Here is a 457,613-nt window from a genome sequence, read left to right as displayed (position 1 = left end):
TAGATTTGGGGAAAACAGAGTTTCTAATTATGCTTGTGCAATACTGTCACTAGCCAGCCACTATCAGAGCAGGACATTCCCATCTCTCCATCTGCATAACTCTCTGTCTCATTTGTTTGTTTATGTTGAGCAAATGGTCATAATTGCTGCTATGACCCATGAACATGTTTGTTTACATCTTCGCTGTCGGAGTTTGTTGTTTAGATTTGAACATTGGAGTAAACAGGGAGTCCTAATCTAGTGTTTGAAACGGTCCAATCTGAAGTTTTGTCTCTCGGTGTAATCATACAACGTCAAAAAGAGGTTACTAGCAGAGGTGTGGTATGCACAGTTTGTGTGACAAAGCCCTGCAGTGAGGGCGGAGATGCACTGTAAAAACATTATCTCTGCACACGCCATTAAAAACTCTATTAAAGACATCTGATTTCTCAGTATTTTCTCCTGAACCAGATTAGTCTCAGACAGACTGTCGCTCTTCTTTTTCTGTCAAAGAAAACACAAACTAGCATGTAGTCGCTACAATAGGATGCATAAAAAAATCCTGCAAATACATACTGTATGCCTAGCAAGCGCACGCAACTCACATTCACTCATTCACACATAAACACAAGAACTCTTCATTTCCAGTATCACATAATCACATTATTAACCCTCTCATGTCATCACATACCATACCACTCACTCTTTCTTCTGGTTTTACTGTACATGACACAACAGTATGCTGGTCTCTAGATGGTTTATGTTGTTTTTTCATCTTATCAAGCGTGTAATTAGACTTTGCATGATGCTCCTTATATGATATACAGATGTACAGTAGGTTAAGTTATACCCACCAAAGTCTAGTTCACATCTCTGGTCCTCAGGCAACAGAGACATGTCAAAGTATTTTTTGGGGCGGCTGTGGCTCAGGAGGTAGAGCGGGTCATCCACTAATCGAAAGATCGGTGGTTCGATTCCCGGCTCCTCCAGTCCACATGCCGATGTGTCCTTGGGCAAGACACTTAACCCCAAATTCCTCCTGATGGCTGTGCCATCAGTGTATGAATGTGTGTGAATGGTAGGTTAGCTTCCTCTGATGGGCAGGTTGGGACCTTGCATGGTTGGGACCTTGCATGGTAGCCGTGTGAATGGGTGTGAATGGGTGAATGTGATTCGTAGTGTAAAAAAAGCACTTTGAGTGGTCGGAAGATTAGAAAGGCACTATACAAGTACAGTCCATTTACCATATTTTATATAACTGCACAGGAACTGGGGGGAGGTGTTGTGACTATTTACTGTCAAGTCAAGGCCTGAGAATGATCTCATTATTTTACCATAATGTGCACAAAGTTTGCAGTAGTTAACCACAGAAATAAGTGAGGAGCAAATCGCGAACTAAATGCAAATGAATGAATCTAGCAGACAAGTCACACAGTTACTGGATAACTCTGAATCAATACACAGTAATAGATGATGATACAGTAACAGCAGATGTCTAAACACTGTTTAAATGTCTAATGATTACTTCAGAGATATGTGTGAATCTTCTTACTGAACGCTTGAACCTTCAACTAGCAACTGATCATTACTTCTTTATTATGTACACATTACTCACAATTTTGTGTCCCCCTTAAGTAAAGTGTGGTGTCATCCTGCCAAACTGACCAGTAGCTGCTACTGGGACTGCATCATTTATTCAAGAACTATTTTTCAGATTTTCATTAAAGTGGTACTCTAGCAATTTAATATTGCACCGCCATTAAGTTGGGGACTCACAAAAGACAGATAAAGATAAAAGACTTTAAAGGCAATGTGTAAGTATCCTGACTTTTAGTCCACATGAAATACTGGATGCAATATTTCCCATAATGTTACAAATGACCAATAATATCTTTTTTTTTGCCTAATTTCCTAATTTGTTTCTTTAATTGGTAAATACACAGTGCATTCTGTAAAGTACTGTATAGTGTCAGGACTATATCAGTGACAATTAATGGCTTTTTTTTACATTCAACTGCAATATCTGATTTGGGTTGTGCTTGAACCTATACTTGAATATTTCTCCCTATATTTCATTTGGCACTCCAGCAAACACTTTTTCCCCACAGATCTAACGTCTTGTAATATCGCAGTGAGTCAACAGGAAACAAGTTGACTGCAGCAGCCTGCGGTCATCAATTGAACACTTTACAGCTCCCTGATTCCCTCCGATGCAAATGTGTGGCGAGATTAGCTTGTCTGTCGGTGTTAGACTGTGTTTTCTGGCTCCAGATAGGCAGGCTGGAAGCCACTGTCTTCATCTGGATGTGATATGATGAGTCACAGTCAAATCTGAGATTGGCATCGGTCTGGGAACAGACAGGAAAGTTTGTAGGCCAATTAGCTTGTTACATAAAACTCAACACAGTAAATATCACTGATGCTCTCCAGAGGCATGTATTAATTAGACAAGACTCAGCTGGCTACTAGTCATTCATAAAGAGACCAGCAGTGAGCCATGGGACCACTAGATGCCTCCCTTTGTAACCCGAGGAACGCTGCTTCTCCAACATCTCTTCAACATACACTGAGAATTTTATTGGGTTGTTTTTATATTTTGACAAATGACCGTGTTGATAGTGTTGATAATGTTATATTCAGTATCTTCTTTATAGCTTCTGCCTTCTCACTCTCATTTTCCAGGAAGTAACTATTCTTACTGCTATTCATTTGCCTTTCAATTCAAACACGATATTAAAAATGGCTTTGGAAAAATGTGGCGTCAATGTGTATCACCGTGAGAGAAAATGAGGAAGTCATGTAACAGCTTGATGTTTCTGTGTAGAGCCAGACAGCTCAAGGCCACGGGATATCAACCTCTTTTCCTGTATCATTAATTAGGTTAGACGATGCTTCCACGCTCACCGTTTACTTTGTGTGACAGTGACCTTGTAGGTGAAGGGGGTAAAAAGTGTGTGTGCGTGCAGTGAGTGTGTGTGTGTGTGTACAGGTGAGGTCATTTTAAAAAGGGACGAGGAGGAGAAGATAAGGAAGGACAGAGGAGTTCATTTAGTTGATTGCACCGGGGGGAAGGCGACGATGTGTGGGACAGATATATGGACGGAGAGGAGAGGACTCTGAAGTGGGTCATAAATATTGAGGAAAGAGGAGAGGGAAACAAAGAGAGAGCGAGTGTGTTTCATAAGACCAGATGTAGTTTAGCGATTGGCTGTAATGGTATGAATAAGAAAAACAAAAAATAGACTTTTAAAGAGCTTATGACAGTTATGGCTGTTTTGCTGTCTCCATTGCAATATCATTTTTTTCAATAGGATAGAATAGTTGTTTGCACATTCACAAAAACTTAGGTGCTGGATAACAATAAATCACTGAAAGTAGAAAATACTCACACACTGGAATCAGAGCTCCTTTAAGCTTTAATTAGCATCATTTTGACCCAACAACCCAGTTTTTGTGAGTAAAAAAATGGAGGAATAGTTCAACATTTTGGGAAATGTGTTTATTCCCTTCCTTACCAGTAGTTAGATGAGAATATTGATACCACACTAATGCCTGTCCGGTGAATATAAAGCTGCCACCAGCAGCCTGGAAACAACTAACCTGGCTCTGTCCAGTGCCGGCACTGATTCCAGTGTGTGAGTACTTTTTCAGTGTCTCCCCTAGTAAATACTGAATCTGCTTTAGGTCTCAGAGTGTGTCAAGTCTTTGGCATTTGATTTTTTACTTTAGTGAAGAACTTACACAGGCTGCAGAGTAGCAGGAAGTGTTGCTCTGTCTCCACCGCGTGTCGTTTGGCAGAACTGACGCATTCTGTTTTCTCTGGGTTGCCAAGTTCGTCTGTGTGTCAACCGCTCTCAATGGCCAGGTTGGGGTCACGGCACGCAGATAAACTGACACTGGGCTTTGTCTGTTCAGTGCTAAATATTATTGATGACATTTAAGTTTTTGTAGTCCACTGGTTGATGTAGTTTTTTTTTGGCTGTAATTTAGTAGGTCCAGATTGTGTGTGTGTGTTGTGCTGAGGCCGTGTCCATTTTCTCCTCTTAGCAACACAGAGCTTTGTAATGGAGCCAGGGGCTTTGAGTTTTTTTTACTGATCTTATCATGTACATACATATATAATTTGAAATATATATGATATGTATACTGTTTTGGTTCACTCGCACCATTCTCATAGTGCCATTTTCAGGTGCAGAAGACTGAAAACCCTCCGTTCACCTCCTGGCCAGCCCCAAATGGCAGACAGACAAAATTAGTGACTAGCTGGTGAACATAGCGGAGCATTTAGTTGCTAAATAGCCAGATATTTCCCTCAGGAGATGATGGAGAGCAAAACAATGCTAAAAGGAGAGTGAATAGTGGACTTACATTTACCAGGTGGACAGAAACACGACTCTACGTGAATGCTAATGTTGCTCCATATGGGCTAGATGTGTAAATAGGCAAATGTTTGCAAACCTGTTCGTTTGTTTCCACCTCCCCAAGATGGCCCACATTTAAGGTTGTTATCATATGTACAGTATGTGTGTTAGTGCTCCCGGTGTTTGTGTAGATGAGACAGTGGCTGTTTTCTGCAGGTCAGTTCAGAGAGCTACCATATGGCAGGACAGGAAGGAGGGAGCGAGAGCACAACACACAAAAGGGGGGAGAGACAAGAAATGACAGGAGGTTGTAAGGAATGAGAGAGAGAGCAACAGTGGGGGGAGGGTGTAGGAAGCGAGAGGGAGAGTGTGAGAGGATAAGCAAGAGAAGCATGGGGATGACAAAAAAATGATGGTGACCAGAATAAGAGCGCAGACCTGGGCGATGATGAGTAGGGGGGGGGGGGGTGATGGCGATGAGTGAAGTGGGTGGCAGAGCCTACAGCTTGGAAGCAGAGGAGGTGACAGTGGGGGGTGTTCACTGCTCAGTGATGTGTTATGATCCGACCCCCCCCTCCCCACCACCACCACCACCACCCCCACCTCCACCCCCTACACACACACACAAACATATTTTTGTCACTTAGGAGGACATTGCAATGACTTATATCAATTCATGGAGACTTACCTTAAAGGATAACTCTGATAATATTCTTTATTTTCCTTATTGCCAACAAATTTCATAAAAAGGCAAAAACAAAAACAACAGTTTGTTTGCCTCTAAATACTTCATTACCCTGTCAGTGCCTCTCATTGGTTCTTTCTGAAAAGGAAAATCAAAAAGAAGTCACAAATATATCATTTCAGTGAGTATTTACAGCAGCAGGATGGTGTATTTGGGGTCAAATCACAATAAACTACAGCGCCTGTGTTCATTGTGATGAAATGTTTTTTTTAACAATAATGGTGCTCTATATGGCACAGCATAGTGAGCTACGTATATCAGGTTTTACTTGTTATTAGGATAAATGTCTTGTTGGTTTTGGTTTTCATGGGTTTGTTGACAATTAGAAAAAAAACAGCATTATCTTCTAACCCTAGAGTTGAATGATTTACATTATAGGAATCAATTTTTGGAGGTGAGTCCCCCTTATGTGACTGTGTGAAAGATTCATGTCCCCACAATGTGATTAATACATACACACACACACACACACACACACACATACACACACACACACACACACACACACACAGGCTCTCTCTCTCCTGCTCTCCAGCTCCCTCGCTTGCTCTCCCTCATTCTGGCTCTGTTGCCAAGGCTACCGTACAGCCTCTTGCTGCATATACCTAGACGAATCTGCCGCCTGTGGATCTCTCTCTCCTCCAGGATACAAACAAAAGAAAACCCATCAGACTTTTATGCCCCTCTTTCTCTCTCTCTCTCTCTCTCTCTCTCTCTCTCTCTCTCTCTCTGTCTGTCTCTTTCTCTCTGTCTCTCTCTCTCTCTCCCTCTCTCTTTCACACACAGACACAAAAACCCACATTCGTAGATTCTGCCTCTCCTAACCTCACACGCTTCCTCTTGCCTCTCTTCGTCTCTTGCTGTCTCCTTCCTTACATGCAAACACAATCCTTCTTCTCCCAGACAGAGGAGCAGTAAAGGGATTGACGTGGTTCTTGGTGTTTGGCTCCTGGTCTTTGGCTCAGAGGGAGCGGAGCGGCAGATGGCAATGTGAAGACGGGCTCAGTCAGGTAAGAGGACTTATCCTAACCAGACTTAAGGCTGTGGATGAGTGACTGCTCCAGCCCTCCTCTCCTCCCTCTGTCTCTCCCTCTCTCCCCCTCCGTGGCTGTGCGACATGAGGTGAATACCAATTTCTCAGCAAAGCCCCTACGGTTCATATGGCTGCTGCGCTTTCCTGGCTGTAAAAAAGGTAGGGATCTGTGATGTAGCCTCTGTATGTGTATGTTTATTTTCTGATTATTCTTCACAAACTGATCATAAGACAACAGGTTGGTTCCTCGATGCTGTTGTAACTGTGTGTTTTTCTCTCTCATCTATTATTATGCAAAGCTTGATTTCCTCCGTGTTGTATCATGTCTATGTGACAATGTGGGAGTTACCAGAGAGAGATGCAACAGTCCACCTCCCTGGGTGATTCATTACTAATCCATCCAGCTCTGCACTGTGTGGTCGCTCTAGCTCACCGTAGCCATGTACAGTACGTGATATGAATGGTGTTTTGTCTTAGTATGAATGACTGCCAGAGAATGCCATTCCTGCACTGATGTTGCGATGCAGTGCAATCATGTAACACAATCCTTTGTCACCGGGAATCCAGATTTATCTCCAGCAACCTGTAAATCAATTCGCTATGCAGCACATTTCAATTATTCATACAGTATAGCGTAGACTGAATTGTAAGTTTATATGTGTGTTAATGAGATTTCTCTTTGAAATGCCCCTGGAGCTGCTGCGAGCAATTGTAGAAGTGTATGTAAACAATAGAGCTGATTGATAATCTGTCTCTGTGATATACAGGAGGAAGCTGCAGGCTTGCTGGGTATTTTATTTTAAGGTCATTGTGAGCTTATGTTTGTATTAATGTCAATATTGTGTGTGTGTGAGTGTGTGTGTGTGTGAGAGAGAGAGAGAGAGAAAGGTTGATGAGGCAGGTCTTGGCCCTCGTGACTTTATCTCACGTTACCATCCCATCATCACTTTCAGTAACAGCTTCCTCTTACCCCCGTCTCCCTGCCACATGAGCACTTCAACAAGACGTTCGATACCTCACTCTTCACGCACTTTGATTCACCTGGAAAACAGGAAATGCTGCCGCACTGTAAAGATGGAGAAGGGAAGGTGACAACTATACTTCAGAGCTTGCAAACAACTGTTCCAACATTTTTAAAAATAAAGCAGATTTGCACATGCTGTTGCGCCTCCATTATTTTCCAGATGGGGAAGCTGGGATCATCAGGAATATCCATTAAAACGTGAGCCAGCTGTCGCCAAAAGAAAAAAAATAAATTAGATCATGTTAATTCCCCTTGTTCCTGATTGCAGGAAAGAGCTTTACACAACTGTCAGCAAACAGTCATCCCTGGTCCTGTGATTCTCCTGGGACAGAGGCCACAGGCTTATTGTATGGCTCCGTTTAGACTCAGCTCGATGTTGGGTGCTTTGAATGGACGCAGATCAATGGAAACACTATGCACATACTCTGTTTGAAGACTGAGGGGGTGGTGTTTGTAAGGACCCAAAGACAGTAGACCTCCAGTGAGGAATGAGGCTGAATCAGCTGTCAGGTTTGACTTTGCCATGAATCCACTTGGCCTGTTTATGAATTCCTCCCAGAATACTGAGTTTTAATTATAATGTGATTTCTAATTGGGGGGGGGGGTTGATTATAAGACTGTTACCTCCCTCTACTACAATATTTAGTCTGTTACTGCAGATTGTTATTATAGATTACTGTCTGATATTTGAATAACTTTAATATGTGCTGTAAGCTCCTCAATAGTCTCCATGAACAATGTGTGTAAACTAAAAACAGTCATCTGATGGTACAGTCCAGTCATTACAGAACCCACAGAACTTTATTTTAAGAAGATACCAGAGCAAGGCAGAATTTTTGGGAAATGGTGTGTAAAATGATGCAGTAGACATCTATAATATTTCTTTTTGATGCGATGGTGCATCTATATAAAAACATTGAATCTTGGATTTGACTATTTCACACATTTACATCATATAGCTTCAATGAAGATCAGACAGTGTGAAATAAGGTGATTAAAAAAAAAAAACCCTCAAAGTTACTGAAGGGGAAAGAAAAGAGAAAAACTGTTTGTTAAGGGGTTGAATGCAGGGCTGTAGATACCACTGAGGAAACATATTATGTCCTTGTTTTTTCTGGCGATTTGGGGATTTTAGGAAACTAACATGATGTTACTGTCTATATTTTGATGCCAGTATTTTTAATACTCTAATAGTATTTAGTATTTCCCGGAATCCCTGGCAGTGGATGGGTGGGTGGGTGGGTGGGTGTGGGGGACTCGGACTCAGACTTATGACTTCAGCATTTCTAAAATCCTGGCTACGGCCCTGGTTAAATGTACCAAACAATTCACCAAGCAAGCAAGCAAGCCCTCAGCAGCCAAAGCAAGAGACTGAAAAACAAAGATATTTACCTCAAAGAATAAAAGCAAAAAGAGGCAGAACTGTTAGACAAACATGAATATTGTCACTGCTCTCCCACTACAGATGTATGTTTGTATTTTTCATTTTCTCATGCAGTGTGCTTGCCAATGTGTGTGTGTGTGTGTGTGTACATGCTACAGTATGTTGGTTGCCACAGTTACCAAAACGCCAACCTCACTGCGTCATTGCTTCAGACAACCTTCACACAAAAAAAGAGATGCTTTCCTCCCATTCATCCCTCCATCCACTCACCTGTCCATTTATTGTTTAAAAGCGGAAGCTCAGTGAACTTTCTCCGTTTCTCTTATACAACACAATATAGGTGTGTTTGTGTGTGTGTGTGTGTGTGTGCATACTTCATATGTGTGTGTACATTGTATGTATGCACGTTGCCATGGCTACGGGCCGGGCTTACTGGCGTCATCACTTCAAAACCACCTTCGCAGCAAGCCGAGAGATAGAAAAGGACTCAAAGCAGCTCCCCCCTGTTCAACACCTGCACTCTCTCTCTCTCTCTCTCTCTCTCTCTCTCTCTCTCTCTCTCTCTCTCTTTCTCTCTCTCACACACACACACACACACACGCACACACACACACACACAGCTCTTGCTACTGGTGTGGTCTCATATTCCGCTGAACTCACCCCATCCGTTCAACAGGGTCCAGTGGCACAGAAGGAGAGGAGGGGGAGATGAGAGAGCAGAGCAGAGGAGAGCAGAACAGAGAAGGCTTGACTTCATGCATACTGATTCGACTGGAGCAATCTGAATGTTTTTTCTGAGGTTGTCTGGTTAGTCTGGCTCGAATCATCCCTGCCTCTTAGAGAAGGAGAGAGTAGGAGAGAGGCATGGAAAGAAAGAGAGGGGAAGAAATATTGACAGTTTACTGTGTCACCTTACATCACCATCCTCCGCTCATGAGCTGGGAGATGACAAGAGTGCTACTCTGATCCATCTTTTAGATGAAACTGGATTACTAACCCTGTCTCAGCGTGACCAGTTGAATTTGAATCATAAAGTGTCTCTACTGTATATTGTGGGGCATGATTTATGTTGTGTTTAAATTACCTGTAATGTTTGGCTGTTATCTCCTGTCCTTCAGATATGACTCTGCCGCACAATGGCTGACAACGGCTGGTTGCCACAGGATACAGGATTTTACTTGATCATGTGATCTGACTCCCTCCCCAGTTCCCTGCCATCTATCATAGGTGAGTCATGTGACTGGCTGGGTGTTTACAGTAAAGTTGGGGGGGGTTTTTGGGTTTTTTTGATATTCCAGGAAGCCAACTGTAAAATCATTTCATGGTAGTCATTGATGAAAACTTGCTCCAAACTCACACGTGACAAATTTAGACATCAGCAACTACATTCAGACAAAAGTGGTATGTGCACAAACAGTACACCACCACTTCCACAGGCCCCCACATTCACACATCTGCACAAAGCACGTGGCAGTAATCAGCCAAATGTACAAAACACCTTTATTAATGGTTGAAGGACAAAAGAGCAGGGCGGAAAAGGGCTTTGAATACACTTGTGACTGATACAGAGAGGCTGTGTGTGTGTGCGTGTGTGTGTGTGTGTGTGTGTGTGTGTGTGTGTGTGTGTGTGTGTGTGTGTGTGTGTGTGTTGTCAGTAGATGATAATGCTCAGGACGGATGAGAGGGATGAGAGCCACTCTGTTGCCAAGGCGACGGACAGGGCTGTAAACACGTTACCCCTGACTCATCTCTCCACAATAGAGCCTCTCTCTCTCACACTCTCTCTCTCTCTCTCGCTCAAACACACACTCTCACACACACAAACACACACACACAGACACACACATTCACACAATAGAGTCCAATCTGGGGGAGACAAGAGGATCCGCAGATGAGAGCCACTCCAAGCCGCTTAGCTATACATCTGAATAGGCCTGTGGAATAAATACAACCCTTTCTGTCATTTAAAAACACACAATCAGACACACACTCTTGCAACCTGACAAACACGCGTCATTGAACTGAAAATCAATATGTAGTTTTGTTGAGGTCTTTGCTGTGCACGTATATTAGAAAAGCAACAAAGACATTAAAAGCATGAAAATGTGATTGCCAAACCATTTTAATGGCCACGTAAACAGAAATGTCTGAAAAAGTCTGAAGGACGTCTGTGTATTAATTGTCGTTCATATGTCTCTTAAAAACTGAGGCAGAACAAACATGGTCACATCCATGGAGAACGAATGTTCATAAGGGGTTGAAGATACAACACTAACTGCATTCATCTCATTTAAACAGTGACAATGACAACAATTGTTGAGCAGTCCTGGAGTTCAAACATACTCCCTCATTTTGTTACATTTTCAGACAGTGTACAAAGAAAACACACAATATCTAAGAATCCAGCTGTGGAAGCCTTGTGGTCACAGAGGATTAATGTGTCAAATACCTTTAACACACAGGAGCCTCATTTAACAGGGGGATAATGACCCGCCGGCTGAGCAGCTCCACCCGCTCCCACACTGAGGACTCCATCTTCCTGAGGCCCGACGAGGACCCCGTCTGGCTGGATGAGCCCACAAAGACCGACAAAATAGGTGATGGAGCCCCTAAAAAAGATGGGCTGCCAGAATGCAAAGATGGACCCACAGGGGGCCAAAGCCCACAAGGGGAGGAAGTGTTTATGCACAAGGTGTATGCGCTGGTGATTGAGTTCCACTGCTGGGCTGCACTCTTCATCGTCTCTCAAGTCACGGTATGTGAATGGATGTCAGTGGATGCTGACTATGATGATATAAAATGTGGACAAAATCTTCACATGTTTGTAGATTTTTTTTTCTCAGATCATAAGACTTTCATGTGTGCTCTAAATCAGAGTTAGTTTGAGATGATCATCCTGCAAAAGATTTGCTTTTCAGCTCAGCATATAATGTAGAACAGAATGAAAAATCCACAGTAGTGTAATTGCAACATTAGCAATGCAAATGACACCTAAACATGAGAGCACAGTATTCTGTCAAACCAACCCTTATTTTTCCACAAAGATTTTCTTTTCATATGCATCATTACATTGTCATATTCACTAAAGTGCTTTAGTCCAAAGTGTACTTTACTCTGCCTTGAAAAATACATTTTTATGGCTAAAATTGGACACCTCTTTGGTATTCATCTCCTCATCCCATCAGTCTCTCTGTTGACTTAATGTTTGATTCATTCAAGAAAAAAAAGAACAGGTGCAACATTACCATATGTATATAAAAAAAAAAAATTAAAAAGAGTCTTGTAAATGCATGTGGTCAATTTACATATTTTTTATGCCTGTATAATAGGCCATCTTCTTTTCTTCTCCCTTCATTTTTCACCTGAGAGCAGCCACAGCGCTGCCTGATTATCAGTGCATGAATGACTGGGGCGCAGCACAGTGACAGTCTGCCTTCCCTCTCTCCTCCCAGGGGTACTGGGTGTTTTTTGTGATGGAGGGAAATGGACCACTCTCTTCCATCTATAAAGCCCTGCAGGTCCTCGACTTCTACCTGGGCTTTGTCTTACCCTGCCATCCGATTTTTGGAATGGATGTAAGTGTCAGTCCTCGATCCCACCAAGAGGTGTTTCAGTTGGAAGATGTGATGTATCCAGTGTTGGCTGTGTCTAACTGCCTCTTCCTCTCTCTGTCTCTCCTTGTACTGGACAGTCCATCGTGTTGATGAGAGAGGTGCTAAACAAACAACACAATTGGATCGTTCATGGCACTGCAGGCATTGGTGTGGCCATCTGTGTTGTCATGGTAAAACACTGGACACCCCTTAATTTCTCATCCAAAACTCCTTTTTATGCAAAAATTCAAAAGTTCTGTCATTACTTACTAAAAGTGCCATTATGGTAGTCCTATGTGCTATCTGCTTATTGCAATTTACCATAAAGGAAAGTGATGGTCCAACTTAAGTTCAAATTATTGCACTTGTGTTTCTGTACCTCCAACTGTCTTTGAAAGTAACTAGATTGATTGGATCATTAATTTGCAGATTGGCTAGTTGCTTGGTTGATTGATTTGTTCATTGACTGATAAATAGACACATGGTTGAAGAGATAAAAGGCTGTTCACTGCCTCCTTTCTTCAATTCATCTTTCCTCAGGTCGTCCACATGGTGTGTAAGTGGCGTTACGGCACTGGCTTGTGGTCGTCAGGCAGAGTATCGAGGGACATTGGTGATCGGCGTCAGTCTGTGAGCCGCCAGCCCTCTTTCACCCTGTCAGAGTGGACTGATGCCCAAGAGGATCTGCTGGACCTGGACCCCGTGCCCCAGACTCCAGTCTTTGAGATGAGCACTGATACCAGGACAGAGGGAGACGCTGCCACCCTCACTGTCACACCAGTGGGGCTTCAGGAGAGGTTAGAGTGAGAGTGTGATGCAGAGAGCAGCAGGGCTGGGTGTGTTTTAGGAAGTAACGGAAACAGACAGAAAATGTGCAATGTGACTTTGCATTCGTTTGCATTTATATTTGAGTCTGTATCTGCAAATAGGCACATACTGTTTTCATGCTATTTGAATCCATGTTTGCACATAGCAGAGGGGTATACACATATATATATATATGTATGTATGTGTTTGTTTGATTCCATCCTGTGCATCACACAGGAGGGGCTCCAACGTTTCCCTGACCTTGGACATGTGTACACCAGGCTGCACGGAGCCCTACGGCTACGGAGCCCAGCTCTCCCCCAGAGACCAGTCGGCCCAGGAGTATCTCCGACAGGGAACACACATGCTGACCCCTGCCATGCTACACACACGGGCCATGGATGACCAGAGCCTGCAGGCTGAGTTTTTTGTGAGCAACAGCAGCTCACCCACCTACACTCTTTAGATTAACAGATACGCACAGAAATGAACAGAGACTCACCGGAAAAGACGTGCACTGACACACACACAGACATACACATAAACACAGACAGAAATGCACACACCCACACACACACACAAACACCCAGTGGAGCTCTGCACACACCCGTAAGCTGTTCTACTGTCTGTTAGTGGGCGAAGGAAGGCGAGATACTGGCGTATTTGCGTTCAAAAACCCGCAGAGGATTCCAATGTCTGCTAGGCAAAAAGATGTGCGTTCAAGATCATACGCAAGTAATCCACAGCCTGTCAATCACGTGCAATTAGCACGTACCAGAAGAACAGTTCAGTCTGAAGGGTAGTGGATGACTTATTGTCTTGGATGTTATTTTCTTACCGTGTTGTTGCCTTGTAGAGGGCACGGCTTGTACTCTCTCCCTCCACTTCTGCATTGGCTGATTGTTGTTGCATCCACAACACCTATTGTTCTGTGTCCATTGGCAGGAAACTCCCATGAACTTTGTGGACCCTAAGGAGTACAACTATCCAGGGCTGGTGAGAAAGAATCGCTACAAAACCATCTTACCCAGTGAGTACAGCTGCAACATGAGTTAGAACAGTCACAAAAATGAGATTATGAAGTTGTAAATTTAGTAAAAACTATTTAGCTCAGATGTGTTTGGAAAAGTTGTCCCTGTTCACCACAATATTGATACTCACACTGAGACACAGCACACAAAAAGACACCATCCAACCCTGTAAGAAAATAGAACTCTAAGATTTAATACAGTATATATTCATAATGTATAAATATATTATTTTCTACCTTCTTCAGCTTTTATCTCCTAGAGTTACAACTTTTCTCTCTCTCTCCTTCTCTCCTGTTAATCTCACACCTCCAGACACACACAGCAGAGTGATCTTGAAGTCACAGGATGATGATGATTTCCTCAGTACCTACATCAATGCTAATTATCTGAAAGTAAGTAAAAATATGTGTATTTGTGAGCAAAAACTTGCTTTGAGTTACTCACCGTAACTTTATTCATTCTTCGTGGATGTGACCTCATGTTCTCAGTGTCTGCTGCTCACAATTACTGAAAACAGATATTTGTATATGACAAGGCAATGCTTGTGTGTGTGTGTGCAGGGCTATGGGGGTGAGGAGCGTGCATACATCGCCACCCAGGGTCCCACTGTGAACACAGTGGGCGACTTCTGGAGGATGGTGTGGCAGGAGAGAAGTCCAATCATAGTAATGATCACCAACCTAGAGGAGAAAAACGAGGTCAGTGTGGATAGATGTTTGATGATGATGATGATGATGATGATGGATGATTAATGGATAAATGGACAGATATTTGGTTGGGTAACTTTATGTGTTTGTGTCCACTGTGTCTTACAGAAATGTGCAGAGTACTGGCCTGAGGACACTGTGACCCACGAGGGCATCGAGATCACAGTTGTCACAGTAACCCAGGAGGATGACTACAGTCTGAGGGTGTTCACTTTGAAGGTAAGACACGGAGAGACTGTTCATATGTCACACAATAAGGGTGAATACACAGAACACAACTTAAATAAACAACAAATCAAACTTTTTAAAGACATTTTCTTTTCTTTTTTTACAGAAACAATGTCCCTGTTACTCTGGATAATTCACAAACCTCACGGTGGACACTTTTCAGTGTGTTTTGTTCATTATCCAAAGCAACAAGGACACTGATTTTGGAAAGACAAGTAACTGATGAATTTTTTTTAAATGTAATTTTTCCGCCATGTGAAAAACGAAAATCAATTCACCTCAACTGTGATGGAGCGTCAGTAGAAATCTCAGATGTGGATATCTAAAAAAAAAATGAACCAAAATTATCTGCATGGCTAGACACTACTAGAGGTAATTGAGAAATGTGTTTTATTTGCATTTGGGTGAACCAAACCTTTAACACACATTGAATCCAACCGGCTGAGTTTGAGTTGAAATATTTTTTTAGATCTCAAGATTAAAATTAAACCATGTAATAAAAACATGAAGTCCTGTGTACACTGGTCTGCCACCACACCAAATTGTGATCTTACGTTCTCAACATCCCAAGCAAAGACTACCCAAGTTTGCTTTTTGACAAAGTGAATGTTTTCATCAGACTGTTTCATCATGGTGCAGACTCACAACAGATATGTGTGTCGGGTTATGGTTTACTTAATGTTCTGATGTGGCCATATTTTTCTGTTTCATTCATGCTTTCATGATGGGTGCTTTATATTTAATTTGGGGTCATGGTGGCATTGGCACTTAGCAAGCCAAACATGATAATTCAGTAAATGCAGCCTGCATCTGATTACTAAGTACCAAGGGATCATTATACAACTGTGCTCTGAGTTAAAAGCTTGTTGTTTATTCAAGTTCTCCGGTTTATGTTGTCTATCAGTAGGATTAATAACCATTGTCAGACTGACAGAAACACTCAGGGAATAGAAGCAGCTGATGGATTTCATTATGCAGGCTACAGTGCAGGCAAGGGAGAACAGACTATGTAAGCTCTTTTTTATAGCCCTCTCTCTTTTTTGCCGTCTTGCACTGCGTTCATTGTTGTCGTAGCAACAAACACCAAGGTAACACAATTTGGATACACATGCAGAGCAACAGGCTGATCAAAAATCCTTCCCGTGTGCGCACCCATGAGCATGTAAATATGATCACATCCGTATGTCATGCCCGTATACCTGTTTGTGTGTTGATGTGTCCGTGTGCACCAGTGCGGGGATGAGGAGCGAAGTCTGCAGCAGTACTGGTACACCTCGTGGCCTGATCAGAAGACTCCAGACAAAGCTCCACCTCTTCTGGAACTGGTACAGGAAGTGGAAAGAGCAAGAGAGGAAGCTCCGCCCTCCAGTGGCCCTATAATCGTTCACTGCAGGTACAACCTTCTTGAGAATATAATAAGGCCTATAATACCCCCATGGTGATAGAATACATCCATAAACACACATAGAAAATTGTGACTTTTCATAGTGGAAGAATCCCCTTAACTGCTGTTTGTACTAGTGTACCAACAGAATCAACAGAGCTACTATGCACTCTTTCCATGAGCAGAGCTTTTGCCTTCTTCCTATCCTCCACTGTCTGATTTCCCCAGGGAGGATTTGGCATTAATCAAATTAGTGAGATCACTGCTAATCAATACACTGATCCATTAATTTTCTCCTCCTCCACCCTTTAACTTTTTGTCTGCAGTGCTGGAATTGGTCGAACTGGCTGCTTCATTGCCACCTCCATCCTGTGCAAGCAGCTGAGGACTGAGGGTGTGGTTGACATCCTGAGAACCACCTGCCAGCTCCGTCTGGACAGGTGAGATATTCTTAGCCCTTATCCATGCTCATGTCTATCTTTAGTACTTGGCATAATAGCCCACTTGACATAGTTTTAATTGATGTGGGTCCAAATCACGAACTACTGTAAGTAGCTGTGGGAGTTACCCCAAAATGAAAATTTAGTGAAAATGAATGACTGTATGATCACCAACCAAACAGTGTGTTATGCTACTTAAAGTCATCACACTGTCTTCCAAATGACTAAATCCATTGTTTCACACTTTCATACCAAGAATCATAACTTTATTTAAACAATTTGTGCAAAATAATTTAAGTTTATGTTTTTTCAGTATTAATGAGGACAACTTTGGCCAAAAATTTTTTGGGCTACAAACTCTTTGCTCACAGAGGACATTTTGACTTGTCTTAGCAGGAAAAACACAGGTGTAACTAATAACACTAATTATGGCTCATTTCCATTCAAGTGTGCCATCCTAGTTGGCTAGCATGCACAATTGCTTGGCTATGAAAGTGGCACATCTGAATGGAATGCACCCATAATCAATTTTACTAATTGCACTTGTGTTTCACAAGTCAAAATGTTGAAGAAAATGTGATTGTCGATTTTTTCACTAAAAATTAGGTAATGCAGAAACAACTGAATTTTTAGCCATGATACCAGCTCAGCTCAAGGGACAGCGATGTCAGTCTGATGGTCAGTAGGCTGGTCCATCATTTTGATTCAGACTGAAACAACAACAACAATCAGCTGGATTGGCACAAAATTTGTACAGACATTCATGGTCACCAGGTGACATATCCTAATGACTTGATGATCCTCTGACTTTTCCTGTAGTGCAACCAGCAGGTTTACATTTGTGGTTTCCCTGCTGTAAAATCCAGCTAGAACCAGCTTCAAACTTTAGCTGGTCATTAGCTGGTCTTGCTGGATTTACCTGGTATGCCAGCTTGTTCAAGCTGGTTTAACTGGTGATCAGCTGGTAGACCAGTTTTGTGTAGCTGGTTGAGAGGTGAGCAGCCAGGTTCGTAGTGCTGGTGTAACTGATCAGATGGTTGCAGACCAGCATGGCCATACTGGTGTAACTGGTCAGGTGGTTTCAGACCAGCACGGCCATGGCATTTTTTTGGTTATTGCTATAGACACAAACATGGTTGGACTTTAATCAAATTTCATAGAACATGCTGAGCAGGCTGAGCCAATAAGTGAGCTTTGTGGTGGCATAGGGCCCCGTGGCCAACAGATTACCCCAACATATGTAACAAAAAAGAATAAAAAAAAAAAAAATACAACTCTCTATACTAAGCATAATAAGCATAGTGGTTATTCATTGACTTGTTTATTATGGCAAATCAGCTGCCCTGACGGCTCAGGATCAGGCTCTCTCCAGGCTTGCCTGATCCTGAACCGCTGTGCATGTGTGTCAGTGTCAGTGTTTGCATCGTTGCTTGTCACAGGCTCAGAGATTCTTACAATGTCTGCCAAAACAAGACTAGGTCAAAACCTGGATGGCTGGACCTTGTATGAAACGCTAAAGGCCTTTTAATTTGAAGCGATTTGAAACGAGGCCTTTTAAATTGTAATGGATAAAGGAAAAGGTGGCAAGACTTGGTTAATCAGTCAGTCACGGACATCCAAGTTCACAGATTTTCAGGTTTATAGGGCTGGCAAAAAGAAAATATTTGTCTGGACATGAAGAAAGAAAAAAAGAAGAGGTTCGAAGAAGAGAAAAGGCAAGAAGATAAAGGTATGTAAGCCTAAACCACAGGAGAGCATTAGCCTCTTACCTTAGCCGTGCGTGTATGCTAAAGTTGCTAACATGCTAACGCGCCAAACACGATTAGCATCACAACTTTTACAAACTGTATTAAGTTGGTATAGTATTAAAAATACACACGCATGCATGTACTTAGATTCTGTATCTAGATTGCAATAAGTCCCCATTCAGGTGGTAAAACACACACTATAAACTGCATCAAATTGGTACAGCGTTAAAAATACAGAAGACTTCTTTACAGAAGAGTCTTTCAGTGGTGACAGTAGTCTTTATAGCAGAGTCTTTACAGTAAAGCCATAGTTTTAATAAATAATTTACAAAGGTATATAAATGTTTTGTTTATGATTAGTTCATCATTAACTTATGTCTATAAATGACTTACTACTGATTGCTATTATAAAGTGTTACCCATGGAAATGATAAAAGTCAATGATTAAAGTTAATAAATTTAATGGTACAAGTGTCTTCTTCAGTTTAAGCCATCATCTAACATTATCATTTAAGCCATTATCTATCCATTACCTATTTAACATTATCTATGGATCTGTGATGTTCACCTCTGGTGTTATAAGGCATTTAACAGAACAATACAAATTTTGGCAGAAATAGGTTGAATTTGGCCTCTGCACTAAAGGGCTAACATTAATAACTCACTCTTCACATCCCCTTTCCAGGAGCACTATTAAAGTACATAATTGGAAAAGGATCACAGGTGCCAGTAAACACAGCTCCTACTGTTGGTGGGTATAAAGAGGGTGTAAAATGATAGCCTTCTGCATTTAAAAAAATTAAGTCAGTGTTTAATTAAATTCTTTATTTCATTGCAGGTCCACCAGCCACCTCTACTCCTGGTGCAGAAGTGGTCATGTCACCCAAGAAGCTGATAATGCTGGTACGTTATGTCTTTTAGTTAAACCTATAGCAATAGCTACATTTCCCACTTGTTATAGTGCCCTGTTCATCGCTCATGTATAAAATCTGTCATGTGGGGGGTGTGTAATACCTGTTTTCAAGGGCTACAGCAGCATTATGAAGCCATTTCCAAAGCTGCCAGTGTTGAACAGGCATCTTATCTAAAGTCACTTTTTAAAAGCAGATGGCATCAACCTCTTGCAGATTGTCTTGCATCATAAGATCCTCCAGATTAAATGTCATTTCAATTCAGTCAATTTATTTTATTATTTATTTATTATTTCATAGCAGGTCCATCAACCTCCACCTCTACCTCCATCTCTAGTGTCATCCAAGAAAGTCCTAACAATGCTGGTAAGTTTAGGCCTAGATCAACAATAAATTTGCAATAAATTAACAATTATTCACCACTAGGAACATCCAATGTATGAACATGTCAACTTACTAAACTTAATTGTTTTCTATATTAATCTTCTCCATAGGTCTTTATGTGCCTATTGAAGTGGAGAGCAGTGCCAACATGCCTACCACCACACCTGGCTCTCCAGTTTCTACTCCTCCAATGGATCCAGCTGACTTGCCATCAGTCAATCAAATTTCAGTCAGTCAGTTTGTCCAGTTTGAATCATTCTAAGATGACCCTCTGTGAGTAACAACTAACATGTACATACTGTAAGTTACTGAATATGTCCTTAAAAGTCCTGGAAAAATGATTTCTGTACATGATTAATTTTGCTTGTTCTACTTCAGCTGCTGGATGGTGAAGTAATTGAAACACAAAATAAAGATTTTCAAAGAATTTTCAAGGTTTTTTTTCTAAATAGCATTTGATGGTATATTATAGACAAAACATGTATCTTGCTGCAAATAAGTATTTTAGAGGATGAGTGTGTTTTTTTTAAAGTACATTTTTAAAGACATTTGAGAAGCTAGGCATAGCACATCCTTTTAAAGAACTGTAAACCAAAAACTAGTTCCTACAAGCTGGTGAATTTTAGTAGGTGCTTTTCTCACCAATAGGAACTGGCAGCTGGTAACAATAAGAGCTGGTAACTGGTAAGAATCTTAGCTGGGCCTGGTAAAGTAATAAGAGCTGATGGTGAGAATCTGAAATGGTAAGAATAGGAGCTGGTATCTGGTGTCACCAGCAGTAGCTGGTAGCTGGTCAACCAGCTGTCAAAAACCTAGCTCAAACCAGCTACCAGCTCAGAGCTCGTAGCTGGTTTGAGCTAGGTTTTTGTTAGCTGGTTTGAGCTAGGTTTTTGACAGCTGGTTGACCAGCTACCAGCTGTCAAAAACCTAGCTCAAACCAGCGGTCAAAAACCTAGCTCAAACCAGCTACCAGCTGTCAAAAACCTAGCTCAAACAAGCTGTCAAAAACCTAGCTCAAACCAGCTACCAGCTGTCAAAAACCTAGCTCAAACCAGCTGTCAAAAGCCTAGCTCAAACTGGTCAAGCTGGTTGCCAGCTACCAGCTCAAGCTGGATTTTTCAGTAGGAACATTCAGTAGGTAATTTGACTCAATTGAGTCAAATTAAACTATTGGATGGACTGGCATGAAATTTGGTGCACACATTCTCATAAACAGGTGCACTGTAAAAACTTAGGTAATCTCCTGACTTTTCATCTATCACCACAATCAATTAAATAATCTAATACTTTGGTTTATGACCAAATATCTGCAAAACTGATGACATTCCCATCAGCCTCAGCTTTGTGTTTAGTGCTAACTAGCAAATATTAGCATGCTAACACACTAAACTATGATGGTGAACATGGTAAAGTTATACCTGCTATCAGCATGTTAGCATTGTCATTGTGAGCATGTTAGCATGCTGACGTTAGCGTTTAGCTCTAAGTATTGCTGTGGTGTACAGTACTGTACTGTCTCACAGGCTGTAGCATGGCTGTGGATACACCTTGTTTTAGAAACAAAAACCTGCCTCCATAACAACCGAAATGCAAAAATTTGAGTACCAAAGTAAATATGACCAAGGCGCTCAGTCTCAGGTTAACAAAAACAAAACAAAAATACTGGCACATTTTCTAAAGGATATCTTGACAGTACACATGGCTAGATAAACACCATAGAAAATGCAAATAATTTCCTTCTCTAATTTAATTGTGTTTGTCTTTCTGTGTGTGTTTGTCAGGGGTGGGATGATCCAGACGTGCGAGCAGTACCAGTTTGTGCATCACGTCCTCAGCCTGTATGAGAAGCAGCTGTCTCACACTGCTGAGGAGTAGAGTGAGCACTACAGCCACACCCAGACCGAGACACACCACTGTACACTGTACCGCCTCTGGTGGTATGCACCACTGTACCTAGCATCACTTCAATTTCACCCTTTAACAAGTTCAACCCATGTTAATCTCTTCACCCAAGACAGGCTCGCTCAGACAGGACTGAATGGTTGACATGAAACCTGTGCTTATTCTATGTCTCTGAGCAGAACAAGCCTATAGGAGGTGGGATTTGAGATAGCCCCTAAAAAATCTTTGATCCACACAGTCCTGGAGAGTCACAAAGGTCATGCCTGAAATAATCCAAACTCGCACTCCTGACATCATTTCATTTGCACTGCTGAGGTTTTTATCGCATCACTGTACAAGAGTCTAAGTCATCAGGGACTCACTGAGTGCTAAAATAGCCGCCTCAGTCACACACTGTATGTACAGTTATCAAAAGGTTAAGGAGGAACTGCAAGTCCAGTCTCCCAAAGTTAGTGTAAATGATAAGGGCCCTTTACAGCATAAGTGCCAGCATAATTTAAATCAACAGAAATGATCAAATGCCAGCCTAATATTTTACACTATATAGATATAAAAGTCCACATAAAATATAAGTTAACTAACAACTAGCTTTTTTTCTCACTGACTCTCACTTTTAATGTAAAAAAAAAAAATCATTACAGAAGGCCTGTTTCAACTTTCGATGCATTCAGGAGCCACCTCATCTTCAGGTTGCATGGTGCTAAGTGTTCATTAAAGGCATGTGCAATGTTATGGAACATAGGAATGTATAACAATTAGGTTATTAATTAACTAATTAGGATTTCTGTGCAGTCTACAGTATTACAGTTTTACCATGCTGCCTGTGCAGTTCTCATGGCCCATGATGTTTACAGTAAACAACTCCCGCATTCAGGCCACATAGATGTACACTCAGAGGCGTCACAGAGCCAGCGAGACGGAGGCGACTGAGGCCAGAAATAGAATCAGACCGTCAGAAAAATCAATGAAGAGCTCTGGAGAATCCGACATGTACGCGCTCAACATTTCTCAACTGACACACACAGGGAGGTATAATGCACAGAAAATAAATAACTGTACCATAAATTGTTGAAGGATGACCACACACAGCTAATACTCCTGTAAATGTCCCATTCCTATCCTGAAGCTTGTTGCCCTCAGAGACACTTGCTCTGTGATGCCTCTGCTTTCAATAGTAGCTTGAACACATCTGTGAAGTAAGAAGCCCATGATTGTTGTATAGACAGGCCAGGCCTAATCTGTATGAAGCACAATAGACCAACTAAGGTTGTCTCTCTGATGTTCAGCTGTAAAAGTTCTTTTTTTCTGTATTGTGTTTTGATTGTGTTGAGTTTAATGGATTGCATGTGCTGTATGGGACTCCATAGGTCCACAATCAAAGCGACGTGATTGGTTGTCCTGCTTTTTGTTGTGTAAAAGGGTTTAAGCCTATTATATTGCTTGCTCTCGGCCAATGCTTTTGATACAGTTTGCTTTTGTGAAACCAACCAGAGATATTTTTAGAACATTTTGATACAATCCTTTCGAGTAGATGCCTTGTGTATATTTCCGTTTACACCATGATGGAATGTAGCTCATACTGTGGATCAAACCATCGGTTTACTGTATATTGCAAGATTTGACAGAACAAAATGTGACAACTACCTAAGTTACCTTACAGTACAGAAAAAAAATAGATTATGTTCAGTCTTCAGTATTATTACTTTATGCCTTTAGGCTTTGCTTTAATATGCTTTGCTTTCTGTGTATGTTTTTATCGTTTTCTTGGAGAATTTTACCTCAGACTGAGTTTTTACGCAGTCCCCTCTCTATTCCATCTGTGACTCTATAGGCCATTCTCAGCTGACAACAAGAAAAATAATCGCTATATGTAAGGCAGCTAAAACAGTTAAGACAGTTTTCTATGTAACACAAATCAAACTCAAACAACTTTTATCTTGACTACTTCATCAGATCAGCAGCCGTGAACATTATCAGAGGATGGACTTAACTGTGTGGGCTTGGACCAATTTATGAACATCAAGTAAACTAGCAAATTAAACTGCCAAAATGATCTTTTACAGGAACATGGGGCTGGGATTGATAAGAAAAGCTACAATCTGTCAGATTATTGACACAATCCTCTGATAATGTCCCATGAACTTGACTGAAAAGCTTTTACTTTGCTTGTTTTCAATGCTTACTGGTCCTATTCTGATGATCAAAAGGGGATGACGAAATAGCCAAACAGTCAGGCATACAACCAACCAGCAATCAGTATTCCTCTCCTCTGCTACAGTATCGCTTTAAGTTGTGAGTTTTTGCATCCAAATAAAGGTAGATTTTCATGAACCTGTGTTGTTGCCTCTTTGACTCTACAGTATCTCCCTCTCACACAGCATCAAAATGACTAATTTGTGTGAAAAGTGCTTTAAACGAACCACAGAAATGTGAAGATTGTTAAGACAACACACATTAAAGATTTAAAACTCTGCAGTCATTTATATTACAGACTGTTGGCTTCATGTTGTTCTGGACATGTGATCTTTACTGACTATAAAAACTCCTTTTTCCACCACAGAAAGCAGGTAAATATCTATGCCACTAGGTGTCAGTATATACAATGTAATTGTACTTATTGCCAGAAGCTCTATCACTCTCCATTCATCTGCTCACTCACTCAGACATTTAGATGGCACAGCAACAGAACAAAGGCTTTCAATCAAACAATAGAGAATTCATGAAACTGAATTGAAACACCCACTTATTACAACTGTTCCCCCCAGTTGATAGAAACAATGTAATATCAGACTGTGTTTATTTCTGCTAACTTAGAATATATTTAATGCTTGTTCTATTTCTTTCTGGAATAAATATCAATAAATGTTATCAATTATTAACCACAAACTAGTAAATTCATAGTCTTGTTAAGGCAGGCAATCATTCACTAATACTTTATCAGAATACTGGCATCACTTTTTCTTCATCACATTTTTCTTTATATACTAACTGTGTTTTGTGAGAACAGTTTGTATGATATTATGTTTAATTCTGGAGATATCTTGGCTGTGACCATCTGGTAATGTAGAAGCACTGTGCCAAAGAGCTAACAAAACCACTTGTGCCCCAAGTGCTGGAAGTACTTGTCATCAAATCTTATTCATAATTCAGTGTTTTATGTCCGTGGTAATTAACTTTCAGATTTAGTCCTTTTAAGAATCCTGTGGCTCGGTTGAAGTACCTGTAGAGAGATGAAGTATGAATGTAACTAACTGCACTCTGGCACGTTGCTTATGGTTTGAAAATGATAATAAACCCCCCGAAAAGGAAAAAAAAAAAAAAACACAAAATGAGAGCTCACAAAAAGACATTATGCAGTAAAATAAAGTAGTAAATGTAACAAAATGTCATACATGATGTTGAATGAATAAGACACACACTATTATTATTTTGTTGAACAAATAGGAACCTGACTATTAAAAAACACACGCTTAAAAAATAATTTGTCAAACATAAAAATCTGAATTTTCTGTCTGTTGACTACAGAGGACAGCGTAGTATAGATCACAATCCAGAGTTGAGCCATGAAAGAAACTAGAACATGCTGTAAGAGCAAATACAAATAGCATGTTATGTGAGGTTGATTGATAAAGAGCACATGAGGTAAAAAATAATAATAATAATAATTTTTAAAAAAACCAATATCAGTCCTTGCATGTAATTATTATAAAGTAAATACTTAAAGGATAATTAAATAGAAATTTAAAAAACAAACAAAACAATCAGAAAAAAATTGAAAAAAGAGATATTTGATATATATGTATTTTATGGCTGAGGTCTTTGAAAAGTGTCTTTTATCAGGTTATGTAGTGTATGTAGTTATCAGGGTTTTATTGCAATAGATAGAAATAATTCTAAGCAACATTTTACTCACTAATGACAGTAAAATGTTTTCTCATTTTGTTAGTGTTTATTTTCTCCTTGTGATGATCTCTGCGTCACTGGCACTGGTTCCTGTATTATGGCAGCCCAGTGTCTGCACTCTACACTCCTCATGAGCAGCTTCAGCTTTAAAAAAAAAAAAAAAAAAAAAAGCCGAACTGTCCCTTTAATCCGCGGACCAGACCCTGACGTCACCCAGCCCCTGAGCCGCCTGCGCTGATTGGCTGGAGGTGACGTCAACCTCATATTTTTCTTTTTTTCCCTTCTCCTCTCCCAACTGAACCATGACCTCATCGCTTTAGTTCATGAAAGTGCTAAAGTGCACCTTCTGTAACTAACTGCCCCCCCTCCCCTACACACACACATACACACTTTAAGCTACCTAACAGAGAAAAAGCTAATCTATCCCTTCACAAGCCGACCACCTTTCCCGGTCAGTTAAACGGCTGAAGGAGCCGCTTCACCGCGCTTTCATGTCTCGCTTGTTCCCGGCGCTGTCACCCTCTGTCAGCTGCACCGTCCCCCGCGACACCGCCAGGTAAACACCGGCCAGCCCCATGACGACCCCGCCGCTGTCCCCTTCACACATGGAGGCCAGTTGACCAACTACACAGGACACAGGAGCCGCGTGGAGCCCGAGGTGAGTGTGTGTGTGTATGTTTATCGAAAGGCTTGCTGTTATTAAGTGCGTTGCTACCCACAGAGCTAGCTCACGATAGCAACCCCCGCCCCCCCTCCGCTGCTGCAGCAGCAGAGTCTGTCGGCGCGCGCCCCCCCTCCCCAACCCCCCCATGTGCGCGCCTGTCTTATGATGGGAATTTAACCCGTCCACGCTGAAGTTATTAGTGATTCTTTCATTTCTGAAAAAAACATCTGATGGTTTAACGCCAGCTCATTTCAAGGTAGGAAGAACGTGTGTGTTTTTCTTTATGTGCGCCCTGCTGCTTTTTAATCATCACAGAGTCTGTGCGAGCGGTTCAGTTTCGCATGCGGACATATCCACGCGTCATAACAACACAGGCAGGCAGGTTTCCCATTCAGACAACAGCGCAGTGGACCTTTTAATAAATGTGTCGCTACTTTACTAGATGCTAATTATGTACAATTTCTAAATGCAAGCCAGGCTGTCCGCATTGTGATCTATTCTTATTTCTAATCTAGGTCGGTTTATTATAGTGCGCTTCGAGCGCTCACCCTCCATCATTGTTATTAACGTTATCAAACAGGCCACAGTGTCCCATATATTTCTTTGTGCGCCGCATCTCTGTATTGGTCGAAATATCACATGCAGTGTTTTGAGAGACTTTTTGGCACATTCATAAACGTACGCTATATGCTTATTAATGCACAATGACAATCCAGTGTGAAATCCTACTGGATTTTATTGGCACCAGTATCCATGCCGTGGTTATTGTTATGATAGAGCCCGGGGTAGTCCCGGTTTGTTATATGACCCCGCAATTTGCAGCAACAGCAGTGGGAGAGTATTGATTAGAGGACAACAGAAGACTTTATACCAGGTTATGTTGTTTACAGTATGATGACGCTTCTGCTCAGCCGGGGCCAACCAGGAATTGATTTTTTAAAATGACATGATCACTGTAAACAGCACCACTCCTGTTGCACTGGTTTGTAAGCCATTTCTGTCTTCTGGCTTACATGTGATGAAGACATTTATTATTTATACACAGCTGTGCAAAAATACCACTATAAACCAAATGTAGTAGGCATTCATAAATATGTGATAAATTTAAAATGAGTTTCAATGACAAACAACGGAATGGGATGTTATTAGAAGCAGTGACCTTAACTTTAGAGATAAGAGTAGCAGATAACGGTAGTAGACATTGGAATCATGGTATAAGTTTAGTCAGGGAGTCAAAACACGAGAGCTGAAACTATCGAAAGATCAGTCAGTTGACAGAAAATCTACAACGATTTTGACAATCAATCAATTGCTCAAATCATTTTTTCAAGTGAAAATGCCAAAGATTCTCGTGCTCCACCTTCTCACTTCTTAGGATTTATTTGTTTTATGTGACAGTAAAATAATGTAATTTGTCTTAAAATCAGCTAATGTACTGTAATAAAACTCACCAGGAAACAGGTTAGAAACTGTCTTATCAGACTAGTTATCTAATATCCAGCAGTATCTTGAAGGCTTGGCAGCATACTCAAACATGATCTCTAACTTTTGTTTTTAACTTCCCCAGTATTTATTTGCCATCCTGTAATCCTCCTACAGCCCCCATCTGGGTGTAATTGACTGCAGAGTGCCTCGCTTTGGTCGATTTTTGAAGTGTAATCGACACAAACATCGTCAAGAGACGGTGTGTATACACACAGAAGCAAATGTTTGGTTCCTGAGAAAGCCCAGGAAGCACAGAGTAGAGGGCATGAGACGCTCTGATGATGTAATTGTTTGCGGTCCAAACAAACAACTCATGTCTCTTATTGTATGAAACTAAGAGCCAGCTTTATGTCAGCCTCACTCAAGGCTCTGGCCACAGGTGACGTTATGCAGGGAGTTAATGAATAACCTGGATGGTATTACATCAGCGCTGGTTGCCCTCCAGTTGCTCTCTTTGTGTTTGCCTCGCTGCCTGATGTCTGATATGGCGATATTGAGCTGGCCCATAGCTTGTGGTTTTGTATTAGGGACCTATGAATATTTCCGCATGGATTATCTGTTTTATGAGGATAAAGTTACTTCCCCAACTTTGTTTTATTGGTATACTACAAAGAAGCTTTTTTATCAGTTGTAAAGAGAGTGACAGTAAAGGTTATTGGGTCTGTAGATGATTTCTGTGACTGTTTTCTACTTGACAATCCAAGAGAAAATGTATTTATCTCTGGGATTTCCTCACTCCTCTCTAGTAAGAAAACAAGGTGTTGTAGTCATTTTTACACATCCAGACCTGTAACTAACAGTTATTCTAATTTTGAATTCACATACTGAATAATTTATGATTCATATTCTAATCAAATATTGTTTAAAAAAGAACAATTACCATGCCTGTTCTGTAGATTGTGAAAGGCAGGGTTATGTTTGCTTCATGCTTTCTGTGGTTTAATATAAGCTCTGAATAAAATGTAGGATTGTCCTGCATGTGCTCTGACGGGGCGTTAATGGTTCTCATGCTTTTAATAATGACCTACACTGCCAAAGTGCTGAAAGTCCCAGCTTTTTTCCAGTTTGGCAGCACTGTTGGAAAATTCAGATATTCAAATTCCCCAATGAGCTAAAACAAAACAAACATAAAAATCGACCAGTTGATCTGGTTCTCCTGCCTTCAGCCAGTAGTCAAGGTGTTACTGTATTTTTTTCAACTTTAAGGAGCCACTGATCTTCTGACCACGTGCACTTGTTTGCACATCGATTTACAAAAGATTCAGACAGGAGCCAGTTCTGGGTGAGTGCCGAAAAACTTAAGTGATGGTAAAGATGTTGTCTAGAGTAGAATGCGTGAACAAATCTCAGAAATATTGCACATGCTGAAGTCACAACAGTCTATTTTACACATGTATGTAGCGCTGTCAGTTGTAGCTGCATCTCCTCTTCTATCCTGATCCAGCATCAGCACCAGTAGCATCCCATCACCATCACCCTCCCCGTGCCCCCCGATCACCCCGACCGGGCTGTTTCTATGGCAACAACAGAATCTGCTCCGGGCCTGTACACGCTCTCTCCCTCTCTCTCCTTCTCTGTCTCTCTGCTTTCTCTCCTCGCGGCTTGTTTTCCTCTGTTCAGCCAGAGCCTCACAGCAAGCTCCTGGCTGCTGCCTATTTTAGTTTGAGAAGCTTGTTTGTTTTTGCTCCTTATTGTTCCTGCCTGGATTCAAGATGGAGGAAGAAAGACGGTTTTGCATAAGGGGCCGGGTTGTGGTTGTTATGCTGAGTAAGCATGCTGAGGTTTGAGCTCTTTCTCTACATCATCCATCATCTTATCTCACTCCTATTCAGTATTCTGCTATGTTCCTGTCTGGGTCTCTCTCCTTGTTCCCTTGACTTTCTCCTATTATCTCCTTTCATCATCCCCTTTCTTACCCAAACAAACAGGGTCCACTATGAGCGAGGACGCCGCAGGATGATAGTCTAGCAGCGTAGAAAGATGCAGAGCACCAGTCTCTCCTTCTCACTACCACGCATGTAAACCTGTACACTCCTCCCCGCCCCTCCCCATTCACTGCACAAGAGCAAAAAAGAGAGTGATAGAGGAGGAAGGAGGGAATCAGAGAAAAAAAGTGAGAGAGGCTGGGCGGGTGGGAGAGCAGTCGCCATTAGACATATGCAGCGTCAGATGTCGTGCTCAGCAGCAGGGAAACAGTAAAACGAGGGAAAGATTCACACCCCTGGAAGCTGTGTTGTTAGCGGCTCGGCTAAAGGGCTCTACGCCATGTAAGGTATGGTATAACAGGTGACGGGGCAGGCCGTAATGTGGCAGGGGGCTGTTTGTGTTAGGGGGGCACTGGCATTGCAGCAGGGCTTCTGCAGATTGGTTGCTGGGGTGTACATCATGGGAAAAAGTGGGGAAATGTCACTATGTCAGTGTGCTTATGTGCTCTGTCGCTGCAGGTCACAAAATTACACTCACTATAACATAGACGGGCATCTTAGATTAGATTAATAGGATTAGATTTATTTGTCTGTGTTGCTTTTTTAAGATATAGACTGCGTTATGTGTGTACTGTGTGCATGTGCACTACCTTCAACTTTCATTGACTGACTGTCTATGTTTCAATATATTTTATGCAACCAAGATTTGAAAATGTTCTCGGTTGGTTGAGTCTTGTGCACAGCCATACTCACACTGTAGCTACTTTCCAACACAGCAGCAGTTTGGCTGTGTTTACAGTGCCGGCAGTTGCTACTGTCTATCTAGATTTTCTTCCATGTTCCTGTGCGCATCAGGCAGGTTGCCAGGCAGCAACAGCATGTGTATGTCTATGTTCAGGTCAGCCAGCAGCCTATAGCAGAGACATGCCTGGTGGAAAATGACTTTTTTGTGGATCCTTAAAGGAACATGGTGCATGGCGACCTCTCTTGCTATGGTATTATCAATGTCTTAAGTTTGAAAGTCATTGTTGTACAAGTGAGTTTATGGGAATGTTAGAGAACTCTTTCTTGCTCCGTCTTTCTATCGCTGTCCTCTGAGCTCCATCTTCACAGTTGTCCCCTCCCTTACCTTTGAGCTGGCTGAGTTGCTAGGCTGGAGAAATCCTCGCTGAATAACATCCTTTTCTCCCTCTCTCTCCCTGCATGGAGGTGGTGTCATAACAGAGGTGAAAAGTTGCAGAGCAGGGCTACCTGGACGTCTTCCCAAGACACTACTGATCAGAACCACAGTTTCTACACGTCTCTCCTCTCTCGCAGTCTCTGTTTTCTCGCCCACCTTCTCACCGCTGTTCTGCTTTGCAAAGTATTTTTGTTTTTGTGCTTCATGTAGACAGTTCTCTTCAGTTTTTTCATTTTCCATATAAAGCCTCATTATCATAACATAATATCCCCTCTCTTAAGTTCTTTTTTTTAATGAAGTGGACATATGTGATGCTAGAGAAAGTGTGATATAATTAATTTTATAGTCTGTATCTGCTGTTAAATTATGCCTAAACTATAAAGATTTGAGTTTTTTCTCCTTTATCTCTCCACTATCTGTTTGTACACCTCTACCTCCCGTACTCTCCCTTTTCAGCCGAGGTTTAAACTTCCATTTAGGCTTTGGGGTAAATGAGAGGAGGCCCATTAATTTTTCATGACACCTCGTGCCTGTAGATGAATAAAACAACACGACGGCATTCACATTCTGACCTTCTCACTTGTCGCATGACACCTGGTTGACCAAGGAAGTGGCCGCCAGCCTACCTAGGTTTTTTTTATACATGTTCTCTGTAATAGTCATGTGTAGCCTAGCGAACACACACACTCGCTTGCTCACACACATGCAGTCATTGATCTTTCAACCCTGATAAATGATTGCGTGTGTGTGTCATGTTAGATGTACAAGTGCTGTGGTGAACGTGAGCAGGGAGAAGATCAGAGTGATTAGTAGTGATAGATAGGAGGAGGCAGTTCATCAAGTTTATGAACGATTCTCTGAAACACACACACACACACACACACACACACATACACAGGATGTCACGCAGGCCGTTCACTTGTGTCCAGACCTGCTCTCTGAATTCCCCCGGCTTAATTTATCTCACGCCCTCAGTTTCCTGTTTCATGAGCTACCTCACAAGAGACCCTTGATCAACAACAACCAACCTTCACACACAAACACACACACACACACACACGTACAGACACGCACACACACGCACACACACGCACTAATTTTATTGTTATGCATGTCTAACTTAAGTCTTTTGGCTTTGTGTTTGGATGTGTGATATTCCTTCAGAAGTCAGGACTGATAAATCCCCGCGGATGATCCAGGCGGCAAGTCTTTAAATAACTTTAATACCGTGTTTAGCATTGTGGCTATTTTTATATGAAAGGTGCTCAAAGTCTACCAATAAAAGATAACACAAACGCACAAAAATACAATGTGCACTTCACTGTGGTTTGGATGTCTAAGCGAAATGAATTAATTATTGTCGCTTTGTAGCAGTCAGGTTTGAATGATTTTGATTTGTTGTGTGATTGGACTGAAGCTCTGGACACGAACTGATCATGCTCTTGATGTCTGATCATCAGCTGTCTGGTCATCAGCATCTCAAAACTGACAGTGCGAGATCTGAATGTCACTGCTGGCCAATAATAGCGTACAAATAAACCACTGAATGCCATGCTTTCTAACCAATGCCTGTACTTTCTGCAATGTGATTGTATTTTAAGTATTAAATTCCTTCCTCTTCTTTTTTTTTTCTTTCTTTATCTCCTCTTTCTTCAGGCACCATGGATCTCGCAGCGCCCGCTCCAGTAGTAGCCCTCCTCCACTGACATCCTCTTCCCCATCTCTTCCTCCTCCTTTCCCTCTCTCATTTACCCCTCTTCCTCTACACCCCCGTCCCTTACTGGCCGTCGTCAGTGACCCAGAGTGACCACTCCGCCCCTCCTACATCATGGCGGGAGAGAAAGGGCCGACTAAACGGAGCGCCATGGACATCAAGCGCCTGGCGAGCCTCATCCAGAGAGGAACAGGCCGCTTGCTGGTGATTGACAGCAGGACGTTTTCTGAGTATAATGCGTCACACGTGCAAGGTGCGGTCAACGTTTGCTGCTCCAAGCTGGTGAAGAGGCGACTGCAGCAGGATAAGGTGTCTGTCACTGAGCTGCTGCAGCCCAACGGCAAGGTGAAGGTGAGTTAAAAGCTCAGCAGGCATGGCAGTTGAGGCTTTTTGTTCAAAGCTGTGATGCCATTGATTAGAGAGCCTTTCTTCTAATTGGACGAATGGATTCAAAGTGTCTGCGTGGCAAGCGTCCATTTTGCTGATAAGGGAAAGACACTGGACCCTACTAGGTTCAGAGCTGGCTTTGAACTTTGACCTTGCTGTGCGTAGGTTGTAATGTAAAGGTGATCTATTAATTAATTTCACCATAACCACACATGATTTCACTGAAGGAATAGTTTCACATTTTGTTGCGTTTGTATGGTTAATATGACACTACTTCTAGGAAATAGTCACCTAATCTGCACATAACCCACTGAAAGCAACATGTGGTTTTTACACAGTTTTTTTTCTTACTGTAGCTTTGGACAGTGCAAGGCTTACTGTTTCCCCCTGTGACCAGTCTTAATGCTAAGCTAAGCTAATTGGCTGCTAGCAGTAGCTTCATATTTACAGTATAGACATGAGAGTGGTATCAATCTTCTCATCTAACTCAACCCCATTTCCCAAAATGTCAAACTATTCATTTGAGCTGCTTTAAGATTCAGTGGGACTCTGAGACTGGATTTCACATCTAAACACTTAAGTCAAGATTTTAATGTCATTATTTAACGTAGTGTTTTGTGTGTTTAGTAAATTCCCTCACCCACAGACAAACAAAACCCAGTTAAAACATCATTGTTTAAATCATATGACTTCAAAAATGTATGAGTACAGAGTAGATTTTTGGGATATGCAAGATTTTCTTCTGACACACAAATGAAACCCCAGTGATTCTTCTTGCAAATGAGAATGGGGAATCAAAATTAGTCATTTATAGTACAGTGTGTTGGGACAAGTCGGCATAATCTTGCTTGTTTCAGCAGAAGCGGCAGAATCAGCACGGGAGTCCAAAACATGAACACAGCAGGGACTGTTGTCACAAATATCCTGGTGAAGATTTTTTGTGCAAATGGGCATAGGTCCACAGGAAATAAGTAGGTCTACAGCTCGGGGTTTACCCTTCAGTATAATGTTATAGCACCGTTCTTTGTGTCATGCTTGTAATAGGGAGGAAGTACAGTATGTGTTCTTTGTTATTCAAGCATACAGTAGATGCAGCAAGTTGGGACTTTCCTTGAACCAGAAGATTCAGACTGAAGTTCCCATTTCTGCAAGCACTCACCTGCTGAAGTGCCCCTGAGAAAGACACTGACTTCATGACAACTCCATGGGTTTCTCAGACGATTGCCAGCAGCCTGAACCGAGAACCAATGTGGTTCTGGATTGGGCTTCTCTCTGCTAGCCCAAGCCTGCACCACATCAGGGGGTTCTATATTTGGCGGACAGGCGTGCGTACTGTAGGTTTGTTGCTTATCAGTGGCCCTGAAATTGGAGCCTCCCGTTTTCCATGACTTCTCCTCCGAATATGACAGCCTTTTTTCCATGGCCTGTCCACCCGCGGCACGCCGACTCCTGTATTTTTAGTCGCTGTGTGAAACTGAAGGAACTCTGAGAGGGGAAACCTAAGCAGAGAGGGGGTGAAGTTTTTATGTTTTATGTGTTGGATGCGTTTTGTGCGCATGTATTTGCGTGTGCGTATATCGCCTAACAGTATTACATGACTGGACAACATCACATCACCCAGATGTGAGGAATCCACTTTAAAACAACAACAACAAAGCTGTGAAAATGGCAAATGAAAGTCCTCTTCCTGGCTGCACTGATTCTCCAAAAATTATTTTTAGCTTTTGATTTAACTTTTAACATGTTACGCCCAACTCAATACAACATTGATTCACAGAGGCTGATGACAACTCAGGTGACATTTTTTTCATAGGTGTGACACAATGAGTTTGAATGACAGTCCATAAACTGCCATTGCCTTTGTTTTTGTTGGTTTACTTCCTGATTGCCAGCAACAGGTCAGAGTGTCTTTGTCCCGCATCTCATTCTGTCAAACTTACTTATGAAAGTGATGTATGACCTGCTAATAATAATACTGTACTAGTCCTGGAGTTGTAGATGACAAACTGACTCTGTATTTCCATCTGGTACATGAAAACTTTAATCACCAAAAACATGCCCTGCCCACCAAATGGCAAATAATTACACATTATTGCTTTAGATTATTGCTTTGCTGCTCCTGTTGGTTTGCAGTTAACGCTTGTAGGTGACTGACTTTCCACATAGTCAGATGGTAAAATGGAGGACAACTGTGGATTATTGTTACTTTCTCAAGTCAAATGACCTTCAGTTCAGCTAATAGCGTCTGTATAATTGGTACATTGGCTGAGAGTCCCCATGTGCCTGCTGTTTTTCACTAACTCTCTGTTATACCAATTAGTTTTAATTCACTTTTATTACAAGGGCTTCTGGCAGTCAAACCTGCATGCCTTTCTTCTCACCCAAAATGTACCACTATTAACTGGACAGGGATCTTGTATAACACCTCTTGTGTTAGATGAGTTACATGGATCTGGGTAGAAAAGACAGTACTACACCTGAAGTCCACACGGGACATCCTCCATCTTCAAATGTGTGACTCAGCCTTACCAAAAGATCCAGTTTTGCTCGGATTACAGTTTTATTTTAGGCGGTGATATTGCATGACCTACTCTTGCAGTCTACGGATTTAGACAGAAAAAAAATAACAACAGAAAAGCTGTAGGGGTTGAAAAAGCTGCAGAGCTGTGAAGTTTAAGAGATTTTGGATCTCGTCTGAATTTCAGTTTCATTACTTTAGTGCTACATCTCAGTGAAGCAAGCTTCATAGTGTTTCTGTGTTGGGTCTATTAGGTCCATCTCTGTGTGGGGCCCTGTGGTTGGCTGGTCTCATACTGTGGCACCCCATAGAGCCTTGCTTCCTCCTGATTTCTCTCACTTTCAATCTCATGACAGCTCTGTCTGCCTCCTACAACCGTAGCCTGCATCTTCCACCACTGACCTGTTCTCTTGCAATTTATTCCTTTTTCCTCTCCTCTTCCTGTCCCTATCTGGTCTTGCCCCATGGCTGGTTTGTTATTATCCATTCCCCACCCCCAGTAAAGAGGATAAGGCTTGCGATTAATGCTAGGCTGGATAAAGCTGGAACTAGCCGGGTGAGAGAGGAGGGCCTGACGGACCCAGACTCTTTTGTTATTGGCTAAGCATGACATCATCCCTTTTGTGCGGCCACTGGCAGGCCGCGGGCTGGGCACGTGCAGACTGGCTGTGTGGTGTTAAAGCCGGCTCCCAGCTAACCCCTCACACACACATACAGACACACACCATCCTCTCTACCCCCCACATGGCTCTGAGCATCGCCAGGAGCCGCCTCAGTCAGCCAAGACAGCAAAGGACACCATTGTGGCTCTTTGTTGGGGAAGTGAATGCAGGAAGCGGGAGAGCAGCACTGAGGGTATTCATGGATGGGCTGCTGCCTCCGCCTCCTCCCCGGCTGCCTCCCGCCTCACATCCCATTGAGCACTAATAGCCTGCATCCCCCAAGGCGCTGCACTCACCCTCTTTCATAGAAGCTCCCAATGCTTCAGTTAACCGAGCTGAATGAACATCCATGGTCAGTGCAGCAGTAATCAAAATGGTGTCCTCTTTCTTCTCCCCTTTACATCCCATCCCTTCATAACCTCTTCATTAATGCTCTCTGTCAATGTAGGTCAGAAAGAGTTGGATACAGTAGGTTAGGTGGTGGTGGACCTCTGCTGGGAGAGCGATGGCACAGGCTTAGTCACGAATGGGGCTTCCTCATGCATTTTCTGACAGGCTGGAGGGCAGGCGACTGGTTTCTTGGCTTAAGCCTGGCTAATCCCTGCTGCTGTGATTGGGACAGCCGGGCAGGCAGGCCTGACAGATGGACCAGAGGTTTTCGCCACCAGCAGCCAGCTTGGGGAAGCACCCTTCCTCCTGTATGAAGGCACGGAGTCCAGACCTGTGATGAATGGGACCCAGAGTAGTAGGAAGAATACAGCAGCCTACTCATACAGACAGATGTTACTCTTACAGGCTTTCATATGCTGGATTGTGGTAGACCTGAAATATTTATAACGCCAAGCATGTTTCAAGTTTTGTATTTTTTTGCTGGCAGAGGACACAACAAGAGCTGTGTGGCATTTAAGGAGTAACCAGTTTTGATGTAAACTCTTTTTTTTCCCTAGTAGAAATGCAAGAATCACTATCAGAGCTGATACTGACCTTATTGGTGGATCAAGTATCAGCAAATATCAGTGGACACACGCACATCCATACAATTTTGCAGGTTCTGGATAACAAAAAAATACATTAAAGAACAAAAGAGTACCTGCACACTGCTAAATGTTCCTAAATCAGGTGAAGAAGACCCATAGTGGTTGAAATGTTGTCATGTCCGTGTACAATTGAAGAAGATTTGGGAACAATTCAGCCAGATGTCCTTACAAAAGTCAGTGGTTCCACTAACAGTTACATTTATGCAGTCATGGCAGGCGGAGGACTCAGTGTAGAACGCCACTGCTCTCCCTGGTCTCATGTTACCTTACAAAAAAAAATCTGGTTACAATGAGTTTCACACAGTGAAACAGATTTTAAATTGGGAAAGAGTATGTGTATTGGATCAGTAATCAGCCCAATACCAGAATCAGTATCGGAAAAGGAGTTGGATCAGTGCATCCCTGTTTCCTAGTTCAAGACTGATCTATTTGGCCAATGAACAGAAAATAAACAAAAACTTTTGAAAAGCAGAAAATCATTTAAGTAATTTCTCAAGAAAAGAATGGCAAACAATCTGTTATCAGGTCTTCAATGATTTACTTGTTGTGTCTGCTTTATGAAATTGTAAGTTGAATATGTTTTAGTTCTGTACTGTTGGTCAGACAAAGCAAACAATTTGAAGACAGTGACATGGGTTCAGGAGAATTGTAATGGGTATCGTTAACTGTTTCCTGTTGTAAATGATAAATTGGAAAAATAATGAAAAGATTAATAGATAATAACATAATCATTCATTGCAGCCCTACACTAAAGCTTTGCCAGTGGTATCACACCGTTGTGACAGTTGAATAGCACTTACTTAATTCTTTGTGAGGTCTTGCACTTAAGACTTTAATTGCACTTAAATGTCTTCAAGTGTTGTGATACTAAAATATTAGTTTTGATTATGAACAGCAGCCCAATGACTGTTGTTTGGCATAATGGCCAAGTTGCAATAAAGAGAGTTAGGCGATGGGTTTGTGATCTGGTCTGTGATCTTAATTGGTAGGATTGGCTGAGTGCCCCGCTGCCGAGCACAGGGGGAGACTGCACGTGACCAACTAATGCATTTATTCAGTGAAGAAGATCTCCATCAATTCAGCCGATGACGCACCATATGTTGTGTTTATCCTCCCTGCAAAGACTACTGGTTCTGAAGATAGATCATTGGAAATTCATGGGTAATTCTTAAGAGTCAAGTATTCCTGAAATTGTGTCAAGATAAACAAAGGTGTTATTGACGTGTCAGAGACCAGGCAAAGACGCTGGTCTTTGGAAACTACCATACAGTTTTTGCAATAGTATTGTTCTTGAAGTTTCCCGTAAATACAGTACAGTGTTTCAAAATGAAGGACAACACATGAGTGTTTCATGTGTCATCTGCCTTGACAGTAGCAGCAGAACTTAGTTGATGACTCACTTTGTGGATTGTTTCCCAGATTAACCAGAGAGCAAGTTTAGGGAAGTTTTTTTAATGTTTTTTTTTCTCCCCTTTTTCCTTTTGCCAAGTTCAAACAAAGACACTGTAGCCAGCGGTGGTTTCTCTACAGAGATGTCATGTGTCATGTATGATATGTCATGGGTTTGCTTTGATGAGGTCATGGTGTGAATCATTGTTTGTTTAAAAGATCCTACTGTTTGACATAGACACATGCTCATACACGGTACATAGTTTCAGACATAACCCCAAAGTAGGAGTAACATTTATGTAAAAAATTATATTTTTCATTCATGGATCTACAAGAAAGATGGAGAGAATGATTCAGAGATAATTTGTTGATATGAAATATGGCTTTCATTATATACAAAGCCAGGAAGATGACATGGTGGAACCGGATCTACAGCATGCATGTGCTCTTCATAGACAACAGTTTAGTCTGTGTGTGTGACAGAGACAGACAGAGATAGATAGAGAAATTGTATACTTATACTGTATGTATACAGACATTACTTGCATCTGAATGTGGGCCTGGTGTGTGTGTGTGTGTGTGTGTGTGTGTGTGTGTGTGTGTGTGCGCGCGCACGCACACAGAGGAGGGCATGTACATGTGTGGAAAAGGTCCTCTGACATTCAGTGGTGTGAGGGTGTGACCAGATCAGGTGACCACATCTCTGAAATGATCAGTGATGACCTCACACTGCACATGCACAGAGGCATCAGGGACTTTCACCACCCTGCCACATCTTCACATCCTGGTCTGAAACACACACACAGACACTCACGGGTGTACTACTGTACTTTTGAGGACTTTCCACACACTTACTCACTAACCCATTAAGTTTAAATCCTCAACATAATCATAATAACGCTAAACCCAAGTTTAACTTTCTGTTCTTTCTGCTCATAAGGATAGAAGTACAGGCACACTGTGACACACACATCACACCTACACAAGCACACATGGAAGTGCCAGCTGCCTGTGCCAGTCAATGACATCATCTGGCCCCAGGGTGGTATCTTTACAGCGGAGCCTTAAACTGAAAGATCAACTGCCAGAAGAGATCACTGCCTGTTGCAGCAGGTCCTCTATCAGGACTGTAGGTAGTATTAGGTGTTGTATGTTTTGGGATTGCCCAATCATAAAGCCAGTTTGTTGACAGATTGACATAATAAGCATGATAAAATGTGCCTATAAATCAAGCTAAATAATAAGTGCATGATATACAGTACATGTATAGTATTTTGTGTATTGTTATTTTGATGAGGTCTGACTCACAGTGCCATCTTGTGCCCTTAAAAGAAGATTTCACATTGATATGCATTTTATTTTCCACTCTCAGGCTCCACACAGCTCTGTATTTGCACTCTGAGCTTAAAAAACACAAGTTGAAGAGAGTTCTTACTATTTTCTGTGAGACATCCCAGAGAGGACACGCTAAGAGGGACCCGGACTGCGCTTCAGGAATGTTGGTCCATTTTTAGACTGTTTGTGCTGATGTTGTGTCACAGGCCAGTTCACACACAAACACACATACTGTCCCGCTCAGCACTGACCTTGTCAGTGGTCAGTAGCATTGCTGAGGTCAGGGGAAACCATGTTTCACTTTCTTACACAAGCACTTACGGTAGGCCGGGGGCCGTGTTTCCACAAATATGCCACAAATATGTTGCAAAGCTACCCGCCATCTACTGTATGTTTCATGGTGTGACTGTGTGTGTGCAGACTGTCCCTTCACAGGAGCATTGACACTCAGGCTAAGCCTTGACTGGCAGCCTTGTTTTTCTCCCACTCCTTTCATATTTTATAACACGGGGTCAGTTTGAAACATGCAGAGACTTTTTCTTTCCCAATACTTATATTCTTTCTCTTTCAGTCATATTTTTTCTTTTTTTTTAAAAAAAAAATCACACAATTAACAAAAAAGTACACACTGTCCCACCAGCTTTCTTCCTCTCTGTCTCTTGCTTTGCTTACTATCTCTGTCTTGCTGTATTCCTCTGCAAGTGACAGGAGAAAACAAACATCTCCCTCTGTGACCACTCCTTGTTTATGTCCTGCAGTGATGCCAGCCTTCAGATCCTTTAAAGAAAGCTTGGGTGCAGCAAGACTGTAGCATTTGGTCTGCCAGTGCCACCTTCTGTCCCTCTCTGCACCCTCCTCCTCCTTCTTATCCTTCTCTCTGTATCAAATCCTACTCCTGCCTCAACTTTCTCCCTCATCCCTTTCTCGGGATTCATTTCCTTTCTTCCTTTCCCCTTTCCCTCCCTCTTTTCGCCACTTCTTCATCTCTGTCTCCTTGGCCCCTCCTTTTTTCCCCTCTTTCTGCCAGGGGCATTCCTTGTTTACCTGCAGTGTGCATGCGTCAGAGAGCCTCGGCCAGTACAGTAGTAGTAGTGGTGCTGTAGCACTGCAGAGGGATGAAGGATATGTACTACTGCTGCAGTCTGACAGCCAGCCTCACGCTCCCCAGGGTCGTTGACCTCTAGCACTGCAGCAAACTCTATGCATATCATACATTGAGCAGGAGATGTAGCTTTATCACATAATTCAAGTATAGCTCCTGTCATACTATCTGTACTACCATTCATATAATTTATTAACTGTAGAGGCTGCTTTATTTCTGTCACATGGAACACTTTCAAACAGGAAGAGGAGAAGAGTAATTTCATCCTCTTAGCTGCAACATTGATTGAATCTTCCATGTTTACTATGGATTTTGTGTAAAATACTGTTTTTTGTAACACATCATCATAATATTACAAACCCCAAGAACCTCAAGAAAATGCTAATTTTTAAGTCCAGGGAGCAGCATACACAGAAGACACTGTATATCATACAGGAAGTAAGTTAAGCATTACTAAATAACCTTTTGGTTTTGTTTTGCAAAACCTAAACATGTCATCCACTGCTTATCCAAAGGTGAGAGACAGATTGATTATTAATTCTATTTTTACTGCAGCACTTATTTTATGTTTTCACGCCGGTAGTGAAATGTTTTTTCACTGTGCAGCTGACTGACAGCACTGAAGTTTGTGCTGCACAGTATGTGTGTGTGTGTGTGTGTGTGTGTGTGTGTGTGTATTTGTGCTCTGCATGTATGTACAGTTAAAGGCTTGTAATCCTCAGGAGCTGAGATCAGGTTCCCAAATTAGATCTGATCCCATTAGGAGCATCAGCCAAAATTATCCAGGGTTATTAAAGATGGAGCGAGTATAGGGGATTTAAAGCAAAGAAAGAGAGACATGGAGATGAAAATCTAAGTAGAAATTGTGTGGACAGGTACAGACTAAAGTAAGAAAACACGGTGAAAGGTAGTATTTTTATTTCTCATGCTCTCGCTCACACACAGATGCTATAGACAGCTATCAGGCTCTCTCTACTAACTAGTGCTTTCTCAGTGGATTGTATCACTTGATATTTTGATATATGATACATATGTTAGCGTATACTGGGCCAGATGGTATTACATCATCTGTGTTTCTGACAAGCAATAATCTAGTGAACAGTTAAAACATCATCAATATATCTGGAGGATGAGAAAGTTTGTTGAAGTTACAATTGATGCTATAGATCAGGGTTTTTGCCTCAGCTTTTCATGCTTTAATCCCAGTTGGCGGAGCTAAGCCAGGCTTTACTAAACTGGAGTTTCCTTTATCCAGGCTTCAGAGACTGACCTTGTCCTGTCTAAATCACCTGCATGGCTGTCTGCCAAGGCACTCTGCTACAGCTGCTATGTAAGCAGAAACATAATCAGGCACACTTTATGCACACTGTGTCCCCCTCTCCAACAAATAGACACATGCACTCGCATTGTGAAAGGTACAGCGTAGCTGAGTATACCATAGGCTATCATCACCAGTGTGCCTGTCAGTGTACATAGTGATGAAGGGGTTGGAGATAGTGCAATTTTGCCTGGAAGCTAACAGCTATTCAAAGGCACATTTCCAATGAGAATGGTGTACTGTATGTTGAGGTAAACAACAAAATGAAATGCCCGCCTCCATCTTCTGTTTTTCCTCTACCACCTTCCGCCTCAGTTTTCTCTTCCTTCTTTTCTTTTTCATTTTCCTCTTGCATCCTTCTCCATCTCCATCTTTTCCTGCCCCACTACTCCACTACCCCCACCCTCTCCCTCGATCCCTCCCTCCCGCTCACACTCCTTCCTCCTCCCTCTCCTCTCTTCTGTCCAGTGGCGGTTCAATGATGCAGTGATTCATAGCTGCAGTAGGCGCTGCCTGATGGTCATGTGACCAAAGCCTGCCTGACAACATGGGGAACAACACAGCCTGGCTGGTGTGTGCAGGCACATGCTCACACTCTCTAAATGCAAACACACACATACACAAACGGGCGCACTTTGTCACAAGAGCGCATGCTCGTATCCTCTCATCTTTCTCCCATTCTGATAAACAGCATCTCACTGATGCATTGATGAATGCCCACACCCTTCGCAATGTACCGAGCTTTTACGATTTTACTGACATTACTTCCCATTTCAACAAACAATCCTCTCAGCAGTATCTACACTGTAAATATTATAATCACAGTTGCACAGTGCAAAGCTCAGCCCTCATGTATTATTCATAATGCTGTGCTTTATCCTTATAACTTACTCTAGAATCACTTGTAGTTCCTCCTGTTTGCTGTTGCAGTGACTGGCATCGATAAAGTCAGTGTTTATTGTCATAACTCCTGCTGCTGTGTTTGTGAGTTCATTTTCTTTTCCTGGTTGCTGCTTCCTGGTGTATATTAGATCAGCCACGGGTTCGAACCCTGCAGTAGCTCGTGTGCACTTATTGTCTGAAAGTTTTATGGCAATGCACAACTTTGCTCAGTGCCCCTTTAAGGATCCGCTTTTCTGATGAAATACATATGTTTCATGTACTGTATGTGTGTGTGCCCCAAATGTGTGTTCAGAAATGCAAAGCTCAACATGTCAAATTGGATGTTTGTAATTCTAGTCATATTATCTAACTCTCTCTTCATTGTCGGTGGTGAATGCTTTAAATACTTTCCACACTAGGATCATTGACTTGTCTGTCTTCCTTGTTTGTCTGTGCAGGTAGAGCTGGGCAGGAAGCAGGAAGTGGTGGTATATGACCAGAGTTCCAAAGAGGTGGGTCATCTGTCCAAAGACGGCTTCGTGCACATTCTCATGGGAAAACTGGAGGGCACCTTTCACAAAGTCTCCCTGCTCACTGGTATGCAACAGTGTGTGTGTGTGTGTGTGTGTGTGTGTGTGTGTGTGTGTGTGTGTGTGTGTGTGTTATTTATTACCCGCTATCTATTGTACAGCGAGCAGGTGTACCTCACCTCATACCTCTGCTGCCGATCTGAGTTTAGTTTTTTGTCATGTCACAGTTCGGTCAGCAGGTGTCACTGATGAACACAACAAGTGCTTATCTCCACAGTCACATAATACTAGTTCCTCATTTTTAACTGTCAGTGATCAGACCGTCTGACTTTGTGGTGTCAGGTTCTCAGGTATAGGAGATATGAGTGAGAAAATCAAGTATAAAAACATGCCTCTCTGATGATTCTTTGATGTTTAAGTTTTCCTGGACTCTCTCTCTTACTCCACATCGCGAAATAAAGCTGAAGCTTAACTTCCAATCCTCTGGCCTTATTTACCACAGTTATTATCCTGTCATAGTGTCCACTAAGCACACTAAGACTTATAATTGAGCCCCAGCAAGACTGTTAATAGCCTCATTGAGTTAATGACATCTCGATTGCTGTGGCTGAAGCTTTTGAAGGAACGACATTACACACATATACAGCAGCAGAGGCTTATGAATCTGTCCCAAATGTGTCAGCGCAGAAAGGAAAGTGTAATCTGCCTCAGTCAGGATTGGAAATGAGAAGGCAGTGGCATGCTACTCGGAGCAAATCTCTGCTCCGCTCTCCTCCCTGCATCCAAGCACCCCATTCTTCTCTTCCTCTCGCTTCTCTCCCTCCGCTGGGAGATTAGCGCTTTTTCATGAGTCATTCATTGATGCCGAGGATTGCCTCAAAGCACCCGGGCTCCACAATTAGTCACAGTCACAGAAATGTACTGAGCACATGCTTAGGCAGGGCACACCCGCACATTCTGTGTGCACACACACACAACCATGTTCGATATGGCACATGCACATATAGTCTGACTGCTTCTGAAATCCAGGATTTTCCTTCTCAGCTTTTTTGATCAGACATCATCTTAATGAAAGAGACCTTGTCAGCGATTCCCTCCTCTTCCTCTTTATCAGGCTCCTAAGCTCACTCTCGCTACGTTTCTTCAGGAAAAAAAGAGGAATCACACTTCCTCCATTTCTGTCCCCTCTTTTCTGCTGTTTCCACGACAACAGTGGCAGAGAATATTCCCCAGAAGGACTCAGCCAATGGCATTGGCTGTTGTTTGGGTGGTTGTATTATTGGGGTCAGTGGTGCTAGCAGCCAGCGTCTGTGCATACTTGATGTATGCGTGTATGTGGGTGGGCAGATGGAGGGTGCTGCGTGTACAAGTCTGCATGCATGCATTCATGCCCGCATGCATTCGCACGTGATGACATCATGTGGATGAGTGCTGCATTATCTGTTTGTGTATCAAATGAAGGTGCAGAGTTTGATGAGAGTTTGAGAGATGAGAGGATGAGAGGAACTTTTGCACAGTGCTTGTTAAAATAAACACTTTACAATCAACAACAGCAAAGAGTCTGTGGTCTAAAAGGGATATTTCTTTCTATTTGGGATCCATGATATTTGCTGTGTGTGTGTGTGTGTGTGTGTGTGCGTGTGTGTGTGTGTGTGTGTGTGTGTGTGTGTGTGAAGAAGCTGGGGCCAACCCCAGTCAGCTGACAGCAGTGAGTCAAGCACCGAGCAGGCTCAGAGGTCAGGGGTCATGTTGTGCCAGCTTCATTCACCAGCCACCTGAAGTGTGCAAGGACAGTATTTTTGAAATATGCGAAATAAGTTTCACTGCTGAAACTATTCTCATGAAGTCAAATAAAGCTTCTCAAATGTGAGGATTTGCTGCTTTTCTCTCTTTTTTTTTTAAATCTTTGGATACACTTGTTCGCAAAACACAAGTCATTTGAAGATGTCTCCTTGCATGTTTCACTTTTCTCTGAAGTTTTATAAGCTAAAACATAATCAACAACAAAAATGATAAGTAGCAGCAGCCATAGTCTTCCTTCCTTCTTTGTCTTTCCTCTCGTTCCTGACTCTGTTTGGCTTTACTGCCTTCTCTCACATTCTCAAAGATTCAAAGTACTTTAAAACAAAAAAAAGTAAATCTCTCTTTTCTCTTCCCTTCATCCTCTGCCTTTTTCTTCCCCCGCCTCCTTCTCTTTCACGTCTCCCCCTGCCCCTCCGGCGAACCCCTGATTTATGATGCTAATAATTCCCGCAATGACTTCATACCTGACTGACGACTTATTTTCAACCTCACGTATTCAGGCCACACACGCATACGCAAACAGTGCTCACCGTGCAAATCAAGGGAGGGTTAATGTGGGTGGGAGGGGAAAGGGAGGAGGGTCAGATAGAGAGATGAAAAGAAGAGAATCCTTAAATGGGATGGACAGGGTTGAATAAAAGAATAATTACTAAGCTTGCTGTCTGGGAGGAAGAGGATTTTCTGCCAGAGGTTTGCCAAAGGGAGATTAGAGCAGGCACATTTTTGCAGAGACATATGTATGTGTATATTTTTCATATTTTAATGCTAATTTTTGATGACTTAAACATTCCATAACCAAAGGAATTAATAGAATCTAAAAAGGGATATTGCCAAATAATCTGCATGAATGACATGTTACACAACCTAATTGCATGTACTGGGAACGTATTGATCTAAAAACAATCGGTGACTCCGCTTAGGTTTCTCTCCAGTCACTAAATAATCAATAACTCTGGCTCAGAGAGCACACCACTTCCTACATGTGGATGATGTTATGGAAGCAGGTCATGTCCCAAAAGAGCCATTGTTTTTGTGAATGAGATAAGTAATCCAGGTAGCGAATGACTCTCATCCTTTGTTAGTTAGAAATATGTATTCACACAGGATGTGGCTGTAGTGGCAGTTGGAAAATGTTCATGTGTGTGCATGGGTTTCCCGTACGCTTGTGTACATGCGTACGTGTGCGTTATTACTTCATCGACTGTGTGAAAGTGTTTGTGAGAAACATGTCTCTCTGAGGACAGCCATATTTTTACCACAATGATGATCTCATCGAGATGGAGCTCAGGCTGATGTGTTTTGCCTTTTTGAGAGTTGTGACTGTGTATGTGTGTGTGCGTGTGTGTATCTGTGTGTGTGTGTGTGTGTGTGTGCGTGTGTGTGTGTGTGTGTGTGTGTGTTGTAGAGGAGGAGAACATGACTTGGTTGGAGCCAGCTGCCTCCCCAGTGGGTCTAAAGTTTGCGTGTTTCCCACCAATCTGCAGCACACAGCCAAACCAAAGGCAAGACTGCCTGCCAGTGTGTAGCTAGGTGGTAAGTCAGCTGATGCCAAATGCGTAGCTGCATCATGCGTCACATCGGTGCTGATGTAGGCCCGCCAGGTTGAAGCGTTTTGATGTTGGCATCTGAAGCTCATGTTCTAGTTTTAGCAGAAGCTGCGGTGACAGAATAGAAAGAGAAGAATTTAAAAGGGAAAAGAAAGACAGCAACAAAAGTGAGAAGATGAAACAAGATTGATAATGGTTTCAAGAGGAAGAGGGTGATAAAAATATCAGTTTTCTATTCATAGCACAAAGGTTTTGTTAAAGCACTGTGAAAACTGACAACTAAAAATTCGAACAACAGAAAAATAGAACAAATGCAAAAAAAAAAAAAAAAACAGTTTAAAAGGTCTGGCAGGAAACAGAGAGTTAGGTCATGAAAGAGGAAATGAGGGTGGAGAAGCTGGGACGCAGGTTTGCAGGTGTGTATTTCATCCATATAACGTGTGTGTATGTGTGTGTGTGTGTGTGTGTGTGTATGCGTGTGGAGTTTGCAGATGTGCAAGACTGCACCTAATCTTTCCCAGCACCATCTGCCAGTGTTTTTTGCAGGATTACTAAAGCGTCACACCACTGGGTCAAAGAGACAGAACGAAAGGAGAGAAAAGGGTCACACAAGGAAATGTGACAGAGATGAGGGATGAAGGCACGTGCCGGATGAGTCTAGATTCTCTACACTGGGTCAATTGACAGAAAAGTAATGAACAAGTCATCCACCAGTCAAGGTGATACGTCCACATTGGATAGTTAGGTAGGAATGTATTTTTGACCTCTGACCTTTGAAGCAGCTAAACAGGCTCAGTGAGACTTGAGCTGTCACATTCTTTACTACATACTTAGTCTAACCAAGTTTTGAATATGTTGTGCATTCACACTGAAAAAGTGACTAATTAAGTATACTCAATGAATCATACTTGGTAAATTCTCTTGATTTTTTAGTGTCACAGTCGGAAGGAATCATTTTATTATTTTATAGACAGAAACAAAAAGTGAGGTATATCTTTTGCTTTCTCTTTTACAAGTTTGATTGGCAGTATCTTTCCAAAGTTTCAGTTTGATGGATCAGTCATTTCCTGTATATTAACTGAACTGTAGACTAGAAACATTAATATGTAGCACAGACTGTAGTATTAGTATGTAATATGGAACTGGGACACAGTTCTTCTACAGGTTAGCATGCTGACTCCCACGCTGTCAACCAGCCAGCTCAGTGCAAAAAGCATACATGACAAGACACGGCGATGACATACTGATGAGAGGTATTAGGAGATGAAAGGTGCCTCTTTCTCATTTTCTTTTGCTCTCTCTCTTTCTCTCACACACACTCAAAAAACACACATACACACACACAGGAGCTGCTGTGTGCCCTGGGGCTTTGATGAGATCAGGTTAGGGTGTGACAGCACATACAGAGGTACAAAGGTCAATTCAGTTTTGTGTCATTCTTCTGTGCTGTTATACAACAGGGCGGCAGCTTCTGTGTGTGTGTATGTGTGTGTGCATGTGTGTGCATGCGAGCATCAGAGTGAAGCTGAAGAGGTGAGGTAATCGTGGGAGGCCAAAACCTCACAATGCAGCCGTTCACAGAGACATTCCAATGAGCTACATAAGGAGGTCTGTTTGTGTCCATGTGTGTTTACGTGTGTGTCTGCATGAATATGTGCATATGAAGTAGTGCGTGCGTGTGCGTCTATGAGGCAGCGTTTGAGAGTGCATGTGTGAGAAAAAGAAAAAGACAAAACAGGAGGAGAGCTATTGAGGAGATGAGGTAATAGTCCTTATTGCATCCTGAATGTGTGTGCAAGTGCTCACTTTGGCTGCATTTATGTGCGTTCGTGTGTGTGCATGCGTGTGTGGTCGGAGAACTCATTAAGCAAGACAGGCCGTCATGATGACCTGTGCTGTGTTCTTTCGCCTCCTCAGTGCTGGAAGGTTTTCTTTATGGTTTCTTCTCCTTCTGGATACCAGCAGGAAGTCTCCACTTCCTCTGAATCAGCCTGAGGGGAGAAACCCCACTAAAATCTCTGCCCTAACGAATACACGCACATGCATGCACACTTGCAGAGTGGTAAATTCTGTTTGGGATGCTCCGACACACGCATCACTGATTTTAACGTGATTAGAAATGTGCTGATTGCATAACAATCATCGTGTTGTTGCTATTATCAAACATTTTCACGGAAAGCTTTTACATTTGCGTGGTAGCCCAAAGGTGCTGCCTGCATTTTTGCATCTTGTGACGCTGCCAACAGCTCCATCTCAAGTCCTTTTAGGGCTGCACCATTTGACATAAATACCTCCGTGATGGAGCTCAGATGGACTGAATCGATAAGTGACATTTATTTACCACTATGTGCCTCTAGGTGTGTTTTGATTGGCCACAGTGCAGGTCAGAGAGGTTGCACATTTCTTTTGTTGTGTGTCCCTTGCGCCATCCTTCATCTTTCCTCTTTCCTCCCACTCACTGCTCACCTCTCTCTCTTAACCTCCTAACCTGCCCTTTCTGCACCTCCTTGCCCCTTTCTCCCCCCTCTGCCCCCCCCCCCCCTCCAATTTGACCCCTCTCCATTACGCCGTGGGGAGCTCCAGCAGATCAATGATTTCATTGAGAAGGAGCCAGTGGTGCCATTAGGAGGTGAGCTCACCTTCCCCGGGGAGATCTGACACATTATTCTCAATGACCTCGCCTCCCTCTTCATCCCTCCTTCCATCACTCCTTCAAGCCCCTTTACCTTCCCCCTATTTCTTCCTCTCCTTCCCCTCCTCCCTCCTCTCTTCTGTTTCACGGTGCTGAGAACAGAGCTCTATTTTTAGGCCCAGACTCCTGCGGTTGTCACATCTGGCGCCAGTGGCCTCGGTGCTCTCACCCTGACCCGTAGATACACAAAAACACACAAGGGCTCGCACATATACACCGGCCCCACCCCAGTCAGCACCAAGGGAGCTCAAAGGTCAAAGAAAATGGCCTACAAAAATATCTATGACATCACCTACCTACTCTGAAAAGTGTTACAGATCCTGAGAAGCCTCGGAGCTGCATGTTGACATAATGCTCTGTTTTCTGCAACAGTCACTCTGCAGGTATGTAATGAGCTCCTTTTTTAGGCTCACACCTTGATGAGGTATTGTGATCAAATGCTTAAGTTGCACACACACTCAAAGCAAGCAAGCCAGAAAATGCATGCACATATGGACAGACTCACACACACACACACACACGGTATGGTAACAGGGCCCAGAGGAGGCCTGTACCGAGTTGAGTTTTATGTAACAATGTCCTGTTTCTGCCAGCGTTCTCACCCCCTCCCTCATCTGTCTCATTGGCCTCACATGATGAGCTTGATGTCATTTTCCCCTTCTTTCCCTCAAAACCCGGAGAACAAAAACAGGCCAGCATGTGTGTGTGTCTGCGTGCACGGTGTGCTCTGTGTGTGTGTGTGTGTGTGTGTGTGTGTGTGTGTGTGTGTGTGTGTGTGTGTGTTTATGCGTCTGTGTGTGTGTTTATGTGAGCCTTTGCCAAATGTTTCCACCATGACGTGATCTCACTGCTCTGCTTGCCTCCTGCTCCTCTTCCCCTTCTCCTCCATCACTCACAGTCCCTCGCTGGCTCGAAGGGGCCACACACACGCACACACAAGCACGCACTCGAACGCACACACCGACAAAGTGAAACACAGTTGTACGTATATACTCTAGCATGCAACGGAAGAGAATGACATTTTCTATAAGATGCACACATAGGAGATATGCGTGAATTCCAAGTATTGCGGATAAAGATCAGAGCTGAGAGACACGCATACAACACTTGAATGTGCTTTAAGGCATTAATGACTACCATTTCTGCTCATTTCTTATTGCATACATACAGAATAAACATGTACTATTATGTCCTCGAACTCATGAAATCCATGTAAAATCTTGAAATGGTCTTAATCGCCATTTAGCGGAACACAGTACACACAACGTGTTGCATATTTGTTAAAAAATGCTGGTATGTGACCACGTTTCTTTAGTAGTTTTTAAGCTTTGAATGTTTCACATAGTGTTTAGACATAATGTTTTTATTTTTATATTGTCATAATTAAGCAAATAAACCAACTTAATATGAAAAATGTAATGATTCAGAAATGTGGCGAAGTTCATAAACGTGTTTGATATTTCAGTTTGTTTCAGAATACAAAGTGAAACAAAAGTCGTGTCTTTTTGTATGGAATGAGCATCTGTAAAGCATGCCCATAAAATATCAAAAAGAACCATTAAATTAAATTAGACATAGAGACATGCACAATAACCTTTGCTCTCTTTTCTTCTGAGACACATGTTTTATAATAAGTAAAACTTGTGGAGAAATCCTGTGGGGCAATGCTTGTACCACAGTGCCCTAAATACTTCAACCATAGTTGTTTAAGCTGCTTTGTGTATACAGTCCATTCATAGTGCATACCTTCTGGCTCCTGCTGCATTTGAAATCTATCTGGAGGCCTTTTGAACATCCCAACCCACCCTTGTCACGCATTCATCCAGCATGGAATAAAAATAGTTTGTTTAAACTGTTACCTAGGCAGTGTCAACACATCAGGTCAACAGGAGCTGAAGTTGAACAGCATGCTAACCCGGGCCGGTTTCTCCACACTACGCCCCCGTCAGCACCTCATAACTCGAACTTCACCGTGAATTTGGGCCAAGTGCTCGGTAGTTTAGTAGCTGCGCCATCAGTTTACCACTGCAGCGTTCAGCCTGATGACTCTGACACACATGTGGAGTGGAAATTTCCAAAGGCCCAAGAAAAGGGAAAGGAGTAGCTTACAATTAGGCTAATTTATCCTACCCGGAGCTGGCCTGCATCCACCAGATTCCATTCATGCTCGGACTGCCCACTGCCGCTCCTGTCATGCCGTCATACCTTGGAAACAATGGTGGATTCCTGTTTATCACCGTGCCGTCTTTGATGCACTTTATCTCTGGTATGCCACAGCGCTGCTTCCTTATTTACTGATTTTGGTTACCTGTTGTTTTTTTTTTTCAGTTTTTTTAATCAGACTACACCATCCGCCATGAAGATGAGGTTGTATTTCTTGGCAGCATTTTGCAGTGTGTTACTGTATGAGAAAATCTATTTTAATGTCCTGTTTGCTAATTATTTTCCAAAAAAAGACAGGGGATTTTCTTTTCCAGGCTCATTGGCAGAGGAGTAGACTGGTTGCCTGTAGCAGAGCAGAGAGTTTGATTCCTCAGTGGTTTAACACTTTTCCTGGTATGTACACAGACTTGTAACAGAGCTCTTATTACCGTAAATACATGCTGACCACACACAAACTTTTGGGCTGAACCTCTGGGGCCGCCACTGTTTCCTGATAAAAGCGGGAGATTTTCCATCGCCACAGCAACAGGCTAATTTTGGAGTTCCAGGCAGGCCCGAGGTTCCAGAGTAAGGAATGCGGCAGTTTGTGATCATTCCCTATCCTCCTGATATCTTCCCCCTCTGCAACACACATAAACACGCTGGCAGTCGCTCATGCACAAGCACACACATGCATAGATGAAGAAGGCAGCCCACAGAGAGGCCACTTCCCCTTCTGTTGTGTAACTATTTCCTGTTTCTGATAAAGTGACATCAGGGCTCCTCAGGGTGAAAGAGGGAGACGCCTAGAGAACTCGGCATGTATGTATACATATGCATGTCGTGAACGTGTGTTTGTGAGTTTATATTTTAACAGCTTTTATTCATTTACAAAACCAAAAAAAAATGCTCAGAAGTGGCACCATCAGCACTGAAAGTCATTTAAAAGCATCATGAAGGCGTTGGCAGGGTGCACACAGAAACAGCTTGCCCAGTTCCTCTCACGGCATCGCGTCATTTCTTCTCTATTGTTCTTCTGTAGCTGGCGGAATGATGTCACTGCTGAGTTGTGGATGTGACACATTCACACACACACACACACACACACACACACACACACACACACACACACACACACACACAGTCTCCAGGGCCTGTAATGGCAGGAAAGCCAACCCTGACCGCGGTCGTTGAGATAGCCGCTGTCACCATGTCCTGTACACCCAGATACAGTCTCCAGGGTCTAACGCCTTACTTCTGCTGCACGGCAGTGTGTGTGAGAGGACACTGCAGAATGACCACAGCTGAGCTGAGCAATCGTGTTCATTATTTTAGGAATTAATGTGCAGAGTGTATCTTGTTTTGTTTTGGTTTTTAATGTACATAAGATTTTTCTCCAAAATGTGTTCCATAAACTTAGATTTTTAGTTTTCTTTAGTTTATTTAAATAGCAGTTTTTGTAACTACACCAGGAAAATTTTATCTCACTGGAACACAAGTAGAAATAGTACGTTTCCATTTCTGTTTCGAAAAAAAAATAGAACATAATTCTTTCCTCAAGCAGTGATATGCACTTGAGGTCACGCTGGTACAGTCTGAGACTGTCTGAGCTAACCGTGAGACAGGTAGATAAGATATTGGTAGACACTGAGGAGTGTGTGTGTGTATGTGTGTGTGTGTGTGTGTAACCAGCAGAGCACCAGATGGTATGGCTTCCAGCACTGTTGTGAGGACAGTGTGTCTGTCAACCTGCCCGCTGTGCTGATAGGAGCTAATTAACACTGAACTGATCTGAGACCTGCCTGTCAGTCTGTATGTTGCAGCGGCACAAGCTCATTAAAACCGAACTGATCTGCTGTCAGCTCCTCTCTGTCGGAGCGATGCAGTTATTACACTGCCACCACGTGTGTGCCAGACTGTTCTACATGCGCGATGTACAGTGAGGGAGGTGAGGTGTATTTCCAGTGTGTTATTGCCTTTAAGTGCTGCAAGGAAACCCTGTGCATCCCAGCTCAGGCCATTAGCATTTAGAATGAAACAACCATCCGTTATGCTCAAGTGAACCTACGTAGACAAACTCACCACTGGGGAAATCAGGCCAGGGTGGAATGTGCACTCTATTTGTTATACACACACACACACACATCTTTTCATTCCTGCAGACTGATATGAATGGGTCCTGCACATACGGTGTTTAGCCTTTCTTCTCACTCTCATGCACACATACATGCATTAGTCATCTATATACAACCCTAGAAAACAGCTGTGAGCCATCTCACTCTTGGCTAAAATTAACACTTCACTTCACTTTATATGCTCACACTTTTACACAAAGTGAATGCAAAGGCTTTCTATGCATGCAAACATACTGTAAGCACATGCCTGCGGTGGCATTTCATGTTGAGGCTTAACAGCCCCCCTTTTTTCTCCACGCAAGCACACACACACACACACACTCACAAGCACACACCGCTGAACATCTCCAACTGGGATTTTTAAGTAGTTCATCTGGTTTATGAGGGCCCGTCTGGTCCTGAAAGCCCCCCTTGGTGTGTTTGATAGCTTACCATCTTCTGTCTTTGTGTGTTTGTGTGTGTGTGTGCGTGTGTGTGTGTGTGTGTGTGTCTTTGTATATGTGCTTGCACAAGTGTATATATATCTGTGTGTGTGTAAACTCATTTCTTTCCAGTGAGACAGATTTACTGGTGCAGTAGCCCCGGGTGTTGAGCTCCTCCAGGGGGTTAAGTTGTTTGGAGGGCAGGGGGTCTGCTGCATGACTGATGCGAGAAGGCCTCCCTCCAGGCTGCACAGATAGAGATGAAACTACCTCATGCATGAGCACGCACACATGACCAAGTAGTTCATCAGGGCCTCTTCTGGTAATCTCATACACCCTACGACTGCCTGCTCTCCTCGTCTAAAGAAGCACTTTCCTCCATCCTCCTCTGGTTTCCTCTTTACCTCAACCTTTTTTTGATGTTATCATTCCCTCTCAAAGCTCCCATTATCTGTCTGAAAACAAGTGTTCAGGGGAGGAAGGGAGTTCTGTTAGAGGTAGGTGAAAAGGCACATAGATTAAGAGAAGATATTGACACAGACACACATACACACTAGAGATGAGATTAGTAATTTTCAATATCAATATATCAATAAGATAACTGGAACTTGGTACTGAAAGAAAATTACTTCTTTTTTCAAATCTTAGTTTGGAGAAATAAAAATGTTTAAACCATTTATTTAATTGCTTTGACAAAATATGCTCAATTCTGCTCAATGCATCAGTGTTCGATAAAGATATACAATGCAGGATTTGTCGGTTGGTGTTTGTAAACACACAGCATTCAAAGTTGGCTCCTCATCCTCGGTTCAACGAGTGAGCCAGAGAGCTAGAAAGTAAATGTGGAAAGGGAGCGGGGTGGCGAGAACAAACAAACCATGAATCAGAGAAATAAAACATTATTTTCTGATCCATGACACAGAGACAGCGAGCAGCAGAGCGGAGCAGAGGAGAGACACAGAGACAGCGATGTGACCTGGTCGCAATGCTACGAGTCCCAACCTCACACTGGCGCGCTGTTATTGGCTGGGGGCTACACACCCGCTGCCCAAAGGTTGACATCCAGAAGCGTCCCAAACACAGCAAAATAATAAAATATAGGCAGAGGGCAAAGTCTCTGCAAATAAATACACCACCACACACTGTGACTAGACTTTTGTATGAGTCTATACATTTAGGAAAATCCTGCATATTGTGCCTTTTAATAATCTAAAGTTTAAAATGTTTCCTGATTTAGATCAGAAAATAGATTATAAAAGAATAAATTAACAAGAATCTGACCATACATTTAAACTTTTCAATACTTTTTAGGTTTAATATCCAGCCCAAACACACACACACGTGCGCACACAAACACAGGCATACTCAATTACCTACTGCACCACTACCCCCTGCGAGATGACCATATCATTTCAGCTGCCATCTCCTTACAGATTCAAACACCCCCCCCATCCCTTCCAATACCCCCACCCACCTAATCTAGCACCTCCCCCACCCTCAATTGCTCCATCCCTCCATCTATCCTCCCCTCTCTCTCCCCTGGTGACTACCTCACCCCCCAGGCATGGCAGCTGTGTTCTCCTGTAGGCATTACATCACTGCAAGAGCAGCCTTGTTACTGATCCCCTGACAACCGGCACTATCAACACACACACACACACACACACACACACACACACACACACACACCCCAATATACATGCACATCCGGAGATAAATACACACACATATGCATGCACATATAGAGACACACACTCATGCATATGCCCATATGCACAAGTGTGTGCATATGGGCCTCACACCTTGCTCCGTTCATCCTATTCACACATGGTTGCAACACACACTCGCTCACACACATGGCTTCGCACACACATACACATACAAAGATGAACTCACAAACACATTAACTCACAGTCTTTATCACCCTAACGTACCCTATCCGGAGAATGACGTTTCTCCTTCCCATGATATCCTGACAGATGATCCGCGGTGTAGGATGACACTCCTGTCGCTGCCTGTCTCACTGGGGAGGGAAGGGGGAGACAAACGCTGAAGACATATATTAAACACATTAAAAAAAATTATGATGTTAGTACAAACTCGCATGGAAGATTTTCACACAGAATATGAAACCAAATGGGTGTTTGTTGTTTGTTGTTATGGTTTGCATTGGTCATTTTAGACTAAGTGATTTTAGAAGTTTTATACATTTTTACGTGTAGCAGTTTACTCAAAGTATTTTTCAAATCATGCCTATATTGTGGCCATTAAAACTGAAACATATAGTGTTTTATAACAGAAGTTGCTCTTACTCAGAAAGTGTTTGTGTTGATCAGGTTTGTCGAGCCGCACCTGTCAAGACATGTCAGTTTTATTCACTAAGCTCAAAATCACAAACGGTTTTGCCTCAAAGGATTTTACAATCTAAACATACTACTATCTGTAGAAACTAATAAAACCCTCAATCATGTAATCACTTTATTAACTGTCACAACAAACATATGACAAAGTACCAAAGTTAAAATGATGTAAAAAATAAGTTAAAATATGAATTAGAATATATTCAACAGAAAATAAAGAGGGGGGACCATCAGGAAGGGACAGACAAGCATGCTATAGGGACAAACAAAATTAGAATATTATGTTAATAATATATACAACATATATTATATAAAATGTAAGAAGCTAAAGAGTTTTCAGCAAAGTGTTTAGAGTGAAGAGTATGGATCAGTCAGAAGATAGGAAGCAACTTCCAGGTCACACCTGTCAGCTGCCAGTGTCGTTACTTCAACCTAGAATATATTTGGATTCATAATTCCTGTGTGACAACTTCACAAACATGAAACTAGATGTCTGGCTATAAGGTGAATGTACAAACTTATCCTTACTTATCCTTCTCTTGTTTTCTCTACAGCTCTCATGTGCAGATAAAGTCTTTCTTACATAACTGAACCAACATCTAACAGCCTTAACTCTCATTGTTTATTCTATTCTCTGTTTGCACCGTTCACAACACACCTTGTGGTTTCCAGTCCGGAAAGACTGTGCCATGTTGTTCTGCTTTCCAAGGCCCCTTTGGCCTTTACACACCTTCTCTCTTTCTGTCGTGCACCACTATCTCATACTCATCTCTACATCTCTCCTTGTCTGTTTAGGCTGGTCTCTATGTGTGTGTGTGTGTGTGTGTGTAAACTGTGCGTTGTCCCAGTAACAAACCCTCTACCATAAAAGCACGCTCTAAATCTAAGAGATGTCAGAGGAGGGGGTGCCCAGAGTGACTGTCCCACCTATTTCTGTCGCAGCAGAGCACACATGTGCAGTCAATAAAAAGGCCTGGCTGTCATTTATAGCGTCTTGGCTGTAATCCTCTAATTAACACACCTACTATTCTGGGTCTTGTCACCCTGCTGAGGACTAGGGGAGGAGTAGAGGGGGTATAAAGAGAACGAGGGTGGTTTGGGGGGGGCATGGTTTTGCTTTAGGAACTTAAATCAGTTTGACCATTAAAAACATCAGCGGCTACTTTGTTTTGTTTCTGTTGGCTTCCACCTCTGTGGTTTTTTCGCAGGTGTTAGGAAGTCCTATGTTTCAAAGCTGGTTTATGACTTCGAGCCACACAGACAGAACAACCGAAACGAGGTGTGGATTCAAACGTTGGTGACGATTGGTGTGTTTGAAGTGTAGTGACCCCAGTTGACCACTGTGGAGTGCCACACCTGCTCCAACCAGCTGCAGATGAGGAACAAAGTGTGAGTTTGTGAGTGTGTGTGTGTGTGTGCTAGTGATCATGATTCATGTGTGTGTCTGTAAACGTGTATTACGATGGGCGTGTGTGCAGCTTTGTGCAGTTTGTGTGTGTTTGTTTCACGGTCCCTCACAAAACCAATGTCTGCATTTTTTACAAAGCTCATCATCAGCAAGTGACCTATTTCCTCTCACTCCCTCTCTCAGTGACCCACAGTTGAACAGAGGGTGACGTAAGGCTGTTCTCACCCGTATGTGATCATTCAGGGGTCTACAGTGATGAGATGAGGTCAGTCTGTCAGCATGCAGCTGGCCCCCTAACTAGACATCTTGTATAAGCTTATTTGCCTTTCTTTTTTTTTTTTTTTGGAGCCAGGCTCACTGTGCAATGACTTCATTTACTGAAGCCCATCTGACCTGGTTTGAATGTATTCAGTGTACCGCGATGTCTCAACCTGAGACTGAACAGACAGCCAGGAAGGACAGTTGACTGGCCTACTCGTGGCAGGTACTATATTAACTTGCAAGAGGTTGATTTTGGTGTTTTTTTTCTTTTAGGACTTTTTTGAATGTGCTTACTGTGATCAAATATGAAACATAATAAATTATCTTGCTTTTTCAAGGATAATTTTATGTTTTGGGGTTTTAAATGTATTTAAAACAGCTGTACTGACATAATAATTAGTTAACGTTCAGTTAACATTCCATCTCCTCCAGCGGTTATGTGAAGTCCTGTGCTGCTTTGTTTCCATAGCTGGACTTGTGGCCTACATGTTTGTCATTCCATAGTAAAGTACCAGGAGTCTGTGGCCTGTCAAATGGATGATGGCTGCCGACCACAAGCTTGTTTGGTCTTCTCATCACCTCTAGTGTTCCCTCTCTTCTTTTGTCTGCTTTTGTTTCTTTTTTTTCCTACTCCTCTCCGCTCTTCTCTTCCTCTCCTACTCTTCTTCTCAGCTTCACTTTTATTTTCTCTCCTTTCCTCTCCTCTCCTCTCCTCTCCTCTCCTCTCCTCTCCTCTCCTCTCCTCTCCTCTTCTACATTTTCATAAGCAAAGACAAGAACACAGTGTCCAAACACAGGCGCGTTAGACATGAACCAGTGCAGGAAACGCGGTGAAGTCACACACATTCCCGCACCTTCAGAGACAAATCAGCTTTCAACACACTGACACAGTCTTAATCCCCCGCTGCAGTAAGTATAATGTGCTTAGAAGCTACAGTACATTTAAGGCAATCAACCTAATGTAGCTATTTAATTTCTGCTGATATATACAATATGTTTATGAAAGATTCAGAATACATAGTTTGAAAACTGATACCTCATATCACAATCATCTCTGATGTTTTATATGGATTATTTGAACATGATAGAGTAACCTTTTTTATTTGTTTTTTTATTCTTTTAAACATGCAAGTTCACAACATGCAAACATCATATTTTATATTAAGAAGCATATCTTAACATATTGTGTCATGCACATCAACACAAGCCCCTTTTCATAAGCCAAGCATTTTCCTTTCCTCTCTAATTAACAACACAGAGACCATTCAGTCTCATAACAGTGTGTATATAACTGTTAAACAGCCTGATAGCTGTGTCTTAGCCTCTATCCTTCCCTGATAGAGGCCTGCTCCGCAGCTAGGCCCCTGAGGTGGCCGCATATTTGTTGGGTGAGTAAGGAATGTGGTTACATGCCTTAGACATTAGCTATGACGGAGCGCTGGCTCCACAAGAGAGGGAGGGTGCAAGGGAGGTAGCAGAAGAGGAGGAGGGAGGGAGGGAGGGAGGGTAGAGTCTGAGCTCACGGCAAGTGAGCTCATTCACCCCCAGAGCTCGAGGAGAGAGTGCAGCTCCGTCATCCTCTTTGCAGAGCGAACGAAAGAGGAGGAGGGAGGGAAAGGGAGGAGTGTAAGCCAGCGACTGAGCGAATGAGAGACAGGGAGAGTGGAGCAGCACAACAATAGTGGGCTGCTCTTCTGGCTGTGGACTCACAGAGACAGAGAGAGCGCTCAGTGAGACACACAGACGCTCTGTAAACCAGCTGCAGGCAGAATACAGCTGGCTTATTCGTACAGGCATTACAGACTACTCACTTTTGTTTTTTCTTCTTGCGCTCTCTGTGGTGGCCATTCTTCACAAGACCACAGAATTACTGACTATTGACGCAGGAGCATTTTAGGAATTTTTGTGGTCATTGCATTCGTATGGGATTTTGGCCATAGGTGGACTTGCTTATGGGCTTTTTGAGGAGCATGTCCACAGACATTCTGGACTAGTGTGCCTTTATTTTTGTTGCACTGGGTCATCGCCTGGGCACTGGAACAGCTGACTTGAGCCGAGCATACTTGAGCACCAGCAGGAGTTTTGTCGACTTGGGATTTTTACTCTCAGACTGTGGTCTTACCTCGATCAGCTCTCTAAGGAGAACTTCTGTTTGTTTGTTCTGACATTTTTTTGTGTGGCAAGGGGGTCGCTCCATCCCTGAAAGAAGGAGCACCAGAACATTTCCATCTGTTTGTGTGTGTGTGTGTGTGTGTGTGTGTACGTGAGACAGAGTGTGTTCTGGGGGATGCCTCTGGATGTGGTGATTGCCCCAGCGGAGGACTGTTTTTGGCCGGACCTGCAGGACACAGACATGAGGCTGAAGATCAGGGTCCGCCGAATGAAGGAGGGGAGAGAGCTACGAGGTGTGTACCCACCTGGACACAGAGAAGGAGTGTGTGTGTGTGTGTTTGCAAAAAGAGGGGTACAAGTTCATAAGTGTATGAGAATATCCCTCTTTGGCATGTAACATGTTGAGGATGTAGGCCTTTGTGTACAGTGGTTACAGAGCTACACATAGTGAAAATGCAAAGACCGTTGAGTATAGTTCGGGGAGTTAAGCTGTAAAACACACCACCTGAAAACTGGTTAAGATGATTTGAATGAGGGGAAAGCCCCTGATAACGGTTTGTGCACTGCAGATGAGTACAAAGGCACAGTGGGCTCCCAGGTATTGAGGTATTCCAGTGCAGGCGTGCTGCAAATGAAAGATAGATGTGAAGTGAATTTTAAGGACATCTAGCAGATCAATAGTGGGATTTACTGCTACAACAGGCTGAAAGAATACATTGCGGGGACCCAGCCAGACACGCTAATTATTTTCCCACCTATTTGTTTGCGCAGTTAATGTGTTTAGAAACAGAATAGGAAGAAGGAGGATTAGGAGGATGACATCATGAAGATGAGAAGCGATGAAGAGGAAAGAGAGGAGAGAAAAAGAGCTCAGGGGGGAAGAATGAGAGCCGTGACCCGCAGTATGACATAGTGCTCATGCTCTCTCAGCCTGTGGTCATTGAGATGTAAAACTATCACAAAGGCTCTTTCTCTTTCTTCTCCTCTGCTCTTGGCTTTTCTCTCTTTCTTGCTCACTCTCTCTCAGCAGAATGGCGTCTTGTGGAGATTATGTTATCAATATGTGTGCAGTGTGCACTGCAGGTGTTTAACATAACACCTTTTCACACAGAGAGATGAGGCAATGCAGAGCAACAGTGCTGTGGAAAAAAAATCTTTTTTATACAGCATTACACTTACATGCACATTGTTCAAAATAGCCATTCCATCACTTCATATTATGGATATAAAGATGTAAAGTTTGTATTTAAATGTAGAGATATATGCATATCAGGGCATATCACAGAGGCGGTTAGAAGCAGTTAGCACAGCAGCTCTCCACACCTGCCACTCTTCACACTGTGTGTTTCTGTGTGTTTGTATGTGTGTGTGTGTGTGTGTGTGTGTGTATGTGTGTGTGTGTGTGTGTGTACGGTTCATCTCTTTACAGTGAGATTTTGCTGCTGGAACTCGTCAGCTCAGAGAAAGCTAGCAAATAAAAATCACACGTTTTCCATCAGGTGGTGAAAATAGAATTGTTTCTGTCACAGGTTATTTTGAGTTACTTCAACATGTCTCTGTGGAAATAGACTTGTGAATACAGCCTAGCATACAGCAGGGTTTACAGTCCTATATTGCAATAACATGGTACTGCTGAAACAGCAATTGATCAAAGTGACATGCTGCCGCTATCTGTCCATGGAGATAGAAGAACAATAAACAGTTTAACCATCAGCCATGGCATGTTAATCATACAGTCATTCCCAGCCGTCATCAACATGACGCCCCGCATGAAAAGCGATGACCTCATCCTACTATCTCAACTATGGACTGTCAATCTAGGCCTTTCTGACAGACGTGGCTATCAACCGCCCACTCTGCCCCCTAAAACACACGCACACCCATCGCTCCTCCAGGCTGCAGCACAGCCTTTGTGGAGCTGAGTGGGACATGTGTGCAATGATGTCATGTTGGGAGGGTGAGGGATGTGGAGGGGAGGGGGGTCACATTGAGATGCTAATGTCCCCTCATAGTGGAGGGGACAGCTGGAGGGGCACAGAGGATGGCGTCATGTCTCCCCCGATATGAACCACAGAGGAGAGCAATGGAGGGGTGCGGGGTAGTCATTCAGGCAGATCAATGCCCCCAGGCTGTGGAGGGTGTGTGTGTATGTGTGTATGTACACGCCTGCCTTGTGTGTGTCCCCCCCCTTCCCCATTAACAGACGAGTTAAAGAGGGACAGGGGCAGGAGGGTGAGGGGGGTGAGCTTGTATTGACGAGGCAGTCAATTGTAACAACAGCAGTGATGTAACAGCAGAGCTCCCATTAACCACAACAGCCAGGCAGCCAGGTGTTGTGTGTCTCTGTCCGACCGCTCAATGTCTCTGGGATTCCACTTCCATTCATCTTTCAGCTTTTTCTCTATTGATTCGCCAAGCAGCACAGCTCCAAGTAGCCTGAATTTAATCCAAATGTCTTCTGCTAAATACACACTTTCATGTCTGTGGCAGAATAACCTGTTCCTTTGACTTGAAATGTGGATATGAGGTTAGCTGTAGGAAATGACATGATGAGGAAGGGGACTGCCGCTCACTGCCAGCGAACAAAAGGAGGCCTGAGTGCTTGGCTCTGACAGGGCAAGAGGGGAAAATTAGCAGTTGCATAAGTGATGAAGTGGGCAGAGGAAAACGGAAAAAGGAAGTCACCGCTGGCGAGCGCAGCCGATGGCGACACAGTGCCCTCTTTCCCGGTTGTGTGTTTGCCTACCCCAACATTTTCTCCCTTTTTTTTTTTTTTTCTTCAGAGCTTGTGTGTTCGGAATTGGGTTAGTCACATCCTGCCCAAGTATATTTTCCAGAAGTAAAAGATACATGACGTATCACCATTCAAAAAGTGATGTAGAGGCCCAAAAATAAATGTTTGAATAATATTTCTGTGTGGCGAAAGATCACAACTTCAGCATGTGATAGAAAATGTTTTTCTGTTTTCAAGTTAAACTGTCGGGCAACCAGACACAAAGATGAAATCTCTTATCGAGAATTGGAGAAAAAATTGGAGTTTTTGCAGCCAGTGAAGTTCATCTGTTGAGTTTAAAGTAGCAATGCGTGTTAGTCTCTGCTGATTAGCATGCTGCACTGAAGGTGAACTCATCTCTCCCTTTTGACTTTCTGATGTCATCTTCACGGACAGCTGGGCTTGTGTGTGTCACCGGGTATTTTCGGTGACCTCAGCGTGAGTGTACAGTGTGTTTATGTGCATGCTTTGTGTTCTCAGATTGGAATGGACGTGTGTGTCATCGTTTTCTTTTGGAGAATGTGAGGCCATGTCTCTTTGGGTTATTTGGTCCTCGCTGTTCTATGTGTGTGTGTGTGTGTGTGTGTGTGTGTGTGTCAGTGTGTTCATCTGCCCTTTGGACACTTGCTCTGTGTGTTTTATTCCATCTTGACAACACTCAGGGGGACAGGATGAGCCAACTGTCATCAACATCACTGTCCTTCCTTTTCGTCATGGCAACCTCAAGTAGAGTGGGGTCAGGTGACAAGGTGACAATAACACGCTATCTCCTGCGCGACTGACGTCCATTAGCGCCAGCCATGTAAAGCTTTGACTACAAGGAAGGTGTTTGTAATTGTGTTGACGTAATGTCACTGTAATGTAATGGCCCTTAAAAAAGCACACAGGCACACTCAGTCCTGGTCTCTTATCTCTAACTTCAGTCTCCCTTCATTCCAGTAACCCCTTACTCACTCTCCCAGCCGTCACACTCTGGCTCACCAGTTTTCCTTCTGTTTTTAATGTTTATTTAACACCAAATGAGGTCATCTACAGCAATCATGGCTGTAATTATTAATCCAGAACAACATGAGATCAAAGGGCAAGAACATGTTTAGAAGAGCGTTTTCATTCATGTGTTCACTTCCCTTCATACAAACTTTCTCCTCACACGCACACACACACACACACATACACTGTGTCCACTGTGGAACGTCCTGTCTTCTGTCCTTCTAACAACTCTCCAACAATGTCCTCACATAGAAAGGGAAATGGTTGCTGTGTGACGCGATGGCTTTTCCTGTTGATTTAACTGTCTCCAGGAACATGCTGCTTCCTCACACAGATACTGTATATGCCTGTGGCGGTAGCTATATGTAGCACTATTTATTTTCTTAACATGTGTGCGTGAGTGTGTGTGTGCACTCCACACCAGCAGCAGCTTGGGAACAGAGAAACCAGGAAGAAACCCTTCAAAGAACTACCCTTCCTCCCTCTGTTTTATCAATTACCGATGCAGTAGCACCACCCATAGGATCACTAGAAAGAGGCTCAAGGGGAAACTGTGCAGTGCCAGCACAGTTTAAGGCCAAATTGTGAACTACAAATGTCTGTTTAGTCTACACTATAGAGGCCAAAAAGGTTAGATCATGGAGTCATGCTAGCAGCCTTTCCTCCTTTGCATTAAGCCCTCTCTCCTGTTTCCTGAGAGTTATCTGATCGCTCTTTCTGCATCTATCCATCTACCCTTCCCCTCCACTCCAGCCCCCATGAGGAGCGCTGATGTCATTGCTCCGCCGGTTGCCATTAATAGCTGGAAACAGACAGGCCTTCTTTACTTTGCTCTTAAAGGGACAGTGCACCCAGAATAGCACTGGGTCATGAGGATGCATCCAGCCTGCTCACTCCTCAGAGGCTGTGGTGTTGTGAAATAGTATTGAAATACCAAATTTGCATTTCTCCAAGATATTTCTTTTCTTTTTTTTATTCTCAGCTTATTATTCTTTCTTTATCCTCAATCTTGTATTTGTTGAGTACACAGTGCGTGCTGCTGACACTGTGTGCTCTGTGTGTGTGTGTGTGTGTGTGTGTGTGTGTGTGTATGTGTGTGTGTGTGTGTGTGTGTGTTTGCCAGCCGTTGCTACATGAGTAGTGCAGCTGGGTGTGTGTTACAACGGAAGGCAAAGTCCTCCCTGCACTGTGCTGTGTGTGCTACTTTAGAAGAGTGATGTCATGTCTCACTCACTCTCACTCTGTGACCGTGTGTTTGTGTGTGTGTGTGTGTGTGTGTGTGTGTGTGTGTGTGTGTGTTTGTGTGTGTGCTACGTCCCAGATTGGGTCAGGCAGGGCTGAACCTAGATTAGGTTCTAATCTCCTTTCTGGGGCTCAGGGTTTCCTTGAAGCACTCCCCTCCTTTCTCCACACTCCTCAGCGAGGTCATTACCCACACACACAGACACATACACACACACTTCACACCTCACACCTCACCCCCACCTCCTTTCTTTGGCCCCTACCCTGTAGTTATACAACCACGGTACTGCAGAGTAATGATGAGTGTGGGTGTTTGTGTATGTGTGTGTGTGTGCAGGAATGGGGGCGAGCAGTGCTTATGTGGTGCATGTATGTGTTTGTGTGTGTGTGTGTGTATGTGTGTGCGTGTGCAGGAATGGGGGCGAGCAGTGCTTGTGTGTGTGTGTGTGTGTGTGTGTGTGTTGCAAAGAGAATTATAGGCAGTGAGAGTGAATATTGAGAACATGTTGCCTGCAAGATTATGTGATCATGCCTTCAGATTGTATCTTCTCAGAGTGTATCATCTTGTTAATATGTGAGTGTGTGTGTGAGCATATGCATGGCCGTGCGTGTGTGTGTGTGTGTGTGTGTGTGTGTGTGTGTGCAGGCGTGTGTGCTGTGCGGTTGTCAGGGGGATGTTACTGGGCCTCTGTCCTGGCCCTGCACCTGTGGCCTCTCTCATTCCCCCGGCCTGACGCAATGCACTGCTACAGGACATGAGCTCATGCAGGAAACAGAGCCACACACACACATATGCACATATGCCAAAAGTGGAGCCGCCTGCCTCTTAAAGGGCCAGACACATACATTCCTGGACGCCCAGCAGTTAACCTAACTCACACACAGAAGCACAGAGAGCCTCTTCTTTGCTCCTGTTACACTAAGCGGACACTGTAGCCCATATTCACCTCTGAAAGTCTATAGAGCGTCTGTTTGCTCTGCTAATGGTGGTGCAATGTTTTTTTTTCTTCAGGGTCTTTGTAGAGTTCCCAGTGTGTTGTGTGACTGCTCTGCGGAAAACCATTAGTGTAACTAACCAGTTCTCTCCTTCTCTTCTTTCTCTGCAGGAGGCTTTGCTGCTTTCTCCTCCTGTTTCCCCGGCCTGTGTGAAGGGAAGCCGGCCACTGCTCTACCTATGAGCTTGTCCCAGCCCTGCTTGCCTGTGGCTAATGTAGGGCCCACTCGCATCCTGCCACACCTTTACCTAGGCTCACAGAAAGATGTCCTCAACAAGGTTAGTATAGTTTATAATGTATAGTTATCGTATAGCATGTTGTTTCACTCAGTTGATTATTCTCTTAAAGATAACTGACTTGTTATTGTTACCTGGCAACAAAAATGACCTTGAACTCCTTTTATCTGTATCTCTGCAGGATCTGATGGCACAGAATGGTATCACCTATGTGCTGAATGCCAGCAACACCTGCCCCAAGCCAGACTTTATCAGCGAGAGCCACTTCATGCGCATCCCAGTTAACGACAACTACTGCGAGAAATTGCTTCCCTGGCTGGACAAAACTAATGAATTCATTGGTAAGCAGGGAAAAATAATAGTACAAGACATAATGTGTTTGGACTGAAGTTGAAGATTAGCAGTACAAAGCACAATAGCCCCTGAAGGAAGTGAATTCATCTCCAGTTATGTGTTAAAGAATGCCATGAAACTCAATCCCACACATCCGCATATTGTTGCAGTTAACGAACGTTCACGTGCAGTGCAGGTAACAATAGCATCAGGTACAACACATCCATTCAGATGATCCCCTGTACTCTTCCAGGAAATGTCAGTTTGCTTTCAGTAGGCGTTGATTGTCTCCAGAGACTCTGTGCTAAAGACAAACCCTGTCAGGGATCTGTGGTGTTGTGTACATTTGTGTATAGTTGTGTGTATTCATACTTGTGCATTTCTTCCTCCCCAACAGACAAAGCTAAGGTGTCAAACTGCAGAGTCATTGTGCACTGCCTGGCTGGAATCTCACGTTCAGCAACCATTGCCATTGCATACATCATGAAGACAATGGGCTTGTCATCAGATGATGCCTACAGGTACGCTTGCTCCTCCCACCCACCACCAGCTGAGCTAAGGTGTCAGCCCCAGTCAAAAAGCAACTCACTGTTGAAAGAAATGATAGACGATTTTCTCATCCCCGCCCCCCCAGTCGTGAGAAATGAAATTGTTAAATGGCTGCCAGGGATGAGGACGTGTACAAAAGGCTGTGCTTTCGACAATGCTGGCACAGGATTATGTATTGTGCTTCAGTAAAACAGTTCACACCGTACACCTAGTTCATCTAGGGTAATTCTGACTTGAGAAAAGTTCCTTAGTAAGTTTAGGATTTCAGACACGGTTAAAATTACTATACTTGGCCACAGATGGTACTCAACCCATTTACAAGAGTGATCCTCAAACTGATTTCCTGTAACTAATATTTTCTTACCTTTGTCCTCCTCACAGGTTTGTAAAGGACCGAAGACCGTCCATATCCCCCAACTTCAACTTCCTGGGTCAGCTGCTGGAGTTTGAGAAGGGCCTGCAATTACTCCAAGCTCTAAATTCAAGCTCTGACGATAAGATCTCTGAAGGCAATACTAAGCAAAACTCAGAGGTTAATGGTGTCAGCACAGGTTTCGAGATGAATGGTCACCACAGCAACTATGACTCATCTGTGGCAGAGCCACAGATCCCACCAGAACCCAAGCTACCATCACCCACCTCCCTCCAGCAAGGCTTCAACGGCCTGCACCTCTCCGCAGAGAGGATCATGGACACTAACCGGCTCAAACGCTCCTTCTCTCTGGACATTAAGTCTGTCTACTCCCCTAACAGTCCCCACTGCCTCAGCATGGCACCCACACACTCTGAAGACGTCCCTAAGCTGTGCAAACTTGACAGCCCAGGAACAGGCACCTCTAATGGTGTCTGCTCCCAGTCTCCCGTCCTAGACAGTCCCAGCTCCTCTGATTCGCCGTTCCCCTCACCAGGCAGCGGGGGCAGCATCGGAGGTTTGGGGTTCGGAGGAAGTGAAGGAGTCCATCGGTCTGGTTCTTCCTCTTCCAGACCCAGGAGAAAACCCAAGCACAGTTGTGGCAGTTCCCCGGTCCACTCCCAACCACACCACCCCCCCCAATCCCTCAGCTTGTCGCTGGACCACAAGAGCCCCAGTCTGGACGAGAACATAAAGGGCTCCCTGCTCTTGTCACTTCCCTCTCTGCCTACTGTGGGGTCTGGGGCCATGTGGACCAAACACAGAGACACTGTCCAGGCCACCACTCCTGTCACTCCCGTCACCCCCACCACAGATGCCCCCTGGCACTTCGGGGCAGAGGAGGGCGGTGAGGGTGAGATGGAGCTAGGGGGAGGAGGGGGTGGAGGGGGAGAGCAGTCGTCGGTGAGGTTTGGGAGCAGCTCGGCGTATGTGGCGTTTGGGTGCAGCGAAGGTGTGCGGTTACGAGACAAATCTCAGAAGGAGAAGCCCTCGGCGCCACAAACACAGAGAGACCACCGGGACTCAACGTCGTCGTCCACAGTGACCTTGTCCAACAGCGCAAACAACAGCGGGCCTTCGTCAGAGAAGCAGTTCAAGCGGCGCAGCTGTCAGATGGAATTCGAGGAGGGCATTTCAGAGACACGGTCCCGGGAGGAACTGGGGAAGATTGGGAAGCAGTCGAGCTTCTCCGGGAGCATGGAGATAATCGAGGTATCCTGACAGATAATGGACATGATCAGGGCTGTCCCTTGGGGGCAAAAATGGACCTGTTTAGAAGGAGTGCAAGAAGAGGACATATGAGGGGGAGCAGAAGAGGTTTTTTTGTGTTCCCCTCACAGACAGTGTTAAAGACTCCAACTGAGAAAATACAAAGCAGAGAGTTAATGTGAAAAGGTTAGCAGGCGAACTAGCATTCGCACCTGGACAGACAGAGCCTGAGATGTGGTGCTTAGCAGACCATAATCATCCTGAACTCTCATACAAATCTGAAGAAAAGTCTGGGGGAGGGTGAGGTAAATGGGGTGACTGTAGGTACTGAAACTCTTCATTTTTCTGAGCTCTGTCACAGATAAAAAGAAATGACCCAGGGCAAATGTCAAGTTGCATCCTTTATTATATAGAATACCCCTATTTTGACAGAGTTCGGACACGAACTGCTTGCCTGTGGTCAAATGTTAGTGTGCTTCAGTGGGTGTATAGCTCGTGATTTGAACCAAGACCCCTGTTTCCTCCCGAAGCTTCACCCCAGTGTCTGAAAAGCCTCAGAACCTCGCACGGCTACGTCCGCCCCCTTTCCCAGTGGCTCTGCCTGCTTCAGACTCTGTGTCAACTGCATCATCAACAATAACAGACTCCTTTAACGACACCATCACCTCACATCACCACAGCACAAGGCGGAGAGATCCCACGGACTCCCTCTCTCTATACTAAGGACTTCATAAGCGGTACTGCATCCAAAAACAATGAAGGATCGTCAGCATTTTCACCGCGTTGATAAAAAGACTTTGAGTTGAAGACGGGCAGTGCCCCCCCACCCCCGACCCCTCTCCACACCTCTGCCCCCACCCCCAAAGCACAGTGTGTCTTTTCTGACTTTGGCTCCCTTGTTTCCAGTGTTAACAACCCGATGGGACTGAGGTTTCAGGATGGTGAAGAGGGTTCGCTTTATTGGCCCTTGAGCTCCTTTATTGACTCCCCCAAGCCCCCTCCCACTGCTCCACCTATGGTCGCCACTGAGCATGCACCCGAAAGGCTGACAACAGAAAGACAAATACTATATATACAATATGAATATATATAGCAATTTTAATGGACTTCTAATGGACTCTTTTGTTCAGTTATAGTTTTAATTTATTGTATTGGTTCATTCTGGTAATGAGAAATAATATAATGTTTTGTGGATTTATTTCTTTTTTCTTTTGTTGAATTATTATTATTATTATTATTATTATTATTTGCTGTATGGTATTTATGAACACACACTCATACAAATACACACATTCAACAAATTCAAGCAAGCAATGTGTGCTGTTCCTTCTTTGGGGAGAGTGATGTATGACTTTGAAATGCACTTTTCTGCTTTCTGGTAACCAAGTTCAATTACCATCCACACTCTGGCTGCATGATATTTCCAAAAGCCAAGTCTTGAGTTTTAACAGTACAAATACAGAGCCTCTGTTTGGTGTTAGGATGGTACAGACATCCCGCTAGTGAGATCTTTAAGAACAGATCTCTGTTTTGGCTCATCTGCAGTGTGTATTCATGGATTTATCACAATTGAGGGCTTAAGCATGAACTAAAGAGACTGTTTTGTTCGATCCTGTCCAGGAGAAGACAGAGTAGCCGAACACTCTAATCATTCTTTTACAGTAAAACATTTTCTGCCAGTTTCATGAGAGCTTGCATAACAACAACTATATGCAAACAGACGCACGCTCTTTCACAAGTTTGAGATTCAAAAGAATCGCACCGAGTGTCCTCTCCGAGCCAGCACCAGTTCGTCATTATCATAGCGCGTCCCACCAAAGCTGAAACCAACACGCACACACATACACACCCTACACTGTATGCACTTACACCTATATTCACACATGTAAAGCATAGGCCCTACACACACCCTTTTGTTCATTCTCAGGGGATCTTTCAGTGAGCCAAGCCCGGCACAGGGTACACAGCTGCTGGTACATCAGCACAATGCATGTCCGTAAAGCACCCTCGCTTTCTCTCTCTCTCAGTCTTTTTATTGCTCTTATTTCTTATTTCCCAAAGCTTTGATAAAAACGGCATAGTAAAATTGAAAGAAAAAAAAAGTGGATCTTCATATCCAGACATGAAAAATGTTGCTCTCCTGGTGCGAGATGATTATTTATTTATAATGTAAAATGTTGTTTTCCTTTGACCCTTGATTAGCTTTTCTCTCTGGCGAACTCTGACCTTTGACCTTGTGCTGCTGCAGCTACAGTAAGTTCAGATAGATTCCTATGTCCCCCCCAACCCCCTCCCCGAGGCTCAAGCAACCTCTCCTCTCCCTCCTCAATATATTTTTAAGAAATGTTGTTAGAATTATTTATGACATGTAACAAAGATGATGCAGGCTGTCCCATTTGCTAAATCTGTTGTTATTGAATTATTATTATTATTATTATTATTATTATTATTATTATTATTATTATGTTGTGTAAATAGCAACACATCTAAGAACATTGATGAATTTAGATGAGTTTTTAAAAGAAAATCCTGATACCTTAGGCTGCTTGACGCAAAAATACCTCAGGTTCTATTGAAAGGCTTTTCCTTCCCCTGTAAATGTTTTGTGAAAATGAGACAAAAATACAGACATGACAAAATACAAACTCTTCTCTGCTTCTTCTTCTTCTTCTTGTGTGCTTGCATGAGGGATAAACGGGGGCTGGGAAGGGAATTCCAGTGAAACAGATGTACAACACCATTACGACATCCCGAGTCATGGAGTCTTCATATTGATTTTGTGTTTAACAAACTCCACTTCACTTCTGACCACAAAACACAGCTTCATTGATTTTTTTTCTTTTCCTCAGATACTGCCAATGCCACATGCTTCCATATGGTGATGGGATGATGAATTATTTAATAGAAGAGATTAATTCTGAATGACTTTCCAGAGAGAGAAGGCCTAGATTATTATGAACCAAACTATTGCATATAATGTCACTGGATTGGAATTTGATTGATTAGAAAAAACAGTAGTAGAAGAAATACTCAGGTCCCGAACATAAGTAAAAGTAGTAATATCACAATGTACAAATACTCTATTACTGCTTTCAAAATTATACTGTAGTTAAGGTACAAAAGTATTACTGTATCAGCAAAATATGCTTCAATAGGAAGCTATAGCATGACTCTGTCTAAAGCTAAAAGGCAAAACTAAATCCTCCTACCAGCACCTATAAACATGATGATCATAACATGATGTGCCTTGTAAAAAAATGACATGTTATAAAGTTTTACGGGGGTTAACCCACAGAGCTCGGCTAGCCGTTTCCCCCTGCTTCCACTTTTTACGCTAAGCTAACGTTAAGCTGTTGGCTTCATTTAACAGACAAGCATTGATCTTATCTAATGGTTCCTTACAAACTGTTCATATATATCATATGTATAGTTATATATAGTTATATATAATATCCTTATTATTAATGATTTGACATGTTAGCAGCATTTCAATGTTGCTCATTTCACTACTTTATGTGTTTATGTGCGATAGTGTTCGTGATATTTTATGAGCTCATCAGATGTTTTGTATGTAAAATCTCTGCAAAGTAACCAACTTTCAAATAAATGCAGTGAGGTAAAAGGTATATAATATTTCCCACTGAAATGTGAAAAAAACTGAAAAAACTCAAGTAAAAGTACAAAAACCTCAAACATTGTATTTATGTAAAGTAATAGAGTAAATGTGCTTAGTTACTCTATTCTATTCTACCATATTAAGCCAACATTCTTAGTTGCTTTAATGCCTTTTTTGTCTCAGTTATAAGGGTCAGTGAACAGGTCCTACAAACAGGAGACAGTGCTGGCTGTTAATTACCATCCAGAAGATTTAAAACAAATCATCAAAATCATAAATATAAGTGTTTCTGTCAGTGTTAGCTCACTACTAGCTGACAAAGGGAATATGTGACTTATCTGACACAGACAGTCATCCAGAAGATAGACAGACCGTAAAGACATAACTTCATAAGAGAGAGCGACGTGCAAGACAAGAACATGGATGTGTGTGTCTAAGAATAGGGAAACCACACCTCTGAGGCACATCACTCCGTTGTTCCCTGTCTTCTCTCAGATTGACTCATTGTCTGCCGTTATCCCTTCTGCTTCCTCTTCTCACTCCCAACACACACACACACACACACACACACACACACACATACACCTACAGGTTTGCCTTCGAACGCCCCCCCCCCCTTCCCCTCGCTCCACCTCTTCCTTATCCGACTGTCTGTGGGCACAGGAGTGGGAGGGTGGCTGGTGAGGGTGCGGTGTTTGCCAATGATGTGATGTGTTTGAACAGCGCTTACCTCCAGGGGAAGAGAGAATGAGATGAGGTAGTGGTGTGTGTGCGTGGGTGTGTGTGTATGTGTGTGTGAGAAAGAGAAAGACAAAGAGAGGTATTTGCCCCCAGAGTACACAGTGTTACAAAAAAACAGTGTTCAAATCCAGCGGGAGGCCAATTCATCGCATCCCCTCAATGGGGGCTTGACTACAAAAGGCAGTTTTGGTTTCATGATGTCATAGTGGAATTTCACCTTGTGCAATCAAACGATGTCTCCCCCAAACAAAGCATCACTCCCAAAGCTCCACCGTTTAGTACCATCTTTCCAGAACAACTAGTGTGTTGTTGTGAGACTGGCGAGTGGAGAAGGAAAGGAGGAGCAGCAAAGGAGATGGAGCAAATCCTTTCAACACACACATAACACATGCAAAACCAGATGGCCCTTGGACTTTTTTCGGTGAGCACAATGCCGTGTTAATGAGCGTTTCACTGAGTCCAATAGGAGACAGGCAGAGGTAATGGCATTACCAGCATCTCCAGCTGAGTCCCACTGCTTTTCCGTGTATGTGTGTGTGTGTGTGTGTGTGTGTGACTTTATTTCATGGGCATCATGGGAATTCCCCCTGACAAGACCACCACGGTAATGGAATACATAAAAAAATCCCACTTTCTCACTTTCACTCTCTAACATGAACGGCCCTCCTGGCATGTTGGCGTGTGTATTTATCACCCAGATCATAACAGATAATCCTTTCACAATATGCTTCCTCTGAGCGTGTGCGTGTGTGTGTGTGTGTGTGTGTTTGTTTTTCAAGGTGCCCTCAGCTCGTATTATATGGATCTGCATCTCGGGTAACCTGCTGTCTCTCCTCTGCTGTGCTGAAGTCTGCACTTCTATGCAGGTTTCCTGTTGCCAGTGTACTGTACCCCCTCCTGAAATAGCTTTCTGAAGTTATTTATCAGTCACTTTTTGCTCTTTTTAGCTTTTATCTTACATCTCAACTGGCTTGAGTGCTTCTTAACCCCCCTTAACATACAGATGACCCCTTTTATTTCCTCTTCAGCAGCTTTAAGATTGTTGAACTCATCTAATACAGTTGTCATATACTCTGTATAAGCTTGTTCCAGCTCTTCACTGAAGATATATGATGTTCACACTTTTTCCACAAATATCCTAAATATTTAAACCCAAGACTGTTTTATGTGGCTGCACCATTTCATCAAATGGACACATTCTAGATGTCTCGTGCATCATTTTATGCAAATTTCCCTTGATTTCAGTCTGAGAAATTCACACAACTTTTCACTAGAATTGAAAATAAAGACTTGATTTGAATAATATTTGGCTGCCCAGCATGGGTGCCAAAAGATCCCACTGATGGCGACCCATTCACAATTCTCACTGAATTCTGTCCACCATGTTTCCTATCATGGTCTGGCAGTCAGTGTATTGAGAGAGAATAAAAAGTCAAAGCTGGACAGTCAGCTCAAAAAGAATAAATGTTTGTGTATAGATACAGGATACATGTGTGTATTCATTGGCTGCATGCATATGAGTCATTTACATGAGGGAATATGACAAAGAAGAGAAGAGAGGATGACCGCACACTAAGCTCCGAGGAATCTATTATATTACATTTTATTTATTTAATACATATTGATACATTAAAATCATTGGAGCGTAATATGGTCGTCCTCTCTTCAAAGTAGAACTCTACTTGAACTCTACAGGAGAGATGAACACCGTTCCTCAAAAAGATATCCCCTCATTTGGTGTTTTTATGATGAGGGGATGTTGACGATGAGGGGACTTCTGTACTGGACTGCGCAATCTGGGGGAGATCTGGTGACTGTGAAGGTCAAAGTAAACGATTCACATTATTTTCATACACATTAAATGGTTCAGTGAGTTGTGTGAATGTTCTCATTTATGGGGTTTTCCTTCAATTTGTCACCGGTTTGTATGTGAATGAATACTGTTTGCTGCTTGTCCGTGTGTGTGTGTGTATATATAAATGTGGCATGTATGAATTATGAATGCCTTCCTAAGTGCGCTTGCATGTTTGTGTTTCTACGTGGATACGAGCTGTTTACATGTATGTGTACTGTATACGAGGTTGCGTGAACATGGATCGTCATGTTTTTTTATTGGCAACAACTGTGTGTGTTTCGTGAAAAGCTCATTTAAATTAAACTGAAAGTCTGGTGCATTTGTACTGCATGTGTGTGAGTGTGTATCCTCCCTCTCACACCGGCTGATGGGTACCAGACGTATCCATGCTGAGGGGCTGCCTGGCGCCTGGTCCCAGGCCTTCTATATGGAAACAGTTAGGAACCGTTACGTCAGCAGGCTACGCCACTCTCTGCTTTTCCACTCGCACACATGCGCCTTCACACACACACACACTCACACATCCAAAGTGCACTTAATATTTTCACCGAACATGCCTACTCTCTCTTCCTCTTTTGCTCTCTTCTGTGTTGCTCCCTTTTGCACACTTTAATCTCATACACACACTCATTACAATCTGCTCGAAAGTTGCGTCAGCGCAGCATTCCACACTTTTCCATGCGTCACCAAGGATGACTGACTCCAAACAGCATTTCTTGCCCTTTTTTTCCATGGAAAACTCTTGTCCTTATATAACCCTGACTCTGGAAGCCCGCTCATCCTACTATTTCTCCCTGCCTGTCTATATCCTCTCTTTAACCTTTCTCTCATCCCTATCCATCTCTCACGCAAGTGGGCAAAAAAAAAAAAGTTGAGTGCTGTGGGCTGAGAGGCAGCCTGTGGTAGTTCCCTCTGCAGAGTGCCAGGCCTGCAAGAGCCTTGGTACAAACATACAGTATGTGTCCAATATTCTCTTCCTGCTGCTGCCCTCGTGCAGTCATAAGCACATTCATGAGCCCGTCTTCATTTCAGAATGAATTACAACTCGCCACAGTGAAATGAGCTAAATAGATGAACGCAGGGAGATCATTAGTGCATTTTCTGCAGCGGGCAGGAGTGTGTGTGTGTGTGTGTGTGTGTGTGTGTGTGTGTGTGTGTGTACAGCCTGTGGGGAGGAAGAATCCCTGGTTGGCTCTGAGCCTCACCAGGCCTCAGGTAATCCAGTTTAATGCAGTTAGCGTTGTCATGGCCACCTGTGTATTACACATTGCAGCATTACAGAAAGACTAGAGGGGGTGTCTAGACTGGCAAATCACTGGAAAACAAAGAAAGGCTGTGTGGGGGCTCACTGTGATGTCTGGAGCCTTTGATATAAACAACAACATAAGTGCTCACAGAAATGGGTCAGCCAGACCGACACAGTATAGACAATATAATTTTCATCTAGAACGGTGATGGAGTGTGTTAGGATGATGAGAGTGGTTTAATTTGTGTTCAGGGCACTGACAGACAGCAGACAGAGAGTCATTATGATTCTTCAGGCAGGTGTTGTGTAACTGACTGCTGCCACCTACTGCTGGCTCCCAGTCAAGCTCGGCAGCTCCGGTTCGTCCCCTGACAGGAAGGTGAGAGGCGATCGATACTTTTGTTCCACGAGTCAAGCCAGCAGCAGATTGAATGTGCATCAGCCCGTCAGTCCTCAGGTTTCACTCAGCATCTGTTTTCAGGACTGAATCGAAATGAATGAACTAAGAGAAAGAGAGAGACAAAGTGTATCTGTGATTTCTCTGTCAGTTCGTGTGCCTCTGTGTGCATGTGTGTGTTAATATGTGCCCCCTCTTCTCTGACACTGTGTGTGTGTATGTGTGTGTGTGTGTGTGCGCATGTGTGTGTATGTATGTTCAAAGTGCTGACTAAAGCAGCTGGTGGTGCTGACATCTGTCTCTGTCTTTCTGATGGTGGAACAAACTCCGTCTCTCCCAGCATCAGCTCCATCAGCACTCTCTGCCCAGGTCAAAACCCCATCAATGCATCAACACACACACACACACACACACACACACACACACACACACACACACACACACACACTGTTCCTGCTACTGTAGTCAGCAACACACAAAACACACAGCAGTGCATATCCCATATCTCAGCGTCTGCACCTCCAAAACCACATCCCAGCAGACCACCACCAAAGAAGACAGTGCTTCAGGTGGATGTGGCACCACTAACACAAGGTCAGACACTGCCTCATCTCTCTGAATGATGAAGGCCAGTATGAATAGCCGACTACCACAGTTGACACTTAAAAGTTTCCCCTCAGGTTGCAACAGTACAGAGTTTTTGAACCAACTGTTTTGAGAACAATTAAGCACAATTATCCTTTGTAGCCTAAGTGCTTAAGGTCGTCTGGAAAGTTTACAACTCTCACATGAATCTGAATAGATTTTACTTCAAGATGGTCATGGTTAAACAACTGGAGAGGAGATGTTTCCTTAGAAATTAAGGTAATGAATGAATCAAGAATAGTTGAACAATAGTAGAACAATGTATATTTTACTGGTGAGACTGGCGTTGACCATGACCTGCCTGAATCAGTAATGTAGAGCTCTAATTAATGGACACCTTGAATAGAGAATCAAATTTACAGTAGTTTTGTCTGTAGATTTTTACACACAGTTTTAGGGGATCAGTGGTAAAACTAATTTTCCTCGAAAGCTTCTCTGGTCAATTTGGGCGTCTGACAATGTGCAGTGCCTAAAGTGAAAGGGACTTTTCATACTAAATGGAAACCAAATGAAACTTGACATAAAAGTGAACTTCAACAACATTTTGTGTTAACAATTTAACAATGATTGTTGCATTGTCAAATTTGATTACCATTTAAATGCATTGCTTGTGTATTGATTAAAACATGTAGCCTACCTTTGTAAATGTCCCTATTTCAAACTTGATATAAATAATATATAATGTTAAAACTTAACTTTTTTGTAAGTGATTTGTTTATGTTTGGTTAAATATACAGCTAATAATTATTTTAAGTTGCTATAATCAAAATTTTAAAATCAGCAATGAATCAAATGACTACGTGTTAGTTAAAGGTGTTCCTCAAAGTGATGAATCTGCAAAGACTTGCAGAGAATATTAATGTTAATAAAAAAACATCATTCAGGACACCTTTATACTACATTGTCAGGTACTATTTAAAACAAGCAACACAGAGGCTCATAATACAAGACATGGAAAACAATAAAATGAGGGATATTAACGTTAATAGAAATATGGAATAAAAAGACCCCATTGTGCTGCATTGTTAGACACTAACTGAAACATCCAAAGCAGACACACAGACATAAAAAAGCATGCACAGTATGATACATAAATCAGTCTAACACAATAAAGGCAAAGCCACAGTAAGACATGCATGCAGGTACATGAGGGCAGACTGGCGATAGAAAGATAGCGACAGGTGATAGCAGACAGCGAGGGAAGTTCAGCACAGAATAAACTGAGGACAGTAAGATGCAATTGAGTTTTAGTGCTGCTGACAGAGCTGAATACTAATTAACCATTTCTTTAAATGAGCTCAAATAAACCGCATGTGTTCAGTTCTCTAATAGTTGCTGGGATGGGGTTTAACAGTGGATGCAGACTGACTGAAAGCACTTCCTCTGAGTGAAAAAAGTCAAGAAGTCAGATCATATATAATCTTGTACGTAAGACAAATGAATTAGCTAGCTTAGTTTGCTAACAAGTTCATCATATCAATTTAAAAATTGATGATGCAAGTGTTGTGTTTGCATCTTGTTTCTATAATACACATTTAAAGTTCTTACACAGAAGAGAAAAGATCAAATCCTACAAAAATTCTGTAAATTACCAGGCATATGCGTTAAGACATGCAAATTTGGTGGCTATCTACCAAAAAAAAATTAAATGGTGTTTTATATACAAAAAAACATATTTGAATCTTTAGGAGTTATGCACACAAAATATGATTATATTTCAACTGTAAACACTTATCCATAATTGAGCCTGGTGTTTGTGGAGGCTTGGTTTAACAAGCACATAGACATGATGACTTACTGTAGGTTGCTAAAACAAAGGCTGAATCTTTCAAACACAGCAGACGGCTTGCTGCTGACACACAGTGTCTGTGGCTGCTGCTCTGTTATCATTTCTCCTCTCTCTGCCCATGACCTCAGAGCCACATGCAAGCTATTTATGTTGAGTTGCTTCTGGCTGAAAATGACTTCATGTCTGATTTGCTTGAAACACAGAGGGGGGAAGGGGCTGTATCACAGTGTTCATGGAGCATTTACTGCATTAAAACAGCATGCTTTGACCTCCCTAGTTAGATGGGGTTTGATGCACCGGAGGCGAGACTGTGCATCAAGTGTTCCACCTCTCCTCTTACTTCACTTTTTGAAAATCCCAAACGTTTCCCGGTGTCTTTGGTTTACCAATCCTTCTGGATTTCATTTCTTCTCATTTCCTAAAATGTATGTCATCTCCTCCTTGCTTCCCCTCTTCTCTCTTCTTTATCCCCACAGCTTCCCATCTTTCTTCTTTCCAACATTCATCTGGAGTTTCCAATCCATCCCCTTCCTTCCTGCACCTCTCTTCTTCTTCTTCTTCTCTCTAGGATGAGAGTGCTAGAGTCAGGTAGGTCTGCAGACATGAGTAATGTGGCTAAGACTGACTCATACACCGAGACATCAGCCGTCAGTGTGGAGCCAGCAATGACACAAGCGCAAGAACAAACACGCGTACGCACACACACACACATGCACGCACACACACACACTATATAGTGAATCGAAACAGAGGCAGACAGACTTGGCGGTGCCGACATTCTGAAACCCAGTCATGCAAGCAGCCATTATCATCACCTTATATTATGTGATCATAATTGAGAAACTGAAAATGAATCCATCAGAGATGAGATCAGACTGCTTACAGTAAACATGTCTAACACACATACACACACACACATCTGCCTGTGTGGAGCTCGTTGGAGATTTTTACATTCAAATGTCATTACATAAAACATAATGTGTAAAAAACTTGCTTGTGAATAACTCCTAAAATAATACTTAAGTGTGTGTTTATTATTATCATAATATCACACTTAAATATCAGTGAAGTAATTTGATGATCTTGAACTTTATTTGAAGTCATTTGCCTGAACTTTCATGCATTTTATATTTTAAAAAGGCCCATAAAGTGATTTTTGGAATCAAACATCTCCAATATAAACATGGTTGTAGTTTTATGAGTGCATAAAAAAAAATCGTCCTTTTGGCGCCACAAAACAAATGTCACATCTAGTTGTTGTGTAATTTATGAAAACACACACACACACACACTCTTGCTCATACACTCTTCATTGCATCTATTAAACATTCATTATTCATGCAAGAGTAATGTGTGGTGTCTCCATTTTAATGCCTCCTAATGGCTTTTTGAGTTACTGCTGCCAGCTATGAATAAATCATATCAGTCATGCCGCAGCCGATACCAGCAGCACTGAGCTGATCTATAGGTATGTGGTGTGTGTGTGTGTGTGTGTGTGTGCGTGCGCGCGCACGCATGTGTATGGTTTTCACAAGCCTGCTCTCCTTCTGATCCAAAACAATCAGATAGGTTTAGACAAATAAAAAGGCTGTGGTCAGGTTTTTTTTCTTATCTTGATAATACAACAACTAAAATAATGTGTGTGTGTGTGTCATACTGACTAGTATGCCGCAACTTCTCGGCAGGGTATAAGTCACCCTCCACACAAAAGCTCATGTGTAGAGATAGTGGCTTAGACATAATTATCTTTGCAAAGACTGAGAGTCTGGTGGGAACATACTGCATTTATATGCAAATATTGTATCTACAGTACAAAGAAGAAGGGTTACAAAGTTCTCTACTGTTCTAAGGTGGATGCTTTCACTTTCTACATAGTGCCCTCAATGCAAAAATTGACTGTAATAGTGATATTTTAAAACTACATCATCATAACAACAAAACAAACTAGAACTTTGATATGAATCTCTGCTGTGATCAGAACTCCTTCTTCAAGAAGCTACAGCAGGTGGACACAATACAGGAAAAGCAACAACCAAACAGTGTAATGCAACCCACTATAATATGCAACAATACCATATTCTGTTATTCAAAATGTTACATTTTTATTGAGACTGCGTCACAGAACTTTTGGTAAAACTGTATTTTACAGGTCCATAATTTCCTCATCATTTCCCAGGACGTCCAATAGAAATAACTATGTCATTTAATTCTAATTATAGGGAGATTTTTCTTATTTAAACCAAAATAAATATTAATTCATATTATTCACTTATTACTCTTTGTATATGTTGAATTGTATGGTTACTTTTGCATATTCAGCTGATCTGCTGTGGACTCACTAAAAGACTCTCTACACTAGTAATTAATTGCAATTAATTAATTAGAAGAGTACAAACTGAACACTATCTCTTTTTTAGTAGTACCAGTTTATATAGTTCCTTCAAGGAAATCCTTTTTCATTGCAGACATGTTGATTTACCATAGAAACATGAATGATGGTTGTGTTCCATTTAGGTGTTTCAGCTTCACAGCTGCAATATGATGCATGTGTGCAAATTGTCACCATTCATGTTATTAGTTACATCTGTGCTTTGACAAGACAAAATCTGCTGTGAAAACGATTTATTGTGATATATTATTGCGATTAAACTGTAAGGTTGAATATTTTCTCATTCCCCTATATTCCGTACGGAGTCCACAGTTTATAATATAGTTTATAATACACAATCTACAACAACACCACGAACTACAATGTCAAGTTCAATCAACAATACATACATGGGGAACTGACGCAGATTTCTCTGCACCAGCTGGGATGTGGTGGAATGGGAACATATCGACCCCTGGATGGCTCATTATTGACGAGTGGATGGATTTCAGGAAGTGACCTTGGCTAACTCAGACGAGCACCTGACCAGAGCCCGGCTCGTTTTCCCACAAAGAACATCTCTGGCACCAGCCGCCCCTCTGACAACAGACTGCAGGTTATATCCTTGTGAGAGGTAAACATACTGTTATTCACTGGACTCATCTCAGTTCATCGCAGACTGATCAGGAAGTCATGCTGAAGTGATGTCATGGATTTGGTCATAGGAGTGTGTCATAAAATGTGGGAGCGTCAAAAAGTTGATTAGAGTTGATGAGGGGCTTAGAGAGACTGTAACTGCTAAAAGTAATAGGTCCCATATATAGTAAGTCCTGCCAGCTGCTTATGAGCAAAGAACCAAGACTTGACATACTACTATTATATAATGAATCAGAGCTTCCAAAAGGCCCTTTTCAAAGCAAAACACTGTGACTTGTCTTAGATAGATAGTAGATAAAGCACAGGTGTTACTAACATTAACCATGACACAGTTTCATTCAAGTATCCCAGTGGGTCATGACAGTTTGCCAGCACGTACAATACCAGGAACCTGCTACTGAAGCAGCTAAATGGAATTCAGCCGTCAGTAATTTTATTATTTACACCTGTGCTTTTCCTACTGTGACATGTCCAAATGTCTTGACACGGCAAAAACCTATTCATGAAAAATGTTGGTTGACCCAAATTACAAAAACATATCTTTTTCCTGAAACAGTGTCCCAGTTGCTCTGGATAATCCACAAAACACGCTGTCAATTGTTTTCAGAGGGACTGTTTATTCGATAGGAAAGACAGTGAGGTCTGTGGATTAGCCGCAATAACTGGGACATCGACTCTGTTCAGAAATGTTGCTGCTGGCGTTTTAAAAGTTTAATATAATGTGAGCCCCACAAACAAAATTCCATCATCTCTATTGGATTGAGATGGAGGAAAAAGATATCTCAAACCTGGACATATAAAACCAAAACAGTCTGCATGGTTAGATTTTACTTGAGGTAAATAAAAGAAATAATGTTGTCAAAAGCAACATCAGAGTTGTAAAGCTATAAAACGTGCAGATAAATGCTGTGATAGTTAATAACTGGTTAACTGTGATCATTAAAAAAAATGCAGATATTCAATAAGAAAATATTTTTTTTATAATTTGAAAGAGCCAACCCATTAAATATTGTTTTGTACTCACTGTCGCTGTCAAATATTTACAATACATAACAGTATTATACTATAATGTTACCTTACACATGTAACAATCATCCTAATCACTGAATTTTAACTGAAATAGAAAAAAGACTTGTGTCAAATAAAAGTTTAGGCACTGTAATCATTATCAGGGCAAACAAATTGTGATTGCTGCATCTCTAACAGAGACTCTGTCTGTGTTTTACTTTCACTTTTGTCCTTGAATAGTGGGAATAAATGAATATGCAGCGTCCAGTGTCTGCACAACAATCATCCCACACTGCCACCGTGTGGCTCTTTATGGCATTACATCAAATCTGAGCGTTACACCAGCCTCTTGTCAATCATCTCTGTAACTCCGCCCCTCCCTGAGCTGATTGGTGGCCACCAGAGCGCTGGAGTGTCGAGGAGCCAATCATGTGGCTCTGCCTCCTGTTAACAGGGCTCCTATTCTCAATGCCCTCTCTGTCGCCTGTGTGCTACTGTTATTTATAGAAGCCTGAGGATGCAGAGTGCAGCATGGGAGAGAGGAAGGGAAGGAGGAGAGAGTGAAGAGAGGAGTGTTAGGACTTGATGACGACTATACATCTTGCTCTAGTGGTCTCTTAGAGAGGGCCAGACAGCAGAGGAGACCAGTCATTTTTGCAGGGCAAAGTATATATTGATCCCATCATTGCAAACCGCATATGTCTGATTGATGGTTTTCTTAAAGATGAAAATGGGTGAAAAGAGAGCAGGGAATGGGAGAAGGGAAAGGGCTATTAAATAGTATAGACTGAATAGACAAGGGTTGAGGTTAAGGCAGTAGTACAATAAAATATGTGATTACATATATTCCTGTACCAAAATAGAACTGGAAAACTGAAAAAAGATACATGATAAAGGGTCTCTGAGTGTCCTGCATGGTGGCTAAAGCAGTTTTAGTATTTTATTTAAGTTGAACATATCTTCTTCTTCTATGTATCCTGTGTAAAGATTTCTTTGTAGGGCTGCAATTAACAATTATTTTCATTATCAGTTCATCTGTCTTTTTTTTTTTTTTTAGATAAATCGTTTGTCAGAAAATACTGAAAAATTCTAACAGTCAAAAACATTTCCAGTTTACAATGTGACTGCACAGAGATATCTGTACTAGCTGAGTGTCTGAATGAAGTGTAGAATGGCGGGCAGGTCATCAGTGGGTGAAGTGCATGTTATATAACTAATCACTAGACATAAAACACAGTTTCTTCTGTCTGAGGACCGCCGGTTTCTGAGAACAAGCAGAACAGTGGCTGATAGTAGGCCTATATAATGATCTAGCCAGTGACACGTTATTCATTACTGTAACCGCCCTTCTGCCTGCACAGGGTCACAGTGAGAGGTCAGTGCACATGGACAGCCTCCAACTGAGAAATACGGCCTCCGAAGGTATTTCTCTGGGCCTTGTTTGAAAGGTTATTTCTTCTTTATACTTTATAATGGTGAAAACTACAGGAGGCTCACTAAAGGAAAAGACACAGACAGATTAACTGGTGGGCTCGCGGCCAAAAAAGCTCCTTTTGACCTCCACCAATCACCCTCTGTCATCTCCAAGTTCCCATCAAGTAGAGTGACACATACCAGACTACATATGACAGCTTCATTATATACCAGCAGAGCCCACAGAGAACCATAGCTGGAATCTGCCTCAAAAGGTTTCTGCATGCTAGTTAGTTTATCTCAATGAGTGAACTAAATACAACTTAATTTAAGAACATGCATCACGTGAGCATATTATAAACTGAATTTTTTTTTTTAAAAAAAAGCTCATTAAGTAGATTTTGATGAGCTTATCTGGGTGTGGCCCTGAGGTGTAAGAGGTTATTTTTCCCACTCAGATCTATCTCACTATTAGGATTTTTAGAGGTCTGAAGAGGTGAAAGTATCCAGATTGAAGGAATAAAGAAAAATAGGTGCCAAAGTTTTGGTTTTCATCCTTATGAAATCCTTGGATTCTACAGCATTGCCGCCATGCTCAGGATTTCACAAGAATAAAGACCAAAACTTTTGGGAGATTGAACAAAAAGTATATATTTTTCTCCAGCATATGTTTCTTTATCCCTTCAATCGTTTGGTGACCCCTCAGATTTATCTTTGGATTCCTTCAGGGCCCTAGAATAAGATGACAAGTGTTGTAACTAATGTGCTGTAATCAAACTCGATTGAACAGTGGATGTCTTTCAAAATGAACTGATGTCATCCTTTTTTAACGCTTGCTAACTACATATCCCATTGCATCCATGTTCATGCAGCCCTGCGTGCAGCGCATTTTACGCACAGGAGAGACAGAGTGGGTCGGGTCTGTTTACTTCCGGACTCCGATTTTAGACTCGCTCAGAAAGCAGCAGCAGCAGCTCCAGTGGGGGTTCAGGCTGTCAGCTAGCACGGCAGCCATACAAGGCTTCATGACAGAGGTTACCGGGTTGACCAGCGGCATCCCAAACACTCACAAGCCTCACCGGACGGCGCGACTCCAGGCGGACCCGCGCCGCTTGCCCAGCTCTCCTCTGCTCTGCTCGCCTCCGTGCTCAAAGTCACTCAGTGCTGCCCGCTACACACACACTGATCCATCCGCCTGTGTTTGCTGCCACACTTCATGATCCGAGCAGACTGAGGATCAAAACAAGGACAATCGCTCAAAGTTGAAGCGGCGTCTGCGTGGAGAGACGCGGGCCCCGGCCGGGGAGAGCGACGGGGGACCAGGCAGCCAGGGCAGAGAGGGTGGTAGCTGGATAAACTAGGGGGGGGTGGGGGTCGTCTCCGGCTCCTGGTGGATTTATCCCCTGCCAGCTAACGTTAGCACAGCTAGCTCCAAACAAGCACCATGGACTGGTTGATGGGGTGAGTACAGACAGCTAACTCTCCTGTGACGGCTCGACTGCGCAGTCTTTAAACCACCGCACAGTGTCTGACAGCAGCACAGCCGGCCTTACACAGGTGCACTGTGGCGGTGAATACTGTTTCATTTCCACTTCAACACATTAATGTAGCTGTACAAGCGGGTAGCATGTTGCCTAGCTTAGCCTAGCTCTGCGGGGCTAGCTTGGTAGCAGAAGCTGGCAGCGGTAAACCGACCTAATGTTGCCCCGGGCCAGGCGGTGTTTCTGGGCATCTGTGTGGCCTGCAGCTAACTAGCCAGCAATGCCAGCGCCCAGATTAGATCTCTGTAGAGGCCAGTTTGCCTCTCCAGAGATATTATTTATAGGAATGATTAACACAGCTAACGTTAGCAGCCTGTCAGTCGTGCTAACGCGGCTATGCCCGGTTTTAGTTTATTTCCTGCGCAAGGTGCGCCTTCGCTGGTTGCTTTTTACATGAACTAACGTTAGCAGCCGTGCTAACTCCCCAAATGTGTGCTAACTTACCTCTGGAAAAAAACAGAGGTTCCGGTGTCAACGAGCTCATTGATGGAGAAAATAGCTCTCATGCTTGTTAGTCAGACACCTTGGAGGAGGATGAATAAATAAAACATCACGCAGACGATGGTCCATTGCAATGAGTTGCTGACCTAAAGCACACAATAAAACATTTGTTATCAAAGCGAGATCACAGTGTTTTCAGGTGTTTAAACAAGCTGCGTGTACTTTGTACCTTGATGGAGCAGGTGACACCTGCCAGGAGCTGATGATGCTGTTTAGTCATGAGTTTGGGTGAGATACATCTGTCTCTGCATGACTTCAGCCAAGGTTCAAGGCCATGATCATCATATTCAGGACAGAAGTGATAGAGCTACTTGTCAAAGCCTCTGCGATAGAAGTCAGATGTGTTATCTTGCATTTACTTATGTAATTGCTATGCAAACTTAAGCACACTAATGATAAAGTCATATTTGCTTGTAAGTAAAGGAAGGACTCAGTCAGTGAAGTCATTCTAAGGTGTGTTTGTAATATCTTTGTTATAGTAAGGTGTCGTGCTGCGAGGCCGGTCTTTTTGCTGACAGGTTATCAGGTCGGCTGCAGCACGTTGCGGGGCAGAGGAAGGGTGGAGGCCTGCTGTCAGGGGTGTTTCTTCACTTTGTATCATTTTGGCTGAAAAAGATAAGGATTCAGTCCCTCCATAACTATTACCTCTGCCTAGGAGGTTTTGTCTGCGTTAGTTCACAAGGATATGTGAGAAAATGCTCAACAGACTTAATGAAACTTGACATTTAGTTAAGAAAAATCAGCTCAGTTTTTACTGCATTCTCACTCATAACTCCTGAACTTGAGACATAAACAAAATTAAGTTTCCCTGCTTGCTTGGTTCAACACAATTTTTTTCCATCAGTCATTCAGTCGTGGTATATTTGAATGACCCTGAGAAATTTGTTTTTGGTATTTCAAACAGCTTTTCTGTGACTACCTATTTCACACAAACTGGCATAATTTTCTGAGTACATTATGCAGTTGCAACCAAAGAGAACTGTGTTGTTTTGGTAGAAGTGTTCACTCACTTGGTGCTTTTCTCAGGTTTTTAGCCACTTCTGACATTTGTTTTCCTGGTTTTTGGTAACTGATTCTTGCATTGATTTTGTCTCGAGTTGCATCAGTCCTCTCAGTTGTTAATGTGATTTACAGGTCTTGTCCTCCTCTTCCTTTTCCCCTCAGTCACTCACATGAAGTAATATATTACGTTTTGCCCCAACAGTTGGTGCTGTCAGACCTAAACTGGTTTACTCAGTGATCTCTTAGGAATTCAAGAGAAACACCCAGTTACGTCTCCATGTTGGAGAAGATGAGGAAAGTGAAGAACTACATAAGAGGAAATGAGAAGGCCGCTGCCTGTCTGTGTCAGGATTATAATGGATGATACTAAATGTAGTTGATATTGACACATTCTCCATTTTAGTAGAGTTGTTGAATCTCTTTTTATAGAGTGACATCCTTTAAATAAGTCATTTTATCAACCTGCAAGTGCTCTCAGAGAAAAATGAGTCATACTTATTTATGAACTTAAATTATTTTATTCGTAGCAAGTGAAGTCATGTACAAACACTGCATCATTCCTGTCATGACTTCTTCTCCCCGCTGACCAAGACTGGTGTGTTTGTGTGTGCGTTTTGCGAGATTGTGTTTACCTGCATGTTAAGGAAGTGTGTTGTGTATTGTGTATAAGCGGGGAAGGTGTCTATGTGAGCTGAATGCATTGGAGGGGAGCAGGCATGCGTCCAGTGTACGTCACCGACAGAGCGGAGTCCATGAATGAGTTAACCAAGCGTGTAATCACGCTGAATACAGACCCAGGGTGAAGGACGCCACTGCCAGGACCGATGGAGGGAGGAAGTGGGAGGAGAAGAGAGAGAGAGAGAGAGAGAGAGCTATGGATGATGGAAGAAAAAAGAAAAGAAAGATGGAGTGGTTAAAGCAGCAGATCTGGGGAGAGATGTGCAGATGAGGAGACAAAGGGAGGAAGGAGCGTGATGAATGAAAGAAGAGAAGACTGATGAGGGAAAGGCAGGGTGATCCAAAGGGATGGAGAAATGGGAGACGGCATGTCTCTGACCGATGGATGGGAGAGGAAGGATGGAGGAAGGGGATATGAAAGCTTTTGATGGAATGGTTGATGGGGGGGAGGAGAAAAAAAAGAAGAAATTAGCAGGTGCGGGGAAGGGAAGGGGAGGAGTATTGATAGGAAGGATGAAGCTCCACAGGGAGTCAAATGGAGGTCTGTAGCAGATGACAACACCATGACGGCCTACTAATGGTGCATAGATTGAGGGAAGGAGGTATAGAGATGGTGATATGGGAGCTCACGGTGGGCGACAAACGCGCAAGAATTGGTGTTTTTTCTTCTGTGTTTTCAGTAGGAGGCTCAGCATATCTTGAAGGTGTAGCGCATCACCTGTCTGCTCGCCTAAAAGCATAAAATAAGCCAAAATATGTTTGCGAACTAGATGCAGTCTGTCCGTGCGCTGAGTATTTATTTTGCACAGAGAGCGACTGCATTATTTCAGAGCTGAGTGACCTCATCTGTCCGGATCCAGAGTCAGACAGGATGTTAAATCACAGGGGGAGATGTGCGTCGCCTAAATGTGTCTTTTCCCGCTGGGTAGAAATGGGCAGGCTTTGACAGATGTTTAATCCCCTCGCTTTTGAGTGATGGATCGGTAATGCTGAACGAAGAGAGCGAGAGAATGGAAACTACAGCAAGCGACTAAGTGGAGCACGCTTTAGGCTGCCTGATCTGAGAGAGAGAGTCAGACTTAATGTACGCTCAGCTCGCACTGCATCACCTGTGACTTAATGGTATGCAGACGGTGTATCATTATCCTGCATCATTCGTGGAATGCAAGTAATCGTATGAGGGATATCAGATAATGAAGGCCTTGCTTGTTATCTCCTTTGACTTTGTGGATAACAAATGTTAGACATGATGTTAATTCTGTTTGTTAAGCAAACAGATGACAAAATAATCAATAGATTAACAGATAATGAAAATATGTGCTAATTTAAGTTAATATTTTGTTAATACAGACCAAAATGTGTCTGTCGTATCAAGCATTAAAAAACTCAGAAAAGGTCAGATTAGTTGTCTTTTTTTACTTATTCTTTGATTAGATGTTCTGATTTATATCAGAAATTTCTGGCAAAGATCTTGTTTTAAGATGAAGAAGAATGCTTGTAAAGACAGCGAGATATCAAAAAGAACATTGTTTTGGCATCAGTGCTGAACGTTCGGTATCATATTGGCACTGGTAATGAACATTTTTCAAAAAAATACCAGACCTAAGTACAACTTAGATAAAATAGCATTTTATTTGGAGATTTTTGGCATGTCGCTACCATCAAAGTGCCATTTTCTCCTCAGTCTAATTGTCTGCTACTTAATTAAATTGAGAGTGACACTGACACTGTCAGGTGATGGCAGATAGAAAAGGGGAATTCACAAGAGATGCGTACACACTGAACTTCCCCCACGAATGTGTCTATTTACAATGTTCTGTCTCACCGCTGTGGCTCACGTCCAGTAAAGAAGCATGTTCTCATGTCTCACAGTAACTGTTTGATTGTTCTCACGCGTGTTTGTAAGTCTGAAAGTTGTCATGACCGCAGCAGTCAGTCATGCAAATGTCAGTATAGCATCACTCTGTATTTCAAGTTCAATAGCGTGAAGGGTGAACCACACATGCATTGCACAGACTATTTCTCAGTTTCAAATCAAACAAACTAAGAAGGTCAAAGTTAATTTTCTGTAGCAGAGTTCGCTCATATTAATAGAGTGGTGAAGTGGGTGAGTTTACATCCGGCACCCAGGGTTACTGCAATAACAGTCTGTGTTGGGTGACTGGCTGTTGGACCATTTCTAACACAGATGAGTATGAAACTTTCCAGTTGAATCATTTCAAATCATTAAAAGTTAGGTTTTTCCTGAAAAAGCATTAAAGACGCAAAAATATGCACATAATTTTTTGCAGATAAGTAAACTACAAGACACAGAGGAGAGCTGTGGAAGGAAACTTCTGACCAAGTTTCAGTTCTGCAGCTGTGCCACTAATGGCGGTGTGAAGTTGCAGTGGGTACAAAGATGAAACATTTAAAATAACTGATGGTCATCACATGAATCTCATAGTATAATTCAATTATGTGGCAGAGTCCTGCTGTTTCTGTGCAGCAGTTATCATAACCTTTCAAATGTGAAGGCAAATACATCAACTGTCTGAACCCTAGCAATCAATGAAATGCTCAAATAGATTTGAAAAAAAAGAAGTCAAAATATCGGAAATCTTTCTATTTGCATATCTAACAATCTCTACACGTGGCTCTGAGCATCTCTGTGGTAGCATTTTGGGGGTTGGTGGTTGTAGTTTTCATTCTGAGTATTGTAGATGTTCCCAATGGGGATTTTTTTTTTTTTTACACGCTTGCATCATGTCCTCATGTAACCCCAGCGCCTTGTCTTCATCTCCACCACACACATAGACACGCACACTATTGCACAGCCCAGGTGGCTGTTTTCCGCTGCTCGCACCGCAGATGCAGCGCTGATAATAGGCTGTGACAGACGAGCAGACATCACCTCAAAGCAGTCTCCTGCTCGAGAATAGAAACTAATCGACGTTGTCACTGCTTGATCTCGACTAGGATGGAGTTTGGCTTTGCTGTCTTTTTATTTCTAGCTTCACAATCGTCCGCAGTGTTTCTCTGGTAGACAGTGCGGTTATTAGGTCTGACCCGAGGGCTCTGTAGCAGTCAGCTTATCGGAGTGCCTCGGTTTTCCGCATGGGAGAGAGCCGTTAACTAGCTTGTTACTGCTACAGTAAAGACAGCTTCTGTTGGCTTTCCGCAGTAAGAATCCCACTCTATTAAGCATCAATTTATTGTGTCTGGCACTAAATTTGTTTTACAGCTACATACCCAAGGCAGCTCAGGCCAAGAGTTTTAAGACCACGTAAAGCCAGCCAAACCTTTTAACGACAGTAACGTGGTGTAGTTTTACAAATTCACCTCGTGTTGCAAGTGGCAATTAGCCCAATATCTCAGCACACGTCGGCTCCCCGCAGCACCCAAAACTGAGAAAACTAACACCATGATTCACATCAGTTGTTTGGCAAAAGTGTCAATGTCGAGCTGTTTATCAAACTGTTTAATTGCATACTTTGAAATAATGATGTGTCAGTCTCCATTTAAATACAATATTGCCCCCTTGAAACCTCTAGAAAAGTATCATTGGGCCTGTTTGACGCCATCCATCAAACACTGATCGCCATACAACAACCTCTTGGACACAAAATCAACAAATAAAGACATTTCAGTAATTATTAAAGGGTTTTCTATTGGATTGCAATACATTGTACAGGGATTAAAATGTTTCTGATCATTGGTTTATTGGCCTCAGCTTCTGGTTCAAGCTTAGATCAAGTCTATGCTGCTCTGGTGGCACAAGGTCTTGGCCTGGGCCTCAGAGGCGGGCTTCAGGCTGTCCTACCATGATGACAGATTGGCCGTATGACGAGAAGAGTGGTCAGTTTGATTACCTGCTAGAAAGGGCATTCACTTTCAACCATCCAAATCCCACTGCCTTTCACTCCCTGGCTCAGCTTGTTTCTCCCTCTCTATCTGTCTTTTATCTCTCCCTTTAATTCTCCCCCCCCCCCACCCCCCACCCCCCCTCTTCTCTCAGGACACTGATGTGCAGAGACGTTTGCGTGCTTGGCTGCTGCCTGAGCTGGACTGTTCAGTCGTAGAGAGGCAAGGCAGCGTTGTAAAGGCCAAGGGCAGCCTCAGCACTCTTTGAGAAATGTTTAACAACAGAAAGCTAGCGGGGTGTTAGCTCTATTCAGAGCCGAGCATGTAGGAAGATAGCATATATGCCGGGTAATATTGCGCAAGCGTCTTATCATGCTGCTTTTGTGTGCTGGCCTCATGTGTCTTTGGGTGAGGGACAGAGGAAGGAAAACGGTGGAAAGCAAAGCAGAGCTAGAGGGGCAGAGTCTAAGCAAACAAGTCCTCAGCTCCCCTCTCTGACATCAGTCCCCTCCTTTGACTTTTGGCGGTGTTCATTGCTCATCAAGGCTGCTGCGTTATTTTGGGATCAGAGTAGCGTTCTCCTTTTTCTCCCGGTAGCTCGAAAGAGCAAAAAGCAAGCAGCGGGGGCCATCGCCGCACCGTAAAAGCTCAGCTGTCATAGTTCAGAGGTGTCGATGACTTCAGGTTTCACAGGAAGGTGACACCTAGAGCGAGTAGCTGATCTAGTAACAACTACGACTAGCAGCTCCAGCTGACTGAACTATTACCTGCTTGTCTTCGCATTTGTGATGTACACAAGGTGGGAAATAACCTTCTTCAAATGTGAATACCAGCCACGGACAGATGAATGTTCAAATTCACCAGCCACTTAATAAGTAAATCATTATTTTGTGTGTGAAATCTACCAGCAGCAGCATTTGTCTGGTGATAATTTCTCACCCTGGATGTAAAACTGCAAATCTAAGAATCTGTGGTTAGTTGGTTGAGATATTGCACCATCATGTTGCCGTGCAGGCTTGAACTAGCTGGTGTGTGAATAGCAGGTCTGAGCGAGCCTTCCCCTGACTTGAAGTAACAATACTATATCATGGAGTGCTGTTTTTAGGACATCAGTGAGCATCATTGAGGGAGATATAAAGCTTCCATTGAATGCCTTTTTTGAGGAGGCAAATAGCCTGGATACAAGAACACACATAGTCACTCTCCGGTTTGTCTCCCGAGACGCCTTTGCCTCCTTGTCTTCTCTTCCTTTTTCTCCGAGGCAGGGAACGGGGAGATGCTCAGAAATAAACATGATACCAGAATGACTCGGCAGTTTGCCTTTCACTGAATATGCATTAAGTGGATAATTGCAGGATCCAAATGCACGGCAGTATAAAGCTCTTCCGCGAGTACTTGAGATGGAAACTCTTGGTGTGGTGTTTTTGCTCTCTTTTTTTTTTTTTTTTTTTTTGAAGTGAAGATATAGGGACAGTAGATACAGTGTGAGTATGGTGCAACCTAAAACTGAGATGGATCAAGAGGCTGCAAAAGCAACCCAACACAATACCTGGAGCTGGCTGTGCTTGTGAAGCCTCTCCGCCCACTCAAATAGGTCCTGACCTGTTCAAAAGCTTGAACAGAGCTGCATTTCACAACGCCAACGGCACAAATTGCTGACATTTAACCAGCAGTCTCTGATACCTATGATGTAAACTACTTAGGTGCACAGCAGAGACTTCTACTTCATATAATGTGACCACATGTTTTTAGATCTATTGATTATGTTACCGGTTTCACTTTAGGAAATGTTCAGCCATTTGGGCCATATTGTTGCTCCTGGCATGGCCCGAGGTGTGTGTGTGTTTGTGTGTGTGTGTGTGTGTGTGCGCGTTGCCTTTATTTTACTTGGCAGGAGAGCTGCACCGTGCTGCGACTGTGTTTACTCTTTCGTAACACTCTGTGCAGCCCAGCCCAGGACACACAACTGGCACTGCCAACGGATGGAGAGAGACGAGGGGTGAAAAGAAAGGACTGACAGAGGGCAGGAACGATCATGATTAATCAGCTGTTCTCTCTGTCTCCCTTTCCTTCCCTTTCTATCTCTTGTATATCTTGTTATTGGTCAAAACAGGACGCTTTTCTCTCAAAACATGTTATTTAATATCAGGCCAACTATGCCACACAGACACTGGTTCCACAGGCCTCGGAGCAGCTACTGTTCCATCAGAGAGTATCATAGTCATGGACCGCTGCCGGCTAGGACTGTCTTAAGATCAGCTAAAATAAGTTGAACCCCCTGCAGCAGGATTTAGGGTTGTTGTTGCCATCCACCCACATGGGACACTCTGCAGAACTGTTGGCTGTATTTTATTCAAGATAGTGTTTCAGATTCAGTTCTGGCTGTAATGAACATTTAATACGTTACTTCTTTGTGCTTTCATATTTAATCTGTCTGTTTAATGCTTATTTTCTGTGACAACTTATCAGACAAGTACGAGACTTCTGTGTCATTAATAAGCAATAATGCACATCTTTTTTTATCATAAATATTTCATACAATTTAGGGTTAATGAGCAAAACTTTGACGTACTGACACACAAGTCCAGCTGTTCAATATGTAACTTAAACTAACTTCAACTTGATTCTTTTGGGTGAAATGTATGTGTCTGAGCAGCAGTACAGCTATGACCTTATCCTCTTACATCCCCATGTTACTGTGACTGACTAGACCTTAACTTTTCCTTTACTTTGTAAAGATTTTCTTTTTTTCCCTGACACTGGGACATGCAGCTCTGATTAATTACCAATAAAGCCAATTGTGATCAATCAATAAATGTCACCTGAATCTGAATCAGACAGAGCATCTTGTCTTGTGATCAGTTTAGGCTCTAGATGATGCTCTCAACAGTCAGCTCACTCGTTAAATACTTAAATATCATCTCTACTTGTTTTTCCCTAAAGCGTAATTTCTTTTATAAATGAAAAATAATTTTTTAAACTAACTAACAACACCAACAACATAACCTTCCTGACCCAGGTGATAAGATGGAAAGTTGGGATGTGAAATTTAGAAAAGAAAAAAAAAAGGAGAATAAGGAGATGGGGCATTGGAGCAGTGCATATAGAAAACACCAGAGGAAAAAGAAAAAGAGGGGACAGAGAGAAAGAGGGCAGCTGATAAGGAGGAGAGCAGAAAGCGGGAGAATATAGAAAGCGCAGGTGAACGGTGAAGGAAGGAGGGAACTGATAGTGGCGCAGAGGTGAGATATGGAGATAAATGAGAAGCGGCGACTCAGGTCAGAGAGCTAGATTAGAAACAGCAGAAATCTGCAGTAGAGGACAGAGAGAGGGAGAGGGAGATTTAACAGCGGGGGCCCGAGCCGCCGGTGACAAAGAGAGAAGTGGAGTTTGGAGCTGTGTGCAGGTCAGAAAGGGAGAGGAAGCCAACAGAAGGAAAGAGAAGAGAGAGTAAAAAATGAATCATAAAAATATGTGCCTTCCTTACCACCCTTTGGATTCTTCGTTTATTGGTTTGATTCCCAAAACCTTTAAAACCAAGATTTTGAGCCTTGCTTGAACAGTGAGATAAGAGACCTAATTTTTATTTCTTGGAGGAGGAGGAGGAGGCAGTTAATTCTGGGTTGTTTTATTTATTTTTCACTCAGATGTGGTCGTTGCCCTTGGGCGAGGCTTCAGCTCAGCGGTGAGCTGCTAAATCTGTGCAGAGCCGGTGGGCTGCTAGCTTTGGTGCGAGCTAGGTTTGTCCTTGGTGGCTGAGGCTAGGCCGCTAGGCTGGTCTGAACTGTAATTGGATTAGAGATCTCTTCGTTGCATCAGGCAAGGCGAGCTGAGGATACACACACACACACACACACACACATACAAATACACACTTTAAAAGCACACACGCCTCAGGGAGCCCAGTTCATTTCTCGAGGCTGTACACCACCTCTTTTGCCTCTTTTTTTTTTTTCCCCCTCTCATACTTTCTTCTCTCCTCAACATCCCGCTATTTTCTTTATCCTCCTGTAATCAACAACCCACCCCTTCCCCCCTGGCTGTCATATACATGCATGTAGGTGCGATGGTCCATTTCTGTGTACGTGTGTGTACGTGTTTGTGTGCATGTATATGGATCAGCCCCGTGCCATGGATACCCTCTCTAAATAGGATTATAGGAGTTGCAGCGGAGTCCATGCAGAAAACACGGGAGGATAAAGAAAAGGAAAAAGAGATGGAAAAAATAGTCAAGTGGAGATAAATATGCGAGGCCTCATACCAAACATGACAGATGATGTGCTGCTTGGAGAAGGGAGTGAAAGAGCTGCTCTTGACCTTTTTTTTCAATTGTGAACTTCCTGTTTAGTAGCTTTGTACAGGAAGTAGAAACTGATGTCATAGGTGTTGTGCATCCTGATCGCCTCATTTACGCCTCTTAACCTTTCGGTGTGCAAAGACTTGATCTATGAAGCGCTTCCTTCACTTCACCGACTGTGGAACAACTGGAATAGAGCTCATGATGAGTTGTAGTGATGTATTTTAAACTCAGTTAGATCTTAACTGGGTACAGTGTGTTGCTTATTCCATCCATTTGTCGTCGAGCTCACTTTCTGGTTCATTCACATGCTTTATGTGTTGTGGTGGTGTCACATTTTCTTGTACGGATTTGAGTCATTTAGCTGATGCTTCTATCTTGTTTGGGAAAGGTCAATTCCAAGGTCACCAACATTACAAGTCCCACAGAATAAGCAGTGCATAGTGATGTAATTGCTGTAACTCTTCAATAGGTGGTAAAATATATCATCTCTGTGAGGAGCGCTGTTGGGGCAAGCTGTGTAGAGTATGTTGAGAGGAGACTGCGTAACCTTTTTAGTAATAGTTATAACTAAACACAACAATTAATAACCCACAACTGACTCTCACAACTGCCACAATTTATGACACAGAAACAATTTGTAACACTAATAATTGTATAATCACAAAATTACACCACTGAACGGCATGCTGGGTACAGCTCGCTAGCTAGCCAGGTAGCTGCGTTTTTGAGATTCCAGAGATTCAGATTGAGATTGGGGCGAATGAGGCCTCGTGCATAATGATGGTTATCGGGGCAACTTCCTTCAGCTTCCAACTGCTTTAGAAATAAACATGATTTTTACATGAATCGCTTCAAAAGTTTGTGAGTCTGAATGAAACTAAACACAGGAGCTAGCTACCTGTAGCAGCATTATGCTAACTGTATAGTGAACTCCGTCAAGGGCAGTGTGCACGTCAGTCTGTTTACGTCTGAGGCTGCGGATAGCTCAGCGTCTGTTCCTGCAAGAGAAATAGTAGTAGTTGAAATCAAATGGTTAATGTCTGCAAGTTTCCAAATTGCAAGGATAAAATGACATGACAATGTTTTCATGGACTATCACTGGATGATAGACTTAAATACTGTAGTTCCTCCTCACACAGTTACATGTTGTAATCACATTTCTCTCACTGTGTGGAGCTGAATGTTTGATCCAGGCGGCCTTGCTCTTTTCTTCCAATCGATTTTGTGGAGGTGAAACAGTCTCCAGGACGACAATGTTTATAAATGCTGTAAATCCATGTGTAGTAGTTACACAGCTGGGATTACTCTCATCCGTCTGGCAGCGACAGGTCCGACTGCAGAAAAAAGTTTACCTCTTCCCTCTTCAGGAGGGCAGTGACCGCAGGATAACAGCAGTTTCTCTGAGGTAACCGTTACTGTATGTCGACTTTCCTGACTGTCCTGTTGACTCCTGCCTCCATTCTTCATTTTTCTCCTTTCAATTGTTTTAACACCTGTCTGTGTACTCCTGCTCACATAAATACGCTCGGTCATTTAAAGTGAAATGACTCACGATCGTCCTCATAATAGTCGGGATAATCCGTCATTGCACTTAGCTTTTTTTAGTTTCCTTACAGTCTAACCGTGGTGAAAGTCGGCCTCATACATGTAAACAAACCAGCATGCACAGATGAATATGTGGATAGTTCGGTTAGCCCGCAAACTGCCCCAGATATTGATCTCTATGTAGTTAACCATAATGCTGCTACGAGTTTGTGTGTTTGCTTTCATTCAGACTCAGACACAAACTCTTGAAGCGATTCATGTAAACTCTGTGTACTCCTGATAGTAGAATAAGCCATTATAAACCTATTTAAAGGCACAGTCATGCAAAAAACAAAAGCAATATACCGTAAATCCAAACCTTTAAAAATATTGTCATACAAATATGCGGTCACACCGCCCAGCACTAGGTGACAGGTGTTGCTGATCACTGTGATACAACAGCAGGGTGTGGTGAGGTATGTTTTTCTCTGACGTTTGCTGGACAGGTTTAAACAAGAGGCTGACATTGCTGAAGAGAAGGCATGAAAGGACGGGAAGAGAACAAAGTTCAGCAACTCATAGGAAGACATACAAAAGAAAAAGAATTTCCCTCTGCTCAGTTCCACTTTTTTTTTATCTTTGTGTGTTCGTACGTGTGCATAAACACTCGTACAGCACATGCGGATGCGGTCGAAGCGAGAAATTAGACGGTCGGTAAGATTAAAGGGAGACGGCGATAGAACAGGCTTAATAGCTGACAGGCCAGCACCAGCAGCCATATGTTTCATGTGTGTTCACTGACAACCCCACCGTATGGCTCTGATCCGCCCATATGGCCTGTACATCTCCGCAACTTCCTGCCACCATGACGGCCAAGTGAGGGAGGGAGCGGACAGCATGTGGACAGAGATAGAGGGGAGGGGAGGGGGTCGGGGCTGTGATGTCGGATGATCTTAAAACAAAGACATTCAATGTAACTGATGTAAAGCATCCAAATCCACACCCAGACGATATCATGCAGTTGCAGAGCTGCAGTGTTTGCGTTTCCACTCCAACCCAAACCACCTATTGGCAAGGAAAGCCCACGTTGACATTTCCAGATTGATTGTTTTGTCTAACAGACGATCCAAATCCCCAAAACATTCAAAACATGTTACAATTATATAAAACAGAAAAAAGTAGGTAATCCTCACATTTCAGAAGCTGAGTTTTGGCATTTTTTGCTTCATAAATTCCCAAAATCCAAAGTATTTTTTGCAGTCATATCCATCAACTAGATTTTAGAGTGAGGTAATAAGATAACATTTTTATTTTAGGTGGTGCAAATGTTCAATGTCTCAAAAATGTTCACACTAAACAACAGCAGCTATAGAATAAACGTAGCTGTAAAACTCATCACCTGAAGGAGGCACAAATGTTAAAATAGCAGCAACTATTTCTTTTCTGCTGCTAGGACACACAACATCAGCACGTCAGCTTCTGCAGATTTAACATGAGTTATCTTGAGGACAGCCTGGTCCATGAGGCGCTTCACATCTAAAAATGGATGGATGTGGAGGAGGAGCGAGATGTTTTTGAGGGAAGAGTTGACTTGGAATGAAGGTAAAGGGAGAGCAGAGAGGGGAGCTGGTGTTCAGGGTCATCTGATTTCCGCTGCTGGGTTGGGGTCACTGTATGGGAGCTGATGACTGGGCCTCTCAGGAACGAGTAGGAAAAGCTCAAAGCTGGACACAAAACACAAAAACACAAGACACACAACAGAGTATTTGACCCCTATAAAGCCTCTGATATCCCCACGAGGAAGTGTGTGTGTGTAAACACAGATAAGTCTGACTGACTGAAGGCTTCCAGACGCTCGGGGACATGCTCTGTCCGCGTGCTGTCCTCTTCATGCACACACAGTGCTTCATTATAATACAGTCAAGGTCTCGCATACATACACAGCCGTGCGGCATGATGTCAAACACTGGCCTTTTCTTCTCTCCTATGTCCTCCCAGCAGTAGATCTGCTAAACGTGACCCTTTTTAAAAGCCTTTTTAATCACTGGTGGTCTCTGAGCTGGGTGGCTCGTGATAAGTGCTCACGCTGAGCCAACAGCCTGGTAGCATTGGGAGCTAGGCTAAAAGCTAGCTGCGCTTAAAGGCTGGCTGTGAACATTGGGTATTACGAGCAGTCCAGGCGTGGGAGGGAGGCCAGCAGCTCACTTTGGCACAGTTTAATCCAGGAAGCCAGGGGAAGGAAGGAAGGACCGTCACATCCAGCTCTTTCTGTCAACATATGTTTTACTAATGTAAAGCATATTAAAAGTTATAATGTGAGAGCCACACTGTGATTATCAGGTAACTGGTAGGAAGCGAACCCTGTAAGTTTTGGACTTATTTTGTTTTTTCATCCAGTTAGCATGTTGGTGGTAAGTCTGGATATCGAACCTCAACTTTCTAAGTAGCAGCTGAATTTTGTTTGTCAAATATTGAAAGATGGCATTGAAGTAAAATCTTAAAGGAGAGTAATCACACACACTTCACATAGGTGCAAGGCTATCAGAAAACAGCATCAATGAAAAAAGGGGGTAACGCCTGCCTGCACATTTACTCCAAGCCACAAAAGTTAAATGATAACTTAGATCTTCAACATTTTGACCTGATGAAGGTCCAAGTAGGATTGAATCGTTGTCATCATTAAACTTTTGTGGCTTGGAGTAACTGTGCAGGCGGTACCCCTTTTTTTCATTGAAGAAAAATCTTCCCAAACTAAGGAATTTAATAAAGTCTTGCTTTGGTATCTGCACCAAAACTCAGGTGTTGCATCAGCAGCAATACCAAACATTTTCAAACGATACCCAGGCCCTTGCTTTTGTTTTTCTAAAACTAGTCTGATACGTCATAACAGAAAATGGGGAATCCTACGTATATCTGCCTTCCCCTTCTTTCCAGTTTCATCCTTTACCAACAATTTTGTCTGCCCGGTTTTGTTTTGTTGTTTGTTGTTGGACCTGCACTCTCAGCAGAGCATTTCTACCTACAGTAACTGCCTCGCACTGGAGGCCTCAGTGGACTGAGTCATATATGAGGAGGAGTGTGCGGAGCAGAACAAGCTACTACGGATAAGGAGCGTGCTGCTGATTTATTACCGGCTGTTAGCTGGTTAAATGAGGCTAAGTGAGCTGGAAGGCACAGGGAGGTGAGATGGAAGAGATTAGCCTACATAAAGAGCGATGGAGGGAGAAGATCTGTGAAGCGAGCGCTGACTCCTGACCTCCCGTCTTTCGCGTAGTTTCTCTTTATCCTCTCCCTCGTCCCTCCTCTGCACTGCCCTTCTCTTCATCGTCGAGTTCTCCCTGCGAGTATCTCATGTCGCCTCAGCATCAGACAGACAGCGCTGCTTCTGTTGAGCTTTTTGAGAAGTGGCCAACAATGTTCTCTGTGTTGTCTAATTATTATGCAACAAGTTAGTGCTTGTCATTGTCACTGGCAGCGTTGCTTGTTCAGTGCACAGCATCGCAGCCCTGAGCTTGACTTAGTCACATTCACATAACTAAAATACCATATGTCATAATGTATCTATTTTTAAAAAGCTGTTGGTGAAATAGCTTTGTTTTCTTCCTCTGTGGTGTGATGTGTCACTTGAAGAGGGATTAAATGTGTGAAGGATTTTAATATTTGAGCATTAACAGAAGTTCAGAAGTAAATTTGAGCCCATGACAGGAGATAACAATGTTGGGGAAACACACAAAGACTCTGACTGATATTTCTTTAGCATTAGTTATGGATGAAAATATTGATGTTGTGTGTTGGCTGATGAAATGATCCTGAAGTCCAGAAGCTAAATGTGTAAGTGGAAAAGTTCAACAAAGTAGACAAAAAGGATGCCAAAATATAGGAAAATGTGTTCTGTTGGCATCCCATAGTGACAATAAATAACACCCAGGTACACCAGGTAATAACATACAAAGGACAGCAGTAGCATTTTTTCCCTTAATGTCTGAAAATCAGGAGTTTCACTGACAAACCGGTCCTTAAAGGGGTACTCCAATGATTTAGGGTTAGTTCGTTTTTTGTTCTCCAACCCCAAGCAAAGATAACCCTGATGACATCATCAGGGTCCACCAAAGTCCTTGTAACACATTCAATACTAAGTCTTTGTGACCTTCCTGACTCGACTTCAAAAGCCAGGATTTGACAAGAGCGACAGATAGAAATAGTAAAGGTCTATCTCCGGCTCTGGATGAGGCTGTATGTACAAACTCACATGTTCTGGATATCCGCTCTGTAAGCTGTTTCTGTCCTCAACCTTTGACTGGTATGTTAGTTTGCAAGTTTTTTTTTTTTTTTTTTTTTTTTTACATGTGTCTGAGTGAGATTGAAAGAGTGACAGTCCTCACATCCGTTTCCTCTCATAGAAGAACAGTAGGTCAGGGGTTTGGTCCGCTCTGGTGAGTTCATGTGTCGCTCAGGGCCAGAGAGGGGAGGAGGAGGAGGCGGAGGCGGAGGAGGAGGAGGAGGAGGAGGAGGAGGATGGGGGGGTGATAGCAGATGGGACATTTCTCATAATCACTCAGGATTTCATGTAACCTCTGTGAGGTGGTAGCTGCCCCGTTGTGAATTAGTCACCTAATTTTAAAGAAATTTTAGCCTTGTCGCATCCTGCTGCTTGATATTTTTTACAGCGAGGTTTGTTGGACTCTGACACTGACTGAAAGAAGGAAGCAAAGTTTTTGTAGGTCATAAGTCTCGGTATGATAAGCTGATTGCTGTGGGCTGTTGGAAAATTTCAGTTCTCAGTTCACATTTTGTTTTCCTGCCTATCTTGTCTTTTTTTAAGGTCTCTTTCCTTTCCTTTTTTTTCATGTTATCTGTGCTCTGACTGCATGTATGCCTCCGCTTGTTCGACCTGGGTGTGTGTGTGTCTTCATGTACACCTGTATCCGTGCCTCTGTTTGCATATGACCTCATGTTTTGCTTTGTGTGTGTGCGTGCGTGTGTGTGTGTGTGTGTGTGTGTGTGTGTGTGTGTGTGTGTGTGTGTGTGTGTTGCTCCTTAATCTCCCTCCCTGCCCCACCCTGTGCTGTAACGCGCTCTCCTTTCCTCTTCATTGTTCTGCCTCTCCGCCAGGCCGGGGGGAGTCTGGTGCAGGAGCTCGCAGGAAGTCGTCGTCACTCGTTACACTGAAGGGAAAGCAAACAGCGAGATGCACAAACACAGGAAGTGCTGCTTTCCTCATGCGGCGCTCCCGCTGGGCGTCCGTCGCTCTGGTCGCTTTATCAGAAAGAAGCAATGTGAGCTCCGTCTCTAAGTGCACGTGTCTTTCTCCGTCTTGCGGTCTCCTCTGTCTCGCTCAGTTGATGTGTCCCCTCTCTGTCAGCGTTGTGATATCTGTGAGGCTTAATTAGCCTTTGAGTCATCTGCCATATTTCATATTTGTTAATTCGACAATGCAGTGAAGTGGCCCCTGAGAAATCGACGTGATGTCGTGCCATGCAGTGTTTTTATTTGGCCAGTCATCAGGAATAATAAATAACACTCAAGTAACAAAAAGGGTCAAAAAATGCACAAAACATCTCCAAAAGCTGTAAACAGTCAGCGTGATTTAAGGCGGATTTCTCCTTCTAATGCTTTTTTTCGAGACAGTTTTCTTATCCAGTCTTTCTATCTGAGCCTATAAACTTTAATAACACACATAAATTCTTCATTGTGCCTCCTCTCTGCGTGGCTCGGAGCAGCTGACCTTGCCATATTACTTACCCCTAGCCTTATATTACAGCGAGACCTTTACTGAAGCTGCTATATTAGAGGATCTATCTGGATAGCATCTCTAACGGCTGAAAGGTGAGACGCTGTAGTCAAAGGTGGTTAGAGGTCACTGGACTGTTCAGAGCTCTGGACTGCACAGAGGCTGCATAATGTACACATCACTGCACATACCAGCTGTTACATAACCACTGGCAGCTGTGGGAGTCCACACTTCAGCAGTGTGTGTGTGTGAGTGAGTGAGTGTGTACGTGCAAGTATTCGTGGAAGTAAGGAACCGTGTGGGGATTAGCTACCTGGGCAAGGCCTTTTTTTAGCACCAGCTGCTCAGGGCAAAACTACAGCCAGGACATGCTCCATTTGCTGGATGCACGTTTTTCTGTGATGTTTTCACACATCCCTGAGTCTGAAGATTTGAATACATTAAAAGGAATTTTAATAACACAAGGCGCATTTATCTATCTTTTGCTGCTATCAAGCTGCAGGTCCAGTCTTGAATGATGGGTCATGTTAACACTGCTGCAAATAGTTGAGAAATCAGTATAAATCATGTTTGTCATGCTTTTTTTTCTACATGTCATTTGAGGGTATGACTCTGCAGAAATTTTTTTTAGGATGTTTTGGTCACAGTGATTTTTTTTTGTCAAGGCTGCCCTAAAATGGCTTAAATGATCTCTCTGATGTTAATAACATGTTATATTTAGTTGTAAGTAATTAAAAATCTCCACTGAATCTATTGCTGACTTTCATGCAATCTGTCATGTGCATCCCTGAGGATATTTGTTGATTGGCAGTTTTTTTTTTTAAGTGTTAGAAATGGAAGTAAAAAAAAAAACATCAGTCCACTGATACCAGAGTTTCTGCATGCCTTGAAAATTGAATCTTTGCTGGTGTCAAAAAATAAAATATACTGTCTGTATTGACTTTTAGCCACATTTTTAATGATGAGTAAAACAGTCAGGCCTCTGTGATATTGTACCACTTGTGTGTCTCAGAAATCAACAAATAAGACCTTGAATGTCATTGAAATGTCCTTGAACCTAATATCCTGATGTGTTTTTAAAAGCTTGTGATAGACATTGAAAGAGAAAAGCATCACAACAATGAACTGTGTTTCTACTGCTACTATTTAATATCTTCAACACTCAAAACTCAACCAACAATACTAGATTTACTGCAGGAGAAACCAGTAGGTTACTGATGACATAATTTAGATGTAATGTCTCTTTATACCACAAGAGGGCGGCACATCTCCAGTCCACATGAATTTCCAGTGAGCAGGAAACTGAGAAAAATGCTAACCTGTCAGCAGTTGAGTAACTTTGGTCAATCATATTGATTTTTAGCAGGTCACACGAGTTCCCTTTTTTCCAGGGGAGGGTGCTGAGTATTCAGCTGTGTGTGTGTGTGTCATATGAATGACAAGATAGAGGAAGCAGTTCAAAAGGAAAAGCGATGTAGAAGAAACTCCGAGGTGGCTTGAGGAGAAAGTAGAAAGAGTGTGGAAGAATAGAAAGAGGAAGAACAAGAGAGGAGATGGGAGAGAGAAATAGAGAGAGATCCAATGAGCATGAAATCAGATCTCGTTGCATAATCATGGCTCGCAGGCCTTCCCAGTGTGCACAGGGCTCTGTCGGCTCTTTCCAGTCCAGTATCACATGACTGAATCAAGCGGCTGCAGCATTAAACCAGCAACACCAGTCCACCACCAGCCAGAGGCAGACACAGAGATCAATAGTTCTTTCTGTTATTCTCTGCACTGAGGCACGCTCTTTTATTCTTCTTGGGGGAATTTTTTTTACATTTTCGTTTTCCACCAATTTGAAACTTCTCACTAGTATTTATTTTTCCTCACTGAAGGTACGCTTTGAGCAAAAAAACCCAGACACTTCTAAATGTGTTCTTATAACCTTACATTTTCAGAGCTAACAACTCACTCCAGTGGTTTTGTTACCACCAACAGCAAGAGCAGCCTTGTGTCTCCGTGTCTCCCTCCATTCATTACATGCTCTCAGTGTTTTTCACATACCAGCAATACCAGATGTCACTGAAGCATCAGCGCTGCTCTCCTTCTGCCTCTTCGCCTTGTCTCTTTTGATCCTTTTTTTTTTTAAAATAAATCTTCTATCCTCGCCTCCTCCCTTCCATCACTTATTTGTTCACATTCCAGCAATACCAGACCGCATACCAGTCAGCAGGACATCAGTGACGGCCCACACCTCTGCCTGCTGCCTCTCTCTCATCACTGCTCCTCACCCCCTAAGCACGACTTACTTGACACAGCAGCCCAAGAGAAAGAATGTTTATTCCACATGGGTTGTGCATTATTCCTGGTCAGCAGTAGGTGGCATCATAGTCTCACTATTCTCAACAGTTCTCCGTATCAGTGGTCTACTCACCTCCACTTTGGTATGTGAGCCCTTAACATGAAGCAGTGTCACTGCCACAAGATTGAAGTGGAGAGTGGTGAACAGTTCAAACAATGGATAGATTTCTCTTTTCAGCTTGTAACATTTGATTCTTTATTAAGTGAGGCAGATAGTCTAAAAGCCATTCAGAATAACATGAGAAAAAAGTCAAATTTTGAAGAAAAGTGATTAAAAATAAGCATAATTTCTTTTTATAATATATCTGTTTTTTATGTCCCAGAAGTCTTACTACTCTCCACTTGAGGCACACAGGGTTTTTCAAATAATAAAGATATTGTTGGCCATTTTGCCTTCTTTTGATAGTGACAGCGGAGATATAGAAAATATAGGGGATGACAATTCAGTTTATATGTTATGAGTCTTAACCACTCAGCTACCAGACGTCCCCTGATCCGATATTGAAAGAAATACTTAAAAACATCCAACAGTCTCCTCGTAAAATGCTGCAAGCTGCAAAATAACCATAGTTAATAAAATCACATGGTACCTTTTTTCTTTTGTACTTCAGATGGTTTTCCAGAGCTACCTCAGAGCTTCACACACTGGACTTGGGATGGAAGGATTTTATCGATACTAATACTGCTTATTGATACCAATACGTATTCATACTCTTATTGATACTACTCTACATAATTTGATACAAAAAATAAAGACATAAAAAGGTGTGAACAGATTCAAGTTATTTTATTATTACTTTTTGCAGAAATTAAAAGTTAAATTGTAAAAAAAAAATTATGTCTGGTTGTCCGGATGGCTAAGTTCAAACTTAGGCTACCTAGCAGTTAGTGATTTATGCTATGCTAGCTATTTGCTAATGAGCATACCTAAACCATCTGGACTCCACTGTAGTGAGAGGCTATAAATCTTTCACAATAAATTATGTGACAGCCATGTGACATTCTGCTGTTTTTTCCTGTGTCATTTCCCTCGTCTAGCGGTGGAGAACGTGTTTGACTTGAGTGTCTGACTTCTATCCACTGATGAAGCTGTGGCTGCTGCTTGACTGACGTTTTCTATGAGATTATTTACGAACATAAATTAGAGGTGTTTAAACCCGATGCTAACTGTGTCCTGAGTTAATAACTTCAAACTTATTTTTATAACGATAAGAAGTGTTACCTAGACTTGACGAGGTTGAGACAGTCGAATTTTTAGTTTTGCTAATCCCATCAGCATCGGAGCTGGGAGGCTGCACTTAGGACGTTACCCCCTTTACACGCAACTACCTTTTTACATATATTGCATTTAGCTGCATTTTCATTAAATTTAATGAAGTGAGCCCACACTTTTAAACATTTTGCCCTGCCAGCCATGACTCTAGAGCACAGAATGTAAAACCGCAGTTATGTTCGTCAAACATAATTGCCTGACACCGGCAGCTTCATCATCATTAGGGGATGGTTAGGAATTTGAAAATGCCAACTATGTTGGAATGAATTAACATTACATAATACCGACAGCAGCACCGTTTCTCCAGGAGCTTATCAATATTTTGGTACTGACCAGTCAGGAACTGGTACCAATTTAGTACCGGGTCTCGATACCCATCCATTTTTGGAAATGCCTGAGCAGTGATCAGTCTGTGGGTAAGGTTGCATTTCATTTCCTCAGGTGTAATTAGAATCGAAACCAAAGCTGTCTAGATATAGAAAGATAACACGGACTGGGTGCAGAGCCCAGAAATACTCAGACATAACATGTGCCTTTTGGGGGCATCCGGGAGACATTTGAGAGAATGTCAACATCAGTGTACCTTCGGCCCATTATTTCACACTTAACTTTCGTTAATACCCACATCCTGAGATGCTAGTATTGCTATTTCAGTTTTGTGGTGAGCAACAGTAGCCTGTAGAACGACTAATTGGACAAACAGAGAGACAGAAACACTCAGACAGTTGTAAAAGGTGAGTTATAGTGTTTAGTCCAAGCTGTATGTGAAAGACGGACACAGACAGACTGACCGACTCCTGGCGTCGCCCAGCCTGGCCTTATATATAGGCCCTTTCATACTGCACCCCTTGGCCTGGCCCCAGCTCACATATACCTCTAACTGTGCTCAGTGTGTGTTTGTTTGTCTGTGCTGAAGCATATTTATGGTGTACCCACTGCGTGTGTGTGAGAGAGAGAGAAACAGTATGTTCTTGATGCTTGGCAGCAGGACTCTATGTACATTAAATTGCGTAATAAACACATGTCTGTGGTTTCATAAGACTCATCTCATTTTGGCATAACAGCAGCGAGTGTAGTGTGTGTGTGTGAGAGTGTATGTGTTTACTGTCGGTATCACCTCTGTACTGGGGAAGTTGGCACACAGAAAATCTGGCGTCTCTTCTCATACATACACTTGAGTTGCTGTAGCCACAAAAATGTGTGTGTGTGTGTGTGTGTGCAAAAGCACTGAGGACCAGCCAGCATTTGCCTCTGTGCAATGTATTCCTGGAAAGCCTGTGTAGGAGTGGAGGGGCCATGGGCTATACCACAGCAGTCAGTGAGCGATGACTGTTTTCTGGAAGCTTCCCTATCACCGGGGGAACGAGGCAGAGAAAAGAGGCTGTTTCTAGGTATTTTATGTTATCCTTGGTATCAACACCTTCAGACAAAATCTGCTGCTCCTTCCTTGTGGCTGTAGAAAAAGAGACGGCACTGACTGGCATTTTTAATGCCATTAGTATGCATGGACACACACACACACACACACAAAAGTTCACATCATTCTTGCACAACATGCACCAGGAAGGGAAGGGATTGAGCTAGATGGACAGAAGGGGAGAAGAAAGGGGGGGGGGAAAGAGGGCTCATGATGCGAGGGAGGTATGCATAGAAATAAGGGTTGCGAAAGAGGGAAGAAAGCACAAATTAGCTTAATGAAGGGGCTGCAAAGAGAGCAATAAAATCAGGGGCAGTTAAGGTGGAGGCAATGAATAAGAGCAGGAAAGAGGAATGGATTGAGACTGAATAGGAGGAGGAAAAGGAAGGGAGGGGGGTTGTTTTGAACTGCATCAATAAAGCTCAGGCTAATTGTGCTTCTGTGGTCTGCAGTCCTCACCCTCTTTTCCTCCCATTAATCCGAGCCACCTATATCTTTGTCCTGCACCCTACAGAGTGCTCTCATCTTCTGTTAACCCTCTTCCTCTCCCCTCCATCATCTTCCTCCTCCAGTGGCTGTTGTGCAACTCTGCAGTGACTGACTGAGCAGCAGCGGTCCGATTGATCAGCAGTTCTGGTGCCAGGCTGCTCTTACTGTAATAAACGAGCTCGGAGCCATTGAAACCAACCCTGAGTGCTTTGCGGGAGTGGAGGAATCACACACACACACACACATAACAGATGCTGCACCGCACTCCCATGATGTAATGCTGAATAACCCTGAATGCTCTTAAAGGAGCCATATTATACTCCTTTTCCACAAGTTAACACAGTTCCCTGGGGTCTTAATAAAACGTTTCGGACATGCTTTGGTCAGAATACCATAAGGATCAAGCACTTCAGCAGCCTTTTCATCCTGTCTAAACAGCCCTTTTCAGAACAGCAGGTTTGAGTGTGAATAAACTTAGATTTTGCTGTGATTTATTTGCAATAAATGGATTAAAAGGAACCACGATGTCAATTTGTAAAAAGCCTCAATTCATGCTTTGTCAGGTCTGTCTGCAAGACTACAAGCAAACAACTTTTAAAATGCTGGTTTTCTGAATGGAGTTCAGATTGATCAGAGCTATGCTAATATTGTAGCTGCTCCATCCACACTCAAAATAACGTCATCTAAAGGCATAAATATGACAGCGACGGTATTGTTTATACATATGGATATCTACATACTGTGTCCAACCATGTGATGCGTGCAAATTTTTCGCTAGCTAGCGTTAGCTTAGCTTAGCCTAGCTTCGCCCCATGTGAAGTAAGAAGGAGCATCAAATCTGAATGGCTTGTTGAATCATATCACATCACATGACTACAGAACAAGTTAGCCCACACCAAACTAGGTAGTTTTATTTTGCAGTTTGTGTGTTAGAGACCCAAATACATGAACACAAGCACTGAAAAAGTGATTTTTTCATAATATGGCCCCTTTAAACTTAACGCTCGCCTGGATTCATCACTTTGTATTTCTCCCTGTTTTAATCCACAAAAATAAATTATTAAGAAATTAATGAGATGTTTTATTTTATGAGTGATTTTTTTTTTTATTTATTTATTTTTTATTTGACATGGTGTTCAGGATTCTTTGAACTCGATATTCGCACGTAGATAATGCAGAAAAGCATTATTTGTCCTTTAATTAATCTATAATATATAATTTTGAAGCTTTAAATGCTAATTTGCAATGGAAAATTGCCCAATTTTGAACTTATCTTCAAGTGACTTGAGTGACTTAAGTAACTACAACACATTACATGTAACCATAAACATCATCCTGGATTTTAATCCAGTTTAGGACCCTCGTTTGCATGTCGTCTTCCTTTCCCCAAAGCTTCTTCATTTGACTGTAAGAAAAGCACATCTGTTCTTTCCATTTTTCAGTCTTTGTGGTCTTGGCCCTCTGCTCAACATATTCCCACTCTCCCTTTCTCTCCATCCATCCATCTTCTCTCCTCTCCAACTCCACTGAACCAACTTTTTATTTTAATCCATTATCATACAAATCCAAACTTGACTAAACAAGAGCACCCACTTAGCTGTTTGTAGTGTACACACATGCAGTGGTGTGAAGATGATCCAGCAGGGGCAACCAGCTTTCTTCCCTGAGGGCATGCATATTCACCACTGAGGCTAGCTAGAGGGAAGACGGCTGGCTGGGTGTGGTGATAAAAATCACACTTTATCATTGTAAAGTCATTCCAATGTCACCTCTTTGTCTGGTCAAAGTCACTTTGAGTTATTCTGCCTGTTGTTTTCTCACACAGTTTAACATTCCTGCAACTGACTCAGTTGTCACTCTGTGTTTGTCAGAGAGGATGCTGAAAATGCTGCATAGCACGGATATTAGTGACTAGCCAGTCAGTGTTCACCATGGATGTGTTAAAGGACCAGTGTGTAAGATTTAGGGGGATATACTGGTAGAAATGGAATATAATATTCATAAGTATATTTTAATTACTGAAACTAAGAATTGTTGTCTTTTCATTACCTTAGAATGAGCCCTTTATATCTACATAGAGAGTGGGTCCTCTTCCATGGAGCCCACCATGTTTCTACAGTAGCTCAGAATGGACAAACCAAACGCTGGCCCTAGAGAGGACATTTTGCGTCTCTTGTGACTTTTGGGGCCACCGTAGGTTCTCCTACACGTTTGAAGGGGAGGGGTTATCAGTTTGTTGCAATCTGCAGCCTCACCACTAGATGTCAAATCCTGCACACTGGTCCTTTAAGAGATCAGACCAGTTTGTGTTCATCCTGATCATCGGTCATTGTTATAAATCACATGGTCTTAACGCTCACAGCAGCACCTGGTGTGAGGTGAAGACTTCATTGGTGATATAGCGGCAGATTAAGCAGGCGGACATCCAGTTTGTCATCATTACTAGGCAAACACTTGTATAATCAGTTGAAATTATCTAAAAAGTGTAATTTCAGAAAAGCATTCCCTTTTCTTCTTTAAATTGTGTCCTTTTATAATCTACACCAGTTTGATAAAGTTATATGTGCTGATGATTAGTCAAATTAAAGTGTGTGTCAGCCCTAATCTTGCTCTGGGAGTTAAAGCATGAAATGTGAAAGTTGTGTGTGTGTGTGTGTGTGTGTGTGTGTGTCCATTACAAAGACACACACATAGACGCGGAAGGGCTACTTTGGATTTAAATGGCATTAATGGATCCTCAGCCCTATTCTTAGCCTCAAATCTGTCTCACCCTTCAGGCGTTGACAAGAGCTGTGTTGGGGTTGTGCAGTCTGGTTTGTGTTCAGCCTATGGAGGAGTATAAATGTGTGTGTGTATGTATATATATCTATATATATATATAGCAGCTCGGATAGGAAACGCTGAAACATGAGAGCCTCCACACAGGACCGTGAATGGGGAGAGAGGGAGACTGACTCGCATCGATAACCATTTTTCATAAAAGACCGCCGGCTTGTCCATTTCTTTTGAATGATTTTTTTATATTTAAACATTGCTTTAGTGAGGTTTTTGTGTCTCCGAGTGGAGACATAAGGAGGACGGGATGCAGAATTGAACATACTGAAAGGAAAGGTTCAAGTTTCATCTGGGAGTTTTTTTTTTCGGGGCGAGTAAAAAACGTGGTTGTTTACGTCAGCGAGGCTGTGGACACAAAGCAGCCACATCCTCATCCAGACTGCGTTAATATCACCAACTTGCACTGCTCCGGACTGCACTCATATCACCGAGACGAGCTCTCTTTTTGTTTTAATCGAAACGCCTGAAGACTCGTTAACCCTGCCCCACGGAAACTGAATCAAGAGGGGGGGGCACCGGAGGAGGAGGAGGAGGTGGAGGAGGAGGAGGAGGAGGAGGTTTGGGAAGAAACGATAAACCGGGAGAAAGGTGTTGAATAGTGAGAAGAGGACAGCAAACTCGCTTATTGTTCCGCGTTTGTTTCTTCTGCAGCCGTCCACAGAGACACACGGTGGGGTTTGTTTCTTTTCGAGGTGCGACAAAAAGCTTGAAACGTCGTCAATTCTGGATTTCTTTATCCGCTTCCTGTCGTCCAGGATGAGGTTTAAAAGGAACGGGTCCTATACGTTAAATAGGTAAGAGGCTGCTGCATGTGAAGAGCGGTAACTTGTTAATGTGTTATCCATATGGAGAGGAGGAGGAGGAGAAGAAGGAGGAAGAGGAGGGAGGGGCACAGCACGTTTTCTTATATGCTTCTCCCATAAATCAGTTCACTTTCTCTGTGATATTTCCCTAGAGGCTCACTGTGTCAGCGACTTTATAGTCTCATTATTGCACTTTATGGTATTTCTTTAATATCCTACAATAACGCTTTAATATTACTAGAGGAGACTTACTTTTTTATTGCAGCACTAGCAATATTCTGCACACATGAGCTGCAGTGGGACCACTGAGAGCTGTATTGTAAAGGATGTCGAAGTCGTTTGAGGCTACATTTAATGTAAAGTCACTGTCTTTTTTTAGTTTTAATGACAGGCTGCATGTAAAACGCTCTTTTCGCTGTTGATTATGGCCGATCAGAGGTTGATAATATGTCTCTTCCTTTCCAGGGTGCCCAGGGTCCACCAATGTGGCATCCACGTGTAGTTCAGTCTGTGTGAAACCTGTCTGTCTTGGTTTAAGAGAGGCAAGGGGGGGGGCTCTCTCTTTTGTTATCTCCCTACCGTTCAGGAAAAGAGTGACACAGTCACTTCCCACTTTGTTTTTCTCTCTCTTATCCTTAACTAGAGCCCCTCCTTATCCTGCACAGAAATACCCCTTCTCGTGCTCCCATCACCTAGCAACTTATGTATGTGTGTTTGTGTAATGTGTGTGTTGCAGTGCGAATGATGTGCACAATGCGCGTTTGGCCCTCTCCCCCCCTAACCCACTTTCCCGTTGACATGATTGCAACGGCCCCTATTCATATCCCGGCATTTCTAAACCCAGTCACGAGTTGGGTCTTTCCCCGCCTTTCTGTCTCTATCTCTCTCCTCATTGTTTTATCTCTCCAAGTCATAAGTTTATAAGAGAAATACTTTCTTTGTCTCGCTGAACAGTTGATTTCAGTCCATGTTACTGTTACGCCGGATGCCTTGCTTTTATTGTTTGTCTGGATTATACGATAAGGCCCGAAAGTTTGAGGAAGTACACTCACACAGACCCATAAGAACTTGCTCACATTGTTGAAAGTGACAGTTGATTTAATGGCAGTTTCACTCCTTAGGCTTTTCCTCTCTGGCACTCCTTTTCCTCTTTTGCCTCGTTGCAGGGTACCATGGCCTTCCGCTGTATTTCTCTCTCACACACACACACACACACACACACAAAACCCACATCCTGACTTTAAGGTACCGAAACAAAAAGGGAGCTAATGAGCTCAAACACCCACCTCATCACACAGCCAAAAATGCGAGAACAATGTTATCGCCGTTTGTACCCCTCCTCCCCTTCTGTTTTCACTTAGTGTGCAAGAAAAGTGTGTGTGTGTGTGTGTGTGTGTGCGTGCAGGTGAGAGGGATGAGGTAATTAAACAATGAAAGAGGAGGCATGTTAGCTGCAGCTCCTGGTGACAGGACTCCAGGGAGCAGGAGGAGGAGGAGGAGGAGGTGGAGGGATGACGTCATTGGATGTAAAAGTGCTTCGCTGGGCTGCTGCGGTTTTTCTTTGTTATCTTTTTTATCTCAAAAGAACAGGAGCAGAAAGAAGTAGCAGCAGCAGGAGGAGCAGGAGGAGGAGCGAGGGGGAGTCGCAGTGTTGTATGAAGTTTTGTGGAGCTGGGTTAGCTGCTGGTGAAAATCTCTACTATCTCTGGTTACTGTTAAATCCACCTCACTATTCAGCGAAAAAGCTGAACCGTCCCCCTGTGGTTGTTACATAACTGCCGTCTTCTGAAGGTGACTGTCGCTTCTGCCTCTGTTGTCTCAGTCTTTTTCTTGGCAGGCTGCAGTGATTTGTTTTCTGAGCAGAGCGGCGTTGTCCTGTTTGACATCGGGCATCAGCATTCAGCGGTAGCGTCTGCCTTCGTCACACTCGGTCAATCCTGTGTCGGTGTCTGTCGATGATTGCAGCCTTCACTTACAGCAACACACACACACACACACAGAGATCTCTCCACCTGACCACTGCAGTACTTCAAACCGTGCATTTCTGTCTGTGTGTTTTGATGTGTAAAGCGAATAGCAGAGGGCAACGGAAAGTGATTGCTCTTATCGAATGCTGCGGGGATGAGAGAGAGAGGGAGAGATGTAACGAGGCCCATAATTCACTCCCGTGTCCTTCACCTTATTTGCCCACATCACAGACTGAGCACTCTGCAGTGATTGGCTCACTTCCTGGGGGCTTGTCACAGCGCTAGCCCCTCCCATCCAGTACCTCTGCATCATTTGTGTGAATGAAGAGTCACGGTTATTGTAAACGTGCACGAAACTGCGTACGTGCCGTCCTGTGCTGCGTGTTCATGCACGTGTCGGGTCCCCTCCTCAGATTTGGCAGTTGTCCATCCTCTGTTATAACTCGATTGCATATCATTTAATGTGTAAAAGCGTGAGGAGGCCGTCAACTTGCTGCACTGATTAACTTTCCAGACAGTTGTGACAGGATTTGACTGAGATTAACCAAACAGCATGTGTGTTTGGTCTGTGAGCGATGGGTGGAGATAGGATGTTTAGCCCTTGTTTAGGATGTATACAGATAGCTGAGATTGCTGCCTCTCAGGGATTGTTTCCTCCCTCTCGATTGCTGTGTCTCTGTCCATCTCTCACTCTCTCTCCCTGCAGTCCACCCTGTGCTGCCCAGCAGTCAGCAGTTTGTTTATGGGACTCTGTTTGCCAAGCTAATCTTCCCGCCTTTCAAGTGGGAGCCAGTAAGCGAAAGAGAGAGAGAGAGGGAGAGGGAGAGAGGGAGGTAGGGAGGGAGAGAGAGGAAGAGAGAGAGAGAGAGAGAGCAAGAGTGTGAAAGAGAGGCAGGCAGTTGCAGTAGTTGGAAGGGAGAGAGAAACATGCTCAAAGAAGTGAGGCTGGTTTTGTGAATGATTTTGTTTTGAAAGTGTATTTCTCTGCGGCTGACTCGCTTGGATGGCCTCGCATGCATGCATCCATCCATCCATCCATCCGCCCGTCCCGCGTGACCTGCGTTAAAGTCGAAGGCCGTCTCGGCAGCTGTATGATTACACAAGGTGTTATGCTGGAGCTGGGAGCCTCTGCCCTGCTGCACCTGTAGCCGAGTTTTGCTGGAGACGAGCGCAGACGGGGAGAGGTGAAAGGGAGGAAGGGTGCTGTGGGTCGGAGCCTCGTCACCCCGAGCCTCTGCTTCACTGCCGACTGGATGGGGGTTCTGGTGTGCTGCGACTGCTTCTTCTATAGGTAGTTAACTAAGTCACTGCTCTTCGTTAACCTTTCCCTCCTCTTTACTGTTGTTGTTGTTGTTGGGATCATAGCAGGCTTTTCAGGATTCTTCAACCTAAATTTTCAGGCTGTCAATAACTTCCCCGTCTAATCCCCCACCCCCCTAACCCCCCCTTCCCCCACTCCCTCTCCCCTTCCTCTCTTTCTCTCTCTGTTATTGTGCTGCGGTTTGGAGGAGACATTTGAGGACAGTGCTGCTGTAGCAGGCAGAGATTCTGCTGAAGTCAGACGCAGGTTATCTTGACTTGTGGGAGGGGGGAGGAGGAGAAGGAGGATGGAGGGAGGGAGTTGAGGACATAGGGGACAGTGATGGCACATGGCCAGTCCCCTATATCGAAGAGGAGGATTGTTAGACATTGCTGGTTTGTTACAGTAGGTTAAGACTAGTTTAGAAAAATGGCATGCAGCCCAGATGGCTCCTGGTCAGTCCTCTCCTCCTCCTGCGTGCCCCTCAGCTGTGCAGCAGTGTTTGTTTGGACACAGTGTTCCCTTAACAAGGGGGCAGGGATGACTTTTCTGTTTTTTGTTGTTTGCACAGCATTGAACTTCTTATCAGACTTTTCTTCTTTTTTTTTTTTTCTCTGTTTACTGAATTTACTTTGAAATCAGTTCCCTCCAGATAGTCCTGGCACCGCTCATCATGTGTTGGAGAGTCCGTCCTGTTTGTTTTAAAATCGGACTGACTTACTGGCACTCATACAGCGGGCTATTGTGCTAAGTAGAAAGGGTAAGATGATTTAGGTTAGGCTCTCTGGCAGCCGGAGCAGAAAGGATCTGGTTCCCCTCTCTTGTGGTTGTGGGGTTAGCTAGCCTGAGTCTGCCTTAACTGCTGTATAAAGTCTAAATATAACTTTCTGGTTCTCTAAGGAGCTTTTTGATGGTGAGGGTAAAATTGTAGCTTTAACTAACGCGCACACACACATACACACACATACGCTCACCACAGCTGCATTCGATTAGGCCTTGCTGTGATTCAGAACTTTGTTTACACTTCACTGCTACTCTTAGTATGAATAACAGCCTTCCCTCTATACGTGTGCGTGTGCGTGTGTGTGTGTGTCAAATGTATTTTCTGCGGCTCCACATGTGTTATATACTGTAGGCTTTGGTAAAACACACACAGGAGCCTTATATTCTGTTTTCCCCCAGTCATGATCAAGGCAGGGGAGGGACCTGGAGCTCATTAAGACAAAATGGGCCGTCACGTCTATTTTTAGCATTTCCTCTCCCTCGGCGTCTTTGTCAGCCAATCAGACGGCTCGGTGGTGATGTTATTCGGCTTGATTGATGTGTTTTTTTTGAAGGCACACCCATCTGAACAGGTCCTCGTTGACCTCGGCCCAGGCCAGCCCCCCGTCCCCTGGGCTCCGGTGTTTCAGCTTTCAACAGTAGCATTGTGTGCAGAAGAAACTGGCTGCCAGGACTCCGTCAAACAGTGTCAGCTCTAATGTTGATCATCCTGTTTAAAGTGGGGCGATTGAACAATCTGTCATCGTATGACGTAGAGTCAAATAAAATGGACTTGACCTTCATTTCTCAGCCTGGCTATTATGTTCTTGAGCAGTCTGAAGCAAAGACTTGATGTTTTATACTCGATTGAACTTCAAAAGAAGCAGGATACACCTCACTAAGTGCTTCTGAGAGTCAACAAATTCAACAGTTGGGTGTATATTTAGCCTAAAAATGCATTAATAATCAGTAAAGAAGATTATTAGAAGAATTTTGTCTGATCACATGCTTGTAAACACACCATATAAAATTATTTGGCATCTTTTTTAAGAAGTCTACTTAAAATAAAAATCAAAGATATAGCTTTTGACCTTCCAGGTACTCTTTGGCAATGGAAAGGGGATAATATTGTTTAATATATGTTGTGAGTTGTGACACTGTGTTTTAATCTCATGTGTTTGCTGCTTGTTAACAGATTAAGCAGTCAGGTCAGGATTTAAGAGTGTAGTTCTGTGGTGCAACGTAGAGACTGGTGAAAATAATGTGAATTCTTTATCTGACAATAAATAAATAAAAATGTAAATGTGGCCCTACAAGGCAGAAAATAGTTTTTCCTCTTTCCTATTCTGATCAGCTTTGCATGAATTAAAGTGCAGCTGAAACAAAGTAATCAAGCTTTGTAGTTTGACCTTCTTGGTTTACATTGTTGTCCTTGTGACACCACTGAAAGTTATCTAAAGATCCCCTTTACTGTTATGCATGTACATTGTCACGTGAACGCATTCGCACAAACACACACACACATACTTTCACAGGGTCGATTTTCCAGCTTCTCTTCCAACAAAACAGCCCTGAGGCAGAAACAGTACCACAGTTGAATCCCGGGTCAAGTTCTTATTCAGCTCTAGTCAATTTTTCTGCCTTTGCTTTTTCTCTTTCTCCCCCCTTACAATAACGTCAAAAGTTTAAGTTGTGGTAGTCATTTCACCATACAGAATTGCAGCGTGAAACAGAAAATCAAATTTTCTTCTTAGTTATGAGGTTGAATGTTTCTGTACCCGTATGATGTATTGTTGATGTGTTGCTGGAAAGCAGGCACATTCAGACCTGGAGGCTCAGTCACATTGCTCACAGTGGATCAGTTGGTACATTTAATTTGTGCTGTGGAACAATAGTTCTGACTGTATCATCATACTGTGTGTGTGTGTGTGTGTGTGTGTGTGTGTTGTTATTAGCGGAGCAGGCCATACTGTTTGCCATTAGGCTATCTTTGGCAGGCCTGGCTGCTTCCACAGAGCAGAGACATGCAGCTCAACAAGGACACACTTTTCTCCACCAACAAACCCCCTCAGCCCAGCAGACTTCCTCTCGCGTGGCTGCCCGTCACTCAGACGGGCCTGAATTGAATTGAGCTAATATGCTACGGCATTTGAACAAAGTTTAGTCAATGTGTTGGGCTGTAGCTACAATTAGCGCATAGAAATCTCATGTAATCATTATCTATTAAAAGCCTTCGCCTGAAGGAGTTGGATAGCATTATTTCCTGTGGCGCTTGCAATGTACAATAGAGCTTCTCTGTCATTCTGGCTGGAGGAAAAAGCCTAGACATTTAACTAAACAAGTTCAGCCATTAATTTTAAAATGAAGATTTGATGGTCTGTTGAAATTCTACTTCTAAGAAAGGACTCTAGGAAAAATATTGATCTGCTAAATTTTAAATCTGTATAAACCAGTTCTTGTTACTGTTGAACCCCCCTAAACTAAACTTGTGTTTATCATACTTCACTCCACCCAAACCAATGGGGCGTGCAGTCCAAAATCAACCAGCAGGATTCAGCGGAGCTTGCTGCACTCAAACTGTAGACACTGATAGACAAAGACCAACTTCCACAAGTAAGCTTTGAAGTTATTTTGTCACCGAATTTCCGTCACCAGTTCTAAATAATCTCTCATGATATCAGTCTTTGGTGGATACCCAGAAACAAAATCTGCCTTTTCCCTCTGATTTGAGCTCGAATGAGTTCCTCTGTCTGTTTTTATTGCAGACAATCTTAAACAGATAAACCTTGTTCGAGGTGTCTGAGTTTATGTGTAAAACGGAACTAGATCCAGTGAGGACATAAGTGTTACATTAGACTCAGATGGAGGGACACTGGCTGGTCAGTCTTGACTTGACTGACTGTCCTTCTCTGCTTTCACCTGCCCTCCAGTCACTGCGGAGAGCAGACCTCACACACAGGGCCAGTTGCATAACACAGACACTGTGTTTGTGTGTGTGTATGTGTGTGTGTGTTTTCAGGAGCAGCCTCGTCCTGCTGGCTCAGGAGAAGGAGAAAAGAGATGGCCTTGCACTAACCTCACCTCCGCATTTAGATCCACACAGTCAGCACACATGCACACGCAGACGCGCACACGCCTAAACAAACACACACTAGACCTCTGTGCAGCTTCTTTGTTACTGAAACAACTTAATTTTGTTTTTCATCAGCTGAAAAACAAACAAAAAAAAAAAAAGATGTTAAACAGATTCAGAGAGGTGACTCTGAATACACCCTGTATCGCAATGCATGTTGAAAACGTCCTATCTGTACTAATCAGACAAATATTACATGCAGTGTAGCAGAGTAAGAGTTGTCTGTGTGTGGCAACAGGTGCCCTGTAGGCATGGAAAAACTCATTACAGCTGCTTGGTGGCCCCATTGGCAAGTGGATAATGGCTTCATTGTGTTTGGCTCAGTTTGTTGGTCGGTCAGGTGGCAGGAAAAGAGTTAGACAGAATTCAGTATGAAAACAACAGGCCTGCCTGGAGCTGTCTCTGTGCTGTGAAGGTGGCAGAGAAAGTGGTTGTAACAGTTGTTGCAGCAGCCCACGGCTTCTCTGCACCGCCTCTGGGAACAAGAGGCCCATTTCAAGTGAGACAGGAAGTGCCTGGGCGCCTCACTTCCTGTTTATGGAGTTTGTCCCAGGCGAGAGTGAGAGGGAGGGGTGGTCTGGTGCAGTCTAATTGAATAGAGAAGGTGGTGGTGAGTCGGTAAGTCTTCCGTATGCACTCCCTGTCTTGAACTAAAACACACACACACACACACACACACACACACACACACACACACACTTGCCTGCATAGCTGTGTAATTGCCTCTGTGCTGCAGTGCCTTTGGCAGCTGTGCCCCCTCATTTGTTTCAGTTATCTACCATCTGACATGGCGCTGTTACCAAGGATAGACTGACGAGGAAGATGAGAAAAAATGGACAAGAAAAGTTTTAAGTGGCCTCCAGAGATGCAACTGTATTATGTGCAGATTGTCAGATTTCACACCTGAGCAGCACAGCTGGATCCACGTCATGTTCAGATTCATGCGTCACACGCACACATCGAACTCTGTCCTTGTGAGACTATATTTAATCAGGGAGTAGCTGTGGTGAGGAGGCTGCTCGGGAGCGAGCAGAGATGCTGCAGAGTGCTGACTCCAGCATATTCTGAGCTGACGTCTGTTACATTTATTATGTTCACTTACAGCGCCCGGAGGCTGTGGGCCAAACATTGACTAACCTTAAATACCCTTTTCTGTATCATTGGCTCCTCTGCCATCCTGTTATGTGTTTTAGTCGAAGCATTTTTTTTTAAAGTCTTTTGTGCTGTAGACAGATGTGCACACAGCACCAGCAGCCTCTCATCCTCCTCGTAAAGGGATGATGTCACCGCATAAGCTCATCATCCCAGGTGGGAGCCAGTTACTTCTCTACTCCCAGCCTATCAGAGGCATGTTTACACCTGAATCCCCTCGCCCAGGAGACACACACTCAAGCACACACATACTGAACTTTATGGTGTTCAGAGCTGCTGATCTCATCTGCTCATAAAAGGATCGGATTAGATTGTTCTCACCCCAGCTCATCCTTTACCACAGGATGTGATGCATCTGCGGAGGGTGGAGGAAAAATGTGAACGCCAGCGCTCGTCAGTAAACCGGCGACGCGCTGCAGCAGTGGAGGGGCTTGCGTCCCTCCTCTCTCTCTTTCTCTCTCACTGCTCCAAGGACACCTATTGATTTGACCTTTCTAGTGTCTCCTTTCTATCTGTCTCTCTTTTATTTTCCCATTCTGACACCGACAGCAGCTGCCTCCGCCCACTTCCTTCCCTCCCTCATTGACACACCATCTGTAGACGACAGGCACGCTTTTTGTTCGGTGCCATATGTGTCAGTGAAGATGTATAAAAAAAAAAAGGGAGAAAGAGTCAGTCTGTATGTACACATAACGGTATTGTTTTCCCTGTGTGAGGAATCGTGGTATGCATTTCCTCTCTGCCAGTCCGTGACAAAGGGCAGGGCTTCGTTGTGGTTTCACTGTCATCTCAGCAATGCCCTTAAGGAGCAAAACATGCGTGGCTTTGTCCAGGAATTTCCATAATGTTTGCTGCAATTTCTCTTTGTCTTCAAGTCCCTCCCACCCCCCACCCCCCCCCCCACCCACCCCTAAGTCCAGCCCTTTCCTCTGTAGTGGCCGCTAAACAGGACGCCGTCGCCGTGTTTTACCACAACAACACATCCGGCACCTGTGCCGAACATGTACACACCGTGTTTTTCCTCCTGATTAGCCTCAAGAGACTAATATTTAGCGACACCCCTACATCATCTCCTGTCATAGCTAATTGCCAGAAAACAAGTCTTTGGGTGGGACACATCTTCTACTAAAAATAAAAAATAAAAATAAAAGCCCTCGGCACACATTTGTTGTCACCAGTCTGTGTTATGGGACTATGTGGTGGGCTAACCATCACTACCTCTTGTTTTTTGAGTTGTTGCTGTTGGCGGCAGTGTTGTTGTTGTTGTTGTTGTTATGGGTAGATGAGAGGCGGTGCCGGTGGTTAAATCATGTTCCATGCCTGCCTTTCTTCCAAGAATCTTCCTTGGAGAGATCAGACTTCCTCTCTGGGCAGAAGAGGTGTTGCTTCTTGCCACACACTCGCATTAACGTAGGTGCTCCGTACACCTCTAAGCCGATTAGAGGTTGAATTGCACACTGAGGCACGCGCGCGCACTTTACCAGAACTTCCTACAGGCAGCCTTGACTTGCTCATATTTTCCACCAGCTTGGTTTTTGGTTTCTTAATCTGTTGGCTTCCTTCACTTTTTTTTTGGGTGTGACCACTTCCTACACCTTGATCCACTCCCTGGGTTAATCAGACTCACACAATGGACCAGAGTTTCCTCTGCTGTCAGATGGTGGCGAGATCTCGTCTAGTCATCAGCGGGTGGGGTTGAATTTCATTTTGTTTCTCTTGTTTTTTTTGCTTTTCCTTTTAGTTTTCTGGGTAAACTAACACCCTCCAACACTAAAGCAGTTTTTATTTTCTTGTCTTTTTAATCTGTTTTTCTCGCCGAGTCATCACTCTTTGAATAGAAATGAATAGACAATGAAGGCACATGTTTTAAAATGGGTAAAAGATAATAAGTGAGCGTACTTGATCATAATTTTGTGAATGTGTAAGCAGCACTAATGAATTTTTCAAACGCACCACTCAGGGGTGGTGTGTGTTTGTGTGTGTTTGTGTGTGTGGGCAGGGAGGTACTGGCTGTACTCTTCTCTGAAAATGTCCTTGTTCTCTGTGTTTGACCGTGCGGTTGTTGTGATAAGCAGAGCAGCAGATGTGTACTGGCTGTTTAGACACTCAGAGACCTTCTGCTGCTGCGATGACTCCAGTGATGCTGCCCGAGATAGATAAGCTACTGTACAAAACACACTGACTGATACATAATGTTCGCACGCTCACATCTGTGGAGAACAGCGTTAGAAACAAGAGTGTAACTGTGCAGGGACGTGAGCGTTTTCTCAGAAGCTCACGTCATTCGGAGAGCTGAAGATTCAAAGGAAGTCTGACGTTGGAAGGAGGCCAACATAGGAGATGAGCAACTTATCTGATGTTTCATCTTTGAGGATTTATCAGTTCATTAGCTGAAGAGGCAAATGAAAGTTAATCAAACGTCTTTTCTGTATGCAGATAGACAAAAGATTGTTTTTTATGTTATCATCCAGTCTGACCTTACAAGAAATTACTTTTAAGACAATGAATATTAATTATTGTACAGTATACTGTAAGCTAAACCTTGTCAAAACCCTAAATACCAACATTTGAGCTGCTTGAGCTGAACTGATTGATTAGTCGATCATTCGATTGACTGTTTCGACAATCAAATAATCATTTTAGTAATTCTTTAAGCAAGAACTTTGCTGGTTGCAGCTTCTTGAATGTGAGAATTTAAAGCTTTTCTGTGTCATACATGATAGTAAACTGAATATCTTAAACAGATAAATCAAGACATTTGAAAATGTCACCATGAGCTCTAAGAATCTTTAATGGACATTTTTCACTACTTTCTCACATTTTATAGACAAACCTATGTCTGTTTATGTACCCTTAAAACTTAATATATTACAATTTAAACTGAATTACAACATTCATATATATAAATTTAGCAATGAAAACATTTGAATTTAATTGTTTCAGAAACAAAACGTTATAAATGATTTAGTAGAAAATCATTTAAATTGGAATTAGGCTTCTGTACTCTGAGAGGAAGCAAAAAGGAAGCATAAATCTCTACAACTTTCTGTTCCTCAGTAGCTCCAGCTCAGAGACTTTAGACCTGGTCAGTTCGTTCCATGATCTCAGGGTTAAAGAGCAAACAGGGTATCGGTCAGGGCAAAACAACAAATCAAACGCCAGCATTGCCGTTAGTTCACACGCCACACAGTCTGGTTGAGTTGTGCTCCGTGTCTGCCGAAGCAGGAAATGGAGACCTTTCCCTCGGGAACAGGGGTCCCCCCAAACCTCTCCTTTTTATCTTTCATCCCTGTTTGTTATTGTTTGTATCTCTTCAGAGAATGTGGACTGGCTGCACAAGTTATGTAATATACCTAGAAACAGATTGGCGTGTGTTGAGAAGCGGACTAATGCGATTTGTGCCCTTGAGGCAACATGTTGATCCTATCAGGGGGTTTTGAAATCATTATCATATCTGCTGACGTGATGCCCTCTTTGGTGTAGATTCAGGGTGACGATTTTAAACATTTTTCACATATTTGCCTCGTTTGATTGGCCACGCTCTGTTTAAGCCGGAGAATGATATGTAGAATATGCCGACACAGTCACTCAAGCGGAGACGTCTTCTCAACATCGATCTGTCACTCATTCCCCGCTGCGGTGATTGGTTTGGTTCTTCTAGCTTAAGTTTCTTCGTTAAAGGAACATTCTGTACATTTTAGACAGCTCGGCCATACTCTTTATGTTCAAATCTCTGTCAGTTCTGGGAACAGTAATAGGTTACATGCATTCACATTCCCCTTGGTAGGGAGTCTGTGACTAAATGCCCTCACTTAGGAGTTAATGAGCTGGATCGGGGCAGGCATGCACAGCCTTGGAGCAGAAAACAGAAAGCCACCCGAATTCTGTGCATGAACCCCACACCCTCCTCTTTATCTCTGCATCATTTGCTTTTAAGACTCACTAACAGTCCCTTCAGAGCTGTTTTTGTGTGCTTTGGTCCTCCCCGAGAGCCTGCTCATGGCTTAACTGTGCTGTCACCTATTTTGTAGTAGAGTGTTAGATGGGTTTGGGCGGCCCGCCGGAGCTGCTGTACAGTGTGAGTGTTTTACATTCTGTCAATCTGGTTTTGTTGTTTTTTGTTTTTTTTTTTTTATTTTCAGGACCATGAAAAGAGAGCTCTGTTCACCCTGAAGCCCCATCATGCTCCACCCCACATGCACACACATCCTGTGCAAACATGGGCGCTACCCCAATCCTTTTTCCCGCCACCTCCTCTTCTCTTACTCCATCTATCCTGTATTCCATGACGATCTTTCTCCTCCTTTCAGCCCCCCTCCACCTCATTCTCTACCACTCCTACACACACACACACTGCCTCTTGTGCTCCTGAGCAAACAGTAGCATATGTTTGACCACAGCTCTCCCCCTTTTCTCCTTTACGCCTCTCCTTTACGTCACAAACTCCCCTCTTCTTGCCCCCAAACACCTCTCCTTGTTCAGTATTTTATTTTTTACTCTTTACCTTCTTTTACGTTCCACAAGCAGTAGAAAGTAAGTTTCACAGTCTTCAAAGGATGCAGACGTCCATAGCGTCAGCATAATCCTGGTTCGGTTTCAAGTGTCACAAAAAGTGCACACACACACACATCTTAGCATCCACACCCTTATCATAAAAACTGGAATGGAAAAGCGAAATGGAAAACTGTGTAGCTGTGAGGTTGTGTAAGTTTCAGACAGTGTCTGTACTCAGAGGCCTTATCCAAGGGTGGATACTGTACGTGGTGATATAGACTAGTCTCCGCTTTTTTATTTTACTCAATGGTACAAAAGACAACAGAGCTCTAATTGTGTCTACGCTGGCTGCTTTTCATCTATCAAAAGGTTTCATATTTGACTTCACTTAACTTATGTGAAAATTGAGCACACCTACATTTTTTGCCAGCAGGTGGCAGTGTTGCTGTTTTTGTGTGTGTGTGCGCGTGTGTGTGTGTGTGTGTGTGTGTGTAAAAGGAGGAATGTTCCTTTCTCACATGTCCAGCGCTACAGCCAAACCACCCCTACGCACTGCTGTGTTACACTGGAGGTGTATCTGTAGGTAATGTTATGGTTTGGTTGAGAAATGTTCTGAATTTTATCTGCAGTTGGGAATGTAGGCAGATCAGCAAATTTAGAGTGTGTGTGTGTGTGTGTGTGTGTGTGTGTGTGTGTGTGTGTGTGTGTGTGTGTGTGTGTGTGTGTGTGTGTGTGTGTGTGTGTGTATGCGCCTCAGTGCCAAGGTTATCATATTCTTCCCAGGAAAAGCTGCATTCTTTTCCTTTCTGAGCTTTATTAGAGTTCTGGGAAGATGTGTAGTTTTTGGGAACCTTTTCTGTTTCCTCCAACAAAGCACAGAGTGTAACACATGCACAAACTTCTTTTTTATGTGCAAGTCTAATAACTCATATATCATTAGAGCTATCAGTTGAAACGCTATATGCACAGAATATAAGCTGTACTCAAATTCTGTTCATCTCTTTCTACCTTTCTATCTCGGAGGGGTGAGTTCCTTTGCCTCTCTCTTGTAGGACAGTTCAGTCGTTATCGGAGCGCAGCGCACCCACTTCCTCACACTGCCTTTGTGCCTCAGCCCCTTTTGTCATGTGATTAATCTCATGACACTGATGGAGTGACCCTGCCACAGACCTGCAGCCATTAGCAGGACAGAAAGCCTCATTACCATTCCCCCTTTTACCTGCAGGCCTGAGGATAGAGTCACATTCTGGCCGTGCTATGAACACCTGTGATGCGGCGGCGTGTCACAGGTCATTCCACAGGTCAGCTAACTCACCTGCCCGTCTCCCACCTTGACCGCTAATCCGTGACCTCGCCGCTTCTGACAGTTCAATGACAATTATATCATAGCTGACCTTGTAACTGAGCCTCGGGGCATACAGGTACGTGATTAAGTATCTGTGTGTGCGAGTGTGTGTGTGCGTGCTCTTACGCTTGACAGACAGGTGTTGACTGCCCAGGTGGCGAATTATGGGATAGATAGAGACTCTCCCCTGTTAAGGAATGTAGGGAGGAGGAGTGCAGCGGGCAGCCAGGGCATGCTGTGACAACCTCCCACTCTGAGCCAAACTCTTTCACTCCTCTCCGAGTTCTGCTATTAAACTCATTCACTCTCCTTTTTCTCTTCTGTTTTTCGCTTCCCTTCTCCTCCGTTGCCCTCTCTTCACCCCTTCTAACTTAATTATCTAACTCCTTCCTTCTCACTTCCGCCTCTTCTTCCATCGCCTTCTCCCATTTCATCCTTCTCTCCTCTTCATATTCCATTCTGGCCCATTCCCGCTGATATGATAGCGCTTAATCTAAGCAGTATCCATGGAGATGGTGATTTATAAACGTCTGGAACATGAGTCTGGTATTTCTCATCTCCTGTCTTCCATCTTGCTAAAGCCCTCTCTTCCTTCAGTCATAAACCAGTCAGAACATGGCCTCCCATCTTTCAAACATACTTGCTAACGTTCTTTCTGGAACCGCTCCAGTGCCAGAAAGTATGCAGAAACATTTTTAACATTTCGAAATCCAAACCATCTTGACTCCTAATTGGATTATGAACGCAGTGGCAATTAGGCAGCAAGTATTTTTTCGCTTTGTGCCATTTCTGCTGTGAAATGAAGCATAACGTTGAACCCTAATATGTTTGCTGTTGAAGTGCACGTCTACCTCCCAAACAAGATAAGCCAGCTCAAACCAAACTGAGAGCTACACCTCTTGCATCTCCTGCTCTTGACCTCCTTTAGTTCACATTTCATGTTGCTCTTTCTCCTCAGCTCTCCTCATCTCTTCTTTGTTTAGCCATGATGTGTGTGCAGAGAGCGATGGCATGTGTTTGCATGCAGCCCTTCCCCTACAGGAATGCAGAGCAAAGAGATCAAGCCAGGGAGAAAGAGAGCCCACAGGCAAAGAGAGAAAGAGACGGAGGCCTCAAGGCCTTAAAGGGAAAATTCACCACTGTGAATGTGATGATTTCTTAGAACTAGGTCACCTATGTAGTAGAAAGGTGCAATTATTTTTGTGCCCTATGACTAGAAAAAACTGAAAAAAAGGTTGTTTCCCCATACCGCTCTTAAGGAGGAATCCTACAACAACCAGAATGCATTGCGAGAGTCCGGTCCAATCAGACTGACTGATTCTACTGGCATGTTTTGCTTTGTTTAGCAAAGACTCTTTACTGAGGCTTATTTTGATTTACAGAATGTTTTTCTTCATGGAGTCTGGATATATCGCACCAGTGTGCACCGGAGTCACTTATGTCGATCACTGCAAACTTACCGAGAGCTGCACGGCTACACTCAAGTCAGAGCTGCCGATCGTTGTGTCTAATTCCACAGCGCAATATTCAGCCTCGTATCATGTAATTAGTTTCTTCCAAATATGCTGGTATTTTTAGAATATTTAGTAGTATGATATTTTAGTGTCTGCTCTTCCTTATTGCTGGCATAACATGGTAGGCGGGGTGTTTTAGGAGATCCACATTTGACAGTCCTTTAAGGCACCACTACAGAAAACAAGGAAACATACTTTGTAGTCTAAGGCAGATCTCCAAAGTCCACTGAGTGACTCAAAACGTGTCATCTGGAAATGGCATTGGTGTTTATTGCACTGTGTTTATACCTAAAGTGTCCTGCAGAGAGGAGGTGTGAATACTTTCTAGACAGATGATTTTTCAAAAAAGATTCACTTTAGAGCTGCAACGATTAGTCAATTAATTGATTAGTCAATCAACAGAAAAATAATTATGAATTAACTATGTTTATTATCGATTCATTATTCATTATTTTTTAAGAAAAAAATCTAAATGTTCTGATCCCAGTTTGCGTTATGGACTGTTATGGATGTCATCTTGGGCTTTGGGAGACAATGCTCAACATTTTCCACCATTTTTGGACATTTCATAGACCAAACATCTAATCAATTGAGAAAATAAACGACCGATCATTGAAATAATCGTTAGTTGCAGCCCTCGTTGACCCCTGCTCACACGCTACTTTGTCAAGTTTAAAAGCGTCTCCTCTGATGCAGGTTTTGTTCGTACATGCACAGACTGACCACACGTACTGCAGTCCAGTTATTTGAGTTTTATAAATGTGGAGGGTAAAGGGGCGATGTTGCCTCTGGGACACTGATTTGTCTGTTACAGTTTCTGTGGTTAAATCACTGAATATAGACATTTGTTGGTACTTGCTTTAATTCCTTTTCTTTTTATAGGAGAAGATGTTGCAAGCAGATGATATATTTTAGTTATATGTACATTTTTCTCGCTGTTGCAGCAAACACAGAACTCTTTTTATCTGATGAGGATGTCGGTATTGCAGTCAGGTCGCTGGGTTCAGTGTGCGGAGTGTCTCCTGGCCCTGCTGACCTTTATCCGGGCCTATAGAAAACCCCCGGGCACTAAAGGCCTTCAGTCTGCACTGTTTTCTCTGGCTAAGACCTTACCTAAACACACTACACACTCCCACACACCCAGAACGCGACACCGACCGAAGGTCTTACAGAGCAACTTGGAACTGCTCGGATTTTTATTTATTCATTTTTGTTTTTTAACGTGGTTGGGCGCCTGACCCGTCTGTCACTTTGATCCAAGCCATGATTGGCTGGAGATTCGCTTTGGCTGCGTCGGGACTGAGCTGTTGCCAGGCCCCAAGGCGCATCTGCTGTGGTTGTGACTCATCAACTGCTGGCCTGGAATCAGTGTTTTCTTTGTCTCAAAAAGGTGGAATGTCCGCTGACTTTCAGACCCAACCTGTTGGGCCAGCCATGAAGGCCAATACGCTTCGCCTAAAATGTCCCACTCCATTTAAATAACTCTTTATGTTTTTGTGTTGTTGTTTTTTTTAAAATAATTTTACATATCCAACATTGCTTTCTTATATCAGTAGATGACTAAAACATCCGGCAGTTTTATTTTTAACATTCCAATATGACACATTTCTTTCAATATAGGACCGCCTCCCAACACGTCAACACTATAATGATTTGAATTACTTACATTTTTTCCCCAGCGCTGTCTTTGTTTTCCTTGTGTTATCAGTCGGTCTGATCAGCTATTGTTGTAGTTACTGTTATTTCTTCACTATCAGATTAAGGCTTAACGCATCCATCCGTCATGAGTCCGGTGACGTCACAGTGTTTCCATAAACTGCCTTTTATTTTTCTCCTCCCCTCTTTTTAACGAGTGATGTCTTTTCTAATTTGATCTGGGCCTTTGGGTGTCTGTGTCTCCGGGGTGGCTGTCTTTTGATGAGGTTTGCGTACTTAAAGCAGCTTGTTAGTTCTGATAAAAGGCAGACTACAAGTGGTGCAGTCTCTAGACATGAATGTCGTGCTGTAATCTAATCTGTCTTTTTCACATACGTCACAACTTCAGATTCTGCTTTCCTCTTCTTTCTTTTATGATTAAAAAGATCCATAATTCTCTCCAAAAGTTCTTATGTAACACTTTTATTGTAATTCCAAGTATGTCTCACCCGCAAACAAATTACTATGTAATCAAATGTAGTCTGTTTTATCTTGTATCTGTCTGCCAGTCATCCATTACAGCACACATCCTTTTTCTATTTAGAGCTGCCTGTGAAAGGTTGGGTATACGTTCGTGCCAATAATCCGTGCTCTGCAGCAACATCTGGTTTGGTTAGAGGCAGGTGGCAGATGAGTGACGCCATGTCTTGTCTGCGCAGAGGAAAGGAAGGTGACTGTGACGTTAGCGGAGAAGAAAGAGTAAACCTCTGTCCGCCAGACGATGGAATGCGGCCATTGGTTTCCATCCACGTCAGACATTGCATAAGACCTCACTGAGGGGTCCAGTTTGTGCAGCTTAGTGGCACCATTTTCTGTCTCCACCTGCTCTGACAAAGTACAGGTGTGACTGCATATTGCCTTTTTTAACTGAAGAAAATGCTGCTTTAAGTTAAAAGCCACCTGCTCTTTATGCCTGATTCATTAAAGTACTTTGTCCAGATTAACTCAGCAGTGAATGCTGAGGCCCAGGCCAAGCACCAGTGATCCTGAATGGATGTCTTCTATTTTCGGTGACCGCACGGATCCAATAGTTAGAAGTAAATTAATGGAAAGTTCCCTGAGCACGGGATTTCCATTACAGCAGCAAACTGCTTTCTCTTGGGTGGTCACAAGAAGTGCTCGAGTACTGGATGTGTCTGCTAAAACAATATTACATTGTAGTCATTACCTAATTATTTATATACAGCATTATGATATAGTATAGTGTATATATAGGGAAGAGTATCATTTCAATACCTGAGTTCCACCACAGACACTACAATGATCTGAAAGTGAAATTTTGTCTGAACACAAGCAGCTGTACAAAAACTGATGTCTGTCTAAAAATGGCAGACTTTTGAATTAAATCAGGAATGATCTGATAAAAGAATAAGTAAACAAGACCACAGATCTGATCTGACTTTTCAGTACAGTTTTTAATGCTCTGTTCTTTCTATAAATTTGGTTTAAAAAGTATTGACTTTTGATACTCAACCACCCGAGCCCCCACTACAAACCACCCACACACCTGGTTACAGGTCTCTGTATCCCCTCCCCGGTTGGATCTCATGCCTGCTTACACAGTCGCTGATGAAGTCGCTCACTCATTTGTACGTACACTCACTCACCACCACAGGCAGCACGTCCCCCCCCTCCCCTCCCTCTCTTTGCACTGTTCCCTGTATTCTTTATGGGCCCAGCCAGTCAGGCTGAAGCTATATTTAGCGCCTGGGGAAAAGTCATCGCCCTGTTCTGGTCTTTCTCCCCTCTCCCCTGCTCCTCACCACTGCTACCACAGCAGGAGCCACTCACAGGGGCCCCTGGATCACCCAGCCCCACCCACCAAACCCCAGCCCAGTGTTCTCTGCGCTGAGAGAAGCATGCACCCCCCAGTGTGGTAAGCAGGAAGCCAGTCAGTCATGCAGGATGAGGGTGCAGAGAGGCGCCTGTCAGACCCTCTGTCCCTTTGATTTTTTCAGATAGTTTCATTGGATCACATAGGGGCTTTTAAACATAAACAAGTGGCGCCTCAGAGGAGGGTCCAACAGTCCACAGTAAGCATGCTCCACTGGCATGTCTGCAGACACTACACACACACCTTTGCACACACCAATTACACACCACCATACATACACACACATAAGCATACACCCTCACTATCTCTTTAATCTCCCTCTCTTGACTACTTGTACCCACCCACAGGAGCGCACATAGCTCCAGCAATCCCCATAGATTAGTATGTCTTTGTGTGTGTGTGTGTCCATGCTACAGCAGCCAGCTGGTCCAGTTTTACCTTACTTCTGCAGCTGCGTCACGACCCACAAGTTTTGTCAGAGGAGACGGAGAGTAAAAACAGACTTGTTGAAGAGAAGGGGAGACAATGAGAGGGAGAGTCGAGTAAAAACAAACCAAGAAAGGGAGGAGAAACGTGTGAAGAGAGGAATAGAGGAGAGAATAAGAGGGGACGTTTGTTGAGAGGCAATAATTACAGGGAAGAAGAGCGAGGGAATAATAGTTCCGTAACATGAGTTGTAATGTTCTCACGACTCTCAATACTCAGTATTCATTTCCTCCTGCTCAGTTTGTACTTAAGTGTTGTTGGCTCCGCTCTCTGTTGACAATTTAATTAGAATTTACACCGTACTCATGCTTCAAATCACGTCCATAATATGAAACTTCTAAAATTGTTGCGCCAAACAATTCTTGAGGTTAAAGCCTTGCCCCGTACACATGTAAAGAAACCTCTAAATGTTATGAATCTGCCTTTGGCTCTCAAACAGGCTTTGTTTGATTCCCTCACTGGTTCCTCAGCCTTGACATGTTTGAACACGCCTGTCTGCTGCCAGCCTGTCATAGTTGGACTTCAGGTGAAGTTCAGAATCAACAGGAGGAATGTCACTCCACAGTCCCAGCACGTACTGTACGCTGTGTCTTAACCTGGCACCAGTTCTCGCACCACCTGGAGTGACGCACTGTGACACCACACACGCTTTAAACCATAGGTCGTGTATAAAGAGCAATATAGTGATAAACCTGCTGAGACTGAATTTAGCCTGCCTTTGAGCCTGACATTAAAGTCAGCTTAGCTTTTTAATCCTCTGTTCAGTTGTTGCCATGTACATGTTGTTGTTTTTTTATTGTTGTTTTTATGGCTTATTTGAAAATTAGCCTTGTGACTAACATTGGCACATTAAGAGTGATAAAATAAATTAAATGTGGTTTGACAATCTTAATTCAAGGTCCACATAGTAGCTTTTTCAAAAGCTTTCTACTGCATTTCACATTCTTTACTAGCAGATGGATTTATAATACAAATAATACTTAAGAGTATGTAGTGGTTGAAGAAAGAAAAACTGATAAAGTCCTGTTTTTTTCTAAAAATATAACTTTTGATTAGTATCTGCCTCCTCCTTGAAGACAACCCTCTTGAGGTCAGATCTACATTGCAGAGGCACTGATGTAAGGTGATAAACGGATACATCACCATGAGTAACGTATTACTAGTTATTACTCAAAGTAAAGTCTGTGTCTTTGTTCTGTTTTGTTATTGAAAGGGTCGTGTTGACTTGTTCTATAACAGTAGGCGCACAAACTGTTGCAACACCTTTTTTTATTTCATTGTAATCCTCGTTTACTAGCTGACCACCTGTTGGTACATTGTAACTACACTTCAAGGAAATGCACGAACCACGTCCACATGGGCAGACTTTGACGTCACTAAGGCCCGCCTAACGAGGGCTCTCCCCTCTTCTGATTGGGCGAGAGTCATGAGAGGAGGCGGGGCTCCTGCAAAGTCTCCACAAACTTTTTTTCTTTTTTTTTTTACCGTACAGTGAGACTTGAGCTTCAGATAGAGCCAACCCTTGGAGTGAAGTGGACAGATTACATCTGAATTAAAGACGGGGAAGTATTTCTGGCAGCATATCTTCATGTTTTAAACTATGGTCGGAGATTATTGCTCTTTCTCTGGAGATAAGACGGACATGCACTCGCAGAGAAACTCCAAAAACGGACTAAGTTGCAAAATGGTGCTTCAAGCAGTCGGGAAAGTACTAAGGTAAACCTCCGTGCTTATTCAAAGTGTTATCTGCTAGTCGAGTCTGTGCTGTAAATGTGACATTTTTGTTACATTTATGAGATAGTATAGGACGGAAAGAGCTTATAGTCTGAATAAATAATCTTTGCTTTTGCTCATTTGTCGCCTACTGTTGCTTTCTCCTCAATTACCAGAAAACGTGTCGACGTTACGTTTGTATTATTCGTTGGAAGTTATCACGCGACGTCGTATTTCATCTTTTAGCAGTTTTATTACAATATTACACACGCCCAGTACCATTAACAGAGATTACAGCTCGTTTTTACGGCCCGACTGTTGTATAAAACTAAATGAAGAAGTCAATATGTTCTGATCTGGTTTACTATGTATTCATACCTCGACATGAAAGAGGGTCGTCTCTTCTTAGCAGTAATTACAGTAAGTATTGTGACCCTCTGGTTCCGGGGTCACAGCTATTTAGCAGCCGGTGATGTGGGACTTTGTAGCCCTGAAAGCCTTGTTCCTCCTCTTGCAGCTCTCACCAGCAAGACTCAACAGGAGCGAGAGAAATGTGACACTGTCTCCTCATCTAGGCTCATAAAGTATTGAAGACGCCTGTTAACGATTTAATGTAGACAACTTAAAGGGGTATTTTTAAATCAGAGAGATAATATGTTTGAAACGTTTGTTTTTTAACAGAAATGGATAAATGAGCAGACAATGTTGAGGATTGACTATTAGCAGTCCCTTTGATCCTAATTGAATTGTTTCTCACAGCATCTCATCTGCAATGTAAACTACTTTGTATAAACTGAAAATTGGAGGAAATAGAGATAATTTGCTCTTCTAAAGGTTTTTTCCCCCTTTATATATAAAACATTTGACCCTTATTTTGTTTTTATGTGTTTTTACCTTTTTTATGTGTAAAAGGTGCTGTATAAATTCATTATTTTAGAGGCCATAATATGACCCAACAGACATTAAGACTTAAGGAATGCATGACCCAAATAGAAGTGTGTTAACAGTGTGTTTGTGTGTCATACAGAGTGACACAAACAACAGCCCCAGTCTTGATCACTGTGTGGAGAATCAATGCAATTCAAGAAAAAGAAAAAAAAAAGAAAAAAACATGTCACAGTGGATGTGGATTAGGCAAACATTAACCCAGTTTACATATGTGTATTTACCCTATGTGTGTCATGTGAAGAAGACATTCATTATGAGTGTGTTCCTCCAGGGGACAGACTGTCCTGTTAATGCTTTGGTGGAGTTTCCTCTTACCTTTCAAATCTGGGGACAGGTGTCTTTTCAAGAAGCAGCCTGGGGGGCACATGCCTCCACAACCCATCGCCGTCTGTGAAGATGTGAAGAGTGATAGTGTGGAGAACATCCACCATCTTAGGATCTCTTCAACAGATTGCAGTGCACGCGGCGGAGAGTGCTATTGTACAGTATGTTGTTATGTCTGTTGCAAGACCTGTGACAGGTAGAGACACGTTCTGCTGCACCTACTTTAATGGGAACTCAAAAGTACCTTACAAGAAGTCAGCTGCTTATCAAGGAAGGAAGCATACCTTTAATTTATTCGCGTTGGGGAGGGACAAAAGGGGATTTTTGCAAATTTGATGTCTTGAGGAAAAACTGAAGAAAAAAACACTTAACAAGGATGCATAGTTGTGGGTTTTATGGGGGGGGGGGGGGGGTGCTCTAGACCTGTTTATAGCTTCACTTTAAACCCGTTTCCTCCTCCAGTGAATGGTTGACTGCCCTTGGCTTAGAAGCAGGTATGAATGCTAGACTGGCACAGAAGATAGCTGTCAGTAGACACCCTGTGATGTAGCTTTGTGTAATCTTGGCTGCTTTTTCACAATAATCTGCTTCGTGCTTATATTGGCCACTTGAACATACAGCGCACCTTTTTTTTTACTGTTTGATTCAGTAACAGATGGACTGATTGGATTGATCTGAGCGTAGAGAAATCTCATTCAGCCTTTCAGTCATATCATCCACATCGGTCGCTTCCCATTGTGCCAACTCGATGTCAGAGCTAACTTTGCAACAAGCTCACATTTGCCAAGTGCTTAACTAGCGGCCCAGACTTACCTCACAGTGAACCCCCCCTTCCTGTCACACATGTGCGTTGTGATGTTGATGAGGCTCCATTATCGTGAAGGCAGGGGGTCCTTACATACTCTGCAGGCCTGAGAGCCACTGAATGGGATTTAGCACAGGATGACAAGGGGAAGAGGAGGTAGCCAGAGCTGTGCTGGGAGAGGGTCAGTAGTTGAATTAGAGTTGTGTGTGTGTGAGTGTGTGTTCACATGTTTAGGCCTGCACCCCGGCTACAATTCTCATTTACTGATTTACAGTGCTGCTGACGCCCCCGGTGATGCTGCTGATTAAGTGGTGGCAGCTGTGCCGTCTTTGTTTGCGTTTCTTTCTTATCTCTTCACTCCAGAAGTAAAACTGACGAGTTCTTTTAAAAAACTACACAAAAACTTCAGTTGCAACTTTGACAGAGTACTACTCTGTAGATTTAAGCACTGAGAGGCTGAACCTCTGGTTTAGTCCGTCCTTAACTTTGTCTTCTTTTAGCCCCGTAATGGCTGCTGTGGTTTAGCTTTGGTGTGCTCAGACTGCCTGCTCTCCTCTGTCTGTGGTTTTTCGGGGAAAAGAGCCATTTAGTCTATTCAGTTTGAATCCTGAAATAGATCAGGAGGCCTGGCTTGGAGAAATCTGATCCTCCTGACTGAAGCTGCTCTTTTTACAAAATGGCAGAGTTCATTGACTTCTAGTCCTTATCAGCAAAGATTAGAATGATATCCTGTTGCTATTGATGTTTTATTACAGGTCTTTTAACCTTGAATGCTGTGAAGCCCACAATAAGTTCACAAAGGAAGAAGGAACTTCCTGACAGTCAATCGATTCCTCCTCTAAACCTATCAGGTGTTTGTCTTAAGGTCAGGTCAGTTGGAAGTGTTTGATTTCTCTCACAGACTGATGTTCCGGGTAGAAAACCTCCTGATTGCCGTCTGTTGTGCGTCTTATCTCTCATATCCTTATCATAGACAGTAAACAGTACTGTATTGGGGTCAGGTGGTGACAGTAGAAGCATATCTCTGCACCTTGGAGCACCTCTTCAAAACAAAGCCCAGCTCAGATCACTTTAAGAAAACGTCCAAGAGAAGATAATAGACTTCTTTGTCGTCAGTGTTGGATGGTTGCACGTGCTGTTCACCCCTCGCATGTTGCATTAACTGCATCCATATGCCAATAGTTGGATTCCTCTGCGATCCAGTAAACCAATTCAAGTAACAGTTGTGCAATATCGGGCTTGGCAGGAGCCACGGGCTTAAGGGGAAAGTCATTACATGGGTTTTGTTAAACGGGTTTCAGAGTTTAGCTGTTTTCAAATCCCAGAAAGCACCAATAAAAATACAAAATCCTGGGCTTCTGGTTTCTAAGTTGTAGCGTGAACGTTAGATGATGAAATCCATGAACATTTTGATGAAAAAGAAGTCAGCGTGGTCTGAACTTTGCCACTTTTGAAGCATCGGTGTGTGTTTGAGAAAGAGAGGGAGAAAAGGGGGGAGCTCTTTAGCAGCAAATTGTAGTATTTTAGAGTAGGCACTTAAGCTAATTCTCCAGCAGAGCTCTGTAATGTGGCCTCAAGTGATTCCAGGATTAATTGGAACCAGGTTCTGGTAATGAAAAAGGCTCATGGTGTACCTGCCAGAGGGCTGCTCCTCTTTACACAGAGTTTATTTTAGAACAGAGTGTATTCAGTATTCAGCAGGCACACAGTTCGCTAACATACAGCAGCTGATACATACACCAGTGTAAAGCCAAAGAGATGTATGTGTGACACACTTAAATCAAGACTGAACTGTGCGTGTGTGCACAGGGACTTGCTGGACACACACGTGCTCGCTCAAACACACTCTCTCAGACCAGACAGGACTCGCTTCTTCTGGATTTTCTCGAGGTCTCTGGTGGGATCAGGCTCGTGACGCAGCTGTTGTGACCAGCTGGGTCTGCCGTGAAAAGGGAGAGGGGGCTACAGCCAGAGTTGTGTGTATGTGTGTAGATGCCTGTGTGCACGCAGACATAGGTGTATATGTGTGTGTGTGTGTGTGACAGTGTGTGTGTAAGCTGGGTACAGGAGGAAAGGTAGCGAGTGAAGACGGCTGGGGGGAGGTGGTGTTGCTGGGAAAAGTGAAAGGGGTAGGAGAGTGTCTAACAGACAGAGTTGAACAGCTGTCAGGTCAGTCACTCCACGGCTCTGCAACACTGACCTCCATGTCACCCGACTATACAGCCCTATTTCCTTATTGTTTTTATTGCAGATAAACATCATGTCTGTCTTCCTGCTTCTCGCCCTCTGCCTCTGCTTGAAAAGTTCAAAAGACATCAATTTTACATACGTGATTTGCTCATGGCTCTTATTTAGACTCATGTTGTTCCGCTGAGCCTGACCAGGTTTTCTGGATTGTGAGCCTGCATCATAGATTGGTTCCTGTTGGTGCCAGACAGGCTGTGGCAGTCCCCCCTCGCCGGAGACATGTGCCTGGCCTCAGTTCCCCTCCACTCCTGCCTTCTGGCCTGCCCTGATCTGGTGAGGCGAAAGAGGCATCTGCTGCCTTTTATGGCAAAGACTTGCCTGGGAGAACTTCACCAAGAACAGACAAAGCTGTGTGTGTGCGTGTGTAGTGAAGACCAGACTATGTACGTATGAGGGGAGGAGTGCTGGCATAGAGGAAGTTTTCTTTATCCTAAAATAAACTAATGGCTCCAGAATTTCACCTCCCCTTACCACACAAATGTTCGCAAGAAGAGGAGGAGGCGTTTGTATGGAAAATGATGAAATTACAGAGGGAGAGAGGCAGGAAATAGCTCAGTGAAACAGAATGTTTTCAAAAGGAAAAAGAAAGGAGGAGGGGGGGGGGACGAAAGAACCGACTTGAACCTTTCACAGGAGCCGAACACTTTTCTGAGGGGCTTAGCAAAGCCTTTGAAAAGTTGTGAGAGCTGACGGTATCTGTGGATGAAGCTCTTTCCTCGGGTAAAGCTCTTTCACATGATGGAACATGTAGCTCAAAGCACAAAACCACACAGACCACATGAATCTGTCTGCGCCCTCATGAGCAGGAAGAAGTTTTTTTTTTTGTCTGTTTTTGTGCGGGAGAAGGAAGCAGAAAAAGATAAGAGAGAAATGATAGAAGAGGCACTGGAAAGAAAGAAGAGCAATTTAAAAATGTGAGTCAGAGTAGAGGTCATGAAGTGAGCTGAATGGGGAAACCAGGGGCAGAAAGATGAAGAGAAAGGGCAGAAAAAGATGAAAAGACAGGGTGAGGATGGGACTGTGAGGCCTGAGGCTTTTGACCCCGAACAATAGGCTGTTTGGACAGGTGAGCCTAGAGCCATGAGGAGGAAAGAAGGGAAAGAAATGCCTCTTAAAAAAAAAAAAAAAAAGAAAGAAAAGAAAAACGCAGAGGGAAGAGCAGAGCAACATGAGAGAAAAGGTGAAACAGAAAGTGGCCAGTCATTAATAATTAGCCAGCGGTGTAATCTGCGGTGTCCTTGGTTTTTAAATCAGGCTGAAACAAGCTCAGGTGCCGCCTGACAGGAAGTGCCCAATACCCTTATGAATCATTACCCAACCAATGAGAACCTGAGCAGTGTGGTGTGTGTCAGTGGACGTGACAGACATGTAAAGGGGGGGGGGGGGGTCTTAAAGATTTACCAACTAAAAGGCTGCAGGCTCTGTATGCGTCGACACGTTGACATGTTGTCCCGTGTCTGCTGAGGTGGAAAGCAGGCCGATGCTTCCTGTAGATGGGGATTGAAACTGCAAAGTGCTTTTGAACACTGTGCTCTGGCCAAAGGGCCTCGTGCTCCGCAGTCCTGTCATGTTTTGTAAGTGTTTATTAGTTCCCATGGATATCAGCTGGGCCTGCGTCAATCTACCTCCTCTCCTCATTCCTTTCTCTCCCCTCACTCACTCCCCCTCCCTTGTTATATATCCTTCCTCTCTTAATATATTTCTATTGTGAATGTTATGCCTTTTTCCTGCAGAAAACCGACCAGCTCTCGCCTCTTTCCTGTAAACTCCACTACCCGTGGTGGCACAGCCTGAGTGAAAGTGAGAAGGGTTTTGGCCGCTGTTGGAAAATAGTGTTTATGATCCTTCGTCATTAGTGCTGTTACAACAGCTCCCGCTTGTCCAGGAGCCGGAGTCAGCCGTCTTTCGGGAATGGGGTGATCTGTCCGTGTGACTGGGAAGGAAAAGTGGTGGCGGAAAGCGAGAGCCAAGAACACATGGCTGGACTGCTGTGTTTAGACAGAGGGCGTGGGGAGAGGAGGGATGAGAGCTGGAGATAGAGGCGGTGAGAGCAAGACGGCGGAAATGAGGGTCAACAAAAGCACAATAAATTCACAGAGCGAACCGAAACTCCCTTGTCCTTAAACAAACCCAAATAACAGCAGCAGAGCCAAGAAGAGAAATTAAGATGGGATGGGGGGGGGCTGGTGGAAAAGTTGGGGAAAAGGAACAGAGTCATTACAGGATGAGGTTATAGTTAGGGTCATAATTGCCCAAAATGTAGACGTTGGTGTGAAGGTCTAACTTTCACAGTCATGAAGAAGGAAGAATGTTGTGATTGCATTAGTCTGTATTTTATGGCGACTGTCCCAGACAACTCAGCTTCTGTTTATTTGTTTCACTCATGTATCAGGCCTTTCAACCTTTGACCCCAGATTGCACAGCCTCCACTGATACAGACTGGGAGCAGGGGCTGGGGGGGGGGGGAGAGGTTACGGCCCTGGAAGTGCAGGAAGAGTGTGATATGACATCCCCGTGCTAAAACTAGCAGTGGAAGCACAAGGCGCTGGGGATGGCTGTCTGTGTGGAAGCTATAGACCCAACATTATGTCAGAGGTCAGAGTTAAAGGTCAGGTACAGCAACAGAGGACCCTTTGTTTAGTCTGTTGAGGTTCCTGTGAATCCAGTGGTTGTAGAAGTTGTGGAAAGTTTTGAGTTTTGTGACGAATTTTCTGCGATTTTGTGATTTCAAAGAGTTCATATGTTTCATACATCTGTGGATCTGAGCTCAGGCTATTGTATCTATATAAGTTTCTGTCTGCAAAGGCTCGGTAGCTTTTTCCATTTATAGTGCATTTAATACCAAATAACCTGCACTAACTTCCCTTTTCATCAAGTGGAACTTACCTGCAGAACCAACTTGAACAGAACGGATTTGTATACAGTTTTGGCTCAGCATTGTCCGCCACTATTTAGAAATCTGGTCGGTTCCTATGTTTTTTCTGATTTAGGCCTCTCTGCAAAATTCTTATGCTTGAAGTCCAGCAAAAAGATTGCATTGCTTCCCATATTTTACAGTGTCCGATTAAACTATCAACTTACAAATTTCTTCAACTCTTGTGCATTTCCTTAACCTGTTCTCCTCTTGTCTGTGTTGCAGGAAGTCGAAGACGAAGCCAAATGGAAAGAAGCCTCCGGCAGAAGAGAAGAAGCAGTACTTGGAGCCGGAGTTCACAAAAATCCGCGTGGTGGACTTCGACCTCAAGGAGCTGGTGGTGCTGCCCAGAGAGATAGACCTCAACGAATGGCTAGCCAGCAACAGTGAGTGACTGTGATTGTGGTTGTTGTTAATGATAGAATATGCGAAGCTCAAAGAGACCAAAAGAAAAACCAAACCAGGAGTTTTCTTTATTTGCAGCCAACAGAAACCACTACTGTAATAGAAATCAACAATATGGCAGACTTACATAGTCCTTGTTAAAATGTGAAAAAGGGGCCCATTATCTTATTTGTGACATAAAAATTCCTTTGTCAAGCTCCGGAACTTATTTCAAATTTTCCTCAGGGGTTTGGAATTGTTTTTCCAAGTCGGTATGCACTTGTCATCTGGAGATGACGAGATGTTCCAGTGGTGCCGGAGCTACAGCTCTGAGGGAGCCAAAACCCTTAACATGTTCCAGGCCTGGCACAGCACCGAGCCTCTTCCCAGTAACACCACACACCGCTTCCTTAAACACCGATCGTTTACCGCCAGCCCAGCGCAGCGTTTTAACTCTTATTGATATTTATAGTTGTCATTATAAGAGTAATTTCTGGAGTTTTGGAAACTCACCGCGGCCCAGCTGCTTGATCGATCTCATGGCGGCTCTTTATTTTGTCTGTCTCCCAGACTTTGTTATGGTAACGTATCCGAACCAGCCAGGTGCTCGCAGGGGAAAAGGAGAAAACAAGCATTCTTTTTTTCCTTTTTATTTTAGGCTGATAAAACTCTGTTATATAAAACAGATGGGACATGTTTTCACGTGTTCGTGTATTTTTCCCCGTGAGATTGGAAGCTACATAAGCTGGCTTGTATTAACTTGTATCAAACACTAATTGGGTTTTAGTTTGAGCTCAAACAATCGGGCTGAGTGATGTTTTGATTAAATTGTTTTTTTTTAACCAGATCAATAATGATTGGTGCCATTAAATTTTACCCATAAGTATAAACCAACAGTATTTTCACTAAATACTTCCCCACTTGGTGGCTGCTTGTCAAGCAGGAAAAGAGGGGTTGGGTCAATCCATACAGAAAAACCATGACTATAGGAGATCACAATGAAAGTCATTTCACACACTGTAGCATGATATATGAATATCTGCTCAACATGACAGAAAATCCCAGGCCTGTTCTCACAAATCAGAGCCAGATCTGTAGACCTACTGCTCAGAGAGGTTCAGTGCAGAAGCTGAAACATAATTATATAAAACAATTTTAAAGGGCTGCCTATGTTGTTCAGACCTCCCAAGAGCCTTCAAGTAGAAACTGTGTTGTAGCTACTCAACATGAGAAAAACAAATTTTGGGACAAAATTAGCAACAACAAAAGTCACTGGACCAACTAGAAATGGGAAGAAATAATAAAACGAAGTCAGCCATGACTTTTACGTCACTATATAGTAGATTTTTCCACTTCATTCAAACCTCGTGAGCTGCAGGCAGAAGGTGTGGCTGTCACAACACTGCTGCAAGTCAAGAACTGAAGCTCTGCATGAGGCTCCATATGATTATAATTCATGGAACTGCGATATGTGTAAATATTGAAAAGTCAAGTAAATATCCAAACTTGGCCCATTTATTCAATGATTTTAGCCAATCAGGAGCATATATTGTATTTGAAAATATATGTTTAATGAAACACTGTGTATAAATAGCTCAGCCCAACAAAAAAAGCTCATTAACAACCAATGTTATCTTAAAGTGCTCCAAAATGATCGAGAATCCATTTTCAGCTTCCCTGATATATTGTGGCAGGCTATAGGTAAATTACTTTGTTGCAATAGAAGGACAAGAGATTTCCTCATACTGAGTCAACTCTGGATTTGCCTAATGCTTTTGTTTTGCGGCACAACAGGGTGTGAAGAGGCAGAAATACCTGTTTTTGCTTTAAATGACTGGAGCAACAAGTTAAATGCTTGCCTACCACCGCCTCCCATTTCTCTCTGTCTCTTTTCTTTGTTGTTGTTTTTTTCTGTATGTTTTTGAAGCACACTCACCGTTGAAGGATGTAGTGACTTGATGGATTAGTGTGTGCATGTGACTGTGCTACTGATAACGATGACAGATACAAGACAGAAAACATGAGTATAGGTGTGTCTTCAAAACGTGACACAAATATGTTGCTTTATTTCCTGGCACTATTTTAGCCATTTATTGATTTATTCCTGTGTAGCAACCTGAATAACACAAATTCTCCTCTTGTGTTTGTTACAGCGACAACATTCTTCAATCTTATCAACCTGCAGTACAGCACCATCTCAGAGTTCTGCACTGGGGACACCTGTCAAGCCATGACGGCATGCAACACGTAAGTTATCTGCACCGCTTTTGGTTTATTCATCGCTCACCTGCCGAGGCCCATTGGTTTATTTATCAGAAATCTAGTGTCTCTTCCCTGGGTCGAAACCCAGAGGGATGTAATCAGGTTAATTTTGCTCTTTTAACTGCCCGCACAGTCCGTCGTGGAATGCGCAGTATGCAGCTTTAATGTACTGCAGTGAGCACGGGCGGCAACGCTGTCAACGACCTGCAGCTTGCAACTGTGGGAAGACTGCGCTTTTGTGTTTCTTTTAATGTCCCAGTGTGTTAAACATATGTTTATCTAGTCACAATAGTCAAGCTGTATATTTACAGAGCTGCAGTACAGCAAGTATGGCACCTTTGTGTCCTCAAGCTGCCTGCGTCTGTGTAGCAGCATATTTAAAGAATGAATTGGCAACACAGACCGCCGTGAGCCTAAATAAAGTCAAGATAACAACTTTTTACTCACTTTTGGGGGGGGGGAGGTGGGGGGGGGGGTTCTGTTTACTGGTCAGGAAACTGCTAATTGCCACTTCCTTACTCTGTGATAATGTGATTATTTTAGAAGATGCACAGATGGTTGGTGGGTGCTTGCCTCAAAAAACAGCAATGTCTACACAAACAGAGTCAGGAAACAACACTCCAGAGGTCAAAAACAGCAAAAGAAAATCACCTCATGTTTTAATCCATAATCTGTGTTACATAGATTATGTTCATGCTTGTGGTGGAGGTGTAGACTTTTTTAACTAGTGGATGAATTTAATTGAAGTATTCAAATGTCTGAAGAAGGTAAAGGAGCCACACTATGAATATATAGTATGTTAAAAGTAGGAAAGTAGGCCATGCATTCATAACTGTAAATTCCATTTGAGATCCATCATGTTACAAACACATCCGGTGCAGCTGCTGCTTTAGGTTTAGTTTATATCACATCCGACCATCAAACAATAACAAAATGAAGACATGTTAGTGACGGACCTGACGTAGCTTCACCTTTAATCCCCTGTGGTCCTGCCTGTGCCTCATGCTGGTATGCGAAGTCTGCTAACATCATCATCACATATTCACGTCACGCACACATTATAGATGAAGTGTTTAAAAAAGGATAATCATAACACGGAGGCATATTCATTCCATGTGAACAGAGGGGAGGTGACTAACTGTAAGTATTTATCTAACTAGTTTGCCCTGTCAGGGCAGGGTGCCGTCTTTATGTATGAGCCCTTCATTCCCCGTGTGTATACCGAAGGCTGGAAAAACCAGATTACCCACACTTTTCGAAACAGCAGCACTCACTACAGAGCTCTTAACACATTACATACAAGTGCACTCACACACCCACGCTCGTACACAAGACAAAATTGTGACAATGACAAACGAAACAACTCTTGAGAAATGACACACATATGACAGATCTGCTGCGATAGAGCAACCTGTCACGAGTTGACCTCTGTCAACAGTGGATTTTTCCACTGCTGTCACCTTAAAGCTACTGCTGCTAACCCACACCCTGAGAAATGAAAGACGCAAACGTGTTTCGCCTGCGGTATGTGAAGAGAGGACAGAGCAGAGGCGATTAACATGTTTACGTTTGCACTGTCTCTTGAGCTGTGGGGAGTTGTAGAAGCCGCACGTTAATCAGGAGGAAAAACACATTAACGCACTTTTTAATTTGTCTCACAGCTTCATTCCAGAATTAAATAGAATGTTTAATGTATTTTAGTTTCTTTCACCTTCCTCCGCTGCCCAACACTCCGCACCCCGCCCTTTCCTGCCCATGCAGGACCTGGCACCCGTGCCCCCCTCTGTGGTGAAAACTGACTGAGCCACAGTCACAGCAGCGTCAGTGCCCCTGCCCGAAGGCAGAGCTCAGCACTATTTTTGGAAGAAAATGTTTCCATGAGCTATGAGGGAACGGAACCATTTGGTAGCTATTTAGACCCATTTTGTATGGGTGGGTGGATAGATGGGTGTGTGTATGGGTGTCTGTGTGTGTGCGTGTGTGTGTGTGTGAGAGAGAGAGACGGAGAGAGATGTGTAGTAATATGCTTTTACTGTTGATTAGTGTATTTTCTGATAGTCTTTTTTATTTTGGGTTTGTTAAAACACACAGATTAATTAACAAATCTCTTATTTCTCATCAGCAAAGAGCAGCGTTATGATGTCATTTAGCTTCATAGCAAACATGTAATCTATCTGGAAACACCTGAACTTTTAGTTGGATTTGCTTTTACATCCTCTAAACATACACATTGTGCAGATGCAGCCAAATATCATATAGCAATAAAGCAGCAGCTCACCACCCAGATCAGCAGCTACACACACAGTTGACAGAGAAGAAAGAAAAAAACGATGTTAATCACAAAGATAAAAACAATGAAATGACTATAAGCTTAAAAAACTATGTGGAATTGTTAATAAAGGCATGAATAAATTATTATAAACACCTAAACAAAGGAGTCATACATCAAAAACTCCAACCCTTGCATCAACAGTCTGTATAGCGACGTGGCCATAGTTTCATCATATCAGGGTGTCTCGGTGGGGATGAAGGAATGGGGTAGTCATATTTGTAGTTAAGTCAGCGTCTCTCTCCCACATACAAACACACAGTCTAATCCTGTGTGAGTAAGTGTATTGTAAGCGTCTGATTCTGCTGCTGTGGTCAGTAGGTCCCCTCCTGCAGGGTCAGTAATGTGGATGCTTTACATTCTTCAGGATTTGTAATGTCTGCCCCACTGCCTCCCAGACCAACACTACTCACAGCATCACTCCTCACACCCTACTTCTTAATTGACCTTTTGTTCGGCTCGTCGTTCCGTCTCCGTCTCACCGGTTTTGTTTTGTCTCCTCCTCCGTTAGCTCGCTATTAACCGCCCGCTGCTCGTTCATCTATCTCTTAGGTGATCTGCTAGCGTGACCAGATCCGTGCTGCTGACCTGCTGTTTGACTTTTGCTCACCGCTCGCTTACAATTCAGCTATCTGGGTCAGCCCCTCCGGAAATGTTTGACCCGCAGCGGGACTGGCCCGGGGACTGAGGGGCGGGGGTGGGGGCGTGGGGGATCAGTGTCCCGTTAACTCCCGTGACAACAGGGAATTTGGCCCAATCAGGAAATTAAAGCTCCAGGGCACGGGGTTCACCAAGTCCACTGGAATGAAAACATGCAAACTTGATATCTGGATAAGAGTGTCGGTATGAGTCACAAGATGGTTTATAGACCAGTGCGCAGGTTTCTCTGGTCCGTATCTTCATTCAAAATGAGACGTCATTGGGATTATGGGTTTTCCCTAATGAGGAAATAGATCAGGTTAATGCCTCATAGGCCAATTATGTCTCATAGGTCACCTGTATGTTGGTTCTCTTCCTGCTTGAATGAATACTTTCACTGTTTAAGTTCCAGGAAATACTGTTTGTGTCTGAGCTGCTCCTGCTCTCACCACAAACATTCTTTAGTAAACATTCATGATGATTAATTAAAACCTCAGTCACAGTTGTGTAATAGTATCCTGTATGTCACTTTTGTAATTATTGCACAATGTCATTATGAAAGGTGTACGTGACAGGTTTTTCTTTCCTTATGTTTCTCTCTAGAATATACTACTGGTATGACGAGAGGGGGAAGAAGACGAAGTGCACTGCTCCGCAATATGTCGACTTTGTTATGAGTCTTTGTCAGAAACTGGTCACAGACGAGGAAATCTTTCCTACAAAATACGGTGAGTGTCCCTCCTCTGCCTCTTAGGTGCCAAAGACCCCAAGAGATTGCTGATGTTGTTCCGCTGCCCCCTGCTGCTTCAGATGTTGGAGTTCAGGGACAGAGTGAAGGAGCGGTGGTCCTACAGGACACATTTAAATGTTAGACTTTTAGCAATTAAAGCGTACGTCTAGTAATATTCTATATTTTTGTTACTGTCAACAAATCCCATGAAAAGAAACAATCCGACAATTAATTGATCCTGCTATTCCTGCCGTAATACTGAACTAAACACATGCACTATAGTTCATTTTCAGTTACATCGTTATCCTGCTGCTGTAAAGTGTGTATTCATCCATAACTGAAGGTAGTCCCCAATAAATGCACTATTTTCTCCTGTTTTAGTAACATTTGATTAAAAACTACAGTGCTGTTTAAGAAAATTACTGAGCCTTAAAAGAAATGAAACTATGTATTTATAACCAGCTTTTAAATATTTATGTCATCAGTAGGAATGGCTGGGCTTGGTGCTGAGAGCCACAGACAGGGTAGAGAAGTATTGAGAGGCAGACTAACAGATTGTTGGTTTTGGTCTTTCCATGAAGTCTGTTGACAGTAAGAAAAACTATAAAAGAACGCCGTCTTCAAGATCCCCTTCAGATATGTTTTAGAACGTGTAGAAATAGCTTTTCTACAAAAAAGTTCAGTGAACTAGTTCTTAAAATCATATATCCTCCCTCCCCTCATAGGAAAATCCAAAATCCATTGTTCATTTCAATGTCTCGTAATTCACTGTAAAGTCCAGACTTCAAGTTTCTACATCACACTTGTGTATGTAGTATACTGGACCATAATTGGCCCCAAACTAGTTGTGATGTCACAAATCATGCTCATAGGTAGACGCCTTAAACTCAGATTTTCTGTGCAGAGAACCTTTCCACTTTGAGCAGATGAATACATCATTCTGCACAGTGAAGCACAAACATACAACTGTAGGAACGAGAAGAAAAACACATTTTTAAGTGGAGGCAGACTTAAAATATTTTCTCCCCTGTGGTGATTCCAGTTCCTAATCCCGTCTCTCCTGTCTGCTTTTGTTTCCTCCTTTCTCCCCTCAGGCAAAGAATTCCCCAACTCCTTTGAGTCCTTGGTAAAGAAGATCTGCCGGTACCTGTTCCACGTGCTGGCTCACCTCTACTGGGCGCACTTTAAAGAGACGGTGGCTCTGGACCTGCAGGGCCACTTGAACACTCTGTATGCACATTTCATCGTTTTCGTAAGGGAATTCAACCTGGTCGACCCCAAGGAGACCTGTATCATGGACGACCTGTCCGAAATCCTCTGCACCCCCGCCCCGCCACCCGCACCGGCCTCCTCTGCCCCAGCCTCAGCGCCCTCCCCCTCTTCACAAAACCACGTGACGGAGAGATGAGCAGGGGCGGCAGCGAGACACCAGCCCCGGGGGTGATAGAAGATAAGATAGAGGAGAGAAGGAAAGACAGCCTGGCCCCCTTCCTTGGTGCCAGCAGGACTTAAGAGACCTTCCACTACCCTTGTATTTCGCTACGACACCAACCAACCAGCCGGAAGGAAGGGGGGGGAGGGTTTTCAGGGGGTTTGGGGTGGCGGGGAGGGGTTTGTCACGCCAGCAGGAATTGGCGTGAGCGTTCCTCCCAGGGGCAAATCCCTCCCATCTTCTCTGCAATTTAAACTAGGAACAAAAAAGTATGTGTATGTTTTTATTTTTTGGTTTTATTTCACTTTTATTTTTGTTGAAGTTTTATTCAGTTTTATTTTTTGTTTGTTGGGGGGGAGGGGGGTGCAGCGTGTCCGTCGGCCCTTCGCCTCCCTCTATCCTCTGCCTAACATACAGTACAGGAAGGGGGCTCTGCTTTGCTTCGACCTACTATTGTACAGTGTTGTTAATGTGTGGAGAAGAGGCATCTCTGCTGACCTGCGGGCTCGTCCTTCCCCTCTCTCCGGTGGCGGGAGGCAGCCTGCGGGCGCACGGCCACCACGCCGGCCAGTAGAGAGCCACGTTACTGCCTGACGGGGTGATACTTAGCCAATCACTGTTTGGGTTGTTTATGTGGGGGATGATTAAAGCGCTTCCTACTCAGGACCTGAGAGAATACGTCACTGCTGCCAGGAGAGAAGTCACTCTCTTTTCATTCTCTGTCCCTTGTTCACCAGACTGCTCAGTCCTCCGTTTTACAGATCGTGTATAACTACAGTATAGCCACATAATCACCTGGTGTACCCCTAACAAACATGTCCCAGAGCCAACCTGTAGAGGGCAGCAGAGATGTAGAGAACGCCACAGAAACAGGGAGACAGAGAAGAAAATATAAAGATTGTATATTAGATATTTAATCTGACCAGAGAATCGACACTTTGAGACAGACTGGTGCGGCTGAATCGGAGGCCGTTTTTTTGCTGGTGTTCAGCACAGCAGCTTCCCCTTAAACCACCAACACCACCCCCACACCCACTCCAGCAGCTCAGAAGGACAAAGACATGAGGTAATGTCTGCAGGCCCAGAGAGGGAGACGGAAAGAGGGGTGAGAGCGATGGTGTGGAGCTGCTCTGCTGTTTCACAGTCACTAAAAATCTCCTCTTCTGTTTTTTTTTTTTTTTTGGTTTTGTTTTTACATGTCCCTTTAAATTTGCTTTTTAAAAAGATTATCAGAGGAAAATTAGTTTGGAAATAATAACAATAATGGTATCATTACACATGTATAGAAAATGCACAGTCTGCTTGGACTTTACTGTACAAAGAATCGCAAGCGGGTTCTGTCAGACAGCCTCTGTATGGAGGAGGATTGGGTTTATAATTCTCCTTTTTTATTTATTTTAATTTTTTTTTTTTTTGCAGGGTTCTTCAGTTCTGGCTCTCGTTTTTATGTATTTTAATTATTAACTAAGTTAAAAGCAATTTAATATTTTAAGCTCTGCGGATTATAATCTAATAAAAGAGAGAAATGCCATCCTGTGTATGTGTCTTTTGTTTATGTAAACGATGAAAAAGGAAGAAAACATGAGTGACTTGTGTGTCGGGTCATGAAAATGTGGCTATTTTTAAAGGGGGTTTCCACAAATTTTTCACACGAAGCTCAGTTTACTTATCATGAGTGGTGCTATTCATCTTGAGAACAGTTGTATAACATCGTCTGCGGCTGAGGAGGAGCCTTGTCAAGAAGAAAATAATCAATGATGTCATAGTGATGTCTTACAAACTGGAAGTGTGGGGAGTGCCAGGCGTTAACCAACAGTGATGGAAAAGTTGCATCATGGGAAATGTAGGATCCAGTATTTTTGGAGCTTAAACCATAAAATAGGGACTAAAAATCAGGATATAGCTGCCTCTGGGCCTCTATTTCGTCCGTTTGGTCTCATGTGTAGAGCACAACTGAGAAATCAGCCAGGAGTGTTATGTTGTATTACTATTAATTCATCACTGATACAGAATATCTGTACTGACATATTTGTCAGCTGATGAATAAGAAATTGCAGTTCAGAAATGTCAATAACATGTTTGAAGTAATTTAGGCAACTTGTCCACCAGAATGATATTAATTAATGTCAATTAATTAATTAATGACAAGTTTATTTCTTGTCTGTAAAACATTTGACACGTTATTGATTTCAGTCTCTTTTTTTTTTTTTTTTTTTACAAAAACACACCACTAAATTTTATACATATATATTTTTCAAATTTGGTTATAAAAGAACTATCAGGCAATAATATTACCAGACTTTTTTGAATGAAATATTGATATTGGACTTTAATGAAGTGCAATACTAAATTGTGCACCTTTAAATCTCGTTTGTCCATCCACAACACACTTTACGTGAAGCTTTCTCCTTTATTTCTTTGGATTGTTTTGCATGCTGTCACAATTAAACATAAATAGAATTGTGTGTAGAAAAAAAAGATTAAACATCCAAACTTCTTTGTCTTCATTCTAGATATCAGGACTCATCAGTCTGATTAACAGTCACATCTCATAAACCTCAGTGCATTCTTATCTGTGCATTTCCACACTGACCCTGAGTAAACAGCACGTTGATGTGTTTATGCGTTTGACTGCATGGTGAAATATAACAAGACATCCCATAATGTAGCCTATTATTAATAAATATGATTTTTGTCATTTAATAATCATCATAACTTAATAATTATTCTTCATTCATTCTCATACAAAATGCTGGCAGACATGTTTACACAGATCATCCGTTCTCTAGGTGTCCAGCCTGGAGCGCCGGGCCGCCTTGGACCCCCGCCGCCTTGCCACAGACGCCCGCAAGGTGACGCCCTCGGTCAGTTTAAAGCGAGCGATGCCTCCCGCCTCATCCAGTCTCTTTGCGCTGCAGCAAGGCGTCGGTACCTTCATGGTGTTGCCGAACTTGGAGTAGTCTACCGCGTACATGCCATCCTCTTCGGACACGGTGGGTACGAAGCGCTGCCCCCACAGGATCTCCTCCGACACGTAGGAGGTCCTGGCCTGAGTGGTGATGCCGGTGGTCTCCACCACCCCCTCCAGCACCACGACCACCTCTATGTCCTCGTGCTGCAGGTTGGTGGAGGACAGCTCATACAGAGGGCTGCCCTTGTCGATCACGTGGCAGATGATGAGGGGGGAAACCAGGAAGATGCCGTTGGTGCCCACCGGGTTATCCATGTGGATGTCGATCTGGTCCAGAGGTATCACCTCTCCCTCCTCGGTGGTGGATCTCCTGACCACCTGCATCCGCACGGAGGCGCTGATGATCATACTTTTCCTCAGGTCCCCGATGCGGATCATGAAGCAGAGCTTGTTGTTTCGGACGGAGATGACGGCATGCTTGCTGAAAATGAGCGTCTCTGCGCGCCGGTTCGCTTGCGCAGTTTTCATGAAGATGCAGCCGAGCATGATGGCGTTGATGACCAGCCCAACGATGTTCTGCACAATCAGGATGATGATGGCGGAGATGCACTCCTCCGTGATCATCCTTCCCCCGAAGCCGATGGTCACCTGGACCTCTATGGAGAAGAGGAAAGCGGAAGCGAATGAGTCAATGTCCGTTACGCACGGGACAAAGTCTTCTCCGTTCTGGTCCAAGTCGCCGTGCGCAAAGGCGACGAGCCACCAGACCATCCCGAAAAGAAGCCAGCTGCACAGGAAAGACATGGTGAAAATGATGATGGTGTGTAACCATTTTAAATCCACCAGAGTGGTGAAGACGTCCTGCAAGAATCGGCCCTGTTCTCGGATGTTGGTGTGAGCCACATTGCAGGTGCCGTTCTTGGAGACGAACCGGGCTTTTCTCGGTTTCGCCTTAAACTTGGGTGTCCTCAGCTCATCCTCAGCCAAACGTGTCAGGAAATAATCCTCAGGAATGAGTCCTTTCCTGGACAACATAGCGCTCCCATACTATGCCCCCAGAGCCTTTTGGCTTTGAAGGCACTGATGCGTGAATGAATTATTTTCTTCTCTCCCGGTGCCTTTTCTTACCAATCGGCGCTCATTCGTATCAGCTCGGCGGCAGCTGTCGTGCAAAGGAGGGGGAGTCTTGTTGTCCGTTTTCTGGAGGTATGTGCGCTCCTCACGTTGCCTCCAGATCAGGCGCTTCTCAACCGCCAAGTCCCATGAGAAGATTCTTCTTCCAGCACCGCAGCTGCCGCCGTCACTCACTCACAACACCGACCGACCGGGCATAGCTGCGCCTCGCCGCCCCGTCCCATTGTCAGTCAGCCCACTGGTTTTGCGCACTCGGACTCAAAGGAAATTTAGTGTGATGCCAAATGTTGCAGGAGTTTAGCGGGCCTCTGAGCTAAGTTTTATCACCTTTGGATGAGAAGGGTGGCTTTAGTGGCGCAGTCGCCTCCGTGCTGACTCCGCCACTTCACTGCAGCTCGGTAACGTGAGATGGGGACGCTGTGAGGTGAAGAGGCAGTCCCTCCCTCCACCATCTCTGGTGCCCTTCCTGTGATTTTCAGTGAGAATGCAGGAATGGGTTCATTACGCATTAAAAACAGTTATTTTGTGCAGCAGTGCCACAGGCAGCTCACATTCTGGATATATGGGTTAAATATAGGGCACTCTACAGTAAATCATCCTCAGGCTGTTTGCTATAAACTTCAACAGCTATATAATTGAAGAAAGAGGGCTGTTCAACCACACGGGTCAGATTTAATCTTTTAACTACTATGTTTTATTATGGTGACCGCTGGCCACTGTGTACTGCTGGCATCCAGATGACTTTCTAATGTCAGATGTCAGTCTTGGCTGCAGCAGGCGCAGCCACTCATCCCACTGTGACAGCCACCAGTATATGAGGATGATCATGTGTTTCTGGCTTCTGTTCCTGTGCTTCAATCCAGGATATTTTAAACCTGCAATTGACCCATGACTCATTTGTTTTAACAGTGTCACACACACATGCACACAAAAAACACACTTCCCTCACTTTAAGTCACTTTCCCCAAACCACTCCAAATAAAAACCACCAGTTTAAATGATAATTTATGTTTTATTAACAAAGAATTAACATTTTTATATACAAATATAATACAACATGATTAAAAAATAAAGGAAATATATTCCAGGGAGCAATTGCACTTTGAATGTCTTCCTTTAATGCTTCCTCTCCCTCTTCTTGTGCTACTTGTCTGCTCGCACGAAGGAGGCGAAGACGCTGTCCTCCTTCTCCAGCAGGGCCTGGGGCCTGTCATACTCCAGGATGATTCCCCGCTTCATCACAATCACCAGGTCGGCATTCAGGATGGTGTGGACGCGATGCTGTGCAGCGGTGGGGGAGAGAAAAGTGGTCATGCATGGTCTCAGTGATCAGATCACAACTGTGAGAGCACGGCAAGACATTTGTTTCTAATTCAGGCTCAAACATCCTGAATCTTAAAAAGTCGATACTTTATTGTACATCTGCAAGATATATATGAGCCAGAAACTGCTTTGTGATGCTGTCATTAAACTGGTGGTTAAGGCAGGACGTGAATTAAGACATTCTGGTCACACAGAGAGACACCATCACCCTGCATTCAGGAAAATGTTTCTCTCAACTACGTCATCTTATTAATGAAATAATCTACAGGGCCTAGGAGCACATGTTCCCCCTGAAAACCTGACATCATCAGCTCTGTTCCCCGCTGCATTTCCTCATCTGTTCTCAGTGCAGTCCTGCAACTGTTTTATGTCTGAGCTGCATTTGTCTGCAGCTCTGTATCAGTTTACAAGAACTGCATCAGCAGTGCAGATAAAAGTTAGCGCTCTCAGGGGGGGAAAGGGAGAGCTGCATGCGTTACTGGAAAAAGCGGAGGGCACGATACTCACTGCAATTATAACTACTGTTCGGTCAGCAAAAGCAGTCATCACCACTTTCTGCAGGATGCTCTCCTGTGGGGACAGAGGCAGAGAGAGAGAGAGAGGAGGTTGACTATGACAAAGAAACACTCATAGAGTCAATATAACCTTCCACTGTATAAATAAACACACACACACATCTTTACATGAACTAAGACAAGTTTCACCGGCTGCTCTGGTTTAAAATACTTCAATTTGTTCTCATGACTAGATGTTCAAAATGATCGCTGCTTATCTTAAATATCTGTAAATGTTTGTGCCTGAAACACAGTAAACACCCCTCCTGCATTGTTTGTAATGGAAAGACACACTGTTGTATGTTTCGCTCACTTCAGAGGTTCTTGAGGCTTATTTTTCAAAATGTCACCTCTCTTGTTCCTCATCATCTGAGCTCGCTGACTCTGTTGGGTCCATGAATAAAAGCTCAGCTCTGTTTGCTGGAGGGCAGCGGTGCTGTGTTATTGTGAGCTGAAACTGTTGCTCTTTGTAGCCCATCATTGAAGAGAGGGTCTTAAGTAAGAAGCAGCCATTTGTTTAAACTGACTCCCCTCAGGCTCTTACTGCTCTGAGTATTTTCCTTCTATATCATCCTTTCTCTTTCTGCTTCACACACACTTCCTCCTCCACTCCAGCTTCATTTTTATCCTCCTCTTATCATCAGTTAAAGGTACAATCTGTGATCCAAGCCTGCTATCTCTCCCAAAATGATTGATAGGTCTTTTAATCTATGGACTAACTCTAGACACCTACTTAATATAAGTTATCACTGTTTTCTGATGCTGTTAACTGGCTTGTATTTTCAATTTAAGATCACACAAACATGCAATTTTTACATCTATAATAATATGTGAATATAATCTAAAATATAAAGTTTAGATGGTGAAAAGTCACAGACTGGGCCTATAAATCTCCCCATCTGTCTGCTTTCATCAGTGTTCATTGTTGCCATGCCCACAGATGAAAATGACCTGGTGAGTTTCCGGCTTCACCCCTCACATCACTGCACCTGTTGTCTCTTTCAACTCCATTTCACTGTCTCTCATTTCCTTCACTTTCCTTCACCTTTCCATTTACTGCCTTAAAAAGGCTCTTATGTTAAACACACACTGACCGTTGCCATATCGATGGACGCAGTAGCTTCATCCATGATGAGGATGCTGCTCTTCCTGACGAAGGCTCTGGCCAGACAGAACAGCTGTCTCTGACCCTGGCTGAAGTTTTCTCCTCCTTCCGTCACCATGGCATCTAGAAGAAAACAACATTTACTTACATATGTTTACTTTAATAAATATATAGCAATGCAGCACCAGTGTTCATCTTTTCATGATTACATCACTGAAACACTATTATGTTAACTACATGAGAGAGCAAAATGATCAAATGAATTGGCCATCAACTCTTGGCTTAAAGATTGATTTCCTGTATACGTCTCTATGATCATAAAAAGATGCTTGAAAAACTTATCTGTTCTACAGTGAGCTATCAATAAGTACACATGTTTTTTCCAAATCTGGTTTTGTTTTAAGTTACATAGGAACAGCTTTTCAGTGTGAAAACAGAGAACTGATGGTAGTTTTCAAATGAAACTTTTAAAAGTGGATTATCTTGAGTTGGAAACACAGGATTCATTAAAACAAATATACTCTAGCCATCAGGATCACATGCATGGTAAATTGATTCCTTTACTGAGGACAGAATCAACTCCTGCACCACCACATATGACACTTTGTACAATTTTTGAGGTGTGAGAGGGTGATTAAACATCAGTCTGTAAAAGTATGATGAAATTTAACTTTCACTCCCTGTTACATGACTTCATCATGTAACAGGGGGTGAAAAATGAACAGTTTACTAGATAGTGAAACCCAATAAATAAAAAATAAATATGTATATGTGCATGTTATATTAAGCATTTAAGTCCCCTTCCACTCAAAAATATGTTTTTCTTCTTGTTCGAACAGTTGGATGTTTGAGCTTCACTGTGCAGAGTTTGACACTAGAAGGCTGTTTTCACATTCATCTGCTGAAAGTGGAAAGTTTTTCTGTGTTCAGTGAAAATCTGAGTTTAAAGTGTAAGTTTAAGAGGTGAGTCTACGAGCATGATTTGTGACATCGCTAGTTAAGAGCCAATCCTGGTCCAGTATTAAGCTTACACAAGTGTGATGTGGAAACTTGAAACCTCCAGCGCACAAACACTGAGAGTGAACTTTACTGTGAAGTAGGAGACATCTTTTGTGAAATAAAAACTATTCACATATTCAAAGTTTCTTTAATTTTTAACAAGGGAGAAGAAGTAGCTGTCATTTTAAGGATTTTAAATAATTTAACATTTTTGTGGAAAAAACACATCAGACAAATTACTACTCAAAGTAGAGTGTTTTATACACTTCTTAAAACATGTATGGAGGGGAACTTTAAATATGTGATTGATTCAAGGACTAACTTTAACTGTATCTAACTTTATAAAAACTCACCACCACTACAGTAACAAAGAGTCTTCTGCTACAGTACAGACTGATTTAAATGCAAACACTGTTGGCACTGTACTGTTACATTTATTAAATTAGTGTAACAGGGCGAAATTAAGTGGCCATTAACTCCTGGGTTACAGATCAATATGTTATTGAACCTTTGGCTCCGGTGAACATAAACTACAGCAGAGAGTAGCTCAGTTTCAACATGTCACTCATTGACACACAAAAGTGAGATGAGTGCCAGCAGTCTATTAATCCAACAGAGTAGTAAAAGGATTCAGTTTTCTCATGAGAAAGCATTGAGGATGACAGAAACATAAGAACTGAGTGATGAATTGCAAAGCAACGGGAGCTAAAGTAAGCCACCATGCAGAGAGGAAGCCCCATACATCAGCATGCCAAGCATTCATCATGCCTGTAGTTTAACTCCGCTAAAGAGGCTCTGAGCTGACATGTGATCTGATCTGTGAGACCGCTGCAGTCTGCTACGTCAGAGCAGCACCTGAGATAAGCAGGTACAACTGTGCAAGATGGAGCAGCAACACATAACGCAGCTCTGACAGGGATTTAAAAAATTAATGACTGTGTATTCTGATACAGCAGCTTGATCTTAGTGTCGAGACACTCGAGCAGCTGACAGTGAAGGAACTGTTGTATTCATTAAACACATGCTGTTTGCTTATATACTGCATCATTTGACTGTGTTGAAACAAATATAAACAGCTGCACATGGAACACATTTGTTAATATAGTGTTTTCTAGTCTCTGGCACTAACAGTAATAACAGTTTTTTGTAAATGTCAAATGTGCGAGTTATCTCTTTCTCACACAAACACACAAACACTTAAACAGACACACATATTCTCACCAAGCCCTCCTGGAAGCAATTTAACAACCGGCTTCAGCTGAGCAATATCCAGAGCTTCCCACAGCATCTCATCCGTAGCCTTCATCTCTGGATCCAGGTTGAACCTAGACACACACACACACACACACACACACACACACACACACACACACACACACACACACACACACACACACACACACACACACACACACTTCATTAGCTACATAACGGGAGCTCAGGCACCCACGGGCAATTGTGACCAACCATCATAATGTGAGGTGACCATATGAGGAGAGTAGAGCATAGCAGAGCATCGGCAAAGCAGAGATGATATAAAAATGTGTCATGTTTCATCACTTTGTAAACTGCTGCCATCAAAACATACATTTTTCCCTTTTGGTGTCTGATTTTTTCTCAAATGAGAACACAGGACAAGTGATTTACAGAGCAGTTATGTCTGCTGTAGACAAAAAATGATATTTAATTTCAGATGTATTTTAATATTAAACTGGTAAAGAAGTGGTTATCAAATCTCATTGTGATCTCTATCTATTTTTAGTAATGTCTCTAATGACTATGTAATGAACATTTTAATATATCCCGAACTACAGTTTGGCAGCTTCCTTACATTTCTACTTTTCCAACATGACAAAGCCTTTATCATCACTGTTGCTGAGGTCTAAAAATAAAACTCTCCAGTGGAGTTTTCAGAGAAATGTCCTCTTATCTGCAAACCCTCAGCTCTACTTATGCTCCGGATGAATCACTTTGAACTGTGTCTGGCAGTTTGCCAGTTGGTCCAGTTACTGGAAATGTTCTGTGTTTTTCCCCCCTTCTGCCGACACTTTTAGTATCACATTATCAGCCAATCTAAATTGCTGTGACAACTGACAAAACTGATAATAGAGTGAAGTTCATCGTACCGAATGGTGCCACTAAACAGGAAGGGGTCTTGGAGGATGATGGACAAGCGAGACCTGAGTGTCTGCAGAGGCAGCTTGGCGATGTCGATGTCGTCAATTACAATCCTCCCTATGAGAGAAAAATAAATGCTTCACTCATAAATGACATTACAAAGTGCAACATTTAAGATATTCATCAATAAACAAAGGTTTTTCTTAGTAGTGTTATATTTCATTCATTTCAATAATATCTGCATACTGATGTGAAATTTAACTTATATTTTACCCTCAAACATGTCCACCATGCGGAAGAAGGCCAGGGAGAAAGATGATTTGCCGCTGCCCGTCCTGCCACAGATCCCCACCTGAAAACAAACAAATCTGAATCATCATTATCACAAAAACTCCATCATTCATTCACAACTTTTCCTGACCTTTGGATTTTATTTCCTCTTCTTTCTCTCTCTCTCTCTCTCACACACACACACACACAGATTGAGGCATTTGCTTACCTTCTGTCCAGGGCTGATGTGTGTGTTCACGTTTTTGAGCACAGGCTTCAGTGTGGTGTCGTAACGGACACTCAGATTCTGGATCTTGATCTCTCCCTGTTGGGGCCAGCCATCAGGGACCTGAGACACAGCTGAGCACAGACATAGAAACACCGGTGAGATTTAGCTTTCACTTTTTTTTACCTCTCAAGAAGTCAGAAACGAGAGGAAACTGACTGTAGCTGTTTCTTCTGCCCTATTAGCAGATTTATAATTGTTATCTCTCCATTTGTGATGATTAGACCCAAACTGATATAGTTCTGCCCGCCACTTTGTAAAAGCTCATTTGGCTGAAAGGAAACATGCATGTAAGATAGATTATTAGGGAATATAAAGGCTTTAACTTACTGAAAAACAGCTGAACGGGGATAAAGATACAGTTTTTCATGAGCGTTATGATACCCCTACTTGAGCTGACAATGATGAATGTAGAGAAAACGTGGGACCACTTCAAACATCATCATGAATGAGGAAGAAATTACAACCTGACGTGATTTCTTTGTGCACATGAGGAATTAGTGAAAGAAGGTTTATTTTAACTGCGTTGCTTCACTCACTGAGCAGACCCTCATAATTCTCTGGTTCGGTTTTGAGGAGGCCGTTAATCCTCTTGACTGAGCCGAGCTGTACTTCCATGTCCGCCAGATTACGCACCATCCAGTTCATGTAGTTGGATACCTGATACACGAGGTGAGGAGGATGAGGAGGAGGAAGAGGAGGGGGAGGAAGAGGGGGGAGTAGAGACGAGTTGTCACCACAATGTCACCACAGGCAAACACACGGTGTGTTAGAAGGAGGGTAATGAGTCAATGCGGCAATGTCTCTGCTCAACTTTAAAACTGCATCCAGTAAAAAAGAAACATTTTTTGCAAACAGCATGAACTTTGGAACAAGAGGTGCTGGAAAATGCGTCCAGATAGTTTAAGTTCATCGCTTTAATTTTTTAAAATAAGTTTCATTAGTAAATACCCAGATGATGTACGAGAACCACATCGGTTTAAACTGGTTTCCACTTTTATTTTACTTAATGTCTCTACACATAGAAATTAACATCAAAAGTTACTGTGTTTACAATAGCTTACAGTAAACAAGGTCCTCTTGTGACAAGCACAGCTCAGAAAATCTTCCAGTTATGGAAAATGAAGAGCAAAAAAGGGGGAAAATGCCAGTGAGCTGCTGATTATTCACCAAATTCTTTCTAAGTAAGCAAGCAAAGAGTACTTGAAAAAATCCATGAGAGCCCAGAGACACTCCAGAAAGTTATTTAAACTTGACTCTTTAGTCCTGTTTATTTTTTATAATTAATTTATCCAATTAGTGTATCATAGATGTGTTTGAGTGGTTAATGAACTATTTTGCATTGCGTTCATGTCAGATGTTGTGTTAAGTAAACTCTGTAGATGTACCGAATGCCAAGAATATTCCATACTTAGTCATTTAACACCAAGTGTTCTTTTTATACATTTTGTTGATATTTTACTTTTCATGTGTAAAAAAAAAAAGGATTTGATCACTGATAAAAAAGTTTTGGAGTGGCTTTTAGATCCATGTTTAAATGTTCACACACACCAGATGTTCCATGAGCCATCACCACCTTTATCACTTAAACATCTGTATGGTCCTTTAAATGACAGGTAAAAAAGCAATGAAAACCCCCCACAAACACACACATACACAGATCCTCACCATGAGCGCGTACGTCAGACCCAACCCCACAAGACCGGTCGACAGCTGGTAATAGAGGGAGTTTGTGATGGAAGCTACAGCGGCTACCAACACCACACAGGCTCCGATATACTCCTGCAGAGAGTCAACATGACAGCAAGAAGATATTGAGATGGTTAATAAAATAAAAAGAGATCTGTTATTACAGATATGTTTATTGACAACACACAATGACAAGTCAGCAACAAGCCCTGTGTGTGTTTTCATTTACATCTGTGAACATTCACCTATAAATGTCTCAAGGTTATCTTCACTGTGACACAGCAGAAACCAAATGATCTGTGAGCATCATGCATCCCGGTACATAAAACATTACAGGAAGGCACGCTGTGTTACTAACAGGACAGGAAATTCAGCTTTTCATCATCCCAACAGAGGGAGCAGTTACACGATGACTGCTGTCTAAAAAAAAAAAAAAAAAAAAAAAAAAAAAGCGGGATTGATCAGAAGCTAAAAGAGCTGAACAGTAAACGGATCATTACCATGCGGACTTCCAGCCAACGATTGGCTGCTGTGAGGAAGAGAGAGGCGATGTTGTTGGCATCAGTGAACTGCAGTAACCTCTGTCTGAATCTGGGCTCATATCTGCCAGAGGAAAGAAAATCTACTATTATTACACTTTCTATTCCCTGAGAACCGACTGCATTTTATACCAACAGTACGTGTCCAACATGAGCCAATTATGAGGAAAGCTTATTGGGAGATTAGGATGTATTTAGAAGGATTAAACTTAAGGATTTATTTGTTGAATATTACAGTAAGTGAAATAGATTTTATTTCCCTCTTATATAATAATCATGATGTTTCAACCACTGAGAGACTCTGAGGATGTGAAGGGCCAGAGAAAATGTTACCTTAGGGCCCTTATAGTCGTGAGACCTTCCACTGTCTCAGAGAAGTGGGAGAGGAGGGGGAGTTGGGTGCTGTCCTCCAGCTGCTGCAGGTCCCTGACCAGAAGACAGAGGAAGCAGCAGAGAAGGAAATATCAGAAAAATGTGAACAATTTTGGCTCTAATTTAGTTTGTGTCACACAAAAGACTTGTATAACCTTTTTTTCTATTATGTAAAGCTGCATTGAATCACTGATGCATGAGCTGTCTTGCTTTTATTTGAAAAAATCTATTGTATTTATTTACTGAAAGTTTCCCCCATCTACCTGTGTTTTTCAGAGCGGCTAAAACTGGGAAAAGAGCTACATTATAAAATAATGACAGATGATAAATTGTTTATAATTTGCACGTCACAACATAAATTAATAAGCATAGATCTGATGAAGCTTTGCTGTGAAATGTGTCCTATAGTAAGTTGTGTACTGATGAACAAAATTGTGGGTTTATGCATTTTGGGCAGCAAGCACTGGAGAAGTGATGAAAACAGAGGATGATCTCACATCCCACTGAGGAAAATAACATTTAATTCATAAACAAGTTCAAACCTCAAGAGATTAGGAAGAAACAATTATTGCAGGCAGGGATGTAACCAGCATTTTATAAAAACTGAAGTCATGAGTCCAAATTAGTCCAGCACAACCAAACCCCCCAAAGACTTTTTCACCAAGCCAAAACCTAAAAATTATTTATTTGGATTATTACTATTTCATGTTTCACATTTTTCAAAATTTAACCGTTCAATTATAGCTTAATTAAATTAAATTTAGTTACATAATAATCTAAATGCTCCCAGGAAGATCATTTCAGTGGAAAAACATCCAAAATGTCACATTTAAATGAATTTAAATAATATATGTATCATCCTTTAAAAACCTTTCCTGTATAATGTTGTGTAACTGTAGAATATAAACTCCTCCTTTGGTTGGTAAAACATTCAGTAACAACACCAAGTATATGAAATGACTGCAACACGCGATGATGAAAACCTTCACATCTGTGACATCCACCGTCAGACTCACCTGGAGGCCACCCGAAAGTATTTCTGGATGAAATAGCAGGCGACGGCCAGCGGGAGCAGGGCGATGAGAAACACGGGGGTCACGTAGGAAATGACACCCAGGGCAGATACGCACAGCAGGGTGGAGCGGGAGAGGCACTCCAGCGTGGTCGGGATGTGCTGGTCGATTGTGTTTGTGTCAGTGGAGAACCTGTTGAGGATGGTGCCAAGCGGTGTCGTCTCAAACAGCCTGGAAAGATGAAGAAAAAAAAAAAAAGATGACTTGTGTTTACTTAGCAAGTAAACTCCATGATGATTCTGACAAAATGTGCAAAATCTGGACAGACATGGTAATATGCATAGTAATATTTCAACTGCTTTATTTCACTACAATATTCCTAAAACATAATATAAAACAAGTGAACCTTGTCATTATTTTTTAGAGATTTCCATAACGTGATAATAATATTCAACAGCTGGTTCACTTTAAAGTCTTTCATGTGAAAAACAGTTTATTCAGCTGTGTATGTGAGTGTATATTCACTACATGCAGGTGTGTTATGCGTCTTTCTCTATGTGAGTGTGTCTCCTGGGTTTTGTGTGAGGAAAGCAGATGGTGCTAAGAGTAATGGGGCGAGAAAAGGTGCTTTTAAGCGTATATCCGCTTTTAAATGATGCGTTTTAGTGCCCATACACACACACACAGTATCTCTCTCTGTCTGTCCCTTTCACACATCATGAGGCAGAGCTGCAGCACACACAACGAGCGTCGTACCGCATGGGGGCCAGTATGATCTTGTTGAGCAGGTTGTGGTGGAGCTCCTTGGCCACACTGAGGCCGGTCCACTCCACAGCCACAGAGGTGACCAGACAGAGGACGATGCCCAGGCAGCACAGCACGCTGAACACCGTCAGATACCACGAGTGACTGAAGCCGCAGTCCTACAGCGAGAGATAGACAGAGTTATTAAAGACTGCAACTCTGTGTGTGGGTGCGTTTGTGTTTTAAAGAGACTGGGGCGTTCCTGCCAGTCAGTTTGCTTGTACAGCAATTATAAGCATAATTAAACTCTGAGCCAGTGAAGCTTTCAAAGCTGAGCTGACAACAAGAAAAAGAAGCTCGGAGTTGCTGCAGTGTCCTGTCCTGACCTTCTCTATTTTCTACTTAATTTAATATCCTCTTCACTCTGCACTATGATTGACTGTTTCAAACTTGTCATTTTTCTTTTAATTAATCATATTTTGTCTCCATTTCCTATGTGCCATTTGTGCCTTTTCTATGATGCCATTTGAAATGTGACTCATACTGTATGACAAGATATGTTAATGTTTTCGCTTATTCACATTTGATCAGACTTTAGAGTTATAATTCAGTTTGGATTAAAAATTATGGATTATTATGGAAAATAAATCAATTCAAAATGTTTTTCGAAGTGAATTACATAATCAGTGATACAATTTTATGAATTCTAGCAGTACAGTTTAAACTTGTGATATCATACTGTGGGATGATACAAACATTTTTATAATATAATATAATAATAATATTGTTCATATTTATAAAAATGTTAGACAACAACTTCAGCAACTTAGCTAGTTTAAATTATTCTTCCATGAAATGAGGAGAAGTTGTATTTCTCATTAAATTGAGATCCACACACAAAAGCCACAATCAATGATCTAAATGTGAATAAAAGAGTCACCTCACAACAATATTCACAATGCAATACTGAAACCTGCTATCATTCCTTTAAATGGCTGACTGGTCTTTTAATACATGGACTGTTTAATTTCAGACAGACACATAAAAGAATTAACCATTTATAACTTAACTGGCAAAATAATAATAGAAACAAACAGAATTTCAATTAAAAGAAAAGAAAAAAGACTCCACTAATCCTAGATAGTAGAAACATCAAGAATTTCCACCAGTGTAATCCTTTTCATTCTTTCATAGCCATCATTTGAAGATGGACAGAAAAGACAGAAAGATTATCTGTCACTTGTAAGAGCCTTGACAGTAACATTTAGTTTCTAAACTGCTGTCCGGGCTGTTGGACAGCATCCTGGCAGCTATGTGAAGTGGCAGTAAGGTGCCAGAGTTTGTGTTTGATAGCCGAACAGGACTTCAGAGTGTCCCCACGTGGATAAGTCCACGGCAGAGCATAGATTAGATACACTTGGCAAAGACACACTGAAGCTCAGCCAAACAACATGTGCTCGGCATTTAAGTGACAATTTATCTGCACTTGACTGCACATTCATGTGTGTGACAGAAGTGAGGATGAGACGACAGCAATGCCTTTTAAACTGCTGTCCTCAAACCCCAGCTGACTCTGTCTTTAGCCGCATGACCGTGTGAAATGTCACCTGGCATTTCAGTCCACAGGACACACACACACACACACACACACACACACCTATTGATAACAGAGCTGCTTCAATGGACCTGGAACATGATAATCTGCCAACAGATGGTTGGTCCCAATATGTGAACAACGCAGCCTACAATGCAGTTTGTGTGGGTGTGTGTGCCAGCAGAAGCTATATTTGGGAGGAGGCCGCCAAAAAAAAACATGCTGAAAGCCAAACAAAGGTTAAAGAAGTATAAAGTAGATGACAAATGGCCTCTCTTTCACACTCACATGTTTTACACGTTTTTCACTCATGGACTTAAACGCCTCAGAGTTCATTCATTTATAAGATCTGTTAGACCAGACTGAATGAATCATCATTGCAGGCCTCATACGTACTCTTACTCAAACATTATTTCATAAATTTATTTTTCCATTCTGACACCGAAGCTCCACTAGCACATTTCTGTGGCTCTAATATGCAGATGAGGCTGAGATGCAGTTGCTTCAGGGTGTGTTACAGAGAGCTTCATCTGGAGCTGGCAGTGTCTGTGTTTGTGTTTTAGGTCAGCTCTGCTTAACTGAGATTCACAGGGGAATTAGTGAGAAAATTGTTATGTAATTTCACTTTGGCCTGCTCTCCAAAAAAAAAACAGTTTTCTACTCAGACCAGCAGTTGCCAATTATTTCGGTGTTGATCAACAAACAGATTGATCAACTAATCATTTCAACTTTATTCTAAATACATATTCAGCTCAGCATCTGTTTGTGATTTACTCTCCCTTAAAGGCAGTGACATTAAAGCAGAAAAACTTTATGACTCTAAAAACTGATGGTCAATGCAGAAAAAGATATTTTTGGCCATCTCATCCTTTCAGCCTCTCACCTGAACAAGCGTACAGTTGCTAGCTGTGGCCTCTATCTTGGCAGTGATGACGTGTGACGTCCAGTGAGCCAGCCAGTAGTCGATGGCGACCATGAGGGAGTGTTTGAGGAGCTGTGATATAAGGAGCATGGTGAGGAGGAGGAGCCCGGCAGAGGACAGGTAGGTGCCACAGGAACGCCAGGGGATGGTGGCTCGCTGGCGCATCACCTGTGATAGATTGTCGTCATCGTCGCTCTCCACGGATTCCTCTGAAGCCAAAACGGAGACAAGTTAAAACGTTTAAGAGGCTTGGTTTATTTTTTGGCCAAATCTGAAATTTGACCAGGATGATTTTTTGATTATTTAGGAGGTAATAAATAAACCTAAAATACAGCCACAAGCGCCAATGAACGGGGTCCAAGCACAAAGGACAGCTTTCAATTTAATATAACCTTTAGAAGAATTTGAAAACATGCCACATGCATAAATTACCACATGGTTGGCAAGTGTGAATTGGCCACCTGGGGATTCAAACCCTTTACCTTTGCAGAAGGTGACTTAGTGATCGCACCACTGGTGGATGGCTTTCTACAGCCCTTCTCACAACTTGAGGCAATGACATCATATGTGCAAAACTTTTGTCTACTTAAAACGCTTACAACAGTCAAAACGTTCAAACATCATTCTGCTGGTTTCGGGTGTATTGTCAAATATTTCAGTGAAATTTGTTTAAAAATTTGATGAAATAGAAAATGTTGTGCATACAGTACAAATTACAGCAAGATATTGAATATCATTGTGGACTCACCATTCGACCGATCTGAACACCATTTAAAAACTTGATATCTACCATCTAGAGAATGTCTGTTTCGATTTTGATAGCATATGAATGAAGATTTGTGGAGATATAGATGTTAATTGATTTTGCATATTTTGAAAAATATAGAGTGACATATAAATATAGACTTCTGGTTGCAGCAAGGCAAACTTTTGTCACAATTCAGTGGATGTACTGAAAAAATTTCAGTTCTGTAGGACGTACGGGTGATTTATTTTGATTTTTTGAAGTTTGGAATGTGGAATGTCTAGAAATTTAGATTTGTTGTAATAAGCCACACCCACTTTAATTGATCATTACCAAATTTTATGCATCGACTGAGTCATCACCCTAGATCATGCAAACCAAATTTTGTACAAATCCATGCAGACAATTACCAGATATAAACTTTTCAAATTTGTGGCGCCCCCCTATTGACAGAATATCACAGGACTGTGTAGCGAAGCTCTGACCTAGCATCCGAATACATAGACCAAGTGTGGTTACAATAGCTTAAGAAGCCAATTTTGATTTATGAACATTTATATAAAATTGAACTTAAAGACACAGGTTTAAAAATATATGATTTCAAAATGATATAGAATATCAAAAATACAAAAATGTACTTTTTACGGCAGGGTCCAGATATGCTTTATGCCAACGTTGACACCAATTGTTCAAAATTTGAAGGAGGAGTAGAAAAAAAAAGATTTGGACAGAATTCAAAATGGCAGAAAATCTATCTAGGCGCAAATGGGCATGGCTTATGTGGATAGACTCATCTGTGAGACTTATGATTCAAAAGTTATAGGTAAAAACATAAAGTTCGTTTTTATAGTGCCACCATCTCGCCAATTTTTTTCTTTTTTTGTCTGAGTGGTGTTTGAGATTTCCAACCTATCTGCCAATTTTGGGAAATGTTGCTGTTACGGTTTCTGACACCCAGGTACTTTTAGGGAACAAGAACGAGAAGAAAAAATAAAATAAAAATAATAATAATAATCCTAGCAGATACAATAGGGTTCCAGCAGCTTTGCTGCTTGGACCCCTGATAATCAATTTAAGTGCTCTCTCCTCTGCTGCGACTCTGACATTCTGCTCTCTGACATTTCTGATGTTCCTCCTCTTTTCTAGATATTTAATCATTTTCTCTCTCTGTCCTTCTCTGACATTTGTCAGACTGTTCCTTCCTGTGTCTGTATGGAGACACAGGACAAAACAAGGACAAGTGCAAGCAAAGGGCAAGAGAGAAGAGAATAAAAGGGCCAACAAAGAGGAGAAACCAGAGAGAGACAGAGTATGCTACAGGCTTCAGTATCCATATTCATTCATGCTCTATGACACCAGGCAGATGCTCATTCCCATGAATGCAGTGTTTTTCAGGGGCAGTCATGACACACTGACTGGGGGTGAGGAGCTAATTTTAACGACCTCCCCACCCCTGATGTAAATATATCACAGCACATCATGCAGAAAGCTTTGGAGCATGAGGCTGCATGTGTGAGGCTCAGACAAGCTGGAGGCAGAGAGGGAGCAGGAGAGTCGAGGAAGAAAAGACAGGGACAGAATGACTGGCAGGGCTGAACAGACTACAGCTACCATCATCTTCCATCATGCTGGCACGTTTTAAAAAGCAAGAGTGAGAAATGTTTGGGGGGGAAAAGCGAGAGAAAGAAAATACTACATGGATGATGAGACTCTAAGATGGTGGGAGAAGCTGACACAGCTGCGATTTGCTTGCAGCGTCACAATGCCACAGATGTTATTTGCTTTTTTTGTTTTGCTTTCATGCTTTCTGGCCACACCTGCTCGATCGAACATGAGGGTAAAACCTGGTGCTGGAGCCATCGCACAAGTCCACTCAGGGGTGCCACCAGCACACGGGAGACAACACAGAACACAGATAAAGAGTACAGCCACTGCACCTTAACACCTTCCACTACAGTCGCACGTTTCACAGCAAAGACACACACAGAGAAAGGGTCAGATTGAGTATCTCACAACAGGAGGCTGGAAGAGAGAAGTGCTGTGTCATATCTGGTTGCTGAGAGAAGCCAAGACACAGAACACCAAACCCAGGGAGAAGAGCAAGGTCTGGAGTTTTTACCACCGATGCAATGTTTGAATTATATAAAAGCACAAGGGATAAGAATGAAATGCAGGGAATTTGTAGTCATTCAAATCATTTATATGATCACATCAATCCGACACAATTTCAGTCACGTTGCAAATGCTCATGTCATATCATAATTGATGTGACAGCAGCGATTGCACAGTAACACATTTCAAAAATAAAACATGAAACTCCACTCATCCTTATAAAAACCAAACCAGGCTGCGCTGGTCGTTTCATCACCATGAAAATAGGGCCCTTATTATAACAGGGGCTGTTCCTCAGCAAATAAACACAACAGGAAAGGGGAAATGATACTCCACCTTTATCATTACCAGTATACACACACAAACACATTTTAATCAGGCTGAAATCAGTGAAGCGCTGATTGCATTATTCCCAATCATCTCCAAATGTAATCAAGCTGCTGTTTTCCAGTTGTCATGGCGACGGTCGTGTGACATCTCACCTTCTTCATCCTCTTCGGTCCTGACGGCTTCTCTGGAGTACATGGCCCTCCGCAGGTTTTTCCTCTCCAGGTCTGTCATACTGGCCACCGCCTCCTGGAAGAGAGATGATGAAAAAAACATTTTATTCTCACCAGGACACTAAAGACTACAATCTGTTGCGATATTACGCAAAAACCCAGGCAATCAAACTTTAATTCCAGGCAGCACTAGATAGTTTGCACAGGTACTGAATAAAAAGGTCTTAAATTACCAAAAGCAAAGGCTATTAAAAGCTGATTTGAAGTCATTAAGGATTAATCAGCAATTTGAGTGTTCAGTCATGAATCACCTTCTCAAACTCCTGGTCCTCTCTGTGCATCAGAGTTTTCCACTGTTCAAACAGCTCAGGCTCAGAGTTCGAGATGTCCTTCAGAGTCCCTTCAGTCTGGATGGTGCCGTCCTTCATAGCAATAATCTGATAACAAACATAAACACAGACACAAAGAAAAGGAACAAATGCAATCTTTTGTATTAGGAGAGAATGGAAATCAATCTTTATGTGCTCTGGGATCCTCCTGAGATAAACTGCATCCCAGATGAGACAAGAAAGTGTTTATATCATAAAGAATATAACAGCTTTACAAATGGACAATTACTTTGACTGTTAAAGAGTTAAAAGGTGTGTAACTCTACAGTTTATTCAGCTGGTCGTACCCAGTCTGCGTGTGGTAGGTACTGAAGTTTGTGTGTGACCAACACCACCGTCCTCTTCTCCTCTCTCAGGAGCTTGAGGATGCCGTCCTGCATCAGGTGGTCACTCAGGTGGATGTCTAAGGCAGAGAATGGGTCATCCTAAAAAAAAAGATATGAACAGACTTTAATGGTTTTTTTAAAAGTGTAAGGGGAGGAGACAAGAATACAAAAAAAACAAGTATGAGTAAAAGATTATTAAACATATTTATATCTATTTTTCATTGAGGCTTTGATTCAAGTCTGTCCATTCAGACAAAAATACATACAGAATCACAGTTTTCACCCTAATGATCTAATGATCTCTTAATCTTCATGAATTACTTGATATCGTCATGCACATCGTGTGTCAATTTCTCCAAATGTAATATTTTTGAAGACCTCCTCATACTGATCTTCCACTCTTTAGAAATCCAACATTTAAGGATAGTCTTACTCAGTATATATAGCAATAATCCTGTCAGTTTTGCATTATGTTTTGTATTTTTGTATTTCAGCTGCTAAATGGCATCTAAAGGGTGATCACTCTAAATCAAAACCATTCAAATTGACCACTTCATCTTTCACTTCCCTCCAACATTTCAAAAACATGTATAACATTATTATAAAGTATAAAGTTGCATTTAGCTCCTCGACCCTGCAGTTGAGCTTAAGAAAGCATGTTGCTATTTTTGACACGTATGAAGGCATCAGAAATAGAATCACATTTGCGTCTTCAGGCGAAGCGTCAGTAGCAAAGCTTCACTGTGAATACTGATACAGATAACAAAATGTGCAATCCACTCACTAAAGTCATTCTTTTGATCAAAGATGTCTGTGCACAGACTCACCAGAAAGACCACGCTGGTCTGCTGGTACAAGGCTCTGGCCACACTGATACGCTGTTTCTGTCCACCTGAGAGGATGATGCCCTGCACCAGACGGGGTGTAAAGAAAACATTACTACAAGCTCCCACTACAAAGATGAATGACTAACATCAGTATATCCATAATTGTGTGTGGCACCCGCCCTCAGAGTAACAAAGGAGACCACGGTTTATTTCCTGCATTACTGGTGCATGAAGAAATCCAACATGACAGTGCTCTGGCTGAACACACACACGCACACACACACATCAAATCCTCACTGCACAGTAACAATGACAAATGATCCTGCAATACGGTGAGCCACAGCGCTAGCTATGGTCAAATTGGAAAAAATAAAAGGGCCACAGAGGAATTCAAGGAAAATCCTAAACTGTACTGTGATACTGACCCGCTCACCGATCTCTGTCTGGTCCCCCTGTGGAAGGATGTCGATGTCAGGCTGAAGCGAGCAGGCCTCGATGACAGCTTTGTATCTGGCGGGCACAAAACAAGAGACAGAAAAATAAATTAATTTGACTGATCCATCATCTTAAATTTTCTGTAATCGTACGCTCAAGGTTCTGAGCATCGATTGGCTGATATGTTTGCAGTAGACCCATAAAAGTCTCTGAGCACAACCATGAGGACTGAAAATGAAAAGAGGTTTTTTTATGAATATTATTACACAGGAAAATGCAACATCTTAACATGGCTGCTGGTATAATTTGTACCACAGTGCATCAGATCAGAGTAAATATTCATCATCTGCTTTAAAGCAGCTAAAACACCAGTGTGCCATGAACTGACATCTTTCCCATTCTGTCTCACTTTTAGCTTTGCAAATGTGCTCACACAAGCTAATAACTGACACAGCGACCAACACGGACAGGTACAACAGACACACAACATTTTTTTTGACACTTTGGTCCATGAAATCTCAACAGTTATGGGATGGATTGATATGAATTTTTCTGCAGAGATTTATGGTTCCCAGAAGATGAAGCCCACTGACTTGTGATCCCCTGACTTTTCTTCTGGTGAAATAACTCATCAAGTATCAGCTGGATTGGTATGACAGTTTGGTTTTATTCATAATGAGCATTACAGCCTGACAGAGCCAGCAGCATGGCTGTGGGCTCTTAGTGTTTGAAAACACCTAAGGCTGCAGCCCTGTGAACCCATTTGCATTATAAACCTGAGAAAGGACAGCCGCACAGTGTGGGCAAATCTTTATTTTATAGAACATCTCCACAGCAACAAAGCACAACAGTCCATTAGACTCAGAGAGTGCTTGATCGTTACCATAAATGTAAGCAACTGACCTTTCAGAGAGACCATTTGTTGCGAGGAGAATAATGACTGTGTGTAATTGTGTTTGAGTGTATGTCAGTAAAAGACAATATGTGTGTGTGTTTTGATTGTGCCCTAGGAGACGAAACCAGTATGTTGTTGTGTCACGAGTGAGTGAAGCTGTAAACGCATTGCACAGAGACACTACACGGAGGAAACTGCACACATTCAGAGAAGAGACAAATCCTGGCTCAAGATGTCTCAGTGTCAAAACCGATTATTTGAAAAGTCACAAACTGGCTCCTTTTACTGGACTCAAACTGCTGACTTAATTAGACATCAACACGTCCAATTTAACCCAGTGGCCTCAGGGAGAAAGAAGGTAATTGTCTCTGTTCTGGCTTCGCAGCTGACAACACGTTGATTACTCTGTTATATTACTAAAAGAGAACATTCAACTAATTTTACTGTGGTACTGAGTTCAATACACTTCAATAATTAATGTACACACTGCAGCTCATACATACTGGTTACTAATACAAGTGAGCAGTCTGATTTTTTTCTGTCTGTGTTGTAAACATCTACATACCTAGAAACCCAGAGACATCTAAAAAGTTTATTGAAAACAACTTGGTCAGAATACATCTTTGACCAATCAATCACCTGCTACACACAGTTGACAGTTTACAGAAAGACCACTGAGAGAGAAAACAATTAAAGGGGACGTATCGTGCACACTTCCAGGTCCATATTTACATTCTGGAGCTCTACTGGAATATCTTTGTATGATTCACAGTTTGAAAGACTCTTTATTTATCTTATACTGGCTCTTTACGCAGCTCCTCAGTTCAGCCTCTGTCTGAAACAGCCCGTTTTAGCTCCTGTCTTTTTAAGCCCCAACTCCTAATGAGCCCACTCTGTTCTGATTGATTAGCTGCTGGAAGCTGCCTGGCTGCTCGGCAGACTTTCAGCAGTGGGTCACAGTATGACTCTGTCCCTTGGTTGCTATTTTCCTCCGATCCAGCAGAGAACTCAGACTCTCTCCCTGTTATATTAAGACTGGACTATGTTGGAGAAGGTTGGAGAAGATTTGAGTTTTTACTCTAAAAGACTATCTGGCATGATATTAAGTTGCCTTTATTAGTTAGTCTGTCTTTGTTTTTATTTCAGTCTGCTTCATCTGTGTACCTGCACTCCTCCCCAGCTTGTTTTTCCTCCACACCTGCCTTGCATCAAGCCTGTTAGCCCTGCCCTGCTCTCAGTGTTTTTCTCCAGCCTGCTCTTCCCTTCACACCTTCCCTGTATCAGTTTCATCAGCCCTGCCCTGCTCCCTGTGTTTCGTCACCTCACACTGGGCTCCCTCCTGAGCTTCTCCACCCATCTCCCCACGTGCACCTCATCTCCTCATTAGTTCAATTAGTTTTTAAGACCTAGTCTTCTGTTCAGTCTTTGTTGGATCCTTTGTTCTGGTCTGTTCAGTTTGATCTGCTCATGCTGTATTCTGTTTTGGCATACATGAACAATCTGACATCATCACAAGGAGGAAGTACAGGTAACTTTGTAAACAGAGTGACCGAGCAGGCTGAGGCCTGGCCTTTTGACTTCAGGGAGCATTTTTATGTTCACCTCAAGTTTTGGACCTTTGACCATGTTTAACGTAGACATCTGGCACCATAACAGTATATAAATGACAGAAAATCACAAAAAGCATGATATGTACCCTTTAAGAAAAGGTGTCTGTAAGCAGCTCTTAATTCAGCATTGAGAAAACAACTTAGCTACAATGTTTATGTGCTCTAAGCACTTTGCTATTTTTTGTGTGTGCATGATGAATTAAAAGTATTTCTGGTTGGGAGACCCTGGTGGCCACGACTATGAATCTCAGCGTCACCAGACCGAGTAGGTCAAGGACCTGTGTTACACGTTAAGCCCCTTGTCTCTCATCTAATTTCCATTTTCATCATTCATGCTCATCTCTCTACTGTCAACCCGCTAATAAAGACATACGATTCCAAAGAAACCCATTAAAGAACTATCTCTGGTTACGTCACATCGGTTTCCACTACTTGCAGCACACTCTCATTGACCTACCCAACACTGGCACCCATGGAGAAGTGCAGCAGGGTTTCAACCTAAACAGATGTGAACGTAACCACTCAGAGCAGGTACATGAGCTTACCTTGGTTTGATCATGGGCATCTCAAATGTGATGTTCTCCACCACGGTGGCGTTCAACAGCCAGGGCTTCTGGGAAGCGTAGGCCACAGCGCCTCTCTTCCTACCAGAGGTGGAAAATGCAAGCAGAAGTGTCAAACAAACACAGTAATGTTCTTTATATGTTGCAAGTTGTTGTTGTTTCACACATGTGGGTTAAGGTTCAACCTCTGGACCACAGTGACTCTTCAGCCTCTGAAGCTGATGATGCATAAAAATAACTCCAGTCCATAAAGAACTGGTCCAGGTGTAGTAAGTAAGTAAGCCAATATGCAGCTGAGGGTCGGGGGCTAATATGTGAGCTGAGGAAATGTCTTGCTCTCTGTCGTTCTGCTCTGCCGATCTGCCGATAATGGTGATTCGTTTCCATGGAGACCACCAGGTGAATGGCATGCTGTTTTGAGAGCTCACCTGATATCTCCATCACTCGCTGCATCTCTGTCCGTGGGACTGCAGAGAAAATATCAAACACACCAAAACATTAGATAAGCAATACTGTCTATCTGACAATCACAAACTCCACCTTGTTCCTGTAATAATTAACAGAAAACAAACATACACACACTAACCCTAATACTCTCTCCTCACTATGGCAACCACGTCACTGCTCAGAAACCCAAACACAAACAGGCCAACCACTGCCCTACATGAACCAGTCTATCATTAGCTGTGATCTTATCCTGCCTAAAAATATCGCCCCCACCCCACCCCAGTTTTTCTTCCTGTAATTTGCTGATATGGAAATAAGCATCAACTGTTCTGGACACTGACGCATTCAGTTCTCAGAGGATCTGATTCCTCAGGCTGAGATTAGTACGTCAACACAGGGTCTGAGGCTGTTGAGATGTTTGTTGCTGTTCGCTGGTATCTTGTTCATTTAGTGTATGTCTCTCACTGTGAACTGTACAGGCAGGCAGGCTGTTTGGAATGAGAAAAGAAGGGATGTTGCCACATACCTGCACACACACTAAACTTTCTAAAAATGTGTTAATATACTGTATCTCTAGCATCAAAATGTTGGAGAAACTTGCAGACTTATCAAATGTAGAGAAAAACAGATCTGAATTTCTGTTTTATAGTGAGGTGCTGGTGCTTAAACCATGTAGTAAATAATTAAATGGACTGCTGAGGCCATCTGGAAGTGCAATGGAAAAAAAAAAAAAAAAAAAAAAAAAAAAATATATATATATATATATATATATATATATATATATATATATATATATAAGGTTCGTGATGTTGAGTTGATTCTTTCCATCTCCATCTTTATTGGCTGATAAAGTTTAGAGCCTGAGGGGAGACTAAGGTTACTCAGGTGACACTTGCACCATGTGGCATCCTTCCTTCCTGTCTATCCCTGATCTTGACTGAAGGTGTTTCCCACCAATGACAGATGCAGGGCAAAGAGACATGGTGAGCTAAAAAAAAAATTAACATTAAGACACCTCGATGCAGAATTACTAGATCTGTAAATACTCAAGTCACCAGAAAAAATCCTCATGAGCTAAGGATTTGTTTCTAGATTACAGTAATGTAGATGTAGTTGAATAATTAAATAATTTATTGTGAGTGATGATCAACATCAGTTTGGAGAGTGGGCTTCAATGTTATGTGGCCAAGACTGTTAGAGAAATACTGTACATTATATTTGCTTTTATTGTTTTTATCCTCTGTCATACTTCAGTTTTATAAATAACATGGTTGTGTTTTATGTCATTTATTGTTTGGTTTTGGGATTTTTGTCTTCCCATTTCCTGTAGAAATAACTCTTACTGTGTTGTTCTTTACATTGTGAATCAGGTTGTTTTTGCATGTTATTTATTTATTGTTCTATGAAATAAAACCAACCCTGATGAGATTAATATGTGAACAGTGCTATTTTACATAAAAATCTGAGCCCTGAAATGGCTCTGATAAGTAACATGACATTATTAGTGGGGTGATGTACTTTGGAAAACATTTTAAATAAATGCTTCTTAAATGGACATTACGTAGTAGAGCAGTGAGTTTTAGTATTTTGTTCATAATGCACATTGTTCATTTTCTCAACTAGACTGTAAAAACAAACATATAATAATAATAACTTTATTTCTATAGCACCTAATACAAGTAAATAAGATCCAAACATAAGATATAAACAAGATAAATATTTACAACAAATACCATCAGTTAAGAAAAAAGCCATAAGATAAAAATGAGTTTTAAGAAGAGATGTAAAAGATGACACTGAGTCTGCCTGCCTGAGATCTCCCAGCAGGGAGTTCCACAGCTGAGAGACCCGAACAGTGAAGACCCAGTCCCCTTTAGTGACAAGTCCAGATTTTACCATTACCAGGACCCTGCTGGCATAGGCAGGAGCCTGACCATTCAAGACTTTAAAAACCAGCAGCAAAATCTTAAAATCAATTCTAAAACTCACAGGTAACCAATGACGGACAGCAAGGGTTGGTGTAATGTGGTTGCTTCTCTTAGTATGTGTTAAAAACCTGGTGTTTTGTATCGACTGCAGTGTGTCATACATGTGTTATTGAGCAGACATTTCTTGTATCTGCAAAAACACTCAAACCCGTTAACGTTATGATATTTATAGACACACAGAGCCAAGAAAAGTTCTGTCAATGACTGGCTAGACAGGAACAGGGACATCAGCCAGTGGCAAGAGACCAGCTGTCAAATAGTCGGATGTACTGTTGCCAACAACAGGGCCACGTGGATTATTGTGTATGTGTGTGTGTGTGTGTGTGTGTATATATATATATATATATATGTATGTATGTGTGTGTGTATTTCCAGAGTGATAGATAGTGAATGACAAAGCCAGCTGAGTTACAAATAGAAACCATGATCCACAGTGTGCTGGAATAACACCACTATTTGTGTACGCTAAACCAGTGACAATTATGACCTGTCAGCGTGGCTTTATTTATAATGGGGGTTTATGATATCCACTATTGTTTCAACAGCACTGAGAAGAAAGAGTCAAATATCTTTCCTCAGCAGAAATAGTGCACAGTACACAGTATTTGTGGTTTGAAACTGTTCCTGTGATCCAATCTGGAAATATTTATAGATTTTTCTCCTCTGGAGGTTGCAATTGTTTTCTTGCAATACTTACCTTTCATCTCCCTCAGACTCCAGGGTAGGCAGGCTGTAAAAAATAGAGGGCAAATATTAGTGGAGGTGTTCCTACTGTAAGAAACCTGTGATTGATTTTTTCATTTGCAGGATTAATGCAATTCATTAAAAGTTATTAAAAAAAAATACAGCAAAAGCTCCCAGAGGACGAGAGACATTTTTGAAATCTGGTTATTTAAATTGTAAAGACCTGAAAACTCATAAACTATAATATAAACATAAATCAAGTTTTTTGAGACTTAATGCCTCAAAGTGTACACACACACACACATAGATACATGCATACATACACACATATACACATACACATAACGATTTACATAAAGAGTCCTAAACCCAAAAATCATTAAGATCTGATTGGCTGTTTGTGACTTTGCACATGCTCAGTAGAGGCAGCGGTATATTTTTAGGTTTGACAAGTTGACACCTCTCACATTCGTCCTGCGAAGGTGACTCCTATCACGTCTGAGCACAACCAGAGAGCGAGGGCTGATTTACACCAGTTTTGCTGCAGTAGCTTTCAGATGGCAGCCGTTACAGCAGAGAGCACAGCTGTTAGGAACTGACTGACTGACATTTAAGAAGTTCTGACATGCCACACACACATACATGTAAACACCGCTGTTACTGGCTGTGTAAAATAAGCACAAGAAGTAGAAATTAACAGTGACAGCAACTCTATTCAGGAGGTGTAAAGCTGAATTTAAGATGCATAGATACCAGCAACAGAGAGTTTGAGAATAAACAAACAAAATGTATTTTGAGCTGGCTGCTAAACACTTTACATGTTTGTATTTACAGCAGAAATGCCACATATTTATGATAAATATTCATTTTTTGTTAAATCGAAAAAATTTACTTTTTGGGTGGCAAATTACAAAACAGGCTAATAATACTAACAATATAAATTTGTTAGTTAATGGTAAAATAACAATCTATTAAAATAACAATAAAAAAGGAAAACAAGAGCACCGATCAGCAATGATCTTATAAAAAAAGAAAGAGAAAATTAAACAATATTAAATAATTAGATTTCATTGATTAAATGTGTCCATATCTGTGCATCACTATATTTCAGTGAAGACTGGACATGTCTGGTTTTGCTCAAAGGAAGGTGAAGATGATCAACCTTTCTGATTATTATTAGAATGAATTCAAGCATTAAGTTTGAAAAAGTTTATAAAAAGGTGACAGGAGGAAAAAATGGCAAGAGCATATTACATATGCTTCTAATATAGTACATAAAGTTCTTATGTCACAGCTTACATCTGTGTTAAAGGCATTTCACACAACATGTAAAACAAACATTATCACATGTCAATTATGAGGGTTAAACTGAACAATTTCTAACAACAAACAGTGAAAACACCCCATCAAAAGATTATCTCATCAGAGCTGATCTCCTAATGACACTTGAAAGACATTGAAGCCTGAACGGACAGCTGATTGTCTTCATCCTGCTGCCAGGAGGTGATGACTCACAGCTTTCATCTCCGACTGGACCACTGAGGGCTATTTCCTCTTCACGTCAATCAACAACTTTAAGGACTCAGTGTTATTTTAGATGGAATTCATGAGAAAGTCTAATCATCAAAGCCTTCTCACAGTTTGTAACTGTCTTTAATAAACTTAAACGCCCATCATTAAACTTAAAGTCTCACTAATGATGACGGAGAGTAATGATGCGTGTACATTGTGATGACCACGCCTGATAATGACACACTGTCTGCCCTCAGACTGAAAATGCCTTCTTATGAACATTTTTTTCTCTTTTATTGTTCTTCAGATCAATAATACCAGTCTACAGACAATGTACATTATTGATCCCCAACAGTAAAGAGCTCTTTCATACTCTAGTTGTCGGCCAGTTGATGTTTTGCAGTTAATTACTTTAGCAGGTAAGGTTGAGGTCACGACCTCGCCCTCCAACTGGCTGTGCTGCCCAGTTTTGAGACTCTGGACTTCACTGTACATAAGATATCCAGCCTGCACTGTTTCAACTGGATATTGAGGTCAAGATACAAATAGTCATCTGCTTAATGACTGAGAATCTCAGACGCTCCCTGCTCTGTGCCATATTTGGATTGGGAGAGCAGCGAGGGAGGAGGACAACAGGAGCCAGAGGGAGCAGGTGGGTGAGGAAGAGTGTAGGGGGCTGGGGGTCCCACCGATGGAAATGACAGGTTGTGTATGTGAAGTACGGTGTCACTGGGTCACCCACCCAGGAAAGATGCCATCCTTCATGACCTGTAATTCTTCCCACTAATAGGTTTTAATTAATCGAAATCTCATCAGACTTTATTAAAAGACAGCGACTGACACAGTGAAGAGAAAGCATAAAGCATGACTCGTTCCTGATGGTGCTGCTGTATTAATATGGTATTGATTACTTCCTGTAATAACTTACTGCTGTACAGCTCAATGAAAAGCAAATCCAATCCAAATGCTGCCAGAAGTGGACGTGACAGTATGCTGATGAGAAAACAGTCACCAAAAATGAGATTAAAAATGTATTCTTAATCTGCGAACCAGTAGTTGACAGAACATTGGACCTTGTGGTGAGATTATCTTGTCAACTACTGGTTCAAATGACAAAAACTAACTTTCAGTCTTGACTTTTAAGCTGACATAGACAAGAAGTCCTGAAAGTGAGAAAAATGGAAATTCCATAAAAACTGGGCCAAGGATGATTATTAAATATGATCAAAAGCTCCAGAACAACTGCTAAATGACCTTTCTGGTCAGTAACCGTTGCCTCAGAATCACCATCAAACAAGTCGGTGAGGCTGTGTTCATAAATCTGACAAGCTTGCACGCTTGCTCTTCTGATTAGTCATGCTGTTTACTCCTGCCAGGAACACGCTGTTCTGGTTTTCTCACTTGTCACTTTTCTTATCTCAGTGTCTGCTGCTTTTTCTGAGGAGGTTTTACTGAGATCCCAGCTGAATCCGACACACGCTGTTCAGAATTAATTTGGGGGGAAACTCTCAAAAAGCAGACCGTTCCCCTCCCAGATACAACAGTCTGACCATGTGTGGCTATAAATGTTCCTGACTGAAACACAGCACAAAAATAACACCAACAAACATGGTGGAAACATACGGACAAACTGCTCTGAATGTGTGTCTAAATACTTCAGGAGAGCTCCTTAGTGTCTGCCTGGGACACATGATAAGGGAGAGGGGTCAACACCCGGAAGGGGGTAAAATCCAACCCAATATCAGAGGGAGCACCGCCCTGGCAACGAGACAGAAGGAGGAACTGTGTGTGTGCGTGTGTGCGTGTGTGTGTGTGTGTGTGGGGCACTGTGACAATCAAGTAGGGGGACTGATAGCATTGCTATCCTGGGTATCCTGGATATTCAGATGCATCAGATACAGGCTAATGATGCCCAGAATTAATTTGGCAAGATTCGAGGATTCAGTTTCAGCTGTGCTATTTGAAAATGTGCTCTGCTTTTCTAGATCCACTGGGTTTACTTTATATATATTATAATTGGTCACCCACATTTTCCAGCAAGATTAATACTTTCTCAGAAGGAGGTTACAAAAAGCAGTAAAAAAGATTTGTGCTGGTCTGACTGCGTACCAGACTGGACAGTTTTAAAACTAAACACAAACCAATCAGAGCAGAGAAATTACATCGTACAAAAATCCAAGCACATGATCACTAAAATGTACTGAACCACCGACATGTCTGTCTGTGACTCTACATCTCAGAAATTATATATTTTTAACGCAAAGTGATATGAAATTACAGTGAGATTTTTACAATGTTAACTACTGCAAGGACATTACCTTACCAAAACGTCATACAATAAGTGCATTCAACCTGCGTACGAACAAGAACTTGATGTTTTCAAAAACTTAAAACTGCTGTTTAGAGCAATATGTGACATGCTTATGAACCATAGTCAAAGTTTGCATATGTCTATAGGTTGTGACTCAATCAACCAAATAGAGATTTTATTTTTCATCAAATTATTTGAATCATATTTAGAGGGTTTAGAGGTACAACATGTCCAGTAATTCACAAGAAAAAAACTAAGTGTAGAGGAACAAATAGAGCAAATTTTATGGAGCAAAAAAATTGTTTTTCCTGCTTTTTTATCCTGTTAATCATCCCATGAGAGTTATCTTTTGGCCCCTTGGTGGTCTCGACCCTCTGGATGTTTCCATCTGGCTTTAAAGCAAGTGAGATGTTAGTAATTGCTTGTCTACTGTATGTGCAGTCTGTTGGGATGTGACACATTTTTTCTCAGTGGTGCAATGAACTAATCTTCATGTTCATCCAACTATGAAAAATAAAATCTGCAATATCAGCTCTATTTCACTGACCTACAAATCCATTTATGTTATATTGCTGTGTCATGGTAAGTGAGAATGTGCAGGGCAGATTTTGATGATAATTACATCGCCCTGTCAGGGGTGTAGAATTTATCACTGCACGAAAACACATAAATAAAAGCATCCAACAGTCCCTGGCAGACCAATTACCTGAAATGTTTAAAAAGCTCGAGTCAGACCGCTGCACAGCTGAGGATGAGGGAGGGAAACATGCCGTGATATCGACCAGAGTGGTCCGCATCTCCACAGGGAGCAATTCACTTCCAATTAACCTTTCACCTTTGGATTCAATTTCATTACAAGAATGAACTGTGTAACATACAGTACACGGGTTTCCCTGAGGGCACATGTATCACATTGTTTTCTAATTGAATGGATGTGGTTATAATCAGCACAAACAATGAATAGCTGCATAATTATTTTGTGCAGCTGTGTAACAATCGGAAAAAAAAGGACAATAACTTCTGTTCATCAGCCTTTGTTTCCTTAGTTTCTGTCATCATACCATCAAATAGGAAGGAGAAGAAGAAGAAGAAATACTTAATTAATCTCGAGGGATATTTAATTGTCGCAACAGCACCGTCCAGCACATGCATCACGTGCAACAATGGAATAAAATTAAATACATAGTTAAATAGTAAAATAGAAAAGGTTATTATTATACATTGTGCAGTAATTATGTATGCAGTATATAATAAAATGAGAGTAGCGAGATAGATCAAAAATAATTATCCATTGTGCAGTGATTAAATACATAGTATATAATGAAATATGATAAGAGAAGAATTATTATTATTATTATTATTATATATGATGTGCAATGTGCATTAGAAACATTCTCATTATACATTGTGCAGAGCAATAATAGTAGTTAGTGTAATTCTTAACCAGTTAAATCTGATAAAAACATTCAGTAACAATACTTCACTGTAGTATTTGATGAAATTTAAAAACTAGAACCGCCAAGGGTCATTTTTACTCCCCTGGTGTTTTCAAATACATGTAACCCTGTTAGATTAAAACCCCTACATCTCTCAGTTCATTACTTTTCCTAAAATGGGTTTATAAATCATCTAGTGAATTATGGGGAGTGTGGGATAAAAAGAAAAAAATATCATCATTTATGCACAAAGCACTGAGGGGTCACTTTTACCCCTCATAGAAACTGCTATATAATGCTGTGCTCAACATTTGTGTCACATCTGGTTGCACACTGTGAAAGTCTAAAGCGAGTGTGCCGATTGTGAGTATGTGTGTGTGTGTGTGTGTGTGTGTGTGTGAAAGAGAGAGAGAGAGAGAGAGAGTGAGAAACTGCTCCGTTTCTTTATTCCCAGTATAAAACAACACATTATACGAAATTCATATTCTCACTCTACAATAATAAAATTATTTAAAAGTGTCAATTATTTAGTTGTAGCCTACAGTTAACTGATGAATTTTAAAACGTATTTGACTTTTCCAATCTGTAACGAAATAGCCTAAAGCAACTGTAAAATTAACAAACCCCATGAACTGAATTTTAAATAGTTATTTTGCCAAGTTTTACTTATTATTTTGAAAAAATAGATGAAAATGAACAACTTAACTGCTTCAAGAAAGGACATCTATGTGTTTGCTAACGCTGTTGTGGCAGTGGGTAAAAACAACCCCTGCAGCGGTTCTGGTGTTAAACCAGAGTTAATTGGCACAGACAGATTTTTGTAAACAGCAAATAATCAGTGAACCTATAACTGACCTGTTCCAGGTGACTGTTCCTGATATTCTCTGCATCTCTCCCAGTGCTGCCAGCAACAGAGAGGATTTTCCACAACCCACCTGGCCCACAATCATAGTCAGCTTACCTGACAGATGTGATATTGAAGAGAGTCAGTCAGTAAACAAGTCAACAACAGACAGAAATTTGATAAGGAAACATGTTAGGAGAGGAAATGAGGACGCAGATTGTACATTCACACAGCCTAATGCTCACCAAACGGTATCTTGATGTCCACATTAGCGAGTGTTGGTGGTCCGTCGGTCCAGGTGAAATAACCGCAAGTTATCTGAGGAGCAGATATAGCACAAGTCACTCTTTAATAATCAATTAGTTAATATGTTGTCTCCCAAAAACTATGCAGATTTATGGTTGGACAATGAAAGGGAAATTCCTCATTTTATGCAAGAGAGAAAGAAGAACTGATGCTATCAATTGGCCTCCATGATATGACTGATGTACAGAGAATTAATCAAGCTGACAAATCACTGGAATTCCCAAAATCCATGAAGGAACCGATTATGTAATCTTTGAAGATGCTGCTAAACAGAGACAAGATATATCATGCTGCGGTAGTGTTCAAGATACTTTGATTGATATATTCTCCATTTGTCAACTTCCGCTGTTGCATTATTGGAGTCAAAAACATGACTTACAGAACACTACTTCTGCATCTCTGTAGTAAAAGCAACACAACAAAAGAATAAACAGTTTTTTGTCCATTATGTAAAGAAATCTTTAAAGGTCATAACTGCTACACGGCTTGTCTGATTGTGACAAAACCGGGAGGGAAAATGTATTTTCCCCCATTTTGACCAGTCAGTGTAATTTGCGCTAACTGACCTTTAAGAAAAGGTAAAATGTTCAAAATTCATTTTGAAGGCCACACTGACTGCCCACCGTTACTTCAACTTTGATCAAACTTTGAGTGTTAATTTATCTTCTTACTGGCTGTGCAAAAGTTACGTTTGAATCACTTGCAGTCTGGAGGCAAATTTACTGTTGCCTTTAGCTTTTAGTTTTCTGATATGTACACTTCTCTCCTTTTATCTGTCTCACCTTGATACAGATGTCTTGATCCACATCCTGGGAGGGTCCATCACCCTCGTGGTCCCCCTGTGAGTCGTAGTTGTTCCAGTCGTCCCTCGGGGGGCGCTTCCGGTTCACCACCTTCAGGGGCTGGAAGAGACGGGACCAAAAGGAGGAGGAAGACGTAGGGAAAGGTTTAGAGGATGACTAGAGGAGGGTTGTGTAACATCCAGCACAAAGGACAAAATGGTAATGATGAATACAGGAGGACGACAAGGTGGAGGAGAAAAAAACAACAACATTCAAAGCAAAGTGAGAGAGCCTGGATGCACCAGCAAGCGAGTTGCCGAGAACCCTTGTTGCCTAAAACAAGCCAAAACAGAAAAATGTTTGCGTGGGTTTATATTTGTACATGTACTTACCACAGCCTGGTATCTATTTTGGTTGTGATTGCTGGAGCCAGAGGTTAACATTGCTCTCGGCTCCTGTTCTTCTCCAATCTCATCACTCGAGAAAAACTCGCTGAGCTTCTGAACACTGCAAATAATACAGAGAACAAAGAAACAAGAGTCAGGTCACTAATGATGAGAAATTTAATTAAATCTGAACAATAAATCAAGAGATTGCTCGAAACCATGCTGATGCAATCAACTATTACAGCAGGTACACCTGCACTGATTATAGACCTTAAAGTAGCTCACTTTAACTCTTGTAAAGACAACAGCATCCTTACTGTTTACTGCCGCATCGTTCATCCAGTGAGGCAGACTGGAAAATCAATTGAACATGGTTCACTAGGAATGAGCTTTATTTTCACTTCCCCTCTTTCACACATACTCACATATCTCTACATCTCCAAATTACAATGGCTTATCTTCTATTTCCCAAATGAGAACACATGTTTCCCTCTGCTCATGCAGGCAATCCGAATCTAATTACTAAAATCTCTCAGCTGGGACAAATTTCCTTGATTTGTTTCATTTATGTTATATGAGTCTCATGAATTAAGACATATATGTCAGAGATTTGCAGGTAGGATGCCACAGTGAACATGGTCTGTAAGATCAACTACACTGTAATAGTGACAACAGTATGATAAGTGTCCCTATTTTCACAAGATCGCCATAAACTGGATTATGAGAAGAGAGTAGCTCATGAAAAATGTAAAGTTTCAGTCTGATGCCTATGCAGCAACATATGAAGACTCTCAAAAAGAAATAAAATAAAAATAGGTTTGTTGCTGCATTGATTTTGCTCTATACATAACAATATAATGTAGTTGTTACCTTTTTTACCAATTCTATTCTCCACAATTTCTCACATTAAAGTGTGAAGATAAAGTGAGGTGCTGAATCCACGTTAGGTTTTTTTTATGGTGTCTGAAAAAGTGTGTCACTTCACACAGTCCCAAAGCAGGCATCTCAAATGATCACAGGCAGCTTCTAAAATAGAAAGTCCACTCTACTTTAAATAAGGTGCTTACACCAGCACCAAACTGAATAGAAAATGTGTAATTTATGATGTGCAATCCAAGGCAATTCTGCAGCAGTTAGTTTCATCACTCCACCCACTTCCGACAGAGATGATGGGATATTAAATGACATGCTCTCATTGCCAGGACAGGCTTAAGGAAAAGACTTCTGCCTCATTGGTTTTATAAGACATCCATTCAAGACTGCTTTAATCTTTTAAGCAGTAGTTCATGATGCTAATGACCCTGCGTGTAGAGATTATCCATCTAGATGAAGTACCTAACCACTTCAGGCAAAGCAGTGAGTTTGTTTATCACAGAACAGCCAAATGGTTAAAACCTGTGTCTTAATCACCCTGTATATATTCTATAAAAAATAGAAGAGTACCTCTATAAATATTAAAACTCCATATAATATGAAAAGCAGGACATATGTGACTAGAAGGGTGACAGGATGGAGGATTTTTGTGCAAGATTAATAACTGAGGGGGAAGATCTGTAGCTCTGCAGCAGGCTAATCACAACAGATGTCCCAGCTGCCAAACTAATTGTTAAACTAATTGCTGAGATAAATAAATACAATTACTGTCACAGACCAGTGTACTAAAAAGACAGAGAAGTGAAGCCCTTTGTCATGTGAACACAGGCTAATCCAATAATGCAACTGATCCATCTAACTGTAGGTTAGTTGTTTCAGTCCAAACTCATCTTCCCCATTACTATTTTTTTTCTTCACCAATAAACACTCAGTCACAAGACAAACAAACCAGTGCTACCTAGTCTATCTATAGATTAAGAAATGAAGCGTAGCGTTAGTTCAGGCAGAGCACTGAAGACACACTTGTATTGGCTGATTATTATTGGCTGTTTCTAATGTGCTTCACAAGCATTGGCTCATTCACAGCTGTGTCACTGGTAACATCCAATCATATTCATGCAGGGAGAACGGTGCGGACAGTACATTTATGACAACGCTTCTCCTCTAAATCTAACTGTATAACAACATGCTATAAATCCTTGATGTGTCAATCAAACTGTGCTCTTTGTAATTTATGAAAAAATCTACATGCATATGATGATCTGAATTTACACTCAAATGTCTGAATATTTTTTAGTTCCTCACCTAACAAGAGCCTTGACAGTGGAGCGCACCACGCTGGAGAGCAGGAAGAGGGGGGTGACCAGGATGTGAAAGAGGGACAGAGAGGCAAAGGCCACAGCTGGGGACAGGTCAGCGTCCTCAGAGATGTGGACGTGAACCACGAACGTCTGCAGGATAAGAGGAGGAAGAGAATGATGGAAGTTAGTCTAAACAGCATGGATTTAGGGATGGTACAAACTCATGACCTGTTCAAAACAAAAAAAAAATCCATCAAAGATAAACAGATTCATTCTTTGGCTGTCAGCATCAACGTGTTATCGAACTTGAGCTGTTGGATCAAGGCTGAGGAGCAAGATCAAATTATATCAAAGATGAATCATTTGTCTACATTTGTCCTGTATAGTTGTCCCTCTCCTTGATATCTGTCTGACTTTTGTAATTTGTCACCACTCAACTCTACAACCATGAAGGACTTCTATAAATACAGACAGGATTTAATGTGGTGCTGTCAGTGAGCCATCCACTGTGTCTCTGTGCAATGTCACAAACATCTTCAGAGTCAGACTGTACTGTCTCTCTGTCCTTCACACTGAGGGAAGTGAACAGGATTCACTCAGCTGAGTAGTTGTTGGCTATGCTTATAACTAGACAACAATAAACACACACGTATTGAATCTTTAACTTTTAGGTGAATTAATGGAAGAGGGGGCTGCAGCTAATTCAGTGGTCTGTCCACTGACCATGGTCGCTAACACGGATCACTGGTTATCATTGGTCACTGGTGCGGTTATACCTAGATAGTAATCAGTACAGTACGGTGCAACAATAAGATTATAGGCATAATCAATAAATCGATAATTGAGTATATTTAATAGACAAAGGATTACAATCTCTGACATTTATTTGGCTAACAGCATTGCCAACAGAAGGTGGAGAGGGAGGAGAAGGTGGATCAGGACCACAGAGACCATTCCACTGACCACTCATTAACTGGTCTGGCCCACTAGATTCAGTGCCCCCCACTGGTAGCAACCAGTGATCCATGTCAGCGACAATAGTCAGTGGACAGACCACTGAATTGGCTACAACATTGGCTGCAGATTAATGGGAGAACTGGATTTACACTCACCGTCAGTACAGCTGCGATGGGAATAGCTGCATTCATGAAAACTGAAAAAGACAACATAAAAATACAGGATTGTGTGAGACACTGGAAGATTTTTTAAACAAACAATGCTATGTGGAGAATAACTATTTCCGGCTGGTGTGTGGATTTTTGTGAAGATCCTCACAAAAATAAGTAGTTTACTCATCTCAACTAAAGTTGTTTCACAACAACTCTTCCAAACCAATTCGACCAAAGTCAAAAATACATGGCTGGTGTGACTGCAAGTAAATAAAAAGTAATCACAACATCCTGGTTGGCTGAATGTTGTTAGAACATTTGTCGCAAACAACGCCTCTTTCTATTTCCTGTCACTCTCGGTTGTTTATACAGTAATACAGCAAATTCAAACTGTCATAGTAAAAACAAGGTTGTTATTGCATGTTACTTGATGTTAAGTTACACTTTGTTTCTAATACTGTCAAGGAGAAAATTGTTATTGTTATCTCTTCCTTAATCTGCAATTATTGATTTTAGATTGGACACCATGGATTGGAGCCATGCAGACTGAAGCCGCTGTCGTTGTGAGGACGTGGAAGGCGTTAAGGAGGACAATCTGCAGAGAGCAGATAAGTATTGAGTGACCATAAAGAGCAATGGAAGTACAATAACATCTCTAATGTCTAAAACATTAGTTATCTTTACACCCAGTTATTTTTATACTTATGTATTGACTCACATATGTTGACTGGAAATGGAAAGTTTCAATAAGATTGAAATTGCAATAGAAACACGTGTAAAGTACATAATGATCTCTGGGATTTTTTTCCCTTACCATTTCAAAAGTTCAAATGTCAAGAGTACAAAGAGTGACTTACTGGATATGGATGTGTAAATAGCGAAAGCCTGCAGGCTGGTGAGCTCTTTGCCCCTGGTCTCCTCCACGCTGTCACAGAAGATGCCTTCCCAGGCATACAGCTTCAGCAGCTTGATGCCCCGCAGCAGCTCATTGGTCTTCTTTAGACGCTCACTGGAGTATTCCTGAGAGCAGAGGGGGAGACTTTGATTATACAACTGTAACAGATGAGTAAAGAAGACCTGACAGATCAAGGAGAGATGTATTAAAAGAGGCGCAGCCAGGGGGCGACACAAGCGTAATCACTGGATAGTCTATCTGGGTTCAATTGCCAATACAAACATCAAAGCCATCAAAGCAAAGTGTTTTTCTTGGTATAAAATCGTGCTTCACAGTATTGCAGACTCAAGGAAACAGTATTATTACATTTGACTGGTCTTATTGAATTATTTAATGAACAATAGCCTTGTAGCAGTGGGCGGCAGTGGACAGCCCTGAGGCAGAATGAGCACATCTTGTGTGATTGAAAACATTTTGCTGTTTTACCTGGATAAATCACAGCTGTTATTCTCCAAGGAGATATCTAAGAGTGTGTGTGTGTGTGTATCTGAGATAGAGAGGAGCATGCGACATCATTACATCCACTTCATTACCAATATTGACCCTCACTGTTTGTCAAGTTCTGCATGGTCTGACAGGTCAGAGCCCACACAATGAAGAACATATTTACATTTCATTTTACCACCTGAAAACACTGGTGGGAACCAAGCACTCTGGTATAAACTAGTCTTTATTGATCAGTCTCTAAAATTTGAGGTTCATACTCGGTTACAATAGGTGGAACAAGACTATGGGCCCGTTTTGTGAATTTTTTGTGCTTGCATCTGTTCAAACAAACCCACTTGTGCCATGGTGGATGGAGGGACGCAGCTGAAGTTGTGCTTATTCTGAAAAGGTGGCACAGTGCAATTTTGGTTCTCATTTCAACATGAAATTGTGCTTGACTCCTCCTGCTTGGATACTAGATGAAAAGTCAGGGGATTATTAGAGCTATCAAAATTCGTGCCTTGGGACAAATGAATGTCTGAACCAAATTTCACGGTACTCCATTCCATAGCTGTCAAAATCTTTCACTCTGAAACAGAAAAATCGCCCTGCTAGCACTAGATAAACAGTCAAATATCACCAAAACATTAGGATATATTTATCAAATTGTGGTATCAGCATACCAAATGTTGTGCTGGTTCATTAAGTAGATGTCAAAATATATCACTGCTTGAGATACATTTTTGACCTACTCTTGCACTAAATGAAACGTCAGGGGATCAGCAAAGTCATTAGGATTAAAAAACAGGAGCACTCAGCAGGACTACTTATAAATGTAAAAGCACCCATGACGATACTCACCAAAGTGCTCTTTTGTGTTTGGGACAGCTTTGTGGCCACAAAATATTGGACAGGAGCTAACACAGCAATGACAGTTGCTCCAATCAAGGCACTCATTCCCAAGAGGTAGTAGAGTAGGATCACTCCCACAATGATCTGAGAGAGGGACACACAGAGAGAGAAAGGACCGGATATCAACCTTGTGGAGAGAAAACACAGGAATATGAGACTTCCAAAGAAGCAGGCTTCAGTCACAACACTCAATGCTACCAGCTGACCTTATAACAAGACTAAAGGTCTACAACCAGGCTAGTGGCTCCCTGAGGCTTTACTAAGACACAGTAGTGTTTTGAGATACATGCTAATATCTGCATGCTAACATATAGTCACAATGAAGATGCTAACATGGTGACACTAAGAACATTGCCATGTTCATCTTAGTTTAGCGTTTTAGCATGGTAATATTCTCTAGTTAGCACTAAACAAAAGTACAGCTGTGGCTTAGTTTTGCATGTACTTAGTTATAAACCAAAGTATTGGACAAATTAAAATGACGACCTAATGATGGGGACATGGATGTCTGCACTGAGGGTCATGGTAATCCATCCAATAGTTATTGAGACATTTCACTCAAAACCACATACAAACTCTTGGTACCAATAGACAAAAAGTCAGGGGATCAGCAAAGTAATTAGGATTCGTCATCTGAGGACCATGAATGTCTGCACACAATTTGATTGCAATCCACCAAATAGTTGAGATATTTCCATCTGGACTGACCAACAGGCCAATATTGCAAAATGCTAGCGTGGCTAAAAACTGTGTTAAGAAGAGCATCACTTTCTGAGAAGCTGTGCATGCAAGGAGAAGTCACATAAAGCTTAAAACTGCCTATAACTGACTCCATTTAGAAAGCTGTCGTATCTGAATCCTGCTTTGAACAAGCCAATGCAGCGAATGGCAGGCATTACTTTTTCAGTGGATGTACACTCTGACATTTATACACAAATGCTTACAGGGGAATGCAAATGTAAAGATGCATATTTCTTGAAGGTTATGGTTTCAAGTACACAACTAACATTGGTCAGTAAGTTGAATGAATTAAGAATGGTGACACTTAAATACTTATGAGAAGTTTTCTTCATCCTCCACAGGCATCAACTCTTTATCTACCAGTTAACAACAGAGATGAGTCATGTTCCCACCTGTCCGTTCAGCCCCTGCCATCTTTGGCATCAAACTGAACCCATGCAGATTCAGAAATCCCCAGGACACACAGAACCAGATGGAGATGGATGTGACATTTCTCTCACATCCTCTCCTTCATCCATCACCTGATAATGTGTGCCACCGGAGACATGAGGTGGTGATGTGTGAAAGAACAGTAGGATATGATTTTCTTTCCTTTTGTAATGACTCCATTAGAAGTGTGAGTCATATGTAACTATGACATTTGCTATAGCAACAGAAATGTACAGATGTGGAGCCCACAACCCCGTCACAGTTAATGTTTGCCGCTAACATAAATCATACCTGATTTAACAGTGTCATTGTTAAGAAGCTTCACACTACATGACATACATAGCATCACTCTCTGTAATTCACTGCACCTGCTTCCTGGCTGCAACTTGCAGCAGCTTTTGAATTTAGAGTTGAAACAATTTGACAATTAATTGATTAGTCAAACACTAGAAAATTAATTGACAACTATTTTGCCACTTTTTAAACAAATCTGCCAAACATTTGTGTGTACTAGCTTCTTAATGTTAGTATTTCCTGCTTTTCCCTGGTTTGCATCATTTGGATGTTGGACTGTTTGTTGGACAAAATGAGAAATTTGAGTGTGTCATCTTGGGCTCTTGGAAATTGTGATGGGCATTTTTCTCTATTTTCTGACATGTTACTGACAAAACAATTCATTCATTCATCCAGAAAATGTTGCAGCTCTATTTACCATAAGGAGCATCTACACTTTACAGACATGGGGATATTTTTAAAAAGAGGCGAATGTATTTCTAATTTCTCAAGCAGTTATCTACCTGCTATCTACAAATACTTAATTAATTTGAGCTTTTGACAAATAATTGACTCCAGTATGATTAGATTGGATTTCATAGTCTACGGTCAACTGGCCACATGATAAATAATTAATCAAATTTGGATTATGAAAGGATTAATCTCTAATCTAAGTATCTAACTGTGATTATTGAACCCATTGTATGCTGAGAGGTGAGCAGCACACACACAGCAAAAAGCTGTCTCTGGAGATACAGAGATGATTTTGCAGCCATTCTTCTAAGTGATACAGTGACATACTGGACTTATTTCTCAAAATGTCAGTGTGGGCCATTAATAATAAACACCAAGAGATCCATATATTAAAATGTCAAAATATATCTAACAAAGTTAAACAGCTATAGAAAACCACTGACACATCTGAGATCACTGGTGAAACCCAGCGACAGTCCTATCAGGGCAGGAGGCAGTAAAAAGGAAGCACAATGGATTCATACACAAAGCAGACAGCTGGGTAGAGACACAGAATACTAATGCAGCTCAGACCTGAGAGAAACCAGCAGGTTTAAGGATCTCACGCAGCCAGCATCTGACCTGCTGTGGCTGTGTTTTTACTCGTAAGCATAACATTTACATTTTTATATCAATACCTCCTCTGTTTATTGGTGATTCTTGGCGTGTAGCAGCATCAAAACTTGGAAGCACTGCTAGCTGTGTTTTTGCCTTTAAACTGTCTGCAGAAATTATAACACTGAAAATACAATAAGGCAAAGTTTACCATGTAGATGATATCAGGCAAACTAAAATGCAAATAGGCAGTGCTATCAGTTCACATATAAGCACATTTTCTTCATGTGTAACTTTATGGCAACAAACATTATGCAAGTTGTGTTTTTGGACCCCAGGATTTATCGTTGGTCCTTGGAACAGCACTTCTTGCTATAAAGAGATAAGAGAATACATTTCTCCGAACACAAGATGAGGTGCCAGCACAGCCCACAATAAGCCAGAAGAAATATCAGCCAAAAAATACATGAAAGCAGTGTAATAGTACCTCAGTAAAGCATTAGCACACACACTGTGCTTGCTGCAGAAACTCATTTCCGAAAAAAATGAGCAACATTGTATCGTGAACCTGCATTGTTCACAAGTTTTATTATACTAGTAGTTCATCACCAAACTCCACTGACTGCAATTAGTCTACAATATAATGTAAATGATAATGTTTTTTCGCAGGAAACTCCATGTCTGTTTCACAGAAATCAAACTGTATCCAGCAGATTTCCAGTGATAGTGAATTTCCATGTCAAACAAATCAACCTCATTAGTTTGCTGAGACTGTGTTTTTATGATTTATCAGGATGTCGGTTTTCAACTCTTTCTCTTGAGGACTTAACAGTATAGTATAACAACATTGATTATGCAGTACTGTATGACAGGAATTATACAATCCACTTATAGGACAACATTTCAAAGCATGAAGGTCACAGGTTTGCAATCAACTGCACACATTTGCAGTGAATCTATTCTACTGTAACTCCCACAGGGGCTATAACACCTGATGCTCCGTTCTCAGCCTTCACATCTCTGTATACAATCCTTTATTTTCAACATGATTGTAAAGCGAGCTTTGCCCCATACTGATGAGTCAGATGGAAAAAGACAAACACAATGCACAACGGGATATGGAACAATAAAGATAGCATGCAGCACGATTCAGAGCAGTAAAATCCAGTGTAGCATAATAACTCAGGGTGACAAACACAATTTAAACAGAGCTGAGTGAAGTTTAAGACAACAGGATGCAAAGAAAACACATTGTGCAACAATATACAATGCAATGAAAGCGCATTAGAAAAACAGAAAGGTAGCAAAATGTTAAAAAAAGGCAACACATCCATAACACCAAGCAGACAAACATGTTTCTTACCTGTACTGGCATGGCCCACAGGTTAGGACACAGAAAGAAGAACCACATGAGCTGGTTGGTATCTATGGCAACCAGGTTGCAGATTTGAGCAACAGTTAGCTCGCCCATGGACATGTTGGAGGTGCACAGACGCATGATCTTGTTGTAGATTTTTGTCTGAGGAGAAAACAGCCACATTGGGATCTATGTGGACTCACAGTAGAACCTCAATATGGAAACATGTCACATGGAGAATTTCTGAAGCACCGTACCTGTATGGCCCCGCGCAGGTTGATGCCTGTTTCGATGGCCACATAATAGGAAGCCTGGAGGAACGTCCTCTGCAGGAGCAGAGCGAAGAAGAGCAGCACAGCCAGCACATATGCATTCTCCAGAAACTCCTTGGAGGAAATGAAATAGATCCCCAGTAACCTCATCTGGAAACACAGACAGGTAGGAAGAGGGGGGATGGGGTGGAGATATCGATCAGTTTATCAGTGTCAGTCAGGCAGGAATCTCGGCAAGGTCAATAACACAGGCTGAACTCTGCAGGAATGGATTTGACTTGGTGATTTAGAGAGTTTTTTGTCAGTATTGAATTTCAACTAAAATTGTTCCTGTTCATCACTTCAAAAGTCGAGGCTAACAGTATAATGTACATTTCACACCAGGCGACAACACTGCATGTGAAATGCAATTAGACTGAACTCAAGTGGAGCCCTTGCACTGTATAATGCAGCTCATATGTATGTGGAGTGTGAGCTGGAAACCAAAGAAGAATGTAGTTCAGCTATGAGACGGTCACAAAGATGTATTAATTCTGCATCAGGAAAGAGATCATTCTCCCAGAAAGAATTATAAATCATTGATTAGAAATGAGCCTCAACATCACATCAACTCATCCCTGAAATCTCTCCTGGCTATCCCTTTCTCATCCTATCACCCAAAATGTGCATATTTCTCACTTCCTGCACACAAACACGCTATTATTCTTCAAACTCATTAGTGCGAATTGCAACTATTTTACAAACAGACCTATTTTCAGTCCTCTCTTCAAACTGCAACACTGTCAAAAGCATTTTTTGTTGGAGTGCCTGATGAGTCTTTAGACTATTTTAAACTAACTTTTGATATTCAACTGTACCGCCCTGTGACTTTCACACAAATAACTGAGGAGTTATTCTTACAGATGGATGTCTGCTTGACTGTCTCATATGGCAGTCTGCCCTGTGTGAAATCTAAGAAACTGAGACGGCTCCTGCGGCAATAGGTCTCATAAATATTTGACGAGGCTTAAATTAGTGCATCATCAGGGCAGGTGTACTGGGGAAGAGAGGGCATCATAAATGTCTCATCAAACTATAACTGTGACCTTTAAGGGGCAGACCATGTGACCTGTGTTAGGTCTACTCAGGCTGTGTTTTTCTGTTTCTGAATCCTTGTCTGAGTTCTTTGTTTATTTCTCATAACATCACTGTCTCTATGCTACATACTGTAATTATGTTATGTGACAAGAGTTCAATTTCCCTGTGATCCAACTGTGGATCTTAAATGTTTCATGTCATAAGAAAAGTGAAAATAAAGCTAGAGAGAAGATTACAATTTTCAGCGTTAAACCATTAGGGCTGTCAAGATAAATCAAAATCTAGCTGTAAAATCACTTCAGTGTCATTGTTAAGATGAGAAAATAAAAACAGAAGAAAAAAACAAGAATATTTAGTGAGAAATGACGAGAAGGTGATTTGTGTTTGCAAAGAAAACAAAATAAATTTCAACTTTATGATTGAACCCGGATTAACCCGGGTTGATTCATTCTCCTATAAACTAAAACTGATGCCATCATAACAACAAATTCTACACAAAGTAATGTTAAAATCATGGTGTGATATGGACACACACACACACGCGCACGCACGCACGCACACACACACACACACACACACACACACACAGATGTTGAAGCAATATCTCATCCTTTCCAAATAGCTTCATTTCCACTTGTCCTCTCCTGCCTTTTGTATATTCAACTAATTCTGTCTCTACTGCAAGTGTGATCAAATCTTCTAACCTTCAGTGGATGGCGTATTACAAGTATCATCACAAATCATTAGAAATAAATAATGTGACATGCTTGGAGTTGCATTCTCTTCAGTCCTTTGAGTACATTTGCAGAAAAAATGTTTTGATGAGTGAAAATTCTCCACATACAGTACAAAGTATAATGCACTAATGAACCATGAGTATCATTCCTTCTGTTCTTTTATGCTTTTCTACTGTGTGCATGGCGGTATCGTTGCCTCCTTACCGGTTGCTGAATGGTGCGGTTGTCCTTGCTGATGTGGTGGACGATGCCAGAGATGCAGAGAGGACCGGCGAAACCCAGCAGGTCGGCCAGGAAGCGGAATGTGATGCTGAGGATTAGAGGTCTGCCAAATGCTTTCCTCAAGGCCTGCCAGATCCACTTTGGACCCTGGGTGCCTGTCCCCTGTGGCCTCTGAAGAAAGATTTAAAAACACGGACAGAGTAGAAAAATATCAGTGTTAAGCAGGAGTGAATATTTTGGAGAAATTAGATAAATTTGAATGTCCCAACATGGCTAATCTGCAGTGACTGAATAGCATTTCTGACAAGTTATTTCAAACTATATTACAAATATGAATCGCCATCAAGGGCAAATTCGCATCGTTCCATTTGCATGATGGAGCTGCTGTTGAAGATAGGAGTAAATTGGATGGTTACTTCTTTGTAGAGACCAAACCAAACAGCCATTTCTCTGTGGAGTTTTAACTTGCAGCACAACAAAAAGTGAAACTAGGTTAGAAAATAACAAACAGCCTGCGAACGGTGAGAGAGAGGAAGCAATTATTTGAACATAAACGCTGAATCGACACTATTAACTCGGTCGACCACTGCAACAGAAAACTGCAAAATGAGGTCAAGTTTAGGGATCCCATCCTCCCCACTGCTACTGCTGCTGCATCATGGGATGTGGTGATTACTGGTGAGTGAGATGAGCTCTTCAGTCATGTATAACTGCTCTGTAACTAATGATGCTGAAACACCATGACAGTGAGGCGAAGGATGAGGATTTAACAGGAAGTGAATGCATGTTAAGGGTTTTCATTACTTCAAATGATACTTTTAGTGTTTAATAGATTTCAAAAACACACTGAATGAGCTAATTATCTTAATTTATATTAATTTATACTGTCCGAAATATATTAACGCCACAAACAACACAACAGCTCGGTTCAGTGAGTCAGTTAGCAGTGATCAGAAAACATCTGGACTGTCACAGTGCAGTAAACACTCCCAGAACGTTTTCTGTGTGTGTGTGCGTGTCTGTGCCTGCGTGTGTATGTGTGTGAACATGACATGAGTCACTCTCATCAGAGCTATGAGAACAGACGTGACCGTTATCACGTGTCTCCCTCTTTCCATTTGAGTTCACACTGAACCTTCAAACAAAACATGTGTCACAATGCACGTCTCTCTCTCTCTCTCAAACACACACAAACACACACACAGACACACACATCCTTCCAGCTCCCTACCTAGGGTTCAAACAAGGAGGGAGGATGTTTCATTCTCACACACTCAGAGTGAAGCTAGCTTCCCATGAAGTGCAGTGCTTTCACCCCCGCAGGGGTCGGGATGTCGCCTCGTTCACAGTAGAATGGGAATGACCCGGCGCCTCAAGGCTCTCCTCTAAATGCCCCACCTCCCCCCACCCCCCACCACCTCTCCACTGGGATCTCTCGAGCTCTCTCATCCTTCTCTGCTGCCGGAAGGAAGTGGGGTTGCGTTCACACCGGACGCACACGCAGCAGTGACGAATCTCTGTGACCTTCCAAATACTGGAAAACAATGACCCTGCAGAAGAGGCCCTTCACCTCTGACCCCTGACACGTGCTCCAAAAAGTGAGACAGCGGAGAAAGAGAGAGGCAGAAGAGAAGGAAGAAAAAGAGGGAAACCTCTCTGTGTTGGCCTGCATTGAAAAGACTGGAAGAAAATCATCTCAGGGCGAGAGCAGTGATTTATCAGCAGAGTGGAAAAGGAAAGAGGCAAATTCTCTACCAAACAGATTACATTATCATATAAAAATGGAAAATGTATTAAATTTCATGCATTCCATCTTTCTAGGGATATTGAAGAACTGTACTGAAAAATGTATCAGTACAGAGGAGGAAGATCTAAAAAAAAGGGTTCATACATCATTTTAAAGGAAGAAGTGTTTGTTACTTAATAATATTTTAAGTTAGCGCACTTAAAATATTTATAGATGGTTTGAGAGCATATGAGGATACATTGTGTGAAATTAAAGCTTTTTGGAAGACACTTTTGTCCAAAGCTGTTTTTTTCCACTCTCATATACTGTACATACACATTTGAAACAATGTGGTTAAGTGTCTTGCTCATGGACACTTCAACATGTAGAGAGAAAGAGCTAGGGATTAAATCATCAACTCTACAAGTAATGGCCAACCCGTTCTACCACCAGTGCTATAGCTGCCCTTATTGTTGTTGTATTTAACAGAATCCATCCATCCATCTGCTTTCTATACCCACTTAGAGTCACAGGGGCCTGTCAGGATCCCAGCAAACATTGTGCAAGAGTGAAGGATACATCCTGAAAAAAGCTGCAAGTCTATCACAGGGACAACACATCGTCACATTCACACCTTAAGACAATCTAGAGTTTCCACCACACCTTAAGACTGTAAGAAAAATGTAGGAAACAGAGCATGTGGAAGAAACCCACAAAGACACAGATTCTGGTAGACAAGATGGTTACTCTGCTAAGGCCCCAGCTGACAGGCAGATTAATACAGAACTGTATCTGTACCGTGCCACCCTTGTCTGAAAAGGTGTCTAATATTATGTCAATCAAAGATATTAGAAACACCTTGTAGTGCACAATACAATCTAATACAGCACAGCAAAAACAACAGTCTGGGTTGGGTTTAATCCAAACCTGTGACACTGCATCCACAGAAATGTTTCACAAAAAGACTGCTAGAGAAGACGGGGGATTCTGTATTTATGTTTTATGTCCAAATAAAAGAGGAAATTAAAGGACAGGGAGATAGATAGAAAACTATCATGGACATGTTTACAGGCAGTGTGACATTTCAGTGTTTACACTATCAATTAATTATTTCTCTGACGTCTGAATACAGATAAATGGTCCCAACTCTGCCAGGACTGAGTCATCACAGGACAGAGAGCAGCTTAAGAGAACAGCTGTATGAAAAGAAAACAAAAACTAAAATTCCCAGATCATTTCGTGCATGTCAGATTCACAACTGTCACCAATTAAACATTACTAAAAATAAGTTTTTAAGACAGCTGAAATCAACAAATGAGATAAAAATCCCCTCCTGAATACATTTATCTGTTTGGAATAATAATCTGTGCCTGATATGTTTTTTCCACAAGAAAGTTCAATGAGTCACAAATTCTCAAAATTACATTTGCTACTTCTCCCTCATTGAAAAAACCATAATCTATGTATATATCTATATGATATGCAAGTGCTGTGTTTAAGTGGGATTTAACAAGGAAACGTTCCACTTTCAGCAGATGAATATGAAAACAGCCATCTAGTGTCAAACTCTGCAAACAAGTAAATTAACAATAAGCAAAACACTTTCTTGACTGGAAGGCGACTTTAAAATAAAATGAAGCAGGAGCCAAATAAGCTGCACACTAAGCTCTTACATAAATACTTAAAACCTTATTTATGCCTCTGAGTGGAAGATTCAAGTTGATGATAATCACCACATTTAGAACAAGACAGCAGTTTTCTCCCATTAAGTAATCTAGTTTATGTCTACTTAAAGTAATATAAGGACCCTTAATATGCAGTCATCCACTTTGTTATTTGTGTACAAAATCATTAAACTTTCCCATCTCTACTTCTCACAAAAACTAGAATTCAGGGGAGAAACAGCTCAGTTAACTGTTTCTGCCCGCTGCACCAGAGACATCCGTGATGATTTATTCAGCCCTTATTATACAAGATGAAGGAGAGTAAAGCGTCGATCTCAAGAGCTGAAGTGAAATCAGATACTCAACTTGGGGCTCATCTCCCACATATTAAGAGATCTTTTTACATTTTATTTTTTTTATTGCTTGTTATAACAGAATAAACAGGAGCCAACTAGTTTCTTTGCAAATGCACTTCATGAAAACTGGCACAGCATTCTCATGTAATATTTACTTAGTCTTTACCTTGTGTTGGTTCAATTAATGTTTCATGTGAGCTGTGTCTTTTGATGCCCTTTTCAAAGCATTAGACCGTACTCCTGTGCTGTTTACAAAGAAGAAAAAATTAACAGTGCACCAGTCTAGCAGTACACTCACCTTCTGGTCTTCGAAGGCCTTTCGCAGCTTAATGTAGTTGGTGAGGGCTCTCATTGCAATGGGTAGTTTTCCGATGACTTTGAGGTCAATGGGTCGTCTGTGCGCGGAGGTGATGAAGGTGTTCATCCACCAGTAGGTGGCTTTGGACAACAGGTTGACAAAGGGCTGCAGAAAACGAACGCCCAGGTCCTGAAGATCCTCAGGAGGCTTCACCTCTGTTGGGTTTGCAAAACACATGTAGCGCTGTGAGAGAAGGAAGAACAGAAACAAAAGTTTAATTAATTGACTGTCTGTGTTGTCTGCAGTAACCTGAAAACCAACAGTGGTCCCACAGAGAATATTGCAACAACCAACCACTGATCAGACACTCAATGACACAGAAACATCAACTCATCTGTGATCTACGGAGATAATGATAATTTTCTCTGTGCTGCAGATGAGAGCTACAACATAATGGATATGACAGTTGAACACACTCTCATTACTGGGTTTAATTATAGCAGCTGAACAATAAACTGTCTGTGTATTAACCACAGGTTGTCTGATATTACTGTGGCAAATGATTCATCTCGGCACAGCTTTACCTTAAATTTGATGTTCTACTTTCATTGCTATTACATTCAACAGGACTAGGTCAAAACCTAATATATGGCTGGACAGTGTATGAAATGTTTGAAGATATATGCTTAGATCTGTTTGTTTAAATTTAACATGAGATGGTAACTTCTTCAAGAATTTCATTTTATGAATGTAAAATTTGGCTAAAATGAGCAAATTAATAACATAGTGTTCATTGCTGGAGAAATTAGGATTGTTGAATATTGATAACAAATCATGTTATTTAAGTAAAAATTATTTCCGTAAATATATTTTATGATCCAACTGAAAATCAGCCTAAAACATTGTCACATGTACACACTGAATAAACACATGTTCTAGTGTTTCCACCAAACAATTACAGAAAGAGCATTTGTCTTCTATATTAGGAATATACATGATAAGCACATAATGCCAGTTGACAGTGTGTTCATTACAGTACTATGCTCACTTTGGGAAACAGGAACACTACATTTCTCTATAAAATCTTCATATGAATACAGAAGCCCTTTACAGTTAAATAGCTGCTAAGCAAGCAAGATGTTGTTAAACCAATTTTCAAAAATAAAGATTTGTTTTTATGGAACATTATTCCATAAAAAACATTTGTGAGGAGAATAGTTGTGCTTATATAGAAGAGACCAACACACAAGAAAATGCCTATGAAAGTTGCAGAGTTTGATAGGAAGTTTAAGGGCACATTCATAAAATATTAAGAACACCTACTTTTTTAAACAGAAAGTTTGGGATGATATTCCACATGCTATCTGGATCTTTTAGAAATCTTTTGATCAAGTTAATTTTGATAATATGGTTGAATGAGGAAAAGTCCAAAACATTAAGACCTCTGTTAGAGACATAACCTCCTTTTTTACCTTGTGTGGCTTATTTTTCCAAGTGAAGTTAAAAGGCCTTTAAAAAGTTAAAAAGGTTTTATGTTTGGTGACATTAAGGGAGGAAAAGACATAAGAGACTCTTGTTTTTGTATAATGGGCTGCTCAAGCGGCCCACATAGTGACCAGCCCACCGGGATTTCTCCTGTGCTCCCGATGGCCAGTTCGACTCTGTCTTGGGATGACAACGGACATTGACCGGCTGGTCATCTCAGGGTCGGACTGCTGGCTGCTAGCAGCTGAAATGACTGGCCCGCACCCGGCCAGCAGCTCCTCAGTACATATATTGGTCTCAGACATTCATTCCCTACCAGTTCATTGAATTTGCTTCAGTGGACACTTGCACTGTAGCCATCCTGATCCTGTCTGTTCCTGATCCTGTACTTTACCTGTTCCTGTGGTTTCAACCTTTTTGCCTGTTTATCACCTGCCTGTGTGCCTTGCCCCTTTGAACTGGTTAACCTGTTTTGGACTGCCTCCTGTTGCTTCCTGTAAGCCTGTGTTTTTGATTTTCTCATTTCACCTGCCTGTCTCAACAGTCTGCACTTGGGTTCACCTGCTCCATGCCACATTTAACACTAGGATACTTGGCTGTCCCAAGCTTTGGCCGACTTCGGCCGACCAGAAGTGTAACTTCATCACAGTGAGTGACTCAGTCACCGACAGACATTTGGGTTTGTAGGGCTGGCCTTGCTGTTGCGGTCCAGCCAAAAAAGAAGACTGGCTGGAGATTACACATTTGAAAAAATGTCAACAGAATAAAATGAACAGAGATAAATAGCTATGGTTTTCTTTGCGGTGAAATTTCAGCTTCACAATGTAATGTTCAAGGACATTTCTACTCCTGCTGTGAAACAGCGAAACACAGTCAGTAGATGAGCAGTGTGTGATCTTAGGCTTGATGGAAACTAGGTTAGTGACTGGCAGAGGAATTACTGCAGAAAACGTCACACTAGACTATTTATAAACACAGAACATGTTCTCAGTTAAATTCATTACATGGTAGATATTATCATAATAATTGGGTCTCACGGTTTTGTTACAAAATGGGTCAATATAAGAATAATATGTTTTTAATTGTTTTGCTAATCATTGTTTAGTGTGTTAATTACTGGAATATGATTATGATTGAACAGTTGAAGGGATTTGGAAGAACAGTTTTCTTAGATGACAGCCAATAATAACCAAGTCAAAAATGGATTACTGAAAATGCAATGAAACATTTAATTAATTTCATTTTAACAATTTATTTACAAAACTATTTTGATCATATGAATAAATGAATGTTCTCTTAAACAAGAGTAACTATATGTCTATAGCCCTACTAACAGCTCTCCGAGGCTAATGCTAGCATGGCAACTTGAAGGACTGCTCAGCAGATATAATGTTTAACAAGTTCACCATCTTAGTTTAGTGTGCTAGCATACTAACATTTGCTAACTAGGAATAAACTCAAAGTACAGCTGAGGCTGATGGGAATGTTAGTTTTGCAGACGTTTGACCACAAACCAAAGTATTGAAGAAATTATTGTTTTGACCAGATGATTGTGCTACATGAATATTAAGGGATCATCAAAGTTGTTATTATTCATTCTGGGAGCAACAGGATTCCAATAAATGTTCAGACATTTCATTTGAAACCACAAAACCTGATGATAGTGCTCGAGGAAATATCAGGGGGATTCCCAAAGTCAGTAGGATTCATCCTCTGGGGACCATGAATGAATCTGTATAAAATTTCATGACAGTCCATGTAATAGTTGTTGAGATATTTCAGTCTGGGCCAAAGTGCTGGACTGACAGAGACAGCCCTACAGCCATGCCACTAACTAACTACGCAGCTGTGATCCAATGAAAATACTCAAAAATTGATTGAAAATTGAAAATGCAACAAATCATCAAAGCATGCACTGCATCGGAATCACTTTCTTCGCAAACCCAGTTCAATCTGATTAAATTTATAATAAAATAAATGTGCTCAGTGAGGAGGTTAACAGAGTCAAACACACTCCAAATTATCAAGAGGAAAAAGGGAAGAAAAGTCTACATAAGACTGACATCTGACATTTTCTTGGCCGTGTTCAAAAAGGGTAAAATGGCTGAAAATGTCAAACACTGAATAATACAAAAGCATGACAATATTTGTTTTGTTGTTTTGTTTGGCTCAAAGCACCACTGTGTCTGACCTCACAGAGCCACTAGTCTGACTGACTTTTTTATTAGAGGATTTTAGGTTTTTGGTTTTGTTTTTTGGGTTTTTTCAGCTACAAAAATAATTTTATTACAATAAAAAGTGATTGATATATTGTACTGTCATCTCCTTTAACTTATTAAAACCCCATCACCGCCACATGCACAAGCATAAATATATTCTTAATAGCCCACAGTGGGTGACAGGAAAAAACAAAAAAGTAGCATCAATGGAAGATATTTTTAACTGTCCTTGAGCAGCTTTACTGATAACTGACCGCTGGAGGCATTTGGATTTCAGACTAAAACGAGAGGTGAGTGAAGCTCAAAACAGGCAACAATCAGACGGCTACACACACACGAGGACACACAAACAGAGATACACAAACACACGCTCACCCTGCCCAGGATGACATTGATCTCCACAGCTAGTAGGAGTCCATACAGCAGCACCAGCAGTCCGGTGATGCAGTAGCGTAGCTGCCTGGGGCCGATGCCATGCTCAGTGTACTTGGCAAACTTGATGGTCTTCATGATGAAGGCCAGCACCCAGTAGATCAGCAGGGCTGAGGAGATTTAACAGGGATCAGAGAGACAAATCACCGGACAAGCCAAAAAGATGAATAACCCAACTGTGCTCCTCAGCAGACAGATTATATCAGAGCTGGAGCTTAAATGTAACATATGTCACTAGTTTGTCTGGATTTCTGTAATATACAGGTGTATTTTGTCCCAGTCTGAGTCACATTTCATGTAAGTATATCCAAGGTTTCAATTAGTTTATTTAAGTTTTGTTTTATGTTTTCTTTTTAGATACCATTTAATTTGTTGTCTTAGTCCTTCAAGAACTTTCCAGATATAAGGTTGACTCTCTTTATCTTTTGATAGTTACATCATATATTTGAACAGGTTTATTGCAGTAAATATTGAGAGAATGATTGCTGAGTATTGTCATGATTAAATGACATTGCAGGGTAACAGAGAAACAAGTTCATCCACTCAGACTCTGCAGCAGACTACAGTGTTTACTTCTTTGTTATAACATCTATACCGTGACAACAGAGGCAGCGTGCAGGTCTACGTCAGAGCCTCGATTTAGAAGATTAATTTCTGTTCATGCAGTGATGAACCCAGCACCGCTCCGCCACTTCTCTCAAGAGACTGACTGTAATATGGAAACCTAGAAGCCAAAGGCGGCTCAGAAACGTGATGGGAGTAGCGAGTATCGAGAGCTGAACACAGATGAGTTAATGATGCGTGAGGAAGAAAGGAAAACTGTGTGAACAGAGGAAGAACAGCAACAGGGTGATCATTACAGGATCAAACAGTTATATGGACAAAGGTAAAGGTTGATACTGATGTGAAATAAAGTTCACAGATGCATTTCACAGTTAATGGGTGAGATATGGATTTATGAATACATACTGTTGACTGATATGTTTTTATTTCACAAGAAAAACTTATCTAACATCTTTGCCATGAATATATTAGTCTATTAAATCTCTCAAGCCATAAATAATTGTGATGAATAGAAGCAGATCTTTCAGCTAAAACTAATTTTTTAATAAAAAAAGATAATTAATACTACTCGAGGCAAGATGATATTGCTCTCAATCATTTTACAGTCTTATCTGAAGGTAATGAACCAGTCATCTGTGAATGCTTGCACTAACTCCATTGTTCTATAATCATAGTATCCTGAGGAGCTCACACAATTTGAAACTGTGGTTGTTCATTACAAGGTCAAAGAGGTGACAAGGGCCCGTTTTCTGTGACATGATTTGGTTAATCCAGTCTTTACAAGCCCTGATCACTATATATAAATGTTATAACAAGTCTACAGAGGACTTTGGGGTCTTGTTTGAAACCCTGACTGGCTGAGGTGATCCAGTAGAGCTTCCCACAAAGACCAAAAGTAAAAGACATGTTAATAAACAAAGGATAGTTGAATTTGAGATTACTGTACCTAATAGTAGTTTGGGGAAGTTGGAGGTCTCTATGTTATGATAGTAGACAATAGAGGTGATTCCAGCCATGAAGGCCAGACCTGCAGGCATGTACAGGTGAAGATGGAGGGACTGACTGAACCTGCAAATAAACGTCAGATAGAGGAGGAAAGTCCTTACTAACAATTATTTGTAACATTATTTGGCAACACAACAGGAACATTAGAGTTTAAAATTGATGCGGCAACCCCTTCCGTCCTCATAAAAGATACATTTTTCTGTATACAGTATGCATAACCACATGCATCACATTTTCTTTGCTTGTAGTGACTGAATAAATGTATTATTTGTAATATCTGCATTGCAAAACATAAATAAAGAACTGATAAATTGCCCATCCATGTGTATCATTAAGCATACGCAACATACACACACATATTCACACAAACACTCATACAGACATAAACAACCAGCTCTGGCTGATTTCTGTGTAAAAAGCCCGGTGAAGAGGTGAGTAGATGGAGAGCTCTTCTATTCACTTCAGTCACAATCACTTAAACACTTACCTGCCTGCAGTCTGCAAAAACAACTAACAAACAGTAATCCTGTGTGTTTACTGGACCCTGTGGCACATGGACTTACTAAGAGGGCCCAGAGAGAGCAAAAACACATATCAAGGAGCAGGAGAGAGAAAGTCATGGGCCGAGATGTATTCTCTCAGATCCAGCTGTGGCTCCAGAGTTTCTTCATGTGGATGCCAACTCTGGTATTTATGTCAGTGCCAAAGTGGGTTTGAAGGTAGAGAAGGATCAGTACTTAGAGATACAGCTTTTTTATATTTTTTGTGTGTGTGTCAGAGTTTAATTGCAGCACACATTTAATGACAATATCTTATGGGTTTTCTTATGGGTTGGGAAGACTCAGTCAGAACACCTAAATTTGGCTGTGCTAGGTATCGTAGCTAAAATTAGCATCTGAGCTAGCAAATGTTTTAAGTAACCATAGAAACAGCAAATGATGTATTTCTACATTTCTATTGGCCATTTGCAAACAATATGTTGGATTACATTAACACTTATTCAGTAGTGAACTGCTCTTTCACTCCTGTTGGTATATTTTTATTTTGGTTCATCTTTGAAGACAAGAGTAAAGCCCCCTGTTGTCTTTCACCAGTAATCTGTGCTTTGATGTGCAGTGCAGGACTAAACTAACAGCAGCACAATGACTTGTTTTCATCTGGTGGTGGCAAGAAATTGAGCACAAATACACAAACATTTGGCTCCTGGTGGCTCTGTCTTCAGTGTCCTGGCTGGCGGTGTAGCTTGGCAGACTGGCTCTGCATGGGCCAGCTTCTTTGGATTGATTTTTTTCCTCAACAGCTCCCTGAATTGTATAAATCCACTTAACTGTAAAACCATTATAGAATATAGCAGCCCTTTATTTTATCCTCATAATTAAATTCCAACTAAAGCTAGAAAACTGTAACTGTTGTTTGCAAAACAAATCATAGACTAAATCGCCCATCTCACTTCTGGTTAACTTTAGCTTATAGTTTTCAGTTTCAATGAGTTTCTCCTTTTCTCATTGCTCTCTCTTAAAGGCTGACGGATGATACTGGGGTTTTCAGTTCATACCCTGAACTAGAACAGTATTTACTACCGTGCTGGACAGTAAAATTTAAATAGTTTGTCATTTTAATCAGATAAACAATTGTTTTGTGAGCAATAGCTAGCTATAGCTCCAAGTCTTAGCCATGTCTTGGCCAGCTTTGTATCAGACCTGAATAGTAACAAAATAATTAGGTTTTTGTCCTCATTAAAATAACAAAGTGCTCAAGTTTTACAAGCTAGTGTAGATACCCATTTAGCTTAAAATGTGGTCTGAAAACCACAGTATTATAACAGTTAGTAGAGGGTTGCAAAGTATCATGTTAGCATGCTAATGTTTGTGTTTATAGTAATGCTTTTATAATATGTACACCTTTAAAAGTTAAGCTTTTACTGTAAAATATAGCGATACAGGCTAGTATTTTATTTTACTTTTTGCTCTTCTAGAGAAGCTTTGAGGATCGTTACATTGAAATAAAGTTAAGTGTTTCTTAATTACAGTTAATTGCATTCACCTGCTATCCGAGGTGTAGAACAGCTGTTGATTAAATGACTACGGTGAAAATCAGCAGCACTCTAAGGAAACACTGAGAGCAATCTAATAGACTCCCAGCAAAATTAAATCAGGGGGATCATTTGAAAAAAAAGCAGTGTGTTTTGAAAATGTTATATGCAGAACTTTTAAAGGTTGAGTACATTTATGTCATACTTCTTGCTAGAAGCTATAAGTCACATCATCAGTGTCAGGAGTTCATTCATTAAAAACATTACATGCCCCTGACATGATATGTTGTGTATCCAGGTGTGAAACATACCCATCGGAGACAATGCCCTCCGCAATCTCACAGACGAGGATAAAGAGCAGGACAAATGTGAGGAGCCAGCGCAGGTTGTGACCAGGAAAGTGAAGCCAGGTGCTGTGGTGGATGTGGACCTTCGAACTCTGGCTGCCCCACCCTCAAACAGGAAACACAAAATATATGTTTTTTTTTAAAAGGTCAGGGCTGTGTCAGTTTAAATATACTGTCAGAAACAGTCAAATGAAAGAGGGTTGTGTCCAATCTACGGTAGACAGGCAGATAATGTAAGTATAGATTGAGAGTAGAGAAGTAGATTTTTTTCTTGACTCACTTGTATGTTAATAGGTGTACTTTCATTGTGCTTGAAAATAACTTTGTTAACAGTGTTGACTTTGAGTGCCTTGTACTCCCAGTGCAACCTTGAACATTATGGGCTGCATGACAAAGTGCTCTCATGCTCGCATGACTTCCAGTTGATAGACTAAAAAGATGGGCTTCTTGGTGGTAATGGCAGCCAGCCATTACCAGCCCTGTTAACTTTTCAGAGTTCAGGAAACTTGTGTAATTATCACTTATATTGCCCACTTCTTGGCAGGCAAGCAGTGAGACTGGCTAGATGTCTGCTGGCCTGAGACACTTCAGTCAATTTTTTTAGCTCTTGTTCTGGCTAAAACTTATTTGTCTAAAGGCTAAACTTATTTAGCCTTTGTCCCCACTCTTTGCCAGGTGTTGGTCTCAACTCAATAATATAACAATGATACTGTCATCAACAGGCAGTTTATTTATTGAATGTAAGTCACTGATGCCATAAAACACATCTCTACTGATCATATTATGCTAATGATGATAAAAATGTTGGCACCTACACTGTTGGACAGTTTATCTCGCTGAGAAGTGTTGGCACAGGCTGACAGTCACAGACCTCGCACAAACACACACACACACACAGACCAGCACATGGCATCTCTTACTTTATCTGCCTCTTTCTCTCTCTCATTTTTCCACACACACACACACAAAGTCATACCATCTGCTCAAGTGCTGAGCAATATAATTAAAATCAATATGACAATATTCAATATTTCTTCAATATAAATAATGAATGCAGACAAATCACAAATAAAATCAACAAATGAATGAATATGCAATGAACTGTGTTATGCATTACATGAGACAAAATGCTTCATATGTGTAAAACAAAAACTTAATTCTCTAATTTTGTTAGTTTTTAAATTTGCATTGAATTGTTAATTTGGACAACAACAAGCCATCAGAAATGACTGACACTGACTCTGTTGGTTTGACAGTTCAGAGGACTGAGGTACAATAATGATTGTCTCTCTCTGGTTGTGAAGCAAACTGTCTGCTAAAAGTGTTGTTGTGCATGTATCCACACATCATGCTCTTACCTCGGTGGCCTTGATGTGACTAGCTGACGCCATGAGGCAACACATTAAAGAGCAGCACATTAAATAGCTGCAGGGCAGGATGCAGAGCAGAATATAGTATATACAGTATATATATAACTATATGAGGACTCTGGCTTAAGCGACTCAAGGTGAACAGAAACACTTTCACACCCCTGAGGTTTGTCTTAGTTGTTAGTAAAAGCACCACAGCTCAGTGTGACAAGAGAGAGAGGAATCACTCAGCTTTCAGCTAGCTTATCTTCTAGCAAAGGATTCACACTGTCTATTTAGTGGATGTTTTTGACTTTTTACTTACAGCCTTCATTAGCATAATTCATTTGAATTTTTGTTGCATGAGTAAAACAAAAAAGATGAAAATGACACCTTATAGAGTGAGAATAGGGATGAAATGTGGAGAATTGCCTATTAGAGAAACATCCAAACACACAAATCACAAACTGAATGATTTAAGTCTGATGTGTTACTGTGTAAGATGTGTGTATGTATGAAAGTTTACATGTTGTTACACAAACATAGTGAATAACAAGAACACAGAGTCAAACCGACTGAGACAAATTGTTGTCCTCCTTGGAAAAAAATAGACACTGTCTGCTTTGAAATGGACACGCACACATGTGCACACTGACATGAGAGGGCAGATGACGAGGCCAGAGCATGTGTGACTGTAGCTTCGGAGTGTGTGCAATGGAACAGAGCTGGTCTGTTACACACCGGTGATGACACTAATAGAGTGGCCAGCAGCCAAGAAGGAGGGCAAAGGAGGTGTAGGCTAATGCCAGCACGATGGCATCTGTTTGCCTCCGTACTTTACATTTCATTAGAAGAGTCATTTGCAAAACTGCTTGCAGTTCAAGGAATATGTAGTAATGTACTCAACAACCTCACATTTCTACTGTTGTCTATGGGACAGCCAACACCTGAAGGGATTTTAACTCAGGGAATAAAATCCACAGTCAAATAAGCTCATAAATAAAATGCAAGTTAAGTGTATTCATATGCATAGAACTTATAATGGAAATAAAACATTTACAAGATATTCTTTCAGTAGTCCTTATAAAAAATAAACCTTTGCTTAATAGAATATATCATGCAATATTTCATTTATCAGTTGTAAAAGTCAACAGGGTGATAAACTGAAAACTGAGAAGGGCAGATAGAGAACATGTTAGTGAGCCCATCCATCTTATTTCAGATCCTCATAGACTTGAGCTGGCACATCATCTGGTATGTGTTTGTGCTAGGTGTGCTGTCTGTGCAGGGAGGTGTGTTGAGGATCTCACCTCCCAGCGACACTCACCGATGAAGAGGATGGGGAATGTGATGAAGAGGAGGAAGACGTGTGGCACCACATTGAGCGCGTCCAGGAAGCAGCCGTTGTTCAGAACCCCCCCATCCACATTGTAGGCCACCGAGTTATTCTCGCTCCCACAGAACGCCAAGGACATGGTGGAACTGGGACTCTGCAGGGAACCAGCCAGAGGAAGAGGAGAAGGAGGAGGAGGAGGAGGGGAGGAGGACCGGAGACAGAGCAGAGGCAGACAGATTTAAAAGAGAGGCTCTCAGAGCATGTTCTCTTTTCAAAGGGAACACTGAAGGCGTCCTCAGCAGATCGTGGTAATTCCCAAAGTGACCTCCTTCCTGCTCCCTCTCAAATCCAGCTCCCAAATATCAGATCCAGTGAGAAAGAGGAGACAGAAGAAGGGAGGGAGGGAGGGAGGGAGAAGGGGGTCAGAGGCAGTCACAGTCCGGTACAGCAGCAGCTCCCTCTCCTCTCCGAAAGTCTAAGCAGCTTTCCCGGCCATTCTGGTGAGAAACATCTGCATCCCATCTGCCTGCAGTCTGCAGACATCCTCTAAAACTGAGGCTTCACTTGCGCACGGTGGTGCGCAGCTCCACTGGAATGCATTCAGACACGATCACATCGCTCACACACAAACATGCACATACAGCTAGAGCAGCATTCTGCAGTGCACCTGCTATTCCTGTCTCTTTGCAAACAAGAGCTCGCAGTCGACCTTGGAAGACAAGAGCAGGGGGGCAGAATGTGCAGGCGAGCTGGAGGACTGATAGCCGCTGAAGGTAGGAGGGTGAGGGTGGGAGGGAACAGTGAACGATGAGGAGAGAGGAGAGAGAGAGGAGAGATAAAGGAGAGAAGCGGGGTATAGCTGCTGAATGAGCAGTGCAAACGTCATTGAAAGGTACGTGTGAAGCATGAGCAAGTGCTCTGCTCTAAATCCCAGTACCACGTTTTCATGAATTACATAACTCATTCCCCTCATTCATTTACTACTTTATCTTTCATTTCTCGTTATATCAAAAAGACCGCGGAGAGAGAAAGATCTCAGTAATGAATAACTAGGCTGCACACATAAAAAATAGTGACATAAAATATTTATGAATTCATGGGACGGATACAGTGATACGGCTGCAGCCAATGGCAGCTGACTTGTTCAGAGGGATAAAAAAAAAACCACATGGGAGCAGATTTTGATAATCCATGTATCAACAGGGGCGGGCTCATGGTCTTTTCTTAGTGGTTGAAATTATTTGTTTAAATATAATCCATGACACTGTGACCTTCACATGACAACAGTGTAGAGATAAGCTTAAATGTAATGAGCAGTTTACATGAGTGTTTACAGGAACGGTCATCTGCTGCATGCATGGCTGTGGTATATTCAAGTATTTCAAAAATAACATAAATATCATGTAAAAGGAGAAGATAAAGAAGATTCTTAAGTTGTCAAAATATGTTCCTGTGCTTGATATACCATGTACTAAATCAAGATCTAGACTCATAAGAGCAATAAAAGACACATGGGGACACACTAGAAACACATTTTTCCCATTTAAATGCACAATATGTCATTTCTGCCACTAGAGGTCTCTCAATCAAAAAAATAACAAAAGATGGAATTTTATTGATATTGTGAGGTAGCGTGGGATCATGAGAGTTGTTGTCTTCATTGTTAAACAACCAGCTTCTCTGGGATAGGACTACAGTGTTCATCGTTCAGCAGGTTTTTAACGGGAGCCGAATTATCCACAGAGGTCTCCTCCTCTCCAGAACAAATTTATACGCGGATTAAAACCAGCAAAAAACGTTGAATAAAGCAGTTTCACCTAAAAAAAAAGCTGTGTTTCTCCAATGCTGTTCGGAGAGCACAGGAGGTCAGGGAGGGGGTGCTAGCCAAGCTGTCATTAACGTTTGCTCAGCTTGTTTGTCTGATAACTTAATATCCAGATGTCCGATGACTAAAATCCTTCATTCGGTTAAAAGATACAGTTTAGAAACGTTTATCATAAAAATGTGGCTTAAAACTGAATAAAAGTCAATTTATGGCAGTTTCTGGCAGACAACCACGACACCGACGCATGCATCTTGTGCACATTTATTCTTTGGTAGAGGGGGTATGGCGCCATTTACAGGCGACCAAATGAAACGGACCGTTACTTTGATTAAAATTAAACAGTTCTCTGGGTTTGAAAATTGTTGGAAACATTTGGGATAATGTTAGTACACAACTGACTATATAACATAGGTATGGTCATTTTTAGACATTTTAATGCGGAATAGTTACATATCATAGCTTTAAAAATAGAAAACTCATACAACACAATAGGAGACATGCTACACAATGTTGAGTAGTATGTCTACTGTGTTTTTTCCCTAACAATGACTGGAGATTCTTTTTACTTTTCCACACAGTACACTATTAATCTGATCACTGCAAAGACATCATAGAGTTGAGCTGGTCATAAATATGCACAATCTCACAATATTCAACTCAGCCAGTATGGGGGGGGGAAGTATGATTGCAGTGATGGTGGCAACATTTGTGGAATTCCCTTCGTGTTGAGAGTGTCACTTTAGGAAAAATGACGATGCATGTTAATTAAAATGTTGGGTCTGTGAATGCCACCGGATGCTTTTGCAAGCTGTTCTTAGTGCAGTTTGAAACAAGGGGAGACTCATAACTCATGGAGAGCAGTAGATCAGACAGTAGTGGCCTCTTAGTGTGTCCAGATTTCTCATCAGTATGCATACTGAGCAATATAATGGTAATAATACGAATGTATTGTCCAGTAAGAGGCTGCTGCAGAGAAAATACAGAGGTCTGATATTTACAGGTCGATAATTATTTTGGAAGCAATGACATGTATATATGATTTTGTAAAGACACACCAGGCATTGCTGAAAGTGAAGAAATTCCTGTGGGTCTTTCATTGCAACACCAGATGAAAAGTTCACAGCAACTGCAGCTCTGTCCTCTTATCAATTATCTCCTCACATGGGAGACCAACTGTTAGGAACTCTTGGTTTTGAACAAAGTTAAACCTGGCCAAATGATCATTTATATACAAAGTAGTTCTGTGTTGGCCTATATCAGAGAATAGCTCCATCCATCACTGGATTGCCTGGGGAGAGTTGAAGCTTCAATGTGTGCAGAAAAAAAAGAGGATGAGAGGAAGAGTAGCAGCCACTCATAAAGAGCCTCAGAAAGGGGAAAAAAACATTCAAGCAACACACACTTAGACTTTTTAGGTCAATATAGCGAGTGAGCACATAGCACAGAACAGGAACAATTCATTCCTAAAATCATTAAATATCAGAAAAGCCCCAAATAGAGAATGTGCCATTGTTATGTGATAAGAGTACATCTTTGTCTTATAATCACACAGATGCAGACAGATGCCAACTAAATATAACTGGCTTTACAGGGCTGTGTGTATGTATGTGTGTGTGTGTGTGTGTGTGTATTGCTGAAATACAGGCTGCTGATTCTGTGGGAGTCAAGTGAGGCTAAGAGGTGAAGGATGAATCATACATTATTTTGTGGTATCTATGTGAATCTTTCCTTTAGGTCTCTCTACCACCTATTCACACACACACACACACAGAGAGAGAGAGACAGAGAGAGAGAGAGAGAGAGAGAGAGAGAGAGAGAGAGAGAGAGAGAGAGAGAGAGAGAGAGAGAGCAGAGGCGGTTACTTCTGCTCCATCTCATCTTTTATAAAAATGTTCTCCATCTGGCTGTGAGAATTTGTTACCACTAACATGACACATCCACTATTTCACTCTCCCCGATAATTTGCCACTAGAAATGAACCTCAGTGATGTATGACCCCATTACACTAATCACAGGGATTTCTTGACTAAGTGTGACCTAAAATGACTTGCAGCGTCTTAGATAGGCCGGTGCATCCAACCGAGGTCTGTAAAATTATGCAAATGAAAACACTGGTGTCCCCAGTGGATAATTATATTTATATTTATTATTTATTATTTATATTACATGCGTAACTGAGATATACTTCATGACGTCAAAAATACAAACAGTGCAAAATGCTGTGCATGTCAATGAAATACTACTACTACTATTCAAAGCGAGAGTATCGATCAAAGTGAGTGACCTGGTGACTTGTGCTCCAGCACTTACCGGTTTATATCGTGAGATCATTGTGTTTCAGCCTCGTTTTCCGGACTCCCAAAACACTCTTCAGTATTGTCACATCCGCCGCTTGGATGTGAGATAAAGAAAAGGGGAAAATTTTCCCAAATTGTAGTCTCTCATGTGCTCAGAGTGCAGCCGACTTCTTCTTGCTCTTCCTACTTGTGTTTGACCATCCGACCGAAAGCGGTGGTTCACGGGTGGAGGCAGGGAGCTGTCCACGGTGCTGAACCCGGGTACCGAGGAGGAAGAAATAGAGGAAGAAGGGGGCAGGTCCTCCACCCAAGGCCAAGCTTTGGTCTCTCTCATGAACCGTGGACCGGTTTCAGTAGCAGGGGCCGATCAGACAAACACACTGCAGCGGTCGATGCGACGCTGAAACTTGCAGCGGACAGTAGTCACGTATGCCAACATGAACCGAGAGCATGACTGCACAGAGCTGTTATGTAACTAAGAAGTGGGATGTTGCCAACACACATGAAACACTACATGACGGATTGCTCGACTTGTTCGACTATGTTTTTGATTGTTTTTGATTATCTAGAATTTGCATTTTAGCACAAATAAGTCATGTACTCGGACTGTAGATACTATCTGGGCCTACAGTATGAAATGAAATTAAGCTTTATTAAAGGCAGAATTTGAACCGCGGGGACTCAATGATAAGGGTCGTCTATAACTTGGTATTCATGAAGGAACACTATTGCCCCCTGTGGACATTTAATTACAAAACTGTGTGCTCCCGTGTTTGAAGTAAATCGATGAAGAACTGCTATAAATAGCACACAAGGAACGTGTTCAAAAACCATATGGTGCACTTTAATGTGTATTTTATTGCTTACCCACCTTTAAAAGTAGCAATAATGGGAAATTCACTCAGCCACATGGTCATAAAGTCATTAGTTCACAAAAATGTCATAAAAAATCTATATCCTTAGTGACATTAGCAGGGGCACAGCCAGGGATTTTGGGCCCCATGAAAAGATATCATATTGGGCCCCACCACCCCACCAGCACAGGCCACACCAACCCTGTGCAGTTGGTGTAACAACACCTCCAGAACTCAATCAACCCATTCAAAGCTTTAAATAACTCTACCTTTGCAGGCTTGCTACTGTCTTGTAGTCCAATACTTGCTGTATGATATTTACTGACAGTGAGCTGTGAAAATATAACACGGCACAGACATGAATGCTACATTCTGCACACAGTGGATTCATTATTTGATGTAAGGCTGATACCCTCTATAAGAAACGTGCTAAATGACATCTTTTACAGTCTAAATGTAATACCAATGGTAAAATTATTGAATGAAAAATAATCTTAACATTAATGAATTCAAAATAAATATAACTTAAAATATAACTTAAATATACATTAACTTATTCAATTAAATAAATTATCATCTTTAGAATGATATAACAAACAAAAGAATAAAACTAGCAGCAGATTTTTTGACGAAGTATACATACCAACTAATTATACTATCAGTGCTTATCATTTAAAATATTTTTTTTCTTTTTTTTCTTTTATTCGTAATAATAAAAAGAAATTTCCACAGATCCCCTGCAGTTATACCAGCTGACATGTCATTCAACACAATGCTGCTCACCTCCTTCAGTTGGGAGTAGGGCTGGTTCAGTGGTGGGGGGATGGGGAGATAGAGCTGCTGAGCCTGAGGCTGCATCTGTCGGGCCCGGCAACAGGCAGGGACAAATGATTTAGTATGAGTAGCTTGCTAAAAGTTTGCCTACATTGATTAAATGTTGGCTAAAAGAGGAACAACATGTAAACACTCAGAATTTTCTGTGAAGATATTAAAGCTGGGGTGTGGGACTTTTGTCTCCCCCTTCTGGCAGTGAGAGTAAAGGGGGGTACTCGGCTGTGATAGTCTGACACAGGCATGCAGCACGTTCTCTTGTGCACCCCGAATGACAGGCACACAGAGAGGTAAAAACAGATATGTTTTGACAGTTCACCCAACGGGATTTGTCCCAGACATTATGCCTGATTGCCAGTACACCACTGCTGCTACAAAACAGTGGATAAATTGTTTTGAGCATCACACAACCCCAGAATCTTTCAGAATTTGATCCATTCAGTCCTACAACATAAAGTCTAGAAGAGCTGCATGATCAACGGTGAATTGGCGAGCACGGGAATGTCGTGCCCGACATGAGATTTTAAAACTCTGTTTTTTTGTGAAAAATTGGGTGACATACTGTCACCCTTTCTTTTCTCTCTCGTCTTTCTTTTTGTTTTTGGAAGCCAGATTTCTTTTAGGAAGTTGAGACATGACATGATATGGTTCACTGCTAGCAATTACTGTTTGCGCCTGGTTTGGAGGCAGGACCAAACCATTTCATCTAATAGAGGCTCTCTGGATGTTTACTTCTGCCAAAAACAAGAAAATAAAAAAAACCTGTCAATTTTATTAGCATGTTGGAAATAAAAGGCTACAATAAAACTGGACATAAATTCTTGTGCATTAAAAAAACAGTTTCTAAAGGGTTTAAATCAGACACTAATCTGGATTATATAAAACTACTGTCTCCATGTCCATCATCAGACATTGACTTCTAAATACACATAAAGTACATCTACTTATAAATTTGTACCTTTTTTATGAAAATGCTGCTTTCTGCTGACACTGGTGTGTGTTTGCCTTATGACAATCACTAACCAGATCTCTTAATTACCACTGCATCACTAACCTGGGAATGTAATGTCAGGGGAAAAAAAGCAACATATAAGGAGCAAAGAATCAGTATGCACAACAGAAACTGAGTCCTGTGAGCATTCCTTTATTAGGCTTTGAAAAGGCAGATTAGAGAGGTGTTACTGATTACACTTTGTCTCCCGTTACTCGCCCTTTTCAGTTATACTGACAGATGAGACACATGTTTAAAGGTGCGTATCTAATTGAGGTCTACAGCTTAATGTCCAGGCTCGAAAGAGGTGAAGAGGATTATTGGAGACAAGTACATATTGACAGGAGCATCCTTCACAAATCAAGACAGTGAGAATGCATATTGACACCGTGTTGCCAAGATGCTCATTTAAGCCCGATGTAATGCAAACTAAAAGCAAAAAGACCATTGTGAGTTTGTGTATTTACAGGGAAAAGATGAAGGAGACATTGTATTATTAGTCTATTGTGATTAAAGAGATGATGAATCCTCAAGTATTAAAGGCTCCTTCTTCTTAATCAGTCTGGTTTTCATGGCAGGTTGTTAATGAAACTAGAAGAATGTTCTGCAAAAGAGAGAATAATTAATCAACAACATGTTGCTTTGTCAGATCCACTTTTATCAATCATATAAATATGAAAGCAGTAAAAACCTACTGTTTTTGTTTCCCCAGAAAAACATTTTTTGCATTGTTCACTGCACATTAAAGGAGAGGTTCACAAATGTTCAAGTGTGTATTAAAACAATAGTCAGGTGCCCAAATGAACACTGAAATAGTTTTTTCTTGCCATAATCAGTCCTCCTGTTCATACTGACCATTAGAAGATCCCTTCATTATGCAAGTGATGGGGGCCAAAATCCACAGTCCTCTTTCTGTGCAAAAATGTATTTAAAAGTTTATCTGAAGCTAATATGAAGCGTCAGCATCCAAATTAGTCAAATCAAGTAGATATCTTTCAACGTTACAGTCTTTTTAGTGGCAAAGTCCTTCTTTTTGTTACTATACTTCCACCACAGCTCAACAGGGAAACACTGTCCGAGGAAACATAAAGAACCTTATGCTGAAAAGACTGTAAATGTGTCAGATATCCACTTGATAAGACTAACTGAGACAGCTGAAGCCTCATATAAGCTTCAGATGAACTTTTAAATGCATTTTTGCACAAAATGACTGAGGATTTTGGTGCCCATCACTTACATTGAAAGTGCTTTTGAAGGAGATCTTTTAATATCCAGTATGAACAGGAGGAATGATTACAGCGAGGAAAACCTCTTTCAGTGTTCATATGGACACCTTACTGATATTTTAAAACAGACTTGAAAAATTGTGAACCTGTCCTTTAAACACGACAGAGCAAAACACATGCAGGTGAGTTTTAGAAAATAATCAGGGCTTAAACATGGAGCCAAGATGTTCTTTTTTCTTTTCAGGCTGGGGCACTCAAAATGCACAAACCACAGCTTTGGTATCTTTCAAAAATCCAAATTTTACAACAAATCTATCTTATATTAAAACAGTTGATAATCATCATGCATTAAAGCAAATATAAAAACCCTGCGAACATGAAAGTTTTTACTGTAGCAGAGCAGAACTCCCTGCTACAGTACCACCCAGTGTCACTCGGTGTTAGCTATGTATGTCCGAACATGTAACAGTCCCATGGAACAACATCAATCAGAACAACTGCTGAAGGCTGGCAGGACTCCTGTGCTGCTTTTATGAGCATCCATGACCTGACGACGCTGGACAATACCACAGAGGCCACACATTTACACGTGTTTATATACGGCTCACTGGGTCAAGATTTGGCAGATATATGGTGGGATGGGTCACTGATCACATTAGCTGGAAATGTCTTCACTTAAATAGCACAGCTTGTAGAGCACATGCTACAGCAATAAAGAAACATCGCTGTGAGCCATTTCTTAAATAGAAAGAAGGGGAAAGTGGATACTGTATGAGCTGTATTTATTAACTGTCATGTGGAAACAGCTGAGCTGAACACACAACAGTTTCAGTTTGACAGTTTGACAAAGGTGAGGGGAAACAATACCAAAAATACACTGCTTGTTTGCTTTCTTCTGATTGACAGGGAGACTGTCACATGTGCTAAAAAAAAAAAAAAAGAGGGCCAACCAAAAACAAATGTCACACCAAACATCCCCTCTGACGTGCAGTGAAGAAGAGGAGGTCTGAAAACTAAGTGAATTACCAGGACGAGGGTGAGGAAGGAGGAGAGGGAGGACTAGTGCTGAAGCAGGTAGCCGTGTCTGTACAGTGACGCACTGCCTTCAAACACCTTTCTGTTCACAGTGGGACTGACTGATGCTGACTTAGGGCTGCACACACACGCACACACACAGACACACTGTCATATCCTGTAAACTACTGAACCAGACTCATTAGATTATTGCCTTGCTGTCAACACACAAATGCTCCAGATGTGTATTCAGATAAATAGCAAATGTGATACTGTGAACAACCGCTTATACACATATTCTGAATGAAAAATAAAGTATTAATATGAATGCTTACACTTCATCTTCATAATCTTTCGGAGGGGACACTGCAATCACAACATCAATCCAGTCCTAAAAAGTAGAAACAACACTTATTTTCATTTCGTGTTTGACTGAATTGATGAATATGAGGTCAAACAGCATGACTGGATCAGCAAGTCAGAGTGTGTGAGCACAATCAATCAATCAGGGTTGATGGGGTTTAACTATGATAAATAGAACAATGCTGTAGCTATTAAGATAAAAAAAATATCCTTTTGAAAAGAAAAGCATATGGTATTTCTCCGTCTCATACCCCTCCACCATTCCAGGCTCGAGCCAGAGAGTTTTGTCCTTCAGTCAATGTGGCATCGATCAGGATCTTCCCATTCACAGCCATAAGCTCATCTCCGGGTACAATGCCACCTATGAACAGACACATTGGAGCCATTTAGATGCCAAACATATCTATTTAAAACACTGACACACAAACAAATACAGAGTGAGTGCCAGCTGCAGCTGCAGAGAAATGCAGTCTGTGTAAAGAGGCACTCAGACACTTCGAATCTCAACTGTAAATATGTCTCCTACAGTGATACAGTGTTGCAGTGGGGCAGTTTGTCTTAACTGTGTACACAGGAAAGTTGCTCCCTATATTTCACCATGGAAACAGTAATGATGGTGTAATAATCAAAAACAGAGGAGGAGGCCAGGTTCTGCAGTAAAGCCAAACATGTGCTAATAAATCTCAAAATAAAACTGTCTTGAACTTACAGTTAACTTGTCATAAAATTAATTTAATACAATGAAACATGAACTGACCGTGCTTATCTGCAGCACCGCCTTCATACACAGACGATATCACCAGCTTTCCCAAGGGAGAGTCTGCGCCCCCCTCCAGAGCCAGGTCAAGCTGTCCCATCTCGAGAACGACAAACATCAACACCATCAGTCATGTTTTAGAACATCTTACCTTGAAAGTGATAAGCGAGATTCCTCTCATTAATACAGTGTTATCTGAAGTTAAGGAATCTAGTTACCTTTTTGATTTTCAGCTGTCTCACATCTCGCCCAGCAATCTGGTCCGAGGAGAACTATTGTCAAAGGCAGAATGGAAGAAAAAAAGAACGAAAAAAGCACAACATCACACATCAGTTGCATAGTAAGCAGTGAAGAGTCACAAGTACCAAACATAAAGAATGGCTCCTTAACGTGGACCCTACCATACTGCTAAAAGTGAAAATTTGGTCTCAAGAGAAAAATCCTTCACTGTAACTCCTATTGAAAAAATTCAGAATATAATTAATTTACTTATAACCAATTCAATATAACCAAGAGACTTTTGGAGCTCATTTAAATTGGTAAAGAGTAGCCTCTGATGTCCCTGGATGACTGCAATAGCCTACATAGACAGAGGCAACCTCACACTTTCTGAGACACATTTTGCTACACTGTCATTGGTCTTAATAATTAATATGTCATCCGAAGCAATGAGTATAATTTGAAATAGAGTTGTTTAGCCTATTATTTGCAGCTGCTGCTTTCTTGTAAGCTGTTATCTAGATATACACATTTAGATGTTGCGCCACAGTTGAATTCACACAAATAAACTTTTAAAACATCTATTCATGAGAGCTGTTTGTTACTCAAACACTTCACTGTGAGTGGTCGTCTGATAAGAACATCTTATCCACTTTTAGCAAAGAGCTTTTTACTGATAAGTTGGCTTATTGGAGTATTGTTAAGTGTAATTCTTAGAGGTTTGATAGGTTATTGTAGTCACTGTGAGCTAATTTTATAACTGTTAGATCTGCTTTAAATGCTGAAGTAATGCTGCACACAATATTTGCAGTTGGCAGGAGTCATAACTTCATAGTTGTTTACCAGTTTGGTTTTAAATTACAACATATTTAGTGCAATTGTTGCAGTGCTGACAAGATCACGCATACAATACCATTGAGTGGGGATCAAAATCTTCCACGAATTTCTGAAAGCCCTGAAAAAGAATCAATATGCAGTTCATTAAACGGATCAACATGTCAATAGGTAGTTAACAAACAAGATACAATACACAAATGAATCTCTAAGAAATCTCTGTGAACATTAACTGTGACAGGTCAGATTTCCTTTGACAACCATTTCTCTGTGAAAGTTTTAATATCATGCTGGATAAATGGAAACCATGGAGACGGTCATTAATTCAAAAAGCACAGTGGCTTTTAAGGCATCACACCTTAATTCAATATGACCAAGAATAATTCACAGGGACACATGCACACACACAGACACACACAGAGAAAATCATCCCTAATCATTCCTACCAAAGACGACAGCAATTTAATTTCACAGGAAGGGGAAGAAGGAAACAGAACAAAGCTCTCAGAGAGAGGACATCACATTCATCCAGCTACAATGAGCCAGAGAGCCATTTTTCTTCCTGCAGAATAAACACACATTAATCTAACAGTTCATTTCCTATGCTTGTGCATACATTTAACATCGGACATAAAAAATGAGCTCATTTGTAATATCTGTTTTTATTTGTTGTGGGCTGGAGACAGTCAGACAAGCAATATAACTGACGAGGTATTTGGAATAATAGCAAAGTGAAGGTACATTAAAAGGTAAAACAAACACTCTTCTATCTTTTTGTGATTCACGCTGCATCAGCCCATGTAGAGAGGAAAGATCACAACCACCTGGAGTCTTCAATAAAACTTTATAGACCTTTTTTTCTTTGACCTACAAACCATCTTGTTACCGGTAAAGATCAAAACCAATAACAGTAGTAAGGCCAAAACATGCATACCCACAGTACATGTTCACCACATGTTTAGTGGTATTGCCCTCTCCAAATCAATAAAAGTGCAGTCATGCATATGTTGCACAACTAGATCAAAAGGCACTGATGCAACCGACAGCAAGAGGTCATAATGAAAAAATAAAGGAGGACCCATCATGGAGGCTTCAGTCAACCATGAGGAAACCTGATGTGTGAGCATGGAGAGAAAAGGTCCGGGGAGAAAAACAGGAAAAAAAGCACTCAAGAATGGCGAGAGAGGAAGAGAGGTGGTGATAAGTATGGATTACTTGTTGTTTGTTGTTTGTTTTAAAAGAAGAGTTGTAAGGTACCATCCGTTTCAACATTTCTGGGGGCTGAAACACAAGAAATGAAAAAATACACAAACCTCACTTCAATGCTTGAACAACTTTCTATATATCTTACATTTAAAAAAACAAAACAAATTAATAGCAGACTGAAAAGCAGTGTCGTGCTGCCCTCTCTGGTTGAAAGTTTCAACAGTTTCAGCTCTGACCCCACCCCACATCATTATTTAAATGATTAAATGTTTATATACTGATTGTAAATGCTAAATAAGGGGACTTAAGGTTAAGTGTTACCCTCTATTCTGTATCAAACACAGTGGCAGACAAGAATCCTTGGCAAATGCTACATCAGTGGTAGGCAAACAGCGGCCCATGGGCCAAATCCAGCCCCCCAGGAGAAAACATTTGGCCCGTTGATGAAAGCTGAAGTTTTGACTTTCATAGTTAACTTTTACATATTTTTTTCTACTGTAGATAACAAAATAAATACAAGGCTTGTGTAAATCCCAGTGAATATCAACTCAATACATCTAATACTGCCCTCACACCAGGAGATGCTTTGAAACCATGATATCATCATGCTATTTGAACAGTGCATGGTGCTGAAATTAAGTCTAATTAACCTACCAGAAAAAACATTTTCACGTGTGAATTCTAACACTGTTTTAATACCACAACTAGCCTGTTGGACCAGAACACAACTGTTCTTCACAAACACAAATGGGGGGCAGTCTAACAGAAACTGGGTGCAGATGCCATTTTTATCTATGGCTACAGCAACAGTACTTTCAATCAAATGCAAGTGCAACACAAAACATATACTGTATTTGCATGTGAGTCATTTCTAGCTTAAAGAATATTAAAATAAGCTGTAACTCTGTTACTCCTCACTTCCTGTACTGCTAGGAAACATACAATTCTAAAATCCTAAACAGTGTTAAAAATAAATTAAGAATTACTTTAAGAATACAGGCCCGTATTCATATAGGCCCGTGTTCCCACTGCGCTGGTTAACAGCCTCCCATTGAAAAATCCTGAAAAACTGGTTGCTGAGCCCTGTGCTACAGTATATGGTAACTGCATAAGACAAAAGATATGACTCCATCCTGCAGTGATTTTCTTTGATGCCAATTCAACTTATGGAATAAAATCTCCAAAACTGTATCCAAAAACATTAAATTACTGCTGTACACAGCTATACTACTAAAGTTAGCTTGTTTGCCAGCTCACATACTCGGAAAACTGGTGTAAAACATATCAGGGGAATGTGAATGATTAATGGCATCCCTTCCTTCAACTCCTATAGTAAAGGTGCCCTTCAGCAAGGCATTTCACCTCCAGCTGCTGTGGTGCTCAGCGGCTCAGTGTGTGACTGTACTGGGCGTTCAGGTGTGATCGTGTGACTCTGTTAATGGGAGGCAGAGAGAGCTGCTGGAAAAGAGGGTTGCTTAGTTAACTTGTCTGAGGTAAATGCATTTTGGAAAATAAATAATCTGCCCACTTTCATTAGAGGTATTTGACAGGAAGGAGATATGGCTCACCTGCGTCATTTAACAACCACAGATTGCTTCTCTGTCAAACAGCTGGAGAGTCTGGAAGACTCACCGGGATTCGAAAAAGAGGTGAAGAGGGATGAATCCCTCAGCCAGTTTAGGATATACTGCGTCAGATGTCTGTCTGAATGTTTTATGACCCTGTTAAGCTGAGGTGAAATTCTATGCAAGAAGCAGCTGAATGAAGTGTGGTGTGTTTCATACCAAGCCATCAGATCGGAGTGCAGATCTGTGTGGATCTGGTCGGTGCGTCTGCGACTGGGGCAGCATGACGGGCTTAGACATGACAGGGACCATCTGACGCCTCTGGTTGGAGGGGCTAGGAGCTAGTTGCTGTTTGGGAAAGATTCTGTTGTATTTAAACAGTATGTTCATTTATTGCAGAACAAGCCTTGAAGAGAAGAGTATGAGCAGAGAGGGGTGTGTTTTGTTTTGTTTTTTTACAGAGAGAGACTCACCAAGGGGTTGCTTGAATTGGAAACACGACTGGCATGAGATGTATTTCTCATTACCTGAACCACAGTGAAATACAGTTAATCTTTCAGCCCCCCTAGCACATACGGAGCACAGCAGGAATATCAGTGCAACACACACCCAGACTCACACTTTGTCAGGTATCACAGCACGCCTGAGGTTTCGAAATTATTCCACGTATAACCCACTGGATGCATGCAAACGTTTTTTAAAAATCAGATCATCTCACATTACTGCAACATCCTGCTTTCATCAGCATGCAACACTATCAAACGAAACTCCCAGTACACACCACACACCACGCAAACACCACGCTCGGTATAACAAACCGCACAGCTACCAATAAACATCAATTTCGACTAACTGCATCTTTGAATGCATCTCCCTCAGCTGGAAGAAAATTGTAAATCAATGACTACCCAATTCAGCCATGCTAATACAATGTATCACTCTCTCCTCATGCAAAAAACAGAATAGGCAAATAAATTGTATGCATTAATGAAAATTGAGTCCTGCTGTCTTGAAATGCATTAACTCTGTGAGCCTTGATTATGTTTCTTGGAAACTGCGAATGCAATTTTTCTTCCCAGATGGAAGAAAATTATCCTTGCAATCTACCAGTTTAACACTTCTACAGGAAAAGCAAGCAGTAAGAATTCATGCCAGTCCAACACATCATCTCTCTGACATGAGTAACTCTAACCTTGGGACTAGAGGGGTAGGACATTTCACTGGGGGTGGATGAGTAAATCCCTCCTCTCGGGAGATAGCCCCCTGCCTCCCACTCACTCCTGTGCTCTGGAGGACTGGGAGGATGCTGGAGGTGATGATAGTGGTGATGCTGGCGGTACCCACTGAGGGTGCCTACTCTTTCTTCAGTGTGTTGCGGGGGCGGGGGTGGAGGGGGAGGAGGAGGTGGTGGTGGAGGCGGGGGTGGTGGCGGAGGAGGTCTCGGGGCGGGTTGGGGGGAAGAGGGGGGCCGTGAAGACTGAGACGGAGGAGGATAGTGGGAGGAAGGTGGACGAGGGGGTTGGGGTTGGGGTTGGGGATGGTGAGCGTGAGGGTGGTGTGGGTGAGGCCTGCGCCCCTTGTTGGTCATGGTAGATGAAGCAGAGGGGGGTTTCCTCGCATTGGGTGGAGACGGGGGTCGGCGCTGTGGGGATGCTCTGGTGGAAGGGGGAGAATAGTTGGGGATGGTAGGGTTCAGCTTGGGTGAAGGTGGAGGGAGAGGCAAGGGTGGGGGAGGCTGGCTAGTGCCGGGCTGGGTGGGGGCAAGTCTCTTCAGAGGGCCCCTCAGGCTCTGATCCACCTCGTCCAGGTTAATGTCGTCCAGATCGGTGGTGGCCAGGTGGAGACCGCCAGGGAAACGTTTCACCCTGGGCTCAGAAGCAGGGGAGCGCGGCGGCGAGAGCTTAAAGTCACAATGAAACAGAAAATGACTTGTTTCACCTCACGTGTTAATTCTCCTGTTGACCTATTTAACAAGTGAGGCAATCATCAGGAGGCAGACGCACATCAATTAATTCTTGGCAGGTACTTAAAGGTACAGTATGTAAATTTTTTGGTTAATCTGCTTAAAAAAACAAACAAAAATATCCGCGTACGACTGTGTTTTATTCCCAATTCTTCTTTTATTCTACATGACCATGATGATGTTTGAACAATAAATGGTACGGTTACCAGATTTGTGGTTGAAACGTTTACAGTGCACAATAAAATAAGAATTGGGAATTAGACCACAGGGTACATTTTTTGTCATCTTTTTGTGCTATTTAAAAATTCTGTCCCTCCTCTAATTTCCTACTGATCTTCACCTGGTGGAAAATAAGACATTATTGTCTCTCTTACGATATCAATCATGTAACTTAACAAGGGAAATGTGTGACAACATGGTACACACACTGTAGTTGTGCAACCCCCCCTTTTCTTCTACAACACACTCTCTCTTTTGCTGCATCCCAATGGCTGTAAGGACAACATTTCTCCACATCTTTTCACTCAGAAACATCTGGTTTTTACCATAAATATGTTGAACTACAGAGACAAGTCACCAACTAAACATGGTGGGGAGTTAACATCAATAATTAAAATCAAAATCAATGATTTAGTATGTTATTGCAGCTATAACCATGTCCTTGCAACATGGTTGGTTTATGACATGGTTATACAGAAAGACATAACATCACTATGGTGTTGTTAACACAGAGAGGTTTTGACAGAGGAGGTCTCACTCTGTACCTCTGGAGATTCGTTCTCCACACAGGAGATCTGCTCCAACCGAGTCTGACAAAGACGCTCAACCCAGTGTTGCACTTTCTCCGACTCCTCAAGGTCTTCTCTCTCTGTCTCTGAAACCTGGCACAGAGGCAGAGCCATGCAGCATCAGACCACGGGAATCATTTCCTACTTCACACAAACACACACTCACTCACATGCTCAGCTCTCAAATAACGAAGACATACATCAGGGTTGCCAAAACTAGAAACTCTATGATCCATAATATTAAAGTTGCTCTTTCAGTACCGCATGCTGTACATATCATAAGGATTAATCCACATTGACACCATCCAGTATAAAAATTCAGTGCCCCTCTTTTCATACCTCTTGAACCAGCCTATTGATCTTCAGTTGCTTCTCTCGTTCATACATCTCTTCTTTCTCCTTGGCGAGTTTCAGCTCAAACTCCATCTCCTTTTTGTTTTTTCTCTGCTCCTGCAATGTGTCTGTGTTGGACACTTTCTTCTTTTTCTTCTTCTTGTCACCTTTCTGAGGTGTCATCAGTTAGTCAATATAAAAAGCAGACAATCTGTGACTCCAAACTTCACACCATGACATGCAAAGAAAGCTTGTAACACCACACTGTGCATGACCGATAAAGCGAAAAACTATGTTTTATAAATAATTCTAAAAAAGAAAAAGCTCTGATATGAATATTTAACCACCAACATGTCATGATGACTTCACACCTGGTTAAAAAAACAAGACTTTCACTCGAACACCACACTGAACGCAGGCAGTACCTTTCGGATTGACGGCAGTTTCCCCTCGTATCGATAAAACCAGCCAAATGCTAAGAATGGAGATGAACACAGGTCACTCTCACAAATATGTTAAATTAAAGTTTTAAACAAAGTCTCAAACAAAGTATCAATATGGAAAAGCAAGATATCACACAAAAGAGCCACAACACACCACTCAAAGAAGAAAATGAAAGAAACAGATTTGTCTTATTTCATTCAGACACTCGTAATGACATTCAAATGAAAACATTTAAAAACTAAAGACGCAAATTGAATTCTAAGTGATGCAAAAAAGCATCTTTCAACGGTTGGATTTTGGTTGTTGGTTATTCATTTTCAGCAGCAAGAAATGATAATGAAACATTTTGGTTGTCAAAGGAAATCCAACACTAGTCTGTGTGTACGCTGGTTTGCGTGATTATCCTCCCACAACAGCTGCGACAATGCACAGCTGAGGCTCCGGACTCACTTGTGTGTCCTGCTCTTCCTCTTCGTCTTCCTCTGTGAAGGAACTGGCTTCATCAACTTAGAGTGTCGAGAGGGCATAAAAAGCAGCACAGCACACAGAAGTGACAAAAAGAGAGACAGAGAGCATGCAGAGAGAGTGGGGGGAAATAAGGTGAAGCAAGGGTTACTTAGACAACTCTATGGTTTCAGAAGAATCAGTACAGAAATAGAGGATCCGTGCATTTTAGGGAAAAGATTCTGTTAGGTGTACTTACGAGAACTCTTGGCCTTTGGAGTCGGGGTGGTTTTTATCTCAGGTGGGGCAGGAGATGGGCTCTTTGGAGTGCCGGGGCTCTTTGGGCTCTTGGGCCTGTCTTTGGTTCCCCAGTCCTCCTCCCACTCTCTGTGGTGTTTCTTCTCCATAGAGTCAATCCTACAGAGGATGACAAAAGAAGTAAAAGAAGTAAGATATTTTATACATGAGATACTACTTTATGAAAATCATAGGCACAAAATTTAAATGAATACTTCTCCATCTCCTTCTTAAAGCGCTCCTCTTCCTCTGCAGTTTTCTGAGAGATCTCCATCTTTCTCCTGTTTAACACATGATAAATACAAAGGTTTCAACATACAACTCTGCCCAATCAACATGCCACAATACAGGGCTATCAATACAATATATGCAACTTTAACCCAGTTTATGGCGGCCACTGAGAGTGTCAACCATGCAACACATGATATGCAGTCCTATTATACACACCTCAGATATTTGTGACATCAAAGCACTAAAAAAAAATTAATTTGAATCTGAATTTACAAACGTCTGAGAAAAATGTGCAAATGATTTAGTAAGCTGAACACAGATCTATATTGTGATGTAACTACAGAGCAATACAAGCTAATATCCTTCATTAGAAATAGAAAATCTCTGCAGGTCTTGTTCACTTTCTTTGTGTTGCAGGGCAGGTGTAAGGTGTATGCAAAGCACGCAATGTCCTTAATATATTTGAGGAATTTTGAATTCAGGATGACAGGAGAGATTTGATCCACCTAGAAAATAAAAGCAGAGAAGCAAGCTATTTGGTTGGCACTGACTGACAGATGTGCTTTGACGCTGGGTGCCGTGGAGGCTGCCCTTGAATGCACAGAGGGGTATTTGGGACCTCATCCAAATGACAACAGTCAGTCAGTCTTAGATTAACTGCATCTTTGTATTATCCACGCTGATAGATAGTTGGACTATGAGCATGTTCTCCAGGTCAAATTAAATTGAGCTGTGTCCGACAGATCTACTGGCACACACCACACAGCATTTCAGTACAGCTGTATCACAATGTCAATCATTTTCCTTGGGCAAATGCTTGCTTCTAGGCAGCAAAGCCTATTAACAAGGGCTTTTTTATTTTTTCTCAGTCAGTAATCTCATTTTTGGGGTGAAAATGCAGTAACTGAGCAGCCAGGGATGATGCTACGTGACTTGCAGGGCAGTTTTGGGATATTTACTGTATTTCTCTAAGTGAGAAGCTGAGATATTCACTGCACTCATCATTAGGTTTAAACAGAAATGATGTCACTGATGACATCTGAAAGGGGTGAACGTCAACAAATCAATGTTATTTCAAGCTAGGTTAAATCCTGTGCAGGTGCATTAAAATAACTGTTAATGATCAATGACATAAATATGTCTTTCCACTGTATCTATCTGTCCACTAAATGTCATAAGCTATGATTAGAAGCTTGTAGGGTTACATGTTTCTGAACTGTATCACATCATCAGAATATTATTGAATCTGAACTGACCACAAGCTTGACAATTCCATAAGTTCACTCACTGCCTCTCCTTCTCCTGCTGCTCCTTAATGATTTTGTTGGTCTCCAGTGCCACCTTCTTCTGATGCATCAGCTCCTGCCTTTCCAGCTCTCTGCGGGCCTCCGCTGCCAGACGCTCCTCGTCTGTCATAAACAGCTCGCTGCCCTGTGAGAGCGACAACAGCCAGAGACGGTAATCACACAGAGACATCCTGCATAAACAGGGGTCCTCAAACTTATTTGGGTCTAGTGACTGGCAGGTTAATCCAAACCAATCCCCAGGAACCGGGAGAGAAGGAGAGGGGAGATGACTGTTTTTGTCACATAACATCTTGTATATTATTTGCAACATACAGGCAGGTACAAAAACCTATATAAGTACATAATAGAAACACTGCACTGTATGTATTCATTATTATTTATTAATACAGAGTTTTGTGTTTATGTAGACAAATAACTTTCTATCTACATCGGAGGCAAAAGAAGAACAAGGTTCCAGATAAGTGATTATGACACTATACCGGTTTTTCATTTTGTAACACAGTCTTCAATTTCAATAAATCATAATAGTGGATGTACTGTAAGTGTCAAAAGGAAGACACGTACACACACACACACACACACACACACACACACAGAAATACATGCATCGAACAAGCACCAAGGAAAACAGTAAACAAGACGGGACTGCTTGTCCCAGTTATCGTTGCTGAGTCCTGAAGCAAACAACCTGGCAAGTGACTTGACTGATGATAAATGTTACTCCTGCAGACAGTCAGGCTGAGGGAAACGCTAAGTAATGAAATGTCTACAAAACAAGGCACATTAATCTGTGCTGTGCAGGAATGCAAAGGAGAGAAGGCAAATGTTTGCGCTCTCACATCCAGAACAGATTATCCCTGACCTGTTTTACTTTCTGAGACAAATTCATTTCCTCATAAATGGGTTTAAAGATGAATTAAGCAAATATCATCTGTCTCCCTGTTTTTTCCTTATCGACATAACTCAGGGATCCTTATAACAATATGTTCAATGATTTCAGCCATTTTTATATAGGGATTCCTACATTTGAACACCTTTTTCACTTTATCCAGGATTATAAACTTTTAAAGTGTTGAGAAAGTTTCGTGTCCAGATATAATCATCTGTATCTTAATGGCATTTTATGTATTAATGTGAAATCTTGTGTCTTCAGGTGAAAACAACAACACTCTGCTCAAAACATGCTCAACAAGATTTATATACTACTACAATATATGATATTGTAGTGGGCAGATCAATACACATACACAGTTGGGGAGTACTTACAGCTCCTGTCAGGACAGTGATAGTCAGACTCCTGCTGCTCTTCAGGACTTTCACAGCCTGGGAATATGATAACAGAAGACTTTTACACAATATCTAATAAATAAAGGATGTGAAGGGTGTGAAATCACTACCAGCTCCATGAAAATACTGCAAACTTTGTTTTCTCCATCAGCACATTTGGCAAACAACCAACCACACTTTATGTGTTTTTTTTCACAAAACTATTTTGGCAGGTCAAACGCTAATTTATCTGTTAAGTGAGTTAAGCATCGAACAAACACTGGCAGTGATGAGGGGTTTAACTTCTGCTGGCATCACAAGCGCAGTTAAAACAGATGCACTCATGGTTTGGAAAAACAAACATAATAGACAAAACTTTGGAATCTAAGCAGCCATTATTGCAAAATAATTATCTTCTTTCCTAATGGTAACCACGTAAACAAACTTCACCTCTTTGTGGTCCAGATTAGTGAAATCCACCCCATTCACCTCCACAATCTGGTCTCCAACCTGCATTTTGGGATGAGACATACAGTAGATGCAGTGAACGATGGGTGATAGAAGTTCATAGAGATGTTCTGGTCATTTGGAAGCCTCACCTGAAGTCCAACTTCTGCAGAAAGGGAGCCTGGTTTGACGTTACTGATGTAAATGCCGGGTTTCTGTGTTGGACCACTGGAGATGCTGATACCCATACCCTTGGTACCTACAAGGCTGAGGAAAACCTTCTTCTCCTTGATCTCCTTCCCTCCGAGGGATGCCAAGCCTGCAATGCTGCTTTTTTTCTCCTGAGCAGTACAGAAAGAAAGAAGAAAAGAAAGAAAATTGCATAAGCTGTCTGCTGATGTAATACATCTTTTGAAAATGGCAGATGCCATAAAAAACTGCGTCTCTTACCCCAGATTCAGACACAAACTGGTCGACAAACTGCCACTTGAGGGGTTCATCGGATGAGCTGGAGAAATAAGAAAAAGCAATGAGGACATTGTGATTTCTGCACAGCGATATCATCTCAGTGCACCACTCCCAAACACAGTAGAGCAATATTTCACACAACAACAATAACTAAACAAATGAAAACTATATTAACAGACTAATCATCTTACCTTTTCACTGGGATCATCCCCACATCTACACAGACAAAAAAAACAAACAAAATCATATAAATGATGCCACTGATGTTAAACAATACATAATTTCACACTTCAATCGTGTTGCAGTTTGTGTTTTACGTACGCCTGACTTTGAGTGACACGATCTTCTTCGTCTTGATGAGACTGATGACCTCCTCGTGGATACAAGAGGAGATGGAGTATCCATTGATGCGAACAATCTCATCACCAACCTATAAATCAACACAGGATGGGATATTATGGATTTCAATATATCAAGCCAGATCACAGATGAAAGTATTGCTGCTTCAACTATTTACATCCCTGTCTGATGAATATACCAGCCATGATATGATTTATTGATCTGTGTGATCTATTTACATTTTAATGCCTCAAGCTCCTCCATCTTTGCTTGTTTATAAAATATATAATACATATTTGAAATTGATAAAGTAAATATTCTTGTGAAATATTAGATTACTGCTTGAATACTTTTTAGTGAAAGCAAAAATGCTACTTGTATACAGTACAGGCACATAATGCTGCAAAGACATTACTGTTATTTTTCTAGCAATAGCAAAGCTGCCTTGTTGTAGAGTGACTGAGTTTCTGAGATATTAGACAGGACACCATCCTCACCTAAGATGTCGTTATGAAGCCTGCTGTAAATCTGTCACAATAAACAACGTCTCTTGAGACACAAGGAGCATTCGGTCTGATCTCTGTTAAAGCATCAATCTAAAGGGGTCTGAAGAGAATATTAACTTCTTCTTTCATGACAGGAGCAATTTCATTTGTTTATTGTCCATCTGTGTGAAACTGGACCAGAAGTGACAGACAGTCAAGCTCTGTGAGAGTTTAACCAACACGGTGCTCAACACCCTCTACTGGACTCTGATATTATGACAGAAATCTAAGACACCAATACTAAGACACATGGGCACAAAAATGATTTCAATTTTACTGACTGTCTGGAAACAATAATTGGCAACCTGCATCTTCATAATAATAAATACAATGATTAAGTGAATTATACACAAAATACCTTAATGAATACACTAAGATAATGTATGTATACACATGTAGTCAATGCAACTGAATGCAAATAGTAAAACTAGTGTAGAGCTGCAATGATGACTTGATTAATCGTTTAGTCAATTAATCGATTTTCCGATGAACAGAAGATTATCCAGAAACTGTATAGATATCTATATACATACAGTATATAAATGGGTCATTTTAAGCGAAAATGCCCAACGTTTGCTGGTTACAGTTTCTCCGATGTGATGATTTGAAACTTTTTTGTGTCATACATACATCATGTGCCATATTTTGGACTGTTAATCAGACACAACAAGACATTTGAAGACATCACCATGGGCTCTAAGACATTATAACAGGCAATTTTTCTGACATTTTATATACAAAGAGATTGATTGAGAAAAGTTAGTAGTAAAATTAATATCACTACAATAATGACTACAAAGTAATGATTTTATATAGCTCTTTATATTTTAAGCAGCAATTACAAACAGTTTAAAGAACAAAAGGTGGAAAACATCACATCACGGATACGTACCTGAAGGCCGACATTCCCAGCCTGACCGTCTTTGACTATTTGTGATATGTAGAGACCACAACCAAACTCCAGCCCTCCACGGACACTCAGACCCAGTCCATCACGATTTGTCCGATCCAAACGCACCTCTTTGAGCTTCCTGAACAGCAAGGAAGACATAAGACAGGATAACAGCAGGATATATGAGCCGTATAACATTTAGAAAGAGAAAAGGAAGACGATGTCAACATGAAAACAAGGAGAATACATACGGATGCTCAGGGATATTATGGTATGATTACATTTTTGCAGGCTGTTTTTGTAATGTAAGCACATATTTAATGTGACACAGACCAGGTACACATCAGAGCCAGGACATGAGCGTATGCTGTACTCACCGTGACCTCTTAGGGGTGAGCAGGTCGTACTCCACTTGGTGTTTGAGTGGGATCAGAGGTCGGATAGCGTCAAACAGGGGCAAGCGCTTTGGTTCATTGATTACCAGCTTCAGGTCCCCTACAAGCACCCGCAAATCCATCGACCTGCAAGAGGAGAGGACGATAATGAAGTTTTTAAGTTTAGTTTCTGGGAAGATACAAAATACAAAAAACTCTCCTGTTAAAGACCAAGTGACTCTCTACAGCATGAGTAACTGTGAGTTTATGTTATCTTTTTGGTGCAAGACACAGGATTTGTAGTGCAAATACAGTATGTATTTAGTGTGTACATCATGTCATCAGCTTCAATAAAACAGAATTGAGAATGAAATGTACACAGGGTGTGCAAAAAATCTGAAACACCTGAAATTAATAAGTATAAGTGCTAACGGTGGCTTTCAGAATATCTTTTCAGCCGCAGGATCGTTACCCCTAATAGTCCATTTTTGTATAAACAACAGCATATAACTGTAATATCTAAACACTTATGGAAAAGACAATCCGATCACCTTTCTTTAATAATTCATAAGAAGACAAAAGGCAACTAGAACATCAATTAAAGCAGCAAAGTAAAAGCTGCTGCATAAAATCTGTCCACCTGGCCTCCTCCTTAAATTATTAATGGGTGCCATTTCAGCCCTGTTTGCAGGATGAACATAAAAAGATCTTTTGTGAATAACTGGCCAGGCTTGTCGGAGCGGAGTGGAAACTGATCAGCGGCTTAATCGAGGGGACCGCGGGGCTCTGGCTCTGTACAAGGATGAAATTGAAACCTAAACCTGTAGCCCCCCCCCCCAATCATCTCCTCTCAGCCGTCTAAAACCAGGCTGTTATCAGAAACCCTGATGGATCACAAAGTTTAAACTGAAATGAAAATGTTAGAGAGAAGTTAGCAGAAGTTGAAAGAGCATTTCGGTACATGCAAAAGTAAAGTAAAGTAATTCAAGCAACACTTGAGGCAAATGAGAACAAATGCAGCCTAAATCTTAGGTTTTACTGTCTTTTTTGTACTTACATATGCAAAAACACTCCTAAAGGCCATATAGGCTTCACTAATAATATGTTTTTATCAGTAATGGTTTAGTAAGTAACAAATATTTCTTAACACTATCCATCAAATAACCGTCAGGATATAAGGATGTGAATATAAAAATGGCATGAGACAAAACAAGCTCTTGAAGTGCATGCAGGCGCACACACACACATACACACACACACACAGACACACAGATGCTATAACCACATCGACCAGTGACAGATGGTACTCACTGGTGATACATGCGGAGGACATCATACAGGTAATCCTTCTCTGCTTCATTCTCAATCAGCAGCTCCACCTGCAAGAAGAGACAAACATCTGCTGCCATCCTTATTCTCACTGCTGAATCAGAGGAAACGTCAGCCCTCTGACACACACACACTGTACTGTACCTCTCTCCCGTGGTCCTGTCAACGCCACAGGGGGTGAGCTGTCTGTGCCTGTATATGTATGTGTAGGTGTCATACAAACCTGATGGCAGCTCAGTTGCCGCAGGATGGTTTTGAGGAAACGCTTCGGCCACTCACTGATGTAACACATTTCCCTCTTTCCAACTAAATCTGTCACAAACTAGGCTGCAGGGTTCACACTCGACCTGAGTCAATTTTTCTTTTTTTTTTTTATAAATCTGAGTGAATAGTTAAAACTATGCTTGCTCAAGGATAACGAGGCTCCTCAGACTAAAGCAGGTGTAATGGGCTGCCCTTCCCTAACCATCAAACCACTGGGAGGGAATAATGGCAGCACAGCTGAGGAGGCTGCAGTAGGAAGGTCAGCAGTGTCATCTTACATCTCAGACACAAACGGAGGTGAACATTCACACCCAACATTCACACACACACACACACACACACACTCACTTCATCTTAAGCAGTGTGTAGTCAAAACTTTGTATCATTTTATGTATGGACTAAAACGTAGATAGATCACCTAAGACTCACTGCAGTAATAATACATTTTATGCTACACTGTGTGGACCCTGCTATGAGGACTCTGTAAGGGTGCATATGACATGGTGTTTATGACTGTCATAAACTTCTCTCTTGCTCAGAGCGGCCACTCCTGCAGCCCAAACAACATGCAGACTTTGGCACCATAAACCAACAAGGTAAGATATCACCGGTGAGTCAGATGCCAATTTTGAAAAGTGCAATATCTTCTTTATGGTTTCAGATTGTTTTCACATAATAAGATCTTATGTTACAATGTAGCTGACTAGACCCTGAGCCTCCAGAAAACAAATCAGCCTTTAATTGACACTTTTAAAAAGACGAAACAGACAATAATGCAGTTCTTCAGTGACACAACTGAAACACACACACACACACACACACACACACACACACACAGTGACCATGACAATGTCCCCAAAAGAAACAGAGCCTGATTGTGCCGTGTTGTGCCCACAGCCACTAATTAAACCCGTAAATTTGCCCATCTATTCCGCTCAGCTGCTCATATCTGACACGGTCTACATTATCTAATGCTAGGTTGCCCTTTGTGAAGAGCCAGCAATATGGGACCCTGCCTGCCTGTGTGCAGCACAGATGGCTGTGTGGTGATCCCTACATGCTCTGGGGCTGAAAACGCCCTCAACATATCATGTTCCCTTCTTCTGTTATCTTTAACTCATAGTTACCTTTTCAGGACTTTAACTATTGCTGTAATTTGCCAACACCAGCCACAAAACAGAGTATAATTTGTGTTTAATTCATGGAATTGCATACATCTAAATAATATTTATTTGATCATTGTTGTTACTGATCTAAACTATGTTTACCACAGCAAGAACAGGTGAGTAACAGAGATGACGTCCTCCAATACGATAGCTTAGAATAACCTGTAGCTCTAATATTTTTTTTAAGATTTACATTAAATTATGGATACACTATCAGCCCAATTATGATAACAACTCATATGAGTGCCTATAAGTGCCCATTTCTGGAGAGGTAGTGGGAACTGTAATACTAAACCATAAGAAATTATTTTCAGCCTAGATAATCCAAGAAAAGCAAACGAGAAAACAGGATAACTTTGATGAAAAGCCATTAATTTAATAGCAAGTGTAATAGTTCTGTCTATATTTCTCCTATGGGCTTCATAGTGATACACATGTGATAAATAATAATTTTACACCTAAATCTATTACAATACAATCACTAAAATATGTTTGACTTATATATTAATTTTGTGTTACCATTAAAGCAGCATCCCATTAAGACTAATTATTGTTTGATTATAGCTTCTGTCTCTTTTTCCTGAGGCCTTTCTGCGCAACATATCACTGACAGGGAGACACCTGCGAACGTTACCTGTTAGTTTCAGACAAGTGGGCAAGAAAAAAACAACTAATTAATCCGAAGAAGACAATGTTCAGATCTTACCTTGTGCCTAAATTCCCGAGCAACTTTCCGCTCCATCTCCGAGAGACAGCAGCCAACGATAGCCTGACTTGAGATGTCTGTGTCGGTGAAGTTTGACTAGACTGGACCGGGGTCAGTGAGTCAAGCTGGTCGTTGTACAACAACAGTTTCCGGTTGAGCTTCCGTTTAACTGCTGTCATTGCTCTGCAAACTTGACCAAACTGTTAGCAATTGATATCTGTTCAACAATTTGCTAGTTTTTATGCTTCGTTAGTTCGATTTAAAAACAGTTTTATCACAGATACACATTTTAAACGCATAAATAATCGCTGGACATCTTAAAGCAACTTTTTGTCCTTTAAAAAGTTTCAAACGGGTCCTCTAATCGTTCATCTTGGTTCACTCTTACTTTCATTGCAAACACGACTTTTGGGCGCCATTATTATCTCTAATTTTGTGGTTATTTTATTGGTAATAATTTAATGATACTTGCAAGTTAAAGGATATTTTTAATCAGTTGCACTGCCGCTAGTTGGCAGAGTAATCAACGTCGCTCCAGTTTCCCACGAAGAAGAAGAAGAGGCGTAAACTTCCGGGTTTTAAACGTTTCAAAACGACGAACAACATAACGGAAAAAGCGTGAGTTTTAAGAAAGTGTGACGGGTAAGTAAAATGTACAAGTAAGTAACCTAAAACAAGGAATGATAATTTCTTATATGTGCTGACTTTAGCTGCCGTTACATCTGAAGTTTCACCATCAGTAAGGTGAGTTCAGGCAGACTAACGTTAGTTTTCGTTTACAACGTGAATAGCTCTGCTCTTTTTCTTACCTCATGAAGTACGCTGTCAAAGTTCTCAGTTAACTCAAGATATCTGTTAACTGAATGTTTGTTCAAAACTTTAAAGTCATGAATATTTCTAAGAATATTTCAAAATCCCCGCTCCCAGTGGCGCCCAATCCATGGCAACAGAAATACACGGAGGACGAGTCAACCTTCACTACTGTCTGCAGCCAACTTATGATTACAGTCATATTTATAATATGAAGCTCTTTATGTGGCTCCGTCTCAAGTCCCAGAATCTATTTCGCATCTAAAATATATGTATATACAAAATTATAATATAATAATAATTTACTGAATCCCTGACTTATTAACATATCGCTAACGTTAATATGATTGTAAGTAGAGATAAAACAAAATGGCTCATAATCAATTTATTTATTAGTTAATCAACAGAAAATTAACATGCAACAATTTTGATTTTTTAAAAGATTCCCAGCAGACACGTTTTAAGATATATTATAATATATAATAATTATTGAATAATTATTATTCAATAATTTGTGTCTAATATGGTTTTTCCACAAAAAAAGACTAATTATCTTAAAATCCTTAAAATGTCATCTCATTCATGAAAAAAAATGTGTGTGTATATATACATATATATATTTCATTTCAGAAGTTAAACTCCTGGATACAATATGTCTACTTCACTGTAAGTTACAGCCCTAACTGTAATAAATATTTTTGAGGAGAACATTAGGACTTTTTCCTGGAGCTTTAACAGTGATATTGTTCTACATATATAACCAAGCATCACACATTTGTTCACATTTTATGAAGATGAAACAAGCTAAATCAGTAAGTAAGAAAAAAAAATCCCAGAACAAGTGCACATAACAACCATAAAGATTTCAATGGTAATTATTCACTGAAAATATGGCCAAAATAAATATGGCAACTAAACCTTTGCTGTAAACATATTAATAAATTTTCTCATAATATTTTTTCTTAATAGTCTTCCCTTTCATGCATATGCATATTCCACACATAGTTCAATTTGCAAAACTTTGTCTGTGCAGACTCCTGTAAAAAAAAAAAAAAAAAAAGTATAAGTAAAAAAAGTATATAAATGCTAGACCTCCAGCAACAAACTCGTTTCCAGTACTGATTACAAGCATTTTATTTCCAGTGTTACCATTTGAGGATAAACGCCTAAGTTTTCCACTCTTTTTTCAGTGTTTGTGCTGGGATGGGATCTCCAACAAAAGATGCAGCACCACACAGGTAAACCCATTAAGTGAACATCGACTGTCTGCAAGAGAAAAGTTGCAATAGGTCTGACAGTGTCCGATGTGAGAAAACGTAATTCTTTAACTTTAATGTCCATGACTGATGCTTGGATTTATTTTGCCAGTCTGGTCCCCCAATGTCACGGTCTTAAGTCTTATCCCACTTAGATTTGGGGTTACTTCTTAAGTGGGTTTAAATGCCTGGCTATTCACAAATTTTCAGTTTGTGTTGTTTATAGAGTTTGATGTAGACACAGTATAAAATGTTATTGCCTTTAACTGTAGGACTTTTTATGTTTTAGTTTTATGGTGATGGTGAACACAGGGTCAGCAACCCAAATATGAAATATGTGTATAGTAGTGGATTGATATGCAGAAGTATTCTCCTCCAAATGGCTCCTAAAAGTCTTTTTTTTTTTACCTACAGGAGCAACAGTCGTACACCTGGTCAGGACCCTGACTCCCCACTTCCCCCCATCCATGAGCGTCTGGCCTACCTGCGTCCATCCAGGGAACTTCTGGAGTTCTACAGACAGAAGATCGCTCAGTTTGATGGAGAACATGAGGAGCTGCTGCAGATGTTGGAGAAGTACAGAGGCATCACAGAAGACCAGGTTAGATACAGGGAGGAGTCATCATGTATGATATAGCTTTTGGGGTATGCCAGAGTATATTTTTATGTGTTAAATGATCTTCTCTCCATTCCCTGATATCCTCCCAGCATAAGCTACAGTGGGAGGTACGACAGCGTGAAGGAGAGATCGCAGAGCTGCAAAACGCACTGAGCGACATGCAGGTTTATCTTTTCCAAGAGAGAGAACAGTCTCTGCGGCTTTACGCAGAAAATGACCGACTAAAGATCAGGTGGGTGCATGGCTGATGAGGAAATCCTATTAACAGAGGGAGTAATTCTTGACTGTAGATGTTTAAACGTCATAGCACTTTTATTTAAGTGTCTCAGGAAGTTAATGTTATTATTTACACCTGTGCTTTTCTTTCTGTGACGTGTCACAGTGTCTTCTGTGAAAAAGGCCTTTTGTATTGCCATCATTCTTCCATAGTCCTTCTGCTATCATAAAACTATCTAACTATCTATTCGCTGTTGTACAGAGAGCTGGAGGACAGGAAGAAAATCCAACACCTTCTTGCCCTGGTGGGTCCTGATGCAGGAGAGATCACATATTTCCATCGGGAACCCCCTCACAAGGTACACATTTACATCATCACAGACCTTTCTCTCAGAAGATGTTTCAACCTCTCAAACACAAGTGCAATTAATAACCTTAATGAAGGCTGCGTTCTGTGTAGGTGCATCTGTTCCAGGGTCCTGGTATTACTGGCACACATTAATGGAAAAGAGGCAGTATTAATGTTGTTAGTAAGACTTGTGCTTTTCCTGCCATGACAAGTCAGAATGTCTGAAAAGTTTTACTAACCATCAGTCATTAAAATATAAATTCCTACATTTTCAAACATAATTACTTTACAGTGAATGTTACACATTTACCAGTGAATAGTTGATCATCTCTGCAATGCAATTACTAGCTTTGATTTTTGTCACATATAGTGTGATAAGTGCATGCAGTATTATTGCTAACAAGTGTCCTGGCTTTGGACTGTGCTGTAACATACGATTTTATGTTTTCTGGTTTGCTGCTTACTTGACCGTATAGCTCTAACTGCTGCTCACAGACGGTGTCATCACAAAATAGTCACAGAGGTTTAGACACATATTTAAATGAGACATTTGTGTATTTCAGTTTCACGACTGGAATACACAAACATAAACATTTAAATTTTACAAATGTTTTCCCTTTTTAACTACAACAGCAAACAAGGCAGAAAAAATTGGTTGAATGTGTTTTCACAACACATCATATCTCATAATTGTATTTCAGGTCACTGTCACACAGAAGAACCCTGAATCCCAATTTGAGGAAAATCTCAATCTCAGACCAACAAAGTTGAGACCTGCTGCAACCAGGAAAGGTTTGAAAACATTTTTTTTGCAGATGCCACATTCATGTATAACATTATCATTTCAAAGTTGTAAGAAAGATGTGAATATAAATATTTATATTTTGTTGTTATTCTTGTTATAAAAAATAATGAGAGCAAAGATCTGGTTTAAGTTTTCTGTTTATGTGAAAGTCAAGCTTATGTTGAAATAATTCCCCCAACTGTATTCCTCTCACTGTGCCACTTTCATTCAATGTCTGTCTGAGTAGAGAGTAGTAGAAGACCAAAATTAGCGGATGGGGTAAATGGAGAGAGTTTGGAACAATACAAGAACGATAACCAGACTTTGTTACTACAGGTAAGAGACCACTGTCTGGATACGTGTAATCGGATTAATGTGCCATCTTCTCTCACAAACTTTATTTTTTTACTGTTGAAATGTTTTATAAATTAAAAACTGCAGTAATATTTAAAAATATTTTTGTTTTCCTTCTCCTGGTTGTCTGTATTCGCATGGTTTTAGAGATGAGTGTGCAAAGATGTTATTGTGAATATTCTATTTTTCACATTCCCAGGTGGAGGCGCTGCAGGCTCAGATGGAGGAACAAACCCGTCTGGCCAAAGAGCAGGTCGAGTCTCTGCTGGAGGATCGACGGATTAAAACAGAGGAGGCACAGGCACAACAGCAGAAAGACCAGCAGCGCATCACATCTTTGACAGACAAGTGAGTTTTACACTATTTATGATGTCTGGTGTCTTTTTTAGTTATTTAGACATCATTTTAGTTTTTTAATACTATTGTACAACCTACTAAGTGTATTTTTGGACTGATGCTCCTCTAACTCTAACTCCCACTCATATTTGACACCTCAGGCTCCAGCGAACCCAAAACCTGTTGTATGAAAGCACCAGGGATTTCTTACAGCTGAAGTTTGACACACGGGCTCATGAGAAGAGCTGGATGGTGGAGAAGGACCAGCTGCTAAGGGAGCTGGACTCATGCCACAACCGTCTGAGGAAGTCTGGGTCTGCTGCTCCTGAGCTGGGGCGAACATGGCAGCCCAGTAACAGCACGGCTCGTCTGCTCCCTCGGCCTCCGCCAGAGTCACAGCAGGCACACAAGGAGGAGCTGAAGGTAATCTGTATATGTTAATTATACACCTTAATATTCCCTGCTAAGCTATAAAAATGCAAATACTGGTAACCTTTGCCCGTAATAAAGAAATCTCTTTTTCTTTACCTTGTTTATATTCAACTATCTCATCAGGTAATGCAGGAGGATCTGAAGCAAGCTCATCGTCTGGCTGAGATGTACAGGGAACAGTGTATTACTCTGGAGACAGAACTGTCCCAAATCAGAGAGGAGGGGGACGTGGGCAGGGAAATATTCAAGGTACGCTTGTTTGATTGATTCTTCCATCTGTAAAATCTTTTGATTTGATTGATCATATTTTATCACAGTCTTCAGGTTTCTTGTTACTAATATTTTCCAATGACTAATTCTTTATATTCTGTGCAGGAGCGTTCAGACAAAATGGCCAAGCGTCTTCAGTTAATGACTCAGCGATATGAGGCGTTGGAGAAGAGGAGGGTCATGGAGGTTGAGGGCTTCAAGACGGACCTGAAGCACCTCAGACAGAAACTCAAAGATGTAGAAAAACAGCTCCTCAAGGTAAAAGACAGAGGGATTTCCCAGTAGACTACTGGTATCTCAATACTGATTTTTTTTTTTCTTATGTGTTATGTCAACAGCTTGTGATGTAGAAGAAAATGAGAAATAATTTCGCAATTGTCCCCACAAACTTCCATACTGCTGATATTGGAGAATTAACATTTAAACAGTTTTAACAAGTATATGTATTCACTGATATACTTGTTTTGTGTTCCAGGTAACCCTGAATATTGGGCCCAACCAGGACCTGGCTATTCTGCATGAAGTACGCCAGACCAATACTAGAACAAAGAAGGCTCAGGGTGAGCTGATGGCGCTGAAGGCTAAGATATATGGACTGGAAAACGAGCTGCGATTTAGCTGAGGAATGGATCGTGATGTTTGTGTTTAACATTTGCCTTAATAGCTGTGAATCTTTGTGTTTGTACTTCTGTGTTTAATGCTGAAACTTGGACTGAATGTTATTTCTATTTTTTATTCATACCAATAAAGATTTTTTTTGTTAAAGTAGCTTTTTAAAAATGTATTAACACAATTAAGATTTCTGAAAAACTCCCACCAAAATACACTTTTTTTATCATCTTAGTAAGTAAATACTAACTTCAGCTTTGCATTAACAATATCTATATATTATTACCTAAATTGAATAATTATTTGTAAAAAAAACAAACAAACTAGTAAATACAAGGTAATTACTACACCAAGGTAATCACTACAACATAATATACAGTACTAGCTACAAGTAAAAAAAAGCTTAACCAGAATTACCTTTATAATTACTCAATGTACTGTTTAAAAAGCTAACAAGAGATTAACAAAACAAACATGCCTCCTGCGTTCATGTATGCCTTTTTTATGTTACAGAACAGTAGATTCATAGGCAACACATTATATTTAACTATAAGCCGTCATTAAGTATAAGCTGTCACAACCAACATAAGCTAAGCAAATGCTTTTCCACTTTATTGTTGAATGCTCATGATCACAACAAACTCGTAAAACTGTTGATAATATTTTGATCAAGTTTTTCAAGGAAAAACATAGTGTAGAGAAGTCCATTGTGATTTCTCTTTTATGCTACTTTCCAACTGTCAAACAAAGATAAAAATGCCAAAACAAATTATCTTCAAAACAAAAAGTTGGCTGGCAAAAAAGCCAATTTCATTATGGCACTTCTCTCATATTATTTCCTACATATTATTTCCTACTTGTATAATGAATTTTTAAATCCCATTTGATGTGTAATTGTAATATTTTAAAAAACCCAACCTAAACATGCCCTTTAAAAAACTAAATCAATCCACACAATTTCCATTTGAATAACTGAAGTGTTACCCTGTGTAATGCAAGGTACAAATATAAAATAGCAAGGAGAATAATGAGAAATGTGTGCAATTTAACACCTAATAAATGCAATAAAATTAAATAATGCTGATTAAATTATACATATTTTCAAAAATATAGCAACATTTTAATTGTGTAAATAATTGTTTAAAAAATATGTAAAATCCTACGTCACGTTAAAAATTGTGTTTATAATGTTCACAACTAAAATATGATTTCTTTTTGTGGTTAAGTTTTAGTTTTAAAAGAGATGAGTGATTCAGTTTCATTTCTATAAAAATGCCTTCTTTATTTAACTGCAATAATGTACAAACACTCAGTCATGTCAGTTCATTTAAGGAACAAGCTCAATAACAATAGCTACATCTGAGAATAATAAAAAATAATAATACAAATTGAAAGGGAAAAAAAGGAAATAAGTTTCATTTTACTGACAGTTTCTCCAAAAATCCCTGCAGCGTTTCCGGTGAGTAATATGACGTAGTATTGTACCGTGCGTTATTATTTTTGACCACCCGCATTCTGCGAAGGCCCGCCCCTACGCTGCCTGTGATTGGCTCTGACCATGATATTCTTACCGTAACCCAACCAATCACACTCCTTATGTCTAAACCTCACCAATCTGTTAGACGAAGGCAATGAGTACTAGCCAATCAGAGGCAGAGTGGGGCGGGTCTTCATGGAATGCGGGTGGGAAAAAAGATGAGGCGGGACTTGTCCAGTTCATGCGGCGCTGCACATGCGCAGCCACGGAAATAATAAATCGCAGTGCTGTTATGATGGCAGCTATATTGACAGCATGAAAAGATAGCAGCAGATTATGGGCACCGTTAGCTCAGCTGTCTGATTCATTGTCTCTTATTTACCGGCCGGCTTTCACACACACACTGAGGGAGAGAAATGCAGAGAATAAGGTCTTTAAAAACTGGTTGGCAGCTGCTGAAGTCAAGCTATGAGGGAGCAGCAAAACAAGCAAACACCTCGTCTTCGACCTCAAGAAATTATAGCCATGTAAGTGAATACTTTATTCAAACTTTATTTGAATTAAGATGAAGGTGAGTGACGAAAATGACTTTTTGTATTATAACAACCGGCTGCTGGCTGTTTCCTGTTTCCTCTTCTTTCACATGAAATGGTTAAAGAAGTGTTACAGCAGGACAGAAACACTGAACACCACATTGAAGCTAATCACAGCACACGCGCGCGCACACACACACACACACACACACATAAACACACAAAGGTAAGAAAATCTTGAGAAGAAAATGGTGAAGCTTAGGAAAAAAGATGAGTAGGATATGTATGAATAGATGCCATTGAAGAGGTGAATTAAAGGATAGGTTCACATTTTTTCAAGTCTGTCTTTATAGAATACTCGTGTCCATGTTTTACTACACCACACATTTACAACCACAGTAATTACTATCTTATTCAGTTTCTTCACTCATCAGTGAGTTGTCTAGTCCAGTGAAACTCTGTAGTGTTTCATTTATATATTCTGGGAACAATGTCTCGGCCTGCTCCATGTGTCTGAAGTGAGGAGATCATGGCGAGTGCTCAGTCGGTTAATGAACAACCTCTTGTTTTCACACTGCACATGTCACTGCTCTCTGGCCCAGCTCCCTCCTCCTCAGGGCCCCAACTCTTTTGGGCTTCTCTTCGACATTGATGGGGTGTTGGTTCGGGGCAGGACACTGATCCCTGCAGCCAAGCAGTGCTTCAGGTACCTGGTGGACCGCAATGGGAAATACAAGGTGCCTGTGGTGTTTGTGACCAACGCTGGGAACTGCATGAGGCAGACCAAAGCTGAGCATCTGTCACATCTGCTTGATGTTGAGGTAAGCTGAACACTTTTCAAATCATTGTGAGTATTCTCAGCTTGCTTTGTCTTATTTCTTCTTCTCCTCTCTGTTTCTCTCTACTCCCCCTTTACCTCAGGTGTCTCCGGACCAGGTCATGCTGTCCCACAGTCCTTTGAGAATGTTCACCCAGTTCCACAAAATGTGTGTGCTAGTCTCCGGACAGGGTCCTGTTGAGGAGGTGGCTCACAAGTATCCTGTCTTAAACCAGTGATCCGTGCACTCCCTCTGCATGTTGACCTTTTAAGTGTGCCTGTTCTGTTTATTTGGTGGATTTTTGTTCATGTTCCACTTTGTTATCAGTATTTGATCTTTGTACCCTTTGTTGCCTTTGCTGCCTGACTGTCTCAGTGAGGCCCTTTCACAGATTTCTTCTATTTTTTGTATTTGTTGGTTGGAGTTTTTCTTTTTAATCATTTGGGGTTTGTCATTAATTTATTTAGTCAAAATCTAGATATATGATTCAAGTTTGACAATAACCCTGAGGCTTGTGCATTTCTTGCTTGGTGTGACCAGTCTAGCCTGATAATCAGACAGAATTGTCATTTGAGTGAATTTATTCGAACTGCTTAACAAATCAGAAATGTGAGCAGTAATCTCTCCTGTGCTGGTCTAAACCAAAAAATATAGGTGATAAACAATTGACTGACAATTTAAAATTCTTAATACTTCAGGCCAAACAATTTAAAGATTGCCAGCAGCTGGTATTTGTGATCTTTTAGACAGAAGTATTTTCCTCACACGTTTTGTGGCTCGCAGCTCCTGTTCACCTTTGTTTGACTTGACCCACTAAACTTCAGCCTGGGCTTTCAAGATGTTGTTACCATAGACGAGCTCAGAGAGGCATATCCTGTTCTTGATGTTGTGGATCACAACAGAAGGCCCAAAGACAGTGTAAGTTTTACTTTTAATGCCAATATATGATTATATGCAGACAAAGAAACGCCATAAGACTCCTTACCAACTTTGCATAATGTGTTACAGATTCCACCCACCAAAGGTTTACGGCCAATAGACGGTATGTTTCCACACACAGTCAGCACTGTGGCCTCACATGTGACGCTTAACAATTGATATTCAATTTATGACGAACACGGGTATGGCTGTCTTCTTCACCTGTTTCTTCCTACAGCTGTCATCTTATTTGGCGAGCCAATCAGATGGGAGACCAACCTCCAGCTCATCGTTGATGTCCTGCTAACCAACGGAAACCCAGACAATGCCTGGAATATGATGCAGTACCCTCATATCCCGGTGCTGGCTTGTAACATGGACCTGCTGTGGATGGCCGAGGCAAAGAATCCCAGGTACAGTACATGTGTTAAATTTTACCTTCATCACGTCACCTTGTACACATTTATCCATATCTGACTATGTTACTGCAGTGTTCTCACACTAAATGTCCCTGTCCCACAGGTTTGGACACGGTATGTTCCTGGTGTGCTTAGAGAGCCTGTACAAGAAGGTGACCGGCCATGAGCTGAAGTACGAGGCTCTGATTGGTAAACCCAGTGTGGTGACTTATAACTATGCTGAGCTGCTGATCAGACAGCAGGCTGAGAGACTTGGCTGGAGCACGCCTGTGAAGACACTTTATGCTATAGGGTGAGTGACATCTCACATTTGACACTGTTGTTAATCTGTTTTTTCTAATAAAAAGGCATTGATATGTATTTAAATCTCCTTTAAATATGTCCCACTCATTTCTTATTTCTAGTGATAACCCCATGGCTGACATATACGGCGCCAACCTCTACAACCGCTACCTCCAGGCTTCTCGGCACACTAGGGCACAGATGCAAGCTAAGAGTGGCGGAGGAGGTGCGGATCCCCTGGCAGAAACTGTTGATGATGCCCCTAAAATGACATCAGCGGAACTAGGCGGAGCGTCAAGTGCGTACGGGGCAGAGGAGGATCTCCCTGAGGGGTGCAGATCCATCCTGGTGTGTACAGGAGTGTACAGCAAAGACCAGCAGGAGCTGCCCTCAGACACAGCACACACCGTCACCGAGCAGCGCATTTTCCACGGCCACAGGGACTTTCGCTTCGACCCCAGCCTCACACAGCCGTCCTTCATAGTGCAGGATGTAAAGGAGGCAGTGGAGATGGTGTTCCAGCAGGAGGGCTGGCCGCTGGAGTAGGATGAGCGCCTGGGCTCCATCTCATGACCGTCCAGTTCTAACAGCCCTTAATTGGCAGTAGCAGAAAAGTATTTTTCTACCTATGCCCTTGATTATGACAGGGGAGATGTAGCTGCTATAGTGGCGAGTTCTTCTAGATTTTCATTAAGTGCCATAGGGTCAGCTCCAAAAAGTAACTATATGCAGTTTTAAGACTAATTATTAGGACGGTTACTGACATTTTAAGTTGTCATGTTTGGTAGTGTGTCTCATACTGTGTTTTTTTTTATCATCCTTCATACTGTATATACTGAAGTTCATCAAGCTGGACTTCAGTCCTCTCTTGCTTCTGTGCAACACGATCTATATCAACTCTCTCTTTTTTAGAGTGCACGTTTATTTGTTGAGAACTCAAGTTTTGGGTGTTGAGTTACATGCATTTTTACTACATTCAGACTTATAGTGTATCTAAGTTCTTGGAGACATTGATCACATATAGTTACACTTTAAGCTAAATAATGTCCTCATCGATCCAGAAAGAGCACTAAAAAGTCACATCTGCTAGTCTGTGACAATATGACATGTTGTCCTGCTAACGATGTATTTTATTCTTTGCACAACAGTCTACCAAACTGGGTCATCTTGCCTTTGCAAAATGTAAACCCCCAGGTTTTATGTAGGTCAGTTCTGCTGTTCTTTTTTTTAAATTGCTATCATATTTCAGCTTGATTCATTTTAAGCTAGGGTGAAACCACTAATGCTGATGAGATTATATTGCCAGGCTTCAGTTTAGTACCTCATCAGTTTAGTTTTTAACCTTAATCAAGAGTACGGTCTTTTTTTTTGTTTGTTTGTTTGTTTTTTTTGAAAGAAATGTAGTCTCATTTTGTGAGATTGTCAGAGTTAAATGAAGTATCAGAAACGAAAAAGGTGCTATTTTACTGCGATGTGGAAACATTTTAACAAATGGTTCATGTGTATGTATTACAAGGCTTCTGTGGGAGAAAATATTTAATTTGCGGCACCAGTAAAATTTCATGAGGTACTCGTTTGTTATGTTTGCTCGTTGTATTTGTAACTGACAGGTATAACGAGGTATCGTTTGTAGGTGATTTAAATGAAAATGAAAACTGTGGAACTCTGGTAATGTAATGTAAAAGCCATACTGTATGAAAGAACAATTAAACGAATGTGAGATACAAATGTTTGTTCAGTGGAAATATTCTGTATATTGTAGAGTACAGAGGTGTGGTTTGTAATGCTTCAATGAGTCATTATCACATTCACCAGCAGTTACCCTCAGAACGATGAATATTACAAACTACATCAACCGCCATGTAAAATCTTTGTTACACTGAATCTACTGACAATATAAATATTAAAAGTCAAAACAAATACAAAAGTTATATTCACACACATACAATACAATATTTCATCCTATAACTAAGCCTATGTAAATAACCACCTTCCCTGGTCAAACACACTTTTACAGTTGTTGCTTCAGTTCACTCAGCAGCTACACTTTTTATCTGAGGACTCGATGCTGTGAACTGGGTGTGAGCTGTTGTTCAGCATGAACTGAGGTGAATCTTGGGAGGCTTCGTCTATGATGGTCATGCCGTTACGTGCTAGCAGCTCCCGGGCCATGAGGATAAAGGCTGCCTCCACGTTCTGGGCCTCCTTGGCTGACGTCTCCAGAGCTGCCAGCACACCGTTGTTTTCCGCCAGAGTGCACGCATCCTCGAACAACACCTGCCTCTGAGCATGGAGGTCTGACTTATTACCTGCCATGATGAACATGGAGTGGAATAAGAGTGGGAGTAAATGGAATATTTAGTAGAGCAATAAAACTAAGACTCACTAACAATTACCTTCATTATTGATCTGCTGATTATTATCTTGATCAACTGTTGTCAATACAATAGCAAATAGTGAAAAATGCTATTCAGAGCCCACAGTGACCTATTCAAATAGCTTGTTCCAGCCAGCTAACAGTCCAAAACCCACAAAATATTCAGTTTACTATCATATATGACAAACAAAAGCCTCAAATCCTCACATATGAGAATGTGGAACCAGAAAATTATTAGCAATTTTGCTTAAAAAATGACTGATTAATTTTCTGTTGACCAATTAATCAATGGGAAATTTTAGCTGTAAATTATAAAACACATTGTTCATCTCATCGAAATGTAGAAATCAGATGATTCCACTATGTAACACAATTTTTGTTCCTGGGTGGTAACTGTTATGCCTAAAAAGTATATAAAATGACTGTTATTCCCTTCAAACTTTGCTTTTGTGGCCTGGACAATTTTGAAATTGACCTATTTCCAATGGGAAAACAGGCAAATTTGCACATTTTTATTCACATAAAGTCAGAAAAAACAACATATGAATCAAAATTAACATGTTTTCATACTAATACATAAGTTATACAAGAGCGACTACAAAAGATTTAGTCTCCCATCACTATCTGGTGATTCATATGTTGTTTTTTCTGACTTAATGTGAATGAAAATGTGCAAATTTGCAAATGTGCAAATATCACTATCCTGGTGACAAAAGCAACATTTGAAGGGAATAATAGACATTTTATATACTTTTTAGGCATAAGCAATTAGGAAATAACACTCACTACCCAGGAACAAAAAACAAGTAAAAATTGTGTACTCTCCCCACGATAGAGCTCCACTTCATAAGGGTGCAACAACTGATAAAATCAAACCTCCACAAATCACACAAAACAACATATGTGGGTGGGTAGTTGATGGTGCATCATGTAATAATGAAAGTTTTGTTGTGCTTTTGGTGTATTATGTTCCTTACTTGTTCATAAAGCTACAACTCCAGTCTATGAATTATGTTTTTAGGGTTTAAAAACCAACATGAAATCAACCAATCACTCCTCTTACCAATAAGTATCAGTACCACACTGGCAGCTCCGAACTGCTCCACCTCCCTGACCCAGTGGGGAACAGATTCAAATGTGGTGCGGCGTGTGATGTCATAGGCCACCATCGCCCCGTGGGCACTGCGGTAGTAACTCTGAGTTATGGTGCGGAAACGCTCCTGTCCTGCTGTGTCCCACACCTGCATCTGCAATAAAGCACAAAGCACAAATCAATCCAGTATGACTGACAGAATGACAGAATGTGGGTTAAATATACTTCTTCAGTCATTTTGACATGCTGTGTTTGAAGGTGGTCAGTCCCTATTTGAACAAAGCTTGCGTAAAGACAACACAAACCCAATTAGCATAACAAGACACCCATGCAGTTAAAAACTCAACACACCCAGAAAGCTAAGACACAGATGATATCATTTCAAAGCCGCAGTCAGCCACACCTCTGATAAACTGACACAAGCAAAGGGATTATTTACTTTAAGACAAGAATAAACACACATACACATCTCACACCTTCACATTTTTGTTAATTAATAAAACAATACACATTTGAACTATCCATAATGTATGTGATCCCATATCCTCAGATGAACTGAGATGAGAAAAAAAAAAACTTGAATGAAAAAGAGCCACAGCACATGTCACCTACCTTCACCTTCTTGCCATCAATATCCAGGGTACGAACAGTAAAGTCAACCCCGATGGTGTTTTGCTGTTTCTCAATGAATATTCCAGACTTGAAGCTCTGAACAACACAGGTCTTCCCCACATCTGAGTCCCCAACCAGGATGATTTTAAAAAGAAAGTCGAAAGAGTCCTCAATCTCCGGCCCTGCAGACTGCATGGTGAAGAAAGGAATACACACACACACACAGACACACACAAAAAAAACACTAAATCCAAGACCTCTGTGCCTCTATGCAACAGAACTTGTTCCTTCAAAGTTGTGTCAATAATAACTGAGTATTTACAGAAACAGTCTTCTCATTCTTGTCAGAAAAGAGTGGCAATTCAGGTTTGTACCAGCTGTAGTATTACAGTTCATGTGGCTCCAGGTGAATATGTGTGATCCACAAGTAAAGTTCTCCCAGTCAGAGATAGAAACAAACACTCTTAGGAGCTTTGGAAGCTTGAACAAACGTGAACCAAACAAAGCTTACTGAAAATAATAAATAATCTTATAGTTAAATCCAGTTTTTATTCCAAAAATGTGTTTCTTCTGACATTTTAACCCCATCAGCAATGCACAAGCTGTCTCCACAACTCCAAAAATAACTCAATTATCCCATCGTGGAAGATTTAAATTCCTTTTTTTCCAAGACAGCACGTGAAAGTCCCAAAGCTGTGTTTCTTCATCTTGTACTTGTTTCTGTTACACTATCAGACACATTTTTGAAATCTTTAACAAGTATAATCTCTACTTCTGCCCTTTAGACCGCCCTCCACACCTCTCCCCCACTCAGTTTCATACTGAGACAAATTAAGACACACCTCCTACCTGTCTTGGTAGGTGTGATCTCCAACCACCGGCCCACCTGCACCACTGCATCTTGGGATGTGGATTTTCTATTCAGGCTTTGGGGAAACAATGGGAAGAAGCAGAAATAAAACTCAGTGACCTGAAACATCGTTCATTACCAAAAGCTCCAGCAACGTTATATCATCAGAGGAATGTAGATTGAGCTATTGTTAGTTTTATGAGTAACTGGTTAATACTTACCATATTCTCTCACATTAAAAGGTACACAGAGAGTCATCTTACAAGGGCAGGTTTTGCTTACAAGGCTCACTGTGCAAATATCTTCAGGCGAACAGCTAAAAGCACTCCTTTTGTAGTTTAACTACTCTTGACAGAATGTAAACACTTGACATCTTTGTCTTAGCAGCTGTCCTTTGGATCCCAGAATGATTTTTTTGTTTACTTATAAAAGCACTCTACGTAATAACAGTCATTATCAGCCCCCCTCACTGACTGCTGTCAACTCACACATTCCACAGCAGTCAACAGCAGAAAGGGGTCAAGTGTTGAATACATAAAGACCAAATCACAATAGAAAAAAATATGACAGATGTAGGAAAAGACATGTTAATCAAACAAAATGTAATTGAAATTGTTTTACCTCAGGCTTCATACATTGATACCACAGTGAGATGTTAAAGACAGAATGAGCGTACTGCTCTGAATCTGAATCTGAATCAGCCTCTCTCTCTCTCTCTCTCTCCACCCCCTCGCTCGTTTCTGTCGTCATCTCAGCCCACAGAAGAACAAGGCACAGCTGGACACAGAACAATGTGTGAGTGTGAGGGGCACTTGACCAAGCTGGGTCTATCTTTGGCTGTGACCACCAGCCACCTTCTTTCTGTTGTGTGGTTGTGCCTTATTTTGTGGTTTTGTCCACCACTTACTGAAGTGACAAATAAGACACAGATAAGAGCAAAAAAAGAACTGGTTATACTGTATTTATAACAATAATAATGATTCTATTTACATAATAGAAAATAAAGGACCCACCCTTTTAGATGTATAGCCTTGAAAAAAAATCTATGCTACATATTGTTATGTTATGGAAACAAAATGATCAAAACTAATTAGAAACACATCAATCATGTAAACATTTTAAAACCTAAACATTCAGACATCAAAATTGAGCTAAAACATCGTTGCTCCAGTGTACAAACCAAATGTAAAAATGAATGCTTCTGTGATTCAGCAGAGTTCAGGAGCTGAGGTGGTGTAGATGAGTCAGGATGGATTCACATTTGAGCCGTTACTAAGCTACGGTATCACAGTCTATCAAGTCTTTCCTTTTTTGTGTCATCTCCTCTGCAGCGACTGTGCAGCATTCACAGTGTTTCTCAGTCTAAAAGCAGTGCTGGAGCTTTGTTGTTTTTTTCTCTGTTTTGGATGTTTCTTGTCAGTTGTCTTATTCGGTGATGTTTCTGGAGGAGGGACGGGAATCGGTTTCCATGGAATCGGGTTGTAGAAGCTGGGTGATGGGTAGGATTTGTCATAGGGACCTAGAGGATATTAAACCAATACAAGGCAAATGAAACAACAATCACATCTGAAGCAGCTGTAAATGAAAAAAAACATTTATTTTGCCACTTTTCTTGTATAACATGAAACACCAGACATAATGTCATCAGTTCTATGGTTAATCCAAAAATTATAAAGCACAGTTAACAATTCCCAGACAAGTTAAATGACCTTACTCTTTGGGTAACAAGGTGATTTGGGATTTGCTCTGCTTTTTTCATTGGCTCTTGCCAGCCATTCCTTAAACTTCTCCTCTGCCCTCTGGTGGCGCTCTCTCTCCTGCTCTGCCTTCAGGGCTGCTTCCTCCTGTCAAAAAATAACAAGATCTCTCATAATCAATACTGATATTTAATACTAGAATCTTTCCATAAGAAGCAAAATGACTGTAACTGTAAACATTACTTTGTCCTTCTTTTCTTTTTCTATTTTTTCTTGGTTCTTCTTCTGCAGCCAGTCTTTGTACTTCTGCTGAGCTTTCTGTTCAATCTCCTTCTGTTTTTCCTGCTGCCTCTGTATCTTCGCTTCCTCTTTGCTCAGTTTTAGAAGTTGTTCCTGTTTCTCCTTGGATTATAGGAACAAAACACATCACAGGAATGACAACAGGAGATAACTGCAGCGTTACTGTATAATTGCACATAATTATGACAAATTCCAGTCAATCTACTCTGATGCTTTGTTTGTTTTTACTAAGTTTAAAAAAGCAGTTTTCTACCTGTTGTCTTTTCATCTTTAGCCACTCTTGGATCTTTATGTCCATGACAATCTTCTTCTGTTCCTTCTCTCTTTCTTCTTGTTGTTTTTTTTCCTTGAATACGCGCTCCTTATCCACCAGATATAAAACATATTAGTTAGAGATTCAATCTGGATGTATGTGTGACAAGAAAGAATGTTTAGGAGCAAGAATAAAACTATTGGCCGTACTGGTACACACAGAAACAAGGAGGAAAATAACAAATACTGTAGTTTTACAGTGATAGAAATGATAACAGCAGCTTGCCTCCTCTGATTTCTTTTCCAATTTGAAACGGTCCTCTTTGGCTTTGTTCACGAGCCACATTTCCCATGCACTGAGAGTAGGTGAGATTGCAGGCTTCACAGCTGCACTCAACATCTGCTCTGAGGGTGTTCTTGGTAGCTCACATCTAGAAAACAAAAACAGATCTAAAAATTACACATACTCTATATTTACATGTTGTCAGAACCATGCAGTCTATATATAGTCTTTATCTGAATCATGCAGTCTATAATCTTTGTCTGAATCATGCAGCCTATAGTTTTAGGACAGAAATTATCTCTGGCTTTTCAGACTGAGCAGTACCTGTCCGGTGAAACGCTGAGTCTTGAGGTTTTGCTCTGCCTGTGTGGTGAGGTCTGCTGAGCTGGACTGAGCTCCGGGTCTTCATCACTGTCAAAACTGTCATGGTAGATTGGAGAAAGCAGGGAGAAAGTGTCGTCGTCCTCGGATAGGACGCCGTCGTCCATGCCGTTGGATATGTGGAGGTCTTTTCCTCGACTAGACTTCACAGGAGTCGAGCTGAAGCCCTTGGAGGCAGAAGCAGGAGAGGTCGGCATCCTCCCTCCCGACATTACGAACCGATCTCTGCTGCGGAAAACACAGAGTTGAAACATGTTAATGTTTTCAACACGTTACTCGTGTTGGTGTTTTGTTTGTTAACTAGTGTCAAAGAACATTTTCAGTGAGGCACAACAGATTCGTTTCACTGCTAGCTAAGTTTGGCTAACGTTAGCATTGAGAGCTAACTACTAACAGCTATTCAGCTAACTTGGCGTTAAAATGCCTATTTTCTATCGTGCTACCGAGCGGTTAATGCTACCTGTTTGCTAACGCCATTGTGTAAATGTGCAGTGCTCCAGCTTGTTTTGAATAAGTGTTTTATTACCGTTTTGTCTCCATTGTTCGTCTCTTCTACAACGCTTGAACTGATTTACAAACAACTTTTTTCCCATGATACACCACGCCCCCACGTTTAACCCACCGGACGCCGCTTCCGTAACCATGGTGACGCCTGACGCTTCAGGATTTGTTGTTATTTTGCAACCAGATAGAGAGAGAGTGAACGTTTCTCCAGGTCGTCTACAACAAACTAGTTTTCTTGTCTGTGTCAGTTGCATTTTTAAAGCATACTTTAAAGTCCCCTGTTTTTGTTCTTGTTCCTACAGTTGAATGTTTGAGCTTCACTGTACAGAATGATGTATGTGCAGAGTTTGACAGAGACTGTTCTTTCATCTGCTGAAAGTGGAAAGTTTCTCTGAGCTCACTGAAAATCAGATTTTAAGGGGTGGGTTTACGAGCATGATTTGTGAAATCACAACTAATTTGGAGCCAATCCTGGTCCAATATTCAACTTACAATACAATATAAGTGTGATGTGGAAACTTGAAGCCTCCATTGGACAAATACTGAGAATGGACTTTACAGTGAAGGAGGAGACATCTTGTGAAAAGTACTTAAACTTTAGAAATTAAATATATTTGCATATTAATAGATTCTGGAATATTTAATGAGGGAGAAGGAGTAGATGCCATTTTAAGGATTTTAATGAGGTAATTATACTTTTTTTTGTTGAAAAACCAAAACAGATACACAATATTGTTCCAAGCAGAGTATTCTTATGTCTTAATACATGTCTGGAGGGGATCTTTAAAGCAGTATGGGATGTCAGAAAATGGCAAAACTAATATGACAAAAGACGACGTGCATTTTTTATATATTATCCCGCACTTCCACTTCTATTTTACTGTAATGATGTCAATATCACTCATTATATCACCTACAACAGTATTGAAATTTACATTTTATTTATGCCAAACTGTAAAAATTGCTTTTAATAATTTTATAGACCTCAATGGCTGTTTTTCTTATTATGTATTAGAGGCCCTATTTTGTTATTGTAGATTGTATGTTATTTGGCACTTCTCTACTGTGTTTTTTTGTTTGTTTTTTTGGATATTTGGTTCTTTCATAGGGTCATTTTTATATGTCAAAAATGACTAATTGTAGATGCAACTGAAATTTCCTTGTTGGAGAATTACCATAAAGCTCTCTTTAATCTTCCATTACCAGCTTGATTACAAGTTTACCTCTAAATGAGAGATACTTTCATTTACTTTCTACTCAAATATACACTTTTTAAACATCTCAAAAAATTCCAGAAAAATAGGCCTACAGAAAACAATTTTGTTACAATTCATAAGCAAGACCCCTGATATCTCTATTCCTACTTGGCTGTAAAAAAAATAAATAAATAAAGATAATAGAGGTATTGGAGGAGAACAGCGTGTTTATTTCTAATTGTAAAACTACTGAGACTACTGCAGTTAAAGAGAGGTGCCACTGATTTGGTATCAATTAAGGTGATATATAATGTTTTATAACTGTTAGGTTATGATTTATGGTGTTTTGAACAGTTATTAGAGTGTCCTGTTATTCTGTTGAGTACTGGCCTGGGCTGTGCTTTCTGATTGTGCGTCAGACAATTAGTTTACTGAATATTGTAATAAGGTCCAGTTGTTGTCTTGCAGCTCTGACCCTGTTGATGTTAACCTGCTCTGTCTCACTCACACTTAACATTATCAGTCTAATTACCACAAGCGTGCAAAAATTACCTTGTACACTGAAGGGCTGCTTTCACAAAGCACTGTGGTATTTTGTGAGTGTTTGTAATCGCCTGCAGCACTAAATTAATTTTTTGTTGTTTTATGAAGTTTAATGTTGAAGCCCACTGCTTAGACAGCACTGTGTGTTTTTGAGTTATAAACTAGATTATAATTTCATCTGTGATTATGTACATTGCAGACAATTACTGTGAGTTTAACACATTTTTTTAAAGTCAAAATTTAAAATCAAGTACCAACATTGTACAGCTAGAATACAGTAACTCTGTATAGGTCATTAATGAAAAAAAAAAGATCTTGTGGGTAATTATATAAATATTTCTGGGATGCTCTCTAAATATCTTCTATCCATCACTCCTCCTGGGATATAATTTTGCATAATGTGTCAGATCCCTGTAGGGTGTCCACAGTTCTGAGTAAGATGATGACACAGGAGTATAATCACCCACCAGCACGTGCAGAATGCACGTAGGCGTGTCTGATCCTGTCCAGCCCAGATCCAGAGTCACACCAAAGTGTGGGATTCCAGCCGTAGCCTCTGCTGGTCTGATCCTCGAAGAGCAAGGTTTACCAGTCAGAGCCCTGCGTTGACTGCATCCAGCCAACCAAGGAGCCCAACAGCCAGCTTGCTGGCCAGGTGGAATGGTGGCAGGAGACCTACAGAGAATGCCCGAGGGCAGAAAACATCTTCGCCGGCTCTCCCAGACCCCTCATTCAGACCAGGGACCAGCACAAAAGTCCCGCAAGAAGCTCCAAGTTATCATCTGTGTGCTGCTGGTGGAACTGTGTGAGAGATTCACCTTCTTTGGCATTGTATGTAACACGATTCTCTTCTGCACTGTGAAGCTGGGCTACAATAACTACCTGGCTGCGACAGTCAACCTATGCTTTATAGGAGCCAGCACCCTGACCCCTGTGCTGGTTGGGTGGTTTGCAGAAACCTGCTTAGGAAGGACCAAGGTGCTCTATGTGTGTGCTTTCCTTCATTTCTTTGGTAAGACCCAATCTTGGACAGTATGTTTATGTTTAGAACAAAGCTTAATGACCGAGAGGCCAGCTGTGATAAACTGAATGCTGTTTTGACTTTTGTCAAAGAAATATAGAGGCAATATCTTTTCTCTGTTTTCTGTAGTGATAAATTTACATTTTCTATTACTTCACATTTCCAAAAACCAAGAGATAACAGTAGTTGAATTGTTCTAGGTGTAGTTTTATTCATTTTAAAATGCTGTGGGTAAAATCTGCACGTTTAAAAAACAAGAAGATATCTGAGTGTGGTAAAAATCAACATGGAAGATGCAAAATCCTCTGACACATTAGTATTATAAATCATTGAATGCTGGCATTGTGGCTTCCAGTTTCACCTCTTATCAAATCTTGCTCACTGCTAATCAAATTTAACCTCAGTGTGAGCTCATTTCTAGAGGGTTAGTCATTTATTTAGGTGCTTAGTCATCTGCTCCTGTAAAGTCACACTCGTGTTTGAAATCTTGCTGCAACCAGATGCAATGACTTTCACCTGTTATTGTACTTTCAAGGCACAGCCATGCTGCCTGTGGTGGCTTTCCCCTTTGAAGATTTCTACATTGACACTCACCACATGACCCACCAGTTGGAACCTCGGGAGCAGCAGATCCTGTTCTACATTGGCCTCCTGGCTGCTGCGCTGGGCATCGGTGGCATCCGGGCCATCCTCTGTCCCATGGGAGCGTATAGCCTGCAGGGCTACAACCAGCACCAGCTCCTGTCCTTCTTCAACTGGTGGGTGGTGTTGCCTTTGGATACAGTCATTCAGTTAGTTAGCGAATAATCACGTTTGACGATTTAAAGTTTCATCATCATTTTGAAAAGTCTTCCATGGCAGTCCTTTACAGTTCAGCAATTCTTCATGGTGCTATTTTTTTGAAAAAGAAGACTACAACTGTGATCCCCCACTAGCAGGGCTAGAGGTTGGAGTAGAGTTAAGGCCATGAACCATTAGAATGTATCATCACGTTGGGAGCATGAATCAGCTTTTTTTGATAATAAGTTTTTTGGGAAGTCTGTGGAGTTTTCAACACTGAACAGTTCATCCTCTGAGGACAATGAACTGTTGTGTGCAGGAAATGTCAGAACGATCTGCTCAATAGTGTTTAATGTCCCTTAAGTATAACTGGAAATTCTTGGTCACTCCTATCTATGCCACATACAGACAGGTGACAAATTAAAGGAAAAACTGGTACAGGCCTGAGTGCTTGACCCCTACAGTTAGGGGATCTGGTGGCTCTGTTATGCTGTGGGGGGCATTTTGCTGGCATGGTATCTTTTTGAAGAATGGTGTTCCTCAACCTTGGCACTGATTCTACAAGTCTATGAACTCTTCTGGAGGGATGAACACCATTCTTCAAAAAGATATTCCCTCATTTGGTGTTTTGATGATGGTGGTGGAGAGTCCAAAATCTCCCATTGGTGTTCAATTGGGTTGAGATCTGGTGACTGTGAAGGCCATAGCATATGATCCACATCATTTTCATACTCATCAAACCATTCAGTGACCCCTCGTGCCCTATGGATGGGGGCATTGTCATCCTGGAAGAGACCACTCCCATCAGGATAGAAATGTTTTCATCATAGGATAAAGGTGATCACTCAGAACAACTTTGTACTGATTTGCAGTGACCCTTCCCTCTAAGGGGACAAGTGGATCCAAACCATACCAGCAAAATGCCCCCCAAAGCATAGCAGAGCCACCAGATTCCCTCACTGTAGGGGTCAAGCATTCAGACCTGTGCTGGTTTTTCCTTTGTCACTTGTCTGTATATCCATAGGTAAATCTAATGGAAATATGGCCATTAGTTTTCCAAATAACTTGTACTTGACCAGTTAAGGGTGAAATTTTGACCCAAGGCTGGCAAAACTGCTGAATAGCCATACCAAATGTGATGAAAATCAGGCCAGTGGTTGTTGGACAGACCAACATCTGAGACTGACTAATAAACTAATATTACCTTTCTTATGCCCCGCGGCTTTCTTTTTCTTTAACCTTTAAGTTAGCTAATGACATCTAAAATCAGCTGGATCATGTTACCATGAAATACCTTATATTTGATGACTTTGTTGTTTTCATTATGTTTAGGTTCTACTGGTTGGTCAACCTGAATTCCACTGTGGTGTTTCTGGGTATTGCTTACATCCAGCAGTCTGTGGCCAAAAATCTGGGTTTCCTCATCCCCTTCACCTCCGTGCTGCTGGCACTCATTGCCATACACATGATGCGCAACAAACTCACCTACAAACCAAAGAAAGGTAACAAACATAGGAAAAAAGAGACCCACAGAAACAGGTATAAATGCTTGTATAGTGCAGTACCTGTTTGTACTTGCAAATATACTGTATACACACCAAATAAAGACTTCTCTTTCTTGTTTTCATCACAGTGGGATCCTTACTGACCACGCTGGGAGTTTTCCTAAACTCCTTCAAGATGTGCTGCCTTCACTATCGCCACCTGAGTGGAGATGTGGCATCTTGGCTGGACCGGGCCAAGGAGAACAATGGCGGTCGTTACAGCGAGACACATGTAGAGAACGTCAAAGTCCTGGCCAAGCTCTTCCCTCTTTATGGGCTTCAGCTGCTGTACAGAGCTTGCATCACACAGGCATGTCACTGGGAATATAATAAATCTTGATTGCAAAAGAATGAAAGAAGATCATCCTCAATATTTTATATGTTTCCTACAGATTCCTTCAGGTTACTACATACAGACAATGAACTCAAACCTTCACCTGCACGACTTCCTGTTGCCGATTGCTGCCATGAATGTAGTCAGCATCCTGCCTCTGCTACTGTTGGCCCCGCTGATCGAGTGTGTGACGACCTGCTATCTCTCCAAGGAGAAATCTCCTCTGGCACCCGTAAAAGTCATTAGTGAGTATTTCCATTCGCACACATCACCAGTAATGCACACATCATTTCAATGTCTTCACCTAAATATCCCTATGTCTTTCTCACTCTTGCACCTCTCTTGTCCTCCCTCTTCCCTCCGGTCAATATTTTCTCACAACCCCCCATTCTGTAGCCCCCTCTCACATTACCCCACCCTGTCTATCCTCCCCTTACAGCTCTGGGCCATGCATGTGCAGCTCTGTCGGTCCTGGTGGCGGGTTTAACTGAGCTGCAAAGGAAGGCTTACCCGCTGGTGGAGCAGACTCTCTCTGGGAAGGTTCTGCAAGTGTCCTCCATGCCGTGTTTCCAGCTGGCTCCCCAGTACATCCTCTTGGGTCTCGCCGAGGCACTCGTGACCCCTGCATGTGAGTGAGAGGTAGTCCAGTAAGCACCAATTTGATGATTTGCAAAAGACATCTAGGCATCTGGGTTATTCCCAAACAACTTGAATTTGTCAAATTATATACAAACCAATTGACACATGGCTAAGATGAAAAATTACCTTGTAAGCCAGAAATAATCAACGTTTCTGCTTTTTCTTCTTCCATGGTAGGCTCCCTCATATCTTTCCAGCTGACCCCGAGCCACATCAGAGGAATCTCCCTGCACTTCCTCACTCTGTCCTACGGAGGCGGCTGCTTTCTAGGAGCCTTCATCATTCAGCTGGTGTACTTTACATCAGGAGGTAAAAACACTTTCATAAACAAATGAGTGTGACAGTGGATTGTGATTGAAAAAACACTCTTTCATTGGAACGATACCATCAACAATAATGTGACCATATTGATACTCAATTACAGGTAACTTCTACCCAAGCATATTGCATGATGGGAATCTGGAGCGATTCTTCTTCCTCCTGGCCACACTGATGGCTATAAATACCTTTGTGTTTTGGAGTATATCTTACAGGTACATTATTACCTCTTACTACTGGGGCAATAAGGGGAATGTCATTGTGTTTGAATTACAGTGAGTGACCCATGTGCAGGTCCATTACAGTCCGTTAGTTGCTTGCATATTTTCAACAATTGGTTAGGACATTCTGTGGAAGAGCAAGGCAGATTACAGTAGGCACATGTGTGGTCAAAAATATTGTGCTGAAGAAACTGCAGTAAATAGTCACACTGTGATTTTTTGACAAACATGAACTCTATTGCTTTAAGAACTTGTGTAGCATGGCTGTAAGTATGTTTTCTTGTTATCTATATCATCCAGGTACATGGACCTGAGTGTGCAGGGCAAAGCACTGACCACCAGCCCTCTAACTGAGAAGCTGCTGCGATACAAGGCATGTCTGCGGTTCTATGATACTGTGGATCGCTCCTACACAAATAACTCCATTGAATCTATTTTATGACCAACTTCATTATGATCTCTACACTCTGTGGCGCTGGCGCTGCATGTTGCTATGTCAAAGTTATATTAATGAAATACGTAGACTGTACAGTTTGTTTGTTGTTGTTTTTTTAATAATTTGTGCACATATCAAACATTTTGTTTATATAACCACAACTTTGACAGAAATGTCATTTTATTTGTGTCAACATAGGCTAAGTATATAGTGACTTGATTAATTAGAGCAAAATGTGTACATTTAACAATTGTTTTAATGTTTAGAAATGTAAATAACACCACATAAGAATAAAATACACAATAAAGACATACTAACATTGCTTGTTTGTTTTTTTAATCTGAGTCTATGTATCAAGCTAAAGAAAAGTGATTCTGCAAAGTAAATCTTGCTATATGGAAATTACACATTTATGATGAGCTGAAAAAAAGAAAAAACAACAATTGAACATTGTCTTTTGATACTGAGAAAAAAAAAACAATATAAAGCAAGAAATACCACATGGCTTCACTTTTTGATTCATTATACAATTTCTCAATCAGTAAAAATGTGACCTTCACTGATGAAATGACCCATATTTGTTGCTTGTGAATTATTAACTCTATGAGTACATGAATTTCACTTTACTCAAACATGCACGTGCAAAACTTTGTGTATGGATGCAAATCATCCATACTCTTCTTTTTCTTTATCATAAACATGTACCCAGTCCTGCAGCTCACATGTATGACAGTGCACTGGTTTAGATGCGGCATATTTTCAGCGTTGAACCTAAATCAACACAAAACCCAGGATAGAGAGGTTTAGTGAATGTGCTTTTGATCTTGTGCAGCAGTGTCAAGTCCCCAAGACCAGAAATGCTGTAGAAGCACAGGATTCCTCCTTTATAATCAAGGTGCACTCCTACTTTCCGGGAGCGAGCCGGAGGAATTTGGCCAATGTGAAGATTATTGTGCCAGAACGTACAGCCAGATGGAAAGCAGATTAATTTCCAGGAGTGATTATTGTGGCCAAAAGAGCAATCTTTCCCTGAACCCTTTCTTTGAATGTTTTTGTATGCAACAGCCACCTCAACGATGCCAACATCCCATTCCACCTCCCAGTAGTGTCTGCCAGTCAGGCCGACTTTGCCCAGAGCCTGGTGATAGTAGGTGAATCGATCAGTGTGATCAGGATGAGCCTGGTCATTGCCGCTCCATGATATCTCTCTGTTTCCATCAGACAGGCAGAGACATGCTGCAACTGTGTTGGGATCCACCTCAACTTTGGAATCTGCAGGGAAAGATGAAACACTCATTCAGCTGGTGAAGCTTTTGTTATGTTTGTGCAGTTATTTATGAAAATTGAATTTACATCATGCTTACAGGATCTCAAAAGGTATCTTCTTGATGGTGTGTCCGCACGGTGCCTGGGCTCATTTGACACTGTGATGGACACAAAAAACTCTGATCATTCTCACTCTGTCTGTACAATAACAGGAAATAAACTGACCTGTCCAAACTTATAAAATATAGAAACTGGTCAAACTTACCCAAGTTTTCCTCACAATGACTAAACAATTCATTTTTCATTTGGTCGCACATATCTTTCAGTTTATTTTTCTGTGCAGTGACAAAATTTGACAGCATGTCATGGCTTTCATGCGAGTCTGTGAACACAGGGAGGTCATCCAGGGCCTGGAAACCCTGCACACGGCAAACAAAGAACAGATTTTTACAATTCAGAGACAAAAATTAAGCATAAAATGGTGTACACTTCAAAAGACTCTAAAACTTAAGTGCCACAATGATGGTCATCACCTCAAGAAACTTTGCGGGATCCTCTGTGAGTGAGAGCTGGTTGAGTTTATCCTCTCTCCCCTTCAACTCTGACACGTGTCGCCTCAGTTGTCTGAGGCGACTGCTGGTCCAATCCACTCCAGATTTCTCTGCTTCTCCAACCCTCTCCCTCATCTCAGAGCACTTCCTCTCCACAGAGCGAATGTATAGACGGATGCGTTCCTCACACAGTCGCTCAAAGTCATTGCACACCTTGAATGCAGCATTCTTGTAGAGAACATGTATCATTTGTCTTTTTATGCCTGATAACATTTTTAAGTTACAGCACATTTTCAATAGTCCCAGGTTATTTAACAGTTCTGTCCATATAATGCAACACGGGTAACTGGATTCATAAACACATACATGATATGTCAAATACTTGAAAGTCATCTTATTCATAAATTGAGACAGTGGTTATATTTCCGACAGACAAAATAATATTTATTTTCTAAAGCTTTCAAATTGATTTGTATGTAAATTATTTACGTATTAATGCCTATAAAAACCATTCAAGTAAAACAACTAAGAAGGAAGAATCATTCTTTGGTATAACTGCTCTCAACCTGTAGACACATGCAACAAGATGTAGCAAGTACAGCTTAATTTTTAAGGCATAGTTTGACATTTGGGGAAACATGTTTATTCGCTTTCCTGCCTAGAGTTAAAGGACAAAATTGACATCACTTTAATCTCTGTACGCTACATATAAAGCTACAGTGAAGAGGCAGTTAGATTAGTAGGCCGTTCACACAAGGGGCAGCATTAGTGGCTGTGTGTTAAGTACAATTTTAAGGTACTTGTAAATATTATACTTTCTACTCCACTACATTTATTTGAGAGTTTGCAGTTCGACCAAAGAGACATTTCCCCTCACATGCATTCAAATAAGTGTTTGCAGGCGAAAGAGATTAAAATCTCCAATATCTCTCAAAAATGCATAGATTAAAGAAAAGTTTTGAACAAATTATCCAAATTTATGTAGCAGAGCTTTGTTTTTTCTTCTTTCCTACCTGATGTATTGCAGCACCCCTCAGATTTATCTGATGACCCTTATAACGTATCAAACTAGCTCCACCTCGAGCAGCTACAACAGTAACATGCTGCTTATACAATGATGTTAAATTGATTTAATACATCAGTCACAACCCTATTTTCTGCAAAATGAACACTTTTACTTAAGTACTTTTACTTAAGTGGGATTTTTCATGCCGGACTTTTACTTGTAATGGAGTATTTTTACATTACTGTCTTGGTACTTTTACTTAAGTACAGTATCTGTATACTTCTTCCACTGCTGTCAGTGAGACATATGATCAATCCAGGAAGGCTAGTTTGGGTGACAGGTTTGTAAGTATGAAGGTTTAACAGATACCAAAATGTTGCATACAGGATTTACAATTCTAGAAAGTTACCACAGATGCAATAATTTTATATTTTGCCAGGAAAATTATGATGTAAACATTTAAAATACAGTGTTTACATTACAAAGTAAGTTTCTACTAGTTGCCTGACAACCTCACAGTGATGTCAAGACTCCTGGAAGTCACTGTGCCCAGAACATAACCTGTGAAACCACAATTTATCTCTGGGTTTTATTAGAATTAAACAAATATAACAACAACGTGATATAACATTGATTAGTGAGCTTTAGAGGTGCTGGTAGGTGGATTTTTTCATTTTTTGGAAAGAGCCAGGCTAGCTGTTTCCCCCTGTTTCCACTCTTTATGCTAAGCTAAGCTATCCATCTCCTAGGTGTAGTTTCATATCTAACATACATGCATTTCCCAAAATGCCAAACTATTCCTCCAGGGGTCACTAAACCAAAAAGATTGTGAACCATATACATTCTTCCTGCTGGTATCTATAGTCTGCAAGGACCAAAACTTGTTTTCTTCCCTTCAAATAAAGACATATTCTACCATTTATGTAGTATAAAAAAATAACTTCTACAGATAACAAAATTGCCCTGGTGAGATATCACCATCATCCATCACAGGAAACATGAATCATTCATAACATTCTTAACTCCTCTGTTCAGTATGTCTGACCTGAATGTTTTCAGCATTGTTTTAGTCTGATATCAGTCAGTTTATACCCGCAGGGAGAAGTGGAATTTCCCAACAGGAAACATCCATTGCCACAGTGAAAAAAGTTTATTGCCACTTCTATGTCCTCTTTTCTAGGACATATTTGTCTACATGCGCAGCACTTAACTCAAATAACGCACTTTAATCCTCTTATATTCACATTTTGAAAAATAATATAGATGAATAAAGGACAACAAAAGATATCAATGTTTGTGGATCACACTCACTCTTGTGTCATCTGCAGCCTGCCTCAACTCTGCCATTTTCTTCTCTGAATCCACCACTCTGTCAGCAGTTTCCTGTTTAGACCTCTCCAGTTGTCTCTGTTGAAACAAAAATCCAGGATCTTTTCAGAACCTCAGTAACAGTAAAATGACGGGCAACAAATGATTTAACCATAGAACTAAACTGAATTACCTGCATTGCTTCATATGCCACAGTGTCATGGCCTTTGTGATCATTAGTTAAACACAGGAGGCATATGCACTGCTGATCAGTGCAGCAGTAGATCTCCAGAAGTTTGCCATGACGGTCACAGATGCTTTCTTTGATCCCTTTAGAGGCTTGAATCAGCCTGTGCTTTTTTAGTGGTGGCACTTCAAAGTGAGGCTGCAGATGAGTCTTGCAGTAAGATGCCAAGCACACAAGACAGTGCATGCTAGCCTTTCGTTTTCTCCCTGAACAAGCATCACACTGCACATCACCAGGTGAAGCAAAGGTGTCCCCAGCAGCAGCACTGGTTGTCTTCTTGTGCTCCTCCAACAGTACAGCCAGCAGTGTGTTCTTCTTCAGAACAGGCCTGGGGCGAAACGCCTGTCTGCACTGAGGGCAGCTGTAGGTTCCTCGTCTGTTATTTGTATCCCAAAAAGTATTGATACATTTTACACAGAAACTGTGGCCACAGGCGGTTGTCACTGGATCCTCAAGTAACTGTAAACAGATCGGGCAGTCAAACAGCTCCTGATGATCCATTTTCTCCCGCTCGAACTGACGAGGTTACTTTCATTTTCACAGTAAGAGGAGTGTCTTGTTGGCAGCCTGTTCTCAGTGGGAGGGCACTGATACTGACTGAACTAAAACTGTCTCAATGGCAGTGAAAAAGTACAAACCCCTGTTACCACAGTAAAACATTGACTGCAAGTGGAAACTTCAAGTTCTATTTGAGTCATGGAAATTCATTCTAGTTTGTTATCAGTATGTCTGACATATAAATAATAACTCTGCTATTTCTAAGCTTTCAACTGCACCTCATGGTCTTTATTAGGGAACAGGGTTGGCTCAAGTGTCATCATGTGACCTAAGTGTGGAAAGAGATTGTAACCTTTCTCCACGGTCATTCACTGAAAAAGGTGGACCTTTAGTTGTGATTATTCACTCACACACTGGAATACTTGCTTTAAAGAATACTTAAAGCTGGACTTTTCTCTCCCCCCTCTGGAAGTGAAAGTATTTACAAAAACACTGTCAACACATGCTTACATCGTAGGCTCTGCTGTAGCCTAATGTGATGTTACTGTTATGGCTGTAAAACGGTGGATAAATTGTTTTGAGCGTCACACAATCCCCATGAAATGACTCGTTTCACTATCAGAATCTGATCCATTTGGTCCGATAACATTTGGAAAGTCTCAAAGAGCCGCACAACTCAATTATTTTACCCCCTTTAAGTTAGCAGAGGGCTAACCTGGAGTTAGCCGTCTCTGGGTGCGCATTAAAAAACAGCCAGTGTGGGAATGTCCCTCCAGACATGAGATTTAAAAACTCTGTATGAAATAGAGAGAGATTTATCTGGCTGTGATGGGTTTAATCAGCATTGTTTTAACTCGTTTGGCAAGGGCTTGAATGTAACGGACATTCATTTATATGTAAAAGTTCCACAATGCAAGCTGCTGTAATCAAAATGTTTTTATTCAAAATGAGTGGCTTAACTATGTGTAATGTGAAAGTGGTCACTTGTAACGACAAACCACTTCCCCTCATACAATGCCTTGTAGAGCTCAATTAGGTGTTTAAACATCTTTCAGCTCATTTATTTTGGTTTTCCAGCCTGCAACTTTACTGTTTTGATTCACTGCCACTGTGCTCATCAGTATCATTTTCAGCCACAGAAGCTGTTTTCACTGAAAAACTTCAGATAACGGACTGTTCATTATTTAGAGAGGGAGGGAGATGGTGGAAAATGGGCGAGGCACATCAAATCATTTTTTAAGCACTGGGGAGGGACTTATGTTTTTAATTTTGACTTAGGGGAGGGACAGACAACTTAAAATGGTTGCATTTTATATTTATTTTAAAAACGTGTCTCACCAGCATTTATTTAATGTCTGCTTTTCTGCTTTGCATCTACCTCATAATGTATGTTTTATTCAAGACACCCAACAATAGTGATTTCAGTTAAAAGATTTAATCATTGAAATACATCAAGTCACTGGTTGGTAAGTATAGAAACAATAACAACACGTTAAATCACAATTTACCGTACACCAATGATCAATATTACAGCATTACAAAGTAAACAGAAAAGGAAACTATGTACAGTGGTGCATTAAAAAACCCCATCTGGATAATGTGTTTACGAAGTAAAAAATTAAAAAGTTTGACTCTTTATTTGAGAATAGCGTTAAAGCAGTCGGCTACATAAACAATAACATTTATTTTCATTTTATGCTTTTATTATTATTGGCTGTTTTGTGAAAACGGTCACTGTAACATTGCAAATATCACATTTCAAGCATTTCAATTCCCATTTTTTGCATCTCCTGCAAGCTAGCGCCTTTCTTTTTTCTCTCTTTCCCTCTCTGCTCCACTCTTCCTATTTTTTTCCACCATCCATCTTGCTGCTAAGTCATTTAGCTGCACTAAATGCACTTGCTGCCAAACGAAACATGTAACTGCCAGCTCCTCTCTAAGTACTACCCAGTAGTGTCTGCCAGTCAGGCCGACTTTGCCCAGAGCCTGGTGATAATAGGTGAATCGATCAGTGTGATCAGGATGAGCCTGGTCACTGCCGCTCCATGATATCTCTCTGTTTCCATCAGACAGGCAGAGACATGCTGCAACTGTGTTGGGATCCACCTCAACTTTGGAGTCTGCAGGGAAAGATGAAACACTCATTCAGCTGGTGAAGCTTTTGTGTATGTTTGTGCAGTTATTTATGAAAAATTAATTTACATCATGCTTACAGGAGCTCAAAAGATATCTTCTTAATGGTGTTTCCTCTTCATGAAGAAACTCTGATTGTGCTCTCTCTGTCTGTACAATAACAGGAAATAAACTGACCTGTCCAAACTTAACATAAAATATAGAAACTAGTCACACTTACCCAGGTTTTTCTCAAAATTAATGATCAATTCCTTTTCTTTCACTTTATCTTTCTGTGCAGTGACAAACTTTGACAGCGTGTCAAGTCTTTTATGCAAATCTGTGAACACAGGGAGGTCACCCAGGGCCTGGAATCCCTGCACAAGGCAAACAAAGCACAGTTTTACAATTCAGAAACAAAAAATAAGCACAGTGATGTCAAGACTCCTGGAAGTTACTGTGCCCAGAACATAACCTGTGAAACCACAACTGATCATCTTAAGACTCAGGGTTTTATTTGGATTAAACAAACATGATATAACGTTCATTAGTGAGCTTTAGACAGAAGATGTTTTCAGTTCAGGTTTTCAGATGTTATGTCATTTCAGCAAATTTGTAAACGGTTCTTGTATCATCCGTTCATTCATTTTTTGGAAAAATTGAAAAACGAGTCAGAATTCCGTTCTGCTTGTTTTTGTAGGTGTTAAAAAGGAAAATTACTGTTTTCTTGTTTTCATATTGAAATGGGTAATCTAAAAGGCTTTTTTTTTTTGAAATAGCATATCCTATAATGTACAAGGTTTACTGCATTAAACCTCACCAGTGAAATTTTTTTCAACCTCACCGATATGTTATTAAGCATTGTAGTTAAAACAGTGATTATGTGATGCTCTATGAATACCATAAGATGAGTCAACGCTCTAATTCCCTAATTGATTCTTTGATTTGACATGCTCACATGCTACAGTGACATCTAGTGGCCACACCATTTAATATATGTAAAATAATTGAATTGGTGAGAGAGTATAGTGACCAACCCAGGATGTCTTTCCAAAACAAAACATACATCAAAACTGAGGTTATCTAATTATCATTACGATGCTTGGCTAGGCTGTACCTATTTATTTATCTATCTATTTCTTGTCTAATAATACCTTTGACCTTGATGACGCTGCAGTCCAAAGTGGAGACGGTACAACAGCTTGAGTGAAAGCAGAACTGCCCTGGTGTTTAGTGTGTGATGTTTTGAGCTGCATAATTAAAATGGACATATGTTGAGCCAAACAATACCTTAAAACAACACAAAAAAACACAAAAGCAAACATGATGAAAAAAAGAAAAAGAAAAAAAAAGCCAAAATATGTCATGAAGCTATGTTTGGCTTCAACCAGCTGATGATGACAGCATGAATCCTCAGAGGTGTCAGTGTGAATTTTGTGAAATGAACCAACTGTTGCTTACCAGCAGTTCTTTGGGTCTGATGGAGTTATCTGTGTGAATGCAAAGCTTCCCTGCGGTTAATGGATAACTCTTGGATTCAAGAAACATGCACACTGCTCCCAGCAGCTGCAGGTTACACTTTTTGATGGGTACGACGGCTAAAAATCTGTCTGAGTAGTTCATGGCCAAAGGAAAAACTTCTTCCTCGCACGTCTGCGCTTCACAAACCTGAATAAAGAGACAGCAGACAATGCAGCAATGTTCAGCTTTTGGAATCGGTATAGCCCACCCTGCAGTGACCTCACCTATTTTCCAGCACTTGAAATGTATGTAAAACTTTCATGTGATAACGAAACAAAAGACTAATCACATAAAGAGCACATATAAATTCAATGACACACATAGTTGGGGCCCCACCCAAAAATTTACGCCCACCCTAATCGGTTGCGACATCATAAATTAATTCGAAATAGATTATTTTACAAAGGATGAATTAAGTCTCAGACACATACTGTCAATAGAGTCGCATTTCTGCAGTTCATTCACTGGGAAATGAATCAAGTCACAATCAGCCAGGCGAAAAAACCACCCCGCGCAGCACGCGGAAACATACTTTTTTCATTCGTCATATTTTCATAAAATAATTAAAAATATAAATAAATTGTCTAGACCGATTTTTTTTGCATCCTAGTGTTCAGGGGGGCTTTCCACATCATACCCGCCAATTCATATCCAAATCCATTCACGGTAAATATGAAAAAAATGTCAAAATAAAAGGCAAGTCGCAAGAGGTAGGTCTGGTGTGCGTCACCACCGACCCGATATATTTATTTCAAAAATTAATTAAAAATCTCCAGTAGGTCAGAACCTGACAATATTTACATGAAAATAAAGCCAAAAAGCTCAAGATTGTTTACAGATAGATGTTGATCAGAAATATTAGACTGAGTGTAAAAAATCGAACATAATTCTTGACTGAGGCAAAGCACAAGCGCTTCTGTAAAACCAACGGCGATAAAACACACAGGGCAGCATTGCATTGGGGAGTGCATACGTGTGCATGGAAATATTAACGTTATCTAAAATAATAACAGCAGCTTGTAAAGACAACATGTGAGGCATATAAAAGAAATTCTCGGGTGTCCCACATATCGAAGCTCGCAGTATCATAAACACGATCTACATGACCGGACTTTAGAAATGGTAAGAAATGACAGAAAACGACACATTTGGTTAATATAAGGAATAATCAGTCGGAAATGAGAGCTAGGGGTCTTATCGACTGTCCGAAAAATGCAAACAGCGCTCAGTAAAACAGTATAAAACAGATCAAGAGGCTTTAAAGTCGAGCACAGAAATAATAAGACTTGTCAGCACTCGGTCTTTCTGTGTACCTCCAACATCCAAGTAGCGGCCATCCTCATCATAAACGGCTGAATATCTTTCTGGACACCTTTGAAATAGGAATATTGGGGTAGAAACCTCTCTTCTATGGTCAACAAGCTCTGCAGGACTCTGTCATCGCACAGGAGTTTCGGATTGGGACGAGCTCGTATGATGATGTCCACTTCGAGGCAGAGCAGCTCCATGGTGCTGGTGCTTTTACTTAAGTACAAAAGTAGGATTTCTCTCTCGGAAACGCGATAGCAGTGTCGCAGAGCACAAATGCAAAAGGATGGATGGGGAAGTCTTTAAGGGGCATCGTTGAGAACTTCCTCTCTTCCCACAGCGCGCCTCTACTTTCATCCACCTGGCCAGATCAGGCGCATTTCAAGCCTGCCCTGCATGCGCCACCGACGTAATTCACTTCACTACCTCTATATGTCACTCTTTCCCCTATTTTGGCGTGCAACTTTCAGTTAACTTGATCAACCCTTTCACAGCTGTAACTACTTACACTTCCTCTAAAGGAGGAGAGGAGAAGAAGTATCTCTTCCTCTTCTCTGAAGGAGGAGAGGAGAGGAAGTATCTCTCCTCTGCTCCTTTAGGAGGAGAGGAGAGGAAGTATCTCTTCCTCTTCTCTAAAGGAGGAGAGGAGAGGAAGTATCTCTCCTCTGCTCCTTTAGAAGGAGAGGAGAGGAAGTATCTAGAAAAACGCCTCTCCCCTGATTAAAAGTTAGGCTAAGTTTACTCCAGAAATAAATCCAACAAACTGTATAGGAGTAGAAATATTTAAACGTTAACAACAGTCCTCCCGGCTGGGAGCGCATTCAAATGTTATCTTCCGTCATTGCTGTGTGAGAAAAACATGAAATAGTTTGTCTGTGAAATTATGTGTGTGATATTTGAACATTTTAAGGGACTAAACGTGGAGACAACCCTGAAAAAGAAGAAACGTGAAGACACGTTCATGCGAGATTTGGGCGGAACGCGAGATATTTTTTTTTTTTTTTTTTGGTCGCCAAGGAAACGAGGGCTGCGTTCAGTGTCTTTGCGGTGTGTGTTTTTGTCCCTTGTAATGTTTGTGCTAAGCAGGGAGGATTTCACACGATGGACTTGCCGGAGACGATCAGAAAACGATTAGAGGACTTTTCTCGGAATGTTTTATTTGACCAGAGTCGGACTCAGCCTCTCCCAAAAGAGCATGAGACGTTTTTGCCGCACGGTAAACTCAAAATGCAGCTGGCGTAATGGACGCATTAGCATTGTAGAAGCTAAGTTAGCGAAAGGGAGGGCAGGGTTGACTTTAGAAGCAGACCCTTATGTTTAACGATACACTGAGCTTTGTTTTGTTACTATCACGTGTTAAACATGGGCTGTTTATCGTCTCCCTCCTTGTCTGTTCTGTTGGGTTATTTTGTTTCCAGACAAACGGGTTCTGTCCAGTCTCCACCTCCAGATGTCTCTGTTCTTTAACATGTGGTTCTTCCCCCTGTGGTGGATCAGTGAAACTGTGATGCTGCACCTCAAGGTAAGGCATAAAGAGAGGGGAGAGGAGGGGGGAGATGGGAGGAATGTGTGAAAGCGGGGAATGAGGAGTCTGGGCCAATATAAACTGTAAACATTACAAATCACCCATAAAAACCTCCACCAGCAGACACAGGAACAGCTTCTTTCCAGAAGCTGTGGACTTAAAATCACTGGACTCAGCCCTATTTTAATCCCTGCACTGGTCACTTTCAGATATTTCATTAAACTCGATTTAACATTGTATATTGCATTCAACCTTCACTGTTAATAATTTAATTAGTTATTGCACAAGTCACATTTAATTTTTACACGTCACTATTTCTTTGTATTTCCTTTGTACAGTCAATATTTCAAGTTTTATATCCCATTTCAAAACTATTATTATTACATTCTGTAAATATATTTTACAGTTTTCATTTAATTTTAGTACTACTTTGTTTGTTTTGTTATTTCATTAATATTATTATTACATTACTCTTGTTATACTTTTATTCTTCTATGTTGCATTTGTGGCAGCGAACACTAGGACAAAGTCTTCACATGCATACTTGGTTAATAAACAGATTCTGATGATCATAGCTGTGATTATGATTTTAGGAAAAGTGTATGAGAATAATAAGACCCCCAAACTAAATCAGAGACAGATTTGGCACTTAACATGACCATAGTGGCTGGTCCTAAACTAAGTCAGTTCAAGTAAAAGTTAATTGTACTTGGAGAATGATGGACATGTGTTGTTCTCTTTGAAGAACATGAAGCAGCCAAACTGTCAACTTTATAATTATCCTGAAGGAGATTTGGTTTGCAGGAAGGCATAACACACAGGTGACAGAAATATTCATTTCACCAACCTCTGAAATATGTCTGACTTTGAGTTAAGTTAGTATTAACCAAGAGAAATGCATCAGTACATTGTAAAAGCAGTGACATGTATAATATTAAAGTCAGCCGCAAATACCGTGATACATGAGCTAAATTATTGTGAACAACAGTTGGTCGGGTATTTGTTTTTACCAGCATTCATTTTAATTAAGTTTAGACCTAGAAACAAGTAAGAATATTTCATGCCATAAAAGCCCATTTGAATAAATCACATCCATCTAAACTCAGTTCATTTGACTGCATTGTTGTAATTGTCATTTCTACCAGTATCCTGCCTTGCCAGAGTACTACAAGTTCATCCTTGTCACTGTCCTCATCCTGATGACTCTGATTGAGGCTATTAGATTGTATCTTGGTTATGCTGGGAACCTGCAAGAAAAGGTAGCATCACTCACACAAACATAGACGTAGTTGATGTAGAATGGATCAACACAACACACACAAATGAAGAGAACATTTACTCCAGTGAGTGAAAGGCAGACATTCAAATGATGACTGTGTTTGTGGAAGGTCCCAGAGCTGGCTGGATTTTGGCTGCTGAGCATCCTGCTGCAGTTTCCACTAATCCTGTTTCAGCTCTTCAATGAAGCCATTCTCATACAGCCGCTGGAGAGAGGAGTTCACATAGTTCTTGCCATTTTCATACTCACACAGGTATGATTACATTACTTTTATAAACTGACTGTTGTAGTTTTACCATCTCCACTCTTAGCATTGCATATAACTTAAATGCAGGTTACATTGTGAATGTTTTTCTAGCTTTTATTTGGTGATTGTCATTGATTCAATTTAAATTTCTTTAAATTTTTCATTCCTGAATGATCCAGGCCCTCTCTGGATTTGTGGCACTCCGGGACATGGTCCGACACACAGAAAGCCAATTTCATCTCAGACAGTTTGACTGAATTCTCAGTTCTCCCTCCTGCATCAGGACACCTCCTTACTTCACACCTCCCAGACTGAGAGACTGACGACAAACATCACTTTTGTATTGTGCATCGCAAAATGGGAAATTTTCTGCCCACGACTGATTATTAAAGTGAAGAACTGAACGTTTTTGTATTTTATTAACATTATATTCCATGGGATGTTGTTTTTGCAGTGTTGCAAATAAATCAAATTTATATTACATGCAGCCTGTGTATCATTCATTAGGCAGTTAATGTACTGTGTCACAGACTTTGTGATGTACTCTGAGAATCCAGGCATGAAGATTTGTCATCAAAGTCTTGTCCCTACCAATATCAACACTGTAGAAAATAGATGAACATATTAACATTATGCAAAAATCAATTTTTAAAGAGTTTATAAAATAGTATTAAAGTTTAAAGGAGACATATTAAACATCATACAAAGATTGCCATTTGAAAGTACTTTTTAAGACTTTTACTAATGGATTTCACATCTCTCCTTCTTTCCATATGACACAAGTTTGACCTGCATCATGATGTCTGTGAGAATGGATGATTATATCCCAGCATATCTGTTGAAGTTCTAATGAAAATCATATTCTTCTTCATTCATCAGAAGAGGTTCACTTCATCGGCCAGAGACTAGAGAGAATAAAAATCAATATGTAGAGCCCATATTATAAATATTGTGCCCTACAGTGGGGCAGACCGTGATGGTCTTGTGACCATGGACTCCTCAGGAACTGTACTTATTGGAATTTCTCCTCTAGAGCGATAGTGCCTCATGTCCTTGGCCTGAAGCCTACCAAGGGTGTCACTCTGTGGATGTTCCAACTTCATGAAGCCTGAGGGCTTTGACAGAGGGGGTAAAACACCTTTTTTCCTTCTGTCTCCTAAATTCCCCTTGTATAGTCTGAAGAAATTGAGAAAGGGAAACAACACATTAAAAGAGGTATAATGCATAATGCTTGTCTTACAATCATTGTGTTAAGATTGTTACATTAACATCACGGATTATTTCCCAATCTTTAAACTGCAATGGCAACATGAGCATTGAATGAAGAGCGATACACTGACAGACAGAGAGTTGGTTGAGCAGTGAGAGAGGGTGACTCAAGTGTTATAGAGAAATCACAATAAAAATGAATTTACCGATTTCCCTGTAGGTCTGTGCCCGTCAGTGCAGGCACAAACAGACTGCTGCCTGGTTCAGGTTGTCTCAGGGTGAGATCTCTCTGGTTCTGCTCTCCAAATGGTATACATCTCAACAATGACAAGCCAACTAAATAAATGACAGTCAGGTAAAGAAGAGGAAGAGATGAGGTTAGCTAACAGTGATCAATGATCCTTTTTTTTAACTGTGTCCCCACAAAAATCATAGTTTCATTATAAACTACATAAGTATAATATGGGAGCATATGAAAGGTCAACCTTGTGTGGAAACCCCTTCTTGTTCCTCTGTCTGCCGTTTGGTTTTGTTCATGTCTGCATGTGAGGTGGATGAATCCTCAGGCACAAAGTATCCTTCTGACACCCGTAAAGTATTTCTGTCTCTGTAAATACGCCGGCCGTTGAAGTTGTTGGTGGTGAGGCTTGACAGCAGGCGCTTTGTTGGAACAATGTCTGGGATCATCTTGACGAACATGGATGAGGGAGACCTGCCACAGAGGAGAAATAAAACATACTGAATCTGAACATACCTCAACAACTAGTTATGCACTGGATACAGTTTCACAGCAAGTTTTACCTGTGAGGTCCTGCAAGGGAGGGTGGCAGCCCTGAAAGAGTTACACAACAGGAGAGCTACAATTTAAGGCAGCTTGAATTGACTAAGAGATGACGAAACTTTGGACTTTTTAAAATTAATTTGATTTAGTGTTCAGTTCCATCTGGAAATACTGTATGTGCAAACCAAACCTCTGAAGACTTTATAGGAGACAAGAGACTGTTCGGGGCAGTGATGCTGCTGCTGTGAGGAATGTGTGAAATTCGGTGGAATGCGAGCACTTAGGTGCAGCAGGTGAGAAGAGTATCTCCGCTGTCCTGAGTGTGTCCCTGCGTCTGCTGTGAAAGCAAGCCAAATATACTGTTCACTGCAACATCAGACTTCTCCTAATGTCTTGATGGTTGAAAATATTTCTGCCTTTCCCTGCAGGAGATGGTCTACATATTGGACAATGTAATACTTCAGATGTTTTACAAGTCTCTACCAAACTTCCTCTGTATGTAGAAGTCAAAAAGCAACACGATTAACCATTAGCTACAAGGCTGTGAAGACAATTTTTAGGAAGGCTGAGCCTCCACAATATACATTACGTTACCTGTGTGAGGTGTCACAGCTGCACACAAGCTGTGATGTGGACATGCCCTTGCTTGGTGATGCAGGTCTCCCAGACAATCATCCTAAAACACAAAACATCTCACAGGCAAATGACTTTGATAGAAATCATAGATTTTGTTCAAGTGCTTCAGGTGTCACAGGTAGTAGTTGGCACATGCAGATTAACATTATATCAATCCAAAAAATCATTGAATGGGGTATGTGATCACATGCATATAACTAGCCAATAATGTGTCAATATGGGTGACCAAACATTTGGTGAGGATAAGGGTATTTTGTAATGGTCATCTTTACCTTGACAGGCTCACATCCCTGCCACAGAGTCACCTGACTGATCTCCCCAGAATGAGCGGTGGCAGCAGGGATTCCACTTTTTCTCATTGGACTATTTAGCTTCACAAACAAAGGAATATTATCAGTAACAGCTCAGGAAATCTTCTCACTTCTTTGTGTGGCTGGTTTACTCTCTGTCACTTTAACTCTCTACTTCATACCTGCCATTTTTTCTTTTGTCGTCCAACAGGCCCCTCTTTACCACTCTCTTTGACTATCTTCTCATGGGGAAGGTTAGACTCCTGCAAAGACCATTCACTCATCAGACTTTGTTTAAAGTCAGTAATACATTAACCAGTCAACTGTGTGCACTGATTGATGCATCACTTTGTCTCTTAAACTATGTTTGATGCTGTTTTGCACGACCTGTGGCTGTGTGTTATTCTTTCCTCTCTCTGGCCGCAACTTGTTCCTCTCTTTACGACTCCTCAGGCGTTTCTTTTTCTTCTTCGCTGCAGTTTGCTGTGGTGATACAACGTTAGACATGATTGACAACTGTTTTTTATTGTGGATCTCGGGGATTACTTGTTCCAAATGTGATATTAAATTCACAAAGAAAATAAAGCACTAAATGTGTTAAAGCATTATTCTAAAGGAGAGCAGACTGTCAGTTTACCTCTGGATGGACAGTTTGTGGCTGGTTGAGCAAATGAACTGGGAGTCCGTCAGAATCTGAACTATTTGAACCACTGGTGCTGTAAAAGCAAAAAAAAAAAACAAAGATTCCCCTCCAAGCTAAATGAGACAATACCATTTCTAATCATGGTAAAGCTGAGGATTATCTCAATATACAGTATGTTTATCGGTCAACAAAATGTACAATGCAAAGCAAGTCTTTTATCAGTTTTTCCCATATTTCGCAAATGTGATTGGCATGGGTATTTTTTGGGTATTTATATATTGTAAAAAGTAAGTACAAATAACTTTATTACCTGGTTTCCAAATCAGAGACAGAGATGTTACAGTCAGTGCCCAAATCTTTGCCCAGCCTCTCTCTGACCTCCTTTCTCAACAATGCTGCCAGCTCTGTCAGACAATAAGTGGTCTGAAAAAGACATGCGCAGGGGAAACAAAGAAACATAAAAAACACCACATTTGAATACCAGAGTTCACCCAGGTACCCAGGTATGTTTTTTTCTGGACTGAGGAAAATCAGACATGCTGCTTAATCTCTCACCTTCGTTGGATCAGGGTCACAGTAGTCCAGCAAGCTGTCACAAAAGTAAAAGCCCAGAGACTTCAGGTCTTGAGTAGTAAAATGTGTTCCTTTCCTGTCACCTAATTCAAATAGATGATAGATTCTCTTATATGAGAAAGGCAAACATACACACGGCAGCAGCAAAAAACATGCAAACTCAAAAGTCTAAACTCACCTAGCGTGGAGCCTCCAAAGGTGGCCTCCATCGTGTAGCTGTTTCTGATGCCGAGTCTCCACATGGCAATTCGCCCTGTTCCCTCTTTGCTCTTCTGCACCCGAAACTTACAGCTCTTGAAGGAGAACTAAGGAAAATGATATTTATACACAAATAAATACCAAGGAATACATAGTAGAATACATACATAAGGAGTAATATTGGTGACTGTTAAGCATTGCAGTTGTGCTTGCAAGCTAATTAAAATGACACAGAAATAATTATAATGACCGTAGAAAGCAAACTTTTACTTCTCAAAAGTCAGTAAAAATGTTCAAGACACCAAATATAGATTTAAAAGAGTCAAATCAGTGGCTTTACCTTGTTGCTGGCATTCTTGCTCATCATTAGTGGAAAGATTCTCTCATGAAGCTTCAGTGAAGCATCACCTTCGTTGTTACAACCGTACATGAAGACATTGTTTTTACGGTTGTGGCCATGAAAGTCACAGTAAAGAACTACATCTGTCTCAGCCATCAGCCTGGGGAAAATATAGAGTTTCATTCATAACAGATTCTGGTTTGTCAATATTCCTTGTGGAAAAATGTAGGATAGAAAGAGAGCATGCAAATACAATATGCACCATGTTCAGGAAGATACTTTGGAAGTTTAGTTTTTCAAGACACAATTCCCAGTGGAAAAAGTTACACACCACAAAGGAAGTGCGGTTCAACCTGGTTCAATCAGCTGTTTGGGATATTTGTTGCAGCCTTGTCACTCTTTTTTGTCTTTCCTTTTTTCTCTCTACTGACAACTATGTAATAAAGGCAGATATACCAGGAAAAGAAGTCAAGTTTCAACGTCAAGTTTGTACCACGTGATGGCATCATAATCATTAATCTGGCATCTATCCATCCAACAATTTTCTTATCCTCTTAAGAATTGTACAATCCTACTGGCATAAAACACAAAATATATAAAAGAAATATACAAAATACCATTTACAGTTATACTGTTGGTAGGAGATATGTCTTTTTGTACAGATAAGTTTCACTAAAAATGTGTGTAGCAAAGTAATTCCAAAGTTGGACTGCTTTCTGCCAGAAAGTAGAGTCTGGGGGAGTAAATGCAAACTAAATAATGCAATCTGTTCATCACAAGAAGACATGCAGTGAGTGTTCATTGTGTTAGTTAATTTTGTTCTGATATTTTCACTCAGATCCCCATCAGCCAGAGACAACAATCCTAATCTAAACCCAAACCAAATAACACCAACTGGTTCCTCAATGATAAAAAGTAGAACTGATCATTTTCTCTTCCATGTTAGATTAAAATTAATAAATAAAATAGCCTGAAAATTGACTTGCACAATCCTAATAGTTTACTGGACAAATACACACATGAATTATTAACATAAATTGAGAAAAAAGAGAGAAAGAAAGCCACACAATTGTTAAATGCAGATGTTTCCTGTCTCACCTTTCCACCAAGTTGCGGGTGTGCCAAACACAGGGAAAGGAATCCTTGAGCAAAGTCTTGTAATTTCTGTTGAGGTCCCTGCCTGCCAGAGAGCAGCGGTAATTTCCCACCACCACACCATCTGGGTTCAGCATGGGCACCACCTGCAGCACCAGAGAGGCAAAACAATAGATAAAAGCAGAAACTACCACCATAAGTATCAAAAACTGCTATAATTCTGCAGAAACGTCTCCAAATCTGTGTTTCACAGCAGTATAGAGCATTACCACACACATTAACAGACAACACAACCTCATCATTCTATTCATGCACAATCTACTTTATAAATTACTATTCAGACATATAATAAACTGGAATATATTTAAGTGTAATGAGACTATGAGCTTGAGCTTTCTCACCTTAAAAACAAAAGTGTCCCTGAGTAGCTGAGCGTCATCTGAGTCCCCGAGCAGGAAGTCCAGGAACCCCTCCATCATCCAGGACCCGTTTGTTTCTCCGGGATGCACTCGGGCCGTCACAACCACAGCTTTCTTGGTCCTGCCCTCCACCTTGCCGAACCCTGGGGACGTTACTGTCACCACGTAAACTGCATTCCCAGCAAGGGTGTGGCACAGCACCCGCAACTTACAGTACGCTGCAACTGCGGAGTCAGTGGAAATGCGCCTAAGATAGCTCTGCAGGTGTGAATAAGTGTAGGGGTAGCAGTGGGCCAGGTAGCAGGTGTCTGATTCATGGGGGAACTGGAGAGTCCAGGTGAGTGAGTACAGGGGGATGGTGTCGTTGTTGTTGTCCTTTGTATTCTAAATAGAGACAGAGATGGGTCTATTAAAGCGAGACTTGTACAATTGCAATTATAATTTTGTGAAGTTATGATGTTCTAATTATTATGATTTAATTATGATTTTGGACCGCAACAGTCTCAGCATGTTTAAATTTACTAAAACATGTGAGTTCATTAAATTAACCTGCGTTGTTCCTGTGTTGATCCTACTTTCCAGTTTGATTTTAAGTTCTTGAATCTTTTTGTCACTGTCTGTTCATTTAAAACACTGCACTGTGTTCAGGTTAGTTAAAACCAGAAAGGCATAAAGCATTTTTTTGACAGCAATAACCATTTTTATTGCTAGTGAGGGCCATTCAATTTCAATTTCCGGTAATCCCCTCCCCTTGTTCTCTTGCTTGGGGCCAGAAGGGCTCACTTCTTCATAAAAAAATGAATCACTAGAGGGCTTTCTGAAGGTAAAATATCAAGGGAGGAAATGTGCTTTTACTTGCATTATGATGCAGTGATAACACAGCTTTGTGACTGGACATAAAGATGATTAAATGTTGAGATGGATTACAGATTTGAAACAGGTTTAAATTATCTGCAAGTTCAATTTAATTCCTTTCTGACATTAACCGAAAATGTTAGCTGTTAGAAAAGTAGGACGTGGGCTAGTAAATATAAATGTATTGTTTTACTTTTAATTTTACCTAAAACATTCATCCAGATGAGACACCATTTTTGAACTTATACAGAGCCACCTACCTGATTGTAGTTGCGGTAGTATCTGATATTGGAGCCGGTACGCTGCCATCCAAGACCTTTCTCCTTGGCAGCCCTCTCTGAGTAGAGCAGTGGTCTCATCCCCTGAGAATACAGGCTGCTGCTCTTCATCAGGTTGACAATAGTGAAGCGGTAGGTCACTCCGGCCTTCATGTTCCTGACCCTGAAGTAAAACCACTGCGTGTGCTTCCTGGTGTACAGGTCTGTGCGCAGGGTGAGCTCATAATCATAGACGCCACTGGAAAGGGTAGAAATATAGGCGGAGGGAGAAAGAGAGTAACTTAACCAAAAGCTGTAGTAAAAAATTGGTGAAAAGCTGTAACACTGTAGAGACTCACACTTGCACAGCCTTCTGAAGGTTCCCACTCTCAAATCTTGACTCAAACTCAAGGATGAAGTCTGTTTGATTGGTGTCGTAAAAAGTGGCGCTCTTAATGGGCCCCCTGGATCCTCCGACACGAGAGTAGGTGAAAAAGGGATGCTTAGTGGCTTAAAAGAGTGAGGACAACAGGAAAAATGGTTAATAGTGAATGCTAAATTGGTCAAAAACACAACTTTTAATAAAAACCGACTTCTTTGTCATTGTTCAGAGCTCAGTGGTTTGGTATCTGGTATTTCTAGAAAATCACTAATTATTTACATCTAGGGTAACACTGTTGAAGAAAGACACTGAAGCTTCTATCATAATCCTGTGATATATAAAACAAGTAGAGAGACTGCAGCATTTGTCATCACCTAACAGCCAGGTGGTGATATCAACATGAACTACACATCTTGAGGCATTGAAGAGTTGTAGAAGGTTGAGTTTGCAGTCACTGGTTAGGTTCCTATCATGATCTTATTTATATTCAGAAGAATTTGACAGTGACAGTCAGTGACACAGAGACAGTAATGTGATGACATAATGTTCTACATAGCCATACCATGTAACCCGGTGGCGCAATAAAAGAAATGAAAAATGCCTTTGGTGTCAGAAGTTACCATGGTCGATGCAGAATACCACTTTCCCCCTGTCCTCTCCAGCAGGCATGGGGGTCCTCTCATGTCCTGTGGGCTGGTAGAAAGGCTCTGGCTCTGGTGGTTCCCACTCTGTAACACAATAACGCTTGAAGTGTCAGTAGGTGTTAAAACGAACATGTTCAACAGTGTTTTGATTGTATGTTTTGTTTCTTTCTTTTGACTCAACACCCTTTGCGCATATCAGTAACATTCGTGACAATGGAAAGGTCCAGATAATATTTAACATTACCTATGTGATGTACAATGTCGCTGATGACCTCACACTCTACAGGCCAACGGGGGCGGGAGATAGATGGGAAGTTAACCAGGTCCAGTGGTGCCCTGAGACTCAAAATAGGTCGGCCACCATCAAAGTCTATGAGCAGCTGCCTGGTCCGTAGTGTCTGATTTAGGTTTATGGATACTGAGTGGAGATATGAATCACATGTTCAATTAACTCCTCTTTCAGGCTCCTGTTCTTCCAGTAGTGCACTCTGAGTATAAATTTTTCATCAGGTCAGCCCCCTTACGTCAATCAGACAAAACAGGCTTGTTCATTTGATCAAGGATTATGCTGAGCCTGATTGCTGTAGTTATCTATCACAAAAGAGCTCTAGTTAAACAACTAATTGTCTAGCATTAGGGATGAAATCCTACATATACATCCAGTGTTGAACCAGTTTATACCTACACAAGCACAGGTGTGCATTACAGTAAATGAGCTAACAGAATGGGGTCAAATAATGCAGCAACATATCAATCTGAGTGAAGTTATTTTAACAATTTCACACTCACATTTCAGCAAGTTCATTCTACATACACTAAACACAGTCTTAATCCAAATGCTGCCAATGTGGAAAATAGCTTACACTGCTTCCTCCCTGCTAACTCCCCCTCATCTTCCTCTGTGTTGGAGTCATTAGAGTCAGATTTGTCCATTTGGTAGGAGTTCCACCAATTCCTGATGGCAGAGACGGCCATGGTTGATGATTTCGCTGCCTGAATGGGAAAATATAAGTCATCAATGCTGCTTCATCCTTTCCAAACTAGAACTGTATTTTCTCAGCAACTCTTGTTACATGTAATAACCATAAACCCTGGGCTAACCCCCATCTACCCAGATGCAAATAGAAGTCACGATCAGGCAACAACATGTACGTGATTATCTGCTATTATAAATGTGAGTCTCCCAAAAATACAAGAGATGGAACAAATTAATCTCTTCAAACATGTCTCTTAATATTTAAACTTTTCCAAGAGGATGAAACTCTTACTATGTTGCTCATTTGAAAGCTATTTGAGGTAACATACCACAACATAATAAACAAGCAATACTGGAGTGATACTAGTATTGATTTTTCCGAGCTGATATTGCCAACAATAACTGATATGATATCTGTACCACTTATCTTGAAAATAGGTTTGTGATCATTAATATCCGGTGTGTACAAACACAGCCTGAAAGAAAAACAAAAGAATAACCAAACTCACGTGCGCAGTAGTGAAGGTGGGATCTCACACAGGCATCTTCGACTGTCTTTCTGCTCAAATTGAAATTTCCGAGTCTTTTTTGCTATACAATGTAACTGTTAACGTTACAGCTAGTTAGCTCAAACACAGCTCATTTAGCATGTCCGTCTTCAGCACAGGACACATTGTTTACTTTGAATTTCTTCATTACTTTACCCTTTAAAGCCAAGTTTAACAATTCTGAGTAGCACTCGGAAATGCTAACAGGCTTCTTTCCGTATTGTAATCATTCTCATTAGCTTAATTTGACTACTGCTACCGCGCTGTTCTCAATCTGTTTAACGATTATGTTTTTACAATATTTATAGATATCTGGCAGCCACTTACCTCGCTTACATGTTAATTACACTACCGTAGATACATTTAATAAACTCTCTTTATAAATATAAGAGCAAAAAGCAAACTTAGCGGCTACTGCAAGTGGAACTATCTTTCACGAGGTTACAAGACGTTGCCAGGTAACTGATTGCCTCAACAACACAACACGGTTGCCATGGAGATTCCGTCATCGACTCAGTTAGAACGCTTACTTCTGTGAATGGGACTCATTTGTCATGGTGTATTATGATTGTACCCTAGTTTTTATTTATTCATATTCAACACAGACTAGAGCAGACTAAAAACAAAGACGGAAATGACTTTGAAAAAACACTTTTAATAACTTTTTACAAAATGTACACATTCAGAGACATTCCCTCCCCTTCCAAAAACATGGCTTATCCCATTATACATTTTATGTACACAATTGTAAAAATGTTAATTAAAATAGACAACCCCTCCAAACAAACTGTGGTGGTTGTCTACATGGGGTCCATACAAGATGATGACGTATTTCTGAGGAACTCAAAGACGTTTGGCACATTTACATTAGTGGCTACAAAAACAGGAAAAGGACATTCAAACCCCTCTGGTGAATGGCCTGCCATGTAAGGGCCTCTAAATGTCTCCATCATGAACAAAGGAAATGGTAACAAAAGTCCGTAGATCCTTAACCAAAACGTAAGCGGGGGAAGGAAGGATGAACTTATGGTAATGGTTGGAATAGATTTAAAAAAACGTTGATTGAGTTGCCTATGACCCAGGCCGGATGTTACGTGCTATTCATCAGCTTCCTCTTCTTCAGTCGGTCCCGCCAGTCATCAGGAAGTGCCTCAAAGTTGGCATTCTTTGACGCTTTTCCCCTGGAGAGTTAAAAACAGTTCCAACAGTTACACGAGTGAAGGATTACCAAGATAAAATATCAGAAGAAACTATTTTCTGAAATTAATCTTTTGAAGAAATACATGTTTACTCTATTCAGAGAAGAGTGAAGGGTGCAAATTGCCTAGCAACTTACGTCACAAGCTGCTGCTGCTTCCACTCCTCGATACTCTTTTTGTTAAGCTGGTCTCGGTCCTCGTCACTGGAGCTATCCTTCTCTTCCTCCTCCAACTCTTTCTGGATGCTCTGCCACTTCTTCACCAGGGAAGGCATTTTGGTCTTACTCTTCTTCAATGAGAGAAATAAGGGAGAGTGGTGTCAAGAGGGAAAATTAAATTACACTACAGGTTCTTTTGAATGTGATATTTAAGCACTGGATTACAAAGATGGCTTGATAGTGTAGACTTTACAAAATCCCACTAAGGAAAATCAGTCCAGGTAGATAATAATACTGAACATTATAGGTATTTAAATAGATTTCTCTAATGTATGTACTCCTCACTTTTGATACTTGACAAAAAATGGGAACTCCAATACTAACCTTATCCTTTTTGGTTTTCTTGGTCTTGTCTGTGGGCAGACCTTTAGCTCCAGGAGGTTCAAAGGGTGGCTGGGGTGGTGGTGGCAGTGGTGGTTGGGGGGGTAGGGCCGGGACAGGTGGGAGGGGGGGTTCAGAAGGGACTAAAGGGGCAGCGACTGGCACACCCCAGTAGGCTGTTGCTGCCATTATGGGAGCTAAAGGAACAAAAGGAAACCTTACAGTTAGTGGGTTATCGCATTTCTGTTGGAATTCATTGTTTTCCTGAATTTAAACACTGGATTATGTTAGGTGCCACATTAGTGCACCCTTATTGATCATATACAGTTTTATTAAAACATTCTCATTATATAACAATATGACAAATATATGACAAAGACTTATAACAACTTTGTATTGTTGAATTAGACAATTCCATTTTGGGCCGATGATGTAAGCTCAACACCATGAATATCTGTTTTTGAGCCCGCCCTGGAAGACCACCCAATCTCAGTGGCTGCCTCAATGCTGCATGAGCGGTCCCTCATAGATACCTGCAGCCCTTTATAAACACCGCACAAGATGGCAATCCCAGATTTCAGAGAGTTTGGGATACTAGCCAACAAATTCAAGTGTTGTGATGTTAAAAACTGGTTTTGGCCATCACAGTAGAAGGAAGACTTCTAAATTGTTCCTTAGGATTATAATCGGACGCACTAGCATCATCTCTATCAATATATGACTAATTGCACATGTTGTGTAGAAATATCTTTAAGATTTTTTTTTTTACCTGCACTGGCAACAGGCTGTGTGTAGAGAATGGGACTGCTGCCAATAGTTATGGCTTTATTCATCTGACTGGCTTTACGTTTCTGACCCTTCCCAAGAGGTCCCGAAGACTCCAGAGCCTGCTCCAATGACAAGAAATATAACAAAGATGGATTCATACACAAAACGGCATTGAGGGGTACAAATACCAGGATTGCATTCATCAAAAGAAGACAAGATACTTCCATACCTTCACACTAGCAACGCCTGGGGGTAAAGGAGGCCTCCCACTGCCATCTTCCTCAGTTCCAGGGGCTGGAGGCTCCCCGTCATTATCATCATCCATCTCCATCTCCACCTCCATGATCTCTCCATCACTGTCAGGAGGGGGAGGAGGTGGAGGTGGTGAGCCCGGGGGGAGAGGTGGAGGTGGGGGGAAGTTTGAGGGTGGAGGCGGGCTGTCAGGAAGAGGAGGCTGAGATGGGGACCAAAATGATGATGATGATGATGATGCACTGGGCTGAGGAGGTGCTGCTGGTGGGGCAGCAGAGGTAGATGATCCTATGTTTAAAAAAAAAAAAAAAAAAAAAAAAAAAAAAAAAAAAAAAAAAAGGTAAACATTAGTATACAAAGATCTTTCTGGTTCTAACCATTTAAAGTCATTAATAAAGTCATACTGACCTATGACCCCACCAGTAGATGCAGATGATGTTTTGCTGTACCCTTGGCTGGAAGCTTGGTTGCCTTTCAGGTCCTCCTCCTTGTCGTCCTCTGTTGGGAAATCCCACTGGGAGGCACTGGTCCGGTCGTTCACATAGAAATACCGCCTGTGCTCTCTACAGAGTGGGACAACAGAGATAGAAGGCAAGAGTCTCAATGGCCGGCCTCGCAACTGGCTGAGTGGCATGATACCCTGGGACAGTGGGGCAAGGGAGTGGACATAATGACCATAATAGGGGGCAAGAGTGTTGGTATGGACAGCGACTTTAGCCATCCAAAAGAAGGGTCCGATTAGAGAATGATTATGGATGTGGATAAGGAACCCACCTTGCTCTCAAAAGCAAATAAAGCAAAACCAATCATCTCTAGGTCCTGAAAGTAGCATTCAGCAGCTCACACCATGGTTGTCATACATGTTCCGTTATAGACAACCATTCTCTCCCAGACACAGGAAGACGCCAGGGAGGAAGCACCATCATCAACAACAATCATAAGTCAGAAAACAACAAGCACACAGTCAACTTGTTTTAGATCAGAAACATTTTCTCTCAATCAAGAAAATAAAAAAACAGGAAGACATGAAATAGAGTTGGTCTGACCTGCTGGATTCCCGTCATTGCTCCATCTTCACCTTTTATTTGATGCGTGACACTCGTCGCTTCCAGGGCATCACTCTGTCTGCATTGCATTCTGGGGGCTGTAGTCCTGTAAAGTACAAAGCTCTCCCACGCAACCAACCTTCCTACTATACCTCCCCCTCCCAAATTTTCCACTGACTGGACCCAAAAATCGGTCTACAAATGCCCTCACAGTCTGTGGGAGGTGTATTTAACAGGAAGCACGCTGGCCCAGAGTGGACGCTCCCTTATCAGTACGTGAAAGGCACAGTGCCAGGATTGCATCACAGAAACCGGAAGAGTCTGCTTCTGGTTTGCATTTTGATCCACTTGTACTGGTTTAAGCTTCTCCCCAAGTCATGTAACAAAGTCTGCAACCTCGGCACTGAGGGGGGTGTAGTCACACGGTAAGATTTGTGGGGGACGAGGGAGTTTAGAGATGTGAAAGGTAAGGAGCGCGTACCTGTCCCAGTGGCAGGACCAGCCTTTAGGAGTGGCGTTAAGTTCGTAATATTTTATGTGTTCGGCAGCTTCCTGCAGCCTGCGACGAAGATAGACCCCATTCAGAGCGCCCTCCCTCCAGTCAGCAATCCGTGTCTGAGGGGGAAAAAAAGCAAAAACAGAAAAGAGGAGAGACAGGAGACAAGAGTGAGATAAGAGTGTGAGGGGACAGAGGGGGAAGTGAGGGGATAGAGAAGAGACAGATAGCGAAGACAGAAGAGCCACAAGACAGATGAGTAACACACGAAGAGTAATTACAGTAAATTTCAAGGATTACGTCACATGATGGATTATAATGAGAATTTTAAATATTAAGTACTGCCACGTGGCTGTGTGCAAAATGATATGAAGAAAAATTAAGCATTAAATATTTTAAAACTGTAGCGCTGAGATAGCTACAACTGGAAACTAGGATAACATTGCTCACCTCAGTTTGTAGCAGAAGCAACTGAAAGTTTGAGATCGCCTTTTTGTTTATCCCCAGGAACTCCATTTTGCTGGTTAAGGTGTTAGCCAGTTCTCCAATCTGAAACTATATTTATTCAGAATTCAAAACCAAAAGTCTTAAAATAGGGATCATCACTTATATCAATCATAATGACTTATCATTATAGTAACATGTTGTTACCCTGAGTTCAGGCGTTTCTACCTCTTCTTTTGCCGGAGGTTTTGTAACTGATTTCTCCTCAGAGTTTTCTGTTTCCTTGTCCTCTGCTTCTGCAACACTCTCTAGCACCTTGGAAAGTGCTGCTGCGGGACACAAGAGAAGCACATTTAAGTATGTGGGAATTTTATGCACCCCTTGTCTCCACTAGCATGTTTATAATCATGTGGACTCACCTGTCTCTGTGTTCTCCTGCACGTCTGAGCTCCTACTGTTAGAGTCAGGGCTGGCAGCATTGGGGAAGGCAGTTTTCCAGCGATTTTTCTTCACTAGACGAGAACCAGAGGCTTCTTGGCTTGTCTCAGAACAAGGACTGGAGCCCCCTGCGCTCCCATCACCCTCCTCCAGTGCCCGGAGCTCAGCCTGAGAGTCAGATGTAAAGTTAGAGCCAGGTCACACTGACATTAACATCTGCAGCTGATTGCGAAATACCACTGCTATACACTAAAGGACAAGTGAAATGTAATTCCTGTCTGTTATCAAAGATGCACACTGGAAAAAATAGCTTTAAAACCCACCTTTTTCCTCTCCAGAGCCAGTTCCAGCTCCATTGTGTCTTCCTCCGTCTCCTCCTCAATATCTGAGTTGTCGCGTGACTGCTTCTTGGTGCAAAGATCTTTCTCAACAATGGGGGCTGAGTCAGAGTCCTGCAGAGGGGTGGAGGGGGATCCTGCAGGGCGAGCACCTTCTCCGTCAGAATCCACACTGTTTTCAGGCTCATCCAAACCTTTAAGCAGTCTTTTTCTCCATTTTTCCTCTGCATCTTTCACTTCAGAGGGGATCAGAGGACCAAGCAGAGATGCAGCCACTCCACGGCGCTCCTCTTCTTCGCTTGTAAGGCCTACCACACTCTCTATGACCTCCTTTTAGACAAAAACATAGAAGTGTTATATTAAAACTCAAAATAATGATCTTTTTGCACCACAAATAACATGTACTCAATTTGAATTGGACTTCGATAAACATACCTTCACTTTGGTCTCTTTCACTGATGTTGGGGCTGCAGCAGTTGCAGCCTTTTCATCTGTGTAATAACCCGTGTGGGCTGTACCATTGCCATTGACACTAAAGCAACAAAGGAATTGTATATGTTACTTCAATTGCCATCTAAATTTCTGTACTGGAGACAACACAATGAAGAGCGAAAACATGTGTGCTTCACACCACTTTGATCTCACAAAGCTGAGATAATATTCTGGACTGGGTGTGTCAGTAACTCCTACCTGTTTGCATACTGAGTCAGGCTTTGCACCTGATCAGCTAGATAGTGAGGCAGCTCCCAGGACACCTCATTGGTCAGAGTGTTCCAGTAGTAATAGCAGCCGGAGTTGTCATCCCATACTTCCTGCCAGTCCCCCATTTCCACACCCACTGGAATAAAAGCATACATACAAATGCTTCAGAACAACAGAGCATAGCTTAATTGATATATTAAGCACCATTTCTCTTTCTTCCCCTAATTTATGCTATATCCTGAATGATTTGATTAATGTGTGTCAATTTGGAAAGTGGGACCACAATTTCATCAAAATTCTGTGATATTAAAGGTCGCAGGTGAATTTCAATATCAAAGCAGTTCATTTGACAAGTAACTCAGCAGTACTGTTAAGATGTATTACAAGGTATTCATTAATTTTGATTAATGTACAAATATCAGTGGCTGATGTTTCTTCACATAAGCTAGCAACTCAAAAAATAAACCAAAATAATTACTGTGCAAGTGCTTTGTTGATGTATTATAAGCACAGAGGCTTGTAAAGTTATTCAGGAAGCCTTACGAGACATGCACACATTATATACAGCACAGTTACCTCCAGCTAATGAGTCCTGAGTATTGTACTCAAACTCTGTGCTTTGTTGAGTCTGTCCTTCACCAGTAGCTGGTTGCTGAGTATTAGCCTCAGGTTTTGGTGGAACGCTAGCTGGGGTTGAAGGATGAGTTGCCACATCATCTGAACTTGGCTGAGTGGTGATTGCATCAATTTCCTGTGGGAGGGAGAAATGACATAAGTAAGTTTTGCCAAAAACATGTTTAAGTCCTGAGAATGAACCACTCTCTTCTAAGCACTTCCATCACAAAAAATAATTTCTTATTACTGAAAAGCTAGGCTTGAGAAGAAAACCTACTCAAGATCAATTCAGAAATTGGGAAAAGCAAAACCATAACTATACTTCTTAAAAGATAACAATAGAATAACATGACTGCCATCCCCAAACCCATAGACCAAAGCAGATTATTACAATGTGCAGGAAATTGTACTCACAGCCATGAAATTGGCTAATGTACTGTCAATGTCAGCTGACTGATTGTGTTGAGAAATTGCAGTTGAACGCTGGGAGTCTTCAGCATCCTCTTCATCGCTATCCTCATAGGCTCCAAGCAGGGACAAGCCCTCTGCAGATGAACACAAAGACATTTTGATTAATCAAATTGCTTTTTTTTCTTCTTGGTTGCATTGCCTGAGAAAACACGAATAGCTTCACCACAAACACAAACAAACGTTGTTACCTGTTGCCTTCACTGTGGGGGCCTTCATGTTGGTGTGTCTTTCTCTCACAAATCTGTTTACATCAGCCTCCTGTTCGTCTGCAAAACAACGACAGCCAAGGTTAACGTCGAGATACAAAAGCAGGCTAACAGCGAGCTAAAATAACAGCATTCACACATTAGCCAACAGCTGAAATCAGAGACTAATGATGTTGAGCTCAACAACGCACTCCTTCAAGACAAAACAAGTCAAACGTAACGGTATTTGTGACTGTAGTTACATGTAATCGTTTGTCATAATCCTGTTTTGGCAGGCCAACCTACGAAGGCTAAATAACAACAGGCTAATAAAGCTAGCTTAGCGCGTTAGCTGCTAGTAGCTCCGTTAGCGTTAGCTTATACGAAAAATGTACGTTTTAGTTTCTAGCTGTGAGTTAATGTATATATATTTATCAGACTGTATCTCGATATCATATATGAACTAATACAGTGACTGCAGTCACATTAAAGCAGTTTCTTCTACTCCGCTGGGCCCGTTCTTCACACCTCCAGCATTTAGCATTTCGCTGCTGAGACAACACGTTTTTAAAAATAAAATCACCATCTGATCCCGAGAGTCCTTCTTCTCTTTCTCCGGTGTTACCGCCACGGAGCCCGGGAGGTGAAAGCTGCAGGATCGTTCTTCGACCCACTGTTCCTCCTGTGAGACGACTTTTCTTCCTCATCACCGTCCGCCCGTCTGAGTAGAGGCCCTGCTCCTCGCTCTGCCGTCGGTGCTGCAGCTCCGTCTGCTCCTCAACTGACGTTTTCTTCTTCTTGCTCTATTTTGTTTCACGGCGGTTGGCATCCATAAATGTTGCATTACCGCCACCTGCTGGAAAGTAACAACTTCACAGTACAAACTACAGAGTCCGCCCAGTGATCCCATTCACTTTTTCCATTCTATAATCCAGACCCAATTACCTGAGTTGATGCAAATCCTTCCAGTTGTGTCTAAAACATTCAAGTATCTCCTGGCAACTTTTTTCATCTCTTTATTTATGGAAAGCATCACTTACAACATGTGTGACATTAATACAACAACAGAAAACAATTGGGCATCATAATGAAATAAAGATAACATAAAGGACATTAATTGCACATTGCACCATATAATAATAATTCTACCCTTATATCATTTTTTAAGCATATTTCATTATTTACTCTGTATATAATCATTGCACAATTGATTTTTTTTTTTTTTTTTTTACAAAAAAAACTATCTCACAACTCTCAACTTTTTAATTTACAATGTATCCAAACTTGATGAAATAGATTTCTGCACACTTAGATCTATGCAGTATTCACTTTATTTTTGAGCTTTCTGTCTAAAGTGAAAACAAGTGAATACTGCATAGAGCTGAGTGTGCGGAAATCTATTTCATCAAGTTTGGAGGCATTGATTTTTCAGACACCTTACAAGGATTTAGCTGGGTGGAGCAGTGGCCATCTTGCATTATTTACTATGTATACAATTACTGCACAATGTATAATAACAACCTTTTCTGTATACTATTTAACTATTTTATTTTATTCTATTGTTGTGTGTGATGTGTGCTGGATGATGCTGTTGTGATACTTAATTCTTTCAGTTTGTTGAGGATAACACATTTATATGGAAGCAGTCAGCATTAACTTAACAACTTCCTCTTTTTCTCATTTAATTTATGTGTGTACTCATGCAAGTAACTTTTGGATTCAAATTCCCTTATTAATCTAGGAGACTCATAAGGTCTTGGTCCCTATGGTCTTATTTTTTAATGTAAAGTCTAACAACAATAAAGTTGATAACCTGATAAAATTTCTGTGTCTTTTGGGCAAACATCATGTTCACAAAGCCAGATTTCTTTAGTTTCTTCCTAACAAAATCTTACTTTATGTTGAACTTCAGATATTTTATGATTCTGTCTGTAGAGCAGTGGTTCTCAAACTTTTTCACATCAAAGACCCCTAAACTGAAACAAATTAGACCATGGACACCCACTTGATAAGATTTTGTCCCAGCGTCCCCCATCTGATAAGATTTTTGCTTTTAGATGTTTCGTTAGAGAAAGTGTATGAAACCCATGATCGAAATAGTATAATAATAATAAATAAATTCTGTCATTATGTCAGAGTGACAATAAATTATTCCCCTTTTTACTGGGGACCCCACTTTGAGAACCACTGCTGTAGGGTATATAAAAACAAAAAAGCTTAAAGACATCTCATCTCTTGAGAAACATTGTGGACAACACTGCCAGATGATTTAAGTTGGTTTGCAATGTTGCTTGTTCATTTTTGAAGTTATATTTATTTATTTTTCTCTCTTAATTTCTGTATTATGTATCTTTTTATGTTGTACAGTTTTATTTCTGCTTTGTGTTTTGGTGGTTAGTTAATTTATTTTTTCTGTACTGTTACTTCTATTGTTACTTGTTTGTATATTAGTGTTGTTAATAAAGTTTTTTTTTTAAACTTATCAACTTCCGGGTCACAGGGTCATGTTTTGTGTGAAGCAGCAGATGTAACTGAGAGATAGCTAAGTTGTTAACGAGCTTAGAGACCACCAGAGCAAGTCGCTAATACTAGAAAACATCAAAGTTCAACCTTAAAAAAGCAAAGGATGATTTTACGTCAGCGGAGTCAAAAAGCTTTTGGATCAAACTATCAGTAAAGGGCTGAACAGACGTGACATGGGAAGGTGCAGATAAGCGATTATGCAGTTTCCGCCCACTGATGCAGGAACATAAAGACCCACCACCAGCACCGGAGCAGCAGTCTGCCCAAACCAGGGCCAGAACAAGGTCTGTGTGCTCCGGACCAGACACGATGGGAGGTGCGATGGGACCGGTTCTACACTGGCTGCACGATGTCGCAGCTGTGACTCTCCTCAAAGCCCGGCGGACTCTGTTTCAGGCTGCTATCCTCCTTTGTGTGCTAGTCCTGCTGCTATGGGTGTCCATCTTTCTCTATGGCAGCTTCTACTACTCCTACATGCCCACTGTCAGCTTCTCCACCCCTGTGCACTTCTACTACACCTCTGACTGCGATGCCTCAGAGTCAGCTCTTTGCTCATTCCCAACGGCCAACATCTCCTTCATGAAGAACGAGAGAGACCAGGTGATGGCTTATGGGCAACCGTATCGCATATCTATAGAGCTGGAGATGCCAGAGTCTCCGGTGAATGAGCAGCTGGGCATGTTCATGGTCAAGATGACAAGTTATACCAAAAATGGGAAGACTGTCTCATCTGTGGGACGATCAACGATGCTGCATTACCGCTCCAGCCTTCTGCAGACACTGAGTACTTTACTGTTCTCTCCCTTCCTCCTGACTGGGATGGCTGAGCAGAAGCAGCTCATAGAAGTCGAGCTCTTCTCTGACTACAAGACGAATGCTTATCAACCCACTGTTGGTGCAATCATTGAGATCCAGTCCAAGCGTGTGCAGATCTACTCATCTCAGCTTCGTATCCATGCTTATTTCACTGGTATACGATATGTTCTGTACAACTTCCCCCTGACATCTGCAGTGATCGGTGTGGCCAGCAACTTTGCCTTCCTCAGCGCGATTGTGCTGTTCAGTTACCTGCAGTTCATTTGGGGAGGGCTCTGGCCTCCAGATCAAGTGAGAGTCAGGGTTATGATGGGGGACAACACCCGCTTCCAGCAGAGGAGAGAGGAGGCTCGGAAACGAATGGAGAAAGAAAACTCGCAGAAGGAACTCTATGCTCCCAAATCGATCGGTTCTGTGAATGAGGCGTCTGATTCCCAGGCAAATGACACGGCGGCTGAGCTGTCGTCAAAGAGGCCCTCAGTAATCCCGGACGCCTCTGGGGCGGATGTGCCAGATACCAAGGACGAAGAAGGGTCTCATGACTCTAAAATGCCAGAGGAGAAAGAGAGCTCAGACATGTTGGATGGGTGTCAGCTGCCTCACCAGGGCGAGACAGCACTCCGACAGAGACCTGGACCCTGGATGAGCCTGTGATTCGTGGGACCGCGTGTACCTACAGTACTGCATGTGCTCATATGCCACATAGTATGTAGGTGTGGATCTTGATAGACTCAAGCAAACCCACAGTTTAAGTTGGCAGGAACAGATGCATGAGAATTTATTATCTGTATTACTTTGACTAACAAACTACAGCTTATTGTCTCGTCTTGATAAGTTCACCTTGTTGCCACTTTGACCTCGGCTCACGACTTTCTGCTTATTGTCTGCTCAGTGGACAGACGGTCCTGGAGACAATAACACTTCTATGGTCTTACAGTATGTTGTGCATTCAGTTTTAATGATGCCTGTAGTAAGATAAACTACATTCCAGCTGTGGCTTGTCCTACACTTTTGTCTGTGGCATTACCATTAGCCAACAATCTATCACACCCTTTAAGTCCGTCTAACCTGTGTTTTATTGCTTTAATGTCTGTAAGGTTTCTTATATTACAGCCAGCCTATAGCTGAGGCACACAACCTGACAATCCTTCCACAAGTGACATACGTAGTTTAAACATGAGTCAAGTCGCTTGTTATTGAATGTAGCTGTCCTGTACTTGAAACAAAAATAAGTTTGATCGCTCATAAACAGGCCTTGTGATCCTTTTTCTCAGAGCAATTAGGTTTGGAAAATTTGCCCAAAGTAGCGTCTTTGTTTTAATAACTTCCTAGAAAAAAATTATGGGTTGAGGGTCCAGCCCGAGGATATAAAGAACTTATTGCATTTATTATTCATCTTCATCTTGCATATAGAGAAGTTCTGTTTCAGTATAATTGGCGATTTAACTGCCGTGGCACATTTAGTTAAAGATCCGATGCTTTAACAAAGTTTGGTTTCATTCCATCTGTTGTTGTTTTTTTGTATTCAGTATCTGTTACTGTGCAGTTTGCACTCTGCTGTTTAATGTGAAAATGGTATTTATTGTAAAAGCACCAAGATATTTTAGATGAGTCTTTTAAGTAATAAATGTTTGCTAATATGTCTGTTAATTAAGCATGTCTACTTTAACATTAAGGAACATTATACGAAGGATAAGTGAAGTTACTGTTTTGAGGTTGGTGCTGGTTTATAAAGCTAATGAAAAGGAGTTATATGCACAGCCTCTATGTATTTAACCTACACTTAAGGGGAACTTGGGGTTTAAGCAAGTTAATGAAAGGCTGTGCAAGTTGTGTTGATGTAGGATTTTGTACCAAAGATATAGTTCTCATGATCTGTCATCTTGGATTCTGTCATGCAGGTTGTTCTTGTCTAAGCCTCTGAAGTTCCATGAGTAGGTCTTATTTATGTGTTGACATTGAATTAAAGAAATAAACACATACAGCAGTGCAGTTCTCTTTCTTTATTGTCAGATTTAGTCTCACTGTCAGATAATAACACAGTTGAAACCGACAACAACATTTCTGTCTGTAATTTTAGAAAAATCTCATTGTTCAGTGCTTTAAAGAAGGGCTACCAAACAGTGAATTTGAAGTCCGACAATCACTGAGTTTGTGTCATTTTTGCATACTATATCCGAGTTTCAGACCACAATCAGAAATATAGACATAATGTAAAAACTTGGCTTCTGTCAGTATGAATAAACCTGCTGCTTTGCATGTAGGAAAAAGCAGATTAAAACATTTTTTAAACTGCTACCTCAAAATGTTCACTGTTAAAATATAAAATACTTAACAGTTTTCCCCCCAGATCTACATTCTACTTAAAGTCATTACTTTTTTTACATGCTACAATGTGGATATACACACACAAACTATGGTCTACTTCTCATATTAAAGAAAAAACATCTAATAATCCTTAGTTGGAAAGTGAGAATTTAGTGGCAAATTGTGACTTTTTGGGACAAATCAAGTCAAGAAATGAACAGATAGATGATACATTGATAACAGCGTCAATACAGTCTCACAATTACAGTACAAAACTGCATTTTACTGGAGACATTTAAACTATTAGAGTAAAATTAAACTATGACATTTGAAGAAATGGGTTAAAATATGTAAAATTGTATTCAAGTTGATGGAGAGAATATCTTAGAGGTCCTAGAGAATATCTTAAGAGGTGATTTTGCAATATAAGGTATTGAGGGCAACTCATGGAAAGATTGTTCTCTATATGTAATATCTGATTCAAGATGGAAATTTTTAAGTAGACATGTCAACAATTTGTGCTCTTTTACAAACCTCACAAAACTCAATTCTTTCAAGACAGATCAAACTGCATATAAAAGATAGTTGACTTTGCAACTTCAGAGCATACTTTCAGGAAGATTTCAGTAGTATATTTTTACACTATAAAGTCTGACTCCCTGATTTTTGTCATGGCACCAAATCCACAAATTTCCTCACTGCTCACTGTTGATGCAGTGAGTGAATTTATGGGAATGATCTGTGAGGATTTCTGGATTTGTGGGTGTTGTCCAGTATAACAAAATCAACAAGTTTATCTTTGACATACAGTATATTAAATAACATAACAGAAAGATGTACTTACACTCATTGAACCTTTAGAATTGCCTAAGCGCACACATTAAAGTAATTTTGTGTTTAATAGGGAGTTGATTGAACACTGGAAGTACAATGGCAGTGTGTTTATGCTGTTAGAAACAGTCACATTTCCAGTAAAAGGACTGGTATGCTGCCCATTTTAATCTATTCCTCCATGTTTTATTAAAAAGGACTTAAAATGCCCAGAAAGATATATTGTGGAATGACATTTAATCTTGTTTACAGAACATTTTCCTGGTACACAGAGGAATCTGAGAGCTGCATTTATAATCTGCTTCAAATCAGAACCTTGTGGCAATGATATTAAAGCCCATTAGCAGTCTTTATTCAAAGCCACTGCCCCAATCTATCAGATGAATTATGCATTGGTCTGGATAAGGAGTGCACTAATTGACTTAAGCCATCCATCACTTGTATTAAAACCTTGCTGTATTTAGCTCAGCAGGTACAGATATTATCTCAGACTGCTGTAACAAGAATTTGTGAATCATCTTCTTTGTCTCAATAGTTGCACTATAAAGTAAAAAACTCACATAACCTTAGAGTTGAGAATGGTGCTACTGTGCTTATGTTGTGGACTTAATGATTATGTTCACCTTGTTTACGTCAGTGTTATCTGCAACTGAAGTGATCCTTACAGGACCCACAGTATAGCCTCAGCAACAACTAACTGTGTGGTCAATTTAATTGACAAGTATGAAAAGCTTTCTGTATTATTGCCCTGAAAACACACCATTAATATTCATCAAGTAGAAATACATGCTTACCGGTATTGTTTTGATCCCAGACATGCTGTAAAATCCAGTAAATTCCCAAGACACACGTCTTGCAGCATAAAATAACATTCCAGAACAGAAAATCTAAACCAATTCAGACCAGTTGACATACATGAATTGTTTTTAAAAAAGCAATTTCCAAGATTTCTGTTATTGCAAATAATCATTTGAAAGCATACAGAGGTTTACAAATTAAAATCAGACACTAGCATTTCAGGATTGAAATTTATTTTAATTTTTCTCTTTTCCTGTATCCCTTCTCTGAAATTTTTGAACTAATAATTACTTTGCGTCTTATATTAAAGCTGATTCGATTGGCTTTACCATATATGGACCAAATACCATCAGCATGATGCACGCTGCTCTGCTCTAAGTGCTCCACTTGAGTGGTGTCCTTTACTGCCAGGCCTCTCCACAGCTAAAGGTCACTTTGTTCCTTGACCCTAACTGTTGTGCTCCTCCTCAGTATGTACCTCCGTGACCTCAGCTGTGGTCTCGCTCGCTGCCTTTGACGTGTCATCTTCCTGCTCATCATCTGCGCTCTCTGCCCAGCGCCCGACCCTCCTCACCCCCTCGCCCACCGCTGGGGCGTTAACACAAGGGTTATGGTCATAGATGACCAGTTTCAACCCCTGCATGTGAGACAGGCCTGGGAAGTGGTGTATTTTGTTCCGATCCACATCAATGATGGCTAGAAAGTGCATTTCCAGCAATACTGGTGGGAACTCTGCCAGCTCATTCCCAGCAAGCCAGATACTTCGTAGCTCTTCCAGCTGTCCGAGCTCTTTCGGTAAACTCCGTATCTGGTTATAGCCGAGGTGCAGGGTCTTGAGATTGGGGAGCTCACAAACCACTTTAGGGAAAACAGTAAAGCAATTAGTCTCCAGCCACAGAGTATTAAGTTCCTTGAGGTCTCCCAGTTCTCTGGGGAGGCAGTAAAGCCTGTTGTTACCCAGGTAAAGGATGCTGAGCTGGGGCAATCTGCAAACAGCTGCAGGTAGCTCTTCAAAGCAGTTAAAGTCGAGGGCAAGGAGCTGCAGCTTCCTCAGGCCCTGCAGTTCGGGCGGCAAGCTGCTGAGGTTGTTGTCACTCAGGTAGAGCTTCACCAGCTCATCAAAGACACAGGCAGCAACAGGCAGCCGACGCAACTGCCGGCTGCTCAGGTCCAGGGTCCGATCGAGTGGCATCTCCTTTAGGTCCCCAACTAGGAAGCGTTGACAGCGCTCTGAGGGAATGAAGGCAATGACACCTCTCATGGCGTTCCCCATTTTGCTCACTCTCTGTGACACACCACTGGTCATCCACATCAATTTAGTGCCAGACGAGGGTTTTCACTGAGGCAGACTGTTGGCGTCTTCAAGTAAATTTCATGGTGTTCCATTAAAGCTCCGCCACCGCCACTCTGGAGTTATTGATCTTGATAATATGCAAAAGCAAAACAAATTTGTAACAATGTAATACAGCATCAGCATGAAGCTCCATGTAGCAGCAATCGGATGGATATGATGCTAAATTACACCATAAAAACCATGTGTGTGAGTTATTAACAATGAAAATAAGCATCACCAGTTGTCAACAAGAAAACAGGAAACATAATCAGCATGAATAATAATAATGAGAATTCAAAAAACCTACTTTCTACTGTCCTCCTCCTGATGTCCATGACTCCCAGCATCTTGTACAGTAAGCCATTTGTTTATCCAACTTAATGAGCTGAAAATGTATTGTATTCCCCGGACAGATATTCCCCAGTGCAGTGCACTCAGCGGCTCTGAGCTTTGCCCTGACTTTCAAGGCAATAGCAACCACTAGCTGCTCTCTCCTCCCCATTTGTGCCTAATGACTTTCCCCCGTTCTTCTCCGAGATGACAGAGGTGGGAGAGAGTGAGATAGGGAGGGGCAGGGTGTCATGGGTAAGCATAAGAAGTGCTCTCTGATGAAAGAGCAGCAAAGGTCATTTATACTCCGTTTTAATCGAGCCGGACGCAGTCCTGGGTCTGTACCACCGGGCCACACAAGTTGGAAAGTGACAAAATAAGAATTTGTCACTGTTCTGAGAGAGAGCCAAAGATGGCAGGGTGGAGAGTATATGGCAGTATAGATCTGTGTTCTGTCAGCACCACATTGTGAATGCTTGTTTGAATTGTTTGCAGATCAACTGTGGGGTCATTGAGCAGTCAAGACTTCAGTGTCACAGCCAGTCTTAAAATCATCCAAATCCAAGTGCTCATTTATTAGTTTTCCATATATTTTTCCAGGAGGGATGCCAATTCCTATTTATCTCGTTTGGGGAAGATCTATTCTTGAACTATAAGAAGTGGCATATCACTGCTTCCTGTTTGAGGTGTGATTTGCCCGTGTTATCTTGCATAACTTTATTAGGGCTATTTTCTAACAAGATAAAACTGGGAAGGAATGTCATTTTCCTTATCAGAAGGGGCACTGGTCCACCCCACCCGTCTGTTTTTGTTCACTGACAGATTGTTTTTAGCACTTGTGCCTCTCCTTATCCACTTACTGACCAGGGGCCTCTAACAGGCAACAGTACAATGCAGACCAAGCAAACAGAATGAAACCATGTGACTGCAATAATAGACATTTTTCATGGCAGACATTTAAACATATCATAGCAGAACAGGTGAAATTAATTGTCCTATTAGGTGATTATTGGAAATCATCAATAATTTAGTTACAGCCTTGCTTTTCCCGCTATGACAAGTCAAAATATCTGCTGTGAAAAGGTCTACAAAAGATCTTTATTTCTTGATTAACTTACCTGTTGTTTCTAAAGCTTTCAAACACATCTCATGGCCTTTCTCAGCGGATGTCATTGCTCTAATTACTAAACCACCTCTATGACGACTGGGCAACTGCCGAGGAAGGCTTCGAAATGTTGTTGAGAACTTCAGACACAACAACTAAGTCAGACTTTATGTTAAAGATCCCCTCCAGACATGTTTTCAGACATGTAACAATACTCTGCATGGAATAATATTTTGTTTCTGACATGGTTTTCCATAAAAAAGTGACTCGATACTTGACACAAGATGGACAAAATTCTCAGTGTGCTGGAGGCATCAAGTTTCCATGTCACACTTGTGTAATTGGATCATGATTGGCTTCCAAGTTTTCATGTGTCTATGTCCTACTGGTTGTCTCTCTTGTTGTGGCAGGAAATTACATATTCAGCAGCCAACACTGCACATTCTTTCTTTTCCCCCAGAATGAGGAGTTACTTCTCCCTTTCTGTTGGACTTTGGATTTTAGGGCAATTTTTTTCAAATTTTGGAAAGACTTTCTCCTTAATATTTCTGTAGTTTTGACTTTCTGTTATAAAATGTGATTCTGTCCCTACAGCTCCCTCGTCACAATGACAGCACAGCGTGTCCTTTCTGGGCTGCCAGGTCCGCCTGTGTCTGCCCTTCTCTATTGCCAGACTATGGTCACTCAGTCTGTACATTGTCAATGTCTTTCTCAGGTTCTTATCAGTTCTGCCACAGTATACTGTCTGTTTAGGGCCAAGTATGTCTCTAAACTATTTCTTTTCTTTTTCTTCAGTTATAATTTGGTTGGTCTAATCTTCTGAGTGATAGTGTAACTGCCTTGAGGCTGGCTGGGAGTTTGTGATGTCAGAAGGTGAAAGGTCAGCCAGCCTCAGGACCAGTTGGCTGAAAGGACTCCTTACTATGTTCTTTCTATGTAACTCTTGGCAGGCAGGGGCTTTATAATGGTAACAGGCAGGATCGGTCTTTTTAATATTGCTCCACAATTTAATAGATCTTTATTGAATACTCAGAAATAAAGGATATTGGCCTAATTCCTTAAACTCAAGCACAAATTTCTCCCTCATCAGCAGATGAATGTAAAAACAGCCTTCAAGTATCAAACTCTGCACATTAAAATACATTTTTGAGTTGGGGCGAGGGGCTTTAAGATTTTTACTTTTTTGCAAGCTTATGAACTTTCAAGCTTGTGACATGTATAGTAACCATAGTGAGTTGAGTTGAAAAACACATTACCCTTATGCCACTATTGCAGTCCTGAGGAACTGAGTTAAACAAATAGGTGTCTTCTTACTAGAACATGGTGAACAGATTACTGAAAGAATCATCCTCAACAGTGGCTGAGCTCAATATTTCCATGTTGCAAGACACTTTATGATCACAGGAGGGAGGCAGTAGCTTCACAGTGGTGTCATTGTTTATAATTAATGCTACATTTACATAATTTCTGGAAAATTTAGTTGTTTTTTTTTTGCTGTGTTCTTGTGGACTGTTCAGCACCCAGTGGAAATGATGGAGCACACTTTTATCAGCCAGTTTTGTGTACGGAAGTGGTAAGCAGGTTGTAAGGTCAGAGGGTAAAGGCTATCCCTCTTTCGATTGAGAATACACACAGCCATCTTGGATCTAACGAAGAGAAGGGAAATTGATGCGGTGAGGGTATTTAACGTATTTCTCGTCTCATTAAAGCGGCTCGGTACACTATTAACTCTTCAGCATGAGCTATTTGCCTCGCTGTTTCCCTTCGTTTCGACACGGAGCGGGTCTGTAGCCTTTAGCTCCAGCAGATTGTCGCTCCTGACTGCTGCTGCTGCTGCTGCAAACGGAGCGTAAACTGAGCCGAGAAAACGGGACAGCTGACTGTGGATATATGGAGGCAGAGACGGCCCAATTTACTGTTTGATAGTGGCTGCTGTTTGGTAGCCACGTCGGGGTATTTTGGAGCTGAAAAGATTTGAGAATGCTGTGGTACTTTGCTCCCTGTTAGCTTAGCTGTCGTGAAGCTAGCTAAGCTAACGCAGAGTGATTACAGGCACCTAGCCTGCTAACGTTAGCCACAGCAGCCTGTTAGCACTGCTGCTGTTATTTTGCTGAACAGAGACACACAAGGTAACACATACTAGCACTCATACAAGTTTAACAAGCAAGTCAACACTCAGCTCTGCTGTCAGCTGATTTATTCTTTATCTGTAAAGATCATTAGTTTATTTGTTATGGTTGTTCAACTTTTTCATCCTGTTTGCAGAACAGTTCAAAACTTTACTTGAACACCCCAAGATGCCAAATATGTCACACTGAATAACCTCAGTGTGAATTTATGATGCACCCATCATTTTACAACTGGTTTAAAGGTGCACTCACAAATAATGCAGTCTTGTGTTTAAATATTTCCATTCAGGCTTTTTCATCTTAACTCTTAAATTTATTTATGTTGTGTGTTCTGCTTTATTCATACTGTAGAGTTTCACTATGAATGAAAAGTGCTGTATAAATTAAATGTATTACTATATTAAATATTGTTATGTTGTGTCAGTGAAGTGCTGGAACAACCTGCTGCAGATTGTATGTGATGCTGTCAGATATTAGAAATATATTCAATTTATGAAATATAATTTATTTAATTTCTATTTAACTACATAAGAGGAAATTTAATGGGAACAACAGTGTTTATATGAGAAATGTGATGGTCAGTGTAAAGTTGTATTTGTCTCCGGTTCTTCATCTCCTTGCATCATTTGTTGCCTTTGCTGTTCTATTGACATCCACATTTCTTTAACAGCATCTCTGCTCTCTCTCTGCAGGTGACGAAAGGCATGTTTGGTGCTAGAAAGAAATTTGTAGAGTTTGTCGAGGTAGTCGATAACGACTTTACTGATGAAAGCATGTACTACAACCAGCCGTCGATGTTCCCACATCGGTCGGACAAAGATGTGAGTTTTGTTCCTGTGTCTACAAACCTTTCATTCCTGAAATTAACATAAAGAGGAGACATTTTCTTGTTGTCTTATGTGTTCTAAAATGTTTCCCTTCAGATGCTGTCTTCTCCTTCACCATCATCATCAGGTCAGCTGTCGCAGCTCGGTGCAAGTTTGTACGGTCCACAAAGTGAGTGTTACATAGTCCTCCACACACAACAGTTTTCTTCACAGTATGTAGCATACTGGGAAGAAATGTTACGTTTGGATAGTGTGAGCATGAGTGTAGTCTAACTTAGTTTAACTGTTATTTAGGGCAACTCTGTCAAATAAAACCAGAGTTACTGAAAATTTGAATGTGAGACATTTTGCAGAAGAATCTTCTCTGGGTTGTCTGACAGTATTTGTTTTTCTTCTTTGTCTCTCTGCAGGTGCACTCGGCTTTTCGGTAAGGGGCATGGGTAACAATACACCTCAGTTAAACCGAAATTTAACACAAGGCACCCAGCTACCAAGTCATATCACCCCCACAACAGGGGTCCCCACCATGTCCCTCCATACCCCTCCATCACCAAGCAGGTGTGTATGAAGGTGTTTCTTGCTTTTTTGTCTGTTTGCAGACACACACTTGTCTGGTTTATAACAGTAAATTAGACCTGCAAATAAAGATGGTAGTTGACATGAAATGAGCAAAAAAAATGAATGCACTAAATCAGAACTGATCATGTTTCAACAGGGGGACCTTGCCGATGAACACAAGAAACATGCTGAACCACTCTCAGGTCGGTCAAGGCATTGGTATGAGCGGCAGGACCAACAGTATGGGCAGCTCGGGGCTGGGCAGCCCCAACCGCAGCTCGCCCAGTATCATCTGTATGCCCAAACAGCAACCAGCACGCCAGCCCTTCACCATAAACAGGTATATGGGTCTAGATAGTATAACACATACGTCGGCTCCTGCTGACACGTGTAATATATTCTTGTAGATATCTGCCCATCCTTTGTGTCTGCTATGGTTTCCTGATATAAAATATAAAACCTTTAGGTTTTTTTCATTTTAAAGAAAGTAAATGTGTGCCTTAATATTTGTTTTCTTTCTCTTTCTCTGCAGCATGTCAGGATTTGGAATGAACCGCAATCAGGCTTTTGGGATGAACAACTCAATATCAAGCAACATCTTCAATGGCACAGGTTAGTGAGTTTAACTGAAGTATCGTTATTTTGGGTTATTATTTAGGTTTTCTGTAAACAAACACATCTGGGCTGAAGTCTGATGTTAAAAAAGATAAATAAAACAAAAATCACTGTAAAAACACCACTGGCTTCACAAAACTGAATTATTAGTTTAACTATTTTGAGGGATACCATTACCATTTTTCTCTTCATTTTCTATTATCAAAAGCATATCCTGAGTTGTCCTCATGATAAAACAACCTTGTTTACAAATGCTGTAAACAGGCGTCTTGATGCAGGAAGCAAAACCACTTTTGTATGCATGGTGACATTTAGTCAGTGAGAATGAATTCAAACCAAGCTTTTGAAAAATCCCCTTTTTGGGGGGAAGTAAAATCTTCATTCCTGGAAAAAGGGTAAGGGTAACATTGTATAAAGTTTCTTTGATTGCTGAAACAGACAATAGCTATTGTTACTGAGGGGACTGTTAATTGATTAATATGCAGTGCAGAAAGGTTTCCTTATGAATTGAATATTTGCCACATTACACAGATGAATGGCGTTTTTAAGGTGACATTACATGTTAGAAGTTCTTAACCTTCCTATTACTGCAGATGGGAGTGAAAATGTAACGGGACTGGATCTGTCAGACTTCCCTGCATTAGCAGACAGGAGTCGGAGAGAAGGGACTGGAAACCCAACACCGGTGCTCAACCCACTGGCTGGAAGGGCTCCTTATGGTAGGCCATTAGGCTGCAGAAAGTGTCTTATTTTTACACACATTAAGCCATAGGCAGTAGGTTCCCACAGGAAAGGAAATCAGCTTCTTGATTAGAGTCTTGATACGAGTGAAGGATATGTTTCAATGCACATCTAAGTCCATAGAAACAAGAATTTGTGATGATACGATTTTTGTAGTGTTGTATTGCTTATTCCACCTTTTATAAAATCTAAACTTTATTGTATTCATCATCATCAAGTTGGCATGGTGACGAAGCCATCTACTGAACAGACACAGGATTTCTCAATCCACAATGAGGACTTCCCTGCACTGCCTGGCCCAAACTATAAGGACCCTACGTTGAACAACGATGACAGCAAAACTGTAAGTGTGTGAGCCACTGATGGCTCTGCACCACAATCTGGCAGGATGCTTGTTTATGTGTGTCAGGGTTACACAGTAAAGACAAATTTGTTTTTCTGTGTTTAAAACATTTTTTCTTTGTTTTCTTTAGAACTTGAACTCCACAAGCAAGAGCACATCCAATGCAGATGGGCCCAAGTTCCCCGGAGACAAGACGGCCTCAGCACAGAACAACAACCAGAAGAAAGGGATCCAGGTGTTGCCCGATGGTGAGACCTCTCAGCCAATCGTATCGCTCCACTTCCACTGAGACATCCCTTCTTAATCGCACAACATTGGGTGAGGCAGTTGGGCTCTCTACCCTGCATTTTGGGTTAGATAATTATTGGATAGGCTACAGTGAGGAAACCAAAAGAAAATGTTCAGTATGCTACAGACCATCATCATCTTTCCATTAGTCTGGCTGTGACCATCACTTGTTTAAAAAAATAATTGGCTTGGTTTGCTCTCCAATGCGTGCACAAAGTGTGGTTTAGAAATATGGAGGTAATGTATTGACAGTAAGTATTTACTGTAGATCACGGCCCAGTTTCAGCGGGTTGTTGAACTCTGTATTATGCTGCTGCTGCAGGCCGGGTGACGAACATTCCCTCAGGAATGGTGACAGACCAATTCGGCATGATTGGCCTCCTGACGTTTATCCGGGCAGCAGAGACTGATCCGGGGATGGTCCATCTGGCGCTAGGAAGTGACCTCACGACACTGGGACTCAACTTAAACTCACCAGAGTAAGACAGCTGTTCTACCAGAAATACAGTGTTTTAGGATAAATAACGGCCAAAATCGTCACCAGAGTTTTATCAAGTGGTAGGTTTAAGCTGCAGTCATTCAACAAAAATATGACAAATAAATTGATTAATCATTAGCTTTGTTAAACGCTAATAAGTAGTCATTCAAATAATGTTACATGAAATATAAAACATGTGGGCACAAATGGTCACAACTTCTCACTGAATGAATTTTAGTTAAACTAAGGACAACTTAGCCCTCCTTTTTACTGGCATGCCATTTTTAAACTGGATAGTTGCATTTTTGTCTCTCTGAAGTTACAAAGGCATATGACAAATTAACTGGAGACATCTTTAGCAGTTTAATCCAAGTGTTTTGAAGCCAAACAATCATACTGCAGGTCCAAATTTGTTAAGTAAAGTTTATAGCACATTTAAACACAGCTTAAGCTGACCAAAGTGCTGTCTAGAAGGACATTAAAATATAAAGTAAAAAGTATAAAAACACAAAGAGAAACATACCAATGACAACAATAAACAACAAAGGACAAATACAGAATTATAAACAGATTGAAAGATTAGTGGGCCAAAAAGGCCCGTGAATAAGAATGTGTCTTTAGCTTAGATTTAAAAACAGATGGAGGGAGCACATCTAATATCTAATAGCAACTGGTTCCACAGTCGTGGAGCAGCACCTGCAAAGGCTCTGTCATCTTTTATTTGTGACTGTAAGACAAACGAGAGATTTGTTGTCGGATCTAAGAGACCTAGGTCTGTGATATAAGATTGGGCCTGATAATTAAGAGCCTTGAAAGCAATCAGCAAGGTCTTAAATTTGAGCTCAGTGAGCCAGTGAAGAGAGGCTAAGACTGGGCTGATGTGCTTGCACTTTTTAGTACCAGTCAACATCCTTGCAGCTGCAATTTGGACCATCTGTAGACGAGTTAATGAAGACTGGGGAAGGCCTAAATAAAGGGAATTGCAATAGTCCAGTCATGATGTGATGAAGGCATGAATTACTTTTTCCATATCATGGAAAGACAGCACTGGCTTGTGTTTGGAAATAGAAATTATTTTAACAACAGAAAGATAACATTATTTTTTTTAGCATTGTTACTTCACATATGTGGTGAGGTGGCCTAGCTTACTGGCGAGATGACTTGTGGACTTAGAGGGACCGAAGATAATTACTTCAGTTATTGTCGTTGTTACTGATTAGCTGAAGGAAATTATTTCACTTAAGGTATCTGTTAGATTTTCCTCATTTCTTTTCTTTTTACACCACAAAAACAGGTACTGCCCACAATATTGCAACTATCAGTGACAAATAATATGGAAAATACCCAAAATGCAAAAATATTTATTTTATTTATTTAAGTTTCACACCAACACAACTTCTAGCCAATAAACTAAACTAAACAGTTACACACTTGATGACAATATTCCCCCTCCATGCTGGTGTAGCACTACAAAGCAGATCTGCCTCAACTGGTTTCTAAAATAGCTTCTTTAGTTACAGGTTCATGATTTTACTTAAATACTTAAATATGCAGTACAGCCAGTTTGATTGTCCTACTCAGAAATACCACTTCACTTGTGAGGTTTCCTTCTTGTTGACTGCATTTAATAGATCATTGCATTGGCTTGAATTGTTGTGTGTCGAGCAAATGTTGTGCTGTTGATATTAATAGTGGCGACTTCCTCTCCTGACAGAAATCTGTACCCCAAGTTCGCCTCTCCCTGGGCTTCAGCACCTTGTCGACCGCAAGACATTGGTAAGATATTAACTTGAAGTATGTGTGGGAGGAAGACTTTAATCTTTAATTACCTGAGTTTAGTAATGACTTGTAGGTTTTGATTTGGCTGACCTGATTAGCTTTTAAGATTTGGCAGAGTCAGAGCCAGTCTGAAGACAGAACGGAGGTACATGGAGTTAAAGGGCTTGTGAAGAACGTGTGGATGACTCCTTATCAAGCTGCACACTGATCAAAAACTCAAATATTGCAGAATAATTTTACATATTTTCTTTGATAACAGTTACGACCATGAGTTTTGTTTGGCTATATGACCTTCTGAAGTATAGTGTTTTCAGGCCCATGGCCTGTGTTACATGTCAAGATATTCAATCTGCTGTCACATGAGACATAAAAAAACTGCAGATCGTCACATTTGAGAGGCTGGAACCAGAGAATAGTTTGTATATTGCTTGAAAAATGTCTGTTTTTACAGTGTAAAATAGTACACGTCTTCAAATTTCGATTTGCTTGACAGCAAATTTTTAGAAAAGTCTTTTAAATTTGACATTTTCTTAGAAACAGTAATATTACATGTTATAGTTACCGTTGGAGAGCTGCTGATGGTAATTTCTCTCTTATTTTTCAGACTTCCATGTTCCATCGGAGTACTTAACCAACATCCACATAAGGGACAAGGTAATTATGAGCTTGAGAACGGTGCCAAAATAAATGGTTGCACTCCTCAAGTAGTACATGTGGGTGCCAACTTTACTCTCTCTACTACTTTAGCTGGCTGCAATTAAACTGGCGCGATACGGCGAAGACCTGTTGTTCTACCTGTACTACATGAATGGTGGAGACTTGCTACAGCTTCTGGCAGCAGTAGAGCTGTGAGTAGTTGACCTTTTGAACGGTGATTACTGCAGAAACATGATCTGTTCGATTTAAAATTCTACGTATAGCCATTGTAGCTAATAGCAAGTGTGTGTCAGGCTGTGATTGATGTTAAAAAAAATTAAGTGATGGTCACAGGCTCAGTTTTTTTTTTTTCTTATTCCTCTTTCATAACTCTCTCCAGCTTTAACCGGGACTGGCGGTACCACAAAGAGGAGCGGGTTTGGATCACAAGGGCGCCTGGCATGGAGCCTTCACTGAAGACCAACACCTATGAGAGGGGAACCTACTACTTTTTTGATTGTCTTAACTGGAGGAAAGTAGCCAAGGTAAGAGTTCTACTTTATTTATCAAACGAGATGGCATCTTAAGATATGATTTGTTGTGGATTAGTTTGTTTCCTGTCGTGTTAAAATTGTGTCTGCATCTCTTAGGAGTTTCATCTGGAGTATGATAAGCTGGAAGAGAGGCCTCACGTGCCAACAACGTTCAACTACAACCCAGCCCAGCAGGCCTTCTAAGGCCCGACCAGTCCAAAGGCCACAGCTGTTCCTGCACACGACGCTGTTGTCCAGGGAGTGTGCTGTGGTTCACACAGCTTGGTTTTTATTCCTCGAGGATTTGGCTATTTGACTGCGGGGGGTCGTCGCCACCATCAAAACTGCCCTGCCTTTCTAAAATTACATGCTGCCCAAAACACCAACACTTGTTCTGTTTTTATTCTTCATGTTCCTCCTGGTTTTTTTTTTTGTCTTGTTTCCAGCAGGGTCTGTGTTATGTTTACGTCTCTGAGTCTGAAGCCTGTTTTCTCCCTGAAAGGAGGACTGACCTTGTGGCACAGGACAGTGACAGAACAAGGTTATGCCTCATATTTACAAGTGTTAAGAACAGAAAAAAGGCGGGGAGTTAACATCCTCAGACGCAAGTGAAAGGGTGAAAGAAATGCAATGTTTATTGTTGCACTATATTTAGTAATAAAAGAACACAAAATTTGTTTGTGCTTTTTTATGTGAACACTCCCTGAATTTTTTTTTTCCTTTTCCTATTTTTCTTTCGGGTCCGGGGGTGCATGCAACTTTTCCTCATGCATCCCTTTTCGTCCCTCCTTTTTTTTCCTTTTACATTGATTCTTTCAAACTTCTGTATTTGCACCATCAAACTGTTTTCTGTCTCATTCTCTGTTTCCCCCCCTCTGTCTGTCTGTCTCTCTATATGTGAGTTTTGTGCCAGTTGAACATGGACACAAATCTGGGAGACTACTTTGGGTTCCACAAATGTGGACAAATCCTCACAGAGGTTAAACAGCAACACAACATTGCTCCAGAGCAAACAAAACACTTTCCAGTCTTTGTTACAATTTTGTAAGAAATGTGTACATTTTTTGTTTCTTTGCATCACATAAATTAGTATATGTATGTACGAATGTGTATATATGATTGCTATATATATATATATGTATGTATATATATATATATATGACATCTATTTTGGAAGAAATTTTGCCCTGCCTTGTACCTCGTTTTTATGAGGTGAGCATGGATGCAATATGTGGACGTAAGAGGACATTTCTGGATCTGCTGGACAGGGTGTCACATGGCACTGCGGGCACTTACATCAAAATAAAACAAAATTAAAATGTCATTTAAGGAAAGGCCTGATTCTCAGCCAAAAAAACAACAAAAAACCTGAAAACAAATAAACATGAGGTCATCCCCCTGAGTTTGGAGTCCAAGGCAAAAAAAAGGGATGTATTTCAGTTCAAGCTGTTTGGACAGCAGTGAACAGCAGCATTTCATAGGAAAAGGAAAACAGACAATTTGTGGAGAAAAAAAATCCAGACCAATCTTGTATTTTCTGAAGTAAAAAGCTTCTTTTCTTTGTATTAAAGCAGAAAAGGCTTTCCTGAATCACTGTGCGTGTGTCTCTTGTTTATTGCTCTTGTGAAAGTCAGGGATCCCTCATGAAGTTAAACCGTGAGGTTTATTTTTGGTGAACGAATTTGGCAAAGGAACACGTTCTCAAGTTCTATGGGGTTGCTTGATATACAGCTGGAAACATCCACAACAAACATTAGCTTGTAATATGTGCTTTGACTTCTTGCAATAATTTAACTTTCAGTTTGAAGGCTTTCAGTATATTCAAGATTAAGAGACACTAAATTCTAAGTTAAAAGTGCAAGTTTTATTAGTCTTCAAAGACTTTACAGAACTTCTTCAAGCAAGTTAATTCATGGAATGTAATTTTGACCAAATTATGGCCTTATTATCACATGTACCACATGTTGATAGATATAAAATCAAGAGGCATGTTAAAACTGTAATGATATACTTTCAGTGCTGCAGAGAAATAATGACTCTTCAGTATTGTGCAACACTCACCGGATTGTGTGTTTAGATGTACTATTAATTCATTATGTTACTGAAACACACATCCACGGTTTAGAAAGGCACATACACCTTCACCTATACAATGTATAAAATGAAACAAATTAGCAGTACACAAATATGGCACACAAGATGATGATTTTACATTGAAAACATTCTCAAGAGTCCTCAATAGTCTGCTACTCTACACAGGCATTAAGAACAGAGCTGCCATTTAAGGCTGTGAACAATCATGTTATCACAATTAGTACACTGAACACCAACAAAGAAATAATGCAGCACTGAAATCAAAACACAAATGCAAATTAGTCAAAGATTGAACCCTGATGAGCAGAGAACACATGCAGCTGAGAAACTGTAGAAAAATAATCCAGTCTGTCCAGACTGAGTGTAAAAGTATCAAAAGGCTGCGTGGCAAAGGAAAGGATTCATTTTTACCTTACGCTCGTTATGCCAACTGACCTTTTCAAATTGCAGTCACTTGCGTAAATGCTACAAATTGAAAGCCATGGGGATGTTAAATCGATGTTTCTATTGAATGGAAACAAAACAAAAAGACACTTCCTGCAGTAGCACTTTGAATACAAATTCTTTCTCTGATGAAGATGATCGCTGACATAAAAATCCTACATTCTCCCTCCCTTGTCTGCTGTTTTATCCAGTTTCCAGTCTTTTTTTATCATCGAAACGCACGTCTTCGTGCAGCTGCTGCTTGAGATCTTCTCTTCATCTTCTATCCAGGTGTCTACTTCACTCATTTTAAAGTATTCTCAAGAGTGACAATCCAACACGTGAGCATCACTTTGAGGCAGGATCAGTGGGGGTGGAGCCATCTGGGGTACCTCCTTTAGCAGCTTCTTCTGGTGGAGAAAATGGCATTTAAGTGAGTTGCACACAGACTTCCTCATTCATTTATCAGAAGGATATTTTTATCTATGAAAAATCCTGTACAAAAAAGCCTTGGATTTGCATAATTAAAGACTAATTCATCATCACAACACTGCCTTACCTTTATCCTTCTTCTCCTGAGTCTCCTCGGCTGCAGTCTTGTCCGCTCTGAAGAAGATCCGGGCGCTGCTTAAGGAGAAGTGGAGCAGCTCAAACTCCTGGGGTGAAAGGAGGACAAAAACGTTCATCGTTAATATTCTACATCCTCCACGGCACTTACGACACTCATCTGCTTCCGTATAGAATCCATTATTTAAAAAAAAGGCAACAGCCCACAATAATTAAGAATCACATGAAAATGGATAGATGGATGGGCTAAAAAGTCTCAAGATCCTCTTGAAAACAGAGACTGCACCTGAAGGTAGACATCCAGCCTCTTCTGAGTGAGGTTCATAGTTTGCAGTAACTTTTCATCCTGGCTGGCGGACTGCACATTTTGCTCCTTCACCACGGCGTTCATCTCTTTCTTGTACTTATCTCTGACAGCCTGGAACCAGTGCAGCGAGTCAAACTCCAGATACTGGTCCAGCAGCTTCAGAATGTATGCAACACCTGAGAGGAAAGAGAGAGTAAGTCAACAGCCAAGCAGTGGTGCAGAAGTGTAGATTTAGTTAATGCTGCGCGGTACACGCTGCATCCAGTTATGTGCAATTTATTACTTAAGCCCACTTGCCCATAGCAAAACCATCATCTGTAAAAGCAGCTCCAGTTTTGTTCTTCTTGTTGAGTTTCTCTTTACAGCTGATGGAATGCTCCACAAAATTCACAGTCTAAGAGAAAGAAAAAAAAACATTGCAGAAAAGGTAGGTAAACACAAACAAATATTAAGAGAAAAGAGTGTGACAGGTAATAACACAGAAACATATCAGAATTCGTGTTGGCACTGACCAGAGGGGGTACAATCATGTAGAAGTTTCTCAGGTGCATGTTCTTTGCACTGCGAAACTCGGGTGCAAACACTGCCACCAGCATCTTGAAGTACTCCGTCCCCTCGGCAGAGTTGCTGGTCAGATCTCCCAACACTGAATCCAGCACACTGGAAATGACAGACAATGTTAAAGCAGTACTGTGCAAACAATAAGAGATGTTTCATTTACTTTTATCAAGCTGTGGTGCCCCCTGTGGGTGTAAAAAAGAGAAATACATTGAAAATATCTTAACATTATTTGACACAACTGAAGCATGGTAGTTTGTGTCTACTCGACAGAAATATTTGACTAAAACTGACTTTCATACCAACTGGAGCTGACATCGGATTTAAAATAACCCTAAATCTATATACACTAAAGAAATATGCAGTGATCTACAGAAAACTGAGAAATAAGGGCATGCTAGACAAAGACTGACATGCAAGTGATATTTTAGAGTTATAAAGTGCAGCGTTTTCAGATGCCCTACAGTACCTAGCAGCTCTCTGGGTCTCTTCTGACAGTCCCTCCTCTTTCACCAGCTCCTCAAAGTTGACTATATCCTCCAGGTCTGGGACAAACCTGAAGAAGACAAAAAAAAAAAAAAAACACTAATGAGATGCGACATTAAGGACTTCAGTGACCACATATTCAACAGTGAGGTGGACATTCCTACATTTTTATTTATTTAGTTTATTCTAACTTTACACTTGGGGTGAAAATCTCAATGATGCATCCAGTTATGTTTTCTCAGCCAGACTCAGCGTAAGAAGATAAGAGCTTAAATTTACAACGTAGGGAGTAAAATCTATAACACGCCGCTCTACAACAACTCTCTCTTTTACCTGATAGCACTGCTGCAACAGTGGAGGCCTCCAGAGCGGATCATACGCACGTAACCCATGGCATTACCTGAAAGAAAACGGGGTAAAAATGGTGTTGGCTTACATTTACCTGCACCTGGATTGTACAAAAAGCACAGAGAAACATGATTTATGTGTTTTTCTCACCAATCTGGCTGATGAGCTGTCTGAACTGGTCCAGGTAGCTCTGTCCATCAGGAGTGATGCCCAGTTTCCTGATGCCACGGTTAAACTTCTCGGCTCGCTCAAATGGATACTACAAAAAAAACATGGACAAGTTAAGCTGAATGATAGCTGACAGAAAGCTAAGTAGTTTTAGTAATAACACCGTTTCTAAAACAGGAACTTCAGGGGGTTATTACAGACAGACTGGTCAACTGACGGAATCTGTTAAATCTTAAATCAGGAAAATCTGCTCCATGAACAGAAAGTCTAGAGAAGCCCTCGTTTGTCTGTGTCTGTTAACTAAACTAAAACATTTTCTGCAAAATTCACCATCTGTCCATTTCACTTTGTTTGTGTAACTGGTTTGATGAAATTAAATAATGTACAAAGAGTATTTTCTAACCTTCTGATCAGACTGGTCCTTTGTTTCTCTGAAGAAGCGGATGTCCTTGATGAGTCTGGATTTGATGTGTTCGTCGTACATAAACTGACTGAAGATGTAAAACTTCTTACGCAGGAACTGGTAGGTGAAATTCACCTGATGAAAGCAGGAAGGAGAAAGAAGAACTCAAGTGAACAATGGAGACGCACAAAAAAAAAACAAAAAAAAAAACCACACCGTTGCCATTCCTGTAAACTCACCGTGGTGTTCATGATGCCTGTGCCATGGGTGCGGATGGAGTTGGCGATGTGACGGATGTTGATGGTGTTCAAGTGCTTGTTGTTACTTGCCTTCTCTATGAAGATCTGTTACAAAACAATTATTTCAGTAAAATCTGCACACATACACGAGCAACAGTGCTGCTCGGTTTAATGGAGAGAAGATAAACATTAAGGCTACCTGGTTGTTGAGGTTATAAAGGTAGCGAGAGACAAAAACGTGGATGTTCCTCATGATCTCCAAAACATCCAAACCCTGATGAAAACACACAGGAGATACAGTTAATCAACTGTTTATCACCTATCATTAAAACCTCTAATCATGATGTGTCAGGTGCAACCACACAGACCTGCTCCAGGGTCTGGCTGGGCAGGTGCGCCTCTGTCATCGTAAGTCCGTAGCGCTGCGTGGCGAGGTTTCTCATCTCGCTGTAGGTGGCCCAGTCGTGCAGAGCTACTGTGGTCAGGTTGTAGAAGGTTTTATCCAGGTAGTGGGTCACATAGGCTATAAGGACATTTGAAATCATATTAGAAATGTTAGTGACACCATCTGAACACCAGATTACACATTTTCAGCAGGTGGCAGCATTATACTTTACACCTCTTTCGATTGTAACTTATTCATTCAAGTTAGGGCAGTAGTTCCAAATCTATTTTTGATGAGAGAAAAACTTAAAAAAGCTCCTGTATCCAAAACAAAAACTGCCGAGTTGTTCCTTGGCCCAGGGAAACAGTACTGAAAATAACATGTGTGTGTGTGTATTTTGAGCACCTTTGATATGAATGAAACGGTTGAAGAATCGGATGGGTCTGAGGGAGAAGAAGTGGGCCAGGTCCTTCATGCCAACTTTGAAGGGGTTCCTGTCATCCAGCTTCAGGTGAGTATGGACAGAGAGACGCAGGTCCTTCTCAATCTCCTTACACAGCTTGTCCAGCAGGTGCTACAAGAGATAAATGCCAGAAATACAGAAAATAAAACAGGTTAAGCACATGTGCACTGGAAACAAGGAGACTGAAGATGTGATTGTGACTCTAGTCATTTGTTAAATGTGTGCAAAAAACCCCAAAAAACAAACTTCTCACCTCGTTGAAAACATCCATAATCTCCTTGTCGTAGCTCTCCAGTAGCTGGTCACATGACTCCATGTGTTTGGCGTACAACATGGATGGCACACTGTCCCTCAGCGCACTAAACATATACTGCTCCGACCAATCACAGGTGTCATCCAGGATTGCAGAACATCGGAACAGCCGATCAACACAAGCAGAAGAATGAAGTAACAATGAAAACAAAGAGACAACAGCTTATATAAATGATCTTCCATGTGTTTGAAAATTCAGCAATCACTCACTGCTTGTGTTAAATTGCCTACTACTGTAACCACTATGTGATACTTGAGGACAAAAGTTTGAGCTTTCTCCTTGTGTCGTCTCAAGAAGAGAGTGAATGTAATATGTACATCGGGGGCCATTCTGCTTACGTGTAGTCGTGCTGCGTCCACCGCGTTGTCGTATACATCATCTAGGTAGATGGGAAACACAGCTCGATGCCAGTAAAGGAAACTGCAGTCACACTGAAGCTTGACCCTGAGGAGCAAAGGAAAATAATCCTTAATCTTAAAGTATCTTTAAGTAGGTCAAAGAAATCGCCGGAGAGCTGTATAAATTTAATCTTTGACGATCACCTGCCAAAGTAAGGAGTGGGTGTTTGAGATGCCAGCCTTTTAATGATCTGGTTGTATAAAGTGTTTGAACCTTATCTCAAACCCTGCCTCTGCCAACTACAGTGTATGTTTTGAGACAGTAAATCACTGACTTTCTATTTCACCAGATGTTGACAGCTGCCTGTTACACTGGCTCAGCATCAAGGAGTAGCATCTTAACTTTTGGAAGTTTTCTCCACTGCCTGTGTAACATCTGCCTCTTGCATGTTACATTAAATACATTAATTGTGCTTTAAATGGTCACTATGTCTAATAGCAAAATCTTTCAATATAGAATACAATTTTTTTTTCAGTAATTTTACCTTTATTTAATAGTTGTAAGGTGTACATATTTGTGTTATTTTCATTATTTTATGCTGCTATCTTATATTTAATATTTAATACTTGGCTACATAGTATCCAAGGTAACGATGCAGCTATAAAGCCCATCACCGGGGGAACAAGTCAGACCGGGCTTGTATCCCCCAGATGAGTGTGTGACTATTAAATGGAAACCTGTAAATAATAATGTATAGCTGACCTGAGATAGACTTTATTACTAATTATAATTATATTGACATTCAGAGTGATTATCTATGTGAACTGATTCATCTGTATCAATAGTGTGTTTCTGTAATCTGTAATATAGTGAGTTTTTGATCCTGGTCAGGGTTAGACCGTTGGCCCTGTAATTTGTTATTTAACGGTTATTAAGCTTCGTCACAGAAATCATTTATTAGTATTGTAAGTTTCCTTTGATTATGATTTTATTTATGTTAAATAGTTTTACTCAGACTGGGCTTGTATCCCCCAGATCCCGAAGTGTTTGTAAGCAATAAACAGACATCATTGAATCGACATCGGAGCATCTGTGTGTCTTCGTTGGAGTCAACTGACGTTAGTAACTGTCAGCCGTTAGTCCACCATCAACATCACAACATAACGCAGAGACTGTAGGCTGTCACTATTATCAGCCATTTAAAACAAACTTAACGGGGGCATTATAAACTGTGAGGCTAATCTAGTGCTAATATAGTTACACCTGGATGGTTAATTACTTTCTCAGCTCTTTGGCAGATGAAGCAAAAAAAAAAAAAGTATTGTATAATGCAATGACAAGAAATTTTGTTCAACATGATCACAAGGTCCCCCACCTCTCACTCAGCTCACTAATCAGATCCAGCTTCTTCAGCACAAGCTGCAGTGGAAGCAGCTCCTCATCTTTGAAAGTTTTCTAGAAGAAAGCAACAGATTGTCAATGTCAAATGAAAAAGGGAAACAAAAAAAAAAAGTCAGGATCACATTAACCAGTGACTCCTGCCAACGTACCAGCTGAGTGCCGACACAGAGAGCCAGAGACACCACAAGGCGTCGCTCCTTTGTGCTGGGTCCATTCAGAGCGTTTTCTGCCAGCACCAGAGATGACAGCACATCCAGCCGCTGCTCGCTGTACTTCTTGTCAGAAATCACCCTTTTCTATGGAAAGAGAAACATCAAATCATGCAAGATGAAGACAGTGATGACCCTTCAAACAATGTGATTTATTATTTGTGTATTTGTGCGTACCTTGGCCATGCCGATGGCGTTGAGGGCCTGTGACTGCAGCTGCTGAGTGATGTGAGAAACGGAGTCTGCCACGACCATGGACCGCCTGTGAAATGTGTGCTCCACAGCCTGAGGGGAGAGTCACATCACATGTTGTACTTCATTAGCTTTACAGACTCAAATGGATACTGGTAATATGCACGGAGACACACCTTTAGCAATTCAACCAGTCGACACAGAGCTTTGACGGAGGTCTTGGTCATGGGCCGCTGCATCGACATGTACATGTTCATGGTGGTCTTGATGATGGTGCTGATGCTGTATGCATACAGGATACCCTTTGAGGGACAGAAAACACAAGAGTGGGCTGTAAGTCAGTGAAAGCTCTCACCTCTTTGCACAGACTGATCTGCTCATCACTTCCTTTCCTTACAAGTTTTAACTGTTAGTATTTAAAGACAATACTAACAATACTAATACTATACTAACAGTTAAAACATGTTTTCAAACCAAAGATATCCTGACAATCCACTTTCTGCAAGTATATTGCTGTTTAACATGATACACGCTTCCCAGTGCGCACATATCTGGCAGATATTGATCACTTTCTGAGGTTGACTGGGTAAACCTAATGTATCTTTGGTGCTTTTACGCCTGGATTTAAGGAAGTACTGGAAAAATGTTATGGCTATGTGATGAGCTGGTCTGCTCTGTAGTCCTGCCTGCTGAGCCTCACTAGGGGACAACACTGTCAGTTCTTACCTGTACAAACACATTACACCTGCTGTTAAGGTCTTCTGCCAACTTGTCACTTTTATGCTCCTTAGACAAGATGGACTCCATCTTCATCATCCAGGAAGTCACAAACACATAGTAGGACTGAACATCCCTGAAGAGAAACAATCAGATTCTCAAATCTAAAAATCTGCTTCACTCAAAGTATCTGTGACTGATTTGGTACCCCACTGACTTTGTTAGCGTCTGAGCTCTCTGCTGCAGGTAGGTGTCTCTCTGCGTTCTGATGCCCTGAAGACTCTTCTTATCTATCAGTTTGGCTGCAGCTGGGACTTTAGCGATGAGGAAAGTGTCAGGAAACCAGATAATGTTAGCGGTCAGAGTGACAGCTGGGACCTGGAGGAAAGGCCAGACATGAACATACATGAGAAAGATGTTTACGCCCCTTGAGATCAATTAGAAATAAATAAGGAAGGAGAGAGGCAAACCAAGAACATTACACTACCTTTTTACAGACATCTAGCAGTGCTTTGTAGAACTTTTTGTCAACGCTCCTGAAGATGTGAAAGTGAAGAACAAAGAGACCGCAGACGCCAGCATATTTATCTCTCTGGTCAATCTCTGAAGGTTCACCTGAAAACCACAAAGGCATAAATCACTTTGAAGTTGAAGCAGAGGGTTCAGTTGTGAAGTCAGTCTATCCTCAGAAGAGAAACTGACCAATCTTGGACTCAATATTGGTGAATATGGTGCGTATGTTGAAAGCAAACTCCTCAGCGAAGGCACTGTTTTTGGCAACAGCTACTCCTTCCCCAGGATCATCGAATCTCTGCTCCACACAGGCCTGTCACACAGTCACAGATATGATCAGTTGTTGGTGCTCAGAGGATGTGAACAGAATCAAGTACTCAGTCTTAAAAAGCCACATTTACAATTGTAGAACTTTATCTCTGTTTGCAAAAAGACTCACGGCAAATGCCTCATTACATCAACCTGAGAAGAAACTGCAACATAATAAAGGCCTGAATAAAGTTACCTGCAGTATCATGCCGTCCAGCAGCTGTCCCTCAAGCTTGAGCAGGAGCTTCTCAAATGGTTTCAGTTTCTCTTCAGGGATGGAAAATTTTCCAGGGTTATGGTGCACAGACTTCAATAACCTACGACAGAAGTACGCAGTTACAGAAGACAATAGACTATATTGATTATCTATTAAAGCATGTTGTATGTTAAAACAGATCATAAACTTCACATATTATATTGCTTAAAGCGAGGAAATTAAGTATAAATGCAGGTAGAAAATAATACAAAATATCTTTCTCGATCCAATTTATATACATATGTTTAAGTTAAGTAGATGTAATACCTAAATATAATAATTGGGATGCATATTATTAATGTTTTGCTTTGTTTGCTATTCCAATAAAAAAGACATTTTTTAGTTATTAATCACAAATTTGACAGTTTTTCCAGGCTGTGTCACTTTTGTCACTTACTAGTCATCCAGATAAGACAAATGTAACAAAAATGTGCTTTTCTTAAGCATTTCCTTCATCTGACTGGTTGTAACATTTGTATGTGAGCATGTGCTCACCTTTTATACATCTTCCAGTGATCTTTTAGTGTGCCGTGATTTTCCATAATCTCATCAAGTGTGAGCAGCACCACTAACAACTCCCCGAGGTGCTCATACACTATCTGCAGAGGGAGAGAAAAACAAACATGGTGAGAAATGTTTAGAAATATAGAGGATAGAGACCGAGGCCATAAATAAAACTCATCAAAAGGTTAAAACTCACCTGGAAATGGACACCTGATGACTCAATGATTTTTGCTGCACCCCTAAGATATGAGATGACAAATGCTTTAGTAGAGTGTTTTTACATTGACACCAACTGCCTGAGTAACCAGATCTGCAGTCTGTAAATTGTAGTTTTCTCTTCACATTAATTGCAAACAGGATCGTTGCACAATGTGGGCATTTAAACCAATTCAACAAGAACAGTGCATTCACTGTGTAACATTACTGGCTTCTGTTCATGGATCTTACTTGTTGCTGTTGTAGAGGGCAGCCAGCTGATGAATAATGTTGACGACCACTTCATAACATCTTGATACAAAACAGGACAGTTCCTATTAAAAGACAATGAGAGAAGACATCAGTGTTTTTGAACTTAAAATAAAATTACGTTGTGACTGTTATGATTATTTGTTGCCTACCTGTAGGAAGGAGATGAATCTGCCCATCTGAATCTGGGACTCTCCTTCAACAACACTGGTGTCAGACACTGTAACATAAATGCACACACAGGTCTTATTTTTAGCATTTTATCAGGAAACAAACTCAGGATAAAAGCAAATAGTAATTGCTGACTGATTACCTCCCTCTCCATAGTACAATAAGCCATTATAGAACTTGGTTTCTGCCTGCAAGGGAACATGAATATTAAACAGAGTCAGGATACGTATATTATGGTAAATAACTAACAAAGGATACAAACATCCATGTGGGGAGATGCTGTTTGATAAAACACTACAACAAAAACCAACCAGAGTGCAGTGTTGACCATTCTTACCTCATACTTGAGCTTCTTCACTTCACTACAGAGGGCAGCATACACTGTAATGACTTTGTTCAGGACCTGCACAGCCGACATATTAACAGTGATCATCCAAAAAAACAAAACAAAACAAAACTTTGTGGATATAAGACTTAAAAACTTTACCTTGTTGTCTGTTTTAATTAACTCCAATAAGGAAGACTGCTCATATGGGAGAAGCTGAAAGAGGGTAGAACAGATTGGGAAGGAAATTACACAAGTTTGAATTGTGTAAAGCTGATGTCAGTCTTTTCAGGTTGATGTACAGTGGCTGGTTTTCAGTGTGATACCTTCAGGGCGATGGGGTCCAGAGTGAAGTCCCACACATCTCCAATAGAGTCATCCAGAGCCTCCTCAATGCCCTTCAGCTGAGATGTGTACTCCTCCAGAAATTTGCTGTAGTTCTTCAGTTGAACCTCTGTGTGTATTTCTGTAGGGTGGAAGGTTTGATTGAGGACAATTGTTGAAACTAACATTTACTCAAGTATTGTACTTAAAAATTTTATCCGTGTTCATGCCGCAAGTTAGATGAAAAGATTGAAACCAAGAATCTTCTGGTAGGTGGATTATGTTAACCTTTGGACCTTTGTTTTCTGTCTCTGTGCTATGCTAATGCAGCTGCTGGGTGAAGCTTCATATTTAAGGAACAGAAATGAGACATGTGGCGTCAATCTCATTGTCTAACTCTCAGCAAGAAAGGAAAATAAAACCTTTTTCCATAATGTTGAAACTATTCCTTTAAGTACAATGTACTTCACTAGAAGTGAAGTACATTTTGATGACTTCATTTTCTCCTATTGTCTATTTGTATTCTACAAGTCCGAAGCAAACATTGTTCTACTTGACAGCTATGAGTACTAGTTACTTTTCAGATCATTTTTTTTTCTCCAAAACATGTGATTATCTTACAAAATATGATGTACTGTTCTCACACATCAAACACAACACCCAGTAGTATATAAAATAAATGAACCCCGCTTTTCCCTCCTGAAACAGCTACAAAATGCTGCTTACATATTAATGCATGTGTAATAATCCAAAAAAATTATATATATAATAATTTAACTCTCTTTTGATAGACTTATATGAAATTTTGAATGAAGCAGTTTTACTTGAAATTAAGTATTTTGATGTTATTTGTTTTGAATGTGGTTATCATGTAGAATTACCACACAAAATGACAAATACTTCATGCAAGTAAAGGTCCTGCATTCTGATTATACTAAAAGTACAGAAGTATTATCAGCAGAATATACTTGAAGTATCAGTGGTGGAAAAAGTATTCAGATGACTACTTCCACCCTCCACTGGCTGATGCTGGCTTGAGAGTTAAAGGACAGGTTCATTATTTCTCAGGTCTGTCTTAAAACAACAGTCAGGTGTTCATATGAACACTAAAAGAGGTTTTCCTCGCTGTAATCATTCATCCTGTTTATACTGGATATTAACAGATCCCCTTCAAATGTGCTTTCAATGTAAGCGATGGGGGCCAAAATTCACAGTGTGTCCACACAGTCATTTTGTGCAAAAATGCATTTAAAAGTGTATCTGAAGCTTATATGAGGTTGCAGAAGTCTGTTAGTCATATCAAGTGGATGATCTGCCACATTTACAGTCTTTTTAGCATCAAGTTCCCTCTTTGTGTTTCCGCAGACAGTGAACAGGGTGTTAATACTGTACATAACCACTGTAAGTATATAAAGTCTTTTTTGACCATTTAATATTTATCTCAGCACTCTTCACTTCTTTGCACTATTTGTATCCTGCTTATAGTTCACAGATACGGTTTCACCTGTTTATAGTCATTACTTGTGTATATTTCTGAAGATTGTTGTGTTGTTGCTTTGTGAAAGTACATGAGAGCCATTAAACCAGAGTCAAATTCCTTTAAATAACTACTCAAGGCCCTTAACTAAATATTTATATTCTATAAGCCAATTCAAACGTTACTGTTGTTGGCAGGTTAATCTTAATGTAACGTTATTTGTGCTGTTGTAGCCTGTACAACTACTGGAGTGTCGTTAGCCTGTCAAACCGATCAGCTGTATGTGATGGATGATGATAAACAGCGTTGGCTAAAATGTCTCTGTCACTTAATTTTATGAATTTACCTTTTACATTAACTTGCCTGAGTAAGCTGGTTGTTCAATTTAAGTACACAGTACGTGAGTTAACTCTACAGGTGAATGTTTATTTGCAATAAACAGCTAGGAGTTGCTTCATTCCAGCAAATACACGGAGCCCCGTGGCTACACATCTTGCTAGCAGCGCCTGCTAGCACTGTAAGCTAATGTAGTTATCAACTTTAACACGTCTGTGTTAAAGTCTCTGCAGGTCAGAACTTACTTTGTGAACCGTCGTCAAAACGGTCAAACTCCCAGTCTGGTGCGATGGTTTCTACCGCCATAGTGCCAGCATAGGTGACCCAAAACACTGCTGTTACAAAGTGGGGCTACATAGTCCCATGATGGGTCTTATGATTTTGTGAATGGTCGCTAGTGCTCATGGGAAACGGAGTCCAGAAGAGCTGTCACTGGGAGATAGCTAGATTGCTAGATAGATAGATAGATAGATAGATAGATAGATAGATAGATAGATAGATAGATAGATAGATAGATAGATAGAGGTTGTGTAATCGTGTAGGCTATAAGTTAGGCAGTTATCCATGCACTCCATACATTATAAACATTAAATAAATGAATAAAAGAAAGACAATAAACTCCATGTGAAGAAAGAATAACTGTACAACATTCAACTGCTATAACACAGTCACAGGCAAACATTAGACTACTCTTAACAAATGACTGTCAAAGATGTGTGTGTGTGTGTGTGTGTGTGTGTGTGTGTGTGTGTGTGTGTTATGCAGGCTATAGAATATGCAATGCATGCTTTACACGTAATGGGGGGGTGAGACAGTGACAGTTACGTGGTGTGTGTGAGAGCGAATGAGTGTGTGTGTTTGTAGGGGGACTGTGAAGACTCAGCACATCATTCAGAGGATGACAGAGGCCACGAGGAAGAGTCACGGTCAGCAGTGCAGGGTGAGAATAGACGCTTCTTCTTCTCCCATAGTTTCATATTAACGGTAAGGCACTTATTTATTCCACTTTTCGACTCCAAACTATAGAGCAAACATTGTTCAAATTATAGAATTAAAAAATACTGGCATGTTGTTTCATTATTAAGAGTCTGTGTTAGCAGAGACGCTGGAGATACGGAGACATACCAAAAGTAAATTGGCATTGCAAATTAGTTTGAAATGTGAATTAAAACTTTCGCTCTGGTTCTTGTTTTAGCTTGAACCCTGTGATCTTGATCTTAGAGACCATTAGTGTCTAACTGAAGAAAGCTTTTCATTATACTGTGTTTGTTTGATGTATCCTGCTTCCATTAGATACTCTGGAGCATCATACAGTGGTGACTTTCTCACAGATCTGTGGGTCCAGCAGTTCAGGTCCCCTTTTAGAAAACACTAAATACTCTTGAAGGATTTGAGAAGTTTTTACTCACAACAGTTAGTTGTGGCTTTGCTGACCGTTTTCAGGGTTTGATGATTGATCAATTGATGATTTTGCCTATTAATTAAACTATTTACATTTTAAAATTATGTGTATTTTCATCAAAGTTTTAGTTTCTTAACAGACAAACTTAACTAGTTTAAATATACGGTAAAGCTGCTATTCTTTCAAAGTTTTTCAACAGCCTGAAGCAGATTCCTTAACTCGATTTTTTTTTAAGTCTGTTTATTGGATTTTTAAAGGACAGGTATAAATTTCAATGGCAGCACTCTGTGTTAAACAGAGGCAGGATAAAGTAATGTCCAGTTAAAAATATATATGGTTATATACAATAGAACAAGCAGCAAACAAAAGGCAAACAAAACATTTATTACTTTTAAATAATGAATGTTATTCAGGAATAGAAAAACAAACAAAAGACAAAACAGAAAGTAGCATTGGCAACAACAGTGATCCCAATGATATGTGAATGTAATACAGCATGAACAGGACGTTATCACGTCATGTCAAGCACATGAAGTGTATGAGTCAGCTCACTTCTGCCGGGATGTTGATCATTTGTTGAGCAGCAGTTTCCAGATTTTCAGGAAGACATTTTCCTTATTGGCAAGTTTGTATTAAAGGCTAGACTCAGATTTCCATTGTTGTAGAATGGGGCGTTTCACTAGCAGAGTGCAGAGTGAGATGGCCTGAACAATGTGATTATCCATGACAGAGTTCACAGGTAACCCAAATATGACGAGAAGGGATCTGGTGTTATTGTTTTACCATAATCCTTTGATATATAGTCAAATATAAGAGACCAGAAGGAGTGGCGCTCGGGGCATACCCTGTATCCTGTTTGCACTTGTCACACAGGGGGAGATGTTAGGATATATAGTTTGGAGCCTTGATTTTGTGTAATAGAGTCTATTTACAACCTTAAATTGTATAAGTTGATTTTTAACATTTATGTTGTATACAAACTGTTATAAATCTATAGAAGTGTTGTATATCTTAATTATAGTTACCTCCATGTATTGTCAGTGATTTCAGTTCAGCTCTTCTGCCCAAGCTTGCCTTAATTTAGCATCAAATAATACAACATCGGCTTGCAAGGATGAATATAAGTTCCTAAACTAGTTTTGATCAATTTTAATACACAATGTTGACAAGTATGTTTTTTTGATGTGCCCAGTTTAGCAGATTGTGTAAAATTTTGTAGGTACTCTCTCTTACCTCTTATAACTGTAGCCTCAGCTGTTTTGTACCAGGTCATCTCTTAGGAATTTCAAATGAAGTCCATTGTCTCTGTCAGACAACATGACCTCAGTGCTGCTGATGGGAAACAGGCATGAAGAATGATAATGCAGGCGATCTGTGCCATCAGATGACTCTGAAACAGCCTGATGCAACAGCAAAGTTTTCTACACTCCAGAGAGTCAGTTTTTGTTTGTCTGATAGAGTTTTTATAACTATTTAATGCTGAGATGTTTTACTGTGGCATTCTCCAGCTAATACTACTGTTATACATCCACCAATTCTTTATTACTGTTTTATTTCTGCTTCTGTGCAGTTGATGTTGTCTTTTCTGACAGAAAAACAGCCTGTATTTGGGGACATTTCTGGTGTATGTTGGTACATGATACTGGCTCTGGGTTATTCTGTTGGTGAGCTCATTGTTGGTATTAATTTTCCTTTAGGCCAACTGTTTGTGACCAGTGTAGGCGCTGCTGTTTCTCAGGAGCCGGAGCAGCAGGAATAATATCCTGCCAAGACCCAACTTAACACCATGGTTGTCAAAGGGTCAAAGGATGAGCAGACGTCCCCAAGTGGCTCTGTGGGAAGAAGCCCCAGCCAACAAAACAGATCGAACCAGCCCTTACCACAGCATTTGGGAACTCCGCAACATTTTACTTCTAATGAGACTATTTCACCAGATTACGAGCCACGGGAGTACACTGAGACAGACTCTCTGCTCCTAAATGAACACTATAGTGGGTCAAGGTTCAGTGGATCCAATAAGGCAAAGAGTCCAAATGGCGCTGGTGTGCCTGCTGAGTCAGTCTGCTCCATGGTGCTGCAGATACTGGTGCCATTTCTGCTGGCTGGACTGGGAACAGTCTCTGCTGGGATGCTGCTTGAAGTGGTTCAGGTGAGGAAACGAGGGAAAGGCAAAGAAGACACAGAAGTGGTTTAGAGATTTAATCATCTCCTTGGTGAGGTCATCATTTCTAGTCCTTCCAAGTGCCTGGTAGCTAAATTAAGTTGAATTAAATTTATGCATTGAAAACATTTTTTTGTGAAGAAGTAAAGATGAAGAGAGAGGAAACAGGTATAGAGGGAAGAAAGATGAGATTCTGCTGCACATAGATGAGTTAGAGGAGAAATAAGTGGATCATGAAATGAATAAAAACTAATCTAAATTTCAAAATGGACGAGTTTAGTTAAAGTAAACATCACCTTAACTTTAAGAAAGGTAATTTACTGTGTGTTGATGTCGACTATATTTATCACTGTGTGTGTATTTTTATGGCAGAGCTGGGACGTGTTTCAGGAAATCACAGAGATCTTCATTCTGATTCCTGCTGTATTAGGCATGAAGGGGAACCTGGAAATGACTCTGGCCTCCAGACTCTCCACTGCTGTGAGTGTGGGCACGAGAACATGCGCACACACACACACACACACACACAGAGAGAGGGAGAGAGAGAAGGCCAGCAATTTAATCAAATCACACACTTACCATTATATGCACAAAAAGTGACTTCTCGTCAGTAATCTATTTATAATATAAATACCATAAGGAATAAGTCATGTGCTAAGAAGATTACACGCAGCATAAAGCAACATAATGAAGTGAACGCAATGAAATAAGTTGGAGTGAAAGTGAATAATACAAAAAATGATCGAAAGGTTTAACTACAGTCTCTTTCTCAGAATTATATTTCTGCCCTCTTGCATCATGGGTTTTCTGTCCTTGTGTGAAACTCCTCACTGATCTGTGAAGACTGTGGCAGCAGATCACCTTGCAGCACAATATCCTCCTGCAGGACACGTTAATGCTAACAATAGTCCAATAATTGTGAAATCATGTTTTCCTGTTAAAGGAGATACTATAATACTAAAATGTTGTCATGGTAATCATTCATTAACATGTTAATCATTCATCTATATCTTGTATCTATTGTGTTCTGTGTTAAGGTTACACTGTTCCTAGGCGACAGCTTAGTCTTGAGATTGAACTGTACAGTAAACAAGTAATTAAGCTTTCCATTAGTATTATTAGTTAATTACTTTATGGTTTAATTTCCCCTTAAAATGTTTTTTTTGACTAACACAAAATTCATGGCTCATTTTTGAGACATTTTTGTCAGCCTATTATCATCTTTGTGCTTTGTTTGGATATTTGACATATACTGATGTTTTATATAGATTAGAATTACAAACGACACCTAACAAGTCATCAGATATTACCGTCTTATTTTCATTGCCCAAAAGCAGTCTAGCAAGTTACATATTTAGGAGGCTGTAGATGTACAATTTAGTTTAATATTTAACTGTTAAATTGGATTTTTTTAATATCAAAAGTGTCGGTGTCACTACAAAGATGAAAAAAATGTTAAATGTTAAAATACCAAGGAAAAATCTCAGTTGAATTTTTTTGCTTTGCTGTGTACCAATAACAACATGAACAACATTTATCTAATGTCGTCAGGTGAATGCAGGAAAAATGGAACTTGTCAGAGAAAAGTGGATGTTGATCATTGGGAACCTGGCACTCAAGCAGGTACATTAATGTCATCTATTAAAAGCATGTGACTAATATGTATCACCCACCAGTGAATCATATCCGTATCATTAACAGTTTATTTACATCATTATACTCTAAAATACTGGTCCAAACTGTTTCTACAGCTACAAGCCACAGTGCTCGGCCTTTTAGCTTCCCTATTGGCAATCTTGTTGGGCTGGATGGCAGAAGGAAAGATGCCCTTTAATCACGCAGCGCTCCTGTGTTCAACCAGTGTCTCTACTGCCTTTGTGGCTTCAATGTTGCAAGGTAACAACACAACCTGCCATCACCTTTCTCCTCTTTCCTTCACCTCTTCTTGAGTGTAAAAAGTTGAGACAGGTGCAACAACACACCTACACAGATCACCATTAGACCTATTCAACCCTTTTTCCATCCCACTTGTCACCCTCCTTTCTTCACCTGCGACCTCAGGAATCCTCATTAAGTTTAATTAGCTGTGACACATACATTACACATTTACAGGCACTGGGTAGCCCTGTGTTTCTATGAAATCCGTTCTGCTTCTTCTTTCTCCTTTTTTCTGTTCAGAGACAGCCTTCTACATTGCATCATTCTTCACTACTGACTCTGTGTTAGCCTATAGTACCAATTAATTCTTTCATTTAGGACCCCTAAAGCTTCAATGTGTTTTCATAGCAAAGATACCTAAATACTTGGAAAAAATGCACATTCTTATTTTAGAAATGTAAACACGAACATTTGGACTGTGGCATCAGGCATCCAAATCAGTTCTGCTTGAGGTTTATCATTTTTTGCTGCAGAATGCCTTTTGATCAATCTACACTTTGAATTTTGTTATCACAACAGTTACAGAGGCAGAGGTGTTGCTAGTGATTAAGGGCTGGATGCCCCCCTTTACTTTCCTTTTTACCCCACACCACCTTTATTCTATTTATAAGTACAACTGAGAGGAAGACATGTAAATGAGGAACTGAAGGTTATTTTGTTCCATTTAGGTTGAAATGGAAATAAGATAAAGACTATCAGTTCTCTATTTAATCAGTTATTTCTGACAAAATTATCACCATCAGGACTTATTCCATGTCACCTCAGATTAAGAACTCGCCTTGACTTTTATTTTTCCCAGGTATTATCATGGTGGGAGTGATTATTGGCTCCAAGCGGATGGGAATCAACCCTGACAATGTGGCCACACCCATGGCAGCCAGCTTTGGGGATCTCATCACTCTTGCCTTGCTGGCCGGCTTCAGTCAGTGGTTTTACTCCTTCAGAGGTAAACAAGGATGTGAACAAGATGTATTGGTGGGACTATCTGATTCTGTAACACACACAGTAACAGAAACAGTAATACACAAGTCGTTCCAAGAGCCAGAAGTCATGTCATTCTCACTTTTGGCCAACAGATGGCAGTTGTGACCCTTGATCTAACACTTCCATAAAGCTCAGAGATCCAACAAGGTTTTAGATTGAACCCTGGTTTAAAATGAAGCAATAAATAATGACCTTTCCTCTTGACAGAACTGTATCCCTATGTGTTGTACCTGGTGGATCTGTTATTGTTGTGCCTGATCCCTCTCTGGGTGGTCATCTCCTCCAAACATCCGGCCAGTCACATCCTGCTCTACACAGGCTGGGAACCAATCATAACAGCGATGGTCATCAGCAGGTATTCACCTCTGCCTTAAAACCCAGTCATTTCTTCCTCTTTATACACGCATTCAGAGTACTTGCCTTTTTTATACATTTAGCTGTTTTGTAAATGTTGAAGTTCATGATTACTGTAATTGTTTTGTAGTCTTATCACAGGTTTTTACAAGGTTGAGTATATTTTTGTATATTTTTGTTTAAAGAATTAATGTTATGTGTATATTTTTATTCTATAGCCACATCAAAGACAAATATCCACTGCAGTGTGATGGAAACTCTGATATACTGAGCTATACATTTGATAGATATAAACTGAATTTGGCTCCATCCCTCTGCATCATGCAGGAAACAGAGAACACCTTGAAGTTTAACATTTATTGAAGACAGGCCTTCAGAATCAAAGATACATCAATGAAGTTCTAATAACACAGATGTACAAGAGCTTTTATAGAATGTTTACTGCCCTGGGAGCGTTTTCCCCTCTCCCATAACAGTTCAGTATACTGATTCTTGTCTCTATATGGTTAATGACATGGTCAGCAAGTAACTGTGAAAACAGGATACCTGTGTGGCAATCTCCCTCCTATGAAGAAGGACCACAGTTTAACCAAAGAAGGGAGGACAGTTCACTGAATGTATCAAAATCATGAATATACAGTGTGTGCCCTGTCAAGGTCAAAGTGCTGTTGTTTTCCTCACACTTTCTTTAGCATTTAGAATTTTATCCCATCACTATTGGTATATACTGTATTTAGCCTACCCTAAATGCTAACATGCATCAAATGCCACTAAGATCTAAGCACAGGAGCATTTTTTATTAATGAACCAGCAAGACAAACAAATTGTTTCAAAGAAAAATGGTACTCACAACTGATTAATACAATTTAAATGTGGTGTGACAGGGAATACAAAATGTTGAATCTAGCAGTTATGTCCAAACAAAGCAAATGGCTGCATACTTATCCAAGCAAATTCATTTGAATGAATTTCTCTGCTTGTTCACTCACACAGTGCAATATCACTTTTTTTTGTTTGTGTTTTGATGAGTGTGTTAATATCTGAAAGTGCCAGCAGTGTGTAGAATATGTAGAACTTATAAAAAACACATTTTTGGTTGTCTTTCTTTTAGTATTGGGGGACTTATTCTGGACAAGACTGTGTCAGATCCAAACCTGGCAGGAATTATAGTTTATGCTCCAGTCATAAATGGTGAGTTGTCCTCTTGGTATGGTATGGTATGGTATGGTGAGTTTTAAAAGTGCATTTATGGACACAATAATGTCAGCATGTTGATGTTTTGAAGGGATAATGTACCACATTCACCATCTTAGTTTTGCATGTTAGCATCCTAAACTAAGATGGTGAACATGGCACATTTGAGCAGTTCTTACAACTCTGGAAAGTTATTATGGCTGCAACTATTTTATATTTTGTCTCAACAATCGCAAGGTAAAAAGCAGAAACAGAGCCTTCATGTTACAAATTGAAGTTGTGTTCACATTATTTTCTGCTCTCTGAAAGTTCTCTGCACTTAGCTCCGAAAAACTGTGATGTCACATTTGTGATGTGAGTAATAAATAGATATTGATCAAAGCGATCACAAACTTTTAACAGTGTATGAGAGTGACACTTCAGTTTGTAGTTTGGTAGTGTGATAATTTACTAAAAATGGTGATGAAACTGTAGAGGAGCCTGTTCATTTTCTTTAATTTCCAAGAGAAAGAAAGACAGACTTGTTTTTCTACCTTTCTTGAATTCCACAGAAACATGGGGACTGTCTCCCCCAAGACCTACACAAACTGACCTCTCCGCCCCAGTGGGGGTCTGACAACATGACACTGGCCAGAATTAAACACTGTGTCAGAACTCTTGGAAAATAAATTATTGCCCGAACTAAAAGCTTAAATGATCTTTGGGGTCATTTGAACTGGAGAAAGGACCAGATAACTCCACACAAGCAGGACTGCTAAACTGTTAAGACTCCCTTTTTGGGTCTCACTTATCTATGAAATGAGTGCAAGCTCACATTCCCGGTAGTTTACTTATGACCATTGTGACAGTTTCTCCAGGTAGGCTTTAGGCCCTACACCCCCCGCCCCCACCAACAATCTGACATTAAAGGTGTGGGATGGGGGGTTTTTGGAAACTATTCGGCCCTCCAACGTGCATTTGGCCCCTTTAACCCCCTTTGTCTGGATTAGGTTCAGTCACACTTATGGCCTTGCTGTTGACCCTTCTCACACCTCTTCTTCTCTAATCAGGTATTGGAGGAAACCTTGTCTCCATTCAGTCTAGTCGTATTTCTACTAATTTGCATTTGAACTACTCACCTGGAGAGGTTCCTGAAGACCGTAAGAGCTGCTTCAACCCTTGTCGCACTTTCTTTGGTTCAGGTAAAGATCAAAAGTTTAAACCATTTAAATAAGGGTCAGACACACATGATCTGATGTTCAGCTTTGTCATGGCAGGAGCAAACCATCGATCTGCCCAGGTTCTGCTTCTACTGGTCATCCCTGGTCAGCTTATCTTCATATACAGCATTCACTTGTTAAAAGGAGGCCACACTTTGCCCAGTCCTCTCTTCATTGTCGCCTTCTTGTCTGCTTCCCTGATTCAGGTGAGTCAGACATCATAGTCATTTTTCCTTCTGCAGGCTTCATCGCTGCTCTATAATTTCTCTCATGTCTCTGTCTCTCAGGTCCTCTCCCTGCTGTGTATAGCTGACTGTATGGTCCACTGTCTGTGGCGGAGGGGTAAAGACCCCGACAGTTACTCAATACCCTACCTCACAGCCCTTGGGGACCTACTGGGGACCGCTCTCCTCTCTCTTGCCTTTCTCCTGCTGTGGTGCATTGGTGACTCAGGCAGTGTATAGGTTCATAACAAGAGCATGTTTGAGGAAGAACAAACACAATTGAAGATCAGTAATCTCAAAATAAAAAATAGAAGGCCAAAAAAACTGAACATTTATCAGAGTCATCCATTTCTTGTCCACAATTCTTTTTGCCCTTTTCATCTTCATCCAAGTAGTGGCAGTCATTAGCTGCTCCGTCTCCACAGTTTATTCTTCTGTCTTCCTGACAACATTGTGTCAGAGGTTTCTGACACATGTTCTCCTCAGGTGAGCGCACATCTTTACTACCAGGCAGCACAGTTTTCTGTATTACAGGATGTTTAAGACATACTCAACACTCATTGCAGTTTCTGTTTCATAGCAACTTGTCAGACACACAGACAAACACGGCTAAAGAATTAACTCATGCACTTAATATAGCAAACCTCTTGTTGTAGGTCCAAGGTTTTGTCACTTTTTATCTGTTACATCTGTTTGTTTTTTTAAAAATTTTTGAACACTGAACGGAGGGAAATGAAAGCAGAATTATATGTCCCCAATGTGGAATATAATATTGGTTGATATTGATATTTTAATGTTTATTTTTTAGTGGGCATATGGGAAATCCCAGTGGGCATATGGCGTACATGCGTATCATGCAGGATAGATACATCATGGGGTATACCAATTGCTGATTCTACTTGTTCACTTTAAACAGCATTTGAACCAAAAGTCTGTATTAATTTTGATGAGATCAGATCAATTTGGTCTTCTGAATTACACCTGAATTTTATTTTTGTAGTCTGGATACAATTGTGCATTTGCTGCATTTTTTTTAGAAGTCAGACTGTGTGATGTGATTTGTTACACCACACAATAATGTTTGTGGAGCTTGTAATCCCCTACTGTACATCACAACTGTGGTTTGTTTTCCTAATTCGCAAGCAAGTCTGATTATGATATGCAAAATGTGCCCTCCTCTACTTGCAGAAAGTATTTAAAGAAATAAAGGTCTTTTCTTGTGTGTGTAGCAAGCCCCTTCTTCACTTTTGATAATCTTATTTCTTAAGAGATAAGATTTGTGTCTGGTTTTGTAGGGTTGTTGTTTTAAGGGTGTAAAAGATTTCTGCAGTGTGCAGGGACTTAATGTCACTGACAATCTTAAGAAACTGATCAAAAACTTTATGTTTTCTTGCTCTACTGTAACTTTATTGTAGACTTTTATTAAATCAACAGTTATCTTTACTCAGTTGTGTTGAGGGAGTGAATATCAGATTCAGGTTGAGTGTCAAAGTATTTCTTTATTCATGCATGGACTGTACTGGACTGGACATGGACTATACTCAAATAAGCATCTCATCAAGAGAACTGTGCACTGTGTAGCTGAAAGAAGATAAATTGTCTGGCTGTCTAATGAGGAATGTGTAATGAGTTTAGGATCTTCATGACCTCTGCTAACAAGAATGCAGTTTTATAAGAATGGCAGAGCCTGAGGACGCTGATGTCACTTTTGCGTATGTGCCAGGAGAGATGAAGTAACTCAAATCACATGGTGTATAGATAGACTATAGGGTTATCCACAGATACACACACACATATATATATATAACAATTGAGCACAGAAAGGGTCTTATGTTACTGGACCAAGATTATTATTTAAAATAGGATATTCACGTCAATGTAATGTGCTTATAACTGCTAATAATAAAGTTTTATACATACAAATATCATGAACTTCTATATACTTCTATTGTACAGTAGATTGACAAATTAATAATCAATTTTCATTTAGTGATTTATTAATAGATTTATTGCATTGTATTGAGTTAATGCTAAAAAGCATCAAATCATATTAAAAGGTTTAACTCTTGCACATAGTGAAAAGTATGTAAAAGTAAAAGTATAAGTGTTTCAGCTAAAAGCCATCAAGCCACCAATTTGATGGCTTTTAGCTGAAATGTGTTCATTTTTGCCCACAAAAAATCAAAGATTATTGGTCTGTGAGTGCCAGTATTCTGTCTTTTTTACACTCTTTATTTTGATAGATCTGTGATCCGGCTGCTTAATGATAAAGAGACATGATACAAGTGATCAATCATTCCTTGAGAACTTTATGAGAAGCACAGAGTCTACCAGAGTGAGGTTATTTAGAGATCTGTCCTCACTTGACACCACTGAGAGAGCTCCATTTAAATGTGTTCATTTGGTAAACGCTCTTTCATATGCGCCCTCAACAATAAGCCAGTGGTAATCCAGTGCATTCACAAGCACTTAAGTAATCAGGTTGCAGGAGCATGAAGTCAGATATAACCGCAAAGGAAATTACCATTTTTGGCTAGACCTCAACAGTGGGACCAGCTCTACAAACGTGAATGTCTGTGACTGACTGACTGACTGAGTGATGAAGTTCTTTATTTAGGTTTGTACCAAACATCAATAGACCATCTTTCTTTGTACATCAGGAAGAGGTATTTTCACTGGGGATCATGAATATTACACTGTAATCTGTTTTGGATAATAAAAGAAGAGTCAATCACACAAAATAAGGATTTCACCTCACTAATCCAGGGGTATTCATGCAAAATGTCCCAATCAAAAATCTCTCTAGTCTGTTTCACAGTCAGATCATCTCAGATTTCTGACATTTGGTGGTTTCCATCCCACATCACCACTAATGACCAAAACTATTGTAAGTTTATGAACTCCCAAAAACAAAGGAATAGCTGTGTGATGTTTGGTGTTACAATTCACATGTTCATGGAATCACCAAATGCCAGATGCAGAATCTAAAACATGACACACACAAGACTTACACAACTGTGTATAAGTACAAAATCCCAGATCTTTACAGAGTTTGCCTTTGGTCAGCACTGATCCCAGTTCTCTACCTTCTTAATTAACTAAAACACTAATAGCCTAATTACAAATGAGATGCTTATCCAAAATGAAACCTAAATATTTATACTGGTCAGCATATGACAGCACTGTTGAACCAAGTTTAAAAGTAACTGCACTTCTTAAAACTGATTGCTGCCTGAAATGCACTTTTTGTTTTATCCTGGTTTACCATTAGTCTCCATTTCCAGCCCCATTCAGCCTGGACATTTAGATCTTTTTCATGTTCCGCTAGTAAAATTATATCATCAGCATAAAGTAATATATGAGCAGTCAAATCATCCCCCAGCTTACAAGATTTCATTTGAAAAGCTAAATCATGAACATAAAGAGAGAACAGTGCTGGTAATAACACGGCTCCTTGTTTACACCAAACTGTTGGAAACCTGTTTTATATCATTAAATTGAACGCAGGCAGCAGGTGCTCAATAAAGGGACTTAATGGCATTATAAAATCATCCATCAACTCTTGAAGTTAGCAATCTATAATGAAAAAGGTCTCCAATTATCCAATCAAACACCTTCTGAAAGTCAATAAAACATACAGATGTAGACATATTTTCTTTCACTTTTGTTCTGGCGACTTATGTAACAATAAATACATATATCAATACAATCAATACATGCTTTAGCTTTTCTGAAGCCATTTTGCTCATTTACCAGCAAACCTGTCCTTTCAAGATGATCTCCAAGTCTGTGAGTAAAGAGCAGTGAATACATTTCTACACAGTGCTAATAAGGCTAATGCTGCTATGACTAAGTGATCATTTGTGATCATTTTCGGATGCTTAATGATAGGTTTAATGTTGGTCTTATACCACTGAGAAGGAATAATGTCACTACAAAACAAACCTCAAATTACTAAAACAGAACTTTAAGTAATGTAGGAGACTTCAACACTTCATTAGAAATGTCATTGTTACCAGTAGCTTTCCTAAATTTATTCTTTTCCATCAACATTTGTATACATATGTATGTATAGTCTGAAGATTTATCCCTTTCTGTATGTCTGTGTGCGTCTTCCCGAACATTGTTCTTGGAACTGTGTGTAAATGAGACACGAGAAACTGGACTCATATTCCTTGTAGGCTTAAACACACGTGGTGACTGGTTCCTACAGGTGAGTTGTGATATTCAATGGTGAAGTGATGTTTACCCACGTTGTGCTTGCAGCTCACACCAGGGTGTGAATTGGTCTGTCCAAGTTGAGGGGTTCCTTATTTTGATATTTGACATTGTGTTGATGGACTAGTGAGTGAGAAGTTCGTTAATCTCACTCATGTGTTGTTAGCCAGCATTCCTGGAGGGTTGAAGAAACAGCTGTCCTGTTGCTGGAGGGTTTGTACTGACTGCATTCAAAGCATGAGGAGACTTTCCCCTATAATATGTTACTGTCTGTGTAATCACCTGTTGCTTTCTTCTTCTCCAATATAATTTTTAAATCAGTTAATACTGTATACATACATTAAGACACACGGTATTAAATACTGTGTGTCTTAAAAAAATTGGAAAGATTGGTAATTCATTTTAATGAATTCAAATACAGAGGAAGATTTATATTTAGGAAGTGCAATTATATTGTTTACACAATGTTCCTCAGTGTTGTTACACTGTCCGACACTTCCTGACCAGGTCAGGTGACACTGGGGGAAAAGCAGTTTTCTGTGAGAAGTTTGAAAGCTTTTACTGACAATATCAGACACTATTAAGCAGTAATTATTTAAGAAATGTATTTAGAAATATGGGAAACATCCGTCACATTTGCAGCATTTCCAATTAAACCTTTTACTCCATAATTCCAAATTCTGTCTGTATAAATTAAATAGATGCTGCATGCAGTGTAACACCAATGTATTAAATTCTCTTAAGTCTAAAAAGGTGACACTTACACAGATGTGAATGTGTAATCTTTAAATGCAATTTTAAGTACCAGACAATCATATTTCCTCACAGGCATTTGTCTATCAGATATAGAAAGAAGAGTTTGCCCTGACAAATCTAGAAAAAAAACAGTTAACTAGATGTTTATAAGTAAAGAGGCATTGTTCTTGATGAGAAATTATGTGATTGGAAAATATAAACTCCAAACTTATATATATCGAGTTATTTCCTGAAACCAAATTCTGATGTATGCCCAGTAATTAATTGGTTAAGGAGGATTATTTAGTAAAAAGACAAACACTTGACTGTATTTAAACCGTATAAACATCTGCAAATACAAAAACAGTTTTCAAAAGGTTTGTTTGATGTGTTTAATATTTTTAGTGTTATTTTCCATACTGTGAAACATTGAACTGTGTTGAAAAATATAAACAAAAACATTCATACTTTTCATTCATTTAATGAGTGAAATGTGTAAAAGGTAAAAGGGTCAGAGTAAGAGGTGTTTGTGTGTGTGTATGTATGTATGTGTATGTGTGGGGATACACACACAAACACACACACACACACACACACACACACACACACACACACAGACATAACAGGAATAAGGAAATGCATAAATATATGAAATGCATGCAATTCATATATTTATGCATCTAAGGTTAATGGAGTAGGGTTAGTGGTTGAGGTTTGATGTTGAAGGTGTTGTTTGGATGAGCTGTGTGGAGGAGGATTTCAGTGCATGATGGAGTTTGGTGGTATGGTGGTGGGAGACAGGTGCGGGGAGGAGAGAGCCAGTTCACTTGAATAACTGGAGGAATCTTTTCCTCAAAGACTTCTTTTTGGTCTTCTTGGGCTCTTGGGCTTCGATCTCATCATTCTGTCTCTCAGGATCAGACATGGTTTCCATCGAGCCACCCACGGCTCCCTCCTTCTCCTCGAGGGTCTTCTTGTTTTTATCGAGAGACTCCAGCAGAAGGGACTTTTCCTCCTTCCACTGGCGCCTCTCCTTCTCGAGGTCCTCCTTGGCCTGCTTTAGGGCTGCCATCAAAATGGAGGTTTCGTCCCGCTGCTCAGCCAGGAGACGGGACCTGTCCTCCTCCCACTGGTTTCTTTTGCAATTCAGGTCCACATTCGCCTCGGCCAGGTTAACCTCAATTCTGAACATTTTGTCCATCTGTTGGGCCAAGACCACCTCCATCTCTTTGTTGTGTTTCCTCTCAGCCTCCAGAGCCTTCTCTAACTGTCCAATTTTATGGGAAGCTTCTGTTTTGGTCTTTCCCTGTTTGGACAGTTCAGCCTTAAGAAATCCATGCTGGAGGTTGGCCTCTTTTGTTTCATTCTCCAGCAATAGTTTCAGTCCCTTTACCTCTTTGAGCAGGGCTTTTTTCTCTGTGGCCAGTTTGGAGATCTGCTCCTCCTTCTCTCCTGTGATCCGCTGAAGCTCAAGCTCAGGGATCATGAGCAGAGCCTGGTTGGTCTGCTCACAATAAGCCTCCACACTGAGCCCTTGGACCAGACTTCCAGGCTGTTGCTCTGCTGTTACAGTGAGCTCTGGTTCAGCCATTAATTCAGGTGCAGGCTCTGCCTCCTGAGATGTTGTTGTTGGCTCTGGCTCCACAGGTGACATAGAAGGCTGTGGCTCTGGAGCTGTGGTTGCTGGCTCTGGCTTCACAGGTCTTTTCAGAATGGTGATTGGCCTACTCTCAGGCTGGGTGACTCTGGGCCCTTTTGAGTTTACAACCCTCTTTTCTTCTGGGTTGAGGGGTGCACCTTCCTGATTGTGGGAGGCAGGCAGGATAAGTTTGTTGATCCACTTGTTCCTGCCTTTCTTGCTTTTTTTGTTTCCACTTGTCTCCATCTTGAGATCGTTTCTGGACGCACTGATTCACAGTAAGTCAAATGTCTGTGTCTCACTGCTGGAGGTCAGATACATAAAGCTGAGATTCTGAATCCATTCTGACATCATCGTTTTTTATGATGCATTAAAGGCCTAATTTGCATAAAGCGTTCTAGAATCTATAGTAGAATAAATATATGTCATAATGATTCTAGAATGCTTTATGCAAATTAGGCCTTTAATGCATCATAAAAACCGATGATGTCAGAATGGATTCAGAATCTCAGCTTTATGTATCTGACCTCCAGCAGTGAGACACAGACATTTGACTTACTGTGAATCAGTGCGTCCAGAAACGATCTCAAGATGGAGACAAGTGGAAACAAAAAAAGCAAGAAAGGCAGGAACAAGTGGATCAACAAACTTATCCTGCATGCCTCCCACAATCAGGAAGGTGCACCCCTCAACCCAGAAGAAAAGAGGGTTGTAAACTCAAAAGGGCCCAGAGTCACCCAGCCTGAGAGTAGGCCAATCACCATTCTGAAAAGACCTGTGAAGCCAGAGCCAGCAACCACAGCTCCAGAGCCACAGCCTTCTATGTCACCTGTGGAGCCAGAGCCAACAACAACATCTCAGGAGGCAGAGCCTGCACCTGAATTAATGGCTGAACCAGAGCTCACTGTAACAGCAGAGCAACAGCCTGGAAGTCTGGTCCAAGGGCTCAGTGTGGAGGCTTATTGTGAGCAGACCAACCAGGCTCTGCTCATGATCCCTGAGCTTGAGCTTCAGCGGATCACAGGAGAGAAGGAGGAGCAGATCTCCAAACTGGCCACAGAGAAAAAAGCCCTGCTCAAAGAGGTAAAGGGACTGAAACTATTGCTGGAGAATGAAACAAAAGAGGCCAACCTCCAGCATGGATTTCTTAAGGCTGAACTGTCCAAACAGGGAAAGACCAAAACAGAAGCTTCCCATAAAATTGGACAGTTAGAGAAGGCTCTGGAGGCTGAGAGGAAACACAACAAAGAGATGGAGGTGGTCTTGGCCCAACAGATGGACAAAATGTTCAGAATTGAGGTTAACCTGGCCGAGGCGAATGTGGACCTGAATTGCAAAAGAAACCAGTGGGAGGAGGACAGGTCCCGTCTCCTGGCTGAGCAGCGGGACGAAACCTCCATTTTGATGGCAGCCCTAAAGCAGGCCAAGGAGGACCTCGAGAAGGAGAGGCGCCAGTGGAAGGAGGAAAAGTCCCTTCTGCTGGAGTCTCTCGATAAAAACAAGAAGACCCTCGAGGAGAAGGAGGGAGCCGTGGGTGGCTCGATGGAAACCATGTCTGATCCTGAGAGACAGAATGATGAGATCGAAGCCCAAGAGCCCAAGAAGACCAAAAAGAAGTCTTTGAGGAAAAGATTCCTCCAGTTATTCAAGTGAACTGGCTCTCTCCTCCCCGCACCTGTCTCCCACCACCATACCACCAAACTCCATCATGCACTGAAATCCTCCTCCACACAGCTCATCCAAACAACACCTTCAACATCAAACCTCAACCACTAACCCTACTCCATTAACCTTAGATGCATAAATATATGAATTGCATGCATTTCATATATTTATGCATTTCCTTATTCCTGTTATGTCTGTGTGTGTGTGTGTGTGTGTGTGTGTGTGTGTGTGTGTGTGTGTGTATCCCCACACATACACATACATACACACACACAAACACCTCTTACTCTGACCCTTTTACCTTTTACACATTTCACTCATTAAATGAATGAAAAGTATGAATGTTTTTGTTTATATTTTTCAACACAGTTCAATGTTTCACAGTATGGAAAATAACACTAAAAATATTAAACACATCAAACAAACCTTTTGAAAACTGTTTTTGTATTTGCAGATGTTTATACGGTTTAAATACAGTCAAGTGTTTGTCTTTTTACTAAATAATCCTCCTTAACCAATTAATTACTGGGCATACATCAGAATTTGGTTTCAGGAAATAACTCTAGAATTATAAGTTTGGAGTTTATATTTTCCAATCACATAATTTCTCATCAAGAACAATGCCTCTTTACTTATAAACATCTAGTTAACTGTTTTTTTTTCTAGATTTGTCAGGGCAAACTCTTCTTTCTATATCTGATAGACAAATGCCTGTGAGGAAATATGATTGTCTGGTACTTAAAATTGCATTTAAAGATTACACATTCACATCTGTGTAAGTGTCATCTTTTTAGACTTCAGAGAATTTAATACATTGGTGTTACACTGCATGCAGCATCTATTTAATTTATACAGACAGAATTTGGAATTATGGAGTAAAAGGTTTAATTGGAAATGCTGCAAATGTGACGGATGTTTCCCATATTTCTAAATACATTTCTTAAATAATTACTGCTTAATAGTGTCTGAAATTGTCAGTAAAAGCTTTCAAACTTCTCACAGAAAACTGCTTTTCCCCCAGTGTCACCTGACCTGGTCAGGAAGTGTCGGACAGTGTAACAACACTGAGGAACATTGTCTAAACATTATAATTGCACTTCCTAAATATAAATCTTCCCCTTTATTTGAAGTCTTTAAAAATTCATTAGCAATGTTTCTTAAGTTTTTTTAAGACATACGGTATTTCATTTTTTAAAACTTATGTTAGAGAAGAAGAAAATGACAGGTGAATAAACAGACAGTAACATATTGTAGGGGAAAGTCTCCTCATGTTTTGAATGCAGACAGTACTTCAGTGAGGACTCTTTGCTTATTATCCGGCACGCTGTGACTCAGGGATTGTCTTAAAGATCCTCCTATACCAGGAGGCTAGAGGAAGCAGCAGCATCAGAAGGCAACAGTGCACACTAAGACATGCAATCTGTTACAAAGATCTCTGTTATGCTCATGTGATGGCTTCAACCTTTAACCTTTCTCCCAAACGAGAACAGAAAAAGATTTAACATCTGAGTGCCTCATGTTATTTCGCCATCAGAGGATTCACTCAGCACCACCTTAATGACTGAATGTCAGTTTTTGATGCTGATCCTGAACTCTGAATAATTTCTTTTCTGAATGTGTCAGTACCTCATCTGTTGGTTTATTTGCTGATCAGACATTACAAAGTCATTTATAAGTAATATAATCTATGAATATAATTTATATAACTACACCAAATCTGTCAATATATAGTTATTGCTTGACTACACAGACCTTATACAATGTGAAGACTATAATTTTTATTTGGGATTTCTCAGTCTGCATTGATCTTTATGACTTTTGCATCTCCTGTTCAGCCAAAACTTGACTTTGGTGCTCTCTCCTTTTCCCAGCATGTTCGAAGCACTTTTTTGGTTGGGTGATTATCTCCATGACCTCTCAAATTTATCCGGTAGTGGACTAGAATTTGTCTGTGTAAATGCACAGTGGCATTTCTCTTGTCTCAACTTGAAGGACACAGACAGGGGATGGGCAAAATTTCCTCCTCAGTATTTACCTATAATTGTTACTGTCTTGTGTAGCCGTCTGCATGTACTCAACCAATATTTTTTTTAAAAAGAAAAGAAAAAAAAACTAGCATAACTAATACTGGTTAGAGACGTGTCGGCAGCGATGGGATGCTCATTACGGTGAAGAGACATGTCGCCAGTGATTTGATTTAAGGACAATAAGCAACAACTGGCCAATGCTGCTGTCGTGTGTGTGTGTGTGTGTGTGTGTGTGTCCAAGATGTTTTACGACATCCACACCTGGACATCCCCTGTCTCACTACAGTCAGGGTTACCTTCTAAAGTTACTTACTAAGGTTACTTCAAAACTCGAGGGAATTCTCCAACACTTTTCTCACTGGCTCAAAAGCATGACGTCACATCTCCTCAAACCTATAACCCATCACAAAAAAAAAAGGAGGAGGACTGTTGCACAAGAGGATATGAAGTCACTGAGCTTATAGATGCAGCGACACCAAGACATTGCTGCTCTTTCTGTGTCCTGTGTTTTTCATCTGTTTGGTACTGTGATTAAACCAAGAGATTCTGGAAACAAGTTATGGATTATTTATACAGCCTAATATTTATTTCCCGCATATTATTCGAGTACTCTGTATCATACAGTCAGTGTCTTACATCAAGAAACCATCACCAATGCATTCAGGACTCCTCCCTACATCCCTATACAGACATGTTTCACTATTCCAAATTTATCCCTTCCTTATGTTTCTTATGTTCATGACAAGAGGCACACAGGTTATTCTAAGGGGGTCATGTAGGGGTGAGGCTGTTTCTTCACTTCTGTCTGTGGATTGCTGCAATCGGGGGAAAATGGAATTAGGGCCACAAACCACGAAATGCAAACAGGCTAGGTGTAACTATGTATTTCTGATGATCCCAAATAGAGAGAGACACACAAAGAAGCGTAAGTTATAATACGGCTTTATTTAGGTCCTGTCACATGCAAATACAATGAACAACAAGCCAACCTGAGCTGGGATCTTTTATACCTTGCCATTTCTTCAACATATGTTTCCTGTTACCAGTGGATTTCTCCTTTGTATAATGAGTTATGACATGTACATGCCAACCTGTCAGACATCTTGGCGCCGTTCCTATCAAACTAATGAATTTAGACATAAGGGCCCCACACTAGATGTTATTCCACATTTGTCTTTATGACACATGAACATGTTGCCTCAACTAAAGGTTTCTTACATTCCTTAAGATTCATCCAATACAAAGAAAATACCTAATATCACTAAGAAACCGAAGTAAGTGACGTGTTCTGTCTGTCTATCGATCTCCTCTGCTCCGTTTTAGTATTATGGACAGTGCGGCCCAAGCATACATCTATGCAAATAGCCTAAAATTATTCTGGCTATTTTTCTATACATACATAAAGCTTAAACAGAGGAAGCAAGTATTTTGATTGCATACTTTGGTTTGATCTGACTGGTGTTTCAAAGAGAATGAATTTTGATTTCATATCTATATTTAGATTTTGAGAAGTAAATTTTGAGCTCACCAATACATTTTCCCCTTTGAAATGTTGAAATGGTATCAACACCTCTCACGGGAGGAGAAAACTAAGATCAAAGCCTATTCTGTTGTTCAGGAGCCATACCAACAAGTTTACAAAGTAATGAGGCCAATGGGTCTCAAGGTTGGACTAAGCCACCTGGGGTTAGAAGCCTCAACAAAACTAAAAGATTGACATGGGTTTCCCACAGATAGTGGCAACAAAATAATACAGAATATGCAGAGCAAAAATCAATGTATTTTTGCTCTGCATGGGCAATTTATTGAACAGTAGTTATAAAAAAGATCAGATTTAGGGCAGTTTTATTCATACAACATGATAAAAGTACAAACAGTCCTAAAAAGAAAAACAAAATGTTAATGTCAATGGATGCTAGAAGAAAAAGATAAAATCAATGAGTCATAAAAACACCTCAGAATCCATGGGAACCAGACATGTAGGGGGTTACCTAAGTGCTACCAGGATGCCTGGACACCGCCATACACATGATTTTTGGATTTTTTTAATATCAAAAGTATTGGTGTCACTACAAAGATGAAAAAATGTTAAATGCTAAAATACCAAAGAATAATCTCAGTTGGATTCTTTTTTTTTTTTGTATTGTTGTGTACCAATAAGAACATGAACAATATGTATCTAATGTCGTCAAGTGAATGCAGGAAAAACCGAACAGAGAAAAGTGGATGTTGATCATTGGGAACCTGGCACTCAAGCAGGTGCATTATTTCACCTATGAAAAGCATTTGACTAATAATATGTATCACCCATCCGTGAATCATATCTGTATCATTAACAGTTTATTTACATCATTATACTCTAAAATACTGGTCCAAACTGTTGATGTTTTTTTTTTACTACCACCCTCATTTTACAGTTAAAATCCATCCCACTTCTCACCCTCTGTTCTTCACCTGTGACCTCATTAAGTTTAATTAGCCGTGACAGACACAAACATGTAAACATGAACATTTGGACTGTGGCAGTAGGCATTCAAATCATGAAATCATGCTTGAGGTTTATCATTTTTTGCTGCAGAATGTCTTTTGATCAATCTGCACTTTGAATTCTGTGATCACAACACTTACAGAGGTAGAGGTGTTGCTAGCGATTGTGGGCTGGATGCCCTCCTTTACTTTCCTTTTTACCCCACACCACCTTTATTCTATTTATAAGTACAACTGAGAAGAAGACACGTAAATGAGGAACAGTAATACACAAGTCGTTCCAAGAGCCAGAAGTCATGTAATTTTCACTTTTGGTCAACAGATGGCAGTTGTGACCCTTGATCTAACACTTCCATAAAGCTCAGAGATCCAACAAGGTTTTAGATTGAACCCTGGTTTAAAATGAAGCAATAAATAATGACCTTTCCTCTTGACAGAAGTGTATCCCTATGTGTTGTACCTGGTGGATCTGTTATTGTTGTGCCTGATCCCTCTCTGGGTGGTCATGTCTTCCAAACACCTGGCCAGTCACATCCTGCTCTACACAGGCTGGGAACCAATCATAACAGCGATGGTCATCAGCAGGTATTCACCTCTGCCTTAAAACTGGCCTTTTCTTCTTCTTCTTCTTTATACACATTAAGAGTACTCGGCTTTTTTTATACATTTAGTTGATTTGTAAATGTTGAAGTTCATAATTACTGTAACTGTTTTGTAGTCTTTTTTTTTTACAAGGTTGAGTATATTTTTGTATATTTTAGTTTGAAGAACAATGTAATGAAAAAATACAAAATGTATGCTTTAATACAATATGTTATACTTGATCTGATACTTTGCTACTCATACTTTGGTGATATTCTATGATCTTGTGTAGTGGTGTAACTACTTTGTAGAGATAACAGAGGTCAGCTGCACCTGTCTGTTGAAAGTACAAAGACAGACTGTGTGTGTGTGTGTGTGTGTAGTGTTGTAGAAAAATCCTTCAGATGGGCCAATGAATCTTCAGGTGTCCCACAACATATTTGTTCCAAAAATCAAGATGATCCCAAACTCAGAGAAATACACTGAAACTGTGTATCAAGTGCAATACATGTAAACCGAGGCTGGTTTATGAAGCAAGAACCTGAATGTTAGACCAAGAGCACTGTCTTATATACAATGTTCAACTCCTCCTGCTGTGGAGCCTATCTTAGCTGATTTTCAAGGGCTCCTTCTCACTTTAAAAAATCCCAGAATTTCCCACTATTACTTACAAGACTTCCCATAATGACATTATTCCTGACTTTCAAAATGTTGGCATTGATTCAAACATGATTCTTTTAGAGATATAACGGTGCCTGAAACCCCCCTAAAAATAAAAATAAAATAGACAGCTGTGGCCTTTTATAGTCAGATGTCATGAGCATAAACTTTAAGTAATTCTTAATGATTAACTATCCTGTATACTGTCCCTGTGATGACCCACTCTCATGACTATTTACACAAGAAAATTATTCAACATTAGAGATAACAGAAGAGGGGGCTGGCCGTATCTATCTGCTGAGGGTATAATAACTGTTCAGAGCATTATTTCATACTTTACCTAAGTACAAAATCTCTGTATCTGTTGTTGGTATTGTAGCCGCTTACAAGTGTGATATTAAACTCAGAAAGACATTCTCTGGTTTGTGAGTCTTTTTTTTTTTTTTTTTTTTTTTTTACAGAAAATGCCATCATAAAACAACGTCATGTAGATGCTATGATGGAATTACACTTGCACACATTTGCACTTCACAGACAAAGAATTTGTAACTGTACGTATATATACATAAACAATATATATGTATTTTTAATGCTATGTGTATATTTTGTTTGTATATTATTATTCTATAGCCACATGAAAGCCACTGCAGTGTGATGGAAACTCTGATATACTGAGCTATACTATTTGATAGATATAAACTGAATTTAGGCTCCATCCCTCTACATCATGCGGGAAACAGAGAAGACCTTGAAGTTTAACAGTCTTTTCATGTCCTAAGACATTTGTTTCATTAAGTTCCTCTGTTTGTTCACTCACACAGTTCAGAGACAAAGATACATACCACCCAGCTATCTTTTCTTTGTCTTAAAAGTTGGCACTCAGCCAGTCCTTTAAATACTATTGTACAGAATTTGAAACATCTGTTTACTAACCTTACAGGTTAGTAAACCTAACAGGTTAGTAAACAACCCCCAGATACAAAAGAAACAAAAGAGTTCAACTAACCTAGGAACAGTCTTTCTTCACGACCATATATATGACAGCACACAAACATTCACCAAGTAGCATCACAAAATAACATTGCTACCATATTAAATTAAGAACAGACAACACTATCTTCTAAAGGCTTATCAGATTGTCAAAAAGAAATCTGCATAACTATGATTTGTCTTTCCACTGGCTCAGACAAAAGTTTAGAATAGACACAGCATAAAGACTAAACACTAAACTGAACTTAATAACACTACTTGTAACATGTATGATAAATACAAGAAATACATCAAATTTTAATTTTAAATTTTCACTTACTCTCAGAGGTCACATGATGTTTTTGTTCTCTTACAATTCTCTGCACTCATCTCTGGAAAAGTATGTGGCACCACATTTGTGGGTAATAATCAGCAGAGTGATCACAAACTTTAAACAGTGTATGAGAGTGACGCTTCAGTTTGTAGTCTGGTAGTGTGATAATTTACTAGAAATGGTGATGAAACTGTAGAGGAGCCTGTTCATTTTCTTAAATTTCCTGGAGAAAGGAGGACAGACATGTTTTTCTACCTTTCTTGAATTCCACAGAGACATGGGATGACAGTCTCCCCCAAGACCTACACAAACTAACCTTTTTGCCCGAATGGGGGTCTGCTAACATGACACTGGCCAGAATCAAACGCTGTGTCAAAGCTCTGGGAAAGGCCGGATGGCTAACTAAATTATTGCCTGAACTAAAAGCATAAATGACCTTTGGGGTCATTTGAATGAAAGAGAGGACCAGATAACCCCACACAAGCAGGACCGGTGGACTGTTAAGACTCTGTTTTTGGGTCTCGCTTATCTACACATGAACTGTCGTAAATTTGAGAGTACATTCTTGAGGGACTCGACACCGGTAGATTCCCTTTTAGCCCTTTCTTTAAGCCAATGCCTGAATTTATGTGCACTGGACCAAGATTATTATTTAAAATAGGATATTCACGTCAATGTAATGTGCTTATAACGGTTAATAATAAGGTTTTACATATACGGATGTCATATTCTGTTGCAAGTTGTTTGATATTCTCCCTCTGTAATTTGTGAAATGTCCAACTTGACATCCAATACTTTTATTGTACAGTAGATTGACAAATTAATAATTAACTTACATTTACTGATTTGTTCATAGATTCATTGCATTGTATTGAGTTCCTGTTAAAAAGCATCAAATCATATTAAAATAATTTTTAAACTGGTTTAAACTGTAGGTTTACCTCTTGCACATAGTGAAAAGTAACAGTGTGCACCGCCACAACTTTTGAACATGGTATCAGCTGCACGGTTGTGGCAATGCAAAATTAAAGCTCCAAACCTGAGCCTTGCTTGACTCACCAGATCTCCAAAAAGCCAAAATCACTGACTTTGCATCAGAAATCTGTTCACACACATCTACAAATGCTTCATATTAATGCTGGATAGTCAGCAGTCATATCCTTGGATTAGTCCAGCTCTGTCATCATGTCTCAGCATCTGTTGTTGTTTGCACCCTCAACCAACTAATGTCTTAGACAACAAAATCTCACATTCCTCACACAGGAAGCAGAAGAGGACGCTGTAGGAATCAGCAATGATGAACAAGAGGGCAGACCTCATAAGACAATGGCAGAAATTGCCAAACCCACAAAGGATTTGTCACAGCCTCTACCACCACATGCTATCAACATTTTCAAAGCAACCACATGTTTGTGTATTAAATATATAATCTCCAAAAAATTAAAGGAAAGTTTCAGGTACCACTTTAGATATTTGTACAGAACCTGAGAGGATTCTTGGTATTGTTGAAGCGATACTTACTGACTTACTACTAGAACCAAACATTGAACAGAAACTACCTGAAATTCAAGTAACTCTCATAAAGAATACAGATGAATCTGTCATTACCAACGCTGTTTATCTCTGGCAACAATCACTATTGAGAAAAACAAAAAACAAAACCCTGATGCGAAACATTTTTGTAGATGATTTGAATATTAGCTGCTATGATTTTCAGTTTTGTTAATGTAAATAAAAATGAATTTGTCTACCATATGACATCTTGCTTTGCTGTATGTGTTCTGTTTTTACCAACAAAATGTGTAGAGGGAAAAAAACAACAATAAACCCAGATAGCAAAATTAATGTGGCCCAGATCCAGCCCACACCCGACACTTTCGGCACTTTCATCCAGCCCACATACCACATGGAATGATGGCACTTGGGCGGTCTGCTTCTGTTTCCCAGATGTGGGCCACAAGCAATCTGTATGTCAACCAAGAACAAACCAGATATACCTGGACTGGCCCACATCCACAATACACATACCTGAGAGTACCACGTCTTTACTAATAAAGGCCCACAGATGATTTGGGATATTTGGGCCATATTTGCTATTTTACATGTGGGCCATTTCAGGCTCACATCCATTTTGCCCGGGCCAGAAGAAGGCCAGCAGTGCTGCATCATTGCCTGAAGTGGCCCACTTCCATATGCTATCTGGGAAACGGGATGACCATATCTTGATTGTATTCATTTCTGTCAGAGGAGCATGGATAGGTTTTAAAAAAGTGTATTATGACCCTTCCAGCTCTGGTGCTTTGCTAATCTAACTTTGCCCTGCTATAAAAGACAGTACAGGAGATGCTTATACACTTCATGCAAAAGCTGCTAAGCATTTTCTAAGAAACAGAGTTCCTGTTTATGGTATAAACAATTTCAGGCAGATTTAGTGGACATTACTAAATATTCAAAGGAATATGACAGTGTTTGGTACCTAGTGACGTGCATTGATGTGTTTTCTAAATATGCCTGGCTCTGATGTCTGATGTCTAAGAGTGGCAATGCTGTCACTAAAAGTTTTGCTAGGTGAGGAATGCGTGCCTAAAAAACTTCAGACTGATGCTGGAAAGGAATTTCACAATAAACAATTACAATCTGTACTGCAATCATACAAAATTAAACATTTTTCAACATCTAATGAAACAAAAGTTATATGTGGAGGTATCTAACAGCTGTCAATTCACACTGTTACACAGATAAACTACAACACATTGTGCATGCTTACTGAAAGGAAGGATGTGTGATGATGTATCGTTCAAAGGAAGAGCTGGCGAAGTTCTTATTTTGAAGACGTTTATTAGACGATGGCCATCGGGTCCATTCCATGTACAAAGATGGTCTGGGCACCGTACCACTGTCGGTGCATAACTTATATAGGGTTACACATCTGTATCTTATCACATGAATACCACAGGTTTCCCATGGGCACTAATTCAGTTGGGAGCCATCCGTCATGTGATTGACAGCTACCTTACAACATATTATATATCATAACATACCACATCTGGAACCACTCCAATCTTGACCATGGACCCATTGTTTGTATTTAAAAGGCCCCCCAGAAGGGCTATGTCATATTACCTAAGGTGACATGCAGACTATGGAATGTTTATGTCACATGTCCAACACCCAAAATCAGTAAAGTACATAGGGTCAGATAAAAGTCATACTAACACTTATAATCACTCCTACCATAGATCAATCAAAATGACAGTGGCTCAGTTGTTTTCAACAACTTGTAAAAAGCAAAGCCTGAACCATCTACATTTTTAAAATATAATGTGGGGAAAATATGCAGCTGTCTTGATAAGGCTGTCTGTCTGCTATAGGAACCAAAGTCATGTGGAGGTATGCAGGGCTTTGTGCAGACAGTCAGATTTGTCTCAAGGTAACCTGTGTACAGACTTCACTTACCGTATTTTCTCTAATAGTGGCCAGTATTCAATTAAAAGCCGGGTCTCCAATAATGGCCGGGGGTGTGGACGACATGAACAAATAAAGCCTGGGAGGGAAAAAACAAGGATGGATTAAGGCCGTATTCAGACCAAATCAGGGTTGTGTTTATTTGTGCTTTAGAAAGTAACCCCTGTGAAACAATTAGATTTTTTTTTTGTTGATCTGGTTCACCGCTTTCTCACCAGCTTCATCTCTTCATTCACTCTCTAGCTCCCTCTCCCTCTTTTTCTTTCGTCTTTTTTTAAAATGAGTTAGAAAAGATAAAAAAAAAGATGGCCAAGGTGAACAAAATGTTCCTCGGTACACCCTGTGAAATGGACAGGCTAACCCGAACCAAGTCCTCCATCAGACAGACGGCTGAAGATGATTTGGATGAGAAAATGAGAGCTATACTCGATGTGCAAGGGTTGAGTTCCTGTGAAAAAGCAAAGAGATATGAAGCTTTGCTACACAGATATCTCACTCTCATGAGACAAGGTCAGAAATATGAACGTTGAGTTACTCTCAACCTCTATCCTGGTTCTACATCTGCATCCGAGCAAATTTCAACAGATCCTGCTCAGAGTGATTCAAACCAGCCCGCCTCCAATCAGTCCGGATTGGACGATGTGACGAGTGGGGTGAAAAAAAACCTACCCCCACGCAAACGTGAAAACACTCTGTACATTATGCAGAAATTATCTGAAGGTGGGGTGAACTGGACCTCGAGGGGTGAATTTGTTTATAAGGGGAACGTTGTAAAAGGCTCTCATATCATGGATTTATTCAAAAACCTCTCGCTGTCTTATAAAAAACCCCAATATCTTCCGAAAGGTTGGACGAGTTTCTAAAATACCTTGATGGAAGTAAACATCCCCTTATCTATGGTAAATAACTGTCATGCATGTGATGAATACAAGAGTCTCCAAAAGGATGGAGATGGATTTGAAGAAAAAACACCTGTGAGACGACTTAAGAGGAAGAATCCACCAGCACCTGTGAGAGTGTTTCCTTTCATCAGGGCCGCCGCGTGACCCAACCTAATGGCCGGGGAAACGCTGACCTTTCTGACATACAGGGAGGCGGCTTCAGGACGAACTCAGAGGCCCGAGTTCCCATCAGACAGAAGGCGTATTTCAGCAAAAGTCTCTCACTGAAAAATATATCCCTGTGGAACAGGCCCAGCAGGTCCACTTCTGTCGACTCATCCGTAAATACGGCTCTCTGGACGAGCCCCTTGTTAGGACTGTTATTGGTGACTATAGAGTCCATAGCACCTGCAATGTCTTTGTAAAACAAACAGGCGCTGAATTGACTCTTTAGCGTATCTTCCGAATAGTTGAGCAGAGTCTCGATCATGGCTCTGTTAGGATGTGTGGTGCTGGACTGTGAAATCAACCTGTCCCCCAGCATAACGTCACATTGGCTGAAAATCGTATTGAGAGGATAATCGATGAGCGCTACGGCCGTGTCGACCGGAATGTTGCTCCTGTCCATCTCTAAAATTTTCACCCGGAGATGCAGCAAGGTATCATTCAGATCAAGATACTTTTCGCCGTCTCCAGGTATGAAAAATTGGGGGAGTTGTCGGTCAGCGTTGAGAGCGGTTGGTATTCTTGATATTTTTCATCCTCTATGGATAATTGTGTCATGAGAGCGGAAAATAGATCCAGTTCTGTCCAGTTCCGAGTGCACTCGGGTGATTTCTGATGTAAAAGTGCCATTTTTAAAAATATATATATATATTTTTTCCTTTAGTTTAAAACTGTTTAAAATATATCGGAACTCTGTGCAGACTTCCGTCTCTTAGCCCTGTCGCTCCCGAATGATTTGCTCCTTTTTTGTTTTGTGCATTTTTTTAGAGATAAAAACTCGATCACCGGGTGGGCATTTCCTCGTTCTATGGGATAAGACCATAATACCTCCTGAACCCTCTTGATTCCCCTGTTCCGTCAGTTTTCCCACCACTTGCTTGACTGCGTCAGCAGCGGCAAAACCAGTCTTCAGTAGAGGAGATACAAAACGAAACAATTTTGAGAAGATAGATCCTATACCTCTACCGTACATTACTGGTGCTCTGTAAAAACCGGGTAGAGCCCCTCTTTCTTGACCTTCATAATAGGCGACGAAGCGGCGAGGATCCTCATTGAGAAATAGCATGACTATCCTTAATGAAGTTACAAAGAACGTTGAATGGGTTTAAAGCAGAGCTTCACAATCGTCTTTCGAAAAACAAAGTCCACGTACTTGTTGCGGTCAGTTTTAATTTCAATGTGGATGGTTTTGATGTAATTTTTTGACACCGGCAGGTAATGTACCGTATTATACCTGAGACTCACCACGAAATCACCTTTCACATTCACTACACACAGCAGCGGCGAGTAGCTATCGCCGACTGCTTGATACTAAACGATGTCTGTGTATAGAAACAGGTTATATATACCTGTGTTTAAATCACAGCGGTAGGGGGTAGAGCGCCCAGACAGAGTCCACCATTCATTGACTTTTAGTCCTAGCGTATAAACCAGAGAGGGATAAGCCCGGATTTTATATCGACCATTGCCTTTAATGTCTAGGCATTTGGTCATGTTGTTGAAAGTAGCGTCAAAGGAGGTGTCATACTTTTTGACCACTGGGACCAACTGTTCCAGAAGATCTTTACGGCTGTAATACTCTCCCCGACTGAATTTCACACTCACCAAGGGTTGAGGTTCATCGGTCGTTTGGTTCAGTTCAAAATAGGAAGAGTCCGTGGGTAAATTATACCAGGTATGAGGGTAGATGAATTCACACAGACCCACCATCCATTCCCTGCTCAGTTCAATGGGTTTAGCCAAATCCACGGTGTAACAACTACTGGTATTACTTTTAAATAATTCATGTAGTCATGTAAAACCCCTCAAAGTGGGTATGTTCCATGATTCTCTATTTTAGTTTGAATGATCTGACGAGCTTTGTACAAGGTTTTTTATATACCGACTACCTCCAAGGCTTTAACCCAGCTGTTGAACTTCTCTGGCCAGTTTTTCCATCATACAAAAAACAGTTTTTTGTCTTTGATGACGCGTCGTTTTAAGATTTTCTCACCTTGAAACATTCTGTCTCTGGTCATTTTCACTTTTTGCAGCTCTGCTTCATAAAACGAACCCTCAATAGGCTCACTGTCATAATCTTGTAGTTTGTATACGGGGGGTCTGCGTCACTGTAAACATTTCATCTGTAAAACTCTGGTTGTATTTTTTTATCAAACACTCCTCTCAATTTGGATATTCTGACCAGATCCCCTTTCTTAAATTTCATCTTTATTTTAGGACCACAGGAGATTGTAACATACAGGTTATGAAATGCCTGAACAGCGTTCTCAGAGGTCACCTCCTTAGGGGCCATTTTTATAATCCTGTGGTAGCTGTTGTTGTAGCTATTCAACAAGTCGGGTAAGACCTCAAGGTAATGTCTGGTGTTGCAAGCCGTAAAATATCTCCACATTCTCGTTTTTAATGTACAATTAAATCTCTCCACCACTGAGGCCTTTAAGTCGCTACCCCTCTTAAAATGTATGATACCGTATTTCTGCATCAGAGTCTCAACAACTCTTGTTGAAAAATTCTTTCCCCACATCGGTTTGTAGCTTTTCGGGTACTTGACTCTCTAGGAACACCGACTTGAAAGCCTTTACCACTTCAGATGCCGTCTTCTTCTTCAAGATGCACGCATAGGCTTTTTTTGAAAATACGTCTATAACGGACAATAAATAACTGAAACCGTCGTTATGATCTGCCAAGGCTTGCATGATGCACAGGTCGGCTTGAGATTGGTTCACGAAGTCATGTTTTTTCAAAAGGCAAGTTACAAACAGGATACATGTTTAAAAAGTCAAGGTTTTTCAAAGTTACAAACTAGATTTTCAAAAAGCAAGTTACAAACTAAATACATGTCAAGGTAAAAAAAAACTTAGAAGTTGCTTTTGTTCTTTTTTTTTTGTTTGTTTAAAAAATCAAGGTTTCTTCAAAAGGTTTTTTTTTCAAAAGGCTTAACAGTTCGTGCCAGCACCAGTGTAACAATCAGTGACGGTCTGCAGCTGTCCAATTTTCACCAGATCCTGACCAGTCAGATTTTTATACACATCAGAGAGTTCTGCACAGGTTTTCTTGACCGATTTCAACTCATATAAGAGAGTCTCTGCCACAGTCCAGACCCTGAGGTTGTCCAGGGGTAAGCGATGGTTAATCAGCAGATACTGGATGGAAGGAATAAAGTGAGGGGTGATGAGTCTTTTCATTAGATGGTAATAGTGATCACAGAAGAAGTTGTCCTCCAACACCTCCAAGCATTCATGATGTCTCTGGCTGGGGTGATTGATCTTACAACCATAGCATTGATCCATGAGCACTTTCATTATTCTGTCGCCCGTAGCACTTGTGGATCAGTGGACTATGCTGGCGGGCCCTAAGTGCTCAGGGAAAAAAATGTGGCCAGTTTCTCTGTCCTTTATCCGGTCGCTACCGTGGGCCCCTATGTGGTCGCCTGCGTCCTCTGGTCTTGTCCCAGACTTGAGACGGCTTATGTGCCCTGAGGTTTTGCAAACGTGGGAAGGGGACCACTTCACCTAACGGGCTCCCGTGAGCCTACAAACCTGCCCCGGTTGCTCCGTCTCACAAAGTGCTCCGTCTCCTCGTTCTCTCCCCGTATGCCGGTTCCAAGATTACAACGGAAAACCTATCGAGGGTTCGTTTTATGAAGCAGAGTTGCAAAAAGTAAAAATGGCTAAAGACAGGACGTATCAAGTGGAAGAAATTTTGAAATGATATACTGTCGGGGGTGAAAAACAGGTACGCTGGAAAAACTGGCCCGAGAAATTCAACAGTTGGGTCAAGGCCTCGGATCAGAAAAATGCATAAAAACATGCGTTAACACTAGAGCGTTCATTCTGTCAATACATCATGGACCTATCGATTGACAAGGGGTTCTACGTGACCCTGCCCTCCAACGCCACTAAGGATGTGTTACACCGTGGATCTGGCCAAACCCATCGAACTGAGCGGAGAATGGATGGTGGGCCTATGCGAAATTGTTTACCCCCCTACCTGGTATAATTTACCGCCGCATTTAGTTTATTTCGAACTGAACAAAATGACAGAGGATCTGCAAATTTTGGTGAGCTTGAAATTCAGTCAAGGAGAATATTATGACCGTCCGAGAGAGCTCCTGGAGCAATTAGTCCCGGCACTCAGAAAGTATGACCCCACCGCAGACGCTTCTTTCAACAGCGTGACCAAGTGCGTCTATTTCAAAGGCAACAGTCAGCACAGAATCTGCGTGTTTCCCCCCTTGACCTACATACTGGGCTTGAGAGCGAATGAATGGTGGACCCTCTCCAATCGCCCGTCCCCCTACCCCTGTGATCTCAAAACCGGCGTATATAACTTGTTTGTTTACACGGACCTCATTCAGTACCAAGCGGTCGGTGACAGCTACTCGCCATTGCTGGGTGTGGTGAACGTCAGAGGCGATTTTGGAGAAGTGGTGATGTTGAAAAGTTACATCAAAAATATTCACATCAAGATTAAAATGTATCGCGACAGGTGCGTGGACTTTGTCTACGGGAAGACTACCATGAAGCTCCACTTTAAACTGGCTACATCAGCTGAGAAAAGGTTTTGTCATCGCTAAACCTCATCTTGAATTGGCCGCTACTAACATCGCTCCAACGTCATAAGCCAAACGGTGGGGAAAATGGTCAATAACCAGAATCAAGAGGGATCCAGCAGTATTACGGTCTTATCGCGTAGACTGAGGAGGCGACTGCCAGGAGAACGTGTTTTCACGGTGTCTAAAAAATGCGTCAAAAGAGGAAATCGGTCGGGAGTAGCAAGCCGATATATATTATACCGGGAGTAAAACGATTGAAATAAATTATAAAACCATGGCCCCCTTACATCAGAAATCGCCCGAGTGCATGCACCCCGGTGGAGCTGGATTTATTTTCAGCTCCCATGACGCAGCTGTCTATCGAAGATAAGATCTACACAGAAATTTTTTTTAATAACAAATACAGATAATACGGACCTGGTGAACGATGCGCTGGTGGGCCTCATCAATTACCCTCTGAATATAATGTTCAGCCAATGCGATGTGATTCTGGGGGATAGATTGATTTCGCAGTCTAGTGCCACGCACCCCTACAGAGCCATGATTGAAACTCTGCTCAACTTCTCCGATGATTTGCTGAAGAGTCAATTCAGTGCAGGTCTTTTCTTTAAAGATACCTCTGGAGCTATAGACTCCACAGTAACCAATAACGGTCCTAATAGAGGGTTAAATTAGAGAGCCAACTTTACCGCCAATTCCAGAGAGGTACACCTGCTGGGTCCTCTCCATGGGGACATATTTTTCTGTGAGAGACTCCTTTTGAACTCGGTAGATATGAGAATTAAACTGACCCGCACCAGCGACACCTTCTGCCTCATTGGAGCCTGCGACTCCACTTTCCGTTTAAAAATATTAAGGGCCTCTCTGTTTGTCAAAAAAGTTTCCGTTTCCCCCGCCATCCGTGTAGATCACAGGTCGGCCTTATTGAAGGTCTACCCTCTGTCACATGTCAACGTGAAAATATACTCCATCCCGGAGATTTCCAGGATACGTAAGGAGAATCTCTTTCTGGGCGCTATGCCCAAATACGTGGTTTTGGGCATGGTACACCACGAAGCCTTCACAGGGAGAAGAAACCTGTGGAAGATAAGGGGATGTTGAGTTCCGTCAGAGTACTCAAGAAACTCGTCCAACCTCTAGGTGGTGGGATTTGAGGTTTTTGATGACTTATTTCGTTTTGGGAACGTAAACGGCTGGCCACTGGCGAGGAAGTATACCTGTCCTAAGGAGGGCATTAGGTCGACGATTAAATATCCGTGGGGATTTTTGGTAGCGTCTTCAAAACGTTCCAAGAAAAAGGCTTTTTGCGAGGGCAAGATCTGATGAGCCAATATGTTCATCCGTAATATGTCCCTGAGGGTTTTTAAACATCACCAGATAATTGCTGTTCAAACTAATGGTATGACTGTGTTTACCCTGGTGAAATACATTTGTGTCAGCATCATGACGCTCATATTTCTATGATGTCTGTACTGTGTGAAAATTTTAATCACTTCAGGGTGGTCGGAGGCTTGAAAAATAACATCGTCCAGAATGACCAAATGATTTTGATCGGGAGGAAACAGGTTTACATCTTCAAAAGAATCAGGCATCCCTTTGACAAATTACTTTTATTTATCTTTTGCAGTTTAGCGTACATAGATTGAAAAGAAGTGTAAATCCACACAATGTTTTCTGGTACAGCGTCCATCACATGTTCACAGTTTTCCAGTACACTTTTTACAAAATAGGTTTTCCCGCAACCGCTGGGTCCCACAATCAGACATGAAAAAGGCACTGTGAGTCTAGATACCGATTATCTATTGAAATGTTTCGAAGACAGGAATAAAAAAATCTCTAATGTTGATAAAATTGTATTCTCCATTGCTTTTTTTTATTTGAAATTATCATTGTTGTACACCATGTATCACAAGATTAAACATTATCTCCCGTATTGTAGACATGTAAAATTATATCCACTGCACGCACCAGGTTGTATTTTGCTAACAAATTGGCAAAGCATGGCATTATTACAAACAGGATTATCACCATACATGTTTATCACATATGTATAAGACGCCCCTTTCTGTATATGCCATAGAAAAAAACACAATGATGATCACAGGTTATAGCATTGCCATTCTGAACCTGTCGGCCTGAACGAAATATAGACATACGATTTTCCTCAAGGAGCATGTTTATCTCGTAATTTGTAATAGGGTTGCCAAAACTGTCAAAGAAATATCCTTGTCCATGTTTTGCAATTGTGAGAGGTGATGGGAAGCACACACTGCCATATGAATTACAATACTAGATTAATCATATGATAATCAATTATGCATTATATGCCTTATTCAATTGCTATGGGTGATATCCTTTGCTTGCCACTGTCGCTGTAAACAGGATGAGTTATGCAACAATAAATAGAAGTCAAAAGTACACTGAGATACACCTGCATAAACATTTCTACAGAAGGATGTGGTTATGGGTTGGAATTAAAAAGACGTATAGAGAACCAGTTCAGACCAGAATGAGGGAGACAAACATAACCTCAAGTGTGGGTGGTAAATTGGGGTGAAAAGTGAAGGATGAAAACAACTCCTTTTTAGGAGGAGTTTTAGGATAGACAACGAGCCAATTGGGGCCCAAACAAGAGATACACCCAGAAAGGGGGTAAAGACAAGGTATAAAATGCTCTGGCACAAAGACACATCTCAGAACACAGGGCGCTTGGCCAAATGCAGATTTTCTCTGTAGAGTGTTCTCCGAAGATCATCAATAAATAAATCCAGCTGCTACAAAGACATTACTCGACTGTGGTCTCGTTCTTCTTGCATCAACCAACTCGGGGAGGTTGGCTGAAAGTTGGCCTCAACAGCATCGGAACATGCATACTTTTTTAATTTAGTAAAATATACCTTTTCAAGGAGGTTGGCCTGCTTATGGCTTGCATATTGTAGCGATATAACAATTCAAAATCCTATGGTGAAATTCAATTACTGTGAATTAAGTGTTTTAAATGAGCATTAAAGTTTCCATCTCCAGGTCCTGGGGGATGTCAATGAGTCTCGTTCTTGCCACTATGCTCCATTTGGTAACTTTCATAACATTTTTTTCCATGATTACATTTCTGATAAAATAGCAACGCCCCTCCTGGATGTCTTGATAGCGATGTGCTCCATACACCATCACTTTAATGCAGGATATCTCATCACTGACTCCCAGATAAAAGAAAACCTTTTTCTCCTTCTGTTGGGTTTGGTATGAGCGCAGAGCAGATTTCTGCACAACTTTCCCAGTTATGGCGTTGTTACCCAGGTCACCGCTGGTCAGCACATCTTTGATGGTTTTTCTCTGGACCCAAAAGGAGACAAAGAAATTTCCCTCAGAACAACATAAATACAAACATGAATGTCTGAATAAATCAGTACAAAGTCTCAAAGAAATGCACTCACCATCCACTTTTGGTGGGAGCACATTGCACTTAACAAACCCAAATTAATAATCAATAGAGTCAAAATCCCTATGAATAATCTGAGGGTGGCTTACTGGGGACTGTTTCTTCGCTTGAACAGTTGGATACAGACCGGTGAAGTCATAGTATCTGATTATTTTCATCATCATTTTCAGCCTTGTGATACAGCTTCATTGCATTTGTATGACCGCCGAAGAGAGCCTGTCCCTCCGTTTTTATTCTTTGTTTTATTTTTTTGTCAGAAATGCTTGAATAACCATGTCTGAGTTTGCTAGCGATGGCCATTCACACTCAAACATCACCACAACCCGAACACCATAACATGTTTCTAAGGCAGCTATTTTTCCTTGAACATGTGATACATCTTTCCAAAGGAGACACCGGTGACAGGATTTACACCTGCCTGAGCATGGCATTTAACACATCTGTGAAAAAAGCAGCCACAAATTCATAACAGGTGTTCGAATCTGTACCCGTCCATAAAGTATGGCCCAAATTGTTGTTCAACACAATTGAGTGCATGTTTTATCTCAATTCCTTGTGAGCCATGCATTTGACCCAATGCATAGACACTTCAGAATACACCTTATTCTGATTGGTGCACGCACCCTCATTACCCATCATTACCAGCCTAATAGATGACCACTATAATACAACTATTATGACAAAATATACAAAGGTCGAAGCGGCGTCACTGTTGAATGAAAAAACACTATTTAGGCTCTGATACCACTTTCACAAGGTGGTTAAGAAGTTTAGTTATATTACACTGCAACCTGTATATTTGTGTCAGCAGCGTGGATTCATCTATACAATGCAACAGATTTACATTGAGCAATAACATTATTTAATATTTTGTTGCTTCGCTGTGGTTCATCAATCTTTCCACTCGTAGAACTCTCCAATTCTTTAATATAATCCTGTAATTCAGAGATCTTGCTAACCACTGCACAATCCAATTGATCAAAACATGTATTAACTGTGTTGAACAAACCCACTAGCCCATTGAGTTTATCATTTACCACAACATAACCATCAATTTCACTCACACTGAACAACTCGGGTGACCCTGAGACATCCAACTACTCTGATATAAGCTCTTGTAAGCTATCCCCTGCCACAGACTAATAGGTAATGCAGCAGAGTGAATCACCAATCTGCAAAATAGGCATTGTATCGGATGTACTTGTCCTGTTGTCCACACTTTGTGAGAACTCTGCTTGTTGGATATCGTATGGCTGTGCGTCATACTGCGGACTTGTCTCTCCCTCTTCTCTGGGGGTTGTTTCGACAGCATGACTTCCCTTGTCCACAGGAGCACATAGCTTCCCTCGCAGGTGCAGACACACATAATAACAACCCCCCCCCCTTTTTTTTTTTACACACAACAACATCGTAACAAAGATGGTGGGCACATTAACTTCAAAAACATAATGACCCACATCTGATATGCAACGTGGTAATGATACCTAGCTACACAACTCCTGATGGTAATGATGGGTACATTTTAAGAATTTTTATCTCAACAATAAAAAAATCGAGTAAATGTCGTTATGTCGGTATTGCATTATCAACAGTGTCACACAGCAAAGTTTTCATCTTGTATATGACATTGGTTTTGACATAATTCTGCAGACTAGTCACGTTTCCTACTATTTTTCTAAAGTGTTTTACCCTCTCCAAATTTTATCCAGATTCCTGAATTACATTATTCAGTCTATCAGAACCGCTAGTTAAGTGTTTCAGTTTTGTAGTGAGCAATGGTGTTGTCAGCCACTTCAGCAAAACTCTGTTGCAACATCTCTTATGTTGTGTGGAGAAGATGATATAATCCCATGACAAGACAGCACATATTTTTGTGCATTTGTATAATTTTCATCAAAAAGCTCTTGCTTAATTTCTTCCAAGTGAGTCAATGCATGAGTGAGAATATCTTCTGTATAGTTCATCCAAGTAAATACAATATACACAAGGTTTTTTTTAGCTCTTTTGTATAGACAATAGCCTATTGCTTCCTTTATAATCCTGTGAACAGTGGGATCTGGCAGGACATCACGTTCAAAGTTGACACGTTCCTTCTTATCATCCAGAGTGTCCATACAATCGTCAGTAAACTGTGTGTCTTCGTTGGTATTGTCTGCAGGTTTCTCTTCAGGAGAAAGAAATGTCAAATTTCTTTTCCCCAACTCTTCACCAAGGTTATTCACCCGGGAGATGTCATTACCCTCATCCTGGTAGTTTGTAAAACAATTAGTTATGTCCATATTCAGCAACACGTCACACCACGCATAAGGTCACACACCTGTACAAACACATGCTAAAATTTAGAACAATCAATATATATAATATTTTCATTTCTTTTGTTGCACAGCCTGTAAACAGAGCCTACCATATGAGGATGTTTCTCCTTATCATTCTCTGGATTTACATTTCTTTTGTTGTGCATCCCTCTCAACAGATTGTGTTGTGCAGGCTGTGAACAGATTCAACAGGAGACTGTTTCTCTTCATCATTCTCTGGGTTCATTTGCCGAAGCATCAAAAAGGCTTATTTTGACATCTTCATAATACTTGTACGTCTTATACCACCTGAAGAGGGTGTCGATACGTGAAAAGGCATCTAGTGTTCTCTCCCAATCCTCCCTTTCAACAGTGGTAAACCATGTTTCCCATTCTTTAGATGTGAGGGAGTAGAGTTTATCCTCATCAGGGGTGCTCTTCTGTACCTTTTGAATCACAGTATTTTCCATGCCTTGCCTGAAAAAGATGTAGGATTCTGGGTCGTACACATCTATGTCTGTTTCTACACGATAGGTCTCTCTAGGTACCGACCCATCCCTGTGTACAGACCTCATGTATTGCTCAGCTCTTTACAAATTTTGTTTCTGAAATGATCCTAGTCTTTGGCAAAAAAAAGATGTGAGGTGTTGTTCCGTATATAAACATCGGCTTTCCTTGTATAAAGGTAGACTGCCCCTTGGTCAAACAAGTAGCCCGAAACCCTAAAGTCTTCCATATCCCATTCACACTGTGGGGTCCATGCTTTTTGATCCAGAAAATGGGCTACATGTTTAGGAGCTGACTTTTCTTTCTAGGAGCCTTAAGAAACTCGCTTCAATAAGATTTATATGTTGTTTTGGAGTCCAGCCTCCTGGAATATTACCTGTATTCTCTGCGGTCGTGGAAGTGGCACAGCAAAATCAGTCACTCAGTCAAGATGTAGCTGTCATCCAGAATCAATGCAGATTTCTGTCAAAATACAGCAGTCATCTGATGCAGCCGTTGTTCACATCCAATAGATAAATTCAGTTCTTTAGACTTCCTTGTTGTAGCGTTTCTGCTGAAGAGGATGTACTTCTCTTTGAACTTTCTCTTGAGGTGGCCCATCATACAAAAAATTATGTTTTACATGTTAAAAAAAATCTTATTTTATTACTTAACTTCAAGATAAACACAGAAACAAAGAATAACCATTTTAGCGAATGTATATAACAATAACTCACCACTGTTAGTAGAAGCTCCTTCATTGATTTGTTCTCCATTAGTGTATGCACCTATTAAGACAGATCTTAAGCATAGTATGAAAAATACATGTTGGTCTTTTATACTGTTTTTGTCTTTGTCACTGCTTAAAAACATATACTTACAATAATAGTTCAATACTCATCATATATCAACACCATGATGATTCCCAGCAAATAAAAGGATGTTCTTACAGTGTAAAGCTTTGTAGAATGAAAAGTTTTGTGTGATATACTGTATCTGTCTATTGTCTGTCTCTCTTTTATTGCTAAGTCATCCCTCAGTCACACCTTTGTAAAAGACATTAAATACACACACTGAATCCTTTCAAATATCCACGAGGACATGTCATTGTAATGTCTCAGCATGTAAACACAAGCACCTTACTAAGGATGTGCAGGAAACAAGATTCCAAACTGAAGTAGTTGTTGATCACTTGTGGCCTCTACCAGCCAGTTTAAGAGTGATGAGTCAGGAGTCAATGGTGTTATAAAATAGGTTTTTCAAAAATTGTGATACATACAGTCATAAATGTTGTTAGCTGATTCTGATGGACTCCAAAATCTAATGCAAGTATCAATCTGGGAACTGCTTAGGAGCCTATGGTCCAATGAAGCACTGCCCTATTGTTTTAGTGCCATTTAGCTGTTCACAAATAGTGCCGTAGGACTTGAGTTACCAAGACTACTACACTACCTCCTGCCTATCAGCTAGTTTGTCAGGTTTGCCTATGTAGTAGTGCACCGAGAGAGTGAGAATGAGTACCAACTTCCAGTGTCTCCAATCACTGGATAGGATATTAACAACAACACGGTAAATTATTATTATCAGTGAAAACAGTACATGTTAAAGAGGTCTCCTCTTCTCCTAGAACTCTGTTAGTATCTGACAGAGAGCCCCAGTACCAGGGCAGGTACAAGATACATGTCTTTTAATACTCGGGGACCAAGAGAAGGTCTCCCTAAGATTGTCCTATCAGCTTTCTACACACATCATGCATATATTTTTCAAAAGCAGTTCATTGGTTACATGGCACATGCATATATTATAATATTCAAAGGTTTACAGTACTGTGCAAAAGTTTTAGGCACTAAAAGTAAAGTGAGAATGCTTACAAAAATATTGCTATAAATTGTTTTAATTTATCAATTAATTTCTTACAAAGTTGAGTAAACAGCAGAAACCTAAATGAAATCAATATTTGCTGTGAGCAGCTTTGCCTTTAAAACAGCAGCAGTTCTCCTCGGTACACTTTAACACAGTTTTTCATGGTAACTTGCAGGTAGGTTATTGTAACCATCCTGGAGAAAGAATGTTCTTCTGTGGATTTATTATTTAGGCCATCTCAGGTGCTTCTTCATGACTCCATGATGGACTCATCATTCCTCTTGTTGCTGAAAATAGTTCTTTATGACTCTAGCTGTATGCTTGGGGTAACTGTCATGTCATGAATACATTTGGGACCGATCAGACACCTCCCTGATGGTATTGCATAATGGATAAGAATCTAAACATCTAGGGTGCACAAGGCATCTTTACAATGGTGGTTATCCATGTGGAGATTATACGACACATCTAAACAAAGTCCCCCTTTTTGTTTAGTCCATTAAACCAGACAGATGTTGTCCCCTGGAAAGCCCAGAGCCTGTCATTAGCAACAGTGCTTGTTGATAATGATCGCATGCAGGTCTGCACAGCAGCACATTGAATTGACAGTGTTAAAAACAAATCAACATACAAAGGTGTCTTACAGCAGTCCTTTAACTGATCGGTCTGGAGATCATTAAAACACATTATAGTGTGGAGCAGTCCCTGACTTGAGAGGGTCAAAGATGTTCATCCAATAATGATCAAATGTTGGCTGCAGTAAACAGAAACTGTTAGTATGACTTTTATCTGACCATATATACGTTACTGATTTTGGGTGTTGGACATGTGACCTAAACATTCCATAATCTGCATATCATTTTAGGTAATATGATATAGCCCTTCTGGGGGGGACCTTTTAAATACAAATACTGGGTCCATGGTCAAATTTGGAACTGTTCCAGATGTGGTATGTAATGATATGTTGTGAGGTAGCTGTCAATCACTTGACGGATGGCCCCTAATTGAATTAATGACCATGGAAAACCTATGTTATTCGTGTGATAAGATACAGATGTGTAACCCTATATAAGTTGTGCACCAACAGTGGTACGGTGCCCAGACCATTTTTGTACATGGAATGGACCCGATGGCCATCGTCGAATAAATGTCTTCAAAATAAGAACTTCGCCAGCTCTTCCTTTGAACGATATCATCACACATCCTTCCTTTCAGAAACAGAAACACAATCATGGACAGTGCACTAATATTGTGATTTCACAGTCTGGAGTTGGGCCTCCGCATGAATAGAAACTCCTTGTTTTTGGCGCTGCCCTGTCACTCTGCCCTTTCAACCTCTCCCGGGCAGAATGCACACACAGGCTCCTGCCACTCTCGTGGCAAGAGCCTGAGTGTGTCGTCTGTTAGGAAAGAAGAAACTGAAAAGGTCATCTGAAGTGCAAAATACACATGACGACCCTGATTTAAAGAAGTGGTCATTAGAAGTGGGAACTGAATGCAGTAACAGGAAGCTGTGGAGAACAGACATGACGCCATATATGGAGTTGTTATTGATGTTCTTACAGGAAACAGGTACATGCGGACAGCACACGAGGTGCTTGTGTTAACGGCTGTGTTGGGCGGAGGCTGAAAGTATAAAATGTTTGTTTGAGCTCAAGAAGCATACACTTCAGTGATTCATTAAAGGCAGTTTGACTGCAAAAGATATTGTGTCTTTGGTATTAATTACCTTTTCCAACCTGCACTAGACAAGTTGATATTTCAGCCACAACACTGGGTGAGTAACCACAAGCAAATAAATATCAGCACGCAACTTTTTTTTTTTTTAAACTGCTCTAAGTTTCTACAAGTGAGGACAGATTTGTAAGATTCATTTTGAGAGTTTGGTCAGTATTCAGAACAACAGTAAATATAATTATTGTGTTTGTGTGATTTTTGAAGCTGAACTGTGTTTTACAGGCCAGCTGTTGAGTAGAAGGCTATTGTCAGAGTTTTGCATCTCTTTTATGCAAAGATACCAAACATTGGACCAGAAAAGGAGCAAACGTTCATGTAGCCTTATGATGCTGCTCAGTTTTAGTAATATTACTCCATAGTCTCACAGTAGTTAAAGGTTATTATCTCACGGTGTTTAATGCATTCATCACATGATGTTATTAAGGTTTAAAGCTCACTCTTAACCTTGGAAACAGTGGTTGAGAAAAAAAACTTACCATTAGATCCGTTAAGTAGTTGGTCCAGAGCTTTTGATCATTAGCACACACACACATCTTCATTGGCAGATAAAATAAAAAGTGCTCAGTAGGGGTGGAGCCAAATCCGAATAGGTATTCAGCTCCGGATACGATATTCGTCAAAGCACAAATAGTGGGTTTTTACAAATATTTATTTCATACAAATACTTTGAAAATTATTTGTTTTCTGGGGAAAAAAGAACATGTCAAATTGCTGGTTTTCCTCATGTGATCGCATTGGGTATTTGTGCTCCACCTGCTTGTGCTGATGTGACACTGAACGGAGTGTGCGTCACTGCTAATCTGTATATAATAAACAAAAAACATAAACAATATGGGATATTTTCAGAATACAAGGCAGTCTCAAACTTTGAAGTATACCACAAGCTGACCATCAGGTAAATCTTCCAGCAAAATTGCAAAGGTGTCCATGTTTTGAAAGTATTGTAGTCAGCTTGTTTAAATAAAAACTATGTGTGCATTTCCCCTGACTGAGCCGCTGTCCAGAGCTAACGTTTGCTAACATTAAGTTTAGTTTGTTGCTAACTGAGTAGTTTGCCTCGACGTGTTGGCATCAACTATATGTTAGTGATTTCAACTTGTTTTTCCATCCATCATAAGCTCAGTGCGACACGTTTTTCGGTATGAGCAAACGCTTTTCTCTGTTGTGAAAATGGGAATTCAGAATTATGTTTTGCTCTGCTATTTCGCTAATTGTAGCTCATGGCAATGTGGGTTAGCTTGCACCTGTTTTTGAGCTTTAACGACTGTTAGTGAGTGTATCCTTATAGCTGTCCTCCTTTCAAAACAGTATGTTTATGGTTATACGTGTTTATTTCTGGGTTTATGAGAACCATAAACCAATATTACATTTAAGTGTTCATAATTATTATAATAGTTTATTGAAGAACACTTATTTTAACACTTTAATATCCTAAAATTATAAGTGTAATAAAAACAAAGACAGGATTGTTATGCTTGTTTCCATTTTTATTCAAATACAAATAATTTTGCTGCCTCAACAAATACAGATACAAATACTGGGCTCTCTTTAGACAAAAAGAACATGGAAAATCTATCCATAACACCTGAATTTTCCCCATTTGCTAATGAAAATCATATGAAATAGTCAAAAACTCCAGAACAGTTACTAAATGTGGACCTGTCATGGAAATGGGCTGCAAATACTCAACATTCATGAAACAACACAAAACACTGATGTAGTTGATTAATATATTGTGATAATATATGGAGGTATTACCTTCCAACACAGAAGACATGAGGAATTGTCTCAAAGGAGGGAGAGGCACAGTAGTTTATTTTAAATAGTTTTCAGCAGAACAAAGAAGTCTTACAGGATTGGCTCCCTGGTGCTTTTCGAAAGACAGTCAACCTGAAAACAACTGCATACAAAAAGATCTTAATTGAGTTAGACACAGGTATTTCCTCTTATTGAAATACAGGAAGCACCAGACCCAGACACCCTCGAGGACTCCCTCAGGTTATGGATCTCATGACCTTAACCTGAGGTTTAGTGGCCTAACACAGGGATGTTTTATGCGCTTTGCATTGATATTCAGTGGTGTTCGGGGCGGGGTTGAATGTTCTGCATGTTAAATTACCTTCAGCACAATGGAGGTGATCACTGTCAGCGGACATCTGAGGTTAAATATCAGTGCCCTCACTGAAAGTGATAACTTACACTAAAGTGATGGTGGCATTTTTGCAACCATTAGTTCCTGAAGAAGAGATTTAAAACAGCAGGCTATCCTACTGGTCTTTAATCAAAGTAATATACTGTACATATATTTTTTACAATTTGCAGTTGTTATTAAGTACAGCTCATTCAAATCTTGAACAACTCACTCATCATGCCCTAATTTTCTTCACATTCAGTGAACTCATGTACAACAGTCTCAGGAAAATTATAGAAAGGACAGCTATTACCCACATTCTTATGTCTTTTGTACAGAAAAAAATAGTTGTTAGGGCCCCATGAAGCACCCTCCACTGCAGATCACCTGATCTCTTTGTTATCGGGGGCTTGTAAAGCACCCTCCACCTAAACCTTGCCATAGTCTGACCTCTCAGAGTGTCCAGTCACTGAGGCTCCCTGATGTCCTGCAGGTTCAGAGAAGCAAAGGACAATAGCCCCCCAGAGAGTATAAGGTACACCCTTTCGTCAAACTGACAGGTCTAGGTCAAGAGGTCACCCTAATTAGCATAATTTATGCATAATTTATGCATATATTAGGTTATCGTGGGAAAGTGTGAAATTGGTAAGTTATGTTTTTAGAAATTAGCATATGGTTGAGACATGTTAGTCTGGCGCGGGTATTTTGAAATGCGGCGGTATTATGGCATTTTCTGTAGAAAAAATAGAAATGAATAAAAAAAGTGAGAAACTGTGTTAAAAAGATGATTTTTTTCAGCAGTAAGTTGTGTTTGTTGATAGAGAAGAAAAGTAAATTAGAAGCACCTTCTGCTATCCTGTTTCAGCAGTGAATACCTAATAAAAATCATTCAGCATTCTGGAGTATTTTGAAGAAATAATATAGTTGAGTGAAAAACTGTTTCTTTTTTTTTTTTAGCGGCATGGTTGTTGATGGAGGAAAAAAAAAAAAAAAGAGAAAAAAGGAGAGAAAAAAGGAGAAAAAAATAGTAAATTAAAAGTACTTACTATGACTCTGCAGTAAAGTAAAACCTAATAAAAATATAAACCCTCTTTCTTACCTATTCTTTTTTTTTCTTATGGTAGCCTTGTAACATAGTTTTTTTTTTTTTAATAGCAATGATAATACAGAGTGTTTCTTGACCGCAGACAAGACCTTGAACTTCAGACGACGCTCCGGCATAATGTCAGAATAACCTGAACAAACGCAGGAGTCCGACTTATTACGCGCGCACATCCCCCCGCATTGCACTTCTATTCTCTGTGTGTGAGAACTTCTGAGCGCGGGATTTTTTGTATTGTTTTCTTGTAGAAAAGGTTTTGTTTACAGAGAATATAGAACTTCAGACGACGCTCCGGCATAATGTCAGAATAACCTGAACAAATGCAGGAGTCCGACTTATTACGCGCGCACATCCCCCCGCATTGCACTTCTATTCTCTGTGTGTGAGAACTTCTGAGCGCGGGATTTTTTGTATTGTTTTCTTGTAGAAAAGGTTTTGTTTACAGAGAATATAGAAAATGCTAGAGTCGCGTGCCTCAATCACCTTTCAACAATATTTGTGAAACCATACGGCGTGACCGCTTCAATAATCTAGAGTTGAGAAGTCTTCTAAACTTTCCTCAGATTGGGCGGGTAATAGATTATTATTATTCAACCCTTACACAGCGCTCTTTACTGCTTAAATCAGACCCCCTCCACTGACCCCGCACAGCAGAATGAATTGGAGGTACAATTGGAAGGTCAGGAAGACCCCTCAGAGCAACGAGGAGGAGGAGGGGGAAATCCGACTCATGAAGCTGAGTCGATTCCAGATCCCCCTCCCCCAGCTACCCCTCCTTCTCCTCTCCCTCCCACAGTTCCTTCTTCTCCCCCTGCCACCCCTCCAGATCAGAGAGATCCTGTAGACGCTATAAACGTTGAAACCATACGGCGTGACCGCTTCAATAATCTAGAGTTGAGAAGTCTTCTAAACTTTCCTCAGATTGGGCGGGTAATAGATTATTATTATTCAACCCTTACACAGCGCTCTTTACTGCTTAAATCAGACCCCCTCCACTGACCCCGCACAGCAGAATGAATTGGAGGTACAATTGGAAGGTCAGGAAGACCCCTCAGAGCAACGAGGAGGAGGAGGGGGAAATCCGACTCATGAAGCTGAGTCGATTCCAGATCCCCCTCCCCCAGCTACCCCTCCTTCTCCTCTCCCTCCCACAGTTCCTTCTTCTCCCCCTGCCACCCCTCCAGATCAGAGAGATCCTGTAGACGCTATAAACGTTGAAACCATACGGCGTGACCGCTTCAATAATCTAGAGTTGAGAAGTCTTCTAAACTTTCCTCAGATTGGGCGGGTAATAGATTATTATTATTCAACCCTTACACAGCGCTCTTTACTGCTTAAATCAGACCCCCTCCACTGACCCCGCACAGCAGAATGAATTGGAGGTACAATTGGAAGGTCAGGAAGACCCCTCAGAGCAACGAGGAGGGGGAGGGGGAAATCCGACTCATGAAGCTGAGTCGATTCCAGATCCCCCTCCCCCAGCTACCCCTCCTTCTCCTCTCCCTCCCACAGTTCCTTCTTCTCCCCCTGCCACCCCTCCAGATCAGAGAGATCCTGTAGACGCTATAAACGTTGAAACCATACGGCGTGACCGCTTCAATAATCTAGAGTTGAGAAGTCTTCTAAACTTTCCTCAGATTGGGCGGGTAATAGATTATGCTACATTTTACCGCGAAGTCATGAGAAGCCTTGAAAACCTGTTAGAGAGAGTGATCCCAGAGCTTAGACCTAATGATATGTTACAGTTGGAATTGATAGGTGAAAATATGCAGAGACACACCTCAGTCAACTATCAAAATGACGACGAAGCGGTTATGGCGGCTTTTCAATCCTTAGTGGATCAATTAGTACAATCAAACGCAGCGATTATGGAAGATGGGGGGTTAGAATTAGTTGTGCAGGTGGTACATAATCACAGAGGGGGTGCCAAGAGAAAGTTGGAAAACACTTTAGACTGTGAAATCCTCTCCAAGAAAGCTCCACATCTGTATGTGACAAACAACTCGAACAACCAACTCTGTTTCGCCGTCAGTTTAGCTCATCTGATCGATTCTAATCTTACAGATAGCCAGGCTGTAAACTTTGGGAGAGAGTTACAACGTTTGGTTGGTTTAGACGAACATACCCCCGTCACCTTCAGCGACATATCCAAGTTTGAAAAGATTGTGAAGCGTAAAATCATGGTGTTGTACAGAGACGAGGGCCAGCGCCCCCTCTCTCGATTTGAGACGGACTCACCCCAATCAGACAAACCCCTGTATCTGTATCTGTCTCAGGAGCATTACTACGGTATTAAAAACATCAAAGGATTTACAGGGAGGAGATACATATGCAGTTACTGCCACATTGGATACAACGACCCTCACAAGCACACCTGTGCCGGTCACTGCTTGGTCTGCATCGATCCTACATGTAGTAAGGAAAAGAGAGAGCCCGTCTTATGCAAAGATTGCAACAAAATGTGTCGCTCCCCCTCCTGTATGGTCAGGCATAAAAAGAGACGAATGAAAGATGGAAAACGAGTCAGCCTTTGTGATCTGCAGAAAAAATGCCCTAAATGCAAACTGTTTTACTGTATACCCACATCTACGGGCTTTAATAAGCACAAGTGTCCCCGGGCAAGATGTAAAATCTGCGGGGAAGCGCTACCCTCTGACTCTAAGGCAGCCGTCGAGAATCATCTCTGCTACATTCAGCCTCTCCCCCGCGATTCAGAACATACAGACAAATTAATCTTCTATGATTTTGAGACATTTGTTGATGATAGACACGTGCACGTCCCCTTCCTGGTATGCACAAAAACGTTAAAAGGGTTAGCGTGGATGGCCTATGGTCAGGACTGTGTCACAGCCTTTCTCACGCACTTCAGGAGACCCCTTTATAGGGGCTCTACATTCATAGCGCATAATTCCAGAGGATTTGACGGTTACCTGCTCCTTAATGGTATGGTAGAGTTAGGTTTACAACCCTCTATCATCATGCAGGGAAGCAAAGTCCTATGCTTCGAAGATCCAGATTTTAATCTGAAATACATAGACTCCCTATCCTTTCTCACCATGCGTCTCAGCGCTATGCCAAAAGCGCTGGGTTTCGATGATCAGACCAAGGGGTATTTTCCTCACAAGTTTAGCTCTGAGAAGCGACTAAACTACAAAGGGCCCTACCCCCCACCCAGTGATTATGGCATAGAGCGCATGACGGGCGGTGAGCAAGAAAAGTTCTACGGCTGGTATAAAGAGGCTAGTCGGAGGGTCTTTGATTTCAAAAAGCAGGCGATACATTACTGCAAAAATGACGTCGACATCCTCTCTACAGGCTGCATCAAATTTAGAGAGGAGTTTCTGAGTGAGACAGGCGTTGACCCTTTTAGCCGCATCACTATAGCCTCAGCTTGCATGAAGGTGTTTGTCACAAATTTTCTGCCTCCCCGTAGCTTAGCCATACCTTCGCCCGATAACTACAGGCACCAATGTAAAACTTACTCCAGAGCCAGCATTCAATGGTTAGAATGGGTTTCTTACACCCAGGGGGTTTTCATCCAACACGCTCTAAACAGAGGAGAGAAACAAATTGGCAAGTACTATGTAGATGGTTATGCAGAGGTGGGGGGTGTGAGGTACGCCTGGGAGTTTCAGGGATGCTTTTATCATGGGTGCCCGACCTGCTATGACCCTAGCGCTACTTGCCCAATGACAAACACTCCCTACGAGGAGCTACACCTGGCTACTGAGGAGAAAATACAGACGTTAAAGTCTGTTTACGGCGTACACACCTATGTCATGAGAGAGCACGAGTGGGTCGAGATGAAAAAATCACACCCCGGGGTAGTAAAGTTTCTCAAAACCTCTGATTTTCCCGAACCTCTCTCCCCCCGACAGGCTCTTTTTGGCGGTAGGACGAGTGCCTTCAGGTTAAGGTACACGGCGGGGGAGGACGAGCGTGTATTATACGCGGACGTCACTTCTCTGTACCCGTACATCAACAGCGTCTATCCTTACCCTCTAGGTCATCCCGTCATTATCCACAGAGACTTTGATAACCCTGAAAACTACTACGGTCTAATCAGGGCAGTCGTATACCCACCTCGAGGGCTCTATTTACCCTTGTTACCCTACAAAACGTCTAAAGGTAAACTAGTGTTTACTCTCTGTCGCACCTGTGCAGAAATCAACAATCAGCAGGGCGCATGCAGACACGATGAGGAGGACAGGGCATTGACGGGGGTCTGGGTCACGGTTGAATTTAACAAGGCCCTTCAGCTAGGGTACAGAGTAGGTAAGATTACAGAGGTGTGGCACTTTGAGGAGCGTAGCGACACTATCTTCTCAGGCTATGTGCAGACCTTTTTGAAAGGCAAGCAGGAAGCTTCGGGGTATCCTCCCGAGGCCGTAGATCAGGAGAGCAGGGAAAAGTACATCAGGGAGTATCGTGATAATCAGGGTATCCAGCTGAACGTCGGTAAAATTGAGGTAAATCCTGCCAAGAGACAGATGTCAAAACTATGCCTAAACAGCCTCTGGGGAAAGTTTGCTCAGAAAAACAATTTGACTCAGACCACTCTGGTAAAGAGTGAGGAAGAATTTTTTGACCTAGTGTTTTCAGGAAAGTACGAGGTCAAATACTTCTCCTTTCTCAGCGACAAAACCGCTATGGTGCAATGGAACTACAGCAAGGGGTGTGTGGTACCTCCTAGTAAGGTAAATAATGTATTTATAGCCGCATTTACCACCGCATATGCCCGCTTGAAAATGTACGGTTACCTGGAGAGGTTGCAGGAGAGAGTTCTTTACACAGATACAGACAGCCTGGTTTATGTGGTGAAAGAGGGAGAGACTCCTCTGGAGCTGGGGGCCTATTTAGGTCAACTGACGGATGAGTTAGGGGGAGACAGCATACAAGAATTTGCCTCCGCAGGTCCAAAGAGCTACGCGTACCAAACCCGTCAAGAGAAAAAAACTGTGCTTCGTGCTAAGGGGATCACTCAGACTCAGGAGTGTTGTGACCGAATCAACTTTGATAGCGTTAAAGAGCTGGTGGAGGGCTACCTGGAGCGTTCGGAGGAGGGTGTCATTGACACCCCTCACCAACAAGTGGTACGCGATAAAAGGGGGTTTCTCTTGAGAAACTCTTCATTTCAGAAGAAGTTTAGGGTGGTGTATGATAAAAGACGCCTGTTTCCTGACGGTACGACTCTGCCTTTCGGATATTAAGGGACTTTTTTTTTTTTTGTTTTGTTTTGTTTTGTTTTGTTGTTGTTTTCTTTCTATGATGGAGGAGGTAAACTTTGATCCTAGACTTTGTGTACCTTTCTCATGTATGATTGTAGGACCCAGCGGGTGTGGAAAAACTTTCTTTGTAAAACGGTTATTGGAAAACTGTGAACATGTGATGGATTCCGTACCTGATAACATTGTGTGGATTTATACGTCTTTTCAACCCATGTATGATGAACTGAAAAAAATGAATAAAAATATCAAATTTGTCGAAGGACTTCCTGACTCTTTTGAAGATGAAAACCTGTTCCCGCCTGATCAAACTCATTTAATCATTCTAGACGATGTTATTTTTCAGGCCTCTGATCACCCAGAGGTGGTTAAAATTTTCACCCAATACAGACATCATAGAAATATGAGCGTCATGATGTTGACGCAGAATGTATTTCATCAGGGTAAATACAGCCGCACCATCAGTCTGAACAGTAACTATCTGATTCTGTTTAAGAACCCACGTGACAAATTACAGATTAGTGTATTAGCTCAGCAAATTTTTCCCTCCCAAAAACCCTTTTTCCTGGAAAGTTTTGAAGACGCTACCAACGCCCCTCATGGGTATTTATTGGTTGATCTGACGCCTTCCTGCCCAGAACAATACAGACTGAGAGCGGGTGTGCTTCCTCATCAGTGGCCCACGGTTTACCTTCCCAAGACAAAATTCTGACCTTCCTGAAACCATGTCGGCGCGTTTAAAAAGAAACGCCCCCTTGTTAAAGGCTCTGTACCTCGCCACACCTCAAAAACGTCGGGACATTCTGGCTTACTGTTCTTCGGACTTTATCCAGGCTCTGTGTGAGATTGCTTTAAATGTTTTGAAGGGTAACGTCCCCTTATCTACCGCTCAATACAAAAAACTAAAAAGACAAAAAAATTTCATCAGACTGCTGGCCGATAAAAGAGCCGGCCTGAAGCGCAAACATCAGACTTTGATGAAACAGTCGGGCGGTTTTCTTTTACCTCTGCTTTCGACGGTTGTACCTATACTCGGGGATCTTATCGGAGGACTGGTTAGAAGAGGATGACTATGAAGAAGGCGCATAAAATGTATCTCCTCTCCACCCACCAATTAAACCGTCTGACCCAGCCAGAGAGGTCCATCAGACAACAGGCAGAGAGTGATTTGGATGTTAAAATGAGAGAGATATTGGATGAGCGGGGTTTGAACGCCCATGAAAAAATTAAAAAATACAACACCCTGCTTCAGAGATATCTTAACCTGATCAAACAAGGTCAAAAGGATGAGAAGAAGGTGACGGTGACTCTGCAACGTGATCCTGGGATCAAGCTTTCTGAAGCTGAACGGAGTGAGGAGACAACACCGGAGGACTCAGAGGACATGATGGGAGAGGTGGTGAAAAGTCTAGCCCCACGTGATCGTAAAAATGCGGAGTACATTATGAGAAAATTAACCGAGAGTGATGAGGGGTGGACCTCTAAAGGGGAATTTATTTATAAAGGGACGATTGTAAAAGGATCTCATATGATTGATTTATTTAAAAACCTCATGCAGTGGTCTAAAAAATCTCAAGCCCGTCCACCCGCAGGTTGGAAAAGTTTTCTAAATACTCTGGCAGAAACGAACGTTCCCTTATCCTCCATCCGCAACCCCCGCGCCCGCGATCAATACCAACGCCTGAAATTGGGGGAGGAAGCCCTAGGATCAGAAGAGGAGGAAAGAGAGGAGAGGGAGGAGGGGGAGGAGGAGGCCTCTTTTTCCCACGACAGAGGGAGACGCAGAAGGAAAAAGATGTTAACTCTATCCCCACGCTGGATTCAGCCCAGAGAGAATGAAGAAGAAAAAGTCCCTCAAAGACAGAAAAGAAAATGATCTTTATCCCCACGCAGGATTCAACCTAGAATCGACTCTAAAGCCCTGCGTTGGTTACCCCTTGTGTGAAAAAAAGACAAAAAAAAAAATGTATAATTGATTTTTCTCAATAAAGAATGTTTATTAATCAAATGCAAAGTCTACAGCGTCTTTTTTTTTTTTTTTTTTTTTTTTTTTACATTTTTTTTTCTCTAGCACATTTATCTTATTTATTTATCTTTAAAAAAAAAAAAAAAGAAGGTCTACAAGACATGCAAGATCTAAACAACAATAAGAAACAACAGCGATATAAAAAAATAATAAAAAAACAAACAAACAAACAAACAAACAAACAAACAGAAGATTTAAAGCATAGCACATGGTCTTGGGCGGAGTTAAGGTATGAAGCGAGGGTAAAAATCTTAGTTGTCACACTCAGAGAATAGAAGTGCAATGCGGAGGAATGTGCGCGCGTAATAAGTCGGACTCCTGCATTTGTTCAGGTTATTCTGACATTATGCCGGAGCGTCGTCTGAAGTTCTATATTCTCTGTAAACAAAACCTTTTCTACAAGAAAACAATACAAAAAATCCCGCGCTCAGAAGTTCTCACACACAGAGAATAGAAGTGCAATGCGGGGGGATGTGCGCGCGTAATAAGTCGGACTCCTGCGTTCGTTCAGGTTATTCTGACATTATGCCGGAGCGTCGTCTGAAGTTCAAGGTCTTGTCTGCGGTCAAGAAATACTCTGTATTATCATTGCTATTAAAAAAAAAAAACTATGTTACAAGGCTACCATAAGAAAAAAAAAGAATAGGTAATTTACTTTTCTTCTCTATCAACAAACACAACTTACTGCTGAAAAAATCATCTTTTTAACACAGTTTCTCACTTTTTTTATTCATTTCTCTATTTTTCTACAGAAAATGCCATAATACCGCCGCATTTCAAAATACCCGCGCCAGACTAACATGTCTCAACCATATGCTAATTTCTAAAAACATAACTTACCAATTTCACACTTTCCCACGATAACCTAATATATGCATAAATTATGCATAAATTATGCTAATTAGGGTGACCTCTTGACCTTGACCTAGATCTGTCAGTTTGACGAAAGGGTGTACCTTATACTCTCTGACCAGACCAGAAAAATCCACAAAATTCCTCTGTAGATCCTGTTGGAGACCAGCAGGAGGGTTTAGTGCAGAAAGTCTGTGCCATACTGCTAATACCACCAGGATGTTTATAGTCAGTGTCCTCCCTCTATATGAAACTTTGGGGTGAAGCCATTTCCATTTTGCCAGCTTGGAGAGTGCCTTAGGTAGAACCTCTTCTTGGTTCTTCTTGACCCAGCCCTCCAAACCCAGGTACACTCCTAGCACTCCATTGTAGTCACCCGGCAACTGTGGTCCTCCACCCTCCCCCCATAAACTACACAACAGTGGCTCAATACTCACCAAAACTGAGACATCATCCACATAATCAATCACAGACAACCACCCCTCCCACCCCCCACCCCCGGACAGAGAGAGAGAGAGCTACTGGCCACAAACAGATATTTCTACAGGAATGTGCTGACCATATAAAGGATCCTTTCTATAGCGTCACCCCTGTGTGACCCCTATATGGCAAATAGGAATAGCATATGTGCCATAAGGAACATAAGGAAGGGATAAATTTGGAATAGAGAAACATGTCTGTATAGGGATGTAGGGAGGAGTTTAAGAATCCTACAGAAATGAACTGTGTAGCCGAATTCAGAATATTCAGAGACTGTGTTCAACATACTGTTCTGCTTCCCGGCAGTAATAAATTCTTGAGTTGAACTCAAGTGGGTTCAGTATTCTTTGTCTTTACAATCATCACAATTGAAGAAAACCCTACAGAACTTTGATGGCAGTGGTGGGATACAGAATATCATGTATTTCAGCAGCACAAATTATTTACCACCCTCTTTACTGTAGGTTAGGAAATCCCTCGTCTCTGTTGCTGTTTAGACCTGTATCCCTTAGATACATTTGAATGCATTAGTGATGGTTTCTTGATGTAAGACACTAAGTGTACTTGAACTGGTTGATCTAGATTGTCTATGATAATAGAAGTTGACATGAAAAAGGTAATTCCATTGAAAAATGACAGTCCAGGAGGCCTGTCTGAAGGTTTTGTAATAACATGGAACAGCAGCGCCAGAATGTGTTTTGAAATGGGGGGACATCCAGCTTTGGATGATGTAATGGTCAAGACTGGATCGACGCTATGTCAGCCATAACTCTAATGTAGCCTATCTCACCTTGTAAATGGTCACATAGTTTAGTAATTAATGTTACACAACAGTGTTTGCACTGTGTCTCATGAATAAAACATGAGACGCTACTTTTGCTGTAAGAATACTGTAAGAATCATCCACATCCATTTACAGATCAGCACAGATGCTTCCACCACATTAAATGTTATTTTCTGTGCTGATTTTGGTTGGAGAGTGTTTAACTAAATTAACTTATACTTATACTTATATTTCCTGCATTAATCCGTTATTGCAGCACATTTGCAGCAAGTATTTAGTTCGCTCTTGTTGATAAAATCACCAAGTGGCAGTGGAATGACTTCGCTCCAGAAACAGATGTGGTTCTGAAATGTCTAAGACCCATTTTCCACAAAAACACCAACAACTTGCTTTGCGCTGGCTATTTGCACGTCTCACTGGAGCGGTTCACTGTGCATGCAGCGCTGGGCACCCCAATATCATGCAGATGGGCAAAGCAAATTTCAAGTTCAGGAGAATACCAAACTGTTCGTGTGCTGCTCATGTTGGTCGAAAAAATTATTAAACAAATTATTCAAACAAGTCTGAACTGGTAGCCATAATAGGCTACAAATAACAGGCCAAGAATAGCCCATATGAGGAATATGTGATTCCACTGAAAGCAGAAGGCAGAGGTTTTCTGTTAAAAGAACTCAGAAAATTAACTCTCTCAGCCTGTTGTGGTCACTTTTTCAACCTGGTACAAGGCTTGGAGTCTTGTAGTAAGGTGGAAAACCAAAAGAAATGGTTTACAGAAAAGAATTCAAAAAACAAAAGAAAAGACAAATGGTAAAGTTGCTGTTGCTTTGAACTATGAAAAAGTGTTGGAACAAAATGATGGGTTGTTACTGCAATGTAAAAGTCAGAAGGAAGAAATAGAAGGGTTAAATAAAGTGAAAAGTTTATAAACTAAACAATGCGATGGAATAAATTCCATCCCGTGCCCCTATGCCCTCCATCTGTAACTTGAGTTTCTTGTCAACACAGAACAAATGGCCTCTATCCAAATATAAACATACAAACAGCAAGACCACATGCTTTTCCAGCCGACAGTGATGGAGGAGCTGCAGCTATTCCTCAACAGCAAACATAAATCCAATACAAACCCATGAATGCATTGTATTGAAACAAAATTCTCCAAAGTTTTACCCTATAAATGAAGTTAGTGGGGATATGCAGGAAATAAATATTAGGCTATATAAATAATCCAGAACTCCATCCAGAATCTCTTGGTTTAATCACAGGACCAAACAGATGAATAACACAGAAGGGCACAGAAAGAGCAGCAATGTCTTGGTGGTGTGTGCATCTATAAGCTCAGTGACTTCATCAGTGATCTCATATCCTTATGTGCAACAGTCCTCCTCCTGGTTATGTCAACCAAGAACAAACCAGATAAACCAGATCTGGCCCACATCTAGCGAGACCACTGCATCTTTACCAAAAGGGGCTCACAGATGATTTGGGATATTTGGGCCATATTTGCTATTTTACATGTGGGCCATTTCAGGCTCATATCCATTTTGTCCAGGCCAGAAGAAGGCCAGCAGTGTCGCATCATGGCCTGAAGTGGCCCACTTCCGTATGCTATCTAGGCTGTGTGTTCCCTACAAGTTGAGACAAGAGAAATGCCACTGTGTTTATGCAGATAACTTCTAGTCCACTACTGGATAAATTTGAGAGGCCATGGAGATAGTCACTCAACCAAAAAAGTTCTTCAGACCTGCTTGGAAAGGGAGAGAATACCACAGTCAAATTTGGCTGGACAGGAAATGCAGCAGGGACAGTATTTGAGAAGGACTTTCATCCAACTGTGTCATAACTATTTTCTTGTCCATCTGTGATTGCAGCTCAAAGCAGTAGCCTGCAGTTATCAGCTGCCCTGACTAGTTCTCTGCAGCCTTGTCAAATAATTTAAGCAGAGTTCATTCTAGTCCAATTCCCCAACATATAACTTTAAAGGAGAGTTGCAGGAGGGTCGTTTGAGTGACATGAATAGAGGTGTGACTATGGAAATCCTTGATAAAAGGGTGTGAAAATGGGTTTACAAGTACCAGATAAGTGGTGCAACACCCCTCCACCCTATTTCTCTTTGTTCTTGGATGATCTGCCGCATAATGACATACAGTAGACGGTCTCCTTTGGACCTAATTCGAACCATTTGTTCTAATGTTCTCAAATGAGATTGTCCTCTATCAGTAGATAAGTCAGGCTCTGGGGGTTTACATTTAAAGTGACCATGTCCTTTCCAGCTTTTCAGTGTTTTATGATGGTTTTTCCAAAAGGTTTGTCACACAGTAAAATCATAAACAACAGAAAAACACAGGTCTCCTTGGGATCAAGTGAGGTCCTACTGCTTCTTGTTTACGGAGTGTGAAGATCAGAGTGTGCCAGAAAGGTGAGGCTCTTAATAATGTATAATCAGATTATATGACAGTTAATATGTATATCAGTATTAACATTTTTTTCCTTCGTCAACACTTTGGAATAAGATCAAATTTGGGGCTTAGGAAATGTGTTAAACTTAATGTGTTTAGAAAACCAAAAAAGAAGAAGAAGAAAAACAACATAATTTTATGTCCTGATCTGGCCAATGGGGTGCAAACAAATTAGAAGCCTGTCATTATGTTGTGTTTGCTTGACATATTCATGAGCGACATAATTCCCAGAAGTCTTTAAATGTGCCTTTGATATAACACTGAATAATCAATTCTTGCAAGCCCTGAAAGTGAGATGGCCACTATTTCTCGCGTGGTGTGAATCAAAAAGTCTGTTTGCTGATGATGTGAAAGTCACTTGTATTGCCATAATTATTGAGTATCTTGACTAAAATAAGCAATTTCTCAAACAGGATGTTCTACAACATAAGTATTTAGCTGATTAGAGTCAGCACCTTTTTTATAAAGTAAAAACAATCAACGATAAGAGGCCAATAAATCTTAAGAGGTCTGATAACACTGTGAAGAAAGTGTTGAGGGTTCAAAGATTTCAAGTGGACAACACAGTTCTCTGCAGGCTTTACAAAGGTTAGATTAGATAAGTGAGGATATCACAAGGTCACATGAACCAGAATCCTTTGAGGGCCACCACACTTTGAGGTACAACAAAATTACTCTTACTAAAGACCCTCTTTGTGTGATAGAAGCTTATTTGTTGATAAAATCTTTTATCAGGGATCAGTGGTTCCTAAAATCTTATTTTACGGAAGTCAGAAACAGAAGGAAAATTTGGTTTTCATACAACATAAAACATGTAAAATATGTAAAATGATGTGTCAATGCTTTCTGCCACACAAACTTATGCTCTTTGCTTACTACGATAAAAAACACACACCTCTATAAAAGTACAGATACAGACACATGAGTCCAGTGATTTTTTGTCAAAACTGAGCAGTTTCAACACTGAAAAATACAAAAACAATCTCAAGATTCAAGATGTTTATTGTCACTCCGGTTGTGTGAAATACTTTGGCTGAGAGGCTCCAGGTAAATAAATATAATGACATATAAAATATAATAGAAAATAAATAAATAAATAAACACACACACACACACACACACACACACACACACACATATATATATACAGTGAGCTATCTTAGGTAAAGTACAAAACATGCTCTGAACGGCCGGCCTCCTCTTCCGTTATCCGTTATCTCTACACACACACAGTTCATTATCATACTCTCAATGGACAGTGCAGCTGGCCTCCTTTTCCTATCTCTACAAACACACAGTCTGTCATTGTACTTTCAACAGACAGGTGTGGCTGGCCTCTATTATCTCTACAAAGTAGTAACACCCATACACAAGGTCATAGAACATCACCAAAGTAAATATAAGTGGCAAAGTATCGGGATAAGCATGACATATTGTATTTAAGTATACATATTGTATTTTTCCATTGCAAATGTACAATCATTGGTCAGAATATTGCACAGAGGTTAGATTGCACTTTGTGTGTGTGTGTGTGTGTGTGTGTGTGTTATTTATTTAGTAGTCTTATGGCGTGAGGGAAAAAAACTGTTCCTCAGGCTCTCTATGGTGCGTGGTTGAAGTGCCTAAGGATTTGGGGCCTCAGACCTAATTTTTTTAGTCTCCTGAGGTCGTGTAGACGCTGTTGGGCCTTTTTAACAACAGTGGTGGTATGGCTAGCCCATGTCAAGTCCTTGTGAATGTTTACCTCCAGGTATTTGGAAATGTCCACCTTCTCCACCACTGTGCTGTTGATGGTGAATGGGAGAGGAGTGACCCCTCCTGCCTGTAATCCACATTGACCTCCTTGGTCTTGGGTCCTGTTCACACTTGGCATTAAAATGCATCTTGGGTGATCCGATCAGAAGTGGAAGGCTCTAAGTACAGGTGTGAATGGCACTCAAGACGCATTGAGGACACATTGAGATCCGATTGCTCAGACCACACTTGGAGGTGGCGCCAGATGTGGCCTCAGGGTCATTGTGACCCTCAACCCTGTGTCCCATTATCTTCCTGTTTTGCAAGTTGTCTCTTCCAAACATAGCCCTCTATTCATCTCATTTACTCAAACTTAACAGCTTGCATCCGTCACGGATATAGATTGCACAATATTTCCACCAATTTTGAGCAGCTTACATCCTCTCAGACTGCACAATATTTTCAAAGATTCTGAACAGTCATAGGTAAACACTGAGGAGGAAATCTTACTCATCCCCTGTGTGTTCCCTTCAAGTTGAGAAAAGAGAAATGCCACTCTGTTTATGAAGGCAACAACTTCTGATCAACTACTGGATAAATATGAGAGGTCATGGAGATAGTCACCCAATCAAAAAAGTGCTTCGAACCTGCTGGGAAAGGGAAACAACACCAAAGTCAAGTTTTGGCTGGACAGGAGATGCAGCAGCAAAGGACTTAGCAGTATTTGAGACGGACTTTTGTCCAATTGTGTCATGGCCAATGATCCCTGTGTGGATACTAGAAGCTATTGTGGTAGATCTGGAATTGCTTCAAATTTAGTCAAGAAATAGAAATGCAGATATAGTGAGTGAGTTTTATTGTTACACGGATTATAAGTATACAGACTATGTGCATGTTTTTACTGATGGATCAAAGGATCCAACAACAGATTAAAGGTTCTGCAGTTGCAGCTCAAAGTCACAAGGTTGAAATATGCGAACACACTTCAGATTTGTGCATACACTTCAGAACTGTGTATACAGTTGAATTGTACACCATTTTTATGGCTTCAGAATCTCTGTGAACGTTGTCAATTACCAGAAACTGTGGAACATGTGATCATCGGCTGCAAATATGTATCAGAGAGAAAGGTAATGATGGAGGAAATTAAAGGATTAGAGCTAACAGGAGCAGGGTTAAAGAACATACTGGAGTATGGTGATAGTGGACATGGCAGAAGATGCTTGGGTAGACACCTATAAAGAATTGGACTTAAGGAAAAAGTGTGACATCTGTTATCTGGGTGTGAGGCAAGAGGAATAAATCAAAGGACATTTATATTGTGAACAAAAGTCGCAAAGATCAATTCAGACTGGGAAGCTCCAAAGATAAATTATAGTCTTCACATTGTATATGGCCTGTCTAGTCAGGCAATAACTATATAGTGACAGATGTGGTGTAGTCATATAAATTATACTTGAAAGGATGGATGTGTGATGATGTATCGTTCAAAGGAAGAGCTGGCGAAGTTCTTATTTTGAAGACGTTTATTAGACGATGGCCATCGGGTCCATTCCATGTACAAAGATGGTCTGGGCACCGTACCACTGTCGGTGCATAACTTATATAGGGTTACACATCTGTATCTTATCACATGAATAACATAGGTTCTCCATGGGCATTAATTCAGTTGGGAGCCATCCATCAAGTGATTGACAGCTACCTTACAACATATTATGTATCATAACATATCACATCTGGAACAGCTCCAATCTTGACCATGGACCCATTGTTTGTATCTAAAAGGCCCCCCAGAAGGGCTATACCATATTACATAAGGTGACATGCAGACTATGAAATATTTCTGTCACATGTCCACCACCCAAAATCAGTAAAGTATATAGGGTCAGATAAAAGTCATACTAACAATACTCATAGATTATATTACTTATAAATGACTTTGTAATGTCTGATCAGCAAAAAAACCAACAGATGAGGTACTGACACATTCAGAAAAGAAATCTATTATTTAGTCAGAGTTCAGGGTCAGCATCAAAATCTGACAGTCGTTAAGCTGGTGCTGAGTGAATCACCTGATGGTGAAATAGCCAAAGGCATTCGGATGTTAACCCCCTTCAGTTCTAATGTATGGATGAAAGGTCAAATGTCGAAGCCATCACATGAGCATAACAGAGATGTCTAGTGTGTGCTGATGCCCTGTGGCGCTTCTGCTTCCTCTAACATCCCAGTAGAGGAGGATCTTCAAGACAACCCCTGAGTCACAGCACGCACAGGAGCCATTCTTTAGTAAAAGCCTGTGTGTTAAAAATGCTTTGAAATAAAAACTGAACAGCTCCTCGGTTACAATTAGAGTATTATAGTAGTAGTATTAGAGTAGGGACTGAAAACTTTTCCGCTCGTGTCTAAAACCTAAATATATTTGTTTGTGTGTGTGTGTGTGTGTTACTGTGTGTGTTACTTACTCTATATTTGTTTGTGTGTGTGTGTGTGTGTTACTAAGATTAATGATGTCTTAAAGGGTATCACTGGAAGCGTTATCTCCCTCTGACAGTAAAAAGTCTTATTAAAATCACAACAGAAAACTTCCCTCATGAGTTTCTAATTACAATGTCAGCATTCTCCCAACTTTCTGAGCTCCTCATGCCTGCTGGTGACTCAAGCTGGTTGACAGAGTGGAGGGGAGGGGGGCTGACACAGAAAGTAATTAGACAGATGAGTCTGTTGCCTGCATGTGCACTCTGTCTTCTGCCCTTCCCCTTCCTTTATCTTCTCTAAGTGTTATTCACTGAGGAGCCCTGCTGCCTCCTCCTGCTTCACATCTTACAACTACCTTTGAAATACAAGTCTTTTTAAGGGAAACAGCCTATTTTGTTCTGTTTTGTGGTGACATTTTTATTAGTGTGCAGATCTCAGGGGAAAAGCAATTTCAGCTCAGTGTATTGTGCCAAAACTTTCTAATAGAGGTGGGCTTTCATATCACAGATGAGAAACAAAGACTATCTCTCTCTCTCTCTCTCTGTAACACACACACACGCACACACACATGTTAAAGTAATGAAAGATCAAATGGCTGGCTTATCATTTTAATACAAAATTGTTAAAGTAAAATAATTACTTTTTACCTTATTACTGTGTGTCTTATTAGAAAGGAATGTTCTTTTGTTATTGTTTGAGGTCCACTGGTCTCCCTCATCCTGACTCATGCCCAAAAAAGGTAATGACTGTCATCCAAGATGCATGTGCATGCAGATTGCCATTGCTGTTTGCTATTGGCTGTAATCTATAAACTGATATGATTTGACCAATCACCGATCATTTCGTCGTCTTTAAAGTCGATAAAAATGTTAGTTTGGCTCTGTATAGTGAAACAGGGGAATGATTTGCCTTGTGTGAGTTCTGTCTCCTTATCGATCAATAACAATTTCATTAATCTTCAAGTCAGTGTCTGTTCTTTTATTTCTGTGTCTGAGTAAGTGTTTTAGCAACAAATCCATGACACACACACACACACACACACACATATACATACTGCTCCAGTGGGACTCTGCTTCCATCTGACAACTTAAACTCTAAATGGTTTTGTTGTAAAAAATTCTCCAGATGGGCCAATAAATCTTCAGATCCCTCATAACATTATTTAGTCATTATTTAACTAAAAAAATTAAATAAAGTACTTCAAAACTGAAGAAAAACACTAAACCAGGCAGAGTTCAGTGCAACATTTGATTTTTTGTGTATTCAGCAAGATACAAGTAAACCAAGGCTGGTTCATGAAGCAGACACCCAAAACTGAAGAAACCACGGTATTATATGTCCTGGAAAGAACCTCCCAGTGTGGAGCCTATTCGCCGAGGTTCCTCCCATTGGGCAATTTTAGGGACTTTCCACTATCATTTCCTGTTCTTTCCACAAATTTGGTAATTTGACAAGAACGACTTTATAGGATAGGCAATAAGCCAATATAGCCTTTGTCTTCCACCATTATTTCCTAATCAGTTTCTACAGTCAAAATAAAAAAGAAGCATAAAGGCCTTTATTGTGTTATGGAATTTTCTATCTTCAGGGGCTACAAATTGGGTTTCACTGGGTCAAGCATGGACCTTGAGGTCACAGTGAAGGCAGCAGTAAATCTCAGCAGAAATATACACTGTCTCCTCTCCTTGAGACACTGAGTGGCTGTCTGTGGTGTTTGGAGAAAGCAGGTGCAGCCATTCTGATAAAGAGTGAACCAATGGTACTGTAGTAACCAAGGTCAGAGGAGATGGCTGCTTGACTCCCTATACACCACAGATAGGTGACTGCGTAGATTCCAATGTTGCAACGTGACCTGAGCTAACAAGGGTAAACACATTTCCTTGTTTAGAAACTAATGAGCCAATAGACTTATTTTGCATACTGTAGATGCATTGAGTTCTGACACTGACTTCTAATAACACATTAATGATTAAACATCACATATACTGATTCCTCATGAACTTTTCCCCTTGCACTCCTCACTGCCACACAATGCCCACGCTTGCAAATATACCTACTCCTGGGATTTTCCCTATTTTGTTGGCAATCTACTCGTTGTTTTCCCTCAACATCTGGTCCATTGCTGGCGATTTTACCGACCACTCCTACAAATTTCGCCTGAAAACCTGGTGTTTACTTACTGCATTGCACATGAGTCATTACTTCACGATGAGTCATTACTTCATGAGTTGCTGTAGTACACACATACTTTATTGAGATTTGTTGTAGTATACTGACGATTAATTGACCAAAGAAAAATTCACCACAGTTTCAAATCAGCCTACAGACTGACTAACTTAAAAACATGACAAATTGCACTTCAGTAATAAATATCAAGTTGAATATTTGGGGTTAAAACATGAAGAGAGACATGAAGAGCAGATCATTTTTTTGCCAGTACAAAGAAACCTAATTAAACAGATAGGGTTTTATCAGTAATTCTTTCCTCTTTCAACTTGGCTTTTTTCTGTGTTTTGTAATAGAGAACTGCACCGGTGAGAGGGACTAGTGGCTTTCTGCTCCAGAGTACTGGAGCCGCTCTGTTGTGAATCAGCATAAGTGAGATTGTCAATCAGATTTTGTGAGATTTACGCACTGTGCATTAGAATACGTAATGCTGTGGTTTGCATGTCAGTTAGAGACAGCCCACTCTGGTAAATGCACATGCAAATAAACGCACATAGTCTGCCATGCACTGCGCATGTAGCTGCACGTCTCACAGTGGGCATCGATCGTCTTGTGCTGTTCCTATGGTTCCCCTTTTTTAAAAAGAAAATAATGTGCCGTGTCAGCGAATTGCTGACACTTGACATGGACTTCATTTCACAATAACAACAAAGGAGCAGGATTAATCAAGTACAGCTGAATTGCGATTTCAATTCATTCAATCAGAAAATATAGATGTTTACTGTTAAGAGCAGACTGTGTTCTTACTTCGCCATGTGTCGCTCAGCTTAGACACTGCAGACACACATTATATCTTTAGCGCCCTATAACTGATGTGACTATACATCCGTGCATGTGCACTGCACATGCAGCTGCACACGTAACAGGAACTTTCATCGGGTCCGCCTATCGTGTCACTCCCATGGATGTAATAAAGATCACTCCCCATGTCTAAATCTAACCAATCTAACAACGAAGGCGACGACTACAAGCCAATCAGAGGCAGAGTAGGGCGGGTCTTCGTGCAATTTGGGTAGGAAAAAATTGCCTGCCAACCGCAATGAAACAACAACAACACGTAGGAGGAATCCCACGTAGTCTTCTGAAGGCCAGCGACATATGGAGTGTCTCCACCCTCCTGGCGGCACATTGAACCAAAAGTCAGTAAATGCATGCATGGATTTCTTGATAAGAGAGATGAGCTTCATTTAACCTGCAACACGGACTCTGGATGTTACCGTGAGGGCTGAAGTTGGACTTCGTTGGAGATAAAAAGGAGTAAGTAGCATTTAGTTAATTGGCGATTTTAGACTCTTTTTAGGGGTGCTCAAGCACACCTAAATTTAATCTTAACACCCCCCTCTCACCCCCCAAATAATAACATTATTTATTGTTATTTTGCGATCTTGTCTGACGGCTTAAATGCTTGTAATCAGCATCGTTATGCACTGAGCACTTGAACTGAGCGAGATGAAGCTAGGTAAGGTAACGTTAGTGAATTTAGGATTTCATGGCGCAGAAAAACACAAGTTGAAACGTTAGCAAGTAAAACTGCAGAATGGTCTTGCAGATAACGTTGGGTCAAATTGGTCATTATTACTGTGCAGTTGATTCGATGTATCTGGCGATGCATCAACGTAATTTTAAAGTAAGAAGTTATCAGACACTGACGTTGTTCCAGAGCGAGCCATAACGTTAACTACCGCTAGTTTCAGACGTTAACTTTATTATCGAGCTCACAAGCTAGCTGAATTATCTAACAGCTAACGTTAAATCATCTCAACTATTAAATTTGCTAATTTCAGATTTTAAACATGGCAGTGCATTAATGTCACTTGTGTAGGTAACGTTAACTGTTACTGTTAAAGTTAGTTATCGTTGTTTGTGCGGGTCATAGAGTTCTAGCAAAGTTTAAGACTGAGAAAGTCTGGTTATAGGTTTATTGTGTGAATATTGTCAGAACGATGGCTGGCGTTGTTTGCTGGCTAGCAGCTAACGTTAGTCTGCTTGCACACTAGTCCGCCAACGTGCTAACTGATGCACTTTATTGTTGTAGTTAAGGTAGTTAAGGTAGTCACGTTTACATGCACACTAATATTCCACTATTATTCCGATCATGACAATATTCCAAATTTGTTACGGGTCACGTAAACAGCATATTTCGAATTATTACCATTATTCAAAATGTAGCATTTTCTGATTATTCGGGTTTTAGAAGCATTCTTTGGTCATGTATACAGCACGTTGGGAATATGCGTCCCAACTGGGACTTTTACCGCAGTTTGCGACACGCCTCTCACCTGTTGGTCAACTCTGTGCGTTGTAAACAAACCAACAAGCCAACAGTTTGCAAGGCTGGAGTAGAGATGTATGCTCAAAAGAAAAGCCCACATTTCTGGTTGGAAGAACAAACACACCTACGTTTAAACATTTGAAAGACTTTGATATCGACAGGTTTTTGGATATGCGCAAAAATTGTAACGCCGACCTTCTCAAGAAGGTGGTTGAACGAATAAAAGGCTGTGTTCACACGGTCGAACAAGTCCGCCACCGGTGGAAAACTTTGAAAAATCCTATTTTGATGGGAGTATGCATGGCTGCATGTAAAGTATATGTCTCTTACTCTGATAGAATTGGGCTTTATGGTGTATTTACAGTTAATTTATGGACAGTGAATTGAAACGTTGGAACAGAAAACGCAAGTCATACACTCTTGTCTTATTGAACAAGGCTGTTGCAGCACAACAACATATCCACAAACCCACAGCTTCTTGTGTAATGCTCTTTTTTAACCATGCCATATCAGATGACCATATGCGATGCATAACTTATATAGGGTTACACATCTGTATCTTATCACATGAATAACATAGGTTCCCCATGGGCATTAATTCAATTAGGAGCCATCCATGAAGTGATTGACAGCTACCTTACAACATAATATGTATCATAACATACCACATCTGGAACCGCTCCAATCTTGACCATGGACCCATTGTTTGTATCTAAAAGGTCCCCCAGAAGGGCTATACCATATTACCTAAAGTGACATGCAGACTATGAAATGTTTCTGTCACATGTCCACCACCCAAAATCAGTAAAGTACATAGGGTCAGATAAGTCATACTAACAATGTCCATGAAAATTCTCAGTTGTCCAGGTGATACGATATTGAGGTTAAAGGCAACTGGGTTTGCGGTTGTTGCCTTAAAGGTTTTTTTTTCCCACATATCCAAAGTGCAGTTAGGCTTTATCAGTGTGACATGCTGTCTCGTGTGAGTTCATGAGTGATGAAACACTGTCAAGATTACGCACCGTTAGACCTAATACACTCACATATCCCATTACCCGCAATTATCTCCATGTCAAATCCAGACCTGTAAATATAAGACTTGCAACCCAACTCCTGATTAAACACATAGGCTACACAGTCACTCCCTTTAAAGTGCTTTATTTTTACTTGTTGTGTGGAATAATTTTAAAGACTTGTGATGTGCTGAAGGAAACAATGCGAAAAGATGATTATTAATATGATAAGCTTTAAGCAGAAGTATGTTAAATTGTTATTATTATGAAGCATTACACCAGTCATATTTTATGTACACCTCACAAAATCTTGTGATTAATGTAAGGGCACGTAATATGTTGAAGATAATCACACTCAGTGCACTTGATGAAATTCTAAGTGTGTTTGTATTAAATTTCACTACATAAAACCTATCCTGGGATTTGCTGATGTAAAGAATTTCTAATGGTGTAATTGGTCAGTATGAAGGGGTAGAACAAGATGCGTAACCTATGCAAGCCAAACAGTATAAAAGAAGGAGCACTGGCCCTTACAACTCAAAGTGTTTTTGGTGAACCTCGTGTGCACTTCAAACTGCTCTCCTTTATTGCTGGCATTAAAGAACATTTTGCTGCTCTGAGCTTTGACTCCTGATGATTTTTTGGACATCAAAGAGAAGTTTTTTCTTGGGCTGATTTGAGACATCTGCAGAAACTTCTTCAAACTGAGGTCCAGAGATTTATTATGACAGTTGCACAATGATATGTGTCTCTACAAGAAGGTCAATACTGCACATTCACTGACATCCACACATGCCAGTGCACACACACAGATACACAGTTGCATGCAGATACCATGGTGGTTTCTCTCTCTCACACACACATAACAATGATTACATGCTGATGTTATAATGCTGACTCACTTGTATGCCTTATAACAGTGTGCAACATACTCTTTCATAGTAATCCACTGACTACTTCACTTCACAATTAAAAAAAGCCTGGGGACTGATTACACTTGATAGTAGGCTATTAGCTAATTTAGATGTTAAAAATACTGCAAATCATTTTCATTTCTGACTTCTCTCTTTTTTTTGTTCTCACTTGCTACCCGCCTGCATTTAGTACATTTTTACCCATGCCTGTGAATTTATATAGTTCTATTTTTTACCTGTTACACAAGTTTTTTGCGGGCTACCTGTTGGGCACCCAACCCGATTCAGGACTCTGCACTTAACAACGTAATGCAAAGTTAATAACACAATGAAATACAATTGTTTACCTGTCCAGGCATCAAAATACAGCTAACAAACTCAATTCAAGCTGATTTTTTGATTTTTTTTTTTCTCATGTTAGTGTGACTGTCTGCAAGTTTTGGCATCACAACAAAGTTACTGTGAATGGAAAATTTCACTGAAATAAAATAATATTAATTTTGGCCATTGTGGTAGATTTTTCAATCAATCGCAACATTTTGAAGGTCACTGATGACTTAGCAATTATGATATAATTATGGAAAGAACCAGGATTTTTAAAGGAGGAGACCTAGAAATCAGATAGAAGTAGGCTCCACAGTAGGAGGAGTGGAACAAAGTATATAAAAGACTGTCTGTGAGTTTGTCATTCAGTATCTGCTTCCATGGAATCAGCCTCAGTTTACTGTACTCTGCTTAATACACAGTGAATCTATTTTCACTTTGAACTCTGCCAGATTCAGTGTGGTTTGTTAGACTTTTCATTTTATTCTTCAACTTTTATGACATAATGTTGTGGAGGACCTGACAACTTTATTGACCCAGCTGCAGGTTTTTCCACAACACCATCTGCCAAAAAGTTCAATAGACCAGACTAGAAGTCTACAGTTGTGGAGTATGAGAGGAAATTCTGTTCTAGTTGCACAACACTTGCCTCGGTGTGATTGTGAGATTAAAGATGTTTTTCTGTCCGCTCTGCTGTTTCCTGCTTCTACATTGTAAGACAAACTTAAACCCTCCACAAAACATAATCTTAAGTGGATATAGAGAGGATGGATTGTCGAAATTAGGCTGAATGGATGAATATGCAATTGTTTGTTTTCTGTTGTGTTTGTAGTCCTGCTTTCCTGTACTGCTCAGGTACAGTAGCAGTGATTACTGAGCTTTTCTAAGTAGGAATATAGTCACTTGCAGAAGTAACAAGTTCAGAGTGAAGAATTGTGTGTGAGCAGATCACATAGAATCATTATCTTGACAGTTGGTGGATTTTATTTTGGCTGAAGAGTGAAAGCATGATATGGTCTAAGATATACTGTAATACAGCTCATATTCAGAGATATTTGTGCTGGCTATACTCCCAGAAACTGACTGGAGGCCTAGGCACAAGTCTTCAAATTACAGATGAAACTGCAGTAGGTGGCTGCAAATGAACATTGCATTTTATTACTTGAATAGTTTTGGCTTGTGTTCAGAACAAAAATGAACATACTGTTATGAATGTGAAAAATGAGTTTAGATCACAGGCTGGTTTACAGACCAGCTGTTGCTACTCAGGGCAGTGGTGTTTTTCCTGTTTTGAAGTGGTTTTATACAAGAATGTACACAATATTCTGAGTTAGACTGAAGCATTTTTTCCTAATTCTAGGGATTTTCCATTAGTTACAATTTTCTACAAATTGCTGTATGTTATATGGCCTCTTGCACAGGGAAGTGATAAATGTCACCAACGCTCCCCTCCTGCTCTTTCTTTTGTGATCTACCTGAAAATGACTCTTTAAGCAAAAGTGCCAATTAAGCGTGCATTGTTGTAATGGAACTTTTTCCTCTTATGTTACTTTTGTTACTCTTATGTTATACTGTTTGGTTGGTTCACGTGTTGTTAGTATGACTTTTATCTGACCCTATGTACCCTATGTATGACAGAGACACTGTTAGAGCACTTTGAGAGAGAAAGTGGGTCTGGACGAGTGTCACAGCCAAGGGCTGTCTAGTGCCTTGCGCTGTATGTAAATAAATGTTATTGTGTTGTTGATTATATAGCGGTAGAGTGCCTTCTGACATACAGTTGATCGTTACATCAGCCCACACAAAAAAAAACAAAAACAGAGAGTGGAAGAGACATAAGAAAGTTCTTATTTCAGAGATGCTGCATGTTTTGGTGTATTATATACTAACAACATTTAATCATGGGGTCACAATCCAGTAAAATGTGTAAAGAGGAGATTGAGATAAAACACAAAACAGAACATGATCTACCAAGGAAGGAAAGGAAAACAATGAAGAAATTGTTAAAGACGAACCCTCACCTTAAAGAAGTTAAAGCTAAAACAGTAAATCAGATGTCACCTAGAGAGTGGATGCAAACTAAAATAGGATTTTACTACGTTGAACCATTCTTAACAGACATCTCTGAGTGGACAGATAATAAATTTCCCAGGGACGGTAGTTTTGACAAGAGTAAATTAGACTTCATACGAGCATACATAATGGATAATACTACCTAATCCGAATTGGGACAAAGAATATATGATAAAGATGTTCAAAGCATGGGAGCTGATGAGTCGTCATTGGCCGGCAAACATGACAAAAAAGCTAATGAAAAAGAAGAAACTTAACCTTACAATGACGCAAGATACAATTTATATGGAGCAAGTGCAAGGGGAGAAAACACAAATGATTAAGACAACATCTTTATTAAACCGTTGCAGCATAACATGAAACCACTGATCGTGGAGAATGAGATGAGAAAAATTCAATTGAAAACTCCATCCATATTAGTATCAGTTCCAACAGAACTATGGGCACTGCATGCTAATCATGTTGGATTATTAAATATACCACCTTATCGAGCTAAAATTAATCCCAATAAATATCCGGTCTACGTTAAGTAATATCCACTTTCTAAAGAAATGAAAGGAAGGATCACATCACATGTCCAACACCCAAAATCAGTAAAGTACATAGGGTCAGATAAAAGTCATACTAACACGTGTTTATACTCAGAAATGCATGTGAGTGGAAACTTTTTGTTGTGAATTCTTTTAGTTTTGTGACATCCCTGTTAGTATGACTTTTATCTGACCCTATATACTTTACTGATTTTGGGTGTTGGACATGTGACATAAACATTCCATAGTCTGCATGTCACCTTAGGTAATATGACATAGCCCTTCTGGGGTCCTTTTAGATACAAATAATGGGTCCATGGTCAAGATTGGATCTGTTCCGGATGTGGTATATTATGATACATAGTATGTTGTGAGGTAGCTGTCAATCACTTGATGGATGGCTCCCAACTGAATTAATGACCATGGAAAACCTATGTTATTCATGTGATAAGATACAGATGTGTAACCTTATATAAGTTATGTATCGACAGTGGTACAGCGCCCAGACCATCTTTGTACATGTAATGGACCCGATGGCCATCGTCTAATAAACGTCTTCAAAATAAGAACTTCACCAGCTCTTCCTTTGAATGATATCATCACACATCCCTCCTTTCAGTCCCTCTCTCTCTGCCTTCTGCTTGTGAGGTTAGTTTGGTTTCCTGGCGTAGGAGCCAGTTGGCAGAGTTGGAGGGGGTGTCAGGAAACTACCTGCCCACGGATAGTTGTGGCTTCCTTGTTAACTTCTTTCGCTTGATTTTTTGTTTTTTGAAATGTGAACTACAGTGCCACCATCTGGTTGATTGCAGTCATGTTTCTTGTGAAGCATTTGCACATCCTTTCCAGTTATTGGGCCAAGTTTCAAGTCTCCAGCTCATTCCAGCTCACGGCAATTTGAGCCGTGTCAGAATAAAAATAATAATAATGATAATAAACCGACACAAAAACAATAGGGTTTTACCACTTTGAGGTTTGAACCTTAACGAGAGGTTCAAGAATTTGGATTGTACTTTTTTTGCAAATTTGCAAATTGCAAATGTCAAGGCTTGTGTCATAATGACTGGGGATACACCGATCTGATACTGATATCGGTCCGATACTGACTCAAATAGCTGGATAGGGTATTGGTGACAATGGGGCCGATCTCCGCCGATCTGTTACCTAGAAAGGAAGACACACCGGTTGGGCCCGCAGTGCCATTAGATACTTTTCTCCCACTGGAGCCAGGTTGCTGCTGTTGTTTCAGCATTGTGAAGCACGAGGCTTAATAGACAGTATAAAGTGTACGCTAACTTATAACACTATGTGAAGTTGTTGTGGACGCTATCTTTAGTAAATATCAGCTGTCCTGAGGAGCCGATAATAATCTTGCTAGTAGAAAACCAATCGCATGTGGCCTAAAATATAACGATAAAAAAACCCCTGACTATCAACTTTATAACTGCAGTGGTTATGTCAAAGCAAGTGACTAATAGCACACAGCAGCATCACATTTGAGTTTCCATTTGAGTATTTAGCAATGGGTGGCTCAGTTAACATTAGCTCTGCTTCTCAGGCTCACTTTGGGTGTGTGTGTGTGTGTGTGTGTGTGTGTACGCGCATTCACAAATGACCAAAATCACACACTGGCCCATGCCTACTAGATGCAAAGGCTGCTGCTTCAGATTAAAAGCTTTCCATTGTGAACCAGCAGAAGGCTTTTATTGAGAAGCAGCTACAGGAAATGCTATGTTTGCATGCAAGTAAAAACGGGTAGTTTTAAACAATCAGATATTTTGGGCTATTCTGTTAGCGGACTGGTTGTCAGTGTATCTGCAACTGACGGACAGTGGCCGTACTGTAGGCTTGAAGCAATGTTATGTCATGGAAAAGTCTTCAGATGGGCCAATAAATCTTCAGTTTTCCCACAACATATGATTTCTCGATAAAAATGTTCTCCTGCCTTATTGTATTCCATATGAAGTCACCGCCTCCTGACCCCACAGATTTACATCTATTTACAAATGGTCTTTGAGAGTAATCTGCTACTTCTACAACAGAGGATGTTGCAGGAGCTGCAACAGCAGAGTGACCACAGGGCTTTGAAGAACAGGCAGCAATAGATTCTTCAAGTAAATGGACCAGGATTCTGATAAATGGGTTCCTACTATGTTGATTTGACACTAATGTCATGTTTAATTTTAACCAACCTAAGCATGAAATTGCGATTGGGTGAATGAGAACTTCTGGGTCTGGAGGAGAGCAGAAGGAAAAGTAGCTGAGGTGATACAGATATCCTGAGAAATTGCTCTGGTCCTGCTGAGGACGCTGCAATAGATGCGTGGGTGGAGAGACTATGGGACTTTGAAGAACAAGTGGCTTCAACAGATTCTGTAAGGAAGGGAGAAAATGACAAATATATTTCTTAGAAAAGCAAAGTAAAAAACATTTGAAATCAGCACTGCTGAGTTCATGACCTAAGCTGATTGAACAACCACAACTTTCTAGGACAGATCTTTCCGTCTGTGTCATTCTTTGTTAGTACTTTTGACACTCTTCTTTAACTCAACTCAGGAGATGGATTTAAAGACGTGAAGGGCTGTAAATATATATATGTGTGTATGTATATGTATTACTAAAAATGAAATTCTGTAATATAGAATATTGAGTTGAATTATGATCACAAAATGAGAAATCACACTTCATATAAGCCAGTTATATGTAGATCCATTGTGAGAGAGTTTTGAATGGTTGTTATTATTTGCTGTATTTCTTGTATGTATTATACATCTTACAGATAGTGGTCTTAAGCTAAATGTTTAGTGGCAGTTTGTTATTCCACACCTGTTCCAAATACATCCATGCTGTGTCTGTTCTAAACTTGGTTCCTTACTCTGTAAAATGAGACAGTTGATTGTTTAACAGTTAGTTCATGTTGTGTGAGCCAGTGCAAGGACAAATTATAGTTACGCAGATTTCTATGTCTTCATTTGACAAGCCTTTAGAGGACAGTGTTGTTTGTTCTTAATTTAATGTGATAGCAATGTTATTTTGTGATGCTGCTGTGTGCTGTCATTCTGGCATTCTGGTTGTGAAGAAATACTCTCCCTAGGCTAGTTGAACTCTTGACCTTTGTTTCTATCTGAGGGTTGTTCATTAACCTGTAAGGTTAACTAGATATTTTCAGATTCTGTGCAACCTTATTTAAGGACTGACTGAGTGCCAACTTGCCAGATAAGGCCATGAGCCATTTATTTTTGTGTCACTTAAAAGGTTCTGTATTTAGGAATCAGAAATTCCTTCTCATTAGTGACATCTGTGGCCGTTAAATGAGGTGCAGTCAACATCCTGGTGCCCACGCTTGTGTGTTCATGCGAGACTATTGCAGGGGATGTCTTTTTCCTTTTCCTCCACTTCTCATAATTACATAAAGATCTTTAACATTGTGTTTTGCACCATGTTTCAGCAAAGCATCTCTCACTCCCAGTCAGTCATTGCCAATATATTGCAACATATTGAAGGTCATCATATGATTTCATTATGGGAGGAGCAACTGTGTTGATAATCATATGACAATGAATCATTAAAAGGTCAGGTCATTGAAGGTCAATACTTGTGATGGTTAATCATTAAAGGCAATGAGCCACTTATTTTTATGTAATTTTTAATTTAAGGAGAGTGCGAAGACAATGGTAACTCAAAAGTACTGTATTTGGATCATTTCCAACATTTTGACATCACTATTAAAAAGACAAATACATCTGATTGACGAGCCGTGACACTGCTTACATAAAAGTTGGTAAACTCTTCAAGCAAAGGCGTGGACTGTCTGCCCACCTCAGCTGAAGTATTTTTTCTGCAACACTAGGTGCTATGTATCTTTGTCTCTCAGGGATATGATGCATTATACTTCTGATTGTATCATTTGATTACATTATTTCCTAACCTGACAGTGCTCTCTTTGTGTGTTAATTGAGTAATCGAGCAATTCTTCACTACACCATAGATCATAATATGAGTTCAGTTCTACAGGCTGTGCAGTGTGGGAGAAAAATGTTTAATCTTTGCAGACAATCTGGAGTCACAAGAGTTTTTGTTGACAAAGTCTTGACTTTGTGAACTTGAATCTTGAATATGTTGCACAAGTTATTTGCTTCTTTTGCATACTGAACTCTTCCCTGAAGTACTCATCTTATTTTTAAGCGGAGAATGAACAAGCAGGTGTTGCCTAGAATAAACAAACTAAACAAACTGGTGCATGCTCTGGTCAGCCTCTGTTGACTTAGATCAATGTATTGAACCAGGAGTCAGATCCTCAAACTGTCAGCAGTAGTAAGACTCAGGGACATAATGAGGGCATTCATAGCTCTACTGAGCTATCTTCCCTCCTTTCTAAACAAATTCTAATCAGAACCAGTTTCCAACAAGTACAGTATATGTCAAGAAATGAAGACACCCAAAGTTCTTCTGATCTTTACTACCTGACAGTCAGCACCTTCAGAGGTTGCGATGAGTTATACAACAGATGAATTTCAATAATTTCTACCACACAGACTATAATCATGTTACTGACCCAACAGTTTTTTTAATACTTCAAATGTTTTAAAAAATTGCTGTAATAGTCAGATGACTGACTTAATGACAAAAATAATAAGATATGGACTTTTAAAACATGGAACCATTTTGATGACATTAGCAGCACTAAGTCTAGTGTCGTAGAAAACTGCCTTAAATTCTTCCAAAACTAAAACAAGGCAAACTTGCAGGTTGTTAAAAGAATGAATATATTGTACAGTATGGAGATAACAGGAATCTTCCAGCATTTCAAAGATGAGACACAAGGATGTGGTCTTTATAAGAAACTAGACAAAAGAAGCTCTTACCCATTGGTTAATCATCACATCATCCGATGAGTTAAACCTATCAAATTCTTTAAACATATTGCTATAACAACATCCTTACAACTTAATAATAACACATCACAAGACTCTGAGTCCTCTTCAGATAAAGAAAGGCCATAGTAATAACTCACATACATGTTATATATCCATCAACAAAGAACCACTGTTTGTCTGAGGCCATATGATGATTCACAATACACATTATGCTAATAGTTGGCCTACATTTACAGTGACCAAGCATATATGAAAGTACATCTAATTAAATTAATATATAGACAAATGATAATTAATAACTGATTAACATAGAAAGAAATGATAAACTATAAGCATGCAACTGAGTTTCTCTCACACTACCCTGTTGTTCAAATAGGGAGAGGGACCATAATAACTTTACTTTTTTGGAAGGTAACGAGGATGCCTCATTATCAGGGTTAGGGCTTTCGCAATAACCGCAACATTGTTGCAATATTGCGCTATAAACAACACATCCGCGGGGGATGTCAAACAACTGCCACAACTGCGCTTTATTCATGTTTTTCCTTTTTTTATGAGGCTAGGCCCTTCTTGTTTTACACTTCAATGCATGTGTAAGTTATTGAATGTTCGGTGGCTTCCCTGGTCCAGTGGCTCCAGAAGATCCCGCCCGCCACACACAGTATCTTGCATGCTGAGCGCCTGCTAACCTGGTGCCCAGCCCTCGTAATGGAACTGGGTTCAGGGTTGGTGCTGATGCTTGGTAGTTAAAAACATGTCTCTATGGATATTTTGTCCCAGTTATATATTGGGGTTGGTGCTGAGCAAAACTTGTTGCCTTGTGTATAGTGTAAAATTACTAACGAAAGTGAAAGTGTTTGCTCCGTGACCATCCACAGCAGCTGCAGAGTGTCAGCATAGAGTCCTGCTCTCTGCTGTTAACACATGTAGCTGTTAGCGAGCAGCTGCTCTCATGTCTCCCCAGGCCTTGGTGCTTGTTTTCGGCAGAAACTCTCCTGTTCTCTGCCTGCTCACCCTACTCTTCGATGGTAGGCGGGTTGCTCCAGTAACTGCAGCCTCACCGCCACACACATGATTTCTCTTTCTCTTGACCACAAACTAGCTGCGCACTGAGCTGTTTCTTACTCGTATAACACATTTTAGTTTTGAAAACATCTTAAAATACATTTTTAAAAATAATCCCTGATGCTTTGGCACGGCAGGGGTCAACTCAGGCCCAGTGTGCCGCCGGGCTTGCAATACACTGGCAGAAACCCTGCATGTGCGTACAGCTGGACTCTATTCATAAATCCCAGGCTTAAGGAGACTTGGCTGAAGGCCAACATTGTTTCCTGTCACAACACAATATTAAGTGTTTTCCGAGTTCGTCAGGTACTGCTGCTCCATTCGGTCGACACATAATCAGACTAATATACCCTGATTTTCACAAAAAAAGGTGCTAATGTTGCATAGACCGCATACCGCGGTGTTGAGCCACCCTGAATCACCGCGAGGAAATTCCTCCTCAACATCGTCTGTCTCACATACACTCTCTATTGTCACTTTCACTCTCAAAGAGCTTTGACAAAACCTCATTGGCAGAAAACCTTTGCTTAGATGTAATTTTCAATTGAGAGGGAGCATAAAGAGAGACACACAGAGCACACACAGTTTGTTCTGTGGTATAATTTTAAAGACTTGTAATGTGCTGAAGGAAACAAAATGCAATGCAAAAGGATGATTAGTAATATGATAAGCTTTGAGCAGAAGTATGTTGAATTGTTATTCCTATGAAGCAATTACACCAGTCATATTATATGTACACGTCACAAAATCTTGTGATTAATGTAAAGGCACGTAATACGTTGAAGATAATCACACTCAGTGCACTTGATGAAATTCTAAGTGTGTTTGTGTTAAACTTCATTATTTTTAAAAAAATAACCTCAAGAAAGAATTAAGAAATAAGGGTGAAAAAAAGGCAAGAATAACTTTAAAAATTAAGGCCAGAAGGAAGGATATGGTAATAATAGTGTAAAATAAACCTGAACAGCCTTAAAAAAATAAAAGGAGCGATATCTGGACATGTCTGGATAAACAAAACATGCCTAGACATGTCCAGGCCTATGTAAAACCTATCCTGGGATTTCAGGCCTACAATAGCTGATGTAAAGAATTTCTAATTGTGTAATTGGTCAGTAAGAAGGTGTAGGACAAGAGGTGTGGCCTATGCAAGCCAAACGGTATAAAAGAAGGAGCACTGGCCCTTACAACTCATTGTGTTTTTGGTGAACCTTGTGTGCACTTGAAACTGCTCTCCTTTATTGCCGGCATTAAAGAACATTTTGCTACTCTGAGCTTTGATTCCTGATGATTTTTTTGGACACCAAAGAGAAGTTTTTTCTTGGACTGATTTGGGATATTTGCAGAAACTTCTTCAAACTGAGGTCCAGAGATTTATTACGACAGTTCCTTCTCCATAGCGTAGGAAAGAAGTTCTCTGAATTATGTTTTCTCCTCCCCCGTGTTATTTAAACTATCAGTGGTTCTCGCACTACTACAGGTAAGGTCATGTTAGGGCCCCAAAGCAGAGGAAAGTTTTTTGAAGATTATAACATTGCATTTTGACCTCAGTATCATCCAAAACAACCCAATCTGTGTAAAATGTTGATACTTAAATTAGGAAAAGTCATTAAATATGAAGCAAAAAGGATGTCAATCATTTATTTAGAGACATTAAACATTTAAGGGGGTCAAATTGATGATAGGAGGGTAAAAAACAATAACAGTAAAGTTGTTGCCTTAATAAAAATGTGGAACAAGAACATGAATAAGAGGATAACAGGAATAAGAACATGTACTTTGTCTTTTTTTTCATGTGTGGTACTATTTAGTTTTCAAAGCTGTTACTAGTCATCTGGACTGTGGGACATGGAAGCTAATTCAGTTCATATGAAAAGCCAGAATCCCTCGACATGCCGCTGATGTCTCCCCTGCAGACAAACTAAATGAATTAATAGCAAGGATCAGGTTAACAGGCCGGGAACAGTCCATCTCCACAAGTGGTTCATTTGTTTGTGCAAGGCTGTATTCATACCAAATCTGGGAATGCGTCACTTTCCTACAGGGTTGTGCGGAGGTGTGGGCGTGTCATTACATGGCCCATTTGTGTGTGGTGACCTTTAACCCCCACCCCACCCCCCTTATCCTCCATTTCCTGCCTGTGATCTCAAACAATGAACACAAACCGAAGGAAACTTCCTGCTATTGTTATCGTTGGCTTATGTGATTGGCCACCACAGCGTGATTTCAGGTGGCGTTCTGGCAAAAGTTCTGGTTCAAATTCTTGCCAGATGGCCACACCATTTTTTTGCTGAGTCCTGTGCGATCCCCACTCCTGCAGCGTAAACGCACTGCCCCTGTTCAATTGATTGGGAGGATTGCTGTTTGTCCCGCATTGCCAGATTTGATGTGAATGCAGCCTAAGAAAATACAAACCGTGCTGCATCACAACAAAAATATTAAATATAGGAAATCAAAAAATACATATTTAATACATACATATTAAATATAGGCTTATATGTAACTAAAAACTAAAATTTGAATCCAATTAGGTTCACTTACAGAGGGAAATTGATTTGCAGTGTGCACAAAATTAAACATGTACAATAAAAGACACATACACACTAGAAAATCCAGAAAATCATCCACACTAAGAAAAAAGAGAAGCAATTAGTAGCAATCCAAAACATAGTCCATACATGGCATACATCCTTTGTAAAATACACAAAACTACTACACAGCACCACCCCACAGTGCTCATGATACATATATACAAAGTCTATACTTGAAACAAAAATGTGAAGCAATTAGATTATTGTTAATGAACACAATATCTGATTACTGTAATGCAAACGAATAGTGGACAGGGAGTATTATAAAAATTAGGACAATACTGTGGTTAGATGTCTTAAAATCATACTGTGTGTATTCCTGTTTTCACATGTCATGATGAATGTTCTTGTTTTGTTCTGCAACGTTGCAGAAATAGCAAACACAGCAGCTAAGGCTAACAATGGGGGGGGGCAGTACTATATATGTTAGAGGAAGTCAGAAAAGAATAAAGATCAGAGACAGGTCAGGGGGGTGTTATCTTGATTTAAGGATCTTCAGCAGGCCACCAATTAGAGAACTGAGAAAATGTTATGACGTTATCTGTGGAATGTGTAAACAACAGGAAAAAACTGAAACGTCCATTTGTAAGGTATATAAACCAACTGTGTATGCTCCATGACAAGCCTTTTTCTTTGTAACCTCATCCTGTGTGTTGCACTGTGAAACGCTCCTTCTTGTACAAGAAGATAAATTCAACTTAAACTTTGATACTTCGGATCCAGTCTCCATTATTTAAAGGTCATTAAGAAGAAATTCTTTTGACAGGGAGTGTCAGTTTGTTGCTCAACAAATAAAGCTCTTGTATATTTTTCCTAATCAATAAAGTGTATGTGTGTGATGCAGTAGATTGTGAGACAGTGTCTTCATATGGAATACAATTAGGCATGAGACGAGACAGTGACTCATGATCATTAAAGGGCCATGTGGCATATGTGTAAGCAACTCATTGTTGATCATAAAGGACAATACATGTGATTGCTGGACCCTTATTTTAGTTATGTTGGAATGTTGCTAACATCCCTAACCTATGAGGACATTATGGACAGATTGCCAATTTGTAGAAAATTGTAACTAATGGAAAATCCCTAGAATTTGGAAAATAGGAGGTACCCAAGGGAATGGGTTCACAATGGGGGGAGTAGCTTTGGGTATATAAGACAGCGCTTTCTGATTCAGCTTCAGTGTCTGTGTTCATGACCCCAGCCTCGGTTTGTATCTTGCTAAATACATAGTAAATCAACTATTGCACCGATCTCTGCTTGCCTAAGTTTTTTCTTCAGAATCAGATCTCTTTACTTCATGCAGCTTGGAGAGAACACAACAGTCACATTGTCTACTTATACCATCATGTAGACAGGAGAAAGTAAATGCTTCCTGTCGAAGTAGTTACAGTTTAATAATAGAGGGACCTGGTTCAAACTGGTTGCTAGATACACATTCCTGGTGTTAATCGGTTATCTTCACTACCTGACTTTATTTCCCTCGTAATCAGTAGATTTCCGTTGGCTCTGTTAACTGACACCATTGTTTTCTCGCTCACACATGCAATAAAAGAACTGACTGCAATTAACCACTGCAGAAATTCTCATAGAAATCCCACTGCTGACAGCGCCTGCTGAGCTCGTCTTCACTTGTAGAATTCACCTGGAGGGAAGCATTTTCCTAATACTTCGTCAGTACTGGTTGTACTAAGTAAGTTGTTTTGCCATGTGGCTGCAGAGGAAGCAGGCTAACATGATGTCTTTACAAACGAGAATTTGAAAAACAAGATACATGAATGATAGAAAAATCCATGTATTAGATAAGTAGGTATGATCATATGTATGCATATATTTGGCGGCAGGGCCTTGAGGGTAACAATATGGACATCATGGTTATCATGTGGAAGGGAGAGCTCTGTAAAGCTTTGTCTAGGTCTGTTAGAAGGAATCTATAAACAACCAAAGGGCCTCCCAAGGCCGTCAATATATACCAGTGACTTTCCTTTGTTTCTTCAGAATTCTCCACGGAGACTCTGCGTACTATCCATTTCTGTTGCTTGTGTTTGAATTAAAGAGACGCTTGACTTCAACCAACCTCAGTCTATTTGATAATTTTATCTATCAATGAACAAGGTAAAAAAAACAGACTTGTGTATGTGTGTCTTGAGATACCACCAGATTGATTTTGTAAATGTTGTAAAGTTGTGTATTAAACACTTTGCCACTGCATAAATTAGTGTTTTACGACTGTTAACATTTCTGTATTCTTCTTTCAGGAAAGTTTCCTCTTCAACTTACGGCAAGGCTTGACGGAGGACAAAAATGCAGTCTTTTGGATGGATAGTTGGACCATACCCACAGTTGGGACCACCCTCACAATCCTCACCAACTGCTAAGCAACTTACCCAGGACACAATGAGGAACCAGCAAGTTGGAACTGCAAATAACGTATATCAGTACAGGACAGAAAACACAGGAGTCAGACCACCACAAAGTGCTCTTTTCACCTTCGGTAATAGAGCTTCTAACAGACAGACGTCAAATGGCCAGACATCCGCAGTTCCTCATCAGGCTGTTTCTTTTCAGCAGCCAGCTGGAGGGAAGAATAGTGGTTATCAGAAATTGTTGCATGGCGATCTGCAAAACTCATCTCTTAATATGCAAAGTGGAAACCCTCGTTCACAGGTGGTTTATAGATTTCACGTTGCAACTCCGCAAGATTTTCATCAGAACTCTGCTCAGAATTCATCAAGTCAGAGTCCGTCTGACATGATGAAGGCACACACTACATACACTCAAAAAGATATGTCAGTTACATTAACAGGAAATCAGAATGAAAGTACTTTGTCTGATCTACTGCGTCCCAGGGTTCAGAGAAACTTGTATCAAAATGTAAATGGGGAGTTGACTAATCCTATTTCAGCTTTCTCTACAACAGCTACCTCGCTCCCACCTGCACAGGCGGTTGGCATCAGCACATTAATGTCTGCCACAGCACACAACATACAGACTGCTCCTAACCAACACCACAGACAAAACAGCACTCAGCATCGATTCCCTTCTTCCATCCCCCCACCAACGTATAATGTGGCTGTCTCTCAGTCTCTCAGAAACAGCAGTATCACAACTAATTCGCCATCAAGTGGACGGAGTTTGCACGTTTCCAATATGAGTCAGAAAACTCAACAGTACTCAACGCAGTTCAACTCATCACCCAACACTGGGAAAGCTTCCACCTCCTCTGTTAACTCAAAATCATACAACTGCCATTATGAAATTGACCGTTTCTTGTCAAAAACAAATGAGCGTCCCTTAAATCCTGCAGCAGATGCACAACAGCAAATGCTCAGCCGCCAGATGAGCGCAAGGTTCGCAGACAGACAGTCATTCACTGCTGGCTCAGATGCTCGTCCTCCGATGTACACTAGTTCACCGTACAATGGGAAGCAGTTCGACAGCAAAGGCAGGATGATTGAATCTAATCCAACTATGGCGCCTGTGCCATCTTCTGTCATTGGACACTATAAGTCAAATGTCCCACAATCTTTATCTCTACATTCTGGATATTCTTTGCCTAAAACCACCCAGAATCTTATATCACCAACACAGCATGTTGTAGATGAGCTACCTCAACACATGCAACAGCCTGAGAGTATTTCACCACAGAGAAATAAGACCCATTCATCTGTAGCAAACAATCGTGAATTTCTTGAAATACTTGAAATGCTCACATCAATCAATCCAAATGACAGCTCCGTTCATTCATCTCCTGGTCGCACAGGACCGAAAGCAATTGCTGTTGTGCAACCATTGGCACAGGAATGCTACCAGGTTTCCGGCAATGATACATCTTCTAAGAGGATCAATCAAGAGCGTGAACACATCACGACAGATGAATCTCAAATTAACCCTGAGAAATTCTTGATTTCACCAGATGTGACAAAAAGCAAAATGGCTGCGTATTTAAGAGAAGTATCTAATCCTGTAAAAGATAATTGTAGGTCTCCCCCCAAAAATCTAAATGAAGTGAGGTCCAGGTCAGCAGCTTTTAGCGATGGTCCTGTTGTGTCGTCTTCAGATTCAGCCGGGCCACAACAGTCCCAGAAACAGTTATGTGCAGATAACACAGGATCCGAAGCGGCTATTAATATGCCGTTAGAAAAGGTTGTTGCACCAGCTGCTCAGCTAACCTCTGAAGTGCCAGAAAGCCAAAATGGGGATAAGGACAAAAGTGAGATGACACCAGATGCAAAGACCTTTGTTTGTGAGCTTTCATCACTCCCAACAACCCCATGGACAGTTGTATCAATAATTAAGTTGATACAGGAGGGTGAAGAAGCTCAGATGAAGTCAGAACTTTTTCCAGAGTTTAATACTTCAAGAATGTTATTAAGCATGTATTGGGATGGTAGCTGTAAAAAGTTGGCTGATAGGCTCAGGACAGGCTGGTACAAAAAGTTAATCACTGATGTACACGAATTCTGCTCAAAACATGTGGCATTAGACTCTCCCATACTGTCACAAGTAAAGCACAGCTTTGAGAAGCACCTGAAAAGCTTCCATGTGATCGCAGATAATGAGGTGTATTCAGAACTGCCTTACGTGTCATCGTGGTTGAACGCCAATGAGCGGCTCAATGACATTGATAAAGAGTTTGGCTTCCCGTGGTCTTTGAAACGTTGTCCTCACACCCTTGACACTGACAGCCAGTCAGATCAGGTCGAGACAGCTAAAAGCATTCCTGCACAAATTGTAGGTGAGGTGCAAAACAAGGCCTTGTCGCAAACAGAACTCGAACCTGTTGAGTCAGATGATGAACAACATTCCACTGTTGAAGTTGCCCCAACACAAACTCCCTCTCCCAATAAAACAGAGAGTGCAGATTCCAGTGACCCTTTTTTCTCATTTGAAATCCAAGTTTTGCCCCCAGAAGAGGCCAAATTGATCTTTGAGGGACTACAAAGCAAGATACCACAAAATACAGAAAAGGTTTGTCAGCTAGAGAAAGTCACTAACAATCCTGTTGAAGATGAGTTACCCGAAGTTATGGATCTCACAATAAGCGACTCAAAACTTGAAATCCAAGTTTTGCCTCCAGAAGAGGCCAAAGTGATCTTTGAGCAAGTTCAAAGCAAGATGCCACAAAATACAGAAACAGTTTGTCAGCTAGAGAAAGTCACAAACAGTCCTGACTCAAAACTGGAGAACAGGGCAGTCGCTCCACTAGAACATATTTGCTGCAATACAAGGTGGAAGCAAATAATTATGGGGTCCAACACGCCTTCTTTGAGCACATGCCAATTCAAGAAAGAGCAAAGTCAGAAAGATTGCACTGACAACACCCTTGATGAGGAAGAGATGGCGGCACAAAAGAATGATAAACTGTTTGCAATAAGACCTGACAGCAAATTTCACTCTGCGATGGTGAGAGAGAATCAAGCAAAGGGTTGTGAGAGTATCGTCAATCAAATTCAGACCTTAACTGAGCCTGAACTATGCAATGAAGTCAGTCATATCATTGATTTATCTGACAGTGATGACAAACCTGACTCATATTCTGACAAAGACCCAAATACTATTTCCCTGCTAAGTATAAATAGTAGCCCGTCAAGCATTATTTTCATTCGTGAAAGTACAGATGAAAATGTCTCTAGCAGTGAAGATGGACGTTCCAACCAGATGTCAGACCTGGAAGAGGACTGTGGACAAGCTCAGCTGACATCTCCAAATGTGTTACCACTGAAAACAAAAGGGCAAATTAGTGCAACGGCCGCCCCTCAGACTTTCAGCTGCAAACATGAAACTGTTGATCAGGGTTCACAGCAACTTCTTGAGGGTATTTCAAAATGTATGAAGGTTTCTGTTAATGCTGCTGATGGTGAACCTCCAGCCTCAAATGTTAGAACTGTCGAACTGGTACTGTTTGGCACAGCAACACAAGAAAAATGCGTTTTAGTTGGTGGCCACAAGAACCATAGGTCATCTCCACAGACTGTATCTGATGAAGTACCAAAGCCTCCAGAGGTTCTCTCTGTGAGTCTCAGCCCCCTCAAGAGAAAGCCCAGTGCAACTGTCCCCACAGGGGAATACTCAGTCAAACGATGGATCCATGAAAAATGGAGGAAAAGTTTTCCACCAATTAGAATTAAGTACAGAAGCAAACTGAAAACACAGAAACATACTTTATCTAAGGTTAGTCTCAAGAAAACTGAAAGAAGTGGCTCCGCCAACACTGAGGAGCTACCGGCTTCCTCTGAGATGAGCATCTGGAATGGAAATAACAAGCGCAGCCTGAGTCTGAAGAGGAGGAGGTCCCTCTCTCATGGTTTCAAACTTGGAGAGAAGAAGACAAAGAAAGATGAAGTCACACTCAAACAGCCAGCTGTCCACGAGAGAAGTAAAGCTGAAAATGGAAGCCAGACTGTCGTGCCTCTCCAGGAGAACAACGTGTTGAGGTTCAGTGTGTTACCCAACACTTTCAGCTTCAAAGATGCATCCAATGGGATAAAAGACACCACTAATGATGTTTCAGGTAAGTCATGATATTGAGATTTAAGGGGTTAAAGTTGGGGGACTTGTGAGAGACAAAATAGATGAGACAGGCAGAGATATATTGACTCTTAGTCAGTATCGATCAAGCCCCTGTGAAAGCAGAATAAGTCAAACACCTAGTTGGATCGTTTTATCATTTATTTGACTTTGTCTTTAAACTATAATGTGCTCTACAGAGAGGCATTTTGTTTTTCTTTGATTGGGCCAAGGGAGCTATCTTGTCTTGTGACCAAAAAAGGTAATGTGCTGGACTTAGCAAAACATGTCAAGAGTTATGTTTGGTTTGGGGCTCCCTTGTCTCCTATGTTTTAGGGAGGTTAAACTCCATAGATGTGACATGCATGAGGCGAACACGTGATCAGGTCATGTAGCATTTCATGGCCTTATGCCCATTGGTTGAATATTTGTAACCTTACAGTGTTATCCAATCAGATGTTGTTTCATTGTCTTTGGAAAACTATATAATGTGTATTTCATTTTCCTTTCTTTGAGACTGCCCGACCTGTGTGTTGAGGTTTGTCTCCTTATTGTACAATAATAATTTTAATCTTCAACCCAGCAGTGTTTTGTGTAGTATTTTATAGGTGTGATTAGACAATTTCCACGACACCCCCCAAAACACTGGATCCTTCACTCCCCATAATGCAACTGGATAACGTTAGACTCTCCCTGCCTGGTGACATCTCATGTCTTTAAACTCCATGGCAGCAGTTTGTAACGCAGGCTTTCTGTTACAAATTAAATATCTCCAAGCCAAAATCCCTGATGACATCCATCAGCGTTATTTTGTCAGACTCTCCAGAGTTTAATTGAACTCATTTCATAAATTAGTTTAGGATTCATGACAACCATTTGGAAAGGAAATACAGTTTTTTCAATGTATCCATTTTCCAGATGTCTTCTTTTTTATCAGAAAATTTGCACAAATGCAGAAATACAAGCAATTTGCAAGATATCTTAGATGTTACATTTCAATGATCCTGATATCTAATTTCCCCATAAAACTCTGAGGGGTTCCAGTGAAACCCATTTCACCCCTCCCACATCTGACACCTGTTTTCTAAAATAAAAGATTTTAATATAAAGCATGTCCATTCCTTTAATGTATTTATGTAATGTTTTAACATCAAACGAGTTTAGACGCACCACGTACAGGCGGTCTAGATAATTAAACCCAGGAATCTTGCAGGTTCTGTATGTAAAATGGGTTCCCTCTATTATTCAAGTGATTCATTTATTCTGTAATGTTCTTGTTTTGATCTTTTTTTTTTTCTTTCAAATAAGCTTTACCTTTTTTTTTTTCTCAGATAAAGCTGACCTTGCTGGAGCAGATGACGAGAGCCCCGGTGTACCTGTCAAGAGAGCAATGGGTAACAAACACTGCTAAAACATACAGTATATAAATTCTTCTTCTTTTTGGCTATTTTAGTCATTATTTAGCTACAGGTTTTCCTAACATTATGAATAAAATTCCCCATAGGTACATGGTATCCAAATCCAGAGAAGCAGTATATTCCTCTACGTCCGTCTCCTGTCCCCAAGACCTCCAGCATCTTCCATGAGTATCAGAAGAAATACACAAAGAAGATGCAGCCTCCCTCGGATAAATAACAACACCAACAAATGTGTTTTTGGCGACAGTGTCCTCTTTTTGGGAAATTCTTTATTTGAGAAGCGTGTTGCAGAAATGATCTCTTTGTGTTTTTATGCTGTATTACTTAAGAAATAAATTGAAATCGAGGCAGATTTGTATGTATTTGATCTTAACAGTCAGTCAATAACTTACTACTGTATAAGATACCAGTCATTTGTTCTCATCAGTTTGCACATATAATAGTGTCAATTGTTTACACGCCTGAAAAAGCTTTCAGGTCATCCTCTACAGGTACAATTCCTTTTGTCTTGCAAAAAGATTTTATGAAAAAAAAATTAAGACAGTCTGAAATGTATATTTCAGCGACATATTTATATTTTTCTACATTAAGAATATTTTTTATACAATATTTGCATTTTAACATCTATTTTTATACAAAACATAAAATGTAATCTGTTTTTTTTATATATATATTTTGAGAAATGTGGCTTTTAATATCCTATTAAAATCACAGGAAAAACTCCTTAAATTGTCATGCAATAACTGATAAGGTTAATATGAGCAGTTTAATGTCACTGTTTGCAACTGTTTAAGTGATGTGTAAATAAATTCATCTCTGTACAGTTATTGGGGTGTGTTGTATGGTGGTGTTCATACCTGAGCAAAAGCTGATATTAACCAACTGCCGTCACGTTATCACTAAACTCTGATGGTAATTAAACATATGCCTTAAGTCAGATTATTTCCAACATAGTGTGGTGAAGGCTGCTTTCCGTTGAGCAAACGGTTGTGCCAGTAAATGTACAAAGATAACTCTTATACCAGTACCAGGGAAGTTAATTAGAGGATTAATCAGTAATATAATAGTTTGGTTGTCTGTGTGAGGTGTGATTGAAGATCGTTAGGCCCGGTTTTATTTTTTGAAATTTGAAGACGTTGAGATACAATTATCTCCAAGCCAGGTGCAACTGACTAATTTTAGGGAAGCCTGAAACACCATTGTTTCCAAGATGAATCGTATTTGGATCATTACCAAAGCGTCAAAGTCACTAATCAACTTAGCAACAATGGTAGAATAGTTCTGAGTATGATTAAAAATGAGGTGGAGCCTAGAAATAGGATCCACATTAGGAGGTGTTATGAAAGGTATATAATATGATGTTTTATGATTTTGCATTAGGTTCTTTGTCCCGGGATCAAGGCCTTGGTTTGCTTTGTATTGCTCTTGATGCACAGTAAACCTACTCACATTGAACTCTACCAGTCTCAAGTGAGTCAGGATATACATATAAGTTTTTGAGTCAATACTAATTTGGGGGAAACCTGAGGATTTATTGCCCCATCCGAAGATTTCCCACCACAATACTATGTAAAACACTGGGACATTTGAAATACAAATGAGAAGAAGCCATGAAAAATGATGAACAGAAGTGAAGTGTTGAACAGAGAAGTATTTGAAGCTGTTTCTTTTAAAAGTTTACTAAAAGTATTTTTGTTCCTTTTTAACCAACAATGATCTCATACACCAGACATCTGTACAGTAGCTTTCAGTCAGTTCAAAAGTCAAGAAACATAAGTACGATGATGAAAGGCAAGTTGAAAAGCATTTGCTGCTTTGAGGGTCACAATTGTCACGAGGAAGTATGGCTTTTTCCGAAACTACTTTGTTTTATCTACATTTTATTTTTTTATGTTATGCAATGGAAATTTATACTCTTATCTTATACTACTATTTTATGATTACGTGCATGTGTGTGAATTTTCTTTTCTTGTATAACCCTTGTGTGAGAAAGGACAGAAATGTTATGAGAGGCCAAGCTGTGTGATTCAACCTTCAACTTCCATTTCCCAGCAGAGGCAGCAATCCCCCAGGAAGAAACACTGATAAGTGATGACAGCCCAGTTAGCATACGGAAGTGGGCCACTTCAGGTAATGATGTGGCACTGCTGGCCATCTTCTGGCCTGGACAAAATGGATGTGAGCCTGAAGTGGCCTACATGTAAAATAACAAATATGGCCCAAATATCCCAAAACAAATGTGGGCCATTTTTGGCAAAGATGCGGTGCTCTCAGCGATGTGTAAACGGGATGTGAGCCCAACCCAACATGAGACCAAGACCAACCACAACAAGTAATGAACCCGCCAATATTTTATTTACCTAATAAACTTCTAGCTATTTGTATGCAGACACAAAGGACTTACTGTTGTACCAATTGACTGCCAAGGTTGTATATTATTCTAACGGTTACATGGCAGGTGTGGCTACGACTGTAAATCTGAGTGTTTGACTTTGCTTTCTGTCTCTCTGTCTAATCCAGACTTATGTTACATACATACGTCTTTGGTTTCAAATAGTCAGTAATACTCACTTTAACTCCTGGCTGACTCTTTCTCGTTTAGCATTTTATAAGCACTATATGAACACTCTTTCTTTATAACACTTTAATATATTTTTAAGCAGATACAAGGACATTTTCAAGCATTTTTAATGTATTGTCAACAATCATAACCCTTATGAAGCGCCCCTATCTGGTGTGTAAACAGTTAATGAATGATCGTAACATAGTTTAAAACTGTTCATAAATATGTTAAGAACTCGTGGAACATGTTGAATTTGTAAGTTCCTTCCAGAAGTTTGACAAAGAATCACTTTTAAATCATCTGTTGAATAACTTTGGCATGAGAGAAGGTGAGCACTGTGCAGTCATAAATAATACAAGACCTTGGGGAGCCATAAACGCCCCTCTTTATAGCCTCGTTGCCATTGCAGTTTTGGTATAACTTCTCTGGGAGTGATCTCAGACAGACTTCTAGACCCTGAGAGATGAATCACAACAAAGACAGTCTGTGCTGAAGAGTGCAGGGTGACCTTTTCTGATCTCAGATAATGAGCATGATGATCCAATCTGAAAAATATTTAAATTCTTGACTGTCAGGGTTGGAGATGTATGTGTTTCGGTTGTGTGTAATTAAGGCCTGTGCTTTGTTATGTGACACGGGAGAAAACAAGTGATCAGAGCAGACACTTGTCTTAGATTTTTCACTTGAATGTGTTACATTATTTATAAAATGATACTCAAACATGTGAGCTGTTGTGTCGTTTTTTTCAACCATCTGAGTTAGCAGAACAGCAGCAGGACGTAATGACTCAGGTTCATTCAGCTGTCAAGAAGTCCCAGTTTGGCTCTGAAAATGGACACACACTGGTGGAGACATCCACATTCAGGGGCCTCTATAGTGTTGTACATCTTCTGGACCGCAGAGTCATCATCTTTCACCCCATTAGTGATGGCTCAGCCTACATGCAGAGGTCAGAAAGACTGTAAATGTAAGTATGTAAAACGTAAATCTGTCAGGTGTGAAATAATGTAAAGCAAACGGAGAAAGGTTCACATAGGCATTTTTTGGACAATGTAGATTGTAAGTTTGTAAGAAGGCTAAAGAGAGCCTGTGCCACCGTAGTTTGTGATGATAACTTTATTAATCAGAGACGATCAATATATATATACAGTATATATACTTTATATATTATCATCACATGCAGAGTTTGTAGCCAACCATTGTATTATGCTGACAATATTGTGACCTGAACTTGAATTAAATATACGTGAAGTCTCTGTGTTAATTTAATCACAGTTTAGTCTGCAGGTGGTATTTAATACAGTGAAGTAATTACTTTACAGCCATTAATGTTGCAGTTCTTTTAATCAAGCCCACACTCATGAGTGATTACATTCAATTACACAATCTTACCTAAATAACTTACAACTTACAATGACACACAAGCAACTACATAACCGTCTTACAAATGGAAATGTATCATTTATAGTACAAGGATAGCATTTGACTGAATTAATAACCTCCATTATAGTGTCGCCATACAATAAAAAGGGCAAAAGATGGTATTTGGGCACTGGAAACCTTTAAAGGGATGTTGCAAAAAAGCAGGCTGGAGTACGTGCACAAAAAATGGTATTTATTAACAAAAATATGAATGAAAACAGAGGCAAAAATGAACCCATGGAAATTCAACAAATAAGCCATAGCAAAAAGCAAATAAAATCTGCAGCCTCACAGCAAGCTGTCGACTGTTCTCTTCCCTCTGAATGGCATTTCACCTTTTCCTCACCTTACTGCAACATACCACCTGCTGAGGTAAGTATGGGGGTGAGCTACCCAGATACTACTGTAGGCTTTCAAAGCGTACAGAACAAGACACAATTATAAACACTGGATTTTTCTGTTACTGCTGACAATCACAATCCACTATAAACACACAAACTATTCATAAGTGCACGCATAAGTTCTACCAAATGCCATTTACTACAGAACAGTATCTTCCTATATCCTAACATTGCCCAGTCCCTCACTGATAAAAGGACCTAATGATGCAAACCTACTTCTCCTCTCCCTGTGTGGGAAATTTATGGTCGTAAAGGAGTATTTTAATTTGTGCATTGACATGAAAGTTAATCAGAGGGCTTCGGGGTCCTTCATGGTCCCTCACACTTAGTATGTGTTATAGTCCTGGGTGCCTGGGTGGGAGGTGAAGATAAGATGGGACTTGGAGGAGTACCAGACTCCCCTGATAATATTGATGGATAAACAACTTTGACCCAGAGATGCCCACTTGTTTTTCCCTCCCAGGTGGCGTGATCCGGCAGGAGCTGGGCTGCCCTATAAAGATGTGTGTTATGCTGAGTCGTTTAAGCTTTTGGTATCTTCTGTGATCACATAAACTTCTATATTCAAGCAAGGACAACTGATGTTTTAGAGTGATTCATTTATTGATCAAGAAATAGATTGATCTGAAGTACAAGTTTTCCACACCCTGACTGAGCAGTTGATCTACCCCCAACAACCCAGACAGAACTGAAAACACACAGTGAGCTGACCCTTCTAACAGATCATTAACCTGTAAACAAAGATCACACAACACCAATGTAACCACACACAGCAACCAATGTATTCAATTATTTCAAACCTGACATATTAACATTTGACTGAAAAATAATGATGATATAACACACAAACCAATGATTTATTTATTTTTATTTTTATGTTATTTGATCGGGACGATGCAATTTAAAATAGTTCCAATGCAGAGCATGAAACTGATGTGCTGCACAGAGAGTTTATAGCTATTGCTAATTTTCAACTCTTGTTCCTAGTTGGGCTTTACATGTACAGTGTAATTAAATATACAACTTTCATTATCATAAAACCACAATACACTACAGATATGGAACGATGGGGAACAGGGCCTAGTGAAAAGGGAGAAGAGCAGCCTTTTCACACGCACAAAACATCAAATAGGCACTTAAACAAACAAGACATAATGTGTTAATATGAGAGCTTTAGAAGTGCTGGTAGGTGGATTTTGTTACCTTTGGACAAGTCAGGCTAGCGGTTTCTCCCCTAAGCTATCTGGTTGCTAATGGTATTGATATTTACTGTACAGACATGAAAATGGTACCAATAACTCTTGGCAAGAGTTAGATAGAAAGCATATTTCCCAAAATGCCAAACTATTCCCTTAAAGCATAATCATTAATCATTGATTGGCGTAATCTCAATTTGAAACTGTGACCCCATAATCAGTTGGGAACTAGAGCTGGGCAATATATTGATATTATATTCATATCGTGATATGAGACTAGATATCATCTTAGATTTTGGATATCGTAACATACTGAAACGGCATAAGTGTTGTCTTTTCCTGGTTTTACAGGCTGCGTTACAGTAAAATGATGTAACTTTCTGAACTTACCAGACCGTTCTAGCTGTTCTATTACTTGCCTTTACCCACTTAGTCATTATATTCACATTATTGATGGTTATGTATCAAAAATCTCATTGTGTAAATATTTTGTGAAAGCATCAATAGTCCTCCCCACAATATTGTTGCAGTATTTGGTCAAAACTATCATATCACCCAGCTCTATTGGGAACCATAACAAAACCTGGGTTATAAACAGGTGATAATGATGAAGGCAGAAGAGTGCAGCTCAGCATTAGCATCACAAGATAGAAAGAGAATATATTGATAAGTGATTGGATGACGGATTAGGCAAGGGGGGGTAAATGAGAGTAAAAAGGAGAGGAGAAACATCTCACACTGACTGAAAATGAGATAAACTCTGCTGTCTCTGTGTTTCAGCTGAAATAGTTAAGAAAAGGCTGGAGGAGAAGAAGAAAGTCTAGATATGGTTTTGTATATTTGAAAACAATCAGTGACTTAGATTTGTGAAAATTCTTACATACATGAAGAAAATTGTTATTTTGTCATACATAAAAAGAGAGAATAAAGAAAATAATACAACCTTATTCTCATTTGCAAGTAGCTGACACTGTGATATCAATCTGTTTTTCTCTCAGCCACATCCACTCTATAATAACTTCAACAATCCTTCATCTGCTGTTGTTTGTTTGTTGTTGTTTGTTACACCGGAACTACAGCCAGTCAGACACAGAGATGATAATCGCTCCACTCAGACAAAACCTTCAATAGATATTTGATTATTTTGTCTTAGTCTTGTATTTCCACACTTTCCAAGAGTGTGTCTGTATCTCTTTTACTCTACTTCATTAAAATGAAGAAAAATATTCCAGGTATTTATGTAAGGATGGAAACTCAAAAGAAAACCTAAATACATGTAAAAAATGGAATTTAGAATGGAATTTATCTGGAATTTATGAACATGATACAAAAAATGAACTACATTTAGCAGTGATTACTTAATCATTAGTTCATGCGTGACAGTGAGGCTTCGTGCAGTGTCTGCAGGGCGATAAAGATGTGCTGCACACGAGACAAAGCACGACTCACATGACTCAAGAAAGTGCCTTAAACAGCTGATGAAGCTCAATGGCTGTGAATACACACAAAAAAACAACATAAAAACACACATGGAGGTTGTGAAAAGATAAACTTTGTGTGAAACAGACAATTTAAGAAGTCATGTTTTCTTTGTATGCATGAAGAAGAAACGAGAATAGAAGTGATGTGACTTTGACAATGAACTACGTATGCCTTCCTAGTGACAGGCCATTGTCAAGTCAAAACAGACTCAGTCATGTTGGCCTCTTCTGGTCCAGAGTTCTTTATACTGATAATGGAAACCAGACCTGCTCTTTTATTTTCTTTAATGGCTTTGCAAGCATTGCTGTGCCTGGTACTAATCCCTCCTGTTGCCTTAGAAGTCGAGATGAAATAACGTTTTTGAGAAGGGGTGTTGAGGACTTGTGCTGTTCTGCCTGATCTGGTCCTCGTGTTCTTTTAATGAAGCAATAGGAGAAGATATTGTTAGGCTCAAAATCAGCTTTATTTTAATACCAGTAGAATATGCAATATTACAGAGCTCTGGGTCTGACTATAGTTTCCCTGACAAGCAACAGAGTGTCTATCAGTTCACGAAGTCTGACTCACTATATCTCCCTGACCCAGTATTTTATAATACATAGATCAAGAAATGTGCAACCGGGGTGTTGTCGTCTTTTCATTGGTTGACGGCGTCCTGCTTCTCCTTTTCGTGGTATCTGACTCCATACCTTCGGCCATGCCTCTAGGTGATCTGAAACTTCAACCGTCAAAACTTCCTGCTTTGCACAACCTATGGGTCAACACCATCTGTGCACAGCTTAAGACCTTGAGGCTATACGTGGCATTGTTTTTCACAGTAAAATGGGCGAACTCTCACGCTTCCTGTTTTGTTAGCTGAAAGCAGAAGTTGAGGTTAAGCTGACCTATTACTAAATTCTGGGAACATGTGAATTGTAAGTTTCTTACGTCCAGTACCACAGTCCACAATGTTCGAATACAGTATAACAAGCTTTCTTTCACACAGTATAAAAAATGAATCTAATATCTAAAACACCTCTATTAAAAATAAGCTTATAAAATCTCTTTGCTAAAAAGCAAATCAAGGACTTTATTTGTTGCAATTATGTTTTAGCAAAAGCATCAATCATAACAAGAAAATATCCTTCAGGGATGGAGGTGGCAGGGGCGAATTCCATGGCTTAGTTATTGCTTGCTGATTCGCTGGGTTACAAAGCACGATCATGCAGGGGTGGAGCAGCGATTTTAAAAGTGTGGGGGTTCTAGAGGTGGGACATAAGCACGGTAACCCCCCACCTTTGAGCCCCGTTCCAGTCTCAACATGCAAAATCAAAATGAATGCCTTGCATTTAAACAATTTCTTCTACTACTGTAGTTGTAACCACTGCTTCAGCTTACCATAAAATAAGTCATTTCTGAGTCCATGGACTAGTACAATCTAATCTTTTTTTTTTTTTTTTTTAAAAAAAGTGTCTCTTTTAGTAGGAATCCAAAGGGGACCTTTAATTGTCTTCAATTGGGAAATAAAATACCAAAAGTTGTCCAGGAGGTTTTGTATCAGCAGGCGTCAGTTCCTCTCCAACAGCCACAGGGAACAAGCGGCCCCTCTTCATCTGAAGTCCACCTCAAAGCTAACAGGAGAATATCACATAAGCAGGTGATTTGAGGCTAGTGAGTGCAGAGAGTGAGCAACTAGCTCTCACACGCTAACGGCCACACCTACAACCATCTGAACCCTTTTTAAGCTCAGTAATAAATAGTAATATCACTGTGGTCTAGTTTTAATACACAATACAAACTATAGCTCATTCTAACTTATATTAAATGCAAAACACACATTACTCCCTAACATAAGGAGTAAAACTATGACATCTAAAGCAAAATATTCCTTGGACATTTAGCTTAAAATAGCATGAACTGTGTGAGTTTACATTCTGGACACAGAGGTAACTTGTACATATTCTTGCTAAAGTCCGCCTAGCATGGTGGCTAATTAGCGATTAGTTTAACTCACGATTAGCGATTAGCATATGTCAGGATGAAATGTTAGGTTTTGAAATTAGATGTTTTATATTGATACTTTTATGATAGATTTTACAATTAGATGATTTATATAACATTTCAATACTTTTACAATTACCTTCTTCCTTTGTAATTAATCATGTAGAAGGGTTACACATAATGCTGATGTGCCAGTATCATGGAGTTGTATGTCACGTGAAGGTGTGCAGGTCATAAGCATTAACTCCATGGTGTGAAGAGTTGACACAATGGAAAGCATTGAATCAACAACGCAGAAACCAGACAGACAACAACAGAACATGGCACCTAGAAGGTGTTACTAACTGTCTGATCATCAGTGATCAGAAAACAAAGGGGAGCCTTCAGGAAGACCAGGAAAGGAGCGGGGGGCATTTACATTTGGGCAGGATCAAAGAGGGTCAAGCATTGTCTGCATAGGGCCAGCAGAGCAGGAAGAGAAGGACATTTACATTCAGGCAGGATCAATCAAGGAGAAATCAGCAGGGGGCAGGAGACAGGAAGGATATACATTTGGCATAGAGGCTGGGAGCTGAACCCAGGTGTTGCTTGCATATCCAGATGTGTAATCTTCTTCCTCACACTGTCTCAACCTGATTGGAGGATTCATGTGCCAGGAGGCTGGGACCAGCCTGTGCACCAACGAAGGGAGAGCTAAGTCTAAACCACGGCCCCTCCCTAACTATAGTAACCAATCATATTAATTCTGTGTCTTCTTATACTGTGTATTGTAAAATTTCCATACCCTTTTCTGGCCAATAGGTTGCAGAGTAACAGCGCTGGCTGACTGCGATTTTTCAAACAGAAAAGGTCCTTGTACAAGCTTTTAATGATACAATTTGAAATAAAAGGTTAAACGGTACTTTGGATTGGTCAAATGGCTGTGATTGGCTGGATGGCTGTTCAATTAATCTAACTTGACCAATAGGTTTTTCATGTATGAGAAACTCAGTTTCGTTTCATCAATGACGACCTCAGGAAAAAGTGTGTGTGTGTGTGTGTGTGTGTGTGTGTGTGTGTGTGGGGGGGGGGGGGACATGATCTTGCAACATGATAACATGATAACAATTCTGGAGAAACACAAGAAAGACACTGATGTACTCAGTGACTTTTTGCTCGACTCCTTGTTTTTCTGAAACTCATCAATTGTTACACTCCAGACAAACTATGCACCAGAGATGACTCACGCTTTCTCTGTAAAAACATCAGAATAAACGGCTGCTTTGTTTCAAGCAATAAAAGCTGCTGTCTGTCTCACCGTCATGGGTCTGCTTGTCAGACTTGTCGGGGCTGTTGCTCTTTTGTCAGTTAATGAGCTTCTCTGTGAGAACAGATTCAGTTTAAGACAGTGTAAACATGATATGCATTACAAGTTCAGAATAACTGCTTTGCTTTGTTTAGTTTTATCAATTGATTTCCAAGTTAATTTTCTCAGTAATTACTGGAGAAACCTGTTGCATAGACATTCATCATTTATAAGCTACTTGTTTGTCAGTATCAGTAGGAGTTCTCGTTGTGCATGACATTTGTGGTTCTTGAAACAGTTATCTTTTGTTTTGTTTTGTTTTTTTGAATAGTAGGAACAGAGTAAGAAACAGAATAAAGGAAATGATGACACAAACGCTTCGTATCACAGAGCCACTACTTTATTTTAGTTATCCTTTTCTTTGTTGTCATAGTAACAAAAGGTCACACACAAAAAAAAACAAACCTAAATTTCGTCGGGACCATCTCTGTATGGCGTCGCACGTGCTGACGAGGTGCGAGCAGACCTGGATCGTCTGAGCGTCGTTGAAGCCGTCATCCCAGCAGAACTCTTCCGTACAGTGGATGAGGCTGGACTCTGTCCCCGCGGTCTCCCTTTTCTTCTTCTTCTTCTTCTTTGTCTGAAAGGTCCTTTCCCTGGGTCGTGGCCACGATGGGGGCGGTGGCGGCAGAGGCTGCAGAGGAGGCCGCGGAGGAGGCCGCAGAGGAAGCTGCGGAGAGTGCAGATGACGCACTGGTGGTGTCGTCGGGCTCCCCGTCCACCTGCTGCTGCCTCTGCTGCTGCCACCTCATCATTATCATTTCTTCAGCCCCGTTCCTCATCTCGTGTGTGTGTGTGTGTGTGTGTGTGTGACTCATCATCAGTTGGTTTTTTTTGGAGGTTTCCATTGCACAAGTCATCATCTGCTACTGAACATTTCCCCGCTTGAGGGGATTTTTATGCATGACTCATCTCCTCCTTCTCTTCTTCTTCTTCTTCTTCTGCTTTTCACTGTCTCTCTTATTACCTTCACGCGCCCTCGTTCCTCCCCCCGTAAGCATCGGGTCTCCGTGACCCGACGTCGCCGCTTCTTCTCCTCTATGTCCTCTCCATCGCCGTTCCCCTTACGTACACGCCCCCGTTCCTCCCCGTAAGCATCGGGTCTCCGTGACCCGACGCGAGGTCGCTCCTTTCCTTCCACTCCTTCTTCTTCTTCTTCTCCTTCTCCTCTCCCTCGCCGTTCCCCTCACAGGCACACCCTGTTCCTCCTTGTCGGCGTCGGGTCTTTCCTCTATGCTGTAGTGTGCTGGGGAGAAAACAGCGAGAAGAAGGACTCGGCACGACTGAACAGACTGGTGAGGGGGGCTGGCTCTGTTGTGGGCACAGATCTGGATCCTCCGGTCACAGTGGCGTGGAGAGGAGGACACTGGAGAAAGTGCACTCCATCCTGAACAACGCTCATGACCCTCTGTGTAGCACATTCATGAGGCAGAGGAGTGTGTGACAGACTATTATCCCTACCGAGCCACACAAACAGACTTGGTAAACTCTTTTGCATACATAATGTACCACAGTTCAATCTCCTTAAGGGACCATATAGTTTTTTTTAATTCTTTTTTTTATTGTATATTTTTCTTTTTCAGTCCTTAAGAGCATTTTTTTTGTCTTGTTTTTCAGGTGTATTTAATGTTTATTTTTGTCATGTGTGTATGCTGCTACTGGATACTTGAAATTTCTAAGTCTAAGTCTAAGTCTTCCTTCCCTTCGTCCTGCTTCTTTTTTCTCCTCTGCATCCTCTCCCTCACAGTTTCCCTCACACACACACATCGCCCTCGTTCCTCCCCCTCGTCGGCATCTGGTCTTTCTCTCTCTGACCGACTGTCCGACCAAGCGCGAGTCATCCGACCGGCTGCAGGTCGGACTTACTGAGCGAGCATGAATTGTCCGACCGAGCTCTCTCAACCCTCAACTATGTCCCACCCCTTGAATAAAACAGACCAGCTCACACATCAGCAAGCCAGAGTCAGAAGGCTCTGGGAAAGGTAGGAGATGAAAGGAGGACGAAAGGACAAAGAGACCGCAGCGCAGTCTTTTTGTCTTTATTCTTTTTACGTATTGTCTTTACTTTTTGACTTTATGTATTTTTTTTTTTTTTATTCTTTTTTAAATTGTTATTTATTTATTTGTTTGTTTTCTTTTTTCTTTTTTTTTTTAGCGCTGGACTCCGAGGACAAGGAGTGTGAGAGGATGTATAGCGACTGCAACGGCAGTGAGAGGTGAGTATGAGGAAAGAAGAGGAGAGGGGAAGAAGAGGATGAGAGGACAGAGACCGCATCAGGAGAACGACGCCATTTTTATTTTTATTCATTTATTTATTTATTTTTGCTCTGGACTCTAAGGATGGCTCAAAAGAACCTCTCAGCGCCGATGTGTTTCGCTGCCGCTGTCTCTCCGAGGAGAGACCCGGCTCGCCCCACGAACCCCGCTCGGACTCCGAGGAGGAGGAGGAGGATGATGAGCAGGGGTTGAGGGATGGACAAAGCGAAAGCGGCGCTGACGGCGAGAGGAGGACTTTGAACAGGACGATGAACAGGAACGACCTCTCTCTAAGGATGACTAAAAAGAACCTTTCAGCGCCGATGCATTTCGCTGCCGCTGTCTCTCCGAGGAGAGACCCGGCGTGCCCCACGAACCCCGCTCGGACTCCAGGCAGGAGGAGGAGGAGGAGGAGGAGGAGGATGAGCAGGGGAGAGGGATGGACAACGCGAATGCGGCGCGGACGACGAGAGGAGAACGAGGAACGGGAGAACGGACGCGAACAAGGTGGCCGGTCGTCGCGAAGAACCTCTCCGCACCGTCGCGTTCACAGTGTGAAGAATGACAGGTGAGTACGAAGCAAGAAGAGGAGGAGGAGAGGCGACCAGCCGGCGCAAACAACCTCTCTAATGCAAGATGTGCCAAAAAGCTAGGTGTCGTGGAAAGGACGGGAGGAGAAAACAAGAGTGAAAAAAAAAAGACATGTTCTAATATTACCCCCTTCCCCCGCCACATTACTCGTCTATGCTGCCACACGGCAAGCCCACAGCAAACAACCATGACAGTGCGACGTTTTACCACTCAAAAGCTCCTACAACAGCTTTTTTCCAGCTCGCCATGTGAAGAAGAAGAAGGCGAAGAAAATGAAGATGTGACGCGATGGAGCGCCTCGTTACGGCGAGAGCGAGGGGGCAGGAGGACGAGGGGAAGGCCAAGGAAGGAAGAGGAGAGGAGTCGAGAACAAGAGGAGAGCATTTCGCAACGGCGAGAGCGAGAGGATAGGAAGATGAGGCAGCTGCGACAGCAGCAGGAGAAGAGTGATCGGGAGCAAGAGGAGAGAACAGAGGAGGATGAGGAGGAACAGGAGGAGGATACGAGGCGTTTCGCTGCCAAAAAGGCCCAAGGAGAGACACGGTCCTGCGAACCTCGCTCCGGCTCCGACTCTGACTCGGAGGAGGAGGAAAGGACAAAGCGAAAGCGGTGCGAAGAACGAGAGGAGGATGAGGTGTTTCGCTGCCAAAAAGACCCTTGGAGAGAGCTTGTCAGGCGAGCCTCGCTCTGAAGAGAAGGATGTATAAGAAGAAGAAGAAGAAGAAGCAGAAGGAGAAGGGGAAGAATATACCTCATCAGAGCAGGAAAATGTAACATCATCCTCGGGAGAAGAAGAAGAAGAAGGAGGAGATGAAGAAGAAAACCTTGTTGTTGCACCAGAGACGTTCCTGTCAAGAAACGGGGAAATAACTTGGTCCTTTGCACCGTACCAAACGATGCCCTCACAGCAACAGCAGCAGCAGCAGCAGCCCTGGCCACCGGGGCCCACGGCCTATGCGGCTTCCAACGCCCAAGATATCGTCTCGACATTCTGCCTCTTCCTTACACCGGAAATAGACAAAATCATCCTGGAGGAGACTAATCGCGAGGGTCTTAGGAAATACGGAAGAGACGACTGGAAGCGGATGGATGAGATCGACCTGCATGCCTACATGGGGCTGCTCATCTTAGCCGGCGTGTACAGATCCTGAGGCGAGGCCACTGCCAGCCTGTGGGACGCAGATAGCGGACGTGCAATTTTCCGTGCCACGATGTCACTCAAAGTCTTTCACATTTACTCGAAGCTGGTGCGGTTCAATGACCGCGAGACAAAAGCGGAGAGACATGCCTCGGACAAACTGGCAGCCGTGAGAAAGGTCTGGGACGCGTGGGTCGAGCGGCTACCGACCCTCTACAACCCTAGGCCTCACGGTGGATGAGCAACTGGTCCCGTTCAGAGGTGACGACACAAATGATAAATCAATAAAAACTTGTCTCTTATTTATATATATAATATATATATATATATATACATATTTCTTTCTTTTATGTTTTGAATACAATAAAGTTTGTCTTTGTCTTTCTTTTGGTAGCGATGGGATGAAACCCCCCCACACACACATACACAGATTAAAGACAGAATGTTCTGCATGTTCCAGGTTTTCTGTTGGAACTGAGAAAAAGATGGGGTGGAGGGTGGTAGTGGAGTGATAAAATAGACCATTCTGTAATCTCTCTCTCTCTCTCTCGATTCCACCGACACCCAAGGCTGTTGCTCCTTTCGACAGTATATGCTGAACAAGCCTGCCAGGTATGGGATCAAGGCGTGGGTACAGGATGCATATGTTTGGATGAATGTGTGAGCTGTTTTCAGGTACTGCACAGCAAATTTCGTTGTAAGACTATGTGCAATGAAAATAAAGGCATTCTATTCTATTCTATTCTATTCTATTCTTCCATTGGATTACTCAGTGTATGAATTGCCCTTATCATAATGCAGGACATCTCCAGGAATCTGCAGTAATCACAGTTTGCTCTTTAAACTCTGACAGGATTTGCTGAAGGGTGTCACTCCTCTAGTGAAACCCTGAGCACAGATTTCCTGATTCAGCTCAAATATTGACCTGCTGTCAACATCTTTGCTTCTTCATCAAGTGAAGTTCACTGTTCCTAAATCTGAATCGATTGCCAACATCAGTTTTGAATTTGAATGATCTCATATGTTTTAAACAAGACTTCTTGAAGAACATTTTGTAGGAGAATAAGAGCCAGGTCACTGTGACCTGGAATGAGAGCCAGGTCACTATGACCTGGACTGATGCCAAACATGTCAGCCCACCAACCGAACAGGAGACATCTGGAATATTGGGAAAGGGGCAAAGTACCACATACACACACACATAGTGCAGAGACGCCCACTCACATTTGGTCAAAGTCCAAGATAAGTGAAATTGAGAAATGTCCCATTCTTCTTCAGGATTTGAGCTAGCCAAAGAGTCTGGTAAACAGGGTGAAACCTATCACACAGCACAAACACATACACACACACAGCCTGTTTTCAGTATAAAAAGGCATGTCCGGTTCTGTAACCGGGACGATAACTCTAAGTTGTTAGTAGGGCCGCTGTGAATAAAGAGATTCCCCATCTGACACCTGTGTCTCGACCATCTGATTCCTCTTTCATCCACCTCTTTCTGCCACAACAATTCCAAATACAAGAGTTTTGCAGACTACCATCACTAATAATAATGCTGATGATGAACATTAAAAGAGAAGCATCAGACATTGGTGATGGATTTCTCTCATACAGATGTGGCTGAGACAGGACAGATGGGCAAATAAATCTTCAGATCTTCCACAACATAATTTTCTCTCAAAAATAGTCAAAAAAATACTTCAAAACTGTAGAAAAAACACTAAGTCAAGCAGAGTTAAGTGCAATATTTGATTTATTGTGTATTCAGCAAGATACAAGCCAATCGAGGCTGGTTCATGAAGCAGACACTCAAAAAAGAATGAAAAACCACAATCTTGTATACCCTGGAGAGCACCTCCCAGTGTGGAGTCTACTCCTCCCATTAAGCAAATTCTAGGGACTTTCCAGTTATTTTCCATTTTCCAATGAATTTGCCAATAATGACTTCATAGGATAGACACGTGGCAATAATCCAACATCCTTTTCTTCCACTATTACCAGTCTGATTTTTACAGTCAAAATAAAAAAGAGGCCTAAAGGCCATTATTGATTAACACTTACATGTATTGATCTTTAATAATGCATTAATGATTAACTAACACACATAGACTTTTAATGAAACATTATTACAAGTTGCATTACCTTTACTTCACCCCACTCCCACATAGTGTCCAGACTGACAAACGTGTTATCTTCTTTTTGTTGTTTTGCTTTACAATGCTCAAACTTTCAATGTATTATGTGCTCTGGTGGGTTTTTCCCCGGACATCAAATGCCTTTCTTGGCACATTTACCCTCTACTCCTTCGCCTCTGGCTATGATCTGAGTGATCTCTTCATGCTTCTGTAGTACACACAAACTTTATCATGTAGCACACACACATTTGATCATGATTTGTTGTAATACAAAGATGCTATATTAACTAAAAAAAACACTACAACAGGACACAAGCAGATTTAAAATATTGATATTTAGGAAACATGTTTGGATGAAAGCTTTTTCTGGAAAATAGTTTGATTACTTTCTGACTCAAAGATCATGTATTGTTGACTTTGTCGTCGTTCAATTTACACAGTCTCCACTAGAAGGTGTTTCACGTCACCTATTCATTACATTACGGGATGTATTTTCGTTGAGGTGCAATGACTGGCGCCAGCAGCTACTGTTTGGTATTTTTCCTGACCTTGAAACTCGCTTTGCTCGTCTGTATGGTATTTTAGTCAGTGCAGAGTGCGCGGTGCACAGGTGGGAACGGAGGAAGAAGCAGCGCAAAGACAGTCACTTTATTTTAGTTGACATTTGATCCTAGACGTTGCTCTCAAAACAGATGTCTCAGAAGCCCGTCAATTTGTGACACAACGTCAATCTGCTGCTGCTTTGGTGATTTTAACAATAGGAAATATTTACTTGCTAAATACTTGCTGCAGACGTGCTGCAACAACGGATGCTTGAAATATAAATAATGTATTTCAATTCAACAGTAACACTTTATAATACAGCCCGCGTTTTACGGTGTAACTTCCCATCACTTACCATGTAATTTCCCAGAACTTACTGGGTTCCGTTACGTTCTGGTTCCAGATGGAAACATTTGTTGATTTTGAGTCAAGTCTTTTATGATATCAAACTAAATACTTTGAGTTTTTAGTCTGTTGGTCGGACAAAGTAAGACATCTGAAGAAGTCACCCTGGGCATGTGGAACTTGTGATGGACATTGTTCAATATTTTCTACCATTTTATAACCCAATCAATAAACTGATCAATAAAGAGAATAATCAACAGATTAATGGATAGAGAAAATCATTGTTAGTTGCAGCCACACATTAAATTACAGGAAATTAAAGATGAAATTGGTGACACAAACAAAATGTTGAGTCATTTTTAAATTGTATTGCTTTCACAGTTCTGTTCAGTCTTTATTGTCCCCCATTGGAAATTTGGTTGCAGCATGGTGAAATTCATATGAAAAGATTTTATTCCTACTGTATATGAACATCATATCAGAAAATAGGTATTTTCACTCTAGGAAAGGCAGCATGTGAAGTCTCAGTCATCCTGTGTAGTCAGTCTACATATGACATAATAATAAATTAAAAACATAAAAAACAAAGGATCCCTTCTAGTCCTCACAGTTCAGGATGGTAGCGCCAAACACTGCTGCAGGTCAGACCGTAGTTCTCCTCTCGAACAGACTTAGGCAGCTCAAACTGGGCCAGCTGATGCAGGAGCCTTCGGATGCCGTGCTCCTCAAACTGGGCTCGCCCAGGATCTCCGATCAGAACTTGGCTGCCGTGGGTTTTAATGCAGTGGTCCAACCAGCTGTGAAGGGTGGTGGCAAGAGCCTCGTCGTAGAACATGTCACCCAGGAGGATCAGGTCAAAGCTCTCAGGCTCTGAATCAATCATGTTGTCAGTCACACAAACAGGTGGCTCCAGGCCGTTCAGCTCAAAGTTCATGCGGGTAGCAACGGCTGCAACTGTAATACAAAGAGGCACATTTAGTACTTTGCACCAGCTCACCAAACACTGGATCTGTATCCATATTCCTTTCTACACGGTAATGGTTACTGCACTTAATATACAAAAAAACAAAACAAAAAAAATCAACATGCTTCATCGTTTTGCACTAAGAGGAAATGATAGAATACATATACCGACAGACATAAATCAATATTTTTTAGCAGCTGTGTCACCACCACTTGCAATTAATTTCTAATTAAAAAAAATCTTTACTTACTTTTTCAGCTGCTCCTAGATTTTCTCTGTGTACTGTGGCATGATAGTGTACCTCAACAGCACACTCAGTGTGAGACATGCGCCTCCCTACCTACAGGAACTACCACTACCACAAACCTCCACCTACACCCTCAGATCTGCTAGCAGCTTGCTCCTCCGGGCCCCCAGAAGCTCTGCACCATGGGGGATCGAGCCTTCTGCTCTGCTGCACCATGCTTGTAGAACAGCCTTCCTAACCATCTGAGAGCAGCACAGACCCTAGAAAAACCCTTTCTATTCAGGAAGTCTTTTTCATCTTGTTTTTTTCTTTACGTTATATGTTTTCAGTGCAGTAGCACTTTGAAAACTTTCATATGTACTGCAAATGAAAAGTACAGTACATATGAAATGCATTGTTATTAATATTATCATTGTTAAATAACCTGAAATCTCAGATCAAGAGGGAGACATCTTGGGCACCTCATCTGAAATATTTAGGAACAAAGTGAATGTGTGGGTTTACTTACTATGTCTTCTTGATACTGATCTTGTGATCTAGAGATTATATTTAAGAAAAATCCCAAGTTTACTAAGGGCTCAACAGCAAAATGTTGCCCCCCTGACAGGTTAATCCGGCCATTGAGTAGTTTCATGTTTACGCATCTGTCTATACAATAAAATGTTCAGGAAACTGACTAAAAAGGTTAATAATGACAGGAAAAAGTCCAAATATACACAGATGCATACCAGTGTTAATGTCATTGGCGACTACATGAGCAGCACCACACAGTTTTGCAGCGATGGCTGAAGCTCCACATCCGCTCCCCAGATCCAGGACCGTGTTCCCCCGACACACTGCAGGGTTATCCAGCAGGTACCTGCAGGGAGGCGGTGGCATCAGATGAGGCTGTAACTCACACACATAAAACAGCCTCTGTTGTTTATTGTGAGGCTTAAAACTGTACCTTGAGAGCGCCTGTCCTCCTGGCCAGTATATGGCCCAGTATGGGTCATCAAAGGGCCACAGCTCAGGTCTCTCAAACCAGAATCTGCAGCTGGAGGTGAAGAGTCTCAGATTGATGTCTGGAGTCAGACTCTGTCCTCCGACTATCTCTGTGTTCTCTGATATAAACCTCCTGATGTACTCATCGGACTGACAGCTGTTTGAGAAGAATTTGTCTGTCTGTTTGAGCGATTTAAAACAATCCTTAACGTAAAGAGTTAATCTTTGAGGTGTTAAAAGTCTCAACATGATCATGAAGTTAGTTTGAACCTGCAGTGCTTTTCAAGTTAGCCAGATTCACGATAACAGTGCTGAAATAACGCGTCCACTTCCAACTAGCCATTGTTTTCTACACGATTGCAAAATAGTGTCGGACCAAAATTCCGTCGACCTCCTGAAACAGGAATATAAGATCTACGTTCCGCTTGAAAAGGTTCCTACACAGAATATGTTGAATGGATGATTGATATGCTTTTACAAATGAAATAATAAAGCGTTTTTGGTCTTAACCATAACATACTGTATATTAGCAATATAGAGAATAATAGGATATTTTCATATGATGTGATATTTTATTGTTTCCTATCTGTCATTTGGACTTTTTATTTTCATTTTTCAGTTATTCAAATGATTAACAGTAGCTATTACACAGTTTATAGAATACGGATAATATTAATAATAACGTATCTGTAAATTCCACTAAAACTACAATAAGATGATGACAAGAAGAGACAGCCCCATCCCTACTTCACAATAGTGTAATAATAACAGTAATGATGACAATATACGACTCTAAATTATTTTATTTCACCCTCTTCATCACTGCAGTGTGACCAATCAATACAATTGAGAGAATTGAAAATATAATTATGATTTAAATTTATTGGATTGGATTTTTTTCTACATATAAAACACTTTTGTCCAAATTCTACACAAAACAAAACAAAAAAAAAAAGAAGAAAAACAAAACAAGACACAGATTCAATCCAACATGGCACCTGGATATGCAAAAATAAATAAATAAATAAAAATAAAATTATATAAAATAAAACTAACTAACAAAAACACAGTGTCCTCAAACTGAAGCATGACACAGGAATTATAGCGGTCCAGGATTATTTTAAGTAGAATGGTTAATAATGAAATTATGAGTCAACTGTAGGTTTCAACGTGTGAAAATGACACCGTGTGTGAGCAGATGGTGTCATACACTACATACTGTTTATCCAGTAGCAGTGGGGACTGGAGCCCGAGGCTGTAATTACAGCCCCCCCTTATGTTCTCATCATGTGTAAAGATATTGCTTTTTGATGGAGGAGGTGGGGGAGTCCTAATGGATAGTTTTCATCCTGTCATTGAAGTTACCTGGAGGTGACCCTCATGGCCTGCTCCAGCACACTCACGGATCTGCACGGGGATTGTTTATTATAGATGGCTGCTGTCTATCAGAGCCAGCGGGGTGTATTGACTTGATTTCATATGGGAATTGCAACCTTGAGCCCCTCGTTCTCAGTTAGGGTGGCAAGAGTGCAACAATGTGTTCACACTTTGCAGATGAAGGAGATCAGATATCTATAGTTATAGTGTCTGTAGTTTTAAAATATTGATGAAAGAGTTGGAAATTTGTTCAGACACCAGCATACAAGAGAGGAAAAAATCTTAAAGACATTCTAGTCTCTTCAGATTTGAGAAGCTGTCCAAATGTTCGTGATAACCTGAATTCTCCTTGTTACTCATGCTTTCATTGCAACAACAAAACCTGCACAAAAGAGTTCAGACATCCCCATTCAGGACAGTCCTTTAATGTAAAGGGACGTATTACGTGTGCCACCAGTGGGCTGGTTTATATGATAGAAGTGTCTATGTGGCTTGAGGTACGTGGGAAAGACTAAACAACAATTGAAAATTCAGATTTCAGAACCAAAAAGCACTATTAGGAGACAAGATCTAACTTCTCCTGTAGCAAAACATTTCCCAGAGCACATCCACACTATTTCTAGTCAATGCTTCCAAGGAAATTGAGAAAGTAAATTACAATAAGCAAGGTGGCAATCTGGATCTAGGCTATTGCTTTTGAAATGTGAAGCATTATGGAAACATAAATTAAACACACTTTCGCCACATGGACTGAATGAAAAGCTGGAATTTTGTGGTAGCAGCTGAAAGGTCAATATGTCTAGTTAGGTGAGAAAGGTAATTAAATTCCAGAGACACAGTTTTCTGCAGACATCTGCCTTTTATTCTTTACACATGCATGTGGGTCCCCTGAGCTCTGCAGCAAAGAGGCACCCTGCTCTGAGTTACAAGCACATAATTATACAAGCAGACATTCCCTTGGTGGCCTGCTGTTCATCATCTGTTACAGTTAGTTTTAAGGCGTGTGGACAAGTTTTGGCATGTATCACATGCTCCACATGACTTTCTGTGTCTCGTCTTCCCTCTCAGACAAAACTGGTAGAATCATAGCTGACCTAATTTAATGTGAGAATCAAGCCTTCCAGCTTTATGGCCTAGTTTTCCACCATCCTTAACACATTAGGCAAGGTAAATGTACATCAATATGCTTTTATTCCCACCTCCAGGTTTTTTATGTTTAAATTATTCAGCTATGCCTCCAGCATGGACTGTCACCATCCTTAAATTATCTTCCCAATCCTCTGCTGCAACTGGTATTCCTTTAGGAAATAAAGGTGCTACTCCTCCATGATGAACTCCACTGGCAAAAGCAACTTTTTACCCAAACAGGCTCACCAAACCTTTCATCAGTGATATCAGCCACCACCCCTCCCCCTCACTACATTGCCTTTGTGTTTACAGGAATGCAAGCTGTAGAAAAAGGCACTGAAGGCCTTTAACATCTTAGAGCTTGAACCCATTTTTTCCCTTATAAAAGAAATCCTTTGAGTCCTTGAGGGATTCCCAGGGGAACCCACAAAATCTGAGCGATAGTTTAATTTTACTCTTTGAATTTTGCTGAATAAGCTTTGGTGGTCAGAGTCATGAATATTTTGTGTGTGTGTGTGTGTGTGTGTGTGTGTGTGTGTGTATATATATATATATATATATATATATACACACACACACATACATACATACATATATACACAAATACAAATACACACACACACTTACAGAATAAACAGCAGCATAAACAGAACACAAGATACACAGTTTTATTAAAATATATTGAAGGTGACATTTCTTTCCTAAAACCAAAGATGAGAAAATATGATGTGAAATTATTTAATAATATGATATGAAATTATTTATATGCAGGCACTAAAATAGTCCAAGTGGATTTAGTAGTAAATAAACAAATGCTGTAGCTCCCCCTGTTGGTCAATCTGTTTATTTCTAAAGAATGAAGCATCATTCCCTATTGTTTTATCCAAACATTATTGTGTGAGTCGAGTCTGTGTGTGTATGAATGAGTGGGAGGTGAGGTGTGAAGCAAAGTCATGATCTTATATCCTCTTTGTAGGTGTGACAATCTAATTGTTATATTATTATGAATTTTCATAATGCAAAATTCTCCTTCAGCTTCTATTCTGCAGTTCAAAATGTCAAATCTCTCACAACAGTACGACAGCAGGCAGAGTCGAGGTCAACAAACTGTTGAGAAGTTTGTGAGCAGTATCTGCATCTTTTTCTTTATTTTTTACCATCAACACTATGATGAGATACTGTTTGCAGCCACATGCGGAGAAATCGGAAAAAGGTACAATTTCAAGTCATACTGATACACTATACCTAAAATTTTGGTTATAATAAAGCCAAAATTAAAAAGTAGTATCTTAGCATTTTGTGTTAAGAGCAAAAACAACTGTTAAATTTGGGTTAAATTAACACACTTCTGCTGCCTTTCTCTGTTCCTCCCTAGATGAAATTAGTTTAGACTGACTGATTTACAGATTTTAAATAAAACGTCCTGATCAGAATGTTTTTCACTCTTCATAATATTGTTCATGTTTAATTTATGTTGATATTATTTGTCAAAGTATATCAACAAAGTTGTTTCTTCCAGGCTTGTGAGTGAATAATGGCAAAGCTGGAAAACTTCTGCCTCTGACTTCTGCTCCTTTCTGATCATTATGTTATGAAATTATGAACTCTAACCTCAGAGGGTTTACATCCGTCCCCTCACATCCTCACTTCACCACTAGAGGATCTTCTCTGTCATGTAAACCTTAAGCCTGAGCTCACTCAGACATACGGCCTGCACTATTACTCACACACGATTCTCATTATCATTTTTAACATGAACAGAATTAACGTATCACATTAACGTCCATAAATACTGAAGACAAATGTTTCAGATTTCTGGATAGGTCAAAGGTCACAGGGCTATATCTGAAGTCTTTTATAGACAGACTTAATCTTAATATGGATAATGAAGAGTATGTATGTGAGCTCAGGGTCATGTTCACATGACAGGAAGTCAAGCTGGGTTAAGCTTCAGTTCAAAGAAAACATTGATTTATATTTTTCTAACACTTGACCTCCCGCTTAAAGGTAAATACAATCTGATGAATTTCAGTCTCTAGAAGAACACTCCATATTTTATTTTGCATTTCTATAATATCCCAATAATTTCCCAGTCAGTTTCCTATAAAGAACTATGTAAGGTGATGCTACAGGGAAACAGAGATGTTTTCTGGAAATCAACTGCTGCTCAATTTAGAGTCAAGTAAATATTAATGAATTATTCTTTAATTATTGGAAATGTTATTCTCCATATATGTTAAATTATATGCTTATCTATACGCTTACCTATATGCTTATATGCTTATCATATAAGAATACTGAGATTGGATGATAGCAGAGCTGTAGCCAGGATTTCTTTTTAAATACTGAGGTCATGCATTAGTCCATCCCCAAACATCTCAACCTTTTTCATGTTTTCTTTCATTTCATATAGTATATAATTTACTTAATTAGCTGTTCATGAATTTGTGTGTGTTATTAAATTCCTCTGTTATCAGGAACAATTTATAAACTCAACACCACCAAACTGGCTTAAAAAACTGTCTCTGAACTTTGTCTCTATTGTACCTATAAATAGCACCAGATTTCATTCTGTATTTATTTTCAGGAAAACTTCCTGAAAACAAAACTAGGGGTGACTAGGGGTGTGCCCGAATACAAATACATTATTTGGCAAAGCACAAATAGAGGGTTTTATACGAATATTTGTTTCATACAAATATTTTAAAAATTATTTGTTTTTAGGAAGAAAAAAAACATGTCAAATACCAGTTTGCAGGTCAGTTACATCGTTATGTCAATCTCTCTCCTCTGCTCCGCTGTTACATCTATCAGGGGTAAGTCCCAAGGGACTCTCCATAACCTGTTGTTCCCCTTCTCCTTTATACAAAGTTAGGTTGTAAAAAATAGGTAATAATGAAAAGTGCAAAGCAAGAATCATCTTTGAAGTTCTACTATATGTTACATGGTGTGCTGTCTCTGTGTTATTGGTGTATAAATAGGTAGAGGTCTGTCTGCAATGAGTCGATGAGTAAAGTTTAAGCTCAGTAGTCAGTGCAGTTGTCTATGATCTGGGAGACTCCAGTTCAAGACCTGGTGTGGGGACCTCCTCTGTAAATACAAATACAAATACAAATAATTTTGCTGCCTCCACAAATACAGATACAAATACAAATACGGGGCCCTCTGCACATCCCTAGAAGTGACCCCGCTTCCCTCCTCAAAGATGATGATGCACTGGCAGCCCACCGCCATCTGTAGACGACCTGCCTGGCTTGTTTGACTCGGTCACCGAGAGGATGGCGGTTCTGCTGCCTCCCCAGCTGCTGGCCAAGACTGCCGCCAGCCTCATGAGAGGCCTCTTCCTCATGTCGTTGTCTCCCATATGGTGCCCATCTTCACTTGAGTGGGCCTCTCTGCTGAATGCTAAGCCCGCTTAAGGGCCATATTCCACTGTTGAGGGCTGGGAGTGGGACAATGATTTCACCACAGGTGCTGGGATGTGGCTGGGAGTGCCACCCAGGGAGTGGCACTGGCTAATAATATGGCCTTCCTGGCAGGATCTCTGGACCGCCTCACCCACTGGAAGACTGTTCAGCGGTGGAAATCAATAAGGTCCAGATGACGGCGGCCACTTTCGTCTGGATGTCCCAGGCCATCGCCATCAACAGTGGCTGCTCCATGTGCGCCACTCAGGTCAGACACAGGCACCTCTGGCTGGGCCTGTCCTCCCTGAAGGTGAAGGAGCAGTGCCTCCTCCTGATTGCTCCTCTCTCCACGGACTAGCTCTTTGGCCTGGACATCCAGGCTATGATCGACCAGCTGGAAGCAACATGGAAGGTGTTGGGCTCTCACCTCCATCCCTAGCAGCCTCCCCCTTGCCAGACAGGTCCACAGCCAGCGCGAGCACCCACCTGCCTCCCCACCATGAACCCAGCCTCAGTGCTCTGCTGTTATCTGGAGCACATGGCAGCTTTCAGGAAGTCCGACTGGCTGTTCATTTGTCACGGCGGGTTGGGCCCATAGGGCCCCTCTGTAATGTGCAATGGCTTGCTCACTGGACCTGTGATGCGATCCGCGGGAGTTATCAGGCAGTGGAATGTGCCCCTCCAGCGGGCCTGAGCGCACATTCCAGTAGGGGCATCACGTCCTTGATGGCACTTTTCAGGGGTGTCTTAGTGGAGGACATCTGCCTTGCCGCCTCCTAGTCTTCCACCTCTACCTTTGTGCAGTCAAATCTCAGGGATATGACTGCTGATTCTGTGTCTCATTCAGTGCTTGGTGCAGCGTCTGCGGGGACCTCGCCTGGAGCAGACTGAGGTATTTTTTTATCATGTCCAGTTTTGCTGGTATTGCTGCAGTCGGTGTGAGACCCTCAGGCAGGCGGTGCTCAGCCACTGGACTGCTGTGGTTTCTTTGTTATGGCTGGTTACGGACTAGTGTTGGTTTGGGCCCAGCTAGGAGTATCTCTCATCCTTGGTGGCCTGCACCTTAGGTTTTAAGAAATAGCAAAGCCCGTTAGAGGGTGGAGCTCATACAAGATAGGAATAGTAGTTACCTGGATTTTACTCTGGTATGTGAGGGGTGAGGGGTATTCAGCTGGTTGCAATTTGCAACCTCACCGCTAGATGCCACTAAATCCTACACACTGATCCTTTAAAAGTAGGCAAAGAGACTGAAAATTTAAAAAAAAATAATACAAATACTGGAACTCCTAGAGAAAATACTCAGAACACTCACCAACTCACCCAGATCACCCTCAGCGTCCACGTTTTGACCCTGGATGATGGATGAAAATATTGGTAATGCAGCGTGGATCCAGTATGACCACCTGCCATTTTTCTGCTGACTTTACCCCAAGCAGGCTGCAGTTTAAATAATACATACAGGCAACTGATGACACCAAGAAACACCACATAAATACATAAAGTATCCTGCAAACCACTTATAAAGTCATCCTATCCTACATCCACAAAACAATGCTTTTCCCATTTGGTTTCATTGGTTTCATGTTTGGCTCAGTCGACAAAATGCTCAGCAGGGTGCCAGCAGAAATACTTGCCAGGAAATTTGGAAAGCATCATTTATTTAGAGAGCTTACTTTTTGATTAATACAGATCGAAATAATGAGCTACACTGAATTGATTTTTCTCCTTTGAATTATTACTACATGTGATTGGGGGAACAGTAGAATAATCAAACGTTATGCTTGAGTTGGAAGGCTTTCGCAGGCATCGCCACAGGACTGATCATGTTAACAGAACGATATGCTTCACTGTCAAAGGAGACTGATAAAATAACGCATAATGGTATCTCTAAGCTATTCTTGTATTACTAACAACTAATTTCTCCAGTTATGCAAATGCCCCAATTAATATGCTTCTGAGGAATAAAGCTTTGTGCATGAGTGAGCTCAATAATATCCTCTGAAGAGCGAGTGGTACTTCTGTTTTCATATAAGAGTGGGGAGGAGAACAATTCTCAGTGCATTATGTTTTCTCTCGTTCATGATTTTGTTGACAAAGATTCACAGTAACAAGGAACCATTACTTCTGATGCTCACTGATTTTTTCTGTATTTGTTCCTTCTTTTTTCATGTCCTAAAATTACTTCCAACATTTGCTGAGTGAAGTCAGAATGAAATTAAGTAATTTTCTGAAATTGTGAAAATGTGTTATGCTTTGTTGGACTGAAATGTCAGGATGCGAGCAGCATGTAGCATGGGAACACATTTATGAAAGATAGATGATGTCCATCTGTGGTGAAATACATGTGTGGATGAGCTGTCACATCAGCTATAAGGTGCAAAAGACATATACAGTATGTTGCCGCAGTGTCTAAGCTAAACGACATATGGTGAAGTAATAACACAATCTGCTCTTAACAGTAAACACTTGTTTCATCCTGCTCCTTCGTTGTTATTGTGAAACCTATATCATAGCACCTATTTAAAGAAGCAAATGAAGTCCATGTCAAGTGTCAACAATTCTCTAAAACAGCACATTATTTTCTTTTTAAAGAGGGGAACTATGGGAACAGCACAAGACAACCAATACTCACAAGTTTCTGTGACACATGCAGCCGCATGTTTAGTATATGGCAGACTATGTGCGTTTGTTTGCACATGCATTTACCAGAGTGGGCTGGCGCTAACTGACATGCAAATCACAGCATTAAGTATTCTAATGCACAGTGCATAAATCTCATTAAATCAGGTCACACTCATGCTGATTGACAACAGAGCTGCTCCAGTACTCTGGAGCAGAAAGTCCTTCTCATTTTGATGTGATTGGCAGGGTAGAGTATTGTTTGAAAATGTTTCTATACCATTGCTTTTATAATACCCAAGTTTTGGTACTGATGCCAAAACCACACTTTTCAATATCACATATATAGATATAAAAATGTGTATCTACAAAACCACCTACTTTTTTTAAAATCAAAAATCTAAAGCCAACTTTATCAAATGTATCAGTGTTAAATTGTCGGTATGTCTTAACACAAAGCAGCTGTAAAAGGACTTTGCTGCATACTAAACTGAAAATTGCAAAATTATTATTTATATTAGTAGATATTTAATCACAGAATAAGTAAACAAGGTAAAAATATATGTAATAAAATTAAAAATCTGACCAGGCATTTGTTGCCAACTGTCAGTACTTTACAGTACTGCTACCCAAAAAGAAGAAACCCACCCCTAATAATGGGTTGGGTAAGTTTTAAACTAGTGTTGCTCTTTACATACAAATCAGCCTTCAAGAGCACAAAATACATATAATCAAAACTAAAAACAACATAACATTGAATTGTGTATTTAAACAGCAGCATGTACAGTAGCTATGAGTAATATTTACTGTATATTTTAACAATGTCAAATATGACTCAATCCATCCATCCATTTTCTTTACTACTTATCCTCTAGACGGTCACAGTGAGATGGAGCTTATCTCAGCTGGACACTGGTTGAGAGGTGGGTACAACCTGGACAGGTCGCCAGTCAATCACAGGGCTAACATATAGTGTAGAGACAGACAACCATTCACACTCACATTCACACCTATGGGCAATTTAGAGTCACCATTTATCCTAACCTGCATGTTTTTTGGTCTGTGGGAGGAAGCCGGAGGACCCGGAGAGAACCCACGCAGGCATGAGGACATGCAAACTCCACACAGAAAGGCCCCAGCCTTGATACTTAAACAATACTTTGCAAAATAATACTGATATTGAAATTATAATTTTCAGTCAACACTTACTGACGGGCTAAACAAACAAAATAGAACTTTTGTGAATTAGGATTTAGAGTATGACCTCAATGTCACATTTATGGCTGCAACTAACAATTATTTTCATGATTGATTAATCTGTTGATTATTTTCACGAATAATCAGGTACTCGTTTGGTTGACAAAATGTCAGAAAATGGTGAAAAATGTTGATCACTGTTTCCCAAAGCCCAAGGTGATGTCCTCAAATGTCTTGTTTTGTTCCAGCCAAAAGTCAAATAAGATATCCAAAGTTTACTATCGTAGAAGACTAAAGAAGCCATACAATATTCACTTGTATTATATTAGATCCATTTGAGAGGCTGGAACCAGAGAACTTTGCCATTATTTTTTTAATTTAAAACATTAAATAGTTGGTGATTCATTTTCTGTTGATTGACTAATTGATTAATCAACTAATCATTGCAGCTCTAGTCACATTTGACCCTTTCTGAAAAGTTACAATAATTAAAGTAATTCATGTTTTGCAGGAAGGGGCTGTTGGGCTCTTGGGAATAAAAGTGATCATGCAGAACATCAAGTCGCAACTCAGGAAGGGAAAATTCTTGCTACGGTATGGATCTGTTGTATTACTTCCACTCATGATCAGGACACCAGAAAATAATTAAATAATTACGATGGTCAAAGACCTTCACTGAGGGCAGCTGTTTGATTTCGACAGGAGTACAACTTTGACTTTGTGAAGTGCAGCTCTGCCACAGGTGAAAATGTGGTTCAGTCTTTGGAAATTGTGGCCAGGAAACACATTTCACATTCTTCACTGATATTTCCTTTGTCTTGTGTCTGTTTGTCACACACATATTATTTTTTCAAGCATGTCTTTTAGTAGGGCTGTAATGTTACTTGCCATCCACTGACTGTTGTTGTTGTTGTGTTGTTGTCAGGCTGTTTAGTCAAAAAATTGACACAAGAAAGGAAGTTGTGGTGTTAAAAAGAGCCCCGACAGAAAAAAACATCAGGATGTTGCTGAAAAGATGTAAACTGGTGAAATCCTGTACACAGTGGACATACTGTACTAGCTGGACTGGCTTTTCTGAATATTAATGGATATTCTTTTTGTCTTGCAAAGTGCCACTTCAGATCACAACACTAAAACTGAACTTGCAGCAATTAACATCAAAAAATGCTGGCACAAGTTGCCACATTAAAATAAGTAAAATGACCTCTTGTTCCATTCTGAGATATTCCCATTTCAAGATGTAATAACTGAATGTTTTTTTTACTTTAGCACTTTCAGTTTCAAATAAATGGGTTAAATAATGGGTACAGTTTCCACAAAGAAAATCCTCTATATTGTACAGCTGTTCAATGTTTGTTTGACAGTGTTTTCACTTTATAGAAATTAATCTTTCATTTTAATTTTGTGAACAAATTTGTTTTAAATCTGTATTTACTCACTCTTGAAAGGCAAATTTCCTCATGGAAGTTACAGAACTTGGTACCAATTGATATTATCAAACGTTTATTAATTTCTAGTAAATATTACCTTTTTGAGTATTTGAGTGTTTACATGCAACTTGTGCAATATGTGAGCAAATCTTTTCATTTTAGCTGTTCAGTAATTATTATAATAAGTTTATTATGATTTTGTATGTTTATCATTTGTTCTAAATGATGTTGGCAATCTGTGCAGTTGTCATATAGCTGCCAGGTCAGCCAGATGATCATAATTCTATTTTATATATCCCTTTATGATTTAATGATTAACACGATTTAAATCCCCATGTTATGTTTTTTATTTTTGTGCATTTCCCTTTTGATGTGTGTCCATGTATTGTGTCTCTAAATACCTTTAATAAAAGTGCTCTAATGGTATGTTTCATGTTTAATAAACCTCCAGAACAACTGTATGCTCACATAGAGAATTTTTGTCCTCATGGAGGTCTCATTTTCCAGACTGAAAGAGATGACTGTGTTCCCACTGGAACAACAACTCTTTCAATGATATGAAGAGTATGAAAACAATGGCGCCATTGCGATAACCTCATAAGATCCCAAAGGAGCTTTAGTGGCAAACAGAAACACTGAGACATCATCCTCCGACATAATCACAGGACCCAGATGATCACACCAAATCTAATATTTGTGATTAACACTGACTTCACTGGCTACACATTACCCACTGGGAGGATTACTATTCCTGCTCTCGGTTAATATGATGACTGTTTTAGGTGGGAACATGTGAACTGTAACTGTTAAAACATCTAGTTTTAACAGTTACAGTTTACATGTTCAGAAATCTGGTACCGCTTTTTTTTTTTTTTAAACAAATCCATAAAGTTTCCTGTAAAGAACTAAAATACAGTATTGAGTTGGTGCTGTAGCCTTCCAAGTAATGTCTGCTGTAACCTCATGAGAATTTTAGTTAGTACACAGCAGGTTAGCTGCATTTCAATAATACATGAGTAATGAATATTTACTTAGGTTTAAATAAAGCTTTTCTTTCGAGGAAAATGTCTTTCAAGGAAATTTCTTTTTTTCTTTCCATATTACATTGTATTTTTCCAGGAAACACTCCAATAAATTATTAAGAAATTACAGGCCTGTGAAATAAATAGAAAACCTTACAGAAAACCTTTTAAATACATTAAGGCCCCAGGCTACAGCTGCCGCTTTGTATTGTAACCAAGCAGCAAGGAGTTCTGTTAAAATTGCTATTGAGGTATTACAGAAGATTTATTATTGCTCACAGTGGGAAAGATATTACTTTGGTTTATTCAGGACAGCAGGACCACTCACCCACAGCAGGAATCAGCAGATTCTCAAACATGTGAACACGTGTGATCTGTCCAGTTAGTTTAAACATGACCACTGTCATAGAGACAGCTGGTTTAAAACAATGTCAAACATCACTGAGATAAAAGTAACCTTTTAAACTTTGGGAGGGTATTTGTGATGATAAAACAGATGTGTCATCTCATCTAAAGACCTTTAAGAGTGTTGACTATTGACTTAACTTGTCATACAAAAGGCTCTGTACATGTCACCAACCACTTTTTACTAAAGCACCATTCAATGACTTCAAACTATTCAACGTAATTCAACTTCTCAAAAGACACAAGTATTTTTTGAAACTGTTGGTCAAATTCTGTTTTAATAAACCACTTTCATATTAACATTTGGAGAATACGTTAATATTACCTGCATGATAACAAAAGTGAATACACTGAAACTTACATGAGATACAGAAAGTTCAGACATTAAAGAAATGTGATGAATTGAGTCCAATTTGATACTTTCTCTTTTAGAAAGCAGGATATCTGCTCTGTCAAATCTCTTTTCCAACTGAGCTGAACTCAAACTCAGGCTCATAGAGTCAATGTTTGTGATCAGCCACCAGAGGGACTTAGTTATTTAACTGTATGTTCTGCTTCTTCCCAGTTGATGTCATTTTGCTGACTGGCTGTCATATTCTATTCAGGCGGTTGTAATCCTGGGTCCTTGATCTGTGCATGGGAACATTTTTTATTTGTCTTAGAGGAGCAGTACTGTCTGATGTCGCATGTGACATCAGAAGCATCTAGTGGTGGTGGGTTAGGGCATCCTGCAGGGTGAAGGGGTCGTCTCCTACACATTGCTGTGCTGTGCAGCTCAAGTCCCATCTCGTGCACAACTTTGAGCAAATATTTGAGTTTCATTTAGACACTGCACCTCTGTAAGAACATCAGAAAGAAATCAAACAAGATCAGTAAGTATCCTGAAAATTGGATTTTTTAAAATTATAAAATGAGTTTTCTTGTGTGTTCAATTGACACTCATTTACCCAAAGAGAAGTTGGGAGGCTGGAAGCGAATGCAACACAAGCCTGATAAAATAGGCACGGATTTCCCCTCTGGACCTAATAAACCCTGCATAGTTATCTCAGGCTTCCTTTGGGTGCATGTCTACGTTGGAATACCTATAAGGAAAAACAAAGTCATCATTTAGCACTGTAATGTGGCTTTATTGAGAATGTGCTGTGGACTGATGTGTCATATATGTATGGGGTCATATTCCAGAGCAAAGCAGGGAAAAACTGTCTAAGAAGCAGAAACTTACAAGAAAAAAGTATCAGTATTATGTTTATGGAAATGCAATGGATACTAAGTCTGATTTGCATACATTAACAGGGCCTTTTTTTGGCTCCCTGCAGCATCTGCCTCTGTCTCTGTGATGCGATCTGTTGAGCACAACAATGATGAATGGTTACATTAGACGACATTATTGTATCTCAGTAATGAGCTGAGTAATCAATTATATCAAATAAAGGCATCAGGTATCCTTCTTCTCAAATATAATGATCTAAACTATGTGAAATGAATTGAGGAAGTTTCTAAAAATTAAGTACATTTTGATGAACTGCTGAAAGACAATTTATCGTACTATAGGTGGACCTTTCCACAACCCGACCAGTGTGAGAGAAACCATCTGTTGATGTCCTAAATTCACCCTCTAACGTGTAATCCTGAAACACATCAAATGGCATTAAATCTGTGTGTATTGTATCTTCATTACATCTTCTGATGTGAAACTAGAGAATATCAAAAATTACCCCTGTGAGTCATGAATTGTAGAGATCCTGCAGGGCCTTGTTTCTGTTCCCCACTGCAAGAACTATAGCTAAAGCAGATTTGAGCATTATTAGACTCTTCATTAAATGAAACATTGTTGACTGAAACCAAGACATGACGTTTATTATCAGCATTAAAATCAACACTAGAAGATGATGCATCCAGGCAATGTCCTACCCCAACTCAGATACACTTGAATTCAGGTCCAGTCACTAAAACACAAAGTACATTTTAGTCACTCATATACAGTCCTTAATGTGCACAGACATAACAGTTACTGTCAGTCATTCCAGCTATACTTCTAAAGCACTTCTGATGCCATTTAAATGGTAAATGGACTTATATATCTGGACTTATATACCAAAGTGCCTTACAATTTGTCTCTCATTCATTTAAAACACGCACCAACAGCTTAGTGAGGAATTGGCCTGGCCATTAGGAACAGTTTGGGGTAGTGCTACAAATAACAATTATTTTCTGCTGATCATTTTCTTGATGAATTAGTTCACTGTCTGGTTTATAATATCTGAAAATATTAAGAAATGTCCGCACAATTTTAAAAAGCCCAATCTGACACCCTCAAACTGCTTGTTTTGACTGATCATCAGTCCAAACCCCAAAGGTTTTCAGGTTTACTATTTCATATGACAAAGAAAAGCTACAAATCCTCACATTTGAGTAGCTAGAACAAGGGAGTCTTTTGTATTTTTGTTTGAAAAAAAAAAAAATTCTGTCGATCAACTAAATTATTTAATCAATTAATCATTGCAGCTCTAATTTGGGGTTCATATAGACAGGAGGAGCCTTTGATCGAACCACCAACCCTGCAGTGAATGAAGGACCTGCTCTACCAGCTGAGCCACCCAATTTATGAGTCATCAAGGCCAGACTTCATTTATAATCTGTTTTAATTTAAGGTTTTTATGCACCTTTAGCATTTGAATTGTTTATGGATTCTGTCACCTAGTAGTGAACGCTAATACATCAGTTCCACCACAATGATCATGTCTAATGGCAGGATGATGACCCACAAACAAAAAAACTCCAAACATTTTAATCAAGTTATGAAAGTTATAAAAAAAAACCCACATTACTTGATTAAGTGAACTAGTAATAGAATTAGTTGTACATGTAAACAAAGCCGCTGATATCTGGGAGCACTGCAGTGACAGTACATCTCTGAGTTTGTCCTCAGAGCAGACAAGATTACATGAAGCTTTGAAGATATGAACGCAAACTTTATTCAAGAGTATCATGATAAAACTTTTGTGGTAAAGTGCCACAGGAGGGAGCTATGTAATGTGAAGTATACAAACAGACCCAGATGGTGTTTGGATAGTACTGGCAAAGAGGCTGCAGACAGTGTGAGCCCCCTGGGTGCTTCAGTCTCACTGACTGGCTGTGCCAAGAAGCAGACAGCTTTTAAACCTGTGATGTGATTCATACAGAGGTCAACAGGATTAATCTATGCACTTGCCTACAAGAAAAACACAGAAAAAAGCCCAGTCGAATGAGGAAAGAATTGCTGATAAAACCCATTATCTGTTTAATCAGGTTTCTTTGTACTGGCAAAAAATGAGCTGCTCTTCATGTCTCTCCTCATGTTTTATCACCAAATATTGAATTAGATGTTTATTACAGAAGTGCAATTTTTCATGTTTTTAAGTCAGAGCCTCAGGCTGACTTAAAACCATTTACAGATGGTGACCAGACGTTGTTTAAGTTGTTGTCAGATGGAAGCAGAGTCCCACTGGAGTGATGTGTGTGTGTATGAGTTTGTATGTGATGCATGCTTTATAAAGCCAGCCACAGTAGCACACAGCTTGCAGGAAAATGGAGAGAAATGAGACTAAACCAACACGGTCAGAGTGGAGATGACAAGCAGAGAAAGAGTGTATAGTTACAGAGAGTAACAGAGAGAGAGAGAGAGAGACCAAGAGAGTCTTTGGTTCTCATCTGTGATATGAAAGCCCACTTCTAATAGAAAGTTTTGGCACAATACACTGAGCCGAACCTGCTTTTCCCCTGAGATCTGCACAGTCATAAAAATGTCACCACAAAACAGAACAAAATAGGCCGTTTCCCCTGAAAAGACTTGTATTTCAAAGGTAGTTGTAAGATGTGAAGCAGGAGGAGGCAGCAGGGCTCCCCAGTGGATAACACTTACAGAAGATAAAGGAAGGGGGAGGGCAGAAGACAGAGTGCACATGCAGGCAACAGACTCATGTCTCTAAATACTTTCTGTGTCAGCCCCCCTCCCCTCCACTCTGTCAACCAGCTTGAGTCACCAGCAGGCGACCATGTTTAACGTCCCAGGAGAGCTTTTGGAGAGCGGGTCACCGCTCGGTGCGCTGCTTGATCTGAAAGGATTGTTTGTAGTGAGAAGGGAAAATAGACGGAGCACGGTGGGGAGGATTCCCAGGTAGTTCAAGGTTAAAGCAGAACAATCAGCACAGCGGCTCATGTGCAGAGATGTGACTACAGAGGACATCGGTGTCTATTGTCTTGTTGTGACAAGAAATGTGAGCAGCTCAGAAAGTTGGGAGAATGTTGACATTGTAATTAGAAACTCATGAGGGAAATGTTGTTTTGTGATTTTAATAAGACTTTTTACTGTCAGAGCGAGATAACATTTCCCAGTTATACCCTTTAAGACATCATTAATCTGAATAATACACACACACACACACACACACAAACACAAAGGCCTTTGTTTAGGTTTTAGATACAAGCTGAAAATAAGTTTCAGTCCCTACTCTAATGTACTCATATTGTATAGTAGCTGTTCAGTTTTTATATCAAAGGGTTTTTAACACAGCAGCGAGGCAGTTTGCTTTTTCCCCATCTTTTGTGGCACATTTTGAATCTCATATGCTGTGGAGAAGCTGGCAGGGGATGATGTTTGCTTTACTTCAGCAAGAACTCTTTGCTCATAACCCTCCGGCACGCTGTGACTCAGGGATTGTCTTAAAGATCCTCCTCTACTGGGATGCTAGAGGAAGCAGCCAGAGGGCACCAGCACACACTAGATATGCAATCTGTTATGCTCGCGTGATGGCTTCGACCTCTGACCTTTCATACATACATTAGAACTGAAGGGGGTTAACATCTGAATGCCTCTCACTATTTCACCATGATGATACTTGATGCTGATCCTGAACTCTGAATAAATAATATATTTCTTTTCTGAATGTGTCAGTACCTCATCTGTTGGTTTCTTTAGTGATCAAAGTCATTTATAAATAATCTAATCCATGAATATAATTTATATAACTACACCAAATCTGTCCCTGTATAGTTATTACCTGACTAGACGGGTCTTATACAATGTGAAGACTATAATTGAAGACCCAGTCTGCATTGATCTTTGTGACTTTTGTTCACAATATAAACGTTCTTTGATTTATTCCTTAATGGTTTATCATACCATTAACCATTAAGTTTCTAATTAATCACCAGGTTGCACCCACATCAGTGGATTTGCATGTACTTGCCTTTAAATTAATTCATTTCTGAGAAACGAGAGTTTTACCAAATTAGCACTCTAGTGAGCTAAGATAATATTTCCCTGTTTCTTGGATTAATTTTATTCATGGTATGGAAGAATAGAAGCATCAAAACATACATTAACCATGATTTTCCAGTCTCTGGAACGCAGCACATTGTAAATTAAATGCACTGGAGCGGTATACTTTATTTACCGTTTGAATGAAATAGCTTCTAGTTGAGAAAAATACCTGGCTCTGATTACACCACTTAAGCTCTCCTGTAAAGAGACATTCAGACATGTAACCTAAATACATAAAATGCTCAGATTTGCAAAATTTGCAATTCCACAGCCTACTGCTCTGTTTCTATTTTACATTAATTATAGTTGAGGTCACCATCTCTCATCTCTCCCACAGCATTAAACAGAACAGATTTCTACAGATCATTTTTTCAAGGTCAGGTAATCAGGCGATTCCTGATGATGATGATTGTTATAATATAATGAGGCTTACAGTAGGTTGGGTGTTTCCAAATGTGTGTGATGTGTGTAATTTATTCAGTGAAGCAGTGAAGCTATTAAAAAAGTCAACACACAAGCAGGTTTAACAAGCAGCCAGCCCATGAATGACATGATACATGATAACATGATAGTATCAACAACTTCTCTGTTGTGTCAGAGGAGGGTTGATCCAAGAGGGCGAGCGGATGATATGATTTTTGTGGAGAAAATGCGCTTCATGCAGTGGATCTCAGTTGGGACAGTAGTGCTCAGGACATACTTTTGTAGGCCTGAGTGTCAGAGCAGAGTACATTCCCACAGCACTCAGAGTTCCTGAACAAGAAAACAGATCCCCCACTCTGATCCCCGACTTTAAAACTGTCTTTTTTGGAGTGCTGCAGCAGATTCTCAGGTCCTTTGATCACTGAGTGAAATCACCAATTGACCAATCACAGCCTGCCCAGGATCTGAACTCTGCCAGGACACGATATTAAATCCAAATTCTGAGACCAGGTGTCTCCACTCGTGCTAGAAGTTTATGGCTTAACAGAGTCAAGACATCAACACCAGAACAGAACTATATGCAACAACAATGTGACAGAGCCGTGACCTTTTCAACCAAGCTGAATTACTAGGGATCAACGTTGCACCAATTTCCTCTAAAATGAAATTTATGGTCCTAAAGAATCTTGAGCGCCACCCGAGATAAGACAACACATGTGTACACCAACACTCAGATCTGTGGAAACAGACATGAAGCCAAGACCAAGCCCTGATTTACACAGACTGAAAAAATTGTGACAAATTAGCAAATCTCAGCATCATTTAAAGAAGTTGTTGGACATTTTTGGAAATACACATATTTGCTTTCTGGTGGAGAGCGAGTTAGCTTAGCACAACAATTAAAAACAGGAATATGTGCAAAATAAGCTCAAAAACTGAAGTCTAAAAATTACAATTAGCTGTTTTATGGGAGGTTATGTGCCACACTACTATTTTATTTTTATTTACAAAAACAAATGAAATGTGTGTTAATAA

The 457,613-nt window shown here is 40.9% G+C and overlaps 24 protein-coding genes and 3 long non-coding RNA genes across 50 annotated transcripts; 12 read left to right on the top strand and 15 right to left on the bottom strand.

The window, feature by feature from the left end:
• The first annotated feature begins 5,846 nt into the window (after positions 1 to 5,846).
• Positions 5,847 to 23,992, top strand: ptpn5 (protein tyrosine phosphatase non-receptor type 5). 3 transcript variants are annotated; one of them, XM_044357681.1, is made up of 14 exons: positions 5,847 to 6,095; positions 9,645 to 9,753; positions 10,989 to 11,281; positions 11,979 to 12,101; positions 12,218 to 12,310; positions 12,660 to 12,916; positions 13,164 to 13,356; positions 13,872 to 13,956; positions 14,270 to 14,349; positions 14,518 to 14,655; positions 14,773 to 14,883; positions 16,125 to 16,285; positions 16,603 to 16,716; positions 21,541 to 23,992. In XM_044357681.1, exons 3-14 carry the CDS (start codon positions 11,012 to 11,014, stop codon positions 21,632 to 21,634), a joined length of 1,719 nt encoding a protein of 572 aa, XP_044213616.1. In that variant the 5' UTR covers positions 5,847 to 6,095; positions 9,645 to 9,753; positions 10,989 to 11,011; the 3' UTR covers positions 21,635 to 23,992. The 3 variants fall into 3 exon arrangements, with proteins under 3 accessions (XP_044213616.1, XP_044213615.1, XP_044213617.1); XM_044357680.1 differs by lacking the exon at positions 5,847 to 6,095 and adding an exon at positions 6,142 to 6,277; XM_044357682.1 differs by lacking the exons at positions 5,847 to 6,095; positions 9,645 to 9,753 and having other exon boundaries at positions 10,682 to 11,281.
• On the bottom strand, positions 14,791 to 16,202 carry LOC122986422. The gene is made up of 3 exons (XR_006404300.1): positions 16,092 to 16,202; positions 15,171 to 15,214; positions 14,791 to 14,875 (listed from the first exon to the last, which is right to left on the bottom strand). It is a non-coding gene; the product is annotated as an uncharacterized LOC122986422 (long non-coding RNA).
• A 1,879-nt stretch (positions 23,993 to 25,871) lies between the features above and the next one.
• On the top strand, positions 25,872 to 71,958 carry dusp8a (dual specificity phosphatase 8a). Of its 3 annotated transcripts, none has more exons than XM_044356173.1 (7): positions 25,872 to 26,222; positions 32,475 to 32,883; positions 43,621 to 43,759; positions 66,686 to 66,852; positions 66,992 to 67,151; positions 67,541 to 67,664; positions 68,074 to 71,958. In XM_044356173.1, the coding sequence occupies exons 2-7, from the start codon at positions 32,647 to 32,649 to the stop codon at positions 69,323 to 69,325; spliced, it is 2,079 nt and encodes a 692-aa protein (XP_044212108.1). In that variant the 5' UTR covers positions 25,872 to 26,222; positions 32,475 to 32,646; the 3' UTR covers positions 69,326 to 71,958. The 3 variants fall into 3 exon arrangements, with proteins under 3 accessions (XP_044212108.1, XP_044212109.1, XP_044212110.1); XM_044356174.1 differs by lacking the exon at positions 25,872 to 26,222 and adding an exon at positions 29,967 to 29,985; XM_044356175.1 differs by lacking the exons at positions 25,872 to 26,222; positions 32,475 to 32,883; positions 43,621 to 43,759 and adding an exon at positions 59,995 to 60,867.
• A 3,363-nt stretch (positions 71,959 to 75,321) lies between these two features.
• On the bottom strand, positions 75,322 to 87,387 carry LOC122985797. The gene is made up of 6 exons (XR_006404193.1): positions 87,260 to 87,387; positions 87,034 to 87,176; positions 82,381 to 82,594; positions 79,612 to 80,166; positions 77,100 to 77,273; positions 75,322 to 75,484 (listed from the first exon to the last, which is right to left on the bottom strand). It is a non-coding gene; the product is annotated as an uncharacterized LOC122985797 (long non-coding RNA).
• mob2a (MOB kinase activator 2a) lies at positions 85,977 to 151,268 on the top strand. Of its 4 annotated transcripts, none has more exons than XM_044356708.1 (5): positions 85,977 to 86,509; positions 142,187 to 142,347; positions 144,499 to 144,592; positions 148,179 to 148,303; positions 149,400 to 151,268. In XM_044356708.1, exons 1-5 carry the CDS (start codon positions 86,493 to 86,495, stop codon positions 149,711 to 149,713), a joined length of 711 nt encoding a protein of 236 aa, XP_044212643.1. In that variant the 5' UTR covers positions 85,977 to 86,492; the 3' UTR covers positions 149,714 to 151,268. The 4 variants fall into 4 exon arrangements, with proteins under 4 accessions (XP_044212643.1, XP_044212642.1, XP_044212641.1 ...); XM_044356707.1 differs by lacking the exon at positions 85,977 to 86,509 and adding an exon at positions 113,084 to 113,319; XM_044356706.1 differs by lacking the exon at positions 85,977 to 86,509 and adding an exon at positions 116,208 to 116,586.
• Positions 151,269 to 152,046: 778 nt separating this feature from the next.
• Positions 152,047 to 153,692, bottom strand: kcnj11 (potassium inwardly rectifying channel subfamily J member 11). The gene has a single exon (XM_044356704.1). The coding sequence runs from the start codon at positions 153,681 to 153,683 to the stop codon at positions 152,523 to 152,525; it is 1,161 nt and encodes a 386-aa protein (XP_044212639.1). The 5' UTR covers positions 153,684 to 153,692; the 3' UTR covers positions 152,047 to 152,522.
• Positions 153,607 to 217,373, bottom strand: abcc8 (ATP-binding cassette, sub-family C (CFTR/MRP), member 8). 4 transcript variants are annotated; one of them, XM_044356699.1, is made up of 40 exons: positions 217,109 to 217,373; positions 212,965 to 213,127; positions 210,253 to 210,394; positions 207,851 to 207,972; positions 206,284 to 206,450; positions 202,205 to 202,447; positions 198,143 to 198,331; positions 196,110 to 196,274; positions 195,859 to 196,014; positions 191,934 to 192,068; positions 190,549 to 190,711; positions 189,695 to 189,735; positions 188,587 to 188,732; positions 186,415 to 186,529; positions 186,023 to 186,199; positions 185,180 to 185,252; positions 184,946 to 185,051; positions 178,845 to 178,877; positions 176,141 to 176,179; positions 175,695 to 175,793; positions 172,635 to 172,719; positions 172,210 to 172,290; positions 171,344 to 171,481; positions 170,979 to 171,104; positions 170,650 to 170,743; positions 169,873 to 169,941; positions 167,272 to 167,519; positions 164,807 to 164,973; positions 164,054 to 164,281; positions 162,999 to 163,091; positions 162,627 to 162,729; positions 162,106 to 162,219; positions 160,977 to 161,097; positions 160,381 to 160,511; positions 160,155 to 160,233; positions 159,890 to 159,998; positions 158,985 to 159,088; positions 156,754 to 156,887; positions 155,613 to 155,675; positions 153,607 to 155,063 (listed from the first exon to the last, which is right to left on the bottom strand). In XM_044356699.1, the coding sequence occupies exons 1-40, from the start codon at positions 217,127 to 217,129 to the stop codon at positions 154,926 to 154,928; spliced, it is 4,920 nt and encodes a 1,639-aa protein (XP_044212634.1). In that variant the 5' UTR covers positions 217,130 to 217,373; the 3' UTR covers positions 153,607 to 154,925. The 4 variants fall into 4 exon arrangements, with proteins under 4 accessions (XP_044212634.1, XP_044212635.1, XP_044212637.1 ...); XM_044356700.1 differs by having other exon boundaries at positions 186,023 to 186,142; positions 217,109 to 217,372; XM_044356702.1 differs by lacking the exon at positions 169,873 to 169,941.
• A 2,510-nt stretch (positions 217,374 to 219,883) lies between these two features.
• Positions 219,884 to 240,669, bottom strand: ush1c (Usher syndrome 1C). Of its 3 annotated transcripts, none has more exons than XM_044357116.1 (20): positions 240,559 to 240,669; positions 238,405 to 238,472; positions 237,097 to 237,240; positions 236,720 to 236,858; positions 235,265 to 235,373; positions 235,135 to 235,159; positions 234,926 to 234,983; positions 234,628 to 234,816; positions 234,479 to 234,538; positions 234,029 to 234,085; positions 232,744 to 232,886; positions 231,440 to 231,505; positions 231,187 to 231,344; positions 230,934 to 230,989; positions 224,264 to 224,305; positions 223,350 to 223,403; positions 223,132 to 223,231; positions 222,626 to 222,735; positions 222,347 to 222,402; positions 219,884 to 220,375 (listed from the first exon to the last, which is right to left on the bottom strand). In XM_044357116.1, the coding sequence occupies exons 1-20, from the start codon at positions 240,592 to 240,594 to the stop codon at positions 220,363 to 220,365; spliced, it is 1,683 nt and encodes a 560-aa protein (XP_044213051.1). In that variant the 5' UTR covers positions 240,595 to 240,669; the 3' UTR covers positions 219,884 to 220,362. The 3 variants fall into 3 exon arrangements, with proteins under 3 accessions (XP_044213051.1, XP_044213053.1, XP_044213052.1); XM_044357118.1 differs by lacking the exon at positions 219,884 to 220,375 and adding an exon at positions 222,012 to 222,150; XM_044357117.1 differs by lacking the exons at positions 219,884 to 220,375; positions 222,347 to 222,402; positions 222,626 to 222,735; ... (1 more) ...; positions 223,350 to 223,403; positions 224,264 to 224,305 and adding an exon at positions 230,221 to 230,514.
• LOC122986054 (harmonin-like) lies at positions 228,763 to 230,222 on the bottom strand. The gene is made up of 2 exons (XM_044357120.1): positions 230,046 to 230,222; positions 228,763 to 229,799 (listed from the first exon to the last, which is right to left on the bottom strand). Exons 1-2 carry the CDS (start codon positions 230,220 to 230,222, stop codon positions 229,641 to 229,643), a joined length of 336 nt encoding a protein of 111 aa, XP_044213055.1. The 3' UTR covers positions 228,763 to 229,640.
• Positions 240,670 to 240,743: 74 nt separating the features above from the next.
• Positions 240,744 to 246,752, top strand: ccdc77 (coiled-coil domain containing 77). The gene is made up of 12 exons (XM_044357119.1): positions 240,744 to 241,200; positions 242,559 to 242,606; positions 243,039 to 243,225; positions 243,333 to 243,475; positions 243,722 to 243,818; positions 244,510 to 244,600; positions 244,840 to 244,928; positions 245,146 to 245,294; positions 245,444 to 245,705; positions 245,838 to 245,963; positions 246,090 to 246,242; positions 246,460 to 246,752. The coding sequence occupies exons 2-12, from the start codon at positions 242,572 to 242,574 to the stop codon at positions 246,604 to 246,606; spliced, it is 1,479 nt and encodes a 492-aa protein (XP_044213054.1). The 5' UTR covers positions 240,744 to 241,200; positions 242,559 to 242,571; the 3' UTR covers positions 246,607 to 246,752.
• Positions 246,753 to 248,309: 1,557 nt separating this feature from the next.
• hdhd5 (haloacid dehalogenase like hydrolase domain containing 5) lies at positions 248,310 to 252,768 on the top strand. The gene is made up of 8 exons (XM_044356546.1): positions 248,310 to 248,597; positions 249,206 to 249,424; positions 249,525 to 249,637; positions 250,246 to 250,339; positions 250,430 to 250,463; positions 250,578 to 250,752; positions 250,862 to 251,050; positions 251,163 to 252,768. The coding sequence occupies exons 1-8, from the start codon at positions 248,487 to 248,489 to the stop codon at positions 251,584 to 251,586; spliced, it is 1,359 nt and encodes a 452-aa protein (XP_044212481.1). The 5' UTR covers positions 248,310 to 248,486; the 3' UTR covers positions 251,587 to 252,768.
• Positions 252,769 to 256,825, bottom strand: LOC122985702 (ras-related protein Rab-19). 2 transcript variants are annotated; one of them, XM_044356549.1, is made up of 5 exons: positions 256,594 to 256,825; positions 255,972 to 256,048; positions 255,123 to 255,311; positions 254,481 to 254,664; positions 252,769 to 253,349 (listed from the first exon to the last, which is right to left on the bottom strand). In XM_044356549.1, exons 2-5 carry the CDS (start codon positions 256,020 to 256,022, stop codon positions 253,075 to 253,077), a joined length of 699 nt encoding a protein of 232 aa, XP_044212484.1. In that variant the 5' UTR covers positions 256,023 to 256,048; positions 256,594 to 256,825; the 3' UTR covers positions 252,769 to 253,074. The 2 variants fall into 2 exon arrangements, with proteins under 2 accessions (XP_044212484.1, XP_044212485.1); XM_044356550.1 differs by lacking the exon at positions 256,594 to 256,825 and adding an exon at positions 256,194 to 256,581.
• Positions 256,826 to 256,912: 87 nt separating this feature from the next.
• ccdc34 (coiled-coil domain containing 34) lies at positions 256,913 to 259,520 on the bottom strand. 2 transcript variants are annotated; one of them, XM_044356548.1, is made up of 7 exons: positions 259,412 to 259,520; positions 258,829 to 259,110; positions 258,508 to 258,652; positions 258,223 to 258,330; positions 257,913 to 258,071; positions 257,687 to 257,816; positions 256,913 to 257,491 (listed from the first exon to the last, which is right to left on the bottom strand). In XM_044356548.1, exons 1-7 carry the CDS (start codon positions 259,423 to 259,425, stop codon positions 257,289 to 257,291), a joined length of 1,041 nt encoding a protein of 346 aa, XP_044212483.1. In that variant the 5' UTR covers positions 259,426 to 259,520; the 3' UTR covers positions 256,913 to 257,288. The 2 variants fall into 2 exon arrangements, with proteins under 2 accessions (XP_044212483.1, XP_044212482.1); XM_044356547.1 differs by having other exon boundaries at positions 258,829 to 259,113; positions 259,412 to 259,513.
• A 1,986-nt stretch (positions 259,521 to 261,506) lies between these two features.
• On the top strand, positions 261,507 to 266,427 carry slc15a5 (solute carrier family 15 member 5). Its single transcript, XM_044357141.1, has 9 exons — positions 261,507 to 262,140; positions 262,685 to 262,907; positions 264,262 to 264,431; positions 264,563 to 264,783; positions 264,866 to 265,052; positions 265,247 to 265,435; positions 265,624 to 265,755; positions 265,871 to 265,979; positions 266,286 to 266,427. The coding sequence occupies exons 1-9, from the start codon at positions 261,789 to 261,791 to the stop codon at positions 266,425 to 266,427; spliced, it is 1,725 nt and encodes a 574-aa protein (XP_044213076.1). The 5' UTR covers positions 261,507 to 261,788.
• A 109-nt stretch (positions 266,428 to 266,536) lies between these two features.
• Positions 266,537 to 271,452, bottom strand: LOC122986541 (E3 ubiquitin-protein ligase TRIM47-like). The gene is made up of 6 exons (XM_044357870.1): positions 270,746 to 271,452; positions 270,556 to 270,651; positions 268,221 to 268,466; positions 267,953 to 268,106; positions 267,786 to 267,845; positions 266,537 to 267,693 (listed from the first exon to the last, which is right to left on the bottom strand). Exons 1-6 carry the CDS (start codon positions 271,298 to 271,300, stop codon positions 267,164 to 267,166), a joined length of 1,641 nt encoding a protein of 546 aa, XP_044213805.1. The 5' UTR covers positions 271,301 to 271,452; the 3' UTR covers positions 266,537 to 267,163.
• Positions 271,453 to 272,716: 1,264 nt separating this feature from the next.
• On the bottom strand, positions 272,717 to 276,475 carry LOC122986542 (G1/S-specific cyclin-D2-like). Of its 3 annotated transcripts, XM_044357873.1 has the most exons (6): positions 276,244 to 276,475; positions 274,871 to 275,077; positions 274,564 to 274,659; positions 273,651 to 273,786; positions 273,511 to 273,580; positions 273,326 to 273,417 (listed from the first exon to the last, which is right to left on the bottom strand). In XM_044357873.1, exons 1-5 carry the CDS (start codon positions 276,436 to 276,438, stop codon positions 273,549 to 273,551), a joined length of 666 nt encoding a protein of 221 aa, XP_044213808.1. In that variant the 5' UTR covers positions 276,439 to 276,475; the 3' UTR covers positions 273,326 to 273,417; positions 273,511 to 273,548. The 3 variants fall into 3 exon arrangements, with proteins under 3 accessions (XP_044213806.1, XP_044213807.1, XP_044213808.1); XM_044357871.1 differs by lacking the exon at positions 273,511 to 273,580 and having other exon boundaries at positions 272,717 to 273,417; XM_044357872.1 differs by lacking the exons at positions 273,511 to 273,580; positions 274,564 to 274,659 and having other exon boundaries at positions 272,717 to 273,417.
• Positions 276,476 to 277,239: 764 nt separating this feature from the next.
• tmem17 (transmembrane protein 17) lies at positions 277,240 to 279,772 on the top strand. Its single transcript, XM_044356197.1, has 5 exons — positions 277,240 to 277,454; positions 277,657 to 277,760; positions 278,909 to 279,022; positions 279,152 to 279,295; positions 279,469 to 279,772. Exons 1-5 carry the CDS (start codon positions 277,340 to 277,342, stop codon positions 279,544 to 279,546), a joined length of 555 nt encoding a protein of 184 aa, XP_044212132.1. The 5' UTR covers positions 277,240 to 277,339; the 3' UTR covers positions 279,547 to 279,772.
• Positions 279,690 to 289,603, bottom strand: agbl2 (AGBL carboxypeptidase 2). 4 transcript variants are annotated; one of them, XM_044356190.1, is made up of 23 exons: positions 289,463 to 289,603; positions 289,097 to 289,191; positions 288,475 to 288,604; positions 287,856 to 288,029; positions 287,588 to 287,695; positions 286,945 to 287,095; positions 286,589 to 286,844; positions 285,456 to 285,857; positions 285,058 to 285,200; positions 283,960 to 284,119; positions 283,600 to 283,726; positions 283,404 to 283,504; positions 283,159 to 283,271; positions 282,843 to 282,921; positions 282,593 to 282,688; positions 282,388 to 282,468; positions 282,188 to 282,286; positions 281,874 to 281,955; positions 281,470 to 281,616; positions 281,300 to 281,330; positions 280,984 to 281,210; positions 280,705 to 280,834; positions 279,690 to 280,465 (listed from the first exon to the last, which is right to left on the bottom strand). In XM_044356190.1, the coding sequence occupies exons 3-23, from the start codon at positions 288,584 to 288,586 to the stop codon at positions 280,246 to 280,248; spliced, it is 3,039 nt and encodes a 1,012-aa protein (XP_044212125.1). In that variant the 5' UTR covers positions 288,587 to 288,604; positions 289,097 to 289,191; positions 289,463 to 289,603; the 3' UTR covers positions 279,690 to 280,245. The 4 variants fall into 4 exon arrangements, with proteins under 4 accessions (XP_044212125.1, XP_044212126.1, XP_044212128.1 ...); XM_044356191.1 differs by having other exon boundaries at positions 289,097 to 289,146; XM_044356193.1 differs by having other exon boundaries at positions 281,470 to 281,613; positions 289,097 to 289,603.
• A 167-nt stretch (positions 289,604 to 289,770) lies between these two features.
• fnbp4 (formin binding protein 4) lies at positions 289,771 to 297,429 on the bottom strand. Of its 3 annotated transcripts, none has more exons than XM_044356194.1 (17): positions 297,212 to 297,429; positions 296,632 to 296,709; positions 296,387 to 296,517; positions 295,934 to 296,108; positions 295,346 to 295,493; positions 295,091 to 295,187; positions 294,641 to 294,985; positions 294,299 to 294,485; positions 294,087 to 294,208; positions 293,886 to 293,990; positions 293,421 to 293,554; positions 292,302 to 292,456; positions 291,871 to 292,181; positions 291,643 to 291,760; positions 290,877 to 291,070; positions 290,472 to 290,623; positions 289,771 to 290,316 (listed from the first exon to the last, which is right to left on the bottom strand). In XM_044356194.1, exons 1-17 carry the CDS (start codon positions 297,333 to 297,335, stop codon positions 290,226 to 290,228), a joined length of 2,667 nt encoding a protein of 888 aa, XP_044212129.1. In that variant the 5' UTR covers positions 297,336 to 297,429; the 3' UTR covers positions 289,771 to 290,225. The 3 variants fall into 3 exon arrangements, with proteins under 3 accessions (XP_044212129.1, XP_044212131.1, XP_044212130.1); XM_044356196.1 differs by having other exon boundaries at positions 294,108 to 294,208; XM_044356195.1 differs by having other exon boundaries at positions 294,087 to 294,205.
• A 1,671-nt stretch (positions 297,430 to 299,100) lies between these two features.
• Positions 299,101 to 301,959, top strand: LOC122985969 (seipin-like). The gene has a single exon (XM_044357016.1). The coding sequence runs from the start codon at positions 299,368 to 299,370 to the stop codon at positions 300,619 to 300,621; it is 1,254 nt and encodes a 417-aa protein (XP_044212951.1). The 5' UTR covers positions 299,101 to 299,367; the 3' UTR covers positions 300,622 to 301,959.
• On the bottom strand, positions 301,956 to 305,858 carry lrrc10 (leucine rich repeat containing 10). Its single transcript, XM_044357017.1, has 2 exons — positions 305,544 to 305,858; positions 301,956 to 305,324 (listed from the first exon to the last, which is right to left on the bottom strand). The coding sequence occupies exon 2, from the start codon at positions 305,213 to 305,215 to the stop codon at positions 304,352 to 304,354; it is 864 nt and encodes a 287-aa protein (XP_044212952.1). The 5' UTR covers positions 305,216 to 305,324; positions 305,544 to 305,858; the 3' UTR covers positions 301,956 to 304,351.
• A 2,382-nt stretch (positions 305,859 to 308,240) lies between these two features.
• cnot2 (CCR4-NOT transcription complex, subunit 2) lies at positions 308,241 to 316,275 on the top strand. Of its 2 annotated transcripts, none has more exons than XM_044356178.1 (15): positions 308,241 to 308,344; positions 309,493 to 309,621; positions 309,724 to 309,796; positions 310,038 to 310,185; positions 310,343 to 310,525; positions 310,718 to 310,797; positions 311,394 to 311,519; positions 311,760 to 311,884; positions 312,015 to 312,132; positions 312,495 to 312,651; positions 314,365 to 314,426; positions 315,034 to 315,083; positions 315,177 to 315,277; positions 315,466 to 315,610; positions 315,716 to 316,275. In XM_044356178.1, exons 2-15 carry the CDS (start codon positions 309,505 to 309,507, stop codon positions 315,800 to 315,802), a joined length of 1,572 nt encoding a protein of 523 aa, XP_044212113.1. In that variant the 5' UTR covers positions 308,241 to 308,344; positions 309,493 to 309,504; the 3' UTR covers positions 315,803 to 316,275. The 2 variants fall into 2 exon arrangements, with proteins under 2 accessions (XP_044212113.1, XP_044212114.1); XM_044356179.1 differs by lacking the exon at positions 308,241 to 308,344 and adding an exon at positions 308,414 to 308,800.
• On the bottom strand, positions 315,996 to 330,287 carry washc4 (WASH complex subunit 4). 2 transcript variants are annotated; one of them, XM_044356176.1, is made up of 33 exons: positions 330,136 to 330,287; positions 328,080 to 328,219; positions 327,916 to 327,969; positions 327,766 to 327,831; positions 327,571 to 327,616; positions 327,410 to 327,477; positions 327,240 to 327,322; positions 326,989 to 327,031; positions 326,784 to 326,887; positions 326,229 to 326,349; positions 325,913 to 326,036; positions 325,698 to 325,825; positions 325,428 to 325,588; positions 325,220 to 325,346; positions 324,670 to 324,795; positions 324,479 to 324,586; positions 324,242 to 324,388; positions 324,067 to 324,146; positions 322,691 to 322,796; positions 322,293 to 322,409; positions 321,982 to 322,150; positions 321,560 to 321,714; positions 321,391 to 321,465; positions 321,192 to 321,296; positions 320,953 to 321,087; positions 320,532 to 320,640; positions 320,367 to 320,433; positions 320,017 to 320,103; positions 319,502 to 319,649; positions 319,287 to 319,383; positions 318,969 to 319,165; positions 318,675 to 318,771; positions 315,996 to 318,525 (listed from the first exon to the last, which is right to left on the bottom strand). In XM_044356176.1, exons 1-33 carry the CDS (start codon positions 330,194 to 330,196, stop codon positions 318,464 to 318,466), a joined length of 3,513 nt encoding a protein of 1,170 aa, XP_044212111.1. In that variant the 5' UTR covers positions 330,197 to 330,287; the 3' UTR covers positions 315,996 to 318,463. The 2 variants fall into 2 exon arrangements, with proteins under 2 accessions (XP_044212111.1, XP_044212112.1); XM_044356177.1 differs by having other exon boundaries at positions 315,996 to 318,522.
• A 39-nt stretch (positions 330,288 to 330,326) lies between these two features.
• slc41a2a (solute carrier family 41 member 2a) lies at positions 330,327 to 341,212 on the top strand. The gene is made up of 11 exons (XM_044356180.1): positions 330,327 to 330,830; positions 332,990 to 333,441; positions 333,826 to 333,933; positions 335,005 to 335,076; positions 335,205 to 335,349; positions 336,191 to 336,337; positions 336,583 to 336,730; positions 337,841 to 337,920; positions 338,973 to 339,104; positions 339,180 to 339,328; positions 339,410 to 341,212. Exons 2-11 carry the CDS (start codon positions 333,079 to 333,081, stop codon positions 339,584 to 339,586), a joined length of 1,521 nt encoding a protein of 506 aa, XP_044212115.1. The 5' UTR covers positions 330,327 to 330,830; positions 332,990 to 333,078; the 3' UTR covers positions 339,587 to 341,212.
• Positions 341,213 to 396,113: 54,901 nt separating this feature from the next.
• Positions 396,114 to 419,282, top strand: si:ch211-106e7.2. The gene is made up of 4 exons (XM_044356426.1): positions 396,114 to 396,355; positions 413,010 to 417,265; positions 418,593 to 418,655; positions 418,766 to 419,282. The coding sequence occupies exons 2-4, from the start codon at positions 413,056 to 413,058 to the stop codon at positions 418,894 to 418,896; spliced, it is 4,404 nt and encodes a 1,467-aa protein (XP_044212361.1). The 5' UTR covers positions 396,114 to 396,355; positions 413,010 to 413,055; the 3' UTR covers positions 418,897 to 419,282.
• A 15,503-nt stretch (positions 419,283 to 434,785) lies between these two features.
• etfbkmt (electron transfer flavoprotein subunit beta lysine methyltransferase) lies at positions 434,786 to 438,668 on the bottom strand. Its single transcript, XM_044357836.1, has 3 exons — positions 438,231 to 438,668; positions 438,013 to 438,143; positions 434,786 to 437,027 (listed from the first exon to the last, which is right to left on the bottom strand). Exons 1-3 carry the CDS (start codon positions 438,521 to 438,523, stop codon positions 436,678 to 436,680), a joined length of 774 nt encoding a protein of 257 aa, XP_044213771.1. The 5' UTR covers positions 438,524 to 438,668; the 3' UTR covers positions 434,786 to 436,677.
• Positions 438,669 to 447,663: 8,995 nt separating this feature from the next.
• On the top strand, positions 447,664 to 449,664 carry LOC122985981. The gene is made up of 3 exons (XR_006404214.1): positions 447,664 to 447,722; positions 448,508 to 448,590; positions 448,922 to 449,664. It is a non-coding gene; the product is annotated as an uncharacterized LOC122985981 (long non-coding RNA).
• The last annotated feature ends 7,949 nt before the right edge of the window (positions 449,665 to 457,613 follow it).

Source organism: Thunnus albacares, chromosome 7 (genome assembly GCF_914725855.1).
Source record: "Thunnus albacares chromosome 7, fThuAlb1.1, whole genome shotgun sequence".
In the NCBI taxonomy this organism is placed as follows: Eukaryota; Metazoa; Chordata; class Actinopteri; order Scombriformes; family Scombridae; genus Thunnus; species Thunnus albacares.
This window is presented reverse-complemented; position numbering and strand designations above follow the sequence as displayed.

What these genes read in the sequence shown, in the direction of transcription:
- fnbp4 (XM_044356194.1), bottom strand. Translation starts at nt 297,335, where the DNA reads ATGAGGAAGAAAAGTCGTCTCACAGGAGGAACAGTGGGTCGAAGAACG. An exon ending in CATTAGCCAATTTCATGGCT is followed by an intron (nt 296,109 to 296,386) that starts GTGAGTACAATT and finishes TCCCTCCCACAG; the next exon opens with GAAATTGATGCAATCACCAC. An exon ending in CTGACTCAGTATGCAAACAG is followed by an intron (nt 295,188 to 295,345) that starts GTAGGAGTTACT and finishes TTGTTGCTTTAG; the next exon opens with TGTCAATGGCAATGGTACAG.
- ptpn5 (XM_044357681.1), top strand. Translation starts at nt 11,012, where the DNA reads ATGACCCGCCGGCTGAGCAGCTCCACCCGCTCCCACACTGAGGACTCC. An exon ending in ATCCGATTTTTGGAATGGAT is followed by an intron (nt 12,102 to 12,217) that starts GTAAGTGTCAGT and finishes TGTACTGGACAG; the next exon opens with TCCATCGTGTTGATGAGAGA. An exon ending in ACCTAGAGGAGAAAAACGAG is followed by an intron (nt 14,656 to 14,772) that starts GTCAGTGTGGAT and finishes TGTGTCTTACAG; the next exon opens with AAATGTGCAGAGTACTGGCC.
- ush1c (XM_044357118.1), bottom strand. Translation starts at nt 240,594, where the DNA reads ATGGAGCGGAAAGTTGCTCGGGAATTTAGGCACAAG. An exon ending in CTCACCCCTAAGAGGTCACG is followed by an intron (nt 236,859 to 237,096) that starts GTGAGTACAGCA and finishes CTTGCTGTTCAG; the next exon opens with GAAGCTCAAAGAGGTGCGTT. An exon ending in CGTGTCACTCAAAGTCAGGC is followed by an intron (nt 235,160 to 235,264) that starts GTACGTAAAACA and finishes TTGTCTGTGTAG; the next exon opens with ATGTGGGGATGATCCCAGTG.
- tmem17 (XM_044356197.1), top strand. Translation starts at nt 277,340, where the DNA reads ATGGACTTGCCGGAGACGATCAGAAAACGATTAGAGGACTTTTCTCGG. An exon ending in TGAGACGTTTTTGCCGCACG is followed by an intron (nt 277,455 to 277,656) that starts GTAAACTCAAAA and finishes TTTTGTTTCCAG; the next exon opens with ACAAACGGGTTCTGTCCAGT. An exon ending in CTGTGATGCTGCACCTCAAG is followed by an intron (nt 277,761 to 278,908) that starts GTAAGGCATAAA and finishes CATTTCTACCAG; the next exon opens with TATCCTGCCTTGCCAGAGTA.
- lrrc10 (XM_044357017.1), bottom strand. Translation starts at nt 305,215, where the DNA reads ATGTGGATGACCAGTGGTGTGTCACAGAGAGTGAGCAAAATGGGGAAC.
- ccdc34 (XM_044356547.1), bottom strand. An exon ending in CTCAGCGTTTCACCGGACAG is followed by an intron (nt 258,653 to 258,828) that starts GTACTGCTCAGT and finishes TTTGTTTTCTAG; the next exon opens with ATGTGAGCTACCAAGAACAC. An exon ending in TAAAGATGAAAAGACAACAG is followed by an intron (nt 258,072 to 258,222) that starts GTAGAAAACTGC and finishes CTATAATCCAAG; the next exon opens with GAGAAACAGGAACAACTTCT.
- dusp8a (XM_044356173.1), top strand. Translation starts at nt 32,647, where the DNA reads ATGGCGGGAGAGAAAGGGCCGACTAAACGGAGCGCCATGGACATCAAG. An exon ending in CAAAGTCTCCCTGCTCACTG is followed by an intron (nt 43,760 to 66,685) that starts GTATGCAACAGT and finishes CTTTCTCTGCAG; the next exon opens with GAGGCTTTGCTGCTTTCTCC. An exon ending in CAAAACTAATGAATTCATTG is followed by an intron (nt 67,152 to 67,540) that starts GTAAGCAGGGAA and finishes CCTCCCCAACAG; the next exon opens with ACAAAGCTAAGGTGTCAAAC.
- LOC122985702 (XM_044356549.1), bottom strand. Translation starts at nt 256,022, where the DNA reads ATGCAGTGGTGCAGGTGGGCCGGTGGTTGGAGATCACACCTACCAAGA. An exon ending in GATCACACCTACCAAGACAG is followed by an intron (nt 255,312 to 255,971) that starts GTAGGAGGTGTG and finishes TTCACCATGCAG; the next exon opens with TCTGCAGGGCCGGAGATTGA. An exon ending in TGTGGTACTGATACTTATTG is followed by an intron (nt 253,350 to 254,480) that starts GTAAGAGGAGTG and finishes TCATCATGGCAG; the next exon opens with GTAATAAGTCAGACCTCCAT.
- LOC122986541 (XM_044357870.1), bottom strand. Translation starts at nt 271,300, where the DNA reads ATGGATCATCAGGAGCTGTTTGACTGCCCGATCTGTTTACAGTTACTT. An exon ending in TGGCATATGAAGCAATGCAG is followed by an intron (nt 270,652 to 270,745) that starts GTAATTCAGTTT and finishes TTGTTTCAACAG; the next exon opens with AGACAACTGGAGAGGTCTAA. An exon ending in AAGATACCTTTTGAGATCCT is followed by an intron (nt 267,694 to 267,785) that starts GTAAGCATGATG and finishes CTTTCCCTGCAG; the next exon opens with ATTCCAAAGTTGAGGTGGAT.
- LOC122985969 (XM_044357016.1), top strand. Translation starts at nt 299,368, where the DNA reads ATGCAGGAACATAAAGACCCACCACCAGCACCGGAGCAGCAGTCTGCC.
- etfbkmt (XM_044357836.1), bottom strand. Translation starts at nt 438,523, where the DNA reads ATGATCATGTTGAGACTTTTAACACCTCAAAGATTAACTCTTTACGTT. An exon ending in GGAGGACAGGCGCTCTCAAG is followed by an intron (nt 438,144 to 438,230) that starts GTACAGTTTTAA and finishes GCCTCCCTGCAG; the next exon opens with GTACCTGCTGGATAACCCTG. An exon ending in CGCCAATGACATTAACACTG is followed by an intron (nt 437,028 to 438,012) that starts GTATGCATCTGT and finishes TTTGTATTACAG; the next exon opens with TTGCAGCCGTTGCTACCCGC.
- slc41a2a (XM_044356180.1), top strand. Translation starts at nt 333,079, where the DNA reads ATGGTTGTCAAAGGGTCAAAGGATGAGCAGACGTCCCCAAGTGGCTCT. An exon ending in TGCTGCTTGAAGTGGTTCAG is followed by an intron (nt 333,442 to 333,825) that starts GTGAGGAAACGA and finishes TTTTTATGGCAG; the next exon opens with AGCTGGGACGTGTTTCAGGA. An exon ending in TGTCTGCTTCCCTGATTCAG is followed by an intron (nt 339,329 to 339,409) that starts GTGAGTCAGACA and finishes TCTGTCTCTCAG; the next exon opens with GTCCTCTCCCTGCTGTGTAT.
- kcnj11 (XM_044356704.1), bottom strand. Translation starts at nt 153,683, where the DNA reads ATGTTGTCCAGGAAAGGACTCATTCCTGAGGATTATTTCCTGACACGT.
- washc4 (XM_044356176.1), bottom strand. Translation starts at nt 330,196, where the DNA reads ATGGCGGTAGAAACCATCGCACCAGACTGGGAGTTTGACCGTTTTGAC. An exon ending in TTTTGACGACGGTTCACAAA is followed by an intron (nt 328,220 to 330,135) that starts GTAAGTTCTGAC and finishes TCCACCCTACAG; the next exon opens with AAATACACACAGAGGTTCAA. An exon ending in TCAGGAGAAGAAGGATAAAG is followed by an intron (nt 318,526 to 318,674) that starts GTAAGGCAGTGT and finishes TTTCTCCACCAG; the next exon opens with AAGAAGCTGCTAAAGGAGGT.
- cnot2 (XM_044356178.1), top strand. Translation starts at nt 309,505, where the DNA reads ATGTTTGGTGCTAGAAAGAAATTTGTAGAGTTTGTCGAGGTAGTCGAT. An exon ending in GGCTGGAAGGGCTCCTTATG is followed by an intron (nt 311,520 to 311,759) that starts GTAGGCCATTAG and finishes ATCATCATCAAG; the next exon opens with TTGGCATGGTGACGAAGCCA. An exon ending in TTGTCGACCGCAAGACATTG is followed by an intron (nt 314,427 to 315,033) that starts GTAAGATATTAA and finishes CTTATTTTTCAG; the next exon opens with ACTTCCATGTTCCATCGGAG.
- agbl2 (XM_044356190.1), bottom strand. Translation starts at nt 288,586, where the DNA reads ATGGCCGTCTCTGCCATCAGGAATTGGTGGAACTCCTACCAAATGGAC. An exon ending in GTGACCCTGATCCAACGAAG is followed by an intron (nt 283,272 to 283,403) that starts GTGAGAGATTAA and finishes TGTCTTTTTCAG; the next exon opens with ACCACTTATTGTCTGACAGA. An exon ending in GTCTCTGATTTGGAAACCAG is followed by an intron (nt 282,922 to 283,158) that starts GTAATAAAGTTA and finishes TTGCTTTTACAG; the next exon opens with CACCAGTGGTTCAAATAGTT.
- LOC122986054 (XM_044357120.1), bottom strand. Translation starts at nt 230,222, where the DNA reads ATGACACCTCAGAAAGGTGACAAGAAGAAGAAAAAGAAGAAAGTGTCC. An exon ending in TCAATAGGCTGGTTCAAGAG is followed by an intron (nt 229,800 to 230,045) that starts GTATGAAAAGAG and finishes CCTCTGTGCCAG; the next exon opens with GTTTCAGAGACAGAGAGAGA.
- LOC122986542 (XM_044357871.1), bottom strand. Translation starts at nt 276,438, where the DNA reads ATGGAGCTGCTCTGCCTCGAAGTGGACATCATCATACGAGCTCGTCCC. An exon ending in CAGCGTCATCAAGGTCAAAG is followed by an intron (nt 273,787 to 274,563) that starts GTATTATTAGAC and finishes TGCCTTGTGCAG; the next exon opens with GGATTCCAGGCCCTGGGTGA. An exon ending in TAATTTTGAGAAAAACCTGG is followed by an intron (nt 273,418 to 273,650) that starts GTAAGTGTGACT and finishes CTTTCCCTGCAG; the next exon opens with ACTCCAAAGTTGAGGTGGAT.
- si:ch211-106e7.2 (XM_044356426.1), top strand. Translation starts at nt 413,056, where the DNA reads ATGCAGTCTTTTGGATGGATAGTTGGACCATACCCACAGTTGGGACCA. An exon ending in CACCACTAATGATGTTTCAG is followed by an intron (nt 417,266 to 418,592) that starts GTAAGTCATGAT and finishes TTTTTTTCTCAG; the next exon opens with ATAAAGCTGACCTTGCTGGA. An exon ending in ACCTGTCAAGAGAGCAATGG is followed by an intron (nt 418,656 to 418,765) that starts GTAACAAACACT and finishes AATTCCCCATAG; the next exon opens with GTACATGGTATCCAAATCCA.
- abcc8 (XM_044356699.1), bottom strand. Translation starts at nt 217,129, where the DNA reads ATGATCTCACGATATAAACCG. An exon ending in ACCTGCGCGGGGCCATACAG is followed by an intron (nt 196,015 to 196,109) that starts GTACGGTGCTTC and finishes TTTTCTCCTCAG; the next exon opens with ACAAAAATCTACAACAAGAT. An exon ending in TACTTTCGGGTGGCCTCCAG is followed by an intron (nt 163,092 to 164,053) that starts GTGAGTCTGACG and finishes TCTTCTGGTCAG; the next exon opens with GGACCTGCAGCAGCTGGAGG.
- hdhd5 (XM_044356546.1), top strand. Translation starts at nt 248,487, where the DNA reads ATGCAGAGAATAAGGTCTTTAAAAACTGGTTGGCAGCTGCTGAAGTCA. An exon ending in CCTCAAGAAATTATAGCCAT is followed by an intron (nt 248,598 to 249,205) that starts GTAAGTGAATAC and finishes TCTCTGGCCCAG; the next exon opens with CTCCCTCCTCCTCAGGGCCC. An exon ending in AAGACACTTTATGCTATAGG is followed by an intron (nt 251,051 to 251,162) that starts GTGAGTGACATC and finishes TCTTATTTCTAG; the next exon opens with TGATAACCCCATGGCTGACA.
- slc15a5 (XM_044357141.1), top strand. Translation starts at nt 261,789, where the DNA reads ATGGTGGCAGGAGACCTACAGAGAATGCCCGAGGGCAGAAAACATCTT. An exon ending in CACCTACAAACCAAAGAAAG is followed by an intron (nt 264,432 to 264,562) that starts GTAACAAACATA and finishes TTTTCATCACAG; the next exon opens with TGGGATCCTTACTGACCACG. An exon ending in ACAGAGCTTGCATCACACAG is followed by an intron (nt 264,784 to 264,865) that starts GCATGTCACTGG and finishes TGTTTCCTACAG; the next exon opens with ATTCCTTCAGGTTACTACAT.
- ccdc77 (XM_044357119.1), top strand. Translation starts at nt 242,572, where the DNA reads ATGGGATCTCCAACAAAAGATGCAGCACCACACAG. An exon ending in GAGGCATCACAGAAGACCAG is followed by an intron (nt 243,226 to 243,332) that starts GTTAGATACAGG and finishes ATATCCTCCCAG; the next exon opens with CATAAGCTACAGTGGGAGGT. An exon ending in TGGGCAGGGAAATATTCAAG is followed by an intron (nt 245,964 to 246,089) that starts GTACGCTTGTTT and finishes TATTCTGTGCAG; the next exon opens with GAGCGTTCAGACAAAATGGC.
- mob2a (XM_044356705.1), top strand. Translation starts at nt 134,611, where the DNA reads ATGGTCGGAGATTATTGCTCTTTCTCTGGAGATAAGACGGACATGCAC. An exon ending in GCCATGACGGCATGCAACAC is followed by an intron (nt 144,593 to 148,178) that starts GTAAGTTATCTG and finishes GTTTCTCTCTAG; the next exon opens with AATATACTACTGGTATGACG. An exon ending in AATCTTTCCTACAAAATACG is followed by an intron (nt 148,304 to 149,399) that starts GTGAGTGTCCCT and finishes TTCTCCCCTCAG; the next exon opens with GCAAAGAATTCCCCAACTCC.